General features: G+C 42.0%; 13 protein-coding genes and 3 long non-coding RNA genes across 76 annotated transcripts; 7 read left to right on the forward strand and 9 right to left on the reverse strand.

Annotated features, from left to right (window-relative positions):
* Positions 1–1,000: 1,000 nt before the first annotated feature.
* VWA3B (von Willebrand factor A domain containing 3B) lies at positions 1,001–76,567 on the reverse strand. Of its 3 annotated transcripts, none has more exons than XM_083437587.1 (29): positions 76,168–76,567; positions 70,992–71,069; positions 70,037–70,264; positions 69,714–69,808; positions 67,602–67,852; positions 66,466–66,625; positions 65,558–65,727; positions 64,402–64,523; positions 55,941–56,057; positions 54,379–54,572; positions 52,995–53,149; positions 43,609–43,747; positions 42,860–42,991; positions 41,442–41,540; positions 40,042–40,224; positions 37,094–37,221; positions 35,731–35,915; positions 34,056–34,148; positions 32,823–32,865; positions 32,572–32,728; positions 29,365–29,483; positions 27,236–27,286; positions 24,154–24,373; positions 11,696–11,792; positions 9,993–10,117; positions 7,457–7,594; positions 6,858–6,955; positions 5,031–5,266; positions 1,001–1,385 (listed from the first exon to the last, which is right to left on the reverse strand). In XM_083437587.1, the coding sequence occupies exons 1-29, from the start codon at positions 76,193–76,195 to the stop codon at positions 1,117–1,119; spliced, it is 4,110 nt and encodes a 1,369-aa protein (XP_083293713.1). In that variant the 5' UTR covers positions 76,196–76,567; the 3' UTR covers positions 1,001–1,116. The 3 variants fall into 3 exon arrangements, with proteins under 3 accessions (XP_083293713.1, XP_083293712.1, XP_083293714.1); XM_083437586.1 differs by having other exon boundaries at positions 11,696–11,807; positions 76,168–76,564; XM_083437588.1 differs by lacking the exon at positions 76,168–76,567 and adding an exon at positions 75,952–76,153 and having other exon boundaries at positions 11,696–11,807.
* On the forward strand, positions 76,467–81,354 carry LOC310676359. The gene is made up of 2 exons (XR_014510491.1): positions 76,467–76,571; positions 81,062–81,354. It is a non-coding gene; the product is annotated as an uncharacterized lncRNA (long non-coding RNA).
* Positions 81,355–98,847: 17,493 nt separating this feature from the next.
* Positions 98,848–166,141, forward strand: TMEM131 (transmembrane protein 131). The gene is made up of 41 exons (XM_083437567.1): positions 98,848–99,330; positions 114,529–114,590; positions 117,240–117,280; positions 126,394–126,462; positions 129,020–129,143; positions 130,977–131,093; positions 132,396–132,518; positions 132,966–133,046; positions 134,602–134,752; positions 134,842–134,898; positions 136,011–136,072; positions 139,861–139,969; positions 140,818–140,926; positions 141,906–142,059; positions 142,156–142,326; positions 143,304–143,414; positions 143,507–143,641; positions 144,246–144,350; positions 144,936–145,022; positions 147,021–147,173; positions 147,299–147,374; positions 147,460–147,577; positions 147,952–148,090; positions 148,205–148,314; positions 148,731–148,797; positions 149,625–149,776; positions 150,835–150,977; positions 151,183–151,369; positions 152,703–152,888; positions 153,841–153,999; positions 154,930–155,522; positions 157,337–157,512; positions 158,980–159,104; positions 159,583–159,707; positions 159,858–160,016; positions 161,418–161,577; positions 162,458–162,579; positions 162,669–162,765; positions 163,361–163,458; positions 164,894–165,057; positions 165,206–166,141. The coding sequence occupies exons 1-41, from the start codon at positions 99,159–99,161 to the stop codon at positions 165,500–165,502; spliced, it is 5,646 nt and encodes a 1,881-aa protein (XP_083293693.1). The 5' UTR covers positions 98,848–99,158; the 3' UTR covers positions 165,503–166,141.
* A 4,676-nt stretch (positions 166,142–170,817) lies between these two features.
* Positions 170,818–178,209, reverse strand: LOC310676287 (inosine-uridine preferring nucleoside hydrolase-like; the record flags this gene model as incomplete). The annotated part of the gene is made up of 6 exons (XM_083438059.1): positions 170,818–171,401; positions 171,667–172,608; positions 173,107–173,243; positions 174,089–174,200; positions 176,107–176,286; positions 178,030–178,209. 5 exons carry the CDS (start codon positions 178,207–178,209, stop codon positions 172,258–172,260), a joined length of 960 nt encoding a protein of 319 aa, XP_083294185.1. The 3' UTR covers positions 170,818–171,401; positions 171,667–172,257.
* LOC310676340 lies at positions 178,093–211,392 on the forward strand. Of its 2 annotated transcripts, XR_014510467.1 has the most exons (5): positions 178,093–178,230; positions 179,681–179,788; positions 181,302–181,389; positions 209,318–209,381; positions 211,146–211,392. It is a non-coding gene; the product is annotated as an uncharacterized lncRNA (long non-coding RNA). The 2 variants fall into 2 exon arrangements; XR_014510468.1 differs by lacking the exons at positions 178,093–178,230; positions 179,681–179,788 and adding an exon at positions 179,968–180,047.
* Positions 188,297–285,726, reverse strand: INPP4A (inositol polyphosphate-4-phosphatase type I A). 34 transcript variants are annotated; one of them, XM_083437682.1, is made up of 28 exons: positions 285,373–285,726; positions 245,377–245,536; positions 240,687–240,756; positions 238,738–238,948; positions 237,468–237,512; positions 237,068–237,186; positions 236,851–236,967; positions 235,943–236,022; positions 234,516–234,627; positions 233,782–233,872; positions 231,142–231,289; positions 227,549–227,679; positions 226,006–226,110; positions 224,773–224,881; positions 224,609–224,671; positions 218,915–219,098; positions 218,482–218,700; positions 217,142–217,280; positions 213,051–213,083; positions 211,144–211,316; positions 209,428–209,551; positions 207,801–207,927; positions 205,653–205,793; positions 204,233–204,330; positions 202,236–202,316; positions 200,841–200,953; positions 199,703–199,857; positions 188,297–192,658 (listed from the first exon to the last, which is right to left on the reverse strand). In XM_083437682.1, the coding sequence occupies exons 4-28, from the start codon at positions 238,841–238,843 to the stop codon at positions 192,526–192,528; spliced, it is 2,946 nt and encodes a 981-aa protein (XP_083293808.1). In that variant the 5' UTR covers positions 238,844–238,948; positions 240,687–240,756; positions 245,377–245,536; positions 285,373–285,726; the 3' UTR covers positions 188,297–192,525. The 34 variants fall into 34 exon arrangements, with proteins under 34 accessions (XP_083293808.1, XP_083293806.1, XP_083293829.1 ...); XM_083437680.1 differs by having other exon boundaries at positions 224,588–224,671; XM_083437703.1 differs by having other exon boundaries at positions 217,031–217,280; positions 224,588–224,671.
* Positions 285,727–287,173: 1,447 nt separating this feature from the next.
* COA5 (cytochrome c oxidase assembly factor 5) lies at positions 287,174–292,203 on the reverse strand. The gene is made up of 3 exons (XM_083438184.1): positions 292,071–292,203; positions 291,144–291,227; positions 287,174–288,241 (listed from the first exon to the last, which is right to left on the reverse strand). The coding sequence occupies exons 1-3, from the start codon at positions 292,170–292,172 to the stop codon at positions 288,200–288,202; spliced, it is 228 nt and encodes a 75-aa protein (XP_083294310.1). The 5' UTR covers positions 292,173–292,203; the 3' UTR covers positions 287,174–288,199.
* Positions 292,204–292,433: 230 nt separating this feature from the next.
* On the forward strand, positions 292,434–300,799 carry UNC50 (unc-50 inner nuclear membrane RNA binding protein). Of its 3 annotated transcripts, none has more exons than XM_083438128.1 (6): positions 292,434–292,569; positions 295,553–295,836; positions 296,800–296,920; positions 297,684–297,823; positions 298,672–298,773; positions 300,424–300,799. In XM_083438128.1, exons 2-6 carry the CDS (start codon positions 295,557–295,559, stop codon positions 300,558–300,560), a joined length of 780 nt encoding a protein of 259 aa, XP_083294254.1. In that variant the 5' UTR covers positions 292,434–292,569; positions 295,553–295,556; the 3' UTR covers positions 300,561–300,799. The 3 variants fall into 3 exon arrangements, with proteins under 3 accessions (XP_083294254.1, XP_083294255.1, XP_083294253.1); XM_083438129.1 differs by lacking the exon at positions 292,434–292,569 and adding an exon at positions 292,842–292,928; XM_083438127.1 differs by lacking the exon at positions 292,434–292,569 and adding an exon at positions 292,979–293,116.
* Positions 300,800–301,775: 976 nt separating this feature from the next.
* Positions 301,776–355,597, reverse strand: MGAT4A (alpha-1,3-mannosyl-glycoprotein 4-beta-N-acetylglucosaminyltransferase A). Of its 4 annotated transcripts, XM_083437909.1 has the most exons (17): positions 355,285–355,585; positions 353,309–353,400; positions 352,358–352,682; positions 332,471–332,638; positions 330,663–330,803; positions 328,214–328,347; positions 322,908–322,954; positions 321,942–322,055; positions 321,330–321,405; positions 318,964–319,078; positions 317,389–317,519; positions 315,663–315,770; positions 314,675–314,868; positions 310,471–310,549; positions 308,097–308,163; positions 306,910–307,022; positions 301,776–305,357 (listed from the first exon to the last, which is right to left on the reverse strand). In XM_083437909.1, exons 3-17 carry the CDS (start codon positions 352,449–352,451, stop codon positions 305,331–305,333), a joined length of 1,608 nt encoding a protein of 535 aa, XP_083294035.1. In that variant the 5' UTR covers positions 352,452–352,682; positions 353,309–353,400; positions 355,285–355,585; the 3' UTR covers positions 301,776–305,330. The 4 variants fall into 4 exon arrangements, with proteins under 4 accessions (XP_083294035.1, XP_083294034.1, XP_083294033.1 ...); XM_083437908.1 differs by lacking the exon at positions 353,309–353,400 and having other exon boundaries at positions 355,285–355,597; XM_083437907.1 differs by lacking the exon at positions 301,776–305,357 and having other exon boundaries at positions 306,662–307,022.
* Positions 355,598–355,794: 197 nt separating this feature from the next.
* Positions 355,795–357,960, forward strand: LOC310676573. Its single transcript, XR_014510625.1, has 3 exons — positions 355,795–355,852; positions 357,113–357,437; positions 357,671–357,960. It is a non-coding gene; the product is annotated as an uncharacterized lncRNA (long non-coding RNA).
* A 5,843-nt stretch (positions 357,961–363,803) lies between these two features.
* CRACDL (CRACD like) lies at positions 363,804–422,274 on the reverse strand. Of its 6 annotated transcripts, XR_014510439.1 has the most exons (12): positions 420,905–422,265; positions 396,276–396,352; positions 395,132–395,300; positions 390,664–390,799; positions 389,804–389,965; positions 389,063–389,131; positions 384,989–385,216; positions 381,448–383,092; positions 372,210–372,409; positions 369,376–369,523; positions 366,341–367,401; positions 363,804–366,122 (listed from the first exon to the last, which is right to left on the reverse strand). XR_014510439.1 is itself a non-coding variant. In XM_083437718.1 (11 exons), the coding sequence occupies exons 2-11, from the start codon at positions 396,322–396,324 to the stop codon at positions 367,259–367,261; spliced, it is 2,946 nt and encodes a 981-aa protein (XP_083293844.1). In that variant the 5' UTR covers positions 396,325–396,352; positions 420,905–422,274; the 3' UTR covers positions 363,804–367,258. The 6 variants fall into 6 exon arrangements, 5 of the variants coding, with proteins under 5 accessions (XP_083293844.1, XP_083293840.1, XP_083293841.1 ...); XM_083437718.1 differs by having other exon boundaries at positions 363,804–367,401; positions 372,210–372,406; positions 420,905–422,274; XM_083437714.1 differs by having other exon boundaries at positions 363,804–367,401.
* Positions 422,275–423,762: 1,488 nt separating this feature from the next.
* On the reverse strand, positions 423,763–460,765 carry TSGA10 (testis specific 10). Of its 11 annotated transcripts, none has more exons than XM_083437724.1 (20): positions 460,626–460,765; positions 453,973–454,089; positions 451,142–451,357; positions 449,662–449,727; positions 448,509–448,649; positions 447,551–447,706; positions 445,903–446,076; positions 445,685–445,762; positions 443,719–443,870; positions 443,181–443,296; positions 441,095–441,249; positions 440,060–440,115; positions 439,614–439,782; positions 439,139–439,249; positions 437,354–437,539; positions 436,145–436,354; positions 431,253–431,455; positions 430,426–430,530; positions 428,930–429,064; positions 423,763–426,721 (listed from the first exon to the last, which is right to left on the reverse strand). In XM_083437724.1, exons 5-20 carry the CDS (start codon positions 448,578–448,580, stop codon positions 426,697–426,699), a joined length of 2,103 nt encoding a protein of 700 aa, XP_083293850.1. In that variant the 5' UTR covers positions 448,581–448,649; positions 449,662–449,727; positions 451,142–451,357; positions 453,973–454,089; positions 460,626–460,765; the 3' UTR covers positions 423,763–426,696. The 11 variants fall into 11 exon arrangements, 10 of the variants coding, with proteins under 10 accessions (XP_083293850.1, XP_083293851.1, XP_083293855.1 ...); XM_083437725.1 differs by having other exon boundaries at positions 448,509–448,676; XM_083437729.1 differs by lacking the exon at positions 460,626–460,765 and adding an exon at positions 460,061–460,534.
* Positions 460,766–461,366: 601 nt separating this feature from the next.
* LIPT1 (lipoyltransferase 1) lies at positions 461,367–466,857 on the forward strand. Of its 4 annotated transcripts, none has more exons than XR_014510451.1 (3): positions 461,367–462,104; positions 463,267–464,606; positions 465,344–466,857. XR_014510451.1 is itself a non-coding variant. In XM_083438022.1 (2 exons), exon 2 carries the CDS (start codon positions 465,576–465,578, stop codon positions 466,689–466,691), a length of 1,116 nt encoding a protein of 371 aa, XP_083294148.1. In that variant the 5' UTR covers positions 464,218–464,606; positions 465,568–465,575; the 3' UTR covers positions 466,692–466,857. The 4 variants fall into 4 exon arrangements, 2 of the variants coding, with proteins under 2 accessions (XP_083294148.1, XP_083294147.1); XR_014510452.1 differs by having other exon boundaries at positions 463,267–464,407; XM_083438022.1 differs by lacking the exon at positions 461,367–462,104 and having other exon boundaries at positions 464,218–464,606; positions 465,568–466,857.
* On the reverse strand, positions 466,798–473,276 carry MITD1 (microtubule interacting and trafficking domain containing 1). Of its 2 annotated transcripts, XM_083438141.1 has the most exons (7): positions 473,143–473,276; positions 471,427–471,528; positions 471,168–471,304; positions 471,001–471,087; positions 469,643–469,758; positions 468,716–468,776; positions 466,798–468,629 (listed from the first exon to the last, which is right to left on the reverse strand). In XM_083438141.1, exons 1-7 carry the CDS (start codon positions 473,261–473,263, stop codon positions 468,534–468,536), a joined length of 720 nt encoding a protein of 239 aa, XP_083294267.1. In that variant the 5' UTR covers positions 473,264–473,276; the 3' UTR covers positions 466,798–468,533. The 2 variants fall into 2 exon arrangements, with proteins under 2 accessions (XP_083294267.1, XP_083294268.1); XM_083438142.1 differs by lacking the exon at positions 471,001–471,087.
* Positions 473,277–473,571: 295 nt separating this feature from the next.
* Positions 473,572–478,092, forward strand: MRPL30 (mitochondrial ribosomal protein L30). The gene is made up of 5 exons (XM_083438164.1): positions 473,572–473,712; positions 474,576–474,659; positions 475,915–476,061; positions 477,739–477,812; positions 477,913–478,092. Exons 1-5 carry the CDS (start codon positions 473,659–473,661, stop codon positions 478,046–478,048), a joined length of 495 nt encoding a protein of 164 aa, XP_083294290.1. The 5' UTR covers positions 473,572–473,658; the 3' UTR covers positions 478,049–478,092.
* A 2,173-nt stretch (positions 478,093–480,265) lies between these two features.
* Positions 480,266–486,636, reverse strand: TXNDC9 (thioredoxin domain containing 9). The gene is made up of 5 exons (XM_083438146.1): positions 486,223–486,636; positions 484,171–484,380; positions 483,095–483,213; positions 482,404–482,658; positions 480,266–481,882 (listed from the first exon to the last, which is right to left on the reverse strand). Exons 2-5 carry the CDS (start codon positions 484,345–484,347, stop codon positions 481,765–481,767), a joined length of 669 nt encoding a protein of 222 aa, XP_083294272.1. The 5' UTR covers positions 484,348–484,380; positions 486,223–486,636; the 3' UTR covers positions 480,266–481,764.
* Between the last annotated feature and the right edge of the window lie 1,060 nt (positions 486,637–487,696).

The raw sequence follows: 487,696 nt of genomic DNA on the forward strand, positions 1-487,696 counted from the left end.
TGGGAGACCAGGGATCAAATTCCCACTCAGCCATAAATCTCACTGGGTGACCAGGAGTCAGTCACAGTCTCTCAACCTAACCTTCCTTACAGAGTTGTTAAATAAAAATGAGAGGGGTGTAGAATTGTGTGTACCACCTTAAGGTCCTTGGAGGAAAAGGGGAATATAAATGTCAGTATAAACGAACAGGTGTTTCTAACTTAAGCAACAGAGGAAGAGTCACATTCTTAGAGGATGTAATGACCTATGTTCCAATATCTTCCCAGTCCTTTAAGAAGAATGGGGCAACTAGCAGATTCATAATTCTGAAGAGCCTGGGGGGAAATATTAATACTCCATTATTCTCAGATTAAGAACCTGTCCTTTACAACAACCACAACTCTTCCATCATACATCTAGAAACCTAAAGGATGTCTGTCTACCTGTGCTAGCCCAATGCCGGTCCCTGTTAGCAGAGGCCACCTCAAGCAGAAGTCATCCGCATAACTGCACAAATAGAGCACTGAAAAAACGATTTTGATCCTTCCTTATTCCTTTGTTCATGCATTCTCTCTGCACCACCACCCTGACTTCAGATTCCTTCAGGGAAGGAGGATACACAAGACAAACACCACCATGGGACGGTTCATCAGAATCCAGGCTCTGACATGACACTGACATACACCTGGAATCACCCATAAAGTGCATCCTATCTACAACTTCGCATCATATTCACAGAATCCGAGTTGGAAGGCACCCTGAAGATCATCTAGTCCAACCCCCTGCAAAACTGCCCCAAATAGGGATCAAACCTGCAACCTTGGGATGATCAGCACCACGCTCTAACCAACTGCACTATCCAGGCAGACAACAGGGCACCTGTTCTCCGTACCAAGTTTAGGCACGTGCCAAAGTGGTTCCTTTCATCTGCCTCCTCGTCGGTTTTTAACCGCACAGCCAGATTTTCAAAGATCTCCTTACAAAGATCTTGTGGTGCTGCACAATTTTAATATTAAAAAAGTTTAATATCAAATTAAATGGTTTATTTGGGGTTGATATAATACGGTTTCATAACTTGGCAACTAGACCCTTCCCCTCCCTGCTCCCCTGTTTGCAACTTGCAGTCTTTATTTACAACTAAATGGCAAGGCTGTTTTTCCTTTGCGTGATGTGGTACTGCTGAAGCCGTCTTGCCAGCTCTTCCACCTTCTCGATGCTCGAAATGCTGGTCTCGCTGCTGCTGCTGGTGGCAGCCGTCCTAACAAGTTGAGGGGTGCTCTGCTGGCGCAAAGGAGAACCAGAGCTCCGGAGGGCCTTAGTTATCCTAAACTCTGAAGCATTTGAAGGCAGCCAGGGCTTTCTACCTCGTGAAGAATGAGGACGTGGTAAGCCTCGATAAGTAGGTGCTGGCAGGGAAAAAAGGGTGGAAGAAAAGGCAAAGGTGAGATTAAACAAAACAATTCCCACCCACCCCCAGCCTGTTAGAGGAGATGTAAGAGCAACAGAACCCATTACAAACTGCACAGGAAAACATAAAAGGCACCTGGACTGTACAGAAGGGAATAGATATGAGGGAAGCAGACAACATTAATGGCTGCAAAGCTGCCTGACCTGCCGTAAGAGACTGATGGAGTACGGAGCTTCGTCACGCAAGCAAAGGTGTGTATGTGTGGAGCTTCATTCTCATTTGTAGTTATGTGAATGGTTGCAATGTGAATTTAAAAAATGACTCACGTAAACACCATTGGTTTAAATAGGGGCTACTTTTTACGTTTTGCTTTATTGCTGGTGATGAGTTCTGTTGCTCTCGTATTTCCCCCCAATGTATTTGCTTGTTTATTTTAATAAAATAAAAATGGCTCTCTGTTTGGAAAGTTGCATTTTAGTCAAAATATATTTTTTCTGCTTGTGAAGAAAATGTGAGCGGCATTTAAAACCGCCAGCTTCCCCATAAATGCAGCTTCTCCGAATTGAAGTGGATCAACATTTGGAGGTCACGACATTTGCTGCCTTAATTCAACCATTTTCATTTCATCGCAAGAGATTTTCCTCTGCAACCACCTTATGGAAATAACCATGTTTCTGCAGAAGGCAGGATCATTCCCCTGTGGTCAGAGGGCAGCATGAGTTTGGCAAACCAGACTTTGAAAAATGGATCCTATGTGTGCTTTTTAAAGGAAAACTGGAGGAAAGGGAAGCAAAGGTATCTGGAATCTGAAAAAAACGAAATCCATAAAAACAGCTGCACATAAAATCTGTTAGAAAGTAACCATGCCAATGGATGCACAAGGAAATCATGTTTTATTAAAGTCACGTTTTAAGATTTACAACATACACCATACACTAATGAAGGTAACAGTGATTTATGCTAACAAAGATTTAAGTATGGAAGAGGTCTCGCCACCCCGAAACAAGGTGGACAATACAATATAAGGAGACAATTCTAACAATAACCGTGCTAGACGTTATTTTCTAGACAGGAGATGAGTACTTATTCAAATAAATGGAAGCTGCACACATTTAATCAAGGTCTACTTTAGATAAGAGTCCATTTGGTCTGTGGACTTAGGATTTAAAATTCTATTTCATTCAACACTTTCACAGAAAATTCAAAACTAGCAGTCAGTGCTTATCTTTAAGAAAGGCACCGCCACCATTCAGCATGGAAACTCTGCCTTGCTACTAAAGAAATGAAGACTGTGCAGGCACTGTCAATTATTTGCTGATCGTCATACATAATGCTAAACCAAATTACGGCTTAGCGTGCGTGTTCTGAGAGAGGAGGCTGAGGCCACTTTGCTTCTTATTCAGTCTTGTTGCTGTCCTATGGATTCAGACAACATGCTACCACGACTTCGCTCACAGCAGAAGGAAATCAGCCGCGCTCTCCTCTCCAGGATCCTGCATTTTTGTGCTAAGCCATAGTTTGGCTTAGCATTATGTGCAACCTGAGCCACTGCATGAATGTGGGAGATCAGCCTCGGATAATACGAAGGCATAGTCGCTTTATCATCCAGCAATGCAGATTATTTAATACATTGATCAAACAAAACCACGAGACATCATGCGTTAACTTTTCTTTTTCTTGTTTCGTTTCCAAAGTATTGAGGGAATTGAAAAGGGTCTGCATTATCAGAGAACCTATTGTAAGGCAATGTTTCCCAGACTTGGGTCTCCAGCTGTTTTTGGGGCTACAACTCCCATCATCCCTAGCTAGCAGGATCAGGAATGATGGGAATTGTAGTCCAGAAACAGCTGGAGACAAGTTTGGGAAACAACGTATAAGGGATTTACACTGCAAGCCTACAGAGGTCTACTCAAAAGTAAGCCCCACTAGTTTCATGTGACTTACTTCCAGGTAAGCATGTGTGGGATTGGAGACTTCGTATGTAAATTGCATTGACAGTAAACCATGATTTGCAAGAGATATTCAACATACAATATATATACCGAATTTGCATATGGGTCATTACATTCACATTGATATCTGAAGCACATTCTCAGAAAGGGGACGGAAATACACATTCCAGGTTCATCCCTTAATGACTAGCATGTGTAAAAGAGCCGACAAAGATCAAACATCTGCCAAAACTCTCATTCTTCATCGCATCATTGCTTCAGACTTTTCAAACATCAGATAATTTATTGGGCTTTTTCCCATGCTCAGTTGCAAGCCGCACAATGGGACACTGGGTTGCAGCCCATGAAATTCTACTCAAGAGTAGACCCACTGAAATTAGTGGACTTAAGTTAGTTGTGTCTATCAATGTGAATGGGTCCCCTCTGAGAAGCAGTAGCACTAGATTCAACCCACTGTGCCATTAATGTGCATGTATGAATCAGACATAGGGGGGTAAGTCTATAGTAACACCACATTACAGCAACATACTAAAAGCACAGAGGAGGAGGGATACAAATGCCTGTGTTCTGAGACAGGAACCTTCCCAAACTAGGGGAGTTGTGCAACATTACTATTGCTTTTTACTGAGTAAAAAAAGAAAAAGTTTGAAAGGCAATTCATTGAGAACAACAAGTTGCTAGAACAGGTTAAAAGGACTTTATAAGAAATTTTACAAACAAACTGGAGAAATATTAATTTGGATTACTAGAAAGACATAAGAAGGGTCATACTGCACTGTCTGGGTGACTAAAAGTTAAAGGTTAGGCTTGGGAGGGAAATCTGGGTAAAGTTACATCCTGCAGAGGGGTAAAAGCAATTTTGGAGTGCATAATTGTCAGGGAGGCAGAAGTTTCTCTTTTTAGTCTCTTCTCTTCTCTCTCTCTCACTCACACACACACATATGGAGAAGAAATAACTGGGGAAAAACCTTTTTCACATATTATATCTATAATGTGATAATGGGTTTTTTCAGTTATTTCTTCTCCGCTCTTTTCTTCTTTCTCTTTTTTATACAATTGTGTTTGTTAAGGATAATGAGTATTCAGTTTTATATTTTCTTTTTCATCACCATTATTATTATTATTATTATTATTATTATTATTACTATTACTAGATATGTTGCTTTTTATTAGCTTGTTATAAATGTGTTGGGATTTTTGTGCACAATATGTTGAAAACCTTCAATAAAAATGTTTTTGGTTAGTTTTTTAAAGAGAGAACAAGGAAGTTCTTAATGTGGCTCAACAGAACAAAATGGTGGCAGTTTTCCTGGAGACCAATATGGCATATCAAGGGAGGTAGTAGTCACTAAGGTATTTGCCAAGGAATGGCAAAAAAGCAAAAACCCAAACTCCAAAGCACTGTATCCCTGGAGAAAGAATCATTCCTACAATATGCTGGAAGATCAGGGACAAGTGTCTGTATTTTCTCTCTTGTTAGACTAACTGAGAAGATCTCAATTAGGAACATGATACAGAAAGCAAGGATTAAAAACAACCCTTGGGCTGTGAAACAACCAAAGTACAGAATCCCAATCACTAGGCAAAGTTATAGTAAATATAGAGTAAATAGACCTAATGCAGGTTCTCCATTTTGGATATATCTGACTTTACAACATCACTGGACTCCTGCTCTAGTTTACTTGTTGTACCTGCACATCCATCTTTGATATGAGAGGGTGGCGACAAACTACTTTCTCTTATTTTCACTGTCCTTCTAGGGGCAGCCAGCTGCTCATCAGAGGGCCAAGCTTTGCAGAGATCCTTCCTGCTCTTTGCTCTTCCTTTTCTGCTGTCCTTCTTCTTCCATTCACCTCCAGCAGAGATGCATTTAGTCTCTGCCTCTTCAGCCGCTCTATGGAAATGCTTCACAACTTTTATGTTTGGTCTAGATTAATTCAAAGCAGCAGATTAGCTAAACGCAGGCAGACAGGATTTCAGCAACCGGTGTGGTTTTTTCTCCAACGTGAGATGACAAGGAGAAACTTGTGAAAGTTCCCAGGCGTTATCTGATCGCAATTCCACCCCTGTACCCATTTCCCATTCTTCACATACAGTGGTTACCTCTGGATGCAAACGGGATCCATTCCGCAGCCCCGTTAGCATCCTGAAGCGAATATAAGACGCATCTGCCTGTCGTGTTTCGCGCTTCCGCGCATGCGCGTGACGTCATTTTGAGCGTCTGCACATGCGTGAGCGGCGAAACCCGGAAGCAACGAGCTCCGTTACTTCCGGGTCGCCGGGGAGAACAACCCGAAAATATTTAAGCTGAAGCGTATTCATCCCGAGGTATGACTGTATTCGGTTTGTGCAGACTCTCTATGATCTGGTAACCCCTAGGTTAGATTACTGCAATGCGCTATATGTGCAGCTGCGTCTGAAGATGTTTCAGAAACTTTAGCTGGTGCCGAATTCAGTGGCCAGGTGGCTCATTGGGGCAAGATTGCTTGAGCATATCACACCAACCCTCACCCAACTACACTAGCTTTCAGTTAGTTTCCAGGCCCAATTCAAAGCACTGGTTTTGACCTTTGAAGTCTTATATGGCACAGGACTGCAATAGCTCAAAGAATACCTCTCCCCATATGAACTAACCCGGACCCCACAATCATCATCTGAGTCCCTTCTTTGTGTGCTCCCTCCACAAGAAGTCCAGAGGGCGGCAACACGAGAACGGGCCTTTTCTGCAGTGGCTCCCGTTTGTGGAATGCTCTCTCCAAGTAGGCTCACTTGGCACCTTCATTACTTATCTTTAGGCGGCAGGCAAAAACTTGCCTCTTCACCCAGGCTTTGGCTAATTACACAATCTATGGCCTTTTAGCTGTACAGTGGTACCTCGGGTGAAGTACTTAATTCGTTCCAGAGGTTCGTTCTTAACCTGAAACTGTTCTTAACCTGAAGCACCACTTTAGCTAATGGGGCCTCCCGCTGTCGCCGCACCGCCAGAGCACGACTTCTGTTCTCATCCTGAAGCAAAGTTCTTAACCTGAGGTACTATTTCTGGGTTAGCAGAGTCTGTAACCTGAAGCATATGTAACCTGAAGCGTATGCAACCCGAGGTACCACTGTATTTGTTTGTTATTATGGTATGTATTTTTGTGTTTTTATACTGTAAACCGCCCCATGATCCTTGGACAAAGAGAGGCATATAAATGTAATAAATAATTCTAAACCACTTATACTTTTTACATCTCCATTCACACATCAACACACACACACCAGTTCTTGTTACAATGGTGTTGCCTTATTATATCTCTGCACCCCTTCCTACCACACAGCCCGTCTGTCTCTAGGTCATTTAATATCTCTGGGGTATTTTGGTTGGGACTGCTGTTCTTGCTTTGCAGAATCAACATTATTACTGTCAGCATTCTAGTATTTGTATCGGTAGCATTGCTTGATATTTACCTCATCTCACACACACATGTACATCTATACATATTTATGAAATGGAGGGGAAAATGGGATTCAATACTCACACAAGATAATCCATCATTCGGGTCATATTTATGTAGCAGCAGGAACAGGAATACCTTCTATGGCTGATTTTAATAAGCCCATTTCGTACACAGAATGCCTGCAGTAACAAAATCACCACATCTTTAAACTCAGTGGCTTTTATCTTGTCAAACCAACCATTCACATGAAGAAACTTGTACATGGAAGTAAAAAGAGTCAAGTTTCCAAAATGCAATGGTTTATTTATTTATTTTTTTAAAAGGGGGAAACAAATTAGACACAATGGATAAAAGGATAACTTACTAGAATAATCTGAAACACAGCAGAACATATGGAAAAACAGTTATTGGTGTCAAGAGAAGAGTTGATTAATAGGTTGTTTTAAGGATGAAGTTTCAGAGCAGTAAGAACGACATTAAAATAAAGTGGAACTGAATGAAGAGAGTCCTTATTAATCAGATATGTTTCTTATGTTAATTGCTCATTTTTCCTGTCAGCTAGAGTCGACAGGAAGAAAAGGTGCAAGCCAAGCTCTATGGTTCCACCAAGGAAAAGACGCTATTAGTGTCAAGAATAAAAGGCACTGCAGTTTTCAAGGTCTGTCTGCCTGTTGTCTTACCTTTTTGTTGTTGTATTTCAAAATGGTGTAGACTTTATCATCTAAATCAGATTTTAGCGGAGTTGCTATGACAGTACCAGGTACGTAATACTCGTCTCCCAATTGTTTCCTAACTCTTACAAATACATAGTCTCCAACCTGTATAACCAGAAGAAGAGTTAGGTTGAGTACATCAGCTTTAAATTTTAATGGTCCGAAGGTCCTATCTTCTTAACCATTAACAGAGACAAGAATGCAATTACAGTGGTACCTCAGTTTTCGAACGTAATCCATTCCGGAAGACCATTCAACTTCTGAAACATTTGAAAACCAAGGCACAAAGGAATTTCACTGAGGAAATTGAGAAACACTCAGAGGAAGCCGTTCGACTTCCGAGGCACGTTCGAAAATGGAAGCATTTACTTCCAGGTTTTCAGTATTTGAAAACCGAAATGTTCGACTTCTGAGACGTTCAAAAACCGAGGTACAACTGTACAGTCATACCTTGGATCTCAAATGCCCTGGAACTTGGACGTTTTGGCTTCTGAACACCACAAATGTTTGTTCCAGTTTGCGAATGTTCTTTGGAACCCTAACGTCCGACGGGGCTTCCACGGCTTCTGATTGGCTACAGGAGTTTCCTGCAGCCAATTAGAAGCCATGATTTGGTTTTTGAACATTTTGGAAGTCATACAGACTTCCTGAGCGGATTCCATTCGACTTCCAAGGTACAACTGTATACTTTGTGAGCTTACAGTTTCCACTAAAAAAAAACCAAAAAACCTAAACCAATGCCTTTCTTCTGCAGCTAAAGTTCTCCTCCCCAAAGCATCCAAGTGGCTTAAACCCAAACTTTATTCACCTGTGAATCAGGAAGTGAAATATTATGGCCATACTATTCCTTGTGTAGCAAAGGAGTAGGGAAAAGCGAATTGTTGACAACTTAGAAATGTCCTTAAAAATGTGTCAGCATGCGTTCATCATGTGCCACAAGTTCTGATATCACCGCATAGCTGGCATTTACATTTAAAAACAAACAGCTGAATGAAACGTACTCTCACTAATCTCATGTATCATACTGTTTTGGGTCTCCAAGACGTTTTTGCTGCCTGAGTGGCAAAACAGAAAATGGCGCTCTCCCACACTGCCGCCACCACCTCTTCCACCACTGCTGCCTCTCGCCACCACTGCCTCATTCACTGCTGCCGTCTGAGGCGACTGGAGGCAGTCCAGGGAAGCCCCGGCACACTGAGGGTAATGGGGGGAAGAAAAAAGGAGGCCTGAGAGGAGCAGCTGCCAGCAGCAGCAGTTCTGCTGTTTTCTACACAGTGGCCGCAGGCGACAAGTACAGGAGGTGGCGAACTGTTCAGAGGCCTGGATCTGCCACCCTTCGCAGCTGTCCCCAGTCTGCCTGCCACCTGAGGTGACTGCCTCACCACATCTAACAGGTGGGCTGGCCCTAGCAATATGTCCTTCCATCTATGACTGTGTCCCTTCTTTATAGAAATACAGTCATACCTTGGAAGTCAAACGGAATCCGTTCCGGAAGTCCGCGCAACTTCCAAAACGTTCAGAAACCAAAGTGCGGCTTCCAAAACCAATCAGAGGCCTCAGAAGCCCCGTCGGACGTTCGGCTTCCAAAAATAGTTTGCAAACTGGAACAGTCACTTCCAGGCTTGCGGTGCTTGGGAGCCAAAACGTTCAGAACTAAGCTGTTCGAAAACCAAGGTACGACTGTAGTTATGAAAGAGCATTATAGAATAAGTAATAAGTAACTCTGACTCCACTGAGCAACTACACCCTGCTTTTATATACACAGAATCAAGGGGAAGTGCTTTCTTTTGGTGGGGAGATGGCAGGATTCCTGCTTATGCCCAGACACCTATACCTCTTTTTCTTTTAAGTTTTCCTGTAAGTGTTTCAGAAATTTTATTCACCAGAGTTGCACCTTATGGCTGGCCACCACATGGGTTCATCACCATTCACATGCATCCTTAGATAAGTGTTATGTACTGAGTTGAATAGGATCCAAAAGGCAGCAGTCTGACTGGTCCTAGAACAATAGGATTCAGAATGCAACAGTCTGATTGGTCCTAGAACAATAGGATTCAGAATGCAGCAGTCTGATTGGTCCTAGAACAATAGGGTCCAGAATGCAGCAGTCTGATTGGTCCACAGGAGCCACCCAATCCAGCTCCAGGTGGAAGTGAATCCGCAACCTGGTTGGCCTACAGGTGAATCCCGGAATTAGCCAACCACGTTGGGCCCATTGTGTAAATAATGTATATAAAGCAGACATTCTGGGGGAACTTCCATTCCTCCTCACCACTATGAGCTGAATAAAGAGCATGAAATCCACACTCTACTCCGAGTATATTTCAATAAGAAAGCCCAATATAAACCTCAGATAGGTAAGTTCGCCTGCTCTGGTCCCATTTGCACCCAGTAAAAAAAACCGGGCAACTTGGATGAGCTAAAAGGAAGGGGGCGCATTCCTTTAAGAAAGAACTATGTAGAGGAGAACATGCATGCACTTCAGAAATGGTAAATCGCCTACCTGCAAGGATGGACAAGGCATTGCACCCCCCACAGGTATAATGAACTTCAAGGGGACGATCTCCGTGTGCCCACAGTTGAAATCAACAAGTGCGTAAAAAGGAGTGATGGTTCGTATTACCGTCCCTAAAACAAAGACCGGGAGAGAGAAAGCAATCCACGATTCAGATTACATGCTGTGCTTTGCAGCGTGCGAAATAAATGGAAACAGCTTTTTGTAAAAACTGGTTTTCAAAGCTCAGTGCAGAGCATATGCACTGACTACAGATGAGGCAGTTCAACTGCTGGCAGCTCCATTTACAGATCACGACTAATGGAACCGGGAAAGACCCCTTTCCCTGGGGTTGTGGAAACTACTGGAAAACTGACGTTAGCTAAAGCAGACAGTCCTGAGTGACACGGACCAATGGATAACAAAATCTAATGTGTTCCTAATTCCGGCCCCACCACTGGTTGCAACCCGGGGGGTGCTCAGCTTTCACATGTTAAAAGGCAGCATGAGGAGGGGCACAGAGGGTAGCTGTGCTGCCCTCTCAACACCACCCAGCCACAATGGCTATGCTCTACCTCCACTGTCAAGGCAGTATACTACTAAATGCCAATTGCCGAAAATCACAATTAGGTTCAGGCCCTCCATTGGCATCTGGTTGGCCACTGTGAGAACAGAACGCTGGACTAGATGGGACATTATCCAGGTCCATTAGAATGTTCTTACATTCAGGACCCGGCTACATTAATAAAGAAACAGCGATTTGAACGCGCTATAAACATGCAACACCAGATGGCGCCAGAGAGCAGGACAATTGTAAAATGCGTTTTTTCATAGAGATTTTTTTTCTTTTGTTAAAACCAGTGCTTTTTTTCTTTTTAAAAAATGTTTAGGGGTACTCTCATTTTCCTACTCATATTGAAGTACTGCCCCTCAATGGGGCCAAACTTAGATTCACAAAATGTTTAGGGGTATGCATACCCCTGCGTCATTCCCCCCAGGAAAAAAGCACTGGTTAAAACGATCTAATTTCTGACTTATTCGTAGCGGGTTCTTTTCCCTGTGTTTAGATCCACCCTCAGTCGTGTGTTTAGAAAGTGCGGAAAGGGAACCTGAACACGTACCAATGTGTGTGGCACAGAGCTGCTCAAAGCAAGAATCCTTCCTCCTTTGCAATGGCTCTTATGCACACACATTCCCAAACCCACTGAATGCACAGCCAACAGTGGATACGTAAGAGGGAAGAACTTCAGCTTTCGGTACAAGTTTCCAAGTCTCACATACAGCATTTGTGTTAAGTCTGTAATAGTAGGTTGCCAGCATTGGCAGGGGGTTGGACTATAGGTAACTTTTGAGGTTGCTTCCAGTGCTATGGTACCAGGTGCCCCTGAAAGTCCCACGTGCGTCCTTCCTTTCTTCTCCACTGCACACTGCCAAGATTTTAAAATTCTGCACACATACGTAAGCATATACCCCCCCACACACAGGCACTAATGCCCATTCCTCAAAATATGTACTGATCCTAAATATTTGAACCAGCCTTGCCAACTATGTAATATCTCTGCATTGCAAGCTAAATATTACATTTGGTAACTGTCCTGGCTGATTAGTTATCACCTCCTGCTCCAAAGGACTCCTATCCACATGCCAGGGCTTGACACTGGTTTTAGGGTAGAATTCCAAGCCAAACAAACTACTATTTACAATGCAGTTACCTGGGTAGTAAAATCCCGTGCTTTCTGATCTTGCAATGACCTTGTGGCCCTTGAGAGCATCAACCCTTTTTCCTTTCTGCGTCTTCTTTTCCTGTAGCTTTGATGAAAATTTCTGTGTTGTATATAAATGAGAAAGAGAGAGGTTCACCCACGCCCAGCTCTTGAGATGTACATCATAACTGGACAACAACAACAACAACAACAGAAAAAAGGGCATACAGTGGGGCAATATGCATGAAACAAAACTTTTGCAACTTTAGTAGTAAGCGCTTAGCACTTTTCAATGTGCTATGGGTTAAACCACAGAGCCTAGGACTTGCCGATCAGAAGGTTCAGCGGTTTGAATCCCCGCAACAGGGTGAGCTCCCGTTGCTCAGTCCCTGCTCCTGCCAACCTAGCAGTTCGAAAGCACGTCAAAGGGCAACTAGATAAATAGGTACCACTCCAGCAGGAAGATAAGCGGTGTTTCCGTGCGCTGCTCTGGTTCGCCAGTCATGCTGGCCACATGACCCGGAAGCTGTATGCCGGCTCCCTCGGCCAATAAAGCGAGATGAGCTCCGCAACCCCAGAGTCGGCCACGACTGAACCTAATGGTTCTTTACCTTTACCCTTTACCTTTACCTAGTGCTCAGAATGATTTATTGGTCAAATGAGGGGCTGTAGATCAGTGGTAGGGCAAGTGCTTTGCATATAGATGATACAGGATTCATCCCCCAGGACTTCCAGTGGCAAATATATCATTACAGGGCTAGGGAAGTTCTCTACAGCCATTGCTAATCAGGTTGGGAAATATGACTGAAGGAACCAATAGTCTGATTCAAAATAAATCAGCTTCATGTCTCAGTCAGCAGAACATGAGACTCTTAATCTCAAGGTTGTGGGTTCGAGCCCCACGTTGGACAAAAGATCCCTCCATTGCAGGGAGTTGGACCAGATGATCCTTGTGGTCACTTCCAGCTCTATGATTCTATGTTCCTACAGTTTCAAATCTTCTTTTGTAGAATAAAACCACAATGGGGTCCTTTCCTGGCCAAGACCCCATCAACCTCATGAACAGCAAAACGTTTTGCCCTAATCATGCCTTTGGAAACAAACAGCTGCTCCAGGGGGAAAATGGGATGGAGAATAAAATTTATCACCAGCAGTTGGGGGGGAAATAATCTACGCTAGACAAGAAAAGGCTATGTCACATTGGAGAGATAATAAATGCTGCAGCTGCCTTGGAGCATGAAAAGCAGGTATCTCAAGAGGAGAAATTTTGAGTGCTGCTGTTCCACCCACATATTGGCTTTTGATCCAGTGAAAGCTTCTGAGGGGCAGAAAGGGCATTTTCATTCACCATTCCCACTGCAGCCCTGAATACCCACACCCAATTTGTTCCAAAGGTTTGAGGGACCCTCTGAAAGGTGGTTTTTGGGAGCAGCAGGGGAAAGAGGGTCAATCAGAGAAATAGCTGCTCCTATTCCCCTATTAGTGGAAGAACCCACCCAACCTCTGAGCATCCCCTCAAACCAAATTATTGGGGTCCATGCTGAGGGAACAAGTGAATCTAGCTCAAAGAATCTAATCTTTCAAGGGAAGCAGAAAATGTTCCCAAGCCCTCTTAAAACTACTACCGTATTTTTCGCCCTATAGGACGCACCGTCCCATAAGGCGCACCTAGTTTTTTGGGGGGGAAATAAAGGAAAAAAATTATTTCCCCCCCAGGCGCGGGGTTGGGGAAGCCCGAGCTTCCCCCGACCCCAACCCCCAAACAGGCAGCTCTCTGCAAGCCGTGGGAGCCCAGTGCTGGCTCCCGCTGCTGGCGGAGAGGTCCGCGAAGCCTGGACGCGCTGAGCTCAGCGCGCGCAGGCTTCAGCATGCAGGCACCTCTCCGCCAGCAGCGGGAGCGCTCCCGCTGCTGGCGGAGAGGTCCGCGAAGCCTGGACGCGCTGAGCTCAGCACGCGCAGGCTTCAGCATGCAGGCACCTCTCCGCCAGCAGCGGGAGCGCTCCCGCTGCTGGCGGAGAGGTCCGCGAAGCCTGGACGGGCTGAGCTCAGCGCACGCAGGCTTCAGCATGCAGGCACCTCTCCGCCAGCAGCGGGAGCGCTCCCGCTGCTAGCGGAGAGGTCCGCGAAGCCTGGACGCGCTGAGCTCAGCGCGCGCAGGCTTCAGCATGCAGGCACCTCTCTGCCAGCAGCGGGAGCGCTCCTGCTGTTTGCGGAGAGGTCCGCGAAGCCTGCATTCGCCCCATAGGACGCACCCAGATTTCCCCTTCATTTTTGGAGGGGAAAAATTGCGTCCTATAGGGCGAAAAATACGGTAGCTTTGGATACTCATTTTCTGTAACAGGGCTACAACCCTCTTCATAAGTGCCATGGATGTGCGAAATGCGCTAACACTTGAAAGGTGCTCTATGAAATGCTAAGTCTTCTTCCTCCTTTATGCTTTTGCAATTACAGTAACACTTCATTTTCTGATCTAAGGCAACCTAGTCTAAACTTATGTGATCTGACATTTATGGAATCTGTTTCAGACAAAAAAAAATCTGCTCTGCACATTTCTGCCTTCTAGAAGTTGTCAGTGCCTCCGGAGCTCCGTTTTGAGGCTCAGTAGATCTTTTAGACAGCATCTTAAAAAGTAGAGACATCACCTTGCTGACAAAGGTCCGTATAGTTAAAGCTATGGAAGTGAGAGCTGGACCATAAAGAAGGCTGATCGCAGAAGAATTGGTGCTTTTGAATTATGGTGCTGGAGGAGACTCTTGAGAGTCCCATGGACTGCAAGAAGATCAAACCTCTCCATTCTTAAGGAAATCAGCCCTGAGTGCTCACTGGAAGGACAGATCGTGAAGCTGAGGCTCCAATACTTTGGCCACCTCATGAGAAGAGAAGACTCCCTGGAAAAGACCCAGATGTTGGGAAAGATGGAGGGCACAAGGAGAAGGGGACGACAGAGGACGAGATGGTTGGAGAGTGTTCTCGAAGCTACCAGCATGAGTTTGACCAAACTGCGGGAGGCAGTGGAAGACAGGAGTGCCTGGCATGCTCTGGTCCAAGGAGTCAGGAAGAGTCGGACACGACTAAATGACTAAACAACAAAATCCTTTAGTCATCCGTACAAACAACAGCAATGGTGCAACTCTATCCACAAGCTGAACAATACCAACTTTCCAGCTTTTTTTGATAGCTTACATTAATTCAGCAGTAGGTCTGAACAGATAGCCAACCGCTAAGGTCAGCCAAAAAAAGTTACGATTTCTCTTTCAGCATTAATAGGCCATCTCCTCAGTGCTTTTTAAAAAATCAGATTTGTTCAGATTTGTCCAAAGATTTAAATTCCAAGAAAACAGCATTGCATTCACTAATTAACTAATATACAAGGGAAATGTACCTTGCCAAACATCTTTTTCTAACATCAAGTCATGTTGAGTATAGCTCATGTTTAGGGTGTGTGTGCAAAATAAGTTAGGTATACATTTAGGTAAGACAAATCAAAAAGGGGGGCGGAAACTAGCCATTGTTTGAAACGGTTCATTTCTATCCTGAGCTCAACACCATGAATGACACCTGCATTTCTAACCACTCAGCTTTGCAGCTGCAGATTAGCAATTACTGAAGATGGGGCTCTGATTAGGCTGCTAATGCAGGTTGTCTCAGGATAAGTGATTGCACGGTGTTAATCACATCGCAGTCAGTAGCATATGTTGGCATGTCAGGACAGCAGGAGGGAAACACACCAGAACGAACTGGTAAAGTGCAGAAATGTTTCTGCTCCTGCAGAGCAGAGGAATGAACTGGTGGGTTAGAGGAAGATTATCAACAGCTACCGTACTCACTTAATGGACGCTTCCTATTTTTATTAGGATATAGCAAAGATTTTAGAAGTTCAAGGGCATCGGATATTATCTTCAATCATTATTATTAAGCCAGCTCCCCCCCCCCCCCGCCCTTTTCACAAGCGCCATTCACGGTGAGCCGTACTAGCATGAAACAACTTTTCAGTGGCAGAGTTGAGATGCAGGATTAGAAAGGATGTCCTCTTCCTGTGAGGCAGGGCACACACAGTCATTCCAAGGCACCATGTGGATATTTGTTATGCAGAGGCTGACAGGGAGGGGGGGTGCCTGTGGGGAACTGACCCACATGTCAGAAGACTGGTAAGGCATGATGCACGCCAGAGAGGATCAAGGACAGAGGGGCTGTGAGGTGACCAAGATGCTGCTGTGTAGCTGTGTCCTTACAGGGAGGAGACATCTTGCAGTCACGCTTTGTGAAATTCAGGTGGCTGTGTGGAGGGACCGAAACCCAAAAAGGAAGCCTCAGGGAAGTGACTGACTACAGAGCTGACTCTGGGTGGTCTCTACAGCTTGTCTGATGTTTGTGATGGTCCCTAGTATCCCTCTAGGTCCTTTCCTCAGTCTGACACCTCTCCTTTATTAATTGTATACCATTTTTCCTTGAAGGACAGGGCTGTGCCCCAAAATGCCCTCTCTTAAGAGCCAGTACAGTCGTACCTCGGAAATTGAACGCCTTGCGATTTGAACATTTTGGCTCCTGAACACCACAAACCCAGAAGTGAGTGTTCCGGTTTGCGAACGTTCTTTTGGAACCCAAACATCCAATGCAGGTTCCGCAGCTTCCGAACGGACTTCCGGAACAGATTCCGTTCGACTTCTGAGGTACAACTGTATCTTATTTCTACTTCATGTGGCACACTACGCTGTAGAAGCGTTGATTGTTTAGGTCACAGCTTTCCAAACTTTTTATGTTGGTGACACACTTTTTAGACATGCATCATTTCGCGACACGGTAATTCAATTTCGCCAGCAAACTGGAGGTTAAACAAACCCCTTTCCAGCCCCAGGAGGAGTGCGGGGAGCGTTTGCACTACACACTGCAGCAGACACACTAATGTGTCATGACACACAGTTGGAAGGCTCTGGTTTATGTGATCAAAACCGCAATCCTATGCATGCTTACTTGTGAACAAATTCCACTGAACTGGAGGTCTTCTGAGTAGGCATTTGTAGGTAAGATAAGGGCACTTTTCTAAAGCTCTCCTCATTTGAACATAAGCCAACTCTTGTTTAACTGGTAGCAAAATGAGAGCTTTTCACTTTGTTAAGATTGAAAGAAATGCACAATTGGAAATCTGCCAGAGGTCTGGCCTTTTCTCAAAAGATAAGCTCCCTCTGTAATGCTTGCCAAAGAGCTTTTAAAAAGAAATAAGGAAGAAGCTTTATTAGCATTTTAATAACACTTTTCTCAATAATTTTTTTGTTTCCCTGACTGAATGGTTGATTTAGCATAATCCTGCTGGGCGAAAGTTTTCATTTATCAACTGTCCATTTCAAATTACAGATTACATCAGTCAATCAAAGCGTAGAGCATCATTTCCTCTCCAAGTAGCAGGTGCCTGTTTCATACAAATGAGTGATATTTAAAGCCAAACTGGCTGCTAAATGTGCTGCCGTTTCCCTGCACAAGAGGTTTAAGGAAACTCACATCCCTGGTATGTTTAGAAAGTGCCAGTGAAAGCTGCTCCATCCCCATTATGCGCACAAAGAAAAACAACATTTTCATTTTATCAAAAGGTTACTGTTATGTACTAAGCTTGGATCCTAGAACAATAGGCAAGTAGGATCCTAGAATGCAGCAACTGATTGGCTTGCAGGAAAAGACCAATCAGGCTCCAGGAAGAAGTTAATCAGCCTATTAGGCTGCTAGGATCGTAGAATGCAACAACTGATTGGCTCTAGGAGGGAAGCAGAATCAGCCAATCAGACGGGACTCATTGTGTAAATAATGTACCGTATTTTTTTGCACCATAACACTCACTTTTTTCCTCCTAGAAAGTAAGGGGAAATGTCTGTGCGTGTTATGGAGGGAATGCCTACGGGTGGCGTGCCTACGAATTTTCCTCCTCTAAAAACTACGTGCGTGTTATGGTCGGGTGCGTGTTATAGAGCGAAAAATACGGTATATAAAAGCCTGAGGTTTGGGGGGCAATTTAATCACTGTTTTACAAGCTGCAATAAAGAGCATGAAATCACTACAGGACTCCGAGTATATGTCAGTTACAGTCATGCATATTTGTTTAAGCCCAATACAATAATAATAATAATAATAATAATAAATTTTATTTATATCCCGCCCTCCCCAGCCGAAGCCGGGCTCAGGGCGGCTAACAACAGTAAAACAGCACAAACAACACTTTAAAATCATTCATTATAAAATTAATTAATTCAAGCCACTGGCAACCATTGGGCCAGAGCGCTGCGAAGATTGCCAATGGAGGGAGTCAGGCTGTGCCCTGGCCAAAGGCCTGGTGGAACAGTTCTGTCTTGCAGGCCCTGCGGAAAGATGTTAAGTCCCGCAGGGCCCTGGTCTCTTGTGACAGAGTGTTCCACCAGATCGGAGCCACGGCCGAAAAAGCCCTGGCTCTAGTTGAGGCCAGCCTAACTTCTCTGTGGCCTGGGACCTTCAAGATGTTTTTATTTGAAGACCGTAAGTTTCTCTGTGGGGCATACCAGGAGAGGCGGTCCCGTAGGTACGAGGGTCCTAGGCCGTATAGGGCTTTAAAGGTTAAAACCAGCACCTTAAACCTGATCCTGTACTCCACCGGGAGCCAGTGCAGCTGGTATAGCACCGGGTGAATGTGATCTCGCAGCGAAGACCCCGTAAGGAGTCTCGCTGCAGCATTCTGCACCCGCTGGAGTTTCTGGGTCAGTCTCAAGGGCAGCCCCACGTAGAGCGAGTTACAATAATCCAGTCTGGAGGTGACCGTCGCGTGGATCACAGTGGCTAGGTCAGGGCGAGAGAGGTAAGGAGCCAACTGCTTAGCTTGGCGGAGATGGAAAAATGCCGCCTTTGTTGTAGCTGCAATCTGCGCCTCCATTGAAAGGGAGGTGTCGAAGATTACACCCAAACTCTTAACGGACGGTGCTGGCACTAATTGCACCCCCGCAAGAGATGGGAGTTGCCCCCTCAATCCCATATCGTCCCGTCCCAGCCACAGGACCTCTGTCTTCGAAGGATTTAACTTCAACCGGCTCCCACGTAGCCATCCAGCCACAGCTTCCAGACATCTGGTCAGTGTGTCTGGGGCCGAGTCAGGATGGCCATCCATCAACAGATAGAGTTGGGTGTCATCAGCATACTGATGGCAGCCCAGCCCAAAACTCCGGACAAGCTGGGCGAGGGGGCGCATAAAGATGTTGAAAAGCATCGGGGAGAGTATCGCACCCTGAGGTACTCCACACACCAAGGAGTGGCGCGATGACAATTCCCCCCTAAGCGCCACCCTCTGTCCCCGACCAGAGAGAAACGAGCGCAGCCATTGAAGGGCTGTGCCCTGAATCCCCACGTCGGCAAGGCGGTGGTCCAGAAGTTCGTGGTCGACCATGTCAAAAGCTGCTGACAGATCTAGAAGAATCAGCAGCCCCGACCCACCTCGATCCAGCTGTCTACGAAGATCATCTGTTAGGGCAACCAGAGCCGTCTCGGTCCCATGACCAGCGCGGAAGCCGGACTGGAATGGGTCGAGAGCCGATGTTTCATCCAGAAACCCACCAAGCTGTTCAGCAACCGCTCTCTCAATCACCTTACCCAGGAACGGAAGATTCGAAACTGGGCGGTAATTGGATAGATCTAAAGGATCTAATGATGTTTTCTTTAAGAGCGGGCGCACCACTGCCTCCTTCAATTCTCCTGGGAATGTCCCCGTGCCAAGGGACAAGTTGATGATATCCCCCAGGAGGGCCCGCACCTCGTCTGGACACGCTCTAATCAGCCAAGACGGGCACGGGTCAAGAGGACAGGTGGTGGGCTTTCCAGCTCGGAGGAGTCTGTCCACATCGGCTGGGGATATCCGGTTGAAGTGGTCCAATACTGGACCCGAGGACAGTCGAGGGGCCTCCAGTTCCTTTATTGTATCCAAATTGGCAGGGAGGTCATGGCGGAGCAGCAAGACCTTCTCCGCAAAAAAGCTCGCAAATGCCTCACAGCTATGTGTCAAATTGTTATTTAAATTTGGCTGTCCCTCAAGGGACGTTAAAGACCTGATTATCCTAAATAATTGCGCCGGGCGAGAGCTAGCGGATGCAATGGAGGCCGAGAAGTAAGACTTCTTAGCAGCCTTCACCGCCATCTCGTAGGTTTTCATAAAAGCCCTATAAGATGTTCTTGAGGCTCCGTCACGGGCACCCCGCCATACTCGCTCTAGCCGTCTGAGGTCCCGCTTCATTTTCCGGAGCTCCTCGGTAAACCAGGGAGCCCGGTTTCTGCGGGGTCGCAGAGGGCGCTTAGGTGCGATCTCATCGATGGCTGCCAGGAGCTGGATATTCCAGCCCTCAACAAGCTCAGTCAATGAGTCGCCAGGGGGAGCAAGGTCCCGCAAGGCTTGGCGGAATCTATCAGGGTCCATCAGCCTCTGCGGGCGAGCCCAAATTGGCTCGCCACCTAAGCAGGGTGGGGGTGGAAAGTCAATCCTGGCTTTCAGAGCGTAGTGATCAGACCATGGTACCTTCATCGAAGGAGACATGATCACATCTATACCTACGCCAAAGATCAAATCCAGCGTGTGACCTGCTTGATGTGTGGGGCCCGAAACAAACTGGGAGAGCCCTAGTGTCGCCATGGAAGACACCAGGTCCAGAGCCTGTGAGGAGGGAGTGGCATCAGCATGGGTGTTGAAGTCCCCCAATACCAATAGGTTAGGGAACTCCAAGGCCCAGCCGGCCACCGCCTCCAATAGGCCTGACAGGGTGGCTGCTGGTGCGCTAGGTGGCCGGTACACCAGCCAGACAGCCAAGCTCTCCTCGGAGCCCCACACTAGGCCAACACATTCAATGCCGGGGATCGATGGCGATGGTAGAGCCCTGAAAGGACAATCTTCCCGGATTAATAATGCCACCCCTCCCCCCCGGCCCACAGTCCGCGACTGGTGGAGGACAGAGAAACCCGGGGGCGCCATCTCTCGCAAGGTAACTGTTGCCCCTTCGCGCACCCAGGTCTCCGTCACACAAGCCAGGTCGACCCCCTGCGAGATAAAGAAATCTCGCAGGGTGGCGGTTTTGTTGCCTATGGACCTGGCATTGCACAACACCAGTGACGGAGGTGAGTAATCCTTGCTCACCCTACCCTCGTCCCTCGGGATGAGGCGCAGATTGGAAGGGGTACGAGCATATCCATATCTCGATCCCCTTCGCCTATAATATCTGCCCCCACCGCCATACCTCCCTCGCCCCTCCACGGTAGGAATCCCAAGCCTCATAGTCGCCTCCATTGATGGCAATTAATGTTATTCTTCCGCAGCCTAACACAATAAAACCTTAAAACAATGAGTACAAAAAACAAAAACAGCCCAGAAACAATAAAACAATACAAATAAAAACTGCCAAAATTACAGATTCGTCAAAAACTAACAAATTCCCAAGCCCACCCAAACATCCATCCCACCCCCATATATAAAAATCTAAAGGGAAAGGGAGATTTAAAAACATGTTAAAAAGAACTCTGGGCCCCTCCGGGTCCTCCTGGGCAGTAGCAGCATCAGAGGCAACAACTGTCCTTGTGAGGCCCCACCCTGGGCCAGATAGCAGGTGGCAGGAGCAGTCCTTGTGAGGCCCGTCAGGCCCCGTCCTAGGCCAGGTGGTAAGTGGCAGAAAGGAGCAGGGCCCTCAGGCACTCACTCAGGGAAGTCCTCCTGGACAGCAGGCAGCAAGCAGTCCTTGTGAGGCTTCAGGCCCCGCCCCAGGCCAGATGGTAGGTGGCAAAAGCAGGGCCCACAAGCACTCACTCAGGAGAGTCCTCCTGGGCAGCAGGCAGCAAGCGGTCCTTGTGAGGCTTCAGGCCCCGCCCCAGGCCAGATGGTAGGTGGCAAAAGCAGGGCCCACAAGCACTCACTCAGGAGAGTCCTGGGCAGCAGGCAGCAAGCCGCAAGCAGTCCTTATGAGGCTTCAGGCCCCGCCCCAGGCCAGATGGTAGGTGGCAAAAGCAGGGCCCACAAGCACTCACTCAGGAGAGTCCTGGGCAGCAGGCAGCAAGCCGCAAGCAGTCCTTGTGAGGCTTCAGGCCCCGCCCCAGGCCAGATGGTAGGTGGCAAAAGCAGGGCCCACAAGCACTCACTCAGGAGAGTCCTCCTGGGCAGCAGGCAGCAAGCAGCAAGCAGTCCTTGTGAGGCTTCAGGCCCCGCCCCAGGCCAGATGGTAGGTGGCAAAAGCAGGGCCCACAAGCACTCACTCAGGAGAGTCCTGGGCAGCAGGCAGCAAGCCGCAAGCAGTCCTTATGAGGCTTCAGGCCCCGCCCCAGGCCAGATGGTAGGTGGCAAAAGCAGGGCCCACAAGCACTCACTCAGGAGAGTCCTCCTGGGCAGCAGGCAGCAAGCGGTCCTTGTGAGGCTTCAGGCCCCGCCCCAGGCCAGATGGTAGGTGGCAAAAGCAGGGCCCACAAGCACTCACTCAGGAGAGTCCTGGGCAGCAGGCAGCAAGCCGCAAGCAGTCCTTATGAGGCTTCAGGCCCCGCCCCAGGCCAGATGGTAGGTGGCAAAAGCAGGGCCCACAAGCACTCACTCAGGAGAGTCCTGGGCAGCAGGCAGCAAGCCGCAAGCAGTCCTTGTGAGGCTTCAGGCCCCGCCCCAGGCCAGATGGTAGGTGGCAAAAGCAGGGCCCACAAGCACTCACTCAGGAGAGTCCTCCTGGGCAGCAGGCAGCAAGCAGCAAGCAGTCCTTGTGAGGCTTCAGGCCCCGCCCCAGGCCAGATGGTAGGTGGCAAAAGCAGGGCCCACAAGCACTCACTCAGGAGAGTCCTGGGCAGCAGGCAGCAAGCCGCAAGCAGTCCTTATGAGGCTTCAGGCCCCGCCCCAGGCCAGATGGTAGGTGGCAAAAGCAGGGCCCACAAGCACTCACTCAGGAGAGTCCTGGGCAGCAGGCAGCAAGCCGCAAGCAGTCCTTGTGAGGCTTCAGGCCCCGCCCCAGGCCAGATGGTAGGTGGCAAAAGCAGGGCCCACAAGCACTCACTCAGGAGAGTCCTGGGCAGCAGGCAGCAAGCCGCAAGCAGTCCTTATGAGGCTTCAGGCCCCGCCCCAGGCCAGATGGTAGGTGGCAAAAGCAGGGCCCACAAGCACTCACTCAGGAGAGTCCTGGGCAGCAGGCAGCAAGCCGCAAGCAGTCCTTGTGAGGCTTCAGGCCCCGCCCCAGGCCAGATGGTAGGTGGCAAAAGCAGGGCCCACAAGCACTCACTCAGGAGAGTCCTGCACCCTTGTAGGAGATGAACCATCACGCACAAATGTTTCCATTTATATATTTCATAAAGTAGTATCTCACTCCTCAACGTGGAACACAGCACTAGGTTCGGCTCTAAAAATCCCTCACCAAGGGAAGCAAGCAAGCAAGCACCTTTGCAACTAAGGTTGCAGTCCTCAACATTTCAATTAGATAACATTTTTTAAGTGCAGAAAAGGAATAATGCTGCACGTGACTGGCATACATTGGGAAGTTTCACAGTTCACATTTCTTGTCTGGTCTTTCTCAGAGGGAGTATCACAGTAACGTACAGATGCTGCGTTCACTCACAAGAGTAAACCATGGTTTGGCGCTAAAGGGATGAGCTGCAACAAGCCCAAACAAAGTATTGGGCTTGCATTTCCTCACCTCCTCCCACATGGCTGAGAGGGGAACCTCTGCCTACTTCAGGTTTACTGAATCCCTTGGTTGAAAACAAGCTCTGGTCATCTTCATAAGAAGCCAACCATGGTTAGTTTCATAACCATGGCTTACGAAGCTGGCTTATTAAACCAGCAAATTAAAATAGAAGGAAGTGGTGGACTTTCCTTCCCATAAGGTATTTAAACAATGGCTGGGTGGACATCTCTCAGGGGTGGTGCTGCACTGTAGATCCTGCACTGAGCAACATAACCTTCAAGGTCCCTTCCAACTCTAGGATTCTATGATAGGGCACAAAGTGGCAAGCCAGTGCCCATCTGCTGTGGCTGCTAGATGTAATGTTGCACATGAGGAAATCTGGGTTCAAATACCCACTGAAGCCCAAAGCTTATATGGTGACCTTTGGAGGTCACCATGATTAAATTTTAAGGGTTTCTTTTCAAGAAAAGAAATCTATTTTTTTCTTCTTCATGACAAAGTTGTGCTATATCATTTCATTTCCATCTTTTATTTCCGTACATAGGCAGAACATGCCAAACAAAGCTACCGCGAACCTTAAAAACCCGAGTATTCTCAATATGTTGGTTATGCTTGAAAACTATGCTGGTGGCATCGCTAATGAAGTGTGTACTCTACTGCTCTTTTAAAATGCACTTCACTTTGGCTTCTCAGTTCGTCCCTAAGATTGCGTTTCTTTCTTGCATTTTACTGATTTTTTATTTATTTTTTTGCAAGCTGTCTTGTGCATTTCTTGTAAAAAAACAAAATGAAACACCCCATAAATAAATAAATAAGTGATGAAATACCACCTACCTGTTTAGCAGGGCAGATCCGAAGGGGACAGATTCTCTGGGGTTCCTCTTTGGAAGCTTCTTTAAGTTCAATGGCCTGCTGTTCATACGTTAATCCTGTCAGAATCTCATCTTCCAACAGCATCACCTCTTCGTAGGAGACGGGCCAACTCGCATTTTCTAAGGCCTGGAGCAAAGATTCCTTACGTTCTATATACGAGACCGGCTTGTTCTGTTCGAACCTAAAAGCAAAAACTTGCACTTGCACTCTGAGGCTACATAACAAGAGATACTGTCAGGCTTAAGCGAATCCTATCCCTCCCACTGTGTCAACCAAGAAGCAGATAAACAAGAAGAGTTCTTACCAAGTGATTTATTCAATATTCACAGAGAGAGATGAAGGAATGTGGTCTCTCTTAGATAATGGTGTTGCTCCAAGTAAACTCCCACCCCCTTAGTCCCTGTGCCAGCTGACCAGTGCTTTCTGCCTCTGAGCTTTCAGTTCTACTACTCTCAAGGCACACCTAGTCCTGGGAGAGGAGGGGTCATGAATGCTTTCTAAAGACAACGAGTCTGTCAGCTGCCTCTCCCCTGGTGCTTCTTCTTCCTACTGCTCTCCCAATATTTCCCAGCTTCTCCCCTCTGCAGCTATGACCTTCTGCAAACCACTGTTTTAAATCTATACTGTCCTCCTCTTCTCGGGAAGGTTCGGGGGGTGGTCCCCACCATTCCTCTTCAGTCCAATCCCTGACATCTATGTATGTTGTGGGTGTCATGATCAACCAGTTGAAGAGTTTACAATAGACATAAGGAGGATTAAGTTTGGTCAGAATCGAGTATACACTTCCTGAGTTAATGCAAAATACATTACTTCTGGTCAATGAGACACCATAGTTGCTAGAGGGGTGTGAAAATTTGCTTCCTGGGGTTCATAGACTTGTCTACCCATGTACTATCTGAAACCAAGGGAGTATATTGGTTGCCAGGTGTGATTTTTTTCTCCTGGCTCTCCTATGCCACTAAGGAAGAACAAGCAGCAGCCTCTTCAAGACAACTTCACTTTGACTTCTGGAGGCTTCCCGGCTTGGAAAGTATGGTGATGGGGAAAGTTGCAACTATTGAACTTGGCTGTTTTATGCTGTTGTTAAAAGCATGGAGCCCCCACGACGAAAAATGACGGCAAATTCATAGAGGTCAACCAGGGGCTCTTAGCTATGACAGGTAAATGGAACCTCCCAGGGTACAATCTGAAGGCACTTAAGACTACTACCCTGCTAACGCTAAACAGGTCTGGGCCTGGTCAGTGCTTGGATGGGAGGTCGCTTGAGAACTGCCTTGGGTTCCATGATGTAAGCAAAAATAACAGTACCTACACAAGCACAGTATACATTTGCATGCTGGGGACAAAGAAAGGCACTTCCCTTCATGTCCTGTTTGCAAAGTGCCAGAATAATAAGGGCGACTGCTTCATGAAGCAGAATGCTGGACTAAGCAGACCTTCTTTTCCAATCAAGTAAGGTGGGACTTATCTTCATTTTGATCATACTGTGGTACTATGAGAAAACCATACATTGGTGAGTTGGACGAGGACTAATAAACTGACTTCTGGCAAGACAGGGCTCTGAGGGTGAGTGTTTCCCAGGTCTGGGAAGTAGGTAAGTTGGCTGCCCTGGATGAGGTCGAACTCTCCTTGAAGGAACAGGAGTGCAGCCTGGGACTGCTCCATGATTCAGCTCTGTCACCAGAGGCTAAGGTGTCCTCAGTGGCTAGGAGTTCCTTTTACCAACTTCGGCTGGTAAGACAGCTACAGCCATTCCTGGACCAGAATAGTGTGAGCACACTAGTCCATGCATTGATATCCTCAAGTTTTGGATTACCGTCATGCAGTCTATGTGGGGTACCCTTGAGCTTGGTGCAGGGGCTGTAGCTAGGTTGCACTGGGGAGCAAAACACCTCCAGTGTATAACAGCCTGCCTGTAATGGCTCCTGGGTTCTCAAATAGCAGCTAGAGCGTTATCACGGCAGTTGCTGAAGGAAGGAGTGGCAGACCTGCTCTCAAAAAACTGTGAGAAAAGGAAGTACCACAGCTACCAACTCAGCAAGGGTCAGGTGACAGAAGGGCCCAATAGTGTTCCACTTGCACCAACAAATCAACTATGAATGGGCTCCTGACAGAACTCATTACGTAAGCACGGACTAAACCTGTGTTAATTAATTCATGCGAATTAGGCTAGAACTTTGCAGAATTAAACATATTAGGCTATTGGTACAGGCTGGATACACTTCTTATGTGCCCAGTCATGAGAGAGGCATCCTCACCCACTAGAAAATGCAACATCAAGTGATGCTTTGCATACATGAAAAATATGACATCATTTCCTATTAGCCACAACCAATACCCTCCAACATTTATCCAGTGAGAATAGGGACATCCTATTCCATAAGAATAACACCCCACCCATCTGACTGGGTAGCCCTAGGCACTCTGGGCGGCTTCCAACATACATAAAAACATAAAAAAAACATTTTTAAAAAGTTTAATAAAAAAACCTTCCCTATACAGGGCTGCTTTCATTTCTCTGATGAAAAAAGGGTCGTCCTAAGGAAAAGCAGGACTTTCCAGGAGCAAATCAGAAAGCGGGACGGCTTCTGTAAATCTTGAAAATAGGGGCACTTGGGGGGTCTGGGAACCCCTTATGGATCTTGGAGCCACTAGAGTCCGGGTGCGGGGGGGGGGGACAACCTGCAACCCTCAGTGAAGTTTCATGAAGATAGCAAGGAAGGGAGATAAGTCAAAAGGAGATGACAGAAAACAGAGAGAGAGGGGGGTCAAACAGAAAGAAAAGGGGGTGCCCCACCCACTTTTACCTCCAGCCCCACCCATCACTGGCATATGGCCCCTGACAGACTTTCCCTAAGGGACTGTGGCCCTCAACAGAAAAGCCTCCCCCCTGCACTATAGAGATGATTTTAAAAAGCATGAAATAAAATGCATAAAACTCAAGGTGCACTTCCAACGGAGACATGAAACAGTGGCTCCCATTCCATCTATACTTTAAAAAAAATAAAAAAATAAAAAATTCTTGAGCTGGAAAGCATCTTACTTGTCTTTTTCCTCCTGGGGTAACGCTCTCCAAATAAGCTGATCAAGTCGCCTGTTAATGAAAACACAACAGTTTCTCAGAGCGCAGCAAGTGCACTTAACGAGATTAAATAAAACAGAACGCTCCATTCTTTTTAAAATAGGGGAGGGAGACCTGTGGCAAATTTGTACTCTGAGAGGCCTTAAAAAAGAAGTGTCAGGCTGTCCTCATCGGCCAACTATGAAATTCAAAATTATCCTCTGAAAACAAAGGCATCAGGAAAACATTGCTTTTCACAGTAACAATGTGACGCAACCAGGGACGTGGAAGAATGCAGGTGAATTCCCATTGTAGCCTGCACAATGCTGTTCCATTGGGAGTTCCATCCAGTACAGAGTAATATAAACAAGCCACACAGCTGATAAAACATTAGATGGTCAGGAATGATGCTGGCTTCACATATAACACACAATAGCTTGGTCTACAGATGTCCTATGTAATCTGAAGGTGCTTCTACTCATGCATGGGAGTAGAGGGGGCTGGAAACTGCATTGCACATCATTCTAGTGGGCCAATTGACCCTCAAGGAGCTGAAGCTGGGGTGGGGGGCTTTCCAGGGTCTCAGACAGTGGTCTTTCCCATCATCTCCTACTTGGTCATTTAACTGGACATACCGGGAACTGAACTTGCAATGCATATGCTCTCCTACTGAGCCATGGCTTTTCCTTTCGATTTTATCAGTCTGGTAGCAAGCTACTACTCCACTAACAGGATATGTGGTGGTTTTATACTGAAGGCCTGCTGAAACAATTAAGTGCCACCAACAAATCAAATCATTCAACGGTTTCGGTAAAGCAGGGATGCGGAACCTGTGGCCCTTCCATACGCTGTTGAACTACAACTCCCACAATTCCTGGCTGTTGGCTGATGGGAGTGGAGTCCAACAGCATCTGGGAGGCCGCAGATGTTCTCCATCCCTGTGGTAAAAAAAAGGATACCAAGAGGACCTGCAGAATGGCAGCTTCTGGGAGGTCTGTTCCCATGAAACGGGCCTGGTGAAGAGCCCTCAGGTGCAGCACAGCTTCCCCAGAAGGAATTTGGCAGCAGTCCTGAACTCACCCCCTCTCTCTCTCTGAACCACAGGTGCATCCTTTTGGCAGTCAGGGGCCAGAGCTACGACAGCATGCCAAGGGCCTTTGTGCATTCCAGGGTATAATGAAGCATTCCAGGATAATTTTTGTGTCACATACTCAGATTCCCTAATTTATTCACAGGCATAAAATCTGACAGCGTCGGGATATTTATTTCTGAAGGGCACATGTTGCTTTCTGTTCGCCACCTGCTCCTTTTCTTATGCCTCTGATTATTCCAAACAATAATTCACTGTAGTTTTAAGATCTCTTTGTTTCGGGGGTGGGGTGGGGTGTCATTCACTGCCCAGCAGGAAATATTCTCCTTCTTTCTGGAAGGTATGGCATTATTGTTGCTGCCATTTTTTGCTTCAACTAAATATCATGCTAATAGCGCTTGGGTTATTTATCGAGGAGGACGAGTTAATGTCATGCGTCCTTCTTCATTAAAGCTTTTCCGTGCAAAGACAAATTGGACAATTTGGCAGGCATCAAATAAAAGTTCGACCTATCGCGATTCAGAAACTTGCGCTTCAACCCCTGCAAATTCAATTTGCAGAAATATAATGTACCATTCGTGGCGTAATAGACAAGCCTGAACAGCTGCTGTGAGAGACATTTAGAGTTATTGCTTGGTCATTTGCAAACAGCTCCATATTGAAATTTGTCCTCTTGATATTCCAGCTTGGAGAAGTCCCATAGGGAAAACAGTAACTGTTTCAAATATATAATGCTATTTTACAGCTGAAGGAATTCAAATCGTAGAGTTGTCTTCCCCCAAAATGCCAACCGATCTTAGAGAGGAGCAGAAAACACATTTCTGTCTTGAAAAGCAAGTTAAAAAATTTGAGGAAGATAAATGCATTATTTCTAAATGCCTAAAATCAACTCTATGAATAACTAATGGAGTATTAATAAATATTAATGGCCAAATGTATCTTGCATGTTACATTTATTTATGTCCTAGTCTTGAAAATGTCAATTAATAAAAATACTTTGTGTGTACAAGAGTAGACTTGCCTTTCATACACTTTGATTGCTTCTTGCAACTTCTTCTTATAAGCATCAAGATCCACTGCTTGAGGATTGATCAGCGTGACATATTTCTTATTGTTGCTCACATGGGCAAAGGGGAGAACCTGCCGCAGAAACACAGGATCAGGCCTTTGAAACTTGTCACTGTCAAATTCTGAAGCATGCACAGCCATAGAATGTATTGAGTCTAACTAGGCTAAGTAGGGAACAAAAACAAAGCTTTGAATGTTACTAGCCCACAAATCCCCAGCACATGTGATTGTTTACCTAGCAATTATAGGTACGCTTCCAGGGGGCAGGGTGGGGGATTACAATAGAAAAAGGCAGTTAACAAATTACAATTTAGCTAAAAATAACTATAAGCCAACAAGAAATAAAACAGTAAAATCCAAGCAGCTTTAAACAGTAAAGAAGCCTTTCGCAAGGGCTGACATGAAAACAAAGTAGGCACCAAGAAGACCTCAGCCTGGATAGCTCAGCTGGTTAGAGCGTGGTGCTGATAACGCCAAGGCCGGAAGTTCGATCCCCATACAGGACAGTTGCATATTCCTGCACTGCGGAAGGTTGGACTAATTGATTCTCAGGATTCCTTCCAACTCTACAACTCTATGATTCTCTCTGGGGACAGCATTTGACTCAACTCACATTCAGATGGTGAGGGCACCCAGAGGAGGCCATCTACTGAAGACTTATGGGAAATCTAAAATACTACCAAAATGCTGCCAGGTGTCGCTGTGATTCATACAATAACAGTGGGCTAACTTCTGTGTACTGCTGGGTTTATTACCACCCCACATTAACATACCACAGCAAAATTAAAGCAGGAGTTCACTCTACAAGCTCTTTGTAACTATTATGTCTCAACCGGTGTCTCTGTGTGCTTATTTTTCCTCTTCCCTCCACATTCCCTTTGTGCCATTTCTACTAGATTTCTGTAAGTGGCACCCACTAGATGAATGTGGTGCCCAAATAAAGAATAAAGCTATCCAAACAGAAGGCACTTAAGTCCCTGCCGTTTAACCATTTGCACAGAGAGAAGACTCCCTGGAAAAGACCCTGATGTTGGGAAGGATGGAGGGCACAAGGAGAAGGGGATGACAGAGGACAAGATGGTTGGACAGTGTTCTCGAAGCTACCAGCATGAGTTTGACCAAACTGCAGGAGGTAGAGGAAGACAGGAGTGCCTGGCGGGCTCTGGTCCATGGGGTCACAAAGAGTCAGACACAACTAAACGACTAAACAACAACAACAAACCTAATAGAACGTCACAAATGCAGCATAAATCGCACAAATCAATTAACCAATCATCAGTAAAAACTATTATAATCTACAAAACACTTATAACAAAAAAGGAACTTAAAAATAAGCTGAACATCACAATTACAGCAAAATCAATACGGCGTTTATAATCAATAAAACAACATTAACAACTTTAGCTAAATAGCAACTAAAGAAATAAGCTAAGCGCTGCTAAGGTGGTTGTTCTTTAAAGCACTTTAGAAACCACAATGAAGCCTCAAGAATTCAGGGATCCCACAGAGCTCAGTCTCTTTTCCAGGCTGGCTCACCAAGCACAAAATGTTGCCGTGCCAGTGGCTTCGCATACAACCTAAGTGATCTGTGACCCAGAGTCAGTATTTGAAAAACAAGGTGTTAGTACACTGCCACCTATTGGTAAAAAAGGGAGGAAATGCAATTAGAGGAATCCTGGACTGGGAAAAGGGAACAACAACAACAACAACAACAGGGGAGGGGGGTGTTGACTACAAAAAGGTTTGTGAGAAACTGTAGAATTGTGAGGGTGTGAGGGCAGAGGTGAACTTCACTGGTGGAGATGCAAAACTCACTAGCGCTCCCCCCAGCTTATCTCTAGTAGCCAGGGGGCAACCATTCCGCCCACAGAATGCCCCTTGAATTTATTATTTTGGTCACAGACCAGCCCACATACAATATCAAGGAAGTCATAAAACACAATAGGGATTCATTTGAATTTGCAATTAGATAAAACAGGGACACTACAGATATAGCAACAGTTAAAAAATATATAAATTAAAACTTAGTCACTAACATATAACCTAAAATTATTATTTAAGGCCTTAATCATTAGGATAGCACAGCTTGTTCCCTAAGTTTTATGGCAAACGCACAGAATTTGGCTACCCTTAATGTGATCTCAGGATCCTTGTCCTCTACCAGGGATTTTAGACATTGAAGTTCAGATTCATTTGGAGATTTTTGCATAGCAGGGGTAATAAATACCGAGCGTATATCCCTGTAGAAACAGCAGCGTAACAAGGCATGAGAGACAGTTTCTACCTCCATCAAGCTGCAGGGGCAGACTCGTTCCACGTATGGTTTACCCTCGAATCTGCCCTGCAATAAGGCAGATGGCAGCACGTTGAACCTAGAGAGGGTAAACGACCGTCTGTATTTATGCCCCTTGAAATTTCGGGAGGGGGGGAGAGAACGATGGCCATCAGCACAGAGATGTCAGACATGCGAGCTGAAGCATTGATTCATTTCACTCCCATGCCCTTGCCCTCAAAATGGGGCCGTGAAACTTTGCAGGAGATTGGCACTGTGTCAGAAACAGCATTAATCCAAAGCAGAAATTAACTTTTCTCAGAGACTAATCCCTTTCCTAAAACTGTTGTTTATTTCAGGTACATGCACTGAAAACTCACACGTTATCAGGATGGCTTTAAAAGAGGATTAGACAAATCACAGAATCATAGTTGGAAGGGACCCAAGCGTCATCTAGCTCAACCCCCTGCAATGTAGGAATCCCAGCTAAAGCACCCAATAAGACTATCAGCAATGCCTTAAAAAGTTTGTCTTCTCTCCTAACTGACTTCATATGCCCCCTGGCAGTCACATCTGATTGGCTGCATAGCATCTTGACATCATGCAATTGACTAGATGATCCTCAATTGGCTGGGATCACACATGTGACTTGATCCAGAAAGGAGGAACAGCACAAAAGAGGTAAGGATGGCAAGAAATATAGGATTGCGAAGGAGACTATCCTTGCAATTAAAGGCTTTACAGTGAAATATTTCTGGGCGCTCTCTTATCCCCGTCAACAGTCCCAGATATCAAAATGGGAACATACTCAACACAACCTGAATCCTTGCTTGATTCAGAGTCACTCTGTTGATGTGGAGTTTCCCCAGAAACAACTAAGAGACTTACATCATCAAATACTCTTGAAACAACATGTTTGTCTAGAATCGGAATGTATTTGGTTGTGCGAGGAACAGCTGTCGGGGCCAAAGCATCCATTATGGTGAGTCGCCTAGCAACCAAACCATGAGTCTTCAGCCACTTAGCGGAAGGGATATCTAAAGGGCTTTTTAAAAGACAGGAGAAAATAAATGAGACACTGAAACCCATTCAAAAATACCCCTCCCCCCTCCAAAATCAAGTTCATCAAATCTACTTACTCTTTATCTATCTTTTTATCTTGTGTCTTCTCTGCAGCGGGCACTTAAAAACAAGATTATTGTGTCATTTCACATGCGCCAGTACTGGGGAACGAACAGTCAGGAGCACAGGGTTGCCTAGAGTGTAAGGTCCTGTCTGCACTATGCATTTAATGCAGTATCATACCACTTCAAATAGTCATGGCTTCCCCCAAAGGATCCTGGGAACTGTAGTTGGTCAAGGGTGCTGAGAGTCATTAGAAGACCCCCTATTTCCCTCACGGAGCTACAGTTTAAAGTGGCATGACGCTGCCTTAAATGTAGAGTGCAAAGGGGGCCTAAGTCCCAAACGAACCGAGACCAAAGTTAGAAGGGCAAGGGTGAGGCACAGGCAGACCAAAGAATAGATGGGAAAGCCAGACAGTTGGAAGGCTCTTGAGACAGCCACTCCACCTGGCTGCTCTGCCCAGGTGACAGGCCCAGGGCCCAGTGAGCTGATGGAATGGATTAGGCTATTCTGGAATTTGGGAGGGTGGCACGACACTTGCAGCCTTCTTTCTGCAGCCATGACTGGCTCACCAGGGAGGGGCAGCCAAACACAAATCAGGAGCACACACCAAAGAAACACCTAACAACATTCTAGTCCCAGCATGAAAGCACGCCCGCCACTGCATTTAACATTACATTAAATGCACAGCAGGCAGCAGCACTGCTAGCTTTAAAAGAAAACAGAAGTTAATACTGAGCACAGGAAGACCCTATTTTAACAAAAAAAAACCACTGCACACTGAGAGAGAAGGTTCAATATTTAAGCTTTAATCCTTCCCTCCCCCAGAGGCAATTAAAATGACGTCTTACCCACCTGCTCTTAGAAAGCTCTCATGGGCACCAAAGGGAGCTTTCCCCCATAAGGGTGGTTTTCATGGGATATTGGATGATTTGACAGGGGGCGATCCCACCAACCTGTCCAAGTTGGTCTACAGGGGGCAGGAGTGGAGATAAAGATCTGGCCCAGCAGGCCATAAACGTTCCCCACTGCTGGCTCAGAGGAATAAAACATGGCTTCTGCACAGCTTTCCCCCTGCATAACCGCAGTGGCCTCAAGACCCACTAGGTGATGGAGGAGATGGTTTCGTTCTCTCAGGAGCACAGAGTGCAGTTCAATATTCAGTTAACTGGATATTCCATGGACAGGGCTAAGGCGTGCGGAAACAAATGGCGGCCTAAGCATTAATAAAAAGGGCCACAGCTTACTTTTTCTTTCGGGAGATCCTCTTTCATTTGGACTTTGTTCAGAAGGCTTTCCTGCATAGCGTTGCGTCCTAAGCATGCTGCTCCTTGTTTGTTCTGCAGAAAGATGTTCACAAACACACACAAGCAACTTAATAACAAACCAGAAGTCGGCTTAGATTCTGAAAAGCAAAATAACTTTTTAGTGCCTCCAGCCCTTTAGGCAAAAACTGAGCACAGGAAACATTCCCACAGACAAAATGCACAGCCTCCATAATTAATTCTCCCCACTTTCCCATTCACTGTGTGACTCAGTTGAATATATAGCTGTTTCTGGGCAGAGTTGGGACCACACTCATAAGCTTTGAATATGCACTTTAAAGTATATGTGCTGGAATTTTGAAATTTTGATTTTGCATGCCAAGAAAAGGGGGCAAATCCAGCTTTTTGGGAACAGAGCCATACAGCCATTTTGAAAAGGATAACAGGTCAAAGGAGTTTTTCTCCCAGAGTTTCTATTTTTTAATGATGTGTTCAAAATGCGAAAGGTTCAGATATAGAGTGCAATCATACGTTAGCTTACCTGAGAGGTAAGTCCCACAATACTTAAGGAAACTCACTACTGAGTACAATATACATGAATAGGATTGTGCTGTTCAGGAAGACTCCATTCATGGTGCTATCCCAAAAAATTACATGAATTTCCCACTTAAGAAAAGACACTGTGTTTCCTTGCGAATCGGAATGAATAGCACTGCTAATTCATTCAAAACCCTGATTTTGTCCAGTTTTAGATGTTTCAGATAATCAGAAATCAGGATGCTGTTGAGCATTATAAAATTGAATTATATCTTCAGATTTTCATGTCTCCATGCCATAAACTTACAGGAAACTTTCCAGACTCTCATTGACATCCACAGAACCCCTTTCTACACTGGAGAACTGAGGTCAGCTCTTCGCGGGCCGAAGGGAATTCCTTTCCCCTTCAAACCAACAGGACATGCAACACAGTACACGCAACTAGAAGCAACTAGAAGCAGGATTCTCTTTTTGCCCCACAGCAGGTTAATAAAGGGAGGGTTGGCAAAAGAATCATTGGAAGGATCAATGGGGACAGATCCCACTGCTCAGGATTATTTTTTTCCAGCCGAAACTTGACAGAACCCAGTTTCGTCACCTCTCAAGTAGGCGCCATTGCTATTCTAAGAGAATGAGAGGGGTGTTCATGGTGAGTTCTGGCACCTCTTTTTCCAGAAAAATAGCACTGGCACCGCTATATCCTCATAGCTGTTCACAAACCTGCAGGATTTTCCACTGCAATCTGATACAGAAAACAGTGAACCACCTCAATATATATATTTTAGTGTCATTTTAAAAACACAATTATTTTTATTTTTAGTGAAGGGACCACAATAATGAGGCAGACTGGAAAACAAATAATAAGAGAAAGTTCTGGCGCGCGCGCACACACACACACACACACAAACACACACAAACACACAGATCCATTTTAGACTTCAGTTGGAACTTTCTCCATGCTAGTCGTCTTTCGAATGTTGTTTTGAGAGGACTGCATTTCCATGGTCTGTGCAGCACCTAGCACACATCTGGTGTTAAACCATGTGGAAGAAGAGGTTTCATATTCAAGTTGTCAGAGACGGGACATGTTTCACTGAGGAATCTCCACAATCTGTTTTACCTGCGTATAAGGCTTTCTTCCTTCTGGTTGGACTTTCAGAGCGACCCTGACGTCCATCTGTACCAGGTTCTGGCGAAGCCGTTGCAGGCTCTTCAGAGGCCCAATATGGCCTATCTGGAGATGGGGGATTCAGTCCCTCACCGTGTGTGGTTGCTGCGGATGCAGCAAAAGGCTGCCTGCGATGTCTGTTTAAGAAACAGGCAAGTCACTACCTGCGCCGAAGCAAGCACACACATACACACACCCACATATTTGGGAGAAACCGCTTTGAGAAGTGAGAAGCCTGAAATAAACACACATATTGTATTCAACTAGGTTGGGGTTTCCCCAAAGTTGGGTCTCCAGCTGTTTTTGGACTACAACTCCCATCATCCCTAGCTATCAGGACCAGTGGTCAGAGATGATGGGAACTGTAGTCCAAAGACAGCTGGAGACCCAACTTTGGGGAACTCTGAACCAGGTCCTAGTCAGAGTATACCTGTTGAAATCAATGAATCTGTTAGTCGTGTCTCTTAACTTCAAAAGGCTTACTCGGAGTAGGACTAGCATTGAATACCATGCCGTGTTTCTGCATCTTGGTGTGCCTCATATGAACCAGCACTTGATGCTCAAAAACTGGCATAGAATTCTAGGTCTTGGACAACCAAGCTGCACCTAAAGAAAAGCTTAAGAGAAAGCATAAGATCAGCAACCACACATATTTCCATTTGGAATCCAAGGAATCTGACTCTGCTATGAGCTCCTGAGAGATCTGTTTCTCTGTGTGCAATCAGTCTTGGAGCAATCCGCATGCAACCTTACTGGTGTTCAAAACAACAACAACAACTAGCTTTTGTATGTGGATGAAACACTTTTCCACGACAAAGTAAAGGATGATGCAGAGGATCATCCAATTTGTAGTAGTCTCTTTTATTCTTTGGCCTTGGGTTCTCTACTTGTGGCAACACGGACCTCTCTGATTGGTTCAACAAGATCAGGCATTTGCGTACCACCACTGAAGCCACATTTAGCACAGCTGTGGTGGCTCACAGAAACAAAAGGAGGAGGAGCTTTTGCGTTAATCCTTTGGCAGAGAATCATCCTTGCGATGAGAGGAGTGAAATTTACCAGCATATAGAGGGGAATATATTATATTACCTACTGAAATGGATTTCTTAATGTAACGATGAGGAAATGGTGGCCCTCCAGATATTGTTAGACAACAGTTCCCACTGTCCCTGAATGTTGGCCCGGCAGGCTGGGACTGATGGGAGCTAGAGTCCAAGAATATTTGGAGGGTCACAGGTTCCCCATCCCCACCTCAGTGTTGTGAAGATGAGCACTTTATTTTCCCGTTCATATTTCCCTCCCAATATAGACATACTTATCCTGACGGTCTTTTGCTCCATTAAACAAATCCATCAATACGCTGTCAGTGTAAAAGGTATGTATTGTCTTCAGTTCTTTTTCTCCTCTTTCAATCTCTTTCTTTAGTAGATATATATCCTCACACTGCCAAAAATGAGGAAACGGTGACTGAAATTAATTACGAATCAGTTCTAAACCAGATACCAAACCTACACAATAATACCAAGGAGGAGGGAGTTTTATTTATTAAAAGAGCCTATCCCATCTTTCAGGACAAGGTGGTTTGCAAAACCCTTGATAAAACATGTGAAACAGTAATTTAAAATAGCAATTTAAGCCTACAAATAAACCTCTTTAAAATTAACACTAAAACCACAGAAAGGCACATTAATTGATAAGAATAATGAAACACAGATGAAAATAAAAACATATTAAGGGTCCTTTTAGCAGTCATGGGGGAGGAAAGTTACAGGCACTTCATGGGCAATCTTTAATTGATACGGGGCCAGTACAGAAAAGGCCCCATCTCTGAATCACTCAGCCTAGTCTCTCTTAATGGCAGGTAAGAGAGCAGAATTCAGACAGCTTCCTAAGGCAGTCCTTCAGGTAACATGGTTCCAAACCATTGAGGGGTTAAAGGACAAAGCCAGCAATTTATAAACTGCGCCAGAAACAAATAGGCAGCCACTGTAAGCCGTGCAGAACAGGTGTAATACGCTTTGATTGTTGGTCTCCTAAAAACCATGCTTGCCTCTGCATTCTGTACTAACTGGAGTTTCTGAACCATTTTTGAAAGGCAGCCCCCACATAATGCATTACAGTAATCTAGCCAGGATACAACCAGAGGATGAGACACTAAGGGAAAGCCTACTCCCTCTGGTTAAGGGTAGAGGTGGAAAACCAGCCAATTTTCTAATCCAGTTAAGATTATACATAAAAATATATATCCTGCAGGAAAAAAACCTCATGCTTGAAAGTTAATTCAGCTTCATCCTTTACTATAGCTACTGATGTAATAACATAACTATGATGGATGATCATGGAGATACATTCTGCTGCAAATCTAGAATCCCATTACTGCACCCTAAGAATTATTATTGAATTATTTGTCATTCATCTTTCTGATATATGATCCCCCACACTCTGATAACACATCCATTTCTTATTTTCCCCCCCCATTTCATGACTAATGCACTTCCCAAAGGTGAAGTGAAAACATAAACCTGTCATTCCAGCAACCTTCCTCCTCTTACCAGCGTGGAGGGGTATGAAATGGAAATAGCCATAAAACAAAGGGTGGAAATCCCTGTTTCACAGCCCCTACAGCAAAAAAAAAAAAAAAAAAAGACTTGCCTTGAGAGTTTAAGCTGTGCTCACTGCCAAAGTGAATGTAAGACAAGACACACACACACACCCGACTTAGACAGCAGCCAATTTTAGCATATATACAAGTTTGTTCTTTGTAGATGTACTGGAGCTTATTAAAATCAACACATGCACACATCCTTCAGCCAGGCTATTTATCCTTCCAGTGACAAGGCTACTTCTCCTTTCATTCAGTACACAGGATATTACACTGAGTTAACAGCAAGGATGAGCATCATCAGACACCTGTCAAAGCCTACACCCCAGCAAAGAGATCACTGCTAACAGCTCATCAGGTAGGAGACCCAACAAGTGCTTACCAGAAGTGAGAGGGGTAAGATACCATATTGGTTCTGCCAGTGCATTTGCACTGCACTGACCTTCCCACCACCTCAGCTCTCCACCTCCCAGTAAGCAACAGAGACACATCTGCCAAGTCTTAACCCCAAAACCCTTGGGCACTCATCCTCCTTGCTGTTGCTTCCTGTTCATCTGCTTCCTTCAAGCAATGGCAAGAACAATGAGAAAGGCAGCAGAGGCCTCCACTTGCTTTGATCTCTCCTCCTGGGTAAGGGGTGTGCAGACTGGGCCCAAAAGGAGATCGCTAGTGGTGATCATGGCAAAGAGATGGGCACACTGAGTGACAGCGGCTCACTAACAGGGACTGGCTGGATGAGGAAGAGTGGTGGGCACTGCCCACCGAAGAACCCTCCAGGGAGGACATGGAAGAAACAGGCTAAGACCCAGGATTGTGGTGGTGGGACACAGGGGAGCAGACTGAGGAAGGAACGAGCTGGGAGGTGCTAGAAGCAGGAGGTATGAGAAATCAAGGAGGATCAGGAGAAAGAGGCCCTTCAGGACAGGAGGCTGGGGATCGCAGTGTGAGCACAGACTTAGACAAAGAGGAGTCAGAGGTTACCCCCGCTACCCAGAAGGAGGATAGTCCCAGTCCTGCTGGTTCCCCTGCCCACACCCACCCAGCACCCCACTCATGGAGAGTCCTGCATGTTGCTGAGCAATGGGCCAGACAGGCCCAGAGAAGGAGCCCATCCCGTTGCTTCAGTCTTCATCTGCTTGGGAGGGATTCAGAGTGAGAGGCTAGAGGGGAAAGGCGGGGACAGCGGTCAGTTTCAGCAACATCTCCAGCTAAATGAGAGGAGCCAAAGGAACTCTGTTATGTTGTTACTTTATGTGAAAAATAGCTACTTGCATTTCGTGACTCAAGTTCTTTCCTGGCCCGTGGGTGACCTGGGCTCGCCTGACAGCCCCCTGACATTCACACATCTTACTCTAGGGTCCCTCAACATCTGGCATCAAACACCAGTATTCACAAGTGCCCTTGAAAATTAGGACTCGGGGGACTCTCCCACAAAGGCTAAGATTTGGCAGAGATAAGCTGTCAGATGATCCTCCTGATGAGGCCTTAGTTCTGGTATATCCATTTTGCTTCTCAAAAATGCTTTTGAACCTTCCGTTTTATGCAGACCCTATTAAGAAATTTGCGCACTAACCAATTTCATCAAAAGTTATTATACAGCCTCCATGGTATGAAAAAGAAACACCTTAAAGTCTTCATCTTAACGTTTACTAAAGACTTGCCTCAGAAGGTTTTGGAGCATCAGGGTCTCTCAAAATAATATGATAGTAATGAAACCGTCCACCTGTCTCACTGGCCAATTCATTTAAAAATTTATTCGCTCCGGTATCATCACAGTTAAAGGAAATAGTGTGAATTGGAATGTTCCGGTGAAGCTGGAGCTGGTCTAGAATTCTATCGGGGGGCTAAAAAAGAGAGAGAGAGAGAAATTAAATGTATTGACACAGAGATATTAACCAATACGCACTGCATAACAAATCAACTGGCTTCAGATTGTATCTTATTGAGGAAGTGATAGAAGCATTAATAATAATAATAATAATAATAATAATAATAATAATAATAATAATAATTTTTTATTCATATCCTGCCCTCCCCAGCCAAAGCCAGGCTCAGGGCGGCTAACAACAATAAAACAATACAACATTCTAAAATCATTTCATTATAAAATTAATTAAAGCCTTCCGTGATTTATACCATAACAGACAGTGCTTTGAGCTACAGGCAATCATCAAAACCAAAGGAAGCTTAATTCCACTGGCTGAGTGTGGCATCCTGGGGATCAAAGTTCTCGTTCAGAAGGCTCTAATTTGCTATCTCAGCACCTTCATCCAACAATCCAAACACTGAAGGAATCTTCAGGTTGAACTTCCTCCTGTCGGGTCCACAAGGCTGGCAGAACCAGCGTTGATTGTGCAATATGCCCAGCTAGTTTCCCAAACCAGGTATGACAGCTTCCCTGGTAAAAAAGTGTCCCTCTATCTCCAGGACATGCAGCATCTAATTCCAGCCTGAGACTGCAGCTCCTGCCACCACACTTTCTCCTTAATGTTTGCTGTGCTTGATAAAGCTATGCTTTCCCATAATCAATACCTTCCCCTCCCCACTGCGGCTCCACTCCCCCCAACTGGTCCTCCCTAAGCTCCTCGAGCCCTTTCTCCTTCCTCATCAACCCTCCACTCATACATGCCATTGTTTCTCCCATTCCAACTGTCTTTCAAGACCCTCATCAGTGCTGCTTTCTCTACCCAGTACCTACAACTGTTTTTCTCTCCCTACAACCCTCCCTCCACCCGAGCTGCTTGCCCCAGTTTTCTCAAGAACCTCCTTTCTCATCTACCCAAAGACCTCAGCTTTTGGACCCTCCTACTCTGGGCGCTGGAAGATCATGTTTCCTCTGTTATCATGCGTCCTTCACCATGTCCTCTTCCCAGACTCTCATGGTCCCAATGTCTGTCTGGAACAAAGGATGGTGAGGACACAAAGATATGTATCTTCCTTGAACTGACTCAGACTAGTCTCAGTTTAGCCAGCCCTGCTCTACATCAATGCTCTGCTTTGTCATATAGCCAGTGTTACATCATCATACTGCCCTGACATGTCTTGCTTCTTCCATAGATACCTGGTCAGGTCTCCCATCAGTGAGAAGATAAATGGCTTGAGTGTCACTATCAGAATAGGCAATCTGAAGGGCTTGCAACGTATTTGTAGAACTTCCAATCTAAGCAGTCAACAGAGAGAGAAAACATCAGGAGGAAATGGAAACATTAACAGTGCTAAACCTGTGAAATGGATTGTCATATCTCTTTGTCAGGTGTGCTGGTGAGAGGAACCTCACAATTTGTCCAAAGGAAAGATTTAATTCAGACCCGGAAGTAGTCTAAATCACCTGGTGGGCAACAATCAAAATACATTCCTTCCAGTAGCATACTTTTATGATGAAAGTATGAAATCTTTCTGCAGGAACTCTTCCCAAGACAGATTTCTGTGCTTCGAATACAGTGATACAACCAAAGGTGCTTTCACCCTGATGCTAAATGCTCTTTTGAACCCAATAGCCCACTTCAGACAACACATCCCTGGTCCAACAAATCATGGTTTTGTTCAATCAGGAATGTGTAGTACACCTATGTGCTCTCTTCTTGCCCCTCCCATTTTCTGATTGGGCTTAATACAAGACTTCCTGGTTTGTCAAGATTACAGTTTGCTGTGCCGTTCAAACCAGAAACTGTGGATTGAGTGCTCCTACAAACCAGAATCAAATTATGGTTTGTAAGGAGCACTCAAAGTTCTGTGGATTGTGGCGTGACAAACTAGGAAGTCTTGTATTGTCAGGAGCATGAGGAGGAAAGAGGAGCATAATAATAATAATAATAATAATAATAATAATAATAATAATAATAATATTTATATCCTGCCCTCTCTGGAGAGGCCGGGCTCAGGGCGGCTAACATCAAAATATATAATACACTAAAACATTAAGTCAAACAATTGATTAAAATACAGCTTAAAATTAGATCAAAAGCAAAATAGAATCATATGGCAACTTATATGAATTATAATGGTGCTTAGACCTTAGATTCAAATCCTCATTCAGCTATGAAGGTGACCTTGTGCAATCACTATATTTCAGTCTAATCAATTTTACAGTATTGCTGTGAATAAACTGGAGGTTGCCCTAGCTGCTAAGAGCATAAAATGGAAGAGGTATACAATCGTGACTTCTTTGGAGAAATTGCGGGTTTAAAATGCGCTTAAGAACAATTCAGGAACTCTTAAATTTAAGCTGTGCACACAAGGGAACATAGAGAAGAGCACACAGGCACATGCAGCACATTTCCATAGCTTGTTAGATCAGGAATGTGTTGGCTGAACCAAGAATGTCTTAAATGCAGAAGGGGAGTGAGAGAAGGTGGTACTCTTGCAAATAAAATTGTGCCTTTCAAGCCAGGTTTATAGTAACCAAAAATGAATTGAGGTGCACAGCAAAAACTTGGGTTACTCACATTTTCTTAATGTGCTTTTTGTTCCTATATTTACCTCCAGATCGTTTACCCATCGTAGAGCTTCTTCCAAACTTTCTTCATTAACTCTAGCAAGTTTCTCCTTCCAAGCCACTGCCTCAGTGTCAAATCTTACAAAGTTAACTTTGGTTTTGTCTCTCAGTTGTTCCTGTAAGAAATGCTGTGTTGAATTCTCCTTCATAGAAGAAATGTCACACTTTTTGCTGTATTTGAAAAGCAAATGACTGCAGGAGTACATTTCATTCTTCTAGAAGTGATAACAATTATTTATTTCTGGAGATTGTAATTCTACCTCACAGCGTTTCAGACGTACTGAATCTACCCACACACCTCAAACTGGAGAAAGTACCGTATCTTTCGCTCTATAAGACACACCCCGACCACAAGACGCACCTAGTTTTAGAGGAGAACAGGAACAAAAATGTTCTCTCCCTCTCTGTGCAGAGCCCCTTCAGCAAAGCGGCAGGAGAAACGGAGCCCCTGCCATTTTTCCTCCGGCTTCACTGAAGAGGCACTGCGCAGAGAGGGAAATCTGCACAGCGCCTCTCCAGCAAAACAAAGACAGGAGAGCCAGAGGGATCTCTAGGCAGGATTGGAAAGAATCCTGTCTGAAGCACTGGGAGTAGACCAGTTAGGTGGACTAATCAATCATCTGACTTGGTACAGCTTTCTCTATCCCTCTGCATGACTGCAGAAATATAGAATATGTCTTTGCGCGCATTTTGTTTTACAATCCTTGCCTTGGGGAACATAGCTGTCACTCACCCGCATGAGCTGAAATATTTTCTGCTTCACCACGGGCAGTTTGTCTTTCATAGAGTGGGATGTATCAATGAGAAAATAGATGTTATCTTCAGTTACGTCTCCAAAGAGTGCTCTGCTCCCTTTTTTCAGCTCCTGAAGTCTACAGGAAAACACACTCAATGTTTAATGAGAGGCACAGACTAAACTGTGTAAAATGCTCCCTTTGTCTTTCATTAACTCTCCTATGCTTGTAAAAACTTATCTGATAATAGAGATTGTCAGAGCTGGCTCCGGGTCCCAGCTCACCAAGGACCAACGCTAGCCGATAGTACAGTATCAAAGTCTTTATTGAAGAATAGTCTCCATTTACAAGTCTCAGCGTCCCAGCTCTACGTCTGGACTTTAGACCGGCGAAGCTCTGTCTGGGTCTCCGCCCCCTGTGCACCAGCTCAAGACTCTAATCTTACTCCACCTCTTCCTTCTCTCTCTCTTCCTCTGGGTCTTACTACCCCCCGGGGTCTCATTCCTCCTGGACTCTTCTGACGCAGAGCTTGACCCCTCTGACTCCTCCCCCTCTCTTCGGCGGGCTTTAGGACCTGGCTCCTTACCCGGGCTGCCCACCTTGCCGCCCTCCTGCACATTTGAACTTGGCGCGCGCGCGCGTTTAACTTTCCGGATGACCGTTTCCTCGCTCCCTGACGAGGGCGTGGTCACTCCTGCCTCACGTTCTCCCTCTGCCTGCGCGCTCCCTGATCCCGATGCCTTGGACTCCTCCCCCCTACTGCACTCTGGGGGGGACGCTGGTCCGGATCTCCAGCTGCTACTCTCTGAGTCCCCTCCGGCCCCTTCTTCCCGAGTTGTCCCCCTGGGCACTCCCCTTGCCCTGACCATGGGGGCCCCTTTCTGTGAATCCTCCGAGTCACTGGAGAGACTCAGAGACCTCGGACTACTGTCGTCGCTGACATTTCCTTCAGACTCCTCCCCCTCGCTCTCCGTTTCCTCCCTCTCCTGTGACTCTGCTCCTGAACCCCTGACATCCATCCCCCCCTCGAAGCCCCCCCTTCCCCCCTCCCCTTCCTCCGGCGGGGGTGCTGGGTGCTCCGTCGTTGTGGGGGTGAATGGTGGATACAGTTCGTCCCCCGTGGCGTGCATCCAGTTAGAGAAATCCGGCTCGTCCTCCGTGTCTTCGCCGACCTCGTTCTCCTCTGCTTCCATCTCCGTGCCGCCATGCTCGAACCCAACGTCCTCCCCCATCACGTCCATGTCCCTCTCACCCTCGTTCCCCTCTGGGTCCGTTGCCTGCCAAGGGCCCCTCAGCCACCTCTCCTCTCCTCGATTGTCCCACCAAAACGAGCGGTCTGAGGCAAACCCCGAGGGCGAGCCCTCCGGTGAACGTGTTTCTAATGCTGGTTCTTCGTCCGAGGTGAATCCCTGGAACGTGCTGGTAGAAAGCGTGGGTGTGAAAAGCCAGTCGTCGAAATACTCGGCTGGCATGGGCCTGTGTGGGAACAAGGCATGAAACTCCTCTTTGAGGAGAGGCTCGTCCAGGGCATAGTCCGGCACCCAACTGTTGGCGCTGGCCGGGGTACCTTCCCTTGCGAGAAAATATTCTACTCCCTCTGCCCCCCATCTCGAGTCCAAAATCTCTGTGACCTGGTTGATGGGTTCCCTTCTTGGCGACTCCCTCCTTGGGGGGATCTCCCTATACTGGTCTGGTGCTGTGCCCTGCGCCTGAAATCGGTGAGGTGCTTTGTAGGGCGTGAGCACCGACCTATGGAATACTGGGTGCATTCTGGATCCTTCCGGAAGTGTCAACCGGAAGGCCACCGGATTGATCTGTGCCTCAACTAGGTAAGGTCCTAGCTGCTTATGTCCGAGTTTCTTCTTAGCTAAGGATCTGGTCGGCACTGCGTGGGCCGCTAACCACACCCAGTCTCCCACCTGTATGTCTTCACCAACCCTCCTGTGCTTGTCAGCCTGCAGTTTGTATGCGTGCTTTGCAAGCTCTAACTGCCTCCTAAGCTGCTCGTGGACTTCCTGCAATTCCGCCGCCAAGACTTCCGCTGCCTGTGGCTCCCCCTCCCCCAGTCTCTCTAATCCCGGGAAGGTTCTGGGATGCCTCCCGTTGTTGGCGAAGAACGGCGTCACCCCTGTGGACACGTGCTTCGTGTTGTTGTAAGCGAACTCAGCGAGCGGCAGGTAGTCCACCCATGTCGTCGGCTGTTGATTTGCATAGCATCTCAGGTACTGCTGCATGATGGCGTTGACGCGCTCCGCTTGTCCGTTGGTCTGCGGGTGTCTCGCCGACGCTAGGTTGATCTTGACGTTCAGGAAACCCATCAGCTTCTGCCAGAAGCTCGAAATGAACTGGCGCCCCCTGTCGGACAAGATAGACCGTGGCAGTCCGTGCACCCTGAAGACGTGGTCTATGAACAGTTTGGCGGTCTGTTCTGCCGTGGCCACCTTCGCGCACGGAATGAAGTGGGCCATTTTAGTGAACATGTCCACCACCACTAGCACTGCCGTTTTACCCCTTGAGCTGGGTAAATCCGTGACAAAGTCCAGGGCCACCCTCTCCCACGGTTCGCTCGGGGTCTGCAGCGGTTCGAGCAGTCCCGCCGGAGGTTTGTGCACTGACTTGGCCCTTTGGCAGGTGTCGCACCTCGAGACGTACTCCGCGACTTCCCCCCTCATCTTGGGCCACCAAAAATCTCTGGCAACTAGTTCTGCCGTCTTCTCCTTGCCAAAGTGCCCGGCGGTGGGTGCGTCGTGTAACTGCTGCAGTACTTTCGCCCGGAGGTCGTCTCCCGGTACATAGAGTGCTCCTCTCCGGATGAGCAATCCGTCTCGTACTTGGAACTCGTCGTCCTTCACCGTGCCCTTGTGCACCTCCTCCATCTTGGCTTGTGCGAAGGGGTCCTCCTGCAGTGCTCGACGGACCGCCTCCAAGTCCACGGTTGCTGAAGCGCACGTCCACGCTTTCGGAGCGAAAATGTGCTTGGCCGCTGCTGGTGCCGCCTCTTCGAGGTATTGCGGCTTTCTGGACAGTGCATCCGCCATGATGTTGTTGTCGCCTGGGATGTATTCTATCCTGAAGTCGAAATCCGCAAAAAATTCCGCCCATCTGATGTGCCGCTGGTTCAGGAACCTTGCCGTGCGCCAGTACTCCAGGTTCTTATGATCCGTGCGAACCTGCACTGTGTGTTTGGCCCCGACGAGGAAGTGCCGCCACGCCTTGAATGCTGCATGAATGGCCAGCAACTCCCTGTCCCAGATGGTGTAGTTCTGCTCCGACTTGCTGAGCTTCCTGGAGTAGAAGGCACACGGTCTCCAGTCCCCATGCGGGTCCTCCTGCAACAGTACGGCGCCCACGGCTCTGTCTGAGGCGTCTGTTTCAACCCTCATCGGTTTGCTGGGATTCACATGCAGTAGCTGCCCTTCGGACGAGAAGAGACGCTTAAGGTTCTGAAAGGACTGCTCCGCTTGCTCCGTCCAGATGAACTTCTTCTTCTTAGAGCTGAGCGTGTCGGTAATGGCCGCCGTCTGCATCGCGAACCCCTTGATGAACTTGCGGTAAAAGTTGGCGAACCCCACAAACCGCTGGACCTCCTTCCGATTGCGCGGGCTCTTCCAGTCCAACACTGCGCGAACCTTGGCGCTGTCCATGGCAAGCCCCTTGTCTGACAGCTTGTAGCCCAGGAAATCCACCTCCTTCCTGTCGAACTGGCACTTCTCCAGCTTGGCATACAGCCGATGCTCCTGCAGTCTCTGCAGAACTTCCGTGACGTCACCTTCGTGGGTCTCCTCTGATTCTGAGAATATCAGGATGTCGTCCAGGAAGCAGACGCATGTCTTGTAGAGGAGACCCGCCAGTACGTGATGCATGAAGGCTTGAAAACAGTGGGCGCCATTTTGTAAACCGAAGGGCATAACTCTGTATTCATATGTGCCCAGGGGCGTGAACATGGCAGTCTTCCACTCGTCTCCTTCCCGTATGCGAATCAGGTTGTACGCCCCTCGCAGATCCAATTTTGTAAAAACGCGTCCTTTCCTCACCGTTGCCAGCAGGTCATCTATCTTGGGCATGGGAAAGGCCGTGGGCTTGGTCTTGGCATTTAAGAGCCTGAAATCAACTACAAGCCTCTTTTGGGGCGTGTCCCTTTTCTTCACAAAGAATACAGGACTGCCCCCCGCTGCCTTCGACTCCCGGATGAAACCGCGCTTCAAGTTGAGGTCTATGAACTCCTTGAGCTCCTGCAGCTCGTCCTCAGACATGGAATACAGTTTCCCGGCTGGCAGCGTCGCTCCTGGCAGGAGGTCAATCTTGCAGTCATAGGGCCTGTGGGGAGGCAGCTTGTCCGCTTCCTTCTCGCAGAAAACCTCCAAAAACGCTGCGTACTTGCGCGGCACTGCTTGCAGCGTGCCTAATTGTAGCTGCGGGTCGTCCCCTCCTTCTTCCGGGCTAGGAAGGATGCAATGTTCCGCGCAATAGGAGGAGCCGAAGGTCAGTTGGCGCTGGTACCACGCCAATGCTGGGCTGTGCCTGTGCAGCCAACTCATGCCCAGGACTACAGGCGTGTCCGACAGGTGGGTGACATTAAAGCTGATGACTTCTCGGTGATTTCCAATCCGCATCACCATTGGTTGCGTTTGTTGTACCACCTGCCCCCCTAACAAGTCTCTGCCATCCACCGTGACGTTCAGGGGCAGTGTGGCTGGTAGCAGTGGTATATTGTGCTGCTGAATGAATTCCAGTCCTATAAAGTCAGCGTTACTGCCGGAGTCAATGGTGATCGGCACCTCCACAGTGCGTCCATTGGGCAATTGGAGAGACGCTGTAAGCTGCACCACTGGTTTGGGTGGGAGGGGGTCTGTGGGTTGCAAAAGTGCTGGGGATTGTTTCATTGACTTGTCTGGCTGGACCCCAGTGCCTCTTCCTCCAGCCAGACTCCGTCGTTTAACTGTTGCTGCGTTTTCAATTGAGCTGCTTCTGCGACTGTTGCCGAGGCTGCAGTGTGCTTGTGGAGCCTCTGGGGACACTCTTTCGCCATGTGTTGAGCACTGTCGCAGATGTAGCACTTCCTGTTCCCTCTAGGAGGCTTCGTTTTGGCTGCTCCCGGTGTTAGGGCTCTGTTAGCTGACTGAGCCCTGGCACCTCCTATCTCCATCGGCTCTTCTCCCCCTCCCTGCGAGGGTGTGGAGTGCGCACGCGCTGCTTCTCTGGGAAAGAAGGGAGGTGCTCTGGCTGGTGCCCTTCCCCAACGCCCTTCTTCCCTGTTCCAAGGACGTTCTTCCAGATGCACCCCGATTTCCAGAGCCCTCTGGACTACTTGCTGGGTGCTCCCTGGTCTCTCCCCCCTTCCGATCTCTGCTTTTACATCTGCATTCAACCCCTCCCAAAAGAGGTCTCTGACTGGCGCAGAATCTTTTTCCCACCCCAGGGCATGAACCAATCCGAAAAAGCGTGTATGGTACTGCCTCACGCTGGCTTTGCCTTGTTTAAGTCCATGTATGTCCCTCCTGGCAATATCGACGTCTACCTTTGATAAAAAACATGAGTCCATTGCTTTAATAAAAGCCTTCGCATCTTGGAGCACTGGATCATTGTCCCTCCATAGATTCCTCAGCCACGTTTTGGCTTCCCCATGCAAATGGGACAAGATAAACCCCACTTTCTCTCTCTCATCTCTAAAGTCTTTGTCAAGTAGATCCAGCGCAAACAGCAGGTCTGCTCTGAAGTTGGGGTACTGCTGCAAACTCCCGTCGAAATGCGATACAAGGCTGCCTCCCCTTCTCCCCAAGCCAATGCCTTCTGCCTTGGATCCCGTTTGCCCCTGTTTAGAAAGCACGTCCAACCTGACCTGGAGATCCCGGCAGGAGGTAACCATTTCCTCCTCTCTCTTCCTGGATGCAATTACCTCCGTGCTGAGTTGTGTCACCGCTTCTTGCAGGGCTTTTATCTGCTCTTCCGTCGTCATCTTGCCTGAGTTTTGTGAGCTCTGTAAGCACCTCTCCTCTGCCCTCGCTGCGTCGACTCACGTGGCGAGGTTCTTGGTGCCAAAACTTTAAAAAGGAGACAGAGCTTACTGTCAGAGCTGGCTCCGGGTCCCAGCTCACCAAGGACCAACGCTAGCCGATAGTACAGTATCAAAGTCTTTATTGAAGAATAGTCTCCATTTACAAGTCTCAGCGTCCCAGCTCTACGTCTGGACTTTAGACCGGCGAAGCTCTGTCTGGGTCTCCGCCCCCTGTGCACCAGCTCAAGACTCTAATCTTACTCCACCTCTTCCTTCTCTCTCTCTTCCTCTGGGTCTTACTACCCCCCGGGGTCTCATTCCTCCTGGACTCTTCTGACGCAGAGCTTGACCCCTCTGACTCCTCCCCCTCTCTTCGGCGGGCTTTAGGACCTGGCTCCTTACCCGGGCTGCCCACCTTGCCGCCCTCCTGCACATTTGAACTTGGCGCGCGCGCGCGTTTAACTTTCCGGATGACCGTTTCCTCGCTCCCTGACGAGGGCGTGGTCACTCCTGCCTCACGTTCTCCCTCTGCCTGCGCGCTCCCTGATCCCGATGCCTTGGACTCCTCCCCCCTACTGCACTCTGGGGGGGACGCTGGTCCGGATCTCCAGCTGCTACTCTCTGAGTCCCCTCCGGCCCCTTCTTCCCGAGTTGTCCCCCTGGGCACTCCCCTTGCCCTGACCATGGGGGCCCCTTTCTGTGAATCCTCCGAGTCACTGGAGAGACTCAGAGACCTCGGACTACTGTCGTCGCTGACATTTCCTTCAGACTCCTCCCCCTCGCTCTCCGTTTCCTCCCTCTCCTGTGACTCTGCTCCTGAACCCCTGACAGAGATCAAATAGAAAAACCCAGTCAAATATTATTTTTAAAGAAAACTAAAGTCATTATATATACAATACCCTTTAAACATGAAAACCTATTAAAGCTTAAAACCATACAAGAATGGGATCTAGAGTCTAGAACTCCTCCGCATTTTAAGGGGTATCAGTATGGTGTGGTAGTTTGAGTGTTGGACTAGGACTGAGAAGACAAGGTCTTTGTAGGCCACGAAGTTCACCAGAGGACATTAGGCCAATGACCACCTCTCTACTTGACCTATCTCATATTGCAAGGGTAAAATGAGGTTGGGGGACTATGTATTCTGCTTTGAGGCCCTTGAAGTATATTATTAATGGTAACACCGTCAACATCAATGTTAAAAAAAAAAAAACTTTATTCAATTACAGTATAAATGTATTATTGTTTACTATATAATTATCGTGTTGCTTCACAAATTCCTGATAATGTACTCATTACCATTTCCCCTTCATCTCAAAATGTACTGCATAAAAATAAATACCTGAATGGTCGACATGGCAACCTAGAGAAGCTATAGTGTCAGAGAAGGCTGTTTACCATGTTGGGTTCATTACCTACTGTTCCTTAGCTTAACCTTTTCCCACCCATGGCCTTTTAAACTGAACTCTCACATTAATACACCTACATCAATGTGTGGGCTGCGTGTTTCAAAACAACACTTAACCAACCACTTTACTGGAGAATATAGAGCAAGGGTATGGAACCTATGACCATCCAGATATTGTAGGACTCCAATCTCCCATCTGCTCCATGCAGCATGGCCAATTGTCAGCGAAGATGGGAGTTGTAGACCAAAACATCTGGAGAACATCAAACCAGGAAAGGCTATAATTCCGAGAACTATGTGGAATGTAACATCACAAAAGCAGTCAAATAAAACATTTCCTGTTTGCCCAGAGTGGACACACAGGGGAATGTTGCTCCATCCAGGAGGACTTCCTGTTACACCTGGTCTCTAGCATCCTCCCCCTGTGTGTGACCAGGTAAATGGGCATGACCCTGGGAGACCCCATAAAAGAGCTGGTCACGCAGCCATCTTCCCCTTTGCTATTGATGCTCGTCCTCTTGTATTAGGTAAAGGTAAAGGAACCCCTGACCATTAGGTCCAGTCGTGGCCGACTTTGGGGTTGTGGCACTCATCTTGCTTTATTGGCCGAGGGAGCCGGCGTACAGCTTCCGGGTCATGTGGCCAGCATGACTAAGCTGCTTCTGGCAAACCAGAGCAGCGCATGGAAACACTGTTTACCTTTCCGCCAGAGCGGTACCTATTTATCTACTTGAACTTTGACATGCTTTCGAACTGCTGGGTTGGCAGGAGCAGGGACCGAGCAACGGGAGCTTACCCCGTCATAGGGATTCGAACCGCCAACCTTCTGATCAGCAAGTCCTAGGCTCTGTGGTTTAACCAACAGTGCCACCCAAATCCCTTCCTCTTGTATTATCTTGATGCTTTTGCTGTGTGCTGGCTCTCAGCCAGCAGCACATGGGCTCATTCCTCACAAGAGGATGAACCCACACTTTTCTATGTATCTGTAACTACAAGCTAAAGCCTGCCTTCGGGATCACACTGTGGACTGAATGTGAGTAAACCTTATCACTACTTTAAAAGAAGATTTTACTGTGTCATTATTGTTTTAAGGGGGAAGAAAGGGGGATTAACCAGGAACAAAGCCAATCTGGACAAGCCAGACTGGATTGCTTAACTCAAGTGATTCTCACAAATCCAGTCAACTAGCTTCCTGCTATGTACAGTGGTACCTCAGGTTACATACGCTTCAGGTTACATACGCTTCAGGTTACAGACTCCGCTAACCCAGAAATAGTACCTTGGGTTAAGAACTTTGCTTCAATATGAGAACAGAAACTGTGCTCTGGCAGCGCGGCAGCAGCAGGAGGTCCCATTAGCTAAAGTGGTGCTTCAGATTAGGAACGGACCTCCGGAACAAATTAAGTACTTAACCCGAGGTACCACTGTACATGGGAATATGTTCCGCTACAAGCTCACTAGCGTGAGTGAGGAAGGATAACATTAATCAATATATCCTCTCCTACTATCCTCAACGTTCCCACAAACTATGCTGAGGCCTCCTTAACAAACAATATAGTGCATCTTCCAAGAAGGGGATCACAGGTTCCCCATCCCTGACATGCAGAATCCAGAGTGTTACAGGTTAGGCATGAAAATGTTGCATTTAGGTTCAGGTATGATCTCAAACCCACAGGTGAATTGCACCATAACTTGAGAAGTCATGTAAGAAGATTGAATTGGTGATACAAACATGTTCTGTAATATATCTCTCAATAAGGTCATTCTAAATGCTTTATCAACTAATATTTGTGTGACTTTTTTTTCATATGCTAATCCAAAAGTTTTTTTTAAGGCCTTGTGAAAGTTTTAAGACCTGACAAAAGTTTATAACAGTGCCCAAATACCGCACAATCATTTTTAAAGCAGGCACGAGTTATGCATTGGATAGCTTTCCCATTATGGAACGCTGCTTTTGAAAATATTACATTAGAAAGCAACTGAACCTTAGTTCCATTTGATCGAGAACAGTCTTCATTTTATCTTCATACTGTTTGCACCTTTCCCCAGTCAAATGCATATGCAGTGTGGGCCCATCTTCCAAGTCTGTATGCAAAAACTTGTCACAGTATTTTGCATCGATTAACTTCCTGTTAGACTCCTATACGAGCAAGACGTTCAGGGGAGAAAGTGGAGACACAAAGCATTGGCTATAACATTTTAATGCGGCATTTTTATGAAGACATGGCAAACACACACACTCTCAAGCTCTCTTAGGCCTCCCTGTCCAACCAAAACAGCACCCCCCCCACCCCCTGCTTGGGCTTGTGGGGGGAAACTATTGTAGCTAATAGAAGACTTTTTCCCAGCCTAATTGCAACATGGGGTACAATCACTGGCGGAGGAAGAGGAGTACGGGGGGAGCGTACCGCCCCTGGCAGCACGATCCCGGTAGAGTGCCATCGCGGCTGCACCCTCCACCCACGCTGGGTGCCCTGCCCCTGCAGGTGGCAGCTCCCGCCCCCAGGATGCACACCAGCCCCGCTCCCGCCTGCTCTCCACTTCCCAGTGCTGGTGCATGAAGCACTGCCGCTGGGTAGGATAGAGGGAGTCACAACTGGGGAAAGCAGATTTAAGTCCCCCAAATAATTCTAGGAACTGCAGTTTGCTAAGGAACTGTAGCTCTGTGAGTGGAAAACTACAGTTCCCAGGATTCTTTGGGGTTAAGTCAAGTGTTTTAAATGTACTTTAACTGTATAGTGTAGATCCACCCTGACAAGATGCTGACTTGAACTCACTTCCTCTTCCTACATGCCTCCCTCATGACAGCAGACATATTTAACATTCTCTTCTGCTTAGATGAAAGAGGAGGATGTGGCGCCTGCTGCAACACGCCAGAAGCTCTGTGGTCAGCATGACCAAACCAGTCTAATTTACCTTCCCCTCAACTTTCCTCCCCTTTCTGCGATTATTTATTTTATATCTTTTTTATTACTGCATATCAATTCAAATATATTTACTAATTCCCCCTTATCTTCCCCTTAATTATATCTTACTGCACGTGTTTATATCAGTCCCACTAATGTTTTGTCTTGTTTTTATTTGTGTATTCAAATAGTCAATAAATTTCCCCCATTCTATTTTTTAAAAGTCTCTCTTCCTGATTTCTTATTCATCCAGTGAGTTCTGCCATTTCTGTGTGTTCCATCAGTTTCAGTTGCCAATCTTCCTTTGTTGGAACCACAAACCCCAAAGTTCTGGCATGCTTTTTAGTCCCTCCAGAGAGATACTGACAGTTTGGATTCATCCCTGTCATAAACTAGCACAACTGTAAACCTATCTGACAAAACTGCAGTCAAGAAAATGTACCAAAACTAGTGGATTACCTACAGCATCAGTTTGCACCGATTCATCCTGTGGCTTGGTTCTTATGTTGACAATCCCCTTTGCATGACGAAAACTGAGATCGCCAAATGCTTTTGTTATGGTCAGCTTCTGCGCTTTCAAGCCATTCTTCTGAAGCCACTCCTTGGAATTCACATAATCTTCTGCTCTTGAATCATTTACTATACCGTCAGTTTGGGCTGATGGCGTAAAAAGGAATGAATGGAATGTGCATTTGCTGACACTAGACTGAACCTAATATAATCAGCTCGAGTACTCTCATTTTTCAAAATACATGCTTTCCTCCCTTTTACAAAGCAATACTGCTTTGTTAAAATGACCTAAGATAGGAAGACTTTGCATATGAAAAAGCCAAGCACAATGCTTTAAAAACATAATGCCTAAATTGGGATTTCCAAATCCAGAATTTGGAACTGTAATAATCTCCCTGTGAAATCAAAATGAGTTGTTGATCAGCTTGTCCTGCAAGACTACAAAGTGCCTTAATGTGCACTGTGAGATATACCGTAGCTTTAAGATAACCTGTAAATTGATAAGATATGGTCCTTCGAGTCTGAAAGGATTTTGAGATAATGCATCCATTTTAAATCCATCACTCCCGCCACAGACTGAGCTTGCACTTGAGCCTAGATCTCCTGGGTAAATTACACCACTTGAGCAAGGAAAGATGAAGTTTGCAGCTGATGGTATTTTAAAAAATTGGGTGGATGATGTATAGTACAGATCAACAGGCAAGAGAAGTTTAGGACATGAGGGCTGGTAGGCCTGGCCATTCCTTGCCTCCCCAGTGCTGCTCTGCTGTTTACTCTGCAGTTTAAAAGACAGCAATTTAGAGGCAAAAGCACACATGACACCAGAGACATAGGTATCAGCCTTGTATCGAGATAAGACCATTGGGTCCATCTAGCTCAGCATTAAATAAACCGACTGGCAGCAGCCTTCCAAGATTTCAGGTAGTGTCTGCATGCATAACATGTATTCTACCAATGAGCCATGGCTTCAAGCATGCTAGAGTGACACACTCATAATTCATGCTTGCAAGAAAGACTAGGTAAAGGTAAAGGGACCCCTGACCATTAGGTCCAGTTGTGACTGACTCTGGGGATGCAGCGCTCATCTTGCTTTACTGGCCGAGGGAGCCGGCGTACAGCTTCCGGGTCATGTGGCCAGCATGACTAAGCCGCTTCTGGCAAACCAGAGCAGCACACGGAAACGCCGTTTACCTTCCTGTCGGAGCTTTCGAACTGCTAGGTTGGCAGGAGCAGGGACAAACAACGGGAGCTCACCCCGTCGCAGGGATTCGAACCGCCAACCTTCTGATCAGCAAGTCCTAGGCTCTGTGGTTAAACCCACAGCGCCACCCGCAAGAAAGACTGTAGCCACTCTATTAGGCAAACTTCCTGCAATGTGCAGATTTGTAAGAGCAACCTCATCCTTTTGAGTGACACTGACTTACAATTGTCCATAATGGAATCGAGAGCATAATCATCAATGCTGCAATGCAGTCAGAATATTTAAAAATATATATGTGTGTGTTCATAACATACCTGAAGGTAGTTCAGACTGCTCAAACTCTATCAGAATTCTCTGAACTTGTATCAGTGCATTCCTGGCTTCTTCCATCTCCTTCCAGATCAGGTACACATCTTCTCTGACCCCTGTTCCTGAATTTTGGAGTAATGCAAGAGGCATAGAAATAGAAGCAAATTTAGTTACCTACTGAGTTTCTCTGGCCTTTCATGCCCTCTGAATGCCTTTACTTTTGATAATCATAGCGGAGTCATGGGCAATCACTGCACACCTTTCAATAATATATCCAGGAGAAAATGTGTTCCGAGTACATGGGAATGACTAATGGTGATGGGGGGGGGAGCAAATCTGAGCTGGTTTTATAGTGTCTGACAGTAAACCTAAAGACCTGTGGATTGCTTTCTTTGGACTGCATCTAGACCCATGGGTTTGGTTTGGTTTTTTGCAAAAAAAAAAAAAATTGATTAAAAGAACTACAGCTCACATTGTTCTTTTTTTTAAAGAACCCATTATGAAACATTTATTTATTCATGTATCTGCAAATATCTCTGTACTGCCAAACCAAAAAACTATCAAGGCAGTGGACAGTGTCAATCATGATTTTAAAGTGAATAAACAAAAATAAGCCAAATATAACAAATCAGGTTAATCACCTCAGCTGGATCACCCCTGAGTGAACAGCTACGTGAACATACGTGTTTTAACATGATCACCAAGGACTGGTAATTTTTGCTTCTGAACTCTTATACACTTATTATATATTTTAAAAGTGCAAGATCATAGGTACATCATCATCATCATCATAATTTATTATTTATACCCCACCCATCTGGCTGGGTCTCCCCAGCCACTCTGAGTGGCTTCAAACAAAATATTAAAAAATAAAAATAAAAATGCAATAAAACATCAAACATTAAAAATTTCCCTAAACAGAGCTGCCTTCAGGTGCCCTCTAAAAGTCAGATAGTTGTTAATTTCCTTGATATATGATGGGAGGGCGTTCCACAGGGCGGACGCCACTACTGAGAAGGCCCTCTGCCTGGTTCCCTGTAACTTTGCATATTACAGTGAGGGAATCGTCAGAAGGCCCTTGGAGCTGGACCTCAGTGTCTGGGCTGGATGATGGGGATGGAGACGCTCCTTCAGGAAATACTTGTCTGCATGCCCCAAATGGGAAAAGGTAGTCAAGAGCAAAAGGGCACTTACCGAGCAGAGGGGCCAAAGCACACAGCACAGAAATATTACATGAAGGATCGCCCACTGGTATAGATGTGAAATAAAAAGCATAGCTATGGAAAGCATTAAACCGTGTGCATTTGAACCTCGTGAGCCCATCACTCACAGAGAAAAATCATGTGTGAATGGCCCGTTTGTGAGATCTTGCCCCTACCTGAAAGCACCCATTGCTATAGTGAGTCAAAGCTGTGTGTTCCAGCCTACCAAGGAAAAATCCTGCAGAGAAGTGTACTGCATCTTCACATACAGAGCATGCAGAAATGCAGCGCTCTCTACAGATGCTTGCAATATAAAATGTGCATTTGATGTGGTCCACAAATGTTTAAGCCTTGATAAACATGTGGAATCGTTAAGGTGCCACAAATCTTCTCCCCACCGCAAACCCTACTTATCACAATGGTGGGCATTTTGCTAGTAGAGCCACACCGCAATTAAATGCCATAAAAAAATCTCAGCATGGATGCAGATAAGATAGGGAATCACACACAGACACAAAAATATCACTAGAACAAATGTGTGCTTTTTTCCCTATATACCAGAAAGCTTCTCTGGAGCTGTATTTTAAATCAAATATACCTGCAAACGTGCTAGTTCACTGCGCCTGCAAAGCAGTTACAGATTGACTCCCCATCATTAAATACCAGCACCAGCTTTATTTGCCTGCAGTATCAGCTTAACCCTCTTCTGTGCCAAGATAATGTCATGGTTTATGATGCTGCAGTGGCACCGCAGTTGGTGCGAACTACTTTTTAAGGAGTTTATTTCCTGGCACAGCAAAATCTTGAGAGGGGGCCATAAGCCGCAGATCTGACAGCAACATGCTTCAGCTATCATAAAACTTTGAAGAAGCTAATATTTGAGGGTCAAATAAATCTACAATTATTGCTCAGCTGAAACGAAGTATGTATGTTCTTGCATATGCACAAGTGCAGCTCTGACAGAAACAGCAAGGCTCCTCTCGCTCCTTCTTTTTCTTCTAGCATTGCACAACTTTAAATGTGCTATTGTATACTGCCATCTCCTGGGACTCTTCTATATTTCTACTTTCATATTAGAGGGGGAAATCAGCCTAGGAGAATGAAGGAAAGGTTAGTAGCACACAGTTCTTAAAAGAATACAACAGGATTTGCTGTTCCCATTTATTAGTCAGAAATAAATTTTATTGCTTAAAAACATGCATTGACTTATTATCACCACCACCATTTGGGGGGCGGGGGGACCAGACCACATAAACCTGTACAAGCCAGGGTGATCAGATTACGGTCTGTCTAAAATGAGCCACAGTCACTATGATTTGGGCATTTAAAGTTATTCCCAATGCTTATTTTTTGCAAGCCACTTTTACACTTGCTTGGAACTATAAGGAAGCATAGGCACTTTAATTTTTTTAGTTATTTAAGTTCACCATGTGATGATCATAATATCGAGCAACATGAACTTCTGAAAATACTACATTTCATGGTTTTCCACTCTGAAATTATTTGTTTATTCTCTTGTTTTTCTTTTAATGTTTAATTGACTATTGTATTTTAATATTATGTTGGAAGCTGCCCAGAGTGGCTGGGGAAAGACAGCCAGATGGGCAGGGTATAAATAAATTATTATTATTATTATTATTATTATTATTATTATTATACCGCTGCATGAATTCCACCACAATTCACAATGGGTTAAGACCTCCTGACGGCCTTTGCCTAATAATAATAATAATAATGATAGCAAAATATAACCTGCATATCAGACTCAGCATACCTTGAAAACCCAGGTGCTTAAGAAAAGAAACAGGCTCAAAAGTTTTCTTTGAACTGGGTCACAAATCCACGCAGAAGATAAAGAAAGAGCTGCTAACTGATTTCCTCTGGGCATCTGCAACTGGGCAATAAACAATGACTCTGTTCTGCACACACCACTGACCCTGAATGTTTAATCTGTTTATCGCCGGCTCAATAAACTGCACTGCCACAGAACATGGGAACAAGTTGCATGCAGTTCCAGACCTGCATTTTGTTGCATATGCTTGGTATGTTAGGTTCAGGTTGCTCTCGCACAGAGACATTAAAAGGAAAGGTAGGCACTAGTGAGACCTTCTGAAGCAACACATGGAGGCAGTAGTAGACTGAGATAAAAGCAAGCACTCATCAGCAGCTTTGCTTCTTAAAATGTATGTATGGCCCTAGGAGGGTCCATGAAGGTTACTGCCAACTACACTGCCTGCCAGTGACTCTCCAGGGTTTCAGACCAGTCCTACCCGGAGATGCCAAGGACTGCACCTGGTACTTCCTTCATGCTTATTGATCTAAGAGCCCTTTCTCACTATGGCTTTGAGCATTCGGCCCTACCATTGGGCAGAGTGAGGCAGTTGTCTCAAGCAGCATATGCTATGGGGCAGCAAATGCCAGTGAAATGCTGGGTGAGGCAGAGCTGTGTTTGCATTACACAGACTGCCCTGCATCTCCTGCATTAACTTGCTGCCTTCAGGCAAGATTGGAGGTCCTTGTCCTATCACCAGCATTGGTGTAAGACTGAACGGCCAGCCCAGTGGGCTTCCGTCGGTTGTAGGAGGGGAGGGCACCATCTTGTCCTTTGCCTCAGGCAGCAAAGTGTCTTGGGCCCGCACACAATCACACCAAGCTCTATCCACCAAGTAGTCAACCAGCATAGAAGGTATATCAACCTGCTAGGGAGTCACAAGTTCTGTGGGACTAATTCATGAAAATATGAAACACTGATGGGCTAGTTGCCTGAACTTCACACTGGGGTCCTATGCTTAAGTAGCCTGCTTAATACTAGAGAAAGGCTCTGCTGACTGAGGATGCCAGCCATGTTCCTATAACAATTTCAGTAGTCTGGCGAGCCCACTCAAAGTATCTCTGAACCTTTAACAAGAAAGCACTAAACTTCCTAGGTCTCTCTCTCTCTCTCTCTCTCTCTCATTCTCTGATTTGGGTATCTTTTAGTCCCATTTCACACACCAGCATGTCAGAATGCAATCGTTACTTTCATATTATATCTTCATTGTTTCTCAGGACATCCTTTCTAGGAAGCGCTCGATAAACAGACCCCAAAATATGCAAGACAAATATATCACTCCAGGGTCTTTTCTGCTGTAGAAGGCAGAGAGAGGCAGAGAGGCAGAGGGAGTCTTGGACGTACCCAGAGTTTTCCAATTGGCTAGGCATGATGTCATAACCACAGCTATAATACTAGGTAAATGCCCAAGACTAATTGTGTTCCCTTTTAACGTGTAAATTCTATTCTGTAAAAGCAATAAATACACGGCCTACAAAGCGTTTCTAGTAGATTACTGCACTTGCGGGCTGATTAAAACCATTCTGCAATTTAGCCATTAAGAAAAGGGAAAGTGCAGGGGCATAATTTTAAGAGCCGCAGCAGCTTTCAACGCATCTATTGAAATATAAACGAGAGGGAGCAGGAATACTTCTTGCTCACAATGGAACCCAGCAGAGAGGCTCTGTTAGTTGCAAGCCACCATTAAACAGCTGCTGAATTAAAATTAAAATACAGAGGAATTAGAAAGTCGTCCCTCTTAGAAATATCACAGTCCCAAGTGACCTTTAAATAAAAGGACAAGCAGTGCTTCCAAGAAAAGGGGGCATTCTTTTTCTGGCTACATTTTACGCAATTACACTTATTCTATTCTTCATGTTCCAGGATCTATTCTTTGTTTTGCAGCCTGGGGGGCAAGGGTGTCAACACCATGTGCTGGCTTGAACCCCACATGGCTGGAGAATTAGGCAGCGTGTGCAACATACCTTAAAAGCATATTCTTTCCCTCAAAGAATTATGAGCACTGTAGTTTGCGGTGGGTTGCTGGGAATTGGAACTTTGCAAAGGGTAAACTACACTGCCCAGATTTCTTAAGAAGGCAGAAATGCATTTTGAAGGTTTCTTGGGTTTTTGACAGGCAGATATGACAGGCGGGCATCCCCATCTGCTTGCCAATCATGTGGCATCACAATAACATCATGACAAGGCCGATCCTAATTAGGGTCTGGCCTGTGAAGCCAAAAAGGCCCCCCACTTTTGCAACAAGCACATATATAGCATGCAGCCCAGCCCTCTATGTGTGCACCCAGAAAGTAAGCTCTACTGAGTCTAATGAGACTTAATCCCAAGTCAGTGTTTACTCCAGCCTTATAAAAGATAAATGAACAGACAAGCAAAATAAAAGCTATCCTAAAAAACTGCAGTAAAGGCGGGCAAATTAAAACAGCTGAAAATTTAATAGCAGGATACAACAAAGTAGCAGATAAAAAGAATGTTGAAAAACTAAGTCTTTAAAAGATGTCTGGAAAGTGGAAGAGACCTGGAAGACCTACAAAAGGGAGGGTATTCCACAGTCTCAGAGCCCAAAGGCCAGGGACTTGTATAACTGTCCATGTAACCTCAAAGAAAGGTGGAACTAACAGCAGAGTCTCTGACACCAATCTGAACTGGTGAAAAGGCTCATAAAGGAGGAGGTGGTTCCTGGGGGTCATTTTGCAATACAGTTGTTGTTTTTTAACATATTAAAGTCAAATAAATGCTGGCTAATTCCCCACCACCCTGGTGCATTTACTTATACAGTCGTACCTTGGATCCTGAACGCCTTGTGAGTCGAGCGTTTTGGCTCCCGAACGCCGCAAACCCAGAAGTGAGTGTTCCGGTTTGCAAACATTGTTTGGAACCCGAATGTCCAATGTGGCTTACACGGCTTCCGATTGGCTGCAGGAGCTTCCTGCAGCCAATCAGAAGCTGCACCTTTGTTTCCAAACGTTTTGGAAGTCGAACAGACTTCCGGAATGGATTCTGTTCCGCTTCCGAGGTACGACTGTAATGTGGAATCTCAGCATGTGTTCTGTTTAAAATCTTGCACATTCTAGAAAATATCTGAAAAGTAATTGAATCAAGATGTGATGACTTGTTAGTGATACAACACACACACACACACACACACACACACACACACACAACACATATGAAGCTCAGTGACAAAAAGGGAGGAAAGAACTTGTATTGATTTATGTATGCATATAGTCTGCCTTGTTCCTGGGCAATCAGCATTTGAAATTGTGTGTACTCAGTCACAACAGGGACTAATGTTTCTCTGTTTTCCCCTGGCTGTTAGCAATTCCTTCTTTCCTATTAACACACGTAATTTGATACACAATTATTTGGAAGCTACCAAACCCCTTGGGGGCTTTTGCATTTATTCAAAACAGGTCTGCTGGAACATGCAAACTTGCCACCTTTCTGAAAGGGACTGTTTTTCACCCTTCCTCTTCACTTTCTCTAAATATCAAACACTCTTCTCTAAAATACAGGAAATAGGGGGTCTCCAGCTCCATTAGCTAAGAATGGTTTCAGAAAGAAAATGGCATTTCCCCCTCCCACACAGCACAATGAACTTCTCAATGTCATGTGCCGTTGTAAAACTGTTCCCCATTACCATATTGTTCTATGGGCTGCCCCAGTGATGTGTTCTACTCTGTGTGCCTTCCAGTTTAGCTTAGGAAATTTGTGGAGTTAATTTCAGAACTGGTACGCGCGTTGTTTGCCACTGTTTTGAATGTGCACCCCCACCATCTGAAATGAGGCAGGTGGATACAGAGGGAAAAGACCTTTTTGGCTGCAACACCTCATTTGCAGAATTCTCTCACCATGGAGGCATGCCTAGTTTCTTAGGTACCAGCCAGAAAACATTTTGATTTCCCCAGACTTTTAACCTCCAGTGTATCTCTCTTTCACATACACACAAAATATGGTTGGTTTTAGCACTGTTCTACCATTGTGAATCATTGTATTGACCACTGCTCTTTTACTGTGCTTTTGGAGTCATTGTAAACTGCCCTGGAAATTTCTGAATGAAAAGAGTTAGTATAGAAATGTTTCAAATAAACATGTACGTGTGTGTGTGTGTGTGTGTGTGTGTGTACACACAATGAAAACAATTGAAGTACTAGTGGTTTTATATTGTGGTTTTATGTTGTAGCTTCCCTGACACTTGCAGATATTGGACGTATATAAAATAAAATAGAAGAAGAAGTGGCAGCCTGAGCAGAAAAATGTGCACTGCTCCAGGAAGATGCAGAGGTTCTAGTTTTGGAGTCCTCCAGTGAAAAAGTTCCACAGTTGTGGGGCAGCCACACATGCATCTGCCAGTCACAACAGCAATGTATCCAGTGATTCAGATAGGACAGGACCACAGGGCTAAATATGGCAGATGGTGGAGGTAGTGGCAAACAGCCCCAGCATCAACACCTAGGCTGGCATGGGCAGGCTGAGGTCCACCAGGAAAGATGCTGGTTACTGCAGCATCCTTTGCTATTATTCTATCGCCATAGGGACAGCTGGCACGTACATGGATTACTAATGCTCTTTAAAAAAAATAATGAAACACATTTTCCTTTTCTGCAATGAAGGGCCCCATTTGATTCCTGCCAGCATGATGGTGCTGTGATTTAAGCATGCTCTTAAAATGCAAAACTGCACATGCTCAAGAGTGTCGTAATTTTTATCACAGCTAGAAAACTGCTCTTGCTTAAGAGTTTTGCTCTAACATGTCAGGAACGTAAAACAAATGTCAATGGAAAGAAGACAAATGTCAATGGTCTGCTTTGCCTCTCTAAGACCGTGAAGTCCAGGGTCTAAAACAGTGTCTCCCAAATTTGGGTCTCCAGCTGTTTTTGGACTACAACTACCATCACCCCTAGCTAGCAAGGCCAGTGGACAGGGATGATGGGAATTGTAGTCCAAAAGCAGCTGGAGACCCAAGTTGGGGAAACACGGGTCTAAAATTCCCTTGTTGCACTATTGGTTCTATCTTCTTCCAAAGAACTCTTGCTTACCTCCGTTCTGTATTGAGGAAGCATTCTGTTCCCCCTTGTTCCAATAAAATGCCTGCTAGTGCCACCGGATTCTCCTAGATAAATGTTATCTTGAAGATTCTAAGGCAACGGTGGAGAGACTCCTTAATCCCCAAACCCACATTCCCCTCTGGGGAACTTTACGAGGGCTACATGTCAAGGGGTGGGTGAGACCAGATGCAAACTTCCCTGTCCTCCATCCAGACCAACGAGAGGCATCGCCACAGACCATGACTGCATTCTTACCAGGCAAAAGCACTTAAGGAGGGCACAGAGTGAGGAGCAAGGCTGGTGAGAGCTGTGGTCCATGGAGATTCTGGAGGACTGAAGGTAGGAAGGCATTTGGGGCATAATAATCAACCTTCTTTTGTTTTACCTAGAGGCAGGTTCCCTTTCAGTTTCCTCGAATTCTGGGTAAGTAAGGCTTTCTCATCCTCGTCGCTTATTGAGGTTTCTATCATGTCCATGTAGTCCTCTCTCTCAGCAAATGCATGGAACCTGAAGGGATAAAGTGTTCCAATCTGTATGCAAAGGTTATAAACAGGCATCAAGGGAGGTGGTATGGAGCAGTGGCTAGAATGTCAGACCAGGCAGACCCAAGTTTAAGTCACTCCTCAGCTATGGTCTACTGAATGATTTGGGGGCAGTCAGCCTCTCTCAGCCTAGCTCACCTCACATGGCTGTTTTTAAAAATATGAGGGAAGAGAACACGTTTCACTTTTGACTTCTTAAAGAGAAAATAACTGCAGCAAAAAAAATGCAGTAATTTCCACTGGTTGTCACGCTCAAGCACAGTCAGGATGTTCTCATTGTACACTTTTATCACCAGAGTTTCATAAAACTCACAGGTGCCCATAACAAACTGGGGGGTCGCGTAGCATAACTTCCATTTCTCAGTTTAATAGCAACTCACGATTGAGGCCTCACTCTTTTAGGCTTGCTCTACTGTTAAGCAAAGCTGCCTCGGGGTGCTGATTTTGGATGTCATGAAAGGCACTAAATGCTTGTCATTGTTGTGTTTTTTACTCCCAGGGAGTAACTTGGTCAAGTTTGAGTACTATGCACCTTGAATGGGGGAGAGGGGCATTTACTACAGTGGTACCTCAGGTTCCGAACTCAATTCATTCCGGAGGTGCGTTCTTAACCCAAAACTGTTCTTAACCTGAGGTGCACTTTTGCTAATGGGGCCTCCCGCTGCCGCCACACCACCAGCATGTGATTTCCATTCTCATCCTGGGGCAAAGTTCTCAACCCGAGGTACTACTTCCGGGTTAGCGGAGTTTGTAACCCAAAGTGTTTGTAACCAGAAGCGTTTGTAACCTGAGGTACCACTGTACGCCGAAATTGGCCAGCTAAACATCTTGGGCTGAACCTGCTCCACCAAACCTTGTATTTTCTTTTCAGAGAGACAGAGGAACGGGGAATGTGACATATTTGGCAAAAAAACAGCACAAAGAGAAACCGTGCGATCTGCAAGGATCCATCTCCATTTTCAAAATAGATTTATAGTGCTGAAATCATTTACCTCATACCTGCCAGTGGTCAGATGACTCAGCTCCTTTAATAAAGCAATAGTCTCTTCTTCTCGAGCATTAAAAGACACTGTATGGACTGGGCATGGGCACCTCGATAACTTCTGCAGGAGCAAATGTCTCATGCATTCTGGCATATCGCCCACAGTGAAATAGTAAACGGCCTCGGTCTGTGATGGACAAGTCATTTGAACCATGAAGCATATTTGTAACACACACACACACACGCTTTTCATTTCTATCCCCCCATTCATCCAAGGAGCTAAGGTGGCATACATGGTTTCCCCCCCCCCTCCTCACAACATCCTTGTGAGCTAGGTTAGGCTAAGGGACGGTGACTGGCCCAAGTCCATGGCTTTGTGGCCAAGTGGGGATATGAACCCCAATCTCCCAGGTCCTAGTCCAACACACTTAACCACTACACCACACTGGCATATCTTATAATAGCAACAATTCAGCCCAAAGGGCTGCACAGTGAGCCCCACATGCCCAGAAGTGTTAGGGAAACTGAGATCAATTGGAAACTTCCCAGCTTAATTGTGGCTCACCTAAAAAAGGTTGCAGTGTGCCAAAGAGGTATTTGCATCTCTCAACTTTCAGATAGGTTCATCGAAACTAGGCCTATGCTTCAAAGCCCCTTTAGTGTCATTGAAACATTTCTCTCTTGCCTGTTCCGTGGGAAATTCTGCTCTCAGAATGCAATGCTGTCATGCATATATGATATTGGTAAGAACCAGCCTGCAGATCAACTTGAAAGAAATTCCTTCTAAATAGCCCCCAGTGTTCTTTTATTAGCATGTATTATCGCCGTCCATAATTCATGTCTGTAGCACTTGCAGTCAAAACTCTCACGGGGATATATCCCTAGACATAACCGAAGACTTCTAGAAATGTGTGAGAGGGATTACCGTGTCATCAAACAAGGCCTCCATGATCGCTTCCGTGGGGCCCGAGTGGCAAACAGCTGGCCTGTACTCTATCGCCCAGAGCCACTCGACAGCCGCTTCTATAGAGGCCTCTGACACAGGAACAGTCTTCTCTTGCCACTTTGCAAGATCTTGAGCCCCCCTGAAAAGGAGAATAGCTAAAATACCTGGAGAAATGGCTGAACTTGTCTTGCAATAACAGCTCTGGTAGACTAAAAAGGGCAGCAAGGAGCATCTGTCCCCGTCAAGGTTTTGGTCTGGAGATTATTGTGGGGTGGGGGGTGGAAGGGGAAAGGTCTTATCCAGTGTCTAGACAGACATATGATCTGGGTGCCAAATGTCTGTGGAGTTTCCCAGATGAATTACTTCGATCAACATTCAGTGAAAAGGTCCCGCTCATTCTCCCAGTCTGGCAGAGGTCGAAGAGAAAGGGAAGAGGGACCTAAGCATTCAGCATTGATCCCTGCGCTTTGAGCTAAAAATCTCATCCTGAAATAATGGTCACAGTGGGGCCACCACTTAGACTTCCTGGAGAATAGAGTCAGAGTAGATTGTCCTAACCCCACCCCCATAAACAGTCTCTTATCCAAAATGTCTCTTTGGCCCCGTGCAAATCAAGCGCTAGGCAGGACTCCTCGAATTCCAGAATGGGCTCCCCAGGTCTGTAGTTGCTGACCCTTAGCATAAACAAACATGTTTTTAAAAATTAACATATACTTCGTCTGAGGGAGCAATAGGTGCATTAGCTATAGAGAATAAAGTTTGTGGGGGGTATTATGGAGGTACTAAATCTGACCTCAATTGTATCTACTTACAATGGTTTTTTAAATATTTGGTCTCTAAGACAAAATCTAGCTGGCCTTTGTAGGAAAATGAGAGGAAGATACACGGTTTGAAAACAAATCTTTTCCACTTAAAGAGAACTAGTATTTTAAAATAAATAAATAAAACGCTTAAGAAGGATTTCTACTCATGGCCTCATATTCAAAATGGCATAAAGGCTTTGCAGATAAAGTCTGATTATGTTCATCAGCCATATGCTTTCAACAAACTTCATTATTATGGTTGTAGTCTTAGGAATTCCAGCAAGTATCCTTAATAAAGTGTAGGAAACTTACTGAATGATGTTAAATCGGGAGATTTGGGCCACTTGCTGTTTGAAGACCATAGAAAGCGCCTCTCGACACAGATCAAACTCAGCTCTAGAAGCAACACCGAAATCCAGAACAATGGTGATGCTCTGTTCCTGAATCACTCCAAATATTTGCCGGCTTTCTGTGGTTAGCCATTCCATCCTTTGTTTATACAGTTCGATAGCTCCAGTAAGACAATCCACAAAATGAAAGAGGAGGTCCTTTTTGGCTGTCAGCTGCATTCAAATTTTAAAGAGTGAAGATGTCAAAATCAAGACAGGGAATAATAGGAATGGAAAATGAAGAAGATGTGCATCAAGGCAATTACAAATGCAAACACACTTTTTAAGAGCTGGCAAACCTCCTTGATGGATCTGTACTTTGGTATTAATATTTTATTGAAAAGGGTTCAATTATAAAGAAATAAAGTGATGCAAAGGAAAAGAGAATGAGAAAAGAAAAAGGAACAAAATGTGTAGAAAATATATATATATGAATATATACGAAAAAGACCCTAACCCATACATTCTTTTATAAATTTGATATTATTATCTATCCTAATACATATGTAAAGATGAATGACCTACAACATTTTCTATAAACTCATTCCAAATATTGTCATATTTATCCAAAGTCTACGTCTGTAAGCAGTATGTTCGTAAGCTCCAAGTGTTATCATATTGTCGATCCATTTATTAAAGTGGACCATATCTTTATTCCTCCAGTTCATCAACATCAGTCTCTTGGCTACCATGAGAGCACAAAGAATCACATTTTCTCTACTTGACGGGTCCCTCCTATCCTTGCCTTCTGATGCAAAATCCAGAACAGGCTCAAACTGGAGCCATTGTTTTTCAACAAGTGTTTACCATCAAAGTACTGAACAAGCATCCAAATGGTGAGCACACCAGCAGTCCTTGAGTGTTCAGAGCGACAGGGTCATGCTCCCAGCAGTTGTGCCACTGCTAGCTTAAGAGATCAAAGTGATGGTGAGGTGGGAGGAGCTCCAGTTTGGTCATAGAAGCCCTACAGGGGCATGTTGGTGTCAGGAGCTCATCCTACACTTAAGTAGGACCCTGGTAGAGTCACATGCCCGACTGGCATATTCTCTCCCTCCTGGTTGTTTGTTCGGGAGCTTCAAAAGCTTTCTTCTGCCCGAACATCACAGCGACCGATGCCAACAGACATCGGCACACTTAGGGATCTGCAGCTTGCGTAACAGACCTCAGCAACTCAGCATTTTGGCTAATCTACTTTATTTACATATAAACACACACAGAGCACTGCAACATGGCTCCCTCTCTCTCTAGCATCAGACAGCAAAGAGGAAAAGAACAAAGGACAATAGTCCCACTTCATGGAACACAGTAAAACAAACATCCTGTCTCCATCACTTACCACTCTGTGGAGTCAAAGCATATACTGCCATGTGATAGACAACAATCCCATGACTGCAATCATGGAGCAGGAATTCTAACAGTTAGGCCACCACCAGCAACCAGGAACTCCCCCAACCTTATGACCGCCTTGCCTGATCCCAATGAGCAGTACTCAGCAGCAGGAGAGTGCTGAGTGGGGCAGCTGTTCACAACAGCGCTGCGGATCTCTGGAGCTATGATTCACACACATCTACCACCCAATCAGCATTTCACAATGGATGAAAAGTGGCAAAAAAAATTGTTCGGTTTCATGGAACTTCCAAACAATACCAGCTTCCAGCTCATTAAATCCTACTAGAACTTGGAAAAATTCAAGCGAGGAAGCCCTGATTCTGAACATAACCCATGTCAGTAGTTTTGCTGTTGTTGAATAATACAGGTGCTGGCTCAGCAAACCAATATCAGTTATCGAACACCTCTCTGAAGCTAAGTGACCCCAGGCTCATTGTTATTACTTCCACTCTGTATTCTGGAGGTAGTTCTCCCCAAGCCCAGCTTCAACAGGTCAGCAAGAACTCTGAAAGCAGAGTCCAGATTTTAAAGAGCAGATTTTTATAGCCAGAGGGCAGGTTGTTACTACACCCAGCCACCACCTCATCTTGCCAATATATATTATCTTACCCAAAAGATATATTATTACTCTGAATCCGCCACTTACGTTATACAGCTTGCCGTCTTCTCCTGTCATGTATTGACGATACAACCCATTTGCGTATCGAGAAGCCACAAGTTTCCCCAGGATGGATACATAGTCTAGAATAAAAAGAAGTTGTACATGTGCTGTCTCCATCATGCAGGGTCATTTATTTTATTTTATTGCACCAATTCCTTGCCCGTTTATTTAGAAGTGAGCCCCAATGGATATCCCATACACAAGCTGTTACTTACTGTTGAATGCAACAGGGTTTATTTCTCCAGCTAACTGAGCAAAAGATCAGGCTGTGCATCGTGCAAAGGGAAAAGACTTGCTGCACATCATACCTTCTTTGTGCTGAAATCCAATCTTGGATAAAATCTGAGAAAAGGTCAACTTGTTCCTTTTGAGCCCATGCAGCTGAAGCCATTTAGGGGAAGAGATGAGAAGTTGCACATCCAAGTCCCACTGAACGCCATAATCTCTCCTTTCTTTTCGCTCCAAGTTCTTCTCGCAGGCAACCAACGTCTTAGTTTTTTCAGGATCTTTTTTAGGCTTCCCACCAAAAGTAACTTCTGTAAAGGGGAAAACGTGCAAGCTAGGTGTTATGTACTGAAGTTCTCACCCTGGGCCAGCAGGGGGATACTGTAGTTATGCAAATGAAGGATCGAAAGTGCCGTTCAGTGATTGGATAGTTTTTATGCAAATGAAGGATCGAAAGTGACATTCAGTGATTGGATAGTTTTAGAAAGTTGCTACAGTAACGTTGTACTGAAGCTCCATATAAGCAGGCTGACTGAGCCCTTCAGTCAATTCTAGTTCTGGCCTCTGAATAAACAAGAGCTGTTTGAAGAATCGCTGTGTCGTCTGATATGTTCACCCACAACTTAACACCAGGTTTACTTATTGCAATCCCTTCGTCTGCCAACTATCTCATCTCCCCCTCTCACCTCCTTTCCATGGTACTCTACTGTATTTTCATGACTCCTCCTTTTTTAAAGCATTATCAAAAAGAGAAACTTTTAAATAAATACAAAAGCCTCTCCCTTCTTTTTCTCTCTCTCTTTATGTACAAGAAGATACATGTACAAAAACATTCCATACATAGAGCTGAGTCTGGAATTAGACTTAAGAGGGTTCATATTACAAAGCATAGGTTTGCACAGAGACATTAGATACATTCACACAATACACTGAAAGCACTGTGAATACCACTTTATGCAGTCAAAGACACAACATAGCTCCAACAGAAGTTCCATGTGTAATTTTATTAATAAAATATCATAACCTTAGAATACTCACGTTCACTCCATGCAAGCCGTTTACCTATGCCTCCAGTCATTGCAACCACACTGATTTTTTGCTTCCTTCTGTGTTCCCCTTAAAACATGAATAAAAACACATGATTGTTTGTTTTTTATTGATGCCATCCAACCAGTAAATCAGGTCTGGTTTCGATGCTATCAATTGAATTTAAATTTAAATTAAAGTTAGCACCAGCTCCAACAACTTTTATTAACCAGAAACCTAGTCCACCCACTTACCCAGGAGGAAGCCCCACTGAATTCAACAGAACTTACTTCTGAGCAGACATGGTTAAGATTGTGCTGTCTAATTATTTCAAATATTTCTATACTACTTCTCACTAGCATACCACAGCGACAAAATGGTTACAAAAAGGTAACTTACCTGTTTAAGGAAAATGAAATGAAAAGAATGTTTTAAAAATACCACAGCATTAGTAATAAACATTAAAAGAACTTACTAGGAGGTGAAACCATGGGCAACAATAAAAAAAATGCCTAAAACCAGAGGAAATACAGAAGGTTCTATGTACACCAGGTTCAACCTGGTGCCTGAAAGAAAGACGTATTGGTGCAAGGCAAGGATCTCTAGTGAGGTCATTCTATTGTCATCTTGTTTGGAGAAAAGAAAAGAAGAAGAAGAAGAGTTTGGATTTGATATCCCGCCTTTCAATTCCCTTTAAGGAGTCTCAAAGCGGCTAACATTCTCCTTTCCCTTCCTCCCCCACAACAAACACTCTGTGAGGTGAGTGGGGCTGAGAGACTTCAAAGAAGTGTGACTGGCCCAAGGTCACCCAGCAGCTGCATGTGGAGGAGCGGAGACGCGAACCCGGTTCCCCAGATTACGAGACTACCGCTCTTAACCACTACACCACACTGGCTCTGCACCCACTGGCTCTGCACCCTTAGTTACCTGGGCCCCCAAGATGTTTTGCTAGCAAAGCTGCAATATGAAGCTTTTTTGCCAACTGCGTTGGAGATGGGATCCAGATACCCTTATCAAATCACAGCAGCTGTGTTCTGCACCAACTGATGCTTCCTGGTCATCTTTCAAGCCACACCCAAAATACCATTATAGCAGTCTAGTCAAGAGGTGATCATGGTGTGGCTAACTATGACCCAGAGCATTCCTGTCCAGCAGAGGCTGCAGTTGGTGACGCAGGAAAGAGGAGGTGCTGTGGACCAAGGCTCTAGAGAACAAAACTGGATCCAATGGGAACAGGGAACCAAGAAGTGAACCTGACCCTTCGCCGGGGGGGGGGGGGGGGAGTATGCAACCCATTCTAGAGCAAGTAGAATGCAAACTCCCAAAATACAAGAACCATCTACCCACAGCTTTCCCCTCTTGTTGGGATTGGGCTTCAGTTGACTGGCCCTCCTCCAATGAAAGCAGAGCTGAGTGTTATCAGTATGCTGATAGTGTCTCGCTCCGAACCCCTGGTTGACCCTCTGAAGCAATTTTAAAGCTGTCTGGGTGGCTGAGAGGTGGGTAGGGAGGAAACAGGGAACTTTCCTTCAGTCAAATTCCTGAAGTTGTCTTCAGATCCAAATTCTAATGTGTATTTGAATTATAATTACTATTTTGATTTATTATCCGCCCATAAAGGCCCTGGGAAAGTTACAGGGGTTTAAAATGCAATGGTGAAAACAGTTTAAAACAGACTGCAGGCACAATAATTGGGTGGGTCCTAGAAATGTACGTTTCGGGTGCCAAAGACCAGAGTAAAGAAGTGAATCACTCTGGCCTCTTCGGTTACCTGGCAAAATGTTATTCCAGTGTTCCAGATCCACATACCACTATAGTCACTTGGGTAACTTTAAACAAGAAGACCAGAACAACAGGGCTAGTGATGTCGTATCTAGGAAGCCCTTCAAAATGCCCTATATGTGCACAGGGGAGGGTTTGTGCAAACATTTACCCTTCGGCTGCGATACCAAGTGGTAAGTTGTGCATTTTGCCTCCAGGGAGACAGAACTAAGTGTCAGCTATAAAACATATGAATCACCGCAATTTATTTACCCGTGTGATGGATTAGGGCCTGAATTCAAGTACTTTGATGCCGTGATTTCATGCTGCAAAATTCCTATGCAAAGGTCACTTCCATAGAACAATTTGCATGAATTCCACATGTATCCCATATGAGATAATGTGTGTGAAATGCTTTAAATACTGATACTTTATTCTGTGGATCATAATCTGTGGTGATCCCACGTGCATGAACATGACTGCTGATTGAGTCTGCAGTCAGTCTCGGTTGTTTATCTATGTTCAATTGCCACATCAAAATTATCTTACATGGAAATCACTTTTTTTCCCCTGGAAAGGAGCCCTGAGTAACACTGAACAAGCTAATAGCTATCATCCTCCATTGCCCAGTTTGTAAAATGGGAATAATAAGGACCAGCCTTACAAGGTGGCAAAAAAGAATGAATTAGGATTGTAAAGCACTTTGCATAGTTATATATTTATTTTACACTTGTTCTAATCTTTTTCTCCAAGGAGCTTAAGGTGGCATACACAGTTTTCCTCCTCATCTTATAAACACAACAACCCTGTGAGGTAGGTTAGGTTGAGAGTGAGTGACTGGTCAGATGTCACCCAGTGAGCTGAGTGGAGGTTTGAACCCTGGTCTCTCAGGTCTTAGCCCAACACTCAAGCCGCTATACCACATTGGCACCAAAAAAGTGCTGTGATTAATAGTATTCATTCACAAGAGAAGCTACTAGGAATCACTGCAATCTAGTCCCTCTAATATAACATGGATACCCGAGCTGGTGACTCCATGGCAAATGAAATCCTGCGATAAGCACTGTAATTCAATAGAGTGCAAAAGTCCCGGCTACCAGAACCAGATGCCGTGCTATTTTGATAGCTGTTCAGAGGCTTGGATGTAGCACACTCTCTTTTTTCACTCTGGAATTTAATTCCTTGCTAGCTCAAGGTTCTTCACCTGAACTGCTCAGGCAATTGTGTGGCGAATGGGAGAAGAACATACAGGGGTTCCGACAGAAAAAGAATCCGTAAAAAGCAAAACTCAACTTAAATTGAGGGATGGCCCAGCTAATTAGAGAAGTATTAATAATCTTAAGACCAACATTTTAAACCAAGTTTCAGTGGGAAAGTTTGGAAAGAGCTTTTACCCACTCAGTCAGTGTCTTCAGTTTGGGGTAACATATAAGCACATCTCTTGCATCCAAGCTTTAGTATGGATTTTTAAATTTTTACAGACGCAGCCATCTATGCTAGGAAAATGATACACCTTATAATAAATGCATGGACTTCTCAGGAAGCTTAGGGAGCTGTAAAAATGCAAAGTAATAAACTGGCAAGAGTCCATACAAAACTCAGTGAAACTTGGGAGGTTGCCCACATACAGCTTTTTGAATGCAACCTGGCAGTGGGAGGGAGAGCAGTTTGGCTTAGTTTTCCAGGTTTAGACAGACCTACTGTATTTCCATTTCCCAGAGAAAATGATTCCACTCTAAACAATTTCACATTCTATGTTCAGGTTATACCAATTGGAGGTGTGGAATTGCAGGTATGGCATGAATTCAAAGAGGGAACATGTATAGAACTGAATTCCTGCTTACATTTGTCTTCAAACCCATTTCTGTGGGAGAAAACATCTCAATAACTACATTGCGGCCTAGAAGTAGAAAGTTGACTACATGCTACTACCGTTACCCACTTATCAGCAAAGTATGGTTGAGGGCTGAAATAAATCTTGTGTGGGAGTTCTGTGACTAGATTTCCCAATTTATTACCTGAAATGTAAATATACAAGGTTGGAAATCTGCTCACAAAAGATTCCTCATTTATCCACATTATTTGCTTGGTCCATATGGCTTCCAGCTCTTTCCCTCTAAGGAATTAAGAGTGAAAAAAAGCTCAAGTTTCTTTACCTGAACTGCTCTCACTTTCAGGTTTTGGCTTAGAATTATCCACGTTAAGTCCCCCCAATCTTCACATCAAACCAAGCATACCTGGGAGTAAACCCCATTAAGTTCAATTGGACTTCTGAGTAGCTATGGTCAGGCCTATATTCAAACAAGAATTATTTCTGAGCAGGCTCAAGATATCAAAGCTGCGAAAGTGAGGTTTCCCAAGAGCATACCGGTAGTTTGTTCTCCTGCTGCAGAACTGTGCTGGGAAAATCTGCACTTCACAAATGCCCCCATATTTCTGCAACCCAAGACCTACCTTCAGGGCTTGGACCTGTCAAAACTATACTGTATCTACTTCTTCACCCAGCCTTTTGATGCTTGAGCTGTGTATTTTTAGGACACCCATTATTTTTGAGACTAGAAGTTGTTTTAAACCATTTCTAATATTTTGTTGTTACACACCCTACGACCTTAGGGTAAAGGGCAGGTAAACAATAAATAATAATAATAATAATAATAATAATAATAATAATTCCTGAGCTAATAATAATATCACTAATAATAACAACAACAATAATTTTATTATTTATACTCCGCCCATCTGGCTGGGTTTGCACAGCCACTCTGGGCAGCTTACAGCATATCTAAAAACATAACAAAAACATCAAGCTCTATAACATCAAATTCTATAATAACCTTACGTATATGTGTATACATGTGGCTCAGTTGGTACAGCATGAGGCTCTTAATCTCAGGGTCGTGGGTTTGAGCCTCACGCTGGGCAAAAGATTGCAGGGGGTTGGACTAGATGACACTTGGGGACCCTTCCAGGTCTACCATTCTATGATTCCATGTAGACTGCTAACACCCCCACCCCAAAGCACAAGGAGAATTAACGAAGAACTACAAACAACAGCGACGAATCACAACAAAAAGACAGCTCAGTCAGTAGTGCGTGAGGCTCTTCATCCCCGCGCTGGGCAAAATATTATTGTATTGCAGGGGGTTGGACTAGATGATCCTCGGGCATCCCTTACAATTCTATGTTTCTATGAAATGAATAAGGACCTCACTCATTTTGTGTCGTTCGGATCAATCAAGTGCCCCGCGCCCCAACCTGGCACAGGCGCAGAGAGGGAAATCTGTCCACAAGGCGATGGGGGGACAGAAGGATAGGGGGCCCGTGGGGTGAACCAGCCAGAGCTGGAAGCCTTCAGCCGATCGTGGGAAGAAGCCCCCATCCGAGAGGGGGCTGCTTCCGTGCGCCCCCTGCAGGCGCCCCGCCTCACCTGCTTCGAGCCCCCCGGTCGCTTCCATCCCATTGTGACGCGCCGGCGAGGAGTTCCACGGTGGCGCCGCCGCCCCGCTTCTTTCTTTCGTTGACACGGGAGACGCCGCGGTTGCTAAGCCCCGGCCCGTGAGCGGCCGGCTTTCGCGGAGCCGCCCCTTCCAGGAGGAGCTTCCAGAGTCTAGTGGGGCAAAGCAAGGGCGGAAAAATGGAGCCTAGTTCAAAGGGCGGCGCGCTTTGCTTCTCTGGACAAGCGCCAACTTTGGGTTCGAGGCGTGTGAGTTCAATCTAGAGTAGAGTCTCCTCATCCCCCCCCCCGTGAACGTGTGAGCGCGGATCGCGTGCACAGTGCATTTCCGTATCTACACCTGAGAGAAGGAGCTGCGTGTGGGATTTTCCAAGCAGGTGGGAGCCCTTCTTTGCGCTGTGCCTATATTTATTTATATGTGCTCCTTACTAAAGCTTGTCATATGCTGCGGCTTCCCAATGAACGAAAATGTCATACCGTCCAACATTTCTCCAATGAAAATAGGGCCATCCTATCTAATAGTAGTAGTAGTAGTAGTCGTCGTACCCCGTCCATCTGACTGGGTTGCCCTAGCAACTCCGGGCTGCTTCCAACATAAATAAAAACATAATAAAACATTAAGCTTCCTATACAGGGCTGCCTTCAGATGGCTCAGGGATCAGATAACTCCATACCCTCCAACATTTCTCTGATGAAAATAGGGTCGTCCTAAGGAAAAGTGGGACATTCTGAGATCAAATAAGAAATTGGGATGGCTTCTGTAAATCCGGGACTGTCCCTGGAAAATAGGGACACATGGAGGGTCTGATATCTGCATGTTTTTGTAGATGCTGGAAGGCGCCCAGAGTGGCTTGGGCAACCCAGTCAGATAGGCAGGGTACAAATAATAAAAATTATTTATTTGTTTATTTTATTTTATTTATTTATTTTTATTATTATTATATTCAAATATCTCTACAGGCAAGACAGATGCTCCACCGCTGAGTTACTAGCCTTCCCAGATATCAAAAGGAAATCATAGAATGTATGCTATATATATTTCTTAGAATCACAGGATCATAAAGCCACTAACCACAGAACTGTAAGCGAAATGCAGTGGATCCCATATAGTGTACAGTATATGCAAAGTATCACAAGGTTCCCCAACCTTCTTGAAAAGCACAGAGGTGAAGAACACGTGACTGCAAGGATCCGACTGGAATATTACTCTGCTAGTAATATGCAGCTAGATCCTACTCAAAGTTAGGCGTGATTAAAAGCCATTCAGTTCAAAAGAAGTGAATGTGCAGAACTCTGCATTGAGCTGTGCAGTTACTGTGTGAGGAACCTTTGGCCCGCCAGATGTTGCTGAACTACAACTCCCATCTGCCCCAGCAAGCATGGCCTGTGACCAGGGAGGATGGGAGTTGTAGTTCAACAACATGGTGGGCATGTCAAAGGTTCCCCACTCCTGCTGTATACGGTATATAATATGGGGAAGAAACTAGGCTTAATTCGTGTATCTATTGACCCCGGGGGCAGTGTTACAGAGTGGGATATGAAAGCTAGGAGCTAAATGGCACCTTAAACCTAGGTTATGGGCGCAACAACGGAATGTCTAAGCACACTTTTTAAATAACAAGAATACAAAGCTGAAAATGAATGAACTGCAGCTAATTTTTCACATAGTCCTCATCTGAAGACTGCAAAAAAACAACAACACAAAGCCATACTTCCTCTGCCTGCCCCCCTAATATTTTTAAGAGAGTCTCTTCTCCAGTCTTCAGAGAGTGACTGGAAGGGGGGAGGCAGAAAAAGGTCCTCCTTTCCTTCCACTGCCGTTTTAATCTGAAATCTTGGGTGCAGTACCACTGAGGTGGGAAGGTAAACGGCGTTTCCATGCACTCTGGTTTCCGTCAGTGTTCTGTTGCACCAGAAGCGGTTTAGTCATGCTGGCCACATGACCCAGAAAGCTGTCTATAGACAAACGTCGGCTCCCTTGGCCTGAAAGCGAGATGTGCATTGTACCCCATAGTCACCTTTGACTGGACTTAACCGTCCAGTGTTCTTTTACCCTTACCTTCACCTTACTGCACCCAGAGCTCAGAAACTGCTCACACTAATAAAATTCATTGTCACAAAATGTGCCTAGAACAATGGAGTTTCGGACTCTGCCTGGGAGTAAACCAGCATAAACTCAATGGTACTTATAGATGAGAGGTCATATAAAAGATGATGGTAATGATGATGATTTATTAAATTTGTATACTCCCCCATACCTATAGATCTCAGGGCACTTCACAACATAAAATGGCAATTTAAACAACACAAAGTACATAATAAGTTAATCCCTTTGTAGCTGTATTTTTGTCTTCCTTGCATTAGGGCTATTGATAAACTCAACACTTCAGGGTGGACAAATTTAAAACGGATAAAGGGAGGGGGCAAAGGTGGGAAATAATATACAGCAGTTCAGTGACAAGATGTAGGAGTGGTTGACAATTTGGACTTTGACAATGGTTTTCCAGTAACCTCAGCAATTTTTAAATAGCTGTAAAATAAAATGGCTTCCTCTAGACAGTCTAGAGAGCGAAATTGGCTTTTGACAACTTAGGGCCCTGATCTAAGGCAATGGTGACAGGCAGGCTTGCAGGGAAAGGGAATAGACCAGTGTTGTAGAAAACAATTGGGGTTGGCTTTTACAGCCCAACTCCCCATCAAGGAACTCTGTGTCCCCCTACATCCATTATCTGTCAGAGAAGAATGGATGGAGGCAAGATCCAGAGAAAGCAAGGCAGATCTTTATTTTTTTCTGTTGCAACCGAATTTTTACAGTTCAGTAAATACCATCAGCAGTGAAATTACTTGCCCTATCCACACGCTTAATAAATAGCTTGCTAAAATGGCTTTTTTTTCTGTAGGAGGCACCTTACATAATCAGAGCAGTTTGTTTTAAGTAAGAACCTACTCATAAACAATGTCATTGCTCTGTGCCATAAGAAACAACCCTGGGGACAGAAGGAGACTCTAAATAACTGCGTTTTTATAAAAAATAAATAAATTGCAAATTGCACAGATAGATAGCATCTTGTCAGCCCACCAGTTAATTATGGTACAGTAAAAACAGCAGAGCAAAATATAGCTCAATTCCATTGTAAATGGAATCAGCCAAGTGCAAAAAAACAACACATTTAACTTTCAGGAAACCTAAGATGAATGAGCTTCATCCAGGATCTCAGAATGCAAAAAAGACAGAAAAAGATTTTTAGACATTCTAATTAGGGGAGTTATTTCCCCCTGATTGACTAGGAAGTTTTGCCCCTTCTTGTGTACCATTTGGCTTGCCTTATTTGCATGAAAGATCATTTGCTCAGCCCCAGGCACATCTCACATGAAGACCTTTTTCATTCCACTTCTGTACAGTCTAGATGATGTAATGCATAGCAGAAAAGTAAAGCTGTGTGGCTGGCGAGTCCTGTTTTAGGACATTACTTATACTGACCTTTCGCTGCACTCCCTTGAGATTTCCACATCATTTCCCCCCTTTAATAAATCAATGCAAGACTAAACTAAGTCCGGAATCCTATGCAGATGTAGTTAGGAGTGTGGCCAATTGAATGCAATATGTGTCTCAACACATATTTAAAGGCTTGAGCTCCATGCAAACTAAACCGTCACATGAACAGTTAGTCCCAGAAGGGAAGCTTCCACTGCCAGTATCAATCCTTCATGATACACAGTCCTGGTCCTGGTCCTCCCCACCACTGGGGTTGTTTTCTTAAAAGCAACTTTAAGAAGCACATTTTGAATCACATCTAATTCTTGGTTATTGTCAGGCTTCGGAGAATTGGCTTCCGCCCCCCTGGCCGTAAATGAGCAGATCAAACAAAAGGGAATTCTTACCAGATAGTTTCTTTAATAAACATAAAAAGGTAAAGGTAAAGGAACCCCTGACCATTAGTTCCAGTTGCGGACGACTCTGGGGTTGCGCGCTCATCTCGCTTTATTGGCCAAGGGAGCCGGCGTACAGCTTCCGGGTCATGACTAAGCCGCTTCTGGCGAACCAGAGCAGCGGTACCTATTTATCTACTTGCACTTTGATGTGCTTTCAAACTGCTAGGTTGGCAGGAGCAGGGACCGAGCAACAGGAGCTCAACCCGTCACGGGGATTCGAACCGCGACCTTCAATCAGCAAGCCGTAGGCTCTGTAGTTTAACCCACAGCATAGTGAAGGACAAAAGAACGCATCTAACAAGAATGGCAGTGCTCCCAATTAAGGTCACTCCCCCTTCCGTCGCTATTAATCCATGTCACTCCTATGTTTTGTAATCTGAGTTTGTAGTCTCTGTGCTTTCTGTTCTGACACTTTCTGAGCTCTCCGAGACTTTGGGGAAGGGGGGTGGATACTATCCAGAGACTGTGAATCTGTTAACTCTCTCTCTTCTAGTATCTCTTCTGCTAACTGTTCCCCACCTAGTATTTCCCAGCTTCTGCCTTCCGAACTATGACCCTCTGCAAACCACTGTTCCAAATCTATACTGTCCTCCTGCTCCTGGGAAGATTCAGGATCAGGAGGAGGGCGTGGCTCCCACCATTCTTCCTCCGTGCAGCCCTCCTCAGCATGGTCCCTGACAGTTAACAAAAATGTAGAATGCTTAATGCAGGGCCAAATAATGGCTTCCAAAACCATTACAAAACTAACTGAATTAATTGAGAATAACAAATCCACGGGGAATAGGACCTTTTTCTGAGAAACAGCCACATGGTTTCTGTTGAAGTGCCAGCTCACCAAATAGCCAAAAGTAAATCTTCTTATATAGTTCAAATATGTTTGGTGTTTTTAGCTGGCAGCTATGTTTATCACTCTCTTTCCCCATATATTTTTCAGACTAGTGTGTTTAAAGATTACCCTGGACATGAAAAGTCTTCCTTGATTACACAAACGTTCCCCAGAGGCGAAGAAAATGCATATAATTCTCAGCCATAACATATTTTCCCATTATATCATTTTTAAAAGCAAGAACTGAATGTTCTGTAGATGTAAAATTAGCTCTGCAGCGTAGCCTGTAATAGAAAATGAAATTAGTTTCAGACATTTTTATAGTCTTGAGAGTTAACTACCATAAACTATAAGCAAGTTAAAGTTCTCCGAGAAGATGAATTAAAATGCTTTACTAAGTATTTGTCATTTACTGTCAAAAAATTCTTTTTTAAATTTGCTGGGAAACCTACAGGTAGACTCTAGGTGTCAGGGATATGATGAAGCACACATCCCCAGCAATGTGTCATTGCTGCCCTTGGCAGAGCTAGTCATCCCTGCCCTAAGGCAGAGCAGATATTTGACTTCCACAACTACAATTCCTGTCATCCCTGACCATTTGCCATGCTGGCCAAGGCTAGTGTAAGTGGAATCTTGGGGAGAACGGCTGTAGTTCAGCGATAGGTCATCTGCTTTGCATGCAGATGGTCCCAGTTTCAAAGCCCGGCATCTATAGTCAGGGCTAGGAAAGACTCCTTATCTATGTTGGTTTTATTTGGAGTAAAGAAAACTAGGTAAATATAAGGAGAATTCCCTGGAAGCCCAAGAACCAGGTTTGGGGCAAGTACTCTTTGGTGAGAGAACCCTAGCAGAGATTGAAAATCACAAAATACCATATGTCAGGAGTGCTCTGATGGTGTTTCCTGCTTGGCAGGGGGTTGGACTTGATGGCCCTTGTGGTCTCTTGTGGATTCTATGATTCTATGAAAATATACAGCAAAGTAAAGTGTTAGACTTTTAAAACACCCTTTCTAAGTTCCTTCCAAAGTTTCCCTCTGCCCTTGGCACAGAAAAAGACCACACATTGGGGTAAGTTAAAAATGGTTTACTTACAAACTTTTAAAGGTCAGATCCATGTGCTTTTCCATACATCAGTCAGAATACAAAAGCAGTAAAACTTAGGCTCCAAAGTGGTGAACATTCTTAAATTATTTGTATAGAAACACAAACACAGTCAAACCTCAGTTGTCAAACGAAATCCGTTCCGGAAGACTGTTCGATTTCCGAAATGTTCGACAACCGAGGCGCAGCTTCCAATTGGTTGCAAGAGCTTCTTGCACTCAAGCGGAAGCTGCATCAGATGTCCGAGTTCTGAAAAACTTTCAATAACCAGAGCATTTACTTCTGGGTTTTTGGTATTCGGGAGTCGAAATGTTTGAAAATGGAACCATTGGAGAACCGAGGTTTGACTGTGTGGCTTGCTTAAGCCATACAGTCTGAGCTTGCAGCAGCCAGCTCAGATCTCTTTACTCCTTGGCGCTCACATGGTGGAACAGGAAGAACAAAGTTTGATGACACTTCCTCTCAAGCTGATGGGGGCGTGACCTAGCTAAACCTGGCAGAACAGCTCACTCTATGGTCTTAACCCCCTCATGCATTAAAATAGAGTTAAGAATGTTGGTTATATGAAGCTGATTTCCCCACAATCTGAAGCCCTGGAGAGCCACTGCAGTCAGTGTTGACAATACAGTTAGATGGACCAATGGTCTGTATTCGGCTGCCAGCACAGCCAGGCCTATGCAAATTTTTAAAGTTTTCACCGGGTTTCAAAGATGGGATGCCACAAGAATAGAAAATGCCCTATCTCAAATTATCGCTGCTGATACTAGGAGAATGGACCTCTGAGGATGATCTTAATAGCTGGGCAGGTTTGTGCAAGAGCAGATGGCCTTTTAATGACCCAGATTACAAGCCATTTGGAGCTATGAAGGTGACTCTGCTTGGTAATGGGACACCCAAAGCTGTTGCATTTTTAGATCCCTCCCCCTCCAGCCCAGTCTGTACCAGAGTCTGTCTCTGTGTAATATATAACAGAGTCATCTTAGCACAGCTAAGCAAATCAGTGGGGCCAAAAATAAATAAATAACAGCCTCCGTTCAAGCCCAAACAAATAGAATCTAACTTCGTTATTAGTTGCAGTTCCATCTTTTTCATGCTGAGGACTTAGCTACGCTAATGTGATTGTTTTATTACCAGTTACTGGAAGCACGAATGGTTATTGGGTTCCTTTTGCATGCATTTTAAGCTGTAACTGAATTATCAAGCAGTGCTGGAAACGGAGATATGAAAGCTAGGAGCTAAGTAGCACCTTAAACCTAGATTATGGGCGCAACAACGGAATGTCTAGGTGCGCTTTTTTATATAGTAAGAATACAAAGCTGAAAATGAATGTACTGCATCTAAAATATTATGTTCATTTTTCACATGATCTAGTCCTTCCCCTGGCCACATCCCTAATATTCTTAAAGGGGTCTCTTCTCCAGGCTTCAGGGAGTAGCTGGAAGTGGGGAGGCAGAAAAAGGTCCTCCTTTCCTTCCACTCTGCAGTTTTAATCTGAAATTTTAGGCATACAGTGGTACCTCAGGTTAAGTACTTAATTCGTTCCGGAGGTCTGTACTTAACCTGAAAGTGTTCTTAACCTGAAGCACCACTTTAGCTAATGGGGCCTCCTGCTGCCGCCGCGCTGCTGGAGCATGATTTCTGTTCTCATCCTGAAGCAAAGTACTTAACCTGAAGCACTATTTCTGGGTTAGCGGAGTCTGTAACCTGAAGTGTATGTAACCTGAAGCGTATGTAGCCCGAGGTACCACTGTAGTCCTGCACTCCAAGCTCAGAAACAGCTTGCGCTAATGAAATTAATTACCTGTCGCAAAATGCGCCTAGAACAATGGGAGTTTCGAATGCTGTTATCAAGACAGTACCTGGCTTCAGTATCTGGGCTTTGTTGCTATTGGACCCAATCAGAAGCTGGGAATGGCTTTATTTTATTATTATTTATTAATTTTCTATACCACCCTTCATAAGATCTGAGGACAATTCACAGAGTAAAATACAGGATAAAAATGTGAAAATAAGTAAAACAGCAAAACAATAACCCCCTCCCCATAGACACATGTAGAATATTAATCAACCCAAGGCCTGGTTGAAAAAGGAACATTTTAGCCTGGTGCCTGAAAATACATAATGAAGGTGCCAGGCGAACCTCCCTGGGGTGAACATTCTGTAAATCCAGAATGTGTCAGTCAAAACGGGGTAGTTGTGGGGTATGGTGTGGTGTCATGATCAAGGGAAATACAATTCTATGATTCTATGAGCAGAGGTGAGGAGAGAAAGTGATGGTGAAGTAATCAGAACAGGAACCGTAGGGGACTGCGTTATATTGAGTCAGTCTCTTGGTCCAAAGTGGTATACAATTGCTTTAAACGTATGGTGTGGATGTAGTGTTAATGTGAGGAAAAAGACAAGCCTATTTAATGTTAGCTAGCACTGCAGCCTCATTGTGAGCAAACACTGACCTCTGTTCCAGTCCTGAAATGCCTTGGGCTGGGGAGAGATTTGACCGCACTGACCGATTCCATTGACTATAGCAGGAATGTTCACTGTTCACTGTAATTTACCAAGGGCTCACTGCAAAATTGTCCTCCCGCAGTTTAGCCCTTAGATATCAACAGAAAGCCATGATCAACAGCAGCAGGTATACCATTTTAGCATATTACACTGGCTGCAATACTTGGACCCAAGTTTAACAGCGAATTGAAGATTGCAGAACTGACACTATCTGTGAAAGCTAAGCAAATAAAAGAGACGGCAACAGTAGCTTTTATCCATCAGTTTTATTTATTTTTAGATTTTTTAGACTGGTACTGAAAGTTTTCAATATATTTCGAAAGCAGGGTCAATTCAGCTCTGAACTGCTTGAGACAGAATAAATATGGATGTCTACAATGTTCTTCCAAAGTAGAACTGCGTTTTAATGCAGTAATAATTCATGCCAAGTGTTCCGGGCCTCAAGCCAAGAAAAGTGCCATTAAAACAAACAAACACTTAAGATTTTGTATCTAGCACATTCCTATTGGGGTTCTTTCACTGCACGTACTCACTTCTACATAACATATGTTATACGTTACAGTTGTAATAATTCCGTACAATTACTGAGAAATCTACTTTTAGAGCATTCACAGATACAAATATTTTGTAGCATTTCCCACCCTGCGGCACGACGATTCCTGTGTAGGCACTTTTGCTGACATAGTCTTGCTGCTATTAAGTTGTCAGATCATGACTGTTTTAGCATCAGACCTTAGAAAGACGTGTCCTAATCAATGCACTGTAGAACAAGATTTTTATAATAGTATAGTTCAGGATATTAATACATGCATAGCTTTTTCTCTGCAATTCACATGCATTTGTAGTGATTCTTTATATATAGTATAGCACCTCATTGACAAGGTTATGTACACAACGCTAGTTCACATGCCACATTAAACCATAGCTAAAATAGACTATAGGGATGCAGGTGGCGCTGTGGGTTAAACTACAGAGCCTAGGACTTGCCAGAAGGCTGGCAGTTCAAATCCCCGCAACGGGGTGAGCTCCCGTTGCTCATTCCCTGCTCCTGCCAACCTAGCAGTTCGAAAGCACGTCAAAGTGCAAGTAGATAAACAGGTACCACTCCGGCGGGAAGGTAAACAGCATTTCCGTGTGCTGCTCTGGTTCGCCAGAAGCAGCTTAGTCATTCTGGCCACATGACCCGGAAGCTCCTTCAGCCAATAAAGCGAGATGGGCACCGCAACCCCAGAGTCGGTCATGACTGGACCTAATGGTCAGGGGTCCCTTTACCTTAAAATAGACTATGGTCTAGTGTGAATAAGCAGCATGCTGCTACACACTGGTCAAAAGTTTGTAATGTGCTCATCTCCCACTCCTGTTGCACCAGAAAGGAAACAAGCCATCCAAACTCAACCACATTTGAATTGAAGCTCATAGTTTGTTTTTCTCCAAAAAACAAACAAACCCACAAGCACAAACTAAGGATTGTTTGGGGAAAATAAACCCTGAGTCCAGGTTCAGATAACACAAGAAACTAGATTAAAGACTTGTTTTCTGGTGAGGTGGCAGCAAGTGGAGTGAGGATTAAATTGAAAAGATTGAAGCAGTATGTACGAGCACGTCACACGGTCACATAAAGCCATAAATTACATTAACTGTAGTAACTTTAATGTGCCATGCCAGCTGAGCCACTATCCATTATAATTGATACTTCAATATAAATTCTGTACTGCATATATGAATACCTCATAAACCAAATATATGTTTTAATATTCCTACGCAATACATTTCAATACAATTTCCAAAAGAAAGAAGAAAAATTAATTGTTCCTGTCTTCTATAGTCCTTTCTCCAACATGATCACAGTAAAGATCATCAGTGTTACTAATCAGGCACTGATAAATATTATAAGATAGCTACTTCCTCTATGTAATGTCGAGTGGCTTGTATTTTTACTTCTTGGGACCTTTATTCAACACAAGAGCAAACAGGTCCTCCTCTTTTTCACATTGATGACTTACTATATTCTCATGCTGAAACATGAGGTTGTTGGCTGATTCCTCCTCTTTTCTGCAGACATTCTGTTTCTCCTTGTCCTTCGTGCCCATTCAGCCCGTGTGAGTTCTCTGGTGTGTTAGGGGCATGTCAAGTGATTACTGTGCAGGCCCATTCATTGCCTACTCCTTCCCTAGATTCCGCCCTACACTTTCGATCTCATTTTCACAGCCATCAGGGTCAAAACTTTGTAGCTTTTAAATTTCAAAGCTGGGGTATTAAGGGGTTTTGTGTCTAATTCTGAGTTCTGCCTCTGTATAGTACAATTTCAGAAGCATGGAGTACCTTCAGCTATGCTCTATGATATGCCCCTGAAAGCGTATCCTGAGCAATGTTGATAATGAAGGTCCCTGGAACAAAAGGGGGGGCTGTAAACAGAGCCCATGCTGTGTGTGTTCCAACTTTGTATGATTTCCCACAGTTACCCTTTCACTGCAAGTATTTGGTTTTATTTAAAGCCTGAGAGCACGTCCTGATCACACATTGCAATGCCATACCTTGGGAACAAAAGGGACCTGTATAATTATCATTCTATTAAATATGCCCAATTATCTTAGCAATGACTCCTGTTCTTTCCAACCTTTGCAACTCATTCATCACAACCTGCTGTGGCTGTTTTATAATAATTAAGCTTCTATAATGACGGGAAATTATATCATGTTGCAGTCGACGGTTCATGCATTAGGGCCGTGCATTCGTTCATGTTAAATGAGCTGCAGAATAATTACTATGCCAAGGAATGGTTGTACGGTACTGTCTGTAACTCCAGTCATTTGTCATCATAAGTGTGGCCCTGCAACAAACTATTGCAGCGTAGGGTGCTTCTCCGGTTCAGGTTTCCAGCCACACCATCTATTCCCCTCTCCCTCTTGTTTTTCACTCTTCACTCCAACTCTCAACAGTCAGTCAGTATCCCATGGGCTCTGAACAATCTCAGTCTTCATTTATATATCAATCAATCAATCAATCAATCAATCAGTTTATTGTTCTATCCAAAAGCCATGACAAAGTCATAATAATAATAATAATAAAATAATACAGAACATACACCCGTAATATGAGCCTACACCCAAGTTGTAAGAGATAGACGATACCAGAGACACCAACAAGCTTAAACCTAGCTTGACTTCAAAATAAACCTCTGAATCTCCAAAACAGCTTATATAGCAATGTTATCAAACTCAGTTTTCCCTATTTATTTTTTGCAACTGGTGCATAAAGGGCCACTTTGTGTTATGAAAGGGCCACGTTGTGTTATGAAGCTATTATTATCATACAAAATAAACTGAATAGATAAATAAATTGAATAAATAAAATTTCTGCTGGAATGTACCTGCTTTCTTGTGTGAACTATGGTTTCAGAAACAGATCTTTTGGGTCTCCCTATTCAAAAGCGGGACGCGGGTGGCGCTGTGGGTAAAAGCCTCAGCGCCTAGGGCTTGCCGATCGAAAGGTCGGCGGTTCGAATCACCGCGGCGGGGTGCGCTCCCGTTGTTCGGTCCCAGCGCCTGCCAACCTAGCAGTTCGAAAGCACTCCCGGGTGCAAGTAGATAAATAGGGACCGCTTACTAGCGGGAAGGTAAACGGCGTTTCCGTGTGCGGCTCAGGCTCACCAGAGCAGCGATGTCACGCTGGCCACGTGACCCGGAAGTGTCTCCGGACAGCGCTGGCCCCCGGCCTCTTGAGTGAGATGGGCGCACAACCCTAGAGTCTGTCAAGACTGGCCCGTACGGGCAGGGGTACCTTTACCTTTATTCAAAAGCACGTCAAAGTACAAGTAGATAAATAGGTACTGCTCCGGTGGGAAGGTAAACGGCGTTTCCATGTGCTGCTCTGGTTCGCCAGAAGCGGCTTAGTCATGCTGGCCACATGACCCAGAAGCTGTACGCTGGCTCCCTCGGCCAATAAAGCGAGATGAGTGCCACAACCCCAGAGTCGGTCACGACTGGACCTAATGGTCAGGGGTCCCTTTACCTTTACCTATAAGGGGCAAGCTAACAGGTAACGAGTGATGTCTTCCACCTGAGGTTGACCACAAATACAAAGTACAGGACCTTGTTGTAGCAGCCAACCAAAACAGCAGAGGGCATCACTTGGAGATGCAGCTCAGTAAAGGCATTTTCTTTCGGAAGCTGGCAAGAGTTTGGTCAAATAACTAGCTCTAAAATGCACTGTTTTCAGGAGTGGGTACCAAGGGGGAAATGTGGTGTTCCTAATTAATTACAGATCCCTTCTGGATTTTATTCAGATGGTAAGTAGGTAGGTAGATGATGATATAGATAGATAGATAGATAGATAGATAGATAGATAGATAGATAGATAGATAGATAGATAGATAAGTACTTGGGGTTAAGCACCTAAAGACTCAGGAGATCAGTATTAGCATACAGTATGTTTCCAGCATATCACTGTTGCATCATTTGTAAACACCATGTGACTTCATGCTGGTCACCTCATGTATAACCCTGGGTTACATCATTCCTTCTAAAGCAAACTGGAGAGGCTCTTGCCAAAACACGTGCTCCAGCAAATGCCTTAGAGTTGAATGTTGAAACTCCAATTGTGTAGCACCTTCCTCTGTGAGTAGTCAACTCCAGGGCACTGTTTGCTCAATGAATCACACCCCTCAGCAGAATTTGTGGCATTTTAAACCTCCCACAGAGCTTGCAGGCAAGGACAGGGACATTTTCCAATGGAAACGCAAGGCATTGCATAGATTTACAGGAAATGCAGCTGGAGATAAAGTGGCCTGTCTGATATGCAGTGGGAGGGAGCCACTGCACTCAAGGGCCAGAATCGTATAGAATGGACCTCCTGTTAAGATGGTATTTGCAGGAAGCCTTCTCCTGCAAATTGCTGTTATCAGCTGGGTATATAATGTACTTTAAATGCAAAGTGTCTCCCACATAGTTATACCCCGCAACATTTCTAATATGGACGTTGTGTCAGTCATCAGGAAAATGGATCCCCACCACCACAGCCAGTTTGGTGTAGTGGTTAAGAGCGGTGGACTCGTAATCTGGAGAACTGGGTTCGCTTCCCCGCTCCTCCACATGCAGCTGCTGGGTGACCTTGGGCCAGTCACACTTCTCTGAAGTCTCTCAGCCCCACTCACCTCACAGAGTGTTTGTTGTGGGGGGAGGAAGGGAAAGGAGAATGTTAGCCGCTTTGAGACTCCTTCGGGTAGTGATAAAGCGGGATATCAAATCCAAACTCTTCTTCTTCTTCTTCCACAGCCAGCTGCCAGGGATAGAAAGACAGGGAAAGCTCTAACCAAAGTCTTTTATTCAATATTCACAGAAAGAGACTTAGAAAGGTAGCCTCTTGAAATAATGGTGTTGCTCCAAGTAATCTCCACCCCCCCTCCCTTCTCAGTCGCCAATAGCACCACCACCCTTACGGCGGCTGCTTAAGGCCATTTGCCTCTTAGCTCTTTGCTCTCCTACTTTCACTGCTTGCCGGGTTCTGGGAGAAGGGGGGTCTGGAATGTTTTCTGGTGATGACGTGTCAGCCAGCTGCTCCAGCTCTGCTTTTCCCTGCTCCTCCCATTATTCCTCAGCTTTGCCCCTCTTCTGTCTCTTGAGTCATGACCTCTCCCCCTCCCCACTCCTACCCTTGTCTGCTGGTCTCCTCTGCATCAGGAGGTGCTGCACCACCCGGCACGGCCTAGGGGTGCTCCAGGCTGTGTGGCATCTGGAGATGCCCCTGAACACCCCCCAGTGCAGCTGCCTCCTCCTCCTCAAGTGATAAATGACTGAAATAACGGTACAGTTGTCAGGATTCCAAGGAACAATAGCAAGAAATTTGGTCTCACAGGCCTCAGCCTTCTTCTTAGCAGCAATGCTTATGTATAATGAACATTATACGGTGATAATATCTCTGGTGACTGTAACCAAATTTTCTCAACGGCAACGTGTGTTTCGGAGCATGCCGAAATGTGGTTGGCTGTCAAGTGAGTCACTGATTGATTCTACTCAGGCAATTCTGGCATTCAGCCTTAAAGCAGATTAGTTCACAAGCTCCCCGGTATAAGAGCAGGCAAGCAAATAATCACCTCTTGTTAAAATCATAAAATTTACACTTTAGGTCAGCTTCTCACAAATTCTCACTACTTTCTTTCTTTATTGATTGACTTGATGGATAAAATGTATACCCCGCTTCCTAGCCAAGAAAGACCCCACCACTCTCAGGGTGCTACATGGTATATGTACGGGAATGTGAGTCAAGGTACATATTCTTAAATAAATAAGTGAACATTATGCAAGTGCCTATTTTTCTGCATATACAGTATGTATATATGGCAAAACTGTATAATCTTCACTTGTTATTATGTACTCACGTGTATTTTTTTCCTTTTTAAACCTGCGTAAAGGTAAAGGGACCCCTGACCATTAGGTCCAGTCGTGACCGACTCTGGGGTTGTGGCGCTCATCTCGCTTTATTGGCCGAGGGAGCTGGAGTACAGCTTCCGGGTCATGTGGCCAACATGACTAAGCTGCTTCTGGCGAAACACAGCAGTGCACGGAAACGCCGTTTACCTTCCCGCTGGAGCGGTACCTATTTATCTACTTGCACTTTGACATGCTTTCAAACTGGTAGGTTGGCAGGAGCAGGGAGCGAGCAAACGGAGCTCACCCCATCGCGGGGATTCGAACCGCCGACCTTCTGATCAGCAAGTCCTAAGCTCTGTGGTTTAACCCACAGCACCACCTGAATAGGGGACCACAAATAATACAGAACTCTGGAACACAGCAAAAAAACAACAACAAGGAAAGGGAAAGGAAAGAGAACAAAGATAATAATATTAAAGGAAACAATAACAGAATAGAAAGGTAAAGAAAGATAAGAAGAATGGATTAAGTAGAAGGGACTTCCAACAATCCACCTGTCAATTATATATCCGAGAGTTCCTCAAAAGAGTAAAATGTTCGGGTTTGCAGTTTTAAACCTGCATCAGCCAGAGGGATAAATACTGCAAGAGGATGAAAGCAGTGCATGCTTGGAGAGCAGTAGGGATTGAGGAACCAGAGAGACATAGGAAGCTGCCTTTGGGGGCGTACCTAGGGCTTGGCTAGGTTGGCCCCTGCTAAGGGCGCAGGCCCAGGGGGGCATGAAAATCACACCTCTCCACTCTGGGAGTGGCTAGGAACATGCCTGCCCATCCATGTGCTCCCTGGGCCACTCCTCCGCTGCTCTGGATAGCCATGTGGGGTGCACAGGCTTCCCTGGGTGCCTCTGTGGAGGAATCCAGTTGCTGGCCTGGGCTTTCACAGCAGCCCTGGGGGGCGGCTTCCCAATCAGCTGGCTGTGCTGTGAGCAGAGTGCCCAGCAGGGCTCTGAGAGAAGAAAGGGGGAGAGCGTGGGTGAGAGTTGCAGGAGGAGTGAAAAGGAAGGAAGAAGGCAGAAGGGAAAGCAAGTGGAGGGAGGAAGAAAGGCAGGCAGACGGACTGACAGAGGAGGAGGGACACCATAGTGTGTGGCAGCAGCTTTCAATGGGCTCATGTTTAAAAATAGAGTAGTTCTACATGGAAAGGTAAGTTGGATGCCGTCCTGGGTAAAGGCAAGGCCTAGCAAGCCTCCACAGTATTTTTGTTACCACAGCAACTTCAGTGCTATGGCTACCACCTACAGCACTTGCAGATCAGGCAATGGCTTCTTGTTTCAGTCACTGTAACTGCAAAAAAAATAATCGCCGTGCTCCACTTACAGCCTAAGGGATCCTGGAAAAGATCAAGCTCTTGCACTTCTTTTTTTGGCCATTGTATACATACTGATTTAGACGTGGTTTCTCCAGACTTAGAATCTGGTCTCTGGTCTGTCACTTCCTGGTCCACAGTACGATTGGCAGCGTTATTGAATTGCTTCTCTCCCAGGCAGAGGGTGTGTCTTGGATTACGCAGCAATATCTGTGTGAGTGCTGTTTCATTATGAATAAGTCTTAGTTGGCTGAATACTCTTGGTCAGCATTATGAAGCCAACAAAATGGCGGAAGGGTTAGAAACCGAAAGAGTACTAGAAGCGTTATAGGAAGATGAAGTCCTGGCCTCTTGGATTAGACTGCCCCAAAGACTGAGATGAATTATATCAGGAGCTCAACTGCCAGCCCTCACAGCCATAGGCCCCAAGGGAAACTTACATCCCTGCCAGCTCTGTTGATCCAACCCAAGGAGCACCCAATTTATTAGGCTCAGCTGATTATGGCTGGATCTAGACACATCAAAAATGTGTTTCAGGAAAACACGTTGTAAACTTCAAAGTGGGAAATCATGTTGGCGAAAGACAGAACTCCACAGCGCCATCTGATGTCACAGTGTTATACAGTGGTACCTCGGGTTAAGTACTTAATTCGTTCCGGAGTTCCGTTCTTAACCTGAAACTGTTCTTAACCTGAAGCACCACTTTAGCTAATGGGGCCTCCTGCTGCCGCTGCGCCGCCGCTGCACAATTTCTGTTTTCATCCTGAAGCAAATTTCTTAACCCGAGGTAATATTTCTGGGTTAGCGGAGTCTGTAACCTGAAGCGTATTTAACCTGAAGCGTATGTAACCCGAGGTACCACTGTAACGCTTTTTCTTTACTAATGTAGCTGAGTCCCTAGGAAGCTGGCAAAGAGCGGTGAATACTTGAACTTTGGCTAGGAAGACCTGGGTTCACATCCCTGCTCAACCATCAGGTTCACTGTATGCCCTTGAGACAGTTACTGACTAAGCCCAGCCTACTTAAGGAGCAATGTGTCAGGCCAGACCTGCTTTACAACTCCCCAGGGTTAAAATACTTGCAAATACTGCTCTGCCAGATGACGTTATCACCAATACTGCGGGGGGGGGGGGTTCTGTAGCTGCACTCCTCCACATTGCTGCTCTGCTGCACCACTGGTGATGCTTAGCCTTTGTTGGATAATGCATGCCTTTCCCAAAGCCATTCACTACTCTGGTTAATGTTTCATATCTGCAGTCAAGAAAGACAGTCCTCCCAAGTTTAGAAATGGAAGCTTGCAAAAGCAAGTGTTAATTAAACAAAGTCACCTTGGAGGTAAGAAAAAACTGAATGGAGTGGAATCTCTATGATGGGGCTGTGTGTGTGTGTGTGTGTGACCATTATATTGCTATTCCAAGGACCAAGGACTAAAAAGATGGTAGAGAAAACAGGAGAAGTAGGAAAACGTATGCATGACAGACAGGTGGTGGTCATTAAAAAAAAAACTTGTGCTGTCTGAGGCATAAAGGTTTGCAGTGAATCACATCTCCTACACAAGCATGAGCAGAACAAATGAATGAATTGACTGGTGCCACATCAGCGTTCTGAACAAGAGATTGCACCCGCCCTGCATTCTTCTTCCATTAAATCTTTTTTGCCCACAGCTACATGGGTTCGGCCCTTCATAGGACTTGTTCCTACTAAGAGATTTACATCTGCTTTACAGGCCCACTTTTCACATACTTTATACAGCAGAGCTGTTGGCAGCTGCAATGATAATTTGGTTGTAATTACAAGCAATATGATTTCTCATCTCAGCTTTCTTCAAATGTAGTGTCCTGGTTTCCCTTGCATTGAGGCAGTGAATTCTACTGCATGTGAAGACAGGCTTATTTTTAGAATGGGGACAATTCTGGTTTATTTGGTTTTGAAATTGAAGGGAGGCTGATCACCCCCAAAGGTGTCAGTACTCCAAACTTCCATCTACCTGACCCCCCAGCTCTACCCAGACAAGAGCAACCCTAGTTCAGGATGAATTTTTCAAAACCAGGATTACCCTTAAAATGCTTTAAGTGATCAGCAACTAGAACTGTGAGCACGATAAGGAAGGAATAAGGGTTAACAAACCTATTTTACCGGGGGGGGGGGGTCTGCTGAATTTCGTGGGAGTTGCTTCTGAGTAGATATGTACAGCATTGCATGGTTGAGAGATTGTTTTTTGTTCAACACCACTTCACTATAAATTACCCCTAATCCACTTTAAGCACCCTGTCAGTTTTGCAGGGAGTGAGTGAGTGGCTAACAGGTGAGGATTTCTCAAGTTCACTCAGGGGTGACCTAAGGATCCTCCATCGCTATCACTTTTTTCATGTTTAAGTGACCTTAAATAAAAAACAACAACCTCCTCATGAAACCACCATGAAGGCAGGTAGGGGAGGCAATTTAAATGTGAGGAACTGGTAAATGTGGCAGACTGCTAGTTTAAGTGCCACACCATACATGCAATCTGGGAGATAATTTTCAGGGAATTTTAGACATGCATACCATACAGAAATGTGGATGTAACCCCAAAGGCATATCCATAAAAACATGTCACGGCCTCTTCCCTCCAAACAAGAATACATATGCGTAGCTGGTGAGGGGAATAGGACCTTTTGCAGCTTTAACTCTTGCACCTTCAACAGTTGTATAAAAGAGTGGATTTCACCAAGGTTAAGTTGTCCTACAAAGCCCACCTGCTGAGATTTCTTCTTTGACACAACTGTCTAAGGTACAGAAACACTCTCCTCTTTCGCATCAGGCCACCTTAGTTTCTAGGCATGACAATCATTTACTGTATGTGCAGAGCAACCCTACGCATGCTTACTCAGAAGTAATGATCACTGTGGTCAGAGGGCTCCCTCCCAAGTGTCTGTAAATAAATGTTTCCAGGAGGCATTGTGTCCTAAACAGCAAATGTTCTTATTTTTATCTGTAAGATGCCTTGAGTCCCTTGTCAGGGAAAAACCTTGAGTCACTTGAAAAGGCATGTTTTAGAAAGTACCGCAATATAACTCAGGACACCTTTTTTTTAATTCTATCACTGGGCTTTGAGCTGCTTTCTACCAGTCCTTCCAAATATTGTTATAGCTCAGCAGCAGAACATGTGTTTTGCATGCAGAAGGTCAATCCCTGACATCTGCATCTAGGGCTGGGAGTGTCTCCTGTCTGAAACCCTGAAGAGTCAGTTAGATGGCATTGAGTCAGACAGACAAATAGACTGACACTGATTATGGCACCTTTCTAACTTCTTAATGCTCTGATCCGCCAACCCTGGTACCACCGCATTCCTGATCTTTGCCTTTCCCCAACTTAACTGTTTGGGTTGGATTTATTTTTTAAACATTGCTAGAAGCTAACTAATGCTGCTGAGCTGGTCTTGGTTACAGACAGCTGATCCTATATATCTGATGTAGACTTGTATAATTGCAAAGCAATACAATACTTTTCTGGTTGGAAAATAGTACAGATCATCCACTACCAGGCCCAGTCATGCAAAAGTTTAAGCACAGGACATAAGTTCAAAGATAGCTTTTCCCTCACCCCACTCACTATCAGAGATCAAAGAATTCAATAGGCCCCTATGCTATGTGAGAATTAAACCCCTGAAAGTGACAGTTCTGAAAATGACAAGAGACTGTCCATTAAAAAATAATATTGTGGTTTGCCAATATTTTAAAAATGCCATTTCTACATTTATTGCTGCTCTTTGCCAAAGGGGATCTGTATTTTGCTTCAGGTGATAGACGGTTCTAGATTTTATGTTTTGAAAAATGGGAAATCAGCCATTATGTTTCTTCATCCCTTTATCACAATGTACAGGAAACCAGTATAGCGCCTACGAGAGCCCAATGTAATCAACCTGCTATGTCTTCACACATTGTAAGATCAAGACCAATGCAAACTTTATGGCTTTAATATCAATCCAGGTTACACACATACACATGCATAAATTGCTTAGCATCCAGTTACAAACCGGAACTCAAAAACTTGTTCACTGTCTGGTGACATCCGGCTTGGTAACATTAATTCTAAAAAAGGTATTGCTATCCTATGGATTGGTTTCTTACTCATGAGCCAACATAGCTACCTTTCTTCTTTGTAAACAAAGATATTAGTGTGATGAAGCCTCGGGTGACAGCAATTGGTTTGTGGTGATGTGGTATCAAAGAATGCCCATTAATGCTCTAACAGATCAAGGAGGGAAGGCATAGGCAAGAGAATGTTCACATCAGTTTTCTTGGAAATAAATAAAATATCAGGTTGGCTTATATGTAAATATCCTAAAGACAGGGAGTGCTGTGTGACTAATAGAGAGACTGAAATGATGTGTGAAAAGTTGAAGGAGTCCAGAGCTACTGAAGGAAGGGGTAAGAGTAGACAACAGATTCTGAGCACAAATTGTATAGACTCCATAGGGTCCTCTGCCTTTATTTGAAACTGCCTAGGAGACTATTCAACTGTTTGCTTCGTCTTGTTAAAAGTTACATCCTTTAGGTTAGGGTGATCAGGCTTGTTGATCTACCTTGTTTTATACTGTAGTAGAATTTCAAGATCTAAGAGCATAGGAATATAGGAAACTGCTTTACACTAAGTCAAACTATTGGCTGAGCTAGCTCAGTACTGTCCACATAGCTCTCTGTGGTTATAATTTGGGGACATTCCCAGTGCTACTTAGAATTGCCCAGAACAGAACCTGGGTTTTCTGCATGCAAAGCAAATGCTCTACTACTGAGCTACAGCCCTCCTACTAACCAGACTCAAATGATACAGTTGAGACTTAAAGAACAGAACTCCCCACACATGTGGAGCCTAGGAAATCATTTTCAGTACCCAGAACAGCACCCAGTATAGTGACCAGAACTGGTTTGCCCCAAAAATCTAATCCTGATTAGCTTTTTCCATTTGAGCAGCTTATTTAAGTGAGAAAAGTCACGTTGGCGAGGCTGTTAAATAATTGGGAGATGGATATATTTTGTGATCTATTGACAGTCACCCAGAGATCTATCAAAATATAGCAGTCAACCTTCTGCACATCTGTGCTTTTTTTAAGATCAGCCTGTGCTGATGGAGTTAGCTGCTGTAGAAAAATGTGAGAAAGTTTTGAATCTCAAAGAAGTAGGTGGCCTTAGAAAGATGCTTACTAGGCGTACTTGGGAAAGCTTTGATGGTTCCCTTCAGACAGGACATGCTCAGGGCAAAGAATGCGTATGAGCAATAAGGCCAACTGAGGATGATGAGTTACAGCATCAACTTGTGGGAGCCAGCTAATTATGCAATCCAATGTGGAGTAGTTTGGAGTTCAAAGGAGAACCTAAGAGACTTGTGCCAATGTGCTTAATAACAAATCCCAAGTAACAGAAAGAGCAAGAATGAAAATGAAAGGAAGCTTAAAAAGCAGAAGTGTGCATTCAAATCAATGCTAGATAACAAATGAAAACTAAAACATGTACTATATACCCGATAGGGTCATAATGTCTCAATTTGTACCCCAAGGTGAAATATGATAGTCTCACTGCAACAATCCAATATGAACGAATGATTTGATTTATTTTGGTTAGTGATGGGAGTGCAACAATTCAATAGGATTTACTTCTTTTTTTAAAAAACATGAATAAGGTTGCACTTTTGGTGTTTAATAGGCACTATTGGTGTTTAATATGCAGGGATTTGGGTTTTTTGTGCTGGCAATAGCAGACTGATTCTACACATAGGAATTAAGTGTGCACATAGGTACAAGGCTACCCTTGCACATATTCTATGGAATTTTACAGGCAATTAGTCTCTTATCTCATTTAAGGAGATAGTCTGCTTGCGCAATGTTGGAGATGGGCAGTGGGAGATATTGCGTGTCCAGAGACCTGCAAGCACCATTGAGAATCATAGGATCCTAGAGTTGGGGGGACTCCAAGGACCATCTGGTCCAACCCCATACAATGCAGGAATCTCAGTTGAAGCATCCATGACAGATGACAACCCGACCTCTGCTTAAAAACCTCCGAGGAAGTAGAATCCGCCTCCTTTCGAGGGAGTCCGTAAAATTACACACGACCTAGACAGTCACCGCCTGTGTGTGTGTGTGAGAGAGAGAGAGAGCAATCTGTGTCAATAGCGCTCCTCTAATCTAGCCGTGATTCAGACTCGTAAATCTTCTGCAAATGGTGAGATTTCCACCGAGCACTGCTTCAGCCAATCTCAAAGGGGCTCCCCGTATTAAAATGGAACTGCCTATGCCCTTACCAAAGATGGCGGGGGAGGTTTCAGCTCTGTCAGCCTAGCTCGGAGAGGCGTAAAGCGGGGCCTTCCGCCACGCCGCTCACGCTCTCCCTGTTGCTCACCGTACTGTGAACTCCGTGCCCTGATCAAAAATGGCGGCTCCTAACCTAGCTTGTAAAAAACAACACCACATAGCGGAAGGAGCCTGCCCTTATTAAAGATGGCCGAATCTCAGTATTTTTTTATTATTATTATTTTTATTATTGGTTGCCTATAGGAGGTGTGTGAGCGTAGCGGAGCGACGCCCCTTCACGCGCGAGGCGGAGTGGGGGGGGGAGGAGCGAAAAGAGAGGGGAGAGAGAGGAGGAAGCGCGTGCGATGTGCGCGCGCCGAGCGCTCGCACCCGCCCAGTGCAGCGGCTGGCTCCCGCACGCGCCCTAACGAGAGAGGGAGGGGAGAAAGACACGCACACACACACACACAGTCGCGGCGAGAACTGCCTCGCGGGCCAAGCAGGGCCCCCTCAGACGGCGACGGAATCCCCGGCGAGCTGAGGCGACAACAACAACAACAACCAAGCAAACAATAACAACGGCGGCAACACGACGGCGATGGCGGCGGCGGCGTTGAAGCGGGAAGCGGCTCCCCGTCCTCGCTCCTCCTCCGGGTCCCCCTCGGTCCCTGCGGCCGAGAGCCGGTCGGTAGCGGCGGCCCCCTGGCTCGGAGTCACGCTGCGGCTGCTGGTGGCGCTGCTCCTGAACGCGGCCCGGGCCGAGAAAGAAGGTGAGGGGAAGGGAAGGAAGGAAGGAAGGAAGGAAAGGGCTGGCGGGTGGGGAGGCGGCGGCGGGAGAGGAGAAACGCTGCCTCCTCCCTCACGGCGACCCGAGAGATCGCGACCCTCCCCGTGAGGCCGCCTCTGCCCAACTCTTCCCCAGATGCTTCATTAAATGCCCCTCCGCTGGCTTGTTTCTCACGTGCCCACACCTGGTTTGGGGCCGCCCTCTTGTTCCTCCTCCGTGCTCCCCCAGGGGTAAGGGGTCTTTCCCCTCCGTGTGTGTTTGGTGAGGGGACGACGACCCCTTAACCCTTCGCCGGGTCTTTCCCAAAGTTGTCAGCGGTTCCCCTCCTGCCCCACAAAGCGCCTCAGTCGGAAATCAGTGCTGAAGTTTCTGGGTACTATTGGCATCCCCTGAGTTACTTGGCTTTCTGTGTCTCTTCCCCTGCCCACCCTCCTTCATTCCCTCTTTCTTTTGGGGGTCCCGCCGGGTGCGTATTTCTCCTCCTTCCCCCTTTTCCTCTCCCGGTGCTCTGGCTCGTCCCCTCCCAGCCGGGCTGCCAACTCACTGGCCGGCCCTGTTGGCTGCTCCACCCGGCTGTGGGGACCTGCCGCCTCTGGGCCTGGCTCTCTTTCTCTCCCTCTCCCTCCATCTCTCTCTCCTCGCTTTGTGACCCGGGCCGTAGTAAAATGCCGAAGCTCGGCGCATGCATTTGTCAGTGACGTAAAGTTGCTGGGGGTTTTTTAAATCCCGCTTTTGTTTTTGTGTGTTGGGAGATGGGGACGGAGCTCTAGTCCTGCCCCTGATGAGCTGGAGGATCCCGCCCGCACAAGGCAAGGCAAGGCTGGCTGGCTGCAGGCACCACCATCTGCAGCCCAAAGTTTGACCTGGCTTCTTTTAAGAAGCTCATCTCTTAAAATATTTACCTTGGCTACCCTGAGCAGCTGTCAGATTGCACCTTGCACCCGCTGGAGAAGTGCTTTCTTTCAAAAACAAACAAAGGAACAAAAAAGGTCTTTTGAGATTTCTGGACATCACTGCATTTTTATTTTTTTTGAAAAATCCAAAATATTAATTCGGGATTCCTTTTAAAGCTTGTTCTGTGGAGCTAGTGTAATGTCAGCAGGGTTGAACTGTGTGGCATTTTTAAAAACAAAATTCCCGAGAATCCTGCATACTGAGAAAACACATGAAGTGGTTTTGGATTTGGTTACTGATGCAGCAAAAAGGAAAGGAGGGCAGCATCAAAGAGTAGCACATGCTACTCCAACCTCCACCCCCAGCCTTATTTTGGTACTTGGAAATAAAGATGTATTGATAGCATGCAAATTGCCCAGCATGTTTTGATAAATAGTTTTCAGGGACGCTGTAAATCATGGATAGACAACTAGTGCCCAGCAAAGGTTGTTGGACTCCAATTCCCAGCAGCCTCAGTCAATGTGGCTAGTGGACAGGTGGGAGTTGAAACCCAAGAGTGCATGAAGGGTTGCATGTTGGTTACCCATGTTGTCAACCCGTAAAAAATATAGTTTTATAGGTGTCTGTTTACAGAGTCCCTGAAGAGCATTTATCAAAAAAAGTCAAGCATTTCATTTTATATATGCAGTACCAGTTTGAAGTTTCACCTGCCATTCTGAAGCATCTTCAGGACTTAATAAAATGTCTGGTAGTGGTCTTTGAAGCACTGTGAAGAGCAGCAAATGATTTTAAGTCAGGGGGTTTAGCCACTGGAGGAAAAGATAACAGACATTCTTGAAGAAGAAACACATCAAATAAATCTGCAAAACAGATGTGAGTCATCTTCCTTAGAAGTATCTTGCTTATAGCAATGCTTAGTAACTTTGTGAAGTCACTAGAACCTTTAAACTGGAAACCAAGTGGATTTTATGAAAATCCATATCCTTAACTTTGGTTTGACGCAAGCTTTATGAAGCTGAGTTGAAATTCTATTAACCAGTGACCTTAAACATTAAAATGTCATAATGTACATAACTTTTTATCTGGTTGTTTATCAAATGGAGCCCAAAGAAAATGTCCCTTATCTTTTCGGTGGTTTGTGTATATATATACAGTGTGTGTTGAGATTTTGATGCTTCACTCTGTTTAAAAATGTGCCTTCATTTGTAGCTAGGACTTACAGTGTGAGCAGTTAGTCTTGCAATGTCATTCATAGATTTTCTTTTTTAATGATTCATGAAGATCGCTCTGATTCTGTGGTAGTTCTCAGGCTTGCTGCTTGGTTGTTTGGTACTTTGCTATATTCAAAGAAGGCAAACAGTTCTGAATAGTATTGTCAGTTTATCCTGACCTTAATATTTCTATCTACATTTGAGTATCTGTGTGCTACCTCCCCAGAGACTATTTCGCTTAGGCAAATTGACAAGAATCTTGCAATTTCTCCCTGTGTACATACACTTACTTTTTATCGCCTCTCGTTCTGACCCATTGTGCCACAGAGCTCTATTCTTCAGGGTTGTTGAGTTTTCTAGCTTGTACCTGTGTGCTATACTAGTCTTTCCCATCGTGTTCAAATGAACACAGGGGGAGTTTGCTGACTGTATAGTGTCAATTAACTTCCTTAACCAATGTCCGTATGTTGCTATCTTAACTTCTTACTAGTAGTCTGTTTTACTCAAGATACCTCTATTCGTATAGCTGAGTGATTTATCCCTTCCAGACTGCTATTGTTGTTGACTACTTAGGAGCTAGCTACAGAAGGTTTTTAAATGTTTGCAAGTGTGAAATTAGTACGATTCTGGTTTCAAAATTTACTATTTAGAGGCAATGCCACAAACCTGGATTTCTTTTATTATGCAGATAGGCAGCCTAAAATAAGTACAGTAAAGTTGTTCTAGTCTTAAAGTATTTTAAGAGTGAACATCATTGATTATGTTGCTGCTGATTTCATAAGCACAAGAGGAAGGTTGCACATTAATAAAAGGTTTAACTACTTAGCAGTTTCTGTTAACTGGACTTTGCAGAAAAATGTTCTACTCACTGCTTTTACTTGAACTTTTACTTCTTGCCTTATATCTTAACAACTGTGAAAAGCTACAAAAATTTACTGCTATGCCAGTATCTTTCATGTATTAAATTGTGGTCATGGTCCCAAAAAGCTATGTCTTTTTCAAATGCTGGATATTTTGAAACATTTAAAACATGCATTACTTTAAACCACATCATTTTCCAAATTGTCTTTTTTTTTAAAACAAAACAAAACAGTTTTCACTTTTACAGTTTTGCAGACTGTGTGAAAGCAGTAGCTGTGGTTTTGACAGGCAGGTTCTCACTATTCTGGCTGCAGTGTCTTGTCAACTAACCATTTTTGTTGGGTATGCAGGTAAATACCTATTCCTGTTCCAGACAGGTAGCTTGCCACTTGACTGGTTGTCTGCATAGAATAGCATTTGTCCTCAGGCAACCAGGCAAGTGGCAAGGAAAGAAGCCCTTTTAACCCTCTTTCTGCTGCGTATTTACTCATGGCACTCTGTGTAGCTATTGTAGCATTGCTTGGTTTACCCCTTCCACGCTGGAGAATTGCGACAGAGTACTCTGGCTCCACTTTCTCTTCTCTTTTTCTAGAATGTGTGAGTGAGAACATAATCTGATGTGTTTAGCAGCTAGGAGAGGAAGAACAAGTAGCACTTCTAGTAAAGGTTAAACTGGAAAGGCCAGGGATGTATAGCACAGTAACTTGCATTTCTGCACGTGCAATATGAGAGAAGAAAGGAGTCAGGCAACTGATTGAAATGGGGGGTAGTGGGTATCCTGGATAGCTCAGTTGGTTAGACTGAGTGTGGTGCTGATAATGCCAAGGTTGCAGGTTTGAGCCACATATGGGACAGCTGCATATTCCTGCATTGCAGGGGGTTGTACTACTAAATAGTCCCTTCCAACTCTACAGTTCTATGAATCCAATTTTCCTTTGGTTCACATTGATGATGAAGTGTTTACTGAAAGAAGATGTAGTGTTTACCAAAAGATCACTCCACTGTCTGGTGACAGGAGAATGTAATGAACATGCCAAGCCACAGTTATGAAAAGAGTGGATGCTTAAGCCTTGATTGATCCTTCATATGTTAATGTATTATATGCTTAGAAAGTGGGTGCTAGTTTACAACTCATTATACAGTATAAGACATCTCTGGAATGTCTGTTGAAACAACATGGACCTAGTCAACCTTAACATACAGATGCAACAACATCTTTGTGTTAGTCTTGATCGTTTTAGTTTTGATAGCAGGAACTCATAATTTTTAACTCATTGTTTTTAATAGAAAGCTCACAATGGAGCGTGTTATAGTTCTGAAATACTCTGAACCATTTGACAAGAATGAAATCTTAGACTTGAATTCTGTGACAAGTTAACTTAAGGCAGTTTATGGAAGGAAAGATCCCCATGCCTTCCTCCCTGTGGTCACTTGTGCCTTTGGGGGGGACCTCTCTAGAGGGTCAGGGACACCCCCCTCCAAACAAAAATAATGGGGGATGAACCATTGGGGGCTGCTGGAAGGGAGTAATCTAAAATCCAACTTTCTAAGATAAGGAAATTCATGGAAGGAAAGTTTTTGTTTTTCTGTATTGGTCAGGAGGGTCCTCAAACCTCTCAGGCAGCTGCGGCAGGAGGAAGGGAATGAGAATTTTTCCTTCTGTGAGCCTCCTTTACTTCATTTTTAGGGTCATTAAAGTATTACTTTAAATACATTTATTTTTGTGTGCTGTTAAGAGTTTCTACAAGCTGCCTACAGATCTATATAGCATGTTATAATCCAGGACATGTTGAGGTTTTCATTGAATGCATTAAGACACCCATGTCTTGTGTTCTTTTCGTAATACATTAAAAATTCATTTAAGTTTTCATCTGCCCTTTTTACTTACGCCCCTTTTATAATTCACTTTGATTCTACCATCCCATGTTGTAGTTCTCGCTCCCATTTTCAAGATAATTTTTCTTGGCCTTGCATTCTTATATCCACACATCTGCTAATTGGAGTATACCTAATATGAATGTTTAATTAGCATATATATTAAATTTATATCATCTCCTTTCCTCCAAGAAGGTGTACATGGTTCTCTCCCCACCCCCACCAAATTTTATGCTCAGAGAAACCATTTGAGGAAGACTAGGCTGAGAGACTGTGACTGTCCCAAGGTTTCCCAATGAGCTTCATGGCCAAGTGGGGATTTCTACTCTGGTCTACCAGGTCCTAGTCCAACACTGATTTCTGTGTTTTTGTAAGACTAAGGTAAAGGTAAACGACCCGTGATGGTTAAGTCCATTCAAAGGGGACTATGGGGTGCGGTGCTTATCTCGCTTCAGGCTGAGGGAGCCAGTGTTTGTCCACAGACATCTTTCTGGGTCATGTGGCCAGCATGACTAAACCATTTCAATGAGACATTATGATGAGTGCCAGAGTGCACAGAAATCCCATTTACCTTCACACCGCAGCAGCACCTATTTATTTACTTGCACTGGTATGCTTTCGAGTTCATTGGGCTTACTTCCAGGAAAGTGTGTATAGGATTTCAACCTAACAGTGCAAACCTAGACAGACTTACAAGTGAGTAAGACCCCCTGGACATAAAGAAATTTCTGACTAGACTGACATAGGATTTCACTGTCTATCTCTGTATATAACACAGGGCTCCACCACTCCCAATGAATCAATGATTTACATACAGCTCATGGTCATTGAACGTTATAGTAATTTTAACAATCTGTGCTAGTTTACTCTAAAGTTGAAATAGTCTGCAGAGCACTGGTGTCCAACCTTTTTTGCAGACATGCTCAAAATGATGAGGGCTTTATACCAATGATGGAAGAAATAGGGCAGAAACAGATGGCTACATAACTGTTTTGCAAGCCTCAAGGACAGCTGATCTTTCCTAAAACCACCATCCTAAACACCTGATGTTCTTTGAAAATTAGATTGGATTGAAAAGTTCCTGTGCTTTTCTGTGCCCGTGCCTCCTGCACACACGCCTTAAGCCAGCCTTTGCCAACCTGGTCCTTCCAGATGTTTTGGAGTGCAACTTCTGGTCTTGCCTCTCCCTCACTCCATTCTGGAAGCCTGTGTACTTGGGTCACATAAACATTGTGGGGTGGGGTGCGCCAATACAGCTTCTTGCCAGGGGTACCTCTGAAGAGGGGTAGTTGTATGCGACTAACTCCTTTGCCTTGTATCTACATTTTGGTTAGCTGATCATGAGATTGCAGTGACACAGTTGGATAGCTCAGTTGCTTAGAGCGTGGTGCTGATAAAGGTTACAGGTTCAATCCCCGTATGGGACAGCTGCATGTTCAGAATGGGCTAGATGATCCTCAGGGTCCCTTCCAACTCTATTACAGTAGTACCTCTAGTTACGGACTTAATTCGTTACGGAGGTCCATTCTTAACCTGAAACTGTTCTTGACTAGAGGCGTGCTTTTGCTAATGGGGCTTCTTGCTGCTGCTGCTGCGCCGCCGGCACACAATTTCCATTCTCATCTCAAGTTCTCAACTTGAGGTAACTCTTCCAGGTTAGCGGAGTTTGTAACTTGAAGCTTTTGTAACCTGAGGCATTTGTAACTCGAGGTACCACTGTATTCTATGAATCTATAAGTTATGGGATCTTCTGGATTAAGTGCTGAGAAATTCTGCTCTTTGTAGTGAGTTAAAATGATAACCACTAATATATACTTCTTGGGCAGCCTACACTGTTAGATGTCTTTCCCCTGCACTGTCGGATTTGGCCCTTGTGTGGGATCATTTGGCGTTTGGAGACAGCTGCCTTTACCCACCAGACTTGGCCCTGAAGTCTTAGTGTGCTTATTCAGTCAATATGTGATGGATTGGATTCAGGGGTTGGGTGGGGGAACAAGCTGAGAAGCTTAATCCAAATAATTATCATGTGATCTGGGACAGGGAATAGGCGCTCCTACTGTAGTTGGGATTCTTCCATCTATGCAGTCTTATATGTTGGGATTAAATTGTTTTTGAAAGTTATACTTCAGTTAGTCATATGTGACCCTCAAGGAATACTGGCAGGAAGTCCTGACTCAGCTAAGAAATGTGCAGTTCTCACACATACAAGCACCCGCTGAAGGGTGAAATCCCACCCATTGGTATGTGTGCCTTGTAGTGTTTCTCTGTTGCTGAACTTTCCTGTGAACGCAGATACAGCCATACCTCATGTTACATCCGCTTCATGTTATGTTCTTTCAGGTTACGTCCCGTGGCGACCCAGAAGTACCTGAAAGGGTTACCTCCGGGTTTCGCCGCATGTGCAGATGCACAAAATGACACCAAGGGCATTTGCAGAAGCGGCGAAATGCAACCCGCGCATGTGCAGACACGCCCCTGTGGGTTGCGTTCTTTTCATATTGCGAACGGGACTCTGGAATGGATCCCGTTCGCAACCAGAGGTACCATTGTACATGATCTACAGAAACTTGTGGGTGAAAATCCTGTGCTGTGTGCTGTCCTATTTTTTTTTTCCTTCTAAAGACTGATTTTCATCTAATTGTTCTGCACTTCTAAGAGCATATTAAATATATGCAATTGGGCTTAAATCTTCAATTAAGTCATATCTTTAAAAATGGGTGAGAATTGGGTTTTTTTAGATGTTCTTTATTAAGGACTGTTTGTAGCATAGGCTTACAGTTTTATGAAGATGGAATTTGGAGCCTACAGTGATTCCTAATGCCATTTTTTGGAAATATTTCTTTCCTAAACTTCAACTCAAAATGGGGCCACAAAACAGCAAACCATTATAAAAAAACCAATAGCATAGAACTAGCTCTACCTAGAGGCACCAGAAATTGAACTTGCAACTGTTTGTATGCAAATCATGTTCTACTAAGAAGCCCTTTCCCAGTTATTTATTTGTGTCTGTTTATTTTTACATCATTTTATTTTGGGGGTGGGGGTAGCTCAGTGAATAGAACACATGTTTTGCATATTGAGGATCCAAGGTTCGATCTCCAGGTACGTCTGGGAAAGGGTCTTGTTTGAAACCCCAGAGAACCACTGCCAGTCAATTTAGACAGTTTGAAATTCAGGCATCTTCTGAATTTCAGTGCTATCTTTATATGTCTTTATATACGCCTGCAATTCAGCTTTCTGTATCAATAAAATAGCTGTTGTTTTATATTACTTTGAAAATACGTTGGGGCCACTTGACCTATAGCATAACATACGTGCAATATTTCATTTTTCCTCTTTCCCTTTAATTGAAGTGTAATTCATAGCAATTTCCTTGTAATGAAACTCTTAAACTAAATTATATAGAGCTGGGACAAGCATCAAAAGGCCACAGAACCAACCTCTTTCTTAGAGAAAACAATAGAGTGTGAAGTACAGAATCTGGGTAGATGAATTTACGTGATTTTTTGAAATCTTTTTTAGGGTTCAAAAGTGTAAGAAAGTGAAGATCACAGGGGAATTAATAGAATCTGATGGTTGGCTGAGTGAATAACATGGTTTTTTTTATCAAGAGAACAACTTGAGACAACCACGTGTTTAAGAAGTACTTGAAACTACAATGCTATGAGGGCACTGCTCTGCCTATTGTTAGATATACTTCTTTCCAGAGGCCAAGAAAATCAGATGCCACCACGAAATCATATCTTTATGAACAGACCACAAATAATCTATCTTTTACTGCACTGTGAAGGAAGTCCTGCAATCTTGACACAGTAATTCAAGTGTTACCAAGGTAACACAATTTGGCGGACTGGGCAGGAGTAGCGCTATTTTGGTACGGGCATGGTAAGGGTGTTATAATGAGAGCTAGGAGAGCTAGTCCCCCCCCCCCCGCACTGCCCCCAAAAGAAAAACCAAACAGAAAAATGCTCTGGGAGCTTCTGATATCATCTTTCTTATGGGACCTAGAAGACTCAGATATGTTCCAATATGTGAATAAGAATATCGTGGGGTAGGAGATCTAGTAACAATTTCATATCTGGCCACCAATGTGCTCCTTTGTTTTGAGATAGTACATGGGTAGAGGAGTCTAAGAAGCCTCGGAAACAAATTTTCATGGCCCTCTAGCAGCTATGATGGCTCATTTACCAGAAGTAATGTATTTAGCATTAACTCTGGAAGTGTATAATCAATTCTGACCAAACTAAGCTTCCTGATTTATATTTTGCTCTAGGCGGCTTCGTTTGGCCAGAATCTAGTATATACTTGCAGAGTTAATGCTAAATACATTACTTCTGGTAAATGAGCCACCATAGCCTCTAGAGGGCCATGAACAGTGATAGAAACTCAGATATATAATGCAATCTTCAAATGGCACCTTAAACTTTGGCTGCAGCTGCCACAAAGGAATGTCTAGGCACTGTTCCATCCCCTCCATGGGATTTTTATTTTTCATTCTATTTCTATACCGCTTTATATTTCAAAGAACAAATCTAAAAGCATTTTACAACACATTAAAACATCAACTAAAACAATCCAGAATGAAACTCATTCAAGTTTCAAGGAAAATATTTCATATCCTTCTCTAAGTCACCTTTTGCTTTCCTCAGTCGCCATCTTGGCATCCAGAGATCTCCGCATGGTCACAATTGGACCCACACCAGGTCCAAAATGTGCCTGGCACCTGGCTAATTTTGAACACTAGCCATGAAATTTCATGTCCTGGGCTTTTTAGACTCACCTACTCATGTACTATCTGAAACCAAAGGAGTGCATTGGTTGCCTGATGTGAAATATATTGGCATTATTTTCAGCTTCCCTACCCTACTAATAGAAGATAATTCTAAAGCAGGGGTGAGAAACATGTGACCTTCCAGATGTTGTACAACTTGGTTCATCCCTGTCCATAGGACATGACTCATGTTGCTGGTCTCACACGGGTGGCAGAATCGTGCTGCCAACACCCACACAAGGCTGCTGCTGCAAAGGGATTCATGCCTTAGACACATGCTTTAGGAAATCCTCCTCCTCCTCTAATATGGACTTTGTGTGTGTGTGTGTGTGTGTGTGTGTTGTGTTTTTTCAATAAACAAGTACTGTAGTGCATTTTCTGATTAGCATTGTTGATGTTATTGACAATGATAACGTCAGTAACTGGCATCTTGGAATCCAGATCTGATGGTCAGAAAGAAAAATAATCTACTTTGTCGTTGGATGAGGAGACAAAGGTAGAGCTTAGACCCATAGAAGAAGTCTGTTCGAGTGTGGGAACTGTCCACTGCTGAGCACTGTGTGCCCTATTGGTATATGAAATCTGAGTAACAGTTGTGGGTCTGTCTGTGCTTGTTGAACATTTGTTCCCTTGGCTGACCAAGTGTGAAGGTTGCAGGCATCACATGCTGCCTCAGCAGACTAATAGTGGCTATGGTACACATAACAATATAGCCACCTGGAACTGCTGATGAAGTCTTGGAATAACAAAATTTTATTAGTAGGTGAGATGTTGGCAGTTCAGGACCTCCTAAGATAGTACTTTCAGGTGTGCTATCTGTTTATATGCAGGGCCAGCTACCCAGGCAGAACTGTAGAGACTCAGTGCATGGATGAGAGGTGGGTGTTGGATTAGATTTACAATATACATTCAGTCATGATTTGGTAGAAACTTCATCTGTACAGAAGAGATGGTTCCAATTTGATACTAGTAGAACCTGATTGACCCTTTTTTATTTTAAGCACTAGCACATAGCATTTGTGGAGGAAAGCTAGCAGGAGCTGAGAAGTATTTCATAACAATTGTAGGGTTGGAAGACATCCCCTGGGTCATCTAGTCCAACCCCTCAGTGCAGGAATCACAGCTAAGTCAGTTTAGTCATGGGAGTTCCATAGCTGCAAATTATTTCTTTATTTGTTGTAATATAGGAAGTTAAGCAAGTACTCGTTTGTATGTATGGATTTACTTCTTCCATTGACAATAAAAACAAAAACAGATATTGCTAGAATCACTGCAGTATTGAGCACGAAAATAACCAAGCAAATGGTGCTACCTTGTTTCAGACTCCAAATTCTGTTCTTAGGTGAAGTGCCACATTTTATCTAGAAGTAAGGCAGAAAACAGATCAGCCAACCCTGCCCTAAAGCATCAGATTCCCGCCTAGAGATTGTTCCTTGCCATGCTCCTATGCTCTTGCAGCTCTTTGGCACCAAGTACCTTTCTCCAGTTGTGACTGGTGTGCCAGCAGTGTCTCCTCCACACTCTGATAATATCTTGCTTAGACTACTGTAACACACTGTATGCAGGAGCTGGAAATACAGGAAGTAGCCTTATACTGAGTCAGACCTATTGTTGTTGAGGGACAGTGGAGTCCTCACAACAAACCTGTGAGGTAGATTGCACTGCAAGAGAGCGGCTGGCCCAAAGTAAACTACTGTACTGAATTCCCTGGCTATGTGGGAATTTAAACCCTTTGGCGCACCAACCAGTACACCACACTGGCTATCAAATTAAGTTTGCTTTGCTGTAATTATTCATAGTCATTTATGTTTAACGTCTTTGTAGGGATAGCCTCAATACATGCCTCTAAATAATGCAAGGAGGGGTTAAGAATCCTGAAAAGTCACAAAACGTGACCCAAGCATAAGTCTTCTGACCTATGAGAAATGGATTATTGGCATCCATCTGTCTCAAGAGACAACAAAGTGTGCCTCCAGGGGGGAAGTCAAACCGTTGTATTAGCAGCACCGGTAACCTTCCCAGAGCGTGCAATCCTAGGCAGTGTGTATGGAGTTCCTGGGCTGCCCCAATAACAAAAACTCCCTCTCGGCCTCACTGAAGCTGTCCAAAGGAAAGCAGAGCAACACGTTTGGCATCAGCTTGGCTGCAGGAGTTGCCAGAAGGAGACATACAAGACATCCATGCAGCCATCTTAGGGACCCCACTCTTGATTTGTATAGGGTTTACTCCTTAGCCTTTTTTTCTCCTCAAAGATAGCCTGCAAGGCAACAGAGGTTTAGGATAAGCGTTTTCCTTCTCCTGCGTGGGCTACCTTCCCCAGTTAATGAACCCTACCTGCCCCTTACCTCCCTGTACAGCATATGCAGAAACCACTTTCTTGACTGTTGAACCCACTATCCACCAGAGCCTGCTTTCACAGGCAGAGGAAGTTCCTAACTCAAAGAGGGTTTGAGACCATTGGCTACCCTCACCTGCAATCCATGGGATACAATTATCCCTTGGTATAAATCTTGGAAAATGGGTTGCATTGGTATTGCTTTCTATGTCAAATAGGTCATTGAATGCAATAAATTAGGAACATTAAGAGAAACCAATTCAATCACAGAATACTGTTGGTAGAAACAAGAGGTTAAAAAAGTAAAGTAGTACTGGGGACACCTTAGCATTTCTTTGATTGAAACTTGAGATAGAGATAGGATGGGGAGCGTGGAGGGTAGCCAAAAATAGATGTTATGGTAATGGGTGAGATTACTTATCCTTGCATTCGTCTTGTTTGCATGTCACATGCAGCCACAAACTATAGTTAGATAAATTACATGAGCTGTGTGCTAGTTCACACAGCTGGAACACTCCCACTTTGTTCCCTCCTTTAGGCAGATGTGGGAAATGAAACCATAAGGTGATTGGATCATAGTTAGTTTGTTGCTAAATAAACTGCAAATGCTGGTTTGGATATAGTGCCAGGCCAGCCACTCCCACGGTATGTTTCGCTACTCAAGAGAGGAAGGAGTGAAGTAGGAAGTGCTGAGCTACATGCATCACCTAATTCGACTAACTGTGGTTCATAGTCAGCATTGAGTCAAAACATAGCTACTGTCTGGTAAATGTATATTCAGATACTGGCAGCATTAGCATATAAAACTAACCACAGTTTAGCACTACATGGCGACACCTCAGCAAGACAGCATTGCTGTGGGAGAAATACTGATAAAGAAATCACAGATAAGCTGCATAAATTATTTGCATTCTGAACCACTTTTTGATGTATCTGCAGAGTCAAGTCAAATAGATATGGGAATATAACATCCTAGAATTAACTAATACCAGTCAGTTACCTAAATATTTTTGACTTAGATGTGAATTTTCTGCCTTTAATAATGTTTGCTGCCATTAAAATTGTCATCTTTCTTGGAAGATTAGAAGGTAGGCAATGTAACATCATTAAAATAAAATAAAAAATAATATGAGGGATGGGGAGCCAAAAAATCACAGGCCTTTCCTCCTAGTTTATGTCTCAATTGGTAGAAGGTATTATTAAAGTTAAAATTATAGAAGAATAAGCAAGCAACATGACATCTATAAAGGCAAGTCCTGATTTGCTGACATTTTTTAATGTCAAGGCACATATACATATATAGGGATGGGCCAGTAGGCACTGTATACTTCTTTTAACCATGGTTTGTTTAACAAGCAAGGATTCAACTCTCATATATTCGTTTAGCATGTAATCTGTTTTGCCTTATGTTGATTTGTTGTGCCTCTATACATACCAAAGTCTTTTTCTTTGCCCAAAGACCAGCAAGACACCCCTGAAATGTCAATTCTTCTACATTTGTCTGGCTTCAAAACATTCTTCTCTTCCCAAGACATATGAGCAAAAAACAGTCCTAAAGCATCCCTTTCTTCCTCCATTTCTAGGCACATTCCATGAGAAGTGTTGTTAGCCTTTTTTTGTGAACTCGTAACCTTATCAAAAACAATCATTTCTTCTGCAGTCACGAGAGAGAGACTTTCTATTAATACAAAAACTTTACTTCTGAGCAAAAGAAGTAACAATGTTAGCAGTAACTTTGATTTTTAGATATAAAAAGGGTGGATGGATTGTTGCAGAAACAGTATAGTAGGAATTAAATGTGTGATGGTGGTCAGGAGAGGCTTTCAGGCCAAACTGCATTTATGTTGGTTGAACTTTGATGTAATGTGCTAAGAGAAAAGGTTTGTGTCTAACATATAGTTCTCATTGTGTCTAACATATAGCTCTCATAATAGATCCCTGTGCAAATTTAAATTTTGGGGTGGAGAGCTTACCAGCAAGGAAGTGGTTGGGGAAAGAAGTCTATTGCTAAACAGAATGAGGAAGGGGGAAAAGGTCTGTGAAAGTGCCAGTGAGTGTCCTTCAGCCATGTAAGCATTTTTGTTTTTTAGCTGCTTTTCCCTCTCATTACTGTAGTAAGACAAGGTAGAGTGATACAGAAATAGAATTGCTACACTTTCCCACATTCCCAGAAGGCTGAGGACGCAACAAGGGGGTCATCCCAACTTGCTCCTCACCAACATGGAGGAACTGATTAACAAAGTGAAAGTACAGGAAACCTTGGTAGGAAGTGATAATGTCCTCTTTGGTTTCATTATACACAAGCAAGGGGAGCCTGTGTAGTTGGACATGCAATCTGGACTTTAAGAAGGCTGATTTCAAAAAGCTTAAGGAACTACTGGGTGAATTTCCATTGTCAGAAATACTCAGAGAAGGGTATACTAGCATACTAAAGGAACTTGCAACTGTAATCTCAGAGCATCTGTCTATAATATCTGATAATTCTTGGAGAACAGGTGAGGTCCCTGCGGATTGCAGGTGTGCACATGTTGTCCCCTCTTCAAAACAGGGGAGGCAGAACACCCAGATAACTACCAACAAGTGAGCTTGACGTTGATGCTAGGAAAGTTCCTAGAACAGCTAAGTTAAACAGTCGGTCTGTGAGCACTTAGGATAGGACACTGTGATTAGCAGGGGCTTCTCAAAAACAAGTCATGCTAGATGTGGATAAGGGGAATATTGTGGATGTAATGTATCTTGATTTTAGTAAGACTTTCAACAAAATTCCCCAATGGTATTATTGTGGATAAGGTGGTAGAATGTGGACTGGATGAGATAACTATTTGGTTGACTGACCAAACCCAAAGAATGCTCACTGTATAGATGCCTTTTTAAAAATGTTAGCACAGTCTTGCATGAAACTGCATATGAACAGCAATATTAGCCATGATAACTAAATAAAGCACCCATGTTTTGGGGACCATCTAAATAGCAAATGTAGGGACTCACAGCAAGGACAATCCTGCTTAGCAGGCTTTATGGTGGCATCTGACTAGCAACTGTTGGAAATAAGATGCAAGACTAGATGGAAACCTTGGCTTCGCAGGGCCTTTATGCTATTGACAAACTTTAAGTTGTTTTTATTTTAAATGTTTACAGGGTGGGGAACTGGAGGACCACACCACAGCTATCTCCAAATGGACAGCATTACTTGATCAGAATGAAGTTTTAATTTGTATTTCTCTTGCTTTACAGCTTTCATCCAGTCAGATAGCATAATAGAAGTTCTACGCTTTGATGAGGGAGGCTTATTACAGGTAAATATTTTTTATTAAAATAAATGGGTCTGTCCTGTATTGCTGTTGTGTGTAGTAAAATTTCTTTAGTCTGCTGTGTTCTCTTGAAGTCTCTTAATGAAGAAATAAAATTGATGGCTGGAACTTCAAGTCTAACTTGACTCACTCGTCTTTTCTATCTGGTCCCTTGCAAATTTCCAGTGTTCAGTTATTTTGGGCTGAATCCAATTGTGTAATGTTGCTAAACAAGATTATTTACTTGAAAGCTAAGACTGCAATCTTATGCACATTCAATCCTATGAGTTTGGTGGAGGATAGATAGATAGATAGATAGATAGATAGATAGATAGATAGATGATAGATAGATAGATATCCACATACATACAAACATGAGTTCAGTATCTTTTATATGAACTTGAGTGGATGATCCTGGTGAAATAGTATAGCATATAGCATCATCTTTATGATTCCAGTACCTTCAAATTCTCATTAGCACCTCATTAGAGTTGCCCTACAGATAGCAGCATAAACTGGTGTTTATATATTTCTTATTTTTTATTTATTTGTTGAACTTATATACCGTCCTAAACCCAGAGGTCTCAGGGTAGTTTTATAGAGGTTGGGAGGGGCTTTGTGTATATGATAGTGAGAAAAACAAAAACATTGGTGTGACCCATAGCACAGCTTACAGTTTGCGCACTGTTCACAGAAATGGTTCCCTGTTCTGCAATTAAATTTAAACCATTCTATACCTTAATACAGAGGTTTTCAACCTTTTTGAGCCCACAGCTTCCTTGACCAGTTACACTCTTTCTCCGGCTCCCCTGTGGGGAAATGGGCTTCAAGCCTCAGAAGCTCAGTTATGCCACCCCTTGCCTGCAGAGCCGCCAACCCATCACCCCTTTTCAACCACCCTCCCTTGTGGAGTGTTCCCTCAGCCCATTCACCTCCCCTCACCTTGGGAGCCCTCCGAGCAGCCACTGCCACTGTCCCTGGTCTCTGAGCTGCCCCCCCCCCGGCCCCAAAGAAAGGTGCCTCTTCACGCTGCCCTGCAGGGGCCTGGGAAGAGGATGGCCCCAGCCTTAATAGACTGGCCAAAGGTGAATATGAGGCCAACACCTTACTCACCTTAGGAGGCAGCACTGGCAGCGGCTGGGCCTGCATGGTGGAAAGGCTCCTCTTCAGTGTTGGACACTCAGCTCCCAGGCAGGTATTGCACACAGCAAGGACAAAAAGGCCAGCATGGTACCTGCCTGCCTGGCCTCCCATTTTGTCTGTCCATTCCCAACAGCAAAGGCTGGTGGACTGTCTGTCTGGCTTGGCTCCCCCATCCACTTGCTTGCCTACTCCAAGGCCGCCTCAGCTCCTGGCAACCAGCAGCCCCTGGCCAGCGCCAGAGGTACCATTCACCTGGGGAGCTTGTAACCAGGACTGCTGCAACAAACAGCCACACAAGCCTTTGGGAGGCAGAGATGTGAGAGGGCATCAGAGAAGGCAAGTAAAGAGGGACAGAGGCTAGTGTTGCCTGCAGCACCCCTGACCATCCTTCAAAGCATGGTTGCTAGTTGGCTGCAGCAGTTTCAGGCAGAAAACAGGGAGGGAAATCAGACAAATAACGGATTAGAAAGGCTCCCATAGAAATAATGGAAGTCTGTCACCTAACAAATGACCTCCTGGAAGTGCATTGTGTTTGGAAAGTGGGACCTGTGTGTACATATCTATGCAGGGCAGCTGAGACACAATAAGGGATAAAAGATTAAATTAATCAAACACACATTAGCTTGTTTCTTAAAAGTTATGCTACTATACTTAGGAAATAATTCTCAAGCTTGTTATTTGAAGTGGAAAATTTGAATGGGCCAATGGCCTGATATTAGTGGTAACACACTTGGGAGTAAGTTGTATTGAACTTCTTTACTTCTATAGTACATCTGAGCAGTGCTCTTTTTTTCTAAAAAAATGTTTGGGGTACTCTCCTTTTGACTCAAGAAAATCACCATTTTATAGTTCAAGTCGGGGAAAATAAATACAGTAAAAAGTATAAAGATCACAAAATGTTTAGCAGTATGCGTATACCTGCATCTCCCTAGAAAAAAACACTGCATCTGAGTAAAGATGCATAGAACTGTTCTGTAAATTATCATATGATAAACTGGGCAGTAGTGCTTCTTTATGAGTCCTTGACAAGAGCTAAGAGGTTTTGAATAATTGGAAGCTGATATTTTGGGCTGCAATCCTACCTCCAGTTACTTGAGAGTAAGCCCCATTGAATTCAATAGGACTTATTTCTGAAGAGAAACACAGTTAGGATTGCACTCTTAAAGAGTTGGATTTGAGATTTACGCAAGCTACTGTGTATTCTGATTGTTGTTGTTGTTGTTTAGTCGTTCAGTCGTGTCCGACTCTTCGTGACCCCATGGACCAGAGCACGCCAGGCACTTCTGTCTTCCACTGCCACCCGCAGTTTGGTCAGATTCATGTTTGTAGCTTTGAGAACACTGTCTAACCATCTTGTCCTCTGTCGTCCCCTTCTCCTTGTGCCCTCCATCTTTCCCAGCATCAGGGTCTTTTCCAGTGAGTCTTCTCTTCTCATGAGTATTCTGATTGCTTATCAATAAATTTTCAAGGAACACACTTTGTTGCTAAAATTTGCTATTCTTTTCTTTTCAGACTGAGACAACGATTGGCCTCAGTTCATATCAGCAGAAAAGGTAAGATTTTCTTCAGTCCATTGTTTCCTTTAATTCCAAACAATGCTTAAAATTATCTTATAATTTGAAAATGTTTGACTGTTTCGGTGAACCAAACTATTAACATTGTTTGCTTAATCCAAGGAAATTATTTTATTTATTTAGAGGATTGCTATTCCACCTTTTAATTCAGTGCTCAGAGGATAATCACAATTGTCAGTATATGTATACATTGATACGTGATCGTTTGTATGAAATGGCATTTACAGAGTAGCTATTGATGATACTTTTCTCATCTCCTGAACATGGTGCCTTGTTGGTAGAGGCAAGGTTGTCAAGTCTTATATTAAAGACATTTAACTACCTCCTCATGTGATCATATGAACTGGCCTTGGTAATCTATCCTGACAATCATGGGAATATCAAATAATTACATAGGTTTCTATCATTTAAAATCTCTCCAGCCCAGTTAGCCACAATTTCTGGATAACCATATGGGGGGGGGGCAGGGGCTTATCATGGATTTCTCCCTTCTCCAAGTCCAGAATCATGCCGAAAACTTTGGAAAGGGGGGATGTTTGCAATTGGGCTAGAGTTGGGCTCTTGTAGACGGTATGTTAACTGCTTCTGTCTTCTGCAAAAGTCCTGTAGGGAAGAGAGAGAAATAACTTCTCCTTTCCTCCATGGAAAATGAAGAAAACAGAGGTGGCATCTCTCCCATGAGCAAGGCAGAAAGTACAAGGATATTCACCTGATGGTGGAGGGTTATTTGGAACTGTGTTTCTCCTTGTAGATGCCATTTTATTTGACAGGATGGCTGTAAAATGTGGGTGTAATGGACAGCTCAGGTAGACCAGAGTCTGTTGGTGCAGTGTGGTGAAATTCTACCAGAGTGGTGTAGCTTGCACAGTGCTGGGCTGGAGATCACTCTTTAAACCTCTTTTGTTGGTATTTGGCTTTCCATTCTTAATTTGGGAATAGAGTAGTTGCTTTGGAAGATAATAATCAGGCATCCAAACAGCATGACCAATCCAACGAAGTTGATGTTGAAGAATCATTGCTTCGACACTGGTGATCTTTGCTTCTTCCAGTACACTGGCATTAGTTCGCAAATCTTCCCAAGTGATGTGTAAATTTTTTCAGAGACACTGTTGATGGAATATTTTGAGGAGTTGGAGATTTATAAGTGGTCCGTGTTTAAGCATACAGTAAAGTTAGTAGTATAATAGCTTTGTAAACAAGCATTTTGGTTTCCCTGCAAATGTTCGGTCCTCAAACATTCTGCACTTCAATCGGGAGCATAAACTGTAACATCTCTGAGGTTAGCTTAGCTTAAGGAACTGAATATACGCTGTGCATTTACCATCTTGCTGAGAAGCCTGTAACATCCACCAAAGTTTATAGACAGACAGACAGACGATAGAATTCTTTCAAGAAACAGTAACTGTCTCCTGACACATCTTCTGTTTTACCAATTTTGTTGTAAAATACTGTAAAATCTTTTTTTCTTGTTTAACTCCCCTAAGTCTCCAGTTTTCTTTAAAAAGCTAAAACAGCCAATAGGAAAAGGGGGCACCCCTCAGTGGGGTTAGAGGAAAGCTGCTTATCTGACAGTTCAGTTCTAAAAAGAGATAGAGCACTACATTACAATAAAAACATTTACATATCTTTCTTTAAAAAAGGTAATGTGTGTTGAGTACAGCTGCTTGTTATGTAAATGTCACTGTGCCCAATTAAGAGCCACTTGTCAGTAGGTGCAGCTGGATCACACACTAGCTTAGCAATGATGTTGCCATTTTGCCATTTGTAAAGGCTTAAAATTGTACATTAGGAGGGTAATGACCTCAGTAGTATTTAGTCCAATGAAATGACATGATTCACAATATCCAAACTTTCCTTCCTATCAGTTCATATTAGAAAAAGCCTGTGGTTTTCAGCTTTGGTGGTTGCAAGTGATACAACCAGCTATATGGACACTAGTTTTGGTGTGTTCCAGACAATAGTAACAATTAGCTATGGCATCATAATGCCCAGGAGAGTGATAATTCATGACTGAAAGGCTGTTGGAGGAGAGGTGTGCAGAGTAACGGAGATGAAATTCATATATGCTTTTCTCTTTGGGTGAAATTCATATATGCTTCTCCCCTTAGCACTGGAAATTCCTGTCTGCATCTCACATGTATTTTTTGCTAGCTAATCACTAGCGCATCTACAGTACAGTGGTGCCTCGCAAGACGAAATTAATTCGTTCTGCAAGTTTTTTCGTCTTGTGAATTTTTCATCTTGCGAAGCACGGTTTCCCATAGGAATGCACTGACGGTTTTAAGAAAAAGGTGCAAGACGTTTTCGTCTTGCGAAGCAAGCCTATAGGGAAATTCGTCTTGCGAGGCATTCGTCTTGTGAGGTACCACAGTAGTTATAAAGCTACTTTCAAGTAGTCTTCCTGTACTTATTATTTATTTAGTTAGTTAACTTAGGGACCATTTGCTATATAAAAAAAAGTATTAAAAACTACAATAAGGAGTTGAAGAGTCAAAGGCACAAAGCATGGAATTTTTTAAAAAATGTTCCTATTGTAGTTGGAAGATTGCAGTTGCAAGATTGTAGTTGTTATTTTACCTTATTTATGTGTATATAGATATCTTTGTTTTAGGCACTGAGAGCATGCATAGCATGCTGGAATTCTTCAAATTAAAGTGGAAATTTGTAAAACGTTTTAGCTGTTTTGTCTAAGCTTGAAGTAGCATGATGAAACTGTCAGGTCATTTAAAGGCACCAAGAGGAAACAGCTAGCTAATGCATTTGAACATTCATTTGATTTTTACATAGGCATATAAATGTTAGCTTAGCTGCTACACTCACTTTCTACTCTACTTTTGAAATGCCAGATTTAAATTTACAAGAAGACATATGAACACTAATTTCCAAAAACCAAGCAGAAACCAGAAGCATTCAGTCACTTAACTTGATATCTTAACCTCTCCATTTGCATCAAATGTTATTTTAAGAATAGTAAATTTTCAGTTACTTCTGTTGAATATTTCCTAAACAATAAAAGAGGAAGTACTGTCAGGTCATTGAATCTATGCAAATTGTTGCGAAGCTACCAGTAATTGTTACTAAAAATGCAAGGAATGGCACTATGGAGTACTTGATCTAAAGGTATTCAGTATTTTAAGAGCCTAAGACGACAAACCTATACTCACCTAGGTATAAGTCCAATTGCACTTAATGAGGCATAGTTTTCAGTGGGCATATATAGAATTGCCTGTGAAGTTACTGTTTGTACATTTGGGATGCCACTGCCTTGGCATCCCAAAGAGTCTTTGGAAACATCAAGAGAAAAGTTAATTACAGGTCCAGAAACAAATAGCACGATAAATTTACAGTTGCATTGCCTAAAAATATATATAATGGATGAGTTGAGATAAATTTGCGTCATCATAAACAATTACCACAGCTGTTGTCTTCCTGCTTCTCTAAGGCCAGGCCTACTGTGAGTTGTAAGGAACCCACTATCTCAGATATGATGAAAGGTCTAATTGAGGGGAATCCTCATCCCTTTTGTCACTCATTAGGCCAAGGGTGGGGAAATGGATGTGACCAGTGAGGCAGAACTTTATCTCCCTCACTCTGCGTGGCCAGGTCTGACAGATGGGCATGCCCAATCACCTCTCAGTCATCGGACATCACAATGGTATTGGGTGACCCATTTATGACCCTTGCAATTTTTGGCATTTGGAAGCCCCAACAATCACCTGGTAGTACTTCGAAATGGATTCAAAGATTGATTGAATATGTGGAACTAGACAGTTTGTCTGAAAAAATAAAGAACAAACCAAAACAGGTATTTGTATCTAAATGGGAAGGCTTCAAAATATATTTGAAAAATAATTACAGTAGCTTAAACTCTGTTGCAGCATTTGATTAACTTCAGTAGTAGCTTTAAGAATGATGTGAGACCTAAGATAAATTAAGATGCAGTTAAATTATGATGATAGTTTGTATCAGCAACAAGTTTGTGTATCGGAATTAAGGAGTAGACGGAAAGTCATTTGTGTCTCTGAGTCAGTTTGTATTAAGTCTATTTGGTTTTGTATGGTATAGATGTAATGGTCCCCCCCCCCTTTTTTTCTTTGTGTATTACAAGAAATCAAAAGATTTTTTTTAAAAAAAGATACTACTTTGAAGTGCCACTCAGGGCTCCCTGTAAGAACAGACAACCAGCTGATTTTCAGAGAATTCAAACTACTTTTTGGCCCAGCTGTGACTTTATCTGCCTCATATCTGACATCAGGTGTATGTATGTGGGCATCAATTGGCTAAAACTGCCTCACAGACCAAATGGAAAAACCTGGCTGCCAGGGATTCTCCACTACTGCGTTAGACAGTCCAATTTATTTGCTAATTATAATTGGTCATCACAAAGCTACAATCAATTTGGGAGATGCATGTTCAGCTATGTTTATCCCTAGTATGCTGGGCCCTGTTTTAGTGAGATATACTGTAGTCAGTAAATAACAGATCCCAGGAAGCAGCAACGGGAGTACGGTTTTCAACCCCCTGACAGTTATGCTATGAAATACCACAGGCCATGTTTTATCCCCAATGTTTTTAACATTCATATGCAGTCATTGGGAACCGTGATTAGTATCTGTTCATTGTTAATAGGCCAGGTAAACAAAAGTTATGACTGAAGGTGCTTGAACACACCTTTGAGTGCTGCAGGCATATGCTGAGTCAGTGCTAGGTGGGGACTTCCGTGAGTTTGCACTGAACAGATGCCTTAACATGGCTTTAAAAGACTTGTTCAGCACAAGGAATGCAGTTCCTCCCCCCTCACACACACAGTTGCTCCTATAATAGTCTATAATTTTCTTAAAGACTGGAGGTGGTAATAATTTGATTTTGGGGGTAAAAATTCCCAGTAATCTACGTGCAGTAATTAAGCAGTATTTGTGTGTGTGTGTGTTGCAAGTAGTTACAGCATCTTACTGATATAATATGCAGATCTGGGACAAGACGGCACCTTGCATAAACTTCTGCTTATAGGCCTTTTCTGTTTGAGCCAAATGTTATTACCTGTGCTATGTCTGCTCGTTAAGAGTGGATTTTTAAGTTTGTAGTTAAAGTACATGATCTAGACACACTGTGCCTTTGCCTAAGTTGCAGACACTCATAGACATAAACCTTGAAAAATGGAAAGTAAGGCAGAAAACTACTATCTGCTATGTGAGATTCTCTCATCATATTTCTTTTTTTCTAACAAATATCAAAGGGTCCACTTGTTGTTCCAGTTGCATATTAGCCACTAAGCTCCAAACAATAGTACAATTACTAGAATAAATTAAACCATAAAGTAAAGTATTTGTATAGCTTAGGGCATCTGCTAGTCAGCCTGCAGTCTCTCCTGTGGTGTAATGAGATTGTTGCTTCTGTACTAGACTTCTTTGAAACTCCCCATAGCTTACCAGTAGATCATGATGGAAAAGGCAATTCAGATATTGGTAAATATTTTTTATTATGATTATGAACAGCCCGATAGGACTAGACACAAGCAGTACAGAAGTTCTTTGGTAACTAAGCAAGGCTCTGTGTTCTTTTAAAACCTTAAATGTCAATAATGTAATCTTAGTTTCTAAACTTGAATACACACCCACACCCACACACCTCTACATCCTTCTCTGTGCAGAGCAGAAACAGGAAAAGAGTGAATATTTTATCAGTGAAGGTGTGATCATTTACTTGGGCACCAGCAGGAGTTTGCCATTTAAGGACAAAAAGTTAACCTCAGCTGCTTCCGATGAGAAGAATTACTCTCAGATATTTTTTATTTTTATATTGTTGCTGCTTCCAGTTGCCTATGATGAATTACAGTTTTTAAATGGAAAGGGTCTAGAAATTTTCAAAAAGGGTTTGCAGCATAAACTACTTTGAGTGTTTTCTAGCAGAGCCTGAAATTGTCTTCGGAATTCTAACCTTAAGTTGAATAAATCTGAAAGCTACCATGATGTCCTTGTGCCTACCAATTCAGGGGTTGCATAATTCTGCTGAGCTTGTTTGTGACCTTGTGTTGTGTTTTTTGTAGGTTGCGTAGGTTCTTAGGTATATTATGGTTGGAATGTGGTTATGCTGTTAGCATTGACCAAGACTTAATCTTCCACTTCCAAAGTGGGAGGAATGTATTGCATGTTTTTATTTTATTCAAAGTTATTAGTACGCTTTATTGCTCCAGGTTTGCAATAGCAAGTTTTCACACTTAAAGCTGAAGACAGTTTAACTTGCTCATGTCTCACATATTTTGCTTGAAAGCTCTTTTGGGGTTGGTCCCTATCTGTTGCTTGGTTATGAAACTTTCGAGCACAATGCAGGATAGATAAAAATGAGTGTTGTCAGGTTTTGGTTAGATTTTCTAGTGCCCTAAATTGATTAGGATTTGGTTTTGTTTGCTTGTTTGACTTAGTTAGTAAGCAAACTTTGAAGAGTATGCCATGTTAATTTAGCATGTTGCCAAAGCCTTTTGAATAACTTAAAATGTTAGAACTTAAATACTTTTGTGAGGCAAGGGGAGGAATTCATGAAGCATATGTGATGTGGTTTAAATGTTATATTCAAACAAAATAAAGGTACATGGAAATATTTTTTATTGGAGGACTTATAATTTTTTTACAGTGAATAGTCAATTCAAGCATTATAAGTTTCCCTTACATTGTTTAAAATTTAGGAGTGTCGTTTGAATAGCACTGAAAATTTTAGCATGTCCAAGAATCTGTGCATTGGGTGGTATGCCTAAATTTATTTTTAAATATATATTTATTTATTAGAGGTATAGAAATTTCAAGGTATAGTTAACTCCAAAAGTTAATTAAAACCTTAAAATGGACACATTTGTCTAGTATCATATCCATTCATTACATCACTAGATCAATTTTATGAAAATATGCCTTTTATAAATGGATTTTTTTACAACACTGTGAAATTGATGTGAAAATAGTATCATATTTTTAGTTTAAAAGGTTAACATTTCAGTTATATTAGGATTCCCTTAAAAACATCCTGGTTTAAAATACCTTAATATAATGCTAACAAAGCCATTGAAGTCTATATTCATAATCTTTTTAAATTGAAGATAGCAGCTTCTACCAAACACATCTCAAATTTAGCTAGATTAGAGTCTAGATGTTATCAAGTCCATTAATACACAGTGGTTTCAGTAGTATTTGGTGACCTAATAATACATTTCAAAGAACTTGATGTCCTTTGGTTTGTGTAAAGATATTTACATTGCAGATAGTGCTTGAAAGGAAGGATTTCATTTTTTTAAAAGATTTCAACTTACTATTTATCTCCCATCTCAACATTGCTGCTTATAAATAATATATATTAATGGAGACTTGGTTATATTCTATACTAGCAGGGGTGCCTGCTGCTGCCCTGGATTTTTGAGAAACAAAAAAAATATTGTGGTGTTTGAAATACTGGTCATTTAAAATATTTTAGACCGTCTTTCTAGAATTAGACACTTAAAATGAAAGATATAAGGGAATGTCATCAGCATATTGATGACACTTCAGCACAAACTCTCAGATGACCCCTCCCACTGTTTTCAAGAAACTGTTAAACAGCATGAGACGCAAAATGGAACCTTGTAACTGTCAGCATCGCCCTTGAGCCAGTGCCACTAACTGGACTCATCCACTTCAGCCCTGACTGGGCTAGGCGAGCTGGGTAGCACTTCCAGAGACCACCTTCTGCACAGGAACAGGTCAAAGTGCTGTGGACTCACAGCTTAGAGTTGTGAGCACCGGATTGACTTCCACAAGTAGACAGTCGTCGCACAGCAGAGTACAGCAGAGTCTAGCAGAGTATATAAACAACTCGGATAGCAGCTCTATAGAATATCTTCTTTATTCTATCTACAACTATTATACAACTATATACAGAGCTAAATGAGCCTAAGCATAAATGAATGCTAAACCGCACTGAGTGTCTGCAGCTGCTCTTAGCAGCAACCTTATCTGTACACACGATCTCTAACACTCAGTCTCTCTCTCTCCGATACACTGACTGACTGACTGACTGACTCACTGACCGACTCTTTGATGTGGTGCTGGAGCAGAATAAGTAGAGAGCAGAACACGCCTCCTCCTCTCAGCAGAATCAGCAGACTCCTCAGGAGATTCTTGGATATGGGAGGGGTGAAATCTCCTCAGTAACATCCCATAGGCAAAAGTCCAATGGATGGAACAGGAGTCCCATAGCACGTAACAGAGTACATCTCTGGAAAGGTGACCCAGAGTAATACTGTGGTTGCTTGGGAGATCCGAAAGAACTGACAGAGTTTCACTTCCCTTATCTACTTGCCAGTACCATTCACCCACCAGAGCAACAAAGGCTGTTTCTGTCCCCAACACCAAGCTGGCAACCAGACTAAAATGAATCTAAATAATCACTGTTCAGGTTTGTCTGGAGTTCAGATTCCACCACCTGTTCTGTCTCCTTGCCCAAGAATGAGATAATTGATACTGGATTGTAGTTTAAATCCACTGGATTGAGGGTGATTTTTTCCCCATTGCTTTTAAAAAAAGTAATCACCCTGGGGACCCACGTAAGATACACTACACCTGACGGTTTTAATTTATCTTATATTTCAGCATAGCATACATCAGTTTAGATGTAAATAAGATTTACAATCCTATTCCCAATTAATCTGGGAATAAAGCCTAAAGAATTTAATAGGACCTAACCACTGAATAGATATGGTTAGGATTGCACAGTTAGTCATTCATGTATAATAAGAACATTTGTAATAATTCTCCAGCCTATCTAAGGCAGATTCTCATTCCAATTGCTAATACTAAAAAGGCATTGTGATATACAGGTGTTTGGGTACCCTTTTTTGAACTGCCCTGAACTTCTCCAGAGGGCTGAGAAAAACTAGAATAGATTTTTGGTGGGAGTGGGATGCAACATGAAGGAAAGTTCAGTTGTGCAAGTGGAAGTCCTTGGGCTAATGGGACTACTTTGCTGGATTGTCATTCAACTTAATTGGCAACTTAATTTGGAAGATTCTGAACATGAATTAAAAACTGAATGTCATCTTAATTTGTTCTCTTCTCATTTCCCCCCAACAGTATATCTATGTATCGAGGGAATTGCAGACCGATTCGGTTTGAACCACCAATGCTGGATTTCCATGAGCAGTAAGTTGGGAACACTTTGCCTAGCATTCTAAATAGAAGGCACCTGGAAGTTAATAGCTGTCTGAGAAACCTATGTATTAAAAAGGCAAAGCTGATAATATGTTAATGTTAGATGCCCAGAACCTTATCTGCCCAGCATCAATCACATAGTTTCTGTATAAGGGGCTCTGTGTGTTGGCTAAGTCATATAACAGGCCTTAGTGGATGCATAGTATTGATGGTTCACACTTGCAGAAATTTGCACCTGTTGTACTTCAGCCATACCACACGGTTTCATATTTGGAGGGAAAAGAAACATATGGGGAGAAGATGGAAGAGGAGGAATAAATGAAGTCTAAATTGGAGGAAAGATTGAAGTATCTGTTGTTGCTGCTTCTGTCTGCTTTACTGAGGAAAGGGCCCTTTGACTGAAAAAAAATCTAATATGATTTTCCAGTAATACCAAAGGATGAAGTTGTTAATCCTTGTGTATGCTTTCCGTGCAGCACTAGTTTATACAGTAGTTATTTGAGGACTGTAACACGTTAGGCTGGGACCCGGGTGGCGCTGTGGTCTAAACCACAGAGCCTAGGGCTTGCCGATCAGAAGGTCAGCGGTTCGAATCCCCGCAATGGGGTGAGCTCCCGTTGCTCAGTCCCTGCTCCTGCCAACCTAGCAGTTCGAAAGCACATCAAAGTGCAAGTAGATAAATAGGTACCACTTCGGCGGGAAGGTAAACAGCGTTTCCGTGCACTGCTCTGATTCGCCAGAAGCAGCTTAGTCATGCTGGCCACATGACCCGGAAGCTGTACGCTGGCTCCCTTGGCCAGTAAAGCGAGATGAGCACCACAACCCCAGAGTCGGTCACGACTAGACCTAATGGTCAGGGGTCCCTTTACCTTTACCTTTTTACTAAGTTAGGCTACAGGTTGTACATGCAGAGTTTTGGTGCCATCTATTTACAACTTGAATCTACTGCTTCCAGGTTCCCTGGAAAAACTAAATTCTCAGGATCCCTGGCATGTGAGTCCTTCTCTAGATACAACTCATGTGCACCAACAGGGAACTTATTTCATGCCGCAGCAGCCAGATAAGGAGCACTGTGTGGAGGGAGTTGGACCATGTTGCTCTTCAGATTACATCATTGGTAGTATGACAGGAACTGAAAGGGGCTTAGATAGAACCAAGCTTTTTTCTGATCTACTACATAGCTTGGTTAGCTGAGTCAAACTCTGTATTGGGGGGAATGTTGTCTGTCAACAGTGGATATATGAAAAGTAGAATATAAAATAGTCAAAATGTGCAAGGTTGAATGACTTTGGCTTTTGAATATTAATTTACTCTGCTGATAAATTAAACATCAGAACAGCGCTCACTCTTTTCTCATCATTAGTCTCTCAATGCCTGGAGATACAGCCATAATGGCAGTAATCATAGTGCAGTTATTAATCCAGCAGTGATACAGTGGCTGCATATGCATGCTGCACATCTCTGGATTAAGGCCAGAAGACAGAATTGTTTAGTTGCAGCGTTAGCCCACTCCATTAGTCAGTTGAAAGGCAGGATAAAAATAACTTTGCAAAATTTATTTATTTATAATCTTGGTACAAAATATTAGCATAAAATATATATGCCAAGCGAAGCAACAACAGTCAATATAAAAATAGTCCTATCAGCTTATTGGAGCAATTATAACTTTGCATCATGAATAATTATATGCTTGCAATAAAATAATGACACAAACACTTGTAGGGAATACAACAAGAAGTTGTGGCAACTTAAAAGGCTAAGAAGTGTATTGCACCATAAGGTTTCATGGATTACAGTCTTAATTCATCAAATGCATGAAGTGTTATCCTGAGTAATGGGTGTGTGTATGTATCACAGGTCTTGCAGAGCTTGTCTGAGGCCTGGGGCAGGAGTCTTGTTAGAATAAACTCAAACAACAAAGAAGCTGGTCCCTGGCAGGCCTTCCTGGCCAGCGTAGCCCTCTGAGGCTTGGGATTAGTTTACCCAGCTTCTCCCATCCCCTCTGCATTGGCCTGATGTATCATACATACAGGTTTGGGTGGGGTAGAGGAGGAGGATTGTAAGTGGTAAGGTCAGAAGGAAAGGAAATGCAAAGAAAGAGTACAGGACCAGGACCCTGTGATAATGATCTGAGGTCCTTCTTCATACGCCTCCTCCGCAAGAGGTCTGAAGGGTAACAACACAAGAACAGGCATTTTCTGCAGTGGTGGCTCCCTATTTTTGGAATTCTCTCCACAGGGAGGCATGCATGGCACCTTGGTTGCACCAGGCAAAACCATTCCTCTTCTCCTGGCTACTTAAACAATCAATGGCCTTTTAAACTGTGGGGAGGGGGGTTATTGTTTGTTATATGGTGTTTATATTGTAAACTGCCCTGTGATCCTCAGATGAAGGGCGGTATATAAATTAAAATAATAACAATAATTGACAGTGGCCATTCACAAAATGCACCTGTTTGTTCCTTGCAACCATAAAACTATAAATATTTTGTGGTTGTAGGCAATTGAGGAAACAATTTAAATGCTTTTTCTACTCTCTTTTAATACAGGCCAGTTGGGATGCCCAAAATGGAAAAGGTTTACTTGCACAATCCAAGTGCAGAAGAAACTATTATATTAGTATCAATATCTGCCACAACCTCACATTTTCATGCATCGTTTTTTCAAAACAGGGTGAGTTAGCTCTGTTTTTTGAAGTTGGTGTTATTCTGCAAGCTGGTTTCACTTCAGCAAAAACTGATTTTACTTCAAAGTGCATCACAGTAACTAAAATAGCTTCTCTTTAAATGCAAGCTCAACAAAATTATGCCATGTACAATTCACTGTGGAGGGGTTATATGAAAAGTAAATGTCAGGAGGTTTCTACATCATTCTAGGGCAGTGGTGGAGAACCTCCGGCCCATAGCCTTGGTGTTCTCAAGAATATGGAAAATGGATAATTATAGCTCAGAAATGGTTTCTAACCAGTAGTAGCTGAATTTAGCCCATGGGGGGAGGGGGGAATCCATACCAGGATAGTAGTTTTACTATTACCAACCAAAGTCCCTCAAGTAACGTGTGAGTTTTCAAGTTCATCAGAACTTCTTCTTTTTTGGTATAACACAGCCAGGAGCAGAGTACTGCTGATGCATTAATTTTCAGTAGGAGTTGCTACTTAGAGCTTATGCACTCATAAGTAGTTGCCGATAAATGGTTGCCACTCCTTTGGAAGTGATTCTGTCATTTTTGTGCATGCTTCTATGAGCTGCTAAGTTTTTTTTATTGTTTTCTTCACCATGTTTTTGTAAAACCTACTAACCAAGTGCCTTAAATATATGAAAAAGGCTCCAAATAAGGCTGCATTTTACAAGGCACTTGCGAAAGCAAATAACCAACAACATGTATTTCAATTAAGATCGTGTCTCTCCGCCACTGTCAGGGTGTCAACCAGCATTAAGTGAAAGCTGAAATGATCATTGGTCCTTCTCTTTGTCCTCTTATTCCAGAAGCATGTGTAATTAGCAAGGGTGTGTGTTTCTTTACTGCCACTTGAAATAATCTTTTGAGCTTAAATCCAAGTGTTTAATATTTGAGGGGCGAGAATGGGGGAGGGATTATGGAAAGCTTGTAAATTCATACTCCCTTCTTAATCCTAATACAAGACTTAACTGATCACACATCTTCCCTAAAGCAATTAACATATTTAATGAAATCTATCAATGTAGGACTCTTCCATAATGGAGGTGACAGTGTGTGAGGTGTGGAGTGTGTGAATGGATAGATTTGTGTGGATAGGCTATGTATGCGGTTTTGACCCTACCTGCTTTTGGTTTTAGCCATGTCCACCCTTGCTTGTGACCTCTGGAAGATTACCAATGCTATAATGTGGCTCTGAAACTGAAAAAGTTTCCTCAGATAGTAAAGTCTTGATTATGGGTACCTCCTAAACTTATGATCGCTCTGTGCTCATTGATTCAAGCAATTATGGGTGTTGTAAGGCAGTCTATAAGAAAATAGAAGATTCCCGAAGTGTTATATAACTTTGCTCAGGGAGGAGTCACATCAGATAATTTTTCTGTGTTTTAAGGCCAATTGAGAAGAATGAGTCAGAGCACCAATTTGTAGGAGCTACATTATGTACTCCAATCTGGCATTTAGAGTGGAACCTGTGACACTTGGAGCAATGTGCTTAGTAAGCTAAACAATAAGCAGTTCAGTGTTCTTTCATATTAGTAATATTGCTATAATGTTTAAAAAATAAATTTTTTCTGCGTGTTGTACTTTACAGTTGTTTGTTTCGATGCAGTATCAACCAAATCAAAAAGAGTGTATTGGAAGTAACTTTTGTAAGGTACTTAAATTGATTTTTCCAAAGAAAGGGCTATAGTATGTGGCTTGCTTGTCTCATGGGTGTTCACACACAGCTTCTACATATCAATTGTGTTTGAATGCCCGATCTCATATTTGAAGCACTACCCTTCTAAGATGAACAACATGTCATGTTATATCTGGTGTTTTATTTTTCAGAAAATCGTTCCAGGGGGGAACACATCATTTGATGTGGTTTTTCTTGCAAGAATGGTGGGGAACGTAGAAAATACTTTATTTATTAATACATCTAATCATGGGGTATTTACTTACCAGGTAAGAGAAAACATCATGTACCGTGTCTTAAATGATTGAGAACAGAAGTGAAAGCACATTATTAAGATTGGTGCTCAGCATATACAGTGGTACCTCGGTTTATGAACTTAATCCATTCCAGAAGTCCATTCTTAGACCAAAGCCATTCTTAAACCAAGGCACACTTTCCCTAATGAGGCCTCCCGCCGCCGGTGCCCTTCCACTGTTCGGCTTCCATTTGTAGACCGAGGTAAAGTTTGCTAACTGGAACACTACTTCCGGTTTTGTGGAGTTTGTATACCAAATAGTTCGTAAACAGGGATGTTCTTAAACTGAGGTGGCACTGTACCGCAATGTGTGACTACTTCATAGTTTAGCATATGTCTCTTAAGTCATTGCTTTCAATTGAAACCAACAGCCACGTATCATGAACTTAGATTTTCTGATTGACATTCCTGCTTTCAAATGGGAATTACTCATGGAGCAAGATGCCATTTGTCTGCAATATATACATATTATTTGATGCTTTGAGACACCTGCAATAAGTGCCACTGTGCTATGCATATTCCGTGCACTTGAGATTACAAAAAGTCTTACAGTATTAATGCGCCTCCTACAGCTTAGAAATGAACAAGCTGTTTGCAAGGTGAAAAGCCTCCAAGTTGTCTATTAAAATGCAAAACAGGCTTCTGTTGATTTATGAGATACAGTAATAGTGATTGACTTGAAAGTTGATAATACACTTGATCTAATACAGTTGATTGATTTAAGCACACCACAATATTTTTAAAAAATTAAGAGAAGGACATTTAAATGGCGAAGTAGCTTTTGCAGGAACAAGATCACATATTTTAGAAAACTGAAAGGAATGACAAAAATGGGGGGAATGCCATTTTTTGTATTCATGAACATAATTATGATTTACTACCTGTAGTGCTCTAAGTTACTGTGGTTCGGAGCTAAAAAAAAATTCAAAGGGTTGTATTTGACTCAGTCCTACTCAGTGATCTTAAGTTGTTGTTGTTTTAAAAAAATCTGCATTGCATATAAAACAAAAACTGGTTGCAAAACAAATATTTAGAGAAAAGCTGGTCTGTAGTTGTCACTTGTGTGGCTCCTGAAAGGAAGAAAAAGATATATTTTCTTGTATCCTAAAGCAATAGATACTGTATGAGACCACTTTAAAATACTGTACTGTAAACTTCCAAGTTGGGAAAGAGGTAGTGTTTCTTTGTTGTCAATGATTGTGTGAGTTTTAAAGGTGGAAAACAGACAATTACTCACATTGGGATACTAAAAGCTTGTTTTCTTTTTCTTAAACAGGTATTTGGTGTAGGAGTACCAAACCCTTACAGACTTCGCCCTTTTATAGGAGCAAAAGTTCCAGTAAACAGCAGTTTTTCTCCTATTATAAATATACACAACCCCCATAGTGAGCCTTTGCAGGTATGTAGGAACACTGTTCATATTTACAGTTACCTGTTAAAATATAATGTTAATGTATTTCAGGTGCTCTTTGTATACTATGATTCTATTCCTTTATTTTCAGTTCGGAATGTTATATGTATAAACCATTGAAGTTAAAATAATTGTCTTGGTGGTAGTTTTGAGAAGCTATGTTCATGGAACTAAAGGTTTGCATGTAAGGTTTGACTTGGCAAATACAGAAACTTCATTTGCATAAAATCACTTGATTATTTTTTTTATTTGGTGGAATGATAAATGGCATATTCTAACACTTGAGACAATTCATTGACTATGTTGTTTGTGTGGTCTTTACCACAGAGAAAATAAAATATAAATAGTTTCTCCTTAGCTGGCAACCATGAGAGTGTGTCTAGTTGGAACTTGAGCTCTAACTTTATCAATTATTATTTTTGGCTATTCTCACAGGTGGTAGAAATGTATTCAAGTGGAGGTGATCTCCACCTAGAGCTTCCAACTGGTCAGCAAGGGGGTACAAGAAAATTATGGGTGAGTGGCACAAATATTACTTGACTCACACTAAGGTATTAATAAGTTCTGACAAAGACTAATATTTGTTGTGGCTTAAACTTTTGTTGTGGGCCAGAGCACCCTTCCTCAGATGCATGGTGTTCTCCTCTGCTGATCCTGAAATCTCATGCACACATATACAGATAAGAGGGTGGATGTTGTTTTGAAATGAGGCCAGGAGGCCCAGCAATTCAAGATAAGGGAGTAAACCATAACTGTGCAGCATCAAATATCAACAGGGTCCAGTGACAAGTATGAAAGTTCAAAGCAGAATGGGAACGAACTTGTCATGAATTTTCAAAGTAACGTTAATATTGTATATACCAGCAAATGTGGACAACTGCTTTGCGGGGGGGCGGGGGGCTGACACAAAAGGTGAAAGGCAGAAACAAATTTAAAATGAGAATTCCATTCATAACAAGAGAAGAACAAATGCTCTACAGTAAAACCAATGCTATTAATTATATATTACTTATATGTATATGATGTTACATGTTTTGTTTTTGTCACAAAAGCAAATAAAACTTATTTTAAAATAAATATTGTATACAAATACCTAACAATTATGTCCTATAGTGAGTTAGCCACTTTCAATTTCATTTCATCGCAAGTCTGATAGCACTTAAGCTTTTTACCAAGTGATTTTAGACATGTGTGTGGTTTTTATCTAATATTCTAGCCACAGAATATTCCAAAAGTTGTAGTTTTGACTGAAGATATAACACCAGCTACCTTTTACGTAGCAAAGAAATACTAGGGAACTTTTCTAGGATTTTCCAGGACAATCCTCCAGTTTATATTTTTGTATAAAATTTCAGTTTATATTTTTGTATAAAATTGCTAGTGTGCCTGCATGCAATTTGAGATGGTTGCTGATAACTCCTTGGTTTGTATCCAACTAAGTCCTACTGAGACCCATTAAAATGGACTTAAGTTGGTCATTTTCATTTATTTCAGTGGGTCTAGTCTGAGGATAACTTAAATTGGATACATTTATTTTTACACTTTCTGAGTAGCAGTGATTAGAATCTCCCACTTTTGAAGCGTATAGACAAATTAAGTCCTATTCTCTTTGCTATAATGTAGGCTTTCCAGAAATTTTGAATGCACAGGAGGAAAGAAAATTATGGCTTGCCTGTTGTGGGAGTGGGAAATGAGTGGGCTTGGATGGCACAGACAGAAGTATCTACTGATGCAAAATAGGCTTTTAAGTGTTTCTCTAAAACATTGGTAGCATCACCAAATATATTTCTTGTACTGGTTTCTTACAACAGAACTAGTCTTAGGCACTTAGGAAAAGGCAGGTTTGACAAACTGTTACTTGTCAGTATGAATAATCTACATGTGATGATTCTGAACCTTTTATGTGATGGTTGTTTCTGAAACTGTTTGACACTTCCATCTCACTATTTAGTTAGTTCATTGCCTAAAAACGCCAACTGTATACTCCATATTCCACTTTTATTATAGCTGGCATTGTGGACCTTTTTATTATACTGACTTTTATATTCTGCACAATTGTCTGTTTCAATAGGAAATTCCCCCCTATGAAACTAAAGGAGTTATGAGAGCCAGTTTCTCTTCAAGGGAAGCAGATAATTACACAGCCTTCATTCGAATAAAAACAAATGCCTCAGACAGCACAGAGTTTATTATTCTGCCAGTAGAAGTAGAAGTCACAACAGGTTTGTAGAAATGTAATGTTTCATCAACTTCATGTATTTTCCTACTGCAGTAGTGAAACATACTCACTTTGTTTTGTCCTATCTTAAAGCCCCAGGAATTTATTCATCGACAGAAATGCTAGATTTTGGTACTTTAAGAACCCAAGGTGAGTCCTATATTTTAATACACCTCCATTTCAGATTGTGAGTAGACACACCTCATTTTGCAAGAGCTGCGTAATATCAGTTTCATGTGTTTGTTCCTTAGCCTTTGCATGTAGGCCTTCATATGTATTGGGTTGCATCCAGACAGGTCCTGCTGCTAATGGAAAGGATCCGCCCATTTACATAAATAAATAAAAATAAAAATCCAGGGTTCTTCTGGAGACGGGGTGCAGGAAGGTGATTTTTGGTATTATCTCTGCGGCTACTTTTCATAGTGTTTCATGGAGTCCCCAAACCCTCCAGAGCAGATCTTTGGGGGCTACAGGGGAAAGGAGGAATTGGTGAAAATAATTTCTTCTTCTAGCAGAACTCTGCATGAGGGAAACTTTCTGAATCCACCTCATTTGTATTTAAATGCCTAGGATATCTAGCTTTAGAAATATTATATAAAGTAAAATGAAATAACTTAATAACGCAATTATAAATAGTACTTTTTATAACATCACTCTTAATTTATACACCTGCCAAATGACTGTACACAGGCGCATCTGTATTCAGACTAGTCTCCAAATCATAGTTTGGAACAGTCTTCCCCAACCTGTTGCCCTTCAGCTGTTTCGGTCATCAATTGCATAATCTCTGACCATTGACCATACTGGGAAAGGGCAGGTGGGACTTGTAGTCTAAAGCATGTGGAAGGCACCAGGCTGGTTTGGAAGATCAGGATTTAGTAATGGTGACCATGATCCCCCTCCTCCCTTCCCTTGCAACAAACCATAGTTTGCCCATTTGCTCCAGTGTGACAAATTACGGTTTGCCTAGACAATAGTTTGCCACCATGCCTGGATCCTGACTGGAGAACAAATTAATTTGCACACTAACCACAGTTTGCTACAGTTGGATAAAATGGCAGACTATTGCTTATTGCAGATTAGAAGCAGAACCATCAAACATCCGCTCCTTATGTCTGGGGGAGAAGGGAATGGAGAAGTGCAAGAATTAAGTAAAATTTCAGCATTGGATAACTTGAATAAATGTCACAAAGCTGGCTTGACTTTAAAAAAATCCCTTTTATGCAAACGAGCCTTAGTGCTTTTTTATTGGCTTTCAACAGATCTGCCCAAAATCTTAAATCTACACTTGTTAAATTCAGGAACAAAGGATGTACCTATAACAGTAAGTATTACCTCTTTTATTTCACTATCTCAATATATTTTTCTAGACGTAAAAGATAACATGAATCCACTAGATATCAAAGCTCAAGTGCTGTTAGTTTAGTCCCTTTTTCCAAATGGACTCAACGAAATGCCGCTTTCGATGCACTTAACAGCTTTCAGCAGTGTATCCTTCCCATGCTACATGTTGTGACTGTATAGTTAAACTGAACTAAAGCTCCCCCACTTTGCATTCCCTTCAACTTTCTACTAAAGACTAAGACTACAGGGGCATATTTAAAGGTTTGTTTAGTTGCTTGTTATTCAGGCTTTACTTTTCAGTGTCATCATAAATTAATACTTACAGCTTGTAATTGTACAACTATCTTAAATAATTGCTGTTATGGTGTCACATTACAATAAAAAGCAATGGGATTTCCAGCAAGTACATAGAAATGCATTTAATAATTCCCAGTTATTTCTGACTAAATCATTCAGGGCAAATGCCTTGAAAAGCATGCAGATAACCAGTATGACAATTACAAAATAAAAATGCAAACAAGAATTAAAGGTTCTTTTGTACCTGGTATTTCACAACAAACTTCAGCATATAAAAGTGGTTAATATTGGCTTGCAATAGAGATTTGTCTTAACCACTGTAAAGGAGGCAGTTTTGAGACTCAAAGCTAAAGAGGCCTGTCCCAGACCCAGAATACGATTCAAACATCTGGTTAGTCACAAATATTCTCTTTTGGGCTAAGGTGCTTGAGCTGGTGTGTTCTGTCAGTGCTGAAATGCTTTTGTCACCAAGCAATGTCTCTTGTTGTTGTCTAAATCCCTTTTCTCAACCACTGTTCTAGTTTGTCCAGCATGGGAGATGAGAGAGTACTGTGCTTGTTTCCATGTCTTTGAAATGTATATTTATCTCTTGCAGCAATAGCTTTGTTTTACCTCTTCCTATATAAAGGGGAGAAATGATGACTACTGGATAATCTCTTAGACCAGAGGCTATGTCTGTTCTTTTTAGTTTGTATAAGACTAACTCCTCTGGAGTCTTTTTCCTCTCTAACTTGCTAGCAGCACCAGTGGGTTTAACAAGCTGTTGTCATTATAAAGATAGCCCATAGGTTTCCTGGGCTCAAACTCAGAGGCACAGAAGCATATCTCACAAAATGTGGGGCATCATTAGTTTCATATTTGGTAATAATCTACAATGGCTTATAAAAAGTGAAAGGCCTGTGTGTATATCCTCACATAAGGATGTTCTACAAAGAGCTCCAGGCCTTAATGAACCCTTTGTGAACTCATAGGTCTGGCCTGTTTCCCTCCCTCTAACTTACAGAGTGCAGAGAAAAATACAGAATGGTCAGCTTAGATTTTTCAAATTGCACACTACACCACAGGGTTAGTGACAGAAAGGCTGCTTGCAGTAAGTGAGCAAAAATATGGAGTCACTGATGTTAAAAACAGGAATCATTGATGCAGCAGAAGTAATGTACATAATTTTACTTAAATTTTCTTTTGCGTCTGATAGCAAAGGTGATAAGTGTTAAACTACTGAGCAGTGGATTATATAGCCAAGCTTCGGAATCATATTATTTTAACACCTCATTCTCTGATATTTTGCCCTCATTCTTGACTGAAGAAATACTGACTGTATGACCTCGTAATATACAGTCCCAGTGTTTTGACGCTGCTCAGATTTCTGCTACCATCTTAGATGTTAAGTGGGTTGGGGAAGTGTCAGATACCATCAAGCATATCTTAAAGGCTAAACTATTTGCTCATATTTCCATGTAAACATGGGGCGGGGGGAGGACAGGGATATATGTCTCTTGGAGTTTGTTCTGATACAGTTTGGAAGCGAGGAAGAAACTGGTTTCAAACTTCATGCTAATGTCATGGGAAAAGGCCAAGACTATATTTAGCAGAAATTTAAGCTAGATACTCATAGAACTAAATTCCTTCGAGGCACTTTAAGAGTATTGTTGCCAGTTACTATAGTCATAAAAAGTTTTTACTTTTACTGACACTTTATATTGAAGTCTGTGAAACTGAACAATTTTAAAAGAAGAAAAGCAATTTATAATATTAAAAATAATACTAAATTAATGTAAAAATATCATGTACGTATTTATAGCATTGCTGGTTCTGAGCCAGAAGACTGTGTATTTATCGTTTTGTCAGCAGCGCTTAATATTCAGCTGAGTTGCATAACTATAGCCATTATCCTTCCATTAGAATTGAAATTTATGTTTGGTAACACAATATATGATAGTTCTGTATTAAAGTTTATATGGAAGTTTAAGTAAAATGTGTGTATTGCTATATTAACTAGTTCTAACATTTCTTTTAAATGTTTTCCATTGAGAACAGACAACTAGAACAACAAGCCTTACAACCATAAGATGGTTGTGAAAGACTGTGGTGAAAGACTGTATACTTAATAGCTGATTGCATTCAGGCAGTATTCCTTCCAAAAGGCCCTCTCCCTTCCTGACCCTGCACTGTGTAGTATATATATGACGTACTTCATATTAACAGTAAATTACAAAACTTGTTTGAACTTGCTTGAAACATGAGAATCCCTCTTCTATGGTTGTAAGGCTTGTACATTCATCCATAATTATGAATTCTGCATGCTCATCCTCTTTCTTGGAATGAGGTATCTTCTTGGTATCTTTCTATATTATCTTCTGAAGGGGGGGGCATCCTTTGTTGTTGTTGTTGTTGTTGTCATCTGTCAACTTTATTCTGACACATTCTTATCTTGATGTTCTCTCATCTTTCTTATCCTTATTTAAGTTCTTTCCTTCGTGTCACATGGTGTTACCTTGAAGACCTAGTAACTGGAATGGAAATCTGTGCTCTGAGCTTTTTGATGTGCTGCTTGATATTGATTCCACACCTCAAAGCCTCTGGACCTGAAAGTCTTAATCTTTAGCCTTCATGTTCTAGCAGCTCTGGAGTTTGCATTTCTCTCAAAATAGTTGGTCTTTCGCAGAATTAGGCCACATTTGAAACAACAACAACAACAATATTTATACCCCACCCATCTGGCTGGGTTTCCCCAGCCACTCTGGGCGGCTCCCAACAGAATATTAAAAACAGAATAAAACAGCAAACATTAAAAAGTTCCCTAAACAGGGCTGTCTTTAAGACACTTAAATAATTTGTTGGTTTGTTTCTGGCATTCCCTGCTGCTCTGCAATGCTGCCAGCATGTGTCTTCAGCTGTTTAGCTTTCTAAAGTGGAGATACTGGAAGTGAAGACACAGTTAAAATAATGTGAGTGTAGTGTTCTGCCTTGTGGAGGGTCTCTGAACAATTGCGCTAGGTATACGAGCACAGGAACAACCCCAAGTATAACTCTTGTAAAATTTAAGATGGAAGTGTAGTGCTATTTTTTATGTGTGCATTCTCATTAATAAAACACATATAGATGGCTCTGATATTCTTTTGGTCCACCTTGCACTGAAAGGCTAGTTCTCTTTAGATGGCTACAGACATTTTAGCCAAAAAACACCCCCAACCTAGTTAATTGCCTCCTTTTCTAGTGAAACAGGCATGTGTTGAAATAAAATGAAACAAACCTAGTAAATCTGCTGGAGTTTCACAGTTGTTTCTGCTATAAATTATGTATATATATTTGGAAACATTCCTGACTCGTGTTGTTCTAATGACATGTATCCACATTTTTATAACTTAGAATAAGTGTCAGCAGATTCTCAACTTTTGAAGGAAAAGATAACAGATTTATACAGACTTTTTCAGTAGTTGTTTGGTAAGCACTTCTTTTATGCTTTTCCAGAGTGTTAGACCCACACCACAGAATGAAGCTATCACAGTGCATTTCAAGCCAATTACACTTCGAGCTTCTGAAAGTAAATATACCAAAGTTGCAAGTATTAGCTTTGACGGTAAGTAAAAGTCTGTTCTGGAAGTTGTATGTTTCTCATTCATGGGATGGGAAGCCTTTTGTCAGTGTATCTGAACATATTTCTTAGTTTGGGGCCCACACTTGCTTTTCTTTTGAACGCACTTACTGCATGGAACGAGTTACATAATACTGCCAGGGATATTGCTGCAGTTGTAGAAGTTTCTTCCTGGTTTCCACTGTTTTCCCGCAACCCCCACCCCCAAACTCTCAGGAGAGAATTTTCAGGATGCTGCTGGGCAGAGGAGGGGCTGGGAAAGTCTGCTTCCTCCAGCTGCCTTCTGTGAGCTTTCCTCTGAATCCCATCCCATGTGTTTAATCATGCTGTTCAGTGTATATACACAGAGACCAAGAGTGGAGAGCATTTAATGATGACTGTCCACTGAAGTCTTCATCTTTTTGGCTAAAAGGGGGAACCTGTGGCCTTTCTGATGTTGACGGGCGACAGCTCCCAGTAGCCTAGGCCAGCATGGCATTTGGTTAGAATTAACAGGAAGCAACATTTGCAGGCTCATAGGTTTCCCTACCCCTCGGCTGAAAGTTGAAGAAGGGATGTTGCTGTATCACCCACCCTCCTTGAAGCCGCTTGAGCTCAGCAAGCAGCATTATACTCACATTTTAGAGCTAAACAGTGACTGCACCCTAATATATTACAGGAGTAGCTTAGTTACAAATGTGATCAAAATGGTTTGTGATACTTTGTAGTAAATCAAAGCCCCAACAGTGACAGTTTTACTATCAGAGTAAAAATAAATATGTGTCAATTTTGTGTATGCGTCAATAATAGTAACAGTGTTTGTTTTTATTTATCTATTTGTATGTACCATATAGCATCGAAAGCAAAACGACCTGCACAGTTTTCAGGAAAAATAACAGTTAAAGCAAAAGAGAAGAGTTACTCAAAACTTGAAATTCCATATCAAGCAGAAGTGTTAGATGGGTAAGATTGCACGGGATACTGTTGTCTTACATTTAACTCACACCTCGTTCCTGTACACAAGTAACTAACCACTTGCATGGCTTCCTGTAGCAAATAAATATGCTTCCAAATGAGTCTTTCTTATAATAGGAACACTGGGTTTAAAGCCAGTGTTATTGTGTGGACACTGCACTGAATTTTTGCGTATTCTGTCCTGGATAAAGAGCTACAAACTGAATCGGAGCCAAAGGATCAGTGTGCAGTGGCCATCACACAGCCCTGTTTAAACAAAGCATGTGACTGTTGCCACGAATAGTGCTGGCTTGCACTCAGAAAGCTTTATTTTGCCCATTGCTACAAGTGTTAGGGACAGGCTTGAGCAATTGCTTTTTTACTGTTTCTAATGTCTACATTTATAAGCTAGTATATTCTAATTCTTCCACGTTTTAAGTTCTGGTTATAACTCTTTATTTGCTGGGTATTTGGTTTCAGACTTCTTTGCTGCTAAATGGAACAAGTGTATAAATTCTTCAGACCATTATATTTCTCAGTATTGATTTTTAAGTTTTATGTATTTGAATTACACACCTGGCTTGGGCAGGATATGACGGTAGGGCATGGGGAATGAATCTGGGTCCTTGGGGTGAATTTAAACTTGCTGATAAGTAAAATCAGAAATGGGTCTGTGGCCTGCCAATTGGCAGTCCTTCAGGCATTATATGGTGTTTATGAAGTTGAGAGAACAAGCCAAAAAGAGATCTTAAACTGCTGCTGTTGGATGGAAAACCTATGGCCCTCCAGATGATATTGGACTACAACTTTGATCGTTCTTCAGCTTTAGTCATACTTGCTAGAGCTGATGGAATTTGAGTCCAATGACATTTGGAGAGTCAGGTTCCTCATCTCAGTGCCTAACCAATTTTCTGGTGGTTATTGTGAGTTTTTCTTATAGAGGATTGTACAAATCTCTACTTTTTGGCTTTTTTATATTTTGAAATAGGTACTTAGGATTTGATCATGCAGCCACATTATTTCATATTCGTGACAGTCCGGCAGACTCTGTGGAAAGACCAATCTACTTAACAAACACATTCAATTTTGCAGTCCTCATTCATGATATAATGCTACCAGATGAAATCAAAGGAATATTTAAAGTAAGCCCAATTATGCCCTGAACTATTTTGTTGCTATTAAATGTTACATAAATTGGATTCACTGTTAACCTGGATCGTATTTATTCATTATACTAGGTACACAACTTCAGCAAACCAGTTTTAATTCCACCAAATGAATCCAGATATATTTTCACACTTTATTTTGTGGCTTCCTTGTCATCCCTTCACATTGATAACAATATTTTGCTCATTACAAATGCTTCTAAATTTCATCTACCTGTAAGAGCATACACTGGATTTTTAGATGTAAGTATATCAGTTTTTTAAAAAATATTTTCTATTTTTAAAGTGAAATACATTGGATGTGGTTTCTTTGTGTTTCTGGATAACATGTGCTCAGCAGTGAAGCCAAATTCAAACTGTAGTCTTGAATTTGAACCATAAACTGAATACAAATTTGGTAGCTGGTTTATATTTCAGCAGTCTAACGCCTGCTAGAATAGACCTATGGGTGGAACCCATTCTGCTCTTTTGCCATGTGGCAGTTCTGCGGGATGTAATATTAATGTGTTAGATATTATTTTTGTACGTTTGCTGTTTGATTGAAATTGAATTTATAGGAATTACATTACTTTTTTAAAAAATAAAAGAAACGTTAATATGTCTGTACGCGGGGGCCTGTTCAAAATGACTGAACTTGGAACTGAACTCATATTTTAATGTGTTGACTCTCTAGCTCTCAGTTATGCATACTGCCAACAAAAACATATTGGCAGCTGCCTTCACTAATTAACATGGGGCACAGTCCACTCAAATGCTCTCCTGTATAGGCCCCTTAAGACTAGGGAGCTTCAGAAAACCATGCTGTTGTGCCTTTTGCATCACTCTTCCATCTTAGCGGGATTTCTACAGAAGAGGAGAATTAGCAGTGAATTGTACTCAGTAGTTTGTTAGACCTGTTTTGTCTTTCACTCAGTCACCTTTAATAGTGCCTTGCCTTATCTCATGATAGGTAAGCATCTGGTTGCCCAATAGAATGAATAAAAGGTAGATGTGTTTCCCAGCAATTGTAGCACTTTCTGTGTAATCGGCAGATTGGATCCCTGAAAACCAAATACAGATTCTTCAGTCCCAGATCTTATGGGCTACTTGTCCAAAATATTGGGGGGGGGGGGAAATGGAACCAACATGTTAGAACTGGTGGTAGTACTTCTGAGCCCTTGCAGTAATAGATATATGAGCTGCCTGTCCCTAATGCAGTTGATGCTCTTCCGTTTTTCTAGTATTTTGTATTGCCCCCAAGACCTGAAGAACAGATAATAGATTTTGGTATATTGAGTGCCACAGAAACAAGTAGTATTCTGCTTGCAATCATGAACAGCAATCCAATTCAGGTAAGAGACATTCTTTTATTTGTTGTTTGTTTGTTTTACTTAAATGGCATATCTGTTTAATTTATTACTAAAACTATTGTGCCCTTTTAAAGTTGGCTATAAAAAGCTGGCATGTGATAGGTGATGGTTTGACCATGGAACTCCTTGCTGCTGAAAAAGGCAACAGAACTACAATAATTGCAAGTCTTCCAGACTTGGAAAAGGCCAATGCATTGGATCAAACTTCGGTAAGTAACACATATTTTACTTTTTACAGTTATGTGTGGCATATGGACAAAAGATGCAAATCTTATCACTAAGTAAAAAGAAGCGGGGGGGGGTGTTCACCACATCTGCTTATGTCCAGCGCTTTTTTGAGGGGACTGTGATGCAGGGAGACGCATGCCCCTAAACATTTTGTGAATCTTTGTACTTTTGTCCATTTACTGTATTTATTTTCCCTGATCTGAACTATAAAATGGTGGTTTTCTTGAGTCAAAATGAGAGTATCCCTAAACATTTTTTTTTAGAAAAAAAGCACTGCTTATGTCTATGTATAGACATGGTGCTAGCTATTTTTATATGTAGACAAACACCCCACACATATCCACATCTGGAGGAAAAAAGTGAACAATGAGTGGTGCCTCTGTGAGAGATTAACTGATGAAAATAAATAGTGGAGAGTGTTTTACTTAAGTGGTAGGCAAAACATTACTCTTTGTATTTCAACATGAAACCCTTTCAGATAACTGCGTGTGTGCATTTTTGTTACAGTGACCGGGGTTTTTTTGTTGTCTGTTGGAAGAATGTGAGATTAAAGCAATGAAGCAACTATATAATTCTGTTCTACAGGTAACATTGATGCCTGGTTCATACACTGTATTCAGAGTAAGATTATTACCAAAAGAACTTGAAGGGATTCATGATGGGGCTATACAAATCACAACTGATTATGAGGTACTCTTACGTTTATATTGGTCCTAAAAGTAATGTGTATGGAAATAGAAAAGAAATGGATTTTGGGGGGGACACACCTGGCTTTTAGCTGTTGTGATGGCAACTGCAGTTGGTTGGTTTCCTTTCTGGCAGTATATTTGGCACTGGCTAGCGTATGTGACAGTTTAGGTGTGTAACCTTTCAGGAATTTCAGAAGATTGTTTTAATTGTTCTTCATTTGGTATGCCCATCATGCTTGCTTTCTGAAACTAAATGATGATCATCTGGTATTTCCTATACCATATCTATAGAAGGATGCAAAACTACTTTAAGATTAATAAAGATGTATAGAAGGCAGACAACCTATTTCTGATTCTCAGCATATAAGCTTGCAGATACTTTCAGAAGAGAGCAGTTGAGATTTTTGTTGGGCTTATGTGCTCATCACATATGCTAGCAGAAAAGTAGGCTTGTGTCCAGTTATGGCTTTGTGCTAATGCAGCGGAGGGAAACCTTTTTGGATGAAACCCATAGTCTAAAACTTATTGATAAGAGTTAACGTAAATGTTGCGTTTAAGCTACTATTCTTTTTCTCTTTTTTTGCAGATTTTAACCATTCCTGTGAAGGCTGTAATTGCTGTAGGCTCATTGATGTGCTCCCCAAAACACATTCTTCTTCCACCTTCTTTTCCAGTAAGATTATATATTTTGAAGAATTTCTAACAGTTTCTTCTTGCTATTTAACCATCATTATGAAAAAGGAAACAAACTGATTTTAGCTATGCTACAGGAGTTTATCTCACACTCCATCACTGGGAAGGCATTTTGACCTTAGATTCTCTTGTTTTTCATAGAGCCTGGGATGTGTCCCCAGCCTTTGTTTCTCATTGCTATAGGGTAATTGAATCACTCTTAGTGGTAAGAACTAGCATATGTTAACTCCATCAATCCATATGTCTGAAATCATGAACAACTGCTGCTGAAATATGAGACGTGTTTTTTTCCAAAGGAAGTTGGCTGCTGTTTTGATACACTACAGTCCTAAACACAGGGAAGCATAGAAATCAAACCCTTAGTTGCTCCTTGCACAACCTCTCAGAATAATTGAGACAATGTAGCAGTTACCTTGGAGTATATCTTTTGCCAGATCTTTATTAGAGGATTCGAAATCTGTGTGGCAGGATTCAATTATGGGCAGTCACTTTTTGAAAATAATGTGCTATTTCCAAGTTCCTGCCTAGTCCAAAATTGAATACTTATCTTCTGTGGGAGCGGGTGGCGCTGTGGTCTAAACCACTGAGGCTCTTGGGCTTGCTGATCAGAAGGTCAGATCCCTGTGATGGGGTGAGCTCCCGTTCCTCTGTCCCAGCTTCTGCCAACCTACCAGTTCAAAAGCACACCAGTGCAAGTAGAAAAATAGGTACTGCTGCGGTGGAAAGGTAAACAGTGTTTCTGTGTGCTCTGGCTTTCGTCACGGTATTCTGTTGTGTCAGAAGCGGTTTAGTCATGCTGGCCACATGACCCGGAAAGCTGTCGGCCTGAACACCGGCTCCCTCGGCCTGAAGTGAGATGAGCACCGCACTACATAGTCACCTTAGACTGGACTTAACCATCCAGGGGTCCTTTCCCTTTCTCTTTTATTTATCCTCTATAATCCTTCCTTTCCTGGTTTTTGTACGGTGGCATTTTCAATCTTGCAGTTGCATTTGTGGTATCTTTATAATTCCCTTTTAAACACAAAAATGAGAAAAGAGGAAAGAGAACTTTGTTTGAAAGTGCCTTATGGAGGTGGCTGTTTTTATTGTATTCTGGTAAGAAAATTTTTCATAGTCTCTTTTTTAATACACCACTCCATTAGATTGTAAAAGAGAGGAGGAAGAGACTTTTTTCTACATTGAGCACATAATATAGCTATAAAATGCACCACTATTTTCAGTCCAAGGTAGCTTCATGGAGCTGGAAAAACGTTTTATTATTTCCTGAGACTAAAGCCTGCAGTTTCGTTTAATTCTTCCTGCTTTATTTTCTATTAAGAACTGGGATAGAAAGTGTGAGAGAAATAGTTGAGCCTCATAGAGATGTTTAAAGTAAGTTCCTCTGAAATGTCTAAGGTTCCAGATGCAAAATATTACTGTGTTAGCTCTTCCTTTATGCAGCCACTCTTGCTAATTTTAAGTAACTGAATTTACCTCCCTCTGTTCCTAATTTATGGGGGTGATTTCTGGCAATTGTTGGGTGTTGAATGAAGGACCTACAAATTAACCTGGTAATGAGATTTTATTTGAACTTTGAATACAGTGGGAGCAGATAATGGAAGTGGATAATGCTCATGATATTATATCGACAACTTGTGATGCAGGACAGGAAACACAGACTGGTCTTCCTCTGTAGAACATGTCCCCTCATTTCAGTCTGTTTCCTTCCTTTGGCATTTCTGCAAAAAAAAATTATAAAACAACAACAACAACAACCAATTGGTTGACTTGTAACATTGCACGATACTTTTTCTTAATGTGTGCAGTATCGTATCTCTAAACTGAAAAGGTTTGAATGAGGTGGTTATAGGAAAATAATGTAGATGGAATAACTCTCTCAGAGCAACCTTAGCCTATATTACCAGGGGTGCTAAAAACTTTGCAATCATGGGCACAAAGATGTGTAAAAAACCCACAATTGTACATTCTTTCTTAGGGTAAGACTGTTCATCAGAGTTTGAGTATCATGAGCTCTTTCTCACAGAAGGTAAAAATACAACAGATCCGTTCACTATCAGAAGATGTTCGGTTTTATTACAAGAGATTACGAAGTAACAAAGAAGATCTGGAGCCAGGGAAAAAATCCAAGGTTCGAGCACTATGGATATTATTCAAAATTACGTAACTATGTTTAAAAATATAGATATTTCACAGTTTTGCATTCCTAAGAGGGGTCTTTTTAAATTCTTGGTTGCTGCTGCTTATATATTTCAGATTGCAAATGTTTACTTTGACCCTGGTTTACAATGTGGGAATCACTGTTATGTGGGGTTGCCTTTTCTGAGTAAAGGTAAGTAATTTTAATATCTTTTAAACATTCTTAACATTCTAGATATTGAAGATGTTAAGGTGAAATTTATGTTTCTCTTTTCCAGCTGAATCAAAATTACAACACAGTACATCTATGCAAGAAGATGCATGGGATTCAGATTGGGATTTGCATGATAATCTGTTCAGAGAATGGATTGGAATAAGAGATCACTCAGGCAATCAGTGAGTGTTTTAAAATAAGGAATGGCTTTCTGGTTGGTTACTGAAATTCAGGGAATCTTAATTGCTTGGCAACATTGTTTGAGAAGTGTTGCAGTAGTCAATAAATGGGTTGGAAATATAAATGAAACAGTAAACAATGCTTTATTAGCTTCCAAATGCAGCTAATAAACTTGTAATGGAACTGAAGGCTACTCCAAGAATACTGAAGAAATTATCCTAGCTTACTGCAGTTATCGTTTTTTTAAAAATCCTTATTATGTAGAATCATGAAACTGAGTATGTCTATGTGCATGTGAATTCCATGAAATATTATGGTTTTAGTTTTGAAGCTTGATATTAATTTTTCTCCATGCTAAATTACATTGCTGGTCTAGATTAAGTGCTGTATTTGAAGTGGACACAGATCTCCAGAAGGCTGTGACTTCCAAAATCACAGCAGAATTGGCATGGCCATCTCTACTTGGCTCACTGCGCCATTTGGATTTTTCACTTACCAACACAAACAGTTCATCTGTAAGTCTTGGCATTGTCAATGTAGTACTAAGAACACAAAAGTTAATATTGAAAATGATTTCCTATATTTGCTACCTTGGGACAATAAGTCTGAATCTAAACCTGTTCCTCCAGGAGGAAGAAATTCTTCTAGAAAATCCAGCAGATGTTCCTGTTTTTGTTCAGCTTCTTCCCATAGCACTATATTCCAATCCATCAGTCTTCGTAGATAAGCTATTGGACCGGTAAGTGGTGGTAAAAAGTGGTGCTTGCAAGGAGATAATGTTGAGGGCTGGGTTTAGGGTAGATGTACTTGCCTATCTTCTTTGCTCTTAAAATAGAGCCCCTTGAATGCTACTTTCTACATGAATTGAGGCAGACCTGCAATTTAAATACCAGTCTACTCTATTAAATTCATACAACTTCAGTTATCAGATATATTATGTATTGTATGTCATATAAGATGTTATTTCTAGTATTCATAATAGTTTTATTGTATGATAACATAAACCAACATTTCTCCCCCATCTGATATAATCCCAACAGGCCATTGCCGCAGAACAGAAACAAAAATTATTTGTGCACCTTATTTCTTCTTAAAGTGAATCTAGATATTTTTCCAGAGTACTCGGCCGCACCTAACTGTGTGCTTTTCTTTCAGGTTTAACTTGACTAAGCCTGCAAACTTCAATTTGAAGACGCTAGAATTTCAAGTCTCTCGAAACTGTGTAAGTAATCCTTTAAAACCCAGTTTTGTTCTACCCAGTTCTTAATACTGAGCTGCTGTTAGTACAGTTATTACGAGCATAAGCATGGTTTGCAAAATAGTCACAAGCCATAGGCTGCCATTACATTCAAACCACTGAGTTATGGTTTGCACTCAAATGCTATTAATTTAATTGGAGCATGCACAGCAGGAAAAAGGGCATGGGTTCAATGCTTAGTTCTTGTAGTGCCAAACCATAATTGGATGTTAGGTTGAAACATAGCCATAGCTTTGCTAGTGCATTTACTGAACACCTGACTGCATGTGAACAACCTCGGGTGCAAAATAGAGCTTTGTAAATGTTTACACTTTATCCCAGTGGTTCCTGTGCATTGGATTGCAGCCTGTAGCTGTTGGTTAGGGGTTCAGTCTCTTTATCTTCCTGAAATGACCTTTGATTTTATAGTTGGCTACAGTAGCAAATCCTTTTGTTACCCTTGCCTTTCTCTCTGCTTATTACAATCAAGTGATCCAAACACTTATGTGCTTTCTCAGTCTGCTACGATTTCTCTGTTAAATTGTTCCTTTAGCCCTTCCCTCCCTATTTAAATTTAGATTTGAAAGCTCCTTTTAGTAATAGGTACCTGCCTTTTGTTGGTTAGTCTATAAAGCTGTCAGGTACACAGGTTGTGCTTATATAGATAAGAATTAGGTTCATATATTTGCTTTTCATATATTTAAAATGAGAGTTTAAAAACATGCAGCGTTTTACAGAGCTACAAGCTAGGCACTGATTAAAAGTATGCAAACTTTCTAACCTTTTAATTTGATTTGTCTTCCTCTTTCAAGGGTCATGCGTTGCAAAGCGCCACAGGATTTACGGAGGGCTTGTCTCGGCAGTCAGTTTTAAACATAATTTTAAAGCCTGGGGAAAGAAAATCTGTCAAAGTGAAGTTTACTCCAGTTCTTAATAAAACAGTTTCATCGCTAATCATTATCAGGTATTGGTAGATCTTCAGAATTGCTTTAATTAACAGGGGTGTTCAAATTTAGAGCTGCATTTTTCCAGCCATCTGCGGGACACATTGATTGCTTTCAAGATGAACTATAGTGGCAGTTTGGTTATATGTGAGAAGTTCTATACAACTGAATGCAATGTAATTTAGCATACATAAGTCTTAAGGGTCAGCTCATACAACCTGGCTGTCTCTGTGAGATGCTAATGCTGCACCATAGACTTTGCTCATGTTTGCTCAGCTGCAAAATCATCCCCATGAGCATGTTGAGCCAGAACCAGGATAACAGCTTGGGACACCTAGGAGTGTATGCATAGGCACACCCACATTTTGACTGGCCACATGGCCCCACTAACTTGCATGGTCACAGCTCCTTTTTAAGCCACTGTGATGACACAAATGGGAATGGATGAATGTGTCGACTCCTTTTAGAAGTTCATTAGTTCATTTAATGTTTTATCTCAATTTAATCCTGCAAGCTGACCAGGCACTGCGGCAATTGTGTAGAAACCACCAACTGCATGAAATAAATGAGGCTTGCACAAAAATTAGCAAGGTTCAAATGGCAAAAGATTTTCAGCAGCATTTAGGATAGCACACAAAGTGCTACTTCAGATGTGCCCAACGACATGTGGTACCCAGTAGGACAGATTCCTTTGAAAAGCAGACCCCAAAGCAGCATCACACACATAAATTTCCAGGAACGTGTTACACTGGTGCTACTGTTCAGGGAACTTAGTGGGGGGAAATGCCATGCAGTGGCTCCTGGCCTCCATCTCCTTAGTTAATGCATGATATTATTTATTAATAACTTGAGAAAATTAGCATTATAGCTTTTATCCATAGCAGTAGCTTTATTTCAAAAGCAGTAAGTTAGAATCAATTTGTGGAGTAGGGAAAGACAATGTCTATGTATTAGTTTGTTTTATTGATTTTATAAAACTCGTTATTGGCTTTTCCTCATCAAATAACCCCAATATAGCTAGAAACAGTAGAGTTCTTAATAATTTCATAATGCTTTATTTGGCTTTTCTCCCCTACAGAAATAATTTGACTGTAATAGAAGCTATAATGGTTAAAGGACAAGGAACAACAGAGAGCATGAGGATTGCAGGCAAGCCACCTGGGCCGGGCAGTTCTTTACGCTTTAAAATCACGGAATCATTATTAAAAGACTGCACTGAAAGTAAGTCTTCTGTGGTGAAGCCAAACATCAAATCCCATGCAAGAGTGCATGAGAAAGAAACTAGACAATCTCGTATTTTAAAAGCAAGAATGAAAGAAGTGAAAGTAACTGAAGTATCTTTGTGAAACCAGCTGAGCCATATGCTGACACCATTTTCTTGTTAAATAGTAGTCTAATTTTAACTGCATTTTCCTCTTTATTTCAGAAACGAAATTAAAGGAACCAAACTTCACATTGAAAAGAACGTTCAAGGTGGAGAATACGGGGCAGCTTCAAGTTAATATAAAATCCATAGAAATCAGTGGATATTCATGTGAAGGATATGGATTTAAAGTAGTTAACTGTAAAGAATTTGCACTAAGTTCCAATGCCTCTAAAGAGATTGTCGTATTGTAAGTTAACTTATGCTGAAGACTGGCACCATTTTCAGTTTATGGGGCAGCGGGTGGTTGGAGTTTCTATACCTAGCTTTGTATATAGAAAATGCTCTTTTTATATAGTTTGCCAGAGGTTCCTGGAGCACACTGAACACCTTCTTTACATAGATTTCTTCTACGTAAATGAAATCCGTCAAGCCGTTTACCCCTTCAGTTTAGATAAATTTATGTAAGCTGTAACAGTGCTATGTTCAAATATCTCTCAACCAGCTAAGATACAAATGAGTTTCATGCACTTGACTTGTCTCCCCACTTGTGTGAAGGGAAGAGCAAAAGAGCTACATGTGGATATAAGATACACTCATGCGTATCTTGGTTTAATAATGCATACACTGGCATGCCTGAGGAATGGGGAACCAGCAGCCCATGGGGCAGAGACAACCCATGGAGCCTACTCCCTCTGGCCCCTCCCTGCCCTCTCCTAGCAACAATTATGCTTGAACAAAAGTTTATATTAGAGTCAGATGAAGTATGTGTCAAGTGGTATATAGCAGAAGTTGCATGAGGCTACCCATCACTCTTAAAGATAATAGCCTTTTCCTTTATGATAATGGCTATTACATTTTCTTTATTTGTCATGAAATACTAACCGCACCATCACATTTGATACAGTTACTGAAGAGCCGAATGGGTTGGGGTTAGGACTCGCATTGCATGACGGAGACAGGAAAGCAAAGAACTCTGGGAGGCGGGCACAGTCCCCTTCAGTTTTTTTCTCTCCTACCTGACGAATCAGGTCGTTTTCTCCCGGCTCTCTCTGATTTTCTCTGTCAGCCAAGTGCTAACAAATAAGAGATAATTCTATCATATTCCTAAGCACCACATTTCTATTTTCATTTATCTCCATAAATGATTTTTATTTCTACTTACCCCCATAAAGATGCACTCTGTGTGCACAGTTAATATTGGCATGTGCAGAACTTATTAAATCATAAGAATTAAATTGCAGCATTAAAACCTGCAGAGAGTTTGAATCTAGATTTAGTTATAATTAAACAACCCCATTGAAATCAGTGGGTCTGGGCCTAGATTAAACCGTTTTTGTTAGGAATGGGGAGTGTTTAAGTGCAAAAATTCACATGTGAGCCCCCACTTCTCCTTTCAAGATCTTTGCATCATGACTTTAATCTAAATTCAAGCAGTAACTATTATTAGAGGCTTATTTGATCTGCTATAGATGGGGATGTTGAATCCTAGATTGACTCTAATGTAACTGGAACGTGTGGATTTGTTATCAAGTGTATATATATAATCTAGATAAACAATAACAATCCTTTACTCTCAACAGGTTTACACCAGATTTCACAACTTCCAGAGTCATCCGTGAACTGAAACTAACCACAACAGGAGGTTCTGAGTTTATGTTCATATTAAATGCATCCCTTCCCTATCATATGTTAGCAACTTGTGCAGAAGCTCTGCCCAGGCCCAATTGGGAGCTGGCACTGTACGTATTAGTCTCAGGAATAATGAGGTACTATACACAATTTTTTAATAGTTTTTTTTTATAATATACATGTATTTCTATGTTAATAAATCAAATATGTTAAGAAAATGCCATAATATTTTCCTTTGAATATGCATATGTAAGAAATATTACCTAAGCAATATATGTTGGTTGTCAACAGTGTTGCAGTGGGGCTTACAACCAGAATATGCACAGACAGCAGAGAGCAAAAGTCACATTTTACCTGAGTAAACTCATTAGCTCCTGTTGCATAACCATCTGCATTTAATTGTAATAACTAGTGGGAAAACCTCTCCAAATCCCATGAACATGGAAATTTGTTGACAGTTACAGCACATGATATACCAGTAGCAGTTCTGTTGAGAGTTGGTATATGCAAAGCATGGAGTCGCATAGTAGTCGATCTTAGAGAGATAGATTGAGCAGACAGATGTCTTATTATTTTAATAACTTCTTACAAATGAGCTAGAAGCAGTTGAAACGAGTGTGAGTCAGTTTCTTACCGCATATCCCATTTCAGCAAACACAGTAAGCTGGGAAACTCCTGGGAGAAACAGATCCTAAGTTTGGGCATAACTTGCTGAGCGACAGCACTTTCTCTGCTGGGAGTCCCTCACTTAGGAATTCAGCTTCTTGGGCAGCTTGCCAGTACATTCAGCTTAATAATTCGCAAGTTGCCTTTGTTTTTCCTACCAGATTTAGTCTTGCTTTTTCAGGATCAGCGTCTACGCTTGTTCCAATAATAGGTGCTTATGGATGTCTTAATTATATAGTATGTAAATGTTACTGGAACTTGGCATTTCAGTACCAGCATGGTGGGGGGTTGTGATTTGTGTAGGTGGGAGTAAAATATTGTTTCTCTTAATTTGTCAACAAGAGATGGGCTTGCCTTGTGTCTTCAGTTTTTCCAGGCTATGATGGCAGAAACACTGATGCTTTACTTACTTGTCTGTTGCAGTGTGCTCTTCCTTTTGGTAATTGGAACAGCCTATTTAGAAGCTCAAGGAATTTGGGAGCCATTCAGACGACGCTTGTCCTTTGAGGCATCCAATCCTCCCTTTGATATGGGAAGACCATTTGATCTCAGGAGAATAGTTGGAATTTCATCTGATGGAAAGTAAGCTCTTACTTATGAATTGGATGTTTGCAAAGTAGCATTTCTCACCAGTATATGTCACTCTTGTAAACGAGGCTCCTAGCCTCACAACTTGAGCAGATCACAGGTGCAGCAAAAATATCTATGGAATTTAAAACAACTGATGCAGAATGGTCTTTCAGACTTTATTAGCTTGGAAAATACATGATGGATAGTTGAATAGTGAATAGTTGTTATCTTAAAACTAGAACATCAGTTGCAAACATTCTCAGAAGCTGGTAGATATATCTTGATACTATATAGGGATTGCGTCTTATGTTTTTGTATTCAGCAGCAGTTTAAGTGGTAACTTAACTACTTAATGTAACACTAGTATGTGGTTCTGCTTGCAAAAGCCATCATTTGTGCAGTAGTATATCATCACTTGATATCGTGCACATCTATTGTGCACTTGGGTATAACACAGTAAGCAATGCATCAAAGCAGTCCTTGGATAATTGCATACTTCTATGGAAGCTGCTATGCAATACTACCTAAATGTAAGAATTACGTAGAAAATACATAAATAGAAAAGAGTGAAGAAATTGTGATAAAGGAGGAGGAAAATGGGAGTCAGGAAGATGCTTGTGTGGAATGATGTATAAATTACTGTTTTTCAAAAACAGGGATTATATATCAATTTTGTTGGTCTCTGTAGCAAGGAACTATTCTTTGATAGCAGGGCATGTTAACATGCTGCTTTAGAAATAACTCACTTGTCTCTTGATCAAGTTTTGAGGCCCAGTTTAGCACTATACACTTATATTTCCTGAAGCTATGTTGAACCAGCCATTTAGATGCTACCTAGAAACATTAAGAACTACTATTATCCTTTGCTAAATGGGTTGGGAACTGTGCAGCTACATTTTACTAAATATATGAGAAGTAAAAACAAATTTGATCTTCTTCCAGCTTGAATGCACTTGGATCAGATTCGAACCACAGCTCTTCCAGAGGAATCTATGGACCAGGAAGTTCCTCATCACGATCCAACGCAGGAAGTAATAAGCAATGCAATTCATCTGCACACCTGCACAGCAATAGAAATTCAGTCGAAGTTGAAAACATGAAGTATAAAAACAGTTCAAATGTTGCTAGTAGGACTTCTATGCAGGCAGGTTCTGCACAGTCAACAAACAGAGCAGGTTCCCTCTTCCTGGACTCCAGTTCTGCAACTCAGAATCACACAGCAGGCAGGAAGTCCAGGGGTGGAAAACAAAATCTGCACTCAAACCAGCAACACGCTCCAGTCTTACTAGAGCAACATTTGTCACAGCCACCAGCAGTGCCTCACCAACAAGAGCAGCAGACTGAAAACTCCCTGCCGCAGTCGCAGCTTCCTACTCCTTCACATTCAGAATGTGCCAGCAACACGAGGCACAGCTCAGAGGATTCCGACATTGCTGCTCTTATAGAAACCATGGACAAAGACTTTGATCATCCAGAATCCCCTTCCCCAGATGTGTTTACAGAGCAGCCCCCATCTCCAGTAGCAAAAAACAAAGGTAATAAACTCCTACTTCACCCAATTAACTCTTATCTTACGAAGTGTGTACATAAAAAGTTGTATGTGCTGGGTCAGACAACTCTCTATGGGAGGCGAGACAAGAGTCTCTGTCATCTGTTTCCCCCTCTATGACATTTATGCACCTCTCTGATCGAAACTTGTCCTTTGTGCACTTCTTATGTGAAATAATTCTCTTTTAAAAAAAGGATTCAGTAAAGGCTTTTGAAACGACCACACACTTTCCCTGTTCCCCGATAGCAGTGGTTATTTGAATAGGAGTTCCAGCAACTTAAAGAAGCGAGGAGAAGTGTCAGAGAATTTCTACTAGGCTGCGCTCATATGCAGAGTGGCGGTGAACTTGCTTTCCTCATGCTAATGCTCCTGTTGTTTGTTAAGGCTAAGTTAAAAGATTAATGCGGGGGTGGGAAGTGTTTTAGGCTCCAAGGACCAGACCCTATGACTTCAGAGAGTGAACAAGGCCATATGGTACAGGGGATCATGGTGCTGTTTGTACTACATACATCTGGGGTGTGGGAAGTGATAGAGGAGGAAGAAATGTTCAAGAAAGCTAGTAAGTGGTTTTGTGTCCCTTTTCACGTACTTTGACTCCTGAGGATTACACTCTTAATATCCATTTTTAGGCAATGTAGCCCAGAGGTAATGGGAAGAAAAGTTTGAAAAACAAACCCTGAAGAAGCACCCTGAGTTGTGCTTGACTTATCAGACTAATGCTGTAGAATTTTGAAGTATTCCTGTGCTTGAATGACTTTTTAAAAGTAATAATACATGGGTAAACATGTAGGGTTGTATACAACTCTGTCCATCCAGAAGAGGAGCAGACTTCCAGTTGCACAGCAAGGCTTCACTTTCTCTCTCTGCAACATCCTCCCAGACCTTCAAAATCTTCTCCGGAGGGTTGGGGGGGGGGCCTGCAGAAGGGAGGAGATGAAGGTGCAGCCTTGCAAGAGTGGATGTTTGCTCACACAGGGTTGAAGTCTGCCTGTAGAAACTTGTAAGAAATTGTTGTGTAGCAGCCAACTCATCCAATAGCACTGTTCTGTACTGAATGCTTTAAGACTAAAGCCTGCTTGCTAACACTAATAGAAAATGCAGGATTTCTGAAGGAAATAGATATGATGCTGAAACCTAGAACCTGTGCAAAATGTATGACTGTGAGTTAAGCAGAAATAATTATTAGTATGTTTAAACAGATTTTATATATGTATATAGCTTTAATTCTATTTTTGTCAATGTTTAATTGTATTTTAATGGTTGCTTTTGCTATATTTTTAGTTGTTCTTGTTTTTATCTGCAAGCTGCCTTCAGTCCCGTCAGGGAAAATGTGGGGTATAAGTAATATTAGTATTAGTTTGGGGTGGGGGTACATACTCTGCATTTTGCTTTCTTCATAGTTATATTTTATAGGGATTGCCAGTAACATACCAATTGTGCAGTAGTTCCTTTGTTAGCACATTGTAGCCAGAAAGCTAAGGGAAACTGCATATCATCAGTGGCCAGTATCTGTAAAACACAGTAAGGTGTGTGAAATCCCTTAGACTTCTTAAATTTGATACCACCAACTTCAGAAAGTGTCTCTGAAATGAATTGCATCCCGCATGAAGTAGTACAGCTGACCTGGAGTGCGGTGTGCCAGGAATGTTCCTCCACTGAAGTGTACTGGTACAATTCCTAGTGTATGATGTTCCCAGTGGACTTTGTCCCAGGTACATCACGGTGATGAAAGGGTGTTGTTCTCTACAGCTGTCACAGATCACAGCTGTTGCTAATTGGAAGCTGCCTTTAATACCCCAGGGAAAGGAAAACCGTTTCAACGCAAATCTAAACCCCAGAAGAAGCGGGAAGAAAAGGAGAGAAGAGGAAAGGGAAAGCAGCAAGAGGATGAACTGAAGGATTCTCTTGCAGATGATGACAGTTCTTCAACTACCACAGAAACTTCCAACCCCGACACAGAAGCACTTCTAAAAGAGGTAGACTTTTTTTTAAAAAAGGGGTGTCAGATGAGAGAAGATGATGAGTCTGGGGGTTTCATACTTTAAACTTTCTACTATATTTATTCATTAAGAGATTTAAACTCCACTTCTTCCCCACAAAGTGTCCCCCATAAGGCTGCTCACAAGAATTGTTAACAGCTTGGTAATGGAAAAACTCAAAAGCAGCAGCAGGAAAAAAACACCACAATATACCTAACCAAACTCCAGAATATTAGAAAACATAGCCACCTAATTTGTAAAACGAAAAGCGCAGTAAAACAATGCTGCATTTATTGAGCATTGATTCAAGAGAAAAGGCCAAGCAAACCTCCTGGAAGGTACACAGTTGGGTTGAAAACGTCCTGTAATGCATCCCTACCATCTCTCAAGGCAGTAGGATACAGAACAGGACCTTCCCAGAAAACCTCAGTGAACGGTCAGAATCATGTGGGAGAGGATGGCCTTTCTCAAAACACCTAGCTCCAAACCATTTAGCAATGATGGTAATCAAACTTTAAGACTGGGCTTGGAAACAAACTGGGAGCCAATGAGACTAAACAAAATTAGAACAGCAGCATTTTTGTACCAGCTATGTTTTCTGGTCACACTTCAAATGCATCCTCACATAGAGCATACTTCGGTAATTCAATCTGGATTTGACCAGGGCCTATGTGGCAATGGCCATATTTGCCTTCTCCAGGAAAGGCGCACACAAACTTGAAAATGTGTCAAAGCATTTCTGGCAATCTAGGAACAAGGCCAGAAATGCTTTCTCCAACCATGAAACTAGTTTTTGAGGGGAGCACAACCCAAGAAGTTGAACATTTGTCCTCCAACCTAACCTCCTAGGACCTGCCCTGCATTAAAAAACCAGAGCTAGCACAACGTGGTACCCGGCTCCTAGGCCCATCCCTGTTCCATAGTCCAGAAGGGTACTGTGACTGATGTAGAATTACTTCATGAAATTACACATCTACCATTTGATTTTTAAAATTGAACATTTGGGAGCAAAAGTAGATGAGATACCAAATGTGTGGTTTTTAAAAAATATAATAATAATGGTAGGTGGGGGGGCACAAAATTCATTGGGACAAAATAACATGTGGGGAGGTTTACCCCTTGCCTCCCTTGGTGCAGTCCTGATGAATATTGCCCCTTACTCTACTTGCTACATCTACTTGGTAATAATGCATGTAGCATCATGTCTAAACTGGCCTTTAGATATCACTAAGTAATTCGTAGAATTTACTGTGCTCTAGGTTCAGTTAAGTAACTTAAAGGAAAAGCTCTCTGCTTACATTTTTTAATATAATTATCAAAGCTGTTTTGTGAAAGAAATGGGGAGATTTAGCTGTAATGCATATTGTTCCTAGAATTGTTGTCTTCCTTTTTTTAAAAAAAGCTCCTTTTAATGTATTATTGTTTACTTAATATTTTTATTGGGATTTGGTTGGCTGTTTGTAGGAGCCAGAAAAGCAAAAGGGAAAACAGCCAATACCAGAAAAACAGGAAAATGAAATCCAAGTAAAACAGAAAAGCAAAAAGCTATCGCTTATCAAGAAAGAAATCCCGACAGATGTGAAATCCAGGTACGCATAGAAATATGTTAAAGCCATCCAATCTGCTTTCCTAAGTAGGCATGAGGAAATAAAGTTCCTGGCAGCAGAACTTTGCATCAGTCAGCTGAGAGAAATGTGTCACACGCTGCAATAATTACCATTTCTTCTCTGTTAACGGGGCTGAAGAAAAGGAAGTGGTAGTGCCTGGGCACAAGAAGAATGATAGATAATAGAAACTGAACAGAAAGGGGAAACCTTGTAATTATGGGAAACTCTGCAGAATAAGAAGCCTGCTTTTTTTTTTTTTTGTAAGCAAGAACTTAGACAAATAGATTTGGAGAGACACTTCTCCATTTGTTTTTCCTAACAGTTAAGACAAAGGGAGTCGGCTTGGAGAAGATTAGAGAAAGCTGTTTCTCTTCTGCACACTTTTATATATGCAAGATCTTACTTTGTTGGTCAAACTGTTACAAGTAATAACTTTTTTTGGATCATACTTTTATTACAGTTCCTTTGAGATGTCATGTCCTTCGTCACTCGACAATAAGCAGCACAAAAGCTTTTCATCCAAGTTGTCTTCTCAGCATATGTTCGCAAATGGGTTCAAACCAAGAAACCTCCAGAAAACAAAAGGTATTCTTTGGCTGTTCAGCTATTGATCAAGATTAACCTCTGAAACTTTAGTGTTAGCTGTTCCTCACTGGCTGTACTTGTGATGCTGAAGTGCTATATGCCCTACAAACTACAAGTTTATTTTTTGTTTTTGTTTCTTCTTCTTCTTAGGTATCAATATGAAGCTTATGGATAATAGGCCATCTTCACTAGCAAAGTTTTTCTCCAGTGGTTCTGGTCAGGAGCTGGGCAATACCAGCAGCTCAGAAGGAGAAAAAGATTCTCCACCACCAGAGTGGGACTCAGTGCCAATTCACAAGGCAGGCAGCTGTAAGTACTCTGGGCATTAATTTAACATTAGCAATAAGCTTATGGGCAGTGAATCAGTTCAATAACAAAGGATTTGATTTCTTTTTCCATTTGAATGCAATTCTTTGTGCTTAACATCAGAACAGCATATGATTGCCACAGAGTTCTTGGCACAAAGGGATAACGGAGGGCTTGTTTGGATAAGATGCCTCTGCTGTCCAACTTCTGTCCCCTGAACTCATTGCTGATAATATACTTTTTGTTTTGTGATTTGTAACAAAATGGATTTATTAAGCACACTAAATAATAATAAAACTCCTCAAGAGAGAGATTGGGGGAAAGGATTGTTTCCAGGCACTTTATGTTATACTACTTGGGTGGCTTCTCCACTGAGAAAATGTCCCTTGTGGGGTGCTCCTTCCCTGTACAGGGGCTTTTTACCCACTCTGCCTTTGCAGCATCTACAGCAGAGCAGTTATAGTGAGTGATCTGTAAGAGTCTGTTTAGGCATTACTACTCCCTTCCCAACTAAGGGAGATGTTAGGCCAGGGAGAAACTGGCAGTGGGATTTGGCTTGTACTCTTACCAGGATAATGGGAGGTCCCAAGAGTATCCAAATCAATTTGGGTATTCACCTCTTCTTACAAGCAAGGAGTGGGGAAATGTGTACGTATGTCAAAGGCATTTTCTCCTCCTGTCCCCACTTCAGCACTGTTTTAGTAACGTGCATGAGTGAGAGTTAGGGTTGCCATATTTCAAAAAGTGAACATCTGGACACAAAAGCTGTTGAACTCCCCCCCCCCCAAATTTCCAAAAAAGGATAAGTTTTTAACCTTCTGAATTTTTGAAAATTCCGCCCAGACACCATTTTTTGATGGACGAATCTCAGCTATGTCTGGGGAATTCTGCATGTATGGCAACCCTAGAGTTAGTTCCTTTTTTAAGGTTAGAAGTGCAGAACTTGGCAACCTCAACTTTGCCACTTTAGGTGGTGCAGAATATCTGACTTACTAGGCACCAAACTGAAACTTGTAGTTGCCTGAAACATTATCAGACTTGGAATAAGTTAACACTATTAAAATCTGCTCTTCTGGTGGGAGGTTTAATTTGTGACTGGTTTATTTATTTATTTATTTAAAAAGTTCATGAGGTATATCCAGTGCTGCAACGTCCCCATCCTCCTCTCCTGCCCCCTTCAGCTGCACACACCCTCGAAATCATTTCCAGGAGAGGAGGGGACCCCCTTCAAAGCAGGGTGTGTGTGTGTGTGTGTGTGTGTGTGTGTAGGGGGAGGAAATGAAAGTCCCATTGTACCAGCAGAACTCCTGGCGCAGCACTGGATACAACCACAAGTAACTGTTTCAAGACTGACTTTGTACAATGAAGTAATAAAAATAAGCTATCTCTTATTCTGGTTCCCAGCTACTGACAACCTTTATAAGCTGTCCCTACAAACCCTTAGTGCAGATGCTTTCTTGAAACAACGACAGACCTCACCAACTCCCGCCTCGCCATCTCCACCCCCTGCATCATTGGCCTTTGTGCCCCGAAGCACTTATAGCAGTATTGTGAACAACTGCAGGTAAGTTCAGGTGGTCACTGCATAACCAAGCTCAACATCTGAAGGCAAGAAACTTCTGTCATTTTTTTATTTATTTAGCTGCATTACCATTTTCAGTTCCAACTTTCAACAAAGATGAGTATTTAACTTCTTTCCTTCCTAGTTTATGACACAATCTATTGGGATGAGCCCAGGGTCCTGTTTTCTGTATAACTTCTGTAGGGGGCCAAGATCCAAATCTAGGTCTGAACAGCAGACAGGAGCAAAGGCAACAAATTATAAACAAAATGAATTAGGATGAGGATAAGACTCTCTTGATATGCTGAAAGATACATACTCTCATCAGCAGTAGAAGCAATCCTAGCTCGCTGCATACACATCTCAGGATGGTTTTGGCTAGAACTTAGTGTCAGAAGTGGTGAATAAAAAATGTGGATGTTTTCCTATTCAAATACTAAAAGAAAAATAGGTTTTAGGACACAATATCTGTGTCAGCCCTTAGTTTGGCTGTATCCAAATCACCAGATTGGTGCTAAGCCCTTAATTCACAATTTGTTCCTCTTTAACTGGACCTTTGGCTGATTGACATCAAATGCCTTTTAAAAATGTGTTGGGTAGGGAGGCTTTATTGGGTTATTTTTGTTTTTAATTTTATTATGTATTTTGTATTTTTATATTGTGATTTTATGTTGTAACCGCCCTGAGACCTGTGGGTATAGGGCGGTATATGAATTTAGTTCATCATCATCATAGTAATAATATCTCAAACAAGGCAACCAGTGATGTTAGATCACTGCCTTGAAATATCCAAACCCTAGCATATTAACTTCATGGTAAAATCCAGTTCAGGTAAGCTCTAAAGAACACCACATCCCTCCTCCTCCTCCTCGTTTTCTTTCAGTGAACCGAAAAGCAAGGTGCTCAGTGGTGCCAAACATAAGGTGGCAAAGACAGCTTCTCTCCCTGGCAGGAATGGAAACCCTACATTTGCTGCTGTAGCTGCTGGTTATGACAAGAGCCCAGGTAAAACACAGGAATCAAAAAGCTATAGCTATTTGAGGGTGTGATTGTTCTGCTGTCTTCATATGCTCATTTAAACTCCATTGTTACAGGTGGCAGTGGCCTAGCAAAACCTTCACCGATGAAGAGCGAGGCATCTGGCTGTATGAATGTTTCACACACAACCGTTGACAGTGACGGCTCTGACAGGTAACTTGAATTAATCCTTTGGAAACAGAGGCTCAACAATGGTGGATATGGTAAAAAGCTGCTTTCCCTTTTGCACCCCAGTTAGAAGAATATGTCTATTAAAAATCCTATACTTTGCACATAGAAAAATTCTCACTTCATAATTTGCCTATCCAAAAAAAAACCCTTCCGTTTTGTGTTATTTTTTATTTTTTTAAAAAATGTTTTAAAATTTGGATGCTGGCTGTTTAGCATAGCATGTTTGTAATTTGACAATAAAACAACAAAACTGAAATCCAGCATTTCCTCTTCTCATAAGATACTGAAAGATGGGGACCAAGTGTGCACTTCTCAGTTGTGTGGGCATTTTAAAAAATGACAATTTAGTTAACTTAGTTAACTAAGGATGTGACTGTAGGCCTACTTTCAGCTACAAAACTCACTGGCACATACCTGTAAATAATCAGTCGGGAATTCACCCTTGGCATTTTTTGTCAAAATTGACAGTGTGTTAAGATCATTATTTGTTGTCCATATGATATTTGGCTGTGTTTTGGTGGTCTTCACACTGAAGTGACCTTATTAATGAAAACCTCTTCTCCTCTGCTACACTTAGTTCTGGTTTGTGGAGTCCTATAAGCAATCCTAGCAGCCCGGATTTCACACCCCTCAACTCTTTCTCAGCATTTGGAAACTCCTTTAACTTAACTGGAGGTGAGTGGTATATTACAGTAGTTAAAAAAAAGGAACAGAACAATATGCCATATTTCTCAATTGGCTACCCTGGCCAATCTTTCCTAATGTAATGAGGATCACTTCCTTTGAGAATGTTTTTGGCAGTGTTATGTTTTGGAAAATAAAGAATGACATAAAATATTAAAAATACCTTTTCTTTTAACAAAAAAACAATATTTTTCTTAATTACATAAATAATCACACACTTCAATATACCAGGGGTGTGTGGGTGTGGGTGTGGGTGTTTCAGATAAATAAATAAAAGCCAGATTCTAGTGGCATGCCAATTTATTTCAATTTTATTGATTGAGCTACCTGTCAGTTACCATGCAAACAGTGGAGAGTCAGGTAAGGATCTTCCCAGTGGGTTGACTGCGCATCAGACTGCTTTAGAGTTCAACATGATGGAGGGAGATGTAGGTGTCCTCTCCCCAAGGGGAGAAAAGAGCAGGGCTTTACTCACCACCCACATTGGAGGTCTGATGATCAAAGAGATCAAAGGTGGGGCAATGATAAAATAGGGGGAACATGATCCATGGGAAACTATGCCACAATATAGAATCTCCAAATTGCTGTAGGAAATAAAACCTCTCAGCAAATAAAGCATGGAGATTTAGGAAATGGTTAGGGGGACTTAATAACTTTTCTGTAACAGCTGTCAAAGTTCAGTGTTTGTCCCAAGAATTGTATATTTGAGTTTATAGAGTCTGGTCCCATGGAACAACAAAAACAAATCAAAACACCATAGAATCAGTAAGCTTTGTTGGGGCAGTTAGCGTTTAAAAATGTTCAAAGGAAGCTCTCCTATTAGAAGAATTATTCCTCAGATATGGTTGCTCAGAGCAAGAAATAGAGAAGGCACAGCACCACAATGATCTAGTAATGGCAGTCTTTCACATAAAAGGTCAGAGCAAACATTGGGTCATTCAACTGGATTGCTGTATGGGCAGCTCTTTCTCACTTAGTTGTGTTGTTTAGCACTTGTGTTCTGGCTTGCAAATCAGGCTAAGCCAAATGCTGGCTCAGCATGAATGCAGGAACATGTGGACCCCTAATATGAATTTGCAGCTGTCTTACTTCTTCCTGGCCCTTTTTGCTGCCACACTGTGCTGAGCCAACACAAAGTTTGGCTTTGCGTGTTTTCCAAAGCTGGGATCATCCTTAAGCCCTCTCCCAATTAGTCTTGCACTTAGTCTGAAGAGCTCATAAGCCTTCATTCAGAGAACATACTAAGCCAGATGTTGGCTTGGCCTTGACTAGGGCAGGATATGCAGTCTTCTGCTTCCATGTTTGTGTATGTATGTGTTGGTATAAAGCTGTTGATTTCATCTATGAAAAATAATATTGTGCATAGATTTTTCAAGACAGAATGTAACATGGATGTTTTGTCTTATTCTCCATTCCCTCAACTTAGAAGTTTTCAGCAAGCTTGGGCTGTCGCAGTCTGTTTATAGTCCAGATGTTCAACGAAACTGGACTGAGCTTAGTAATGTTCCTTCATCCATCTGGGACTCCTCAGCTACAGATCTGATACCTCCCTGGCCCACAAGTTCAGGATCCCCAACTCACACCACTTCAGTAAGTATATGAATATGTATGTATGTATGTATGTATGTATGTATGTATGTATGTCTGTCTACTACTCCATGTGGTGCTCTTTTTCCTGGTAGTATTGAATACTTGTGTGTCACAGCTCTTGTCCTTATTTTGTTTTTTATTAATATAGTCTATCCTTGGGAACCCAAGCGGCCTGTGGTCTACCACCACCACTCCGTTCAGCAGTTCCATTTGGTCAAGTAATTTGAACAGTAGCCTTCCTTTCAACACTCCTGCTAACACGTTGCCAGGTATTGATCTTGGGAGTGAAAACACCCCTCCACCAGCTGCTGCTGCCCCAATAGTTAGCAATCCTGAAGACTTGGGACAAGCATATAACCCTTGGCTAATTTGGAGCCCTGCAATCGGGAGAAGAAGCTCAGATCCTTGGCCTAATGTGCATTACCAACCTGAAAACGGAAATTAAGAACAAAAGGACTGTTGTCCAGATTGGATCATGGTAAATTCTGTAATATGCCTGGAACATAATTTGCAGTTTGCTGCCATTCCTACTCAGATCCCAACATGGTTACAATCTAGTCATACATTCATCACTTTAAAGTCTGTCTTGAGATTATGGTAGTATAAAATTACTGATCAGCTTGGAAAAGTTTGGATGTGGGTTAAAAAATCCTATAAGACGATAGTCTTTTTTTTTTTTTTTTTACCAACTGCCCATTCTGTTTTTTAAACACTTGGCAATTTCCAAAATGCAGTGATTTTTAACTACCGTGCTTGGTTTTTAATTTCCCCCCAGTATTATGCTCTCAAACATAATTTTTAAGAGCACCTTGTGCTAAAAATGCAGAGTATTTTTTTAAAAATAAGGCTCTCTTTGTTAAAGGCTCTACGAATGTAAAAACCTTAGGAGCAAATGTATGCGCATACTGTTCAAACTATACATTTTATGTGCTGTTTGTACATTTGTAAACCTGAATGCATTTTTAAGTTGAACTGAAATGTGCATAGCCAATACTTGTGGATGAAAAAAAAAAAGATTCCTTGTGCTTTTCTTACCAATACAACTTCAAGTTGTACTTGAAAAATAAAATAATGCTTTTTTTCATTTCTGCCGTATGTGCTTCTGTGGAATGCTTGAATTTCAAAGATTTGACAGCCTTTCTGGAAAAGTTTTAATATAAGTGCTAATCATTAGTGGCATCTCGGGACAGGCTTTGGAAGTTTTGTTCATGGGAACAACAGTCCACCTTAAGCACATTTGTTACAAAAACAGTTGGACTATGGTGAACTCTAGTCCCTGTGAACGTCAGCTGCACAGGAAAACATTGTATAAAAATAGCCATGCCATGCAAACTAAATGGCAGCTACAGTGTGTTTGCTGGCAGTAGGCTTGGTGACAGCTGTTGCAGCACATCTAGTCTGCTGCTGAGTCACCAAAGAGAAACTGTAGATGTATCCTCTTTTTACACACACCACACAGCCCAATCCTTTGTACTTCCAAAGTGATGTATTCTGCACAGAGTAGAATCATAGAATTGTAGAATTGTAAGGAACCACCAGAGAGTCATCTAGTCTAACCCTCTGCAGTGCAGGAATTTTTTTGACCAACGTGGCGCTCGAACCCATGACCATGAAGATTGAGAGTCCCATGTTTTGTTGACTGAGCTATCACACAATCAAAATCACATGCAAGATCACAGGTTTAATTATGCCAAAATCTGGATATCCTCTCCTAACTGAGACAGTATAGATATTGATAGATGGTTAAAGAACTGATTTAAGTGAAGAAGAGAAGAGAGTTTATCTTCTAGAATAAACTTTCACACATGAAGTATCTGGGAGCATTCTTTATGCTATTTGGAGTACAGTGGACCCTCGGGTTACATTACCTTCGGGTAACGTAACTTTCGGGTTGCGAACATGGCAAACCTAGAAGTGTATACTTCTGGGTTTTGCCACGCATGCATGCGCAGAAGCAGCGCCTCGTGTTGCAGACTTTTCGGGGTACGTAAGGACCCCCAGAACGAATTAACTTCGTATCTGGAGGGTCCACTGTACAAATTTAATATTTTCCCGAGGAGCCTTGCCTAGCTGGAAGCATTTTAAGGTAATCTTCTGATAAAACTGAACTGGAAGACCTTTTTGCTACAAACACAAGCGTGTGGAATTCTCCAGGGTTGAACCCTTGTAATTGAACTTAAGTTATTTACAATGAATCTGGCATATAGAATAATGTATATGAGACCTGATAATTAAGAAAGACTATCTCTCATTAGCCATATTGTATCTAATTTTCATTAACTTACTCTTTAGGAAGGATGAAGTGGGACAGGTGCAAGCACCTGCATTGATGGCACACACATGGAGAGCCAACCTTTAAACACTGGTTTTAAAGGTTAGGGCTGTCTAGTTTTTCTGCCTTGAAGAATGTAAGGATAACACTTACTAAGCAAAGTGGAGTTTTATAAGCAAATCAGAGGCCTTCATTTTGGCTGACAGCATATCAACGTGCCGATTTAAGGCTCCCTCGCTTCTTCACATCTCATTTCTGCTCATTGTTATATGTTCTCCTCCTGACTTTCTCTCTTCATGCCATTCTTCTGGGTCATGTCCTTTTCCTAGAATCTTCTGTGTTCATTGGTCTGTTATTTTACCCCGCCACCTGCCTGTCTCATCCCTTTGAACTCAGCCAATTGCTGCCTGAGAATTAACTGTACTCACTATGGCAACATTAGTTCATTGCAGTATAGAGCATGTACATTTAAAGCAGGCATCGAGTAATGAACACAACACCATTTTTTCATTCTGCTGTTCTGCTTGTGGAATTGCATTAGCAAAACATGACTCCATATGCATGCAATGCGTCTTGTCTCACTAGAAGCAGGGGCTGCTCCTTCCTACTTTCTGTATGTGTCTGCACTTAGTCATCTCAGTTAGACATTTTAGAACTGGTGGTGTGTTAATGCAGCCAGCAGTAAAACAGCAGGTGTTAATAAGTTTAGTATTAGTGCATTAGCAAGTATGATGACAGTGCCTTTATGCCTGGAAGAAGGCGGCGCAGCCAAATGCAGACTCCAAAGTGGATTCCAGTGACAGAGGCACTTAGTTACAAGCAAGCAATTTGTCAGGCTGCAGAAAGGCCATTACTTGGCATGCTGGCGTCAACTCTTTGGAAGCACAATAATTCTAAGGTTGTTCCTACAGTTACGCTGTGCTCTTGAGACATGTATGCAGCTGATGGTAAAAGTATGAGAAAAGCAACTTGGGGCTCAAGACAAGACTGCAGCTGGGAATGGCAAGTAAAGCACACGTAAATGTGCAATATGTTTCTGAATTTATCTCTATTATTTCATTTAGCAGCTTGGTCCAGGGAGGTATTTTGTCATGCTTCTTGCTTAGTCCAGGTTGCTGCAAGTCAAGCTTTACACAGTTAGAAAGATTACCTGGCATGCTGTGGTTCTGATGGTAAAGCATGACAATTTGTTTTGGTTTTGTTCTTTCTCTCCTTTTGTTACCTGTAATTCTCAAGGAGGCTCACCTGGCGCCTTTGTTACATATCTTTAGGCGCCAGGCGAAAACATTCTTCTCCTCCCAGGCCTTTGGCTAATTTAATAATCTATAGTTTTCTAACGGGGGGGGGGGGTATTGTTTTCGTTTGCTATAATGTTACATGTTTTTTGGGTGTGTGTATGTGTGTGTGTGTGTGTGTGTATCCATGATCTTTGGATGAAGGGTGGTATAGACTCATAGAACTGTAGTTGAAAGGGACCCTGAGGATCATCTAGTCTAACCCCCTGCAACACAGGAATCTTTTGTCCAACTTGGGACTTGAACCCTGAGATTAAGAGTGTCATGCTCTATTGACTGAGCTATCCCGGCTTAATAATAATAATAATAATAATAATAATAATAATAATAATAATAATAATAATAATAAATGTCCAGCCTGGTTGGTGCTGTTGTTTTCCCTCTCTTCTCTCTCCATCCAGCTTTCAGGAAAACTTGAAAGCTTGCCCACTACTTTCGTATTTTGGTTTGTCCTAACAGTCCTGAGACAAGTTGAAGGAAGGCTAATGATTTGAGGTGGGTGGTTAATGATTCCTTCCTCAGCTAACAGGCTAGAAAGTAGCTGAAGATCTTCCTTGAGTGCTCTGAATGGGAGGGACGAAGGGGACTAGGGAGGTAACATCGTTTTTTCTCTCCCTTTCCCTGCTGGGAGTGGTAGGGCTGAGAGGAAGAGAGAGAAAAAGGAAGGAAAGAAACATAAATGCAAGTGACAAAAGGCAGATTGCTGAAGCATCTTGGGGGGCCTCACTCTGGAAGTCTGAAATGGGACAGTGGATTTGCTGCTTGTATGAATGCTCTGCTTCTTCATTTATACATCAAATGTTACAAAACGTAGTAAGTAAAGCCAGCCCCTGGATAGTGCTGCCCCTGGAGCTTTTCACTGCCTAGGGAAGTGTGGCGAAACAGTGAGACTAAAGCGTACAATGCCAATATTTTGCCGCTGAAGTGCTACCTTGAAACTACTTCGTAATGAACCATATAAACTCCCCTGCAGTGTCCTTACTGTGCAGGGAAAACAACCAAAAATGAGCTGGCAATGGAAACAATATTGCAAGGTCAGCAGGTTTTACAATAAATGCTGCAAGGTAACATTTTCCCCTCCTTTTTCCTGATTTAGAAATAAGACTCAATTTTCTGTGTCGTAAGGGACTGGTTTTGGGGAACTAAGGAAGCTGCCTTGTTGAGAGTCGGGTCATCCGTCAATCTAGCAGAGTGTTCTCTACACTGACTGGCAGTGACTCTCCATTGTTTCAGACCAGAATCTTTTTCCAGATTTACTTGGAGATACCAGGTATTGAACGTGGAACGCTTTGCTGCTAAGCTGCAGTTCATTTTCCAAAGCTGCAGTTGTAGATCGACAGCACCACCTTCTGGCCAAATTGTATTCATTGTTAGATACAAGGTAGTCTGTAACCAATTTCTTTGAAATAGCAAGTCTTTAAAACAAGGTTTTGGGGAAAATATGAATTTAGTAAGAAAATCACTTACACTGTACTAATAGGCGACTATTTTGGAGGGTGGAAGGGAAGGGTTTTCTGCAAAGCATTACTCCTTTCCCCCAATTCCCCCGTGGTGGTTTTTAAAATTGGCTGCTTTGCCATACAAGGAGTAATGGAGTGTAATGATGTTAATTTATATAATTATATCTTTAAAAGTTTGCAGAATGGTAAACAGCATCCTTCAGTACTCAAAAGAAATATGTATAAGATTACATGGGTGTAGAAATGAATTGATATTAAAGATTGTGGCCATATCAGTGGGATGATGGGGCAGCAAAGGTGCCATCACTTTCCTATGAATCTCATGTACAGTAGATAACTATTGGGTTTAGGCCAAAGGCAGAGTTCCCTTTGAGAAATGACTAGAAAAGACACCATCTGCTCCAGGATCCTATTCCTCCTAGAACTTAGTGCACATTGTTTCCACTCCAGTCTGACCCAACAGAACTTCTAAGAACCTACAGCAAGTTATCAAAATACTTGGTACACACGCCTCTATCTCGTCATTCTTGCGTCTTGCCCCGAGCAAATGGCACAAAAGCTAGCAGGGTTATTATGATTCACAGGTACAATCTAGAGAAAGTGGAGTGCACTTTTCAATTTTTTAAATAGTATTTTATTAAATGTTTTAAAATGTTTGTATGTGTATGTGCATGAACACACACGCATATACAGACTTAGTTCAATATTTTCTACAATAAATTGACTCTATTAATCAGATCTGTAGATGTGGTTTATTAATTTAACTGATTCAAAGAATTCTGTACACATGAACATAATGATTACAGCATTACAGTGGACGCTCGGGTGGCGAACGTGATCCGTGCGGGATGCACACTTACAACCCGCAGTGTGTGCAACCTGCAGCGGCGCATCTGTGAATGCGCAAAGAGCAATTCCGGTACTTCCGGGTTTCGGTGGTCCGCAAACCGAAAAAACGCAACCTGAAGCATCTGTAACCTAAGGTATGACTGTACTTTCCTTCTGTTGATGCTGATGTAGCATATTCATGTAATTTATTTCCCCCTTGTGCTTCTAAATTAACAAAACTTTCCAGCATTTCACGTAGTTTATTCTATGTGGCTATTACACAAAAAAAGCTCATGTAAAATAATTGGTGTGTGCTTTCTGAAAGTTAACGTAAACATTATTGGATCTAATGGCAAATTTATTCCGTGAAAGTAATTCTAAAACCATGCTTGTTTTTCTCTAGATTGTGCTCAACGTGTGTATACTAATTTCACTACTCCCTAATAGAATTTTTGCCCGTTATTTGCAGATAAATCAATACAGTGGTACCTCGCAAGACGAATGTCTCGGAAGATGAAAAACTCGCAAGACGAAAGAGTTTTTCGTTTTCTGAGTTGCTTCGCAAGACAGATTTCCCTATGGGCTTGCTTCGCAAGATGAAACGTCTTGCGCCTTTTTTTTAAAACCGCCAATGCATTCCTATGGGAAACCGTCAATACACAGTGGTGCTTCGCAAGACGAAAAAACTCGCATAACGAAAAAACTCGCAGAACGAATTAATTTCGTCTTGCGAGGCACCACTGTATTAAATAACTAAGCATCTATTTCAGTCTACCAGACAACATGGGTTTTTAACGTTCTGAGGTAACTCGCGAGATGTCTTAAGTCCTATGGATTCTCTCTCAGTGGTGCAAGTTCAATTTGGACCTTTCACAAGATTTTTTTCAGCAATAGAGGCAATACAAATGGCAGCAGTGTTGATGCCTACCAACCTAATATTGCTCTGGCTATGCAACTGGCTTAGCTCCCTGCATTATGCCATCAGCTCACTCTTCAAATGGAGGCCAGTGTCATGAAATGAGCTATTTTAGAGCCAAATCTTGGGACTCCCAGAGGATGGGTATCTTTCACCCTCTTCCAGCTATATGTTCTGTGCTAGTAAAGGAGGCTGAAAAGCCCTTTGTGATGTGGCTTCTGTTTTTTTGTTTTTTTGTTTTCATATAATTAATATACCACTTGATTGGTGTGTTTTTTAAAAAAATAAAAAATCAACAACCGCAATGTAATTTTAGGTATTGCAACACAAACCTGATTGGATAGCAACACCAGAGATCAGGATGCCCATTATATGTATGCTTGAGGAAGGAACTTCAGTAAGACCATATAACAATACAAAATATTATTATTATTTTAAAGCAGCTAGCAGAAGTGACTGGAACTTCCCTAAATCACAATTTTTCATTATGAAAGCTTTGTTCTCCTTGTTCAGTTTGTTACTCCAGTCCACTACCATCATTCCTCTTGTTAGTGAACCTTTGAGCTCAACACTTACACCAATTGCTGTGTATTCTGTTACAAAATTCTCTTCGATGGCAGCTGCCATAGCGTAGGAATCACATGGAACAAACCCTGACCGCCATTCTTTTTCACCTGGATTTTCCCCCAAGATTTTTGAGAATTCAAAAGAATGAGAAAATATTTTCTTCATGAACATAGCTTTCTCAGTTTTCTGGTTAACCCATTCATGGTAGAATTCCTGCAAAGTAAATAACAGTTTGGGCTTTTTTAAAAAAAGAGAACTATTCAACTGCATGAAAAGTTAAGAAAAAACTCCAGAATAAACATTATTGACCTTGACATCAGTAATGTTCCACAGGGAATTCACAGTGGCAAGAATTAATCATTTTAGCTCCCGATGGATATATAGTCATGAGGATGATAGATTTCTTTATATAAAATAGACTTGTCATATTCAATTTAGTTTTCTAAAAATCAGTTACCAACTAAGTCACGTTCAGGGCAGACCCATTGAAATTGATGGACCTAAGTTACTCATGGTCACTCATTTCAGTGGGTCTATTCTAAACAGGACTAATGCTGGATACAACCCAGATGCAATCCTATACATGTCTACTCAGAAATGAGAACCATGGAGTTCAATGGGGCTTACTTCCAGGTAACTACATATAGGATTGCTGCCACGTGATCAAGCTGAAACACTTGCCTAGATATTAACAGATCATTAATACCTTACCCAGGATAGTGGGCAGGAACATGTGAACTCCCATGATGCAATGTAAGTTGGGCAGGTGTACTCATTTAAGACAATGTAAGCAGCTTCTGGGTCTGTTGCAAAATTGAATTCTCCACAGACTGTAGTATTTCCTCTGGCTAATAGAAACAAAAAAGAGCTACTTTAGCTTTCTGTGGGACAATTCGTTCAGTTTCTAACAGCTGCTTCCTACACAACAGCTCTTTGTTATTTGCCACAGGTGCAGGACAATTCTACCCCCGCCACCAAACATGCACATTGTCATATGTGAACAAAAAGCCCATACAAACACATAAACTGCGCCAATCTTAAAAAGGCGCAGTCAGAGAGACAGAAGAGGCCGGAAGAATGTGGAATTCATGTGGTGGAATGGTCTGCTTCAAGCAAAGGCAGGAAACAAACTGACACTCCAAGGCAGGGAGACCCAGCGATTTCCTTTGGAGCTACATTTCCTGCGTTCAGATACCAGAAGGAGCACAATCACACTTGGAGGAGTCTCTAATGCCCAATTAAAAAAAAAAGGAGCATGTTTTCCATGGGGAAGCTGCAAGGCAAATGCAAAACCACTGAGACCCCACGTGGAGAAAACAAGGGACAAGTGAGAAACAGCTTGGACCCATGCTTTCTAGGCATGGAACAACCGGAAGTATGGACTAATGCATAGTTGTTTCAAATGTCTCCAAAGTAGGCAACAAAATTCCCACACAAAAGAAAAGTATGCTGTCTTCAAGAATAATCAGGAGGATTTCTTGCAAATTCAGTTGCTGAACAATCAAGGTAACAATCAACTAAGACAAAATAAGTACTTGAATGATGACTCAACATAACTTGTTGCTGCAAAACACTGAAACACAAGTGTTCTGCAGGCAAGAATATTCTTTAAAAAGCAGCTCACTTGTGAAATATTAAGAGAGAAAACAATTACATACAAACATGCCTAACAAGCCCTCTTGATTTACCGTACCTTCCGTATTTCCTCCCATGATGAACACATTTTTAAGTTTCTTAGGAAATGTTGGGTCCATTTTCACGGCCAGCGCTAAATTGGTCAAGGGACCAGTAGCAACTAGAGAAACCTATAAAACATACACAACAATTCATTGAAGTGACTTATTTAATAGTTGTGCTGTCTTGTGCTGACAGCCCCTCTGTAGTTAAATAGTCCCCACTGAGCTCCAGGAAAAAGACCTGGTCAGGGCTATATCTTTTTCTCGGCAGCTGACAACCGTATAATAATAACACCAAATAAGGAACGATGAGTTGAGAAATCCCAGTTCAAACAGCGCACACCCATGATCTCAAATGCACATAGGAAGCTGTTATGACCAGTGCTAAATTTTAAGGAGAACCAGGCACCCCATGTCAATGCCCGATGACACAGAGCACCTTGTTTGCATAATTCTTCCCCGTTTTGAAGGGAGTCTGCATGATCAGGTCTCTGTATGGAGCTACAGTTCCCATGAAGTGTCATTGCTATGGCGTGGACGGGAAATCTCGCTCTTCCACAACATGAGGATGGTGCCCCCACCCTCTTCTGCCACAGAAGCCGGAGATGAGTTCATTCCTGCTAAATGCACTGAATGCTCGAAAAGCCCAGTATGTTAAGTATTATTAGCAGCATTAGTAGCAATAACAACACAGCTGGGGCTCCAAGGGAGGGGTTAGGGTTGTATTTATAAGGAAATACTAAGCTGTACACAAATGGGATGTGGGTGATGCTGTGGATTAAACCACAGAGCCTAGGGCTTGCCAATCAGAAGGTTGGTGGTTCAAATCCCAACGACGGAGTGAGCTCCTGTTGCTTGGTCCCTGCTCCTGCCCACCTAGCAGTTCAAAAGCACGACCAAGTGCAAGTAGATAAATAGGTACTGCTCCGGCAGGAAGGTAAACAGCGTTTCCGTGCGCTTCTCTGGTTCGCCAGAAGCTGCTTAGTCATGATGGCCACATGACCCAGAAGCTGTACATCGGCTCCCTCGGCCAGTAAAGCGAGACGAGCGCTGCAACCTCAGAGTCGGCCACGACTGGCCCTAATGGTCAGGGGTCCCTTTACCTTTAAGCTGTACACAAATTATACAAACAATCGTCATTATTGCAGAAGCATTGGTGACAGAAGGAGCAAAATACTATCGAAACTCCTTTTAGTAAGTCCACATGTCCACCACTATACAGCCCCTGTGCTAAAATTTTTATGTATGCTTTTCCCTGCAGAGCCATATGCAGTAGTCTCTTTCCTCCAGCCATTTCTTACCCACCCACAGCACCAATACCTGCATCCCTGTACTACTTTCCTCTCCTTACCGAATAAAATCCATTTCCTCTTGGCCCATCTTCACCCACCGGGATGATTCTTAGAACCAAACTAGATCTGTCACTAACACACACACACATATACCGGTATATATATTCTAAAACTGTAAATATCAGCCACGGAAGGGGCAAGGGGACCTGAGAAGGGCAGCAGGAAGGTGGGAAGGGAGTGTTTAATCCCTCCCACTGCAATTCTGACCAAGATCACCCCATTGCTATTTGTACCAGGAGAGAAACTTTCATTATTCACCTACAAAATACAGGAACTATTAAAGAAGGGAAGTGGATAAGAGTACAGCATTTAAAACATAGTTAATTGAATTTAAGGAAACCAGTGTGTTGTGTAGAAATGAAATGTGATGGGAAACAGTGCAGTTCACTCTGTCTGTAAGGGGCAATTTTATTTTTATTTTTGAAAGGGTTATGAAGACCAAGGAACTTTAGAGAAGCTAAACCCCCAAAGCACTGATATATGAGAGAGAGAAAATATTTAAAAGATATCAGAGGGTGCTCTGCCTAGATGATCACCTCTCACACAGAGTGATCTACTGCCAACTGCCTTCTGGAAAGGATCCTGCTAACTTTTTATATGTATCCACATGCTTTTGGATCCATGTCTACTTTGAATAGTAAAATACACTAGGGAGGAGCTGAATGAATTTTATATCATTTCACCTGACCCGGTCGTTCATTGACTATTCTTAACATTGCAAGCACAGCATGTTCTTCCTGCAGAAGCTCTAATCCTGGAGCGTTGGGATCTGGAACATCACCCAGTCCATCTTTTCCATGATAATCTGCCCCTTCCACAGGTCCACCAAGTATCGGAGATGAGGCACCAGGATAAACTGGAATCTATGCAAGATATGACAACCATGTGATTATTTAATTTTAAGACAAAAACCATTGATGTCGTCAAAATGAAATACAGATGTCAAATAGCTTTTATTGCCAACTAGTCAATCTGTAGGAGTTGGGCTTAGGCCAAACTGTGACTAAGGCTGTGTGCATACTCCCATTTACTCTCCATCCAGTGTGCTCCACTGTGGGTTTGGAAAGTGGTGTACACACGACATCAGCCACAATCCATATCTATCCTGCATCTATCCCATCATTTCTTATGGATTAATAAACTTTTATCTGTTCTTGTTCCATATAAGCAAAAACACGTATACTCAAACTGTCATCTTAGAACTGCTCCTGTGAGAGGATCCCTAGCCTTCCAGAGCTGACAAGCTGAGCAGGCCTTGCCCCCCAAGCAAGGCAGAGAGCTCAAGGCAGAGGTCACACCTGTAACCCAAGTGGACCATATGCAAAAAGAGCTTTTAAGTTCTCTGCCTTGCTGCGGGGTGGGAAGGCCCTCTTGGTATGCCAGTTCTGGGATATTGTGGGGCTGTCTGATCTCCTACGAGATCTCATGCAAGCATCCGTAGCTTTTTAAAACAAATCAATAGTAACTAAATGATGATAAGACCCTTTTGCATTTTCTTTGACAAGGCTTAATTAGATCTTACTGTCATGCACAATTATTAGCATTCATTCTTTGCCTTTACCCACATGCATTTGACAAGCACCTTTTCTTTTTCTTATGCAACTGAGATCTATCTTTATATCAGACTAGGGAAATAAGTATCTAAGGGGTTGTTGTTTTTTTAATCCTTCTCATATTGGAAGCCCACTTTACATCAGAACAGAAGGAATGACAAGAGCTAATCTTGAATCCAAGTGTAATCCGTGGAAAGGAACATATGTCTCCTGTCTTACGTTTACGGAACTGATGCACAGAACTCCCCTGCTCATGATGGCCACTTCTGTTTACTTTCTGTACCACAATCCTAATCACGTTTAAAATCTTAAAATTCTATTGCAAACAAGCTCCATTAATTTTAATGGGCTGGAACAAAGTAAGTACATTAAGGATGCCTCCTTAAACTGAAACCCTGATCACATTTACTTGGTAATAAGGTCCACTGCAAAGAATGAAATACAGACCTACCCACATCCAGGTTGTCATGCATGTTTTTGTAATAGCCACATGGATCACTATTAATAGAAGGCAGTAAACCATTAAGAGAAGCGGCTGCAATCTTTAAGATCACAGATGCAGCCACATTTATTTATTTACTTATGAATAATAATACTGATAAACCACCCGCTCATATAAAATATCAAGGCAGTGTGCAACAATTTATATGGCAACACAAAAAACCCCCACACAAGATACTATAATAAAACAATGCAGAAGAATCATAAATTGACTGATTCATCTTGAAAAAGTTTAATCGCCAGAAGAGGCCTGCCAGCATAAAAAAGGTTTTCAAGAGATACCTGAAAATTAGCAGCAGATGTTTACTGAATCTCTGGTGGAAGAGTATTCTACACCATGGGACCAGGAAAATTCAGTGTTGGCTTCTGGTTGAAGCCAGTTGGCTCAACCAAATGTTCTCAGTGATTGCCATTATGTGTAAAAATAGACACTACTTGGAAGCAAGTACAGTATGCATAAGATCAAGTTATCTGTGTCTCATTTATGAATACCACATCATGACACCATAATGCAAAATTTGTTTGAAAGATTATTCAGCAGGAACAGATTACCTCAAGCTTGTTACAAATATGTAACACACGAAGTACATTTTTACATATATTTTCCAAGATGCTGTTTCCATAACAGCAAGTAATCCCCAGGACTTTGACATTGGGAGATGCCAAGGCCATCATAATAGCTTGAGCATCATCAACACCACAATCAACATCAACCAGCAGAAGTTTCTTCATTTTAGAAATGCCTATGAAAAAGTAAAACAAATAATTTAAATAGACAAAGCTTTGTATCATATTGACCACCGGACCAGTGGAACTGTGGTAACAGAGGGATGCTCATACACACAAAACATATTTAGGAAGATCTACTACCCCTCCTCTGGGGTGTATTAAGCTCAAGGGCATGGGGAAAACAAATGCCTCTTTCATCTTCACACTTAAACCAGGGCAGCAACAAGATCACGATCAACACTAGCCCACTTGGCAAAAAGCTAAATATTGGACAACTGTCTCTAAATGTATGGTGGTTGTCAGCTAATAACAAGTGCAAAAATGCTTGGACTTGATTCACTGTCACCACGAGAGGCGTTTAGGTTTTACACTTTGTCCAATAGGATTCTATGCTTTAGAAGATGCATAATCGGTAGAATTCCAGGAGTGCAGCTTTCCTCCATCACTGGCCTCCATAACTGTGTTCTGTTTTGAATTGAACTGAATGAATGAATAGGTGACTATTACTGGATCTTTTTTTAGTTTTTCAAATTAGATTTTCAGTTATGCAATATAGAGAGAAGCAATATATACAACAGACAAAGGAAAGAACACAAAAATAACCCCAAGACATAATGGAGATGAGGACCAGAGCTCACTGAGATTCTCTCTCCAACTTTGTGCACCCGTCAACTAGAGAAAACCTTCCATGCAACTGAAGAGGTGGTCTCTAGTCTGCAAAATGTACGTCATGAACAATTTGTTTCATTATCTAAGCTGCAACAATATTTTGCAGTTATTGTAATAACGACGCTGGGTTAATACACATTCCTGTTGTTGCACTGCTGTGTTGCTAAGCTGCTTTGGGCACATCTCCTTGAGAAAGCAGCATACAGCGTAAAGTACTGAGGACGAAGATTACAGGGAGTAACTGTACTTAATGGATTTTCTGCCTCTTATGCAGCTGTTGCACGGCATCAGGGCAAAATGCGACAACGGCAGAGATAACGTGGAAATTGACCACGATGTAGTATGTATAAAGCAATATATAATTGAGACAAGTTGGCTAAGGTCTTTAAAGATATGGTATTTTGCGTTTAGCTGGTTTTTAAAAACCCGTCGTTCATTTCTGACAAGATTTGCTTTAGCAAACTCGGTTACAAATATTGTTTTACAGGGGGGGGGGGCTGTTTTTCTGTAAAAAGACGGGGGTTTTATTTTGGGGGGTGGGGGCAGGCCTGAGTGGGTTAGAAAGCAAAAGCCAGGACAAACATTTGGACAAAACGTCCCAGAGGGGAGAAACGTGGCCGCCCGCATGCCAGCCAATAAATTAAACAGCCTGCAGGTGCGAGCGAGCACGTGGCCAGGACCACCTTCCTTCCAACCCGGCCGCAGGGAGCAACGTCGGGGGCGGGCTCTTTCTCCCCCGACCCTCCAATGAATAGCGGGCTCCTCTCTTTCACGCCACCCCCCCGCCACCTACCTGCAATAAGAGAGAGCGGCCGCGGTTCACTCTTGTTGTCGCGCGCCGAAAGGCCTCCCGCTGCTCACAGAGAGGCAAGCTGGCCAATCACGAGTCGCTTCGTCCACGAGTTCGCGCGAGGTGAGAGGGACAGGGGAGGGAGGCTGGTCGGCGCCGTTGCTATGGCAGCCGCGGCCTAAGCTGCAGAAGGCAAGCGTTCGCCTCCACGTGTAACGGCTTTTTCGCCGTGGGGAGGAGGGATAGGGGCTGAAAACGCATAGCCTGGGGGGAGGGGAGGGGGAGAACCGTCGAGGTCTGCCTGTGTGTTGCTGGCGGCAGCCGGGGTGGGGGTGGCCTCAGTTGGGACGACGGCCGTGGCCTGAAGCAGAATGTCAATAAGGTGCAGGTGGTTATCTTTGTACCCTTGCGCTGGGGCGGGGGGGGGGCGCGGTGTTGTAAACAAAAAATGCCCTTTTCCCTTATGGGGTATCCAAGAGCCCATATAGAGTCCTTACATAGGTTCCCTGTTGGTAGAAGAAGATAACAGAGGCCAACCAGAGAATATTGAGAAGCAAAGCAGCTAGTAAGCTTGATCTTTATTGATCTGTTGCAACAGGGTGCTCCCCTCACCCGCAGGAGAGGAGGAACCCAGAAAAATGGCGCGCAAAACCTTATAAAGACTTTTGAAATTGCCACCCTGCAGATCAAGACCACCCCCAGAAACATCATATATACATCACAGAAGGGGTGTAACCTAAGACCACCCCTTAGATACATCACACCTACATCACAGAAAAGGCGGTCTAAACAGAAATTTGAATGTTGTTTTTCTCCTGTCTGGCAGGTTACTTGATTGGATTTTCTGGGGAGCCTGGCTAGTCTTTTGTAATGATAAATACTTAGTTCCTGGGCCAGGTCACAGGCTCACACCCTATTCATATCTTAAATGTGCCCTTAAGACAGGATTTGTGAGGAAAGAGACAATGGGGAGGTTTCCCACTTTGACCTAGCAGAGAAAACATTTGCTCAGTTTAGGAATCAAAATGGTTCCAGGTCGGTCTTCCGTTGATCTATGTACGTGTTGATCTATGTACGTGCTTGGTTGGTACACTTAGGAACATTACCATATATCTAAGACCATAAAATTCCAATCACGGGGGTGGGGGGTAGGTTGCAAATGTAATAATGGAAGCAGCACCTGTAGCTTCGTGAGTAATAATGAGCAGCTTGTTCAGCCAGAAGCAATACCTTGTGAATTGTGAGGAACTCTCTCCATATTTTTTTTTATTCCTGATCCTCCTGTCCCCACCACAGCCCATGTTGAATCCTCCACATCACCTTTCCTGAGTTGCTGCTGCAGCACACTCCTCTTCAGGGCATGCCAACCCAAAGTTAGAATTAGAGAGAGTTGGAAGGGACCCCGAGGTCATCTAGTCCAGCCGCCCTGCAATGCAGGAATATATGCAGCTGTCCCATACAGGGGATCGCAGAAAGCATGCACTATGGAAAGGAAGTATCAGCCATGCCTTATCTTGAAGGTGTGTGCCTTTTTTTAAATTGCTGGAAGATGGGTGGCATATTTCCGAATTCTAGGGCTATGTTCATAGAAAAGACTCTAGACTCCTTAAATAATTCTTTCTTTCTTTTTAATCAGATGCTGTAGAGAACATACTCTATCTTTGACTCACCACTGGCACCCCAGAATGCTACTAGAAGTAGCAGCAGCCACCAGACTCCTGCAGGTGAGTAATACCTGGGCACCTTTGTTTGTTCAGTGCATCCCTCCTTTTGCCACACTCTCCTTTTTGTGCTGAAATACTGCAAAGTAGCTTACAAGTCATTATTAGCCCCATGGTTACCCTGCCCCTTCGCAAAATGACATGCTTGCGCTGAAAGCAAAAAATATTATGTGACCTCTGTGATTGTCGAAGTTTGATGTTTGTGTCATTATTGTGTGTGTGGCAAGCCTATTATACGCCTTTAGGCACCAGGCAAAAATGTTCCTCTTCAACTAGGCCTTGGGCTGATTAACATCCTGTACCCTTTCAAATGTTTGTGAGGGAGGGGTGTTACTGGTTTGTGGTTTGTGTTGTTGTTTTTATTGTGTTTTTATCTTGTATTTTGATGTTGTGAACCACATTGAGATCTACAGGTGTGTGTGTATACACAGACTATATACAAATCTAATAATAATAATAATAATAATAAATAAATTAAATTAAATAGTAGCTGCTTGGTGATAGGTTCTGGGGGGAGAGATGATCTCTGGGAGAATTTATTGTGCGGCTCCTTGGTCAGGTAACTTCTTTCTGATTGGTCTGGGTGGCAGCAGACTCCAATTGTCCAGCAGTTTTATGGTTGGACATTAACTGTTGGTTAAGGACAGTTGAACTTTGATGGAGTTGAGGAAGGTAGTGTGAGGAGAAAAGCTAAGGCCTGAATATTAATACTCTGTTATTAATACGCATCTGGTGAAGATAAGGAGAAGGGAGTCGGAGGATGAATTGGTCTGAGAAGCTGCCCTATATAAAAATCTTACCAGAAGAGCATGATACAAGTGGGTTTTTTTAAATTGGCTAAACTGTCCAAGGAATCAGAAGTACAACCAGAGGAGCTTTGAGTTTCAGAGGCAGCTTATACCCATTGGTTCTCCAGGGCTGTGGGTGTATTTGGCTGGGATGGAGGTTTAGGGAATTTGGCCTGAAGGTAAAAGCAACTGCTAAAATAGGCTGGTGTCAGAAACTGTCCTCAAGTGCCTTAAGATCCCAATATAAATAACAGTATATCCGGTCATTCAGATCTTCCAGTGAGGTCTTCCTGGTTGCATTGCAACCTGCAGAGGTCCCTCTTGTTGTGGTGGCCTATGGAACGATTTCCTCTCAGAGATAAGGCAAACACCTCATGTTTTAGGTGTTTAGCACTTACTAAATACTTTTTATTCTAGACCTTTGCTGGCTATTAATACCTGCGTATTGAGTTTATCCTATTTTTGTTGCTGTTGTATTTATTTATTTTTTGTTTTATTGTGAATTGCCTTGGGATATTTTTATGAAAGGTAGTATAATAAAATATTTAAATAAACACATTATGAAATCTGCCCTAGCATTTGTCTTGATGGTATAGCTGACAAAGTGAATTCCAAAGCCATCTAAGTTTCCTGTATTACTCATTTTCTTGTGTTAAATGTATGTGTAATGAGATTTCCTAGATAAATAACCCACCTTCAAAGCTGATTCTGCAGCACACACAAAATTACCGTATTTTTCGCTCTATAGGACACACCAGACCATAAGATGCACCTAGTTTTTGGAGGAGGAATATATAATATATATATATATATATATATATAAAAATTCTGAATCTCAGATGCCAGAACAGCAAGAGGGATTGCTGCGCGGCAAAAGCAGCTATCCCTCTTCCTGTTCTGGCTTCTGGGATAGCTGCGCAGCCTGCATTCGCAGGCTGCATTCCCCTTACTTTTTAGAAGGGAAAAAGTGAGTCTTATAGAGCAAAAAATACGGTATATCTTGGTTCATTCACTACTTTCACTATTGCAGTTCTTTGTTTAGGGAGAACATGACCTATTAATAGCTGACAGTAGTATTACAATACCTCTATATTTTAGGATATAATATTAATCTGGGAGCTTATAAAGCCCAAAAATGATATACTCCACAGTTCATTGTGGTTGTATTATTACTATTACTGTTCCATTACCTTCATGAATTTATTTTATTTTATTTGCCTCAGAGCTCTATCAAACACACTTAAACTGAAAATTATATACTTAGTGATACAAACCAGACATCAGATCCACATAATGACATATGGTACTGTGTAACAGTCAAATGTTTTTTCTCTTTCCCACCCACACTGCTCAGCACATTATCTTTTTTTTCCTCCCAAAAGCTAAACTTAAAATGTGTGTTCTTACCTGGTATTGGTGAAATTCTTTTCAGGCCGATGTTTGATTCCTACCTTCTAACCCAGTGGAACTTGACCTGAGCTAACACATTTTATAAGGGCATGTAAGTTAATATTTACCACTCACATAATAAACGGTAGGGTTATATTAGGTCTCCTCAACAATTGGAGAGAAGTGATTATATAAATCACTCAAAATTAATAAAACTCTTAGGGCCAAACTACATGCTCTATTGGCTATCCATTACTGGATTTCCTGATTTGGCACTGAAAGCCTTGCACTATAAATCAGTGTGTGTGAGAGTAATATTTCCAATTGTTTAATAAGCAATCATTCTTCCCAGGGGACGCTGGAAACTGTAGATCTTTGAGGAGAAGGGGTTCTCCTAGTAACAAACTACAGTTCCCAGGGTTATTTGCAGGAAACCATGATTGTTTAAAGTGGCATAATACTTCTTTAAATGTATAGTGTAGATGGGGTCTAAAAGCAAAAAAAAAGGGGGGGGATCAGGAATATATGATCTCATGGACTCCTTACAGCACCCAAGAAGCAAAACACTTAGAAGAACTAAGGGTATCACTGGTTAATGGATCTGATATGAAGTCAATCAATAGGGCAAAGTCTATTAGTACAAGTCTATTAGTTGCCCAAGCTTGGTAGTATGAGAAGGAAAGTCATGCTCCATTTTAGCACTTAACCCTGTCAAAATAGATAGGCAACTGTCCACACCCCTTTAGAAAGTTATATTTTATTACTCAGAAGGGCAAAGAAAAATATGTAGAGGCATTAGATATTCTGCCACAGAAAACGCATGGAATCCTGGTATTTACCTTGGCTAGGTAAGAAAGAGCTACCTGTCTAATTGATTCTTCAATGTAACCATAGGGAGAGAGACTTCTTCTGCCTTCCCTGTCTCAGTTAGCATCCCTCAGGGACCTGTTCTTTCTTTATGCACTTTCTCTGTGTGCTGTCATAAAATCCTATGGCTTTTGGTATCACCTGTACAGGATATCTGCCATTGGAAATATGTTTATCTTTCATGTTTTTATTAAAAGCCATACATGCAAGCAAAGTCAGACAGTTCTCTGTGTCCAGAAATGTATATAAAATGGATTTTCCAAATAGCTAGCCATCATTCCTGTTCAGCAGCTCATTGCCTGTTTGGTGAGCTACTTTGACATAAATTTTTCTTGGATGCCTTGCTAATGTTAATATTTATCATGTTGTGTGGTATATTTATCTTACCATCAGTTTCTTTTTTTGGATTAGGACTATATTTTGTTCATTAAAAAATAAACTCTGCTTTCTCTCAGATTTGTTCCCATGGAATATAGATATGTTCCCATAGATAATCTGGTGTTTCAGTTTATCATGTAGAGACTTTTTCTTTCTTTTGAGTGACGGCTGTTTTGTGAGCTGTTTAAAGGCTTTGACATGTTTTAGGTCCCAATTGGGAGTCTAACACTTGGAGTCTAACCCTCAGTTCATCTGTTGCCTAGACTGCGGTAACTTTCTCATTGCTGTCCTTCCATTCTCTCATCTTGGTTTCCTCATCCAGCACTCTCTTGCCAAGATCATTCACATCTCTTGTTGCTTGGTCATTTCGTTCTTATCTATGCAATAATAATGTAAAAATCTCATAGTGCAGTCCCCATCGGAGAATTTGTAGTGCCTCATCAAAGTTCTGTACCATTTTCCTCTCAATATTTTCCCAGCCCACTTTATTCAAAGTTTTTTTTAAAAAAAACTTTTTTATTGATTTTCTTTTCTCAAAACAAGTATTCAATATCATTGCTGAACATACATTTTCCAATTTCCCCCCTCCCTGTTGATTTCTCTCAAATACCATTTCTGGTTTATTACATCAAATGATACATTCTGCTGTTTATATACAGTATTATGTTATCACATTGTTATACTTCTTGTTCTCTGTAAATAAAGTTGTAAATGTTTATTTAAATCCTGCCAACGAGACCATTTCTTTCTGTTGTTTCTGCAAATATATTGTAAAGAGTTCCCATTCCCATTGCAGAGTTAGCAAAGTTAATAGACAAACTGCATGAAAAGGACAATAGTGACTTTGAATAAGAATGGGAACACTTTATTCAAAGTTCTGCCATTGTTTAAAGCAATGTTTTTCTTTCAGCATCACTCACTTCATTGTACTTAAGACTTCTCCCTCTTCCATTCCTCAGCTGCCTCATGTGTGAGAGAGAAATAATGTGGAGCCCTCAAATATACCATAGTACCTTTCTGCAATGTATCCCCCCCCCCCCTTCTGATATCATTTGTTGTTTTCAACATGAATTTCCAGATTCAGTGTGTAATGTAGAACGGATGTTTAACTAACAAGCAAACATCCATATATGTACAACATCTATCAATTGGACCCTTAGCTGAATAAGCTAACTGGCAGGCTTGCTCTTAATATTCTATTCATCTTAAATATACAGTAACATATATCAGCGTGGGGTATGTGCGCAAAGGGGTCTGCAGTATAGGCGGATCAGGATGGAAATGGGGGTGGTCTGTGTGCAGAGGTGAGTTGAGAAAAGTAAGGAGGAGGGTGAAGGAGTGAAGGGAAAATTGGGGGTGCAAAGGGGCTTGCAAAAAGGGGGGGCAGTAGAAGGCGTAGGAATGGGGGCTGAACATGAAAGCCAGGATCATGACAGCATCTGAAGAATAGAAGGGGATGATGGCTTCATAACTGGGCAGAAAATGAAAAGGGTGCTTAGTAGTTGCAATGTGTGGAAGGAGGAAGATGCAGGAAGTTACCAGGGATGTGTGTGTGAAAATGGGTACAAAGCAGGGCTGTGGAACAGGAAAGTGACTTTAGAAAGTGGTTTGGGAAAGTGAAAAGTGAGCTTAATAGTTGCATGGGAAGGCGGTTAATATGGGGAGAATGGCAGTGGGTTGGTGAGCAGTGGACGGAGACACAGCCCCTCAAATATGTCCATGTTTGTGGCCTTCAGTCCTCCATTGTCACCCCTTCAGCCAGCCAGAGGTTTTCTGCTCCTTCAGAAGAGTCCACCCCCTTCCCCTTTGCTGGCCTGCATCCTCAAAATCCACTTATGTGAAGCCTTTGGTTTAGCCCCCTGGTTACCATGCCACATTACAACTAAGCCTGTAATTGAGTCTTAAGTATGTGTACCCAAAATCACATTCTTTCCTGGTTTGCGTTAAAGTAAGTTCCATGTCAAATTTTTGATTGTAAGACCATGAGCACAGCCATAGCCATACATCTTGCTAGTGCTATATAAATAATACTTTATGCAGGACCAAAGGCTTGGGTATACCAGTGGACTTTTTTTTACTCCCCCTTAGATTATTAGATCAGCAACCCCTTGTCATATACAGTGGTGCCCCGCAAGACGAATGCCTCGCAAGACGGAAAACCCGCTAGACGAAAGGGTTTTCCGTTTTGGAGGTGCTTCGCAAAACGAATTTCCTATGGGCTTGCTTCGCAAGACAAAAATGTCTTGCGAGTTCCTGCGATTTTTTTCCGCTCCCCACCCCCTTTTTCTAAGGCACTAAACTGCTAATAGCCTTTTAGCAGCTAATCCGCTAATCCCTTAAGCCTTTAATAGCCGCTAATAGCCGCTAAACCGCTAATAGCGCTAATCCGCTAATAGGGTTGCTTCGCAAGACAAAAAAAAACGTTAGACGAAGAGACTCGCGGAACGGATTCTTTTCGTCTTGCGAGGCACCACTGTACTATGTAACACCGAGTTCCCTTAATTTCAGAAGTGGTTTGCTTTTTTTGGTGGGGGGTGAGGGAGGCTGCTGTTTGATAAACATAAGATGTATGGCCTTATATCCTAAATCTCAAATCCCTTAAATTATAAATCATTCTATACCATCTCTGCAATATATTGTACCAAACAGCATCTTTAGCTTATATTCATTGTAAGCCACACAAAGATTTGGCCCTACATATACTGATAAAAAATAAAATGTCTATTTGTCCTTATTAATAAATAAAGGCACAATAGTAGGACCACCTTTATCAACAATAAAAACAAATCTTTAAATAAAAATTTAAAACAAAATGCAACCGCTTGTAGGCAGTTACACTGAGAGAGAGAGGTATAGGGATACTGATGTACTGAACCCACACTAGCAGGTGGCCATACTTTCATTAAAAGAAAAAAGGGGGGGGGGGGCGGACGAAAGCAATTTAAGCAATTTCTCTGAAATTTCCACCCATGTATTTAGCCTTTGAGCAAAGTCAGAGCTGCGATTGATGAGTGAGTTGTTTGGATTCCAGGCGACAGAAATAGGAAAAGGGATGGGGAAAACTGCAGTCTTTTAGGACCTCCATGGATTACTAATTATTTTATATATACCCTGGCCATCTGGTTGGTTTGCCGTAACCAACTGATCTATCCAGGCCCGCTGCCCTTGGAATATGTGTTGCTTTTTCCTAGCAACCAGGATGCATCTTTCCAGGGTGGTTGTACCCCCTAGAAGTTATATTTTGGGACCCTCCATCTGCAAAAAGAGAACATAGATTTGCACATGCAAGTTGCATGCAAGTTTGCATCCTCTTTTGCAAGTGGTCACTGGTCCCAGTCCAGATACAGTGTACTGGGCCCAGAAAATCCCGACACCCCTGCTAGTAGGAAAACCCTAGAAAGTATAATATAATAGAGGTCCTAAAGCCTTGAAAGTTGCAATGTATTTTATCTTTTTTTTTTAATGAAACAAAAATACTAATCTCAGCATTCTTGTCAGTTCTTTATTATTATTTTATCCCTAAAGACTAGCACATTTACAGCATACATGGATTGGAAGAATTGACTATATAAAACAGTAATCATATGTTTATGGTATATTAATACTGCCCCAAAACAAATAAATAAAATAAACTTTTCAATGCACCAAGCTTGGCAAATACAACTGTGTTGAGACAAAAACAGTGCTCTATTTTACAATAGCTCTACATACATAAATGAAACCCAAAAGGCAACTGTGCTGTGGGTGTTTTAATAGAACAGAGACAAACAGACTTAGCAGCAGTTTCTTTTATACCGCTTTAGTAGGTTTCATTTCTAAAATGTACTAAAAAAAATTAGTTAGAACTTCATGTTATAGTATTCCTTAAGAATGCCTTTTCTGTGCAATCTGTCACTCAAATAAAACAATTAAATGAAGTTTCCTAATACGGATTTATGTTTTCAGAGTTTTCCATTTTTCATTAAGCTCTATTCAGTTTGTCCTCAATGGAATCCTATCTATGCATATGTCAAATTGTCTTTATAAAATATTACATGGACAAAGTGTTAGGATATTCTACATATTGCAAACAACCCAAAGATAATCAGAATATTGAATCCCTTTCCTATAATTAATGCAGTACTATAGCTTGGTATCTTTAAAAAAGTGAGGGTTTCAAAGGAACATATGAGGAGTTTGGAAATTCTTCATATAAGTATTGCAATGCTATATAATGCATTTCTATCCAAAGAGCCTCACCAAAGTGAATGAAACATTGTAAAAACAAACAATTTTCCGTAGTGTAATTCAAGTAGGCATGTAAAATAAAGGCTCACTGTTATTTAGCGGGGGCATAGCTAAAAATAGCTAGAAATCTGATCCTGAACATTTATACTAGCCAATCTGGCCTAAAGTTTCAGCTTCCCTTTCCCATTAAAAGAATGGGGAAATACACCCTATGGCTCCAAGAGATGGCTGACAGTATTCTGTGTCTAAAAACATTGCTTGCCAAAGTTTTAGAGAATCATAAAATTACTGAAATCTTTTCAGTAGCCCTTCCTCCAAAGCTGAAAAATAATAACTTAAGTGTTTAAGTACATGATTAATATGTACAAAAAATACACTGAGTGGTGAACATAAAATAAATACAAAATAATGCACATTTACGCTATATCAGGATGAGTTTTCCCAATAGTACAATTTCAACATGGACCAAAAACGTTTACACTTGGTGCAGAGTTCCGAGGTTAAACATGTTACATAGCATTCATAACATTGAAACTGCAAACAAGGCTGAAACAGCAATAAAAGACTAGTCCACCAAAATCATGATTAGTGCAAAATCATGACTAGCACATGTAACAACACAGCTAAGCCATCAAACTGCGAAAAGCAAATAGTATAACAAATGTCTGTAGGCCTAGAATAAACAAGGAAAACCTTTGCGAAATTAAAGTGCAAATATAAATAGCTGGGAGAAGTAACACAGAATTGGAAAATGTCCCATGTATACCGGTTTCTTATTTTGTGGAGAATAACTGAACCACATTTCCCATTTCCATTACAGGGCCCATGATCCTAAACATAGTTATTATACATAAACACAACTAATTTCAGTAGACTTTAAAAGTGTAGATGTTTGTTCTGGGTTACAGTCTTAGTATGAAAATGTTATAATGGTTATTATATACTGGATTAAACAACTCTACAGAAGATTAAGCATGACGTGATTTTAAAAAATCAGTGCTTAATTTCACTTTTGTTTTGCTGCTGGTCACATATCAACAGAAGACTGTATTGTTCTACCTTAAGCATTATTCACACATTTGCTTTTTGTACTGGTGCAATCAATTAATATTCATGGGTGTCTTTCTAAAGGGTAGTTTTGTTAATAGCGGCTTTTCACATGAGCATCTTCCATTGGAAGACAATAATTCTGAACCACAATTTAGCATTATGTGAACAAGCAGCAGTGTCTCTCTCAAACTGATACACTCCTATCTCCTCTTCCATGTGCTCCTCCTCCAGGGTAGCCCAAGGAGGAGAAGAGATGCATTAACTTCCTGCCTTAAACAGAAGTTTGAGGAGTAGCTTGGAAACTTCCACTTCCTGTCTTTAACAAGCAGCAGTTTATTGTTCTGTCCAAAAGGGATAAATGGTTAGCTTAAACTAAGATTTGTTGAGACAAGCCAGTACAGTGGTACCTCGGGTTACATACGCTTAAGGTTACAGACTCCGCTAACCCAGAAATATTACCTCGGGTTAAGAACTTTGCTTCAGGATGAGAACAGAAATCGTGCTCTGGCGGCGCTGCGGCAGCAGAAGGCCCCATTAGCTAAAGTGGTGCTTCAGGTTAAGAACAGTTTCAGGTTAAGAACGGACCCCCAGAACGAATTAAGTACTTAACCTGAGGTACCACTGTATCATAAGCTATGATTTTGGCCAGACCTGTTTCAGTGAACCATAGTTTAAACTAACTGCCTGTTCCTTTGGGGCATAACAATCATAGGAGCCGACTCCTAGGGTCCGAGGTCCCTCCCCCCCCCAAAAATAAAATATTTGAAGGGGCTGGGCCCTCCCAAAGTTGATGGGTATTGCCATTCAAATGGTGTGCATGTGCCATGTCACGTGATCAATTATGTGGGGTAGGATTTGCCTGGGCCCCCAATATTTTATTCAAGTTGGCACCCCTGATAACAATAAACTGCATCTGGTTTAAAAAGAAGAAGTTCCCACTCCTCATCAGAGTTGTAATTACGGAGGTGTGAGCCTAAAGCTCATTCACATAACACTGAACTATGGTTTAGTGTTACACCCATACCAGTTCAGTGCGTAGCCTTATCATCAATGAATTATAAGGTCATGAGAAACATTTGGCTTTTGTTTAAATCAATGATCTGAAAGTAGGAATCCCTTATGTACTTCATAGTTTTCATTACCTATGGGCTGTATTTAACTATTATGGGGAGTAGGCTCACTGAAATTAATGGGTCTAAGTTAGTCATGGCCTTTAATATCAATGGGTTTACTCCTAGTAAAAGTTAAATATAATACAGTAAACATATTTGAAAGGCTGAAGACAGAGAGGAAAGTAAGGAACCACCAATTCCAAATGGTTAAAGTGCATCTCATTCAGTCCTAGAACCAGGCTGTAAATCCAGCAAGCATACTTGGCAAAAGGCTTGCAAACATTGAAACAGCTGCTTCCACAAGTGAAGTTGTATAATATCATCTTGTGCATGAAAAAAAGAGAGAGAGCGCACACTTCTGAATATTTGTCTTCCACTGAATGGCATTGCTGTGTGCAGTAAGCTGATGGATATAAACAGAAAGAGGTGCAAACTGAAATAGGTTGGATGGCTCTGATGATGCGGATATGCAGAGGACTCAGCCTCCTTGGCACTTCAGAGGCCAAACCAGAATGCACTTTTGTATCTAATTTACAATGCCAGCCAGTTAAGAATGTGTACCTTGTCTTTTGAGTCCTCTACCCAGAGCACCACTAGTCACATTAACTATTTTGCCATGTGCAACTCTCTCTTCCTTGAGCCTACTTTTCAAAGGTATAGAATTGTAAAATTTCTAAAGACAACTGAAAGACTCATGGGTCCAGTCCAGTTTTTGATCTGGGCTTTGTGTCAATTCCTGATGCTGTATAGTACACACCACATATATGATAGTGTCCTACATAAAGGAAAACATTTTAAGGTCCTGGCCTTTATATTACTGTGCTGCACTGTCTTAAAAACTGAGTTTTAGCTTCTCCTGCATAACAATGCGGCTTGTAACTTATCAAACTGCCTCACATCCAATTCATTTTCTATTTACAAAGTCTGAGGTTTTTTAAAAAAGTATTATATGAAAGTCTTAATCTCAAATCAAATCAGTATAAAAAGATGTGTGAAACAGCTGCCTAAACTTCATTCATAAAATCATCAACAGTCCAGGAATTACCTTTCTTATTTAGGCATAATAAGTAAGAAATCAGTGGAACAGGCATCTTACATACACTGATGGCTAGTTACATGAGCAGACGGTCATCACATTTTCATGTTATAAGGGGTCAGTAAATAATATTTTTCCTATGGAATCCAATTTAATAAAAGTACATGCTTGGTATTAACTAGTGAAACGTACAAAAAATTGTTTCTGACATTGTTGTCAAAGTTCATATACTAAAATTGAGTGTATCCACATTTCTTTTTAACGGAACAACTAATTACAGGACAGAGTAATCTTATGATTCAACTTTTCCATAAGTTCCTTCAGGAGGCCTGTAATACTTGGGGAAAGCCTTCAGCTGCAGGGAATTAAATGCATACTTGCGACATCCAACATTCTTCATTGTATTTTCTCTTCGACAACCCTCACTGGGAAAGAGAGACAAGCACAAAAAATGACAGCAGTAAAAACAAAAACAAAATGAACAATTATTTTAGACAATAATGAGGTGAACTAGTTAGTTCATAGCATTGAAATACTTGAACAGGTGTTTGAATAATTTGCCATTGCAAATTTAAAAGCAGTGGATCACTAAACAGACCAGCTATGAGGCACGTGAAATAGAAACATGCAGTGTCTAGTTGCTAAACTTGCAATTCTAAAAAGCAATAGTGTAACTAGTTGCAATGCAACTGATCTCTGCAATGTTCCAAAGTATTTCATGGCACATATGCTATGCAGTAATAAATGCTTTTCAACAACAACTATTTCCTGCATATCAGTTTAGCAAGGGCTTTGCTCAAGGTTACCATGACTAGATAATTTGCTATGCACAGTAGGAGCGGTTGGGAGAGAGGAACTTAACCAACTAATACTAATACAATCACAATCCTTAAAAGTTTAGTACTATTTAATTGCTTGAAAAAATACTATTTCATGTACAGCCACCAACCATATGCTAGAAAGCCATCAATATTTAGGAATGCAACCTTCCCTCATATTTACCTGCTGCAGGTTTAACCTAGGAAATTACCTCTTGCAGGTTAACCTAAGAAATCTATAGTGGGCTGTGGGCTTGTGCATTCCCTTCCATTTCACCATGATTTAATGTTACGTATGCACTTGTGCTAACCAAATTTCTTCTCACCTAGGATTCGAAACAGCTTCAAACTGTAGTTATAATAGGAGTCCAGCTTAGCACATAATTATAAACCATGGTATAAGGGAGAAGTGGAGATTTGCATGTGAAATTGTAGGAGACGATGGGGTCAATAATTCTGCTGACCTGCTCCTTAGCTATGGTTTAAAGTGGCAGAATAAAATCTATACTGGGCTGTTGGGGAACAGTCCTCTTTTGGTGTGATAGTCATTGCTACAATAGGCTATCTTAACATTTACACTCTGGTTTTGAACTCTATTGCATTTCAATACAATATTTCTGAAATCTATTTAAAAGGCCATTATTTTTCATGAAACTGAAAGTGCTGAAAAACAGCTATGTAAGGAAGCACATCATTTTGGTACACATGAATGAATTTAGACCATCAAAAGAGAACTTTCTTTGGTTCCTTTGAATATAGAAGATAACAATGGAAAATGAAAATGGCTTCATGCTAGAGCATAAGTGTTAAACAAAGCACACAAACATAGGACTGATATATAATTATATTTTAAACAATTAAGGACAGCAACATTTAATATGCCCCTTGTTAAACTACAGCAGCATTGTTTCCAAGGTGGTGAGATTTTGAATTATAATAATTTATTCCACTATCAACATAAGGCAAGACCCAGACAAACAAGCTCTTTTGAAGTTCTGTTGATTTCAGTGGGCATATTAACAGCTGTTTAACTTTCATACTGAAATCTACTGTATGGATTGTGCACACCTTGATATGAAACTGGGATTAACTGATTTCATTAACTCAATTGTCATTGTATAATACACATTTTTATATGGCTTAATTTCACAAGTAAATTATTTTATTGTCCTTCCTCTAAAACAATACATTGGGACTCTGAAGTACTTATTTTATAGGTAAAGGTAAAGGGACCCCTGACCATTAGGTCCAGTCGCGGACGACTCTGGGGTTGTGGTGCTCATCTTGCTTTACTGGCCGAGGGAGCCGGTGTACAGCTTCCGGGTCATGTGGCCAGCATGACTAAGTTGCTTCTGGCAAACCAGAGCAGCGCACGGAAATGCTGTTTACCTTCCCGCCAGAGCGATACCTATTTATCTCTTGCACTGTGTGCTTTCAAACTGCTAGGTTGGCAGCAGCAGGGACCAAGCAATGGGAGCTCACCCCGTCGAGGGGATTTGAACCACCGACCATCCGATCGGCAAGTCCTAGGCTCTGTGGTTTAACCCACAGCATCACACTATCTGTAGTGACTTTAATTCATACTTGAGTGTCACTTGGATTCATTTAAAACCACAAAAGTATTCTAGGGTGTTAGATTTGTGGCAACAATTTGCACACATTTTGATTTAGCAGTCTTGCAGAGGGAGAGTATGTATAGATAGTCTGATTTTGTGCACCCAGCTTACTCTGTGTACACTGATTGAGGATGTGTTTATTATCTGAAACTCATTTGGTACCATCCTGAGCTCTTCTGGATTCACAAAGCTCTGCTTATTTAAGAGCTACCCCATTATCTTTGGTGCTGCAGAAGGAGAAGGCAGGATAGCTATAGCTAAGTCTTACAAATATTGACTAGCCCACCCCTGCCTATGTTAATCATTTGTGGCACACTGACAGCCTACAAGAAAAAAAAGTAAAACTGCTTCCTTGCCTGGTTGTAGTCAGCCCAACAACTGGCTACTTACCAAGAAGTGTGTGTGTGTGTTTTGAAATTATGGCTTCTGGGAAACACATATGACCCAGATAGACATTTTTGACCCTATGCGTGTTTTTTTATTCTTGTTTGAGAGGCAAGATTCAATGCATGCAATAACAAGTTACAATGTATGTATGAAGCATTCCTCTGACAAGAAAGGCTTTAATGCTGCCGTGCAGTATGCTTACATTGCAGGGGGGTGGGGCGGATAATTATCTTGCAATGCATTCCTCACAAGACCTGTTGTTATATTGCCTGAGTAGTGTGGCTGCTGCTTCTGAGCAGATGAAACCTGCACTGTAGAAACATTCTACAGTAATGTCTGTATAAAGCAGTCTCATGCATCAGGAGTATTTCCCACACCAACATCACTGGGTTGCATCCAATTTTCATCCTCCTCAGACTAGATCCACTGAAATTAGTAGATATGTCTACTTTAGGTCCATTAATTTCAATAGGTCTACTCTCAGTACATAAGAAGTGATTTTGATGTAGTGTGAAATAATGATGCCTGTTTACCCCAAGTCACATGACTGCTTCCTACAAATGTTATTGGAGCAGGACAGGATTGAGCTACAGGAGCAGTAGCTCTCATGCTACTCTGGTAACATACAAACAGTCCATAATCAAGGCTACATCTTCTTCTTATACTAGTTGTCAAAATAAATGCAACCGAAACATCTTTGTACCAGTGGGACATAGCACAATGGAACATGGCAGTTAGAATTTGTCTCTAAGCCTACTTAACTCCTTTAAAATCTCAAATTTACAATGGCAGTCACATGCCTGTGGAACGGACTGCCATTAGGGCAGTGGGGTTTCATCTTCCTCACGTTCCCATGCACCCCCCAAATCTGCTCCAGAGGTTTATAGACCTTCTGAAGCAGAATTGGGGAGGGAATGGGGAGTGGAAGAGAAGGGGAACTCCGTTTGTGCAATGTTGGCTGTTGCCTTTTAATTAAATTAATCCACAAAATTATAACTTTAATATTATAGCTGTACAAGCTTTCTGAATGCTGATATGTGCATATTTGGACAATTAAATATCATAACTGCAGCAATTAAGTATAATTCTCTGTTGTCCACTGAAGTATTAGAGCAATTTTCTGGGAACAGTTACTCAATTATGTTAGCATCTTTTAACTATTTTAAGTTTATTTCATCTCTTCTAACTAAAACGTTAACCATTAGCTGAAATATCTCATTAGTGCATCTTTTATGGCAATATTTAATGTCAGGATTAATTTACATATGATCACATTCACATATACTATAAAAATATTTTCCCGGAGATTTAAATACAATTACATATTATCTGTAAGCTATTCTTTGCTACCCACTCTTCGCTTTTTGATACATTAAAAAAGTAGATATAGAAATAAACAAAGCACGGTAAATTGCATGCAGCACACTGCAGTTCAAGTTGGTTCTTTTTTAAAAGTTGGTATAATTTGCTGCAACAGATTTAACTTGGGGGGGGGGGAACAAGTACATGATTCTAAGCATGGATCGCTATAATTATTTAGAGCAGCCTTCACCAAGCTGGTGCCCTCTCCAGATGTTTTGGACTACAACTTCCATCAGCCCCCAACCAGCACAACCATGCTGGCAGAGGATGGTGAAACTGTAGTCCAAAACATCTGGAGGGCACCAAGTTGACAAACGCCGTTTTAGAGGCTATGCCTAGAAATCAAAGTAGTAAGGTGCTGAGCATATTTGTTTAGCTAAACCTGTTACAAACGATCACTTTGTTTCTTCGCATATCACATAAATATGAAACGCAAGATTGACACACTTTAAGAATATACAAAAAAGATACAAATTCTTTTCTCTGGAATACAAGTTCCTTTCTCTGGAATACATGGAACATGTGAAACAAAACTGTGTGTATCTACAGAGAGAGAAAGTAAAGAGACTCCGGATTTGGATGCTTGAAAAATATTTGGTAAGAGAAACTAATCTTCAGGTTGGGTAAAATACCGAGGTAACAGGGCCGCTGTCAGACTATGTTACAAGCACTGAAAGCGTTAACAGTTTAAACGTTCGATACAATTCCTTTTCATAAAATAATCTGATGTGTATTTACAAGTTTAGTACAATAGAAACACAAAATTGTAAGGCATAATAATAATTATTATTCTTGGCAGACGATGCTATGAGACATTCTTCAACAAATAGGTACCAGGTGGCAATAAATATTCTGGCACTTCATTGAAATTTTTGCTTTTGTTTGCTTTTAAACTCATCTTCACTTGCAACGTAATTTAGCCACCAAGTAGGCAATGCTCAGAAATAGCCACACAATCAGTAAATTGGGGCTTAGAGCTAGTAAAGGAATAGAGTAGAGAAGATTGGGGTCTAGCCTGAAATCCCGGATGGGCACCAGGCCACACAAGTTCTTCTGCGTGACTACCTCCCGTGTTCCAATACTGTGAAAAGGAAGAAGTTCGGGGAGAAAGGAAAGTAAAGAAAGAAACACACACAGACATGCAATGGTCGTACCAAAAGGAAATAAAAGTGGCAAAATAAAACAGAATGAAATCAAGAAGAGGAGAAAAAGAAATATCAAAGAAGCCACAACAGAAAATAGAACGTGTTAGGTTAAAGAATAGGGAGGTGTGCCAATTTTAAATCATAATAATAATAATAAAAGGCACAATTACAGAATAAAGGAGAGAGAAAGAGAATAAAAAGAGAAAATAAGAAAGAATACTGTAATCTACTGAAAATAAATACATGTAGGTTGAACAAGAATGGTTTTCCATGTTCATTTTCTCATTTGGCCAAGCAATGTTTCCATGCTGCTCTGCCATGCTTCCACATGCTGCAAAGGAAGGGAGCTCTGAAAAGCAAAACTGAACATGAATAACCATTATAGCATTTGACCCTTTCAAAAATTCTTCAATGTGAGTTGTACCATATTAGTTCAATAACCTAGCTATTAAAGGTATCGGTGTTAAAAATTACTTAACTCCAAAGTAGGTTAGTTTAAAAAATGATTTTTAAAAAGTCATCAAACAAACAAAAATCCACCATAATGATCAAGGCAAATTGGCCTCCTGCTCAGTGAGCAACACCGGGGCAATGCTGGTTCAGGGAAGGTGGCATAAGCAGCACCCCGGACAATCACCCTGGAAACCCCCCCCCCCCATGCTACACCCCTGACTGCCTCTCTCCAATTTCTAAGGATTCCTCCTTCCACTGCAGTCCCCTGCACCACCGCATACCAACCCTTATGTGAAGCTCTTCATGGGGCTCTTGAAGTGGGAGTGGGGTGATAACCTTCCAATTTACACCCTTCTCCCAGCATTTCTCTGGGTCCAGCCCTAATGTTGTTGTTTTCCTAAATGTTAAATGCACTTAACATAAATGGCATGGCTTTTCTCTCCCAGACCAGAATTGGGTAAACAATCAGGTGCATTAAATGAGACTTTAAAATGATGAACAATGCCTATATTGTACCCACTTTTATTAAAAATGTCCAGATCTATCAGAAATGTAGTTAGTATTATCAGAAGGACATCAATTAAATATTATGAATGAGGCTGCGAATACATTTGAGCATATATATTTCTATCTCTTTCTCTCTTATATATGTTAATGTTTTCTTAACCAAGATGCTGGTTTAATCATAGCCCAGGTTTAAGGTGATTCCCCTTTATGGAATCATATGCTTTACATAAAAGACTCCATGGCAAATTCAGAAAGCAATATTGCTGAAGTAAAAAGGTAACATAAAAAGTAGACCATTGAAGATTTAGAAAGGATCAAATAGCAAAAACATACAGAAAGGATAAGAGAATTGAACACTTTTGAGAATTTGGTGAGAAGACACACAGTACAGTACATTCAGCGTAAGTGAATGTTGAGAACAGGACTCCACGGTAGTGCTGAAAACACCAATAAAGACTAAAACTGGATTTCTTATCCTTTCTTTTTTGGTATGTAAAATTGGAGCTTTCGGGTAGTGCTTGAAACAATGTATTGAACAGTAAACAGATTCCTTACATTTTTAAAACAATAGAATTTTCAAGTATGTCTGCAGCTTCAGAAAACAGGAGTTAAACTGATATGACCACAGAACACTGACAGGTTGTGATGGGTTCTGATTGCTGCATCATGAAACATTCAAAATGACAATTTGCTGAAGAAGCAAACTGTATTGCTTGAGGAATAAGCATAGCAAAACAATGCAACCTGCAGATGTGTATCCTTCACAGAACAGGTAAACCATACAGATCACCTCTAAGCAAAAATGGCAAGATGACAACTGAGGCAATCCTACAATTACAAAGCTTTCAAATTGGTAGAGCAGAAAAGACTGCATGCTGTGCAATACTTTTCTTTACATCTCAGTTATTCAATAAACTGCTGAAAACTATACAAAGTATTATCCTCTTTTAGGAGATTTTTTTTAAAAAATACACATACAAATATGACAGCTCTCTTTATATCAAAAAATACTGAGTGAGGTCCAAAGTACTTCAGGAAACAGTAGTCTGTGCAATTTATCTTTCTTGATAGTTATATTTGTTATATAACTATCCCCATCAAAGATGGTTGAAAACCACCCATCTGCAGTTTACATGGCTCCAGGATTAGGAACAAGAGGCCAGCGAGCAGACGGTCCTTACCTTCTCATGCATTCCAGGGCTTGTGTGAAGACCTGTGGAGCCATTCCATGTTCATGCTGCAATATTAGACACTGCTCTAGAGTCACTGACATGGCAGTCCTATCCTTGGCACTTTTACAGCTTGTAAACCGAACACCATTGAGTCTGCGGCAAATCTAGAAAAGGACACTATGTATTAGCTTCATTGTAATGCTTCAGTGTAATGTAATATCCCCACATTTGGGAAGCAATAAGGGGACCCAAGGCTGGGAAAGGTTGCCTTAAGATGGGGACCATGTGGCCCTTCAGTTATTATTGGGCTAAAACTCCCATTAGCTCCAGCCACCACGGGCATTGGTCAAGGATGACCAATTCACTACACACCTTTAGGTGCCAGGCAAAAATGTTCCTCTTTAATCAGGCCTTTGGCTGATTGACATTCAATGCACTTGTAAAATGTGTTGGTGGAATTATTAAGTTGTTTTTATTTTGATAGTGTATTTCATGTTTTTAGGTTGTGATTTCATCCTGTCAACTGTCCTGAGACAAATTTTAATAATAATAATGAAGAAACACTAGTCCAGCAACTTCGAGAGAATCACAAATACCCCATTTCAGCATTAGGTGGGCTATATACCCACCTAATGAAGAGAAAACGAAGTGGCATTTACTAGTATCTCAGTGCTGTAAATGAACATTTGGAGGTGGTTGTCCACCTCTGCTCATTTTGCCTGGATGTTTCTGTCCTCTTATCCTACTGCAATGGCACACTGACAAATAAATATCACATAGCAAACACAGTGGTACACAGGAGATTCTGCCAGTAGGCATGGGTTTCCATGGCCATGCACCCTGGGAAGGAAAGCGTTCAGCCTTTGCAAGGACAATGGACTTAGTAAGGCTACAAAACCATCCCATCCTCCAAATGAGCAACAAGTAACTCCCTTTCCCCTTCAACATCCTTGGAGACCAGACCCATCTTCCTGGACAAGCCACCCACCTCACTCCATGCTGCACACCAAGCCAGCAGAAGCTCATAAGGGGTGGGCAGAGGCAGTGGTGTCATTCCGGCAGGGCAGGGCAGTAAAAAGGTAAACATGGTGACCTGCACAAACATCGCATATCCATCAAATGCTTGTAGAATAAGAATAATAAATACCTCAGCAGCTTGCCAAAGAATATCAACATTCTTATTTTTCCTTGCATGTACATTCTGTCCAAGAAACCGCAACAGTTCAGGCAGGCACGTTTGACTACGAGATCGAGGTAGACCTTAAATGAAATAAAGAAAGTGTAAGCATTCCCCATTCTCTGTGGTCAGACATGAGAGAAAGGTTTATCAGCACATGCAGCTTTATTCAGGCTGAACTATACATTTGATCCCTTTCTCCTATTTTTGTGCAGTACCTTAGAAATTTTGTAGAAATGAGCACCCTGAGCTAAATTTGTCACTGAACAGTGGGGTCACATGGCATTTTGTACTCCAGGAATTTAGAATCTGTATACTAATCTGGGAAACTAGATCAAGAAACTGTCCACATGTCACATATTAAAAATTGTCATTTGTTTCGGTTAGGGCTACACTATGTGATCAGCTAAAAAAACTGTTGAATTGACTAAAAAGCACCCCTAATTAATCAGTCAGCAGATTTTTTTTCAACAATAGATTTTTAATGCAAGTACTTAGGAAAGCTGCAAACAGCAAGCACCTTTTATAAGTTGCCTGCCACAATGCATGTTGTAAGTATGCCTCTTGGTTCAGAAGTATTGTTTCACCCGCATGCAAATTTATATTGAAAGACTAAGCTTCCTTTGATAAGTGATCATCATTTCCTTAGAAAGCAATCCTATAGACCCTGGAAGAGTCTCAGGATAGAGCAGATCTGTCTCCTTGAGTCGAGAGGGAGGGTCACAGGCAGAGAAGATCATCTGCCCGTGCAAGTCTCTCCATTGTGGATCAATGGGAAGGGATGGGGGGAAAGACACCAAGCTGACAAGGAGGAAAACACCAGAAAGAGCCACTCTACCACTTTTGTGCTGCTGGCGCAAGCCCAGTAAGGCTTTGGATCTGGCAGTTTCTCCTCCTGGAATTTACACTTCCCAGTCCATCTGCCCTCCTCCCTTTGGAATGGTCTATTAATCAGGTTCCTTGAAACTTAAGAAGGCCATATGGATGGCTTTTAAAAGGATTAGACAAATTCATGGAGGATATAAGACTATCAGTGGCTAGTAGCTATGATGGTTATGCTCTGCAGTCAGAGGCCGTATACTGCTGAATACCAACTGCCAGAAATGACAGGAGGGGAGAGTGCTCTTGTGCTCAGGTCCTCCTTGTGGGTTTTCCACAGGCATCTGGTTGGCCACCATGAGAACAAGATGCTGGACTAGCTGGGCCACTGGCAGGATCCAGAAGCCTCTTCTTTTGGAGGAGTAGCCAAGAGGGAATGGGGCCTTTGGGCCAAAAAAATAGATGCACACCCCTCTGGTTCTATTTTAAACAGCAACTATATTCCTTTGCTATAACTAACTCAACGGTAGAATCTAGAAAACATACCTGTACTTGGTCCTGCTAACAACAATTCAACCTCAGTTGTCTCAGCTTCTTCTCTTAATTGGCTCTTGGGACATGACCTCACTTGAATATATTGAAAAACCATCTCATTTGACTCTTATCTGCTCTATTATTGTAAGACATAGCTATATTATTCTCTATTAAGGTGCTCCCAGGTGGGCCTTTATGGTGGAACCAATACCACCTGTGCACACAAGTTCTTCACACCGTCCATATTACACCATCGTAATCAAAATGCCAGTCTGTCATATTTTTATACAGTTAATCATAATTTCCTCTTACCATGGAAGAACCCTTAAATAAAAATAATCAATTACGCATCCACTATCACTGGTCATGTGGAAGTTTAGAAGTTTCTTTGGGTGGATGATTTGTAACGTGCATCAGTGGGCACTCCCTGTTGCCACACCCCTACTCCCATTTTCTCCTCAACTGGACCTATTTTGTTTCTGGCAGTTCTGGCAGCAGGCCTGTTTCCACTGATTCCTGCATGCTGAAGGCATGTAGGAATTTCAGCAACCTAGTTAGGTAGAGCTAGCATCTCAATATGTGTAGCAGATCACCTAGGAGACTTCTATGTACATCATGACATCTTGAAAAATAATAATAATATGGATGTTTTCCACAAGATCTCTATCAGAATTTCAGTACAGCTAAATAGCTATTTTGCACAAAACCTCTGTATTGGTTTTTTTTTTTTTTTTTTTTTGTAGGGAAATAGGTGTTGTCCCCCACAAAGTCACAAGCCAGCATCTTGCTCATTGTGAAACATGATAACTAGGGCCTGGTACTGATGGCTCAATCCTCTTTTACTGTGCTTGCCACATCATATCTTGACTATTATATAATATTCACCCATTTAATTTTGATTCCCCCCCCCTTTCTTTTTAAATTTGAATGTCCAATTGCATCTTATTAATTACCAGTATGTGATTGGTCTCCATGATATAATTTAAGTTCAGGGACAGAAAAATACTAAATTCTCTTACGGGTTTATCAGATGATGACTGCCAAATTGCTTCTGTATACTCACTTTTTAAACAGAATCTTATAACTCAGTTTTCATCATGCTAATTTTATACTCCAGTACTTCTACACTCTCTCTCTCTCTCTCTCTCTATATATATATATATATGAGAGATCATTCTGTTGAGCAAATTGGTTCTGTTATATTAGGCATAATATTATCTGTGCAGTTGTCATTTTAAGTTCCTACTAACAATCCATTGTTTTTGGAGTAGTTCCATTACAGTCATACCTCGCGTTGCATCTGCTTCATGTTGCATCTTTTTGCGTTACGTCCTGCGGCAACCCGAAAGTACCGGAACGGTTTACTTCTGAGTTTTGCCGCATGCGCAGAAGCGCTAAATCGCTCTGCGCGCCTGCACAGACACAGCGCTTCGAGTTCTGGGCATTTCACGTTACGAACGGGCCTCCGGAACAGATCCCGTCCGTAACACGAGGTACCACTGTACTACTGCCAGACTAAAAATGAAGATGACAAAAAGCGTTAAAGATAAAAGGCACCCATGCCTAACTGCCTCTCTTCAAAAGTATATCTATATAAAAATATCCTTTTATTTACAGGTTAGCTTTTGCATCTTTATGGGAAAGTCATGATCTAATGGCCAAATTTATCTCCAATATAATTTCCTCCAAACTGTGTCACTTTGTCAGATACTTTTGAGAATCTAAAAAGGACAACTGCTCTCATTGGAGTGGGGAGGGCTGATTTTACATTCCCCATAGATCAGTGAGTTACCGGGGAGAGGCTGTTGAGAGGCAAGCAGCGGGTGGCAGGTGTGTGAGAGAGTTTGCACTCCTTGTCAACATGTTTCTTTTGCTCTTAAAATCATCTCCTGGCCCAGCCCTTCATTTTATCTATGATTGGTTTATGGATTACTACAATGAGTGACTGTGGCCGTTGTTTAACTTAAATTTAAGCATATTAGATATGAATATTTCTTAGGCACACTTACAGTCTTCAGGCAAAACTTCTTTGAACTGCTCGAAGTAGGAATTCAACCGCACTAAGCTTTCCATGTTAATCACTTCTTGTAAAGAGGTGTCGCCAAACCTTTAAAAATCAAAGGAACCACCTTAGCACAAATAAGGTTTCTCTCTCTCATTCACACACATCCTTTCCAAACAAACAAAGCTAGGAGAACAGCTTCAAGATTTAATGCTGAAAATGTTATTATAAGAATCCTCCTTAAGCATATGGCAGACAGTGTGTAAACTACAAATGATCACTCAGATTTAGGTACTAATGAAGAGGGGTGATAGGACTAAATTATCAAGGTGATCAACTTAACAACTTACAGCTACTTTTGCATAAACCAGGCATGTCCAAAGTCCGTTTCGGGGGCCTAATTCGGCCCTCATGCATGTTCAGCTCATCAAATCTGGCCCTCTTTGAAAAAAGTTTGGGTACCCCTGGACAGAGCCAAAGACCAAGGCTTGTCTGAAGCAAACCATAGTTAACAATAACCACAGTGTGCCAGTTCTGGCAATATGGCATTCTGTGCTTAAGGGAAGCTTTCAAATTCCTTTCAGCTGTGCTGGAGAAGTGAAGGTAAAGGTAAAGGGACCCCTGACCATTAGATCCAGTCGTGGCCGACTCTGGGGTTGCGGCGCTCATCTCGCTTTATTAGCCGAGGGAGCCGTGCCAGCGTACAGCTTCCGGGTCATGTGGCGAACCAGAGCAGCGCACGAAAACGCCGTTTACCTTCCCACCGGAGTGGTACCTATTTATCTACTTGCACTTTGACATGCTTTTGAACTGCTAGGTTGGCAGGAGATTTGAACCACTGACCTTCTGATCGGCAAGTCCTAGGCTCTGTGGTTTAACCACAGCGCCACCCGTGTATGGCTCATTTACATCACACTAAACCATCCCAAACTCTTACATTCTAAGGGCCATCAAAGCAACCACATTGGCACAATAGTTAAGGCAATTTAAATATGACAAGTATTGGATGCTATTGCAGCAAAGTAGCCCATGAGAAGAGGACTCTGATCAAGTGAAAAGATAGCAAAATACCTTATACATTATGCAGCAGATGATACATAAAAACATAATACAACATGTACTGTGTTTTTATATATGTGCTGGAAGCTGCCCAGGGTGGCTGGGGAAACCCAGCCAGATGAGTGGGGTATAAAAAATAAAATTATTGTTGTTGTTACTATGAAAGTGAGCAACCACCTGAGCAACTGAAATAAGCCAATGTTTTAAACTTGGTGTCACCCAACCTATTCCTGAGCCGTTATTTGGATAACCAAGCTGTAGGGAACTGGATTTTACTAGTAAATTAACTTAATATAGTCCCAGGAGAACTGTTGATTTAATCTAACTTTGGTTAAGTGCGATATGTTTTAAAAATAGAATATATATACTTCTCTGCTAAGGTTTGTTGTTCATTTATCCCCACATTGAAGAGAACGGGCTGAACTCTCAGTAACATGCCACTCTGAATTTCACGGGGCAGTGCATCAAACAAGGTGCTTGGCAACGGAATTCTCACATTGAACCCATCCCTAAATCAGGGCAAGAAAAAATGAAGTTAAACAAGCAATGCAAATCATAAATCATTTAAAAAGAACATCCTTTTGAGGCTGAGGAATGTGGTCTGCACAGGAACTTGCAAGTCTACTCATAAATCATTATTAATTTATTATCATCATCAGCATTATTATTAATTGAATTTATAGTTTTCCCTATACCCGGCGGTCTCAGTGCAGTTCTGTATCTACTGTATGTTCAATTTGTCTTTTCCTGCCCTGCCAAACAGCTTTTTGTAAAGGCTGTTACTGTATTTCTTTCAGCACTCAAGAATTAATGCACCTCAGGGAAAGTAAATGGGTTTTCAGGGTGCCTCACAGAAAATTAAAGACTTGGTACAACTTTGTTTGACAACTGAATTTATGATTGGTGATTCTTAACATGTAGGTGAGGAATAAAACTCAAATGGGCTCAGCTGGTCTCCTCATAATGTTCTCTGTTATACTATCAGTGAAACCCATCTTCTGTCAGTCCTGTTTCTAGAATAAGTGGATTTAGCTCAAAGAAGAAAAACTTCAACTTATTCTGTGGATGCTGTGGTTCCTGTACTCCCCAATGGACTCCCCTAAAAGAAGACTGATTGGAACATAGGGAGTTGTCTTATATCACGTCAGGCCGTTGCTCACTATTGTCTATGCTGATTGGTGGCAGCTCTCCAAGGCTTAAGGCAACATTCCTAGCCCTACCTGGTGGTGATGAGGATTGAACCTTGGACATTCTGCACGTAAAGCAAATGCTCCAGCCACTGAGCTCTGGCCTATCCCTAAGCCACAGCTGATATTAAATCTCTACAAGCACCATCCTTTTGACAGGTTCTGAACTATAATTAAAAGTCCAAGAGTAAAGTCTACATATCAGGCCATAATGGTGAAGGAAAATCTTTATGTAGATGTGAACTGTACTGAGCTGAAGACAGAATTCAAATAGTTAGGTGCAAAGCTAGCTAGATTCTCCACCCGGACACTTCCTGAATATAGATGGATGAGGGAGCAGAATCACAAACACAGGCTCTCCTGATCTGTGTGCTCTTATTTTAAGGTCAGAATAGAGTTCCTGCTCATACAACTTTATGTGCACTGGGTTCTCTTCATGTGGATCAGGGGTTCCGATAGTATTTAGAGCAGAGCTTTCCAAACTGTGTGTCACTGCAGTGTGTAGGTATGCCGTGCGAGTTAGTTTAACCTCTGTTTGCTAGTAAAACTGAATTACTGTACTGTGTTGCCAATTTGTACATGTCTAAAAAGTGTGTCACCAACATGAAATGTCTGGAAAGCTCTGATTTAGAGGGCAATAATAGTTGACTTTTGTGTAGCACTTTCAATGTTCAAAGCGCTTTACCTGCATTATCCAGCTGTAATCCTAACAACCACCCTGTAAGGTAAGTTATGTATAGCTATACACACAGGGCCTCTATGCTTACCTTTAAAAAAGAAAAGAAAAGTATATGCATAGAATAAGAGTGGGACTTGCTCCCACCACCTTTCCCCTTAGTTATTCTATATTGATTAGTCACCCAAAGAAGGCTAATATCTTCCACTTTCAGGGAATGGAACAGAAAGGAATTTTTTTAAGACCACATCTGCAGTATTTTGAGTGAAAAGAGAAGACCAATCACAAAGGCAAGGACAAAATAATTGCATTCTGGAGTAGGAAATGGCCACTTCATATTCTTATGAATAAGAACGTTCTCTGCCCATGTTGAAAAACTTGACTTTTCTCCTCAAAATAATATTAAGCAGGTCAGTTTTGTGTCACACTTTGTATATCTTGTTAACAAATAATGGAAATATAGCCTAATTTAGTTAAGCAGGTCAAGGTTAAAGGTTTAGGGCCATTCCATAAAACCAGCTCAAAGTATTTCTATATTGGATCACTATGCATTTGCCCAGGTCTTTACTTTTCTCTGTGCCATTCAAGTGTCCTAGCTGAAGCAAAACGTGCTTTCACTTCTCTTTCCCCATTCCCCTGCCCTTTATCTTTACCGATTTCCTGTAATGACTGGTAGCATGTCAGCAGATGCATTTGATGTGGCCTGAGTTACTTTAAACGTTACATTCCTCAAGTCCATTATCCCAACACTCATATCCTCTAGCATTGCCAGCTCTTCACCTAAAGAAAGAAAAGATGAATGGGATTATAAGTAGTCATACTTTAAATATATATAAAAAAGCTATTGCCAACTGACTTGAATTCAGAAAGAAAATGTGTTGTGTAACATATGTGATTTCCTGATTTTACACAACCCCACGTAAAATGACTCTTGTTACACTCCTGAATCCTCAGCTGGGTTGCAAAAATTAATACACTTAAATTACAGGTTGAAAATTTGCCGCATGTGTTTCACTGAAGACAGAAAACATAAGCAATCAATGCATTTACAGATGTGCCCATATCCTTAAATGTTCAGCTCACAAAATTGTGGCTCATCAAAATAATAATTTTGCAGACATGGTTTTTAAGCATGAAATTTTGGCAGAAACACAAAAAACAGGGAAATTTAAGCTTTACAATTTACAAGCTTTACAATTTTGTGAAATAAATTTTGAGTTTGAAATTTTGAAAGTGTCTTTTAACAAATGAGATCTTAACATTCTGATGCTAGCCACCTTTATTCATTCTAGTAATCTTAATTGGTTTCAATTGAACTTGATACTTTGTACCTTATTTTTTACCAGTCACGGGGCCCATTTGTGCAATGACTTCCCATCTGATGCAACAGTAATCTTATTTAGGCATCTAATATAAGTTCAATAGTTCTCTGAAGCTTCTGCAATACTATTGCAATAACTGTTTAACGTGTTTTACCTGGACTTGTAGATGCCAATGAATTTATTATTTCACTGTATTTTTAGTGATTTTTTTTGTTATGAATCCCCTGATATTTTTATGAAAGGGGGTATAAAAATACTTTAAATAAATAAAATTTAACAACTCTATAAACAACAGCCTTTATAACTTGGGAATTGTAGAGAAAAGCAATTCGGGAGAATACTCATTTGAATTTTTGCAAAAAATATATATAGTTTGGACAATTTGCTCAAGAACACCCCCCAAATGTGTGTGTGTGTTTTGCTTTAGTTCTGTGTTCAAAGTATTACAAATAGTTATTTTCAATGTGTCTTTGTGAATCTGGTGTACTCTTCAACCTTAATGTCTAAACTCCTTTTAAGGGGGGGGGGGCAGAGGAAGGATGGTAACAAGTAAAACTTAGTTGTACTTTTAAGGAAGGACACAATCATAAGCATGCCCAGCAGTGTTTCTTTTGAAACGTGAAGAGTAGGCAACCTTTTTGAAAATTTCCACCATTTCAAAACTGATTTCTGATGTGGTATAATCGATACCTACTATATATAGTTGCTTCATAAAAACCAAAAGCTGGTTGCTGGGTATTCTGTATTTCAACCAAGGTCATCACACATCTATTTTCAGTTACACAATATTGTATGTACCAAATACCACATTACAACATAGTTTTGTTCTAAACTTCTTTTTGTTGCAGATCAACAAGACATTTCTAACCCTCTGCATGCACCTTGCCAACACTCTGCAGTGAATGAAGTTCAGTAAGTCGTAAAAGGATATGACATGCTTGCCCCAGCCAGTTTTTACCATAAGTGCTCAGAAGGCTTTCAAACTGTGCCAGCAGACCAATGGTGTAGAGCTGCCTCAGAAATCCATTATCATGCAGGCAGTTCCTCAGCTTGATAATGAAGCCGCAGATAAGGGCTGTGAGCTGTGTAAGAGAATAGAGAAATGAAGTAACCGAAGACTTATGAAGAGACCTTCCAAAACCCTCATGCCAGAGGTAGGACACCAGTGACCCACTCCCTAATTTTAAAGAAGGATCTGTATACCTAACTTCATTGGCTCCTTTTAATGTGCTTTAAAGGGACGCGGGTGGCGCTGTGGGTAAAAGCCTCAGCGCCTAGGACTTGCCGATCGAAAGGTCGGCGGTTCGAATCCCCGCGGCGGGGTGCGCTCCCGTCACTCGGTCCCAGCGCCTGCCAACCTAGCAGTTCGAAAGCACTCCCGGGTGCAAGTAGATAAATAGGGACCGCTTACTAGCGGGAAGGTAAACGGCGTTCCGTGTGCTGCGCTGGCTCGCCAGATGCAGCTTGTCACGCTGGCCACGTGACCCAGAAGAGTCTGCGGACAGCGCTGGCTCCCGGCCTATAGAGTGAGATGAGCGCACAACCCTGGAGTCTGGCAAGACTGGCCCGTACGGGCAGGGGTACCTTTACCTTTACCTTTAATGTGCTTTAAATAAGATGGTTAAAAAAAAACTTTTGAGGATGGCATATAGACACCTCAGGAGTCCTATATTTATTTAGAAACAAAAGCTCTGCTTGGCAAGAAATTTCTCCCCCCGCCCAGGTCAAAATGCCCATAGGATGCTGAAATAAATAGATGTGTTTCTACCTTTTAATCAGAGTACTAATAGAGTTATGCAATAATGCTATACCACATTGGAGACAGGGAGAACTAATGCTGGATGTACCAGCACTGCCACATCTGCCCTAAATGCACCCCCCCTTTTTTTTACTATGCATCCCAGGTGAAGCACTGTTCCTATTTTAACTTTGTGAAGAAAACTTGAGGGTTTTTTAAAAAAAAATATATGGTGTGCACGAACATGCAAAACAATGCACCAGTTTCCCTGCCATGCTCTCCCACCCCCACTAATGACCAGTCCAGATAGCAATTGCTGCATATCGTGTTTGGCTTTTGTAAAAGTATAAAGGGACCCCTGACCGTTAGGTCCAGTCATGGACGACTCTGGGGTTGCGGCGCTCATCTCGCTTTATTGGTTGAGGGAGCCGGCGTACAGCTTCCAGGTCATGTGGCCAGCATGACTAAGCCGCTTCTGGCGAACCAGAGCAGCTCACAGAAACACTGTTAACCTTCCCGCCGGAGCGGTACCTATTTATCTACTTGCACTTTGATGTGCTTTCAAACTGCTAGGTTGGCAGGAGCAAGGGCTGAGCAACAGGCGCTCACCCCGTCACGGGGATTCGAATTGCCGACCTTCTGATCAGCAAGCCCTAGGCTCTGTAGTTTAGACTACCCGTGTCCCTTGTAGAAGTATAATGGGATTAAATGTCCTAATGAAGGTCAGATCCTGCTACCTGCCCCCCTGTATTAAAACATTCTCTAGTTTAAAAGGATCTAGGCCCAGGAAAGATTGCAGCCAAAGCTGCTGAAGTGGGGGGGGGGGGGTTTGTTGTTCAGAAATGTGTGGTGATTCTTACTGCTTTCAAAGTTACTCTTCCATTTTTAAAAAAAGGTATCCAAAGTCTAATGTATGAATTCTACTTTCTTGCTTACAGTTTGGCAAAAGACAACATCCCGTCGGTACTGAAGGCTCAAGCAAAGAGCTATTGTTGGGGCACTATCTTGCATCAAGAGAAAGACCATCGCTTTCTTTGCCTTGTCACTCATCATGGCTACGCAGTCTGTGAGTGTTGTCAGCAATGGGTAAAGGGCCTCACTCCATTCACCTGCAGTTTTCAAAAGGAAGGAGGAGGCAATTAATGGAAATATATCACTTTTAAAATAAAAATCCTCAAAAAGAAACAGCTTTTAAGAAACATACTAATGTAACTTAAAGATTTGGTATGGATTTAAGGCTGCATATCTCTTAAGCCATGGTTGAGTCATTGGAAGTAGGCCCATGGCTCATGCATGCCTTTACTCTCCATTGTCTGAACTGGCTGTAGTGCAACATTACATCTATGCCAATGCTAACCAAGGGTAGATTTTTAACCACTTTGAAATCAGGATTTGAAACTGATTTGCAAAACCTGTTTAAAGCTAACCTTGGTAAGTCATGTGCCTATGTAATGCTACACCATGGGTAAGAGACAGTTGGGGGAATTTGCATCAAAGAAGAGAGTTAAACTTAGTTCTGGAGAATAGTTACAGCCACACTGGGACAAAGTAGAAGAGTCTTATTGCCATAAATTGAACCCACTGGCCCTGATAGAATGTAACAGTAAGCCATTGTCTGAAATAACCTATGGTTTATTATGAATGTGCAGCACTCTGGTACAAGCTGCTCTACTCGAAGCAAGTACTCTCTGTTCCTTGACAGCCATTCAAATGAAGGGCAGTTACGGAAAGTTGTTTTTAGAATACCATAAAGTACTGTGGTTTCTTAAACCTGTGTCCCATCCTATAGATAGACACACACACACACACACAGTTATTTGGCCCTATGTCTCAGAACACAGCTGGGTTCTTTTAACAGCAGGCAAGCTGCTCTTTATGATACAGTTTTTCCAAAATAATGTAGTACTCTAAATAAGATTATCTATGCAATGAAAAATAAAGGTTGTTCTATTCATGTATTTGCTCTGAAGTGCTTTTTATAGACAATTATTTAAAAAGGAACAATGGATAGTTTCTCTGGCACAGCCATTTTCAGGGTATAGAAATTACAAAACATTTCTAAATAGCCAAGCTAAATAGACAAAAACTCAAAATAATTATAGTAAGTATTCAGTTTATACTGTGGAAACAAATGGAAACTTAAAAAACAATCTACACACAAACCCGAACACATTTTAATTCTTTTTATATATAAAAAAGAGAATTCTGGCCCCTACCCCCCACAAATTCTGTATATGCTATCAGGTGGCTCATGTCTCTTCTCTCAAGATCAGCCAGCATGGCACAAGGGATAATGTGTTGGGTTTGGATACCCAGGTTCAAATTCTGGCTTAATCTAGGGCAAGTCACATGCTCCCAGCCTCATCTGCTTCCCAGCATTATTTTAAAGGAAAGGGGGGAAACAAAACAAGCATTACTCAGCATTTTGTACCCACCCAGTAGAGAACCACAAAATATTAACACACACACAAACAAACCCAAATTGAAGGTGGTTCAATGTAGCCTCTGACCAAATGGGTTAAAACCAGTTTTACCAGCACTCTGCAGACATACACAAAAGAGGCAACACCTGTTTTAACTAGACAGTAGCAGCTACATATGACTGCCTTCCAGCATATTTTTAAAAATGTCTTCCTGTCACATAATTACTGTGTGTTGAAATTTATTGGCAAGGAAGGCTAGTTTGCACCTACCAACCTACCAGCAAAAATACTTTTATTCACATAGCAGTACCCAAATTAGCATCAGCAAAAGTCATTTGTGTTAGATGCACAGACAACCTTTTTCTTCTGCAGTTTTCAGAAGCAAATACTGTGAGTGGAGGGGAGAAAACACACACATACCTGGGCCAGTCTCTTCAGGAGTGGGACTGCAATCTGCACAAAAATGGAGGTGCAACATGCATGATTAAGGGGAAGCAACACATTTTAAACATAGGCAACTGAAATGCTTAGTATAGAAGTTCTCAAACTTTTTTTCTGCAAAGTGGCACACTACAGACTACCACTGATCACCTCTCCTCCTGGTTGTGCCAGCATAAAATACTCCACAACCACTTGTGCTTGGTACAACAAGCTGTTATAAATTATTTCTAGCACTGGAAACTAGGAGGAGAAGTGAGCACGACAACAGGAGAAATATAGGTCTCTGTAGTCTGCTGGAAACAGCTGTATGTGAGCCACAGACAACACAGTTTGAGAACCACTAGCTTAATGACTTGCATTAAAAGCAGCTAAATAGAATAGCAGAACACTGGCAAGAGTTTTTGGGTGCATTAAGTAACCCTAATACACACATGTGGCCTTTTTAGGTGTACACCTAAGATACTTTACATGTGCGCCTGAAACTGTAAAGTGTGAATATGACAAACTTGTTTGCAAATGCACGTATTTTTTAATAGACTAGCTTACCAAGGAATACAGACTAAGCACATCTCCTTCAGGATCATTCATATATTCAGTGACAAGTTTGAATTTGTGCCATACAATGTATGAAACAGAGGTTTCAAAATATCTAGGTCATATTTTTAGGAGCCAGAGTGCCCAAAATTAAGGCTGGATCCAATTCCCACTGAAATGAATGGAAGAGATGCTATCAACTAGAACTGGAAGATCATGTCTCACTTATTATTTTGCCAAGCACACAACAGGTCTGTATGAGCAAATGTGAGTTTCATTCCGCCATTTCCTCCCACCAAAACCACAAGGTGCCTTTTAAGATCCCTCCCCATTTAAATTAGTTTGGGGCTTTGGAAAAGAAGAAAGGGAAGCTGCCTCTTGGGCATTCACTTTCAGCCATTCTCGAACCAAGCTAACTTTTTAAACAGCAGTTAGAGGAAAACTAAGGAATGAAGGGATGCTACCAGAAACCGCATGTGTTGAAGTTGCACAAACATTATGTGTTTGAACTGTACCAAGCTGGTCCTGGGTGAATTGGGACGTGTTCTCTAAGGGCACTAATCTGAGAGCACTATTCTTCCATTTCCTCTCCTTGGCTCCTTGTATTTCTCCAAACCTATTTATAACATGGGTATAGGATTTACTCACATGACAACTAAATTTCTGAAACAAAAGCATCTCTTTTCACAAGCATTATTGATCTCATACTTCTTCCATTCAAGTCAGAGGGCAATTCGCTGTAAACAACAGCTTTTTCCAATCTGCACTGGCTTTCTTTCAAATTATAATATGCTTCTCTCCATCTAATCACATGGCCAAAACTCAAATCAGAATAGGCTACAATCATTGCGAAAAATAATTTCCCTTATTTACTCATCTTTAAATTGGCTGACTACCTGTCTCATTTCACATTTCAAATATAAGTCGCTTCATAATTTTTCAGTCATTACATTTTCTCTCTCTTTCTACTCTGCTCCATTGTCATTCCCTAGCTCATTCTTCAGGCTGCATCTTTAAACTATAAGCCATTGCCAGGGACTAGGTTTGTTTTTAACTTGTATAGCGTCTAGCACATCAGGCATGCTATAAATAATAAAGTTAAAAACATCCTGTTTTCAACACATTCCACATGAAGCCGTTCTAGCATCTCAATATGCCTTTGACTGCAAATTAAACTACTTGGAATTGAAAACAGTGCACCTCTGTGCATGTAAACATAAAAGCAATGATGCACAGCTTGAGCTGAGCACAACGGCAAGCATTGAAACATGTTGATCCATAATTTCAATGGTTCTCAGTCAATACATTATCAGAAAACATTTGATGAATTGAGAGAGAATGTTTGCCACATACAAAAATTATACAGTACTGTGCTGTATAATAGATACTGACTGCATTGAGTGAAATCCATTTCTTAATCACTCTGATGTGAAAGTTCTTTAGCAATTACTTGATTCAGACAATATATCTTCCCCACACATATTGTCACACAGCTTATTAAAAAAAAAGTTGAAGATTTAAATTCAATCTGCAAACAGTTGAAAGGCATTGGTTTTCATGTTATCTAAGTTATTTCATAGGGATCAATACACTCAGTTCTTCATCCTTGCATCTTGCTAATTCTTAACAACATATGGAATGAATAACTAGAAACACAGAAAAGTTATAGGTTACGAAGCTTGACAAATCATACACTACTAGTTCTGCACCTAATAAGTTAAAAGAAAAAATATATTATTTCAGGAGACAGCATTTTACTCTGTTAAAAAAATTGTAACTCAGAAATATTAATTATGAAATGACTGTGTGAAATCACAAATACAAATCTGTTGTGAAGACACATAATGAAAATACAGTATGAGAAAGGTAATTTTCAGTTGCCTTCTCATACGAATTGTTGTATGAATTGTTTTGAAATGTCATACAAGAAAGCAGACTGTTCTCAGTCCTTGAAAGAAACTATTGAGTTCTAACATATCCTTCAATGTAACACAACAAAGAATGTGTTACAGAAACACAGGTGTAACATACAGACATCACACACGTGTATACTTAAAAACAAAATCTGTGTACACTTGGAAATACAATTTCTCTAACCATTTACAAGCCAACAAATCAAAGCACAAGGGGGAAATATTATGGCCTAGCACGATTTCCCAAACTTGGGCTTCCAGCTGTATTTGGACTACAAATCCCATCATTCGTGACCACTGGTCCTGCTAGGTAGGGATGATGGAAGTTGTAGTCCAAAAACAGCTGGAGACCAACTTTGGGAAACTCAGGCCTAGAAGTTCAACGATGTCACCTAAATATATGCTCAATTTGCAAAATGCCGCACTCCTGATGGGGCCTGGTTATGTAGACGCAATGAGGAACATGAGAAGTGTCCTAAGAGTCACCATACTCTGACAAATATACAGGAATGAGGCCAACAGAGAATGCCCCTCTATCAGCTGGGTGAAACAGAAGAATCTAATTCAGACTAAAACAGCCTGAACTTTTCAACTGCAGGGACCTGATGTACAGAAATAGTACACAGTATATAATTTTCTGAACTATAAGCAAAGAGCATGAACTATGAACCAGAAGTCCTCAATACAAATTAGCAATATATAGAACTAAACAGAAAATGCTGTTAAGCGATTTTGCCAAAGCCCCAAAGCAGAATCCAGCAGTTTCTCACACCTCCTCACATTGTCACTGCGTTAGCGCCTAGTTCACTTCAGCAAAACAGTCACCCAAGCTCTACTCACTCCTCTGGCTTTTCTTGTGCAGACATTCCCTGTTTGACCCATTGGTCTTATTTAGAAACACCCTATCAGCGGAAGGGCTTATGCAGAGGAGACCTTAATCCCCATGTTTCAAGAGAAACATGAAAGTAGCATCTTGAAATAAATCTAAGGAAAAATGGCTCCCACATCTCTCCTGCAGCTTACATTTTGGCCACGTTCAGATGACCAGATCTCAGCTCCATACCCCAAGATATGCACAAGTTTCACGTACCTGCACACAATCCCTTTGCTCCAGCTTCCTTCCCTTCACTGCACAAGCAAGCAAGCATGCCAGAAAACCACAGTTAACCAGCCACACATGCCTGCCAGGCTGGAAACAATAGTTAACAGCTTCCAAACAAGCGAGGACCTAGATGCCATTTTTAAACTATGGCTCCCTCTCAGGCCTTGTTTGGAAGCTGCTCAGCATAGATACAGAACCTGCTTCTGATGCCAACATTAACTGCAGCTTCCTGGCTTGCTTCCTCAATCATGCTTCAAAGGAGGAGCACAGTGCAGGTGCGTGAAGCTTGTTGAGCTGAGATTTGATTGTCTAAATGCTGCCACTTACTCATAAACACCACATGGAGAAAAGGGTAAGAAATATGCCAAAGCGGAGGAGCAGCAGGAAGAAGCCATGGCTGTCATACGCACTTGTGTCTTGGGGACAATGGCATGCAGAGGATGGTATGGATGAAGATGATGGGGATGACGAAGATGATGAGGTGTGTGGCTTTATCCAGTACGCACGGGTATCCCGTTTACCTTTCTTGCTAGAACAGCTGGTGTCACACTGAAAAACGTCTTCACAGCTGTCACTATGCAAACGCTCTTTCTGGAGGAGTTTGTCCACCCTCTGGATAATGCATTCAAGACTTTTGTCAACATTCACCCAGACTTTTTCCTGGGAAGGAATGAAAAACAAAACGGACTAACTAAAGACTCCTGTAACTTTAACAAGGGGGGGGGGCGGTTTACATCATTCTGATCTCACTGCAGGAAGGATCTTGGGTCACAATAGCAGTTGAAGAAGCCCGAAGTAGAACAAGAAACTTATCAACACAATGGGCTCAGCCACAAGATTATCTTTCAGGAGAATGTTTTCCATTTGTTATGAAGGTGTATTTACAGGGCTCTCCCTGTAAGGTGCTCAATACATGTGCTTTATCACATATTCCACTGGAATATGGCTACCCTTTTCTAGCCATTTTAACTTTGCAACAGAATTAAAAAACAGTCAACATCAGTTTCTGGTTGGATGAAACTGCACAGATTGATTCAAGTCCTACAAGATGTTACAGCATCCTTTGCTTTCCACTATAAAAAAAATAAGTTTAGCATCACATCATCGGGGAAGTTAGAAAACTTGTTTAGATATTGTTGCTCCCATTTGTACAGGCAGTTCAAGAGAGATGAAATCCATTAAATAATGCATATCATTTTCTGTCTTATACCAATATAAACAAGGGCTACAAATTCTGATCATATTTTGGTGGGAAAACTAATTGGGGACTGACCTTCATGACACCATTTTTCATTGCTCCTAACAAGAATATCAGTTAACATCATTTATCAGTTATAAAGCTGATGGCTGACTAGTTGAAGAGCCTTCCAATAGTAGATGCTAGTCTTCAGATTTTGCTTTCCATAGAAAATGTGCCTATAACAGCACTTTCCCCAAATATTTCCCCAACTGACGACTTGAAAATTGCTGAGATTCTTGGCAGATCAATTCATGCCTTTTCTGCAGCAATTGTAATGCACTGTGCTAAATGTTGTATAATTTATAATTGTAATTTTGTTGCTTTTATTTCTTATATACATTTTACTGAATTCAGTTTAAATTCCACAGAATTCAAATTTCAAAACAATAAAATACAATATTATTATTTAATGTGATGGATATGCCACCTCCCTTCTTCAACCACAGAAACAAAGACACACAGTGTCTTCACCTGAGTGAAGTTCATGGATCCCTGGTGATCCCTGGACCACAGTTTGAAAACCCAAATCTACAGAATGGTGAGATGTAGTATAACTATACCCCTCAAGCTTTCAGCAGCAAGACTGCTAATAGAAACTGAATCCCAGGTCAACAAACCTACCCATTCTTCTTCATGCCAGTCCACTTGTAGAGAAGATCGGCTATTTCTTCCTGTCCACCTGGCCACCAGGGTATCTTGGTCATTCCTCAGCACCACTTGCTCTTCCTCTACAGAGGTTGGAGAGGCCTTTGAAGCTATATAATCTGGTCTGGCAGCATTCAGCGCATGTATTGAATTTGCCAGCAGTTTGCAGTCGCAGACGGTGACAAGCTGCCGTGTCTGGAAAGGATTGAAACAACAATGTATTTTGCAACTCTTTCTACAGTCCATATTCCATCATGAATTCAGGAACTGCAGAGGAACCACTAAGGCTGTCTTGCCACGTTCTCTTACAGTCAAAACTTAATATTCAAACAGTATAGCCAAGGCTGCCTTCTCAGTATATTCAGAGAGACCACAATGGGACATAGGGACTCTTGATCATATCCCGTACCTTATCTGCCAGAATGGCAAGTGTTCTTTCAAGCCCATTGGCGGATCTGTCCTTGGCAGCTCTGGAGAGTCTTTCTGCGTAGTAACTAACTTGAGTTTTCAGGGTATTGATCTGTGCAATAATCTCCTTTGCTCGGATAATATCTTGTGGTATGTACACTATTGACTGGGTATTGGTCGAAGTGCTGGGGGGTGGAAAAACGGATAATTTTTTATACGCATAAAAATAAAAATCAATCCAACAGATCAGCACTGAAATTCCATTCTTTTTTCATGCTGAAAAAGGAGAAAGCACAGGCAAACAGTTTCTCCCAATTAACTATCAAGCATGAAGAGACTGAGAGGTGCTACAAGGACTCATGTTCAGACTACCACCCAGGCCCAACTCTGCCTTTAATGAAGCCAATTGACTGCTCATAACTTCCACAGGGACAGGATATGGCAATCACTGAATGAGGATTTAATGTGACCTATAGCACACTTCTAACCGTGTCTACCCAGAAGAAAGTCCAACTGAATTCAGTGGAGCTTGCTCCCAGATAAGTGGGGTTAGGAATGCAGTATTAGTCTAATCCCCTGCTCTAAACATACATTTATTTATTCATTCACATTTAACAAACAAATAATTTTTTAAAAGATAATTTATTTCCTACCATTTGGTAGGCTTCAAAGTCCTCTAGGCAGCTCACAGTTACTAGAACTTACTATCACTACTTCATAAATAAACAAAGCAAAACTATTTCTGCTCATAAGCCTTTGACTCAGAATTGACCATCAGTCCTTACCACAATAAGGTCTTCTCTGTGCATGCAAAGATGACATCAGGCAAGAGTTGAGCTCCCCCTAGTGGTTGAGGGAGGAAAATGCTGTTCAATTTCTGCCTTCAACCAACTCAAAAGACCTCAGCCGATGCCTGGTGTCATTTTACACACACATGAGGATAGTGGAGCTATTCATTTAAGCATGAGTATCAAATCTGCACTGCCTGTGACCAGCCAAGGCAAACAGACTCCACCAGCCAAGTGCTGTATGGACTGCCATCTGATTGCAACCCTCACTGTTTTTGCTGTCCCAAACATGTTGCAAAACCAGGATGTTATTCTTACCCTTAACCCTCTACCTATATTGCTGGTGCAACTACAGAGCTCCCATAATCCCTGTCCCTTGACCATGCTAGCCGGGGCTGATGGAAGTCGTAGTCCTACAACATCTAGGAAGGTCACAGGTTCCCCTCTCCTGTCCTAGAGCAAAAATGTGTGGGAGAGTGCTATACTGGCACAATGCCTAGTTGAAAATAAGATCCCATCATGTGGGTATGTAAGCCTAAAGGCACATCTTCTTTTTTCAAAACAACAGCTGTTCCACAGGGCTGGTAATGTTGGACATCACTTTTGGGGAGTGTGGCTGTTGTTCTACACATCATTTGTTTAGACAAAATGGATCTAGAATTCCTAACTTTGCAGGATCAAAGGTCTTGAAAACCACTAACTGGAAACAATGTGTTTACTGAAACTGTCAGCAATGGTCATAGCAATTGGGTCATTTATGGCTCTTGACCAGCAATTTCAAGGATAGCAGCCTTTATCAAACTCTGCTTGGCATGTTTAAACCTACTGATTCAAAATAGCTTTAGCATGCCTCTTTTATTGGATTTTTGCCAGGGTTCCTTGTTTCTATATGGGACAGCTGTTTAAAAATCTCTGCACCATCTCAATAGTCACATCCAACTATCCAGAGTTATTAACTGTTTTTCTTACAATAAGGGAGATATCATGCAGAAGAATTAGGATATAATTGGCAGCACAGTCCATGCAGCCTGGTGAGTCTCATATTAAAAGAAGGGAAGCAAATCTATTGCCAAATAAGAGGAAATAAATTATTTGATGGTATGAAGTTCACAGACGACAAACTACTATCTGCAGTCATCCTCCCAAATGAACAGCTATCAGCCTTCACTGGCAATTTGAAGTTCAAAGCCCAAATCATCTAACCAATTTTCATACATTTGTGGATGCATAAAAAGAGTGACCAATATAATGTAAAAGGTTCATGTCGTATTCTGAGTATTTTCAGTTTCTAACAAAAATGGTCTCTTAAAGTTAAAGCATTTCAATTTAATTGGCTCCCAAGGTTCTAGCAACCAAACTTGGTCTGTGTTAGCTGTTCATTAGGAAGGCAAATAATGCAGATGACAAGATCAAATTAAATCATGCAACATACCCCAGTAAACAACCACATTAACTGAATGAAGCAAAATTAGCAAAAGCAAATGCAAAGTATTAAAAGGGGGAGGCATCTCTGTACATAAACACATTAACTTTTGTCAAAAAAAGAAAAATATCAAACAGGAAAGTTCTGCCTCCAAACTGAGAAACAGAAAACTCACCAACATTCCTCATAACTGCTAAAAAAAATAAAACCAAATGAAAGTTAGCCATTATTTGTTAGCAGATACCAAAAGCAAAAAACAAAGCAAAGCAACATTAGATAAACAATGTTAGTTGTTTTAAATATTTTTTTTCCAATAAGGTTTGCTTATGTCATTAAAATTGTAAGCAAAACAAAATCATAGTCAATACAGAATGGTTTATGACTTGCAACCCATTCCATAGATTTCTGGCTGCATCAGCACAATGGGTGCTACATGCGACACAAGGAGCTTGACTGCAAAATGCACAAATAACTGCAATCTGGCAGCAAAACACAAATCTATGGGCTGGGATCCAAAGAACTACACAATTTACTTTGCACAGATTGGGGGGGGGGTTACAGTTCATGTTTCTCATTAATCATCAGCCTCCCACCCAAAATACCAAACTGGTTTGGCAATGAAGGAACCTTTAGAAGCAGTTTCTGTTATGGCACAGGTGTCTGTTACCCAGAGAGGTGGAAGGAGTTAAAAAAAGAACTGCCCCGAAGATTAGTCAATCCTGACTCAAGTGTGGGTTGCTTAATAGCTTGGGGTGGATATATAGGTCCATTTTGGTTTCTCATTTTTCCAATAAGAAGTTCAGATTTCCACATCATGGAAAATTTATCGGTGTTTTAGTATGTATTCTAATATACAGATTTATGTATGCATTTCCCCCTAACACACATTTTTGCAAGCAATCTCCTCTAATAATAATAATAATAATAATAATTTATTATTTGTACCCCGCCCATCTGGCTGGGTTTCCCCAGCCACTCTGGGCGGCTTCCATAGAAACAAAAAATACAATAAAATATCACAGATTAAAAACTTCCCTGAACAGGGCTGCCTTAAGATGTCTTCTGAATGTCAGGTAGTTATTTATCGCTTTGACATCTGCTGGGAGGGCGTTCCACAGGGCGGGCGCCACTACCGAGAAGGCCCTCTGCCTGGTTCCCTGTAGCTTTACTTCTCGCAATGAGGGAACCGCCAGGAGGCCCTCGGAGCTGGACCTCAGTGTCCGGGCAGAACGATGGGGGTGGAGACGCTCCTTCAGGTATACTGGGCCGAGGCCGTTTAGGGCTTTAAAGGTCAAGACCAACACTTTGAATTGTGCTCGGAAACGTACTGGGAGCCAATGTAGGTCTTTCAAGACCGGTGTTATGTGGTCTCGGCGGCCACCCCCAGTCACCAGTCTAGCTGCCGCATTCTGGATTAGTTGTAGTTTCCGAGTCACCTTCAAAGGTAGCCCCACGTAGAGCGCATTGCAGTAGTCCAAGCGGGAGATAACCAGAGCATGCACCACTCTGGCAAGACAGTCCACGGGCAGGTAGGGTCTCAGCCTGCGGAACAGACAGAGCTGGTAGACAGCTGCCCTGGACACGGATTTGACCTGTGCCTCCATGGACAGCTGTGAGTCCAAAATGACTCCCAGGCTGCGCACCTGGTCCTTCAGGGGCACAGTTACCCTATTCAGGACCAGGGAGTCCTCCACACCAGCCCGCCTCCTGTCCCCCAAAAACAGTACTTCTGTCTTGTCAGGATTCAACTTCAATCCATTAGCCGCCATCCATCCTCCAAGCGCCTCCAACCGCATCCATCCTCAACATCCTCTAATGTAATGCAGTTTTGTATATGTTCATTCATATATGCATTTTTATACACAGTTCACTTTGATACATTTTTGTTATGAGAACTGCACTGTATTATTAGAAGATCAAATTCCAAAGGATAGCTGTGTTTTGGTTTCTGTTATTGTTCTGGGCAGTGTAAATTACTGAACAATTCCCCTCATCACTATTAATAACCCTTATGCAGACCTCACAACACCCCACCTCCCTCCTTGCTGTGACCAGGAGACTTCTAGCAGGCAGGAAGACAGGAAGGACTGCAGATATTATAGAGGAGGAGAAATAAAGGAGAAGCGTAAGGTGCACGCTTATATGGTGGTTTTAAGTAGAGTGGCTTTCTAAAAGGAAATTTCTGCATGTATTCCTCACGTGCAGATGTTATCTTTCTGGGTGACTGGTTTACCACTGAACCATTTAAACCTGAAAGGCTGGAAACGGCACAAATAGTGTCCAGCTTAAAAAAACAAGCAAAACTAGAAGCCAGCCCACCCGGCTGCTGTCCTCCTTCCTCTCTGGTTTTGACTGTGGGGACCACAAGACGACGAGGATGGAATCTGCATCTCTATGCTGCATCTGAGACACTTCCAGCCAGCTTAAGAAACTTCTATGGATATGCGTTTTGACATTTTCCCAGTACCTTTTCCCCCTTCAGGCATGTATAGACTTAACCTTTTGTATTATAGTGTAGACAGGGAACAATGTCAGAACTGTGGCAATTCCAGTATGCCAGTTTACTAGCGATTCCATCTGGGAATCGAGCATCTCATCCAAGGATTAAGATTTACATTCCCTATTTTAAATTTTATAGCGAAAACACAGAAAGTAGAAGTGTAAATCACTCCTATCTCTTCTGTCTTCCATACGAACCAGCTGCTAGAGGAAACCACAGAGTGTGCTTCCTCAAAGCCATTCCTGCAGTTATAGAATACAAAAGGTTTCTGCTCTCTAATGAGAAAATATAGTAGGAATGCCCACTCCAAAAAGGGTCAGAGTTTACAATCTCACTCTTTAAAAAAAAAAAAAAAGCAAGCACTGATTGAATTTCCTTTTCACAGAACCTAAGATGATTGCTAAAAGACCAAGAAAGAATAGGGAGTCTCGCTCTTTCAGCATGTTCTCAAGAAAGGTCTTTGGCACCTATTAGGAAATGACAGAGACAGAAGCTAGGAAAATTAGTTCAGCCATGTTCCCATCTGACTGCAGATTGAGAAGCTTCAATAAAGACAGTCATTAAGAATCTTCAAAAACCTTTAGATTGAAAAATTAGGAGAAAGGTCAAAGACCAATTTTCTAGACTATTTCAGGATGTTCCCTGAACATCCCTCTCCCTCTACAGGGAGTAGACACGGTAAAAATGCAGTTGCCAGGAAATGGTGATGCCATAGCAGTATTAAGGAGCAGACAGGGACCCAGGAGCTGCCCACAGACTTCTGATCCTTTGATTTGATTTCAGCTGTTCAGATCAAAGAGTAAAAACAGCCTAGGTCAAACTTAGGGACTGCAGGAATCTACACGTACAGTGAAACCTTTTACACATCTATACAGAAAGGCTAATGCTTATATTAAATATACAATAGCTCATTAAGCTGTCATAAGCTATCTATCTATCTACTTAAAACTGAAATAAAATTACTGGCTGAAAAAATGGGAAAACCTTCTTCTGTCAAACTCTTTCCATAAACTGGCTCTAATCTTCGTGGTTTTGGACTGAATCTTCCTATATGTAGAAGCAATAAAAAAAAGACACAAGGTATTAGATGCTTTTTACAAAACGGGGGCAACAGGAGAGGACAGACAGCCACCAAACATTCTACTTACTGTTTCTTGGCATCTTCAAATTTGTGGAGCTTTTTCCGCAGGCCTCCAGACTTAAAGCCTTGACAGTGAGCTGCTGGTGCTCCTATAGTTACAATATCATAGTTCTGATCTAAACAAAGCCAAAAGTGAGGAGGAGAGGTTTAAAGGAGAATACTCACCATCCAGACTTGGACTGCAAGCCTGTGAGAATTTGTACTACAAGAATGTAATTTGCAAAGCACCTAATATATCTGGGGGTTGCCAAGCTCTTTAGACCAGTGAGCACATTTCGATTTCTGAGAGAGTGTTGTGGGGTACCAGTAACAGAACAGCTGCCATGGGAGGGCACAGCATAACACAAATTAGAGAAAATGCTGTCACGTTGAAGCTTTTCCTGTAATCATATTTCTGTACTAGGAAAGGAGTAACCTTGTTGAGTTTCTGCCTGCCATACAGCTGCCAAAGGCACAAAACCCCTACTTTTGCCCAGTGCCACCCCTAAACCACTTGCCTGGGTGTAAGCCTTATTAAACACAGACTTACTTCTGAAAAGACAAGTATATAATTGTTCTGTATGTTAACTAAACAGTGCGTTCTTATGAGTGCCTGGGCTTCAGCCTTCAACTCCTGCAGAGCAGTAGACATTCTGCAAATTTTCATACTTTGCAGTTGCCATTTTATTGGAAAAGAGGGGTCTTTAAAATCCACTCATGCTGAGTATGTTGCAGAAAATAACTTCTAGAGACTACCTGATCTCAGACGAACCCAACACAGGAAAGATGCATTCTGATTGCTAGGGAAAAAATCGAAGGGCAAACTATGGAGAATCTGAGGACTAGAAAATAAGGCAAAGCAGGAGAAGTAGACTAAAGAGGAGGGGAAAAGAGCAGCCCCTTAGGAACCCAGGGATTCCAATGCCTGGTGTCTAAACAATTCACTTATCAAAGCTCTGGTTTCACTGGTTAGCTAAAAACACAGGCAATCAGGAGCAACCAGGCTGGCTCATTTCACAGTAATGTTTTGAAGTACCCGCACATTTCACTTCATAACTTTTTCTGTAGGAGGGCTAGAAACTTTCTTTTTTCAAAAAAAATGAAAGCTGTAACTCAATAGTAGAGCACATAATTTGCATATAAAAGTTGCAAGCTCAAAACCCAGCATCTCTGTGAAGGATTGGGAAAACACACACACACACACACACACAGAGAGAGAATAGAACCTACAGGATATATGAGCAATAAAGAAAAAAAATACCTGATCCTGCATCATCTTGGACTCTCATTCGCTGTATGTGTAAATTTGTGGGCACAAATTCCAGCTTTTTGTCAGCTTTCAGGCTACTTGCTTTGAACGATGGACCTGAGGATATAAAGAAGATGATTTCTGCATGCTGAGTCCATAAAACTGCAACCACTAAGAAAAATTTGTTGGCAAATTGCAGTACAAAAACTGCAGCATGAAGTTTGTACTGGCAATGAGATTTCCTAAAGGGCCTCTTTGAAAATGATGGAGGGTATGCAGTGAAATGTTGGGAATGTTCAGCAGCCCTCTCTTTTGCTGTTAAAAGTGAACTCCATCTTTCCCCCCTAAACTGAGTAAGTCCTTTGTTTAAATAGATGATGCTAGTCCCACCACACGGCGACATCCACACCATACATTCAAACTACATTTAACTGCATATCTAAGGCACCTGGCTTGCACCAAAGAATCATGGAAACTTAAGATGGTGTGGTTGGACAATAAGTGGCAAGCTTTTTGTTTAAACACAAAACTTCAGAATGGAATTCTGAAGTCAGAAACCCAGATAAAAAACACAGGTAAGAAAAGTTAAAGGTACACAACCCACTTGCACCACAGGTGGAGAATCCCAGTAGGAATCTTCAAAGCCCTGTTTTCTTCTTCCTCCATCTACTTACACAGATGGGCACACCTCATATTTCTTTTAGGCTGCAGGCAAAGTCCTTGCTGTTCTTCTGTGCTTTTAATGGTAATCAGGATCCTTTCAATGGTTTTCTGCTGCTGCTGCTTTCATCTGCTGTTATTGTTTTCCCTTGTGGTTTTAGTGTCACTTTCCAGTTGTTTGAAATTTACTGTTCCTTGTGAGCTGACTTGGCGTTTGCATCAAAAGGCAAGGTATAAACGGATGCACATTCAGGGAATGGAAAATCTCTTCGATTTTCAAGCTAGCCTTCCCTCCAGTTACTTGCACTGAACAGAGAAGGATGGGCTAGACAGGGTTGCAGGGAAAATGCCCAATATGTCTTTCTTTCTGAAGGGAAGGATAAGAGAGCATCCTTTCCCCATTTCACACACAGAAGCTTACTGGACCGGCAGCTGAACCCTGCAGCTCTGGTGACAGGATAATATGCTCTGAAGCAAGGTAAATAAGGGAACAAGGAGATGAGTGGCAGCAAAGGTGAAGGGTTGGGGATGCTCAGGAGGCAGAGCCAGGAACTGCTTCTTCCGCCTAGCATCTGCCACCTGAGGTGGTTGCCTCCCTCTGCCTAGTGCTAGGGCCGGTCCTCCATGCACTTCCTTATGTCCTACCCAGTTGCCCACACATGTGTCTGGGCACAGATGGAGGTGGAAGGGAGAATGAGACAGAAATTTTAGTGCCAATGCTCCATGCCCAGGCACTACATCTGTGGTGCAAATAGGATGTGCCCACAGTTTAACCGTTTTTCTCTAGAGAACAGCCGAATCATACATTACATCAGGTGTTTTAAAAATAATCATACAAACAGAGTTCCAAACATGCATTCTGTTTTATGGAGGTGGTGGTGAAGATGTCAGTTACCTTTGTACTGGTGAAGATTTGTGAGGTTGTCCTGGTACGTTAGAATGATCGTTTGGTACTGAGTAACTATTTGCCGACGAAGACTTTCCCAACAAGGGGACAGCTCTCCCAGTTCTTCAAGTTCACAAACCCTACACAAAAACACCCCAAAAAGACAGGGAGATGCTATTAATTTGGTTGTATGACCAACAAAAAGCAAAGTCTGCCTTCAACCATATATATTACTTGCTCCTTCCTCAAGCACATCAGTGCCATTTTGAGACATTAGTGGGATGTTAAATGTGCTTTAAATTTATGGTTTGTGCATGGCCCATAACAGCATTTGATATCATGTGGAGGGCTGCAGGCAATCAGCATTAATTGCCTCCCCTCCTCTTCCATCAGGCTATGTATCCACTAGACCAAAGACTCTTCCACAAACCTATGTACACTTTTTATTTGTGGAAGGGTCCCATTGGAAGCAAACACAGGTTCTAAACCATGTATGTCTGAGTGCGGAAATGAGCAGGGAAAAGGCTTGGCACGGTTTCTCTCCATCATCTGCTTATGTTTTCTAAAATCCCTCCCTCCCAAAGCACCTTTGTTTGTTTGTTTGTTTTAAAAAAGGTGTTGTGGCACTGTTACACCTGACATACAGAACAATATACTATCTGCACAAAAGACTACAGCCAATCCTTACACTTGCCTTAAACCAGACAAAACTACAGGTTCATTCTGGTGCATTGTGCCATCTCTTGTGTGACTTCATGGAGGCTAACCACACAGGTGTCCCCACATTTGGGAAGCAGCACAAAACCCTAATTCTACAAATGCCTTTAAGTTTGATCCTAGGAACAGGAAACATGCAGTGTTGATGCTTGTGTGATTATTATATCATCAAAAAGCATTCCGTTTGGTTTTCCAGCTGGATTGGCCTCACTTCTGTGGCGCTAAAATTGAAGCATTGCAACAGGACAATATTTTCAAGTGCACCATAGCCACAGCTCAGCATCATTACTGAGGACAGAAATGGGTAGAACTAGACATTACTTGCATGCCATCAAAGGTGACCTGGAACACAGGCCAGACCGACAACCTAACTTGCCCTGCAGAGATACCTATAGCAGCCATGTGAGCATATTTTGCTATTCTGAAAATGGCAGGAGAGGTTTTCCCTTTTTAAAGGGGAAAGGAGAGAGAATTGGAGGGACCCTGAAACCAGGCCTGTGCAAGGGCGCAGGCAGCCAGATACACTTACCCCAGGTCTTGGAGGAATAAGCTGGCCAGAGGGCTGGGGGAAGGGAGCTAGACCCTGACAGGGACTGACTGCTTTTTTGTTTCAGTTTATAACTTTATTCTAACAAGACTCTGGGCCTCAGACAAGCTCCACACAGGCCTGCCTAAAACCTAGCCATCTGATGGCACTCTGCCTGTGGAAACTAAATCAATTCCGAATTTGCTATTGTAAGTGACACATTCTTTGGAGGGGTGAAAACGAGAGTGACTGGCTCTGTGTCAAGCACTGGAAGAGATCACTTCTCACTCATGTGGTTCCATCAACCCTCCCTGAGTCATTTCCCTCCTCTGCAAAGCCTGTTTCTTCTCATTCCTCTTTGGCTTGTGATGCCGATGAACTCATTTAAGCCTTTTTGAAATGTCACATGCAGAGTAAGATTTGAAAAATGTTTTCAATACATCTGTGTTACTAGGAATCAAAAGGTGCAAATGTCAGTACATTGTCAATGCATAACCCTTCACAACTGAAGAATTAGGACCATTGATCATTACTAGTATCCAAAGCCATCCTTTTTCTACAAAGCCCAGCAGATTAAGCCCGACTTCCTACCCACCCCGAAATATGCATAATTCCTACCCACTCCGCTGTGCATAATTAGGAAATGTGTCTGTACCTTTCCACCCTGCATACTAGATATGCCCCAATACTGCTGGATTTCATACACAGGCATAACATTTGACTAGAAAGAAGAGCAGGATGGATGGAGCAACAAGCCGCCACCTGAATCATAGGTGCTGCTGAAACATAAGCAGGTTTGGGGCTTGAGGAGCCATGGGCCACTCCAAAAACCTTATTCCCAGACTGCGCCACTCTTCTCTTTTCCCAACCCATTGCCAGGAGGTTTGCTTCTCTGCCATGTTCACAGATACACAGCCCTTCCCAACTCTTAAAAAGAAGTATTTCAAAGATACTTGCCCAAAACTCATGCTATTCAGGACTTCTCTTCCATACACAATAAGAAGGAGAGCAGAGTAATGCTCAATGTTCCCAGTGACACCTGTGTCCATCCTGACCCGGCATCCTGCTTGGGTTGGAAGGAGAACATCTGCAGCAGGGAGCCTGCTGTTCTTATTGAAGTTCCACATGCAATTTAGGATCAATTTAGTTGATCAAATGGGGGACACATGGAGAGCCAGGGGGTATGATTCAGGGGTGGGGACAGACAGTGTATTCCCTCCTCTCCCTCACACAATTCTAATCACGTGAGGGACCTGAACATCCAAATAAGGCTCAGATAACAACTGTGAACAAGCTAAAAAGTATTACCAACCAACTTCGGGAGGTATATAAAATGAAAAAATACAGAGAGGTATGGGAGAACACCGGGAAATGTTTCTTGGCCGATACCATGATTGACTATAGGATTAAGTTGGACACAAACCCACAAGTATGTTTTTATCAGCAGTATTTGCTTCTCTTCAAATCAGTGAAAACTGATGTGTCCAAAGAGAGTTTCCTGTGATACCTTCATTGAACTTTACATATGTTTTTAGTGTAGATGCCTCCTAATTTTTGCCATTGGCCTAATTTAGTTTCCTAACCCAATACAAAGCTACTACAAAAGGAGTCAAGTAGCCAGTGACCTCTAAATGAATTGAGGTCCAACAAACCACAGTAATAGCCAAGCAACACCGGCAGCAGATGATGTATGCAGAAATCAGAGTTTCAAATATAATATTATTTCATCACCTTTAAAATAACTTTTCAACTAGGCTGTGTAACGCCAGGAGCTTCAAAACAGTAAAAGGCCATGGGAACCAGTTCTCATTAAAGATTTACCTCAAAGCTTGAGGTTGGCTTTTTATAGAACTGCGGCTGAATAATGTAATAGCAACAGCAGCACTTCTCATGGCACACTCGGTTTATCCTGAGTCCTGACTCCACTTGAGCTAGCCAGATTATCATTATATCTATCAAAAAGTTATCTGATAGTATAAACTGACAAAGCCCTGATTCAGTTCAGCTGGTAACATCTTTCAGTCACAGGAAGACAAAAGGGAATCACATCCTAACCGTTAACTAGGCTGAAAACAATCCATGACAGTTCAGGCAGCCAAAACCAGAATTTGTTGTTGGTTTTTGGAAAATCAGCCTAAATTTGCAAGTTCATAAAATGGGTCTGTGCCACTGGGACTTGGACGTTCCCAGCAATACTCTTTCAAAAGATTTTGCAAGGCAGGTTAGGAGAGTGGGTCAGAAATGCAGAGCTGTGAGGGCAGGTATTTACAACAAAGCTGCATACAATATATTATTTTCTTAATAACTTCAAAAACATTTTTATAGGGACTGCTGTTGTGGTGCTGGTGGTGGGATTTACCTGGCAGCATCTTCCTCAAGTAGCAGTTTCACAAACTGTCTGGGAATGTGTAGGGAGAGCACACTCTCTGCCATTTGTTCCAAGATCCGAAGGTGGTTCCCATCCGTGGTGGGGAAGCGATACATCCGGCAAATGGCTCCTCCAAACACTAAAATGTTAAAAGACATAATTTGCTACCAGATAATACAAACTCCGTTCCTCTAACACCAAAGTTGTTAAGAGGCTCAGAGATCACAAATGCCCTATTACACCAAAACATACAAAAGATTAATGTAACAGCATTGCACTTAGTTAACTCCCCGCCCCCACCCAATGCACATATTCAAACAACCACAGCAAAAGCAGAAATTGAGGTCTGATCAATTCTTGAATCACTTTTCCATATACTGCATTTTTTTATTTTAAAAACGTGCATTAAAAATGTTATAGTCATAGACATGTATATTTGGGTTACAACGCAGATGCCCAACAGCTTTATAATGAGCTTTTCGGGACCACACTTTTGCAGGCAATCCTGATCCTACAACCCCAGCTTCATCCACGTGACGTGGCCTGGACTTTTCTGCTGCACACAATCACATAAATTGTGTGGCTGTTCGTTTCCAAGTAATGTCTTAGCTTCCCAGTACTGATGTCCAAGGAGAGTGCTACCATAATAATAGATATTGGTGAAAGGAAGCCTTTATTAGCAACAGCATAGATGATGCTAGATAAGCGTTTGGATGAGTAATGCTCTGTGTCCAACAAACACTGAAAAATAAGCAATTCTGTTTAGTTTGCCACTCTGCAGCAAGCCACTCAGAATGAGTTCACATGACGAAGTTATAAGAAAAGAGTCTCAATGGAGTATGTATACGGACACACACAGAATTATTTTGTTGCATCATTCTTACAAGTACATCCCCAGCTGATGAAACATGACTGAAGACAGATGTGATATGGAAAAGGAGCTCACAGCACAACCCTCCACCTATCTTAGGCAGCTGGGCTGCAGGGCAGTTTGCCTCCTCCTATGGCTGGGAAACAAAACAAGCAGGGAGAGGCACAAAAGGATTTATCAGCATTCTATGTGCTGGTTGCGACAGAAACAGCTGCGGATATATCTTTCTAGAAGAGAGTTGGAAGTGTCTTCCCAGTGCTGTGAGCTGCCTCTGTCTTCAGCCCGTGATACAATGGTGGCCGAGATCCAAAGGTTTATGTGCATTCGCTAGGGCAGCCTTCCCTAGTCTGGTGCCCTCCAAATGCTTTGGACTGCAACTCCCATAATCCACAACTACTGACCTGCTAACTGGGACTAATGGGCATTGTAGTCCAAAACCAGTTTAGGGAAGGCTGCTCTAAGGACTTCCCTTCCTCCTCCTGCAGCTCTTTGTGAATGTGGGCTGCCATGTGCTTCTAACAGAAGCCCTTCCAGAGACATGTTTCATACAGCACATGGCACTGCAACTGTGAGCAAAAAACGGCATGTCTCCCTGTGCATGCAGAGAAGCACTTAAGCGACACACAAATACGCTTTCTCTAGATCACACAGCATATCAACTGTTGCCCCTGAAAATTAACTTTTGCTTCCAGTGATGTTTTTTGGGGGGAAACCTGGCAAGACATTTTGCATCAAAAACTTTATGCTGCAACTCTGCTAGTACTGCTTGCTTATATCTATCATCTATCTATCTATCTATCTATCTATCTATCTATCTATCTATCATCTATCTATCGTCTATCTATCGTTTTATGAAAACTTCAACCCAGTGTGCAGCAGCTGTGAAGAATTCAATGCAAGGGATTATGAAGAAAGGACAGTTCTGGTTGCCTCATCTCAAAAAAGATACTGTAGAGTTTGGAAAGGTTCAGGAAAGGGCATCCAAAATGATAAAGAACAGAGCAATTCCCTTATAAGGAAAGATGTTGGGATATTTAGCTTAGGGAAAAGGCTTGCACAAGGCGACGTGGCAGAAGTTCATAAAATTATTCATGGCATAGTGGATCGAGAAAATGTTTTCTCTTTCTCGTAACACTGGAATTCATAGACATCCAATGCAGCTGAATGTTGGAAGATATTAAGGCAGTGATGGCCACCTATCTAGATGGCTTTAAAAGAAGATTAAGCAATTCATGCCGGAGAGGGCTATTGGTGGCTACCAGCCATGATTGCTCTGCTCAGTTGGAGCTGAACAAAATAACCCCACACGATGGCCAATAACAATGGCACTAAACACTATATTAGTCTAATACAATTGCAACCAAAGTCTCTAATGCTTCTGAATACCAGTTGCTAGAAATCGTAGGAAGGGAGAGGGCTCTTCTGCTTGGGTCCTTCTTGCAGGTTTCCCACTGGCCTCTGGGTTCACCACTGTGAGAACAGGATGCTGCACTAGATGGGCCATTGGTTTGATCCAGAAGGCTCATCTTATGTTCTTGTGCTCTTAAACTCAGATCAGCAGTGCACCCCTGTCACCCATCTACTTATATGCATGTCGTCAAAATGACACATCAGTTAAAACAAATGCAGATGCACCCAATTTCTTTAGTGCAGTCAAGACTGTGACTCAGCATACATTTGAAGATTAGGAAGTCATTTGCTGGAACACTGAGCTATATGGGATCCAGAAATATCAATTAGCAGCACAGGTAGGTACTTACCGGATTTTAACAACACGTCTTTCCGTAATGAAGCATATTTGGATCGGATTCCTAAAGATTCTGTTAGACTTTCATCAACTGACAGCACAGTCTGAAGAAAATGAGAATAGTATTAATACATAAAACACAATGCTTCATCACTGACTTTAAAAAAATATATACGTACTGAGCTATAGAGGACTGTTTACTTCTGAGACATTTTCAACAAGATCTGCTATCAGATAAATGTGTAGCATTCAGGGATGTTTTACACGCAGCTACAGCATAAAGAAACCCTGAGCTGTATTTGTGTATATTCTGCTACCTGTCAGTGTGATAATCTTTTATAAGACCCAGTGGAATTATGGTCTTGACAGGTGATCTTGACAGCTGATCACTGCTTATTTTGAGAAAAATAAAAATTGACGACAAGACACGCACTTCTGAAAGAATCGTTCCGCAATGAGATGCTGATCAGCATGGAATAAAATCCCAGATATACTTCCTGATATTATATTGGCAGAACTACTGCAATCATGGGATTGGTTGCTGTGCTATGTACAGTATGCTTGCCCCCTGAAAGCTTGCACCCAAGTAAGGTCTGAACAGCCCCATGGGTTCAAAGAACAGCAACACAGTGTGAATTGTCCTTGAGGATGGTTGGGGAAAGTGTAAAAGAAGGTGGTGAGGAGATCATCAATCACATCTTTTATTTCCAGCATTGTCTTGAGAAGGAGGGCAAGATATTCACTCACCCTTCCATTGATGGTGTCAGGAGACCTGGTAACTGGAGGCCTTTGGTCTGTTTTTTCTTCCACTTGCCATCCTATGACTGTAATGTTACCAACACGATCACTTTCAGCAGATCTGCAACACACACATCATTGCTGCGATTCCATCAGCTAGGACTATTGATTGATTGCTGTTGCACATACTATGCCATCTGACTATAGAGCCCAATTCTTAATGCTTCCTCTGTCATTAACTCTTTCTAGCTACATAAACAGAAACTCAAACTAAAAGATCAGGATCCAACACTTGACCTGCTATATAAAAATATTAAAATATAAGCAAGATGCTAAATGCATGGATATGTTGTAGCCTTGGGTATTTTGTAACCTCTTGTGATCCAAGGTTGGGTAAAATCATCCTCTCAGCCCTTGGAGCTTATAGTACTAGTTTTGTAGTGCTTTACAGGCCTTACAGAAGCAAAATGCACAGGTCCCTGCCCCAAGGAGTTTACAGTACGCGTTTCAAATACAGGGCAGGCAACAAAGCGGGAAGAGAAGGGGGAAATAGGAAATACATGTAATGGAGAAGGGATACTAGCAAACGCAGTTGCATCTGCTTTGGCATTAAGCCAAAGGCCTAAGCCAAAATTCAAAAAAATAAATGTGATGTTGAGGTTGAAGTGCAGAAGGACACTTCTGAAAACTTATATGCATGTACGTAATTGACTTTGCCAGATGCAATTTCCTTGCCATTGTGATCTATGAAAGCTCTGCCAAACAGAATCATTACCAATGTTTTGCATTTACATCTTTATATTCCTTCAGAATCTGGGAGCTGGCTTACTGATACACATTTAAATTAGCTTTTCTGACATGCCCTGAAATTGGCTTTCATTTCTAAGTATAAACAAAACACAAAAACCCACAGAACTTATTAAAGTGCAGATTTGGAACACATACAACTGTGAAGAATGAGGTTTTAGAAGATTAAAAATAATACTTTATATCAATGGTTGCCCCATCGCACAAGTAACACATGAAAAAGACTCCTGAGGTTACTTGTTGGTGTTCAAGTCTCTGTTTTTATGCTGGGTGGGGAAAATCATAAAACAAATATTCTACTTTATCAAAGTTCTACTAACAAGAATTACCAGAAAGTCTCTGCCCTGTGCAAGATTTGTGCTGAACATTAAATTGTCTTACAGCCACTCGAGATGAGAGGAAACTCTGAAGTTCCAATATTTATTTCATTACAACACAAAATTTAAAAAAGGTCTCATTGACCATTCAGAGCCCTAAAAGCCTGGACACTTCACTTTCTGAAGTGGGGTGCAATAAAGGACCCCAGTTTAAACATCATCAATCGTGCAGTTAAATGGCCTAGTTTTCCAATAGTACACACAGATGTGGAAGCCTGATTATTTTCAAATGAACAAAAATGGAGCACAAACCTTAGTGTTAAATGCAACCTATGGTTCCTCTCCTTAAGTAGCTGCTTTACAGTGAACATCACAGAACCCAATAGATACATCTGGAAAAGACAAATATTGTCAACACAGAGGACATTTTAATCCTAAACTAATAACATTTCTAATTTCTATTTACAAAGCTCATTCCTATGGCTTCAAGGTGATGTCTGAAACCAAAGCCTCTCACTTTTTTCTGGCTCAGTACTGACATCATGCCAGAATATAGAATGCACTAGCAATACTTTAGAATGATAGCTTGACTTTCCAAAGCCTGCAAGACTCGAATCACAATTTAGAGTGGCTTGTCTGCCTTCATTTTCTATCAGTGCAGTATTCAGGTTCATAAGTTCACTTCTGTCTCTAGGATTCAACAGTCTTCAGAGACAGAACAATGGCTGCAATGTCAAAAGCAGGGCTTTGGGATTATGCTTTGCTAGACGATTACGTACATACCATATTTTATCAATTCAGACATCACACCAAGCCTTGGCTAGTTTTATAAACTACAATTTGGCAGTGTGTGTGAGAGAGAGAGAGAGAGAGAAACTACAAGCATGATTATTTTTAATCAGTTGGATCCACAGATTCCCACTCTCCATCAGAGGAAGGGAATCACTCCTGAGGGCTGGATGGAGAGGGCTAGATTTGGCCCTCAGGCCTCAGGTTCCTAACCCTAGCACTAAGACAGCAATCCTAACTCCATTTAGCCAGGAGTAAGCCCCGCAGAATTCAACAGGACTTACTTCTGAGTAGATAAGGTTAGGATTACACCGTTAGTGCTGGCCTCCAAGGGGTAGAACAGGCAGTGTACCTCAGACCAAAGGCATATGCAACATTTTGTTTACATTGAACATGAATGACAGAGAAGACATTTGGTGAATCAGACTTACAGTTCCCTGAGATCTATCTTTAACATCATATACAGAAAGTTTTATTTGTGTCATCTGGTTAATAAGAGAGTCTTGAAAAAAGGCAATACTGCTTAGAAAGATAGGGTTGCTTGTTCCCTGCAATTAAAAAAAAAAGGAGAGAAAAAGTTATGTTTGGAAAACTAAGATTAACTAGTGGTGCTTTGGCTGGCACAGCAGGTAATGTAGTATAACTTACCTCAATAATCTCTGTCTGAGCATGCTTTGTCCAGAATGCCTGAGGTGGTGTAGTTACACTCACTGCTACAAAACTATTTGGCTTTCTATCTAGTGATGGGGTAAGGAGCTCGCTGCAAGCTATAGGAAAGAAACAATACGGCTTACACACCATGTCACGCAAATATATGCAAAGTATGAAGGGGAAGGGAATGCCCATTTGTTCACTTGTCTGCCTCAGTGGCACAGTGTGGGAAAGGGCCACGGGGTGGTTGCCCCGGACACAAAATGATTAGGGGCGCAGAATTTCAACACCCGGTGCTGCCTCAATACAGCTGCGGGCTTCGGTCACTGGGCTCCCTTGAAAACGGCTTCTCCATGTGAATCAGGAAGTGAACTCTCCAGACAACTGAACTACTCACCTAAACTGAATTCTAAGATTGGCTCATCCGGATCTTGGCTGTTACCTGCAAAGTACAAAGACTAGCATAAGCTTATAAAGATATACAGATTAAGTCAATTTGCTCCTTTTAAAATAGTCTTACATTCCCATAAGGAAGCAAGGACAATTTAGGGGTAAATAAAGTAAAAAGTAAACACTTATTCAAATAACTATGTAAATAGTTCACCTAGAACTTCAATCTTATGTATCTCAAATAGTAGGTAAACATGCTCTCTCTCACACACTCTCTCTCTTTCTCTCTCTCTCTCACACACACACACACACTTCAAAGCACTTCCAGAATGAATGAGAAAATAAAAGGCCTAATGGTGTTCAAAGAAAAATGGTCAAAGGTCATATTAAGCATATATGAGCATTTGGTCAGGCATGAAGTAATTATCTGGATGAAGGACGAATCTACAGCTTCGGATGCAAAATTGTTCATTCAAAAATTTTAAGGGATTTAAAGGGGAGGAACTGACAATGGTACAAAAGTTCATAACGACATAAATTCAGTGTTGACTGGTCTCTTTTTTTCTGTCTCTTTAACACTTTTCTGTCTCTTATTTATGTTGTTGTTGTTTAGTCGTTTAGTCATGTCCACCTCTTCATGACCCCATGGACCAGAGCACACCAGGCACTCCTGTCTTCCACTGCCTCCCGCAGCTTGGTCAAACTCATGCTGGTAGCTTCGAGAACACTATCCAATCATCTCGTCCTCTGTCGTCCCCTTCTCCTTGTGCCCTCCATCTTTCCCATCATCAGGTTCTTTTCCAGGGAGTCTCCTCTTCTCATGAGGTGGCCAAAGTATTGGAGCCTCAGCTTCAGGATCTGTCCTTCCAATGAGCACCCAGGGCTGATTTCCTTAAGAATGGAGAGGTTTGATCTTCTTGCAGTCCATGGGACTCTCAAGAGTCTCCTCCAGCACCACAATTCAAAAGCATCAATTCTTCGGCGATCAGCCTTCTTTATGGTCCAGCTCTCACTTCCACTCACTTCTCTTATTTATACTGCTCCCAAATCTACTATCCTCCCCACTGTCCTTGTATCATGCCTGCTGCTTATAACATGGGAAAAGATACAAATATAACCAACAGTGTGTGTGTTCCCAAATTAATCTTTTCATCACCAGCACTTGGTACAGGGGGGAGGGGACTGTCTAAAAAAACTAGAATTTCAAACAGAAAAGCAAGACAAATTAAGAATTCAATACAACCATGAGGACACAGGTAGGAAGAAAAGACACCAACCTGCCAAAGACAAATCTAACATGTCAGTCGTGACATCAATAGTTGAGGCCCGCTGCACAGTGCGGGATTTTGCACCATGGCGGGGGCTGATATCTTTTGCTGACATGTTGTCATGGGGAAGACGCCTCTTTTCACTGTTTGATCACAGCAAAGCCTTGATGAAGGACCAAAATAGAGTGTCGTCTTCACTTGCAGCCCTTATGACAGCAGGCTAAGGCAGAATGAAAACAAAACACAATCTGAAATAGGATCCAAACTAGGTTTGTTTAAATGCTGGTTTTAACAGCAAAGCCTCAAATGATTTTAATGGTAGCATTAAAGAAGAATTAATTTACCATTTTAACAGGAGACCATTTGCTTCAGCAGACCTCACCATATATTTTAGATGCTTTCAAAATGATAATAGTTTCTCAGGGTTCACAGTTATGAGGAGGCCTGCAAGCACATTCAGAAAAACACACAAGCCTGCTTCAGACCTTTACCCTAAAAACATGAAGGTTGAGGGTGGAGCAGACATGTCTGGTGCCACTCACTGTCTCCCCTCTTAGGATCCCTCCATAGGTGTTTTCCCCTTATGTGTCCAGGCTGAAATGTCAGAAGAGGGCTATGGTCTAATCTACATAACCTGAAGCTGCCTATGTCAATGAAAAACACCCACTTAGTAAGAGTCTTGATTCTCGGCTGCAGTCAAAGAATTTGCACAAAGTACTACATGGTTTTGCTCCAGACAAGCAGGCGGTGTCACACACATTGACTATGTTCAGACCATGTTTTATACTAACAATGAGCCTCAAACTCAAATGCTCCATTCTTCTGCCACAGCTTTAGGAAGATCAGAAGCTTCCACCTCCCTTTTAGATTAACCACAGTTTAGTGTACCGTCCAACCCTTACATGGTGGTTTATCTTTAGCGTTTGTTGAAACGAGCCAAACTATGTTTTCAAGCTGGCTTATTTAAACAATAGTAAATATTAACCAATAGGGATGCGGGTGGCACTGTGTGTTAAACCATTGAGCCTAGGGCTTGCTGTTCAGAAGGTCGGCGGTTCGAATCCCTGCGACGGGGTGAGCTCCCGTTGCTTGGTCCCAGCTCCTGCCAACCTAGCAGTTCGAAAGCATGTCAAAGTGCAAGTAGATAAATAGGTACCACTCCAGCGGGAAGGTAAACGGCGTTTTCGTGCGCTGCTCTGGTTTGCCAGAAGCGGCTTAGTCATGCTGGCCACATGACCCGGAAGCTGTACGCCGTCTCCCCCGGCCAATAAAGCGAGATGAGCGCCGCAACCCCAGAGTTGTCCACAACTGGACCAAATGGTCAGGGGTCCCTCTACCTTTACCTTTAAAGATTAACCACACATTTGTTTGGGATTGGATGCTATGCCAAGGTGTGGTTAATCAAAAACATATGTAAAATATTCCAAACTCCTCTTTGTGGCTGCACCAGGATAGAGGAAGGAGCGTGTCAGCCCTAGGCTCATATTTGTTAATGTTAAACCATGGTGTCACATCCAAGCAAGACCAATGGTGGCCTACGGATCAAAATGTCTGTCTCAGTATCCATTCATGTGTTTGATCATCCCTATGGAAGGAATCAGTATTGTGTTGGGTGAGCCACACCCTGAAGCAGCATTGACCAATATGTTGTCCCTCAGAAGTTTTGGATCACAGCTCCCACAGTCTCTGACGTTGGTCATATTGGCTGTAGCTGATGGAAGTTATAGTCAAAACACCATCTGGAGGTCACCAAGTTGAGCAAGTTATAATCTCTAAAAAGTTTTTTCCCCCACACAAAAACAAAACAATTTCAACAAAGATTTACAAGATTTAAATGTGATTAAAATTCCAAGTCTCACCCACTTGAATGAGTTATGATTCAGCTTACAAGAAGCTCCCTATTGTATTAAATTTTCATAATGTGTGTGACATTTTACACCAAACATCTTTTTACTTACAGCGGGCTGTTGTTTTCTTGGGTGAGAGCATGGTATTTTGCATTTCTTAAAGGCAGCTTTATTGTCCCATCTGGAAAAAAACCACACAATGAATTACTGAGTCTGAGCATTCAAAATTGATATTGATTTTTAAATACACATGTCTATTTAGTCTTCCAGTCATATCACATGCCTTTATCTCAGTGAGCTTAACTGCCATTATAGCATCAGGTGTGAAATTGGGGTTTTCAAAGAGATTCCATTATATGCATTTAGAAGAGGACTAATTTAGAGCCATTCTGTTTTTTGTTTTTGTTTTTTTAAAGGCACAAAGTGTAACCATAATAAATGTTCATGAAATATAGCATTCCCTTGTATATATTCAGGATGAGGTTTCTGAATTATACCATGAGTTCCCACCATTCTGAACTATTTCCCTCGCTGAAGGAAGGCACTTCATGTCAAAGAGGCCACTTGTGTGTCAAGTGACGGGAATGGATCCAGTAATGGATTTTTAGTCTCTTCTGCACAATAGCAGTTTTCTCCTGGCACACTGTTGTGCTCTGGCACATAGTTTGGGTATTTCTGTTCTAATTAATACTATTATAAACTATTTGCCCAGAATAAAATATTTTGCTTACACCACTATCACAACAGAACGATTTCCCACCATAACAAATTGCCTCCTTGGCAAATGAGATGCTTTCACTCCAGCATAAATCCAGAATATGAGTTATTCTCACCAGATGGATGGAGATTTTAAATAAAAAGGAGGAGGAGGAGGAGGAGGAGGAGGAGGAGGAGGAGGAAAAAGAAGAAGAAGAAGAAGAAGAAGAAACTATTGAAATAGCTAGCGTTTAAGACAGAAATATATTTTAAACATGAACAAAGACAAGGTAATTAAAGAACATTTAAGGTGCTTCATTCTTTTGTGCAACTTTCCAGCCGTGCATTTGTTTTTAACTGCCAGAATTAAAAGTTATGTGGCACTGTGGGTTAAACCACAGAGCCTAGGACTTGCTGATCAGAAGGTCGGCAGTTCGAATACCCGTGACAGGGTGAGCTCCCATTGCTCGGTCCCTGCTCCTGCCAACCTACCAGTTCGAAAGCACGTCAAAGTGCCAGTAGATAAATAGGTACCGCTCCGGCGGGAAGGTAAACGGCGTTTCCGTGCGCTGCTCTGGTTCGCCAGAAGCGGCTTAGTCATGCTGGCCACATGACCCAGAAGCTGCACGCCGGCTCCCTCGGCCAGTAAAGCGGGATGAGCGCCGCAACCCCAAAGTCGGTCACGACTGGACCTAATGGTCAGGAATCCCCTTACCTTTACCTTTACTCAGCCTCTGCCGCCACAAACTTTCAGGGGAATTCACAGAATCCAGCTATGAAGAAATACTTTGTAGAAATCTTAAGGGAAGCCAAGCCATTTTAAAATAGACCAGTCTCATTCTTCAAGGAAGTGTTGCATTTCTGTAGCTCAGATTACGGTTTAAGTCATGGCATCCATGACTGGGAATAGGGAACCTCAGCACCAGGGACCAAATGTGGCCCCCAGGCCTCTCTGTACCTGGCCCTTGGAACTCTCCCAGGTCACACCCTTCACTGTTTATGCTTCTCAACCTGTTTTTGCCTGGCTGGAATGTGTCCTCAGATGCCTCCAGCTTGTCTGGATAGAGGGTACTAAGTGATGTGTATGTGTAGGAGCTAGCCTCCTGTACAAAGGCTATATATATATATATATATATATATGCATAAAGAGCCTCTTGCTCAACTTGAGAGGTTACCACTGCCAAGAAGCGAAATGCGTCTTTGCATCCATATTTATAAAACTACCCCTCAAACCCAGTTCATTCCAGTTATATATAGAAAACCGCAGCAGTCCAACTTTTCATGACTATGCTTTTCTTCTTTATTCCTTCTAGGACTTGGGACATGTTATCCTGGCCGTGCCTTATAAAACAAACTATCATGGTATTTTTAGACATTCAGGGTTTTTACTTAGTAAAAAGATACTCAGATTTCAAATCCCATGATCTAAGTAGAACACACTATGCCCTTTTTCCTGTGACTCAGAGGCTAAGGATTGCTCTCATATCCAGCACCACACCAGCCTATAAACAAACACCTCTGCTTTCAAACAACCAACCAACACTCACAAAGAGCTGTTCTCCCTTCTGTGACACTAAACATATAACTGCCCTCCTTGTCAAACCTATTACATTCACCTGACGTCAGTTTATTATCTCAGTTTATTATCTTATTAACTCAGTTTCTCCCACCAGCAAGCCTGTTTACTCATGATACAAGGCTGTGGTAACAAGAGGGGTGGAGGAGGCTGAGAAAAGCCTTCGGTAAGCAGTGACTGGGGTGCAGGTGCACAGCACATCCAGCAATCCCATCCCTCGTCACCAGGTTTACTCCATAAAAGAAGTGACAGTAGTGAAACAAGTTACAGAGAAAGGAGAATGAACTGGAAACTTGGGTCAAAGGGTACTTCCAGGTGTGGATGACTTAGTAATCAACTGGTCATTGCTGTTCTACAAGCAAGCTAATGACTCTGCTTCCATACTTCTGGAATCAAAATAGCATTGTGTAGTCAAGCAAGCAGTCATTCTTGCATTCCCAATGTTAGAAGGGATGGCTTGCATTGGAATTGTGGTGTGAGGGAAAGAGTTACATATTCCCTTCGCCTGCTGCAATGGGGGGGGGGGGTGGATAAAAAGGAAATGCAATTGGGAAAAGGAAGGGTTAAAATGATAAAGAGTTGATTCCTAGAGTTGAGAGGTGGACCACAAAAAGGAAATGCCTAGAGCAACTGTCTATAAACCATGCAATGCATACGGTCCCAGGTTCAATCTCTGACTTCTCCAGATAGGGATGTGTACCAGGCTGACTAGACCCTGTCTAATAGGTGATGAGCCTGGGAGACATTCCACACCAATACTATTGATATGGTTTTTAAAAAATTGCTCCAGTTTCATTCACTTTGCATGTAGGATGTTTGAGACCTAATGGAAAAAGCAGCTAAATAAGTCGGTCATCTCACCTGAGATGATGTTGCCAGTCAAATGCACTGGGTACAGCTTTCCACAATCTATTCAAGTCTTGCTCTAATCAAACTAGAAGAAGAGTTATGTACCAAATAATAATATTAATCCTATCAGGGTGGACCACACAAAGTGTTCTCATACCAAGGGTAGGAAATGAGGAATGACAGCTCTGCTACCTGCTATGAAGCTTTTGTCCAAAAGGGTCTAAAAACCTCTAGGCTTCACAGCAAAAAAATGGTTCCAGTTGCGCAGATCCACTTTGCCTGAAATTACCGTCTTTTTCCATGTATAAGACTGTTTTTTCCCTTTTAAAATGTCAGGAATTAGGGGGCGTCTTATACATGGATACATCTCCATTTTCTTAAATCTGAGTCCCCCCAAAATAGTCTTATACATGGGGGCATCTTATAGACGGAAAAATACGGCGCTTCTGCTGAATCACTCATGGTGCCAGCCAGATTCCAGGGGTCTGACTTCCCTGCTTTTCCTTCAATACCCCTTGGTTCCCATTTCTTTGGACACCTTCCTGCTGAAGTAGAGGTCCCAGCTGGTTGCAGTGGTTCAAATGTCATTTTAAAGACTCTACTTCAGTTCCTACTTCCCCTGGTACTTTGCTAGCTGAAGCAGAAATCCTTATTCCAGTCACCAAGAAACCATTTGGTGGGCTGTCTCATGCTTGCTGTCTTCACGGTTTTCCTGCATGACCCAGGAATTCCAGAATGCCTCAGTTTCACTTCTTGAGGGCTGGGGAGAGAATACACTATCTTGCTGCCTGTCCTGCATTCTGGATAAATGAGGCATGCTTGGCCCTAACACTCATTCAAGGCTTCATAGCTCTGAATTATCATTTGAACTGGGCCAATGTATAGTCAAGAGGACTTGTTTTACTTCGTACCACAATGACTTCATTTCCTTGTGTTCCGAAGCACCATCCATTTCTAGCATCTGCTTCACTTAAACCACAAAAGGAACAAAATGGAAAGGGAAAGCTGTAGGAAGCTTAATGGCCCAGGTCTTTTAAAATAGCAAGCAACTGGTTTGCAAACTTTCTATTTATAGAAAACATTTTCCACACAGACCCCTGCTTGACAGTCATGGAATGCCAAGCGTCACAGAGGATTCTGGGGCATTTTCTAGGGTGCACATTTACTTCGCATAATATACTTGCCAGTCATGTTCAAATTAACTTTCACACCATGTGTATTTGGAGTGTGCCCCAGGTTTCAGTTAAAACAAAAACTGTAGTCAGCAATACCACAGTGATAGGGAACATCCAACCCACAGACCTAGTTTTGGATATAAACAGTTCATTTTCTATCACAATTGCTTGCCTTAAATGCATCTTCAATGGTTTTTGAATCTCTAAAATATCCTATTATGATAGCTGTTACTAAAACAAAGGGTATACTCTGTGCTTTAAAAAGTGCAACCTATATAAATTATGTGAATCCAACAAATGCAGCTATTTTGTGATTGCTAAATATGGTAGGGTGAAAGACTCACTCATCATCTCTGCAGACATTTGCAGAACTTCCCTGCAGTCTCGCACTGACTGGAAATCTCTGCTCAATACACATACACCTTCTGAGATATCACCGGAAATTGCCCAAACATTATGTTTTTTTATTTCAGTGTTGCCACAGACTTAAAAACTAGAAGCTTACCTTTCTAGGTTTCCAATGAAAAGCTAAAAATCCTAGGATAACTAGTACCAAATTCTGTACTTGTTCAATATAACTGTAGAATCGAGATATCCATGTTGCCTTAATTTGTTTTCCACGGGTGACACACCGCTGTTCCTCCCAGGCTGAATGGTCACAAAACCTGAAAAATAAGAAAAGGGATCTCCTGGTAATGCTCATCTGTTGTACTTCATGAAAATACTGTGAAAATATCAGCTTTTTAGAATGCCACTTACAAGCTAGCCTACGCCAAAAGGATCAAAAGGGTGCAATTTCAACACTTCTTTGTTGGTACTGGGAAGTGCTCCCTTGGGTTGATAAACATTTGATCCAATTAATGAATTTAAGAAGAAACAAAAAGTACTTTTGAAGCTGCCAAGCCATTCCTCAGTTTGACAAGGAATTCAATGATGTGATTACTTTTAAATCAAGAGCCCTTTCCAGCTCCTAAAGTATTGCTTCTGGAAGTCAGTATCTGCAAACAACAAGAGGCTTCCTGTGGCAGCTTTAAACACTAGCTAAAGATTTGTAGGAAATCCTTTCCACAGACATTTCCGGATGAGTTGCTCTGAGAAGGAAGTGAAATCTCTTGAGCACATGAGGGTCACGTGACATGCACCAATTTAAAAAAGGGAAAAGGAAAAAATATGAGTATATTGAAGTCTACTCTCCCACTTCAGTGAAAGTAACAAAACATATTTCTGATCTTTAGGAAACTGGGCACCTTTATTTTACAGTGGTACCTCGGGTTACATACGCTTCAGGATACAGACTCCACTAACCCAGAAATAGTGCTTCAGGTTAAGAACTTTGCTTCAGGATGAGAACAGAAATCGTGCTGCGGCAGCAGCAGGAGGCCCCATTAGCTAAAGTGGTGCTTCAGGTTAAGAACAGTTTCAGGTTAGGTACAGACCTCCGGAACGAATTAAGTACTTAACCCGAGGTACCACTGTATATGTATAATACATGTGGAAATTGCAAAGTTCAATGAACTGTCCAGATTACTTAACAGCCAAGCATCACATTACAGAAGGCAATTCATTTGTTGTCATGAATTTGCTTCCTCTCTTGCACTTAAACCCAGCATATGCAGTGATTATGTTAGGACTCCTATACCCAACTTAAAGAAAATACAATTTTTTATTAAGCAAATAAGCATGTGCTTTAAATGCCTTATGGCACATGGCTGAGGGAGTGGCCAAGTGTCTGGCATCCCTGCCCCATGTTTTAATCCTAAACAGAGTTCTCAGTCTTCAAAAAGTTAGATTCACAGAGAATCTGACTTGTTTTCAAAACCAAAGCATTAAGAAGTCACTTCTCAGTTTCATCCCAGAACCCAGGTTTTGCAATTTGCCTCGGGACTTTGGCTAGACTTTTGTTCAGGAGTGAAACCAACAAAGGGATTCTGTACACTTTGCCCGTGGACTAATCAATTTCAGTTCCTTGCTCTTGATAAGTTAAGTGTTCTCTAACTTGTGTACTGGAGCATATATTATCCAGGCGCTTACTCCTGAAATTTAGCTGGAAGAAAGCAGCGTGAATGTTATCCACCAACAACTCTGTAGTAAGTCCATTCCTCCTATACAGTGGTACCTCGGGTTAAGAACTTAATTCGTAAGCACCACTTTAGTTAATGGGGCCTCCTGCTGCTGCTGAGCCGCCGCTGCACGATTTCTGTTCTCATCCTGAAGCAAAGTTCTTAACCTGAGGTAATATTTCTAGGTTAGTGGAGTCTGTAACCTGAAGTGTATGTAACCTGAAGCATATGTAACCTGAAGCGTATGTAACCTGAGGTACCACTGTATATATTCCCCATCCATTCTGAAGGGACTCGACATTGTAGGAGGCCTTTAAGCTAAATTACACCACAAGGACTGCATAAACCCTGACAGCACAGTGATAAATGAAACAAACCTAAACCTAACCTATAACAGGCTTAGGGCAAAATTGCGAGGTAGGCAACAGTCATGTGTAACAGAAGCCCCAAAAGGCCAGCTCTGCAGCAAAGAACTGTGGGAAAGGGGGTTACTTAACTCTTGCCATATTGGTCAACCACCCAATTTGCTTTTACCACTGCATGATTCCAGACTCATGTCTGCAAAGTAAACCTGTGGTACAAGTATTGGGGAGGTGGGCTGTTCAGGGAAAAGCAGCTGGCCTGCAAAGGGCTTAGAAACCTCCCTCACCCAACACTTCTCTCCTGCAAAACTACTCGATCACATTAAGTGCTCTGCAACAGGGAGTGGGCTGCTGGGCTACCTTCATATGTGTATGCCACGTAAGGTGACCCGTGTGGTATGATTCTAACTGTGTGGGAAATTCCCTGATATGGCAAGGGGTGATGTTCCATGATCAGTCAACCTGGCAAACTGAACAGATGACCTGTAGTCTGTTATATCAAGGGGAAATGGCCATTTTCAGGAGAGCAATGTGAATATGATTTCAAACACCATTTATTCAAATGAGTTTCCATTGTGCCTTAATATAATGAACAGAAGCAATAAGCACCAGTGCAGACTACTTGATGCTTACTTAGCATTTAAAACCATACTTCAAGCATTCTAAGTGCTCCACACACATTATCTCAGTGTGATCGCCCTCTCTAAAAGTAGGGCAGCATTATCATCCCTATATTGCAGGAGGGAGTTGGCTCCAGTTACAATTAACTCTCATTGAGTACCATTTCTTGCCTTTTTGCAAAGATTTTTGTATGTGTATTCTTTGGATAGCTTAAAGTTTTACAGGGTAAATCATCTCCAGCTCTCCCTGAATATGCTGTTGAAAAGTGCCAAAATGCACTTCGTAAAACATCAGTGCCCTGATCAATAAATTAAATACCACATGCTGCTTTCACCCTGCCAAAGACAAGCTGCAAATATATCTGCAATGCTGCAGTGCAGATTTCCTTAAAAGTAAATGCTGTGGTTATTTACATTCCAAATACGGCATCTTGTGAAAAGTGGAGATAACCTAACTCTGAGAAAAAGGTTTCACACATTTTGGGGGAAGTTGTGTGCATTCTGTTTTTAAAATGCCTTTCCTTCTCTTTTGGAAATACCGTAAGCATCCCCCCCCCCCACCAGACACATATGAACAGTATTTACCTGTTAATCTACTTTTTCCATTCAAATTCATACCAGTACTTCTTCCCTTTTGTGTTAGTCCCCACTTTCTAAATTGCTGATTACACCGTGTGGATAGTACTGACAGGGTATGCACACAGATAGCTGCACTTGCACGTTGCTTCCCCCCCCACACACACCAATTACCCACCCCCACCCCGCAAAAAAATGCCCAGTCAGGAAGCGCTGAACTGCACACAGTAAGGTAATTGCAAATTCTCAGCGCATACTTTTGCAGTTTTCTGGATCTGTGCAAATCTGAGGGATCAAAATAATATATACCAATACATATAAAAGATACACTTTTATAGAGTGTGTTGGCTGGAAAAGAAATGAATGCAGTTGTGCATTCTCAACACACACTTTTCAGATCGCTGCACAATATATGTGGCAGAAATATTTAGTGTGGTTTGCTTGTGCAGTTTTCTGGTTTGGGGACAAATAGAAGTACATATTAAATAGTTACAGCATGGCTGGAAATGAAATGAAAGCACTAAGGAAGTAATGGGCACGGAAAGGGGAGTAGCAGAAAGTGACAATTGATACAGTCACCCCAAAACACCAAAGCAAATAGTCTTTGACCCCAAGTTGAGAGGTTTGGAGTTCCACTTTCCCCAACTTGTTGGATTATTTCCAGATCAAGTAAACCTGAATTTACAGGGGGGAAGCATATAGAGATTGGTGGAGTTTGCAGGTGATGTAATGTGGCCTATGCACGACTAATGTAATGTGGACTAGGTTTTTGGAAGTACTTGAAAACTTTCAAGGTCAGCACAACCAATGGGGTGATCTATCCTCCTTCCCAGCTCTGAGTTGCAGTGGGAGGGGGACACCCCTGTTGCCCTAGCTTTGGAGACATTTGGGAAACAGCTTGATAGCTCCAAGATTCAGGGCAAAGTCTGGAGAAATCCCCACCCGCTCAACATTCTGGGGAAGCATAAGGGATCTTAAAAGATGTACCGTACTTGCCAGGGCAACCATATCTATAGAACTCTGTGGCTATTAGCCTACAAATCACAGCCAAGGTGCTGCTTCAGTATATTATACTGCTACTAGGAGTGAAAGCTGCAAGTCACAAAACAAAAAGCACAACTTAAGGCAATGAATGCACTTGGTAGCAAAAAACAATGTGACAGCAAAAATACACATCATGTCTCCATGACAGCTTCCGGCGCTGACACTGTGCCAATACAGAACAGCATATGTAAATTTCCAGAGTCAAGACAGGCAGTGCGTTTCCCAATCCTATTTATGCAAAAGCACGTCATACGGTGTGTAGTTGGGCTTACTCCCTAGTAACAGCACATTCTTCTGAAGCCTAAGGCTTAGATACATTTCCCACAACGTCTCTCCAAGTCACCAGCACCTTGCAGCCCTGATCCCTTTTCTTCCTGAATTTAATGTATTGCACAACCCAGACCACAAGACTTAGAATAAAAATAGAAGACCAAATTAAAGCACTCCCACTGCCAGGATTTCAGCAATATCACAAGTGTGGTTTTCATTAGTAATGCAGCAGTGTATCCCTCCCTCCCAACGCATTCTTGCTAGGGATTATTAGAGTAGAAAGGTTAATGCAGAACAAACATGCTAGGACATTTACCGGGGGATTTTTCCCTAATAAAAATGTTCCAGTCCTGCTATTTCCTCAATGCTTGATAGAATATTCTGATTAGCGCTATAGAAGACATAAGGCTACGTCATGGTTCAAAAGCAAACCATGGAAGGGAGGGGGATTTCTGTGCGAGAGGACAGCGCATGCAAGTCCACAGCACAGTCCTATTCCCTTAAGTACAGTTAGAAGATTGGGAACATTTCATCTGCCCTAGGCCATACTACAGTAAGCACTTTCTGATTTAAACTAGGTTGTAGATGCTTTGTCGTGCTTCTGCCATTTTGCATAAAGTATATAATGAACCGTTGGATATTCAGACTCTAAACCAAGGATTGGGAACCTGTGGTCCTCAGGAATTATACAGTTGCCACCAACCCTGACCATTGACCATGCTGGCTGAAGCTGACAGGAGTCCAACAACATCTGGAGGGCCACAGGTTCCCCCACCACTGCTCAAAGCATTCGCTCATTATTAATAACAAATGACTGTTCCATTACAGGTAAGGGCTCTGGTAGATAGCAGGTCCAAGATGAGGTGTTCAAGATGGACAATTCAATGCACAGCTCAAGCTGAAGCAAAGTTAGATTGTTGTTTCAGCAAACAAGTTATCCCAGACTGAGCCTTTAATAGAGGCTGTTGGGTAGTTAGCTCTATCGCCACCAGTGGGAGCTGCTCCTCTGGTTAAAGGGGTCCTTAAAAAACACCAGGGGAAAACAAAAACACAATCCCCCACTGCCACAAAGTTTCCCCACATTTGAGGAAACTGCAGGGACCAGCACACCAAAGTGCAATGGATGAACCTCACCCTGGGAAAACTTCCTTCATGAACAATGTATTTTCCACCGCCAGGTGAGTATGTTAAAGTTGTCCTATCTGTTTTGAATCCTATGACATGGGCAAGATAGTTTTGATGGAGCTTCTGAGACCGGAGTCCTCAAAGGCAGAAGGGTGGCAATGTGACCTCCTTGGGCCTGGAAGGTTTTGGCAGAATGGCCTTCTGTGCTGGAGTTTCCAGCACAGTTCTCTCTGATTCTTCCTCCAGTTCCACAGTGGGACCCTGAGGTCATGATAGTGACTTTGCCCTGTATTATCCAATATAGCTCCTGTCTTTCAGGGCTTTTAAAACCAAATACTCAAGTGGATCTTTTGCACGCATGGAGAAAGTAGGAACTGAAAGAAAAATGGAGCTAACTTGGATTTATGTTCTGTATTACCTCAGAGTAATCAGAATGACAGATGAGTGAATGTTCAACCATGAAACTTCTTCCCAACCAACAAAATCCCATGCTTTAAAGAATGGTGCAACATCTATTCTGAGGTCCATCCAATAATCACAGCTCAACTGTGAAGAGATCTTTGTTAAAGAATTCCGTCCCCAAATACAGTACAGCACTGGGCTAAACCTTGCTTGCATCCCTTTCACAAAGTTGTCTTTCTTATTCCATAGGGGCAGGCATCAATTTCTGGAGCTGCTAAGATCAAATCTATAAAAGTTCTAGAAGATCATGAGTCTCAGCCATGACCCCAATCAATGATGTGAGACAGAGCACTTTCTAGCGACTTATTTTATCTTGGACATATTTTTTTTGCCATTTCATCTCTTCATTAGCAACAATGAATAGGTGCTGATTGAAGAAACAATGTTAAGCAAGCTTTGCAAAGTTTTATTTTGTTGCTTTGTTTACCAAATACAAAATAAACATGCTAGACTAGATCACTCTCCAGGGCAACAGAAAAATTTCCAATGCAAATAACCCCCTAATTTGCATGGTTGTTCCCCCTCCCCCCATAAAACACACATCACTGATCCCAGTGCTGCCACAGACTGCTTCTCTGTGTGGAGGTAGGAAATGGCTGAGGGAGAGTCCACAAGTAGCAGGAAGTGTCCCTGCAGGAATAAGGATACCTGACTGATATACTGGTTGCCTAGGTAACTATCTCTCATTCTTGGCTCCTCACTCTAGCCAATCAACTCTTTTTGAAGGCTGAGCCACAGCCTCATCAATGACCTGAGAGAAGCGCAGTGACCCTTACATGAGCAAGTTCTTAAAGCCACAAGAATGCTTGTGGGCACTGACTTGCAAAAAGTAGGAAGTTTAAGGGGAAAGACATAGGGCCAAGCTCTGTATTCTTTTCCCAGCTTCCAGAACTCCCGCTGATGCTTGCTTTCCAGTTAAATTCCTAACACAGTGCACTGAATATTCTTATGGTTATACAGTGGTACCTCTGGTTAAGTACTTAATTCGTTCCGGAGGTCTGTACTTAACCTGAAACTGTTCTTAACCTGAAGCACCACTTTAGCTAATGGGGCCTCCTGCTGCTGCCACACCGCCGGAGTGTGATTTCTGTTCTCATCCTGAAGCCAAGTTCTTAACCTGAAGCACTATTTCTGGGTTAGCGGAGTCTGTAACCTGAAGCGTATGTAACCTGAGGTACCACTGTACTCTATTTTAAAAAGAACACCACAGAGTTTCTATATTTTGCACTGCAAGTGCTTGAACACAAATTGCACACATTATTCTTATACCTTCCTTCTAGAGATGAGAAATAGTGGCCTGCCAGTGTCTTTATTTGTCTTGTGAGTTTACAGTGTATAAACACCTTGTGTGTTTATACTGGAGATGAGATTTGAACTAGGACACAGACATTAATCTGCACTATCCCTTTGTTAAGAGGCATGTGGTGGGACAACATCTCAGGCCTGGGGCCTCATTTCCTCCACGTTGTCCTTGGGACATGCTCCCTAATCCAGGGGTAGCCAACCTGGTGCCCTCCATATGTCATTCAACTGCAATTCCCATCACCCCTGCCCATTGGCCGTGCTGGCTGATGGGGGTTGCAGTTCAATAGCAGCTGGTATCCCTGTCCTATCCTATATCCCTTCAATGGGTCGCACTTCACACCAGTGTGGGCCTACACCTTCCTTGAGTGCTTTTGGCTGGCTGGAGCAGGTCCTTGAACCCTGATCATGTCTCTTGGCTGCAGGAATGGAGAGAAGTGGGGTGCACACATACATGCGCTTCCGATTGTTGCATAATGCAGCCTACTACACAAAGGCAAGTGACTGCCATTATCTGGCCCACTTTTGCCTCTGCTCCCCGTGAAAGGTTCCCACAAGGGAATGAAGGCTTCAGATTCCCCACCCCTGGCCTATGCAAACAAAAGTGGCCATTAGCATTCATCATGTCTGGAAACTAGACAAGCCCCGACCCAAGTGCCAACTGTTCGCATTATCCCCCTGGCTTTAAAAGGTGCTCTGAAGTAGGCGAGACAAAGAATTGCTGAGGAAACAAAACCAACACAGTTATGTCTTCTGTGCGGCGACTGCACGCAAAGTAGCAAATCATGTTTTCTGCCTCATTAATGGATTGGCATATTACTATAATAAATATCGCTTAAAATGTTATGCTTCAGTACTACCAATGGTGATCTCCGCACATCTCAAGAATCAGGATTTGATTTCTTTTACATATGAGCAATTTTCACCAATTACTACATGCGGGAGTAGAAGCACTTGATTCTTGAACAAAAATGTGGGGCGTGCTCCACTAGGGAGAAATAACGGCAAAAGAAAATAATCTTAAGGGAGTTTATTTTGTGCGCTAAAATAAAATGTGGAGGGTGAACTGCTGCAAAAGAAATTAAGATCAGCATTAGCAGCCACAGCACCTGGGAGGCTAAGGGAGAGGTCTATCCTTTGTTCTTCCCCATTGCTACTGCCAGATTCCTCTAGAGGAGAGAGACAGCCTCGGTCCAGTATATCTGAAGGAGCGTCTCCACCCCCCATTGTTCTACCTGGACACTGAGGTCCAGCACCGAGGGCCTTCTGGTGGTTCCCTCACTGCGAGAAGCCAAGTTACAGGGAACCAGGCAGAGGGCCTTCTCAGTAGTGGCTCCTGCCCTGTGGAACACCCTCCCACCAGATGTCAAAGAGAACAACAACTACCAGACTTTTAGAAGACATCTGAAGGCAGCCCTGTTTAGGGAAGCTTTTAATGTTTGATGCATTGCTGTATTTTAATATTTTGTTGGAAGCCACCCAGAGTGGCTGGGGAAGCCACTATAAATTATTATTAGTAGTATTATTAGACAAGGGAACCTTCCTCAATACATCTAACCCAAACAACACAGTGAACAAAAGCAAAGACCCGTATGAAATAAATTAATATCAACTTACACCAGTAGCAGCAAAATCATTTGGGACACCAATGCTGGTTTAAACAAATCAAGCTTAGGAGACTTACCCCCAATGCTTCCAGATGCTTGATAAATACAAAACAAGAGTGGCTTGCGTAAGATTTCAAAAATAGGAGACTCCTCTAACACCTCCTTAAGCATAACACATGAACTAGCATGCCACACATGACTAGGGCTGCAGACACAGGAGTACAGGTAAACTTATGGAAGCAGCTCTAGAGTTCAGAGAGGCTGTCATGTGGTCAGGAATCCCATGCCAGAGAGAGGGGCCTGAATACCAATAGCATACCAAGCCAACAAGACCCTGTCAGTCACCGTGCACCCAATCCTGGGATGGAAATTCTGACAGTGCTACCTGGCTTGTCAAAATGCCAAGACAATAAATATTTTGCCTCAGTCTATACTGCGATCCGCTCTGGCCACTCTTGTAGCTATGCTCTCTAGAATATGAAAAATTGCTTTTGCTCTCTACTTGAAAGAAATCATGTGTCATTGCCCATCTAGGCATAAATATACAAGCTAAATTTACACCAGATCAGGAAACTAAAAGGACTTTCTTAACTGTTGTGAAACTAGGAGACATAAGTAGAAATGTGTTTCTTCTTTGAGCCTTAAGATGAATGGCTCTAAATCATCATTGTTCCATTACTGGATTTTCTCTGAAAAAAACGGAAACCAGCACTTAAACGATTGGAGTTCTTAAAAGCGACACTCCTTGACAGAGGAAGTTTAGAAAGCTTTTTGTGTGTGCACTAACAACAGCTGACAATCAAATGACATGCTAGCCTACTTTTTAATGGTCTTAGTAATTCTAGGTAATCCTGAATTCAGAGAGAGCTAAGATTCCCACAGTTCCCTGCAAAGAGGGATTGATTGTTAAACCACTCTGGGAATTGTAACTTTTTGAGGAGAATAAGGGTCTCCTAACAACTCTCAGCACTCTTAACTACATTCCTCAGGATTCTGAGCCATGACTGTTTAAACTGGTATGATACTGGTGCATCGGGCAGGTGGGGCCTAAATCTCACTTATTATGACCCAAAATGGAAGAGAGAGGTGCAGAGAACTTCTGGCGCAGAGAACGAGGAGTTAATAAAATTACTACAGTGACTTAGCAAACAATAGATTTCTGGAAAGGGACACCAGATATCCCCAAACAGCCCATTTTCCCACTGAAGGGCAATTGTGACTAGAGAAGATGCCGAAACAATTAAAAGCCCCAAATACACACAAGTGGACACACACACACTGCTTTCCCAGTGCCAACCACTCTTCAAATAGGGCATGGAGGCAACATCTATTTCCTGCTGTCACTTCCTAGTAAACCTTTCCACTTCTAAATGAGCTCATTTTAAAAGATTCCCCCCCCCCCCGCGCTTCAAATTCTATAATCACAGACACTTCAAGTCAAATTAAATATATCTACCTATGTCTATTATTAGTTTGAGCATTAGCTCTGATTGAATAAATACATCTGTTGCTGAAGAAATATTCTGGTGTGAGGGAGGAGGGCAACGTGTTTAAAAATTAATCCCTGTACTCCAGCTTTCCCTGAAATAACAATAATGTACTGATCACTTATAAAATCATCGTTACAGGCAACTTGCTAAGGACAGACCAACAATCTGAAATACTGTACGTCGTGGGGATCAACGTGTTACCAAAGAACTGCAAGAACTAAAAAGAGACTCTCATGGGTTTGACTCTTTGACTTCAGAAATACAGAGCCTCCCAAAGGGCTGAATTACTACCAGGCACAATAACAAATTTGCAGTCTTAATAACAAGCAGCTGGCCACTCTCTTATCTCTAACATGGCTACGGAGGATTATATAATACAGGAAACTAGTGAATGGACGTGCCTGTTTTGCTTCCCTCCCCTTCGCACAAGCCGTTAGCTGTGCAATACTCTGTAAAGCCATTCCGGGCAGCCATGAGGCTGCTTAGCAAAAACACCAGCAGCACAGAGACTGACATCGTCTGATGAAAAGCAATGAAATATGAAATCCTGCTCTTTACTAGCCTATTATTTTATTTGTACCCAACAGGCATTCTTACCTCGAGACTTCTAATTGCAGTCAGAAGATGATCATGCTGAGCAGAACCTCTGCAGTTCCAGCCTCTACTCACAATCGAAAAACATCCTAGTAGACCCATTTGGTGCAGCAGGTAATTAGTATTAGCGTTTTTCCTGCTGCTGCCTGAGCCGTTCCATCTGAAATCCAACTAATATGAGAACCTACTCCTAGTCTCGGGGCTGTTTGATATGTGATGAATTTCCCTCACTGACAGAATTTCTGAAAATGATAATAATGAGGCAAGTGGGGGAAAGATGAACAAATCCAATCTATTGCTACAGCTCTATTGGTTCTCAAATCTATCCAGCATATTTGTGGTTCGAACCATTAACTTCTCAACTAAAAGAAGAAGAAGAAGAAGAAGAAGAAGAAGAAGAAGAAGAAGAAGAAGAAGAAGAAGAGTTTGGATTTGATATCCTGCCTTTCACTCCCCTTCAGGAGTCTCAAAGCGGCTAACAATCCCCTTTCCCTTCCTCCCCCACAACAAACACTCTGTGAGGTGAGTGGGGCTGAGAGACTTCTTCAAAGAAGTGTGACTGGCCCAAGGTCACCCAGCAGCTGCATGTGGAGTAGCGGAGACGCGAACCCGGTTCCCCAGATTACAAGACTACCGCTCTTAACCACTACACCACACTGGCTCTCAAAGGTTTCCAGACCCTTTATCATTTTGATTGCCCTCCTCTGCACATGTTCTACCTTGACAATATCCTTAAATTATGGCAACCAGAAGTAGACACAGTACTCCAAGTGTGGTCTGACTAAGGCAGAACAGAACTAGGTACTACAACTTCCCTTGATCAGGACACTAAACTTCTGTTGATGCAGCCTAGAATAGCATTAACTTTTTTAGCTGCTGCATCACACTGTTGACTCATGTTAAGCTTGTGGTCTACTCAGACCCCAGATCCTTTTCACATGTACTATTGGCAAGCCAGGTGTTCCCCATCTAATATTTGTGCAGCTGGCTATTCCTGCCTACGTGTAGAATCTTAATTTGTTCCTATTGAAATTCATTCTGCTAGCTTGGGCCTGGTTCTCCAATCTGTTTAATTCATATTTAATCCTAATTCTGTCTTCTGCAGCATTAGCTAACCATCCCAGTTTGGTGCCACCTGCAGATTTGATGAGCATCCTCTCAATTCCATCGTCCAAGTCATTTATAAAAAAAAGGTACAACAGGATCAGGACAGAACCCTGTGGCACCTTCGGGTTCGGTCATTCAACCAGCTAAAAAAAAAATATCACCCTTACCTTGTTCACCCTACAGTTTCCTGCCATAAGTACATATATTTATGGTTGGGATGTTCATTATTTCCACAAACATGTTGAACAAAACATACTTCCTTCTAAAGTCAACAGAAAAACTCCCACATATTTTAAAGCAAACAGAAAACTTTACAAATGATGGGATGAACACAACAGTGTAATCCAAACTAGTTTACGTGGGACTCAGCACACCCAGCTGAAAGTACAGTACTGCTAATATCTGCAGGTATGCATTTCATACCAACTATGAAGATTTTGTGTGTTTGTAAGCATTTGGTTTCTATCAAAATCCAAAGATGACACCTGCATTCAGCAACCACCGATGCGTGTTTTGTACCTAAACCCCAATCAATATATATTCAAACCTGTAACATAATCCTTTTAGATAACTTTGTTACAACCTGCCGGTTTCTGTCAGGAAAACCAGCTGCAAAAAGCACACAATGCTTGTGCTATTTAAACTTAAAATGAATGTATTTTGCATTGTACTCCAAAGGAAGTGTCCTAACAGGCAAAATTCATTGAATCCATAATAAGTGCTTTTACTTGCAAAATGTACGAATGAGTAGCTAGCTATCCCAGTCTCAGGATCTGCCCTTTTCAGAAAGAGCATCGCTGTCATTATCTGTTTGTTTGTATGCTCCCCTTTTCTGAAAGACTATGTCCAAAGAGGCTCACAATATATTAAATGAACAGCAATAAAGTTAAATGGCACAATCAGGACTGAATTCCAGAATCTGCTTCTAGTGTGCAAAGCTTAGATTTGGAACATCTGGAACTAAGCAGTATATTCAGTATTTTCTTCCTCTCCTTCACCATCTAGCAATTGTAATCATGTCCCGGCCACACACGCCTGTATCTATGATGCTGAGTTTCCAGTCAGAAGGCGTTAACTTTAAGCTTGCCACTTTCCTCTCAAACTTGTACACCTCACACCCAGTTCCTCCCTTCCTCCTCCTCCTCTCTCTCTCTCTCTCTCTCTCTCCCCCACCCCATCCAGTGGCTCTGCCTTAAAAAAACAACAGGTTGGTGTTAAGAAATTCTACAGGTGAGCTTTCCCAATAAGCACATTCCAATGCTAGCGAATGCTGCACCTCTAGAATTTCTGCATAGCTGCTAAAAAAACACAGATTCAAGAAAGGGAGATGCAACCCTTAGTTTGGGTTGGGTGGGTGGTTTGGACAAGGGGGTTAGGGTGGGTGAGCAAAGCAACCAGGATGGCAGCCCCTAACATATACATCATAGTCAGAAAAAAGTAGGCACCTGTATTTGAGTGGAAATTCCTTTTTTTAAAAAAATGAAGATGTGGTTAGAAAAGTAGTAAAGAGGCAACGCAGCCTCATGAAGGAAGCCTCTGATCTGCATCATCCATGGCAAAGGATGCCGCTCCCCAGAAGTGACATATACTCAAGGGTTGACACTGAAAAATATGTTGGTGCACTGGAACAAGCAGAGCTTGCGAACAATGAACACCCTAGTCAGAGCCAGTGAGAACATTTTCTTACTGGCTTTGTCTGTGCAACTAAAGGCTCACACCAACGGCCTACATAGGTAAGCAGCATAATGCCAGAAGTGTTGCTCATGGAAGGTCACAGCAGCTGCTTCTGTTCAAAGAGATACCCCCCTTGAGTGTAAACTGTTCATGTGAAACTGCCTTATTCCAAGGTCAGGTCAACTCTACCTTGGCTGGGCTCAGAACAACTGTAAAAAGAACCAGGTAAGGTCAAAGCAGTTGTGCTCCTGTCTGGGAGTCTGTGCAATCTTGGGAAGCCATAGTTTGGGTTCACCACGTTGTGTGAATCAGATTTATGCTCAAGCTAAAACTGGATAAGGAATTCTCACTTTCCATATTCTAAATTTCTATTACCAAACATCACTCTCAAGACAAAATGCTTTTTCCCTGGTTGCTTGCCCTTTTTCAAACAAGAGGCAATAATATATAATAATACATATATTTGCACTGCAGTAAACTGGAGAGCTCCCAGGGGCCTAGTTGCCATGGTCCCCTCATATCTGGCACATAAATATTTTTTTTCCAGCATGGCACAGATGGCACTTTTAAATGTGAGGCTGACACCTAAATATATGCAGTATTTTTACCACTCCTGTGTTACAAAATCCCAGTCATATTTCCCTTGCAAGAAATGCTACCTTGGGGGGAAAGGGAGGATTCATTCTCTTGAAAATAATCCCTACAAAAAGTGATACTATATATGAATTTCTGTGTGATTACAAACAACTCAGGAGAAGCACATTAATGAACTACTAGACACCTTAGAACAGGCGTCCTCAACCTCAGCCCTCCAGATGTTTTTGACCTTCAACTCCCATGATCCCTAGCTAGCAGGACCAGTGGTCAGGGATGATGGGAATTGTAGTCTCAAAACATCTGGAGGGCCGAGGTTGAGGAAGCCTGCCTTAGAACATATATAAGTAATACGCAGGTACACTTGAGCGAATTTGCTGCAGTACTGCCTCCAAGTGCTAGGGCTGGGCCATATCTGGTTTCCAACATCACAATATATTGATACATCACAATGTATGAATTAAGGATGGAACTACGTAGAGGTGAACGGGTGCATGAACCGGGCAGACCTGGTCACTATTTATCTGGAAGACAGAGCTCTCTGTCAGTGGTTCATTGACTTTTTTAGAACAAGTCCAACTCTCTCTCAAAATAAAAATGCAGTTAGAAACCATACAGTATACAGTGGTACCGCTGGTTGCGAACGGGATCCGTTCCGGAGGCCCGTTCGCAACATGAAAAGAACACAACCCACAGCGGCGCGTCTGCACACACAGGGATTGCGATTCACCACTTCTGCGCATGCGTGTGATGTCATTTTGCACTTCTGCACATGCGCGAGCGGCGAAACCCAGAAGTAACCCTTTCCGGTACTTCCGGGTCACCACGGGACGTAACCTGAAAGAACGTAACATGAAGCGGATATAACATGAGGTACGACTGTATAGCACAGTGCATTACAATTGCTACAATATGCGGGGGGGCGGGGCTTAAATGGTCTACCAAGACCCTCAGCCATTTTCAAGATTCCTGGGTAGGGAGAAAGGTTTTGGAACTGCTGTGCTAAGTCATTGCTTTTCCACAATAACCCAGAAACAGATTTAAATTGGTGGCTCCACACAGTATTTAATATAGCCTTATGTTCCTCATAAATATCCATCAATGTCCACCTCACATTGGCAAGACCCAATTCTAACTTCTGTTCTAAAGGCCCCGCTTCTTCCTTCTCTTAGACAGCAGCTTCCTCTTTGCTCCTTTAAAGTTGCTAATTAGATTCTTCCTGTTCACTCACCACAAATCCTTGAACTGACCCTGTTCCCTAGGGCGATGGCAGCAATGGGGTGGGGTGCGGGCTCTAATTACTAGTTCCCTCTCTGCAGCCAGAACAATCGCTCATTAATTTTTATTTTCTATGCAATTGCAAAATTGGTTTTGCTGCGATGTTTGAACTGGGCCATTGTAAGCCTACACAAAAGTGAAAGACGAGCTTAGGAGCCAATTAATTCAAAGTCAATGACATGCTATTGTCGTACCTTAAACAATTACAATCCTATATACTGTTGAACAATGCTGTAGCTGTTTGAGGCCCTCAATTCTGTCCATTCAATGCTATATTGAAATGCTTTTCTGTTAAACTAGGCTATCCTGCATTCACCAAATGAAACGTTATTGCAAAGCTGTGATAGACGTACCAACTGTCCATTTTAGCCTTATTTGGGCGTTCTTATGCATCGTGTTGACGAACACATGAGTAGGGATATGCCTTCACACACAGAGCGAAACCATCTGTAGTAACAGAGGCTTCAGTAAAGACTCTGTGCAGGGTCTCTCTCATTACAGACTGCCATGCTCCTTCCATGAAGGTTGGGCAGGGGGCACCTACTCTGCACATCCCTGCTCCTGCATTAAGCAAAATGCCCAAATTGGGGGGGGGGGTGTAGCAGATCATACCAATCATGATGTTGGAGGTAGCACACCCCTGTATTCCAGTTACTCAGGGCCACAAGTGGGGATAAGTACTGTTGCTCTTATATCCTGCTTTGGCTACTGCAGAGGCATTTGGTTGGTCACTGTGAGAACAGGATGGTAGACCAGGTGGGCAACTGGCCAGATCCACTGAGGTTCTTCTTCTTACGTTCTACTGCTAGAACTAGGGTCTATCAACCTTTGTCTACACCAGGGGTGGAGAACCTGTTGCCTTCCAAATATTGTTGGAACTACAGTTCTCATCTCATCATTCCTGAGCACCACTGGCCATACTTGCTGGGGTCATTGGGAGTTGTAGGGCCACACCAAGACTTTTGTCAACACTGTGTAATATTATAGAGAATAATCAAAGAATGATAGGGATCGTTGTTCTGTGAGGAGTCTCCTAACAACTCTCAGCACCCTCAACTAAATTCCAGTTCCCTGGATTCTTTGGGAGAAACAACTAGTGTTTAAAATGGCACCAGAACTGGATGTGTCCATTACGTTGTGTGTTTTCACTTGCCCTACAGCATTTGACAGATGAAAGCAGTGACATTCATGGGAAGAAGTAAGGGATGGGTCCTACAATTCCAGAGGATAACATGTCACAAGCTGAAAATGGGACTGAATGAAATACCGTACTTTCTGCAAAGATTGCTAAACCAAGCAAGTCACTAAGACAGATCAGATGGCTCAATTGAGCAAGTCAAGTCCTCTACCACACTGAAAGAAAAAAAACTCCAACACTTTCCTAATCTTCCTCACCTCAACCACCTATGCCCCAACTGTGGAACAAAATTTGTACACCATGTTTTCTCAGAAAGCAATTTCCTAATCTATTATCGCAATTCCATAAGCAGTACCCAGGTGTTTTGTTTTCTGTTTGCCTTCAAGGACAGGCACTCGGTACATGTTTAGAAGTCTTTTGATCCTTATTATTTATTTCACCTTGCTATTAATCCTGCAGAGTCTTTCCTCGCCATGCAATCCCCCCCCCCCCTGCTACGATTAGAAAAGGCAAAGGAGCCTCTGAGAAAAGGAGTGGAGTCGCATGGGAAAACGTGCCAGATTGATTATCAATAGACATTTGGGACAATCTCAGGTTACCTAGGGCAGCTGGAAGGTATGTCTCCATGACAAAGCATGAACAAATCTGTGCAGTACAAAATTTTAAAAATATCATGCGATATGGAAAGCAGCTGGAGGTGGAGGAGAGGACAGGGAGTGAAGAAAGAGCTGTGAGTGGAGGGAGGCCCCTCTTCCCATCCTCTGGACCTCCTGGGAAACTCAACAAGCCTGCTGTACTGGGAACTGGGTGTGGAGAGAGCAGCCGACTGGGACATCGTGTGGGCAGCCTGAGGAAGTACTACCCACCTTGGGCCTGCCCATAAAAAGCAAGTCTAGAGACTAAGAGCAATGTCTGCTGTTTCCAGGAACTCTTCTTGTTGTGAGACTTTTGTGAGTGAGATGAGTTTGTTTGGACCCTGCCTGGCGAGAAACCCAGAGGCTGAGAGTGAGGGTGTGTCAGAAGGAAAATGAACATATATATGTTTGTGTGTAACTTTGTATTACTGTAACATTTTTATATGTAGCTGTGGGTTTTTTTGGGTAATTTTTTGTTTAAGTTGTCTGTTGTTGCTTCAGTTTTTTATACACTGCTTAGAGATATTTTTTATATAAAGTAGTACAGAAATTAAATAACCAGTGTAAACTACCAAGGCATAACTGGTGAAAATAATACAAGCGTGTTTGCAAATAAAAGAGTTTTTCTTTAGTTTTTCTTTTGCAGACAATCAGGAAGTTATGACTTAAATTATCATAATGAAGTACAGTGGTACCTCGGGTTACATACGCTTCAGGTTACATACGCTTCAGGTTACAGACTCTGCTAACCCAGAAATAGCGCTTCAGGTTAAGAACTTTGCTTCAGGATGAGAACAGAAATCGTGCTCCAGCGGCGCGGCGGCAGCAGGAGGCCCCATAGGCTAATGTGGTGCTTCAGGTTAAGAACAGTTTCAGGTTAAGTACGGATCTCCGGAACGAATTAAGTACTTAACCTGAGGTAGCACTGTAATTATGTTTGGGTCAGAATTTCCCTACACACACACACAGCTAGTTACAGCTGAGAATTCCAGCCATAGAAACATCTATCTGGATGTCAGTCCCAATTACTTCAACAGGACTATGTGCATGTCCCCATTTTGAAGAACCCAGGAGTGCTTTATATCTTGCTTAAAAGGGAAAATGATGTCAGGCAAAAAAAGAAAAAAAAGACCACGATTAAGAATATTAATAAAGTTTGACAGTCAAAATTGACTTCAGATCATTTGGGAGATTATACACGCACAAAAACCACACCGCCACACAAACTAGGCCAGGTCAAAAGAAGAAAAGCTGACAAGCGAAACCCAGTTCCACGCAATGGCATTATCAGATACCATATGGGTTGGTTCCCTGGGTTTAAATCCTATGATTTCATTCAGCCTTCAGTAAATGCAACTATGCATAAGGATGCAGACTTTTGACACAGAGGAGCTACCACCAGGCAAAACTGTGCAGCGTTGAGATTAAACCATAGAACAAGTTTCCAACACAAAATCAATGCGGGAATAGTCATGCTGGAAAATGCATTTTTTAATAAATTATTTAAAACCAGTTTTTAAAAAGCTGTGGGAACTTCCTGTAACAGAAACTACATTTAGGAGACCATGCCCAAATTCCATCTAGTTCAGATATCCTTGGGAAACTCATAATCAGGACAGGACAGAGACAACTGGCTTAGTGCGGCAAAGAGGGATAGAAAGTTTTGACAAAACAAACCACCATAGCTCCTGTTTCCAAGAATACCCAGGACATGCTGTTGACATTAAACATGGAGGTTGTTTTCTCTAGCTTTCATAACTAGCAGCTGATGGGCAGGTCTGTTCTTCATGACTTCACTAAATCTTATGTAAGCCACCTAAGCAAGCATTACTGCTAGAGCACCATGTTGTAATTAATTCCGCAAGTTAACAATTCATTTCATGGTTGCTTTATTTTTGTTGTTGACCCCAAACCCTTGGGCCAGCCAGTTTCACCAAATGCCCTAAATTCTAGTGTTTCAAAAGGAAAAAATGCACCACTTTAACAAAAGGTACCGTATGTTATACCTCCCTTAGTGCACTATATTCACTATATTTTTTTAAAAACAACACCTCCTCTTCTCCTTCTCTAAAATCTTACCACTTTCTTCAAAATGAAGATGAATTAATCTCCTGATTATAACCTGTCCTTTACTCTTCCTTCTCTGGTTCTAAAGGCTGAGCAGGATTCCATACAACATTCAGGAAACACACAAACCACATATTTGTATAGCATTTATCATTTCTAGATGGCCCTCCATTTCACTTGTGTCTTCAAAAGCCTTGTAACAAATTGTGTAGGAATAGCTTTAAAACTAGGTTACATTGGCTGGGCAATTACTGGGTTACCCAACCTTAATAAAAGCACCCTCGCTTAGAGCAGGACTGCTTCCACAGAGAACCACTTTCAGTATGTCAACAAACGTCTCCCAAGTTTCTTGCCATTATCATTGGACAGGTGCATTAGGCTGGATCTAGACACACCGCAGAACGAGACTGGAAAGTGCTCCAGTGGCAGAATGGATTGCACCCATTTCAGTTTGTAGGCAGGGATCACATATTTTGAATGCTTTCCATGTAAAAACCAAGAGACTCCCTGCAAGTAGCACAAAGCACCATAGATGAATTAGGCTATGGGCAAAATACCACTCTCCAGTTTTAGAAGTGTATACTTGCAGGAACTTCATGTGGGAAGAGTAGAGGAATCACACACACACAACCACCTGCAGTCTAAAGCAAGACCACTACTGGCTCCAGGATGCTTTGTGGTGCTTTATGGGGGGAATAATCTTGGACAAGACACACACAGTGTAAAGTCTAGTCCCCCAGGGGAGATCTTTTTCTCCTCATTGCCACTGTTGTCAACTAAAGCTGCTCCTCACTGCTGCTACCATTTGTCCACCTACCAGAAGGAGAACTGGCCAGAAAACAGAGGGGGGCTACTGCTGTAAAAGGGAAGGTAAGCAAGCAGGTGTCACTGCAGAGGAGCAGGAGTAGATCAAGGGAGCTCTTGACATCAGACCCTGGCAGGTGCCTAACCAAGCTGACCCCCTGAGTGATACCATCCACCCATCTCCTTACACAATTTCAGAAGAAAATCACAGTGGAGGCTGGTACCCGTTGGAACCGGTGGGGCAGAAAACAGGGAGACCAGCAGTCACTGGAGCCAGAGCCAATGACAGGCAGAGCCAGCACCCTGATGGATGGTAAGATAAAGCAGGTGGTAAGATATGGAACAGTTGGCAAAAAAAAAACTGTAGCAAACTTTTTGCACGGGGCAGAAAGTTTTGCTCCATGTGATCTATACATATTCTCTTCTCCATTGCCATACTCATAATACTCCTGCTATGTTTTTACCGTAATTTTACTGGTGTTAGCCGCCCTGAGCCCGGCTCTGGCCAGGGAGGGCGGGGTATAGATAAAATTTATTATTATTATTATGATTATGATTATAAGGCTTGGGAAGAAGGCATTCACCCAGTTATCAACAGCAGGATCACTCGGAAAAAAAGGGAACTGTTTCAATGATACTCCTTAGCCAGCCATTGTGGTTCCTCCTATGTGAATGAAGGGCTGTCATTCACTCCAAGACAGAGAAGAGTAAAGCACTGCACTTGGGAGACAAAACCTGCTCTTTTCATTCATTCTTTGGCCATCACTGAAAGGGATCCCATGGAAAGAAAGACCCACTGAGTGGCTGTGCAGTTAGCATGCTGAAGTTCTCTTTATGCCTACAACAACCCTTGCAACATAAAACTCCTCAACACACCCACATCACACCCCATGTGCAATGGGTAATTCAGAAAGGTCAAGCATTTCAATATAAGGTTTTTTCCCCAGCCACCTGACTCAAGAACACTATTTTTTGTTCCCAGCCCAGCAGGAAACTAACCTGCTAGTTTCCACCCATAACAGACTATACATAATTCCGTTTGGAAACCACATAGGGGAAAATATAGGAAACGTGTATCTAAATGCCACCTTTATACTACCAACCACACATTCTTCTTTTAGAAGGCAGTTTTTAGAAACCAGTTTGATTTTCAGGAAGTTCGAAGGAAGGTGCCCCAAGGAGAAGGCACACTGGGGGGGGGGGGATTACATCAAGAAGAAGTTGTGGTTAAGATTAAAAAGGAAACCAATGCATTCTTGAAACCAAAAGGAAATTCAGAACTACTTGCTCACTAACCCAGTTTAAAACCAACAGAGCATGCTCATAAAGGCGCACCTGAACTTTATAGATATGACCACATGGTTCTAGGGCATTCTGGAGCAACCTTTCTAGAAGCAATGGCCTAAATACCACACCCTTACTTTTTTATTAAAGGTAAAGGTAAAAGGACCCCTGACCATTAGGTCCAGTCATGACCGACTCTGGGGTTACAACGCTCATCTCGCTTTATTGGCCAAGGGAGCCGGCATAAAGCTTCCGGGTCATGTGGCCAGCATGACTAAGCCGCTTCTGGTGAACCAGAGCAGCGCACGGAAACACCATTTACCTTCTCACCGGAGTGGTACCTATTTATCTACTTGCACTTTGACATGCTTTCGAACTGCTAGGTTGGCAGGATCTGGGACCGAACAATGGGAGCTCTCCCCATCGCGGGGATTCGAACCGCCAACCTTCTGATCGGCAAGTCCTAGGCTCTGTGGTTTAACCCACAGCGCCACCCACGTCCCTTTTTTATTTTATACTTTTTTATTACAAAACTTCATTTCCACACTACCTCACAATCCCTACAGACCACCAAGATCAACACAACCATTGGGCAAAATGAGGCAACTGTCTCAGGCAGTAGATAACGGCGGGTCATGTCAGTCCTGTGGCCGTTCCTCTTGAGGACCAGCCATGATCATCAACTGAAGGATATTGCTGTGTGGCTCTACACAACTTACCTTGTGCTTGCCTCCTAAGCTACCCTGCTGCCCCTCAGGTGCACCGGTGAATGATATCCTATCATCAGTGTTGAAGAAAGATGTAACCATCAGCCCAGTCAATATCTGTACAGTGGTACCTCGAGTTAAGTACTTAATTCGTTCCGGAGGTCCATACTTAACCTGAAACTGTTCTTAACCTGAAGCACCACTTTAGCTAATGGGGCCTCCTGCTGCCGCCGCGCCGCCGGAGCACAATTTCTGTTCTCACCCTGAAGCAAAGTTCTTAACCTGAAGCGCTACTTCTGGGTTAGCGGAGTCTGTAACCTGAATCGTATGTAACCTGAAGCGTATGTAACCCGAGGTACCACTGTATATAGAATGGGGCAAGGGAGGTTGCCATCCTACCCTTAGCCTCAGGCAGCAAAATGACTTGGGTCGGCTCTGCAGATCACTTTGGGGCACCACGTTGCATGATACGGGAATAAGAGCTGACAAGTAATCGTCACCAGGGGACAGAAGAGGTGGAGATTTAGCGGAAAAGATAGTGAGTAACAGTTATAAAGAGGAAGGAAATTAGAAAAGGCAGCCTCACAGTGATACACAAAAGAGGGTAAGAAACAGAACTCCAACTGCATGGGGGCGGGAGTGGGGAACAGCAAGAAAAAATGGTTACACTTTCAAAAGGAGATTCACATATTAATGTAATATATTTGGCATTGCCAGCGCCACATAGCCTGGAAATGGTGCATGCATTTGGAGTGATGCACACGGCAAAGATACCGAAGCATTACTCCACACTCACAGGAAGGGCATTTTATGGGCAAAATGCAAATGGACTGCAAGTGATTAAAGGAAGATTTTCTCTCTCCTCTGGCTCCATCCTTCACACTTTCCACTCCATTCCTATGGCCTGGCCTGCCTCTCAGCATATGGTCATCCTCATCTTTATAGATTTAATTAGCAACTGAAGCACATTACACATTACATTGTGTAACAGAAAAAGAAGCAGAAAATTGGTTTAAAAGTGTGTGAAAGAAAGTAATAGAAGTGGAAAGAAATTGCAATTGAGTAGATGGGAAGTTCATCACAAGGGTGGGGTGAGGGGTGGTGGTGGGAAAATGATGTATTTGTGGGATTGAGTGTGGGTATGTATGACTATTTTTAAGGACTGTATGAAATGTATGTTTGTATATTCGTAACATGTATGTATTAATGTTGAATTATTTAAATAATAAAAATTTAAAATTAAATAATAATAATAATAATAATAATAATAATAATAATAATAATAATAATAATTAGCAACTGAAGACCTTGCTCTCGCTCTCCCCCCCCCCCCCCCGACCTTTTCCTCCATGGTCCCTTTACCCCTCTGAAATATACTCCTCTTCTTCAGTTATTCTTTCAACGGTAAGCCTACAGAGTGTCTGCTTTGCATGCAAAGGGCTTCTGTTTTCCACCCCCAACATCTCTATGTAGGGCTGGGAATGTCCCCTACCTGGAACTTTGGAGTCAGGGTAGATAATACTGAGTCTGATGATAAACTGATGGTGTGACCCAGTATTAAGGCACCTTCCTGTGTTCTAAGCTCTTGCTTTTTTTTTTTTTTGAAGCGCTGTATAAAACGGTAGGGATATTGTCTTGGACCTCATGTCCCTTGCACGAGCAGAAGGAGCTGTACCCAAGGGAGAGGTCACTTCCTATCCCAGCCTAGCACATCACCTCAGCCATGGAGCAGCCCACACTTTTCCTGAAGGGTAACCTGCCAGGAGTGGCTTTGGAGGGAAGGAAAGAGGAGCTGTAGTGGAAACCGTGGGGAAAGGGGAATTCCAGTTGCGCACGTAGAACAGAGTTCTCCGGATATAAGCCATTACTATTTTATTTCTTCGTTAAAGACCAAGTACTCCCATGGTGTGCCATTCTAATCCAAGAATCTCCCTCTCTCTTGCTCTCTCTCTCTCTCACACACGGCGAAAGCGTTATGACAAACACCACCAAGCTTCCCCCCACCTCATAAAAATACCTGTCACTGACTGACTCTTTAAAAATATATATTTCTTAATTCAAAGGCTGCACGACGCACCTCTCTCTAATGCTCAGAAGTAGACAGATTAAGGGAGCAAAACCAGACCATCATGACAATCCCCATGCTTGGCTTCGTTTCGTTTTTAAAGTGTCAAGCAAGACAACACCTTGAACAATTAATGTGTGGACAGCATTAGGACGCCGCTTGTGCAGAATCTTCTCCCTATCTAGCAGCGCAATCTCCCTTGCTGAAGACCTAAGTATGAATGAAAGGGGTAGTTTTGCCAAGACGTATTCTACCAGCCACTGAAACCAAAGCAGCAGAAGAGCTGTGTTGTTTTCAGACTGGGAAGTACATTATCCCTTCTTGGCCATGCAACATTTTCCATCAGTTATATGTAGCAAGGGATACACATTTATTTCCTACTAAATACAGATAGGATACTCCACCAGAAGTACCGTATTTTTCCATGTATAACATGCCCTTGTGTATAAGACCATTTGGGGAGACTCAAATTTAAGAAAGTCCCCCCCACACACACTATCCATGTATGATGACCCCCGTTTTTTAACATTAGAGTAAAAAAACCTAGTCTTATACATGGGAAAGTATGGTAATTTATTTGCACCATCTGACAAGTTATGGGTAACTGAAAGATAAAAGCCTATGTTTATAACCCTCTGAATGCTCACTTCCAAAGAAACATATGTATAGAAGGAGTTGCCAGCTGTTTTTGACCAGTGGGCACATTTTGAAGTCTTAGGACTTAGCTATACATCTGCAAATAAAACGTTTTAAGTGTGTTGTACAGTGCATCATACAAATGTGACACTAGATGGCGATGGTGAGCTATGGTAAATTCAATATATTTTTATATGGGTCTAGATTCCACCCGAGAGAGTGAAGGGATGCAAGTCACAACATGTGTGCCACTGGGGCATGGCATAACATAACATGGCTGCTACAAGGAGTTGGCAAAGCACAAAATTAGAGTTGCTGCTTCTCCAACCATGCGCTGGAGAACTCAGCTATAGGAATTCAGCTATGTCCTGCTGGTCCTACCTATGGAGATACAGGTGGTTGGGGAGTGACCAGCACTCCACTTAGCAGTACATGCAACTGCCCCAAAAGCCAAGTAAAACAGAAGACAGAAGAGCCTTCGTGTTTTTAAAAAGTGGAATCTATAGGAGATTCAGGACCTGATGCTAAACATCAAGGGTCAGGCTACTCCATCAATGCCCCTGGCTGGCTGGAAACATAATTTTTACTTCAGGTCAGTTTTAATGCTATATTAGCAGCAGTTTTAACTTTACTTTGCATTATGGCAGAAAAGACATTGGCAAATGTAATTTCTATTAAAAAGAGGTGGCAATACTAGCTAGTGACAGAACGAGTCAATGACGTATTCTTTGACTTGTTTATCTTTTTTTCCTTGACACCCACATAGTCACCAACCTACACCGCATCAGTTATTTTGGGAAAAGTAACCACTGGAAAGTTTTTATAGTTTATTCTTGGCTTCTCTTAACCTGGCCTACCAAGCAAGGCAGAAAGCCAATTCAAGGCAGCCACCTGAACACCAACCAATGCTTAGTTCTGAACCGTTTGCCCAATATAGTTTTTAGATGTCAACAGGCAAACAATGTTAGTGATGTTGCTTGTCATATCTCAGCCAGAGGATTCCTCATCGGAAAATGGCCTGGAGGTAGAGGCCTGAGGCCTGACTAGATTGGGGGACAAGGACAAGCAAAACATGTTTATTTTTAAAAAGTGTGTTTGCTTTCTGGATCCTCCAGTGTCAGACATCACCTCTCTTGTTTCCCATTTCCCAGTGGAGTGAATGGCAGCCACTCATTTATGCAGGAGAAACTGAAGTTTCACTCTCATAGTCTCACCAGATTGGGAGCAAAGTCTGTTTCAGACACTTGAAAATGGGAATGGTTGCAGAGAAGAGGCCTCGACCCTCCTCCCTGAAATCCAAGTTGACCTTAGACACACAGGCAACCATCTTAATAGTCATTTTTGTTCAGCTTTCATATAATCTGGCTCAGGTCCACACCACACATTTAAAACACTCTTATACCATTTTTAAACCACCATGGAGAACCCTGGGAACTGTAGGTTGTTAAGGGTGCCGGGAACTGTAGCTCTCTGTAAGGTCAGCACCCTTAACAAACTACAGTTCCCAGAATTCTTTGAGGGAAGCACCACTGTTTAATGTGGCACAAGTGTGTTTTAAACATATGGCATAGATGTGACCAATTCATCTCAAGATTGGAACAGATGTTAAAAACTGAAGAGAAGCTTTGCTGGGGGAACTGATGGCAATACAAAATCGTCAGACTTTCAGACATTAACTCCCTGATCCAGCAAGAGATTTCTGCTTGCATGAAAACACACACATCTGCTTGTAGTTAATACATACATCCAGATGTTTACCAGCATCCAGTGGGACCACTGTGTACATCTTTGAATGATGATGCCTATATCCATCAAGGACCACAATCTGTTGTTAAGGGGCTAACAAAGGTAGCTCGGAGCCATAAACTATATCCTTGTATGGAACCTGGGAGAAAAACATATTAGTAATTTCACAACCAGCGTTTTTATTCTGCTGTATAGGTTCAAACAACCATGCCCAGCTAACTTGTCACTTGCAGATGCTTAAAAGAAAGAAGCACTTGCCCTTGAACATATGTAAATAAAATTATCTACCTGAAAATATATCCATAAAATGCACAGTACAGAATAATTGCTACAAGTAGAGGCAAGAAATTCAATATTCCAGAAAACTAACTGTGTAGAAATTAAAATGACGATTTGCTACCTGAAATCAATTCTGTAACAAACCAAATGACGGATCTCGCAAACCGAAAAGGATAAAATAAGGAACTGTAATATGCTAAAGTCAGCAAATGCATATTTATTATTATGCCAGAGAAATACAATCTTGCAGTAAGAGAGAGGACAAATTACACATTCTGCTCTCTGTGTTAATGGCAACTATCCATTAACAGTGTAATATTATACACAGAAATAGAGGAGACTGAAAAAAAGAGGGGGGAAAGATGTGCTAAAATGAAAAGAAGCAATCTGATAATTATTCTTAATACCAACCTCAACGGTTTTCTATTTTTATTCATTGTAGACTAAAGCAACATATATGGAACCAATGCAAATGCCATCACTCTAGAAATCACATTTACACAATATTTGCAAGACAAAACTTTACCTTGCCAAGCTTAGCCAGGGTCCAAAACATAAACAGGATGACATCACATTTGCAGAACATTGGACAAACAGCTGTTTCCTTGTGCCATCTTTTGCCTCCTCCCATCCATGTCCATTTGGTCTGACACACATTTTGCTCATTTAACCACTACCAAAATAGGCATATTTCCCCCCAGTTTAAGAATGTAGAATTTTGGGGGGAACATCTAAAAACATTTTAAAACATTACATACCCTCACAGTATCTCTCAGCTACCAAATGCCTGAGCAAACAGAAATGTCTTCAGAATTCTCCTTAAAGCCATTTGTGAGGGAGGGCATATTACAAACAGGGAGCTGCCAGCAAGAAGGCCCTGTCATAATACCAAGAGAGCAGCATTATACCACAACCACCACCTTCTTGCTCAATTTTCTCTTTGTGCTTTGCCCTTCCTGGTGGTGCTTGGTTGCAAAACACACACGCACACACCTGAAGGTGGGGCCTCTGGCCTGTCCATGGTGTCTTACATGCCTCAGCGACACCCACACCTGTATTACCTCAATTCACTCTACATACGACTCACTTTGAAGAGTCTCTAGGAATGTGAGTTGGTCCATAACACAGCAAGGAGACTGATAGCAGTAGGTGCTCCTTTATGGGAGCATAGCACACCCATTCTACAAAAGCAGCAGTGGCTGCTGATTCATTTCCAAAATCCTGGTGATCAACTTTTAATGTCTTAAATGGCTTGGGTCTATTATACCTAAGGGATTCTCTCTGTGTGTGCGTTCCTATAGCAGCCCACCTGTTCCTTCCTATTCCCCAAGATCTGCTTCAGAACTTATTTTCCATGCTGCAATAGTGCAACTACCTGGGACAAAGAGGGTCTTCTCTGTGGCAATGCTAAAATGGCGGTGCTCCTTGCACTTAAGGAAGCCCATTAGAATCCCTCTCCCTTGGCCTTCCAACACCTACACATGATGATGATGATTCTGACTTCACAGGTTTAATAAGCAGGTGAACCCCTTCTTTTATGCTCTGCATCCACCTTGGCTTCTGCTTTCTTGTTAATTTGCATTTGGTTTTATGGTCCTAAAATTGCAAACTGTCCTGAACAATGGCATACGGTGTATTTCCCCCAGCTCCACTGCATACATGAATCAACCTCCTGCATTAAACCTGGCATATGAGCCCCACTTTAGCTTCAGCCGAGTTCCTATAGCAAGAGAATTCTCAGAAACATTCTAATGGCACAGGGTCACTTACAGGATTCTGGCAACCAATGTAGCTGTTTGGGGGGAAGCAGAAGGTTGGGGGGGGGGCTTCCTCTAGCAAAACAGTCATAGAGACATATGCAATTGGCAGCAACCGGGGAAGTCAAGACGCAGAGCTCCTGTGGAGGCAGAGCTGCTGACCTAGGTCAATTTCATTATATAATACAGCTGAAACAGAACAGATTTTTTCCATCACTTATTTACACTGCAGCCCACATTTTAAAAATTATCGTTATTCTGTATCTTGGAAACCTGTAGTAGTTATGACATGCAAAGCGGAGGCTTTAAAGCAGATCGTTAAAAAAAGAAAAACAACCTGCCGTCAGAAAGCTTCAATCCAAAAAAGGCCTGCAATCCCAAATGCTTCCTAAATTTCTTGATCTGAAATCTGCCAGCCAATCTTCAAAGCATTTTGCAGTTCTCGGCTGCCCTAATGTCAGTAAAGATTCTGAAAATGAGCTTTTTGTTCTATTTATAACCTGCATCCAGACGAAAACAAGTTCCAACTTACCACATCAGAAGTAGGTGCATGAAGACTAATGAGAAAAGCTTACATTTTCCACAAGCTACAAATAGCTTTGGCTGGAATAATCTACAATACAATCTAAGAAGGAAACTAAGCAAATGAGTGGCTGGGTGGGGGCTGTGACGTATATGCACACACTGCGAAATCTACCTTCCAGTCATATGTTCAGGTAAATATGAATAATCTTGGCTTTTGCTCCAGCTCAAGGAACAGCAACAAGCTAAGGTTGAGTTATATGCTGATTTTTGGTTCAAAGTTCCCCACAAAACACAACCTGACAGACCCGGTGGCAGCAGGCTAGTATAAAGGTAAAAAGTAAAGAGTAAAGGACCCCTGGACGGTTAAGTCCAATCAAAGGTGACTATGGGGTGTGGTGCGGTGCTCATCTCGCTTTCAGGCCGAGGGAGAAGGCGTTTGTCCACAGAGAGCTTTCCGGGTCATGTGGCCAGCATGACTAAACTGCTTCTGGTGCAACAGGATACTGGGACGAGTGCCAGAGTGCATGGAAACGTCGTTTACCTTCCCAACACAGCGGTACCTATTTATCTACTTGCACTGGTGTGCTTTCAAACTGCTAGGTTGGCAGAAGCTGGGACGGAGCAACGGGAGCTCACCACCGTCGAGCGAATTCAAACCGCCAACTTTCTGATCAGCAAGCCCAAGAGGCTCAGTGGTTTAGACTCCAGCACCACAGTGTAGGCATGCAAGACAGGACACAGGAAACTCACAGCTCTGTCCTCAAGCACATCAGCCCCTTTCCTTGCTCCAAGCACCTGTCACCTGAGGCAGCTGCCGCACATTGCCAAATGGTAGAGCCGGTCCTACGTAAGCAGTGAAAGAGAAAAGCACCTCATCCAGGAGATATAAAGTGAACCAGGTTTGACATTACGGCAGCTACTTTGATGCCCGTTGCTGTGCTTCTTCTATGGATTATTTTAGTCTATTTAAATGAGTAGGGATCACACAGGAGATTGACAGTGTCCATGTGAATTGAGAATCATCAAGGAGTACACTGTCACTCACATACAAAAAGCCTCTGGCGGTAAGCACTCTTCAAAAAACAAAGGTAAACCATCCTCTGGAATTTTTCCCCCCCAGCAGAAGCCATCACTTTTGATTGCATGGAAGTGAACGGTTCCAAGAAGTGAATGATTAAGACAAGTTTTGCTTTTAGTCCCATTTCACTAGATGAGTCAGTAATTGGTCACATTCTTCAAGTATTTATATTAGTTCATTTTCCTAGAAGGGGGAGGTGGGGGGAAGAAGAGTCACAAAGATGTATAAATTTGACAGCTAAGTGGGTGCATTTAGCATGTGTGAGGCTCATACCATGAAACGGCCAACTAAGAAGTCTGCTTTGAAGTTAGCATTGAAGATACAAGTGAGGGGCATCCTATCATAACCTCCCCCCCTCAGCTCCTTGCTTTGGTTTATTTAACAGCTACACCAATTTCTCTCCCTACTTCCACTTCTGCACAGGGTTAAGGACACAAGAAGAACAACAGCTCATCCTGTCCAGCATTCCATTTATTGAACTGCTATTCTGTCCTGCAAACTGAAAGTTGCCAGGATGATAAACAACAATTCCAGCTGTGGTAAGCAAGCTTGCAGAACAACCTCAAGCTGCACACCCATCCAAGTTTTGCACTGTAAGAACTTAGCAATATCTAGAATTTGGTGCCTAAGTTTGCTTGCTTTCATCTTTCCTCTCCATCCCCTTTTCCTTTTGTGCCATATCTTTTTGAGATCACAAGCCTGAGGCGGGGACTGTGTTGTTGCATTAGTTTGTAAGTGGCTCTGAAAGCCTTTCTGGTTGAAGAGCAGGGAGTAAATAAAGGCAACAAGCCATCCATGCAGCATTTCGCTCCCCCCACCCTGTGGTTAAGATCTATTCTTTTCCATGAATGTGTCTAAACCCCTATTTAAAATCATCGAAGCCAGTGCCTGTCACCACAACGTCTGGCAGCCAATTCTATAGATTGATTCTATGTTGTGTATAAATACTTTCCTTTTGCCTCTCCTGTCAATCAAATTCAGTGGGATCACCCTAGTCTGATGAGTGGGTGGATTCTCCTTATTCCCACCGCTCAGTTTATATGACCTTATTTCATGTTCTCCCTTAATGATTTGTTTTTATTTTTTGCTGGGGAGTCCAAAATGCTGTGGCTTTTCCATGTAGGGAGGCCGTTCTAACTCCTTGCTCTCTTTTAATTAATTCATTGTTGTTTTTACATTTCATTTGATTAGCAGAACCAAAGCACACAAAAGCTAAAGCTACCTATAAAAGCATTATGCAATATAAAGAACATTTACAATAAGCAGAATATCACATTCAAATGCATTTGAAGATTTTCCAAACGCCATCAGTTTGAGTCTCCCACAATTACACCAGTCATACCTGTTTTGTAATTATCTCCTTGTGTTTCCAGTGATGAGCATATAAGGCAGTCTAGCAACCACTAAGCACATTTAATATTACCTTGTGTTTCCTTCTGGGGGCTAAGGCTAAGTTACATCTAAGTTAACAAACAAGAGGATCCATGGACACATTAAAATTAGTATAGGACAACAATGCTTGGACAAATATTTTCCAAAATACCTGAATTCTGTAACACGTCCACTACATAGGAAAGAAATATGCTCCCATTTATCATTTTTTGTTGAGTTTATTTTTTGTTTCACTTACGCCAATATTTTTTTTGAGGTGTAGAAACCAAAACTGTACATATGGCTACCAATGTCGCAACACCACCAATTTAAAAAAAGGCGTTGTGATCCTGGTCATTTTCTTTTCTAATACTTATTAATTAATTTAAAATATTAATGACTCGTCCTTCATTCTAAACCGATACTAGGGCGCGGTACAGAAAAATAAAACAAACCAGCCACATCATGCAACAAGCAATAAACCAAAGAATGCGCCATCCAAAATAAATAAAAGGCAACTGAAAACAACAGTGAGGTGCTACCACAAAGAAGGCTCTACCTCATGTCATCAAAGAATGAGCTTTACCTACCTGTGTAGGATGGAGAAAACCTCCTATAAATATTTCAAGAAGTGGGCTTACTTCTATGGAGATGCGCTCCTTCAGCTATTTGCATACCAAACATCCCTAGAAGAATTTTCCTTTTCCACACACCTCCTCACATTGCACCAAAGTTTTCAGTGAGCTGTCCACCACAACCCCAATATCCAATACCTGATAAGTCGCTCTCAGTTTTAACTCCAAAAGCTTTTACTGGATGGTAGGGGATCTTGTCATTTTATATTTACTTAACAGCTCCCAGACACAAGCTGCAATGATGTTAATGCCGCCCAATTAAACATTTTGGATGTGTTACTTTGGAGCCCCTTGCAGTCCATTTGGGTTTAATTTTAAGCATTGTGAAACCTTCCTAGGTAAAGGTAAAGGGACCCCTGACCATTAGGTCCAGTCGTGACCGACTCTGGGGTTGCGGTGCTCATCTCGCTTTATTGGCCAAGGGAGCCGACGTACAGCTTCCGGGTCATGTGGCGAACAAGAGCAGCGCACGGAAACGTCATTTACCTTCCCGCCAGAGCAGTACCTATTTATCTACTTGCACTTTGATGTGCTTTCGAACTGCTAGGTTGGCAGGAGCAGGGACCGAGCAAAGGGAACTCACCCCGTCGCAGGGATTCGAACCGCTGACCTTCTGATCGGCAAGTCCTAGGCTCTGTGGTTTAACCCACAGCGCCACCCGCGTCCCTTAACCTAACCCGAAACCTTACTGCTCAACCTTTATTCTATAATTTTTATTTATTTTATTTTCTTGTAACAAATATCCAATATCATTACAAAACACTCATTTTCCAATTTCCCCCCTCCCTGTTGACTTCCCTCAGCTTCCATTTCTGGTTTATTACATCAAATGATACATTCTGCTGTTTGTATATGATACAAACTGCCAATGTCCATTTTTTGTTTTGTTTCTGCAAATATATTGTAAAGCATTCCCAATCTTTTTCAAAATCACTATTGTCCTTTTCATGCAGTTTGTCCATTAACTTTGCTAACTCTACATAGTTCATCAACTTTTCTTGTCATTCTTCTTTTGATGGTACTTCTCCAGTCTTCCAGTTTTGTGCTATTAAAATTCTTGCCGCTGTTGTAGCATGCATAAATAATGTCTGTTTTTCCCCCCCCAGCAACTCTTGTATTCTATATTATTTATGTATTACAAAAATAGCACTGGTCTTAAGGCAGATCCTTACAGGTTCCACTTCTCTCTATTAGGAGAACTGACAATTTACACTTTCTGTTGTTTCATTTTTAAAATCCATTAGATTACTTAAATTCTATTCCATGGCTGCTAAATTTATTCACCAGAGAAGGCCTTTGTAGAAGATAATTCTTTCAACAGCCATATCTCCAGGCTTTCTTCCTCTTCCTTTTCCTATCTTCTGGAAACTGTTCTGCATCCTCATGGTGCCTCATAAAGCTCCTCTTGTTTCAAGGATCCATTTGAAGCTTTAATTCCAGTCAGACAACTTTCCCTTTCCTTAAGGAGGACTTTAAGGTCCATAAATAGCAACACCCTAGAGGTCCCGGGTCCTAAGGAAGTTAGATTAGCCTCAACCAGAGCCAGGGCTTTTTCAACAGTGGCTCCGGCCTCGTGGAACACTCTGTCTCATGAGACCAGGGCCCTGCAGGATCTGATTTCTTTCCGCAGGGCCTGTAAGACAGAGTTGTTCCGCCTGGCCTTTGGCTTGGAGTCAATTTGATTCCCTCCCCCTCTTTCTTTTTTCCTTTCTCCTCCTGTGATGAGGCTGCATTTTAATGTTTAATGTTGTATTTTAATCTTGTTTTTAAGTTGTATTCATTCAACTTGTTTTTATTATTGGTTGTTAGCCATCCTGAGCCTGGCCTTGGCTGGGGATGGCGAGGTATAAATAAAATTTATTATTATTTTCTCATGAAGATGGACTGCAAACATTCTGACAGCTTTGCTTACTGAGGAACTAGAATGTTCAGGAACATACCGTACCATCCCACAAGCTCAGCCAATCGCTATCAGGGGCTTCACAAGCATTAGTATAATACAATATAGATAGCCAAGTGCAGCCTACCCCAGCATGGTGCCCGTCAAATGTTTGGGCTATAACAACTCAGGAGATTTAACAGAAGCTAGATATGGTCTGATGACTCTCTTTTGTTTTTAAGCCTTGAATTGCAGCATCATGGTTGTGGTTGTGCTTGTGTTCTTAATATAAACCAACAACAGGATACAGCAGCCCTAGAGATACAATTCCAACTCCTATCAGACACAGTCTGTAGTCAAGCAGCCTCTGGAGGGTATCAGGTCAGGGAAGGACTTTTGCCTTCAAGTACCAGATTCTGATGCTCAAATACCAAGCAAAAAAAAATCATCATCACAACTATGCTTTGAGCTTCCCAAAGGCAACAGTGGCCTGTTAAAAATCAGAATGCAGGACTAGCAGGAACTTGGTGGATTCAGCAAGGAAACTATTTCTTTTGTTAAAAAGTCAAAGCAAACCCAGGCATGAGAGAGAATTAAAAAATATAACTATGACAATTACGTGGGTTTAGACCATTTTTATTTTTTTTAAACAAAAATGATCTAGATGCTTTTCTCCTGGCACTTTTCCCTATTATGCTTCGCTGTTCTGTGTCGGAGTTTTACTTTCTGGTGTTAAACTTGGAAACAAAATGAACCCAGGAAAATCAGGAAAGGCAAGAGAAAGTCTGTATCCACAAGACAGATCATGACTGTATCTTCCTTCTTTCTCATCTGTTCCAGTATAAGGAGAACCAGAGGAGCATATATATATATATATATATATATATATATATATATAATTTCTGAACATATATCCCAGTAACTGAGTAAAATACCAAAGGATGACTTTCTTTCAAAACATGCTTCATGTCACTCTTTCCATTTTAAAATGGTCATATTTTAGTTTCAGTTTACTCAAAAACAGACAAGACTACAGTATTTGAAATCACGACACTTACTACATCTGCAGCAGTTATCACAAGCGCTTGAACTCACACTTTGAAAACAAAAGGCATATAAGGCATGGGTTCATTTCTGCACAGAATATCACTAGTGCTGAAGCTCGTGGCTTGTTTGAACAGACAAAAACTCTCAGTGACAGTAAATTTGCAACATGGTGTCAGCATGACACTTTAATAAATCGTTGGCAGGTTGCCACATATGTGCCTCAAACAAATAATAGCTTGCCTTCTATTCCTCAGCATCAGAATATGGAAAATACTGGACTGATAGTAACCATCCCTATGCCGGACAAGGAAACAGAAGCCCCAGGGGGCCTGCTGACATTCAAATGGTGATGAACACTGTACAGTGGTACCTCTTAAGAACTTAATTCGTTCCGGAGGTCCGTTCTTAACCTGAAACCGTTCTTAACCTGAGGTACCACTTTAGCTAATGGGGCCTCCCACTGCCGCGTGATTTCTGTTCTCATCCTGAGGTAAAGTTCTTAACCCGAGGTACTACTTCCAGGTTAGCATAGTCTGTAACCTGAAGCGTTTGTAACATGAGGTGCCACTGTACTGAGTAAGCTACAAGGCCAACCTTTTTCCATCATCATGCTAAACAGAGGTCAACATTTCGCTCTTCCCATAACAACTATATCACCACTCTCAGGTGAGCGCGACATGCAAAGAACCCTTACACCCAATGTTACAGTTGCTGGGGCGAGTTCATCCCAAACACTTGTGCACCAATGACCCCCACCCCTTGTCAAGCTCCAAGGTTGTGAGCAGGGCTTGGGGTTGCTTGGTCGCAGGTTGCCAAGTCCACTCTACCTCGGAATGGCCAAACTTGCAAGTGGGGCCGGCCCACCCATGGGGTAAGGTGAGGTGACCGCCTCAGGCAGCAGGATCCACAGGGGCAACAGACCTAGATCTGCCACCTCCTCAGCAGGCCCACCAGTGCCACCTCTACAGTGGATTATTGGCGAATAGCAGGCACTGCTGGTCTCCTCCTCCCACTCCTGGGGAGGAAATGGTGGGGGCTGCCTTCTGGGGCCTCCTGAGCTCTGCACCTGCCTGCTGTGATTCAGAACAGGTCCCGTTCCCCCGCTCCACCCCATGGCAGCCTTTGGTTCCCGCCTCAACCATCAGCTAAGGTTGATTCGACCACCACCAGCTCTTTCCTGGTGTAGGTCTTTGCTCCCTCCATTTGTCCCCTATGTAGAGCTTCATTCACTCCTTCTTCATTGGTGGGGGCTGCAGAGTGCCTTTGGGGTGCAAAGATAGGGCACCCAGCATGCCTTGTGAAGTCCAAGTCATTTAACTTTCTGCTGGAAAGGCAGGTGGAGGTGGAGGTGGGGATGAACATGGAAATCACTTTTTTTTAATACTCAGCTTTCAATGCCAGTCAAAAATTGCAGGCCGCTGTTTATAAAGCGTCTACAAACGGCCACAGGGATTACTGGAAAAGCAATGAGGCTTAGCTAATGGATGTGAGGGGGAGAAAAAAATATTGGCACTGCCTCCAAACTGCAGAAAAACATGATGGCAGTCATATCCTGCATATGTGCCGTCTTGCCTTCAGCCATCCACCCACAGTGGCCATCACCAAAGTAATTAAAATTTAACTGCCTTGCAGTCAGAAGCATTTAGAAAACACATCCGTCCCATTTCTCAACCAGAATTATCCCACACACAAATAATCAGGAAGCCATTTAACAGACTCCCCTCCTTGCCTGCAAGAGATTATATACTCTTCTCTGTCCCTCTCTGTTACCAACCAGTTGCAAGCTATCGACGCTAGTGATTCATTGAAACTTCACTGCTAAACTAGGATCTCTGCCATCATTTTACAGTCAACGCTGATTAAAGAGATTAGGCAATACTGCAAACAGAAGTCGGCCTCTCTGGCACTACTCTGGAGCACTGTGATGGCAAATTCACACATATGGGCTTTCGCATAGAGCAATCTACGACAGCTTGTTCTTGGACATTAGAAAACGAGGCACTGTTAATGGGTATCTGCTTATTATGGAAATATTGAATCATACCATGATGAAGCATTATCAAGCTCATATCTCTGCAAGCGGCTTGCAAAACAGGTTCCTGGGCAGCCTAAGGTTTAAGAAACCCGGCTGCAGGTTTGGCGGCAGCCCTAGGCAAAGTATCTGAAGGTGGGCCTTCTTTTCTCTGTCAATGGGCCCTGAATGTGATGGTAGAGTTCCAAGCACCACTTGCCAGCTAAGTCTTTTTACCCTTGCAATTTTGGACAATGCCTAGAACAACAAGCTTGGTGGCACTATAAGAAATTAAAAGCGTAGCTAGATTCAGCCACCTGGTGCTGCTCACGAGTGCTGGGCCGAAGGGAAGGTCTTGACCACTGCTCAAGGATGTCAGGTGCAAATGCCAGGTTCCTCAAAAGCTCACCAGGGGTTCCATAATTGAAAATGTATGACAGGCAAGCCTCTGTGAAAGACAGCTTGCTCATCGCTGCTGATCTTCCATTGCAATAGTTGCCTCAGCAGAGCGTTTATTTTGCTCTAGGGCACAGACTCATTTCACACATGAGCAGAAGTAGGGGCCTGGCCAGAGCTATGTGAAAACTGAGAGTTACCCTAGAAAACTCTCCAGAATCCTCTGAAAAATGCAGTAGTTGTTGTATTGCAGACATGCCAGAGTTTACATGAAAATGTCTTAAAAAAAAAAAAAATCAAACTGAAAACTAGAATATCTGAAAACCATTATTTTCAATTATTCCCCATATATGATAAATGCTCTAAACCAGGGCTGTCGATAAGGTTAATCATGATCTACCTGTCGACTGTGGGTGCCCCTGGTCTTCCTCCCCCCAAAAAGCTCAACAGCTATGGTCAATCCAATGAGTGGATCACTACCAGTTTTTTATAGTGGGAGTAGATCGCAGTCTCTTGGGAGTTGGACATGCGTGCTCTAAACATTCAAACATAAGATGTACACATTAAGGTGGGGTTGGGAAAAGTTTCTTTGCATCCCACATTTGAAACTTTCTAATTCTCAAATGGATGGAGGAAACTGAAAGCATTGCGTCAGTCTTCTGGAACACTTAAGGGAGCCCTTTAGCAGCAAAACAAAAGAAACCAGATACTTTTTCTTTTACGCATTCCTAAGAAGAAAGAGTTCTATTGCTCTCTATTTTTATAATGCAGACCCTCAAACAGTCGTGAATCCCAAGCTTTCTGGTGCATGCATGGGGGATGTACACATGATTTGCATGGGATAATGCATTCTAAAATAATGCACTGAGTAGCTCGACAATAGGTATGGGGAACCTGTGGTCCCCCAGATGCTGTTGAACTACAACTCCCATCAACCCTGACCCATGAGGCTCATGTCATGGGAGTTGGGTGAGGGTATCAGGTTTGGGCTTGGGTGACAAAGACTGCCATCAGAAAACACAATCTGTTTTGACAGGATTTATTTTGAAGTAAATATACTTGGAATTAGGGTGAGAGAATCAAATTCTCAGCTAGCCATGATGATAGCCTACAGCTATTGTGAAAATAATAAGAGTACTTTACATACCTCATGAACAAAATTATGAACAATCAAGACAGTTAATTCAACTACTGCCAGGATTTCTTCATTTTTAAAAGAAGCCTAGATTTATGATTGATCAGTTAGAAAGATATCTACATGCATTTTCCGACCAGCCATAAATGTTCTCTTTAAGAACAATGTTGCTAGTGCAGTTTCGAGCATGCATAATTTACAGCACTTGAGGAAACGAAAAAGCACCTTCAAGGAGTTTTTTTATATAAGATATATTCTGCTGTCATAAGATGCTCAAGTGCCTTTGTTTAGTATTCAAGGCCTTTTCAAAATGAATGTTCCCCATAAACAACATGCTATCTAAATCTCCAGGACCAAGGAACAAGTACTGGATATATAATCTAGGGAGGTTTTTTGTTTTGTTTTAAAATACAGCAGACGCTCACACTTTATTCAAACGATGTTTAGGTTTACAAGAGATCTCAGAGGAAAAGAAAAGCCCGCTGTCTGGTCAAGGCGGCCTGTGCACCTGTTTTCCCTCAAAACAAACCCCATATGCCCCAGCAAGACACCTACAGATGTGCCATATCCTTTACCAACTCGAGGGTTGTTTCTTTTTCCTGCCAACTCAAGCTCCTGCATGACACAAATCCAGTGCCCAGACAACGCCACAAACTGAACAAAAAACAGCAGCCTCCATCCGAGTGGGACCCGCACGGCAGTTGTCCTCAAAGATGTCTCCAAGACGGCATCCGCCTTCAAAGCGCAGCACGTCCAGCTTCCCCCCGCCCTCAAAAAACGTCAAAACAAAGCATTTTTTTAAACAAGAAAAAATGGCAAGCATCCTTACCCAAAGAGGTAGGGCACGTATCTTTTCGAGCTCTCTCTCTCTCTCTCTCTCTCACACACACACACACACACGCTCTTTCTCATCTAGACTGCTCCTTGCAAAACAGGAGAGGCAACCCGATAGGATGCGCTACGACTCGGCCACCTTTCCTGCCTCCTCACGGCCCCGGCCACCACCCGTCCTGTTTGGGCTGCGTTTTGTCTGCCGCAGGAATTCTACACACACACACACACACACACACACACACACACACACACACAAAAGCGGGGCTGGGGGAGAGAAGCGCTCCTTTGCCAAAGGAAAGCCGCTTACCTCGCTCCAGGTGAGCCGCTGCTCTTCTTCAGCGAGGCTCGCGCCACATGCTGGACGGGATTCCAAGCCCCCGCCCCGTCCGGGGAGACGCTGCAGCCCCTCCTTCCTGCTGCGGCTGCTGCTCCCCACACCCCAGGGCAGCCTCTGCCGCTGCAGCAAGCCCGCCACCCAAACGCGCGTACACCCAGCCGGCTATGACGCCACAAACCAGCCAGGCTCCTCCGGCGGCTCTTCAGCAGCTGCGCCGCCCCCTACAGGAGAGACGCGGCCAGCGCAGGCCGCAGGCCGAATCCGGCGCCTCGCGCGCTCCGTGCAACCCTCTACGGTAGCTCTGCCTTTGCTCACTTCTTCTTTGCACGGTTGACTTTTGAGGAACCACCCAGAGAGCCGGGTTGCAAGAGGCCACGCCTTCGATTCTTCACGACACGAGTCATCTCGGTAACTGGAGTCATACATGGGAGTCCTCGTTTTTTTAAATGCTGCGTCCAGACCGGTCCAGTATGCCCAATATATTTTTACACATGTATGTATTTTTGCATATGTTCATGTACCGAACTCAGGTCATGAAGCAGGAAGCCGCAACACCGTTTGTTAAAATGCATTATCATCTGTGGTCAAAAGCGCCAATTACTCAATAGTCCCTAGAAGTGGCTACAGTACAGCTACCTTGTTCTCCCTCTGAACACCATAATAGGGAGAGAAGGAAAAGAAAATTGGATCAGTGAATCTGGGAGGGAATAGAATGTGTAAAGTGACTCACGTCTGTCACGGTTCTAAAAAGGCAGATAAGTGGAGATGGCAGGTAAAAATTTAGGCTTAAGAGACTAATTACAATCAGGCAAATTGCCAGGTCTAGATGGCATCCATGCAAGAGTTCTCAGACACACCTCCCCTCACAAATAATAAGGTACTTCATTCAAGTCAGCACTATGCACTTCAGAAATATGGAGCACCCGGGCAGAGGCAGAATGAAAACTTTGGGGTGTGCATATGTGAAATGGGGTGTGTGTTAATAAACAAATGTACTTCCAAAAAAAGCACATTAACTGAGCATGCACCTTTGCCTTTCTCTAATGTAAGTAAGAGACCATTTCATTAAATGAAATACACACACCTGCACCTACCTTTAAAAAACCAGGCTTGCTTCCCAACATGTGGTAAGTGGGGAACTCATATTCATTTCCACATCTTAAGGTTTCATAGGGCAGATGTAAGTCAGTGAAAGTTGTTCCTGATCCCATTTAGAATTGCTCTGCTCAGCATTTTTATTTATTTTTACAAAAGAGTATTTGTGTTAAAAAGCTTGCTGAACACAATGTTCATGCACCTTATGATGAACCTTTTATCATTTTAATGTTTTCGTATGTCACCTTGGACACACATTTTTAAAATAAAGCTCATGTCACCACAAACCTGTTAGCCATCAAGGTACCAGGAATGATGTTGGAGTTCTTTGCTGAACACAGTAACTGTGTTCAAGACAGATAGTAAAAGAATTGTGATCTTCAATTCCAATACATAATGGAAGCATGCTTGCCGGAAAGGGAAAATTTAAAATGCAACGTCAAAATGTCCTAGTTCTGAAACTATTGCCAGTGGAATAATACCAGTTGATATCTGGATTGTGCAGGCTTGCAGTTACTTCTATACTCTGTGAGGCAGAAATCAAATTGGACTACATACAGTCATAACAGTTCACATCCAAATCTTGGCAGTTTCTCTGGTGGTATTATTTCTAGGAGTCTGCATGCAAATACACATCCCCATCTGCAGAGATACAGCTAGTTCCACAGGACTTGGCTTGGTTGAGCATAATCATTATTTATTAAATTTATACACTACCCTTCATCCAAAGATCACAGGGCCATTTACAGTATAAAAACACAAAACATAGTAACAAAAATTAAAACCCCAATAACCACCACCAACACATTTAAAAGGCCATAGACTGCTTAAACAGTCAAAGGCCTTGGGTGAAGAGGAATATTTTCGCTACCCTGGGGAAAGCATTCAACAAATGGGGAGGCACTGCAGAAAAGGCCTGTTCTCGTGTTGCTACCCTTTAGACCTCTCCTGGAAGCGAGACATGCAGGGCCTCAGATGAGGATTGCAGGGTCTGGTAGGTTCATATAGGGAGAGGCAGTTCTTGACATACTGGGAGTCCTGCGTTGTTTAAGGTTTTATAGGTCAAAACCAGCACTTTGGATTGGGCTCGGAAATAAATTTGTTGTGCCAGGATTCGTATTATATGCTCAAACAATCTTGCCCCAGTGAGCAACCTGGCTGCTGAATTCTGCACCAATTGAAGTTTCCAAACTGTTTTCAGAGGTAGCCCCTTGTAATAATGCATTGCAGCATGGTTATCACACTGGTTCCACACCTAGATATCCCTTCCTAGATCAGAATAGTTAACCTTTACGTGAACAAGCTGGCTGACAACTTCTGTATCACTGAAGAATACCAAAAAGAATGGCTAGTACAAAAATACTTTATAATTTGGGAGACAAAACTTATCCAACCATTGAACCCCAAGAGGAAGTAATCTCAAAATGAAGCATTTCAGGTGAAGGACTCTAAAGTGCTTATGAAGATGCAATATATTTCATTTAAAATGTGATCACCACAAATGGCCAGATTTTATTTTCACTGTAGTAGTTCTAGCATTGAGCAGCTTCAGGCATTCAGTACTTAGGATACAAATAATTTCCATAGAAGTGAAACAGAGTTTAGGGAAATGCAGTAGGTAATTTCTTTATTCCAGTCTTTAATCTCAAGGTGTCAGTGCATCCAAGATTGCCCCTGCTTGCTGCTTCGTAATGGAGAGTCTTCAGTATCCTTTTCTTCCTCTGAATCTTGCTCTGTTATCCAGCTTTTAAGAAGAAACAATTTTTATATTGTAACCGTTAACACTCTAATACTACAACTACCAGTTTTATTGGTGCCTTACAAAAAGGCACAAGAGACAGAACCATTAAAAAGTTATGACCCTTAGTTTATTTTAAATTGTTATATGCCATCATTCCCAGATTTAACATAAAAATGTGATTAAAAACACGCCAAATAAAATGAACACAATGAAAATAAGCTCAGCAATAAAAAAGAAAAATAATAAATAGGGATTTCCATTGGACAACCATCATGCCACCCTCCAAAGCCACCCCAATTAAGCACACATTGTATCCCCTTTTAAGGCCATAAGGAAGATAAGAACTAGTCTCACCAGCCTCAGGAAGTCACTGCAACTGAGGTAACTACACTATGAGGATCCCTAGCTGTTGATAATTTTACCACATATAATGAAGATGAAGAAAGCAGGTGCTGATAAAAAGAGCTTAACTGGAAACAGGGATTATAGAGAAGAAGAAGAAGAAGAGTTTGGATTTGATATCCCGCCTTTCACTCCCCTTCAGGAGTCTCAAAGCGGCTAACATTCTCCTTTCCCTTCCTCCCCCACAACAAACACTCTGTGAGGTGAGTGGGGCTGAGAGACTTCAGAGAAGTGTGACTGGCCCAAGGTCACCCAGCAGCTGCATGTGGAGGAGCGGAGACACGAACCCAGTTCCCCAGATTATGAGACTACCGCTCTTAACCACTACACCACACTGGAGGAGGTATATATAACGTGTGTTGTTTCAAGCTCATACAGTCTTAGAAAAACAGCAGTGCGTACTGGATATGTTCATACCCGTCCCCACATATCCATCAGATAACAACAGGCTGTGGCAATATGCATCAGCTGCAGTTTTCAAACAATCTTCAAGTGAAGTGCCATATTAAAACATTCACAGCAGTCAATCCTCAAACTTATGAAAGCATAAGTTAGCATGGTGAGGTTTCCCTGCTCTAAAATGGGTCAGCTGCGCAACAGATGCACTTGATAAAAGGCACACCTTGTCACTGACACTACCTGTTTTTCCAGAACTCTAAGGCTCTGAAGAGGCTTCAGTGCAGCGCGTACTCAAAGAAGGTATAAATACCAATTCTCCGAAAAGCACTGGATTTGCATCACCCCCATCTTGTCTGGATTTAACTTATATTTGTTTAACCTCACCCACTATCCCACAGTATCCAGACACTGCTGAATTTAGGGCCAAGACTACCACTCATGGACGCTGAAATAAACAAACAGCTAAGTGTCTTCAACCTACTGACAACACCCAGCTTCAAAACTCTGGGTAATTTTTTTATAGCATAGAGACTTGACAGACAGTGCAGATTAATTCCCATGATGTTGAACTAGCCTCCAGTTAAGACATTCCAAATGCAGTCCAATGAAATGATTTACATCATTGGATTATGAGCCCAAGCAGCCAGGCAAGAAGTTCAAGCTACTACAAGAATGTTTTGGCTTATAGTATAAAAAGTTACTAAGCGGTCAGTGTAGAGCTGCCACCTCCTAGGCAGATGACTGAGAGTAAATTGGATGCTGAGCTGATGGCAACCCTGTCTTCAAGGACATGGAGATGCCAGCACCTATGCAAACAAATATTGCACACCCAACCCATTCAAAAGAGTGCCTGGATGCTTGCCCAGTCCCTGGACTCTGGCTGGCTTTTATGCTGAGCTGTCCCTGCCCTGCTCTTCAAAAAGAAGATACAGGGGGCATGTTGGTTGTTGGATCAATGTCTTAACTTGAGTGTTACCATGTGTCTATACCTTTTATGTACCTGCTGCACCTTCAACCTGTGCCTTACCTATGTACCATTTTGATTCATGTGTTAAAATCTTTGGCGGATACAGAACTGGGAGTTTGTATTCTTCTTCTGGCAGCGAGGGTCAGGACATCATGCTTCTTTTATTTGTTTTAAAATATGGTTAACGTTTCCTCAATAAATTTCTGTACGTATATTTAAACCTAATATTTACCTAAACTGTCACACTAAATATCCCATGGCTTTTATTTTAACTGTTACCTTTCATGATCAGTGGAACAGTAATGCTACTGTAAATAAAACAAAGCAACACTTCCAAGCAATAACAAATTTGTAACATCATTGATATTGTTACAACACCACCCCAATCTCCACAAGTGGTGCAATATTCCAGGGGCTGCAGGTGTGCTTACCTGGGTCTGCGTTCCCTTTTGGGACAATGAGGCACAACTGAGACTGCTGTTTTTTTTAATGTATGGTTTTATTTGCACATATATACAACTTGCACCTAGATGAAGGGATTGCAGGGCACTCACATCCTACGAGGGTCTGGCTTCCCCCTTAAGGGCAGCACTGGATTCAAAGGTGAGCAAAAGCCATCCTCTGTGTCTCCTACAGCCTGTCATATCCCCAGCTCACATGGAGGCTGTTGGCAGTGAGATCGAGGGGCAAAACTCCAAGGACCTCCCCAAAGCCTAGTCATTCAAAACTGAAACCCTAAACCTGGCTTTTGCCTCTGCCCAGCAACCAGCAGAGAAGGGGTCCCAATACCATTGCCTGGCAGTCTTGCCCTCTAATGGTTTTCTTGATGGGCCACCACCAGCCTTTGCCTCCTGCTCATGGCCCATCCAGTTAGCTCTGAAGAGCTGCCTTGGCTTTTAGCATAACTAAATCCACTGGGTTTCTGTTTTTGGCAAAGTTTAACCAAACTCTGATTAATTCCAACTTTTACGACAGCCAGAAATTATGGGGAGGATCTGACACCCAGGAATTTAGGGGAATTTGGCCCCCAACAAACCCGTAACAATTAAAAATCTTTCAGTTGTGTCTTATACGTAACATACTATGGTACATATTTTTAAACATGACCACAATCTGCAGTACAATTCACCTACTCACCAATGATCTTTTGCATTCAAAAAATGAAACTAGTAATCCTTTGCAATGGCCTTCCTTCAAGCACAGTTTGGGCCCTTTCCCTTCCTGTCATAAAAGAAATTAAAGTGAGCAGCGAGCATATTTGTTCAGCAGGCACACAAGTTGTATCAAAAATAAAATCTTCCCAAGGCAAGTTGCCACCTGATTAAAAACAATAGTAACAAACAATTGAAAAGAACACAAGAGACTACAGCAGGAAAATGTGTTTAAAAGCAATTAGGTAGGGCTCAGCAAGACCCAAACGAAACCTTGTGGAACGAGGTCTTCTTCACAGCACATTGAAAGCCAGTAAGAAATGGGGTATTTCCCCTGGCGACAAGAGTTTTACAACATATTTTCTCAATCTCATCTGAACTAACGGTAGTCTCTGAAGCCATTCTCTACCTGCAGACCCTCCAAGTGCCCCTATTTTCCAGGGACAGTCCTAGATTTACAGATGCCTTCCTGGTTTTTGATTCGATCCCAGAATGTCCCACTTTTCCTTAGGATGCCCCTATTTCCATCAGAGAAATGTTGGAGAGTATGGAGCTATGCAGTGCTTTTTTTCTTTCTTTTGGGGAAAAAGGAATGCCAGAACTCACAATGAACACCTCCCTTGTTCTCTTATAATGTCAACGTTGTCCATCTGAGAGGTGCCAGAACTAAATTCTGGTGAGTTCCGGCTCTGAAAAAAAGCCCTGCAGTTATACAACCCAAGAGTCAATGAGATAAGTAATTACACAACCTTCAGGAGACATTTTAAGTCGTGATGTTTTTATATAGCTGCACAGAGTGGCTGGGGCAACCCAGTTAGATAAGCGGGGTATAAATAATAAAATTATTTGTTTGTTTGTTTTTATGGACCAAGGTGTCCCTAATTTCATCGGAGAAATCTTGGAGGGTATGTACCTGGATGACACAGTCGCTCTCCAGCAGGCAAGCCCTCAGGTCCTCGCGCACCCCTGCGCACGCGCGGAAATCCTTCTCTTTGTCCTCGTAGTACTTGGGCATCGTGGCGGCCGGTTTCCGCCTGGCGCCGCTTTTCGGTGTTGTCTCTCGACCGGCGGCGCCTTCAGCAGCCCCAGCCGCTGCCCACCGCAGCGATGGCGGCCGCCATCTTGGCCGACCCTTCTCACCTGCGCAGGGAGTTACTAAAAGGTCGTGGGGAACTACGCGTCACTTCCTGTTTCCCCTCCGAGGAGCCATTATTTTTTTACATATAACAAGAATATTTACTAGAGCTGTCCAACTTTTTTAGTGTAGAGGTGACTTGCCAGTGGCACACCCACACAAACAAAGCAGCGGCAGCAAAAGGACGAAGTTTCTCTTCTACTGAAGGTCGCATCTCCTCTTGGGTCGAAGTTTGATATGTTTACGGCAGCGACTTGTGTCTTTGCTGCTACCATTTGTAAGGAAGGAGGGAGAATCATAGAATGTCAGGGTTGGAAGGGATCCCCAGGATTCTCAACGAAACTATCCATGATCCATCTGTCCTTTGAGAACATCCTGCCCAACCACGGCTTCGTTTAAAAGTCTTGCTGTTTGCCGTCAAAGGGGAAAGAAATTGCTCAAGCACAGAATGTAAAGTGAGGGGGTGGTCTACACTTTTTGTGTTAAAGCTCTGTGTGCGCAACCGACGTCTAACCGTCGTCCTCTCCACCATCCGTTTGGGGCGGGGCCTACCCGTCATACACCTCGGCGCGCCTGCGCCTTGGGGAGGGTCCCTTTTGCCGGAAGTTACTGAGGAAAACACGCAGATCAGGTGCCGTGAGTTGGCAGCGGCGGCGGCTGATAGGCGGCAGAAGGCGAGCTCCTGTTGGAGGGTGGGGAGGAGAGGCGCGCGCCCTTCTGCCTTCCGCTCCCCCTCCCCCGAAGCGTCGTCGCCTGAGGGACGCAGGACGTCGGGGCGGGGAGCCGCAGTTCTGCGCGGGGCGGAAGCGGCCGCGGAACGTTCCGTGAGTTCTCTCGCTCGGGGTTCTGGAACGCTCAGGTTCCGCGTCCTCCTTCTGGCCCCTCCCTCAGCAGCACCTGCTCCCCGCATTCACACGCACCCCCTACACCCGTGTCGAGCCCGTGTGAAATTATCCATACCCACTCAGCCACTGATACACCAGGTGGGGTGGGACGGGGTGGGACAGGCTGCTGGAAACTCCTTGGGTTTTTGCTAAAAGTGACCAGCTGCCTTTTCCCTGACTTTATCCACTCTAAACAAACCGCACCCAGTCAGCTGGTTGGGTGGCATATTCTCAAAATACGGGCTGTTATGTCTTTTCTTAGCTATTTCTGTTCTGTATCCAGCCAGATGGGCGGGGTATAAATAATAAATAATCCTCCTCCTCCTTCTTCACCACCTTTGCAAATGTTCGTTCTCTGCCTTTTATTACCTGTCCTTGACTGGCTGGCTTTCCTTCCACATCCATGTTCACTGTGCTTTCTCCATTCCCAGCCCTAACTGGCCATTTGGGAATCTTGTATTGCAGGGATGTCCAACCAGCAGATCGCGATCTACCAGTAGATCCCCGGCTGTTCCTGGTAGATTGTGGGATCCTTATCAAGCACAAAAGGTTATTGGGGGGGGGGAGAGCTAAAAAAAACCCTCTTTGTAATCATCCCCTTAAAAAGCTCAACAACTCTGGGCAATCCACCCACCCTACGCATGCACACTCCTCCTCCCTGCAATGACAATGGGTTGATCACTGCCAGGTTTTTTTTATTCTGGGAGTAGATCACAGTCTCTTGGGAGGTGGACATGCCTGTTGTATTGTAAGTCATGAGGGGGCGGAATAGTAGCTAGCTTGTTGCTTGTTTGCTTTTTTTCTTGTCCGCGTGATGCTGGAACTTTCATCCTTGTTCATTTTAAATTCTTACGCACCAGAGTTGCTTGGCATTTGAGAAATGCATATGATGGAGACTGATTTTTAACCCTTTGTTAACAAACTTGTAAAGTTTGGTCGCGAAGCTTTTAGGAGTGCTTCATGAAGTTATGGTGCAGGATCTGCACCATAGCAGTTTTTGCTTAGGCCTCATTTTCAGTGAGATGGAAAATGTGTTTGGTACCAGAAAAATACATCTCTAATCATAGGCAAAGGTCAAGTGGGAGTATTCAAGACTAAGGCTTGTGGCTGCAACAATGAGCTGTGGGGTTCTTGCTGCATCTGAGCTAGGCCTAGATGGTGGGAAGAAAGACTAGACTCCACCCCAGTTTTTGTGTGTGGAAGGAATTTATTTGTATGGAAGAGCATTTAATGGAGGGGAAAGCCCAAAAGGAGAATAGTCAGGACTTCCACAAAGGAGGAAGGTTATCTTTAAATGATAGTGTGTACTGTATCATATATTTCAAAATGTGGTAAGCCAGCCCTGATGCATTTGAGGCTCTCTGGCTCACTCTGCTGGATGAAGTCCTGAACATCTGCCCTGAAGTCCTGCCCTGACAGCCCTGCTGCTTGCATGTATGTAACAGCCACAGAGTCAGGGTTGCAACAAGCTGTTAACAATGGCAACAGGACAAAGTGGATTTAAGAAAACAGTCTGTGATATTAAGTATCTCTACTTGGATGTCCAGTTGGTGCCAATGGTTGTTCTGTGATTGCAGCATTACTTGAAAGCAATCTCTTTAGTAGTTGTACAGATTATTGAAGGGCAGTTGCTCATCCCAGCTCTGCTCACCTGCTCCATTTCCTTCTGCTTGCTTCTGCCAACTTTCTTCATCCACTGCTATACCACCATAACTAGCTACATTGATGCCTCCTCTATTTTGAACAGACTTTTAGCCTATTGTGGGTAGAAAAGAGTAGGATTGAGCTTTATCCAGTTGCCAAGTGTTGAATTATGTGCTCGCGAAGCCCTCTGGGACTAAGGAAGGAAGGAATATGGTTATGATTGCATCCATGTCCTTGCACTTCTAAAAGAGCAAAGGAGATTGCAGGTGCCCAAGTTTGTGCAGTTACTGAGAGATCTTGAACTTGATATGAGCTATGTCCACTGTTAAGACATTGCCATCACAGTTACATTGCATTGTTTTCAGGTAGGGTAAAGAACAAAGTGGGGTCATGTGACAAGGGCGTGTCATTCTAAGCCTGCTCAGAGGGCAGTAAGATCCACTAGATTCTAAGGGAGCATGTCTGCAGTTGAGCTTCAGAAGACCTCCATTTGCAGTCTTTCCCAATTATTATTATTATTACTGCTCAGCTGTTATTACAAAGACTCACCTTGCCTGTGACATGCTTTACGGCAAAATTCTCTATGTTTATTTGGCAGCAATCCCCAATTTGTTCCTTGGTGTTCACTCTGTGATATGTGTGTTTAAGGATTGAAACCTAAATGTGATAACTTGCACCTTTATTTTGTTTTGTTTTTTAAAAATCCATTGGTCTCTTTTCTTTCCCTTTCAGCAAGATGTTGCCTACCACGTCTCTTAATTCCCTAGATCATGACAACGGCTCTTTAAACTCTAGGGAGGCAGCCAGGCACACAGCAGGGTTCAAGCGCTACAAATACTTGAGGAGACTCCTTCACTTTCGGCATATGGACTTTGAGTTTGCTCTGTGGCAGATGCTGTATCTATTCACTTCACCACAGAAAGTGTACAGGAACTTCCATTACAGGAAACAAACAAAAGACCAGTGGGCAAGAGATGACCCAGCTTTCCTGGTGTTGCTGAGTATCTGGCTATGCGGTGAGTGCCTGAGAAATTTATTGAATACCGTACAGGGAATAGTTGACCAGAGCTGGGCTTGCCCCAGAAAAATACATCATTTGTACTGCTGTAGCTTTTTCTGTGTAAAACCAATGCTTATATAATTTCATTCAGTGGGGAACATAGGTTCCTACACATTCCCTCTTGCGCCTCATCCATGAAAACAATAAGCAGTGAATAAACTATGATTGCAATATCTGCCACATCCACACTGATAAAGATTCCCTCACATTTTGGCTTCAGTTACTTCATCCTGCAGTCCACAGCCAACCTGTTCTGTGCATTGCATGGTTTTAAAATTCTCAGTTCTGTGATTCCTGGCATGTGACAAAGAATGACAAGCCCTAAGTCAGGCATAGGCAGACTTGGCCCTCCAGATGTTTTGGGACTACAACTCACATCATCCCTGACCACTGGTCCTGTTAGCTAGGGATGATGGGAGTTGTAGTCCCAAAACAAATGGAGGGCCAAGTTTGCCTGTGCCTGCCCTAAGTGATAAAAATCCAATTACCCTGGCAAAATTATGAGGCAGCCAGAAATTCTGCCATCTGAGAACTTACATTGTGGATTTGTTTATTTCTGCACTGTGCAACAATGCGTGATTGGCTTTTTTATGAACAGAAAGGTTTAACTTTATTTGTGTTGATGTCCCACATCCTACACAAACATGTGCCAGAGATCACACAGTTGCCCATTTCTTGCTTTATTTGTGTACATGTAGTGAACTCAGCCCACACATTTTACTCTTGCAAATCCTAGTTGTATGCATATACCCAACAATTTTATGCTATAAGCCTTAAACAGCACAGCACTAAACATGCTACAAGTACTTTTACAGTAAAATTAAGTGAAAGAAAATCTGAGAGCAAATGGGTATTGTTTCAACCTACTTGCGTGTCAAGAGTTAATCCTCTGTCTCTGCTGTTTGTCTTCCTCCTTCAGTATCCACTATAGGATTCGGCTTTGTGTTGGGCTTGGACTTTTTTGAAATGATAAAGCTGCTGCTCTGGGTCATCTTTATAGACTGCGTAGGAGTTGGCCTTCTAATTGCAACTTTCATGTGGTAAGTCTTTAAAACAACCCGAGTAGAGTTGGATGTGTTTTTTTGACATGTTTGAATCTTGCTGTATTGAATATGATTGCTGGAACCTTCAGCCACAGTCCTAATCTTGTCTACTTGTAAGGAAAAAGGGTTTAAGTAGGCACGTTTCTCATCTCTGGGCTAGATGTGTAGTGCTGTTCCAGCAGAAGGTTTCAGTTCAAAATCTGGCAAAAAGAAAATACTTAATGTATAAGTAATGCTGGGCTGTTATGTACTTTAATATTACGGTATGTTTCTGAAGGTAGCCGTGGAGATGGAAAACTACTCACTGCAGCTGTTACATTGGCTGCCATGTTAATCAACATTTTCATGTTTAAAATATTTGTGCATTGCAGCGAGAGAGAAAATGTGCAATTGCCATCCTACAGAATTACAAGGACAGTACCTTCAGAGTTAGTATATACCAGGCCATATTGCATCGGTTACAGGATAGGTGAAGAACCTTTCCCCTCTTGCCCTGGTTCCGCAGTCTTCTTACTGACATGTACATTTGTTTAGCTGGCTTCTAGGGAATCAAAAATATTTCCTATGTTGTAGTTTTTTCAGTAATCCTTACCAGAGCCCTGTAAGTCCACAAATGCATTTGTGTTCTTCAGAATATGAGAAATGGAAAATAGCAATGATTAATTTTTCTAGGCTGTAATTTCACCAAAAAGTTGAAATTGTCAAAGTTTGCATACTATTTTTTAACATGTCTGTTCCAAATTCTCTCCCCCTCCCCAAGGTTCATCTCCAATAAGTACTTGACAAAGCACCCGAACAGAGACTGTGATGTAGAGTGGGGATATGCCTTTGATGTTCATCTGAATGCTTTTTATCCACTTCTCGTCATCTTACATTTCATACAGCTGTTCTTCATCCATTGTAAGTAAACCTTCCCTTCCCTGACTTGAAGCATTTTTTGCCTTCTCTTGCTTTGTGCTGACACTGTAATTCACCTGGAGGATCCTGGGGGGCACCACGCCCTATAGCGATGGTGGCTCCTGCAGGATCAGAGAGGCAAAATCCTGCAATTTTCTTCTTCTGGAGGAGGAGAAACTCCCTACCTTCCAGACCAAGAGGTTGTCTATGGGCTGGGCTCTGTTTCTGACTAGTCACTGCCTCTTGTTTCTTTTTCAGAGAGGTTTTGCGCCCCCCCCACCCCAATTTCTGGTTTCTCCCTCCCTTTCCTTCCCCTATTTCCTGGGCTAGTTGTGGGGGGTATTCTTTTCTGACAGTAAGAGTCTGCAAACCTGGCACTGCTTCATGCCACGGTTTAGTACCTCAACCAGGCTTTTTTTCCCCCTGAGGAGTCTTCTGGATTGGGTTCCCTCACAACCATGCTTAGTGCTGGTCTGGGAGAAATGGGGAGACATGATGTTTCTGGCTGAGGCAGTTGCTCTTTGACCTGACCCTTTTGGTGTGTTCACAGTTGCCTCCTCTGAGGGCAGGCAGACAAGTGCTTAGGCCCTGCTTATGTGAGTTTGGAGGTGTCTTCAGGCAAGGTTAGCCTGTCAAAGGACATGGCCAGCAGCTCGCTTTGGATCAGCCAGCAGCTGAAGAGCTCCATGGACCTTCTCTAAAGTGTCCCATAGTGGCTTTTCCACAGTGAGCTCCAGTCTGTTTCTGTATCCTGCTGGAGGCAACACCCCAATGGTACACAGCGCCCTTTTTGGGACCTTCAGTGAGCAGAAGTTCACTGGGTTAAGAAACTTTGGTTTTCTCTCTTGCAGACGTAATTTTATTGAATTCGTTTATTGGCTATTTCGTTGGGAATACTTTCTGGCTGACTGCAATTGGTTATTACATCTACGTGACATTTCTAGGGTACAGTGGTAAGTATCGAAGCCTTTGCAACCTAGTTAGCAACAAGAATAGTGCCTTCTTCCCAGTCCTTTTTTGCTAAATCCCTGTTTCAGTATGAGTAAACTTTATGATAAGCATCAGGGGAGGGCTCACTCTGACAGCAACTCTACAAGCTTTGCACAGCTTCGTTACTTGAAATGCTGTGTAATATGTAGTGGCTTTAACTGACCTGCCACGTGACTCTACATCCCTTTGTGAAAGTACTGCGCTTGCAAATGTGGAGCTAACAGAAGCTATACTGGCTTGCAGCTATGCATGCTTTTGTCCCTGTGGGTGAGAATGTGTGAAGTCAGCCTTCTGTGTGTTTATTTGTGGGGGGGTGTAGAGTTTCCCCCTTAGGGGATTTCCTTAGTATTTTTTGCATTCTACAAACCTGCCTTTCTCTACCCTGTTTTTCGTGTGCATGGTGCAGAACCCCTATGGGGAGAGCGAGCTTGCTATTGCTGCCTAGGATAGAGTTGACGGTATCAGTTGGGCAACAGACAGTGAAATTCTGGACTTTCACTCAATTTTAAACATGGGTTTGTGATGCAGTATGGTTGGGAGGTAGTTGATGTTGCTCAAGAAACAAGGTTGAAGCGCCACAGGGCCAGTTGTGCAATCCTTTGGGTTATATATTTATGAACATGCCAGATTCCAAAGAGACGAAGTTTAAGAATGGCGGGAGGACATGTGGCCGTGCCTTACATCGTAAGGTTACCAGATTTTTTTCAATGAATCCGGGGACACTTTAAATAAAATAAATAAATACTACACATTCGGGACGCTGATGCTGCAGCAATGGCAGTAGCAGAGGGGCGGCCACCGCCTTGACCTCAGCCACCATGTTTCCCCTTCCTCTGAAGCTTCTATCTCCTTTCTCCATGCGCCTGGGTGGTAACGAGACTCGGGCAGCGCAATGCCTCCTTTCCCATCGGAGCAGCCCCATTCCTGCTTGCACGCAAGCACTGATAGGCAGCTTGAAGTCTCCCTTCACAGCTGGGAGATCCCCACCCCCCTCCTGCTTGCATGCAAATAGGAGTTGGGAGGCTGCTCCGATAGGCAGCATGAAGCCTCCCTTCACAGCTTAGTTGCTGGGGTCAGAGAAGGTGGAGGCAGCCCGGAAGCTGCATCTTAGAGCCCCTGCACTACCATCATATGGGGACTTCTGAGCAGCTCCTGAAGCCAGCCAGAGCCAACTGCTCCGGGCTGCTGAGACTGCTGCTGTTGCGTTTCCCGGGGACAATTGATGAAATCCGGGGACATTCCGGGGATGGAATTTGTCCAGGGACTTATTCGCAAATCCAGGGACTGTCCCCGGGAAACGGGGACATCTAGTAGCCCTATTATATCTTGCAGGACTACAGCTCTTTTCATCCTCTGCCTATGCTGCCTGGGGATGCTGGGAGTTAATAATTCAATGACATCAGGGAAGGCCACATCTTAGCCACCCGATTCAAGTTTTTCTTTTTTTTTGAAAAGGATGGGAGGGGCATGCATTTACTAGAAACAGTAGTTATTTTAGGCGTGGATTTTTTGTTGAGGACTGTCAATATTAAGATGATTGTGATGTTCCTTGCCATTGGCACCTTCAGAAAATTGCATGCTTTCTCACTTTTGAAACTCTCTCCTACTTTCAGCTTTGCCGTTCCTGAAGAACACAGTCATCCTTCTCTACCCATTTGCACTTCTCATCCTGCTCTATGTGGTTTCATTAGCGATGGGATGGAATTTCACAAAAATGCTTTGTGTTTTCTATACGTACAGAGTGAAATAAACTGCAGCCTTTATAATGGATTGCTTGTTCTTGCCTCTTGTACCACTGTCAGCAAAGGTGAGATATTCCTGTAAATTACTGTAAATAACTTATTCTTCACTGTAGATCAGTGTGTACAAAGTTTTGGTTTTTAAAAAATGTATTTACAACTGCAGACTTATAGTGATTCTGTATTCTCTTGCAGTCCCTTCCTAATGGAAAAGTTGTACATTACTGTAATAAATATTTTTTAAGAACAACTGTGTGCAACATTGAAAAGGCATTGACTTTGCTATTTGTAAACAGCTTTGTTAACAAATATGCGTATTACAAAGCACAGTTTCCTACAGTACTTCTGCTAGCTCAACAATTTCCTGCTTGCACAATTGAACTTCCCCTCTCTCCCGAAAACATATATAAGCAGTCATGGGAAGTGAGGGAGGTAGTTCCTTGTGCTAGTGGAAGTACTTTCTTTGGCTACTGTTCTACCCCCACCCCTTTACCTGGGAGTAAACCCAGTTGGATTCAGTAGGCTTACTTCTGTGTAGACGGCAAAGTAGTAAACAGTTTTCAAAGTACAGTCGTACCTTGGAAGTTGAATGGAATCCGTTCTGGAAATCCGTTCGACTTCCAAAACGTTCAGAAACCAAAGCATGGCTTCCAGTTGGCTGCAGGAAGCTCCTTACAAAGAACTTGCAATGCCCCACTCCTGCAGAATTTCCCATACACCATACCCCTGTTTGCCAAACTATTGGGAAATGCTGTGCAAGGAGCACTGCAAGCATTGCCAATTTGCAGTACAGTGGTATCTTGTTTCCCGAACTTAATCCGTTCCAGGAGTCCGTTCGACTCTCAAAACCATTCGAAAACCAAGGCACGGCTTCCAATTGGCTTCAGGAGCTTCCTGCACTCAACTGGAAGCCATGTCGGATGTTCGGCTTCTGAAAAACGTTCACAAACCGGAACACTTACTTCCGGGTTTGTGGCGTTCAGGAGCCAAGTTGTTTGGGTACCATTGTACCTGCAGATGGGCAGAATTTGGGCTTCAGGCCACATGTTACCCACCCCTGGTTTGCACCTTTCTAAAGCAGCCTTGGAAAAAGAGGGTTTAGAGAGAACCCAAATGGTAAAGTGATATATCATTTTTTAAAAAAAAAAAAAAAAAAAAAAGCTCCAATCCGAGAGCTATTTCTTACAGAGTTCCATATTTTCACTAGGTTAAGAATTCAATAACGCTTTTTCAAAATATTTATTTCAAATATTACATGGGCAGCTGTGGCACATAGAACATTGATGAAAGGCACGGTTAACATGACCCAGTTAGGTTTTCAAATATAGCAGCAAGATTAACAAAACCAAAACCTAGCTCAAAAAAATAAATTGTACTGCAAGTACTGTCAATGGTTAATGGAAACATGGCTGGCTGTAGGGCCAAAGTTGCAGGTTCCACGAGCACAGAAACAGAAATTGGCAACCACACAGCGGACTGGGAATAAGGAGTTGGGGCATCACTTCTCCTTTGGTGAACGAATTACCACTGACATCATTCAGTTACCAAAATTGTAATCATTCCTAGCAAAGTCTAATAAAAGCAAGAAATCAAACCTGCTGGCTGTCATCCTACTCAGCTATTTTTAAGGCTTATAAACATTCACAATGGTATATTAAAACCTTAGCAAATAGCTACACTGTAATACAATTGACGCACAAATCTGATCTTCTGGGAATGTGACTGAATTTGAAAGGCTTTGTAGAATGGCCAGGGATATAAAGAAATTTTGGATTAAGTTAACTTACATTTGCAGGACAGGAATCTTTTTTTCTTATTCCCAATGAGTAAGGGGAGACTTTTGCCACATGATCTCTGTATTACTCCCCTTGCTTTTGGCTGATTCGTGTTCTCTCTCCCACCCACCCCAGAATCAACATGTTCAATATACTGTGGAAGATTAGGTTGCATTTGCTGGGGGGGGGGGGGGGGAGAGGGATTGTAAGCCCAGCTGGACTGCTAGGTAAAAGGAGGAAAACAACACTTTGGTTTCTAGGCAATAATTTGATCACTTGGCGGACAAAAATCAGGGGAATTAGAAAGGTAGTTGCCACAAACGGAATGAATTTAGAAGGGGGGGGGGGGTTGATTGATGGACTCTGGGATTTAGTAATACTATGTAGCAAAAGATCAAAGAACCCCTTAATTCATACCACCAACTGTTGACACATTTTTATAAACCTTTTAGGCAGTACAAGCTTGGGAGCAATACTGCCAACCTTTAACGAGGAGCTGTAGCCCCCATGCTTTGCTATGCTAAGTGGAAGACCAGGGCTGTTACAAAGCTTGTTCAGAGCAAATCAATTTGGAGATACAGGTCTGCATATTATCCCCCATGCAAAACACATACAAAGTTGGCTTTGAAATTTGTCCCACGGACTTGGAATTTCTCATACCCCCCACCACCACCACCACCCTACCTTCGAGTAGGCCAGTGGCGTTACCAAATCATCAAGCACTGGTTCAAAATGCATAAATACTTGCTCCTGTAATTGTTGTGCGAACACTAATTTCAATGCAAGTTTGGCACCACAGACAGCACTCGACTTTTCCCAATGACAATTGTAAATACTTAGCATTTATGTAGCACTTTGGGTTTTTAAGTGCCTTGAACTGCCTCATAAATCTTTAGAACAACCCTGCAGTCTCATTATGCCTGTATTTCAGATGTGGAGCTAAGACAGAGATTGTGGCTTACCTAAGGCCACCCAGTGATTTCATGGAAGGTGATGTCTGAAGATAGGCTCTCGGCCACTATGCTACACAAGCTCTCTTTTTTTTATTTTTTAACTATTTTTATTAGATGCCCAATAACAGTCATTCTTTGGGCAACACACAAAGTAGTAAAACAAGATAAAATCTTAAGCGCATACTTATCTTCCCAGCCAAATGGAGAAGGAAAGAGTCTCAGCAAACCTAGTCTATAAATATAGGACAGATTCAACCAAGAAAAAAAATAATTTGGGGGGGGGGACCTCTATTGTGGAAACATCTTGAACAATTTGAAACTTGATTTTAAAATGTATATTATTATGACACTTTTTAGAAAAAAATGTCATGAGGGGGAAGGTGGGCAGACACCTATTCGCAGACACCTATTCGCATAAATTTTACAAATCGTTTTCACCCTTGAGAGAAGGCAGACAGTTCTTTTTTGGCAAAGCTGGCATCCAAGATGCAGAATTATCTTAAGATTCAGCTCGTGAAACAAACTACCACCACTTAAGTAAACTTCTGTTTACCTGCATGAGTGACAGGTGTGCAGTTGAGGTAAAAAAGACAACAACAGCTTAGCTTCTCATATCTTGGCTAGGGTTAAGAGAGTTCTTTAAAAACTATTATTACATACTATTGCGTGTTTACTGTGCTGCAGAGCACAAAGTGCTAGAATTGCCTCTCTTCAAGGCTACTGACCAAGCAAGGATCTCTTCTTCATTTCCTTGAAGTACAAAAGACAACAAGCATCTAGAATCACATGATGTCCCTTGCTTCAGTCAGCTGGAGTGCAATGCTTTTAGCGGAGCTGGACCCTCTTAAAGGGGGGGGGGGAAATCACTTTTAACACTTGAAAGTAAAGACAGACAAATCACATTTTTAAAAAAGCTCAGCTGAGGTTACTGTGTATCTACCTATTTCCACTGTTACCCCTAATAAAATGGTAAGTTTAAGTCATTCCATAAGAATGCGCAGAGACCATACAAAACGGGATGTAAAGCAGAAACAATAATGTAAATGTGGAAACATCGGAGCGCTTTTCTATCCAAATGAATAAATTGGCTGTGTTTCGGAAGATTGTACAAAGGTTTAAAAAGGAATAATCCATTATCAAAATTTCCCTTTAATGGGAGAGGATGAATCAGACTTCAGATTCGCACACCATACTGAAGTACAAAACTCCTCAACATGCTTTCTATGATTACACATTGTGGACTGTGAGCATTAGAAAGTAATGCTATTCAAAGTCCTTGCATGTTATGCCTTTGAACAACATCTCCTAGATTTTGGGCATAAGCCATAGGGGAAGTTGTCCTATGCAAAATCACATTTACCTTTGTGCAGGATAAGTTTTTAAAGTTGCGTTCTTAGTATGGTACAAAAGTGCTTCATCTTTAAACTCCCATTTAACACTCCTAACCATGGCAGTAGATTACAAAATATGGTCACTTCATCACCAAAGCAAAATGTAGTGTCAACCCAAGAAGTAAGATAATCCGTTTTAAAAAAAAAAACTGCATCGAGTTATATTACCTGCATAAAAATATGTACTTTTCAAATCATTTTAATAAATTAAATCCCCCTAATGCTTTTGAATATATATCCCTGATAATCTATAAAAGAGGGCTTGAATTAGCAAAATAAATGGACCTCCAAAAAGTACCCCCTTCATAAAATGTATTCATATTTTTTTTCATCTTCGAGGAATGTAACAATATGTACAACTTCCATGTAGCGTATCCCTATCACTTGGATCAGGGACACCATGATCCTTAGGCAGCAGAGTCATGAAGGAACTCATGGATCCAAGATAAATAATACCGGTCAGTTTCTAGATTGTAATAAATCTTTCTTGCTGAGTCTTATCTTCTCAACTACAGTAGATTTCACAAGAGGTAGTTTCACTGAGAAGTCAGAGTTGGAAATAAGGTGCATGCTCAGTGATTTCACTCTGCAATTGGGGGGTGGGGTGGATTTTGTAGAAAAGTCTTCAAAAGATGGAGATCTCTCTTGTTCCTCTTGATTGATCAGTTGGGGAGCTTTTTAATATGAATCTGCAATGCAGAGATGAAAAGCAGCTGGTAAAATATACACCTGTTTATGAAAAAGACTACCACATATTATACAGCAAAAGACAGCTCCTTGTAATCCCCCCCCCCCCGGTGTTATTGATCCACATTTTCTACAAACTACTTGACAGCAGAGACTAAACATGGCTTCTGGGTGTGCATATACAGTGGTGCCTCGCAAGACGAAATTAATCCATTCCGCGAGTCTCTTCGTCTAGCGGTTTTTTCGTCTTGCGAAGCAACCCTATTAGCGGATTAGCGCTATTAGCGGTTTAGCGGCTATTAGCGGCTATTAAAGGCTTAAGGGATTAGCGGATTAGCTGCTAAAAGGCTATTAGCAGCTTAGCGCCTTAGAAAAAGGGGGTGGGGAGCGGAAAAAACCTCAAGAATCGCAAGACATTTTCGTCTTGCGAAGCAAGCCCATAGAGAAATTCGTCCTGCGAAGTGCACTGAAAAACGGAAAACTCTTTTGTCTAGCGGGTTTTCCGTCTTGCGAGGCATTCGTCTTGCGGGGCACCACTGTACTGCACGCATGTGTTTTGACACAAGAGTGTCTTTTCAATGTTAAATATAAACCAGTTGGTTTGCTGTGGAAACGCTTGATTGTGAAGCTGGCCTTTGTCATAACAAAGTCTTGTCCCTCAACCGTGAAACATCCCAGCTGATCTAAACTCTTGCTTTCCACACAGATAGATACAGCTGACAAAGCAGACTCCTAAAACGCTTTTCAAACTGAATGTGATAATAGGGAAGCTGAGCGGAACTTCCAGCACCTAACAGAAAAGTGTTTGTTTTTTGAATCCCTTCCAAAAGTACTTCCTAGGATTTGGGAATTATCTGGAACAGCATGGGAGGTGGTGCAGGGAGGGGGGGGTCACAAACCCTGCCATCTGCTAGCAGACACCTCTTCTGGGTTGGATATGAAGAGAAGAGCACCTTTGGTTCAAACGCGACATTCAAAAAATACTTAACAGCACTAGGATATCATAGGGCATGGGTAGGCAAACTAAGGCCCAATCGCCTTCTAAATCCAGCCAGCGGACACTCCGCGAATCAGCGTGTTTTTACATGAGTATAATATGTGCTTTTATTTAAAATGCATCTCTGGGTTATTTGTGGGGCATAGGAATTCGTTCATTCCCCCACCCCCCAAAAAAAATATAGTCCGCCCCCCCCACAAGGTCTGAGTGACAATGGACAGGCCCCCTGCTGAAAAAGTTTGCTGACCCCTGTCATAGGGTGCTTCAGCAAGGCAAATGCCCAAGTGTTCTCAAAGCAGCATGCAAACACACACATACACACAGATGTCAGCTTGTGGCATCAGCATTTCACACAACTGCAGTGTGTATCCCTTGTGTCTGGAAGCCACATCAATTGACTAAAATCTGTCTGCAAAATGCCAGCATTGAGAGGTTTGTCACAATAGTCCCACAGACTCGGAATGTCACAAAACACTTATTTTAAAGAGAGACTTAAACCTGGAGTGGTTTGAAGGTTGGTTTTCTGGTCATACAAGGCATTTCTGTTGAAATCTTACCTCATTTAGAATTGCCCAGACAGATGAGTTCTGTATTACTAGAAGCCGGACAGCTGCAATTGGATTTAGACTGGGATCAACTGTTCCCTCTGCCATTCCATTTTCAAATTTGCCTTCAGAAAGCAAAAAGGCATTCTAAATGAAAACGTTCAACCAATACAGGCCATCACATAAGAACATGTTATATGTAAGTCTACTAAGTCTACTGTATTTAGTTTTGAAATGGGTTCACAACTGTGGCAGTCCCCAAGGCAACACAGGAAAAGGTAGAGTTTGTGGAAGCAGTCAGAGATCTACTTTTTGACAAAAACAGGATTTTTGTGCCTCAGTTTGAACAAGGCTTCAATGGTTCATAAATCACATTAAAAAACAACACCCCCAAACCCTATATATCACTTTCAACATTCATCCAAATATATTCTTTATTTGGGACTGAGATTTGCGTGCAAAATAAATAAATACCCCCACTTACATATTTTTAAAATCACAGCTCTCAATTGAAACTTCTAGATAAAGGGTTACCACCATCTCATCATTCTGTTCATATCATAAATTATCTCTGTTTCAACTAAAAGCAGCATCATAGTCAGCCTGTAAAAATATAGAACTGGTGCTATGATATGTTACTTTAGCAATCCAGAGTTTATTTTAACAATATAGGAGGACAATCAATAATTTCCTTCATCCCTTGCAGTTGTTGGATGCTACAGGGTACCTTCTCCTACACTTGGTAACACCAAAAAGTGAATCGCTGCTCAACTATCTGATCTGAGTTTGGCTTCTGCTGCCATCACCCAAACTTCTGTAGGGCTTTGGTAGATAGGACCAGGCCATAAGACAAGTTGCCCTAGGCCCCATCTGCACTATACCACTTTAAACAGTGATATCTTCCCCCAAAGAATTCTGGGAATTGTAGCTTGTTACACGTGTTGAGCTACAATTCCCGGAGTGGTGTTATGACCAATCCCTATTCCCAGGGAACTCTGAGAATTGTAGTTCTGTGAGGGGAACAGAAGTCTTCTAATAACTAACAGATTCTATAATTCTTTGGGGAAAGCCATGGCTGTTTAAAGTGGTATGAAACTGCTCTAAATGTATAGTGCAGATGGGACCTCAGTTACAAAACAGTTTTGTTGATGATTATTTTTGTAAAACATTTCTTTTTTCTTCCTTTTACACAGTTTTACCTATTCTGAAATACCCATCATCCAGTCGTTTCTCTTTGGTTTCTTTGCTTAATACCAACTCTTCACTCTGAAAAGCGATAAAAAAAATTGAAGTATTAGTTATATGCCAATGTAGTGATACATAAGGGATAGAGAAGAATTTTGGTCTTCATTTTTAAAAAGGAACCAACCCAATTTCACAGTTTCTGGCCTCATTCACCGATGGGACAACAGTCTAAGGATCAAACACACTTCTCTGGATTTTGCAATGACATTCAGATTAAAAACTGCATGTAAAAATGCTTATTTTATGGGGGAAATGAGGGCAGGATTCACCTAACAAGCCTGGTCAGTGGAAGCAGCCCTGCACAATGGGGTTTCCCCCACAGTCTGAAATTGGCTTGGGAGGGGGTCAGAAGGACCCTCAGTACAGCATGTAGGGGAAGGAGAGGAGGGCATTCTGTCTGGCAAGCTGCAATGCTTACCAGTGGCATAGCGTGGGTTGTCAGCACCCGGGGCAAGGCAAGTAATTTGCGCCCCCTAACCCAGGACAAGGCAAGTAATTTGTGCCCCCCCCCCGCTGCACTGTCCCTCCCCCAGATAGTCCCTCGCTCTCTCTCCGCACCGCACGCCTGGCACCCTCCCCTCCACAGTGGGCGGCGACCCGGCGGCTCGGATCGGATTCGCACAGCCAGCACTGCAGTGAGAGAGAGTGAGTGAGCCAGGTAGGGGCAGAGAGCTGCGAGTGCGAGCGCGCCCCCCCCAGATGTTGCGCCCGGTGCGGCCGGCCCCCCTTGCACCCCCCACGCTACGCCACTGATGCTTACACAGATGAAATGTTATCTCATAACACGATGTTGAATTCTACTCTGAATATTCTAGGGGAGAATGCATAGAAAAGTATACAGACGCATATTTTAGGACTTAAGCGTACACAACACACATTTATGGGAAATATGCCTCAAAATGTATACAATTTAAATGCCATTTTTTCATGATTTTTAAAAAACCAATTTATTGAGAACAAGAACAGAAAAGCATATATGACTGAACACGTAAAGATGTCACAGAAATAAGCTGATCAGTCGATAACTCTCTAGTACAGCAGGAAATGGGTCCCTTTGTTCTGTACACAAATCATGATTAGAAGTCCCCCATACAGAGTCATTAAAAAAAGAGAAAGAAATAAAGTTTTACTTTTTGTGCAGATGCAGAGGGAGCAGTATTCTGCAAGTGAACTATAACCGACTTTGTGAGGTATAGCTAAGCATACTGTAGAACACGTTATGAAATGCACAGCCCAAAAGCTGTAGAACAGGCTGCTATACACAAATCTTCTCTCCCATCATAATCCTTCTTGCCTTATATTGCCTTGCGCTTAATGTCAATGGCAACCCCACGCAAGGCGGCTCCTAGTTCCAGTCATGCCAGAAGGAGACATGCTGAGCCCAAATAGCAGGTCCTTATCTCCTGCCCTGTCCCCTCAATGACGGTATCGTAATAACAAGTCAGAAGGTAATTTAAGTCTCTTCATATTTTTATACCAGGCACCTATGCTACTTACTGTGTTCCTTCCTTTGGTCAGTGTCCGGATGCACAATGGAACTTCCATTCTCTTTCTGTTCACTGCATGCCCCCAACTCGGCTCCATATAGGGTTGCCATACATCCAGGAAATCCCGGACATGTCCTCTTTTGGGGACCAACATGCCCATCCGGGGGGGGGGGGGTTTACATCTTAAAGCAAATGTCTGGGTTTGCGGGGAGTTGTTTATATTTGGGGGGCGGCACAGGGCTGCTCTGCACGCCGTGGCTGCTGCCAACCCAAGCATGCGCACCTCTTTCCCCAGCTCAGGCTGGCAGCTGCTCAGGTTGTCCTCTTTTTTGCTCTACAAGATATGGCAACCCTAGCTCCAGAGAATTGGAAGAACCCCTCAATAAGATTTAGGGGGGAACACAAGGAGAGGACGCTACTAATAGAATTGTCGCCCTTTCTTCTTAGCCCTAATTGTACCACAACTATTGTATGGCCTTTGTTATCACCTCCCAAGCATCCTGAGGCTGATAAGGCCACTGGAGTCAATTTCACAAGCAAAGTTCTATAAATGCTAAACCAAGTTCTACAATTCTGCATTCAGTGGGTAGTGGCAGCTCTTGTTTACCAGCAATTTTTCTAGGTTATACTTAGATCATGAATGTCAGCCTTCTGGAAATATACATTCCTTATTCCAGTTTTTTGAGATAAGATTTGGTGGGATTAATAGTTCTATCACTGGGGAGGGAGAAAATCCACATTCTCTTACATCAATAGAAATGTCATGTATGAAAGATACTCATTTTTACCCTTAAGATAAATACAAAGGGGGGGGGGGGAACAGACTTCTCTGTCTTCATACCTTAAAAGGCAACACTTCCACTGTTGTGTTGACGAATATATCTCCTGGATGTTCTGGGTTGCCGCTATGGAACAGGAATCTATAAATGCGAAGAGTAAGAAGCCCAAGATGATCAGTCATGGTTAATGAGAAGTATGGAAACATATAGAGGCCACCTAAAAGACCGAAACCCCACAAAATCCTGTTTACTTAGAAGTTAATGTGTTCAAAGGGGTTTACTCCCAGGTAAGTATGGAAAAGACTGCTGCCAATGACACCCAAAAGAAAGCACGCTGAAAGATTATAACACTGGGTTGTATCCAACATGGTGCTAACTATGGTTAGTTCCATCAGTGCAAGTATTTCTGCTTGTGCAATGGAAGGTTTTCCACCTCCCCCTACATGTTCCCTCAATCTGTTCTAGGGGTTCCTCCAACATTCTCAAGCAGATTTGGGGATAGCTGGCATTACCAAGGCATAAATCCTTGCACTGATGATATACGTTAGTTGAATACTGCCCCTGGTTCTTGTACACAGCTGTCAAAGGAATCATAATGGACTAAAATTGTCAAATGAGATTTGTATGTTCTTAACCGCTATCAGTGTAAGGATGCCTAGAAGGAATTCAACTATGTTTAAACAAGAAGTATGTTTATATTGCAACCCCCAAATCAATTCAGTAATTTCAAACCATGAATGGGTAACCTTGCCCCCGAATTTGTTGTTAAGACTATCAACTCCCATTACTCCAGCCAACATGGTCAATAGCTACGGATAGGAGTTGGTCCAACACCTGTAAGCCACAAGTGAGCTACCCCTGTTTTAAACAAATCTAGATCTTTTGTCAGGAAGCCTATTTGGAGTGCTGTTTTTGCATGCAAAGACAGTGACATGAAAATTGTGACTATTTCCTCAAAGGGGAAAGGATGAGCTGCTTAACCTAAAAGCAAACTAGACATCCTATCTAGAGGGAAGTGTGAGGTCCTAGGCAGGAACATTGAGGGGGGATGCCTTGGGAAGAGTCCAACAAGATACAGCAACAGGAGGACTCTGGGCAGGCGATCCAAAGGGCACAATTGTTTGGGCAGATTTCAAGTACCGTATTTTTCGCTCTATAAGACGCACCAGACCAAAAGATGCATCTAGTTTTTGGAGGAGGAAAACAAGAAAAAAAAAATTCTGAATCTCAGAAGCCAGAACAGCAAGAGGGATCGCTGCGCAGTGAAAACAGCAATCCCTCTTGCTGTTCTGGCTTCTGGGATAGCTGCGCAGCCTGCATTCGCTCCATAAGACGCACACACATTTCCCCTTACTTTTTAGGAGGGAAAAAGTGAGTCTTATAGAGCAAAAAATACGGTAAATCATGAGAAAAGCTGACCAAAAGAACCCCTAAATATAAATCACTTTCACTTATTTCTGTTACTTGCAAGCTATAAAAAAGAGGACTGCCTATACAGTTATAAATCCTTACACATTACAGCACGATAGCAGAAAGTATAAAGTCCAATGTATGTAAGCAATTCTGTTCCTTGCTCCCCACCCCCCACCCCGTAACCATTCATTTGACTAATAGTGAAATGAAGTTCCTGCAATCTTATGCACACTCATCTGACAGAAAGTCTCAATTAATACATGTTAACTTCCAGGTAAATAGTCATAGGATTATTGTGTCTGTGTCTTCTCAGGAAACATTTCCATACAAAGTTAATCCTTCTAATTTTATTCATTTTACATAAGCAGCTTCTATTTCAAAGAAATACTCCGTTCCACAGCTTCAAATTACAGTGCTTTCCATCTACATATATGCAGCTGCTCCCCTTATCTTAAAATTCAAAGCAGTAGTAAAGTAGTATTTCCCAAGCAGATGGCAAAAAAAATAGATGTAGATAGAAATTCATCTGAAACCTGAATGGCTGAATACAATTACATATATAAATAGTCCAAAAGAGATGAATTAAAGCTGACTCAATTCCTACACACGGACGATGAGAACACAAGCACAGATTAATTGGCATCAGGATACACAACAACATGTTGTTGTAAATCTGTCACTTGCTGCCTTGTTTAATATACTGTAAGCAATCTTCACACAAAATATTACTTCAGAACTGGATTGAACTTTAAGTTAAAGGAAGCAGCTCCATCTTTATATTGTACATATCTTTGAATCCATGCAGCAAGATCTCTTCAATGTAGAAAAAGCCCCTGTGAGTTGAATGAAACAGAAGACTTAACTTGAATGGAAATGCTATTTTTGTACAAGACACCATGACAAACTTTACTGTTGCGTGAGGAACATCAAGGCGAAGAAGGTCCTTAGCCACCCCTTTCAACCATTTGAACCTCCACAGAAATGTCAGTAAAACCTTTAAGAGTTCAGGTAACATTCCTTACAGCATATGATGTACATATGAAAAGGTTCCCTGGTCCTAATAATACATTTGCCTCGGCAAAACTGATTGCTGCACACATTAACGTTATCAAGACAAATTTGTAAAATATACAATAGGACATAACATCTCCTATTTTAAGGAGCATCTTGTTTTACAAATATTCCTATTTCAAGATGACAGATGTAAAAAAAATGAGCTTATTTTTCAACATTTCAGCTAATAGTTTCATTGCCAACATGAAACAAATCAGTAACAATCTCCCAGAGACAGACATCTACGGCTGAGTTTTTAATGGTTGTGTAAAAATGACTAATTCATGAAACCTGTGGTTTCTAACCCAATTGTTCAAACAGAATATAAAACTGATCTTCCTTTATTTGAAATAATGTTCCCATTTTGTTGAAACCAGGAGAGAAAATTATCGAATCTGTGCTATGCCTCTCATTGTTAATTTTTAACATCAGTAATAATTGAAGCCACTTGATGTAGGATTTGAAAATGTAATATTTAGTGTTCTGAACACCATTTTGCTATGTTCTCTCTGCAGTAGAGATCAAAGAAAGACAAATAAAACTGAAAATAACCTTGCCTATTATCTAATATGGATGTCAGTGTGACATTACGAGTTTCCATTTTCAAAAAGATAACATTCAGTTTAGGGGTGTTGGCAAAGCTAGATGATCTTACAACTTACATCTATTTTGCTATGCGGACAGCAAAACTTAACTTTGTCTTGTTTCTCATCCTTCCAGATTAACAGCTGCTCATGTGCACTTAACTACCCCAAATTAGTTTATAGCATTATAAACTAATTTTGCAGACCACTTACAGCCCCTGGGTTGTTATTTGAATTGAGGTGGTGCGGGAGACACCCCAAATCTGCGCCCAAGGAACTGCAAAATGATCATGAAGAAGCATGATATAATTAGTACTTTTCAAAAGATAAATCAATTTTACTGTTTTAAAAAGTGAGGTGGAGGTGGAGTGCAAGTTGCGACAGGTCATTGGGTTACAAATTGTCCATAGAAACATCTTGTGATGTTTACACAAAATGCACAATTTGGCAATTGTAAACCTCCCCTTGGTGGGGCATCCGCAATTCAACTTTTTCAAATAAGCTCTGCCAGCAATATCTCTAGTGGATGAATCAGAAATCAGCAAGTAGTTGCTTCTTAACCCACAGCTGTGATATTTTGAGAACAAGTTCATTGTCAGTGATGTTAAAACAAGGATGACTCTTCATCTGTCAGATTCCTAAGGACCTATTCGAATGTGAAATTCTGATAACCCAGCTGATCATTTAACCTCCAAGATATACCCTTCTGCTTAGTCACCAGCATTTAATTTAAATGACCATGAAGCTCATCTGCAAAATTCATTTCCAACCTCATGACAGGATTAATAAGCATGTCTAAGCAACGGAAACTGGAAAGAATTCCCATAGAGATGTGTGCATGAAAACATTAAAGCTGAGTGCTAAATACACTTAGAACTTAATAGAACTTAAAAGCTGTTAACAGTACACTTCTATCCTTACCTAATAGTACAAAATGGTTTCCTGCACAAGTTTTTCTTTGCAAGAAGAAAAGTGACATTACACGGAGCCAAATTTACAATATGCATTCCAAAATGGCACAAATAACAACTGGGCCATTTTAATTCTAAACAACCGGTGTGGCTTTCTTTTGTCTAGAATACCAAACATTTGACCAAAAAAAGTCCAACAAGCAAACTAATCATTCTATTGGATGCCATGAACAATTGTTTATAAAGCTGGTCGGTTTGTTGTAATTCCAACCTCATTTCAAGACACCGTTCTTGGAAGCACTTACCTTTCCACATTGACAGGCTTGTCAAATTTAAAGAGGATATAATCTCCAGCAACTGGTGTAACAGCCCAAAAGAAATCTTCACCCATGTAGGCTTTTTCAAGAGCATGACCCTGATAGACCTTCAAAGTTGTAGAAACCTCTGCAGGTGGATTGACATGAATTTTATGCAATAATGGTTTCAGGAAGTCTTTATCCTAAAAAGACGTTAAGATTCATTAAGCTAGGAACCGAAGAAGAGGTCAGATACAAAACAGACTCTGCTTCAGTGAGCTGTAGCAAAAAAACCTGCCTGAAGCAGCTTTTATAAAGAGGCATTAAACATTTTCCTTGGCAGGAAATTTTCCTCAACAAACGTTGGGAGTCTATTGTTCAGCCTCCTGTTTTCCTTTTCTGATTTTTCTGCAGTGGTTATTGATCCTCTCTCTGTTGTCAAGCTGGCCATCAGCCATAATATATTTTCTCCATGCTACTGGCTTATTTTGCAGTTAAATGAAAATTCAAAGTCAATTAACATTAATCAACAAGTATACAATTTTAAGAAAGTTTACTTAAAAAGAGAGAGAGAGTGAACAAGACAGCTTTTATTAGAGATGGGAAGAACAAGACAACTTTTATTAGAGATGAGAAGAACAGGATTTTCCCTCTACCCTGTAGCAAAAACAAGGGGTAATATCCTCTCCCTCACTGACAATATTGCACAATGAAACTATTGCTCCTCCATCCCTCTTTAGCCTTCATGTATCCAAAAATCTACTCTGGAGGGTGGGGGAACCTCTGGTGAAGATGGGGGTTACAAGAATAGGAGAAAAAGGAGTAGATTCATCACAACCAGTGGCACTTTTGCTTTATCATATTTGATCGTCAACCGTGGGGCCTTGCAGTAGCCAGAGACAGATGTAATTTGCAACATTACCCAGAAGACTGATTAGTATGCAAGTTGCAAAACCTGGGCTTCCAAGAAAAGGAAAGGAAGCGTAAAAGTACTCACTGTTAGTTTCTGTATCTTTCCTGCTAGGGAGGAGTGCAGACCCACATGCTGGAAAAGTGAAGGCCTGAAGCGTATTCTGAGATTTGATTTCTGTCTATCGCAATGTTTCTGAAAAGAAAAGTTGGGGTGTGGGGGAAGACTTTAGTAATGCAGAACAAGTTGAACGCTATCCTTACGCATGATGACTTAAAAATAAGTGAGCCAAAATATTGCACAGCGTTCTTGATGCTGGCCTTCCATAGCCCCGTTGTTTTGTTTGATGCCTTGCCTTTCATTCAAGGAGAAAAGAAAACCTTACTGTCCCGAAAAGAACAGCACAACCTGCCCCCATAAAGATCAAAGATCCTGTTGCCAAGGGATGAAATAATAGCTAACAAGGAAGGCAGTCCATCATCCCCCTCTCATAGCAACCCAACTTCAACAGAAAACAGGAATTTATCAATAGCACTCAGTAGACCAAAGTGGGTTTTACGGTGTGGAAGAAACCAAGAAGGCTGCACCCAGAATGATTCACATCTGTAGCTCAGTATAACAGATCAATGTCAATGCCAAAGGAATCACAACACCCAGACTGTAGGCCACCATAATTACAGTCTATTACAAGAACCATGGTGATGAGTAATTCTGTGCAACTCTTCAGCTAATTTTAGCAGTTATGCCATCTGCACAGGCACAGTCTGAAACGTGGAACTTTGTTTTTAACGTAGTCAAGTGCTCAGGTTTCTTTGGAGGCCATAATAAAATGCACCTTTTAGAGATTTTAGCTCCCCTACAAACAAAAGGCTTTAACTTCTGCATGCGCCCTTTCAAATAAGCATTTTACATCCTCACCAGCCTGAAGAAATTAGAAAATGGTTGTTGGCCACTACTTTTGTAGCGCCCCATTATGTTTATATTTCATTTTTTCATTAAGACAAACCATTTCCCCTGTACGATAATGGTTGCCAAATCATAGCTTCCCACAGATTTCACAGAATAGTAAAGGCTTCTGTTTCCCTATGCAGTACTGTAATGTGTGAAAGAAGAAAAGAGACGCCACTTCCCTTCCTCTTATGGTGCTTCCAGATGGCAGCACCCTTATTTCACAGAGATATCCACAATAAAGTGACTTCTTACATTGTTCTTGTTCCCATGTAATGCTAAGCTAAAGCATGGCTTAGTGTGAACAAGCACACTTGTAGGCGCCTGGAGAGGAAATCGTGGCTGTTCTGCTCCTCCTTGGTCAATCCACTGCTGCACTGTGCTGAAATAAGTCATGGTTTGTGTTGGCATGTCATCCAAACCCAAGGTCATGACTTAGCTCCTTCCAGTTGAAGTGTGAGTTGTAATCAAGGTTTCTCCTATTGTCTAGAACTGGTGGTTTGTCTGGAGAGAGCTAAACCATCAGCCCAGGTTCAGACGACATGCTAAGCCAGTGATGGAGAACCTGTGCCCTTCCAGATGTTGCTGAACTCTTAATACCTATCAGCCCCCATCAGCATAGTCAATGGTCAGGGATGATTAGAGTTGTAGCCCAGCAACATCTGGAGGGCCACAGCAACATATGGAGGGCCACTAAGCCAAGCCATGGCTTTGTTCAGCAGTGCAGTGGTGGAACCAAAGCAGCCACAATCTTCTCTCCATTTGCTCATTCACACTAAGTCGTGGTTTGGCTTTGCATTACATGCAAACCAGGCCATTCACATAAGACAGTATTTATGAGAAATACTTGACACTCAAAACTTACTGCATCTTTCTCGGGGTTGCAAACTTTCACCCAAAGAATGTGATCCAAGAGCCAGTCGATAGGTTTCTCTTTATAAAACATAAATATGAACTCTACAATGAGTGTAATATCTGGAGACTGAAACATTTTACCTGTAAATAAAATGAAGTTATATCAGCAGCTATCCAGGGTTTTGTAAATGCAAATTCAGCCTGCCACCCCCAAAGAGCCATTTTAGCTAGTGTGACTAAAGGTAATAGAAATTCCAGAAGCAGGCTATAAATTATATATAAATATCTGATGCTCAAAAAACAACAACTCTCCACTGAAGAAGGCTATAAATTATATATAAATATAAATATTTGGTGCTCAAAAAAACCTCTCCACTGAAGATTTGGTGGGTTGCTTTTTTTAAAGAATCTTAACGCAAACTAGTAAAAGAAAAGATGGCACTCAAATAATTTGGGGCAGAAGGTCTGCAGAGACTGAGAATCTTGGGAGAAAGTTACCCAAATATTCCTTGGTTTATAGATATTTAACAAAAACTTAACATGTGCTATGTTTCTCCCCACCCATTTCATGCCTTCAACAATGCTTCTTTTAAAAAATTACAATTCCGAAAAATTGGTCTCCCATAATCTGCACTGAAAATCACATTCCACCCTTTTGTGGTAGATCTACAGCTCTAATGTTTCAGGTTCCTCATTCAATCTGATCAGCAGACATTATGCAGGCACAGGAGCTATAAGACTGCAGATGAAGCTTCCCTGTCCACAAGTGCTGCCCTCTTCACTTCAAAGGTAGGAGCATCGCAATGGGAGCAGAGGAATCTGCCCTCTTCAGTCAAGTGAATACAATATTGAAAAGGAAAGGTTTCTAAGTGAAAAGTTTGATGTCACTGGCTTTGATAGAGGCAGAAAAGCTGTAGTGGGAAACCTCTAAAACGAGGGCAGTTCTTCATTGAGCCTAAGCTCCATGGGAAATAGTTTAAATTACTGGAGCCCATATAGAAATTTGTCATGTTCTGAGATGGCAGTCACTGCTATAGAATTATTCTAACTTTCAGCAGCTGGATTCTCTCACAACAGTCAGCATGCAACTGAATATGTGGAATTATACTGGGAAAGTCACAAAATTTTTAAAAAAATTAAAACTCACTGTATTTCCATATTTTAAAAGTTGGGACATTTTTGTGGATTCTCTGCCAGAGTGCTGGATTTCTCTTTTTCTCTCCACCCTCCCCTGCACCTGCCCAGCGGCGGAGCAAGCCGATCAGGCACCTGGGGTGGTGCGTATGCCGGGGCAGGACATTCCGCGGTGCCTCCGAGGAGTCTGCCTGTCTCCTCCCACTCAGTCACCCTACAGCTGAGGGGGAGGCGGCCAGCAGACCGTTTGGGGCAGCACAGAGCCTGCGGGCACCCAAGCCACCGCGTCACCCCAGGAGAGACGCGTGGCTCAGGCGTGCTGCAGGCCCCGCACTGAGTGCTGCCCAGCATTTTGTCACCCCCCTCAGTGGGAACACCCGGGGCAGACCACCCCCACTGTACACCCCTTCCTCTGCCTTTTTCAAACCTGCTAAAGAGGAATTTCTCTTACCAATGAATCCCAGCTGAGAAAATTCAAGAATCATCCAATCTTCGGATGACAACTGAAGCGCAAAATTTTTTATTGTGCTGAAGTAATTCTGCTTGACAACAATGTCATCCTCAAGCTAAGGGAGCCAAAGAGCAAGACCAGCAAAAGAAAAGAAGAAACAAAATGTGAAAAAGAGTGTGTTAGGCAAACCACATTTCAAACGCAAACGTACAGTTGAACTTCTTGGGCTGCATCCAACAAATGTATTCCATTAACATAACTTGTCTTCCCTCACTTTCCCCCACGCACCCCCCAAAAATGTTCCTGGGAATACAGAGAGGAGGAGAAGTTATGTTGTTGAAGCAGAAGTCATGGTGTTAATATAATGACTTTGTTAGATACAACCTCATTATTTGCCTCAACTGCAATCACTGGGAGGGGGCTGCAAACTATAAATAAAAAGGGCAATCATTTTTGAGAGGCTGCAATCCTATATACGGTAAGGGGTATATTGCAAGATGCCTGCCCTTCATGCATGCATTTTTTAAATTAAAAAAAATGGCAGTATTCCCAGAACATCATGGGCATCAAAATGCCAGTGCATATTTTGTTTGAAATTTAATCTAAATTTACCCTTTTCCAAGCAAAATCCAGTAAGGGGGGGGGAACACCCTACTGTTGTGATATCCGAATGATTTGTCTCTAACTGGAAGTACCCTGAATCTCACTGATTAATTGCAACTTACTTCTGAGCAGGATTGTCCTGTTAACTCAGAAATTAAATGGAAAACAAAAACAAAAACATGCTTTTGGTGATCAAAACTACACTGCCCATCAACAAGAACATGTCTCATTGCTAACATTATTTTTTCTCTTTGAGGTTTAACCTTCTTGCCTTATGAGAAGCCCATTACTGATGAAATTTTAGGGTTGAAGAGACCCTAAGTTGGTCATCATCTAAACAGAAATATTTGAGAAGGGTCTGAATCCAACATTTGATTCAGTGCAGGCTTCCATGAGAACCATGGACACAAATTTCTCCGATCTCCAGCTGTGACTCCCCCTCTGCCACCAAACATATTGTTCCATGGGTGCCCCAAACCTCTGGAGTGGAGTTCAAGGGGTGCAAAGGAAGCTGAAGGGGAAAACAGCAAAAATCACCTCCCACGTTTCCACTAATGGAATCCTCCAAAAGATTAAAAATGCATTCAGTCAACAAGAGGGTCACCATCGGAAACAACACAACACCTCCAACATTATTTCTTTCCATGGTGCCAAACTAGAGACTGCATGACCACACAGCCATGCCTTTAAAATCCACCTACACAATTAGATTTATCACATGGAATAACACTGGTGGAACAATATCAACAGAGAGGGTTTTTTTTATGAGAGACAGCATATTTTAAAACAAAAACAACCCTGCACAATAGGATTTTTAAAAGCTGTTTATTGTACAGGGACACAGTTATATAAGGATGTTATCTGGGATCTAATAAACTTCCAAAAAGCTTGTGCATGTGAGAAGGGAATACCAGAAGAAAAAAACCCAAATAGTGCAGGAATTATCATGTCAGACAGAGACTCTATCCATTTCTCGTTGCAATCCCATCTTTTATATGCAGATAGGATATGGAATGGCTGGCTTTATGCGGGGGCAAGGCACTGCAGGAGAATCACTTAAAGGATAAAATGTGTTATTTCCAAATTTCCTTTGATGATGTAGGATCGAAGGCAGAGCTGGAAAAAAACATTTGTGCAGCTCCGTAGTTATTACAGGCTTTTGCTCTTACTGTAAATCCTATTCAGGCAAGAAATGACGCAGCTGCTCAATTTTACAGGAGCAAATTAGATTCACTGAATTAGAGTCAGCTACTTAGACAGTGTGTGAAACTAAGCATGTGCATATCAATCTTGGTCTTATTGCAGCCATATGTGACGAACTAAACCATATTTGCAAAGCATCACCTTGGCAATTACAGCTGTTTCTAAAGTAATAAACGCAGGCTTGCCCAAGCAACTAAATCTGGAAAGAATCTTAGCATCATTTTTTAACAATTAAAAAATCAACAATATTTAACTAAGGCATTTTATATTTTAAATTAAAACATTTAAAGGGAAAACACAACTACAAATCACCTTACTTGTTTTAGCTCTATTTTCCTAAAAAGTTATGATTTACATACCCATCACCCTTAGTTGGCTTGGCTTTTTGTTTGTTTGTTTGTTTGGTCTATCTATAAAACACTTATAAACATTTCCCATATACTATGCCAACACTGCAATTCAACTAAATAACTGTTCTTATGCTGATTACAAGAGCACAGGACATGTCTTGGATACTAGTTTTCACCATTCAAAGTAAAACAACAACACCACCAATTTACCTGAATGTAGTAAACACCCTTTTTCTGTGCATACATCATAAGGAAACAATAATCCAGATTCTGCTTTGTCCGCCATCTGAAATTAAATACAGTTAGTTTTCTAAGCCAAACATCTCAGTAGGCAATGAAGGCATATACAAGGTTTCAGGAGGTAGCATTCCTATCATGGTGGTGAACCCTGAAGTCCTCTTTGGAGTCACCATTTGGGGAGGTGACCTGCCAGAAGCAATGTAGTCTGCCCTTTCAGTTGTTTCATTGCAGGATTCTCCCACCAAGCCAACTGCTGTTCAGCTGCAGCCTGTTAGAAGCCATCTTACCAAGCAGTCCCACAAAGAAGCAAACAAGATTTTAAGTACCTATATGTTTTGCCCTGTAAGGTGAACATCATGGAGAGGGAATTTCAAAACTGGGAGAATAGCATGGTGCAGAGAGATTAAGTTTCTCCCCTATGGTAGCAATCTGAGTATTTCACCCCCAGTTACTATTAATACTAGGGGGCGGGAGAACATGGCAGTTTCCATTTATGAAATTTCCATGTCCTGAATTTTCAATGCACTCTACAATCTACAACGAATGAAGTTATTATTCCCCAGTACCCTGAGAAATTCTTACCTGACTCTTTCTTTTGAGTCTCCAAACGTCTCTTTTAGGTTTGTCAAGTCAGGATAGTAGGACGCAGGTGGAGCTATTACTTCCACCAAGCCAGAACTGATTTCTTTAGAAAACCTGTATTCAGAAAGTTCAAATTTGCCGTTATATACTATTCAAGGGAACGCTACACTCCAGAAACCTAATGTGGTGATCAAATGTTGGAGCTGGGATGGTTCAAATTTCTGTTCAGTCAAGGTGCTCACCCAGTAGCACCAGGCAAATTAGTATCAGCCTAATCATATTGTGGCCAAGTTAATATCAGCTTAACCCAGGCATAGGCAAACTTCGCACTCCAGAAGTTTTGGGACTACAACTCCCATCATCCCTGACCACTGGTCCTGTTAGCTAGGGATGATGGGAGTTGTAGTCCCAAAACATCTGGAGGGCCGGGTTTGCCCATGCCTGGCTTAACCACTAATGTAGATCCATATATAAAGTGATATGTACAGGTTGGGGTCCAAAGGCTGTGAGGTGACTTCTGCATGATCTCTCCTTTCCACAAAACCTCCCTATGTCCCTTGAAAATCCCACTAGGATAGAATCCAACAATGTACAAGCAGCTGCAACTAGCAAGAACTGGCATCCGGGTCTTCTACAAAAGCAGAAATTGCTTTAGGGTCTGGCCTTAATTCTCATAATCTATTATTTAAAACCACAATATGCATTAATTTCTTAAGTATGCAGGTATCTGCTTCTATACTTCAGCGCTAGCATAGCAGCTTTAGCATAGGTGCTTTGCAATCCATTTATTTCATTCCAACATAATCCGTTTATGACAGACTGAACCTTTTAATCCCATTTGCTGTTTTGCAAGTTGAGACCATCTAATTGCTCCATGCAATTTACCACAGTATGCAACCCATGCATATGAAGAAAACTATTACTAAAACTGAAATAAACAATGGATAAACAATGAAATAAACTTACTCCTTTTCTAGGCTTGCTACAACGCCATTTACATAATCAAGATCTGTCTGGGGGGAGAAAGAGAGGCATTTTAAAGCAACATTTTTGAACCAAGTATAACAAATTAGTTTTAAATGACTGTATAAATTCTACAGCATTTATTTTCAAAAATTCAAGTAGCAGTGAAGTGGGTTAGAAATTATTTAAATACATAAAATAATGATTAATGTTCATCAAAAAGTTAGCATGACAGAGGTCACAAAATGTGTCCATTCAAACACAGAATAGCAAAGGATTGATTTCAATCTCGCACACTGGCCAGCACAATTTTTAATTCAATTCAGAAAATCGTGTTTATTAATTTACTACATTCACTTCAAGTTAAGCAAATCCCAGTGTTACGGTCTTTAGTGAAAACAGAACCTATGTGGTGGTATAATAACCATGGCCATGTATCAACTGTGAATGACACATGTATCTTTAAAGCAATCTCTCCATGGCTAAATAAAAAGCATCAGGGATAGGGAAAGGTTCCAGTCCCTGCTTCTATGTATGTTGTTGAGAAAAACAGTAATTTAAAACTAGGATGATCAAGGGTCTAGAAGCCAAGTCCTACGAGGAATGGTTGAAGGAGCTGGGTATGTTTAGCCTGGAAAAGAGGAGACTGAGAGGAGATATGATAGCCATCTTCAAATATCTCAAGGGCTGTCACATGGAAGATGGAGCAAGCTTGTTTTCTCCTGCTCTGGAAGGTAGGACTCGAACCAATGGCTCACAGAAACTCCTTGGAACCTAAGTCTCACTCCTGTCCCCTTTTCCACCTTCCCCAGGTTGCTTCTCCCACTTACAGAAACAATGGATATGTACATTTGTGTCATCACGTCTTGGCAGACACACAAAAATTAGTTTCTGAACGGATCTGGGGAATGAAGAGGCTTTTATCCTGCTCTATATAAATCTCAAATCTGAATTTACCCCAAGGGTACAGAAAAATCTCTCCAAATCCATTAGAAAAGCACGTAGCTCAAATGGTTGCTAAACTACCGTACACTGCTTAAGCCACCATGGTTGATTTTGATACATTTGCCCTACATGCAATCTGTAGGGTTTTTTCATGTTGTATATTTAGATTGTTTTATAACTTTAAAGGCAGTATGTATTAACATATTTGCACTGTGAAGCGACCTTTACCTTACCTTGCAATCTAACATACCATTCTAATAAAAAGGCATCGCCTTTGCTTACTCTGAGTGTCTCAGTGCCAACAAACCACCACCCTGGAATAATCTACCTCTGAAGGCAGCCTAAGAAAAGCAACAAATACAGAACGTTCCCTGCTCTTCTTGTGCTAACTTCAACAAACTGACCTGCACTTCCTTCCATCCTGCACGAAAGTTCCAACAAGGCATTGGAAAACAAAATGTGGTTCAATACATACCAGCCAAGAGTTTTTCCCCTTGACTGATCATATCTAAAACTATAAACTACTAAAAGCTGAATTGTTACAGACACAAGCAAAGTGCTAAAATGAATAATCAGAAATATCTCACTTGTCTACAATACACATCTACCTTGCAAGTGCTCTCATCTCTGAAGTGTGGTGCTAAAGGAAATGCAGCGGGAAACTGACTCACAAAGCCTCTCCTGTATTTCACACTTGTTTTTCTACCATGCACAGAGCCCATGAGTTATCCTCTGGTTTCACACTGTTTTGTGTACCAAGCTCTCTTTGGAAGCTGTGTGGTCTTCCCAGTTCCTGCATTGGATACCCTGGTTCATAGATCTATGAAATCAATTGTATTACATCAGTTGTAACAGCAAAGAAGAGGTATCTAGGGGGCTAAATGGCATTTTCCTTGGCTAAAAGAACTGTAGAGGTCTGAGTACTGAGAACCTGCAATATCTCCATGATGGAAGTACAGTTCGGGGAAAATACATGCTCCAAATTAGAAATTGGTGCACCATTTAGAAAGATTGTTTTTGCTTTAAAAAACAAAAACAAACAAACTTCATACAATAATTCCTCCTTTACATGCAACACAGAAGTGTACTACATCAAATACAGGTTTACATAACTTCCAGACTGACGCTGTTTCTGCTCCAGGCTCAATGCCAATAGTAGCTTCTGCAGTTAAATAAGCAATATGTAGAGTCATGGCAAACAGTCTTAACCATATATTTGCAGAGCTGGCTGCCTTGGTTAGCAAACAAGGTACAGTATATGTTCCCAAAAAAATTTCTGGGGACAGGAGATACTCCACAATGCTCATTTTGTACAGCTCAAACTGTCTTATAAAGGAGCACATTCATATTTCTAATGAAGTTAGCTTAAGCAATCTCTTTCAAGCCTCACCGTTACAAATTTATATAATTAAAAAAATGTACAGAGAACTAGCAGGCTTCTACAGTTTGTCTAAAACTCTTCTGGCTGCTGTTAAAGGTATTTCAGCATAAAGAGTATATTTTCAGTTGTAAAGCACATGTGGAAGATTCCAGGTTCTGTCCCTGGGATCTTGAGGCAGGGCTGGAAAGGGCTCCTTTCTGAAACCCTGCAGAGCTCCTAGTAGTCAATTTAAACCAGTGTTTCTAGCTGTTTGGACTACAACTCCCATCATCTCTAGCCAGCAAGACCAGTGGTCAGGGATGATGGGAATTGTAGTCTGAAAACAGCTGGAGACCCAAGTTTGGGGAACACTGATTTAAACAAAGTATGCCAAAGGTCTGAATCAGTACAGTGGTACCTCGGTTTAAGTATAGCCCTGTTTATGAACTATTCGGTTTAAGAAGTCCGCAAAACCGGAAGTAGTGTCCCAGTTTGCGAACTTTACCTTGGTCTACGAACAGAAGCTGAACGGTGGAAGGGCACCAGCGGCGGGAGGCCTGATTAGGGAAAGCGCACCTTGGTTTAAGAATGGTTTTGGTTTAAGAACGGACTTCCGGAACAGAAAAGTTTGTAAACCGAGGTACCACTGTATAAGGAAGCTTCGTATGTCCTTATGTTGGTTGATAACAAAAACATCCTGGTTTTGTATGGGATTTCCACAGCTCAGTTTGCTCCTTTTCTCTGCTCTCCCACCACATCCCCCCCTCCCCCGGCCGCTTTTCACTTTAACCTGCAATAGGCAACTGAAAAAAACGTTACTCCAAAAAGTGGCAGATCACAGCCTAGATTTGGGCAGTTATTTACTCTCTCTAAATTACCATATGCCATGTTTGTTCTGACTATCTCACTGTTTATTGCTTAACCTCCAATCCAAGTGTAAAATGTATTGGAAAGCTAACTACCCGATGACAAGGGGTTGGAGGGTAAATACACAATACCTAGAGAGGTGTTTGAAAACCGTTCCAATTAGAAAAGACCAGTTTTTTACTTTTACTTATTCAGGCAGAAATTAAAAAATAAATTAATGTTGAAAGATTGAGAGTAGAGTTACACCTTTAGGGATTTATTTGAACTAATTGAAGGGCTTTTTCTTCAGCCGGAACTCGCCGGAACTCCGTTCCAGCACTTTTCAGATGGGCCCCATTGCCATTATAAAAGAACAAAGAAAGGCACACATGGGGAATTCCAGCACCTCTTTTTCTAGAAAAATAACATTGACTAAATGTGATTTGGTAATTGTAAAATCAAATGTCTGGACTCTGGAGAGTTACTTAACTTCTTTGAAACATATGTGGGGACAGAGTACTGAAGAACTGTTTGGATGATATTTTGTATTCTAACGGATCAGCCTCCAGAAATGTCAGTTTCCTGACCGTTCTCAATCAATCTTAAATTTGTTACAGCCGCGCAAACTCATTTTGTGTTAGTACCTATCCAGTTAATTAGGCAATTCAACAGTCATGTATTAATGCACACAATGTATTTATTCTCTTTCAGTTAAACAAGAAAGAGAAAGCAAAATGCCCCATTATAGGTTCAATGAGCACAGATTTAACAGGAGCTTTTTGCCTAAGATAAAATCAGGAAATTTGGGTAACACCAGAACCCAGATCAGCAGTGCCTTCAGATGAAGGCCAGTATACAAATTTAATAAACAAGACTATACATGTAATTGTATACTCATGTCCATTCCTTATTAATACATTTTTCTCTCCCTTTCTATCAAAATTTAAACAGCAAGGTCTTCAGGTCAAAAGCATATATTTGGCCGGCCTTAGTTAAAAAAGCATCATGAAAGTGGATTGCATAATTATAAAAATCTTCATCGTAATGTCTAATCCTCAATTGTTCTGGATTGTTACAAAGCATGGGCTTGGGCTTGGGACACTTATCACTAATCAAAGGACAGCCACTTAACTTTCATATCCAGGACCAGGACCTAGCAATACTCCTGGGCTGCGGAGTAGCAAGAGTTCACACTGCTGCTCTGGTGCTGGTTTTAAAAACTGAGGCAGGGTGGCAGTGCCCACAACACCTCGAAGACTACCTTCTTGCCATTGCATGCTTGCACCAGGTAGAAACTGAAGGAAGATGTTTCTTCTCATATCACAATTACAGGCAAGCTCTGTCTTGTTTGTTTGTTTGTTTGTTTGTTTGTTTGCAGAACATCACTGTAGTTGTGGCATAAGTCTGTTTTCTTTGTTAAGTGCCTTTAGTAGCTGATAGCATCACAACTGTATCCTACTACAGGAATAGCGGGACGCTGGTGGCGCTGTGGGTTAAACCACAGAGCCTAGGACTTGCTGATCAGAAGGTCGGCGGTTTGAATCCCTGCGACACGATGAGCTCCTGTTGTTCGGTCCCAGCTCCTGCCAACCTAGCAGTTCGAAAGCACGTCAAAGTGGAAGTAGATAAATTCTGGCTAGCAACTTAGTCATGCTGGCCACATGACCCGGAAGCTGTACGCCGGCTCCCTCGGCCAATAAAGTGAGATGAGCGCCGCAACCTCAGAGTCACTCACGACTGGACCTAATGGTCAGGGGTCCCTTTACCTTACAGGAATAGCAAAACTATCACCCATACGTAGCTCAAGCCGCTAGCCAGAAATCACCATTTTCCATCAGAAATGCAGGTTCACTGTCCATACGAATGCACATGCAAATGCAAGCAAAGTATTAAAATGAGAACTATTTTAAAGATCTGCTTAATTCTCCCTACTGAACTTAAGCCCACTCAGTGTAGGAGAGTGGAATAAGATATAATTCCACACACAGTGAGCCTCTTCATGTTCAGAGAAGGCAAAACATTTTCAATATGACTATATAGCAGGAAGAGATGAAACACAAAACTTACAAATAACGTAAGGAGCAGTAACATCCCACACACTGGTGCTTCTTGCAATCAGAAACAGAGCTACAATGGTAACAGCCTGCCTTGGGCTTACCTCTCCTATGAAGACAACCATAACACAGTCTAGTTTCTCTTCTGGAGACAGCTTGTCAATCAATGAGTGAAGAGTTTCTGTAAGGTAAGATTTTACTTTTCTCTTTACAGTCGGAATTCCCATTACTATAGAAACTGAAAAACAACAATGAGCAATTCACTCAGGTGGTTTGAACAGGAAAGAATGTGGTTTATTATGCAAGGTGTATAAAAATACTTTAAAACATAACAGAGTGAAACAGGGCATAATCAAGGGGTTATTTTGTTTGATTTGGATTTCGGTGTAAAGGAACAAAAACAATTTCAATACTACAGGTATACTCAAAACAGGAAGCATACATTTGGGCGGCGGGGGAGGGGAGTTTTTCTTATGGATGGCGTGTTTGTATAAAAATCTCAGACCAAAGTTTCAGCCTCTCTTTGGTCAGGAAAACTGAATTTTGTTCAAATGTTGGATTGTGCAAGATACAACTTTTCCCCAAAAAGGCTCCCTTTACTCTGAGTTTTTCATAGCTACATAGCTCCTATCCATTATGACTAATCCAAAATCAGCATCATCTACTTTTTCTTCCTCAGTTCCTGTACAGTAATTGAAACCCCTTCCCCCATCAACTTTATTAACACAAGCAGCCTCCACAGTCAATGGGTGGTGAGAAACCATTGCAGAACAACTGAAAAACTATCACAGCTTTTTTTCGGGGGGGGGGGAGGAGCTGAGCTGGTTGTCTGAAGCTGTCCCAGAACTGCCATATTTTCTTTTTACAGATTTTAAGTTGGATTTTTGCCAACAAGTGCATGATACAAGTCATACAAGTCATTTGCCTGCTGAAACCCTTTCCATTAAAAAGAGTTTTCATGCATACATATAAACCATACGTATAAACCATAATGCTTGATCATGTGCCTTTCATACCTGACATGCACTAAAACACACACCTCTCGTTAAATCCAAACAGTACTAAATCCACAAATGCAAAGCCTCTCATTATTATTATTATTATTATTATTATTATTATTATTATTATTTAAAAGCTAACCAACAGAAGTTGGATTATGAAAACTTTGGGCTACTAGATAATGCAGACTTAACAATCCATGCAGAGCAACGGATGTGAAAATAATGTTTTGCAGACAGACACCCATAATTCAATAGCGAACATTTCTCAGGAGATGTCTTCACGACTAAGTCCTACTAATCTGTTTTGCAGGGCTGGCATTCAGTAGCATAACATGAAAGAATCAAAACTGAAGGAGAATGTACAACCCATTTACCTTGGGGCCAAAGATCTACTTACGCAGTGAGTCTTCCTTCATTTTCTCAACAACAACTCCTCTGTGCCTTATGAAATACTATACAGGTCACTTCACACACCAATTTTTTCTGGGTGCAATTTCAGAACAAGAAGCACACATTTACCATCATGGTTTATAAACAATCCGTGAACCATGGCTTGCAAGTGTGGTTTGTTTGTGATTAACAAACCATAGTTATAACACTGGGCCAGGTTCAGATGGTCAAGTTATAAACCATGGTTTAGTGTCATGTGGGAACCAGGCCAATGTCTGAAGTGCACTGTTAGTTTTCCTTACTACGTACAACCCCATTGTATTGACTCGGGAGTGTCAGAGACCATTTCTTGATGGGCTGCAGAAGAGTTGGCAAGAAGAAAAATAAATAATAGTCCCCACCGGGCATGCAAAAAAATTAATAAGCAGCAGTTGCATTGGTCTCCTTGGACCAAGGTGATTATATTTTATTGGAACTACTTTGTGTACTTTAAACACTTGCCAAAAAAAAAAGCAATAAGCAACTAAAGGAGGCCCAGTTACCTACCCCTATATTCCACATTCTACAGTCCCTACACAGCATGGAAACAATGGGCAGGATTCACTTAATGTGCCCATCAGTGGAACCCTGTGCAAGGATCTCCCTTTGTGCAAAGGGGCTTCCCCACCTCTCCTCCCCATGCCCCCCAATTGGCTCTGGGGGGTCAGGAGAGCCTCCAGAAGAGCATGCGGGGAGAGGGGAAGGGAGGAGGGTCGTTCCATCTGGCAAACTGTAATTGCTTGCACAGATGGAACGTTTGTAATAGAACAACACTGAATTCCACCCCAGCCTACTAATTTGTGAGCATGTGGAAAAACCCATGCATTGTTATTTTTAAAAACTTAATTTAAGAATAGGCATGCTGCTTCAAATTAGTGGGGTTTTTTAAATTATACCTTAACATCAAAAGTGTGGGATCTGCATGAGACAATAAAAGAGAAGGTTAAAGACAAGCTTCTTCGACCTTGGATTCACCCTGAATTCTAAGAGACAGCTAACAAAAGAAGTAAGATTCCTATATCTTTTGTCTGCGAGTAGTCGTGTACTGAGCCTTTTTGCTACAGCCACAAGGGTTTGTATACATCTTTAAGTGCATCAATCATAGAAATATTGTCAGTTTTACCTCCGGTTCTTCCAAGGCCAACCTGCACTGAAGGTCGAAGGCTTCCTTCATTTTTCAATAAATGAGGCAAGTGGTAATATATATTTGGCACTTGAAGAGCTTTCCTGCTTGTTAACTCCTTTAGCAGTTTTAACGTTTCATCTGAAAACAAATATATACATTATATAGCTGTGCAGCCATTCAACCAAAATGGACCCTAACCAAGTATCTAACCCAAAGTGTAAGGAACTGTACACATTTCACAGGTTTACATGAAACAGAATATTTTTTAAAAAAAAGATTCTAAAATAAAAGCAATAGTCATGGATTGTCACAAAATAGTGGTTTGCCTGGGAATGGAAGCAGCGTTCTGTGCAACATTTGAAAGTCGGCTACACAAATGAAGAGGGCTTGTTGCTCTTTTTCAAACTAATGCAGCCCTAGGTCCCCACCTAATGCCCTGTACATTTAAAGTATGACCACTTTAAACAGCCCCTAAGAATCCTGAGAACTGTAGTTTGTTAAGGGTGCCGAGAGTTCTAGGGAAATTTCTGTTTCTACAATTCCAAGGGTGGTTTTACAACCAATCCCTCTGCCTGGGGAATGCTGGCAATTGCAGTTCAGTGTAAGCTAAGTGTACTAAAGTAGAATTGTTTTCCAGTCTAACCGATTGCACTACTACATTAACTTACATATGTTTAATAAACGGTTGTCATTACGAAAACAAAGCCTAGATGAGTTTTTGCACCTGAGGGAGTCCAGTCTGGTTTTACGTATTCCCCCTCCAAACACAAATGATTAATCTATAATGAAGTCACCAAAGCAAGACGTTTGGCACCAGGGAGCTGGCAAAGAGAAAGTCCCCCACCCCATTGGCCCAAATGAATGAATTCTCTGCACACATTATACAGAGATCAAATCCAGAATCCTCCATGGAACCAGTTCATATCTCAAGACGCTGGAAATAAGAAAGAATGCAAATATAGACAAGCAGTTGACATCTGTCATGGATTGCAGGGAGTTGGACTAGATGACCCCTGGGGTGCCTTCCAACTTTACAATAAATGACATTTATTCCTGTACTGGGAAAATGAAATTTTATTTAAGTATTCGTAGCCTGGACATCAGGTTGCTTCACCAAAGCAACAGAAACCAGGTAATAATCTCTAGATGCAAGGTATAGTGTATTTCCTTCACGTTCAAACATTCAGTACAAAGCAAGAAATTGGATCCTTCTCACACGCACTCTAAAGGTGGAACAAAGTTAATCCTGAAGGAAAGAGCAAGGAAGGAAATATTTGCTATGTCTACAGGATAGTTTTTATTTACAAGGTAAAAGGTACCCCTGCCCGTACGGGCCAGTCGTGTCCGACTCTAGGGTTGTGCGCCCATCTCACTTAAGAGGCCAGGGGCCAGCGCTGTCCAGAGACACTTCTGGGTCACGTGGCCAGCGTGACGAAGCTGCTCTGGCGAGCCAGCACCAGTGCAGCACACGGAAACGCCGTTTACCTTCCCGCTATAAAGCGGTACCTATTTATCTACTTGCACTTAGGGGTGCTTTCAAACTGCTAGGTGGGCAGGAGCTGGAACCGAGAGACGGGAGCTCACCCTATCGTGGGGATTCAAACCGCCGACCTTTCGATCGGCAAGCCCTAGGCACTGAGGTTTTACCCACAGCGCCTTTTATTTATTTACAAACTCGTCAACAAATGAATATTTACAAATGCACATGGAGAAAAAGATTGAGAGAAGTGAAGTGGCAAACATGTCAATCTTTAATTTGTATTTTTAAAGAAGTAATAATAATAAACAAGAAAATTAGCCTGTACCTGAAACACTGCTCAGTGCATCCTTACTTCCATTTGTTTCTGCGACTGCCCGTCTGAACTGCTCCAAGATGGCATTTAATTCAGAAGAACGCTGCAGGGTTCGGTGCTCAGCTACACGAAGACGTTCTTTCAAAGCATGAAATTCCCTTTGATAAGCAATCAGCTTTTCTAGAAGTGGAAATAATGCAGGTTATTCGCTGTTTTAAGTCTGTCATGACATATGTGAAAGCTGCTTCTCCTGTAAAAAAAATTGTTTTCAGTTCAAGGAAATAACAAAGAGACTCCAATCTAGTAATATAACATTTCTTCAGATACAATTTAGCAGGTGGAAATAGACCGAAGGACTTATCTGCACTATAGGAAGGAGCACCAAGAAGAAATACAATTACACCGTAACAATATTGTTTTGCAAATTGAGTCTTTGTGAATATGCTCATGTATACTGTTATTGGTGGCGCTGTGGGTTAAACCACAGAGCCTAGGACTTGCCGATCAGAAGGTCGGCAGTTCGAATCCCCGCAACGGGATGAGCTCCCGTTCCTCGGTCCCTGATCCTGCCAACCTAACAGTTCGAAAGCATGTCAAAGTGCAAGTAGATAAATAGGGACCGCTCTGGTGGGAAGGTAAATGGTGTTTCCGCGTGCTGCACTGGCTCGCCAGATGCGGCTTTGTCACACTGGCCACGTGACCCAGAAGCTGTCTGCGGACAAACGCCGGCTCCCTCGGCCTATAGAGCGAGATGAGCGCGCAACCCCAGAGTCGGTCACGACTGGACCTAATGGTCAGGGGTCCCTTTACCTTTACCTTTACCTTTACCGTTTTTATGTCATCAGTTTTAACTTGTATGAATGGGAGGAGAGTGAGCGAGTCTTTGGAAAGGTGGCTCTGCAACATTGCCAGAGTCAGGAAAAGCAAGTTCTAGTGACTGATGACAACAAACAGGACTTCATTTTAAGCAAAACATAAGATTAAAGGCCAACATCATTCCTTGGGAAGAGGAAACGGCACATTCCAAAGCATCTGTGCCCATTAGACTAGACACTAAAAGTACAGTGATAAGGAAAGAGCTGATGACCTTTGGTTCCTGTAGCAAAAAGAAATCTTGCAATCCCAAGACCTAGCAACATTTGGAGGGGGGCCCGAAAGATGGTGCAAGGATCTTGCAATCTTCTAAGTCTGCTTTGCAGTCTGGAGAACATCTACAATCAAGACTGTGCCATGTAGTTAAAAGACTGAGCTGAGAGTGTAAGAACTTTGGTGTCTGGAGCAAAAACCTAGGCAGTTCCCCCACAATGCAGTGTGGCACTTCAGCATGGTTGCATTCTTGTCACTGTGCGAAACCCAGAGGTTAAGGGTGGCATCTCTGAACGGAAGAAGCCTTTCTCTTCAAATACGTACTCCTTCCACCCACAGAGTGACAATTTCAACTGCTACCCATTACGTATAGAAATGCTTAGTGGCTTTCCCACTCCTTGCCCCCATATCGTTCTGATCTTAGCATCATAGCCTAGGGATACTATATGCAATTTGGAGCTGAGCGTCAGAACAACCTAACATTGTAGCACTACAAGTTCTGGGCAAACATCCAACCTGTTCTCTCAGTATAAGAACACAAAAGACAAGTGATGAAGCTCAGTTTTGATTCGTGACACAGGCAACAACAGGGTGCAAGGTACCCATTAGTTCCACGAACCCTAGTTTCACCTTATGAACCTCCTATATTCTGCTTCTTTTGGCTTAGATGTATTTACGAAGAGGAGAAAGAATGGGCATTCCTGTGGTTAAGAATCTGTACACTCAGGTGGTGCTTGAGACAAGTTCTTACAGGTGGTAAACCTCCATATGCATTGCAATACTCCAGATCGTGCATAAGGATTCACATGCCAAGGTTCCCTCCATACAAGGAATCCCCTGCTCACAGAAAACCTGGGTATCAAGAATAAAGGTTCTTGCCTAGCTTTCTCTCCCCCAGCTCCATGGAGAAGCATGCAGTCATGTGAGCTCCCCCCCCACACACACACACTACCAAGATGACTCTAGCTTCTCAGCTGCCAGGTGGACACATTGTAGGATAAACTCCTGATGGAACCATTCATGACTTCCATTATTCCTAACCAACTTCTAAATTAAGTACAGTGGAACCTCAGTTGTCAATTTTTTATCTGTGTTGTTTTAAATGAGACCATCTTGACTGTGAGCCCTGGAAGACCTGCACCCTGCCTTGCTGGCACTTTCCCATCTGGCCTGGGAGAATGGAGTGCTGACTGACTCCAGCTACAAAAGCTATTTTGTTGTGTACTTTTTGATATGTTTTATTTATTGTTTATGACTTCTGTTATATTTGTAACTATGTAAATCTTGTCATGTTGAAAGCCACCTTGAGCATAGTTTCAACTATGGAAAGGCAGCAAACAAATAAAATGATAATGATGATGATGATGATGATGATGATGATGATACAGGCAGTGCTTGAAATCAGCCAGGTGCCAGACACATTTTGCACCTGGCTATAGACCACTTGCGACCAAGTGAAGATGCCTGGGCACCAGGATGGGCCTAACATCTCCATCATCTAGAGGTGCACACCTGGGGATCATTGGATCTTGACTGTTTTCACACAATAATACCACAACCTGTAGACTACTATCTGTTATGTTTTATCTGCTCAATTGGAATAAATTGCAGGAACCAAAACGCTTTTTCTGTGCAGCCTTAGCAGGAGCAGTCACCATTAAGAAAAAGAGGTAGGTATAGCCCAATATTTATGTGGACTGTCCCTGGATCAAGTGACTTTTCTTCTTTAAGTTCTCAGAGTTCTTGACCTAGCTCAAGGTTGTAATCTGAACTAGCCAGATGTTTAACTGAGAATCAATCACAGTCAGTCCATTGTTTGAAAAATAAGACTTTAGAGCCATCTTGCCCCAAAATGGCAACTAGACATTCCGTTCTAGTGACTGTAACCTTGGTTTAAGGAGCCATTTGGTGCCTAACTTATGTATCTGAGTTTCTAACAGGCAAGACTCTTGAAGCTGAAAACACACTTTCATATTGCTCCTACAATATGGTGGCAAGGCCACTGAATAGCAAGGACTCCAATTCCTCTTGCTTCTCATTTGCCTCTGATTCCTCTAGCTTCAGCATCAAGTGAAATAAACTGCTAGTTTTTAAAGAAAAACAGATTTGCATGCCATCAAGAAACAAAAATCCATTAAAAACTCCATTAAAAAAAGCAGCACAACTTTCAGAACCAGAAGCAAAACTATCTTTCAGACTCTGAAATTTTAGTTATGCTAGAATCATCTACTTGGTAGTGCTTCTTTTGCGAGTTGGCATCTTTACCACCAGCCACCCACCAGTTTTATCTGCAGAATCTCACTTCCATGCTCTGGAAGGAAGTGCTTGAACTACGCCATCAACTGCCTGGGGCCAGGGAACCTGCTATACCCATGCTATGCCCATAATGTAATTGTATCTGTGTATGGATTTTAATTGTTAGCTGCTTGGGAAGTCAATGCTGGCTGAAAAGCATGGGGGAAATAGGATAAATAAACACAGCCCCCCTCTTCCTTCCTTCACTAATCACAACACAAAATAATATAACTAGGGGCCGAATCTCTACCAGATCAATTTTAGATTAGTTTAAGGGATGTGTGGGGTTTTTTGCAACCTGGCTACTGCCTAGAAAGCTCAATCTCAATGTCAGTTGATTGAGGTTTACCATTAAAGTACCAGTTGCTGGCCTTAGAATTGCTTTATTATGTCTCCTTCACTAGACTGTAGAGTTGCAGCCAAAGAATCACATTTTTTCATTCTTTTGCAACAGGACTAAATAAGCCTTTGGCCTTCAGAAGTAAGATTGTGTTATCCTTGGCAAGGATGAGGACAGGAGATTATTTCTGTTGAGAATTCCAGAAATCCTATGACTTCCTCAGTTCTTCAGTTACACTAACCTTTTTTTTTTTTTTATCCCTAAAGCCTGGTTATCAGTGATAAAATACCTTTTTTAAAGAGCTTTTTTCCCATTTTGTTTAATACTTCCTACTGACAACTTCCTTTCCTTAAATATGAATGCCCTGGTGGTTGTACTGCCTGATTTGGCCTCAGAGGAAAAACTCATTGCTCAGTTACAGCTTACAACAGACATTTACCGTATTTTTCGCTCTATAAGACACACCAGACCACAAGACGCACCTAGTTTTTGGAGGAGGAAAACAAGAAAAAAAATATTCTGAATCTCAGAAGCCGGAACAACAAGAGGGATCGCTGTGCAGCGAAAGCAGTGATCCCTCTTGCTGTTCTGGCTTCTGGGATAGCTGCGCAGCCTGCATTCGCTCCATAAGACGCACACACATTTCCCCTTACTTTTTAGAAGGGAAAAAGTGAGTCTTAAAGAGCAAAAAATACGGTATTTAACATTTGCACTGTGCAGTACAGCATACAGGTCTAGCCAAAGAAGTGTGACCGTGGTCAGAGACTATCACAAGTCAATCCCAGAGACAGTCTAAACATGTGTTAAGTCAGATCCTAAAACTGCAGTGTCAGAAGGGACCTCAGATGTCATCTAGTCTAACTCCTTGCTCAATGCAAAATCTGCAGTGCAGGATACAGCTACAGCACCCTTGACAGATGTATATCCAGTCTTCACTTAAATATTTCCATATTTTAAACATATTTGTAATGATACTATTCGAAACACCACAGCCACTCCCCAGACAAGAAAAGGGCAAGGAAATACATACACTACAAAGTTTCAGATGCCATTGTTTACAGTCATGTAATGGAAATTTCATAAAGTGGGCTAAATACTTCAATCCTTGTTTCATCTTCTTTCTTTACATGTCTGCAAAATCCAGACTAATTTTGTGCTGGATTAATAATCTTCTCTTATCTCCTGGGTAACAAATGTTACCATAGAAGATTTTGGTTTTTAAAAATCTAGAATGTTTTTCGCTCTATTATTAGATCTGCTCTCTGCTCCCCGCCCCCACTGGCCCAATATAAAAAGCATTTTTATACAGTATAGTGAAATGTTTTCACAAGAGCTTTCAGGGGCATGAAAAACAGACATAATATAGCATTCAGGAACTGCTAGTGTAGAAGGGTTTTTTTGTCTCAAGACATTGCATAAGAGCGTATAAAACTCTGTTATTATTGTGTAATCCACTTCAGAAATTAAATGTAAATATTTGAAGAGGCTTGACATTTCACATTCTGAGAAAAGTAACTCTGCCTACACCTTCATTGGATTTCATTACACAACCTTTCCCCATCCTCAAAGCTTTTCTCCAAGACAGATTTAAATACACCCACACAAATTTTCATCAGCCACAACCATTCTTGCCTTCTTCCCACATAAGATACGGGGGGGGGGGGGGACCCTCATTGGGCCTAGGTAATTCCACATCATCAGAAAAGAGGGTCTCTGTATCAAGCTAAAAGAATCCACAGTAGCAAATGCACCATTATTGCCTGATATCCAACACATATTCAAGAGTGAAACTCTCCAGAAAGGAAGATGTATTGTCCTTGGCAGGATTCCTGTTTCTGAAAGGGGCTGGACCAGTTGCCACCATCTATACTATGGGCTAGTTCAGAAAACCACTACTGCATACAGAAGAGTTATTTCTGCATAGCATTCGAAATTAGCCAGGCGCCAGGAGCATTTTGCACCTGGCTATTGGCCATTTGCGATCAAGTGAAGAGGCCCGGGCACCAGGATGACGCCTGACATCTCCACCACCTGGAGGTGCCTGGGGATCATTCGATCTTGATTATTTTCACACACTAACAACACATCCTGTGGTATTCTAGCCATTGCATTTTATCTCCACAATCAGAATGAATCTTAGGAACCTTGGTTTAAGGAGCCATTTGGTGCCTAGCTTATTTATCTAACACCGTCTCTGGTGCATGGTATGCTGCTGGTGGCCACATAGAACTCTTCAGCCAGTACCCACCACCATGAGAATCACAGTGATGTGTGTACAGAGATCAGTCATCATTAAGAGACCGCCTCTACGTGACCCTAGCAGTGGTGACATATGCTCCCATGGTCCTCACATGTGAGGTGCTATATCAAAGTCACCTCTATGGGAGGAATTCAATGCCATGCTCTTCTGACTGCTCCATCAGGTGCCAACTTGAATAAAATATTGGGGGAGGGGAGCAGGTACTCCCTGCTCTGCATAATCAATAAGAATGGCAATGCCCATCAACTTTGGGGTGCTCAGCCCCCTCAAATATTTTATGGGGCGCTCCGAAGGGATCTCAGCCCCAGGAGTTGGCTCCTTATGCATCAGGGTAAACATTTCTGCTTGCTAGCCAGAATGATTCCCCCTCTCCTCCTCCTCCTCCACTCCACGTTGCACTGTTCTGGGGGTTCTCCTAACGTTCCAAAAATGATTGGGAGCAGGTCCAGGAGGTGGGGGTGCAAACCCCATTGCACTAATGGGAGCCCTTGTGCTGAGGTTCGCTAGCATGCTCGGTTAGTTGAATCCCAGCCTATGTTTCTGTACTGAGTATAAATGGCTGACTGAGAGCCAGTGAGCAGACACTCAACTCATATAAGATATAGTCAACAGGTGGGCCATATGTCCAGACAACTAGTGTCCTGTTTGCATGGGGGTTGCTCTACCCCAAAGATTGATACTGGTCCATCTTTATAACTAGAGGGGGAAAGTAGCCCGTGACCCCCCAGGACACTGAGACCTGGCTGCAATTCTACCTGGATAGCAAGAGTCTTGCTTCATTGATCTACACCCTAGTAGTCTCCCAAATGAAATACTGACTTTAAAACTAGTCTGGAAATTACCAGAACATGGATAAAAGTCTGCCCAACATAATCACATCAGGGCAGTAATTAGCCATTTGTTGGCTCACACGCCATTTATGGGCCCAATTCAAGATGATAGTTGGGTACATGGAAGTCCATCTCACTGCATACCGTATTTTTCGCTCTATAAGACGCACCAGACCACAAGACGCACCTAGTTTTTGGAGGAGGAAAACAAGGGGGGGAAATATTCTGAATCTCAGAAGCCAGAACAGCAAGAGGGATCACTGCGCAGTGAAAGCAGCAATCCGTCTTGCTGTTCTGGCTTCTGGGATAGCTGCGCAGCCTGCATTCACTCCATAAGACGCACACACATTTCCCCTTACTTTTTAGGAGGGAAAAAGTGAGTCTTATGGAGCAAAAAATATGGTACATACCCACCTAACATTAAGACCCTTCAAGGTTTTTCTCCAAAGACTCCTGCAAAGTGACTACAGGACAGAAGCACTCCAGCTGCAGTCTACCCTCCCGAGAGAGGTTCATTTACTTTGGTATCAGTTTAACACTAAGCAATTATCTTTTTTTATTTTTATCAGTTCTGAATCTGAGCCGCTTTACCCTCTGCAACAATTTGCTATGCTGGTTCTATACTAATGGTTTTATAAGAAAAAGGATAGCAGGAAGGCAAGGCCTTAGATATAAGCCACAAATGATAGCAGCACATGAGAAGGTCAAAACACAACAGTTAATGTTATCTTGCCCCTGCAACATTCAGAGTGCATGACATGGGTGAATAATTTCTGTAGAGTAAGCAGTCCCACCAAAGCAAAAAACAACAACCAAACACAGAACAACTACTCCTATACTATCAATAAGGGAGATAAAAGGGAGAGGAAAGAAAAGTTCTACAAGCTATTTAAATCGGAAAAGAAGTGTGCAGCTGGAATCCTATACCCATTTTAATTGTTAGATGAGCAGATATATAAGCTAATCACCAAATGGGACCATAAACCTGAGTTGCAGTTGCCACAATGGAATGTCTAGGCCTCATATCCCCCCACAATGGGATTTGTTGTTGTTGATGATGATGATTTCATTTCTATATTGCTATAACAAGTCTCAAAGTGGTTTACAACACATTAAAACATCAAACAGAACAACCTAGAATAAAACAAATATTTCAGATCCTTCTCTAAGTGACATTTTGCTTTCCCCGGTCATCAGCCTGGCATCCAGAGATCTCCACGTGGTTGTGATTGGACCAGCGCCAGTCACAAAACACGCCTGGTGGTGGGCTAATTTCTAACACTGCCCACTTACACGAGAATAAATCCCATTAAATTTCATGGGACATAGTTGTGAATAAAGAAGTACAAGGCTGCACTGTAAACTGAAAATTAAAGAAAGAAAGGAATATATCTAGATAATTCTGTACAGATGTAAGGGCAATACCCAACGCTTCATAAGTGGACACAATAGGACTTACCCTTTCTTCTAGTCTGTGCCTCAAAAATGTACTCCAAGAGGTCCCCCAATGCACAAAAGCGGGTCTGGGGATGCTGTAAACTGGTGGGTAGGAAAAAGAGGAAATCCCATTGCATGGGCAGGTCCATTCTGCAAGTGGGATGAGAGCTTTGGCTGGTGTGAAAAACATGGCCAAAAGTCAAATTTAATTAGATTTCGTTTTGCAGGTTTATTAAACTGTGAACGCATTATCTGTTAGAAGTATTCAGTTCCCTCAAGCCCTTTAATTGTTTTTTTTTTGGGGGGGGGAGATTAACCCCCCCAAAAAAACCCTCAAACCAATCAACCAGTCTTTGAATTGGTAAATAAAGCTCTCTAAACTTTACACACTTAGGTAATTTCTTCTAAACTATTAAATAATCCATCAAGTCAATCTATTCCCCCATTCACCAAGGAATAGTAATAGGGATTGTTTCTCATATTACACTTGAAAGACACAGGTGCATTGGGAGTCACACCAACATTAAAATGTCTATGAAAACACAGTGTAAGAGCTTAACCATGTGCTTTTGTCTTCAAGAAAAGAGGCATACCAGAATGCCAGAGGGACTTTCTGAGACAGGACATTTTATCTCAGAGACCAATGCACAGACAGGACTTCTGATTAACTGTTAGCCTGGGGAACAATTCCTATGAATCAATGTCGAATATAATGTGGAAAAACAAACGAAGTCACATCTCTACTGACTAATAAAAGCCAGCATTCAGTTACTTTAATTTGACACATCTGGCTACAGAATAATCTTTCTGCAAGGATGTGGCTGGAAGAGGCAAAGGCAGGTAGGAATAATGAGATGGCGAAGGGAATAAGTCAACCTGCCGCACCAAGACTGTTAACGAGAAACAAGTTGCTCCAATGTGATGCAACAGTCCCTGTATGAACATGGCTGTGAGATATAAAAATAAAGGAGTATAACAGCTTGGAAGAGTTAAGCATCCAAACAAATGAACAGAGACAATTAGACATGCATTTCAACCAGAAACACATATTTTGAAAGCCTGCAGATTTTCAGAGGCAACTTCAAAGTTGGGCGAACTCTGCTAACACAAAGATATTCTTGTTTTAGACGCAATTGATGTTCTTGGATATTCACAGAAACCCAAACACATGGCCATAACCAAAATAAACCACTGCTTCATTTTAAAAGCTGGCGGAAGGAAAGGAAAGTTGCCAGAAAAAGCAAAGATCAGAACAATTAAAAGCGTGGTGTTAACAACAGCCACTTCCTACATCAAACTGCACCTGAATACAGTGTCGAACACTAAAAATCTTGTTCTTATCAATTATGAGCTAGAGGTTCAGACTTTAGCACGGGGTGGGGGGATCAGCCCCAAATGAAGGTCAAATGAGGCAAGCATATGGTTCTCTGTCTGTGCATTGCTTTCAAACAATAAGGATAATTAAGTCCATGATCTGGATGGAAAGATAAGTCTTTTACTACAGTTCCGTGTTGAGGATTTGTTTCCTTATATGTTGCTGCTGTTATTATTAAATTTGTATACCACCCTGCATCCAAAGATCACAGGGCAGTTCACAACATCAAAATCCAAAATGAAAACACAAAATACATAATAAATAAAACAAAAACAAGCCAATGACCCCCTCTCCCACAATGTAGCATGTTTAACCAGCCAAAAGGCCTGGTTATAGAGGAACAATTTTGCTTGGTGCCTAAAGATATGTACTGAAAGTTCCAGGTGAGATCAGCAAGCTAATTTACAGCTCTGCTTCTTTGATCAAAACCTGGCTATTCGTTTTGCATTTTGGCACTGGGGATGTATAGTATATGCGAACAGATTTTGCCAGTGGTCCCAACAAGAAGATAAAATCATCATCAACAACATTCCTGCATTCAGCAGGGATCACAATGAATTTCCAGATATGCTGCTGCTTCTGCAGTGGAAAATATTGGAGACCGAAGTCAATAAAATGAATAGGCTCTATTCAGCATGGTAACTAGGCAAATACAATCTGAGTGCATACATCATCCATCTCTTGTATAAAATTTTAGATCACCTTTTCAACTAAAACAGTCATTCTTATGATTGTAATTAACCCATTCTTTCCAGCAGTAGGGAAAAAGGGGGTGATCTACCTACACCCAGCCTTATCTTTAATGCTTCTAGACAGAAGGCTCCTATCCACTCATTGTTATTCCATTGCAACCTCCAGCAGAATTGCATTTGATTTTCCATGGTTGAATTTTTTTTTGGGGGGCGGTCACTTTTCCTTCCTATGTTCCATTTATATCTGTGGGCATGACATGGGCGAGTGGGAGGTGCTGTTCACCATTAAAAAAAACTTTTTGAAAACTTTTTTTGCTTAAATTTTCAAGATTTATTTTAAACAGTGATCAAGCAAAATTGATGTTTTGGTTTGGGTAAGATATGTTGACTAGGGGAGGAGTTGCTAAAATTGCAATGGCCAGAAAAGCAGCAGGGTTTTTTTTTTAAAGAAAAGAAAAGATAAGAACCCCAAATATTTATTTCATTAGTGCAATTTTTCTCTCATTTAAGAACTATTGTGCAAATGGGGGGGGGGGGGTAAGATAGAGAAGCATTTTAGGGCCAATTAACTACAAAAGCAATTAAAACAAATAGGGTAATAAGAGAACACCCACCAGAAACGTAATGATGAAGGTGAGTCTAGTGGCAAAAGATTTCATCTGCCTGATATCCCTTAGGCCAGAGACAAGTAGAATACGTCTAAGGGAATTTATACCTACAGATACTGTAAGACTGCTCTTCTCAAGAAGTTGGACTTTCTAAGTTCTGACAAGATGGAGCAATACCAGATAGTTACTGGATCATTATATTACATGAATGCCTCAAAAAATGTGAGAAATTTAAACATGTCAGTTTCACACTAGGGCTTCAATCTACCGTATTTTTCGCCCTATAGGGCACACCAGCCCATAGGGCGCACCTAGTTTTTTTTGGGGGGGGGAAATAAAGGGGAAAAAATTATCTCCCCCCCAGGCGCAGGGCTGGGGCGGGGGAAGCCCGAGCTTCCCCCGACCCCAGCCCCCAGAACAGGCTGCTATCCGCAAGCCTTGGGAGCCTGGTGGGAACTCCCACCGGGCTCCCAAGGCTTGCGGATAGCTTCCTGAAGCCTGGAGAGCGAGAGGGGTCGGTGCGCACCAACCCCTCTCGCTCTCCAGGGTTCAGCGAAAGCCTGCATTCGCCCCATAGGACGCACACACATTTCCCCTTCATTTTTTGGAGGGGGAAAAGTGTGTCCTATAGGGCGAAAAATACGGTAAACAAAGCTGCAAGGGATTATGGTCTAGTGTGAAAGCACTATTTGAGAAGGATGAGCAATCACAAGGGCAGGGAGGTGGGTGTGATGAAGATAGTCTAGATCAGGTTTGAGGATTCTGTGCCCTCCAAATGTTGCTGGACTCCTTGAGTTGTCCATCCACCTTGAACATTTTCTAGGAAAAAAGCACTAGAGCCTAGCCAAAGAGGTGCTGGTACTGCGTACCCTTAAGTACCACCCCCCTTCTTTAAAAAAAAAAGCACTGCTGGGGTCACTGGAGCTGATGGGAGTTAGAGTCCAACAATATTTGGAGTGTACTGGTTCCCCACCACTAAACTAACAGAAAAATTAAGTTGGAACGCAATGTAGCTTTATTGGTCAGTAGCCTTACAGTCATTGTAGAGTCACCTTCCTGGAATTGTGCTGCAATGGGCCTTTTAAGCATGGGAAGTTTATTTGGGGGGAAACAAAGGAAGGAACCAGGATCATCCCATCTACACACGGCACCTTGTTCTATCACCAGGAAGGTGACTGTGCAATAAACAGGAAGGCAGCCATGCAGACTACACAGCTTGAACTGTCTTCCCCCCCAAAAGGAGAACAGTGCCAAACCTACCAATATTTTAATAAGTTATGCAGAGAGGGAGCCGCAGCCCAAGATAGGAAAGGAGGTGGTATGGGAACACTTAGCTACTTTAGACAAATTCAAATCTCCAGGGCCCAGTGAGCTGCATCCAAGAGAACTAAAGGAATTTGCAGGTGTAATCTCAGAGCCTCTGTCTACAGTCTTAAAGAGAACAAGTGAGGTCCCCATCTTCAAAAGATGGGGGAAGGACTGAGGCAACTACTGACTAGTCTACTTGACGCTGATACCAGGAAAGGTCCGGGAACAGTTGCACACCTCCACAGCAGTGGTGCAGCTGAATCCTGTAGTCAAAAATAGGTGATCTTACACCCACATATTCTACTGCATCTTATATTACTATTTTTTTAAATATATCATAAACTTGTATACACAATATACAAGTAATAAAATTATGGCACGTTAGAGTACAGTATACAATCCATTGAGACTTGAGATATAGGTGGTCATCAAACAGTAAGACATTAATAACCACGTACTACAGAAGTACTAGACTTACCTGTATCAGCATTACCCAAACACTTGGGCTATTACAGAATGGCTGCACCTTTGAGTATATGTCCCCTTCCCGCTAAATGACCAACAACTGAGCCCCTTGAGTTATACAATTTATGTAATATCAAACTGCAAAGACAGCCATGTCAGCTCTTACAATGTTTGTGATAGACAGCTGACTTGAATACAAAGTTTTGACTAGTTAAAAACTTTTCCAAAAATTAATGTTTTAAAGCAAATACTTTGTAGAAGCTAACTCGGTTTTTCAGTTTTGGTTCTTGCAATGCACATGCAGAGGGTTGCCACATCTATCCTATTTTATTTGAAAGCCATTGAATAGTGTTAAAATGGGATTTGGGCCACAGGCTTTAGTGGTAAATAATTTAGCATCAGGATATCTCAAGCCCTAATTTGGGACTTACAGGACCATCATTACATATAATGTATCACTGCACTGAAGAGACATTTTGACCTGAAAAAACTGCGGAGAAGAGACCGATAAGACGACAATGCAATTATCCTCCAGATGAAACTCTAATCAGGTAGTACAGTTCATTTAATTTACACAGAGCCATCTGTCACCAGTAACATTTCTCACCTAATTAGTAACCACTATTCTCTCAATCGGTTTGCACATGGAATGTGTTTTACTTACATCAAGCTATCAGCTTTGGATTGCATTTTCAAACAGCTTCAAAATCTTAACCAGCTAATATTCCTTAAAAACTATTTCAATTACACACAAATGAAAATGTCTGCATGGTGTGCTAAGCCAAACTATGGCTTTGTGAGACAATGCAAATGGCTGGGCTCTCACAGATAGAAAGGAGCTCTCACAACCACTTTGTTCCTTTTTACTGCTGCACTGTATTAGCAAAATTTTGGCTTGGTGTGTCATCTGAACCGGGATTCACAGTTAAGCTCTCGCTTCGCTAACCAAGGTTTGATACAAAACACAACAGAAGCATACATCGGAAGGATGATATGTGAAACAAATGCACATTTGCAGCGTAAAAACTGATTCTCCAGAAGGACAGGAGTGGCGGAGCAACTGTGGGTGTTCCTGGATGACAGGGGGTGAATTCAGATTATTGCATTAGTAATTGCGATACTTAGAAGAATGGGAACTTTTTACAAATTACTTGAAAAGACAACAAAATGAATCGAACTCCTTGGCAGGTTTTGAATAAGCAAACACAAATTTATTGTTAACATAGTCGATAGATAATATGAGATATACAATTTTAGAGTATGCAGAGAACAATATAAGTTGAGAAATCAGACAGAGGAGCTGAGGGAAGTCTCGGAGGGGGAGGGTTTGATGGGGAGGTGGGGGGAAAATGATGAATATGAGATGTTTTGACATTTTGTTATCTTGAAATTATTAATAAAAAAAAGTAATTGCGATACTTAGGACCAGTTTCCCATACTTGGGTCTCCAGCTGTTTTTGGACTACAATTCCCATCATCCCTGACCACTGGCCCTGCTAGCTAGGGATGATGGGCGCTGTAGTCCAACAACAGATGGGAGACCCAAGTTTGGGAAACCCTGCTGTGGTTATTTGCTCCAGAAAACTATAGAATACTGAAAACAAGATCACATGCTCCAGATGAAAGAAGCCTGTGAAACACCCTGGGCACAGGAGGAGAAAAAAGAAGGCACACCACATGCTGCCGGATTCTCCATCACTTTGGCTCTCCCTTCTCTGAATTGTTTCCCCCAATATATCATCTCTGGTACCAAAGCAAACAGCAGAAGCTTCCCTAAACAGTCATCCAGCCATGGGACCTCTTGCCAAGCTCAGGCTGCCTCCACATCCCAATATATCTGCTTCTTCTCTTCCGCTTCACTCTTCCTGCCTCCTAGCCTCTTCTGTCCCTCCACTGTGATGCAATTTATCCCCTTCTGCCAACTTGAGCTGCCACTACCGTCACCATAGCTACCCTTCTCATCTCTTATTGTGACAAATTCTCTTCAGATAATGTCTGTGACCATTTCAAGGTATCAAAGCATCTTAGCCAAAGCATAGCTGTCAACTTTCAGATGTGAAAATAAGGGATCAGCAGCCTCAAAAATAAGGGATCAGCAGCCTCACCTGTCCCGGGGACAGTCTACGGGATATCTAACAATCCGGGATAGCAGTGGGAAATGGCACTGGAATAAGGGAATTTCCCACAAAAAAAGGGAAGGTTGACAGCTATGAGCCAAAGGTGGAATATGAACACTCAACCATTTCTTAGCTGACTATACACATCACATGTATGCGTGTGTGTACCTTAGACCATGGTGCCCAATAAGCTGATTTCTTGTTTGTTAGTCAGATCAAAAGGGTCCATGAATGTGGCTGCCAGAAGCAAATCAAAACTCCTTCCAGAAGCCTCTTGCCCTCAAGCTCAGGAAGTGACACATATGCATAGCGAAAAGGGCCCTAGCCCTCCCACTGAGTTATCCTGCACACACAAATATTTCATAGAGTGGGGTGTCAGCCTTGCACCATATTGAGTTCTGGGAGGTAGTCTACAACTACATCTGACATCCCCAAAGCCTGGAAACAGGTGAAACATGGCCGCCTCCTCTGCCTTGAGTCCTCTGTATATGCCAGAAGAATGAGGGGTTTGGGACACTGTCTCAGGAGGAACATGAATAATTAAGGTCGAAGTGTAGAGCCTACAAAGTCAGCTTACAAATACAAGTAGCATCTGAATAGTCAATGGATGTGCACAGTATATCATCTTAGAAGGCGTGCGTGTGTGTGTGTGTGTGTGTGTGTGTGTGTGTGTGTCTAACCGTATGCATCAAATGACACACTAGAATGTGTCACCAGATGTGGCTTTTCACCAAAGGAGTCCCCCAGATCATTTCCTCCAGCATTCAATGCTCAATGACTGCTTGCATCAGCAACACCTTTTAAAATGGTGAACACAATGGGCAAAGGAGGAAGCAGCCAACTGCACTTCGAGGCAGGATATGACAGAACACAAGAGACAGACACATTAGCCACATGCCTTTATCATCTTCCCCAATGTTGGAAAGGCAACTTTTGCAGCAGGTCTTCTCTACTCATGGAAGCTCTCTGTGTGATGTAGAACATGGGTAGGCAAACTAAGGCCCAGGGGCTGGATCCGGCCCAATCGCCTTCTCATTCCGGCCCATGGACAGTCGGGGAATCAGCATGTTTTTACATGAGTAGAATATGTGCTTTTATTTAAAATGCATCTCTGGGTTATTTGTGGGGCACAGGAATTCATTATTATTTTTTTCTTTTTCAAAATATAGTCTGGCTCCCCACAAGGTCTGAGGGACAGTGGATCAGCCCCCTACTGAAAAAGTTTGCTGACCCCTGGTGTAGCATAGCAGATTCCCCCCACTGCCGTAGTTCATTTCCCAGCACTGGGTGACAATGAAGATGGTGACGAGGGTGTTGTAGAGCGGAGGGCAGGGACTACAAGCTGTTCCCTCTCAAGTGATGGTAATCATATAGGGAGAAGCAAACAACTGAAGAGAGCTCACATCATTTACCATTTCCAGGAAGAGCACAACCCAGGTGACCAAACTTTAAGCAGACAGAGAGAAGCTGGGATATATAATGGGCCCTATAGAGTGCTCATAGGCATAGCAGTTAACAAGATTGGGTGTAAGGAACCAATTATTACTGGTTATTTGGCCAACACAGGGGTCTGTTCCATTTCCAGTTTTAAAAGGTCCACATAAGCACTGGTGTGTTGCTGCTTGACACATATAACTGCTGTAGTGGATACGTGCCAAAGATTTTAAAAGATATGTGTATTACCCTAGAAAGAGCAGCAACAGGAACAGGGCTTTCAGCAACTGAATTATGTGTATAGATGCAGCTATGGAAACCACTTCGTAAACACAATTTCTACATAGTTAAAAAAAAACCCTCAAAAACAGGCCTTTAAAACCTGAAACCAGAACTAAGCTCGTAGAGAGGGGTGACCTAGTGTACTACACCGAAAGGATGGCTTTCATTTTGAATGCAATTTAGCATCTATTGTACTGCTTGTTGACAGGATTACAGTGGAACCTCGGGTTGTGGACGTAATCTGTGACGGAGGCACGTCCACAACTCGCAGCGCTGCGCCTGTGCATGCGCGTGACGCATTTTGGCGCTTCTGCCCATGTGCAAGCGGCGAAACCCGGAAGTAACCCTTTCCAGAACTTCCGGGTTTCCCGCGATCCACAACCTGAAAACACGTAACCCGAAGCATCTGTTACCTGAGGTACCACTGTATTTGTCATGCTCCGGTTCACGGGTGATCAAAGTCCCGGCAGGGGATGTCAGGACCAGGGGCAAGATGGTGGGGTGGGAGCAGGAACGGGGGCCCAGAAGCCAGGAGTCAGGAAGCCAAGGGTCCGAGGATCAAGAAGCAGGGAGTCAAGAAGCCAAGGGTCCGAGGTTCAAGAAGCAAGAAGCCAAATACAGCAAGGCAGGAAGTGTGTTGCTGTGGCAAAGAGCCGAAGGGAAATGCTGACCTTGTATCCCTTCCCAGCTCTTGCAACCAGGTGCTGTGAGTTACCAATCGCCTCACCTGTGAGGCCGCGCCTTGCCGCTTCAGAACAAACTTAGGAAGGCCCCAGTCCTGTTAAGTCCTATTGGTCACAGGGCCTGGCTCCTGCACGCACACCTGACAGTATTCCGAAATAAGTTACCCGCCTAAAAACAATTAAGCATTGACACGAGCCTAAGTTATGGAAAAAGACTAACAAGCCATTCAACTTTAAACCTGAGTTGCAAATAACTTATGGTCATAATCAATCACTTGTGAACCTATGGTCATTTTCTGCCCTGTGGGTGACATTGTTAAGTGTAAGAAACACAACTTTCATGAACTGAATTAACCTGCTGCACTTAAAGTAACAGGCTATTTAGGCCATCTGATTTGCATGCAGCATGGGATACAAATATCACACTCATACATACTGTACATTTAGGAATGCAAGCTACATATACGTAGTTGCCTCTTGGAAGAAGCAATGCTAAGAGATACAAATGTTGCAAGGTTGATAATAAGGAGACTAAAGAGATGAAAGTCAGAAGCAGGCAGATCCTGCTAAAACAGAAGTGTGTGAATGCGATATTAAATAGTCTCTAGAGAATGAGCAAGAGTTTTCAGTGAAGCATGCCCTCTCTTATTAACTGTGTTTACTTTGTGATTTGCCTAAATAAACTCCAAGCGAAATAAATTTTAACCTGCACAGATTATAGTAAATGTTTTCAGTTTTATCTAGAAAAAAATTCAGAATCACCTGGCCTGAAGTGCAGACGGCAGACTGACATGCGACTCAAATAAAAGGCTTAAAAGCTACATGAATAAATTAACGCTACTGAATGAAATGGACCGTGGAAGCTAGAAAACATTTCAGATTTTCAAATATACTAAAAACATCAGTCAAGAGGCAGCATCTATGTATTCCCAAATGGTCTCTATTTATAAAGAGACCATCTTGTCTGTAAGTCCTGAAAGACTTGTTCCTGCCTTGCAGGCGATTTTCCACCTGGCTGATCGACGTTACACTATTTCATGTCCCCTTCGAAAAGCAGTTTTTCCTGCTCTCAGTCCAATTCTATACAGGTTTACTTGCAATGCAAACTTTGCTCTGCTCAAGGGGACATGACCCCAGGAATACTTACACAGATATAACACTGATAAATGGGCAGAGCAAGAAGCAGGAAGCACATCTCCAAAGACATCCTCTGATATATAAATCAGCCTTTAGTTTCAAAGGCAGCAGTTCTAATACATACGTACATGAAGCTACCTTGTACCAATGGTCCACTGGCCCCAGAACGGTGTTCTATGGCAGGCACAGTTTCTCCCAGGTGTGTGAGAGAGATCTTTCCTACCGCTTCCCTATACTGAACTTTACAAGCACAAATAATGTCTGGCTTGCAATGCACACACAAATCAAACAAAATCCTATTATATTTCCTTTGAAATCTGCCAAATTAGCAACAGTAGAATGGGTCAACATGACTGAACCTCTGGCACTGTCATAGGGAACAGCACTGGAACATCTACCAAAGGGGGAGGAAACTGAGCAGTTACGAGTGTCAATCAATTCATTAGCACTAATCTCTCTCTCACACACACACCCCACACACAATTTTTGTTTACCAGCACTATTTTCTGTGGGAAGTAATTTATTTGGCCCTTCTGAAATGTTACTTATGTATTTTTAATTTTAAAAACATTTTAAGTGGAGGGGATCCCAACTTTATTTTAAAACAGTTTCCCAGCAATTAACCAACAAAATTAGAATACTGTGAGTATCTTTCATAAAAGAATACTGTGGATTAGTCTATTGGCTTTGTGTACCCTACCACTAAACAGGCCAAAGACATAATTATCTGAATAATTACTGCAGCTCAGAATTGTAGTTACTTTGGCCTCCCCACCATGTGGAACCAAGATCAATAGTGCAGGACCATACCTTGGTCGTTGCAAACTTAAATAAACTTTAAATTATTTCCTTGTAGGGTTGAGAGAACTATCTGAACATAAATCAAATAAAGAGCAGCAATTCATTCCGCTCCGGGGGTCCAACTTGAATGAAATATAATGACATGGTGCATGCACACCATATGAGTGGCAATGCCCATCAACTGGGAGGGCAGACCTCTCAAATATTTTCTAGGGGGCCTAAAGGGACCTCGGCCCCTAGGAGGTGGCTCCTATGATTGCACTCTATTTAAAAAGAAAGTAAAAAAAGCTGGAGACCTACAAATGTCAGGTGTGCACAGACCCACAGAGAGAGAAAAACCTGCAAACTAATACTGTACTCTTCATTCTCTCCCTCTATGGTTAGATTTATCAGAAATCTGGATGTGGTCTGCTCTGCATTGTGTGTGTGTGTATGGGGTTTAAGCCCTCAAATGCAGCGCCAAATTTGCAGACAGAAACAGTCAACATACTATTTCTGAAATTGGTCTAAAATAAGGATGGAGAATCTATGGCCCTCCAGATATTAGACTCCAACTCCCATCAGCCCCATCATGGCTAATTGGATGATGGGGGTTGTTTTATCACAAAAACTGGATTCCCCACCTCACAACATGTCCACACAATCTTTAAAACACACACACACACACACACACACACAACCCTAAATTATATTAACAAACATAGACAAAGTTATGCATTTCTTTTCAAGGAAAAAAATATGCTACTTACCTTTCCCATTCTGCCATGCTGTGTACCAAGACAAACTGAGGAAAGATGTGATGAAAATTAATGCAGTGGCCACAGTCCCATTTCGGAGCCTCATCTCATTTCAACATGGTTTGTATTTGGCCAACAGTCAGGATTCGAGTTTCGTCTGTTGGCTTGAAGCCCACTTATTCCAGCGCTAGCACGGCATAGCCAGAAGCAAAAGGAGTATGTGGCATTGTCATTTCCAAATCATTGTGCAACCTGCAGAGCAGACGTATCGCTGGAGAATGACAAACTCTCAGAAGCTTTTGAAGAGTTTGCTCTTCATTCTTTGTTCTTCTACTCCCTAAACATAAAGGGGAAACAGTTTCAGTCTAAAAATGAAGAGAAGTCTTGTAGTAAACCGAAGCACATCACAGAACAGAGAAGAGACTGAGGGAACTGCAAATGACAGAGCCTCAAACCTCCCATCTGCCATTATCTTAGTAGGAGGCCTTGGGCAAGCCACATCTTCTCAGCCTTAACACCTACCCCACTACTCTCTTGTTTACAATTTACAAGACCAATTTACAAGACTGTTTTATGCAGTGCTCTTTTTTTTAAGAGTTCTCTTAGAATGTCAACAGTGCCCACCTGAAAGGTGCCAGAACCCACCTGAGAGGTGCTGGAACTGAGTTCCACTATGTTCCGCCTGGGGGGAAAAAATCCCCGTCTTTATGGATTACTGGCAACATACATTAATTGTTTGAACATTCATGTAGTGTAATCCTATACATGGGTGGGGTGGAGTACTTGTGATCCTCCAGGTATCACTGGGCAGCTCAGACTCCTACAAGATCCAGCCAACTTGCTGACACATTTACATGCCAGCTTGTTAACACATTTCTCTCATCTCATTCCCCCCCCCTTCATCTCACAGCCACCCTTCTCCTTTCAATGGCTGCTTTTCAGCCAACTCACTCTGCCACTCACTTAAACAAAATCACTTTTCTGTAGTCAATCGCTACTGCGTTCATTCCATCAACAGGTGCTTTGGTCCTAGTAGGTGTGCTTAAATTTGCAGCCTAAGGTGTTTGAAACATATTGTACACTTGAAGTGGTAACTATAGCACGTGAAAAGCTGAGAGAAAGCTAAAACATTTGAAACGTCAGAAGTTGTTACTGTTTCACAAATGCTTCTGAGATTCATGGTTACATGTAGCTGACATTCGTTTTGATCAAGGGAAGCCTGCAGAATCAGTTCCCAAATGCACCAAGGAAGGGTTGCATCGTGTGCTTGTACCTAGTAGATCTAGGCAGGATTCATGCCCTTGAACACCTTTTCAATAGAGTTTTATCAAAAATAGCTTGTCTAAAAGGTAGAGAGAGAATGACATACAGGTTCACGTTACCCCAATCAGTAGGTCAGTGCCATCAACTTTAACGGCACGGCACTCATAGTTTACAGCAGTACACAAGAATCTGGTCACAGGCCTAAGGTGGTTATGGCCCACTGTAACTGGGAGAACTGCGCTGCTTCCTATAACTTCACCAAATTATTTGCGAAACCTAATCATAGCCCCCCCCCCCCAAAAAAAAAGTGATGGGCAAAGTTAAAGTTGGTGGCAGCATGGATTAGCAAATCAAACACCCATTGCTGGGCACATGCCCAAGCCCACACATATGCAGCATGAAGCTAACCAGCACTTACAATGGAAAGGAGACAGATGGGGAAACAAGATATAAAGATGCAGCACACCTATCTGTGGCACCTCGGTGCAGTAACAGCAGCAGAGGCATATACTGTAGTTAAATTAAAACCATTTAAGTACAAGGAATATTGTACTTATTACATTATTATTAATACATATTGGTTGTATTTTAGATGGAAAAACTAGGGCAGAAGTTATCTGGAATTAATTGACCCTGGACATATGTATATATGCACATACATCTTTGTGCTCAGTATTCCACCACCTTCTCACTCCCAAAGTGCCTTGCACACCCAGGATGCTTTGAACGGCTCCCATTTCTCTCTCCCTGTGTGTCACATGCAAATCTGTCTTCTGCTCACCTAAACTTCGTACTCCTACTTTCTTCCTCTCTTGTATACATAAACACGCCAATCTCGGTCTATTCCTACCTCCCGTGCTTCATACAACCCTCCCTCTTTCTAACACACATGCTTCCGTGGGGATTAGATACACTGTCAGGTGATTTATCCAGCCCTCCGAATCATCCCCCCTCCACTTCGTTCCAGCAACAAACGTGTGTCAAATCATAGCGTGTAACGAGATGAATGTATTTTCACCCCCACAGGGAAAACGGTACCCCCGTAGCAAAGTCAGGTCCAAAGCATGCTTAGCCTGCCAATGCTCATCTCCCCCCCCCATCCTTCTGATGCAGGCGGAGAGCGAGTTTGCCCGCGTACACGCATTCACACGCACGCACAGACGCAGTCTCCAGCGGACCCTCTCTCCACCCGCCTCCTTGCCCTTCTCCTTCTCCTCTCTTGCGTTCCTTCTTTCTCTCTCTCGGTCCCTCCGCCTGCGTGTACAACCAGAGAGCGAGCTCGCTGTCGCATTGCACAGTCCACTTACTCCAAAATAGTCCCCTCCCCGCCCGCCGACCGACTTTGGCAGGACGAACTTGGGGAGGCGGCTGCACCAAAGAGAGAGAGTGGCTGGCCGGCCGGCCTGCATCTCCCTCGTCGCACAGAAAAGGAGGCTTTTTATTATTTTAATTAAAAAAAAATGGGTCTGCCCACCTCACAGGCACCGCCACCGCCGTCTTGCAGGCAGACGCGCCAGTAGCAATAATCATACCAAACCCACTGCAAGCCGAAAGCTCCAAACTCGCGTCAAGTCATCCCACCAGGGCCGCCGAAGACCCCAGGAAGCCCCTGTTCGCCCTCCGGGAATGGGCAGAGCGGAGCCCCGAGTGGACGCGGAGCTTTGGCGTGCGCTCACCTTGGTCCCGCAGGAGCCGCCCTTTGCTCCTGGCACGGAGAGAAAGAGAAGCCGAGGGTTCCACACACACTCTCAGGCGCGCGCGCGTGTTCTTTGCGCGCGTGCCTCCCCGCGCAGGAGGCGTTCCAAGAGTCCCCTTGCAGTTACAGCTGCCTTGCCCTCGCCTGCTGCACCACACACACAAAAAGGACTTCACCTCCTCGGTCCTCTCTCACCGCAGCAGAGGAAACGCTTCTCCCAAGCTGCAACTGAGGAGGACTCCCAAGGAGTAGAAGCCCACACCGGCTAGGCTTCTGAGCGCCCGCCTCCTTTCACCTCACCCGAACCTCCATTGGCCAACCCAACCCGCGCAAGAAGCCAATGGTCGTCCTTTACTGGATGGCACGTTCCAGCGGATGGTGTAGTCAGATGTCAGTCTCGGACTAGGGTTTTTTTTTTTTTTAAATAGAAATCTCGCGAGTTTTCTTTCACCTCCTATTGATAGCTGGAGTGCGGGAGGGCTGGGGGTTTGTGCTGTGTAATTTGCAGATCCTTGCACCTTGAAAAATTCGAGCAAACTCATTAGAAGGTCAGTTCTTGCAAATGTCCCACTGTGTTCAATAGGAACTTAAGTGCTCAGAGGACTGTGGCTGTTTTCTGCGGCTGGAAGTGGCTTGCCAGGTCCCAACAACTGGGCAATATTCCTGAGAGAAGCAGCAAACTGAAATCTACTGATCTTGGGTTTGTGAGGTCATGATAGGGATCTTTGGCATCTTTGGTTCAGATCCACCCTCTTGTCTAACATTAGCCTCCCCTTTGATTTTTCCTGTCCCCTAATGCTCTGAATGCAATGTCTCATTTGAGCAGGATTGTTTCTTTGGCTTCCTCCTCCAGACAAGAAGGTTTTGTAAAATTAGTGCTGCAGGTTTTCACCTTCCAAATCAAGAAGCCAGCCTATACTACTATTTTTTAAAAACATTTAAAGTATTTAATCTGAATTTATTTTTACCATTTAAAGTCTGTTTAGTAAATAGAACCCGTTATATGCCCATTGTCACTGCTGATGTGGCAGATTAGTGCAGTTTTTCATGTGTGAGGTGACATTTTTCTGTAGCCACACTTACTTCCCTTTGTTCCTCACCTGGGCACAACGTGCCTGTCAGCTCAAATGAAATGAGATTTATATCTCTCATGGCTCAGCACCTTGAAAAATTGCAGTGCATACAACAGGACTTTAAAAACCAACAACTAATAGAGAGGTCTTTCAGAAGGTACCTTTATCAGAATGTTTGATGCAGCTAAAGATTAGATCTCTTTGTTAACTTTTTAAAAATGACTTGAGGGATACTGATACATTGTTTTTAAAAATAATCTGGTTTTGACAAGAATAAATAGCAGCGATGGACACAACAAAGAAGCTAATGCTACAGAACCTTTCCCAGCTTCCTTCTTGCAGTACTCAACCCTTGTTTTAAACTACCACTTTCCCCCACTCAGTGTTATCCCCTGCTTGCTCTATTCAAATATCTGCCATTGTTTAAAGCTGCCGCTTGTTCTTCCATCACTGCTTTACTCAAACTTCTGCCATTGTTTAAAACATCCGCCTTCCGCTTTTCAGTGTAGCTCCCTTCTTGCTGTACTCAAACTTTTCCCTCTTCCATTCCTCAGCTGTCTCATGAGAGAGAAAGAATGCAGTGCCCCCAGATATTTCAAAGTAATATTCAAACCTTGTTAAAAACTACAAATTTCCTCTGTTTTCACCCACCTCTGCTTTACTCAAATGTCTGCTGTTGTTTTAAACCAACAATTTCCCCCTCTCAGTATCCCTCCCTTCTCTCTCATGTCATAGCCACTGCTGCTGTACAATCCTGCTTCACTTTTGCTCCCCTACTCCACCCTGACTTCATGAAAATCAAGGATTGTGATGCACCACAGCAAATCCTCCGAGGACTGCATGACGACATTCTTACATTTTTATTATATAGGCATATATAGAAATATGTCTGTTCAAAAGAAGGCCAGGGTCAACTGCAGCAAGTCTTTGTGGGCTCCAGCGTTTACCCCACTATGCCAGCTGCTGAGGCCAAAACCTCTGCATTTTTAATGACACCAAAGCCATTAAAGAACCTATGATCAGAAAGCAGTGGGCAAAGAGCAAATACAGCAATAACAAGGTAAGACAGTGTGTGTTGTGTGTGTGTGATGGGTGTACATATAACTTCCCTCCCAGCTCTCTTTTCACACACAGAAAAGAGGCAATTAAAAAATGGGTGCAGCTGTGGTCCACACCAGTTCAAGTTACGTATTATTTTGCAAAATGAATCTAAAGATTTTGTGAATATACTCATGTATATTGTTATTCTTACTATTTCTAAAGTAATGTCTTGTTTCTTCCTTTACTCACAAGTATTAAGGGTAAGAGAAACAGTAGAATTACTAAGTAGAAGGTGATTTAAGAGTGAAGGAAAAGAATAAGGGAACTTTTCTAAGAATGGAAGTCTACTTTTGAGAAATGAAGAACCATCCTAGAAGAAACAAATAATTAATTAAAAGGAGCAAGATCTGGCCAATAAGAATTGAGCTGGACATCCTTTATTTGAGAAGAAGCATTCTGGCTTCTGCCGCCGCCGCCATCCCATTTTCTCTCACCTGTGACATACATGCTTAGCATTTTTGTAATCAATATCCTGTTCATGAAACTCCCACGGAATGTTAGCTGTACTTTTGATTGCATCCATTCTAATAACAATAAAGAAAATTTTAAAAAGCATAGATATGAACTATGTTCTTTCCTTTGATTTCTGCTCTGGGCTTTGATTACAAGAACAAATCTCAGTGGTTTCAACTATGTCGTGCCTTTGGTAAACAATGGTGCTGATTTGCACTTCACCTGCTTTTTGCAGTTAGCGCTGTCTGAAATGTGCACACCGTCCTTTATCCCCAGCAGACCAGCAAACTGGACGCGTGTTGTTTTCTAGCACTGAGCCCCCCACCCCGCTCCCCTGCCTTCACAATAAATGTACAGCGTTTCTGTTTCCAAAAGTTGTAAATGTAGTCGCAAGTAGCTCCACAACATTTGGACAGTTTGGCACACATCACCCTAGAAGGAATTATCACAGGCTTTCCCAGATTCCAAAAAAATTCACAAAAGCAAATTAAAGCTGGACAGCGAATTGTCCCCATCTGTGAGCAAGCACAAGCCAGAGCAGCGCAGGGGAGGGGGCTTGTTAAGCTGCTCAGCTGAGGTGTGGAAAGCTCCCCTCGCCTCAGCCTTGCAGCCTCAACAAGCCTCTGGCTGGCAAGGAGACTGCCTCCCATTTCCCTGGAGCCTGAAGAGATCCTCTTTGGGCTCTGGGATGGGTTTTCTGGAGGAAGTGCATTCCGGCACCTTTTTGTGGATATATCACGATATATGCTGATATCTTTCATGTGTGCCACAGGAGGTACTGGTGGTGTAGTGGTTAAGAGCGGTGGAGTTGTAATCTGGTGAACCGGGTTCGATTCCCCGCTCCTCCACATGCAGCTGCTGGGTGACCTTGGGCTAGTCACACTTCTCTGAAGTCTCTCAGCCTCACTCACCTCACAGTGTTTGTTGTGGGGGGAGGAAGGGAAAAGGAGAATGTTAGCTGCTTTGAGACTCCTTAGGGTAGTGATAAAGCGGGATATCAAATCCAAACTCCTCCACCCTGATAAATGTGGGCACCAGCTTGACTACTCCTGTCTTTAAGGCCTTGCAAAGCTGTTAAGTCAGGGGCATTCTGGGAAACAAATATGGCAGCAAGACCCAGGCACTCAACATTGCACAGGGTAAAGGACTAGGGTGGTTTTGCTGTTGTTGTTAAGAGGGGGTATCAGCAGTGGGCCCTGGCAGTTTCCCAACCGTGCCAGATGCTGTTGCCAGCCCTGATGCCTCTACATTCATCCCACCTGCCAACAATGCAGCTATTTAAAATGTGTAGGGCTGGGGACAGGCAAGATCAAACATTTAAGTGTAACTGGCAGGCAGAGTTACAAAGCAATTAATAAACCACGGCTTGAGGTTGGTGAAGTGCCAGAGATGACAAATTTGATAACTACCGAAGCTGCGCTGCCAGCATAATTTATGTCATGATTATGATTCCTCTGTTCCTGCGATTCATAGCCTTGAAAGGAACAAAGCTGCAAATTATAAGAAAAAATTTGACACAGACATGCTCCATTATTTTCAGCACTTCAAGGTGTATTCTTATACCGGCAGGGTAGAGAAGATATGGTAACATACCATTAAAAAACTCTGCAGCCAGACAGAAGTTTATTCGTAAATTACACATTTTTAAAGAGGCACGTTGTGTTGTTAAGACTTGAGTGGGAGGAGTTTCCGTTCAATGGCTGCTGTGCTGTTTCCCTGGGGCTGTTCCCTGGAATGAAAGGCCTATTGCAGTCGCGGTTGCATTCAGAACGGTTGGCAAAAGTGCTGTAGTTTAAAGTACGCTGTTACCAATATACTGGTGACATTTAAGAACACTTTCTGACATGGCTGCTAGGAGTGAAAATAGCAAGAAGACAGGCCCCATACAGATTTATTTATTTTTAATGGATGCTTCCTGTTGTGTGGTGTGTGTGTGTGTGTGTGTGATTAATTAATTAATTATACGTTTTGGCAATAAAACACCCCACCTTTCAATCATATTATTGTCAAGATGGCATAAGAAAGTAAGAAGAGTCTGCTAGATCAAACCAACGGCCCATTTTGTCCAACAACCTGTTCTCTGTGGTGAAGCCTGCAAACAGAACATTCTTTGTGAATGTGTGGTTGTGAATGGTCTGGGCTCTGAATTAGTGTGTAGCTGCCAGCCCACCACAGCTTTATGACATCTGGAAAAGGACATCATATGGAAGTGATATAATCCTCTGCCTCCTCTGTAGTCTGCAGTACAGTTATATCCATGCAAAGAGCTGCTTGAAGAAAAGAAATATCTGGCTGAAAGTAAGCTAGTGATGGTTGGCAGGTTTTGTGACCTACTGAGAACCAGTTCATTGGTCACGGAGGGGGTTCATCCTTGTTCACTCAATCATGCTATTAGCGTTTGGTAGCATTCCTTTCAATGTCTTATGTTTCTTGAATACATCTGACCCATACCAAGAGTTAATGACAGGATTAATTTGGGCTAGATATGGGGGAAAACGATAATACAATGTTCAGCCATGAAAGTAAGGCAAACAGAAGATCTTATCCATCTTGTCTCTGTCCTGGGTGTTGACTTCTCTGAGTAAATATGAGTAGATGATTATTTCAGCGGATCTCTATTTGCAGTCTTGGGATTAAATAAGAAGTCCCTTACCTAGAGAATGGATAAAAAAACCAAATCCAAGCACCATTGGGAGCTCCTACTGTGAAAAGTGGCAGAAAATCACTCTTTTGCTCAATAACAGCTCTTTTTCATTTAGTTTTCTTCCTTTCTCTCCCTGCCTGCCTGCCTGTATCAAACTCAATTCCGAAAGCCGCACAAATTAATACCCTTGGGAGGAGCAGGATGTGCTCAGAACAAACAAGTTAGAGAAATTCCCTTTGTCCTTTGACTAAGCAAGTCAAAACTATGCCTAACCTTATCTTCTACTAGTTACTTCAGGCTAAGTTAAATTCTGTACCTCAGAAAGATTCAAGGTGTCTAAAAAGAGGTGTGGGGGGGGGAATGTGGAATCACAATAAAACATTTTAAACCAGGAGTCTCTTTTGGAATCAGCTTGAGGCAATGCTCAACATCAAAAAGGTCAGGTAGCCATCTGCCTCAAGCGTCAAGTGCCCCGTATCTCTGTTCCCCGGCAGAATGTGATCAGTTGCAGAACCTGAATTTAAGGAAACTCCCTCATGTTTTCACCTGAAACAGCCTTATACTGGCAAAACAAATAAAAAACACATGCCCAAGGCAAAGAAGCTTCCAGAGCTAAGGAGATGTCATACAGAAATGCACTTAACTCACAAATCCTGCTAATGGAAAAAAGATTCCCTGTGACAGTTTCCCACCCTCCACGACTATACATGGCAAAAATAAAAATGGTAGAATGGAAATGATTCCATACACATGTTTTTATTCTGCTGCTGCAGGGCTAAACCACACACACTGCACGGGGACTCACTATCATTTCTTATTGGCCTCCCGTTTTTTTACAGCAACATGATCCAGTTGTGATCAGAGTAGTGGCACTGGGAGAAAGGAGGGATTAACCCTTTTCCTAATGCCATTTTTTTGAATCTGGGGTAGAAATGATTGCAGGTGTGGCCTGGTGACAGCTCCAGGGATGAGTGTGCAACTTTCTACCACCTTCTGGTATGAATTTGGACAGGGGAAATAGCAGCAGAAGTGAGGGTACAGCTATTACCTACAAATACATGATTGTGTATTTGATGGGATATTTTACCTAATTGCTATCTTGCTACGGCTCTGAAATCTATATTTTTGTTTTATTGCATCATTGTCTTTTGACTTATATTTTCAGGAACTTTTAAACCACTTCAGGATGAGGGATTTAAAAAAACCAAGCAAACATAAAGTGGCATATAAATCACCTAAATGAAAATGTTAAAAATGAAGAAAATGAGCCTATTTCATCAGAGCCAACATCCAAGGAAGTTAGAGTCTTCTACTATGAATATTTATGCTTTAATATATTTATTTGCTTGTAAAATGCCACAGAACTCTATTGTTGTTGTTGTAAAAACATGGACATTAGAGCAAGAATTATGCCATCAACAATGGGAATATCATGGGTACTCCAAAGACATGCCAGTGATTTCACTGCACTGTGTTCTTGCAAGACCAAACATGGCTTCTGAATAAATGGATGGCTTTTCTGAACTGCATACTCCTCCTTTTCATGCTATGTTGATACATAGATAATGAGCGTTTGAGCAGTGTCTATTTTAGTTCTCTTTTCAGCACTTTGTACAATCCCAAGAAAAGTAGCCCACTGTTTACTGTACTAAGTGGTCCGAGATCCTTCTCAAGTTAATAGCTCATGTGTTTTCTCTCACTTGCATTGGCCTTCATTAAATAATCCCTTAAAGGACACTTATTTTGAAATGGGCATAGATAATAGCAGTGATGATGAATTTCTAGAATGTAGCTGGTTTCTCAATTGATAATGCCTATTGTTTTTATAGTCAAAAGGCTATAGTACAGGGATGGTTTCAAGAGCCTTGGAGAACATCAATCATTTAGGTTGCTAAATGTGCAGTGCATAATATAAGATTGATAAAGTATCTGTAACAAAACAAAAGAATGTACAAAAAAGGGAAAGTTAATTACTCTTGCCTCTAGTAATACGAGCAGAATGTGGCAAGGAAGACAGATATTGCAAAGCAAAACGAAGACATTTAGGTTCCTTATTTGAATTGCCCCAAATAAAGTTTCCACAGAACTTATTGAAACACTACTTCTTTGGATCGTTGTTGCTGAAAAGAGGAAATAGTCAGTAAGATTTTCCTGGATGACATCCACTTAAGCTGTTTGAGAGCAATTCACAGATAGGTGTTCTGGGCACCAAGCCAATATACACAGAGAAGTGGAAAATCCAAGCAAAATGTAGACATTGAAAAATCCTATAACAAAAGTGGCTGTGTAAGGGACTTCAGCAATCATACCACTTTTAAAAATATATATACTTATATAGTAGAGAATAACCGAAACCTTGCTTAGCCCAAAACATTCAAGGAACATTTATAAATCAGAGAGCAACAAACATTCACGTTGTAGAATCTCACAATTTGCCCCTCACTAACCACTTGTAAGAAACTCTGGGTGCAAGCATTCAAGCAAAATGTTTTTTGTACTGCTAAAGCTGCAATCCTATGCACACATAGTTGGGAGTATCCATGCAATGGAATTACTTCTGAGTAGACCTGCCTAGACTCTTGACAGGCTGTCTTATTTGGCAAGTCTAGAATTCTTCATAGATGCCATGTTAAGATTTTGCCCAGTGGCTACATTCACTTCAATCTGATGGGGAACGCTACATTTAAAGTGAAACCTTATGCATGTTTACTCAGAAGGAAATCTCACAGTGCTCTATGGGCTGTTTGGTTAATAACCCTGACAGCCTAGAGTTAGTGTACATCCTAACCTTTTTTTGTCCTCTGTCACCCTTGCAAACCAAATATCGGAATTTAGCAATACTCAGGATGGCTATCCAGACACAAAGCACCATGGATTTCAAAACTCTGCAAGGCCAAGGCAAGAGGAGGTACAAAATACTTTTCTGCAATGTTTCTGACACAGAATTTTCTCCACTGGAGCTTGTTCAGCAGCTGGTAGAACACAGCGCCATTTTATATCCATTATTTGCAATGGTCCCTGGCTATGATTGCATCATGGAGAGGGGAAGCAAAGCAGATCAAGGGAGTTTCACTGCCTGCTAGCTGTCTTCTCCTTAGTTTCAGGGCTCCTCCACATATACACTTGTCCCACAGACATTCACTCCGTGTAAGGCAGCTTCTAACATCCCCATGGATAGTGTCCAGCATGTGTTAACACATTACACAGTCAGTAATGTCCAACAAGATACTCTGGACTCAAGAGTTTATTGCAGTTCTCTATACAAAACAATAAAAATAATTTAGTCGACATTAAAAAAAACCTAAGGCTGCAATCCTAAACATGGATTACTAGTGAGCAAGTCCCATGCGACTTACTAGGATTTACTACCATGTAAACATGCTCAGCATGTGCAGCACATTGCAGAGATGTAAAGTTAAGGTAGTTAACATTACACGGAGAAGCAAAAATTAGATATAGTGCAAGTCATAAAAATCAAAGCAAGATTTACAATGTTTTTAAAAAACACAACTCACAGTTAAGTTTGCATATTACAAAACTATTTTAAACCAGAAGTGTTCTCCGTCTAAAATTAGCCTTGCATTTTACTCCATATGCTGTAGTTAATACAGAGTACATCATTTCTGCTCGGGGGGGGGGGGGGAACCCTCTAGCATTTGACTTTCATTATTTTTATTGCGATTTAAGTAGCAGTTACTTGCTTTGTAGACATAGCTTATGACTGACCTCTGCCTTGCATTTCTTTAGAAGATGTGATAGAAAATGCATGTGCATTAAACAACAGAACATGGTAGATAGTCCACTGCAGTGCTCCTAAACTAAAATGCAGTTTAAAATTCCTTGCAAGGTTCTTCCTTGTAGTAGATATAGAAAGCAAGCCATTCTATTCACTGCAAATATACAGATTAGTACTGTATGTCCTGTTTGCCAAATTTAACCATTTGGCTGACATAGGATATGCAAAAAGTAACATAGTACCAACATTGTCCTAGCACTTTGGAATAAAGCTCAACTATAGGTCAATATCTGAACAATTTCCAAAAGCAAAGGCATCTTTAAATATGCATTTAAAATGTTGAAAAGTCTAGGGCTCGGTTCGGACATAATAGTAAACCATGGTTTCCCACTACACAAATGAACCTGGGCTAACCTCAGGCTCACACACTCCATCCTCTTTCACATGCTAGGAGAAGGAGACCAAAAGTATGTCTGAACTTAGGAAACTCTGGCTTTGTTTAAAGCACAGCTAGTGAGAACAAGCCTGGATCAAACCATGATTTCTATGAGTTCTCACTAGCCGTAGTTTACACAAAGCCACAGTTCCCCAGGGGTCAGATATTCACAGGGAATTTGGGTTAGGTTTTTTGTTTTGTTTTTTTAAAGTGGAAGCTTTCTGTGGAATGCAGTATGCACACAGCCACATTCTTGGAATTATGTACTCCTATTGCTTTCTGATAATTTACCATTTGCATCCCTGGTCCCTCTTTCGGTGGCATGTAATAAGAATATTGCTGATGATCACAAGAAGCATGCACCTTGAGTGGCCTTTCCTGTTTAGGAGTGGCACACTACCTTGGGAGTTAAAGCAGGTTAGGCGAAAGGTGGTAATAAAACCCACAGACATACACCATGTTTTCAGAATTACGTGGGTGGCTTATCTAAGGTGCTTGGTGTACATACATAGATAAGGCCTGAGCCTTATCTGCCACATGAGAGAACCAGGATTGCTGCCCAAGTGACTATTGAGCCTTGCACAAACAAAGCATGAACTCTGCCACCAATCTAGTGCCTTTCTGCAATACTGCAAGATACTCAATAAATTCAGTTTAACTGATACCACACCTTCAAGAATACGGAAGGTGCTAAGGCTGTACCTTATGTATAAAATCCAATGGTTATTTTTGTTGCCGTGGAAAGATGTTTTACATGGTATCCATTTTATTACACATCAAAAGGCACCTAAAGTAACAGCAGCAAGAAAAAATATATATCCAGCATTACATCACATGCTAACAAAATCCTAGTGATCATCTGTAACATAATTGAAAATGTATATTGAACATGCATGCAAAAAGAGGGCAGAATGAAGGCCACTCATCCAGGCAATTTTGGATTATCAGTGTACAATGAAGGACAAAGTAATATTTTCTTTGTTAGATAAACAAAGCTTGCCAACTGTCTCCCTTACTAGGGACTGAAGTTTGGTCTTTTTTCCCCTCTGACCCTGAATCCAACGGCTATGCATTTATTAAAGGGCTGATTACCCCAACTGTGCAGATAAGAAAGTAAGTAGCATCAGCCAGTTTTGTCTTGAATTTTCTGTTGTGATATTATACATATGTGTGAAATTGGCTTTTCTTTTTTACAGCTGTGCATAACTTTAAAATGTGCAAAGTCCGGCAGGCATTATGACCAGCCTTCAATATCGTGGATGAGGTCGTTTCTCCAAAGTGTAAGAGCAGCAACGGAGCTACTAGATTAGAAAAGGATACGGTTACGAAAAGGAGGTAAAAGCAGTGTCTAATTCAGGCATCCCCAAACTTGGCCCTCCAGCTGTTTTGGGACTACAACTCCCATCATCCCCACCTAACAGGACCAGTGGTCAGGGATGATGGGAACTGTAGTCCCAAAACAGCTGGAGGGCTGAGTTTGGGGGTGCCTGGTCTAATTTTTGACATAGATGTAGATCAGGAGAAGGGAACCTGTGGACCTCTACATGTCGTTGGGAGACCAACTCCCCATTGGCCAACCCCAGCAGGTATGGCCCATGATCTGGGATGATGGGAGTTCCCAACCAGCAACATCTGGAAGGGCAACATATCCCTCATCCCAGATATAAATTCCTTGTCAGCTCAGCTTAGGATTTGAAATCATGGGGCTGTTCAGACACTACTGAATGCCCACTAGTCAACTAGATGTGGCAAAATCAAGCATGTGTGCTCTTTCTTCCAATCCTCACTACATCAACAACTGCAACAGGAGATCTTGAATTTTTGAATACCAATTCTCCCTTTTCCTGTAACTATGCTACCTATTTGGAGTTCAAATAAATGAGGGTTCTTCCAGTGGAGCCATGACTTTCTTAGGTATTGTCAAGTAGCACATACGTCTAATGCTTGGTTCTGATCCTGACCCAAAAGTGTGCAGAGGTTTGGGGAGTGGGGAGAGAGTAGTAGTGACTGAATCAGTCCAGAGAATAAATTAGCATTCCAGCCTATTTCCACGTTTACACCACAATGCTACCATTTTTTAATTTTCTATTAATCTATCAACCTAACATCATTTGTTTTGCATGTGTGTTTCTGCGGAAGAATTTAGTTTCATAGCTCAAAAAAAGTGGGAGGAAGAACTTTGATAGGAAGATTAGTTACAAGGTAACAAAACAATGGTAAACCAATAGTTAGTAAATATTCCAAAGCTTAGCCATCACAAACCATTTTGCAGAGGGGAAAGAAGCAAAGAAGATGTAAGATAAGCAACATCATCTGCAACAGATTATTTTTCCAAGCAAAAAACAAAGAGCCCAGCATTAGCTTTCTAGCAGAATCTTCACTGCTACACAGTGGGTTAAGAATACAAATGTGTGGCCAACATAATAGATTTCATGATTAACTATCTGTTCAATTAACATAGCCCAATAAAAAAAAAATCTAGAACAACTATTATGCATAAAAATGCATACTCTATTTTATCCTCTGAGGCATGTCGCTCCAAGCTTGAGATTTCTTTTTGGCAAGTTCCATCCATGAAGGTTGTTCTGGGGAAGAATGACTGACCTTCTTAAGTGGCTTTATATCTTCTCTTTCAATCAGCACTGAAGACTGAACTGTGTGGAAAACAAAAATATCGCTTACTTACTTAATAGCAGTGTCATGCTCAAGAATAACAAGTAGGATTTTTTTTGCCCTATCAGCTTAATTAACCATTATGGTATGAAGTGCCATTAGGCGATGCTGAAAAATCTTTTTAAGAATCCTAACCCATGATGAATAACCTACTAATAACACTTTTAAATTTGCTGCGATAAAGGTTATTCTGTAGCACACACCTGAACTAAATTTAAAGTGCCCAATTCATCATATGCATCATTTGTAGGGATCATTTTATTGTTCATGCTACAGAAAGCGTTCAGTCAGCATGTTTGATGTAGGGCACAGAAGCAAACCTGGAACTTTTCCTGCCCTTGCTGAAGTATATATGTTGGAATCAGAGTCAATCTCCGACAAGGCAGCCTTTGCAGACTTGCACAAAGTGTGGACGGGAGCATGAGGTGAGGACAGGTGGAACAAACTTGACACAACAACTTTCTGGGATTAAAAATTGGCCAAAATTTCATTGATTAAAGATGTTAAGTAGGCTTTGGCTTAGACATTGGGTGTGCACATTGTATCAGCCTCCCGGCTGCAGGCTGAAGCTTGGATAGGATCATGCCTGGGTTATGGGACCACTTCAAGGCACAACTCAACTCCTCAGGCTGCTACTGGAAGTTCTATGGCCTGCCTGCTCTTCCTTTGGCTTCAGGACAGAAACTTCCACTCAGACCCCTGTACCGGGGTACCCAGCAATATCACCCCAGGTTAAGTCGAAGTGATGCCCCACACCCGGGAAACAGACTAAGGATTCCACCCAATGCCTTATCCACTGAAAGTTGTGATGACTGATATGAAGAAGGCACCCAACGGCCCCCCCCTTTTTTTTTTGCAGGCAAGTTCCTTCGCAGCCCTGAATAAGGTGACCATTTTGATCCACAGCAAGCTCTTCTTAACATGGTGCCTAAAGAACAGCATATAGGGTGAGTTGCTCTTCCACTAACTGAACTGCTGACCCCTTGCCACAGTTGGCTTTCATCTTCCAGAGATAGATCAGAGTGAAGACTTGTTCACTCCGGTCTGCTGCCCAGGTCCCGCCCTCCACTGACGCTCTCGTTGGCCACATAGATTCACGTTTTGGTGGGCAATCCCACCAACCTCCCGTGATCAGCTGAGGAAGAGCCCAATGTCCGGCCACAAGGGTGAAAAGACTCTTCCCTGCTGGGCAGGGCCACAACTGCTGCCCACCCCAAATTTGGGTAAGCAGATATACACCTGCTAGAATGCTCATCACATCTGTATGTCCTGTTTTTAGATGTGTGGTTGAAAAACGTAAGATGTGGAGAGGGTGCCCTCAGTCCCACTAATAGCATGTGAAATCAGAACTACAGGTTTAAGGTTTTACTACAGTATATAAAGTCCTAAACAGTATATATACAGTATACAACGTCCTAAACCGCCTAGGAGCTGTTTACTTGAGAGACTGGCTTTTCCCACCTCCTCCTACTTAAACCCCTACATCATCTAGTGAAGACATCTTTAGGGTGCAACACACCTTGGAAGTTTGCTTAATGAATACTTGGGCATGGTAGCACCCACAATTTGGAATGCATCCCCCCTGGAAAATAGAGTGGCACCTGTATTCCTTTGAATGCCTCCTTGAGACTTTTTTAAATTCAGCCATGCTTTTTCAGGTAGCATTGTCAGACATGGTTTATGCCGGTTTTACAGATAGATTTGATTCAATCTTGTTGTTGTAACCTTGTATTTCATTTTTAATTTCTTTTTTTGGGCACTACCATGGTATTTGTGAAAGGTGTACAGTTTATAAATTCTTTAAATAAATAAAACCAGCAGCATGCCTTCAGGAAGATGTTGCAGAAATGCCCAATCTTGTGAACCCTTAATAAAAACTGGGAATGTTGTTTTTGTGATGGAAAATACTTTACAGCCTGGGTTTATGTCAGAATTTTAGCGTCTTGTTTTCATACCAGGGTTATGGTGTGACAGCAAGCTGCCTCCTGGCAAAGATTCCTGCATATCTGACTTAGTTTCTTTTCTCTGTTCTTCAGAAGAAGCTGCGGGTGGGAAAGGCAAGGATGTGTTTCGCGTGAAATCTGTCTGTTGCCTCAGAACTTCCTAAATAAAAAAAAGGGGGGGTGAGAGAGAGAATACCACACACACCATAGGATAGTGTTGTTCTAAATAATTCAGTGGGAAAGAGAACCACAGTAGGGATTTGACAGAACACAAGAAACTCAGCAGCAGACATGGCTCCCTGCTCAACAATAGAATAATGTGGTCTTATGTCACACACACTTGCCCTATTTATGCCATCTGAGCTGTAAACACTCCATAAACATTTCATAGTCTGCAGATTGGAAAACTGTTTGGGGGATTTTGAATTATGCAATTAGAAGCACTTGGAGATGAGCTGTTGCAGCCACAGCAAATTATTCAAGGCCTCTTTTGATAATGAGGGCAAGCGCAAGCCAAAACTGGCAGCAAACAGCTTCCCATGGACAATAGGGAGCTATGGCTATGCAGCAGTGGCCCCTGCGCTTTTAAAATATGACACACCAGTGGATTTATCTTTTGCTCCAATGCTGTTTTAAGCCAAAAGCAGCCTCAGGGTGGTACAGGTCAGAATGTAAGGAAACTGAAGAAAAGAGAAGGGGGTTGCTTAACCCTTTCAGCCATTTTCTCGTCAAGCCTCTGTCTTCCTCAATGGCTCCAGGGTTTCCAATACTTGGTTCTCCAGATCTACAATTCCCATCATCCCTGACCACTGGTCCTGCTAGCTAGGGATGATGGGAGTTGTAGTCCAAAAACAGCTGGGGACCCAAGTTTGGGGAACCCTGCTCTAAGCTAGTTTTATTCACAGGATGGTACTACTGTATGCTGATAATACATACGGTACTTATTTCTCTGTCAGAGACACACAGTCAGGGTGGTTCAAAAGGTATGACCACAATGTGGAAATAACAATTGCTTTTTGACTCAGCTTCCTGTAAGACCAAATCTACATTGGACAATCTACAGGAAATTTTGCAAACCAAAAATGGAAGTTTTTCTGCACACTATCCTTTGGAAATGTCCTACACAATGGAACGTAACTGACTTTCTTTCTTTCAAGTATTACTCATCTGAACAAAGTTTACTTTGGCCTGGGATCTGACCCAAAACCAACATTTAGCACAAAGAAATAAAACCATAGAATTCACCACACTAGTGGGTTTTCCCCCCCTTCCACAATCTAAAAATGCTGCTTAATTCAGGATCACAACACAAAAACATTAGTTTTATCAAAAAAGCTAAATGTAAAGAATATTACATAGGTTGAATAGGGTGAATGTCTATGTTAAAAATTAGCACTACCAACTCATGCTTTGTGTAGGCAGAAATTGCCAAAGCTCATTTATTTGTCCCATGATCAAAACAGAATCCAGCGAATATAATTGGCATTTGCAGTCATTTCAGTCTGCAAAAAACTGCAATTGGTTATGTTCCACCACCACCCATTTGCATAGTATTTCTTTGCACTGAAATGACTGAGCTGGAATAACGTAATGATTTATGCAATTAACTATGTTAGTTATATAATTTTACCACAGAAGACAGTGAGACAAGTAATGTCCACAGAAGAAAAACTACAGCAGAATCACTGCTGCAGTTCTAGATTTTGATTCCAATGTTGACATTGACATCAGAGATGCTTTTTGTGTCTTAGTTCGTTTTTTCCATATACTGGTTTATCTCAATACCAGAAATAATTGATTTTGAGTACTGGAGGCCAAATTTCTCATTCCGATTCAAGTCCTCACCAAGGTTTATAGGTTACAGGAAAAATGTGACGTGTTTTTTAGGGTGACATAACATTTACCTCTACATGAGTCTTTAAGCCTGTAAATATACTTTCAGTGTAAATCATCAAACATGGATGCCATACATGACTTCCCTTCTCCCTACTGGCAGATTAAAACCCATAGATGTTTTTAGAAGGAAAAGCACACACTCCTGCAACTAAGTATTCCATCAGCTGAGCTTTCAAGACACGTTCAGAACTGAAATGGAGAACGGTGTTCTGGTTTACCACAGTTGCAAATTGAACAAAGGGAGATGAACTGGTCAGAATGAATGCCTCATTTGAAAACTGCTGCCTTCTGCTGTTGGTATTGCAACATTTATATTCTGTAGTAATGCACTGCAGATTAAAAAGGTATATTTAGGGCAGTTGCATACAGACATTTGCTGCAGTCATTACAGTAACTTCTCCCATGATGCTGAGCTCTTCCTGGTTGTTTTAATTGTATAAAGAAACGGAAGGCTAAAGGAAACGCTGCAACGCTCCTTTTAAAAAAAGCTCCCATCGGAGATAGGAGCTCCACTGTTGAAGAGGGAAGCCCACCTTTGCAAAAGGAAGAATAGGGTTGATTACAAAAAGGGCTCAAATGTCATTGGGATATATGCTATAGAAGAAAAAAAAGTGCATCAGGTGAGCACTTGCCCTTTACAGAATTAAAACTCCACCACACGCATATCTCACTTAAAAATACAAAAAAAGTGTATGGGTGTGGGAAAAGGAGAACAAAGTCTAAGGGTGCTTGAGGAATTCATTCTTTGTGAATTCCAACACAAACAGCCCCGTGTAGCTCAGAACTTATCTACCCGCTTTTACGCTTGCTGAACATTTGCATGCAATAGCAGAGTTGGTGAATACCTGCCAACCTTAATTGATTATAAGATACCTTGCAGAAGCAGGTTAAAGCAAAGAGCCCCAATTCAATGTCACATGCAGGTCACAAGCAGGGATGACCTGTATTACCTCCATTCGCTCCTTCTCTTGTATTTGTTTTTCTGCGTCTGCCTTATCCGCAGCCACCAGTTTCTCTTCTTTGCTAAGCTCTTGCTCCATGACCCTTTGCTTTTGTTTTGCTATGGTAATCCAGGCTGGCACTGTCTGGCTTTCAGTTCCTCTTGCAGTGTCTGCTGCAGCAATCACAGGAGAAGGCACACTTTTCTCTGCTGAGATAATTTGGGAAGAAAGGTATTGGAGAGGGAAACTCAGTCTGTTGTTACTGGAGAAGGAAAGTCGGTCTTAGTGTTAAAGAAAGCAAAGCTTTCCTTGTGAACCGAAGAGATGGCCAGCCACTAGGGAGAAACCTCTACAAATACACACCCCAGAAAAGTGCTCTAAAGCTGTAATATTGTCAGCTTCGGATTTCTGAACTTGACCTTTGTCCTGCTTCTGTCCTGCAGACTCTGACAGAGGAATGGATATGGCGTGACTATAGTTGCCTGGGTTACATGAAGCCCATGTTATATACAGTCAGAAGGAGTGAAGCTAGTGCAGAACTGTTATCTTGCACACTACCCCAAATCACTTTAGGGAGGTTCAGTGACATGCTGGTAGTGAACAACAAGCACTCCTTTGGACAATCTTAATGACTGAATGGGGATTATAAAGCCTCAGGCAGTCCTTACGGTATCCAAGACCCAAGCTGTCTGGGGCTTTTAGATCAACACAAGAGCCATGGATGCTTCCTTCCGTGCTTGTCCTGCATGCAGGAAGACGCCTGCAATACATCCACAATAAGTTTCCCAGTCTCACTCTGCCATGCTTCCTGCAACTCAACTCAGATAGGAGGAAGCTGATGAACCTTCAATAATGCTTACAACAGCCACCTCTTCTTTACACGGTATTTGCTTCATTTGTTTATGCCAGGCTTCCTCAAACTCAACCCTCCAGATGTATTGAGGTTACGATTCCCATCATCCCTGACCACTGGACCTGCTAGCTAGGGATCATGGGAGTTGTAGGCCAAAAACATTTGGTGGGCCGAGTTTGAGGAAGCCTGATTTATGCCCACCAACTGCTCTTCTGCGACTTCTGAAGTTACCTTTATTCTAGATGTGCATACACGTGCTATTACTTATTAGTAACAAAGTGGTTAGATATGCTGGGTGCTGTACAATCAGAGCAGCTTCTCCCCCCCCCCCTTTTTTTGGAACTGAGTTCTGGCCCCTCTCAGGTGGGCAACCATTGCCATTATAAGAGAACAAGGGAGGTGTTCACAGTGAGTTTCGGCACCTCTTTTTCTAGAAAAATAGCACTGTGTACAATAATTAAAAATAGAGTGCAGTCCAAACTTAAAAACCAATAAACTATTCATATAAAGACAAAGCAAAACAAAATGCAGTCCTTGCATGCAGGCTTACAATTGCCCTGGCTCCACATTTATGGAATGACCCCAGCTCTGAGGTACATCAGTCTCCAACATAAACTGTCTTTTCTAAGGTAGGTGAAGATGGACCTCTCTGTGCAGGTCAATGGGGAAGGGGAAGGCAAACTCTAATGATTTTATCTGTTGGCTGTATTTTTATTTCTCCGCTGCTGCCACAATGATTAAAGATTTGTTTTGACTTGATTTTATATATCGTGGTTTTAAAATGTTTGTTGGGCCCTCTCTGTGGAACTCTAGGTGCAGGGCAGATTATACAATATGTGAAATATGCAAAGATGAGGCATTTTAGAGAAGAATGGGAAGGAAAGTTAAAAAAAGGAAGAAGGGGTAAACTGATGCGATCTAAACAGGGGCTAGGATGTACAAATAGAGCCAGAGAGTTCACAGTGCAACTCTGTACATGTCTACTCAGAAGTCAGTCCCACTGAGTTTAACTGTCCTTTCTCCTAGGTAGGTTTGTCAAGCATTGCAGCCTCAAATATCAAGGAGGTGGTACTCAAGTGACCAAGAGCAGAAAGGGAAAAACAGAGGCAAATGGGGTTGGAGAGGAGTGGGGAAAGGGAGGGGAGAGGAGAGGTTGAGAAAGGGGCTAATCTTAGGCTAGAATTGGCACCTGTAGTCTGAAGGATCCAGGGAGGAACATACCGAGAAAGAAAAGAGAACAAATATTAAGGACCAAAAACACTGCGACATTTGAAAGTGAGTACAAGAAGCTTGGGACACGGGTGGCGCTGTGGGTTAAAGCCTCAGCGCCTAGGGCTTGCCGATCGAAAGGTCGGCGGTTCGAATCCCCGCGGCGGGGTGCGCTCCTGTCGTTCGGTCCCAGCGCCTGCCAACCTAGCAGTTCGAAAGCGCTCTCGGGTGCAAGTAGATAAATAGGGACGGCTTACTAGCGGGAAGGTAAACGGCGTTTCCGTGTGCGGCTCTGGCTCGCCAGAGCAGCGATGTCACACTGGCCACGTGACCCGGAAGTGTCTTCGGACAGCGCTGGCCCTTGGCCTCTTAAGTGAGATGGGCGCACAACCCTAGAGTCTGTCAAGACTGGCCCGTACGGGCAGGGGTACCTTTACCTTTACCTTTTACAAGAAGCTTAAAGCGAAGGTTGGGAAGAGAGGGAAAGTCAGTTAGGAGAAAGGAGTATTTATCATTGGAATGACAAACAGAAAACAGCAAATGAGCAGCAGCATTTGGGATGAAGAGCTTGTGTTTGGTCTGCTGCGTTCCCCAGGGGAAACCCGATATTTAGAACTCAGCTGGATCATACAACAATGGAGTTTTTGGCCGATTGCGGTTTCTTGTGATTTAGGGTTAAAGAGCAGGTTTTCCTGGGGAAAGAAGCGCAATGAAGGCAAAACTGCTTGGATCCATGCCTAGAAAGTACGGGGCAAGTGGGAAATTGCTCAGACCTGTGTGCCTTCTGGGCATGGGACAAGGACAAGTGTGGATGAGCCTAACATTGAAGGAATTCAAGGCAGAAACAAGACCACCAACAGGAAGAATGTTAGAATGTCCAATGCAAAACAACAACAACAACCAGAAGAATGAAATAAACATTTGTATGCAATGTAGGCAGCTCCTGGTTTAAACACACAGGCATACCTTGTTATCTCAGGTAAAAGGTAAAGGGACCCCTGACCATTAGGTCCAGTCGTGGCCAACTCTGGGGTTGCGGCGCTCATCTCGCTTTAATGGCCGAGGGAGCCGGCGTACAGCTTCTGGGTCATGTGGCCAGCATGACTAAGTCGCTTCTGGCAAACCAGAGCAGCGCACGGAAACGCCATTTACCTTCCCGCTGGAGCGGTACCTATTTATCTACTTGCACTTTGACGTGCTTTCGAACTGCTAGGTTGGCAGGAGCAGGTACCGAGCAACGGGAGCTCACCCCATCGCGGGGATTCAAACCGCCGACCTTCTGTGGTTTAACCCACAGCGCCACCGGCGTCCCACCATCTCAGGTAGTTTGAACCTAATATTGTTTGGCCTTCTGAGAAGCCTGAGAGCCACACATACCACAGACAGGAATGGCTGCACTCAGAATAACTGCTTGTTATCTATTTGTAGGCCTGATGCTAGATCACCTTGAATGGCTGAAAAATAAGAACCATCCATGTGGCAGTCAAGCGAGCATTTATGACTCACTCTGGCAACACAAGACACTGAGGATGTCATAAATCAGGGTGGGACCCAGAGTCCTGAAGCCAACTCTTTTCATAGTCTGATTGCTGCTGCTGTCCATTACTGCTACAAAGAGAAGCAGTAAACTGAATAAATGGTCTGTTTTGTTCTGGGATTACTAACAAAAGGTCTGCACACAATAAATCAGAATTCACCTTCCATTAGGCAGGATAGAGCAGCTCACCTCAAGCAGAAGACTTTGGGATATCATTAGCAAGCAGCAATGTGTTGATCTAGCTTGGTATTATTATTTTTTATCATGTGTGGATTTTCTGCTTTACATCATTGGTACATTTCCTCCCAAAGAGAGAGAGACTGACAGAAAGAAACACATTTGGAGAGGCTGCTATCATTCTTATTATATATTTCTTCAGCTAGTATTCATTAGGTTCCTTTTTAAATATTATACCTGGATTTTGAAAAATATTCTGTTCTACACGTCTATGAATCTTCAGTTTTAAAACAAGCCGTGTGGCAGTATTCCAAGGACATTTTTAAAAAAAGAAAGGGGGGGAACCACCCAATTATTGGAATGGATGCAAATGCTTTGAGAGGGAGAAGCTGTAAAAATGACGCCATTGTTTACATCATCTGCATTTCACTTATACAGATGAGCTACTAAATGTCATGTTGCTAAATAAATTTGGATAGGGTTATTTTCAGTCACAGTTTCCCCCTCTTCCTGAGCGGTAGAAAGTTCAGAGCAGACTGCAAGAACAATTTTCCTAGGACGAATGAAGTCTCATTGCAATCCAAGCAGAGGACAAGGCAAATCTAATGTTAAAAATTAGGAAGGAGTGAAAAATAAAGAGACTAGTATCAGAATGGTGTTTATGTATTCTCCCATGCAGGCACTCACTAGAATGTGATGTTATTGTCAGCCTGTATTGACTGCTGATAGTAGCACAAGCTAGCCAACCTTACTAGCTTTGTGCTGAGCAACCCAATCCAATGGCGTTGCTAATACTGCCATTAGCTACCTGGATGTGAACATCAACAGCCAGTCACATTGTGTTCTTGGCTCTGTGTCTGGTCAGCTGTGGCAGAGCTACTCTGCAAACCTTCATTCCAGACAATCATTTTGCTACGGGGTAGCCAATATTCCAAATCTTCTGAAACGAGAAGTCAAAGGTCTGGGGAAAATTCCTGGTTCCTTAAAACAGTCCAAAACACACAAGATGGTTGGGAAGCTGCACACAAAGATTGTGTGGGTGGGGAAAGGTGGAACTTGAACTGGTCCTTCTCCTGGATCGGGTCCCTATTTAATTGCCAGGTGCCCCTTCATGGAAGCCTCCACTGGATCAAAGAGCTTCTATGAATGGTTACAATTGGGGGGGGACGACACACCAATGTTTTGGTTTGAAAGACAGTTAAACTGATCTTTTGATCTACTCCTTGACGATACTTGATGGGTGCTTATTTTTATCTTTTTTATTACAAATATTGTGTATTTAAAATGCTGTTTTCTCTCTCTGGTAATTTGGGTGGGGTTATTGGGTTGTTCTTGTTTTTATTTTGATGATGCATTTTTTGTTTTTATATTGTGATTTTACCCCTGAGACCTGTGGGTATAGGGCGGTATATAAATTTTAAGAATAATAACAAAAATAAGGTGCAGTCGCCACTCCAATTTGCACCTGGTTGACGTTTGCCCCTGACCCATTCCCCAGAACTTCCCATTCAAGTGGCATCACTGTCAAGCCAGGCTCTACTGGGGCTGTCTCAGGCAATGTAGGTACCGTTCTCTCCACCAACACAACAGGGAGAAATGTATCTTCTCCAAAGGTTGCGGAAAGTCTGGTTTGGAAAACGCGCCTATATATCCTGCAGTTTTCATGCATGAAGTTGGATTTGGTTTAAGACAGAGGTGGACACGGAGTGTTGCAGATTAGGCCGGTGTGTGTGTGTGTGTGTGTGTGTGTGTGTGAAATGAAGCAGAGAGAGAGAGCAATGATAGCAAACAAGTAAACGAATAAATACCTTGGTTCTCAAACTTAATCTGTTCCGGAAATTCCATTCCAAAACCAAAGCGTTCCAAAACCAAGGCACACTTTCCCATAGAAAGGAATGCAAAACGGATTAATCCGTTGTATTGCATGTGAAGTCTATCCATTTCCAGCACTGTCACTCAAGTAAAGAGGCGCTGGAGTTAAAGACATATTTATGACCCATTTGCACCACTAAAGCAGCATATATATGCTAAACATTACAGAATCATAGAATTGGAAGAGTTGGAAGGTTGATGGGATGTTTTGTTTCTGCCTAAGAATGTTCAGTTCATATTAAGTTCACCTGTTCCTGTCCACCTGTTCCTGTTCCTGTTCTTAATGCGTGGCTGACCACATCTATGGAATACGATGGCTATGCCTTTTAAGTTTTATTATATTAATCACTTAGTTTAATAAGGAGTATATCAATCATTTAGTGATAGTTTAATAAGGAAGTTTTCATACCTGTCTAACTCTGTGTTCCTTTCCCAACCCTTTAATCTATTGATGATTAATATGCAGCCTATATGCAACCCTTTGCTTTGTCTTTGTGTTAACCAATCAACAACAAGCCCATACGTGGCAATGCTGTAATATTCAATAAAAGGGACTCCCCGAGACATGCTCGAGAGATACCTCCCGTATGACACCTGTTACTCGTCTGTCATTTATTTCAACCCAACAGGAAGGGACCACAAATGTCATCTAATCCAACCCGCTGCAAAGCAGGAATCTTTTGCCCAACGTGGGGCTCGAACCCACGACGCTGAGATCAAGCGCCTCATGATCTACTGACTGAGGATAAATGAGCATGTTGCAACACTATTCATCTTGAGGATCAGTCTTTAGCCTACAGGTAATGCCCAAGCACTACAAAATATACGGTCACAATGCAGCACGCACCGCAGTTATAAGACCCTGTGGAGTTAACCTTGAGGTAAAAAATAAAAATAATAATTACTTATTCATTTACAAGACAGCTTACAATTGCAAATCAAAACATATTTCATCAAGAGAAGTTAAAGGAACATTATAAAATTGGTGTATGAACAGTTTTACTCATACAGAGTTTTCACAGTATTAGTTACATATCCCTCCAGACCACTGAAATGTAGGAAATTCTGGTTTGTAGGGCTGTTGCCAGCTGGCACTCGGTACATCTTCAAATGCACAAACAGAGCACCACTGTTGCAGTTAGATGGGCAGATAGATATGGGGCACACCAGATTTGCAAATGCTTGGAAAGTCAAATGGATTTTCCACCTCATCTATGAGCACTTATTAGAGTCTCAGTTACGAAGTGTAATGACATCAGTACAAAACTGCCTCCTTATAAAACTGGTCTTGTGACAGTGAGACAGCACCATGATTAATCTCAAACAGGGTTGGCTGACCTGTAGCCATCCCAATGTTGTTGCGCTACAAATTCTACCATTCCGGACCACTGGCACGCAGGGAACAAAATTTAAGTTTGGAAAAATGGGAAATAAAGGTTCCCCAACATAGAGACTGAATTTGGGAACTCGTTAAATAGACCAATGTTCTGAAAGGCAAGACACATGAACTGTTTTCAGAAAGGCTTTGCAGAAATATGCTTAAATAAATACATTTACTGTCCATGCTAAGGAACATCTAAAAAAGGGGTACTGCCAGTGAGAGTTACCATGGTTGGTAAGATAATGTCATGATACTGGAGTTGGATTTCTCATCTTCAGAGATTGAGGGTGAGCACTCTGAAGAAGGGGAAGGACAAGCAAAGGCAGCCCCATAAGTGCTCTCAGATGAACCTCCTGGGCCAGTTCCGCTGCCCCCTGCCCAACCTGAAGATGTGGCACTGCTTTCCTCTAACTCAGTGGACACTTTGAAAGAAGACTTCGAAAGACCTGAGGTTCCTCCACTCCTCCATTGCAGCAGATTACTAAAGACAACTATGCAATTTAAGGCAAGGAGCATCTCGCAGCCCAGGTGGTGATAACAATTAGGCTTAAAATGATGCTACTGCTTCTAATGGGATGCAGGTGGCACTGTGGTCTAAACCACCGAGCTTCTTGGGCTTGCCGATCAGAAGGTCGGCGGTTTGAATCCCTGCGACGATGTGAGCTCCCGTTGCTCAGTTCCAGCTCCTGCCAACCTAGCAGTTCAAAAGCACACCAGCGTGGGTAGATAAATAGGTACCACTGCGGTGGGAAGGTAAATGGAGTTGCTGTGAGCTCTGGTTGCTGTCACAGTGTTCCATTGCACCAGAAGCAGTTTAGTCATGCTGGCCACATGACCTAGAAAGCTGTCTGCAGACAAACACCAGCTCCCTGGGCCTGAAAGCGAGATGAGCACCACAACCCCATAGTTGCCTTTGACTGGACTTAACTGTCCAGGGGTCCTTTACCTTTACTTTTTACTGCCTCTATTGCTATATAGGGGCTCTGTTTCAGCTTCTTCCTTGCTGGGGCAACATTAATCCACGTTAATCCCTGGCTACCCAAGTGTCTCCCTCCTATATGCCTGTTCTCCATCTGTTCTCTTCCATTTGTCCAACTCCACCTTGTAAAGTATGATGCAAATTAATGGAGCTATATAAACAAGAAACCTGCTAGTTAGTCTCAAGGTTATAAAAATAATAATAAACAGAAAAACTGGAGTACAGTGGTACCTCAGGTTACATACGCTTCAGGTTACATACGCTTCAGGTTACAGACTCCACTAACCCAGAAATAGTGCTTCAGGTTAAGAACTTTGCTTCAAGATGAGAACAGAAATCGTGCTCCGGCAGCGCAGCAGCAGCAGGAGGCCCTATTAGCTAAAGTGGTGCTTCAGGTTAAGAACAGTGTCAGGTTAAGTACGGACCTCCGGAACGAATTAAGTACTTAACCCGAGGTACCACTGTACTGGCATACCTATATCAGACATCGGCTGCTCCATTTTTCTCACAAGTGAAATCAGTGCTTTTTTTTTCCTAGAAAAAAAGGTGCCAGGATACACCTCCCTCAAAAGACCCATCCCAGAGCCCAACTGCGGCTGCTCTGGGGGCTTGCTCAGCTGAGGCACAGCTTTACCAACAAGTCAGCTGTTAGCTGGGAGGCTGAAGAGTCTTAGCAAAGCCCTGCTGCACATCTGACACACGAGGAGACCCTCTCCTGAGCCTGTAGAGGATGTCCCCTTTTGGCTCCGGGGGGAGTCTCCTTGTGAGCTGGAGGCGCATTGGGGCTTTGCTGCGGCTGGTCAGGTCTCTCCCCACCAAAACAGGTGGATAAGAAATTTATGTACCTCCCTTTGTGAAAAGCCCATAGGGCAGTTTACAACACAGAAACATAACAAACAACGCAGTGTACATACCAATACATGTATTAATGATAACAGTATAAAACACAAGCTACTGAGCTTTGCAGACTACTGAGGGAACTGTATGAGATTTATCCTTTTCTGTATGGTTACTTTACGGTTTGTTTTGTCGCTGTAAAAGTGATTTCGCAGTAATTTTTTAAAAAGATCTTGCAGTTTAAATATATTCAGGGCAGAGGTGTGAAACTTCTGACCTGTGGTCCTAATCAGGCCTGGCAAAGCCTCTGAAATCGGCCTGAGACTGTTTGGGGCAAACACAGTGATCCAGCCCCCCCCCCCCCTTTATGCACACAAAAATCTCAAGAAAAAGTATTCTTACCAGGCACTTCGGGTGGGCTTGGTTTCATCTCCAAATCTTTGCCTTCATTTTTCAACTCAGGATATTTGGTTACCTTTTCCTGCTTTTCTACGTTTGTGCTACTGCCAGCAATAAAGTAGTGTTGCAAAATAGGTTTCCTTGGCAATGGAGGTTTTGTGCTACCCTGTTCAGAGGCCTTTGATTTAGCTTTGAGGCTTTCAGTTAAAAAGCTGGTGGCATTTACATCACTTGTTTTTTTAGCCTCTGCTTTTTCGCTTTTTAGGGATGTCAAAGGTAGCCCCTCTTTTTCCACATTAAACTCCGCACTGTATCTTTTAGCCTCCTTTGATTCCTGCAAAGAGCTGTTTCTATATTTCAGTGATAAAGATGTGGATCTAAGCTTGACTTGGAAGGGATTTTTTTCTTCACAACTTGACTCGGCAGTACTTGATTGCTGTGGAAGAGCAGTGGAAAAGTTACTCAGCAATGGTTTTGAAGCCATGACCTGGGGCTGTGGACTAGCTTCTACTCTGTCTGATGATCTCCCAGCGGTTTCTGATTCCAACTCTGATGAGGAGGCCCACTTGCTAGTGGAGCCTTTTCTCTCTTGGCAGGAATTAACCTCTGTATCCTCTTTTACCTTCTCGTTTCTTGAAGAGTTCTTAATTTTAGCCTGCAAGATCTGCATGGCTGGTAGATTTTCATACACTAAAGTGTCCTTCATGTTCAAGCTGCTAGTCCTTGACCTTCCCCAAGCTGACGAGACAGAGAATTTTCTTGCAGTGCTTTGATCACTGGATTCTTTTCCTCCTAAAATCAACACAGCAGGTATTGCTGGGTGACTGTTTTCTTTATCGGATACAGATAGTACCTGAATTGGTTTTACTTTTTCTAGGTTCAAAGGAGGAGGTTGGTCTGTTTGTGGTGATGGGACCGTGCAAGAAGTTTGGGAAATACTATTGCTCTCAGAATATGGTAAATCTGTGACATGGGGTGAATTTTTTGATATAAGACTGATGGTGCTAGGCAGTGAAGGAGATGCATTTATAGTTCCCTTGTTAGAAATGTCTTCCAAAAGTGCCTTGGCATCTTTGAATGTATTTTTTTCTCTTCCTCCTAGCGTTGGGATCACATCATCTTTGGTTGAGACATTCTTATCAGACAGCATGCCATATTTAGATTGCACACCATAAGTCTGTTTATTTTCCTGATTTAAAATATTAAGTGATGTGCTATTTAATAAACCGCAAGAGGAAATCTTCAGTGTTTCAGAGTGCTCTCTCTCCCTTTGTGATTCTTGGTTTGCAATAAGATTTAGGGCAGCTGTATCTTCTTTCTTCTGAAGAAACAATGACAATACGGTGTGTGATATTTCTTGTGTATTTTGGCAGCCCTCTGCTTTATTTTCACAGAGAAGCATATGTGATTCAGAAGTGGTGTGCAGAGTGCGGGTTTTTTCATTTTGGTGACTCAAATTATGCTGAAGATCTTTTGACATTTCAAGTTGCTGGGAGTACACTGAATTTGATAAATCTGCGCTCTCTGTTGGCTTCTTATGGTTGGAACTATCACCTTCACAGGTTAGTTCAGCTAGCATCTCATTCCTTTCATTTTTGTCTTCTTCAGGTGTGCAGCTCAAGTCATTCTGAAATTCTGACAGGTTCCTCTACAAGTGAGAAATGGAAGATTTTTTTATCATATGTTCAGCATATCACAACTTTATTTTATTTACCTGCTGTCAAGATGGCAGAATCATTAATGTTCCCCAAGTGCTCTCCCCAAAAGAGGACAACTCCCTGCAGTGTTTTTAAGTGTACTATACATCAATTTTCTTTTATTACTATACATTAAAAATCATTATGCGATAGGAGGAAAAGGGAATATAGTGAGTTATAAGGATTGTAACAACTAAATACATGGGGCAAACAAAAGTAATGAAAACATATATACATGAACTTAAGTTTCATCATTTCATAGTTCTTAATAATGATTTTCCTTTTCCTCAAATGGTTTTGTTTGTGCTGCCATTAAATAAGAAGAAAACATCAATGAAACTGCAATTTCAGCTAGCTTTTTTAATAAGCTGTGACAATCTCTCTCTTTTACAGTTGATCTTTATTTTCTCTTTCAAAATAGGAAAAAAGCTTCCTGAAAGATCGTAAGATATTTATTTTTATGTGAAATGTTTATGATATAAATCTTCACAGGATGATGTTGACAAAATACACAGATTACGCATCTTCCTGTAGTTCTAGTAATTATCCATCTGTTTAACCATAGCCAACTGTGCTAACTGACAGTTTGGATGTGGATGGTTTAAAAGCAAGACTTTGCATTCTAGAGGTACACTGGCTGTTACTATTTTTCTCAAACCAAATTGGCCATGAAAAGCAATCACCAAAAACTCTTAAGGGGAAATGGGGGTGGGAATACAAAATAACACTTAAAAAGGAGGGCAGATGGATGCATTTCAGTGCAAATGGCAGAAGACTCCCAAGCAAACTAAAATATCTGATATTAAAAGACCTAACAACTATTCTGAAAGCCTAACGGAGCAGAGAGAAACACACTTATTTTTTACAATTTACCTTTACTCCACCTGGGGGGGGGGGGGAAAGAATTACAGAGGAGGTGACCTTGCATTGTACCATACTTCCAAGTTGATAGGTATAGGGCTGAGCTGTAAAAGGAACACATTTAACCACAGAGTCCTACCTGCTGGGGTACGTCATGGTGTCTGGCCACTAGCTCCTAGAAACTGGACCAATGCTGGCAAGGGGAGGGGCTATGAAGTGAGCTCCTCCCACACACAATCCTGAAACTTCTAATCATGACCCAAGTAGGATCAGAAGAATCCGCACTGCAGCGGCTCCCATGCCAGAAATTATAGTGAAAGAAAAGGACCCAAAAATACTGGTGGACATCTTGACATATGAAGAGATATCAGAGATGTCACAGTAGAAAATAATAAGGGGGGGGGGAATTAAACTATTTTCAATTTGTTATGTCTAGCTCTATTCAGGAGCTCCTCTTCATGTGATTTACACCTGTGTGCAGGTAACAGCAGGGCCAGGAGCATGTTTGTAGCAGAAAGCCTGCTCCATATATGTAGGGCTCCTGCCCTTCAATGTAGAACCTTGGTTGCATCATAAGTGTGGTGTAAGTGGCTTCACACATTCACTACATTCTTGAAGTAACTGCTGCCAAGGCAGGAAATGTGTGTGTTCCACATTTAGAATGAATGCCAGCATTCACTCTTTTTAAAAAAGTGACGCAATAGGTGTAATTTCCAGCTACAATAAATAATTCTGGACTCACGAAGAGTCGATAAGAGGAAAGGCAACTTTTAAAAGTGGGTCCCTTTGATTAGCCTCTCCACTTCCTTTGTTGTTGTTGCTAAAACTGGTTCTACTATCCTGTTGTCCCTTGTTCTCTGAGGAATTAAATATGCACACATGCAGTTCTCACCAAGCACAACTGATAAGGAAGCATAGCAATGGGGACAAAGAACATATGTTTTTAAATGGTTTTTAAATGCATCTCTCTTTTTTTGGTTTATTACCGAAGCAGGTCGTCTTGTTCTACTGGATCTTTGGTTCCGTGGTTTCACTAAAAGCTTGTGCTTAGCAGCTGAATTATCCAAGCAAGAAGAAAACTCGGCTGGAGTATCGAAATCAGCAGGAGGAGAGAGATTGCAGTCAGATGTCTGCAGAGATATAATTTTAGCACTTGGCTGCCTGGGGAATAGCTGGCTTTCCACAGAAGAGGATCTCAAAGGACTTGGTGTGACCTAAAGGAGAAGTCCAAAATGACAGAAGAGAGGGAGGGGAAGAGTCAGATTTTATTTTTTTTAAAGAGGACAATTTAAGCATACAATAAAACTTGAAAGTTTCTAAGGGATTTTTAAATACACATTTAATCAGTGTTGGAATCACTTTCTAGCATACTGTAGCACATAGGAAAATGATGTAAACAGCAATGAATACATAAGGCTGCAAACACTGCTGGGACCATAACGCAGTATAGAGATAGATAGAGGCAGTATCAATACTACCGTCATTTCATTTCAGTCAGCAACAAAAATGAAGAGCACTTATAGTGAGACTCCAGCTTCTGCCCCAAGTTCCATCCCCAGTGCTTCTGAATTGCTGCCTATTGAATTAATATCCAGCCTTTCTTCCATGGAAGCACACATAGGGCTCCCAGTCTTCGATCTTGGGACTAAAGAGACCCAGACTTGCTTAGCTTCAGCAAAGTTGTCATCAAGTCCCTTCAGAGCATGCAATCCTATATGCTAAAAAGCCAAGTTGCGGCTTGAGTGGCACCATCCAAAGAAGGAGGAGATTTATCAAGTGCAAAATCACTCAGGGGAGGAATCCCAAGGAGGACAAGATCTGATTGTGCTCAGTGGGCACAAAATGCAAACTGATTTTCTGGTGAAGACGGCGAAAAAAATGAAAGAAAACTGGAGTTGGAATGGAATTGGAGCATTCCACAATGTATTATTCTGTATTTGGTTCCACTTGTCCTACACTAAAGTCTATTATACAGAAAAAAATGCCTCTATAAAGCTAGGGCTCTGTACACAACATCCCCTTAAAGCACATTCCTCTGCCCCCGAGAATCCTAGGATTTGTAATTTGTAAAGGGTGTTGGGAATTGTAGCTCTATGAGATGTAAACGAAAGTTCCTAGGATTCTTTTAAGATGAGAAATGTTTTAAACTCTGCATGATGTAGTTATGCGACCCCCTCAAGCTTAAGGTTTAATGTTTTACTATGTTTTTATATATGCTGGAAGCCGCCCAGGGTGGCTGGGGCAAGCCAGTCAGATGGGAGGGGCACAAATAATAAATTATTATTATTATTATTATTATTATTATTATTATTACTAAAACCAATGTCTCCTTTTAGGAAAAGCAGCATCAGAGATGAGAGGCACAGTATTCCTCCCTCCCTTATGAACTCATTTCAAATTATTTTCTGTTTGCAAAAGATAAAATACAGGATGGCCTTTCTTTACTCATGCGCATCTCTGGCTTGGTAAACTTTATTCTCTCCTTTCTCCTTGCAGCATAACAGAAATATACAATGTCAGTTGCATGTCAATTTTCATCTTTTTTCCACCCAGGACTTTGAGGTTTCTTCCAGCAGTATAGAAGAGTCTAGAACTGGAATCGTTTGAGCACACTTTCAGCTTACAACTTAGCACCTATAAGCTGTCAAACATTTCCGTCTTTTACGATTTGTATTCCCTTTGGAACCTTTAGAAACATCTCAAGGTTGTGTTATTGTGCCTAATCATGCCCAGACGAAGAGAGATGCATGTTCTATTATATATAAACACATTTCATACACATACAACATGCTCTGCAAGAGATTCTAAAGCACTGAGGTACTGTGAAAATTAGGGAGAAGGAAGCAGTCAAGACGAGCCATCAGGCCTCAAAAGCAGGAGGAACTAATGCATTTCTGGGCCACTTTCCAATCAGCACCTACTTATCATTTCAACTGCTCTCGTCTTATCTTCTGCCGGTGGGTTGACTCATATAAGCATATGCAACACTCTGTATTTCATATCATGGCAAATTCTCACTGATTATTGGGTAAACAACCCCTACTGAAAATAGCTACATTGGAGGTGTTAAAGAAACTTGGTCTGCAGAGTGATGTACGTTTGATATGCACTTCACTTGCATGGGTGAAAATATCCACAGTTATGTCTCTGTGAAGCTCATTCTCTTTTGCAATGCTCCTATTTGGAAACTAGCACAAATGGCTTGTTTACTGCCCTACGGTCAAAGAAGGTTTGAAGTTCAGATTCGCAAACGTAGCACCCTGGACCAATGCTCTTCAGGATGAATATGGAGCAGCGAGGGAGAATGCTACTAAGTGTTATCCTCGGAAGCCACTTTAAAATAACTTAATTTCTAAACGACCTTTTCTTGATGTGTTTTAATTTCCTTTTTTCCTCGTCTCCAGGGGAAAAACACACCTCTCACTACTTTGCACTCTCCCCTCCAGCTCTCATGTGCCTTGATGTCTCTGGCTCTTCCTCAGCTCAGTGAGTAAATGGAACTCTTCAAGGGACTGCTAAAATGCTCTTCAATCTGCTGCCTATGTGTGTTGCTGATTGAAGGGCACCTATCAACTCCTACTCAAAGATCGCAGGTTTGTGGGTGGGAACATTGGCTCCAATTATCCCTGCTCATGTTGGGCTGGATGAGGGACTGATGAAAATTCAAGTCTCCCAGGCACAAAAACCAACAGTCATAATCAGCAATGGATCAGTTTGGATCAGTAGTGGCGCCCACCCTGTGGAACACCCTCCCTTCAGATGTGAAGGAAATAAGTAGCTATCCTATCTTTAAAAGACATCTGAAGGCAGCCCTCTTCAGGGACGTTTTTAATATTTAACGCTGTATTGTTTTTAATACTTGATTGGGAGCCGCCCAGAGTGGCTGGGGAGACTCAGCCAGATGGGCGGGGTATAAATAATTTATATTTATATTTTTTATTATTATTTTTATTATTATTATTATTATTATTATTATTATTATTATTATTATTATCCCTAACTAGGGTTACAACCACACCATACATTTAGAACACATGGCTTTTTCCAAAGAATTATAGGAACTGTAGTTCACCCCTCACAGAACTACCATTCCCAGCACCCTTGACAAAGTACAGTTCCCAGGATTATTTGGGGGAAGAAGCCATGTGTTTAGTTGTGTGTTAAATGTGCTTGAAATGCATGGATGTCATCTAAGAACAGCACCTGAACAGTTAAGAAAGGAATAAGGGGACTCTTGTTCTGCACAACCAAACACATGACCTTGTACACGCTGCTTAACTGCTGTTTAGATCTGTTCAAATGTAAAATTTGAAGACAAGTCAGCAGGAGGGTGTCCGAGAGCCTAAGACTCCCCTGCATTCACTTGCTTTTGTACTGAAAAGTAGTATCTGATCAACTTCCTCCCCAATTCCATCTCTTCCTGGAGGCTGAATTCAATGGTGCTTGAAAACCGAAAGTATGAAAATCAATGAAACGTAAATTAACTTTCCAGTATCTATAATGCAGTTGCTGAAACTGCTATGCATAAGGTAAATGAATATCCTTCATTAATACCTTTTAGAGAAGAATGATTCAACCCCCTACTTCATGTGCCTGCCGGTATTTTCAATGGCACCCACAAAAGGTATCTAAAGAATCCACAATGTGTGACTGAACACAACTCCTTAAACATTCTCTCATTTCACCAGATGTCAGAATTTGAGAACCACCCTCCTTTCCATTCTGAACTGAGGAGACAAGCAAATAACTTTTAACAGTGAGTGAGTCCAGAAGTGGCTGGTATATGTACATTTTCCACTCACTGATGGGGGAGCATGTTCACATCATTCTGCAGAATCACCTGTTTTTCTGTTCTTATAGGTGTGGTAGCCATTTTGTATTATGCCACGCCACCAAGGCAGCCATTTTGTGGCGGGCGCCCTGGGCACTTTCTGAACATTTCAGTGTGCTCATTAGCCCTTAAAGGATAGCAACCTTGCTACAGAGATTCAGGAACCCAACAGTTGCTTTGGATACACAAAATCACACATGCACAATTAAACGCCAATCATTATTGTTACCTGTTCTTCTTCTTCACTGCCTGTTCCAGCTAAACTCAAAGAGCTAAGATGCTTGTGCGAGTCAGAGAACTGTGGGGTGGAATGAGGAAAAGATTCAGTGATAGATGACAAAAGGAGATGAGACACTGAGAGACACACACAGGTTACATGCTTTACAAACCACAAAACGGACTAGAGAAAATATAAGTTGCAAGAAGAGAATCTATGCTAAGAATTAGTAGGAATCCTGAAAAATATAAAGATGGTGGGAGGTGTTTTGTGTCTTCATTTTTAGGGAAAGGTGATGGCATTAGTATGTTTCTACGAGGGTGGGGAGGGGAAGAGACAAAGGCTGAGATCAGTCAAAATCTTTCTTTCTTGATAATTTTTGAAATTCCTCTGCCACTGTTGCAGTAAAAAAAAAGACCAAAATGTTTCTAGAAGAATATGTTGCAATAAATAATGATATCCCCAAAATACTCATTATATTGTTTAAACCTTCTGGTGCTTCCATTCAAGTCTACGCATGCACTTTTCCCCCTCTTCAAAATAACTTGCCCTTGACAATACCAGGTGCTGTGTAATGTTTCCAAACACTTTGTTATCTATCTTTGTTATCTATCTTTGTTACAAATACTTCTTCTATCAGGATGACGGCGGTGTGCAGGTTATTGCAAGGTAATTTCAACCAGAAAGGCAAAATGAAACAAATGACCGCGTTCAAAATAATATTCTGAAAATGGCATGCTTGACTTATCCTACCTTTGCTGTACTGGAATTTAACATTTCCTGTAGTAAAGACGTTTCTGGTGGACTTCTAGGTAATCCATCATCTTCTGAACTCATCCCAGTATCATCCACTCTTTTTGAAGACGTTCCAAATGGCGACGAGGCCCTTAATTTCCAATTCTGTTGGAGTTTCAACTACAAGGACAAATTTCAAGCATGTTTCAATGTATTTTCTCCATGGCTGGAACATGCAATACTTATTTTTGTCCACATGAACAGGCATCTGCTTGTATGGAAGAAATGAGCCAGCCAGAAGTTCTCATAATCACAGTGCCCTTCTTTTCCCTAGACATAGCAAATCACTAACATAGGGGTGTGTTTTTTTTTAAAAAAGCAAAAGGTTATAAACTCTTGTGACTGTTTTTTCATTATTACTTTTAGCTTGATGTTTTATTTGTTTGTTCGAATAAAAATCAAGAAGCGGCAAAAGGTAGTTGTGAATATTCAAAAATCTACAGTAGGGAAATACCTTTATTAAGTCAACCAAATAATTAGGTTTGTCTGATAATGGTATTACAGTAATGCAGATTTTTGAATGTAGGTTAAGTTGTATGATGATATGAACTCTGTGCAGGATATTATTACGGGGAAATATGGGGCAGGGAAGAGAGAAAAAGAGGATGCCCCCAACCACTCCCAAAGGAATGTTGTCCTTGAGGGGGGAAAAGGTTTCCCATCCTTGATTTATATTGAGAATATTTAATTTAAATGTACAGTATGTTACTATCACACGGAAGCAAATCCTGAGTTACAGTTACAACTGCTGGTGGGAGGCGGGGGGGAGGGAAGAGAGAGAGGAGAGAGTCAACATTATTGTATACATTTCACATTACCTGCAAAGCCCTAATCCGATCGGAAACATTTTCCTGAGAAAATACTCGGATTGGTCTAGTTGGTTCTTGTGCAGTCTCAGGAATGAAAATGCTCTCATGCGACAAGGCTCTGCTTCCCATAATACCTTCGTGCATCCTAGGAGAATACAGAACACAAACGAAAAATGCATGTGTATCAATGTTTGGCCTTCATAAAACAGCTTTTTTAAAAATGAAGCATATTCCATATGTTAAATTGAGTAGCAGTGTTAACAAACAGCCTAAGAGGAGCAGCCAAAGAAAAACTGCCCAGCTGCAAGTATATCTCACAATCATATAGGGACAGCCAATTCCTTTCAAAAACCAGCTGGAAAGGGATGCAAATGCAGTGGGACAAACCCAAGAGGTGTGACCTAGGACCTTGAGGAGCAAAAGTACTGGAGAATAACTCTGCATTCATTCACTGCGAATGCCTGTAAAACAACAGGAGAACCCAGACTTGAAATCCAGTCTATCTTGCAGCACTGAAAGGGATTCTGGGTGCAAATCTCCAATTATGGCTTGCAGCTGTTTCAGAAAGCCATGTCCCTACTAGAGTTCATTGTATAGGTACCATATTGTCAAGCCTTCTTGTGCTTGAGACACAGGGCACACATTGCCATCCTTCCTTAGTAGTTAGGTACACAGGAAACCACCTTATAGCAAGTCAGGCCGTTGGTCCATCTAGTTCAGTATAGTCAACACTGACCGGCAGCAGCTCTTTATAGCATTCCAGGAAGATGTCTCTCCCAGCACCACCTGGGACCTTTTGTACTCAAAGCAGGTGCTCTCTAGCAATGAGCTATGGCCCTTCTCCACCATCATTTCCTTCCTCCCTACAGCCAAGCCCATTCAGAAGTTTTGCAGCATCTGAGATTATGCTGCTGGTTTTCATTCCTCATAGCCTCTGCTTTGCAAGTGATCATTTTTTACATGACATAAATGTCTTCCCACTTAGCAATCACATCTGTTGCAGGGAAATTGGGGGTGGGATTTAGCTAATGACTCCTATCTGTGGAAGCCCTACACAAGGACTTCCACTTGTACATTGAGGTTTCCCCCCTCCCCCCCCGCATGTTCCTGAAAGAGGTTTGTGGGGGTTAGGAGAAGAGCATGTCAGGGGAGGAGAGTGACGATCAGTCCCTCCAGCAAGCTGAAATGCTTGTACTGATGGAACAATCAGAAAAGCATAGCACAAATGTAACTTTCCTTAGAAGTCTTATGCAAGGACACTTAGAACACCAGAAGCAAGGTCTTGCTCTTTAATAAGTATGTATTTTCCACACAGGGACGCGGGTGGTGCTGTGGGTTAAACCACAGAGCGTAGGGCTTGCCGATCAGAAGGTCAGTGGTTTGAATCCCCGCAACGGGGTGAGCTCCCGTTGCTCAGTCCCTGTTCCTGCCAACCTAGCAGTTCGAAAGCACATCAAAGTGCAAGTAGATAAATAGGTACCGCTCCGGCGGGAAGGTAAACGGCATTTCCGTGCACTGCTCTGGTTCGCCAGAAGCGGCTTAGTCATGCTGACCACATGACCCGGAAGCTGTACGCCGGCTCCCTCGGCCAATAAAGCGAGATGAGTGCCACAACCACAGAGTCGGTCACGACTGGACCTATTGGTCAGGGGTCCCTTTACCTTTACCTTTTTTATGTTCCACACAGGTAGAAGATAAAAGAACTGGGCAACAATTTGGCTATGCAATGCTGCCCAGGATAACGCCCAAGACAACTAAGCACTTATCTCTATGCTTTTGCTGAGGACATAAATTAGTTTGTATTAAGGTTCCTCAAAATTAAGAACTAGATTAAATGCTCCTACATTAAATGAAGATGCTAATGAAATGGATGGACACAAAATATAAATGGGCATGGGAACAGTCACTTTTCTCTCAATGATGGCTAAAAATATGTTCAGTGAAACAATAGGTGGGAAAGGAAGATCTGCTATATAAGGAAGAAAAAAAACCCTGTGCAAGTTCAGTGTATTTGAGATCATTGGAGAGCAGCTTAATCAAAGAAAGAATGCCTTCTCCGAAATGCAAAGAATTTGCACAGAAAATTCTCCAGGACATGCAGAACCACCCTGGAATGTTTTGCTTGGCTTGGCAAAACTCCTTTGGCCTCACCTGAGATGAAACTTCAACGCTGGCTTTGATTTTCACTTTTCACAAAATGCAGCGATGTCCTAGGAATGACGGGGCTCTCTAAGATGTTTTGCTAGTCTCAGATTCCCTGAAAATTCCTCTACCCAAGGGCAGAACTTCAAATTAACTTTAATAACTCTAATTACAGCTTCTTCGTAGTACTTGGAGGATTTAAAAACTGGAGATGCAGTATTGATTTTTTTGAATGATTACAATTATGGCCTTTTCTATATATTTAACAAGAAAGCATTTCCAATACTGCTGCTTTGGGATATCACAGGTTTCCTACAAGCCAACAGTAAACAAAGCCAGAGTACCAAGGGCTTTTTGATGTTGTGGTTTGGCAACCCCTAGTGGGAGCCTTGTGTAATGCAACCTTCATTAGCACCGGAAAGGACTGCAGGTATTTTATTCACAGCTCACAATTCCTAAACAGCAATGCTAGGAGCTCAACATGCATGGCAATCATACCCTCCAACCTTAATACTATGATCTCTAATTTCATATGCAAGTGCTCTGGCAGCTCAGTGGAGCAGGCAAAAGATTCCGCTCATCTGCACTCTTGTTCTCTTTATTATTATTAGGTCATATGATTTGGGCCTTCGATCTTACTTGAAAACAGACATTTCTGTAGCCCACCATAGGCAAATAAGGAAAGCCCTGCTGGGTCAAGACCAATGCCTATCTAGCCCGGCCTTCTGTTCCCAAACTGCCCAACCAGATGCCTATAGGGAACTCGCAAGCAGGATACAGTCATTAAAAGCACTCTTCCTGTTTATAGTTCCCCAGCAACTAGTATTCGGGGGCATTAAACCTTTGATGCAAACATAATCCAGTCACCGTGACTAGAAGCCAACAATAATCAATTCCTCTTTTAAAACCACCCAAGTTGGTGGCCATTGCTACTTCTTATGGAAGTTCACCTATGGCCAGCGCAAAGCAGTACCTCTTTTTGTCTGTCCTGAATCTGTCACCTGAACCTACATCCCAGCCTCCTAGTATTATTATTAAAGAGGTTATCCCTATGCACTTTTTCCAAATAACGCATAATCTTACATACCTCTTATCACGTCCCCAACTTTAGCCCGCCCTTTTCTAAGCTAAGCCCTGCCTTCAGACACTATAACCTTTTCTTGTAGGGTAGACGCTCTAGCCGCTTTAATCTTTTGCTTGCCACTTTCTACCACTTTTCCAGCTTTACGATACCCTTTTTAAGATGCAGTGATGCACTGGGCGCAACCACATTACAGCTATATACCAGGGAATTATGATAATAACAAGATCCCCAACAAGAAATTTGACTTTTTTTTTCATAGCAGCCACATACTGAGTCACTCTCTTCATTGCAATTTTATCAATTTATTTGACTGATTTTCAATCCTGCCCTACCTATCAAAGCAGCCCAGGGCACCAAACACCAAAGTGGTAACGCAGTACAATTGTTAAAAATAATGTTTTCAATATGTTTTAAGAACCATTCAACACATTTTAAGACTACTAGACAGCACAGTCCCAAGATTCCTTCCCTGGTAAGTCAGAGAGTAGTTTACAACCTTCTCCTGATAGCTCCCTCTTCCTTCCCTTTGTACACTGGAACTCTGAGGTTTAGATCTTATAGAGGAGATAAACCTGTGTCTGGGTGGCTCCACTTGGCATCTCACATAGAGGACCATGTGACTGAATACATGATAAAAATTCCTTTCAGAGAGAAAACTAAATGCCAAGGAGAAAAGTTCCAGCCTAACATTTTTACAGGTAGAAAAGGAAATATTTCTTTGGCTAGGGGGAAAGAGAGAGTCTGATTTAAATAATATAACTATTTGTAAAGATTTTGATACAATCTCTTAAGTAATGGCATCAAAAATATACATATTTTTTTCTTTCCAATGTTAGACTGAGAAATAATAATTTGTCCATAGCCATTAAGAGAGCTCTCCAGTTCAACTATGTCACTGTGACACTCTTATTTTACAGCAAGCCATAAATCATCAAGTATGAGCCAATTATACCCACTTCGCTCTCCCCCACTCACCTGGGGGGGGGGTAGTAGAAATAAAGTATTATTCATAAGCCAAAAGCAAACATTGGCTTAGCATCCTGGTTTACTGAAGCAGGGAGGAGCTAAGCATGCAATAAGCAGAAAAGACTTTCTGTGGCATGCGATTGAAATTTATTTGCAGCATCCCCAATATTCTCAAAGGAAGGATGCAACAAAGGGTCTCTTGCAGGGGTTAATCTATGAAAAGTTACCTGGGTTTTCCAAAGGGAATTTTGTGAACAAGCTAAAGATAAGTTTATAAAGACTTACTCAAGCTCATCTTCAGAATCATAATCTATATGCATAGACTGTGAAGCTGTGACGTCACTTGCAGACTGGCATTGTTTCAGACTACCACTTCCTGTAGGTGATAACGTCTCTTTCCGTTTTCTTTTCCCGAAGAACTTTTTGATAGATTTAAACTTAGACTTCTTCTTTCCTGGGAGGGAATAAATATTAAGGGAGTCGTAATTATTTTTAGGCAGTGCTGTTATTATTTATTCATCCACACATGTCATCAAGAAGGCAATCTCCTCCCGCCTGCCCCCCACCACCTCAGCTTCAGTTGTCTTTTTCCGCCAATTGAATGTACAGATATTTGTATCCACACTGATCCCAACGTAATACTATTACTGTACTGGTGTAAACGAATTGTGAGGATATAAGGTACATTAAAGGGGGGTGGGGGGAGGAAGACTTGCAAGAAAGACTACTCTCTAGTCGCTGCCAATATCCTATTAACATTTAATGTAATAAGACTGTGAAGTATAAACTCAGTGTTAAATGGTAGATGCAGGGAACAGAATTAAATTACAGTCCGGAAACTCAATGTCTCTCTTCACTAATCACTGAAGAGCAGGGCGGCCTTGTTACCAAATGACGTGAGTAATTTAAAAACACAGAAATAGCTTGCTGAGGTGGAAAACCCACATGCTGATATTCTGAATGGTAATTATGTTACCAAGTGGCACTTTCCATGTTCAAACAAGCATCAAGCAATAATACTGAAGTGTAATGCTAAGCTAAATGCCGCAGAAAGGAAGCTTAATCAAGAAAATGTTTTCAGGCCATCCACCTTCGGATACAAATGGGTCTTTCGCCATATGAAGCAAATTCTAAAAGCTTTTGCAGGAGCTCCCAAAGAGGGCTATTTTACTATTTCCATTTAGGACCCCTGCCAGACCTAATTTCACATGCAGGCCAGAGGTTCCTCACTGCTGATTTAAAATGTTTGTTTTATTTGACCAATAAATTGATTTGACCAATGAATTGATTAATCATGCAAACTTTCAACAAATATTCGCTGATTAAACTAGATGACAGCTCTAGAGAACAAAAGCCAAAGAGAAAAACTTATTTTTTCTCTGTAATAAAAAAGGTTTTCTCAAACGTAACATGAAAACAGGCCCTTTACCTGAACCTTCCTCGCCAGATCCTTCAGCCTCTGGGAATTTGATATCCATGACCGTTGTGGAACTGGTAAAGCAGTCACTAAATGAAAAAGGGAAATATATATATTATCATCAGAATATTATCTAGACTTGTTTGATATTGGATCTAAGGTGGGGTGCGAAAGTTTTGGTCCTCCAGTTGTTGTTGAGTTGAAGATTCCATCATTCCTATCCTGACGGTCAGGGAAACAATTACAAACGATCATACTGTGAAGATGATAGTTAGTTTGGGTGTCACTGACAGCGTCACACCTTGAAGATTTTAACCTAGAAGATAGACCCACATAGGCAGGTTCACCTGATTGATGCAAGGCCCTTTTCAAGATTTAATTATTAATCCTTTGATATTGTTGACCATGAAATCAATGGTGATTAAGCACAAGATCTTGTAGTAGTTTGCAGAACCATGCTTGAATGGTTCTGCTTGTCCCTGACAAGCAGACCACACTGGGTAATGTCGGACATCGGTTTGTGCCATGCCTAGCTCTGACCAGGTGTCAGATGCTGAGTCCTTGGTGTATGAACCAGATGCTCTGTTGATCAATGACCTTGAGGACTAAGCAGGTTCTCATGGAACCAAGGCTTAGGATCACCTTGGTGGGAGCCCTCCTGAAGACCCCTTCAAGCCATCAGATGATGTAGTGCAGCCATCCTTCAGTCCTTGAGAACATAGGTGTCAAAAGGCCTGGGTCCAGGCTGAAGAACAGTAACATAGCATGCATCTACATTTTGCAGCTTGTGAGTAAGGTGTCCACTCATGAGTAAGCACTCCCTGGAATTCCTCTGCTACCTGCATGTGGAATTTGGGTGTTGTCTAGGAGGCTCCACTTGAGCCAGCCTTTCAGTTGCCAGAGGCAGCACAGGTCTCTGCTCCTCCTCCTTGCTGTGTTGTACTTTGCCTGTGCTACTGAATTTGGACCATCACCTGACTTAACCTCTGGGTCATGTTTTGGACAGAGACAGATTCCATGTGTTTGACCTTGGCTTGTTGAGACTATACAGCATCTTAAACCCTGTTCTCTTGGGTAAATGTTTTGCCAGAATGCTTTTTATCATCTAGGACTGAGACCCTGGTCCCTGAGGACACCACCTGGAGCATGACAGCTCATCACCTTCCTGGGACCTTCAAGTTGGCTTCACCTCACAGTCCATCCTGTTTGCCTTCCAACCCAACAGGATTTCAGAACAAACAAGGTCTTGCAATCACTGTGTATATTTCATGGTAAAATGTTAGAAGCAAGCAAGCAAGCAAGCAAGCAAGCGGAGATGAACTTTAACAAGATTAAAATAAACGCCTTCCAAGACTACAACTTTAATCAGAAACAGGGTTCAGCTTCCTGCTGCTCTACAAGTAAGCAGTATCACTTTTGAAAGTTCCTTTCAGACCATGAGCTCATCTAATTCAGTATTTTCCACTCCAACTCACAGTGGCTCTTCAGAATTTTAGACAGGGTACATTCCCAGCCTTACCTGGATGTGTCTATTCCAGGTAAGGGATTAAATCTGGGATCTTCTGCCTGCAGATAACTCTACTGCTGTTTCTATGGTTTCTTCTCCTTGATTGCGAGTCTGCAGTGATGTTCATGCAACCTAATAATGCAAACTGGTGTAGAAGCAGGAAGCTGAGATGCAATGGTCAGTGACACTTTCCACCAGCTCCACCTGGTGAAAAGGCTTCCTCTCTTTACATATGAGATGATGGTATTTTCTATATTTCTTCACCATGAGGTTAAACTACTGCAATTTGCCCCACTTAAGTCACCCTGAAACACTGCAAGACCTGCTCACTTAGGGTAACTTTTAGGAAGCATGATTAAATTGACTGTTGACACTTTAATATAGTAAAAAATTATTCTCTGTGTGAAAGGTTCTTATACTATTCCCCCTTCAAGTTTTAATGGATTATGTGTTTGATAATCTTAAAAGGGTATGTTTAAAACAAGACTTTGGAAGAATACTTATTTTGGTTCTGCTTGAACCCATTTTAAAAAAGGTACATCTCACATTTAGCTTTCTGATTCAGCAAATGGTCAGTATGTTCCCCAGGCTAGAGCACAAACAGGCTTGATATAAATAAATACAGTGAAAGGTCAGCACTTGCTAAGTTATGAAAACAAATTAGATCCTATGCATTTAGGTATGTCCACCCCTCCTTGATGAGTAAAGATCACAAACAGAATACTCCCTTCTGTATTACTTCTGCAGAAATGAATTGTTTGCTTAGATTTATTCTCTGTTATAAAAGACTCAAGGTGAGTAACAGCAATTGTGCAATTGACCTGGCTTTCAAGGCCTGTAACAAAGAACAGTGCAGAGTTAATACTAACTCCTCATTCTCTTAACCAGGGTTAAGTTTATCAAGAGTGGGCTCTGGATCTTCAAGTTCACCTTCCCCCAGCCCCTTCCCCCTTGCGCATTAATTGCCACTCCTCCCTTCATCCATAGCCCTAAATTCCAATGAAGGTTTACATCTCTATCACTATTAACCAAGGCAATTGGTAGTTAGGTTTCCTCATAGCCTTGGTTTGCAAACCCAGTTCAAATTCTTATTTGAAAGATGGGTTAAGATGGAAACCCTAGTTAGCATTAACCATTGGGTTGGTCCTCAAAATTAATTCTTACAAATGCTCAAGAAGATGTGCATTACCATATCAGAAGTATCTCCTAAACATACCTGGAAAGATCCCACCAACTTTTCTGAGGGGCAAGCGGAGAGCACCAATTAGTCTTCCACCTTTGTTTCTGTTTCCATAGTCAAAAAGGATCCCAGAGCAGCTTACGAAGTTGGGTTTTTTTTAACAGTCCCTGCCCACAGGCTTACAATCTATGGGTGTGTATACACTGCACGATCATGTGCATTCAAGTGCGGGATGCAGGCACATTTTCAGGTTGCTGTGCACACAATGCCACTCCCATCGCTGTCACACGCTATTTGTCAGTCGAAAGGGCATTCTGCTGGAACGGTTATAATCTGCTGTGTGCCAAGAATGTGCTTCTCAAGCACATGTGTACACAGATAACAACACACTGTCAGGTCACCACCACCTATTGGGGCAGACCAACTCATGTTGTAGGTGTGTTCCACTCCCCCTAACCAGGCTTAACTTGCCTATGAATGAAATAGGCAAAAGAGGAAGCAGTGCGGTAACTTAGCTGCTTCTGTATACCGAAATATAGATTCTCTGTTTACAGTATGTTGACACACAATTTTACAATCACACTCTTTTGAAAGACTGTGGAAACACCAATTGAGGGGAGGTGAATAGAGAGCACAGCTGCGTACTAGTTCGAAAGCATGCCCACCTGTGTGTGCAGACTGTGGGATGTATCATCACTGAAGCAGTCAAATACAACATTTCCTGTTGCCTAGAGTGGACACGCAGGGGAATGTTGCTCCAGACAGGGGGGGGGGGCTTCCTATCGTACCTGTTCTGGAGCCTCTCCCCATGTGTGACCAGGTAGATGGGTGTGACCCTAGCAGACCCTATAAAAGGGCTAGCCATGCAGCCATCTTCCTCTTTGGTTCTCTTTTGCCATCTCCCGTTCTCGTGGCTCAACATTCCCACACAGACAACAGCTGGTGCTTTAGATGATGTCATTGAGTGAAGGTGTGTACAACTGCTATTGGCTATAAACAGAAGTGCACCGTGAAGAAACGAGCCCTGTGCATTTCAAAGGCTACATGTGAGCACCTTAAGTCAGTGTGGCCCTGCAAGAGAGCTTTGCTTCCTAGAGGGGCACAGTCGAGCCTGACTCAGCAGTTCCTGCATATCAGAAACCTATGTCTGTCTTACTAGCAGCTCCACAGGGGCTTATAAAGGACACAGTTATAAATAACAGAAACAAAGGAGAACCAAAGATACAGAATGGACGTCTTATGATTTGGTAAACATCTCTTGGAACAAATAATTGCAATGAGAGTCAGAATAATGTTCCATCTAGCTCAACATCTTGACAGTGACTAAATTGATCTAATTTGCACAGGCAGGGCAGGTTTTACTAAGGAGCAGGGGAGGGGTATAGGTAAGATCCAACCAGGACCTTCTCAGCTCACTTGCCCAAGTTGTTCTTTAAAGCTTTTGTTGACAAATTCCATCCCGTTTGGCCGCAGCAATGCTATGGTATCTGGTTTCCTCCAACCATTCTCTTGGTCCCCTCTACCCCACACTTTCATAATGCAATCCTACACAATGTTTAATCTAAAATAAGTCCCCTACCTTCTACAAAACCTCCCCTCGGTAGGGATTTCCCACAAAGAATGGGTTGGACACAGAGTTGCATGGAGCAGAACTCCACAAACTGGACACTTGTGTTTTCACCTATTCTTCCCTTGCAGACCTTAGAAATTGACTCCAGAGATAGGGGAGAACTCTGGAAAACTGTAGGGGGTGGCAACGGAGGCTGTCATAGATGCCATCTCATGCCAACGACTGTGGGTGCTCACAATGTAAGGACCAGGAGGAGGAGGAAGAGGAGAAGCCGGCAGAGGTAGACATGGCGGCTCCTCCTCCCTCATATGAAGAAATGGGGACAGTGGGGAATAGATTCCCTTTTGTCCATTGACTTGGGGCGGTGGCACCCACACATATATTATTGTGGGTGCCGAAGCAACCATGCCCCCCCCCCCCGAGTTGGCACCAGTGAAGGCTGTAGAATGAAGGGAAAATCAGTGGAAATTATCCTCCCCACCACCTACTGCCTATTGCAGGAGTCTTCACTACATCCAAATTGCTTCCGAGAAAGGAACGAACCTTTCTGTTTGCATAACAGCTGGTCTGGATCTAAGTCATTGTATTTAGAGAGCACTTACGTCAATATTTCAAATTATTTTCTTTTCCCATGTTTCCGTACACTACAAAGTTACAGGCTAGGGATAACTCTACAGCAGAAGGCACTGAAGTCTCCCTTGCATGGCAAGGTAGGTATTACATATCATGACCTTGAACATTTTTTCATTTTTAAAAAGATTTTAAAGGTGTTAATGGTTACATTAATTAGATCTTAAAATAAGATAATCAAGGAAGAAAGAACAGAGAATACACTATTACCCTGAGATTTCTGCCTCACAAACACTGAACAACTACTTCCACAATTTTACAGGAAAAGTAGCAAATTACTATGTTCTACTTGCAGGGTATTTGGGGCTTGGTGGAAAGACATGCATTAGCGTAGCATGGAATAGCAGAATATCTGAAGCGTTGCAGTTCATCAATATTCTGCTATGAATCCATTTCTCACCTCAGCATCTTGACTGCCACAACTTTGCTTGCCCCCTCTGCAGAAAGTTTGACCCCACAGTCACGTGGAATGCTCTGGCAGAAGGAAGAAATGTATGCAGCTCTAGTGCTGAACCTCCTCCTTAGTCATCCTAGCAATAGGTTGCAACAGGAAAGGAGTAAGAAATCAAGTGTGCAACAGCACAGAGCAACAGTCTGAAATGGAACTTAGAGAGAGAGCACACTGTCCCCAGCGTGTGGGGTTTTTTTCCTAAAGCCTAACAAGCGTCTGTGCCCCAATACTATAGACACACAGACACTCACAATCTAGGAAGTGGAAACACAGGTAGTAAGATCCAAGCCCACTGAAATCTCCCCAGGCAGCACAGTCCACTAACTTTAACAATAACCACTATGTGGTAAACACATTCCCTCATCTCACCAACTCCCCAAGGATCTAATGCAAAGCAGAACAACCCAGAGCTTATTAACCTGTAACTCTATGCGAAAAGATGCATCAAACGTTTCTGTGTTGCATCACTTCTTCCACCTGCTTCATTCCCTCTCAGAAACAACTCTTGACTGCTTTAGCCCCTGAATACAGCTTGTAGACCATATTCTAGGACACACACACACAAAAAACCCCTAAACCTTTTCCCATCCTTCAAAAGAAACCAAAACCACTTATATTCAAGGTAAACAAGTGATAGCAAGTTTGAAAATTAAACTAGACTTGTGGCACCTTAAAGACCAACAAATTTATTTCTGCATATGCCTCTACAGACTAGAGTCTACTTCATCAGATGCATGAAGTGTTATGAAATGAGGCCAGAGAAAAATGGAATGCAGAAAGTACAGAGACTGTGATAATAACATTATCAGTGACTGTTTTAAACTAACATATTCACTCTAATTCAGTCTATACAGTAAGTCTGCAACTTATGCACACTTAACTTGTGTGCATTCAGATTTACGTGCTTGGCAAAATAATTGAAAACAAAAGGGGGGGCAGAAAGGGGATGGGCATCCAGGAAAAAAACATTTTGGCAATCCCATCCACCATTGAACCCAATGTATTTTGAGTATATGTGACTTTGGCTTTAGGCGCAATCCCTGGAATGTAACCCTCGTGTAAGTTGCAGGCTTACTGTATACATATTTTTTAAACTCAGGAATTGAATATGAAAAAAGAATGTATTTTAGAGACAAAAAAGCTCTCTGATATTTTTAAATCTAGCTCAGTTATTGTTGGTATAAATATTTCAGTTTAGAAGGAGTTCTATGTAATTATCCTAAAAACCAACAGGTGTTCCTTTTATGAATGCTTTTTAAAAGGGCACCATACCCCATTTTTCATGGAAGTACGGTATTTCCTTCATTGCACCTGTATGTTATGTTTGAAGCCGTTTCCTTTCCCTATTCACCCTATATTTAAAGAGAACAAAGAGTAGTGCAATTCAGAGAAAACTTAAGAAACACCTAAGTCCCATTGAAACCACCGGGACTTAAACACATATGGATATGAATGGGATTTAGGCATACCTCGTAAGATTTACAGGACTACACCCAATAGCATTTTCTCATATTCATGAAAGTTAGCCAACCATACCAGTGTAGGAAACAAGCACCAAGGGGGGAAATAAACAATCCAACAGTACAGCGAAATTCTAAATATACAGGCAGCCGAAGGAGAGATCAGCAGGAAGCAGAATGGCAGGTAACAACAAAGGATGCATTTTAAAGTTCAGTCCTCTTGTGAAAAGAGTTAGGTGCATTTATGGTGCCCTTTGTAACAAACCTTTTTTTATTTCCAAGAGTACAGGTTGTACCGTATAAGCAAAATGGGGGCAGCCAGAAAGTCTCATCAACCTTTTCCAGCAAGTTCAAAGGCTCCTTTCTCCTCTTCCGAAATTCAAAACTACCAGGTTTTTCTTTCTTTCTCTTGACACACAAGATGCTCTCAATCTCTCAGATAGAATACAGGTCTCAGCCTCCACCTGGCAGGTAGGTGTGACCTGCATTCTGAACTGGTCTTCCCTGCCGATGAATTAGTATCAGTCGTTAACAGTCAAGCCAAATCTAAAGGCAGTTTTTAAAATGGCAGTACTGTATGGTCCTACAAAGTATTTTTTAAACTCTTTTTTGTTATCGGCATGCATTACTACCCACTTTTAACTTCTTCGATGGTCCATCATTACTCATTTTTTAACTTCTTTGAACATTATGTCGCCATTTCCACTTCTGAAGAATATACACATATATAGCCAGGGATTTTTTTTCCAGCAGGAGTTCAGTTCTGACATCTCTCAGGTGGACACCATTGCCATTAAAAGAGAACAAGGGAGGTGTTTATGGTGAGCATATATCACTGCATATAGCAGGAGCTGACACAATAGTCATCTTATGTGTGTAGCAGACTGCCAGAGGCATAAGCAGATCATCAGACCTAAAACAGATCACATTGCCAGAGACTCTCACGCACTATTTAAACACAATGTTCCCTGTTTTACTGAAGTACTGTACAAATGTTTGACAGCATGTATTATTTTTTTATCTGAATTAAAAATTGGAAGTATGCTTCATTCTTACACAGCTGGGTAATTTCAGAGGGTGTAGAAGTCAGAATTACCCACCTTGAGTGAAACCAATCTGCAGTTTCCAGATGAGTCACTGATCAGGGGGAACATGCCGATTCGTGGGAGAAAGCTGTAAAGCTCAGTGATGGGATGCCTGCTTGCATACAGAAGGTTCCAGGTACCTCCAGGTTAGGGCTGAGAAAGAAACCAATCTGAAACCCTAGAGACTTACTGCCCGTCAATGCAAATAAACTGAGCTAGATCAACCAATGGTATAATACAGCTTCTTAGATTCTTGGAAAGCAGCAAACCCACAACAGTGGCTCATGCAGTGACCCTGGACGTGGTCTCCGCTGAACAGAGGCTATCCTGCTGCATCTCTGCTCAAAGTGATTGACCAAACTAGTGGCACTTGACATGGAGGTCAATTGGAATGATGCAGTGCCAATGTGAAGATCATACAGAGATGAAACACAATTTCATCCTGTGGCGGTAATTTGGAATCACAGGAGCCTTTGACATAATCAGATGAAGTTAACAGCACACTTGGGGAAGTCTACAAACCAACAATAATAAAAGGGGGGAAATCTAAATCCTGATATTGCACAGAAGACAGGGTGCATAGCTATATAATGGTCTTAAGCTAGTTGAACAGTCATTCCTTCTCCTCAAGGAACCTGAGCAAAAGATGCTGCACATAAAATAACGACTCTGAGAAAGAACATTACGGCAAGGGAGAGAGCAACCTGGCCCATCTATCAGCCAAAGGAGGAGAAGCTGCAGGGATCTTGCTTTGCCACTCCCTTCTAAAAAGAACACTTATAAGAACGTTGTAATTAAGAAGAAATCCCCGAGTTTGCTTTTTCTTTCTTTCATCCTCCCTCCTAATCCTTTTTTCCTTTTGTGCCATTTCTGTTAGGCTGTAACCCTGATGGCAAAGATGCTAATCCTGAAGACAGGGACAACCTCATTGATTGCTGTAAACCAGGGGTAGGGATAGGATCTGCTTAGCAGGGTGGCTCTTGCAATTCCCCAGTCCCTGTGCACCACTTCAACAAGTGGGCGGGGCCACCCCACCTGCCCTCTTTCCAGAACCCCCAGTGGCACCAGGTTGTGGGTGTTTTCCACAGGCTGTAGCTAGGTGCAAAAGGTTAGGTCACAATCCACAGCCGAGGTTCAAAGCAGAAAGCGATACCCCGGGTCCAAGGTCAGGGCCCACAGCAGTAAGAGGTACCGTATTTTTTGCTCTATAAGATGCATCAGACCACAAGACGCACCTAGTTTTTGGAGGAGGAAAACAAGAAAAAAAATATTCTGAATCTCAGAAGCCAGAACAGCTGTGCAGTGAAAGCAGCGATCCCTCTTGCTGTTCTAGCTTCTGGGATAGCTGTGCAGCCTGCATTCGCTCCATAAGACGCACACGCATTTCCCCTTACTTTTTAGGAGGGAAAAAGTGAGTCTTATAGAGCAAAAAATACGGGTAAGTCAGGTCAAGACACAATTCAGGGTCAGGAAATTCAGTATGAAGATCAAGGTGGCTGCCGAAGCTGATGAACAGGTATTGATCCAGCAACTCTTCAGCAGAAACTGGTAACTTTTATACAAGATCTTCTTTGAGCCCCACCATGTGCACAGCTGCCAGTCATCTGGGATAGCAAGGCTCAAGTCTACTCATGAAAAGCAACCCGCCTCACAAGCAGTCCGTTACTGAGGAGAGCCTGGCTCTCAGACAGGCACTGCGGTATTTAAAGGTAAAAAGGTAAAGCACCCCTGGATGGTTAAGTCCAGTCAAAGGCGACTATGGGGTTGCGACACTCATCTCGCCTTCAGGCCGAGGGAGCTGGTGTTTGTCCACGGACAGCTTTCTGGGTCATGTGGCCAGCATGACTAAACCGCTTCTGGAGCAATGGGACACCATGACGGAAGCCAGAGCACACAGAAACACCATTTACCTTCCTGCCACAGCAGTATCTATTTATATACTCGCACTGGTATGCTTTCAAACTGCTAGGTTGGCAGGAGCTGGGACAAAGCCACGGGAGCTCACACCGTCATGCAGATTCGAACTGCTGACCTTGTGACTGGCAAGCCCAAGAGGCTCAGTGGTTTAGACCACAGCACCACCTGCATCCCTTACTGCAGTGTTTAGTCATTGCCCTGTCATACAACTTCATGAGCTGGCGCTCTTTAGGTACTCTCATCTCTGCCTCACAGTTCTTGTCTTGCTGAGGAGAGGGATCCCCACAGTCAGAGAGCCTGGACTCTAGGTCCTCTTCCAAAGAGAACTACTACTACTACTACAGCAGCAGCAGCATGATACTGCCTATCAATCACCTGGCTTGTAGAAGTCTCGCTTTGGTTTGAGCAAGGATCACTTGCACTAAGGAACTCCAAGGTGCAAGGTATCTCAGCAGGGCTTGCTAAAACCACCGAGCAGTGCTTGCAAGCAAGCCCCTGCAGAGTGAGATCTTTTGCATCTCCAGCTTGAATTCAAATTGGTAACTCAAAGGAAGAATCTGTGCTTCCGATTATTATTTGCATCAAAAGGTTGTGCTTTTAAAATGCAGCACCTTTTCCCATTGCTGTGCAGCGAGTGCTCACTGTTAATCTTCCACGTGGGGGAAAGTGGCCATGGTTTGTCCAAAACGGCTTGGCAAGCCGAATTCGGACCATGGACTTGAGGCCCCCCCCCAATAAGTGTTCTACAAGTCTTTTTGGCTGAAGAGCAGAGTTAGAATCATTTAATTTATTTCATTCTCACTATGACTCGCTTCTTATGAAATTTCTTTGAACAACTTAACAATAAAAATATGCATAGATGAAAGGACTAGGTCAAAACATATTAATGAGGGGTTAAACAAACAGGCTGATGTCAGCTCCGTAACAGCAGTCCACACAAGCAGAGAGAAGGTGTCGTGGGCACCCTTGACCTTGACATGCAGTACAAAAGCCAACCTAATCCACTCTGGGGTGGGTGGGTGTGTACCCTTTCAGAGGTTGACCCCTTTCCACCTTAGCACCAAAAAGTATACGTATGATCATACAGCAGTTTAAAGAAAACTTTTCCCTTTTCTTTCTCATATTCTGTGCTCACAACATACTCATTCTCTCTAGCAGATAAGTCCCCAAACTTGCAATTTTCCCCGTAGTGAGGAACGCTCTTCTAACTTGGCAAAGCTAAAAACTCGCAGAAATGTCATTCTACTACCAGTGGGCTGTCTACCGCACTACTTTCCCTTATGAAACCACCCTGCAAAGGCTAAAGTAGTTTGAGGGTGTCATAGGACTAATCATCTAGATGAGCATTCATTTTGGATATCAACAACAAAAGTTTTAAGGCTGTATTTAATACATTTTTGGCAATTATTAAATACTTGTAAACTAAAAAAAAGGAACAAACATAAGAACAGTCTGTATTCCATTAATCATAAAGTAAACAAGCTGGATGAAGCTGAAAAGCAGTTAATTCAAAGTATTCTTAAAAGAACAGAAATTCATGTCAATCACTGGACCAAATAATTACAGAATTGCAAAACACCAAATATACTGTTGTAACCCCCAATGTAACACTTCCTGTGGAGGGAATGAAAGCTGCTTAGCACTGAACGCTAGCTATTTTTCACTAAACATATCCTATAACCAAAATGAAGGTTGTTTTCTGCACTATGGATGCAACAAGCAACGGACCACCTGATGGAACTAAATACAAGAGAATAATGTTTGCACAGCTCAGTGTTATTTGCCTGCGTAAACAAGAAATCCATTAACACATTACAAAGTTATCCTACAAGTTAAGTCAATAGCAGCACTTTCTCTCCAACTGCTTACCTGCATAAGTATTTTGTTTTGCCAGATTCAGTAAGACATGAAGGGCTACAAGCATTTAGAGACAAATCCCTCACCTTGCCAATCAACTGAGGAGGAATAAAAGCAAAAGGCTAGTACTTTCAAGTTCACAGGAAAGGCTTCCAAAGTACCGTAATGTTGAGTCCATTCAAGTTAAGAGGCACAGCTAAGAGGCACAGCCTTTTCAGAAAGTCAGACGTCATGCTATGCTACTGTGCTGTCTCAAGTGTATGCACAATATTGCCTTGGGCCCTGCAAATGATCCTGGTTTCTGCCTCTGAATGATTTCACAGTCAAAGGAGAAAGCACCACTATGAGTTGCTAGGAAACAGGGAGGGAGTTCCTGACCTGAATTCTTAGAGTAGAGGATGTTGCCCAGGAAGCTTGTACAGTCTTCCCAGTTCCTTGGAAATAAAGGATATATAAACCCTTGCACATATCCTGAAAAATAACGTGGGCGCCTCAAAACGAAATTACAAACTTAATAACAGGCTTTGTGCAAAGAAAAAACAACAGGTATCACGCAGGGATTTGTTTTGTCAATTTGAAAAAGAACTAAATTAGGGGGAAATTCCACTAGGATTAAATTTTTGCACTTATTTTTTTAACAGTTTTATTGTTTTCCTGTGCCTTTTCCCTAAATCTGTCATCAGCAACTGATTTTGATGGAAGGCTAATCTGTGAAAAAGCCCACAGCTCCCACTACCCAAAGTTACCTGTTAGTACCCAGTGACGTCGCAACAGGGAGGCATGGGGGGCGGCACGCCTCGGGTTCCATGCCTGCGGGGGTGACAAGAAGTCACCCCGCGGGGGCTCATGGCAGCGCAAGCAGCCATCACGCCACCGCAGCCGCCTTTGGAAGATTCTCTGTTCGTGGTTATAGCCACGAGCAGAGGATCCCGGCACCAGCAGCAAACCACTAAGTACAGCACATGTTTGGCGTTGCACGCATGCACTGTACGTAGCGACGACACCCATGCACTGTATAGCAGTTTGCTGCCAGCACCTGGATCCTCTGCTCACGGCTGCAGAAATGTAGAAATGTCTCTCCCTCTCTGCCCTTCTCTTGTTTCTGTATTGGCAATGGGGGGCAGATTTTACACAGGGATTTGTACCTGCTGACCCCCATCCTAAACACATTGGCTCATGTATAGCAAACCATTAACTACAGTTTACTGTAATGTCTGAAATTTGCCAAACACACCAGCCACCTGCTTTTAGGGAAATAAATCATGTTCAGAAAGTCAAGAACCTTGGGTTATCATTTTGGTGTGTTTGGAGCAAAACAAACCACGATCCCTGGTTTGGATGTAGTATCAGAGTGCACTTATTAACTCTGAACTTGCTCAATTAACTTTTAATTGAACAGATTTAAAAATAAGAGCATTGCAACTAGACCGTCAAACTCACTTGCTTAGAAACAAATGCATCTCCTGGAATCTATGGAATTCAAGTGAAGAAAGAACACAAGAAATTCCTTGAAATGATACAGAGACTATACAGTCCATCATTACAGTGCTTCACACACACACACACACACACACACACACACACTGCTAAAATGACTTCTTTTTTTCATCAATTCTGATGTTTTTGCTTGCACATGAGAATAATGTCTTGACACAACATTATACAGTGGTACCTCGGGTTACATACGCTTCAGGTTACAGACTCCGCTAACCCAGAAATAGTACCTCGGGTTAAGAATTTTTCTTCAGGATGAGAACAGAAATTGTGCTCCAGTGGCGCGGCGGCAGCAGGAGGCCCCATTAGCTAAAGCAGTGCTTCAGGTTAAGAATAGTTTCAGGTTAAAAATGGACTTCTGGAACAAATTAAGTACTTAACCTGAGGTACCACTGTAATCCTAGTTCTTTCTACGGCCTCAGAAGTTCAGATAGCTGAGCAGAAAACCTTAGCGTTGGAGTCCGATGTGAATTACATTCTTTCAACAAGTGCTAAAGTAATATATTACATAGCACATGTCAGCCCTGAATCCTCAACCGAAGAAAAGTATCATTAAAACTTGGAGCTCCAATGTGTGAACAAGTAAAATGTAAGGCAAGTGACAAAGTGACATTGAACCAAAACAGACACTTTTACGGGGGGGGGGGGGACCCACCCTTTTATTGGCACAGTGAATTGGAAAGATACTTCTACAGTAATTAAGATATGACATTACTCACTCACATATCACTAATAAATTATTGAGAAATCTCCTTGGAGTTTGGATCCAGCCATGTGGAGCATTGATTCCCAAGCGATGAAATGTAACCAAGCAACACTGCCATTTTCGTTCTAGCCCATTGTTATTCAGACTTGGAAATAAAGAATAGCCTCTCAATTGCCACAAGAATAGCACTGAAAAGCTGCCATAGACAAGCTGCCTGATTAAAAGATTCCATCATTCTAGTGCTATAATAGGGAAGATCTTAAACTGAAATTTAATAGAATATACTTCTTCTCACTAAAATGAGAAAAGGGTTCCTCATAAAAGCAGATAATCATGTGTGTGTTTTTACAGACAGAGTAACTGTAATTTATCCAATGCAAATAGTGCAACGTATTGAATTATTCATGGAGATAGTGAGACAGAAATAGGGTTTCTTGATAACTCAATTACTAAGTGTTATGGAGAAAATAATTATACCCATCCTTTCTAACATACTTTCCACAAAAACATAAATTTAGAAGCCGCACCTGGGACAGTTTGTTATGATTTATATCCCAGGTTTTTAATCTAAAAGGAACAAAAGTGACTTACAAGAATTAAAAAAAAGACACAATATAAAATAATCATATACAAAAAGCCATAATGAAAGTAGAGTTCAAAAATAATATGGTATTGGAAGAAATCCTAGTATAGAGTTCAAATCAGTCTCATGGATGCAAATAAATCTGCAGCGACAAATTATTTTTCCAATGTTTTTCCACTACTACACCCACTCTTCTATGACATGGCCCTGAAAAATGTCTAAACTATCTTCTGAATTCCATACCAATAGTTCATAAACAAAATTACATAATACTGTAATGCATTTTCACTGAGACAAAAAGATAAAAACAAACGAGCCCTGGTCTAATTCTCATCCATGTGGCTGTTTTTTTACATGATAGATTTCTTCAGGTCTCATATATTTGCACCCAAAATCTCTGTTCAGATATAGGGCTCAATTAGACTAAATCCTTGCATGCTCAAGTGTAGCAGACAAACTTTCTCCAATCGTGAGCTATACAAGAGAAACAATTTTGCATGTGAAAACTGACCCACACTTCACCAATAAGCAGATAGCATTCATGGCTTAAAGGGCTATGCATATGACCTGAAGCCTTGTGCTTCTATGATAATTCTGAAGGCACTTCAGGGGAAAGATTAAGGGGGGGGGCACTTAGTATATAATTTATTGAGGGATACAGCTGCTCACCTGGTCAGTATGCATTCCTGTGAATAAGTTCACTTCTTTCACTCCTGAGCCCGAAAGTCTTCAGAAGCGCAAAGCCCCCTCTTACATCTGTCAGATTTTAAACTTAATTTGGAATTCTCCCCCCACCCTGCCAAATCAAGTTTGTCAAGTTTTTCTTCCACTGTTTGGGCTATTTATCACTGGCAGTGTTTGAAATAAAAAGATCATATTGGGCAAAACATTCATTTTGACTGCCTAACAAAAGAAAGGTTTTCTTCCTAACAAAGAAAGGTTCATTCTAGTCCATTTTCCTACATCTTTTTTTATTTTGTTCCAGATTTTAACATAGTTATCCCAGAAAATGTTTAAGTTCTTAGCTGATATCCATATCCCCAAATATTTAATTGTTTTCCATTTTAATTCCCATAATATTCTCAAGTCTTTCTTTTGCCTGTGAGTCTAGATTTTTAGCTATCATTTTTGTTTTTTTCTTATTTATATAGAATGCTGCTAAGTTGCCAATTTTTGTTATAGTTTGTATTGTCCTTGGCAGAGCCGTCTTTACCATTGGGCTTAGTGGTGTGTTGCGCCAGGGCGACGGCCTCCCGGGGTGCCCCAGCGAGTGAGGGAGCTGTGCAGCTCTCCCAGCGACTTCCCCTTTCCCTGCACACCTGCCATATGGCTGGCGGGCACGCAGCTTCCCTCCCAAGCCTCTACGGGGATTGCTCTCCCGCAGCGGCATGGGGGAGAGTTGCGCCCCTCCCCATGGCTGGCAGTGCACAGCTTCGCCCCCCCCCCATCCGTCGTAATTTGGGGGCGCTGGGTGGATATTTGCACCCCGGCGCCGCATCTGCTAAAGATGGCCCTGGTCCTTGGGACGCTTTCCATTGGATTTTCCAACGTCAACGTCATCCGCAAAGGTTTCCACTTTGTACTCTCTCTGCCCAACCTTAATTCCTGTTGTTCCATCGTTATTATTTTTTGTATTTTTCTAGTTAACATTTCTAATACTAGGATAAACAATAGTGGCAACAGGGGTCCAACAGCTTCTCTATGCATTATGCAGGATGAGATGGTAGCATTCTGGACTGTAAAAGGGTGAGAAACATACTTCTGACTGTCCTTGCATGAAATCTGGTACATTAGAAAGAAGCTGAACATTTCTCAGAGATTCAGTAACTTAGTATGTACAGATGCCATATCTTAAGTGGAGGAGCAACAGATGTAGGGTTTTACTGAGTCCTCCACCTGCAGTCTTCATTGGCATTGCCCAGAATCCTGTCACCTTATTCCGCATAATGTATAGATTGGTTACTCAGCTCCAAGGACAAGATACTTCAATAGGCTACCCCTGAACACAAGCATGTTACCTATTTCCCCGTGATGTTGAGGCATCTAAGCTGATTTATTATGAAAGAATTCCAGTTTATCTGGATTGTGGTCACAACATCTCTGTCATGCCATAAATAGTTTGTGTCATCACAGCAATGTCTCACATTAATCTGCACATCTGTTCTGCTGTGACTAATTGTACCTTGTCTCTCACTCCTCTGCATATCACTTTGTAAGGGCACAGCATTAGAAAAAACTTAAAACACTTTAAATAAATAAAGAATATTTATTTATTCAAACTTACTCTCCCCTGAAAAAAGGAGGACAACTCATTTATAAACAGTTAAAACAGCTTCACAAATTTTCAAGCTTAGTAAGCTGATCATGTAGGTTTACAGTGCATTGTTATATTAGTTTATTTGAAGTGGCAAAAAAGCATAGAGCTATCAGGGTGATTATTTGAACCTTTTAATCTCCTACTTACAATGAAACAGAAGGAAATCTCATTGGAAGTGTTTGCAATCCAAAGGCAAGTAAGTGGTAAGTAAGCTATTAACTTATGTACGTCTTGTTCCTCCACACAAGGAGAAAAGAAGGTTATGTGTTTTTTAATTTTTTTAGGTCGTTCTGAAATGTCTCCAGTTAAGGGTAACACATAAGCTTTAAACAAAGGACATGCATGGAATGACTTTGCCCCTTAAGTAAATGAGTCCCTTGAGGGAACCCAGTTCTGCAGTATTCAATGGGCAATTCTGTAAGACCTAACTGAGATATCAATCTTGCTTCGATACTGAACCCATAAGCCAAAAACTACATCATGAGAGTGCTACAGATTTGTATGATCAGTCATGTCTATTGAAAGGTTGTGGACTCTCCTTCATTGGAGGTTTTTAAGCAGAGCTGGATGGCCATCTGTCATGGATGTTTCAGCTGAGATTCCTGCACTGCAGAGGGTTGGACTAGATGACCCTTGGGTCCTTTCCAACTCTACAATTCTATGAAAAGTTGGCCATATAACCTGTCTTAGTCAAAGGTAGGCAACATGCACTCTGCTCCAACTGCCAGTTACCTCGCTGAAGGGAGGCACACTGGGGCCTCTGTCACTTGCAGAGAGAACAAGAGCCACTGGGAGCATCCACTTAATTACTGCATACCAGGAAGAGCGTCATGGCAAATGGGAGCTCAGCCTGGCCCCTTCCATCAGCCACTGAAGGTGAACCTGCCCCCTCCACCATTCCTTTCCTATTGCAGGTTACAGATAGCCTTATCTTTTAGTATCTGTACAGAACACAGAAAACATTAGGTGCTTTAATGTGTATAACAAATAAAAGCAAATGTTCCCTATGACACAGCACACTAAGTTCCCCTGCCCCACCATGAAGCAGCCTCTCCTTGGTTTTGACACTACGTAATTTTGAACTCCAGTATGGCAAGAGGCTGCTAGGCAAAGTCTCAACTTGTCTGGACAGTCACTTTCCCTTTAGAGAAGTTTGCTGTGAGGTGACATTTTAGGAGAACTGGAGCACATCTGAGCTGTTTTATTTTATTATTGCTAATGTGTGAACAGGAGCAGATCTAGATTTTTTAAAAAGATAAAAACGGCTGAAACTACAGTAAGTTATCAAGGAATGTTTCGTATTTGCAGTGTCACTTAACTACTATTCAAATTACCATTCCACCCCACACCCCCCCGTTGCACTGGCCTTAGGAGTACCTGAAGGAGCATCTCCATCCCCATCGTTCAGTCCAGACACTGAGGTCCAGCTCAAATGGCCTTCTGGTGGTTCCCTTGCTGTGAAAAGTGAAGTTACAAGGAACCAGGCAGAGGGCCTTCTCAGTAGTGGTGCCCTACCTGTGGAACGCCCTCCCATCAGATGTCAAGGAGATAAAGAGCTACACAACTTTCAGAAGACACCTGAAGCTAGCCCTGTTATCGGGGGGAAAATAATGACTGATGTTTTCTTATGTTTCTATATGTGTTGGAAGCCACCCAGAGTGGCTGGGGCAACCCAGCCAGATGGGCGGGGTATAAATAATAAAATACCATATTTTTCGTTCTATAGGACGCACTTTTCCCCCTCTAAAAATTAAGGGGAAATGTGTGTGCGTCCTATGGAGTGAATGCAGGCTCCTTGGCTTCAGTGATAGCAACGCGAAGCCTCCGAAGCGCAGAGGGAGCGCTCCTTCCGCGCTCCGGAGGCTTCGCGTTGCTTTCGCTGAAGCCTCCGGAGCACAGCACGAGTTCCCGCTGCGCTCCGCAGGCTTCAGGTTCCTTTTGCTGAAGCCAGGAAAGCAAGACTCTCCTGGCTTCAGCAGAGAGGGAGAGCTGCGCAGCGCCCCTTCAGCCAAGTGGGAGGAGAAATGGAAGGGGCTCCGTTTCTCCCGCCGCTTCGCTGAAGGGGTGCTGAGCAGAGAGGGGGAGAATTTTTTTTTTTGTTCTCCCCCTCTAAAACAAGGTGTGTCCTATGGTCCAGTGCATCCTATAGAGCAAAAAATACGGTACTAATAATAAAATTTACCTGATATGAAAAATCAACTGACATTAAGTCATCCAGCCTAACATTATTGCTCTGAAACATGAATTATTTGAAGTGTTCAGTTGTGCAATTTTCAAACTAGGATAATAATAGATCAAACACTAGGAACTGAATCAGTTGGGTTTTCTTACTCTCAAACCCTGGCCCTCCCAAGAAGGAAAATAATACTCAGTGCATAAGCCATTTTCTAAGGAAAGCTAGCTATCGTGTCCCTGATACATCCTCAGCATGCCCAAAGGACTGGCATCCTCTCTGAAATTAGGAAGGTGTAAAGCACCAATGATTGCTTAAGGCATTTTCATTTTGTGACCTTAAACAGGCATGTCCAGTTCTAAATTAACCTCCACTCCCCAGTATGTATTCCGGAATACTGTTATTTTTAAAATAAGGCTGAGGGTACCAGCATGAGTTTACTACCAGTGGTTTCACTGAGATGATGAACAATTATACAGGTGCCTTGTAATTAAGTGCCTTTGGTTAATTGTTCGGTACTGAATACCTAAGAGCCATTTACATCATTTTAAAGTCAAGTACTGTACTGTACAAAAAGTACTTAAATTTAAATGGCAAAAGAAATGTACAGTGCTTGTTATTAATGGCATATAAACATTTAAATAGATGGGTTTCCCTGCAGTAAACGCAAAAGTGGAGGCGTGATCCCTTTCCAACAGCTGTTTCCACAACTGCTAAAGAGAAAACCTAGCTGCTGGGACATGCACAGCAATTGAGAACACATTTCTATTATGCTATCTAAAAGGGTTATTTTGGTTATTTAGTTTTTAAAAAGTAATGTGTGGTTTGGCCTTTAAGCTGGTTGTATGCACGGGAGTACAAAAATGCCATGTTGGGGACTTCTAACATAATGTCCCATTTCTAAAAGTTCAGGATAGTGCATTTATCAGATGAGCACAAAACATGCCAGAAGAAAACACAGAGCGGTCAATTCCCAGTCATTCCCTCTCTGATTCAAAGAACCACCTCAGCATGAGGTTGCATTCCCTAATTATGCTATTCAAGAAATATCTAATAATTGGAGGTTCATTATTCTCTTAATCGGTCCTGTATTCCAAAGTACTAAGTGAATCCGTCTCTGAATTATCTTGCAGCATCAAGACAATTCAGGTACAGAATGTCCCCCTTTACCACAAGAAGTCTGCCTAGCACCTACAGATAGTCCTTTTTTTAATAGAATCACAGAACTGTAGAGTTGGAAGGGACCCCAAGGGTCATCTAGTCCAACCCCCAGAACTAAGGGGGGTTCACCCAGTATTTTAGGATTGTATCATTTTAATGTTGCAATTAATTTAGTACTAAAAGGATTTTAATCTCTGTCAGCTGGATGTATGTTTTAGCCTTATGAAATTACTTATGCCTTTATGTCAGCAGATATGTTCGGAGCTGCAATTGTGTTACCTCGGTGTGTGTTTGTATTGAAAATTGTTGTTAAGCTATTATATTTGCTCATTGAATATTGTTATCAAGAAACTAACAAATATATATAAACATACAAAGAAGCCCAGGTGTAAACAATCAGTATAAACCAAAAGGGAAAAATTAGAAATTACAGTAAGGAGATAAGCTACTTGACCTGAAGAGCCTCTGAGAAAGATCAATTCATTTGAAAAATATTTCTCTTTACAAAGAAAACAACAACTAATAATAATAATAATAATAATTTATTATTTATACCCCGCCCATCTGGCTGGTTTTCCCCAGCCACTCTGGGCGGCTTTTAACAGAATATTAAAATACAATAGTCTATTAAACATTAAAAGCTTCACTAAACAGGGCTGCCTTCAGATCTCTTCTAAAAGCCTTGTAGTTGTTTTTCTCTTTGACATAGGGCAGGTGCCACTACCGAGAAGGCCCTCTGCCTGGTTCCCTGTTACTTGGCTTCTTGCAGCGAGGGAACCGCCAGAAAGCCCTCAGCATTGGACCGCAGAACGATGGGGGTGGAGACATTCCTTCAGGTATACTGGACTGAGGCCGTTTAGGGCTTTAAAGGTCAGCACCAGCACTTTGAATTGTGCTGATAGTTTGTGTTTAAAACAAGACACTGTAAAAAACTAATCTGCCAGCAAAACAAGGAAGCAACATTCCTGTTTCTGTGCCAGATCAGGATAAAAGTACTTTCCCCCCTCCCATGATAAGCCTACCATGCCGTCTTTTCTTCAATGATTACACAGCTAGAAGGCAAACAAATATAAGAATGTCCTGTTTTTTCTCCTAATCTTTGCCCTGTGAAAACTGCTGATTGAGAGTTCTACTCGAGAATTTGCATAAATGCAAAACAAGTTGGAGATTTCAGGTGGTTATAAGTGGAAACAATCTGCAACCCAATGAGTTGTGAGATAAATATTTGGATAGGGCAATTGAATTGCATCATTATATTTCCTCAGAACATCTGTGGATTACTTTGTTCACAATCTATGCAACAGAAAACATAACACACAACTTTGCACTGCAACTCATAAGCAAAGACACCACTTGCTAAGAAGTGCTGAACCTTAGGAGGAGAATTCTGTATATGGAGATTTAGCTTTCGAATGTATATTACATTCAGGCCTCAAGAAGTTAAAACAAATCAAATCCAAAACATTTTAACACTTTTGTACAACTTAGTCTTATGCACATCTTGCTTAAGCATAATGTGGGGATGTGGAACCTGTGAACCTCGAGTTCTTGCTGGACTATAGCTCCCATCCTTCCCACCTACTGACTATGTTGGCTGGCACTGATGGGAGTTGGAGTCCAACAACAGCTGGAGGTCACAGATTCCCCACTCCTGATTTAATGAATGCTTGAATACAGTGCAAATTTGATAATCCATAACATCATGGGCATAGCTAGGGGGGCGGGGGCAACTGCCCACTCTCAATCAAGTAAGTAAATAAAAATACTTAACTGACCAATTGTGTCACAGATAACTCAGTTCTGCCCCTCCTAACATAAAGCATGCCCCATCTAAAAAAAAATCCTGGCTATGCCCATGCATAACATACCAAATAAAGCTGTCCAGTTATATATTAAATGTATCAAATGAACTCTAAGGTCTGCTTCTTATATGAATTTGGCATGCACGGGAAATGACCGATTTACACGCATCCAACTGACGTGTGACCGCGCACATCATGGCAACCTAGACATGGCCGGAAAAGGGGATGGACGATGACTCAAAACTCAACTCCTGCACAAATCGGGAGTTGACCGTATTCACTGCACATACATTTAGCCACACGTGTGTTATGTAAATAACACAGTGCAATAAACAAATGGATTGACCCCATTTTATTCTGCGGAGGAATCAGGTCTACATAAGCATTTCTTTGCATGTGCTGCCTCTGCCCATTCAGATAAGTTAACCTGCATGGAAACTAGAGCAACTGAAATCTGAAGCTTTGTCGGTATCTTGGGTGCTCTATACTATCAGCTTAAAATATTTTGATGTTTTGTTCTGGTACAAGAGTTTAGGGAACAAGAGTTCAAGGAATGAAATACTGTGATGAAAAATGTAAACCGAAATGATAACAGAATGTTGACTTGTTTAAAGAACGTGAGCATCCACCTACACCAAAACCTCACACATTGAAAGGGAAAAGAAGACAGCTTCCAAAATACAGTGGTGCCTCGCAAGACGAAAAGAATCCGTTCCGTGAGTCTCTTCGTCTAGCGGTTTTTTCGTCTTGCGAAGCAAGACCATTAGCGGATTAGCGCTATTAGCGGTTTAGCGGCTATTAGCGGCTATTAAAGGCTTAAGGGATTAGCGGATTAGCTGCTAAAAGGCTATTAGCAGCTTAGTGCCTTAGAAAAGGGGGGTGGGGAGCGGAAAAAAAAACCCAGGAATCGCAAGACATTTTCGTCTTGTGAAGCAAGCCCATAGAGAAATTCGTCCTGCGAAGCACCTCCAAAATGGAAAACCCTTTCGTCTAGCGGGTTTTCCGTCTTGCGAGGCATTCGTCTTGCGGGGCACCACTGTACTCAGTGAGAGATTAACAGAAATGGAACTGCTATTAGAGTTGCAAACTTTAAAACACATAAACAGCACGGTCCCCAGAAGTAGGCCCTACTGAGTTCAGTGAGGCCTACTCCCAGATTAAGCGGGGCTAGGATTGCAGCCTTAAATCCCATTGATTTCATAAAGTTGTTACTAAATAGCTGCAATGCAATGATGCTGATCATGAATCAGTGGTATACAAATTTAATTTGGACATTAAGACTGAAATAATGAAGATTCTACTGCATACATACTTAATATATATATTCTCTATAAGTACTGTACTGTCATAGCTATGTAAATAAAATGTAGTTTAATAAAGATTGCTGTACAACCTTCTAACACTTTACGAAGATGTATATCTGTAATTCTCAGTATAGTACCTCAATGAACCTTACTTCCAAAATGGGTACGGAACTGGGTTACCAGTCCTGTGTCATAATAATTCCAAGCAGGTCTGACAGTTAAAAATGGTCAATGAAGTCATAGCTTTTGACCAAACAGCAAATGACTTCTAGTTAAAAACTTCATTCTTATGAATACATGGAGGAGCTTTTCATGATAGCATACATATAGCAGGACTTGCTTAGGGTCAAGGTGTAAAGGTTTTTCATCTTTTTTGTGCTACATGCAAAAGTGGATCAGCTCCATCAATAAGGATGAGGGTGGCACCTCCTCTTCTATTTGGGATTAATCCGTAATAACAGTTACAGTCAGAATGTGTATTTACTATCACTTAGGCTGCAATCCTATACACATTTACCTCAAAGTAATCCCTACTGAATTCAGCGGGACTTTGAGCAGGCAGGAATTGGATTGTAAATTTTATGCAGATTAGTTACCACTGATTAACTGACAATCAACATGGATCAGAAGTAGTAAAACGTGGTGTTAAAACATCCTTCCATGGATGTTTCTTCACAACCTTCTACTAAAGTTCTAATAATCCCTGATTATTACTATATGAAAACGAAAACCATTTAACTAGCCCAGAGAGATACGATCTTCCACGACTGGTGTTTGGTTCCATCTACACAATGAAAAGGAGAAAAGGGAAACTCTGACCTGCATATCTTTTGCTGGAAATGAAAAGGAGAATTGCCCCTTCCAACTGTATAGGGAAACCTTTAAATATGTAATATAGCATATTATTAAGTTTTTATATATGTTGGAAGCTACCAAGAGTGGTTGGGGCAACCCAGTCAGATGGGCAAGGTACATATAATAAAAATTATTATTATTATTTATTTAGCCACTCAGACAGTGAACACAAGAAGGTAGTTCCAGGATGACTAACCCAGGCTAAGGGCTCTCAAGCATACAAACGAAAAACCCGTTTCAATTTCTGGCAAGAGGATGAGGAAGCATCCTATAGTGCTCTCACAGGGCTGTTATCCCAAAGGCCATTCACAGCTAAGAATAGCGCGGGTTGCAGGAAAGCAGGTCCCAGCACTTACCTGAAAGTTAAGTCCTTACTGACTGAACTAAACGCGGAGAGGACTGGGCCGCGCGGAAGAGGAAGCCGAGGAGGTTTAAAAACTCCTGGCCTGCTCGCCTATGGCGGCGCTGAAAGGTGAACCGCGCGCCAGGCAGGTGCGCTGCTTGCAACTCCGCGGAAACTCGCCCTTAGCAACTAACTCCCTGAACTGCAACGCTACCCGGCCCTCCAGGGTCGCCTACACCCACCCACCTTGCTGCTTCACAGGCACGCCAGCAACGCGGGGTCTCTCCAGTCAGCAGGCGAACCGGCTGCAACTGGAGGCGGGAAGGGAGCCTCCCAGGCACCTTGAGGAGGCGGAGTGTGTTGCCCCGGGCGGCGCTGCCAGCGAGGCGAGCCAGGCGCTCGAGGAGCGGCTCATTGGCTCTGGCTAGAGCCGGGAAGGGAGCGAGCGTGCCCGAGGCTCGCTTTAAGCAGCCCCGCCTGCCCTGGGACCGACCCTGCAAGGCAACGCAACCTGGCCTCGCCGCTCCTCCTCCCTGCGTTGCCGCCCATGGCAGGAAAAGCCTCAAGAAAGCGGATAAAGCGCGGGGAAAGCTGGGACTGGGCTCCAGCTGCCCGCCGCGCCTCTCGTTTGGCGGGAGAGTGTAGTCGGTCACTTGGCTTCACGGTCTACTCGGAAGCAAGTCCCGTTAAGTTTGCTCCCATGTCCTCGGGTGGCAACCTCCGTTTGTCAGGTTCTTCGAATTCAATTGAAAGGAATTCCCACCTTCGCCACCGAATACAATGGTTTTTGGAATATGAACCCAGCCAGCGAACAGGTGTTTTACCTGAGCTGCGTGTGGGTAGTTTTCAGGTCAAAAGTAAGACATGGGAGGTTTATCTTCCATTAACCAGAGTTGCATAACTTTTATTCTTGTAGGAGGTTGTGATGACCACCAATGTTGCGAGGTTCTTGGTTGTATAGTTCTGCTGACCTAAACATGAATAAAATCGATCGATTTGAAAATAAATGGGAAGACAACGACTTGCCACCTCAGAAGCTACCATGTTTGTCCTGGCATAAGAAATTGTTCTTGCCCATCAACTTGCTACTTTGCAGTCACGCTTTTCGCTGCGAGAGCAAGCGACGGTTACTGTCTTTTGAAAGAAGAAAATACTTATAAAACGGCAGAGGTCCGCCCTTCTACTCCCGAGTATTTCTAACTCAGCCAGCCGGGATTTTGAGCTGGGACTTTCTGCACGCAAAGTATGGGCTCTGCCGCTGAGCTGCAGAGAGAGCAGTGTCCAAGGAAGATTAAAGTTGAGTGTGGAATCGTAGAACAGTTCTGAAAGAAGGAACATTCCATTTCCGTGTGCAGTAAGAGCTTTATTTACCTGGTGACGACGCTGATCAAAGCAGCCGGATGTGGGAATTCTGTTTCAGGCAAAGGAAAACAAGCTGAATGTTCCACACAAACAAAAGTCTTGGAAAAGTGTTAAGAGAAGTCCTGTTTAACTGCCAAACATCCTAAAATGAAAATTCTTTGATATTCAGTGTTAGTCATACTCAGGGTATATCAATTATAATAAATGGATTTAAGTTCTTTACTAATTTCAGCAGGTCTACTCCTGCAGATGGCAGGTAGATGCCCTCACATTTTATCTTAACTACTGTAGTGGGTTTGCCTAATGTTAGGATATGAGTGACTGAATATATTTAATTTGGACTACTGCTGTGAATTATAAAACATATTCGGTTATCACCCCAAATTGTAGTTGTTAAAATACCATCATATTTCTCTCTCATATAATTCTACTGACAATATAGAATTATTCTTCTAACAATATAGCTATGTCTAGTGAACACATTTGGCAACAAACATGGGGCTTTATAAGTTCATCTAATCAGTTTATGAAATTAAACACTTAATTTGCATAGACACATCATCTACAAAAATAAAAAATGGAAAAAATATTTTATTTGAGCATGTCTTGCAGAATAAAGTGTATACTGAGGTGATCCCATTCAGACGGGGAGGGGAGATTTTCATTATCTGTGTGCCCTACATCTTACCTCCCAGAAGAGATATTCCTCTTAAGGTGGTAGTGGTGGTGTTTGCTGTTAAAATCATCATCATCACCACTTACCCTTCACCAGGTCCCAGGGCAGGTTATGAACAATATAACATTTAGAAATTATTAAAAACAAAACCAATGACAGTCACAGGAATAGTGTGGAAACACACATCTCAAATAAAACAAATGTGTTTGTTTTATAGCCGTGGTTCCCAATGTGGGCAACACACCCCACCGGGGGGGGGGCAATTTGATTTTTAAGGGGGTCAGTTAGAGAATGAGTTATTAACAGTGAATAGCCTTTTAGGCTTCCTCCACATGGAGTTCACTTTTTCAATAAGAATTCTATGTCATGGGGGTGGCATCAGGATTTTAAAGATGCTTAGATGGGGCATGGCCAAAAACAGGTTGGGAACCACTGTTTTATAGTTAGTGGACTAATTTAAAATATGATTCCCCTAGTTGCAGTTTGAAAAAGAAAAGGACAGTTTTGGTGATTCCCTCCTGAATATTCTGCACTGTGTTGTTGCTTGTTGCCTCCATTCCGTTCCAGACCCCCAATTCTCCCAAAGAACACTAGGTCCAAGGCACTGATGAGGATGTAGAATGGTGGCCAGATTTCTAACACAATTCTGCACAGCTTAGGTTTGTTTCTGAATTGGGGGGAGGGGAGGTTAGAGAACAATGTGCAATGACTGATCACTCACTGTTTTCTTAGCTGCACCATGTGGAAAAGAACAAACTTTCCTTTACCATGTTAACCACACCCACACAATTACATAAAGAAGACAATAGTTTGTTTACTTTTGTTTGTTTCACCTTTATATTCCCAACTAAGTAATCAGTTTTGAAAAGCTTTTAGTTATCAAGTGACGTGATCTAATAGTAGCATTTGTAAGGCTCAGTTGATTCAGTGGGTGTACTAATCATTGTTTCAGACTAGTACAATAATTACGTTCATCAGTAAGACTGCATTTAATACAACTGTAGAAATTGCACTCTGTGAACTCAACAAGAAACCTTTCCCCCACCAATTAAAACAACAACACTGAGGCGTTGTACAATTTATTTATTTGTTTTCAAAGAAACCAGGGAATTGTAAACCTGCAGAAAAAGAACCATGGTCTGATTTACACATAATACTGAATTAACCATGAGTTATCCCATAGAATTGTGCAGCCTCTCCAGCCTCGTTTTGTCCAAAGTAGGGTAAGTGGTTTGTTTAAACTTGTCAATGAGAACAAATCAGAATCTGAAAATATATTGAGAGAGGAGTAGCACTTGAGTCCAAGGCTTACTGCAGCTTGTTCATATGGTAAGAAACCATGGTTTCCTGTTATGTGTGAACCAGGCCAGTATTACATTGAATTTATTATTTCATAGGAAGACTCCGAAGACAATGTAGTTGTCATCATGCCATACTGTTCAGCAAACTTTTCTACCTGTTTTTTTGAGTGGAACTAGTTGCACTTAAATGCCAATGTAATGATTACACTAAATAAAAACAGAGTTATACACAAATCAAGTTTCTTGTATGTACACACATGCTATCTGATTCACTTCTTTCTGTGCCAAAGAAGTATTGGGAGGAGTTAGTTTGGGGGGAGGGGATTACAGCAATTAACACCTTGGTCATACATATACTTGCAAGTTGCTCATATTGACCTTTGTATATTCTGCCTTCTAAATATTCACTCTTAGAAAAAGGTTTTTTCCCCATATTTAGTGTCAAACCTGGCACCTTTATGCTGATAAAAAAGTGGTGAGAGAAGTTTTGATAACAGAGAATCTTACCTTAGGTTTGATTCACGCATTCATTTGCACAGGTATGTACAATAAAGTCTGTTACAAACAGTGTCCAAATTTTATGACTTTATCTTATAGAATAAATGTCATTCTTATAACATTCAGAGAATTAAGCAAAGTAATATAATGCTCAGAATAACAGAAGTGGAGGAAACCATTGGTTCAGCACTGATTTGAATACAACACATCTGTTTCCTTTTTGGATGTCGAGAAGACTGATAAATGAAAACATCATCACTAAGAAGCAAGGAATGATAATTCTCAGTTCACTGGTTCTTCACCCAAAGGATTACAAGAAGATTGAGAATTGTTACCTCTCTAGAAAGGAGTTATTTGATATCTTTTTTGGTTCTTCCTTTTCCTTCCCCCTTTAGAATGACGACAATTTTAGAATAAGGATTCAGTTTCACATATTACGAAGTAAGATTAATTGCATAGAAGCAGGAAACCCATAGGGTCTAGAAAGGTAATATTTTAGTAAAGTCAGGAGGAATCTCAAAAGCACTATGATAAAGCAATTTTGTTGCTTAAGTGGTACTACAAAGATAGGGTTTTGAATTGAGTGGTCAAACTGGAATCTTTGGGCATGCCTTTACAATTATATAAACACCAGCTTTAATTTTTCTTTGTTATGTGCTTCCAAGAAACATTTTACAATTAAAATTAAAATTTGACTTTCCCCTGAGTCGTAACTGCTAGGAAGGAATGAAATGTATTGAATAATAAAACTGCTGGGGAGGTTTTTCAGAGTTAATATATTTCTATATAAAGTTTATAAATCCATCTTGTAACACATACTTGCATATGTACCTTTAAAATGATGTGGTGGGGGAGGTTTCAAAACATTTTTAGCATTTAAAGTTCTGTAAAGCTTTTGGAGATGGAAACAATACTGAAAAGGGCTTAATCATTTTATGTCCATCATCTCCAAAAACAAACAAGCACTTAGATGAAACATAATTAGAAATTGGCTTAACACACAAAAGAAAGGACTACTGAAAACTATCTTTTTCAGCTGCACTGAAAAAGGAATTGTGTTTCATTATAATAAAACAAGTGGCTTCTAATAAGGAAAAAGGGAACAATTCTTATTAAATGAATGTTTTATAGTGTTAAATAACATTTACAATGTCTGTATTTTAAATAATGTAATTTTCATAGCTGAATATGTGTTATTGTCAGTATGCCTTTTTGTCAACTGCAAATTAAAACGTGTTAATGGGGTTTTTATTACTTACAAATGACATATTTAATGGCCATTACAAATACACTTTCTTAGACACTGTGACATTATGCAGAATTTAAACATGTTACCCAGTTAAAGCCTGATGAAGACCTGCTATCTCCCCTAAATACTTAATGCTCAGAATGGGTTATATAGCTACAGAGCCAGCACATCGCGGTTAATGGATATATATGAAATAGGAGCTGACACTATTCTTTCTATAAGTAGACTGTTGGTTGTTTAACTTTAAAAACAAATTGCTTTTTGATACTTTAGATTGAATCCTAAGTTACTTTTCTCTTCACACAAGGGATGAGTGTGATTTCCATAAACTCCCCCTCCATCTGCAGCCCTGCCTTACTATATCTGACCCGTTTCTTAGGGTCCTGCAATCTCCAAAACCAGATTTTCTGTAAGGAGGTTGTAGAGCTCTGTTCAGTGAATGTGAATGCTGTTCACAGAATGGAAGTTAGGATCCAAGCCACTCATTAATTTAACATCAGATTTATATTCAAAATTAAACCACATATATTAAATATAATTCATCTTTAAAATGTCTTTCCTCCTGAAGTAAAAATGTTTCAGAACTTAGCCGGCATACAATCAAGCTACAACAGATAAAAGAAAGGATAAACTGTTTTCTGTTTTCATCTTTACATTGATAGGTTCGTTAATAATGTTTCTTTGACAGCACGCAGCTGAAGTCATCTTCACATTTCTTTTCAGTTTCATGTACTAAGAGTGGATATTGGTTGCATAAAACAGCATATTAAAACTTATATTCCAGTGGCTAAAATAAAATATTTGTTCGTGCACACTCCTTCTTTTAAGAAGTATTCTGAACCTTATCCACCATCAATTGGATTAAAACAATCGTTTTAGTAAACCCTGAGTTCAATTTGGCATTTGCATTTCTATAATAGATATGAGACTTTTTTTTCATTATCTTCTTCAGTTAGAAGTTCTTCAAAATAGAATCCCTATAAAAGATGGAAAATTGTGGTGTTTAACATTATCCAGTACGTAATGGCAGTTGCCCCTCAAATCAAGTAATATGTGTAAGTTATTTTCCTTGGTTTCAATTATAAGGCCCTTAATAAACTATTTTTAAAAAAACAATCATGCTAAAAATCACCATGCATTCATAACTCAATTCACTTACAAAACCTAGCTTCTTTCATTGCTCACTTCTTCATTTGTTTAAATTGTCTCACAATAACTCACAAGTCTATTGCATTTCTGAGCCTGGTCCTTCACTTATCATCAAAATAAGCTCTGACAAAACAATCCCCACAAACCCAAATGTGTATTTAACAATATTTATATACTGTTTAATTTACCAACCTTTAAACTGTTTACATAAAATGATTCAAAATATTCAATAGAAAATATGAAACATTTGAGTGGGCACGTATAGGATAAGATAATCCTTCAAGTAAACTGTTGCTCCAGCCACTTTTCTGTGTTCCTGTCTCACCTTCAATATCAGGACCAACAGAAAAGTGTCTGGGATAGTTAATGAAGTGTGGGGAACCCTATGGGGGAATGTTGAGTGCCTCACTCCCATGAAATTTATTGGTGTTTCAAGACCCTCCCCCATCTCCTGCTTTATATATAATATGAATGGAGTTAACTTAATGCTACTGTATATATTTCTGGTTTATACAAATTCTAAAATGGCCATTTTTTCCCTGCAGTGCTTCGTAACTCCTCCTGCCTCTTTTCCATATTAAGGACATTGCAACACTGTGCTTTTAACTTTAGTATGGTATGTTAAAGAGAACCAACTCTACTCAGCTGTTAAGATAACCCCTTACCCTGGTCTATAGCATGTGTACATTTTTTCTGCTGAAGGTTAGGTACAGAGTAGGAACAGTGAGGCATCTTGCTAAATCTTCTATAAGCACAGTGCTGCTTTTATTTAAACATACACATCTAATGTGAAAATACATTAACAGGAATTTTGTGCAAACATGATAAGGAAGCTTTGGCACAGACAGCCAATCTCAACTGCTCAAAAGGCTACCATGGCAACTGGCTATTATACACTGATCCCTACTAACTTGAGCATGAAGTTTACATAGTCAATTCTACACAGGATGTGCAGTTTACATGGGCTCGTTTTCCTCTGTAGCCATCATATGACCCCCAAAACAACAGTAGAGGTGATTAATTTTACAGAGTAAAATTAAATAAGCTGTGTAAGACAATGTGATTAAAGTAGAGGTGGCTTGGATTCATGTGCACCAAAATTACACCGGTGGGGAGACTTGTTAGTGAAAAATGAAGGATTGAAACCATGTGCACTTTAGATTGTATAAACACTTTTATTCATATGTATAATGCTGTATCCCCAAAGAAAGACATTTCAAACAGATTTTATCTTCTAGGGTATCTTCCGTACTAACGTCACACACATCTGCGAGTTCATCCGTCTGCCTTCCTCTCTTGAGCTGACTAGTTGATATGAATGGGAAAGATACTGTCAAAAAACTGAGGAGGAGGGGAAGGGAGAAGACTTTTGGGGGAACCTCCAATGTTTCACATAGTAGGGAACACTGCAAATGCTTTTACCCCTTATGAACTGCACAGGGAAAGAAAATGACCTTTCCCAAGTGGAACGAGGCTTCAGTGCCTTTATGATATCAACAACCATTACACTACTCCTCATCTCAGGCCTATTGCATGCTTAACAACCAACACATCATGAACTAAGGAAAGGGGCAACGGTAGTCATGCTCAATCATCCTGGAAGCAAAGGTTCAAGAATGAATGTAGACACAGCAAGGGTGATCTACAAATCAGTAACAGTTACTGTCTGAAAACATCAGTGATGACCGTACAGAACTTGGGAAAAACAGAATACTTATCTCCCCACAGGAAAAGTTAGCATCTCCACCCTCGGGTGATCTGGAAGTCAAGAGTGAGGAAGTATCACTCATTCCCATTTTACTTCTAAACACTTCTTTGAAACATCTATAATGAACAAGAGCATGGTTTCTGGGGTGTGTGTGGCCTTTGTTCATGGGAATACAACCATTATGAGTGAGGAGAAAAGACTTTATATTGATGCCCAAACAAATTTGTTCCTGAACTCTACAACTGTGCAGGACATATAAACAGAATAAAAAGCGCATTATTTCAGAGCTAAGATCTCATATCACTACTAAGTGAAGTAATGTTCTCACCATTCCAAAGATCTGTCCAGAGACTTGTCAGAAGACCGGTGCCGAGAACGTTCAGGTGATGATGTCCTTATTGTAGAAGTTAATTGGTATGGAGCTCCCAGACTCTGGCGGCGAAGCTCTTGGACAGCACGCTCTCTAAGACAAAAGGGTAATTTATCTGAAGATGGGGTAAATACAACAAGCTAAAAGGTGAAGATTCTCACCAAGATTGTTCTTCAGACAGATTATAATGCTGAAAGATGGGGAATGGAGACAGATTGTTCCACAAAGCCAGGAGGAAGGCCAACACAGGCTTTGGGTGTAAAAGTACAGATGGCAACCATTTTGTACTGGGGTTCCGTTCCCAGCCTCCGTGTGCATTGACGGAGCACGCATAGGTGCCCCTGCCCCTGTTATGCCCTCTTCTGGGTCCAAAAGGACCCGTGCTTTAGCAATTGCACATCAATTGGACACGCCTAAAATGGTTGCCACCTGTGTAGAAAAATAGAAAACTACTTTATTTCAGTTAAAATTATTCTGTCCATCTAGCTTAGTACTGTCTACTCTGGCAGTGGCTCTCTGCGTTCTCTAGGACCTTCTACATTCAAACACATGCTCTACCGCTGAGTTGTGGTCTGTCCTCAAATATCACCTCATCTTCTCTAATTGTCCATTTGGGTAACCATTCACCACACTGGCAAACTGAAGCTCTGTTCAAGTGGGCCTACATGCAGGTCTAGGCATGTTTACTCAAGAGGTGAATGGGAAGGATTTAGCACTGGCTGGCAATGCAGACAAGCTGCCATCCTATCACTCCTCAATCTGATGATGTAGAGAGCTTCATCTGTTCCAGGATTAGGAAGGAAATGTTAGTTGGCCAAACTTTAGGATTTTTTTGTCCACTTTGCATCTATCACATTTCCTGTACTGAGGTGATTTAAGTCAGTGGACATTTTAAAATGCAAAACGATACATATGTTTGCTGCAAGCTTATTCTGGAACACAGTGCAGTAGGCCATTAAAGGGACCGTAGGTAAGGTTAAAGGACCCCTGACAGTTAAGTCCAGTAGTGAACGACTCTGGGGTTGCAGCGCTCATCTCGCTTTACTGGCCAAGTTCCGCAGACAGTTTTTCCGGGTCATGTGGCCAGCATGACTAAGCCGCTTCTGGCGAAACCAAAGCAACGCACGGAAACGCTGTTTACCTTCCCGCCAGAACAGTACCTATTTATCTACTTGCACTTTGATGTGCTTTCGAACTGCTAGGTTGGCAGGAGCTGGGACCGAGCAACGGGAGCTCACCCTGTCGCAGGGATTCGAACCGCTGACCTTCCGATTGGCAAGCCCTAGGCTCCCTAATAAATATGCTTTCAATTACAGCTTTAGTTCCAGTGAATATAAGATTACTGCTAAGATGCTTTTAGAAAATATGTACATGGCTCTTTTTAAATTAGCATGATTGCATGTGATCTTATTTGGAAAAATAACAGAAGACTAAATATGTGATCATACACTTGCCTTTCAAAGCGTTCTGTACCCAGCTGCCTTTTGGTGATATCTAACTCAGACTCCAATTGAGTTATTGTATTTTTGAGCTGTGAAAAATCTCGACTCTGGGTAGCACTATAACAGACAAAAGTATCATTTGAACTGAATGGATGCAATTATTCAAATACTGTAAAATAAACAATGGGTTGAATTCAGACTTAAACAAGTATAAAGTAGACCCACAGAGTAATCATAACCAAGTCTCACTGATTTAAATGAATTCGCTCTCATGTTTGACCATAAACCCCAATACAATTAGCTTTTCAAGAATAGCGTTCAGTGTATTCAGTACTGTATAAAAAACAAGTTGGAGAAGGGTAAAAACAAAACAAAAAAAATTATGGGATATTTCGGCTCTCAAAAGGAATTGAATATATTCAGTGCTTAAAATTTCAAACGACACTGAACAGAAATATATCTACACCTAGACATATAAACAAAAAGCATGCACCAATGTTTGTAACACTTTCTGTGCCGATTTCCTAATCACACAAACACCAGTTACTTTCACAGGGCAACGGGGGTAGAATCATGATTAGTCCAGGATTTGGGAGGGAGGGGAAATTTTATAACTTGCAACCTGCTCCAATCACAAAAATAATTTTCTTCCATTTTTCAGGCTGCCTTCTTTCCCAAGAATTCCTTGTGCAGGTGGCTACTACACCCTATCAGTGCTCTCTTTCTTTATCACCAAAGAATCTTTCCCACTTAGTAGAAAGATGGGCATACTAACAAAAATTAATATAGTGGTTTCAAATCTAGAAGAACTGTGTTGTTTCTACCAGTTACTAACTTACATCTTATTTTCAGCCAGCGAAAGCTGCTCTTTAAGAAGCTGAATTTCAGAATCTTTCTCTTGGCTTATCATCTGAGATTGATATTCCTTTTCACGGTTGGATGCTAACAATGTTTCTAGGTTTTTAATTGAAATTCTTTCATTACTGAGTTGTTTTTTGAGGAGTTCGGTTTCAGAGTGAGACGATTCCCATTCATTTTGCAGCTGAAAGCCAAAAAGCGTAAATTTCTTCATTTTCCCTAATATGCAATATATTAGAAACTGATGAATTACATTTCAAATTGTAAACTAAATTCCATTAGCACTCTTCTTCCCCATATCATCTTCCTAGATATAAAATATGCACCTAATGGTCAGTAACTGCAATTCCCTGTCTGTCAATTCAAAAATATGGTATAAAAACCAGCACATTTTTAAGTACTTTTAGCTCTTATTTTATTTCCATACACTTAAATCAGTGTGGCTTAAATATGTTTAACTCTGGCTAGGTTGTATTGATTTTCTTCTCTTTCCCACCCCTGAATAGAGAATTATATAACTGTATGCCCCAGTTAAACTTTAGAGGGCATAATCTGAAGCTCTGCAGAGCCCCAATTTACATACAAAGCTCCATGAGAGCAGAGTCTGCCTGAATGTTTTATTACATGCTAGATAATGAGATGGTCTTCAGTGAGAAATATTATTCTGCACATAGGGCATTCTGATGGGGCAGGATATGCATATTCAGAGTTCATTCATATTCCGGGCGCAGGTCTTTGACTGAGAGTTGCCATTAAGTCTTACCACCAATTGAGGTGAGTGCGCTGGTTTCTTACAAAGATTTGCAGATGCCATTGGGGTTGCAGTAGCCCCCAAAGCCAGATCTGTAAGTTTTGCACACAAATGATAAGTATGATGTGGGGTGGACACCAAGATTCACAGACAAGGTTCTAACTGGAAAAATATTTTTAAAAATCAGGGTAATAAATAAATTTTGCAGAAACTGGGGAGCACTTCTGACCCCTGATACTTTTTGTGGTGATGTTAACAGAAGTGACTGATTAGTTGATTATGGAAAAATAATATTGCTTTTCCACTTTGCGGTCACTTCCAACCATCTTAAGTGATTAAAAAAAACAACCCTGTTATTCTAACAGGAGTAGACTTGGCACTGAGAGTAAAAACACTTATTTTTAATTAAATTAAGGAGAGGAGACCTGAAACACCACATGGCAATTCGCACATTGACATAGTTGAGAACTGACTTGAACATGGAATTGTGGAAAATTGACCAAAAAAAATTACATTTCCCCCCAGTTTTATCAGGGTACATTTGAGTTCCACTTGTTGACAGAGGGTTAAAAGTGCCATTTCAGAAAGTTCTGGTGTGCATTTATCACCGTAGAAACTTGGCATGCATCTATGCCAAGTAATCTACATGATGCATAGAATGGAATGTTGGTCACTTACCATGAACATTCTTTCTGGGGGCATGCAGGGGGAATCCAGTAAACAGTGGATTAATACTACCCGCTGCCCTAGGACAGGTGGGGTCACATGATACCAAAACGATTGCATCATTCAACTCCTAAGACTCCATCTCCAGTTTCAACCATATTCGAGTTGGAGAAAGAGCCATCAGAGAAGCACTTGTGAGCAAAAGAAAGAGAGCCTAGAAAAGAAAAGTAAAAAGTAACCCCTCCAAATAGACATGGCACAAATCAGATGCTGGAGCCCAGGCCCATACAAAGGGTGCGTCTGGATGCCTCCTGCACACCCCATGAAAGAACATTAATGGAAAGTGACCAACATTCTGTTCCCAGCGATGCATCCAGAAAACAGTATTACTTACCTAAGCTAAGCCAAATCAGGGAGGGATCAAAGGGCTGGTTGCCCTGGGGAGAGGTCCTATGATGAAGAAGTGACACTAACCCAGGGGAAATACAGGACCCAGGACCCCTCCTAGCATGTTTAGCCACCAGCTGTCCTGAAGAGTTTGCAGAACAGACAAGTCCTCCAACGATTCCTCTGAGGAATACGAAAAAATGCAATGCAGGTATTTGTTCGATTTGGCCATGCAAAAAAGTCTTTTTAGACTTTTAAAGTCTTTTCAGAATGGCTTAAATCTTTGGAAGGAGAAGCAGACAAATCTGAGGTATGGTGACTTAAAATTTGTCCCTTTTCCCAGAGCAAGATGGATGTAGGGCTATGGCAAAATGCTGATTGATGTAAGCCTCAATAATATCTCTGAGCAGTTGTACAAGGGCAGAGTAAGGCATATCTGGAGACGGACCCTTAATAAGCCTTTGATCCTAACAGCCAGACTAGAAGAACAAAAAGTCTGTGTTGGGTGGACGGCTGGTGACTACTTAGTGATGGTAAAGGGCCACATTATTGAGTAAGAAGCTGCTGAGCTGAGAAGAGCTAGTCAGGCCTGTAGGAGGGAATGAAGGCGCACCATTGCCTGGATGAGGGAGGTTGTCAAATGAGTGGGAGCCAAGTGGCCAGTTTGTAAAAGCACACCAAGTCCAGAAGGTCTAGGTCAGGGGTCTGCAACCTGCGGCTCCGGAGCCACATGTGGCTCTTTTACACCTTTGCCGCGGCTCCGGGGTGGATACTAGAGAGGGGAGGAGGCGCATTGTGCGCCCCGACACTCACCACTGTGGTGGGCGCTGTACTGGCTGTGACGTCGCATGGGGGCGGTGCGTGCGTTAGTCACACACCGCCCCAACGTCACCTTCCCGCCCGCTGTCAGATCGGAGGGCAGCGGCGTGCATGCTTTAAATGTCGCAATGGTTTTGCGGCTCCCAGGTTTTTTTTCCTTCGGAAACGGGTCCAAGTGGCTCTTTTTGTCTTAAAGGTTGCAGACCCCTGGTCTAGGTTGAAGGGGGAAGGATTCTGCCCTCTACTGGCCAGATGAAAGGAGGTCTATCAAATTCTCTATCCAAGCTGGTGGAGCGGAGGTTTCATGCATAAAACCTAATTTTAAGTGGCTGCCTTTTTCCTGCCAAAAACATGGGTTATCTCTTCTAAGAGCTCACTTCCCCTTCCCCCACAGACACCACAGGAAAAATCTTGGGGGGAGAATAAGAGAGAGGAGAAAGAAAATTCACACAGAGAAAGTAAAAAAGGAACAAGGAGCCAAGGTAAATGTAAGAAAATAAGCAGGAGCTTTGAAGTACTAGGGAGGGAAGGAACTGGAGGTGTAATCTAAGGAGCTGGCTTATGCAGTCATTTTGGTATCATGTAACTCTGCCTTCTTAGGGAAGTTGGCGGGGAAAATAAAGTCACTGTTTTCTGGATGCCTCCTGCATGAATCCCTAGGAAAAATGGATGGGGATATTATAGATGGGGCTGCTCGCTTCATGCGCCTACCCCCCCCCCCAACTTATCCAATGCCTTCCCCCCTTTACACCTGACCAAATCCACCCTCTTTACACCTGACCCACCCACTCACAGCTCACCCCAACCCCATTTTTACTCAGTTATTGAAGTCTTGTACCAAAAATAGACAAAGGAGAACAATGTTGATGTTGATATACAGGTTACTTGCATCTTGTGCTAAGGTTCAGTTACAGTAGTCTACAGTACAGTGGTACCTTGGGTTACATACGCTTCAGGTTACAGGTGCTTCAGGTTACAGACTCCACTAACTCAGAAATAGCACCTCCGGTTAAGAACTTTGGTTCAGGATGAGAACAGAAATTGTGCTCCTGCTGCGCCGCAGCAGCGGGAGGCCCCATTAGCTAAAGTGGTGCTTCAGGTTAAGAACAGTTTCAGGTTAAGAAGGGACCTCCAGAACGAATTAAGTACTTAACCCGAGGTACCACTGTACATGTATACACAAAAACATATAAAACTGGGAACCCCTGGAACTGGGGACCCCACAAGGTGGAGGGCTTTCTCAGCAGCGGTGCTCTCCCTGTGGAATATCCTCCCATCAGATGTCAAGGAGATAAAGAACTACACAACTTTTAGAAGATATCTAAAGGGAGCCTTGTATCAGGAAGTTTTTAATGTTTGACGTTTTATGTTTTTATACAGTATGTGCTGGAAGCTGCCCAGAGTGGCTGGGGAAACCCAGCCAGATGGGCAGGGATATAAATACAGTGGTGCCCCGCAAGACGAATGCCTCGCAAGATGGAAAACCCGCTAGACGAAAGGGTTTTCCGTTTTTCAATGCGCTTCGCAGGACGAATTTCTCTATGGGCTTGCTTTGCAAGACGAAAATGTCTTGCGATTCCTGGGGGTTTTTTTCCGCTCCTCACCCCCTTTTTCTAAGGCACTAAGCTGCTAATAGCCTTTTAGCAGCTAATCCGCTAATCCCTTAAGCCTTTAATAGCCACTAATAGCCGCTAAACTGCTAATAGCGCTAATCCGCTAACAGGGTTGCTTCGCAAGACGAAAAAACCGCTAGACGAAGAGACTTGCGGAACGGATTCTTTTTGTCTTGCGAGGCACCACTGTAATACAATTATTGTTATTATACCTACTTCACAGTTAAACTATGATGGCCACAAATTTAGATCACTTTAAAAGAGGATTAGACAAATTCATGGCAGATAAGACAATCAATGGCTATTACAGTCTTCCACTGCTATTGGAGGCAATATGCCTCTCAATGCCAGTTGCTGGGATTCTTAAGTGGGGAAAGAGCTGTTGCATTCATGTCCTGCTTAGAGGCTTTTCATAGGCTTCTAGTTTGGCCATTGGGTGAACAGGATGCTGTACCAGAAGGGCCTTTGGTGTAATCCAGCAGGACTCTTCTTATGTTTGTATTTAAGCAAACGTACATAACATAAAGGTTGCTGTATTGTGAGAATTTCATTCAAGATGATATTAAAAGGCATTCCAACTTATGTTTTCTGCCTTTCCTGTTTGCTCTAAACAATGTGTAGATTAGATTATACTTACCCGTTCTACTTCCTGTGTTGTGTTACTTAGTTGCCGGGCTAATAACTCTTTGCTAGTGTCCAATTTTATGCAGAGTTCCCGAGTAGATGCCAACTCTGACAGTACAGAAACTTTCTCCAGTTGCACGTCATGGAGTTCCTCCTCCATTTTCAAAAGAGACTTACCTAATGTAGAAATCTGTGACTTGTGGGCTTTTTCTGCTGCTAATTGCTGTGAAAACATGTGTTGATGAAGACAATTAACATTTTGATAGAAATGTACCAGAACAATGCCTAATAACTTTAGGGAAGATCAATTACAGTTTTAGTTAAATAATGATACCTTATCTTTTTCGAATACATAACTTCTAAGAGTTTCTGAAGTGAATTTAAAATAAAACTGTTAACTGTAAGCAGAATGTAAAATCAATATCTTGTGAACAAACCAGTAAACACTAGATGCAGCTACATTTCATTTATATCAATTATTAAAATAATTGGATTAAAATAACTGGATTAAAATAAAAGTGTCTAATCTTCAAAATTTTGATTTTTGGCTGCAAAATCAGATTTCAGAGCTGGGGGTGGGGAGAAGATAGAATTATTAAGATTAGAAAACAAAAACATACATATTATTTCTTACCAACCACATTGTGTACAGGAACCATCTTAAGATACATAATGGTACCTAGAATATTGGTACTTAGAATACTGAACTCTCAGCTTGGTAAAAGTCTAGAATTCATACATTTACAGAAAAACAAGGGCTCACACCACATACTTATCCCAAACAGTCTCAAAAAGGTCAGAATGTGCAACAATCTAAGGTCAAAATCTATTGCCATCAACTGGTGATCTGTGGTTTAGCTTAAAGCAATATGGTGGAAGCAGAACTGGAGGAGAAGCAAAGTGGCTGTGATCTCTCTGGGAACCCACATTTGCTTGGCCACACTAAGCCATGATTTGGTTTAGCATGGTGTGCAAATAGGGTCAGTGAATGATGGTGAGTGGAAGACCTCTTCCCTTTACAACAAATGTGCTTTCTGAAAGTACCTGTTGTAGCCCACATAACTGAGACATATGTCTCACAATAAACTTTATCCCTTAACACTCCCAATGGAGATGAAGAACAAGGGCGAAAGTGCTGAATGGAAATGAAAAAGCTCTACTGCCCAGCTATTAAATGAAAATGAAATTGTAAAAATGGATTGCTGAGGCTTTTCCAACTTACGTGCCCAATCTCTGTTTCAAGAGCCTCTGTTCGTTCTTTTAGTCTGCGGCTCTCAGATTCTGCACTGAGGAGCTCCAGTTGGACAGAGCTACAGTTTGCTTCCATTTGTTGGAACTTGGATTCCCACATTTCTGCTTGCTCATTGGCCCTATGGTATTTATCCAAAAGATCTTGATTCTCCTTTTCCTGAAATTCAAAATTTGGTTTCATTTTTGAAATTTGAGGCCAGTTTACATATGCCATGCATAGTGGGACAGAAAATCAGCTTGCATAACCACAGAGCAGGAGCCAAAGTGGTGTCCAACAGATGCTTTGAACTACAACTCCCAGCAACATAGGTAACACCCAGTGATCATGGGAGTTGTAGTCAAAAACATCTGGAGGGCACCACATTGGCTACCCCTGTCCTAGAGCATAGAAAACATAACCTGTGTTACAGTGATATATGCTATCATTTGTATATATAATCACCTGAATGCTGCAATCCTTCCACAACTTTCTTGAGTGAAAGGTCATGGGAACTGGTTGTGTACACCCCATATTGTTAGACAATTGGAAAGAGAGCACATGGCTCTCTACTGCTACACTTTACAATATAAATGGATGGAAAAAAAGTGAACTGGCCCTTAGTAAACTATATTCACTTCAGTCCAGTTGTATGGTGGGTTTGCAGGATTAGTGGACATCTGCAACTTCACTGTAGAAAGATGGACCTGCCATGCAGGTACTGCTCTACTTGTGCAACATGCCCATGACCAATTTGGGGAGAATATCTCCTCCCACTCTTGCCACTCAGTAGTAAAGTTTTCATGGGCTGCAGGGGGGAAGGGAACAAGACAGATGGGCAAGCACTAGCTGTATAGTGGGGAAGGGGAAGGGCTCTGATGTTGTTCCAAGTATACCATTGCAGCTCCTTCCTCTGTAAGATCTGCTGCAAGAAAATCAAAGCAGATGAGGAAATGCCTCAGTAAACTTTTGTGTTTAGTAAAAATACAAAAAATAGAATTTTGTAACTGCATGCAAGCATTTTTCAGCATGCAATGCATTTTGAATTGAGACCTTAAATAACACTAAGGCAGCTCAGATGTGCATTGACCTTGCATGCCTTCTTCTACTGGGATTATCAAACTCTTTTTGCATTTTGCACATGTGTCAGTACAGATTAATGCTGATGGAAAGCTTCTCCTTCCTTCTACAGACTTTTGACCTATTTGAGATCTTAATCAAAAGCTAGTTTGGCTGCAAAGCTTTTGCAATCCATGGAACATAGACTATAAAAGTAATGCAGTTTCCCAGTACTGGCTGAGTGGGATCATTTTTTAGAGCAGGGGTGGTGAATGGGATCTGGTCCAATGGGCAAGATTGTCATCTCCCCCACCACTTGTGGGCAAAATTTGACATCTGGTTGGGGTAGCCTACCTAACAATACCCTGATGTCACAATGACATCAAACAACCCTTTTTTGCCTCAGGAGGAGTGCTTTGCAGGGCCTTTCACAAGACCCTTGCAAATTGCTCAGCGACATAGTATTTTGCATAGGGCTTTGCAAGGGTCTTGATAAGCCCCTTGCAAATTACTATCTTGCAGAATGCTTTACAAGTGTCACTGTGAATTGACCCAATGAGGCTGTCAGCTCTCCTGAAGCATTTTGCACAGCACTCTCTGAAGGCTCAGTAAAACCTTTCAAATCATTAGAATGTATAGGAATATGCTCCTTGACAGGAAGCACCCCATAAGACATTGCATGGTTTAGAAAACTTGCAGCTTTTCAAAATATACATTTACTTTAGATTTCAGCATGCTCTTCAGTCTGGAAATATCTGTATGCCAATCTTCAGTTTTCGACTTCAGATTATCAAGTTCATTCTGACATTCACTGAGTTTGTGATGCAGAATCTGTCAAAGAAATGTGAAACACTGTTTTAGGCAAGCATTTCATACTCTTTTCAGGTTTGACTATATTTTAGAAGTAGTATTAGGTGTCGTAAAGTGTTACAATTAAAGATGCATTCCTATATATAAAAGGAGAAATGCGAACCTTCAAGATGAAACAAAATTCTAAATAAAATTTAGAGTTAGCAGAACAAGCCTGAAGCAACACACTTGTGCACACACAGGGCTGGCCCAAGACATTCTGGATTTTGAGGGGAACCACAAAATGACGCCAGGCACTCCTGTCCTCCCTAGTTAGTTACAAAACAGTTCCTGGTTAATAATGGGAAGGTAAATATGAGTTGTATTCAAATCTGCCAACATATACCTGATTCTCCTCCTTAAAGCCATAAAGCTGTTTTTGTAGATTATCATTTTCCCGAATTAATCCTTCTTTCTCTTCACTAGTCTGAGCAAGTTCATTATTAGATTCATCCAAAAGTTGATGTAGTTTGGTAATATCCTGTTCACACCTGCATAGTGCTTCAGTAGAATGCCTGGGCAGTAAATTATAAAATGCAAAATAAATTTTACATAAAAATGTTATTGCAAAACAAGGGCATGAAAATGTCCCTTCATCAAATGTTTTTAGATAGAAGTATACCAATAATTATGTTTATTTAATAACACATTTTAAAAATATTGAATAAGTCTAATATTACAAGTTATAAATACAGAATAGATTAATTTATATATGTTAATTCTAACAGAATAGTTCAAATTAAGTAAAAATAACTTTAACAGAAAGAAAGAAATCCAGAGTTTACGTCTTACTTTGTTGATTTCTCCATATCAGAAAGTAGGCACTTCAAATCTGAAATGGTCTTTTCCTTGAAAATAAATAAAAATGTATTTTTCCTCAGTTAGTAAAAAAGAGATGAACAAAACAGGAAATAGTTTGTTTTTTCATGTCAGTTTCTTTTATTCAGTAATATTTTATAAGATTAAGGCTGCAATTCTAATCATCCTTATATGAGAGTAAACTCCAATGAACAGAGCAGGATTTACTTCTGAGTAATTGTACATAAGCTTGCACTCCACAGGTTTTTAACATTTTGACTGCAATCCTATGCACACTTCCTTGGGAATAAGCCTCACTGAGCTCAGTGCGGCTTAGTTCTAAGTAGACATGCATTTGATTGCAATGTTAGGCTGCCAGAACAGCAAAATAAATATGGTAGAGATTTAATATCATAGCATAGGCAAACTTTGCAGCAAAAGTCTCAGAAATCTCTGAACTGTGGTGCTGGAAGGGGGTGGGATTAACCCTTTCACGTGACATGGTTTCCTCAATCAAAATGCCCCCTAAAGTTGCTATTAGAATCTCAACATATACAACATAGTGGTTACAGAGTCTCTGGCTGCAAGACCTACAAACAGCATGTACAGGGATAGAAAGTTATTTGCCAAAAAATTATAGCATTTTAACAGTTTTCTAAAAGGTTGTAAAGTTCCTCATTCTTTATTTAAAACTGTACTTAAAAGTCATAATCATATTATTATTAGTATCAGAAGGTGTATGTTTAAACTAAATCTAAAAAGCACCAATTTTCATAAGCAAATGTTTTAACCCTACTAATCCACGTATTTGCATATTAAAACAGAATTACTCAGAAATAATCCACAGAAATGTCAATTTCTCATCACTAGCACAACTCATACTTGTACCATTTACTTTGTCCAGTATGCCTGTAATGTGTACTTTCAAAAGCTACATGCCAGATATGAACTCTTCTTCTTGCACAAGCACAAAAAAATTCTAAATGTGATGAATCTTAAATATCTAAACATTTATATATCAAAACTTACTTTAAGGGCCAAGCTTTCTTCAAGGGAGGCAACTTTATCTGCTTTCTCTTCCAGAAGCTCATGTAAAGAATCCTTTTCTGTATCAAGTTCAGTTATTGTGTCATTGAGTGTACAAATATCTTCTTGTTGAACAAGATTTTGTTTTGAAAGCTTTTCTGGAAATATTATAATAAAATTTCATTATTTTATCAATTTAAAATAACCTTTGGTAAATAGGCTGTGATCAAGCAACAACTCTGATGAGCATACAAATATTTATTATACATGTACAAGTTCCACTCCCCCTACATTCTGGCCAAAGTGCAAACTTTTAGCTAAGATAGTCTTGCAGAAAAAAACAATGAACAGTCTTGTGACATCTTAAAGGCCAACAATTTATTGCAGCATAAGATTTTGCGGAGTACAGTCCACTTCATTTTATCCTGAGTTGCTGGTGCATGTACATGATTGGGGGCAGGGAGACGGGGAGAAACTGGAAACAATGAGGTCAGAAGAAAATGAAATACAATGGACAGTCACAATTTCCTTAGCAACAGTGACCATTCACAAAACGAAGAGTTAATAACAAGACGATCTGACATTGCTAAGTTACTTAACACATATAGTGCGATTTTTAAAAAATCTATCGTGCTCATTCTATCCACAATGATAGCACTGAACCTCCCTCACCTCTCATGCCCAGGCCTGGGAAGGAAGTGAACAATGGGGGAAACTGGTCTAGCTACTCACCACTTGCCACAGAATATGAATCCACTATACATCTGTAGCACTATTATTGCCATGTTTTCCAATAATTTTCAAATGCTTCTAAATAACTTTATATAAATACAGCACAAACACCATCACATGGATGTGTCCTTAATTGTCAAACTTGGCCCAAGTAGCCAAGAAAATTGAACTTTTCTGTAGCAGCATTTTGGGGCTCTGTGTCACATTCTTGTAATGACACAGGCTGTGGGTAGCCAATGAGGTATGTTCCAGTTTTTGTAAGACTACAATTTCCATCATTCCTGACCCCTGCCATGATGACCATGGCTTATGGAAATCGTAGTCCAAAATCATATGGAGGGCACTTCATTGGCTACCCCTCCTCTATGAAAAGTACACCTCTCTGTGCCTAAGTCTTGTGGGATGCAGTTTTGTTACTGTTTTTACAGTAATATAAAGTGCTTGGATCATGGAGATTTCAATCATGACCTTGGTGAGCAAGCAGCAAATTTAAATCATTGATTTAAATTTTAAATATTATTTATTATTCAGATACTTCCTATATAAAAAAGTACATATTCACTGGTACTAAAGTCATAGAAACAAATATTCCTGACTAAATAAATCACAGAACTTAGGCAGAAACTTGGCACAAAATAGATGTAAAAGATCATCCATATGGATTAGTGGGTGACACTTGTAGACTTGCCAGTCTCTGGCCCCAGTCGTTGTTATTAATAATTCATTTCTATGCCCAAAACTCATTAAAATGTGGTCTGCAGAATCACAATTAAAACTAAAATGACATAACAAATGAAACCAAGCAGAATACATTCAAGAAACAGAAATGGCAGATTACAAATATGAGTCACTCAACAAGGTTATAAAAACAGGAAATTGTTTTCATAAATAGGCTTGCTGAAATAACCAAGTCTTAATTTGGCACTTTCAGCTAATTACAAACAATGGCAACTTGATTTTACTAGGTAGAGTTTCATAACCCCAGTGCCAAATGCACAATTCTTCTTAAGGATAGTCTGACACTATCAGGCACCATCAGACATTTATCAGAGGCAGGTTGCAAAAGTCAGGCAGGGGTATAAGGAGTAAGGTAAGATTTTAAGCTGCAGGTATTTAGGCTTAATATACTTAATAGTAAGACATTGAAGATAGTTTGGTAGCATACTGCTAGCCAAATGCAACTCTCACAATATAGGTGTTATATTTTGTCAATAGCTAGCACCTGATAACCAGGCTGCATAATTCTGCACCAGCCTCAAGTGTAGCCCCACATAAAATCACATTGCAATGGTCCAATAAATAATCCAGTATAAAATATATTTTAAAAATTACTCAAAGGTTAGCATTTGAAACTTACCATTTTTTTCATCTAGACACGTAATTTTGTCTTGAATGAGCTGTAATTCATATTTTTTCTTTGAGAGTTGTCGTTGGGCCTCTGCAATGTTATGCTCCATTTTTTCATTCATAATGCTAAAAATTAACAAAGGGCAATTTAAATTTATCTTTTTACACAAACTTTGCACTAACACTAAAAGGGATCTTATGATAAATGGCAACTAATTAATAGCTAGTGACTATAGAGCAAGGGAATTTTGTGAACGCGTAATTAACTATTAATAAAAGCTAAGCACAAGCTACTGAACTCTTCAAACAGAAGTCAGTGCAAATCAGGTCTCAGGTAAGTTAGAATTAGTGTATGAAATAAGCCAACTTAACTAAAGAGCAGCTATTGCCAAAGTAGAACATACAGTATATCACCATCCTTTTAAACTACATTATTATTTATATCCATTAGAAGCCTACTTTGTATCTCAAAAAGTTAAGATTATAGTCAGTCAACAGACACAAACTTAGAAACATAAAATATTTGATTCAACACATATTTCAGTTACCTCAGTGAAGCATTAGTTGCTTTTTGCCTGCTTAGCTCACTTTCAAAATCTACTGCTCTTTTTGCCAATATTTTCATCTCCATTTCTAGAGACTCGATTGTCTCCTTCATTAAAGCCATCTTTGATGTTTGATCTAATCGCTCATTGTCAAGCTAAGACATTAAAGTGACAAGGAATGATTACTTTATATAACATCCAACTACTTCAATTAACATACACTTTTACCTAGGAATTATTTGTGTTGCCTTTTCAGACTTTTTCTAGAATTATAGAATCGTAGAGTTGGAAGGAACCCAAGGGTCATCGAGTCCAACCCCCTGCAATGCAGGAATCTCAGCTAAAGCATCCATGACCGATGACCATCCAACCGCTGCTTAAAAGCCTCCAAAGAAGTTGTCTTCACACAAATGCACAGAGTATGGGAGACAAGCAAGATGAATTGGGGCTTTTAATTCAGGAATGCAAGTATGACCTGGTAGGCATTACTGAAACCTGGTGGGATGAGACCCATGACTGGAATGTAGAAACTGAGGGGCATAACCTGTTTTAAAGGAATAGGCCAAGCAGGAAGGGAGGAAGAGTAGCATTATATGTAAAGGATGTGTATACCTGTGAAGAAATCAATGACTTGGAGCATGGAAAGCGGACTGAGAGTATATGGGTAAAGATTGTAAGAGAAAGAAACAACAGTGACCTTACTGTGGGGATCTCCTATAGACTGCCAAGCCAGACAGAAGACTTGGATGATGCAGCAGAACCCCCTTCCAACGCAGCGAAGCATTAACCACACTAGGGACCCAACCAGTCAGTCTCCCTCTGCTAGATTTAATAAGCCAGGAGGGACAGGGGTCAAAGGCGCATGTGGTCAGATGCATTGCCACCAGCACCTTGTCCACCTCAGCTGATTGCATTATCTTGATCAAGACAGCCAAATGCAACACGATGCATAGCAGAGCAAGGACCTGATTAGCTGAAAAATAGGCAGTTCTTTAATGCACAAACTGGGAGTATTGATGCTCTGTTGCCAAAGCACACAAAACCCTGGAGATAACTCTGAATGGAGAGCAAATCAGTCTCCTATTTTCTTTTCCAGTAAGATTGTATCTTATATACTACAGTTTCTAGGACTAATTCCTTAAGAATATATTTCCATTTAATAAAAGTTACAGGTTACAGTGAGAATCGAAACTCTTTGTTACAATAAGCCCACTGGCTACTGGCCTGTTTCTGGGTACAACTGAAATGTTGGTCATGAGCTGTACAGCCCTATACACCTTGGGTCCAGGCTATCTCCCTAGATAAGCCTGACCAGGTTTTGAAATCTTCAGGGGACACCTTTCTCTCCGTTTGCCACCCTCACAGGCACATTTGGTGGGGACATGGGAGAGGGCCTTTTTGGTGGCTGCTCTCATATTGTGGAACTCTAGTCCATGGGAGGTTAGGTTGGCCCTCTCTCTCCTTTCGCTGGCAGGCAGGCGTTTTTTGTTTAGATAGGCCTTTGGCCACTATTGTGGCAGGGTCATTTAATGGTATGAATTGCATATTTTCTCCTCCTCTTGTTGTTGGGTTTTTAAATGGTTGTTTTAATTCAGTGTCGTTTTTAATATGGTAACTTATTTATTTATTTATACTTATAACTGTTTGGTGTGCTTTTTAGCTGTATCTGTATTTAATAAATGTTGTGAGCCACGTTGGATCTGACTCTTGCACTGGGAGAAAGACGAGATATAAATAAATAAATAAGCAAACAAACAAATAAAGCTCTGTATTGATTACTAAATAGAAACATAAGAATTAATGCATACAAATAATTGCATGTTTCTTTAATAATGTAGTAAGAGTTGTATATTTATACAAAAAAATCATTCAATGTATCTTTTCAATGTCGCTGTCCTTACAGGCTTCTAACTGCTTGTTTAATGTAATATCTACCATATCTTTAAAATAAGGAAACATTTCCCCTTACACTCTGAACATTTAACTCCAGTTCCTCAACTCTCTGTTCCAGGTGAGCTTTTTCGTTAAATGCAGTCTCTTGAGCAATCTGTATCAAACAAAAACATAAATCAAATACACTTAGTATAATAAAATTTAATCTATTAGATTAGATACCACACAACGGTCTTGGCAATTGTCTTATGTTGAACATATGTTGCACAAATGAATTTGGATAAAAAGTCAAACCTTTAACCTCTCTCTCAAGCTATCTCGTTCAGTGGACATCCTTCGGAAATCAGAAATAGCTGCATCCCTTTCTGTTTCCACACGCCTCAAAACAGCCTGCGCAGTCATCGCAGTTTTGGATGCTTTCGGGACTTTCATAGCTTCTTTTCGCAGTTGATTTATTTCTTCCTGGGCCTATCATTCAAAATTAAAACTCAGATGCAGATTTGTCCAATTCAAGACAACTTAAATTGTAACTAGTCTACCAAAGACAAAACTGGAACCAACTTACTTCAGCAGATATATACAAAGTGAATACAACCCGTAATGTCACATCCACAAATAGCTCAAGCAACAGAGATGGCCTGTTGTTATTAAAACCTGCTTAGGTTGGGAGCTATCCAGAGGCATCAGGCTGGCACTGTGGAAACGTGATCCTGGAATAAATCAATCCTTGATCTAATTCATCAAAGTTCTTTCTATGCTCTTAATAGTTTGTATAGGAGCAGCCAGCAGGAAAGAGTGTCACCATGGACCTGTCCTGGCAGCAAGATTACTGCTGTGTATCAGGATGATGAAGAGGTAAGGCAAATTAGCAATTCAGTTATGGTGGTTTAGGCATACCAGCAGAGCCAATTTAACATACCTGCCAGTATATTTGAACCACCCTGTCCTCACTACCACCCTACTCCACCTCATCCTGCTACATAGCAGCAACAGTGCTACTAAGTCAGGTCTGTGGCACCACCCCTTCCCACAAGCTGCTGCTCACATTACTTTCCATGATGGGTCCCAAAAGAAGAGATAACATCTATTCATTCATTCATTCATTATCTTCAAAATTTCAAAACTTTTCTCCCCAATGTAAATGTACAAGCAGGATACAATAATAAATTATAACAGTACAAAAAAGAAAAGAGGAAAATATTTTATAAATCCAAATCATAAATCTCTCTGCATATAAAATCAGTATTTTTTAATGCAGGCTATACAAACAAAACAGAAAATAAATTGAAACCTAAGTGCAGGAAGCCTAGAAAAACAAAAATATTTTAACAAACTGTTTAAGTCTACAATGAGGCAGTCCTATATTCCTCCAGAAAGAGAAAGTCCAGAGTTTAGGTGCCAAAAGTAGGAGCCCACATTTTAAGTACTTGCACATCATTAATCGGGACGCAGGTGGCACTATGGGTTAAACCACTGAGCCTAGGACTTGCCAATCAGAAGGTCGGCGGTTTGAATCCCCACAACAGGGTGAGCTCCCATTGCTCGGTCCCTGCTCCTGCCAACCTAGCAGTTCAAAAGCACATCAAAGTGCAAGTAAATAAATAGGTACCGTTCCAGCAGGAAGATAAACGGCGTTTCCGTGCGCTGCTCTGGTTTGCCAGAAGCAGCTTAGTCATGCTGGCCACATGACCCGGAAGCTGTACGCCAGATCCCTCAGCCAATAAAGCAAGATGAGTGCCGCAACCCCAGAGTCAGCCATGACTGGACCTAATGGTCAGGGGTCCCTTTACCTTTACCTTTACATCATAAATCCTGAGGACGACAAACCTTCAACAATGCCTCCTAAGACAATCTTAAGGTAAACAGCTCCCAACACTTTAAGATTTTATATTTTGTCAGAAATTGTTCTTACCAGAATATTCCATATGGCTGTAAAGATTACCTGATCATAAAGTTGAATAACTTTGTCTCTTTCTGCTGTGAGAACCTTGATGTTGCCTTGAACTTCTGCCATGTGACGTTCATATCTTTCCAGCATTGTCTTATATTCATCACGGTCTCTCAACATTTGCTGAAATTCTGGATCAGATTTACATCCCTAAACAATTAATGAAGAGAAGTTGATTTCCTTTTCTACTGCTTTAGATTTATCAATCAATCAATCAATCAATCAATAACATCCATAAGTCACAAACTTTAGAATTTGATTGGATTATCCAGTTTTAAATTATTCAGGAAGATGGTGGGCGATATCCAATTAAGTCTTAATCAGAGACTTTAAGTCTATTGAACTCAATTAATCTACTTTGAGTATGACTAACCATTGGATATCTTTCTGTCTGTTCAGTTCATATTAATCTGTGCACAATTAACTATTCTGAAATGCTTTTTGTTAGATACTATGTAGAATGTGATTAATTCTATTGAAATGAGTCTAAACAAAGATTTAGATAGATCTTGAAAGACAGATACCTTGAAAATTGTATAAACTTAGGTACATATCACAAAGTTAGAAACAACAAAAGATAATGCAGTACATCTTCCCAATGACAGAACCATCCATCTACCAATCCATCATCAATTAGTCCTTGCAATCCAAACAGCAGTATGCAGCAACCAGATAGCATGCATACCAGAAAATGCAACCTGTATTTTGTATGCATTAGGCCGCAATTCTAACTTATCAGGGAGCAAGTTCCATTGAACTCATTGGGCCTGCTTCTGAGTAGAAATGCACAGAACTGCATTGTAAAGCTGCTTAAATCTTACTGACTTCAACAGGATTTAGGTAGTCTGATTAATTTACTTCAGGCCCTCACTAGCATGTTAATAGTGCCAAGTAATCAAAATCAACTGAAAAAATGCACAAATCTATACTTTATGAAAGTTGAAAAATATACCCGGATGGGGGAAAGCTCCTTTGAAACAGAATGAGAGGAGCTGCGCCTAGGACTTGATGTATTTCGAAGCATTTTCTTCAGCTGATATCTGTCTTCTTCTGCTGACTTGATAGAATTGTCAAGCCTTGAGGGACGCTTCTCCTGTGATAGTTCAATGTTTGAGGAAGGCTTTTAAGTGCCAAAGTGAAAACAATTATTACTATAAAAATACTTTTCCAACTAAGACAAATATTTACACATTTCTACAGAAACAAGATTTTTTATGTTTCAGATTTTCTGAATTACCATATTATAAAACCATTAAAGCTGTTTCTGTCAAGACTAATAGAGTTGGTTGTATGAAGCAGATCTCACAATAAAGGCTGGGAAGAGTGGGAGAACCTAGCATGCAGGTGGCCATGAATGCCTATGTGCACCACTGAACAAATGTCATAGCTGACAACTTAAGTGAGAGAAGAAGACTGGTTTCGCCACCTGCCTCCTCTTTCCTTATTTGTCCTTTATGAAGCAGGGTATGGATGAAAAATAGGGATCTTTTGCCAATCTTTCTGCTAGACAGAAAAAAAAATACACAGAGCTTCCTGGCTTGGGCGCAGGTGCACATAGTACTCTCTGTAAGTGAAAAGAAGGTAAGTGTGAAACGGCACACCCAAACCATTCTGACAGGTAGATGAGATTTCTAAGGAAAGAGGCTCTAGGAAAAAGGTTTCCTTATAAACAGATTATGCCTTGAATTTCTGTACTTGAAGAGAGTACATCTTTAGGTAATAATTAAGCCCGCCCACCAACTCCACACACCTAAGGGTTGTTAGGAAAGGGTGCAGTAATGACCATGTTCAGCTTGCATCCCCAATGTCTTCCCAGGTGCACAGAGATGCAAGCAGAATTTGAAAGAACTGTGCCCATTGCTTTCTGTGTTACAGACATGCAGGGAGGTCAAACCACTGTTAATGCTAAAGAAAGAGAAATCTCACTGAAAAGACATAAAATGCAGAATAAGGGGCATTTTGAATGTTATGTATTCTTAACACTACAATTATGCATTTAAATATCTTATAAAAGACATATCAGTTGTACTAATCTGCACAAATGTTTTTTGCAATGTACATATGATAGGAGGTTTCATCAGCAAAAATAAAGATATGTAACTTACAGAGCTAAGGGCGCTGATTTTATGTTCCAATTTCCGTATAGTATTTTGTTGACATTTAATCTGAGACTAAAATGAAAATAAGAAAAATATGATTAGTTAGACAACTGAAAATAGAGCATTTGGCAAATATTTTTCACTGACTAATAATGCATTTGGATAACTCATTTAAGATCTTAGTAGAGCTGAGGTGCCAGTCAGTTAGCAGAGTGGTTTTCAACCAGTGTGCTGTGGCACTCAGGGGTGCTGCAGGCAACACTGGCCTCTGTCCCTCGTTCCTTCCCTCCCTCCTCTGATGTCCTCTTGTGTCCTGCCTCCCAAAGGCTTACTCAGCTGTTTGTTGTAGCAGCCCTGGCTACAAACTCTGCAAGCAAATGGTGCCTCTGGGGCTGGCCGGGGAGTGCTGGTTGACAGGAGCTGAGGCGGCCTCAGAGTAAGCATGTAAGTGGGTGAGGGAGGCCAGGCAGGCAGGTGCTGTGCTGGCCTTTCTTGTGCTTGCTGTGTGCAAGGCCTGCCTGGGGGCTGAGTGCCCGGTGCTGAAGAAGAGCTTTTCTACCATGCAGCCCCACCAGCACCTGCGGATGCCACCCAAGATAAGGTGCTGGCCTCATGTTCACCTTTGGCCAGTCTCCACTGGGCCACTAAGGCTGGGGACATCCTCTTCCCAGGCTCCTTTGGGGCAGTGTGAGGAGGCACCTCTCTTTGGGGCAGGGAGGGCAGCTCAGAGTTGGGCACAAGGTAAATCAGGATCTACTGATAAATCTCTGGGTGATTTGAAGCACAGGGTGTTCAAAAAGTAACCAGACACCTACTGAGTTACATTATCCAATAGGTGTATAGTTACTTTTCGAACACGCTATAGATTGGTAAGGATTTTTGACTCCTGATTGTTTAACAATAACAGCAACACAATGAATCCCTCCTAAATTATCCAGTTGGAATTAAGAAAGCTTAGGGTAACCAGGAGTGGATTTTTATGTTGAAGGACTGTGAGTTGAGTTCTGATACTATAAAAGTATTATTCAAAATAAATTCATGTGCTCAGAATTCTTTAAGTCTAAGTGTATGCCCTTTATATCAGACTCCAGCTGATGGATATCACAGTTTCAATAGCGGCGCCTGCAAGTTTACCCTCCTCTGCTCTACACCATTACAAGGCTAAATGTCCACAGTATTTTTTGACCTACACCTGTATCTCTTTACTTGGTCAACATTGTGTGTGTGTGTTTGTGTGTGTGTGTGTATTGGAACACTGAGAGGAACATTCTGAGATAGACCTTTGATCCATCCAAACCAGATGCTCATTCACTGAGCTACAGCTCTTCCAATTGGTTACAATTCCAGTATTTCACATATGCAAACTCTTAAAACTACATGAGCATCCAGAAATGGAAATTTCTCCTGTAATTGTGAAACTAATTCTCAAAAAGAACAAACTATAAAAGCATTGCATGTATAAAAATTTTATTATCAATTCAAGTACCTTGGCTTCTGCAATTTCCTGGTCTGCACTATCCAATACAAATTCTTTTTCTTTTTCCAGCTGTTCTGCTAACTTGTCTACATGAGCGAGTTCTTTACAGAGATATTCATTCTTACTTGCCAAGTCACCCACTTGAGTTGTTACTTCTTTCTTACTATCAAGTATTTTTGTAACATACTTCTCCAACTCACTATTTTTTGTTCGCAGTTCTTCAACCTTGTAAGTCAAAAACAACAAAATGGTTTCACTTCTCTTACATCTTAAGTCTTGGCAGCAAAACATTAGTTCATATCACATACTAAGTGTAAAGGGCTCCTGAGCAGCTGACCATGGTTAAGGTACATTGAAACTGCTTGCTCCTACATGGAAATGGCTGGCTGAGCTTACGCATGACTAAAGGAATACATTTCACACATACTAAGTGGCACTCCAGCTTTAGTCCTGGAGAGCTCAGGCCCCAAACATCTTAGATTATCTCTAACTCTGTGACTCCTTATAAACTCATCAGCTGTCAAAATCCTTTGGATGGTGCCTCAATGAACCAAGTTTCAATAGGAACAGTATATAAAGAAGCGTTTTTTTTACATCAGTAAAAGAAAACTGTCATGTGTGAAGCAGCCCAGTGGTAAGCTAGACTAAGAGAGACAGAAAAACCATGCAAGCACCAACACTTCAGGCGTGCTTCAAAACTGATATGCTGAATTGTTTAGAAAATCTGATAATGGTTAGATAATGAGAACTTTTAAGGCCAAAGTGACCAGCCTATAAAAGCTGGGTCACACCACTGATTTAATATAAAGCAGAGGAATGATGTGTTATTTAAATTGCAAAATAATTAGTCCAGAAGTGAAAGTCAAACCCAGCTCCCATGTTCTTCCCACCAAATCACTTTGCCTCATCTTCCAGAAGGGCTCCAAGACCACAGGCAAGCTCATGGGGGCAAGGGGAACTCATGTTGCAACCTGCCCTCATCATGCCCAGTAGGGCCTCCAGCTGTATGGAAATTGTTGTTTTTCACCTGGAACCTGAATGACAATGAAGCTTTTAAAATCTGCCTATGATGAATGTATGTCAAATTCAGTGTCTTAATTCTAAGGTTAGAAAGCTAGAACATATAATGCAGCTCATGGAAGGTGCCTAATTATGCAGCAACTTTGTTTCTAAGGATCTTGAATGATAACAATGTTCCATGTAAAACATACAATAGAGCCTGAAGCATGAAATAAAATCCAGGATCTATGGCTTTCACATGGTGGGGGCATACTAGAATAAAATCTGTCCAGTAATACTAGCAAGGTTATAATACTGTCTTGCATGACATACTAATCCTCGTGAGACTGTGCAAGTATGCAAGCTCCTAGAGAGGAGCTCACAGCTGTTTTTCTCTTCCCTGATCTTTTCATTGTTGTATCAAGCTTAACCAAGGTTTGCTTTTGTCTGAACCAGGGCTCATGGTTAAACTTTCTCCTTGGTAACAACAAACTGTAAACAAGAATAAACTTTGGTTACAGTTCATGGCTAGTGAAGAGAAAGCTTAACTATAAGCCATGGTTTGGACATGGTAAGTCAAATTATGGCTTACTTAAGTGCAGCATGGCAGCAAAAAATATCGGGGGGGGGGGGGAACAAAGCAGCTGCAAGCTCCTGCCCCAAAACCAGCATGCTCACATGTCTCACTAAAATCAAGTTTGGCTTAGCATGTCATGCAAACCAGCCCTATAAAATACACTTTAATTCAATAATCTTCTGCCTACTGCCGCTGCTAATATTGTAGCCTTTAAGCAAATGAGCAGTCTTTTTTAAAATACTGTTTTTATTTATTTTCATAGTACAGAAGATAAATTTTCAGAAAACAATTGGTACAACAGTAAACTACAAGTAACTTGTCCTGATAAAATTACAGACTTTTATCATGCCATGTGTTAAAGTTTCATTTGATAACTCTAAGAGAACATGCCACATTTTCCCATGAGTGCTGGGTGGATTCCTGCCATAGTCTGAACAATTTATGTATTCAATAAATATTTGTCATATGTTATATAAAAGGAATATGGATTGTGTTTGCCCTTTGCAGCTAATGAGCAGTCTTGTGATCAGCATATGATCTTCTGATCAATGAAATGATATCAAATCTGGCAAACACAATATTCATCCATTTCTAAAGAATCCATCAACCTAGTTTTGTCAGGTCTGAATCAAGACTGATAAAAGCCAAGTAGTTCTGATGCAGCTAAGTACTGTAATTACTCTCCATATACCTCCAGTAAACAAATGAGCTAAACCTATAGGGTTTTGCATTGGGAAGGCCCATTAGTACACACGGATATTGTCATGGTAAAATGCCACAGCAGGTTGATTAACTACTATTATATAGTCATTATAATGTAACCATTGATCCCATGCCATTATTTTGTCTCAACATTTCTAATGAGAGGACAAATCCATTTTTCACAGCAAAATGTTATGTTTATGGTCTAGTTTAGTTGTTACCAGTGGCGTAGCGTGGGGGGTGCAGGGGGGACCGGCCGCAACATGGGGGGGGGGGGGCGCGCTCGCACTCGCAGCTCTCTGCCCCTACCTGGCTCACTCACTCTCTCTCACTGCAGTGCTGGCTGTGCGAATCCGATCCAAGCCGCCGGGTCGCCGCCCACTGTGGAGGGGAGGGTGCCAGGCGTGCGGTGCGGTGCGGAGAGAGAGCGAGGGACTATCTGGGGGAGGGACAGTGCAGCGGGGGGGGGCGCAAATTACTTGCCTTGCCCCGGGTGCTGACAACCCACGCTACGCCACTGGTTGTTACAAATAGCCAAAATTTCAGAAAAATATGACAGAACCTCTGATTGCAGTTGTTGGATGATTTTGTCTTTCCTAATGCTGTCTTCTGATTTTGAAGCTCTCTCACTTTCAGAAAATGGACAACCTAACACAAGCTCTTCTCTTGTTGTCAACCTCTGGGGGGAAAGAAGCAAAAACTGTTTAAAGTACAGTCCTGTTTTGTGATAAGTCTATTTCTGCATTCGGCTGAAAAAATGCAAGTTTTGAATGTTATTGTCATATTGTAAATATAGCTGAAGCCCAAACCAGTATATATTTAACTGAAAGTAAAGTCCACTACGTTCAACAGGCTTAGATGGCAATATAATTGGATGGGATCAGGGCTGGCTGGGAAACCACAGTCAAAGTGTGCTCATCTATGGTTTATCAACAAATTTATAGGTTAAAGACGAAGTCATAAGACAGGTGACAAAATATGGAAAAATAACAGTGAAAGAAAATATATTCACAAAATGGTTCATATCTTTGTATAAATCTATTATAGAGGTTCAACTTTTTCCTCAACAAAATTTGAGGTGGTGGGAACTAAATTTGGGTTTAGAAATTGAAGAAGACGCAGGGTACAGATTGTGGACAAAAGTGCCATAAAAATGCATATCGGCAACATCCAGAGAAACAGCCCTTAAAATGGTGTACAACTGGTACTTAATACCTTGATGCCTAGCCTATATAAAACTGAATGGTTCTCCCATGTGTTGGAGAGGATGTCCCACTATAGGGACATATCAGCACATGTGGTGGGAGTGTCCAAAAACAGAAGTTATAGAAAGAATGCATTTACAGAAAAATCTCTGATTGCAAGGCAGACAGTCTCCAGGACACCACAATTAACTTGTCACAATATATTGTAAATTACAAACAAAGAACTCACAACACAACTATTAATTGCTGCAAGAACAGCTATTGCCAAGATATGGAAATCATTGCAATTATTAACTATGGACCAATGGTATAATGCAATTTGGCAAATAGCATTACTGGAAAAACTGACACAAAAATTAAAAGTACAAAGAGGCCAAAGAAACAAGACAATTTTATGCAGTCTGGTGTGATGTTTATACAAATTATACAAATAATGAAGCATATGGTAGAGCAGTATCCATAGTTTAGAGCACAGTGTGGTGTGCATGAAATACATATTTTATTTTATTTTCTTCCCCTCCTTCCTATAAAGGTAAAGGGACCCCTGACCATTAGGTCCCGTCGCGGACGACTCTGGGGTTGCAGCGCTCATCTTGCTCTATAGCCCGAGGGAGCCGGCATACAGCTTCCGGGTCATGTGGCCAGCATGACTAAGCCGCTTCTGGCAAACCAGAGCAGCGCAAGGAAACGCCGTTTACCTTCCCGTGGGAGCGGTACCTATTTATCTACTTGCACTTTGATGTGCTTTCGAACTGCTAGGTGGGCAGGAGCAGGGACCAAGCAACAGGAGCTCACTCCGTCGTCTCGGGGATTCGAACTGCCGACCTTCTGGTCGGCAAGCCCTAGGCTCTGTGGTTTAACCCACAGCGCCACCCGCGTTCCTCCTTCCTATAGATTACTACAAATCCTAATTGTTACTGATACAAAATACCTTTTACTTATACTTTACATCAGTTCATATATGTAATAATTTTGGTATATACACCTTGACACAACTTTAATACATTCAGAAACTTTTATCTGAGTTTTTTTATGTAATTGATGCATATAATATGCTCTTACGTAAATAAACATATATCTCAATGCAACCATATTAAAGTTTAAAGATGAAAATGAATAAAAACTATGTTACCAAAAGAAAAAATAAGGAAAAGGCCAGGGCTGCTTCCACTCTGGATATTTATTGTGGAATAACCACACTTCATTCACTCACTTTTTACAGGGCATCTGTATGATGTTGTGAACAAAGCATTCTGCTCCCTGATCAGCTCTCATTTTCTTCAAAGCTCAGAAAATCCAACTTTTTTAAAAAACACAAAGGGACAGCTGTATAATTTCCTCAGGTTTAGATGGACTATTGTACAATGGTTTGCAGGCTCAGTTATAACCTAGATAGATTGCTCTAGGCATTTCCTTCTCTATGGTCCATCTGTCCTGAGAGTCTACTTTAACCCTTCCTTTCCACATAGTGTTGCATTTACTATATCTTATCCTTCCCCCCCCCCCAATTGGGGCAAGGCAATAATAATTAGGAGCAAAACGAGGGAGAGGAATTATTTAAAACTTTCCACTCATATGGTCCAATATAATATCCCCACCCCTAACATCTAGGACTGGGTGAAAGGGGACTGGCCATCTGGCTACAGAATGTCATTTTGATTCCTGAAGTCTGGAAACAGAGTTGCTATTCCATTTACAAGCTACAGCAGTATAGCAATAATTGGGTGCTAATAAATCACCCAAGTCTGGAGCACCCTGTTTTCTTTTGTCCCAGAGATTAGGACTAGATCTAAAAGGCTTAAGTTAAATTTGTTGGTGCAAATCCTGGATGCCAAGATCCAAGTCTGGAGCAACTACTCTTTGTGAGACAATGCAAGGAGATTTAAAGCCACAAAATATGAAGCAAAGTGAAGCATGGAACTATATAGGCTGTCATACCCTTAAAATATGTCCTTCCAAGTGCATTTCAATATTTCCCTCTTCTCCCAGCAAAGGAAAACACCACACATTTGGTAAGTTAAAAACTGGTTTACTTACAAACTCTTCAAAGGTTAGGTACATGTGCTTTTCCATACATCAGCCAGAATTTTCCATACACCATCCCTAGCTAACAGGACCAGTGGTCAGGGATGATGGGAACTGTAGTCCCAAAACAGCTGAAGGACTGAGTTTGCGGATGCGTGTGCTATGGTGTTAACCCCTTTCTACATTAATTAGGCATATGCATGTTGCTTACCGTATATGAGATTTGAGACAAGATTTCTAGGAGAAAATTTGTGATGGTAATAGCAACCAATTACCTACAGGGGTGGTTGGCTGTTTCTTGCTGGAGGTCATCAAGCAGAGGCTGGACAACCATATTTCCAGGATGAAGCAGCTCTGGATTTCCTGCATCAAGCAGGGGGATAGACTAGATAGCCTATAAAGCCTCCTCCAGCCCTATGAATCTGTGATACTCCCATGTAAGTGTCCATAGTATTTTTGCCATTATATCTGCTTTTATTTCCTCTGTGCCTAAAGATGACATTATTCATAATACATAAAATACTTCAATCTATAAAGATATGTTTTATGATAAATTATAAGTAGCATTAATTAGACATTAATTAGATGAATTACCACAATATATCATGTTAAGATCTGAGATTACTGATCTCTTCCTTGATGGGGCATAAGTCCCTAGTACATGTGCTTATGACTGCACTATACAACAGAAAAAGTATTCTATAGCTTTTGAAAAGCTTGGATAAACGTGGATAAAAATATTGTAAATTGTCTGGTAAGTGACTTATTATTTATTAATAGCAGATTACATTTTTTAAAAAGACTTGTTAGGTAAAAGGTAACTGTAAAGGACCCCTGGATGGTTAAGTCCAGTCAAAGGCGACAATGGGGTTGTGGTGCTCATCTCACTCAAAGGCCGAGGGAGCTGGCGTTTGTCCACAGACAGCTTTCCGGTCACACGGTCAGCATGACTATACTGCTTCTGCTTGCATTAGTGGAGCAACGGGAGCTCACCCCGTTGTGGGGATTCGAACCGCCGACCTTCTGATCAGCAAGCCCCAGAGGCTCAGTGGTTTATACCACAGCACCACCCACATCCCTTGTTAGGGTAATGCCTAGGCAACCAAATCCTATGTTTACTGGGAAGTAAGTACCACTGAATTAATCTCCCCAATGTGTACACTGGGAATTAATAACTAGGGCCATCTTAAATGTTGAGCTTAGTCCTACTTCTATAACAGTTCACAAGCATGGGTGTAGCTCAGATTCATGTTAATAGAGGCAGGACACCCACCTGTCATTATTCTCCATATGACTCTGTCTAACAGATTCAGAATAAAATGCAGTAGCGTAGCGTGGGGGGTGCAGGGGGGGCCGGCCGCACCGGGCGCAACATCTGGGTGTTAGGGTTAGGGGGTGCAAATCCAAGGGTTAGGGGGCGCAAATTACTTGCCTTGCCCCGGGTGCTGACAACCCACGCTACGCCACTGATAAAATGTCTCAACACCTGTTGTTTTAAATTACTTCCTTTTGACCACAAATGCTCAGAAAATCTGTCAAAATCCTTCTACAATTTTATTTTTAGTTAAGTAATTTTATTTATTTACTTGATTGGGAGGCAGCAGCCCCCCCCCCCGCCATGCCAATGTTCACAAGGTTTTTATTTTTAATCTATTTGTGCTACAATAATAGCAAGCACCAACATTTTCAGTAGCAGGGAAGCCTTATATAGAATCCTATATAGAATCATAGGTAGAGCTGAAAGGGTCCCCATCTAGTCTAACCCCCTGCAATGCTGGAATCTCAACTAGATCATACATGACTGATGGTCATCCAACCTCTCCTTAAAAACCTCCAATGAAGGAGAGTTCACAACCTCCTAAGGGAGTCCATTCCACTGTTGAAGAGCTCTTACTGCCTGGAAGTTCTTCCTGATGTTTAGTTGGAATCTCTTCTTGTAACCTGAATTCATTGGTTCAGGTCCTAGCCTCCAGAGCAGGAGAAAACAAGTTTGATCCATCCTCTGATAGCACTTTAGATATTTGAAGATGACTATCAAATCTAAAGGGCTGTCATGTGGAGGATATTATGACACACAAACGCAGGCAATCATACTCCGGAAAGCCTCAGCAAATAGTGCTGAATCCCAATCTCATACACTCCCCTTTTTATATTAACACACACCTTTAAAACAAAATCACAGAACTCAAAGCTTATTCACACTGATTTTTCTAGTAAAACATAAAAGTCTGATAATGACTTTGAAAAAGCAATGCTAGAATTTCAGTAAATTTTGTGTTTAAAGGAATATTTTAAAAATACCAGATAAACATCTATCACTTATATATGCTCTCCATGATTATATGTTTACTGAGCTAGATGATTTAGTGTTAAGAGAAGGAAGAATCTGCTTTCTAAAATAAACTGGAATTCTCCCCCTTGTATTTGCGATCACAGTTACGTGCTTAGTAGGTTTGCTGAATGAAACTGACTCTGGATTAATTCTGTGCAAAAGCAAAAAGGCATCTGGAGGTGTCAAGCCATGCCTACTTGACACCATGTAAGGCTATCGGTCGCCATGACAGTAGAGTTTGTTTTGGTTGGGGACTTAACGGCTAGGCACACTCAGGGGTAGCTGCTACACCAGAAACTTCTTAAACTTTTATTTTATATATTTAAAATATAACTTTAGAAATAACCCTAAGGGTAGGAGAGGAAATGGCTGATGTATTTCCCATAGATAATACTAGGGACATACTGGATTTTCTTTCATTCTACTCTGCAACCTTTTTTGCGGGTGTGCAGTGGACAGCTGAAAACCCATCTATTCCACAGTGTGGGTTTTTCAGGATTGCAGCTACCCATGCTTACAAGTAAAAGACACCACCACCTCCTTCAAGCAAACACAACTGCTCAGACTTAGCCGCCGTGAGCGCACCTACATAAAACCTCATTTCTCTGCAGCCTGCCTGGCATGCAACTGGGGTGTCTTCCTATTTCTTTGGTGGCCATGGGCGTAGCCATGATTTATGTTGGCGTTGGGGCAGGACAACCCACCTGCCCTCATCATCCGTTCGGCTCTGCCTAGCAGGTTCCATAATGAAATGTATGGTATGATTATGGGAGTTGCAGAGTTGGAAGGGTCCCTCTGAGGGTCCACCCACCTGCAATGCAGGAACAGGCAGCTGCCCAGTCCCATACAGGGATCGAACCCATGAAACTTTGGCATGATCAGCGCCATGCTCTCTAACCGACAGAGGCCGGTTTTTAAATTACTTTCTTTTGACCCCACGCCCCAAAGCGCTGAGAAAAATCTATCAAAATCTTTCTACAATTTCTACTTTTTTAAAAAAAAAATGTTATTTTTTGGGGGGGGAGCAGCTGCCTTTCTCTCCCCCCCCCCCCCCGGCTAAGCCCATGTACCATGTACGCTCTCTGTACCTTGGAAAGAATTTCTCTTCTCCTCCTGCGCCCGGGCCCGGGGTATTTCCTAGAGCTCATGACGGCAGCTAAACTAAGCTAATATTCCTGCCTTTCCCCCCACTCTCTCTCTCTCACTCGGTCGCTCCTCCACTCAGCTTCCTCAGCCTCGCCCGCTCCTTCGCCTCCTTTTCCCTCTCAATCCCGGCGGACCAATGAGCGGCCAGCGTAAGCGGCGACGCCTCGGAGGCAACAATCCCCCGCCTCCTGCTTCACCTCAACGGTCGCGCGGCGTGGGGCGCGTGACGGGCGGGTTCACCTAGTGAGGAAGAGGGGGTGACAGCCAGGCAGCTGTCATGCTCGCCCCCACAGCAAAAAAATAACTAATAATTGCCGGGGTGGGGGTGGGGAATTAATGTCCGCGTCTCTCTCAAGACCCCCTCTGATTATTCTCCTCAGGACGCCCTGAGCGCTTGTTAACTCCCCCACCCGCTTGGCACAATGAACGTCCCTCCCTGGCCCCTCGCGGCGTCTCCTTGGCAACGGCGCCGCGACGCTCCCCCCTCCCCTCCGGCTCTCTCGCTACCTGTTAGACAAAACCGGGCAAGGGGCGCGCTCCTCTTGTTGACCCCGCCCCCTTCATCTGGCGCCCCCGCGCGCGGCGCACTCCGTCCGGCCGCGTCAACCGCTGCTCGCGCCCCAAACGCCGCGCGGCGTTCGCGCGGGCGCCGGGAGGCGGGGGGGGGCGGAGGACCGCCTTGTTGGAAGGAAGGGCGTGAGGCGCCTACAGTTCTATCGCGGGGGCGTAGGTGGGGTGGGGGGACAGGTTCTTGGGCACTGTCACTAGGGCTCGCAGGGATGTCGCACGAGCCCTGGTGCCCTATGTCTGCTATTATTTTTTCTTTAGCCCTTAGTATTTCTTTTTTTAATTATTATTTCAGGGAAATTAAGGACACGCAGAGACAGCGCAAGATTTAGGGTGGCTTCCAAAGATGCCACTATCAGTTTATATGTTATCTCTGAACTTTAGGGCTGCCTGTGTGCCTGTCATAATGTAACCAAAATGGCAGCACCTATGCACAAAGAGGAAGGTACTGTAAAAGCAAACTTGGGTGCACTTTTGGGTGCACGTGAATTAAGACTTGGGTTGGAATAGGGAGTCTTCTCTATGATTATAACTTTTGTTTTTTCAGCCAATACAGCACTGCAACATTTCGTTCAGGTCAGTGGCGTAGCGTGGGGGGTGCAGGGGGGCCGGGTGCAACATCTGGGGGGGGCGCACTCGCACTCGCAGCTCTCTGCTCGAGTGCTAAAATCCACAGTTAGGGGGCGCAAATTACTTGCCTTGCCTCGGGTGCTGACAAGCCACGCTACGCCACTGGTTCAGGTGACTTTCTTAACAGTAGACTCATTTATCCAAGTGCCACTCTCTTGATGCAGCCAAAACAGCACCACTCACAAACAAGAGGGAGGTATTAGCACACTTTAGGTAACCAACAGGTTTGCAAATACACATAAAAAGAACAACTTTTAAGAAAAGAAAAAGCTTAAGGGTGGCAACCCCTCCCCTGAGCCTAATGAGGACTTACTATCATGCTCAGCATATTGGCAGGTGGATGGAAACAGGAAAACTGAGGGGAAGGGGCAGCAGAGTTCTGGAAGAAGGCACGCCCAATTAGATGGACAGCTGTAGAGGAGAATTCCATCCTGCAACATTTTGTTGTGGATCCCACTTACTGGTAAATAATAAGCACTTTAAAATCATTAAAGTTCCTTCTTGGGTTCTGCAAAACAGTTGGCTGAAGGAAGATGAGAAATATGCTTCATGCCTTTCCACATCCTGTAGGTTTTAGCAGAGGGAATTTGTATCCAGGAGACTCTCCTTGCTGCTAGTCAACACAAAGTATCTCATATAAACATATAACTCAGTTTAGAGAGAACATGCTCATTGGGGATTGGCTTCGAGTACCAGCAATCTGCTCATGAAATAATGGAGAAAATAGATTAACTCTGTTTCCATAAAGCCCCCAAGTTATCTTGCATTCTTGATGCTTATCTCTGACAGGTTAGTAGCAATTACAGTTTGCTCTTACTGCTCTCAGATACAATAAAAAACTGAGGTGCTCTGTGGCATTTACCTCACAAATAGAGGCTGGATTTCATGTCACATTGCACAGTAATGTGTAATTTCAAGGCATTAAACAGCAATACTGTGGACATAGTTTTGTACTTTTAAATATTTTTATAAATTAAGTAACATTTTATAGACATAGTATCTTACAGGCTGATAGGTGAACTGATATCAAATATATACTAAACAACATGTTTTATACATGGATTCAGATAATCAAAAGTTGGTTTTCATCTGTAGAGCAGCTAACAGATTCTAGAAACATATAGGAGAATAGCAACATGCTTTGTAGATAAAAGGTATCAGATTAATTGAGGGGAAATGCAGCAGAATAAAATTATCCTCCTTAAAGAAGCGCTTCACAAAGAGTGATATAACTGGGGGGGGGGGTTAACAAGAACGTGATAACTGGCTCCTTTCATGACAGAAATAAGGATAGTCTATAGTTGTGCTATAGAATGTGGAAACAAAGTGGTCATCTAAGCAAATAATTAAAATGATACTAACAAAGTGATAAACTGATGCCTTCTTTCAGTGAACACAATTAACTGAGTTGCTGGATATTATAGTATATGAATAGTAGTATTTATTTATATATATGTGGCAGCTAGATGGTGACTGCGAGCGGCCGCCAAGACCACATAACACCGGTCTTGAAAGACCTACATTGGCTCCCAGTACGTTTCCAAGCACAATTCAAAGTGTTGGTGCTGACCTTTAAAGCCCTAAATGGCCTCCGTCCAGTATATCTGAAGGAGTGTCTCCACCCCCATCGTTCTACCCGGACACTGAGGTCCAGCACCAAGGGCCTTCTGGCAGTTCCCTCAATGTGAGAAGCGAGGTTACAGGGAACCAGGCAGAGGGCCTTTTCAGTAGTGGCACCCGCCCTGTGGAACGCCCTCCCACCAGTGGTGTTTTTTGTGTGTGTATTAGGGGCCATATTCTTTGTGTTTGTTCATTTAAATAGAATGAATTTTAAATTTCCTGCATCTTAATATTACTTCCAGAAGCAAAATGCATAGTTGTAGAATCACACGTTAGTTAATGGAATTTCTTCAGTTATTCTAATAGTATTTTGTTGGGGTTTTTTGCATAGGGTTTATGCAGCAGTCTCCCTGATGACCACCATCACCAACTTTGCATTGTTTCTGATATCTGCATAGTAACTACACCATGGGGAACTGTTGTGGTAAAACGAAGACACCAGTATCTATAATACAGAAGGACACAAATATTGGAACTCCAAGCACAAATGACCATTTATTTCAAAACACTGAGGAAATCAGTTTAGGACCTATGACTGGCTTTTTCCAAAACACAGGAAAAAATATACCAGAAGGGATACAAAATAATGTAGGCACTCCCTCAGAAGCTAGCTCTAATAATGTCGTCGGTTCTCAAAAGTTTGTTAAAGAAAATGATGGTTTGGAAATAACGGATGTTCAATGACATTTGTTAAAATGCTTTTGCCAATTTATATTTATGGTATAAGACTTTGCTATTTTATATTCAGAAAAAAAAATAAACAAAAGCAGAGCTTAAGAGCCAAATCTTTGGATACGGATTCTCATGTTGTCGGGCTGGTTTGCCTGCTTCAGGGCAACAGAGAATGGCAAAACCATTACAGTGCCGATGCGAATGACAGCCTTTCTCTGCAAATATCCGTGATCTTCCCATGCTCTTCCACAGCATCTACTCCCGCCCCTCTGCCCGCTAATAAGAAAAATGCCGTTAACTGCCATGGAAACAGCTGCAAGGGAGCGAACAACAGTGGTCGGAAAGCAATACAGTACAGTACTGCATTCTGTAGCAGTGTCCGATCGGAATGCATCTAAATGTCCGGGAAAGTACGGACGTGTGGCAGCCCGTGTCGGCAGTCCCTCCATAAAATTAGCTCCAAAACAGCTTTGTTGCGATTTGCAATATTGGACAAAAAAGTAAAAAGCTCAACCACTGTGCCAAAAGCAACTTTTCTGTCCGGATTTTCACTGTTTGAAATATGCCACTTTTTTGCCGGTAAGCACTCCTGATAGGAACTCACGGGCGGGTTCTATTGTGCGCACCCGGAAGGAATTTTGTGCGACTACATTTGGACAAAAACCATAGTTTCTCTAATCCTGTGCTGTATAGGCAACTTCCGGGACCTTCTGACAAGGATGTGTGTTGCTCAATGGAAAACAAATGGCGAAATCAAGGACTTCGGAGTAGCTGTTGCGCAGCAGAGTGTCCGCCCAAAGGTACCAGCTGTGGCGAAAGTTCCTTTAGAAACAGACGCGCATTTTTTGAAGGGGAGCAACCCAATCCAGACAGTGTGCGACTCTTCACTATTTCTTGGATCTATGTAGATCTGCGCGCGTTGCTCCTGATTTCTAGATCTATGGCCACCGCCTGGCTACTCAACGCGCTTCCCGCGTGGGCAAAGGGAGCTGATCCCCAGTAAGTAGGGCGACGGGTATCGGGGCGCGCTGGGAGAAGCTGGAAGGGGCTTCTCTTGCCATGCTCTTCCCATCTTCGTGATGGCGCCCCGCGGGAGCTGGGCAAGGTGTCCTTGAGAGGATCCGGTGCCTTTGGGCGGCAGTCCCATACGCAGAGCCCCATGTAGCCCGACGGGGGTTTGCTTTTTTGTCCTAGCAAGGTTGCATTCAGTTTAATTCGGGCGGGTGGGTCGCGGAATGTGCCTTTTCTATCTCCATTGCCAGGCCTGCCAGCATGGAACAAAGCTTATTCGGGTGCACAGCCTGGCCTTGGTCTCCATCAGAACCTGCAAAAATATAGTCTCTGAGCACAGAAGCAACTGCTGCAATTTGCCCAGGGTGGTTGTGGTGCAGCGCAAAATTGAAAACGTTTGCCACGCACGCTTTATTCTTGGTGCTATCCCAATACAGGGAGTGGAAACCTGTGGTATATCAAAAGTTGAGTGCTGAAAATCCGCTTTCCGCCAGCCCTGAGACCTTCACGTTTGGCATATATTGCTGGGTTGTGAAATTAATGAGAGTGGGAGGAAATGTATTGTTTCCTTTGTAGCTTAAGGCCTAATAACTAATAATCCCTTTTTGGTATTTCAAAGGATTAAAATGATTAACGTAAAGCCACAAATTACCCTAGCAAATCTTTTATAGCCTCTCATATGAGCTATTTGAGGGTAAACAATGAATTCTGTGTTTTTTCCTTAGGCGGTCGATAAAACACAACTGGAATAGGCAATTTCTGCATATTATTCAGTCATATAATACTCTATTATCTACTTGTCAGAAAGGAGAAATAAGTCTTTTAAAAAATCTGATTCAACAGAATTGTTTTAAAAGATTTTCCAATGAAACACAGACATTTTGAAAGGGTTTTGAAATGGACTGTGCAAAACGTGTATCACCCTATGCTGTTTTGATTGTTTTGTTAGACTAAAACATGATAATCCGGTCATCTCTGAGGAAATGCTTCCAGTTACACTGTGTCCTCAAAGTTCCAGCTGCTGGCTTCAAATGTGCAACGAGAGGACTGATCCTGCAGTCTGTTTCCCAGGATGTTTATCAGAATTTAGCTTTAGAAGATTGGATCCATGATAATATGAATTTTGAAAACAGAAACATTCTTTTCCTTTGGAGAAATTCTTCTACTGTAGTGATTGGTAGACATCAGAATCCTTGGCAGGAATGTAACCTCAGATTCATGAGACAGAATGGTATAAAACTAGCTAGAAGAAAAAGTGGGGGAGGAACAGTTTACCATGACCCTGGCAACATCAATCTCACTTTCTTTACAAATAGGAAGATGTACAAAAGAATGGAAAATTTAAAACTAGTGGTTGGAGCATTGAAAGCCCTGCGGCCCCAATTAGATGTGGAGGCTACAGAGAGATACGACCTCTTGTTAAATGGAATTTTTAAAATCTCAGGAACGGCTGCAAAATTAGGAAGGACTGCTGCTTATCACCACTGCACCTTGCTCTGCAGTGCTGATAAATTTATTTTATCAACTGTGCTCAAAAGTCCTTACAATGGGATTAAAAGCAATGCCACGCCAAGTGTACCTGCCTTAGTGAAAAATCTCTTTGAAGAAGAGCCTACTTTAACTTGTGAGATGCTCATTGATGCCATTGCAGAAGAATATGCTGCATACCACCAAATTGATAACCATATTGTTGAAATAAATCCAGCTGATGAAACAGAATTCCCTGGAATTAATAACAAAGCAAAAGAACTGCAATCCTGGGATTGGCTATATGGCAAAACACCAAAGTTCAGTATTAGCACATCCTTTAATATAGTTGATGAACAATCTTGCCTTGAAATGAAGATAAATGTGGATGTAAAAAATGGAAAGATTGAAACTTGCAACATTGATGTGCCTCCTTTCTGGTTGCCACCAATCATGTGTGATGAACTGAAAAACCATCTTATTGGCAGCAAATTCTGTCCAAAGGAAACCACTGCAGTAGCAGCTGCTTTGATGAGAACATGCACAGATTATAAGATACACGGCAAGTGGAATCTCTTGTGTGAGAATATAGTATCTCTAATGTAGTTGATTCCTGATAATCAATCCTTTATCAATACAGTCTTCTTCTAGCAGAGGGTTTTAAGGACTTGGCTGAACGTGAGATTTAATAGTGAAGTAATAGGCTGCTGAATGTAAACAAATTCACTTTTTATTAAAACATAAAGAAAATAAAAAAATACAAACTTGTTAATCAAGTCAGTTTTGTTTTTTAAAATGGTTATCACCAGTCCTTAGAAGTCTTCTCTTTTAAAATTTACATATTTATTTCTTAAAGTTAGCATCCTACAGACTTGCCCAAATGGATCACACAACGGCTTGCAAACAGTATAAAACAAAATAAAAATACTGGTAGAAGGAAACATAGCATAGTATAGCGTTAAAAACATGTACCTAGACATTCAAGACAAGAATTTTAAGGTCAATTTATGCCTTCTGAATTCCCAGTTCTAGTAAGACATGGCATGCGTGAAATATAGGAGTCATGCTAGGCATTGTTAGCTTGAGAGCCTAAGCCCATTTACTTGAAAGCAACTTCTACTTAAGTCAATTGCCAATGTAAATGTATTTAAGACTTTGGTGCCCAATTACTTCTTAGCCGTTTATTAGGAGGTGGCTTTAAAAGAGAGACCTAGAACATAGGGATTAACCAAGAGGCCACCATTTAATGGAGGTTCACAGGAATGTTCTTGCCTTCTCCCATTGTTGACAGGTTGGCATAGTGCTCAGTCTTGCTGTGCTGATTCTAGAATGTCGAAGCCTGTGTCTGTCTGGGCTGCTTTCCTTTACAAGAGTTCTGCCTCTCCTCAAAAGTAATCCATAGTGAAAGATAAAAACGTATTATGCCAGTGTGGGGTTCCCCTAATGCGGGAAACTCCATTGTTGCGTGGTGACATCAGCCTGTTATTGTGACAGAAGCTGCATAACTCCGCCCCCCCCCCCCGAATTCTGTTTCTTCAGTAAATTGGCATATAAGGCAAAAGCTCCCTGTACGGTTCCAAATTCCTTGAGCATATTAAGTGGACAGCTTTATTATACATAGCTGTAGCATATTACCAGTTTTGATCCCTAAGGAAGTTAGCTGCTTTTTCACACAATTAAGATGCCTATAATATCTGAGTTTGGAAGATTTTTGCTACTTGCTTAGTTCAGTGATTCTTGAAATACAGCTTGGGAACCATCAGCATCCCTGTTTAACTTGTGAGTGGTCCCTGAGGTTAATATGGGGTGTATTCAGACTAAGCTAGTTACATCTTTAGTTTAACTGAAATTAGCCAAGTTTAAGTTAGTCATGATTAACTTGTCCTATGGCTATGTATGGGACTAAAGGAAAACTAATTTAGTCTGAATCCAGCCCAGTGAAAATAAGAGGAAAATGCTGTCAGAGGGTTTCTTTGACACTTCTACCACATGGTGAAGAAGCAACCAACTTCTCACTTTAAAATTTAAATCTATATGCAGTGCAAATGGCTGTAGTGAAAACTTCTATAAATCTTCCAGCTATATGCACAATTCTTTCTTGTGCACCAATCAGGTTTTTCTGAATTGTAGCTGTTAAGAGACAAATGCAGTAGTCAAATGTTTTACTTCAGAGGCTTTTTTAGAGGATCCTTCCACATGGTATGGGAAGCAAATCTGATAGCCCAGCACAAGGAAGCAAATCAGAATTGTGATCTTCACTGACAGTTCATTACTCTGGGGTAAACATGTCATTTTGTTCAGATAAGCTATCAGGCTGATGTGCAGATTAAAAAAAAAAATAGAATCAGTTTACTTTACAAAAATGCATAGTGGATGTGGTGGAATAAAGTAGCTCTTGCTCAAAAAAACAAACACACCAGTGAGGCTGGTTGGTTTGGGAACTTAGGGTCATGTTTTCTTTGTATGTTTAGTGTGAAAGATGTCTACTGTAGTTTCATGACATGGTCTCAAATCAAAATCGCAGTATCCAAGGCAAAAACGACCCTGTGGAAAACAAATTATTCTACCAATTAAGCCATTCAGCAATTCAAATTTATTTTAAAAATTATATTTTTGTATTCGGTTCCCACCTGTGGTTTCTTAAAATAATCAAGGCCTCTTCCAATTTTAATCATCCATCCATTGTTGAATCTGTGTGTTAAATGCAAAAAAGAGAAGTGCTTCCTCAAAAATATAGAAACTAGACATATGTAAGGTTAATAAGAGAAAGAAAATAATTTCACTGCACTCTTAATATGTAAAAAGCTCAGGGAGCACAATGAGCAAAGAACAGATGATAGTTGGCAATTTCAATCTCTGCAACTTTCAAGTTCCAATTGAGTTAACAACAATGTTCATAGCAGGGCATGCTCTTAATTTGCAACATGGAGGAGTGATGCAAGTGTCAGCCCTTTCACATACAAATACCATTTCACAGACAGTCCAACAGAAGCCTATGGGGGGTGGGGGGGTGGAGAACATATGAAGTAGGCCATCTTTGCCTCTCCATGGCATGCAAAGTTGAAACGAACAGTTGCCTGTTAAATATATATTAACCATGGGTGTACATGTAAATCTTTTGACTGCTCTTCCCATCATTTGACTTGCTGTAGTCATTTTTGTTCAACAGCAGGCAGGCAGGGGGACAAGTGGCAATTTGAACAGTTGGCAGGAGACACCACTGCTAATTACTCTTAAAAGTTAACAAGTTTCCAGAACCTGAACTGACAACTCTAAGGTTTGAAGATAAACTTAGGCTGGAATTCCAACCATGTTTACTCAAATGTAAACCCCACTGGATTCAGTGGGGCTTACTTCCAGGCAAGTGGAATTAGGGTAACAGTCTTAGTAATCAATTATATGGGTGATAGCCAGTGTTAGTCATTCTCAGGGTTGAGCTGCTGGAATAAATGTTATCAATTGATTTCAATGGATATACTATCATTATGATTTAGTTGATTATCACCACCTGTATCTTAGACAATCAATGTGGAACATTTTATTCACATGTCACCAACCTAATTTCTCGATCGTGTATTGACGGAGAATATGATACATCCAGAGTAACGCCAAAATCTTTCAGGGATTGTTGTATCTCTTCTAGGATAGTCATCTGTTGACTCTTTTCATTGCCCTGTAAAGATTTGTTTGCTTTAAAAAATCAAATAAAGATAATGGCCGACATACTGTAAATTCATATTGGTCGTATTTCTCAGAATGAATAAGCCCCTTCAATATTTTCACTTTTACCAATGCAGATACTCAAATTTAATGTTAAACATAATTCCTGCCAAGGTATCTTACGAAATGGAATGTGTGTGTTTGGTAGATGGAATAAGTAAAAGTTAAGAGGCTAGATGTCATAGGACAAAAGATGAAAACACCACACACCAAACCAAGCCCCACCTACACACACGTCTAACTATGGATTCAAACTAAGACTTGCGATGAAGTCTATAAAAGATTATTTACACGTTTTTAAAAAACTAGACTACCAGCTCTCCAAACACAGTTAAGTTATGTCATTTGTAGCACACTGATGGCTTGAAAGGAGAACCCCCCTGTTGTAAACAACATCTTTTGCATGAATACCATCCCAGGTTCAATTTTTCACATCTCCAGGAAGGCTGAGAAACCACTTGAAACATTTGAGAGTCTGGCTAATCAATAGACAGTATCAAGCAATCGCCTAGTTCAGTATACAGCAGTTTCCTTTATTATAACTATAATTACCTAAATTTAATTACTATTATTTAAATTTGTATACCGCTCTTCATCCACAGCTCTCAGGGCGGTTCACAACATAATTTTCTTCTAATTAACATTCTCTTCTATTAATAAAAACCTCTTATTTCCCTATTGTAAGTAAACACAGGAAATTTGATGAGTGGCTATTCACAAGCCTTGCCCGAAAACAATCTCTCCAGTACAAAAAGTGTGTACTTTTAGGTGCAAAATATAGCAATCTTTTCCATCTTGTTTCCCTCACTACTGAGTTGTTGAAGATATCTGTCAGAAATAGACCGGTATCCTCAGAAAGAAAAAAGATAGCATATTAATTTCAGACCCATTCTGAATCCAGAATATATTATTACTGTTAGCAAAATGTTAACTGAAAAATTCATTGACGAAAGCAAATCCTTTTTTTTTCTTTTGGCATGGCAATTACAGTGACTGCTTAACTTCAGTAAGTACAATTTTATATGGAACAACACTGCAACCCTATGCATATCATATTTAAGAATGTTTGGAGAGCTGGTGGTCTAGCTGTTGCTGTTATTATCATTATCATCATCATCTACTCAGAAGCAAGTATCACTGAATTCCTTGGGACACAATCCAAGTAAGTGGACTGCAGTCAGGGTAAAATACTTACTTCATCATGAGAAGTAAGAAGATGTATAGTTTTCACTTTGCATGGTCCTTTAACAAGCATTTCACAGAATCTTAAGAAGTTGTACAACTGTAAATAAGTAAATAAGATTAATTTTTTAGATGGAAAAGAAGAAATCATTTTAAGTGCATAAATCAAACATGTCTTACCTGATGGACTTGCCTAATATAAGGGTCCTCAACCCAAACCTCTGTAACAGTTTCATTAAGATATTCTTGGAACAGATTTTCATAGCTGAAACCTTTTGAATTTTCTTCTATTTTAATTTGTTTGTGGTATTTTCCATCTGAAAAGAAGAAAACTTTTCACTTTGAAAAAAAATGCAGTATGGCATCTTTGAATGAAAAAAATAAATACAATATATAATTCCACTGGCATAATAATGAAACTTACATTACAGCTTCATACCTTCTTTCTCTTTCTCAATATATTTCTTAATCTCTTCTGCCCTGTCCATGTAACTTGTTATTTTGTCTCTGTAATGAGCCTTTTTCTTCTGATCTTTTGTTGCTGAAAACAGAATACAAGATGCAGAAAGAGAATGAAAAAAATAGTTCATCAACTCCCTTCCTTTCACTTTAAATTTTAGACCTGCATGCACACAACAGGGGAATGACCAGTACCCAACTCTTATGACAAGCCCTTTAGATATTTGAAGATGGCTATCATTATCTTCTCTTTCCCAGATTAAACATACCCATTTCCCTCAACCGTTCTTCATAAGGCTTGGTTTCCAGGCCCCTGATCATCTTGTTCACCCTTCTAAAGGACCATGGACTAAAGGGTTACGAATATCTTTGAATTTCCTTAAGGATTATATAATTTTGTGGAGGATATGTTTGCCATAAAAACTTACTGGGCAGTTAAGGCTTATTGTAGCATCTAAGGTAGCATAATCTACCAGGCCCAATTCAAAGTGCCGGTTTTGACCTATAAAGCCTTAAATGGCTCAGGACCGCAATACCTCAAGGACCACCTCTTTCCAGATGAACCTACCCAAACCCTGAGATCATCTGAGGCCCTATTTTGTGTGCCTTCTTCACAAGAGGTCTGGAGGGTGGCAACACGAGAATGTACCTTTTCGGCAGTGGCTCCTTGTCCCTCTTTAACCAGGCCTTTGGCTGATTGGCATCCAATGCCATTTTAAAATGTGTTGGGGAGGATGGGGGTTATTGGGTTGTTTTTATTTTGATTATGTATTTTGTGTTTTTATATTGTGATTTTAATAATAATAATTTTTATTTTTTTATACCCTGCCCATCTGGCTGGGTTTCCCCAGCCACTCTGGGCGGCTTCCAACAGAATATTAAAATACAATAACCTATTAAACATTAAAAGCTGCCCTGTAACCGCCCTAAGACCTGCAGGTATAGAAGAATGAATACAAAAACTTATGGAATATGCAGAAATGGTGAAACTTACCGGAAGAATAAGGAATCAAGATAACAAATCTTTTATAAAAGAATAGAAATGGTTTATTGAATATTTATAGATAAATTATAAACAGATAAAACCATTGGAAGGATTATCGTAACAACCTTAAGTTTTATAAGAGTATGTATGTAAAGAAGATGAATGAGTAAATTAAGTTAATTGGCTACGCAGAATATATTAAAAACAAATTAAGGAACCCAGAAAGAGGGGGAAGGAAGTTTTGAAATGTCAAAATGATTGTAAAATTAGTGAAATGTATAAATTTGAAAAGTATAAATGAAAAATAAAATGAGAAATAAGACCTGCGGGTATAGGGCGGTATATAAACTTGTTAAGTATTTTTAAAAATTAAAAATCTACATATTATTTCGTAAGCAGGGTGTTCCTAAACAAAACAAAATAAAATAAAAAAATACCTTAAGAGACCAACTAAGTTAGTTATTGGTATGAGCTTTCGTGTGCATGCAGACTTCTTCAGATACTCATTTACAAACAGCGCAGGATGACTCGCTTTATTTAAACAGATAATGGGTTCCACAATCCTATACGCATCTCCTCAGAAGTTACACAGGTTCCCAAGGGACTTGCTCCAAGCGCACCCAGGACTTTGCCGCGCTCCTCTGCCTTCAGACGGCACCTAACCGGGAAATTCACCTGCAGGGAGCGACGGGGAGGAGAAAAAAGCCTCACCTTTGAGGACCCGAATCAGGAGGTCAATCCCTTCCTGATAGCAAACAAGGGACTCCTGGAAGCGAGAAGCCGAGTCCAGCTCCACCGCCCGCTTCAGCACCAGCACCGCCGGGTCTTCCATGGCCGCTAGGAAAGCGCGGCGTCGGGTTCCTTGCTTAACAGGGCGATTCGCCGCCGTACGGGGGGAGAGGGGCAAGCCTCCGGGAGACACCAGTCCCTAAGGCGACCCACGCAAAACTGCAACTAGCAGGATTCCACGCCCGCCGCCTGTCACGTGATTCCTGAGAACTGGAAACCGAAAGGCAGAAGAGCGGGCGGAAGAGCGGGCCCAGAGAGACACGATCTTCCTAGACTTTCCTTTCCCTTCGGACGCATCCGCTTCCTCTAGAGAGGAGGAGGAGGAGGAGGAGGAGGAGGACGCGGCGGACGCGGCGCTGACGCTGATTGGTCGAGCCGAGCGATGTCTCCGCCTCGCTTAGAACGCAAGGGGAGTGAGGCCGGTGGAGGGGTTTCAACATGGCGGCGTTGCTGGGCAGAGTTGCGGGCGGGAGCCCTTTTGCTGCCTGGCAGGTGAGGGACGCGGGAAAAGGGGGGGGGGGAGCCCATTGTGCTGTCCTGCGCGTCGATAACCGCACTTTGGGCCCGTGGTGTGTTATTTAGTGAAGACTCCTGCATTGCAGGCGGTTGGGCTAGAACATGGGTAGGCAACCTAAGAGTAGAATGTGTCCTTTTATTTAAAATGCATCTCTGGTTGATTTGTGGGGTGTAAGAATTCGCTCATCCCCCCCCCCAAAAAAATATAGTCCGGCTCACCGCATTGTCTGAGGGACAGTGGACCAGCCCATGGCTGAAAAAGGTTGCAGACCCTTGGGCTGGATGAACTCCAAGACCCTTCCAGTTCTATGATTCTGTGAATGCTTCAGGTTCTCCGTATTCCTCGGCGTTGGTGGACGCCATTTAGCTCTCTCTCTCCCCCCCCCCCCCGATCTGATGGTGCCAATGTCAGGTTTTGATTTTGGAAAATGTTGGTAGTAATTAGCACGGCTGTGCTTCTGAACATCTACAAGGTGTCATTTCTCTTCTTGCTCTCTCCAGGGAGAACGCTATCCAAATATATATGTATATGGGACACGACTTTTTACCCCATATGACCTCTCATTTCATTAACTGTTTTTTTTTTCTGGGCTGCTTCATCATATTGCATTGTAAGAAAAAAAAATGTTTAATAACCTGACTTTTTTTAAAAAATGCAAGCAAGAAACAAAAAATGTCATACTAGCGTCTAACAATAATGTCAGTAATTGTGGATTTGCTTGCTATTAGGGTTAGTATTGGAAGTGCACTTGAAGAACCAAAATAAATAAATAAAGGAATTAGATTATAACTTGTAGTTAGTCTATGCAATAAAGAATTGTCTTTCCTTCTTGCTCCAGAGTCTTGCAAAATACAAAGTGGAACCAATCAGCTGGAGGGTGTGGATCAGGCAGAAATTTACAAGGTCAAGAATTCCCGAATCGGTAAGCTTTGTGTTGTGGGGGTGCGGAATTAGTATCTCATTTTCTTTCATTTATTTATTTTCATAAAATACGTCTTTTTTCATTTTGTTACATAAGTTACAGACCTCAAAAAAGGACAAATAGAATAAGTGAAAGGATAAGAAGAGAGAAAAGTAAACACTACAGTGGTACCTCGGTTTAAGAATAGTCCTGTTTACGAACAATTTGGTTTACGAACTCCGCAAAACTGGAGGTAGTGTCCCGGTTTGCGAACTTTACCTCAGTCTAAGATCAGAATCCAAATGGTGGAAGGGCACTGGCGGCGGGAGGCCTCATTAGGGAAAGTGCGCCTTGGTTTAAGAATGGTTTTGGTTTAAGAACAGACTTCCAGAACAGATGAAGTTGGTAAACCGAGGTACCACTGTACAGTGGAGCTACAGATAGTTAGCATCTCATATCTTTGGGATCAAAGCTAAATTGTAAAATGTCCTACAAATATTATATGAGATATTCCAAGAATCATTGACCAGTATGTCTGCCTTACCACATATCAAACTCTCTTGTAAAAAAAATCTTCAGGTCCATGTTCTACTGTTTACAATTCATTTATATGCATGTTCCTCAGAAGTAAGTTTCATTATATTCAGTGGGGCTTAACCCCCAGGTAAGTGTACAGTACATAGAATTTAAATGTAAATGTGCTACACATAGAATCACAGAATTGTAGAGTTGGAAGAGATCCCAAAGGTCATCAAGTTCAACTCTGTGCAGTTCAGGAATCAGAGCTGAAGAATTGCTGGCAGATGGCCACCCAGCTTCTCTTTAGAAACCTGCAGTGAAGGAGTGTCCAATGTTAGTGATACTCAGAATAGGAGCACTGAAAGAAATACTGTACTCAAGTCCATTGATTTCAAAGGGTCTACTCTGAGTATCACTAATATTGGATAGCACCATATACCAATGAAAGGGATAGTTTAAGAACCAAAAATCAATAGAGGGGAAAATACCAATATTATGCTTCATCTCTTCTTGTCATCCTCTAATAAAAAATAAATGGTTCAGGGGAAAATACAAATAGTATAATTCATTCCTTTTTAGTACACACATATTTTAGTACAGTATCATTTTGCTTAAAAAAAGTATTGATACAGACTTATTCCTCTGCTATCTTCAACTACTTTGCTACAAATTACCTTTTTACAACTACTGATATAGTATACTATTCAGCTACTGATAACTGTATTACTGAAACCTGCTTTTGTTGAATTTATTTTAGGTATTTCAGCCGCGGCCTGGTGATCATGAAAAATATGGGGGTGATCCACAGCAGCCCCATAAACTGCACCTTGTGATGAGAGTCAGAAGTGGAAGAAGGCGTCCTTATTGGGAAAAAGAGATAATCAAATCTCTTGGATTGGAAAAAGTATAAAATACATTTGCATTTTGTGGGGACGCTCTGTTGCATAGGGGGAAAGCCCAGTAATTATCTCTCTCCTGCATTAAAACATACAGCCTAATCCTACACATGTTTATTCAGATATAAGTCCCACTATATTAGATTAGACTTGCTCCTTGGTAAATGTGCACAGGTTTGCAGTCTTTCAGAGATAAGAGTAGAACAACTTCAGCTCAGGGCAAGGGCAAGGTATTAAATTCAATGATCTGCTGAGTCCCTTTGCAGTTTCTTGTAGAAGATCCACATTAGTTAATGGTAAATCGTTAAAAATGGGTTTGATATCTGTTTGCCTTTATATTCAGTTTATATTCGGTATATAACAAAGGTGCCAGCCAAACTTTCCTGAGCAGAGCAGAATGAGATAGGAACTTTCACCAATGGCTCCCTAATGCCTGCTCTGTCATGCTACAGCAGTGTAATCTTCTACATTGGGAGGAGAGGGGAGCCCAGAAGTGCACTCATAGCAGCTTTTGTTTATCTTTGGGTCGGGGGTGGGCAGCTGTAACTACCTGGGAGAGTGGGGTGAGGTTGCCTAGCAACTTTCCAAAAAGCCAGCTGAGGCATTCCATGTCTGTGTATCATTATGCATCATTATCCTGTTCTCAGCTTGTAAATCACTTGTTAGATATCCATGAAAAAGCAGTTTCAAAGCCATACTAGGTATATTTTGTTGTGCAACCAGTTGCCTGAGAGCATGTGAGAACATACATTCACATTCTGCCATGCAAGACAAGTAGATGCTTTGCATCTGGATGTCTTACCGCAGTGCATATAAGCAGCCGCAGTTGGAAGCTTGTCCCTGATTAGTAAAGGAATCTACAAATGAAAGCCTGGTTTTGAGTGTTGTTCTCTCTTGCAGTCAGCTAATTCATCTTAGTTCACTCCTTTATCTAAGTGGTTGCTATTTATCACAATTTTGACATTCTAAATATGGTGCACATATACAGTGTTCCATGACCTTTAGCAGAAATGATCCTGTACTAAAATATGTGTGAGCTAAAAAGGAATGAATTATACTATTTGTATTTTCCCCTGAACCATTATTTTTTTTATTAGAGGATGACAAGAAGAGATGAAGTATGATACTGGTATTTCCCCCTGTATTAATCTTTGGTTCTTAAACTATACCTTTCATTCGCATAGGGTGCTATCCAGTATTAGTGATACTCAGGGTAGACCCTTTGAAATTAATGGACTTGAGTATTTCTTTCATTGCTCCTACTCTGAGTATTGCTAACACTGGATACCACCTTCTGTATTTTTATTAAATCTTCATGGATGAATTCACCTCTTTAGGCTCTCACAGAATGAAGGACAATATATGTGAATAATATAAATCACCAAGTAATGCAATAACAGCCAATGTAATGCTAACCAGATGTTGTTATCAAGGATAACACCTGTTATCCATGACCTCTGGCTAGTCTTGCTGGAGCTGATGGAAACTGGAGTCCAACTAGATGATCTGCAGAGTATCACATTGGCTACCCCTGAAGTAATGCAGGATTGTCATAGTTATATTTTAAGAATAGCACACTCGCTGCAACTGCTACTGCAAGCTCTCTGTGTGTGTATGCAATCATGTGTTTGAAACTGAACTTTTCTGTGAAACTGAACTTTTCTATAAAATCTGCTTATCTACAGAGGTATGAGCTAAGAGTGCATAAAAACATCCCTTCTGTGAATGAAAAACTGAAAGTGATTAAACATCTAATAAGGTTAGTTAACTCTTCTTGACAAAAGCATTTTAAAATGGCTTTTGTAGAACAGCACTAATGTATTTTGTCTCTTCTCCTGCTTCCTCCTCCGCTCCTATAGTATAAAACCATTAAAGCTACCCCATGGAATTCCATCTGAAGAAGACATGTCTGACACCTTTATTAACTGTGCAGGTGAACTAATAATTCGCCGTCGTCTAAAAGAACCGGAACAGAAAAAGATTGATGCTTTGTAATGTGTAGTGGCATTCTGTACAATAAATGTAATTTTAAACTGAAATTTGATTGGTGAGCTCATCTACCCATCCCTTGTACTGTGTCAAGGCTTTATTTGACTGATTAATCAAATGTGGCTAGTACTAATGCTGATTATACAAGCGTGACTGTATGTGTATGTAATTCCTTTTTCCACTGTTTGCCTATTGGAAGCACCATAGTAGGTCTCAAACATTTCTACCGCCAGCGATCACTTTTCCACAATGACTTGTCTAAGGAACTCCCTGAAGAACCACCAATGGAGTCTGAAATTTGTAGGGTGGTTAAAAGCCTCTCTTGCCTCCCCCCCTTTTTTTGCTTCTGCTTTGTTTCTTTTTGGGATTCTCATTTTAGATGTACCTCACTGGGACGCCAGCCAAACTGAACCCCAGGCAAGCAGCAGCAGAGCATGATGGTTGTCCCACTACCAAGCTCTGAACATAAAGGGGACTTGGATTGTAGCCTAAAACATGACCACCTCATTATTCTATGTTTAATAGAAAGTGTACACTAAACCAACCCAGTACTATCCAGCAGTATACTGTAGGAGAAACTCAATGCATGGACAAACTCTCTTCATTTTTATTTTGAGCAATTCTTTATAAACTCCTGTTCCCTGTAACAGTTTGTCTAATACACTGTTTGAAATATGGAATGTATTATTCCTGATTTAGGCAGAAATAAAATGAGTGACTTCAGTGCATGCTAAGGTTCATATAAGTCCTTGTTGCTGTTGCTGTACCGGGAAGGAAACAAACCAGAGGCTGGCTTTCTGTTTCATAAGCCAAGAATGGAAGCCAAGGTTGGTTCTTGGCTTGGCCCTTGTCGTTTGGGGAAAACAAATCATGAGTGTTGGTTTGCATGCAACACAAAGGCCTGCCTCTGTTTCTTTCCTCCCTCATGGTGGCAGCAGCAGGAGCGTGAGGTGCTTTTTGGTGTGCACAAATGGCTGTATGGAGACAAGGCAAGAGATGAAATTAGGTGGTGTGTAATTAATGAGTTTTTCAGTGTTACATCTCGAGATCAGTAAAGTGATTAGCATTAACTTCAGAGTAGACGAAAGGAAATACTTTCTAAAACTTGTAAAAGAGTTCGTTGTCATTTGTTAGCCCCTGACAAAGATATTTAAAAGAAATATATAAAAGAGAGCGACACGTTAGCTCAAACTTCTCCAATGTCTGTTGGCTGGGGCTGATGGGAGTTGTAGTGCAAAACATCTGGAGGGTACCAGTTGGAGATGACTGCAATAGCCATGATGGCTAAAAATAAAAGCAGTAGAGACTCGAGCATTTGGTTATCTTTGTGATGACCTGCTTGAGTGTTTTCCATGTGTAATCTATCAATATGGTAACTCATCTGAAAAAGTGAATTGCTTTTGCAATCTTCAAGCAAGATGTGACCTCAGCAAATAGTCAATACTGTTACGAGTTCATGAAGTGCAAGACACCCCAAATTCCTGGGTCCAATAAGTGTTAGAATTCATTAAGGTGGGGGGTATTAAACTGCCAAACACAACCCCTGGGTTAAGATCATGTTAACAAGCCAAGCCAGGCTGGTGATTGCTAGTAGTTTGGATCATTAGTTTTACCCCCCTCTGCCTTAGAACATCTACAGGGTTCAGAGGAACTTGCATTGAGGAAATGACAGGCAGCTTAAAAATGTAATTTCTTATCATTTCTGCATTCACTCCAAAACCATTCTACACTTCACACGCAGCAGAACCAGTAACCACTTCGGATTGCATTGTTGGTGTGCAGTTATCATTTCCGAATGCTTCCTCCACAGAAACATGCAGGAGTCAGACATACTTCTTGCAACTTTGGAAGGGGCCAGTCAGGGCTTGAGGATGGGACTGTGATATTTTGGATGTGGCAATGTCCGGTACCTGTCAGTTGTAGTTTAGGCTTCATCAAGAAATCATCTGTCCTTACCTGGTCCTGAGTGTCATCACTGTCCATATATCAGAAATAGGGCTGGTGCTTTCCTTATGCCATTTGGATCAGGAAGACCCCATTCAGTATTGCTGCAGCCCTATTTCTGTGAACATATTGAGCATAGCGGCTTGGAAAATTCAGACACACCCTCCCCCCCCCCCCGCGCTTTCTGTAGCGTACTAGTGTGCCTCAGTGGAAAAAAGCTTAGCAACACTCCAAGGAATAAAGCAGGCTGAGCAAAAACATACACAGGCACTTAGCACATAGAATTCAAATAATTTTATTTTCATTTACATAAATGTTAAAAAAAACCAACTGACTTAGTTAAGAGAACAATATTGCTGACCTACTGTGCAAAAGAGCCAGATCGGTTTTACACCTCTTGTGGCAGACAATACCCAGAATTTGCTGGGACACAGAGACTCTGCCTACCAACTATGCCTATCCAGTAGACTCAAAACACTACACTGAAACCCTTCCCCCCCCCCTTTTACCTGCCTTCAACCCATCTTAGATATATCCTTCTCATTACCCCATCCTTTTGGATCTTCGTAATAAATGCTTCTTTTATAACTTCTAGAAATAGCTTGTCCATTACTTCTATCAGCAGAGACAAGCAAGTAATGTTGGGGCACAGCTGTGCATTCCACTGATATAAGGTGTGCCTGTTAATGGTGGATATTCAATATGCCCACTCACCCCTCACTGAGGCAGTTTCCTCACCTCCCTCAAAAGGAAAAACAGAGAAAGCCACTACTGAACCAAGACCTGTGCACACAACTAACAACACTGGTGACTTCATGCTGATTCAGTAGCATGCTGCAACATTGCTCGCTTCCCTCTGACAGAAGAGAAAGCCATTTTCTTTCAAATGAGTCGACTCTTTATTTGCCACAAGTAGAGATTCACAGGCAAGGCTCTCTTATTTCCTAAACTGACTGGGCTTTATCTCAACACCCCCAAAATGTAGATAAACTTTTTGGCAACTATGGGGATTTACAAGTACAAAGGAAAAGCTCATTCACCTACCTAGGAGCTAGACTGTCACAGATTCCCAAGGGAATTTTAGTATTCCCAGACGAAAGAGATTCTCTTGGGAAATATGCCTATTACTGAAGAACAACAGTGCAAGAAATTGTATTAAACTGCATTCACATCAAGAGGAAAAGCAAACACCAATTTTCACTCTGATTTTTTTAAATAAAAAAATCTAGCCTGTACTCCACTTCAATATAGTTTTGCCATGTGCTATTACCTGCTGATTCAGCTTTAACATGCAGTGTACACAACTGGTAGACTTAATTCTTTTAAAGAGGCTAAGATGGTTTCATAATATGCAGTGCAATGTTAAGTTAGGGAATACCATGCCATACGCATGGCATTTTCAGACAAGCAACAGTTTTATTAAAGCACTACTTCTGGAATGGTTTTATAACAATTCTTGACAGAAGTCCTTCATTAATATTTCCAATGGCAAATGAAGTACTAAAAATGTAGTTTAAAGGGACTATTTTTATAATTAACAAAATGCTTTAAAGTCATGTCTCATATGACGCAGTTCAAAAGAGCTCAGATTTTTCACCTAGAAATGTCACCCCGAGGGAAAAAAAATATTCAGTTTCTTTTCATGAGTTGTATAAAACAGTTTTAGAAAATGAGCATTATATGCAAATGTACTGAAAACAAACAGCCTTATAAAACATTCCTAGAAATGTATCAAGCTTCAAAGAAAAGATGATTTATAAACATCTGAATCATGATATCTAATCATCATCAGAATCTGAATCATATTTCTTTCCTCTGATTGTTTTCTTATCCAACTTTGTGAAAGTGGTCCCAAACTTCTTTTGGCTCTGGAAAGGGGGGTCCATCAAGTTGCCACTAAAAGGGGGAAAAAGTTATTTCAATACTGTATGTGAATCGATATTTTTTAAAAACACCACCAAGGCAACACCTGCATTTTATAGTATAAGTCTTGCAAAACGCAATGCCAGATTCTGTTATCTTGCGAGTACAACTGCTTGAAGCAGAGTAGTTCTCTCACTGTTACAGCAGAGGGGACACATATTCTGCTTCCTGAATCTTTCACTAGTACATAATTACAAAAAAGAGCCGGGACTTAGCTCATTCTTTGTGAATTAAAGGTGTAACCTTCCACAATTTCTTGCTGCTTCACAGTTAAAGGAAGGCAGCAACACCAGTTCATTATTTTTAAAAATCCTTTAAAAATGATCAGTGTACAGAGAAAGAAACTTCCCCAACAATATAACTATCAATACTCAGTGTTTATCATTCTTTTGTTGCCTTGCAAGAAAGATTCCCTTCTTGATTTTCTATGCTTTAAGTGCCTTTAATATTGCACCAGCTACATTAAAAAACAAAAAAGAGATAATTTTATTTACCTGTAGTTGATTATATCGGCACAACCTAATCGCCATTCTAAGGTCTCTGTGGTGAAGTCATCTGTATTACCAAGATCAGTAAAACCAACCACATAATCCTGTGTTTTGCCATCTTTTACAAGTGCTAGTGTGGGAATTACTTTGATGCGAAGTCTCTCACATAGGAACGGAGCTTTTTCAGCATTTAATTTGATAAACCTGGTCTCAATGTGCTTTTTTGCCAGTACTGTTAGATGCTTATCGAATATCAGGCATCTGAAGAACAGAAAATAAAACAAAGTGCTTTACAGTGATGAAATGTAGAAATCGCAAATGAGTAATTTATTATGACAACATACGCATTTGACCTGTCAGTAAGTTTGTTATTAAAATGGTCATAATGTTAGCCTATAAGTTATTAAATATTTAACTCAAAAGGTAGATTTACCAAGTTTCCCATTCCCTTTGCCCTTGATACTATGGAGTGGACGTAGTAAAAATATAAAGCAGTGGATCTGAATGACAATGCTGTCTCTAAAGACTTTAGCAGTTATGTCAAGGCTATAATCAATATTTCAAGTATTAATCTGCACAGCCAACTATACTCATGATACAACAAATAACCATGGAGTTTTCTAAACATATCTTCTGCTATTTGTTTGACAGTCAACCTATTTTGGTAAGTATTTGTGTACTAAGGAGTTTAGTATACCTGAAACTTGTATCTTTGTAAAAATGGCAGACGACTTTATTGCTCCTTTTCACTTGTTCAAAAAAATCTCTCTCACTGGGGATTTCCACATATTCCCCATGCCCATTTGAAAGCCATTCCTGTTTATAAGAATATAACATGTTAGACATTTGAAGTTAAGTATTTTTGTGTTGTCATAAGAGGTAAAGCATCCCCTGAAATGTTATGTAGCACCAGGAATATTCATAATTCCACCAGTTATTCTGTAATTACAAATGCCAACAAATCTGAAAAATTCAGTTTTATGGCCAAAGACAGTTTCTAGCCCTACTGACATATAGTACCTGCTCATTCAAGGTAAATGGGTGCAAATATTAGAAAACTTTAAACATCAGCTTCTTTGCCAATTCCTAACCTTATATAATATATATTTAAATATATCAGGTGGTGACGTTAACATTCATAATTGTCCAGCAGCATATCCAGTGTCACACCAATGGATGTGATGCAAGTTTCAACAAGCTGTGTAACATAGTGACAAACACACATATCCATCCAGTGAATATTTACTTAGATGCAATTTCTAGGGAGTTCAATGGAGCTTCTTCTCAAATAAGTATATACATAGGATTACAACTAAGGCAATCCTATTCATATTTACTTATTCCACTGAACTCAGTTAAAGACTTCAGATAGATTAAATATGCAAAGAGTGGTAAGGCTACAATCCAAAGAACATCTGCTGCAGAATGAATCCCACTGATTTCAGCAGTATTATTAATTAAATTTCCATACCACCCTTTATCCGAGGCTCTCAGGACAGTTTCCCATATAAAAAACAAAAATAAAGAACACAATATTTATAACATTTAATTCTTCTGGAGTGGAGTATGAGTGGGATTGGACTGCATGAGTGTGAGCTACTTCAAATCTCACTTTGCAGCTTTAGGCAAGCTAGTATTCTATCATCTTCATTCTCATCTGCAACAGGGAAATAGTGGTGTATCTTATAGGGCTGTTGCCAAGATAGTGAATTTGATACAGATATTAAAACAACAACTAATATTAAACAGTTAACACCACTACAAGAAACTTACCTGTTTCTGTTGCTGGGCTTTCTTCAAGCCTTCAAGCCTTCTTTGCTTTAGGATTTCTAATTCATCATCATCCACATTGTCTAGTTTTTTAATCTCAGCATCAAGTTGTTCTTCTACAATCTTTGTTGTCTGAAGCAATTGAGCTTCCAGAGCTTTTGAAAACATTTCAGACGACATTTTCCTCCTAAATAAGTGGCACACGCATTAAACCTGTAAAACAGAGTAGATTTTAAATCAGACTCCAATGCAATATGATATCAAAGCTCCACTTTTCATGCATTTATGCCCTAGAGCAACACCACCTCCAGGTTGTCCTTTTATATCCAGAGATAACCACGTCCCCGATTCTCTTCATTCCACAAGGTTTATGTTATGTCCACAATATCAGCACCATCCTTTGAGACCAAGTATTTCAGTTCACCTATCTCAGCTTGGAGACTCCAGGAATTAGCATTTAAACACTTGTATACAGTCTCTTCTAGCATCTTTGGCAGTTTTGTCTTGACCCACTCTGCAGAAGAGGGATGAAGATACAGGACAGTACTGTACAGCCTATTCTGCTTTCCTCCTTTTAACCCATTTCTGGGTTGTTTTCCCCATTTGTAGTTCTTCCGTTGAAAGTGACAGATGGGCTCACAAATGTTTGTATCCTTATATGCTCCATAAAACTATGTCCGTATTAGTAATATGCAAAGTTGAAAGCAAACCAATTGAACTTTGATGCTACTTTGCTTTGAAATGGACATAATATATTGCTGACTAATAAGACTTGCTACATTGCACTGTAGAAACCTCGACTTTATTAGCCATTACAGAAATGCATTGTCTCTAGGCACCTGCCCATTTCGCAGCAGCAAGTTTTATTTTACTGCTTTGAAACATTTTTACCCCACTCCTCAGCTAAACAGGGATCCGGAGCTACTAACGTAAGATCAACAACAAAGTCTGCTTAATACATAGGAGCCAACGCCTAGATCACAGGGGACAACCCCCTCCCCAAGTTGATGGGCATTGCCATTCAAATAGTGTGTGTGTGTTGTGTCATGTGATCAATTATGTGGGGTGGGGCGGGGCTTACTTTCTCCCCTCCCCAATATTTCATCCAAGTTGGCGCCCCCTGGCTCAAAATTAGTTTACAGAGAGTGCAATGCAGTCAGGACAAAGGCCACTCCCCTTGACTATGCCTCTAGGCTGCATCAACAGAAGGATAGTGTCCAGATAAAGGGAAGTAATAATGCCACTCTATTCTGCCTTAGACCACACCTGGAATACTGTGTCCAATGCTGGGCACCACAATTTAAGAAGGATGTTGACAAGCTGACATGTGCAGAGGAGGGCAACTAAGATGATCAAGGGTCTGGAAACTAAGCCTTACGATGAGTGCTTGAAGGAGCTGGGTATGTTTAGCCTGGAAAAGAGACTGAGAGGAGATATGATAGCCATCTTCAAATATCTTAAGGGCTGTCACATGGAGGAGGCAGCATGCTAGTTTTCTCCTGCTCTGGAGGGTAGGAGTTGAACCAATGGCTTCAAGTTGCAAGAAAGGAGATTCCAACTAAAGATGGGGGGGGGGGGAGAGAGACTTTCTAAAAGTAAGAGCTGTTGAGCAGTGGAACAGACTCCCACGAGAGGTGGCGGTGGACTCGCCTTCCTTGGGAGGCTTTTTTAGGCAGTGTGTGGGTGGCCATCTGTCATGGATGCTTTAGCTGAAATTCCTGCATTGCAAAGGGATTGGACTAGATGGCCCTTGGGGTCCCTTCCAAGATTCTATGACCCCCTGCTGCTTTCCCTAACACAGAAAGGCAGCCACGGGACGGGCAGGGCCAGCTGAATCCTTTTGTCATGAGAAATCCTTCGAAGGGGTGGGGGGTGGGGCGGCTCTGGCAACTCAGAAAGATACGCCCACCCACAGAATAGCAAGGCCTGCTGGGGGGGGGGGGCTGCACAGATCTCACTCCCAGTGCGGGACTTGGAAGGAACGCAACCGCCGCACCCACACGTACTGCGCGTGTAAACACAAACGGGTCTTTATTGTCCCGCTCTTATACTCACTGCGGAAGCCAGAGGCAAATTAGCGCCCGAAAAACACCCTCCCAGGCCTCTCCACGGACTCCGCTACCGGCCGGCCGCGTACGCCTGCGTCTTAAGGGAGTGTGAGGCAGCCGGAATCTCTATTGTTGGCGCAAGCATTAATCGTCAGAGTCCTCGGCCGTTGTTACGCAAGCGCAGTACGTCATCGCTTGAAGCACGTTCAATCAGTGGCTTTTCGGGTTGTTTTTAAAATTGGGATCAGTCGCTATGGTAACGCTCGGAGACGGTTGTTTTTGTCGAGGGAAGGCCGCACCGGCTGTTACTGCCCCACGAAGCAACGGCTTCTGGACTGAGGGGGAACTACTTGGGCCAGAATTTCAAGGCGCCGCGGAAACTGCTGCCGGCATAGTCGCAGCAGCGCCGTGAGCGCCACAAACTACAAGGCCCAGAATGCCTTGCGCTTCCGGCTGGGCTCTGGAAAGGCGTGGCTCTCTTAAGTGCAGAGCGGAATGCTTGCTTACTATGCAATAAAGCCAATGAATCATCCGTGGGTCTTATTTCTGAGTAAACGCGGTAGCGAGTGGGTTGTTACCAGTGCAATCCCCGCGCAGGTTTATTCAGAAATCTAGTAAATAAAATAAGCCTTAACTGAGTTGGAAGGGGCTGTGATGCCTAGGCACGCTATGCTGCGGTCGCTTTATTGGTCCATTGCTTAAACCTGTCAGAAGTTATAAGCTGCAGCCCAGTTTATCTGGTTATAAACCCCAGTTTCACTCAGCTCAGAGGCACTTGCTTCCGAGTTAATACAGCCTCGGGCAGTCATAAAAAACAACAACCTGCATACATGATAACATTATATAATAAATATATAGCGATTTCTGTGATTGTCTGCTGTTTCCTGTTCGGGTTTTTTATTTTAAAGTTAGCTGCAGCATGAGGAATGAATTAAAAATGAGACCATGCAAGCAATATAGAAAGGCACAAAGGCGGCGGAACTTAATTCGTTTTAAAATACTATTTCGAACGTGTCCAGTGATCGGATCCCCCATCCCTTTTACACGCATCTTTCCTCCTCTCAACACTTCATGAACTCTGCATCTGAGGGCTAAGCTTTGCTATATTCACATGGCGCGGCTTTCCTCTTTCTATACGTCTGCGGGGGGGGGGGGGGATCGGATTTCAATTCCTGCTTCTTCGGTACGGGAAGACACAGTTCTCCTGGTTTTAAGGATCAGAGGGTCCAAGATGGAAGAAACCATGGTCTAACTCCCAGCCATGTATTCGAACCCGTTCCTATTAGCTCCACAATTTCACATTGCCTGCTGTTCAAAATTCGTATTCTTTACGTGTAGCTCGCCTCTCGCTTTCTTTCTGGGACTTCAGGCAGCGTCTACAGAGTTCCAAGGTGTCTCTCACCCACGCACCCCGGAGCTCAGTAGAGCACGAAACTAAGTCGTGGGTTCGAGCCTCACGTCGGGCAAAAGATTCCTTCATT

The sequence above is a fragment of the Podarcis tiliguerta genome (genome assembly GCF_965153285.1).
Source record: "Podarcis tiliguerta genome assembly, chromosome: 4".
NCBI classification, from domain to species: Eukaryota; Metazoa; Chordata; class Lepidosauria; order Squamata; family Lacertidae; genus Podarcis; species Podarcis tiliguerta.

Excerpts from the sequence above, each read along its gene's own strand:
- VWA3B (XM_083437586.1), bottom strand. The coding sequence starts at position 76,195 with ATGGAAGCGACCGGGGGGCTCGAAGCAG. Across the intron at positions 70,265-70,991 it reads ACGGCTTGCATGGAGTGAAC|AAGTTACTTTTGGTGGGAAG; the intron begins GTGAGTATTCTA and ends TCCCCTTTACAG. Across the intron at positions 5,267-6,857 it reads CGAATGATGGATTATCTTGT|ACCAAACATAAAAGTTGTGA; the intron begins GTGAGTATTGAA and ends GAATTAATCTAG.
- TMEM131 (XM_083437567.1), top strand. The coding sequence starts at position 99,159 with ATGGCGGCGGCGGCGTTGAAGCGGGAAGCGGCTCCCCGTCCTCGCTCC. Across the intron at positions 142,060-142,155 it reads AAATCAAAGGAATATTTAAA|GTACACAACTTCAGCAAACC; the intron begins GTAAGCCCAATT and ends TCATTATACTAG. Across the intron at positions 147,375-147,459 it reads GTTGCCTTTTCTGAGTAAAG|CTGAATCAAAATTACAACAC; the intron begins GTAAGTAATTTT and ends TCTCTTTTCCAG.
- INPP4A (XM_083437675.1), bottom strand. The coding sequence starts at position 238,843 with ATGTCAGCAAAAGATATCAGCCCCCGCCATGGTGCAAAATCCCGCACT. Across the intron at positions 202,317-204,232 it reads AGAAGTTTTGCCTGAAGACT|TGAGGTCATGTCCCAAGAGC; the intron begins GTAAGTGTGCCT and ends AATATATTCAAG. Across the intron at positions 200,954-202,235 it reads GTTAGCAGGACCAAGTACAG|GTCTACCTCGATCTCGTAGT; the intron begins GTATGTTTTCTA and ends ATTTCATTTAAG.
- COA5 (XM_083438184.1), bottom strand. The coding sequence starts at position 292,172 with ATGCCCAAGTACTACGAGGACAAAGAGAAGGATTTCCGCGCGTGCGCA. Across the intron at positions 291,228-292,070 it reads AGAGCGACTGTGTCATCCAG|GAAGGGAAAGGGCCCAAACT; the intron begins GTACATACCCTC and ends CTTTTATGACAG. Across the intron at positions 288,242-291,143 it reads TTGAATGCAAAAGATCATTG|CTGGATAACAGAGCAAGATT; the intron begins GTGAGTAGGTGA and ends TCTTCTTAAAAG.
- UNC50 (XM_083438128.1), top strand. The coding sequence starts at position 295,557 with ATGTTGCCTACCACGTCTCTTAATTCCCTAGATCATGACAACGGCTCT. Across the intron at positions 295,837-296,799 it reads GCTGAGTATCTGGCTATGCG|TATCCACTATAGGATTCGGC; the intron begins GTGAGTGCCTGA and ends TTCCTCCTTCAG. Across the intron at positions 296,921-297,683 it reads CTAATTGCAACTTTCATGTG|GTTCATCTCCAATAAGTACT; the intron begins GTAAGTCTTTAA and ends CCCCTCCCCAAG.
- MGAT4A (XM_083437906.1), bottom strand. The coding sequence starts at position 352,451 with ATGAGGCTCCGAAATGGGACTGTGGCCACTGCATTAATTTTCATCACA. Across the intron at positions 314,869-315,662 it reads GAAAGATACAGAAACTAACA|GATAAAGACTTCCTGAAACC; the intron begins GTGAGTACTTTT and ends ACGTCTTTTTAG. Across the intron at positions 308,164-310,470 it reads TGGAAGTGTTGCCTTTTAAG|AGTGAAGAGTTGGTATTAAG; the intron begins GTATGAAGACAG and ends ATCGCTTTTCAG.
- CRACDL (XM_083437714.1), bottom strand. The coding sequence starts at position 396,324 with ATGGATATCAAATTCCCAGAGGCTGAAGGATCTGGCGAGGAAGGTTCA. Across the intron at positions 389,966-390,663 it reads ATCGGATTAGGGCTTTGCAG|TTGAAACTCCAACAGAATTG; the intron begins GTAATGTGAAAT and ends TTGTCCTTGTAG. Across the intron at positions 372,410-381,447 it reads AAGCCCACCCGAAGTGCCTG|CAGAGAAAAGTGTGCCTTCT; the intron begins GTAAGAATACTT and ends AAATTATCTCAG.
- TSGA10 (XM_083437723.1), bottom strand. The coding sequence starts at position 460,120 with ATGAGCTCTAGGAAATACCCCGGGCCCGGGCGCAGGAGGAGAAGAGAA. Across the intron at positions 436,355-437,353 it reads TTGAAACAGAGATTGGGCAC|CAATTAGCAGCAGAAAAAGC; the intron begins GTAAGTTGGAAA and ends ATGTTTTCACAG. Across the intron at positions 429,065-430,425 it reads GGTACAGAACGCTTTGAAAG|AGAGCGTGCTGTCCAAGAGC; the intron begins GCAAGTGTATGA and ends CTTTTGTCTTAG.
- LIPT1 (XM_083438022.1), top strand. The coding sequence starts at position 465,576 with ATGATAATCCGGTCATCTCTGAGGAAATGCTTCCAGTTACACTGTGTC.
- MITD1 (XM_083438141.1), bottom strand. The coding sequence starts at position 473,263 with ATGGAAGACCCGGCGGTGCTGGTGCTGAAGCGGGCGGTGGAGCTGGAC. Across the intron at positions 471,088-471,167 it reads ATATTAGGCAAGTCCATCAG|TTGTACAACTTCTTAAGATT; the intron begins GTAAGACATGTT and ends ACTTATTTACAG. Across the intron at positions 469,759-471,000 it reads TTCTTACTTCTCATGATGAA|GGCAATGAAAAGAGTCAACA; the intron begins GTAAGTATTTTA and ends AAATCTTTACAG.
- MRPL30 (XM_083438164.1), top strand. The coding sequence starts at position 473,659 with ATGGCGGCGTTGCTGGGCAGAGTTGCGGGCGGGAGCCCTTTTGCTGCC. Across the intron at positions 473,713-474,575 it reads GCCCTTTTGCTGCCTGGCAG|AGTCTTGCAAAATACAAAGT; the intron begins GTGAGGGACGCG and ends TTCTTGCTCCAG. Across the intron at positions 474,660-475,914 it reads GGTCAAGAATTCCCGAATCG|GTATTTCAGCCGCGGCCTGG; the intron begins GTAAGCTTTGTG and ends AATTTATTTTAG.
- TXNDC9 (XM_083438146.1), bottom strand. The coding sequence starts at position 484,347 with ATGTCGTCTGAAATGTTTTCAAAAGCTCTGGAAGCTCAATTGCTTCAG. Across the intron at positions 483,214-484,170 it reads AAGCCCAGCAACAGAAACAG|GAATGGCTTTCAAATGGGCA; the intron begins GTAAGTTTCTTG and ends TCTTATAAACAG. Across the intron at positions 482,659-483,094 it reads TACAAAGATACAAGTTTCAG|ATGCCTGATATTCGATAAGC; the intron begins GTATACTAAACT and ends TCTGTTCTTCAG.